Source organism: Eschrichtius robustus, chromosome 4 (genome assembly GCF_028021215.1).
Source record: "Eschrichtius robustus isolate mEscRob2 chromosome 4, mEscRob2.pri, whole genome shotgun sequence".
NCBI classification, from domain to species: Eukaryota; Metazoa; Chordata; class Mammalia; order Artiodactyla; family Eschrichtiidae; genus Eschrichtius; species Eschrichtius robustus.
Genome location: NC_090827.1, coordinates 8,343,590 through 8,887,754, shown reverse-complemented (window position 1 = coordinate 8,887,754; position 544,165 = coordinate 8,343,590). Strand labels below are relative to the sequence as shown.

General features: G+C 39.7%; 5 protein-coding genes, 3 long non-coding RNA genes and 1 pseudogene across 21 annotated transcripts; 4 read left to right on the top strand and 5 right to left on the bottom strand.

Annotated features, from left to right (window-relative positions):
- Nucleotides 1-37,527: 37,527 nt before the first annotated feature.
- Nucleotides 37,528-44,381, bottom strand: DMP1 (dentin matrix acidic phosphoprotein 1). Of its 2 annotated transcripts, XM_068542035.1 has the most exons (5): nucleotides 44,328-44,381; nucleotides 43,793-43,840; nucleotides 41,222-41,254; nucleotides 40,992-41,039; nucleotides 37,528-38,931 (listed from the first exon to the last, which is right to left on the bottom strand). In XM_068542035.1, exons 1-5 carry the CDS (start codon nucleotides 44,379-44,381, stop codon nucleotides 37,561-37,563), a joined length of 1,554 nt encoding a protein of 517 aa, XP_068398136.1. In that variant the 3' UTR covers nucleotides 37,528-37,560. The 2 variants fall into 2 exon arrangements, with proteins under 2 accessions (XP_068398136.1, XP_068398137.1); XM_068542036.1 differs by lacking the exon at nucleotides 40,992-41,039.
- Nucleotides 44,382-60,190: 15,809 nt separating this feature from the next.
- On the bottom strand, nucleotides 60,191-69,651 carry LOC137764460 (uncharacterized; annotated as a pseudogene).
- A 40,284-nt stretch (nucleotides 69,652-109,935) lies between these two features.
- LOC137763957 (uncharacterized) lies at nucleotides 109,936-176,103 on the bottom strand. Its single transcript, XR_011073887.1, has 4 exons — nucleotides 175,938-176,103; nucleotides 170,804-170,878; nucleotides 169,159-169,321; nucleotides 109,936-110,871 (listed from the first exon to the last, which is right to left on the bottom strand). It is a non-coding gene; the product is annotated as an uncharacterized lncRNA (long non-coding RNA).
- Nucleotides 112,276-164,070, top strand: SPARCL1 (SPARC like 1). Of its 2 annotated transcripts, none has more exons than XM_068542417.1 (11): nucleotides 112,276-112,608; nucleotides 143,706-143,769; nucleotides 148,407-148,517; nucleotides 148,904-149,893; nucleotides 151,197-151,269; nucleotides 152,026-152,144; nucleotides 152,376-152,496; nucleotides 153,972-154,108; nucleotides 156,305-156,453; nucleotides 157,292-157,440; nucleotides 163,639-164,070. In XM_068542417.1, the coding sequence occupies exons 2-11, from the start codon at nucleotides 143,716-143,718 to the stop codon at nucleotides 163,665-163,667; spliced, it is 1,932 nt and encodes a 643-aa protein (XP_068398518.1). In that variant the 5' UTR covers nucleotides 112,276-112,608; nucleotides 143,706-143,715; the 3' UTR covers nucleotides 163,668-164,070. The 2 variants fall into 2 exon arrangements, with proteins under 2 accessions (XP_068398518.1, XP_068398517.1); XM_068542416.1 differs by having other exon boundaries at nucleotides 148,341-148,517.
- Nucleotides 176,104-176,675: 572 nt separating the features above from the next.
- NUDT9 (nudix hydrolase 9) lies at nucleotides 176,676-210,274 on the bottom strand. Its single transcript, XM_068542418.1, has 8 exons — nucleotides 209,972-210,274; nucleotides 200,094-200,333; nucleotides 196,809-196,904; nucleotides 193,602-193,688; nucleotides 187,642-187,753; nucleotides 185,862-186,008; nucleotides 184,205-184,289; nucleotides 176,676-179,700 (listed from the first exon to the last, which is right to left on the bottom strand). Exons 1-8 carry the CDS (start codon nucleotides 210,076-210,078, stop codon nucleotides 179,522-179,524), a joined length of 1,053 nt encoding a protein of 350 aa, XP_068398519.1. The 5' UTR covers nucleotides 210,079-210,274; the 3' UTR covers nucleotides 176,676-179,521.
- Nucleotides 210,275-210,409: 135 nt separating this feature from the next.
- Nucleotides 210,410-233,324, top strand: LOC137763579 (uncharacterized). The gene is made up of 4 exons (XR_011073817.1): nucleotides 210,410-211,349; nucleotides 229,560-229,761; nucleotides 230,099-230,141; nucleotides 232,454-233,324. It is a non-coding gene; the product is annotated as an uncharacterized lncRNA (long non-coding RNA).
- Nucleotides 233,325-241,568: 8,244 nt separating this feature from the next.
- Nucleotides 241,569-539,965, top strand: LOC137763953 (uncharacterized). Of its 12 annotated transcripts, XR_011073879.1 has the most exons (9): nucleotides 241,569-241,801; nucleotides 256,411-256,583; nucleotides 257,842-257,882; nucleotides 277,745-277,842; nucleotides 367,513-367,586; nucleotides 490,877-490,966; nucleotides 534,657-534,849; nucleotides 538,666-538,851; nucleotides 539,627-539,965. It is a non-coding gene; the product is annotated as an uncharacterized lncRNA (long non-coding RNA). The 12 variants fall into 12 exon arrangements; XR_011073880.1 differs by lacking the exon at nucleotides 490,877-490,966 and having other exon boundaries at nucleotides 241,571-241,801; nucleotides 539,627-539,963; XR_011073876.1 differs by lacking the exons at nucleotides 490,877-490,966; nucleotides 534,657-534,849; nucleotides 538,666-538,851; nucleotides 539,627-539,965 and adding exons at nucleotides 429,965-430,171; nucleotides 430,657-430,798; nucleotides 431,448-432,688 and having other exon boundaries at nucleotides 241,572-241,801.
- On the bottom strand, nucleotides 264,158-286,068 carry APELA (apelin receptor early endogenous ligand). The gene is made up of 3 exons (XM_068542415.1): nucleotides 285,854-286,068; nucleotides 284,567-284,656; nucleotides 264,158-264,714 (listed from the first exon to the last, which is right to left on the bottom strand). The coding sequence occupies exons 1-2, from the start codon at nucleotides 285,927-285,929 to the stop codon at nucleotides 284,568-284,570; spliced, it is 165 nt and encodes a 54-aa protein (XP_068398516.1). The 5' UTR covers nucleotides 285,930-286,068; the 3' UTR covers nucleotides 264,158-264,714; nucleotide 284,567.
- LOC137763951 (small ribosomal subunit protein uS10) lies at nucleotides 419,095-419,614 on the top strand. Its single transcript, XM_068542414.1, has one exon. It carries the CDS (start codon nucleotides 419,209-419,211, stop codon nucleotides 419,566-419,568), a length of 360 nt encoding a protein of 119 aa, XP_068398515.1. The 5' UTR covers nucleotides 419,095-419,208; the 3' UTR covers nucleotides 419,569-419,614.
- Nucleotides 539,966-544,165: the final 4,200 nt, after the last annotated feature.

The window sequence follows — 544,165 nt, the reverse complement described above, 5'->3', positions numbered from 1 at the left end:
TACTAACAGGGATACTCTCCTATATAACAACACTATACCATTAATATTAGGAAATTAGTATCAACATATCACTACATCTAACCCGCAGACTCCATTCAGGTTTTCCAATCATCCCAATAATTGTCCTTTATGGAAAAATTATGTAGTCCAGAATCACATGTTACAATTAGACATCTTCAGTCTGGACCAGTTCTTCAGTCTTTCCTTGACGTTCATGCCTCTGACACTTTTAAAGTTTACAGAGCAGGTTACATATTGTAGAATGTCCTTCAGGCAGAGTTCGTCTGATGTTCCTTCAGGATTAGAGTCAGATCACGCTTCTTTGGCAGCACTATCCTAGAAGTGACGCTGTGTTCTCATGGCATCTCTCAGGTGGCACGTGGTTTAATTTTTCTCATGACTGGTCATATTAACTTTGACCACTAGACTCAGGTGGTTTGCCAGACTTCTTCACTGTAAAGTTACTCTTTTCCCCTTGGAAATTAACAAGTATTTTGTAAGATGGTATGTTGAAACCATGTAAATGCAACACCCCTCAACAAAATTTCATTGTATTCATTCATTCATTTATATCAATATATTCATTTTCTTTCTCAGCTTCTTTGGGTAAATAAATTATTAGCATTCTGTGGCAACAGTGCCAGCTTATAACCTAGGGCTCCTCTGATGCCTATACAAGCCAAAGGCAACGCAGCTGTCTCCTCGGGGCTCTTTTGGGCTGCAGAAGCTTGCCCTTGCTCAGGGAGAGCCGGAATAACTGGGAAGTTAACATCCCCGAGGACAGTTCTCTTTCAATGAACAGCGAAAGCTCACAGATCAATCCCGCAGCTTTCTTGCTCCTCAGGTTGGACAACTCAGAATGTTCTACACTGTTTCCCAGAGTTCCTCAGAGGGACTGAGCCTAGTTACCTGCATCAGTACATTGCTCGGTAGCAGACCCTTTATTATTGGCTTCCTTCCCTTCTTGTCTAAATTTCCCACCCTCCCAAGAACCTCTGCTTCCTGCTATCACGTCCCAGTAAGCTACTTGCATTCTAATCCTTTTCTCAAGATCTGCTTCCGGGGCGCTGATTCTAAGACACATGTCATTCCCACACGACAGAACCTTTAAAGAGATTTTTCTGTGTTTGCCACAAATTCGTGATCTGACAATTTGGTTATTAGTCATTCTTTGAAGACTTTGTTTTTCTCTATCTAAATAAAGGGGTATCTCCCCATGATACCAATCTCCCCACCAAAGTGTGGAGTCAAAAGAGATGGACAGGATAAATCGGTGATATTAAAATGTTCCCTGACTCCTTGCAGCCGTAGAAAATCAGGCCAACCTGTGTCAGCAAAACACCATTAAACAAGGTACGTCCATGTCATCTGATCGATCAGTGCCTTTAAGTCAGAGTGTTATGCAATTGCTTTCCTGTCCTCTGTGTTTCCATGGTACCTGAAAGTCCGTCCCTGAATCTGAGCAGAGCATCTGTTTCCCATCCGCCCTAGTGTACTTCTACCGGGAATTACCATTTTTACTTCATAAAAGTAAATGCATACAGTGCATGGCAGTTTTTGAAGAGAGGGCTGAAAACAATAATAATGTACTTGGACTTGCTATTCTTAACCCCTCCTCCCAAAAAACCACTCAGTACAAACAACAACAGCTAGACCAACTCCGTCTGGGAAGAGCAGATTTAGAAAGAAGGGAGACACTATATACAGTACCACAAACGAGAAAGAAAATATAACGTCTCAGCCTGATACACTGTGGGATGCTGCCGGATGTTGACTCACTTCTCAAAAAACTAAATAGTCTTTTATGCAATGAGTTCAGCTCAAACAAATGTCTCCTGACCCTGCATTGCTACAGGACTAGATGTCGCCAGTTTTAATATCTGTATTGGACACTCTGTGTAATTATTTTTCCAAAAGGGCAGACCAAACAAGTTCTGAAGTAGAGAAAACTCTCTGTATACACAGTACTCTCCTGTGCAAGCAACAGGGATAGTTGGACAAATGAAAAGAAGCAAGAAATATTGATGACATTTTAAGAATAAACACATAGTTCCTCCCTAAAAAATAAGATATTTGCAAATAGCACAACCTGTTCAATCTTGCTCGCCATCCATCTCTCCTGAGGGAACTTTGAGTTTTCCAGAAGGAAAGTTCCATAGTTATAAATAAATGTTCCAAACATCTCTATAATTACTTGTTACTTTTAAAGTATTATCCGGGTGGAAATTCATTTTACCTAAAGCATATTTTGCAACTGACCAGCATTAAGGAGTTTACTCCGAGAAAGGCACGTTTTTACTTTAGGTAGAAAAAGTTATATAAACACACCTCCCTTTCTACAGTGTGGGATCATTTTTCCTTAAGCTCTACCTCTCATCAGAGTGATCAGAGGCTGACAAATAGGACTCATGGATCAGGAAACGACCTCTACACCATTCGCTTCTCTACAGAATCTAAAATGAAAGGGCCCTTCCCACTCAAACATAAGTGCTTTTCACAAAGAAACTTATTTGAGGAAACTAACACCCAAATCTTTTCTGTCTTTCAACTCCTTGTTTTTGGCCTTGGGAAGATGTATGCAGTTCCAATGAGGGAATCCTGAGAGAAGAGAGAAGAAGCTCTTTTTATTTGTTTGTTTTATGGTCTTTGAATAGCCTGGATGCTTCTACAGTTATTTGCACAGGAGTCCAAAGAGTGAATCATTGGTTTTCCTGGACTTTCTGGTCCTGTACAAACTGCCAGTTCTGATGATTCGGCTTCGTGAAAACATCCTCTCCCACTGATATCTTCTTTCATAACATTAAAAGTGAGTGTGTGAAATGAATGAATCATACTTCTTAAAGAAAAGAGAAATAGAAAAATGGCTTTTAAAGATAACACTTAAGATAACATAGTCAGAATGGCTATCACCAAAGAGAACACAAATAGCAAATGTTGGTGAGGATGTGGAGAAAAGGGAACCCTCGTACACAGTTGGCGGGAGTGTATATTGGTGCAGCCACTGTGGAAAAAGTATGGAGGTTTCTCAAAACTCTAAAAATAGAAGTACCATATTACCCAGCAATTCCTTTCCTGGGTAGATATCTGACAGACACAAAAATACTAATTTGAAAAGATACTTGCACCCCGATGTTCAAGCAATGTTATTTACAATTGCCAAGATATGGAAACAACCTAAGTGTCCATCAACAGATGAATGAAAACACTCCCATTTACCACTGCAACAAAAAGAATAAAATATCTAGGAATAAACCTACCTAAGGAGACAAAAGACCTGTATGCAGAAAATTATAAGACACTGATGAAAGAAATTAAAGATGATACAAACAGATGGAGAGATATACCATGCTTTTGGATTGGAAGAATCAACATTGTGAAAATGACTATATTACCCAAAGCAATCTACAGATTCAATGCAATCCCTATCAAACTACCAATGGCATTTTTCACAGAACTAGAACAAAAAATTTCACAATTTGTATGGAAACACAAAAGACCCCGAATAGCCAAAGCAATCTGAAGAAAGAAAAACAGAGCTGGAGGAATCAAGCTCCCTGGCTTCAGACTATGCTACAAAGGTACAGTAATCAAGACAGTATGGTACTGGCACAAAAACAGAATTATAGATCAATGGAACAGGATAGAAAGCCCAGAGAAAAACCCATGCACATATGGTCACCTTACCTTTGATAAAGGAGGCAAGAATATACAGTGGAGAAAAGACAGCCTCTTCAATAAGTGATGCTGGGAAAACTGTACAGCTACATGTAAAAGAATGAAATTAGAACACTCCCTAACACCATACACAAAAATAAACTCAAAATGGATTAAAGACCTAAATGTAAGGCCAGACACTATCAAACTCTTATAGGAAAACATAGGCAGAACACTCTATGACATAAATCACAGCAAGATCCTTTTTGACCCATCTCCTAGAGAAATGTAAATAAAAACAAAAATAAACAAATGGGACTTAATGAAACTTAAAAGCTTTTGCACAGCAAAGGAAACCATAAACAAGACCAAAAGACAACCCTCAGAATGGGAGAAAATATTTGCAAATGAAGCAACTGACAAAGGATTCATCTCCAAAATTTACAAGCAGCTCATGTAGCTCTATATCAAAAAAACAAACAACCCAATCCAAACATGGGCAGAAGACCTAAACAGACATTTCTCCAAAGAAGATATACAGATTGCCAACAAACACATGAAAGAATGCTCAACATCATTAATCATTAGAGAAATGCAAATCAAAACTACAATGAGATATCATCTCACACCGGTCAGAATGGCCACCATCAAAAAATCTACAAACAATAAATGCTGGAAAGGGTGTGGAGAAAAGGGAACCCTCTTGCACTGTTGGTGGGAATGTAAATTGATACAGCCACTATAGAGAACAGTATGGAGGTTCCTTAAAAACTAAAAATAGAACTACCATACGACCTAGCAATCCCAGTACTGGGCATATACCCTGAAAAAAACATAATTCAAAAAGAGTCATGTACCACAATGTTCATTGCAGCTCTATTTACAATAGCCAGGACTGGAAACAACCTAAGTGTCCATTGACAGATGAATGGATAAAGAAGTGGCACATATATACAATGGAATATTACGCAGCCATAAAAAGAAGCAAAATTGAGTTACTTGTAGTGAGGTGGATGGACCTAGAGTCTGTCATACAGAGTGAAGTAAGTCAGAAAGAGAAAAACAAATACCGTATGCTAACACATATATATGGAGTCTAAAAAACAACAACAAAAAAATGATCATGAAGAACCTAAGGGCAAGAAGGGAATAAAGATGCAGACCTAGTAGAGAATGGACTTGAGGATACAGGGAGGGGGAAGGGTAAGCTGGGACAAAGTGAGAGAGTAGCACTGACATATATACAGTACCAAATGTGAAATAGATAGCTAGTGGGAAGCAGCTGCATCGCATGCGGAGATCAGCTTGGTGCTTTGTGACCACCTAGAGAGATGGAATAGGGAGGGTGGGAGGGAGGGAGACACAAGAGGGAAGAGTTATGGGGATATATGTATATGTATAACTGATTCACTTTGTTATAAAGCAGAAACTAACACACCATTGTAAAGCAATTATACTTCAATAAAGATGTTAAAAAAAAGACAACAGATGAATGGATAAAGAAGATGTGGTATGCATATACAATGGACTACTACTCAGCCATAAAAAAGAATGAACTTTTACCATTTGCAGCAACATGGGTGAACTTGGAGGGCATTACCTTAAGTGAAATAAGTCAGATAAAGACAAATATTATATAATATCACTTATATGTGGAATCTAAAACATACAGCAAACTAGTGAATATAACAAAAAAGAAGCAGACTCACAGATATAGAGAACAAACTAGTGGTTACCAGTTGGGGGGAAGGGCAACATAGGTGTGGGGAATGGGAGGTACAAATTATTGGGTGTAACACAGGCTCAAGGATGTATTGTACAACACGGGGAATGTAGCCAATATTTTGTAATAACTGTAAATGGAAAGTAAACTTTCAAAATTGTATAAAAAAATAATAATTCTTACAAAATAAAACATTTCCCAGTTTCTTGATGAGATTCAAGGAAAATATTTCAGTGAACAAAATTTAAAAATTCATAATAGAAACAATAAATAAATATTAAAGTCACATTTTATATGTTGTTCGTCTAGAGCTTCTCTTCTTATAACAAATATTTTTGAAGATGAAATTAACACCTGAAGTATTATCTTTTGATCAGTACTGATTCAGAGGCAAAGGGCTATTTTCCTTAACTATCATACTATCTAATTAAACTCTATACTTTGCAATTAAAAAATTCTGATTCCAATGGACGTTGATAAATAGCAAAACATATAACATAAGTATCATATATAATTTGCTTCTTATCAGTCATTTGGCTATTTAGTAAATACTCTTTTGTGTCTAGGTTTGTTCTGAGTTCTGAGGAAATGTGAAAGAAGTATAAAAACACGATTTAAACTTCAACGGATTTCCTGTGTAATTGGGGGGAGGGATGCAAAACACAATTCTTATTATATCATTTCAGAAACCTCCTATGATCCCTCTCTTACTATCCAATGACATCATTACACACTCCCACAGTATTTAGGGGCTTCCACCATGTGCCTGCTTCCCACAATTCTCTTTGATATACTCTAAAGTCCAGGCAAACCATGGCTACCCGGTACTTTGTGACAGTTCCTCACCGAGCTCCGAGCTCCGTGCCTGTGTTCAGACAGAGCCTGCCAATTAGAAACCCCCTTCTCTCAACACCTCCTGTCTTCTTCCTCAGTTGAACGAAATCATTGTCTTTTCCTTGCTGCCTTCTAGGTAGAAGTAATTCTTCCCTTGTCTGAATTCTTTTAGCTCTATTTCTCACTGTATGTATTCAACATAGTTTCATAGATACTTGTGTGTATTTCTTATTTGCCCCACTAAAATTACCCTAAAGCATTTCAAATAGCTTGTTTTCTACATATCTCCATACCCATTGTCTAACTCAGTGTCTGGTTTATAACATGTACTCAAACCCAGTAGTTGAATAGATGAATGAATGAATAAATGAGTACTTGAAATAATTAGGGAATAATTAAGAATAATAATTGTGTAACAATGGATGCAGAGTACTAGGAGGGTGAAAGATATTGGAAGGAGGGAGTAAAATAGCTTGAATGTGGGCTGGGCTAGTCTAAGACTAAATGGAGGATTTAAACGTGATTTGGGCCTTTAAGGATGATCAGGTCAAACAATGGAACCAGAGCGGCTAAGAACAATCCGAACCAGAAGTCTGGCTGACTGATTAGAAGAGAAGAAAGAAATCAAAAGGCAGGTTGTGAGAGGAAAGTTTCAGGAATTACCTCATGTAAGGCTGAGCAGGAAATACACAAGCTACAAGATAAAACCTGATTAGTTGGAATCCCAGAAATTAAACTCTGTTTCTAGCACACAGGCTGTTTGCAGAGAGGAAATACATTCAAGACAAAAGAATGGGTTTTGAATTGAGAAGGGCTGGGTTTGCTTTCAGTTTCACTATCTATTGTTTTTGTTGGGCATTGGATTCTCCAACCCTCCACTTTCTCATCCATAAAATGGGAGTTATAATTCCCACCCAATTGGGTTGTGTGCGGGTTAAGTAAGATGGTATGTGGAAAGTGCTGGGCACGTATAGGAGCTCGGTAAATGGCAAGTCTGGTTAATTTGCTCTGGGCTCCAATTTGAATGTTTGTTAGGTATGATTGTCCCTAAGCCATTTGTGGCCAGAGGGTCTCTGAGACTTGAAGCCTGTTCCTAATTGTTCTACAAGAAGGCTTTCTGGAATCGATGTGGAGACCCTAAAAGAGGTAACGACGATTATGATGACAGAAGAACTTATAGCGGCTAATATTTATTGAGTGCCTATTATGCACTAGCAACCATGCTAAGTGCCCATAAGATTTATTGCATTTAATCCCAACAAAAACGCATATGGTAAATAAAGCAACTGACACTGGTTTTTGGGTTTTTTCACAGGGATTCTCTTGGAAGAAAATGTGTCTGGATCTCAGGAATCCCAGTCAATGGGAATATAGCAGAAGTCAGAAGAGGGAGTCCAGGGGCAGTGAAAAGGCACGCAGATTCGGAAGCTTACCCTGACAGTGGAATCCAGGATACAGTAGTTACAAGGGGCGGTAATCTCAGATTCAATCCAAGCAGGCCTCTATACCAGGGACCCCAATCCTGCAAGCAGCCAGGGTACAGGGAAATCTAAGCAGCAGGCACTACTCAAAGCCAGACAGGTGGTGGCGCTGTGATTCTCAGCGGGACCCTTATGGTAGCAGGAAGCATGATACAGCCATCTTGGGGAAGGAATTCTTATGAATTAGGGCAAGAATGGCCAAATTTTTTTCTTTTATATAATTTCTGAGCAAGCAGATGGTTGTCTAAAGCCTCGTGCTTGAGACCAAATTTAGGCTAAGCAATAAAGAGTATCATGATCAATTAGTGATGTCTGCCACGAGGCACGAGGGGAAGAAGTGGCAGCAGACCAGTTCTGACTCTTGGGTTTAAAGGAAGAATCAGGACAGACTTGAAGATAAAGGAAGAAGACATATATAAAAAGGGACCATTATAAAGGGACCTTGCATAATTTTTAGGGGATACAGGGAAGGAGAGACTTGGGGCCCATCAATCCTGCTCAGATCTGAATAGAGGGACTATGCCTAGGGTAATTATATCTATCTCCTTTCCCTAGTCTGTTGCCTTCTTAAGAATTGACTGTAGTGTTTTAACGCCCCAGCTGCCCATGTTTCCCCGAAGTAAAGGCTTGGAATTAGGTGCCCCATGTTTCCAATTTGTTATTTATAAAGATCCATGAGCTTCTCAGAAAAAAAATTCAATATGCATTCTCAGGAGATAATGATATTGAAAAAAACAAATATATATATATATATATATATTTCTTCTATATATAAATATATATATAGAGAGAGAGACAGACAACAGGAAGTTAAACACATTAAGTATTTATTATTTTTTATAACTGAATTTGGTAGTGCCATTGTTTGAAATACATCAGAATAGTAATTGTATTTTGCTAAGAGACCTCTTCAAGAACTATATTTAAATTTCAATATAGTTGTATTTACTTATTTAAGTAAGAAAATACAAATGCCAGCAAAAAGAAGACAACATCTCAAAAGTCTTTGAATATATATTACAGCAAATTATTCTTTTTTGTAAGTGAGGAACAGGGAGGTGGCTATTTGAACATTTTTTATCCTTGAAACCACATTCCTGTGGCATTACTCAAATTAAATCCTGCAGTCATTGGAAGTGGAAAGAGAAAATGACTATATTAAAACCAAACAGAAAATAAATCTGGATCTTTTTATTATATTTTTCTAGGTCTGTAACTTCCCAACCTGTTCTGTTTGTGAAAATAGACAAATATAACTCTCCACAAGAAGCAGCAGCTGTCAATCTCACAAGTCCTATTTCTTAAAGCAGCCTTTGTTTTGAGGGACCAAGAGTAAGGTGACTATATGTAGACATGCCTATTTGAAAACCCTTGTTCTATTGTGGTAACCTCCCAATTTATGTCTTACTCTAGGAGAAAAAAAGAAAGCCACATATGAAACAGGTTTTTAAAACATGTTTTTTCAGAAAAGAAAAAGTCATGTCAGGAAAAAAAAGCAGTATAGTTAGAATGATTGCATAGCTTTTCTAATTGTGTTGTTTGATTTAACAACTTTTGAACAATTTTTTTTTAACATCTTTATTGGAGTATAATTGCTTTACAATGGTGTGTTAGTTTCCGCTTTATAACAAAGTGAATCAGCTATACATATACATATGTTCCCATATCTCTTCCCTCTTGCGTCTCCCTCCCTCCCACCCTCCCTATCCCACCCCTCTAGGTGGTCACAAAGCACCGAGCTGATCTCCCTGTGCTATGCGGCTGCTTCCCACTAGCTATCTATTTTACATTTGGTAGTGTATATATGTCCATGACACTGTCTCACCCTGTCACATCTCACCCCTCCCCCTCCCCATATCCTCAAGTCCATTCTCTAGTAGGTCTGTGTCTTTATTCCCGTCTTGCCACTAGGTTCTTCATGACCTTTTTTTTTTTTTTTTCTTAGATTCCTTATATATGTGTTAGCAAGTACTTGTTTTTCTCTTTCTGACTTACTTCACTCTGTATGATGGTCCCTAGGTCCATCCACTTCACTACAAATAACTCAATTTCATTTCTTTTTATGGCTGAGTAATATTCCATTGTATATATGTGCCACATCTTCTTTATCCATTCATCCAATGATGGACACTTAGGTTGCTTCCATGTCCTGGCTATTGTAAATAGAGCTGCAATGAACATTTTGGTACATGACTCTTTTTGAATTATGGTTTTCTCAGGGTATATGCCCAGTAGTGGGATTGCTGGGTCGTATGGTAGTTCTATTTGTAGTTTTTTAAGGAACCTCCATACTGTTCTCCATAGTGGCTGTATCAATTTACATTCCCACCAACAGTGCAAGAGTGTTCCCTTTCCTCCACACCCTCTCCAGCATTTATCATTTCTAGATTTTCTAATGATGGCCATTCTGACCGGTGTGAGATGATATTTCATTGTAGTTTTGATTTGCATTTCTCTAATGATTAATGATGTTGAGCATTCTTTCATGTGTTTGTTGGCAATCTGTATATCTTCTTTGGAGAAATGTCTGTTTAGGTCTTCTGCCCATTTTTGGATTGGGTTGTTTGTTTTTTTGTTATTGAGCTGCATGAGCTGCTTGTAAATCTTGGAGATGAATCCTTTGTCAGTTGCTTCATTGGCAAATATTTTCTCCCATTCTGAGGGTTGTCTTTTGGTCTTGTTTATGGTTTCCTTTGCTGTGCAAAAGCTTTTAAGTTTCATTAGGTCCCATCTGTTTATTTTTGTTTTTATTTCCATTTCTCTTGGAGGTGGGTCAAAAAGCATCTTGCTGTGATTTATGTCATAGAGTGTTCTGCCTATATTTTCCTCTATGAGGTTTATAGTGTCTGGCCTTACATTTAGGTCTTTAATCCATTTTGAGTTTATTTTTGTGTATGGTGTTAGGGAGTGTTCTAATTTCATTCTTTTACATGTAGCTGTACAGTTTTCCCAGCATCACTTATTGAAGAGGCTGTCTTTTCTCCACTGTATACTCTTGCCTCCTTTATCAAAGATAAGGTGACCATATGTGGGTGGGTTTATCTCTGGGCTGCTTTCTATCCTGTTCCATTGATCTATAATTCTGTTTTTGTGCCAGTACCATACTGTCTTGATTACTGTAGCTTTGTAGTATAGTCTGAAGCCAGGGAGCCTGATTCCTCCAGCTCCGTTTTTCTTTCTCAAGATTGCTTTGGCTATTCGGGTCCTTTTGTGTTTCCATACAAATTGTGAAATTTTTTGTTCTACTTCTGTGAAAAATGCCAGTGGTAGTTTGATAGAGATTGCATTGAATCTGTAGATTGCTTTGGGTAATAGAGTCATTTTCACAATGTTGATTCTTCCAATCCAAAAGCATGGTATATCTCTCCATCTATTTGTATCATCTTTAATTTCTTTCATCAGTGTCTTGTAGTTTTCTGCATACAGGTCGCTTGTCTCCTTAGGTGGGTTTATTCCTAGGTATTTTATTCTTTTGGTTGCAATGGTAAATGGGAGTGCTTCCTTAATTTCTCTTTTGGATTTTTCATCATTAGTGTATAAGATTGCAAGAGATTTCTGTGCATTAATTTTGTATCCTGCTACTTTACCAAATTCATTGATTAGCTCTAGTAGTTTTCTGGTAGCACCTTTAGGATTCTCTATATATAGTATCATGTCATTTGCAAACAGCGACACCTTTACTTCTTCCTTTCTGATTTGGGTTCCTTTTATTTCTTTTCCTTCTCTGACAGCTGTGGCTAAAAATTCCAAAAGTATGTTGAATAATAGTGGTGAGAGTGGGCAACCTTGTCTTGTCCCTTATCTTAGCGGAAATTATTTCAGTTTTTCACCATTGAGAACAATGTTGGCTGTGGGTTTGTCATATATGACCTTTATTAGGTTGAGGTAAGTTCCCTCTATGCCTACTTTCTAGAGGGTTTTTATCATAAATCGGTGTTGAATTTTGTTGAGAGCTTTTTCTGCATCTATTGAGATGATCATATGATTTTTATCCTGCAGTTTGTTAATATGGTTTATCACATTGATTGATTAAGCAGTGTCACAAATATTGATGCATTGTATGATAAAACCAAATGCAATTCATGAATTTCCCAATTAATCTATCCTTTCCTAGACATCACTTAATTTGGCTATAAGTGTAAAGTACTCTTTGTATATACAAAGTAGAAATACAAAGTGGAAATGTGAGAGAGAAGTTCATGTTCTCATCTTTCTGAGACCCTTGGCTACCCCAGGTATACATTTTCTCTTTAATCTTTTACAAATTAATCTTTCTCTCCACCTCATCAAAATGTATCGGTCAAGGTTAAAGGAAAAGAGCATGGGTCTATATTTAGATGAGAGATTTAAAGAGGTACTTGCAGAAAACTAGTATAACTATTATTGATACAGTGGTTGTGTTGGATTACAGAGGGAGCCCTTGAAATGTCTTCCAAACATAAATCTGCTTCAAAACATATTTTTCCCCCAACTAATATATCTTTACTCCCTTAAACACAGGATCATTTCAAGTGCAATGTGAAACCTTTCGAGTTGTTTTATATTAATTTATGCCTGTCAAAACATTATTTTCAAGTAATTAATTATAGGCAAATGTTCTCCTGAGCTTTCCCCCTTAAGGAAGTTAAAGTGAAAAGGTCAAATTGTAGTCAGGCTACTTAATTCAGAGTTGTAACTTGATCAACTCTCATTTTAAAGTGTATGTTCCCCTAGTCGTTTCTCCCACCTCTTCATTCTGTATCATCCTTTGCAATTGTATTTATCTGTCAATATTGCATATTTTTAACCAAAAACTTTAACAGACTGATGAAAATATAAACAGGTTTAGATATTTGAGGGTGTGCCTAAAATATTGTTCACATCATATTTATATGTAAACATGTATTATATATACATATGTGTGTGTGTATATACACACCCACACCCACACACATATGTATATAGAAAGTTTTAGCCTTAGCAAGATACTTCACGTTGCCATAGTCTCCATTTCCTTTTACCTAGAAATGGAAGAGAGATGACTTTCCTATAACTGATAGTGTCCACATCATCCTTGCTTCCTTACCTTTTGGTTCTGGCCAATGAGAAACAGCATACCAGGAGATCAGCTGGTGAGAGGAGAGAGAGGTCAGTGTATTAATCTGCCCATTCCCTCCCTGTCCTGCTGTGGTTTGGACAGCAGTTGCCAAAACCTATCAGGCAACCTGTGTCAGACAGCCTCTCTTCCAGAGTGCAACCTCTTCCCAGGCTTGAAAACACTATTTCATCCTCTTGAGCCTTCAGTTCTATGAGTGGTAACAACTTCTCATTGTTGCAAAAACCTAACTGCCTCACCATCCCTTGCTGTATTTTACCCCTGCCCATACATCTCTAAACTATCCTTTCATTAGGTTCTCTTTAGTTGCATCTTTTTAAGGGTGCCATCTCTTTCCTCCTTGAACATAGACTGACGTGTTCCCATGTGACCCCAGGAAATAGACCTTCAGTGTAGGTTCTGGACTGGTTGTCATGAGCCACTGACAATTTTCTTAATAAGAGGAAATGTGCCATAGGTAAGCTATAGCATACAAAGGCATTACGTTAACTCAAATTATCACCAACCATAGCATGGGGTAGAGTACAAGCAGAGAACAAGGCTTGGACACATTGTTATAGCTTCAATGACAATGACAAATCTATAGGGTTGATATAACTATTTCTGACTGCCTTGCAAAGTTTTTTAAAAAAGATAAACTTAAATTTTTTTTTTAAAAAAGATAAACTTAAATTTTTAAAAAATTAACTAATTTATTTTCTTTGGTTCCCCTGTGTCCTAGTTGTGGCAGGTGGGCTCCTTAGTTGTGGCATGCGAACTCTTAGTTGAGGCATGCCTGTGGGATCTAGTTCCCTGACCAGGGATCGAACTCAGGCCCCCTCCATTGGGAGTGTGGAGTTTTAACCACTGTGCCACCAGGGAAGTCCCTAAACTTAAAGTCTTAAACATCCAAATCAAGGTTTAGGGGGAGAATCTAAAATTCTCTATAATGTCCTTAAATAAAATCTTTGTCTCATGTAGCCGTAGGAAAGACATAGCTAAGGATCTTACCCAAGATCTGATTGTACAGATTGCCGAGTTTGCAAAACCAATTAAATAGTAATCATATCAAGTTATACTAAGGTAAAGGCCTTGGTTGGGGAAAAGTGGAATTCTGAAACAGTATAAGAGCATTTGGGCAGGAACAGACCATGTTGAGAATGCTAAAACCACCAAATCTCTCTGACTCTTCCTTGCCAACTAAAGCCGCCTTTCAAAAAACAATAATTGCTGGAGAGGGTGTGGAGAAGAGGGAACCCTCCTACACTGTTGGTGGGAATGTAAATTGGTACAACCATTATGGAGAACAGTATGGAAGTTCCTTAAAAAACTAAAAATAGAGCTACTGTATGATCCAGCAATCCCACTCCTGGGCATATATCTGGAGAAAACAATAATTTGAAAATATACATGCACCCCAATGTTCGCTGCAGCACTATTTACAATAGCCAGGACATGGAAGCAACATAAATGTCCATTGACAGAAGAATGGGTAACAAAGATGTATTACAGGAGATTGGCTCAAGATGGGGGAGTAGAAGGAAGTGCTCTCACTCCCTCTTGCGAGAGCACCGGAATCACAACTAACTGCTAAACAATCATCGGCAGGAAGACACTGGAACTCACCAAAAAAGATACCCCACATCCATAGACAAAGGAGAAGCCACAATGAGACTGTAGGAGGGACACAATCACAATAAAATCAAATCCCATAACCGCTGGGTGGGTGACTCACAAACTGGACAACACTTATACCACAGAAGTGCACCCATTGGAGTGAAGGTTCTGAGCCCCACATCAGGCTTCCCAACCTGGGGGTCCAGCAATGGGTGGAGGAATTCCTAGAGAATCAGACTTTGAAGGCTAGTGGGATATGATTGCAGGACTTTGACAGGACTGGGGGAAACAGAGACTCCACTCTTGGAGGGCACACACAAAATAGTGTGCGCATCGGGACCCAGGGGAAGGAGCAGTGACCCCAGGGGAGACTGAACCAGACCTACCTGCTTGTGTTGGAGGGTCTCCTGCAGAGGCGGGGGGTGGCTGTGGCTCACCATGAGGACAAGGACACTGGCAGCAGAAGTTCTGGGAAGTACTCCTTGGCGTGAGCCCTCACATAATCCGCCATTAGCCCCACCAAAGAGCCCAGGTAGGCTGCAGTGTTGGGTTGCCTGAGGCCAAACAACCAACAGGGAGGGAACCCAGCCCCACCCATCAGCAGTCAAGTGGATTAAGTTTTACTGAGCTCTGCCCACCAGAGCAACAGTCAGCTCTACCCACCACCAGTCCCTCCCATCAGGGAACTTGCACAAGCCTCTTAGATAGTCTCATCCACCAGAGGGCAGACAGCAGAAGCAAGAAGAACTACAATTCTGCAGCCTGTGGAAGGAAAACCACATTCACAGAAAGACAGAGAAAATGAAAAGGCAGAGGACTTTGTACCAGATGAAGGAACAAGATAAAACCCCAGAGAAACAACTAAATGAAGTGGAGATAGGCAACCTAACAGAAAAAGAATTCAGAATAATGATAGTAAAGATGATCCAGGACCTTGGAAAAAGAATGGAGGCAAAGATCGAGAAGATGCAAAAAATGTTTAACAAAGACCTAGAAGAATTAAAGAACAAACACCTAGAAGAATTAAAGAACAAACTAACAGAGATGAACAATACAAAACTGAAATGAAAAATACACTAGAAGGAATCAATAGCAGAATAACTGAGGCAGAAGAACGGTAAGTGACCTGGAAGACAGAATGGTGGAATTCATTGCTGTGGAACAGAATAAAGAAAAAAGAATGAAAAGAAATGAAGACTGCCTAAGAGGCCTCAGAGACAATATTAAATGCAGCAACATTCGCATTATAGGGGTCCCAGAAGAAGAGAGAGAGAAAGGACCAGAGAAAATATTTGAAGACAGTATAGTCGAAAACTTCCCTAACATGGGAAAGGAAATAACCACCCAAGTCCAGGAAGCGCAGAGAGCCCCAGACAGGATAAACCCAAGGAGAAACATGCTGAGACAGATAGTAATCAAATGGACAAAAATTAAAGACAAAGAAAAATTATTGAAAGCAACAAGGGAAAAACGACAAATAACATACAAGGTAACTCCCATAAGGTTAACAGCTGATTTCTCAGCAGAAACTCTACAAGCCAGAAGGGAGTAGCACGATATGTTTAAAGTGATGAAAGGAAACAACCTACAGCCAAGATTACTCTACCCTGCAAGGATCTCATTCAGATTTGATGCAGAAATCAAAAGCTTCACAGACAAGCAAAAGCTAAGAGAATTCAGCACCACAAAACCAGCTTTACAACAAATGCTAAAGGAACTTCTCTAGGAAGGAAACACAAGAGAAGGAAAAGACTTACAATAAGAAACCCAAAACAATTAAGAAAATGGTAATGGGAAAATACATATCAATAACTACCTTAAATGTAAATGGATTAAATGCTCCAAACAAAAGACATAGACTGGCTGAATGGATACAAAAACAAGATCCATATATATGCTGTCTACAAGAGACCCACTTCAGACCTAGGGACACATACAGACTGAAAGTGACGGGATGGAATAAGATATTCCATGCAAATGGAAATCAAAAGAAAGCTGGAGTAGCAATACTCATATTAGATAAAACAGACTTTAAAATAGAGAATGTTACAAGAGACAAGGAAGGACACTACATAATGATCAAGGGATCCATCCAAGGAGAAGATATAGCAATTATAAATATATATGCACCCAACATAGGAGCACCTCAATACATAAGGCAACTGCTAACAGCTATAAAAGAGGAAATCGACAGTAACACAATCATAGTGGGGGACTTTAACACCTCACTTACACCAATGGACAGATCATCCAAAATGAAAATAAATAAGGAAACAGAAGCTTTAAATGACACAATAGATCAGATAGATTTAATTGATATATATAGGACATTCCATCCAAAAACAGCAGATTACACGTTCTTCTCAAGTGCTCATGGAACATTCTTCAGGGTAGATCACATCTTGGGTCACAAACCAAGCCTTGGTAAATTTGAGAAAATTGAAATCATATCAAGCATCTTTTCCGACCACAACTCTATGAGATTAGAAATCAATTACAGGGGAAAAAAAGGTAAAAAACACAAACACATGGAGGCTAAACAATACGTTACTAAATAACCAAGAGATCACTGAAGAAATCAAAGAGGAAATCAAAAAATACCTAGAGACAAATTACAATGAAAACATGATGATCCAAAACCTATGGGATGCAGCAAAAGCAGTTCTCAGAGGGAAGTTAATAGCAACACAATCCTACCTCAAGAAACAAGAAAAATCTCAAATAAACAATGTAACCTTACACCTAAAGGAACTAGAGGAAGAAGAACAAACAAAACCCAAAGTTAGCAGAAGGAAAGAAATCATAAAGATCAGAGCAGAAATAAATGAAATAGAAACAAAGAAAACAATAGCAAAGATCAATAAAACTAAAAGCTGGTTCTTTGAGAAGATAAACAAAATTGACTCATCAAGAAAAAGAGGGAAAGGACTCAAATCAATAAAATTAGAAATGAAAAAGGAGAAGTTACAACAGAAACCACAGAAATACAAAGCATTATAAGAGACTACTACAAGCAACTCTATGCCAATAAAATGGACAACCTGGAAGAAATGGACAAAATCTTAGAAAGGTATAACCTTCCAAGACTGAACCAGGAAGAAATAGAAAATATGAACAGAACAATCACAAGTAATGAAATTGAAACTGTGATTAAAAATCTTCCAACAAACAAAAGTCTAGGATCAGATGGCTTCACAGGTGAATTCTATCAAACCTTTAGAGAAGAGCTAACACCCATCCTTCTCAAACTCTTCCAAAAAATTGAGGAGGAAGGAACACTCCCAAACTCATTCTATGAGGCCACCATTACTCTGGTACCAAAACCAGACAAAGATACTACAAAAAAAGAAAATTACAGAAAAATATCACTGATGAATATAGATGCAAAAATCCTCAATAAAATACTAGCACACAGAATCCAACAACACATTAAGAGGATCATACAACATGATCAAGTGGGATTTATCCCAGAGATTCAAGGATTCTTCAATATATGCAAATCAATCAATGTGATACATCATATCAACAAACTGAAGAATAAAAACCATATGATCATCTCAATAGGTGCAGAAAAAGCTTTTGACAAAATTCAACACCCATTTATGATAAAAACTCTCCAGAAAGTGGGCATACAGGGAGCCTACCTCAATGTAATAAAGGTCATATATGACAAACCCACAGCAAACATCATTCTCAATGGTGAAAAACTGAAAGCATTTCCTCTAAGATCAGGAACAAGACAAGGATGTCCACTCTCACCACTATCATTCAACATACTTTTGGAAGTCCTAGCCACGGCAATCAGAGAAGAAAAAGAAATAAAAGAATACAAATTGGAAAAGAAGACGTAAAACTGTCACTGTTTGCAGATAACATGAAACCATACATAGAGAATCCTAAAGATGCCACCAGAAAACTACTAGAGCTAATCAATGAATTTGGTAAAGTTGCAGGATACAAAATTAATGCACAGATAGCTCTTGCATTCCTTTACACTAACAATGAAAGATCCGTAAGAGAGATTAAGGAAACAGTCTCATTCATTATTACAACAAAAAGAATAAAATACCTAGGAATAAACCTACCTAAGGAGGTAAAAGACCTTTACTAAGTAAACTATAAGACACTGATGAAAGGAATCAAAGATGACACAAACAGATGGAGAGATATACCATGTTCTTGGACCGGAAGAATCAATATTGTGAAAATGACTTTGCTACCCAAAACAATCTATAGATTCAATGCAATCCCTATCAAATTACCAGTGGCATTTTTTACAGAACTAGAAAAAAAAAAATCTCAAAAATTCTATGGAGACACAAAAGACCCCGAATAGCCAAAGCAGTCTTGAGGAAACAAATGGAGCTGGAGGAATCAGACTCCCTGACTTCAGACTATACTAGAAAGCTACAGTAATCAAGACAATATGGTACTGGCACAAAAACAGAAATATAGATCAATGGAACAGGATAGAAAGCCCAGAGATAAACACACCTATGGTCCACTAATCTATGACAAAGGAGGCAAGAATATATAATGGAGAAAGGACAGTCTCTTCAGTAAGTGGTGCTGGGAAAACTGGACAGCTACATGTAAAAGAATGAAATTAGAACACTCCCTAACACCATACACAAAAATAAACTCAAAATGGATTAAAGACCTAAATGTAAAGCCAGACACTATAAAACTCTTAGAGGAAAGCACAGGAAAAACACTCTCTGACATAAATCACAGCAAGATTTTTTTTGATCCACCTCCTAGAGTAATGGAAATAAAAACAAAAATAAACAAATGGGACCTAATGAATTGTAAAAGCTTCTGCAAAACAAAGGAAACTACAAACAAGACAAAAAGACAACCCTCAGAATGGGAGAAAATATGTGCAAACAAATCAACGGACAAAGGATTAATCTCCAAAATATATAAACAGCTCATGCAGCTCAATATTAAAAAAACAAACAACCCAATGCAAAAATTCACAGAAGACCTAAATAGACATTTCTCCAAAGAAGACATACAGATACCCAAGAAGCACATGAAAAGCTGCTCAATGTCACTAATTATTAGAGAAATGCAAATCAAAACTACAACAAGCAATCACCTCACACTAGTTAGAATGGGCATCATCAGAAAATCTACAAACAACAAATACAGAGGGTGTGGAGGAAAGGGACCCTCTTGCACTGTTGGTGGGAATGTAAATTCATACAGCCACTATGGAGAACAGTATGGAGGTTCCTTAAAAAACTAAAAATAGAAGTACCATATGACCCAGCAATCCCACTACTGGGCATATACCCAGAGAAAACGATAATTCAAAAAAACACACGCACCCCAATGTCCATTGCAGCACTATTTACAATAGCCAGGTCATGGAAGCAACCTAAATGCCCATCGACAGACAAATGGATAAAGAAGATGTGGTACATGTATACAATGGAATATTACTCAGCCATAAAAAGGATGAAATAATGCCATTTGCAGCAACATGGATGGACCTAGAGATTGTCATACTGAGTGAAGTAAATCATACACATACAAATATGATATCGCTTATATGTGGAATCTAAAAAAATGGTACAAGTGAACTTATTTACAAAACAGAAACAGAGTCACAGATGTAAAAAACAAACTTATGGTTACCAAGGGGGAAAGGTGGGGGGAGGGATAAATTGGGAGATTGGGAATGACATATACACACTACTAGATATAAAATAGATAACTAATAAAGACCTGCTGTATAACACAGGGAACTCTACTCAATACTCTGTAATGACCTATATGGGAAAAGAATCTAAAAAAGAGTGGATATATATATATATGTATAACTGACCCACTTTGCTGTACAGCAGAAACTAACACAACATTGTAAATCAACTATACTCCAATAAAAATGTTTTAAAAAAGCAACCTTTCACTTCCTCTAAGAGAACAGAATTCCCCTGCATAAAATAATTTCAAAACTTTACCTATGGCAATTTCCTTCAAGATGAGGTACTGATTCTTCTCAGGATCTGACCTATACCCTCTTGCTTCCAGATCCACAGTAGATCCCCGTGTAATGTGGGTAGAGAAGGTCTGCCCCAGGAGGAGATAGCATGGACACTGAAGAATTGTAGGGTCTGACTAATCTGTAGTGATGATTCTGGAGACCTTGCATGGAAGTGGATTCCAAGGGTGTTAAAACAAAGAGAATGAAATGGACATTGGATTGGACCAAATTCATCAATGGGGGTGCACATTTCTGTGAACTGGACTTAATGTGTTGCTTCAAGCACTTGGCAATGGCGCCAAGGATTTGCTGAATTGTTAAACAAAGCCTTGAGTCAATGGTAACTTATAGCCAATACGGTTGAGAAATTCTGGCACACTGTAGAGAAAGGAGTACAAGGCTTAAGGATGTGAGAATACTGGAAAAACCTATTATGTTTAATCTGCTCACCTTCTCTCTAATGATATCCTCCAGAGGGACCGGTGGACCCTTCTTCCCCAAGACATTCATTTGGTGACAGCAGCCTTCGAAAGACAGTTTCTGGTTTGCCCCTAGAACTGGTAGAGATTGAATGCCTTAGCCTGGCACACCGAGCAATTCCGTAACCAGTTCTTACTGTCATGAACTGATGTTATCTGTTCCACAAATCATAAACTTGGACTTGGATAACACCATTCTATTATTACCTGGAAATGGTGTATGAGACCAAGTGTAAGCAAGTCCATAAAGAACAAATAAGTTACATAAGCAGATAGCTCAGAATCTCACTAGGCTCTGGTAACAAAATTCTCTCCCTTGGAACCTTCAAACCTAAGAGTGACAAACGTGTTCCACTTTTGCTAGTACCCGGCTACCTCACCATCCTTTTTGGGATCCTTAGCCCTGCCCCAAACTCTGTAGGTAATCTCTTCACTACATTCTTTTCAGTTAAACCTCTTTTGAGTAAACTAGCTATCTGCTACCTGCTGGGACCCTGACTGATTCACTGTACAAAATACACACCCATGCGTGAGCATACAAGTGCTCGTGTGCACATGTGCACACATACACACACACACAACATTCTCATTATCCAAGATTATGTCAAAAGAATAAAAGGAGTGAATGGGTCAAGAGAAATAGTGTGCTGCTGTGAAAAGGAAATGATCTCTTGAGTTACATAACCTGAGATGTAATACCCAACGTCATTTGTCTTTGGTTAATGGGTAAGAGAAAAGTAAATTCCTTTCCCCTTTGAACCTCAATTTCTTAGTCTGTAATAAAGAAACTAATAGTAGCTCACTGATTCATTGTGATGATTAAATTAAAAATGTAATGACATGTAAAGCACCTAAAATCATGGGTTGTACAGTCAATGTTATTTCATTAGTTGTAGAAGTAACATAGAGGATCATTTATCCAGGAATCTAAACAATGGAAGCATCCAAACTATGGACTTTATGTCAAAGCATTTGCTTTAGGAGCATTCATTTCTTTAAAAATCACAGCAGTCTAATAACTGAAGAACAAGTTGCTATGGTGCATCTCCATGGTAACGGTGAATTTCCGCCAGACAGCCAAGGGCCATCCAGCATTACAGTCCACACTGTCCTCACAGCATGGTGGAAAGCACAGTGGGTGAGTTCAGCCACATCTTGGTGATCTGGCTGGTACAGCATGACTTGTGAGAGAGTTTGTAAACAACATGGCCATTCGTTACATGCTTTACCACATCATTTTATGATCATTTCTCTTGAAGGTGAAATATCAAAATTTTAGGAATAATTGATTGAGAAGAGTTTGGGTCCTTGACATTCCAGATAAACAAATTTTTACCTCATGTGCTTTGCAATTGCTGGCTGCTGATAAAAATCTATCACCTGGAAGTCTGCAGGGGATTATTTTCCCCCTAAAAGAAACATGATGCCCAATGAGAAAATTGTGTTTCTATTTAATTTAGTTTAGCCCTGTCTTGTTACTATAAAAAGATTTGCAAGAACTTACAAAAATACACAAATGGGAAAAAACTAAACAGATGAGCAAATCTGAGTGAAGGGGAAATAAGGATAGGAAAATAAAACAAAGCTAACGGAAAGGTTAGTACATAAAAAATCGAAGTCATAAATTATTATGCACTTATTAAAGTTGAACCACAAGTATGTCTCTAAAATTTCTGGTAGCTGAAAAGGAGAAACATTGGTTACAGGATTCACAGAATGGATGAGTTTAAAATAAATCAGCTGCCCAAGAGACACTGCATTTCCTAGTAATAAAAACTTCGAGTAATTTCTCTATGCATTAACATAAGGGAGACCACAGGAGATTATGTCCTTCACAACATTATCTACAATAAATATAATAAATGAGTGTCATCTCAGATAACAATTTCGTGTAACTTTCTTAAATGTATTCAATAAAAGTTATTCTATGAAGGTCAAACAGTCTAGTCAAAGTTCATAGGATATGTATGGTCTTATTTGGAAGGAGAATAAAAGTAAAACACTTCAAAAAAATTAATGAACTATTTACCCATTGTTAAGAATTAACAGAGAATTCAAATTGATATTCTTATGATCTAATCTAATAACTGGAATGGTAGAGATTTGGTGTTGCTGAACTAAAGACAGATCCACATGCTTTGATCATCAATTAAATGGTGGAAGATAGGTTTACCCACATCCAAGAAAGTTAAGAACCCAACTAAGACCCATGGCTGACCAACTGACCATCCTACCTTTATAAGAGGTAGACTGAGAATTTACAAGGAAGAACAAGGATTTGACATGAGAAATCTTGTAATTAAATAATTGCTATAAATGTTCTGTTGCTCTTTTCCATTTATTTCCAATTTATACTCTTCAAGAAGCCTTTTGATTAGAGGCTGAACTGGCACAACAGGTTTCCAAAGTATGCGGTGTTTCCTTTCTTCTTTCTTCACTCTGACATTAATTGGTCTCCTATTATAGGTCAAGCACTGTGTTGGATAGTGGGAATATGATGAGGATGACATTATTATTGCACTAAAAGCCTAGAAGCCTAGACATATGTAAACAGCCATTCCAATAGAGTTTACAATATTATAGGAGTAAATAGAAAGAACACTTAGCTTTCCTTGAAAAAGAAGTTCAGGAAATACTGCACAGAAGGAGAAATGACTAAGATGAATTTTGAAAAATGGGTGAGAGCTTGCTGAGTGAAGAGGAGGAGGACGTGTCCTTCAAGTACAGAAAATAGCCCATGGAAAAGCACAAAGTGAGAAAGAGTGCTTCAAGCGCAGAACATAGCTCATGGAAAGACACAAAATTGAGACATGCGTGGCAAATTTGGGCAACAGCAGGTAATTTAGCAACGAGGATGTACAAGGACAGGAAAGGAGAGAAGAGGGGCTGGGAGGCAGGGGCGTTGTAGACTATGCAAGTTGAGCCTTTCAAAGATATTTAAGTAAGAAAACACGACCTTCAGACTTGGACTTCAGAAGGATATCTCTGGCAGCAGCTGGAAGGACGGTGCACAAGAAAGAGTTTGACCACTGCATAGTTTGAACATCACTGCAATGGTGGTGTGACATATTAGATAATATTTAGAATATAAAACTGGTGTGACTATGTGATCAATAAGGTTTGATAGGGAGTGATAAAGAAAAAATATAATTGAGAATAATCTCCAGGTTTCCAGCTTGGTCAACTCTGTGAATGATGATATTATTCACAAAGATAAGAGGAAATAAGGAAGAGTAAGTCTCAGTTAATGAGTTCAGGTTGGGTTTATTGCGGATGAAATACTGTGGAAGATGAAAGAAATACGTAGTGTCTTGTCAGACATTGGAGAGATAGCAAGGCTGAAGAGAGCTAATGGTGGTGGAAACAGGTGTGTGGATAGATGGTGGAGAGAGAGTATATAGAATCAAGGACAGCATTGAGGCACACCTGTATTTCAGAGGAATAAGACCCCATAAAAGAAAGCAGTGAGGACTGGTCAGGCAGGAAGAGAACCAGTTACTAAAGAGGGGGAAATACCATAAAAGAAGGAGAGGTCTGTAGCTTTAAATGTATGAAAATTAAAAATAAAATGGGCCAATTGGCTTTGGAAATTAGATTTTTGGCGACCATGTTTAATAGCCTGCATTCAAAATACATTAGGGGACTTCCCTAACGGTCCAGTGGTAAAGAATCCACCTTCCAATGCAGGGGACGCGGGTTCAATCCCTGGTTGGGGAATTAAGATCCCACTTGCCGCAGGGCAACTAAGCCCACGTGCGGTGAGCTACAGAGCTCACGTGCCCTGGAGCCCGCACGCCACAACTAGAGAGGAGCCTGTGCGCTGCAACAAAAAGATCCCGCATGCTGCAACTAAGACCCGACACAGCCAAAAAAATTTAAAAATAAATAAATAAATAAAAGGTTCCCCCAAATACAGTTAATGGTCTATATGGGAAAAGAATCTAAACAAGAGTGTATATATGTATATGTATAACAGATTCACTTTTCTGTACACCTGAAACTAACACAACATTGTAAATCAACTATACTGCAATAAAATTAAAATTTTAAAAAATAAATAAAATAAAAACAAAACCAAAAAAACCCAAAATACATTTAATGAATGCCGTACGTACTCTGAGACACTCTCATAGGAGCTGGGAGCATAGCACTGAAGCTAACAGACACAATCCCTTTCATCATGAAACTTACACTCTCAGCAATAAACAATAAATGTGTTAACTGAGTACAAAAGTAAATGTGACACAACCTAGAAGATAATAGTGTTATGGAAAAAATAAGGCAGGGTAAGAAAGTAGAGTTGGGGACAGGAGGGCACAGAGAAGGATGGTCTGGGTAGGTCTCCTGGAGGAGACGATATTTAATCAGATGCTTGAAAGAAATGAGGGGGTGAGCCATGAGGATATCTGGGAAACAGCATTTCAGACAGAGGAGTAGCTCATGGAAAGGCTCCAAACGTGCCTGGCATGCTTGAGAAGCAACGAGGAGACCAGCATGGCTGGAATAGCATGAACGAGGAGAAAGCACTGGGAGATGACGTCAAAGGGTTTAGGTCTTCTAAGACCTTGTGGGCTATTGTAAGGACTTTGACTTTATGCAAAATGGCGGGCCACTGGAGGGTTTTGAAAAAGGTTTACTCTGAATGCTGTGAGGAGAATAGACTTGCAGCCAGGGGCATGGGAGCAAGGGTGGAAGGAAGGACGTTAGTTAGGAAGCTATTACAATCGTCCAGGTAAGAGATACTGGTGATCAGACCATGTTGCAAAAGTGGTGAGGAGTAAGCAATTTGTAGATATTTTCTCAAGATAATGCCGTCAGGATTTTCTGATGGATCAGAAATGGTTTGAGAGAAAGAGAGGAACCCACATTTTTGGCCAGAGCAACTGGAAAAACGGAGATGCCATCAACTGAGCTCGGGAGAATGTGGGTAGAACAAGTTTGGGAAGGGGCAGTAATCAGGAATTGAGTTCGGGACAGGTTAAGTTGATAAGCTGTTGTATATCTTGGTGGAGATGGGGAATGGGCAGTTGGGTATACTATTATAGATCCAGAGGAGAGATCTGGACTGTAGATATAAATGCTAAAGCTGTGGCCACGTCCATGGTATTTAAAGCCATAAAAGGCTGAGCCCATCAAGGGAGGATGTGGAGGAGAATAGGACCAAGGACTGAGCCCTGGGACCTGCAAGGCTAGAGATGGGGGGGGAAGAGGAGGAGTCAGCAAAAGCACTTAAAGAAAGTGGTCAATGAGGCGGAGGAAAAACCAAACGAGTGTGGTATCCTTAAAATCAAGTGAAGAAAATGGAGCAAGAGGGAGCTGGTGACCAGCCCTGTCAAATGCTGCCATTAAGTTCAGCAGGTTGAGGAAGGAGAATTGATGCTTGGATTTAATAATGTCATCGGGGACTTTGACAAGAGCTTTCAGTGTGAGAGGCAACACCCTGCTTAGGGTGAGTTTAAAAGAGCATTTTGAAATAGTGAGGAGTTTTGTTGCAAAGAAGAGCAAAGGAATGATTAGTTGGCAGAGTACATGCGAGCAAGAGAGGTACTTCTTGTCGTTAAAGATGGAAGATGTGCACAGATGCGACTGCAGTGGGTTGAAGAGTGAATGGAAGTTGAAAAAATGAAGACAAAGAAAATAATGATTGTTTCAGAAATCTTGGTTGTAAAGGGATGGGGTGAAAGAAGATACTAGCCAAAAGGTTACTCAGGGCAGAGGAAAAGTTAGCTTCCTGTCTACTTAAGATGTTTTAAAATTTTGAACATGTGTCTGTGCTCATAGAAAAGAACCGGAAGATAGGAACAGGGAAAAAATGTTGAACCGCGGTTCCTGGGAAGGTGGAAGGGATAGGGCACAGGTAGATGGCTGAGCCTTAGACAAACTATGTGCAGGTCTTGAATCAGAGTGGTGGCGATAAGGATAAAGATGCGGGTAGTGAAAATGCTTGTAGATTCGGGGGTTGATTGATGAGGGAGATTTTGCTGGCTGATTTCTATTTTCCTTGCAGAGTAGAAGAAAAAGTAATCTCTAAGAGTAAGGAGAGGGAGGGCAGAGATGTAGGAGGGAAACAAGATGTAGAGGGCATACAATTTGGAATGTTTGTTATGTGCTCTCTACTGCCTGCTGAATACAGCTTGCTTTTTCCCTACCTAAGCACACAAATGTATACACGTATGGACAAAAAAATAGGAATATGCAAATTTCCTTCTAAATACAATTTCTCAGACATCCCATTAGAATTGTAACCTCCTTTATTCTTAGTCATTATGTAGCATGTGCTAGGTGTAGGGCAGAATTCTAAGGTGGTCCCACTGAAACTTACCTTCTGATATCCATGGCCTTGTGTAATCCTCTTCCCTTGAGTGTGAACTGGCTTAAATGGCCTGCTTTCAACAAAGAGCCTACAGCAACAGTGATGGGTAGATCACTTCTGAGATTAGGTTATGAGACTGTGACTTATGCTCACTCCTTCTCACTTGCACTCTCTGATGGAAACCAGCGGCCAGGTTAGGAGCTGCCCTTTAAAGAGGCCTGCATGGCAAGGAACTGAGGGTGACCTCCAGCCAACAACCAGCAAGGAGCTGAGGCTTTCATGCAACAACCTGTGAGGGACTGAAAACTACCAATCCCCACACGAGTGAGCTTGAAGCAGATCCTTCCCTAGTTGAGACTTGAGATGATCACAACATACCTTTACTGCAGTCCATGAGAGCCCCCAAAAGAGAGGACCCAGCTAAACCAAGCTGAGGTTCATGACCCACAGAAACTGTTAGACAGTAACTATTTTGTTGTAAGTCACTACATTTTGGAGGTGATCTGTCACTCAGCCATAGTTAACTTATACACTCGGAGATTTTTAAATTTCTGCTTCTAAAACAGGTCCCTTCAAATAATTAAAAATTACCTCTGTCCCCAAGTATTTACTGTGGCAACAAAAAAAATAAATACACTGTATAGGATGGGAAAGGACAGGGCAGAAAGTGGAAGAGAAGTTTAAAGGAAAAATGGGGGACTAGATTGAGGTGTAAGTCAGTAATCTCACCTCCAAGGGAGCTGACGTAGGATATAAGACAACCAACCCAGAGGACCAAAAGAGTGAAGGAGAAAAAGAGAGTGTTTTGAACCAAAGGGACAGAGGCATATTGGGAACAAATCCTCCCCAACTTGCTAGGGACTTAATGCTTATTGAAGGAAGGGCTGAATGTGTAACCCTTGCCAGATATCAGCCAAGATTTCACAAGGCACACACTTGGATTTTACAGACTGTGAACTAGGAAATTATGATGTAGAGGCAAGTCAGTTGCTCAAGACAGCTCAGTGCCTTTTTAGTGGAATAGAACATTGGATTAAGATCCTTAAAATTTAGTGCCTTTGCTCTGCTAACCCACAAGATCTTTTAGTGTAACAGTGACAATATCAGTTATTTCTTGAACTTTAGGAGAATATATAGAGCATGTAGTATATCTACACAGTCTATCTAGTTATGATCTGTTTCTATCTCTTATTGGTTGTCTAGTATCAGTAATATAGGTAATGTTTCTTAAATAAACTAAAGTAAAAACAGAGGTTCAGAGAAGTGACTAGTTCAACAGAGCAAAATTAGACTCATATCTAGAACTCAATTTGGTCCTGCACGCTGTCTGTATTTATGCAAGGAAAAAGGTAGAATATTTGGACTGAAGCCTGACTTCATTATATTTTCAATATTTAAAGGGACCTTATTAGTATCTCCTCTGAGTGTTAAATATCTTTATGATTCAGGTATGGTTTGTGACATTGGGCATAGGGAAAATTGTCAGAAGTAGAACTAATCCTCCTGGAAAGAAAGTTGTCTCTTAGGTTCTTTTTAAGGTTATAAGATTCACTATGTGCTTCAGCCAGGAGAAAGAAGCCAGTTTAGAGCTGGTTCTAAGAAAATTAAGTTTCAAAATTTAAGGCAATTTACTGAGTTATTAATCTGAGAATATAAAATCTAAATTAAAATCTTTCCTGACCTATATTCTAATCTGCCCCAAAAATCCTACTGGACCTTCCAAGCCCATTCAAAATGCCCTACATCATCAAGTCAATCTATCACACTCACCATCTAGCTCTAATGCTAGAGCTGCCCACATTTCTGTCCAAGGTTAACCCATCCACCTGTGCTCTGAATTCCAGACTCTTCTGGCCTCTCGGGGACCACAGCAGCGAGCAACACTGCCACCTGCTGGGAGTTTGAGAAGTTACAGAATGGGACTACCCAAATATTCTTGAACTTCAGGATTTGAAGCTTTCTTAAAGAATCTTGTTCGTAAAGAAATGTAGATAAATCCCAATTGTGTTTAATGATAATTCTTATCTTTTAGGTCATAATGCTATTACATTACGACTCTTAGACTTGAACTCTGGAAAGGCTACAGTTTAGGAATTGCTCTTCTCAGGGTAATTTACATTTTTACTCTAGTTGGTGCCATTAAATTACCAATATTAAATCAAGCATTATAGCCTAGTTGAACGTGTATTTCAATAGAGGGAGGTTAAAAAGACACATATAATTCTCCATTCAGACTGGGTGGAAGAATCCGTGTAGTTAAATTAGAAGGCGTCTTGCCGTAGGGAAAACATTTTCATGGCTGTTCTTGGTAATGGATGAATTTAAAGTGGATAGTCAATCTAAGATTGCTAAGTAGCAAATGATATTTGCATAAAGTTGTTCATTGCTTCATTTCAAATAGTAAAAAGAAAAAAGGAGAAAGATATGATAACTTGAAACTGTAAAACATAAAAAAATATGTTGTGAGAAAATTAAAAATCACTGTAACTGCAACTATGGAAAAGATATGCATGCTTACAGAGTGGTGGCCAGGAGGTCAAGCTATACATCCATTGATGGAACTCAGCATGTTTAAATCGTGTTAGGGTGAACTTCTAGAGGATGGTAAACTTTTACATCACCTCTATGGTTCCCCTGCTCTATATCAGATTCTGAACCACATGAAACTAGTTTTGGCCAAGGTCCAAAGCATCCTGTCTCACTCTCTTGTGTAGGACCTTCTTTTGGCTTCTGACCTCAAGTGGACCATATTTCAAGATGCCATAATCCCTTCGACTTACTGTGTCCCCCTTACTCCTCTCCTTAGTATTTGAGAAGTCAGGAAGGTACGGTCCACTCCCAGAAAAAAAGATTAACATGACCCCTTCAAGCACATATACAATTTCTGAAGGACAGTGAAAACAGTTCTCTACTTTGCCTTTCAAGACATTTATCAACCCATATGGAATCCAATTCCCATGGGCATAAGGGGGTCCCTTCTCTCTGGTCTCCCTTCTCTGTCTTCTTCTTTCTCCTCTCCTTTTACCCCCTCATAATTTTAGTCCTTTTTCATCCCTTGGAGTCATTTGACTCCTTCAAATTTCCCCCTTAGTGAAGCTGGAACAGAGACAAGTAGGAAGAGTAATTCATATCCTTTAAATCCTGAATAAGGCAGGATAAAGGACAGTGTACTTTGAGGTCCATCCTCAGAGTGGAAACATCTAAAGGACAAAAAAACCCTTTCTCGTAGTAATATTGTCACCATTTTAAAGCATAGCAGAGTTTGTCCTTTCTCTACCTATGTAAGCTCCCTATTTATTGCCATAGCTTGTATTGACAGTGGGAGTGGGGGAATAGGTTGAGGGTAGGGAAGCACCCACTCCAGGAAGGAGACGAGACAGCTTTGAAGTTCTGTGTGGGGTGGAGTGTGGATGTGGTCCCAGTGACAACGTCCCAGACAGACTTTCTGCGCCCTCCCTTCTGCTACTTCCCTTCTTCCCCATGGGGGACTTCCAGACAATCTGCTAGACGTACAATTCATAATGACCTGTGTTATGTGAAAGGATGGTAATGGTCTCTTTCATATCAGTTACACAATAAGGTCTGTAACCAAACACTACATTTATATTCAGTTGCTTAAGATAATAGTTATGATCTGTGCCAAAAAAGGGAAAGCCAGGCTGTTTTGTGTGTCTGACCATGAGACCTACAGTCTGTAGATGTTTCTCCTGCTATAATCTCTTCCATCTGTGGTATTGTGGTGCAAGGACAGAGGGAAACCATTCACGAGCTTAAGTAAGATTTATTTTGATGACAATTCAGATGCTGATGGAAAGCCAACTAGAGTAAACCTCAGAGATCCTATATTCTGACTGGCCTTGGGGTGGGCAGTTTACCAAAAAGCAAAAGGAGCCTTACATTTTTTCTGATGACTGATTATGTCTTAACTAGTCACTGTCTGGGAGCTGATGAGAGCTAAATGCTCCAGTCATTCAAATGTTGGGTCCATTTATGTGCTGGTAGAGGAAGCAGACAAGCCTGTGTAATTGACATAAGAATTCAACTCATCATATTAAATAGGGTCGGAATTTGGTTAGTGTTTTCCTTCCAAAATGAGATCTACGCCTGGAACCAAAGAATGGCCAAAAGTTTGCAGAATTAACTACTGTATTATATCAGAGTTCTCAATGCTGGCTACGCTTTGGAATTGCTGAAGACTTTTAAAAAATACCAGTGCTGAAGCCTAATCCCAGACCAATTAAATAGGATTATCTGGGATGGAGCCTGGGTAAAGACTTAAAAAAAAAAAAAAGAACTCCTCAGGTGATGTGCACCAGGGCTGAGAACCAGTGCTATTAGACAGTGTACAATGGAATAGAAGCAAGTTTACAGCCTTACCTCATTTTCATTATATTCATTAATAACAGCCAGATTTGCAAATTGCACTTGAGTAATCAATGTCTCAACTTGAAATTCTGACCAATAATTTCAGTCCTAGATGTAGAAATTTACCAAATGGTACCTAGCAGTTTCGTGAAACGATAAAATTTCTATTCATTCCCAAAGAATAGTTTATATACTGGGGCATTCTCTTCATTACCCATATTTGCAAAAGCTAAATATTCCATTCACTTTAACAGTAAATTCACAGTCTAAAAGTTAATTTAATCTAACTAATACTAAAACTTACTGAGGATGCATAATGATATTCTGAGAGCACAGTTGGAGAACATGTTTTCTTCAATTATTAAATAAAGGAAAGTGAGACTTCCCCGGTGGTGCAGTGGTTAAGAATCCGCCTGCCAATGCAGAGGACACCGGTTCGAGCCCTGGTCCGGGAAGATCTCACATGCCATGGAGCAACTAAGCCCATGTGCCACAACTACTGAGCCTGCGCTCTAGACCCCGCGAGACACAACTACTGAGCCCACATGCACCACAACTACTGAAGCCCATGCGCCTAGAGCCCGTGCTCCGCAACAAGAGAAGTGACCGCAGTGAGAAGCCCGCACACCGCAACGAAGAGTAGCCCCCGCTCGCCGCAACTAGAGAAAGCCCGTGTGCAGCAAGGAAGACCCAATGCAGCCAAAAAATAAATAAATAAAGCTATTAAATCTGGTCAAAATTATGGATCTTTTAAAAAATAAAATAAAATAAAGGAAAGCTAACTCAGTGTTTCTGGTGAGAACTCTAAACTATATAGTCTCTGAATATATACATATATTATTGAGGATGTAGATTAAGCTGCTGCAATGTGGAAATCCCAAAATACAGTGGATTAAACAATATTGAAGCTTATTTCTCTCTCATGAAACAACCAAGAGGAGGGTACCTTTTGGTACAAGGAAACTATTTCTAAAGTTGCCAATTTCCAGCCCATGGGGAGAGAGGAGAGGAAAGGAAAGAGGCCAAGCACATCACTTCTGCTCACATGCTGTTGGCCAGAACTTAGCCACATGTGCGTGCCTAGTTGCACGGAAGTTTGGGAAACGGAGTCTCCATCTCGGCAGCCATGTGCCCGACTGAAAACCAAAGATTTTTATTACTAATACAAAGAAGAGGAAAAGGGATATTGGGGATAAATCTCAACTTCCGCAACATCTACATACAATCCAGAATCTAAATATACTTGGACTGCAAAGGAACTATATGGTTTAAAATTTTACTTTGAGAAAATTTATTTTCATGATGTGTTCTATATCAACATTTAAGAAGTTTAAAATTTGTATTCATTTGATCAAAAAGATATTTTATGATAGACTATCTTCCTTTATACAAGCTTTAGCTATGATATGCAAGTGATGTATAGCAAGTGATGCATGTAATATGAATCATGCTATACTCTCAACACTATTCCTCAGCACTGACTTGGGCTTTTCCAGAACACAGTAGTTCCACAGAACAATGTTCAGACAGATCTTATATGATTGTCAGTGTTATTTCCTTTATTTAATTGAATAGATTCTGGCAGCTTAGGCATGGACTCCTTTGAGAATCTGATGAAAATCGTGGATCCTCTACTCAAGTATATCAACGATTTAGCAAATAATTTTAGGGGCGTTAGAAACACCTTGCCCCATGAAGCCCAGTTTCAGAGTGTCTTGATTTCCCCCCTGTCTTCCACAGAAGCCTGGGAAAGTATAGATAAAATCACCAATCCCTCTCTCTGGGACCCACCAATGGAATTCCTGGAGCTCTGGCCCAAGGCGGACACCTAGCACAGGACCTGAAGCGTACTGATGCTAAATGATGTTAGTTCCCTGGTGTTTCAAAGCTCCTTTGCTCCCTGTAAGAACTCCTTGGTGTGCTGACATAGGTGAAAGTAAACAAATAAAATTATTGTTAATTAAAAAAAAAAAAAAAAGAATTCCTTGGTGGTCCATGCATTCCCCTTGGTATTAGTGTTGCTTCTCCCATCTTCACCAACATGAATCACAACCAGAGCCTTGGTGGTTGACTTGATCATTCCCATGACATTAACGCCGCTCCTCCTTTTGGCATGGACACGGACCTTCTCCCCATCAGTGGGATGTTTCTCAATCTTTTTGCTCACCCAGCATCCGAAGCACCTTCTTACATATATTACCTCTTTATACGTTTGGATGAGAGACAAAATTCACCTTGTGATGTTGAAACTGAAAACGCAAGATACTTTCTCTCTAGGGCTCCTTGTAACTATTGCGTGGGCACTTAGTATAGGCTCTGACAGGTTTATGCATCTGCCACAAACTTTGAATTGAGAGCTAGTGATAGAACACAGCAGGGTCCGTGGAGAATGGTCTCTGGCAGCAGTGACATCTGGGATCTGCAGTACCGGTGTTATTGTAATAGTACCAGTGTTACTGTAATAGTACCAGTGTTACTGTAATAGTACCAGTGCTACTGTAATAGTACCAGTGTTACTGTAATAGTACCGGTGTTACTGTAATAGTACCGGTGTTATGGTGTTACTGTAATAGTACCAGTGTTACTGTAATAGTACCGGTGTTACTGTAATAGTACCGGTGTTACTGTAATAGTACCGGTGTTATTGTAATAGTACCAGTGTTATTGTAATAGTACCAGTGTTACCGGCAGCATCCAGAGTCATTACCAGTGGGAACAGCAGTACAAGCCACGGTGTCTTGTGCTTTGTAGTAGAATCAGTGGCTTCCAGGCTGAATGAGTTCTCCTGCATATTAAGCCATGTTTCCTAAAGCCTTCAGTATAAGCTTCCTCTTTTGGACACCAATATTCCTAGCTTCTCCAGCAGCACTATGATATTTCCTTGTACAAAATCTTCAGTAGAAATCTTCACTGTGACATAGATCTACATGGGAAACTTTGTGGGAAATAAGAATGAATTTCTCCACTGAAAGGGGCAGGTCTAGGAAAATAAGCCATTAGAAAATGACTGAGAGGCTCTTGGGTTCTTTCCATGCTGAGAGCAAGCAGAGAATATAGCATTTCCTTTACTTATATTTCAAGCAGATAAGGCCATAATCGTATACTCATGAATCTTATTCCACGGCTTGAAACTTTCAGTGGTTCATCATCAAACTGAAACGGAAGCAGGCTCTGTCATTTTTTGGATTTTAAACTAGAATAATTAACTTAGCTTTTCTGTGTTTCATTTGCTCTTCTTTATTTTTTATATATTTTTAAAGGGGTAGAGAGTATGTAATATCCATGAAAGATGTTTGTGATATGTATGATATATAATACATGAAAACCTGGTGCCAGAAAGGCACTCCGTAAAAATGAAGTTTATTCTCCTTAATCTGGCATTCAGAGGCCTTCACTTTAGATCACGATCTGCCTTTCCAATCTCTTCTCTTATCACTTCCCTTCCCTCTTCCTCTCTTCCAAATGCTTTGGTGACACCAGATTTTTAAAATCATACCTTAATGTGCCATAAACAATTCCATATATCTACTCCTCTGTTCTCTCTGCTTGGAATGTGCTTCTCCCCTGTTTTCTTTTTCCACTCTCCAAGGTCCACCTATGTTGTCCAGTACTTCCTCCACTTAGCTGTTAAGTTAGCCAGTGTTCCGAGGTTATATGACCTAAGTTCATGAGTCTGACTTCATTAGGCTTTTTGGTTGCAAGGAACAAAGATGTCAGAAAGGTGGGTGTATTGTAAGGATACAGGTGGCACTTAAGAGGAAAGAATGTCACAGGGATCCAAGAAGGCCTGACAGGCAATAGGAGAGTCAGGATCCAAGCATGAGAGGAAGAGGATTACGATTTACCCCCCAGCATCAGGAGTTCAATAATCTTCAGTTTTGTGCTCCACCATTAATGGACTTAAGCTTTCTCCTTATTCCTGCTTCTCTGTATTTTCCCGTCTGTTTTTGTTCAGACCACTTTCTGACATCTCTCTCCCTAAATATCCAAATTTACAGAGAGGGAAAATCAGATTAGACCCCAAGCCACCATCGTTGTTGTTCAGGCAGAGCCTTTGTGCCACGCCTCCTCTGAGGCTGCTGGCCGACTTCCCTTGGGTTTGGTGCTCGTCCCACACCATCACCTGTGGTGAGGCGGGGCATTTGAGTGGCTAGAACCTGGTCACCTATGTCTCAAGCAACCAGGAGATCTGTGCATGGGCAGTTCTCCTCAGAAGACACTGTGGGTTGGTAGGAATCTGTAGGTTAATAAAGCCAGGTAAGTAATCCAGAGAGTCAGAGAACCCAAATGTAGGTGTGCAGATGGGCTACTTCAGAATCTCCTGGGATCCTTTTTAAAACACAGAACTTGGGGTTTCACTCCAGATCCACTGAATTAAAATCTGAAGGGAGAGGATTAGAGAACTATATATATTTTATCTCCTCAAGAGACCATAGCTTTGACGTTATGAGGGAACAGAGCTATGTGAAAGATGGGAAGGGTCAGGCTGAAGGTTAGGAAGTCTTCTTGATTCTCTGAATGAATTTGTAGGGGAATTTTGATGTGCTCTAGTGGCAGTGTGTGTGAAAACACATTTGAAAAGTGGAAGCGCTGAGGTGAGGTAGTTTCCTTCAAAGAAATACAGTGTAAGGAATGTGTATCCCTGTAGTTTCCAGAGTTTACACTTATGACTCAGAGACACCAGGAAGAACTAATGTTAAACCCAAACACCATGAACTTTTGGCATGGCCTTATATAAAAGCTGAGAGCTTGCTTCCTTTTTTTAACCTTATCTATAACAGGTATATTTAGTGAAATATCATAAGCAGCATGTAAAGTAACTTTATCAAAATGCTGCCAGAAGTATAAATAAAATCAAATTTTCAGGAAATAATTTAAGAAAATCTTTTGTTTTAATGGGAGAAAGCTAATAGACTATTTTGCAATGTTTTAAAGGAAGAGTCGTTTCATATAAATATATCCTAAAAATTGACATCCCTATAAAAAATAAGCACATACTTCTTCTGGATATTATTATCTTTATTACAAAACAAATATTTTATGTTGAGGTAACATTTCAAAGGGTATTCGGCAAAAATCATTTGAATTCTATACACACAATTTTGCTACGTGCGACACAGGCAGAGGACTCTGAGAACAGGTTTTCTAACATTGCACATAGACTGATCTTAGAAAAAATTAAGCTGAAAGTTGTCTATTTAAAGAGGAATTTTCTTTTTCCATGCTCCCCAACCCATTCCTCCACATCACCAGTGGTCAGGGAGGTGATTCTCACTGGAGTTCCACAAAAAACATTGAAAAGGATCAATTAATTGAAAAAAAAAGTTTTACTTATCCAAAACACCTCACTGTGCCATAATTTGAAAGTGTTTTCACAAACTAAATATTTATTCATACAGGATTTTCTATTGCTTATACCAAGAATAAATAGAATTGTCTTGTCTTAAATGGAGAAATCCTATGCAATGCTCCAACTCCAGTGTCTTTTCTGCTGTGAAGCCTTCTCTGATTCTCTAAGGCAAAGTTGGTCCCCGCTCTGTGCTCCCATATGTTCTGTTCATACCTGTGTTATAGGACTCACCCCACTGGATAGTAGTAATTCTTGCTTCCGTCATATGTATCCCTCTTTAGCTTTATTTATCCCTCCAGAAGCTCGTCAGGAGCAAGAAACAAGTCTGAAGCTTCTTTATATCCCCAGCACCTAGCACAGTGCCTGGTACCTCACGGAATCTCAATAACTGTGTGTTAGGTTAATGAGTTAGGAACTATTTCAGCTGTGAAGCTATAATGCACATCTTTCCTTGCTTCGGGTCTCACTGAGGGTATTCTAGTGAAATTCCCCGTTATTGAAACCTCTATGGTTTGGTGACATCCTAGAAAGAAGTATAATGTCCAGTATTTCCTTTCATAAAGGAATGGTCTCTGGTTATTCTTCTGATACAAACATCAATAAATTACAGTTATAATGATCTCCCTAGTCTCCAGCCCCCACGACACCTGGTGCGAGAGGCACCGAGGAGCGCCCGCACTAATAGCCGTCCTGGCAGTCATTGTCATCTTGATCCCCGATGGGTTTGTTGTGATAAGCATCGACTGTTAATCTTCTGCTTTCCATCTCAGTGTTTTTGGACTGGATTTCTTCCTCGCTGCTTGATGTGCTCTCGGTTGAGCTGCTCTCTTCTTTTGATTTGCTGCTGTCCTGAGAATCGCTGCCCTGCTCTTCCTCAGACGGGCTGTCCTGGCTTTCCTGGCTCTGGCTCTCTGTTGAGGCGCTGGGAGACCAGGGGCCCTCCTGGCTGGAACTGTTCTCCTCTTCAGTGGACTCCGGGCTTTCCTCCGAGGATCTGGTGCTCTCACTGGATTCGCTGTCAGTTTGCTCCTCTCTGGATTTGCTCTCTGAACTGGAGGGTTTATCCAAGCTGTCCTCTTCACTGGAGTCACTAGCTTCCTGTTCTTTTGAGTGACTGGTAACGTTATTGGGGTTGTCACCCCTGGACTCACTCACTACCTCTTCCTGAGATTCACTGCTGTTTTCTTGAGAAGGCAGGTCAACCTCTTGACTAGACTCACTGCTGGGGTCTTGGCCATGCTGACTGTCTTCTGGGGACCGATTCTCCTCGCTCTCTTGTTGAGAGTCACTCTTGCTGTGTTCCCTGGATTGGCTGAGACCAGCCTCTTTGGAGTCGGGGTGTTCTGTGGAGTCACTCCTGCTTTCTTCCATTGTGTTGCTACCATCAGGCTCACCTCTGCCATCTTCCTCGGAGATGCGAGACGATCTGAAGAATTTCCTACTGGGATACCTCACTGATGGGCTTTCACCAGAATCCTGAGCGCTTGCTTGCTCCTTTTTGTTCCCTCTCGAATCTTTTGACTTGAGGCTGGCACTGCTTATTCTGGAATTGCTTCTCTCACTCCTGAAGGTGTCCGGGTCATTGCTCTGCATTCCTTCGTCGTCAAACTCAGAGCCATCCCCGTGGCTACTAACCCCCTCACTGTCGCCTCCCACCCAGAGCTCTTCACTCTCGCTGTCTGGAGTGGAGTCGCCTCCCTCAGGCCTGCTGGGCCCCTCGTCCTCACTGCCGAAGTCCCTGCTCTCACTGGTGGTGTCTTGGGCGCTGTCTTCCCCCTGTGGGACACTCTCCTCCGCGGATCGTGTGGTGTCAGAGGACTCCTCATCACTTCCGAGTCTGGAGTTCCCTCCTCGCCTCTCTTCAGGTCCTGGGCCATTGTCATCATCAGCCAAGGTGTCATCTCCACTCTCGTCTTCATCGTCATCTTTATCATCTCCTTCTTTCCCTCCACTCCTAGAAAGGCCACCAGCTGGTCTATGAATGTATTGCTGATGATCAAGGCCCAGGCCCTCCTCTGATTCAGTGCTGTCGCTGGAGTCTTCATTTACCTGGAGTTTGGGGTTAACAGACATGGTTAGTACCCCAGGAGCTGCTCTCAAGGGTGTTATTTAATGCCCATCTAGGCTCTTTTTGCTTTCTTCTTCCTATGTCCCTCATCAAAGCCATGTTCAATTTTATGGCTCAGTAACGTTTCAACCAGGGGTTAAAAAGGAAGGAAGAACAGTTGAAAGTCAAGTCATTCCATTTTACACAGGCACAGTTCACTTAATGCTGCAAAAATTTTCTCAAAACTTTTATAGAAATCACATTTATGGAACTCAATATTTAAGTGGGAGTCCTTAAAGGATACTTTTGGAGAATTTTTTGTAAATTAAAGAATTGGTTTATAATACTCACTCATCAAGTTGTTTGGTTTAAAACAGAGTTTTTTAAAATACTGGGTGATTTTTAAAATGACTCAAATTTTTTTTTCTAATCAACTCTGGGGGAAAAAAATGTATTAGGGCAGGCGGATGAAACCTTTCGCTAAAATGAAAGTATAATATTGTAGTAAGGTATAAATCTCACCAAAACCATGTTTAGACCTCATTTGCACAGGCAGAGAGCTGCCTGTAGAAGGCTTAGCTGAAAGCCTGTAACTAGTGTGACCACCAAGGCAGCTTAGTTCTAAGTGTGAGCTCAGAGAGGTGATTCCCCAGAAGTAAAACAATTGGATGCTCTACTCAGATAAGGAGGGATAGTGAATCTTCATTCATTACGCTCTGGAAAAATCTGCTCTCTCTACCATATCCTATGACAGAACATTCTTGCCAACTTTTTTTTTTTTTTTTCCCCACATGTCCCTACTCATCAATGTCTGAGTTTCCAGTCAGGACTACAGGGTGATGACACCTTTTCCCATCACTAGCGTTTACACTGATCCATTGGAACTGAGCATCTATTTAGTTTTCCTAACCTCGATAGGCACATACTGCACCCCTCCCAAGGTGCTGTCATCATCTGAGAGCCCAGAGAACACTGAGGCAGTAAATCACAGCGTCCCCAGAAAAGAGCATTTCCCCAATTCTACGCTTATAAATCTGTAAAATGTTCCTCTGACAATCTTTAGTAAATAGTGGTAAAAAGCCTAAATTCATTTTCCAACTCTGATTGAGTATAGAATGCAACATGGGTCAAAGTTTCAGGGAGAAACCTGGTTCCTAGAATGTCTGGAGCCCCTCGGGGTTGAGGTTGGTCAAAATGATAGGACAGATAAGAAAGCAGTGACACTGTCTTAGAAAAATGAAAAGAATAAGGAGGAGGAGGAGGAGGGGGAGGAGGAGGAGGAGGGGGGGGAGGAGGAGAGGGGGGAAGGGAGAGGGAAGATGGGGAAGGGAAAGAGGATAAGAAGAGGAAGCTGCCAAGTTTTCTATTAAAGTGATACAAGCTAAGTCAGCTTTCCCCTCTCCCAGGGCCACAGATGAGACGATTTTAAAGATGTCTTTACTAAAGCGTGAAATCACTTTCACACTCTTACCATCATCTCAGGCCATTTGGAAAGTAGTAAATCCAAACCACAAGCGATTGATGTGCGTTCTATTTTTTTCTTTATTCAGGAATTACAAACATGAAGCAGCTGTCTCCTTAAAGGTTCCTCAGGCCTCTCCTATTCTCTCCTCGAACAGGATTCTGGGCACAGAGGTGGTCACCAGGCCCAGCAGGCATCTCACGTTAACCAGAACTCTTTGCTGGATCTGAACTGCTCCAATTGTAAAACCAACATTTGAGATTTATGAGTGAGCTATTCCTTGTCTTACAGAGTCTATGACCGTGTGTGTGTGTGTGTGTGTGTGTGTGTGTGTGTGTGTGTGTGTTCTCTTTAACTAGAGGGACATTTAGGGCCACAGTGTCTATCATCTGGCCCCAGTGATAAATATGGAATGAAGAGCATGTCTACCTCTGAATTCTCCCACTCATTTTTCCCTTCCTATTTTACGGGACAATTTAGCCAGCATAACCAAAGGTTAGAAAATATTATATTTAGAATGGTCACTAGGTAATTTAATCTAACATCATTTCCTTTGATTCCTAAGTAGCCTGGAAAGTTAAGAAAGGTTTGTTTAATTACCTGTTCCTCTGAGCTAACTTTATTTTCTTCTGATGACTCACTTCTCTTCTAAAAAGAAAAAAAAAATGTTTATTTTTCATGTTCATAATTCCTGAATAAAGAAAAAAATAGGACACCCATCAATCGCTTGTGGTTTGGACTTACTACTTTCCAAATAGCCTGAGATGATGATAAGAGTGTGAAAGTGATTTCATGAGACGTTTATGATAAAAAATCAGTGATATAGTTACCAAAGGTGGTGTTGGTGTCTGAGCCAAATGACCCTGTAAAGAAGGAAGGAAGACAAGTTACTCTTTCACAGATGGATCATATCATTGCAAACATTTAGGATAATATTAGGGTTTTTTTAGTATATTGATATATATTTTGTATTCACATGAATATTAATGCTATTTTATAATGCAATGGCTAAAAAATGAATGTCAGATGACCAGTGGCCTGAAAAGACCTTGTGATATAAAAAACCTGGAAGATTTTTGTATTTCCAATACTTAGACAAAAATACAATTTCTTTGAAGAAAAATATACAGCCTAGAGGAAATGTAAGAGAGGAAAAACAGCCCTGGAACTCACAAACCCAGATTTAAGTCTCAGCTCCTTGGCTTAGGTTTTAGCCCTGAAAACTGTCTTGATGCTAGCACTGAAATTCATGTGTTCCAGGAAACATCTAGCCTCAGGTAAACCGCGATGGTTGGTCACTCTATGTGAATTTGCACAATTCACTTCACCTATCTGGTGTCAGTTTCTTATTCGTAAATTAACAATATTAGCAACCACTGTGCTTATTGCACATGGTTGCTGTGAGGATGAAATTGGCTAATGCCTATGGAAGCATCTTGAAAAGTATTCAGTATGATATAAGCTGAAGAAGTGATCCGTTTAGAGAACATCTACTTTATAAAATTCAATAGCGGACAAAACTGAATTGAAAAAGCCATTAAACCTTTCTTGAGTCACATAAGATCACCAAAATAACAAATGCTAAATCTGAAACTTAGTCATAGTTCTGATTTATTTCACTTTCTTTAATCTGATGAGAACTCTAAGAATGCCTGTACCACCTCTGGTGCCCTCTCCCCATCTACTCTCCCCCTCCCCTTGAACATGACGAAATCCCAAATCCCATGTGGCTCAAAGCCACTGAGCAATGGGTATGAAGACCCAAGGTGCAGAGTAGAGCAGAGGGTAGCTGCTGTCAGCATGTCTTCAACAAGCCTCTCAGCGATGCTGGGCCGGGATAGCTCCTAGAGGAAGGGCCTGTCATCACTTAAAGTCTTTGCCCTGTGACACTGCAGCAAGCACCATGGCAGACTCTACCCCAGTCACTTAGCATCTGGAATTAGGAATGGAAGGGAGCAAGACATTGGTATTTTTCTCATGCCAAGGCTAGACTTGAGAACACAGTGTGTTTGGGGTACTCAGGCTGAATGAAAGAAGGGATCCACCGCAGCTGCTTTTAAATAAACCAGCCTAAGGACGTTCCTGATGAAAGTTCATGTAAGAAATCCTGCAATATCTATTCCAGCCTCAAGCAGGGGCAGGACCCCATCTCAGGCCTCTGACATTATCTGGCCATCACTAATAGCATTGTGCCCTAGCTGTGTCATACGTAAAAGCCAGCAGGAAACAAGGTAATGAAAAAACATTCTGATTTAGGTTGAGATTTTAACCCTTACTCCTAGAGTCAGTCCTTTATATCCATGGGTTCCACATCCACGGATTCAGCCAAACTCACATCAAAAATATTTTTAAGGAAAGAAAGAAAGAAAGAAAGAAAGAAAGAAAGAAAGAAAGAAAGAAAGAAAGAAACCTCCAGAAGTTTCCAAAAGGCAAAACTTGTATTTGCTGCACTCCAGCAAATATTTACATGGCATTTACATTGTATTAGGTATTATAAGTAATCTAGAGATAATTTAAAGTACACATGAGGATGTATGCAGGTTACATGCAAATACTACATCATTTTATATAAGGGCCTTGAGCATCCATGGATCTTGGTATCCGAGGGGGTCCTGGAACTAATGCCCTGCGGATACAGAGTGACAATTATAGTTCCAGTCTTGAAAAGCTACTGACTTCCTAGACCTGACCCATTCCCAAGAGGGATGTAACACCCCAGTAAAGAATATGAATTCTGGAGTCAGAGCGACCTGGGTTCAAAGTCTGGCTCTAACACTAATTAACCACATAATCTAGACAGACTAGGTTACTCTCTGTGTCTCAACACAGAAAATACAACACCTAATTCACTAGGGGTACTGTGAAGATTGAGAAAGTTAATACATGCAAAACACACAGAACCGTGTCTGGCAGTGGTTGTTGAGCTATTGAGAGTTAATAAAGATTGGGTTATTCAGAGCCAACACTCAATAAACATTAGCTATCATTCCGAAGACTAGCATTCTCTCATTCTTCTTTCTCTTCTCACCTTCCGGGACTTGATCTCCTAACCTCCTGCCTACCAGACAACTGATAAAACAGATTTCTAGTGCTAATCCTTCAAGGACAATCTTTGTTCACTGTCATCCATCCCCTTGCGCTACTATACAGACCAACCACAAAAATAAAGCTAGAGGAAAAAAATGCTTCCTCACCAAACTATACTATTAAGTTGGAGTTGAAGCATTATATGAACTACATTTTCTTATAAGAACCAGAAATTATAGCCCTTACTCCCTATATCTTAGGTTATTAATGTGTTCATTAAGTCATTAGTAGTTTCAACATTTGCAATGAAGCCATCTTGGTTATACTAATAACATATTAAAATAAAAATATTTCAAAAAAACTTTTCTACTCACCTTCCATTCTTCAGAACTCTTAGATTCAGTATTTTGATCCCTGGCAACCTAGAAAATTCAGCACAGGTGGTCGGCCCACAGAAATTTCCAAAGCAGCAGCTATTAACACTTCACATACTTGGGAGTGGTATTAGTCAAATTTTAGCATGCATCAGAATCACCTGGAGGCCTTGTTAAGCCACAGATTGCTGTGCCCTATCCCTGGAGAGTCTGGTTTAGTCGGTGTGATGGGGGACCTAAGAACTTACATTTCTAACAAGGTCTTAGTTGGTGCTGATACTACTGGTCTGGGGAATGACGCTTTGAGAACCACTGCTCATGAGGAAGAAACATGAGTAGCCTAACTATATGAACGGCAACTGAACAGAACAAGGAATTATTCAGATGATATTTTAAAGAAAAGAACTTCCTAAGAAGCTACATTTTCATCTGACTGGAACATACACACAGCCAGTTTGGCCTATAGCCAATGCAATTTGTGCAGTTTTAGGTATAAACAGTTTTTTTTTTCATGCATCCCTACCCTGATACTTACTGGGAGAGCACGGGACAATCCCCACAAGAACATAAGCAGGATGCTGGTCTTCATTGCTGGGTATGTCACCTCTACCTGTGATGAAAGACAGAAGACGCTTTTCTCCACCCTCAAGAAATATAGAAGCTTCAACTTTTTAACACCTTCTATTAAAAAAAATAAACTCATCCAAATGTCCATCAACTGAAGAATGGATAAACAAAATGCACTATATCCATACAGTGGAGTAGTATTCAGCCATAAAAAGGAATGGAGTACTGATGCATGCTACAAAGTAGAGGAACCTTGCAAACATTATACTGAATGAAAGAAGCCAGACACAAAAGACCACATATTGCATGATTCCATTCATATGAAAAATCCACAATAGGCAAATCTATAGGGACAGAAAGTAAGTGTTTGCCCGGGGCTGGAGGATATGAGCTGAAGGGGTGACGACTAAGGGGTGAATTTTGAACATAATGAAAATGTTCTAAAGCTGACTTTGGTGAAGGCGGAATAACTCTTGTGAATATATGAAAAACCATTGAATGGTATACTTCAAACGGGTGAGGTATATGATGTGTGAATTATATTTCAATAAAGCTGTTTTTAAAAAACCTCACTCCTAAGAGCTAAATTGAAAACTTTTCAATGAGGAGCTCTGTAAACACTTCTTCACTAACACATAAACTATGACAAATGGAGGAAAAGTTAAGAAAAAGCAATAGAGAAATTTCTGACCATTCACTTTTTTTATTTTTAACATCTTTATTGGAGTATAATTGCTTTACAATGGTGTGCTAGTTTCTGCTTTATACCAAAGTGAATCAGCTATACATATACATATATCCCCATATCCCCTCCCTCTTGCGTCTCCCTCCCACCCTCTCTATCCCACCCCTCTAGGTGGTCCCAAAGCACCGAGCTGATCTCCCTGTGCTATGCGGCTGCTTCCCACTAGCTATCTAATGTGGCAGAACAGACTGGCAAATATCTTCCGACCAAAAAACTACATTTATTGATACCATTGATACCATTGATACCATTGATAGGTGGTGGGCATTTGTCTTCACACACACATGGCTCCTCATTCACGTTTATAACCACATAATAACGTCTAGACAAAATAGCTTGGTTTTGCATTTTTTTCTTCATCTTCAAGAGATGCATTATGGCAGGCTTCACATTACAGCTCCAGAAAGCATTTAATATCCTCTGTGCTACTTCTAGTCATACATTATACATGATTATGCTAAATTTTTAAAGCGTCATTCACAATACTGAAGGATTCAGGGAAGATTAGAGGTTTGGGATACACTTGTGAATCACACTGAGAGAAACCTGCCAAATCAAACTGTATTTTCCTGGAGGGTGGCTTCATTTCACACTTCAAGAACTGGTGGTTTGGAAAACAATTTGTTCCATATCTAAAAATAGACATCCTAGATGCTAATGTAAAAAGTTGTTGAAATGATTTAAAAGGAAAATAATTCGCCCTGCACTCGTAAGCCCTGGGGCTGCCCTAACAGACTTGTCAGATGGACATCCGTATACTCTGTGGAAAATCCTGCTGGCTGATTTCAGACTTCACTTTTGCTGATTGGTGTCTTTTTTTTTTTTTTTTTTCTTTAACTTTTGGATTTATTTATTTATTTATTTATTTATTTATTTATTTATTTATTTATTTATTTATTTATTTTTGGCTGTGTTGGGTCTTCGTTTTCTGTGCGAGGGCTTTCTCTAGTTGCGGCGCGCGGGGGCCACTCTTCATCGCGGTGCGCGGGCCTCTCACCGTCGCGGCCTCTCTCGTTGCGGGGCACGGGCTCCAGACGCGCAGGCTCAGTAGTTGTGGCCCACGGGTCCAGTTGCTCCGCGGCACGTGGGATCTTCCCAGACCGGGGCTCGAACCCGTGTCCCCTGCATGGGCAGGCGGACTCTCAACCACTGCGCCACCAGGGAAGCCCCTGATTTGTGTCTTTAAATGTTAAGTGTATACTATGCCAGTGACAAAAGATCTAAGCCAGAGATCCCCAACCTTGGTTGTATATCAGTATCAGCTGGGGAGATTTAAAGCAATACCAGTGCACAAACCCACCACGGGGTAATAAATCAGTTCACTGGGTGTGGGAGCAAGCGTGGGTTTGTTTTCAAGGTGCTCCAAATGATTTTAACCTCTGATCTAAGAAATAATAATACCTTGCTCCATAATGCCTGAATACACTGAATAAACATTGGGCTCAAGAAGTCACCTAATCTTATTTTTTTTATTTATTCAAGAAAACAATAGAAACCCTAAGATAAGACTGAGAAGGTTCCTCATTTCTACCTTCATAAAGCTCAAATGGTCCAATAGAGCCTCTCCTCCTGTATCTTGAGTGTCATTCCTCGTCAACATAGCTATTCTTTGTGTTATTTTCTTTATTCTAATCCAGCATACTTCGTATCAGTCCTTGTGTGTTGATATTATTTTTATTTCTTTTTCAAATCTTTCCCCTAATATCAACAGAGAAGACATATGAAAATGTTCAGCTGCCCCTAAAACAAGCCTAATTCAACAGATATTACTTCTGAAGGAAACCAGAATATCTCATCCCAAAATATGCCTCTTTGACATTAAAAATTATCTTGAGCTGAAGGTACTTGAGAAACTGCAGATGCAAGAAGGGTGCTCTGATCTTCCTTCTTTTTCCCGGAAGCAGGAGATAAATCTCCCACGTGAAATGTGCCCTCCCTCTCCCAGGAGGAGGGAAGACCTTCTCATCACCAGAGATGGAGTCAAGGCCGAGGGAAATCCCTGCAAACAAATCAGTTAAACTAACCCGATCTTCCAGGTTACTTCTCCACAATCTGCTGCCCCTGTGTCTTGTCAATCCTTCACAAATGTATTGTTTCTTTGCCTAAAAGGTGTAAAATCTTCCACTCCGGTCACTTCTTCACGTCCTCATTCTCTCGTGAAGGTGCCCATGTACATGTAAAAATTTTAATAAAACTTGTATGCTTTTCTCCAGTTCATCTGTCTTCTGCCAGTTTAATTCTTAGGCTCGGCCAGAGACCCCAAGAGGACAGAGGAAAATTTTTCCTCCCCTACACTTCCCTTTAGTTCCCATAATCAAAACATTTTCTTTTAAGAAGTTCTCAGGTTCATTTCTTAGGGAAAGGAAAGTTTCTCCCAAATATGACACTCTCAAAATAACTGTGTACCAATGGTTTTGGCTTCATAGGTCAAATAATCATGCGGTGTCTCACATTTTCATTTTCAAAGTGAAATTTGAATAGAGTGATAATCTCATGGTGCTCTAAAACCCAGCAAATGTTCCAAGAATTCAACGAATATTGAGTTCTCCTCTTGTATTTTCTTTTGCTTCTCTCTTATCTAAATAACAAAAAAATACTCTACACCAATGAATGTTGTGTGTTTTATGAAGGAAGTGTGTGCTTCCAGTGTTCAGTTTCTCAGGGGTGTAATATTATGAAACATAAGGAAGATGCAGTGACTCGTTCGTGCTTCTAGAAATAACATTTAGCACCCTGACTCAAAGTCATAATTTTCCAAGTAGAAGTCTGGCAAACTAAAATGAAATACAGCCTGAGGTCCCGAGAGAGCTGATGTTGCCAACCATAGAACATAGTCTGCCATCAAGCATTACAGAAAGTCAGAGCTCAAACACTATACGTATTAGGTTTTCAATTAGTATTTTTGATAAGAATAATTATACTTGTGTGAAGTGTATTCCAAATGAGAGCTCCAAACTTTCATAAGCTTTTTACCTACCACCCCAAAAAGAGTAGAAGCAGATATGCAGTAGCCCTATTCTGAGTAATAAATGAGCAAAATAGCTACAAGCCTAAAAGATGAGTCCAGAACCCTAAGTTCTTCTTCAGTGATTGGTAAATGTCGTTTCTACATTGCACGTGCTGTCATTCTACAATGAGAACATGTAACAGAAGGAAATCAACAACCTCAATTTGAGTTCCACCCGTATGGAAGGCAATGTGGGTATCAGAGCTTTTCAACCTTTATGAGTTGTTCTCCCAGAATTGAAAAGATCCAAAGTGTTTAGGATCTGGAGAAGTGGATTGCAGTCCCTTCTCTCTCTGGCCACCCTCAAGTGTAGCCAGAACTTCTTTGTGCTCTCAAGTAAGAGACCTTGTTCCAGAACTTCCTCAGAGTCAATATTCACTTTTAAAGTATATATTCTCTTTTATGTAAACTAAAATGAAAGAGGTAGGCTAAAGGAAGGAAATGAAAAACTTGAAAAATCATAAGCTCAATTTATCATGCTTAGTTTGCTTATTTTTGACTTCATGTTGTTATCCTTAATAATACTAATGAATAATATATCCATTTATTAGCAGTCAATAAATAGCTGTTGAGAACATCTTATGTGCCAGGCACTGCTCTAGCTGCTTGAGTATACAACAATGTGTAATAATGATAATATGCTTGTCTTACAAAAGCAAAATTACCCAGAGCCCAAGTAACCAGAACCTTCATTAGCTAGGATTTGTTTCTTTATTACTCTTCGAAAATAAAGTGGAATTTGGCCAGGACATGAATTCTATCACAAATTCAGAAAACCAAATAAATAAATCAATAAAAATTTCCAAACATTCCAATTGTAATTGTCTTGAGGTCAGTTATAATCAATCTCAATTTCCAAACATTCCAATTGTAATTGTCTTGAGGTCAGTTATAATCAATCTCAATCAATCGCTTTCAACCACAGTAAAATAACTCCTAGGTGTCCCCAAATTAAATATAGATGTAGGAGGACACACAGCATCTGAGACACATTGGTCCACATCACCATTGGGGATCTCTAGCGGACTAACACCGTTAGAAAATTGTTTGTTTGTTTAAACATTTTAACCAACCAGATCGAAGTAGCATAGTCTACTTGGCTCTCAGTTAAACAGAAAGTATGGGTCACCAGAAGTTACAGCTCTTGAAGAAGAGGAGTGCCTGAAGTGTTGCTATTACACGTGGGATCTTCTAGATGTCATGCAGAAAGCATTGCCTGACCACAGCTCCCACTCTGCTGTGGAAGACAGACACTTCTGATATAGATGAAGAAATGGAATAAATGCAGCAAATAAAAATACACATGGGCAGGAGTATATATACTCCTAAGTCTTCTACACTAGGAAAGGTTTTTTAAAAGACAGTTATATTCAACATTTACTGACCTCTGACTGTATGCAAGGCATCATGCTAACATGAATACCCAGCCAGACAATAGAAAAGCAGTATAATTATCACAGCCATGGTTTGTTTCAGAAGTCTTAACATCTCCTTTCAGCTACTCAGTTCTCAGGAATATTATTGGATGAAAAGCATTATCTGATTTTCAACTTAAGAGACCATATTTACAAAGTTCTGCCAGTCTAGTTTAGATTCTTTTATAACATCTTGTAGGCCATGAGCATACCTATATCCATAAAATCTAAATGTAAAAGCTGTATTTGTTTTGACAATTAAAGCAAAACTTCAGAATGACCTTCCATCTGCCACCTAATTAGTAAAATTTCCCTTTCAGAATACCATGCAGAGATCTAATTAAAGTATTACTGAGAAGAGCACCTGTCTCTATTGACTTAGCCTGTCATTTTAATGTCATTATTTACTGTGGCATAAACAACTGGAACAAAATGGAATCGTTTTTACCCAAGGCACAGCTCTCCCCATCTTTCTCTGCACGACATAATGCCGCTCAACATGTACACATGCTTAATATTTTCCAAACAACACAGCAGAAGTCATTTAAAAAAATTAAACAACGAGAACGTCTTACCTTCTTCAGTTTCACAAAGACTTTGCCCCAAATGTCTCAACAATCAGGCTGATGTTCTCACAGGGGAAATCTGTGACAATGAAGCCACTCTTGTGTTGAGGTTCTGAACACTTCTCTGATGGTGCAGGAATTTAAACTCTGCTTCGGCTCTTCCCAGCCAATCAGCTGCGGCCTGGGGGTGACTGACATCACAAGGTGTGACCGGGACTCCAGTACACCCACACTTCCTCCAGCTTACAGAAGCAGATTTTCCCTAAAAAGCTCTTGTGGTTCCCAAATGACTAGACTAGTTTCAATTAAATTGAAGATCTTCCTAAAGCTTTATTTTGATTTCTAAATATATGTCATTCACATCCATGCAGGCTTATGAGCATTATAAACAATGACAATATCTTCCACCCACTGGCAGATCCCAGCAGACACAGGGATGGGAAAAGGAGAGTCAAAGAGTAGGTAGAAAGTTTCCTGTTAATGTACATTTCCAGGCTGCGCACGAAGAACCTACTAAAATACTAGATTTGCCTAAATTGTTGGTGTTGAGAAGATGGGCCTTCATTCTTGCCCTTTTCATCTTTTAACAACTTCCATTACTCACCTCCTTTTCCTCTCATCTCCCTACCCTCCTATACACACAAAGGTCCAAAATTCTTACTAATCTAACAAAGTAGCCCCTTACAGAATTCTGTGGTGATTGCAAATGTTAAAGCACCTCCTTAAGTAACTTTCATTTTTAATTGAAAATAATTTAAATCCAGCACTTCATTACTCCCCTCAACTGCCTGCCACATTTTGGTTTTAACGCTGGTGACTCTGAAATCAGTATTGGATTAAAAGAAAGACTATTTGGGCAGCATCCGGAGAAACCAATTTCCAAGGGACTTTCTGCCATTCCTGAAAAAGTAATGAAATGAATAAAATAGTATTGACCAGGACTCTTCAGGGAGTGTGCTGAAAGTTGTGTAGGGAGCTGGAAGTGAGGTGGGCAGCTCCCAAGGAGCATGCTCAAGTAACAGTAGAAAGACCACTGGACAAATATTTAAAGAATATAAGCCACCTGAATTTAACTTCCTCAAGAGTGGGGATGTTTGCTTTAATTACTGGTGTATATTGTCCGAATATCTAGGTGCCTGGGTCATAATAAACACTCAATAAACAGTTTTATGAATGAATGAGTGGCTTTTAAATTGGCCAGACTATTAGCTTGCCTGCGGTACCCACATGATTCACTCTGACTTTTTTTGAAAGAGTTATGATTGTTGGAAATTTTAATTGATGTTCCTACCAACCTGGTTCTGGAGAATTGGGTTGCCCAGCGTTATCCAGGAAACTAACATCTAACTCACGGGTTTTTAACTTTCTCACTGTGAGCTGCGATGAGGCTGGGGCAGAAAATGTGGAGAGGAGAGTCTATTTTCATACAGGGCTGATTAAAAGACCAAAGTTCATAGGCGGAAGCTATAAATTCCCTATGTTCTGTTCTGGTTCTGAATTACACTTCCTGGTGGTTTCATAGGTCTTGACTGAGGTCTATCCTAGAAGAAACTTATAATCTAACGTCAGAGCGGATTCTGGGAAGGTTTTGGCAAAGGCTGTTACAGGACGTTGTTTTAGGATCTCTCCAAATTCCCACATAAAAACAGACAGAACAACTAGATAACAAGACTGAAAACCATGGACAACATGTACAACAAAACTAAATGTTTTAGTCCTATTGCTGCCTTAAAAACCATTTCACTACTTTATGTATTAAAACAACTATTTTGTTATCTCTCATAGCTAGGGCTGCAGTCATCTGGGGACTCAACTGAAACAGAATATTCAATATCGCTCTCATATGGTTGTTTCTGGGGAGCTGGAACGGTTATTCTGAGCACTTTAGTTCTCCCTCCCATGGCCTCTCCTTGTGGCTTGGCCTTTTCACGTGGTGGCTGGAGTCCAAGAGCTGCCCGAATGTCACTGTCTCCGTATTCTAATGGTCAAATCAATCACAGGGCCATCCCAGATTCAGAAGGAGAAATCGTCTCTATCTTTTGATGTGAAGAGCAGAATGAATGTACAGGGGGCAGAGGAAATGTTGAGGCCATTTTAGAGATCGGTTACCACACTACATGACAGGTTGTAGCCACAAACTCCAAACAAAGTGGCTGAGGACAAGACACCAACTGCCACAATTCCTACATCGTCTGTGCAGGACTAAGCAGAGGGAAGCAAAAGGACATCTGATGGACATGCGAACAGGAAACACCAACATAGTCAATAATTGTTGCTGGTAGGTGCGAAGGGAACATAATAAAATCTGAAAGATCTGGAGCAGTCTAGCCCCTAAAAATTCTCAAAACAGACACCACAGCTGCCTTCCAGGACAGACCCACATAGAGGAGAAATTGCTGGGAGTGGAATAAAAATTTCACAGAATAGGTAAAGTAAAGGAGGCACGAATAAGTGTGGGAGAAGGAAATGGAAACAGCAAGTCTTAGAAAGAAAGCTGCTACGTTTTTTTTTTAAATTAATTAATTTATTTATTTTTGGCTGTGTTGGGTCTTTGTTTCTGTGCGAGGGCTTTCTCCAGTTGTGGCAAGCGGGGGCCACTCTTCATCGCGGTGCGCGGGCCTCTCGCTATCGCGGCCTCTCTTGTTGCAGAGCACAGGCTCCAGACGCGCAGGCTCAGCAATTGTGGCTCACGGGCCTTGTTGCTCCGCGGCATGTGGGATCTTCCCAGACCAGGGCTCGAACCCGTGTCCCCTGCATTAGCAGGCAGATTCTCAACCACTGCGCCACCAGGGAAGCCCTACATTTTTTAACACAATATGAGAACAAGAGAAGAGGGTGAAAGCTACCCTGAGCTATACCTCCTTCCAAAAGTTCAGGAAAACCAATTTCATATGAAAACAGCGAAAAGCTATGAAGTTTAGATTAGAGCAGGAAACAAACAACCTTACAGACAATGAAAGCATGCTGAGAATATATCAACACCGTGACTTTCTATTTTAAAAATAGCAAAAAGACATTATGAAAATGGCACAATAGATGAAAAACAACATAAATAGAAATTAGAATAATTCAGAAATTATTGAAAGTCATGAAAAATTTGAAATAAGAGAAAAATTTTGAAAATGAAGACTAAACTAAAAGGAACAAAAGAGGGAATAAACACAACAGATAATTCCTTAAGAGAACTAGAAGGCAAAAAAAAAGAGGAAAATGTTTTAAATTTAAAAGAAATGAGGGGGACCTTCAAAATGGCAGAAGAGTAAGACATGGAGATCACCTTCCTCCCCACAAATACATCAAAAATACATCTACATGTGGAACAACTCCTACAGAACACCAACTGAACACTGGCAGAAAACCTCAGACTTCCAAAAAGGAAACGATTAAAATGTCCACAAAACTTCACACCCCCATGCAATATAAAGCAAGCCATGTGGCTGACAGGGTCTTGGTGGTCCGGCTGGGTGTCAGGCCTGAGGCTCTGAGGTGGGAGAGCCAAGATCAGGACATAGGTCCACCAGAGACCTCCCGGCTCCATGCAATATCAAACGGCAAAAGCTCTCCCAGAGATCTCCATCTCAATACTAAGACCCAGCTCCACTCAACAGCCAGCAAGCTACAGTGCTGGACACCCTATGCCAAACAACTAGCAAGACAGGAACAAAAACCAACCCATTAGCAGAGAGGCTGCCTAAAATGATAATAACGTCCCAGTCACCCCAAAACACAGCACCAAACTTGGTGCTGCCCACCAGAAAGACAAGATCCAGCCTCATCCACCAGAACACAGGCACCAGTCCCCTCCAGCAGGAAGCCTACACAACCCACTGAACCAAACTTAGCCACTGGGGGCAGTCACCAAAAACAATGGGAACTACAAACCTGCAGCCTGCGAAAAGGAGATCCCAAACACAGTAAGTGAAGCAAAGTGAGAAGACAGAGAAACACATAGCAGATGAAGGAGCAAGGTAAAAACCCACCAGACAAACAAATGAAGAGGAAATAGGCAGTCTACCTGGAAAAGAAATCAGAGTAATGATAGTAAAGATGATCCAAAATCTTGGAAATAGAACGGAGAAAATACAGGAAATGTTTAACAAGGAGAACTAAAGAGCAAACAATGATGCACAACACAATAAATGAAATTAAAAATTCTCTAGAAAGAATCAGTAGCAGAATAACCGAGGCAGAAGAACGGATAAGTGACCTGGAAGTTAAAATAGTGGAAATAACTACCTTAGAGCAGAATAAAGAAAAAAGAATGAAAAGAATTGAGGACAGTCTCAGAGACCTCTGGGACAACATTAAATGCACCAACATTCAAATTACAGGGGTCCCAGAAGAAGAAGAGAAAAAGAAAGGGACTGAGAAAATATTTGCAGAGATTATAGTTGAAAACTTCCCTCATACGGGAAAGGAAATAGTCAATTAAATCCAGGAAGTGCAGAGAGTCCCACAGAGGATAAGTCCAAGGAGAAACACGCCAAGACACATATTAATCAAACTATCAAAAATTAAATACAAAGAAAAAATATTAAAAGCAGCAATGGAAAAACAACAAATAACATACAAGGGAATCCCCATAAGATTAACAGTTGATCTTTCAGCAGAAACTCTGCAAACCAGAAGGGAGTGGCAGGACATATTTAAAGTGATGAAAGGGAAAAACCTACAACCAAGATTACTCTACCCAGCAAACATCTCATCCAGATTTGACGGAGAAATTAAAACCTTTACAGACAAGCAAAAGCTAAGAGAATTCAGTACCACCAAACCAGCTTTACAACAAATGCTAAAGGAACTTCTCTAGACAGGAAACACAAGAGAAGGAAAAAACCTACAAAAACAAACCCAAAACAATTAAGAAAATGGTAATAGGAGCATACATATCAATAATTACCTTAAATGTAAATGGATTAAATGCTCCAACCAAAAGAGATAGACTGACTGAATGGATACAAAAACAAGACCCATATATATGCTCTCTACAAGAGACCCACTTCAGACCTAGGGACACATACAGACTGAAAGTGAGAGGATAGAAAAAGATATTGCATGCAAATGGAAATCAAAAGAAAGCTGGAGTAGCAATTCTCATATCAGACAAAATAGATTTTAAAGCAAAGACTATTATAAGAAACAAAGAAGGACACTACATAATGATCAAGGGATCAATACAAGAAGAAGATATAACAACTGTAAATATTTATGCACCCAACATAGGAGCATTTCGATACATAAGGCAAATGTTAACAGCCATAAAAGATGAAATTGACAGTAATGCAATCATAGTACGGGACTTTAACACCCCACTTTCACCAAGGGACAGATCACCCAAAATGAAAATAAATAAGGAAACACAAGCTTTAAATGATACCTTAAGCAAAATGGACTTAATTGATATTTACAGGACATTCCATCCAAAAACAACAGAATACACTTTCTTTTCAACTGTTCATGGAACGTTCTCCAGGATAGATCACATCTTGGGTCACAAATCAAGCCTTGGTAAATTTAAGAAAATTAACAAAAAACCCCAAAATTTAGAAGAAGGAAAGAAATCATAAAGATCAGATCAGAAGTAAATGAAAAAGAAAAGAAGGAAAAAATAGCAAAGATCAATAAAACTAAAAGCTGGTTCTCTGAGAAGATAAACAAAACTGATAAACCATTAGCCAGACTCATCCAGAAAAAAATGGAGAAGACTCAAATCAACAGAATTAGAAATGAAAATGAAGTAACAACTGACACTGTAGAAATACAAAGGATCATGAGAGATTACTACAAGCAGCTATATGCCAATAAAATGGACAATCTGAAAGAAATGGACGAATTCTTAAAAATGCACAGCCTTCTGAGACTGAACCAGGAAGAAATAGAAAATATGAACAGACCAACCACAAGCACTGAAATTGAAACCGTGATTAAAAATCTTCCAACAAACAAAAGCCCAGGACCAGATGGCTTCACAGGAAAATTCTATCAAACATTTAGATAAGAGCTAACACCTATCCTTCTCACACTCTTCCAAAATATAGCAGAGGGAGGAACACTCCCAAACTTATTTTTTGAGGCCACCATCACCCTGATAGCAAAACCAGACAAAGACGTCACAAAAAAGGAAAACTACAGGTCAATATCACTGATGAACATAGATGCAAAAATCCTCAACAAAATACTAGCAAACAGAATCCAACAGCACATTAAAAAGATCATACACCACGATCAAGTGGGGTTTATCCCAGGAATGCAAGGATTCTTCAAAATATGCAACTCAATCAATGTGATGCACTATAAAACAAATTGAAGGATAAAAACCGTATGATCATCTCAGTAGTTGCAAAAAAAGCTTTCAACAAAATTCAACACCCATATATGATAAAAATTCTCCAGAAAGTAGTCAGAGAGGGAACTTACCTCAACATAATAAAGGCCATATATGACAAACCCACAGCCAACATTGACCTCAGTGGTGAAAAACTGAAACCATTTCCACTAAGATCAGGAACAAGACAAGGTTGCCCACTCTTACCACTATTATTCAACATAGTTTTGGAAGTTTTAGCTACAGCAATTAGAGACAAAAAAGAAATAAAAGTAATCCAAATTGCAAAGAAGAATTAAAACTGTCACTGTTTGCAGATGACATGATACTATACATAGAGAATCTTAAATTTGCTTCCAGAAAACTACTAGAGCTAATCAATGCATTTGGTAAAGTAGCAGAATACAAAATTAATGCACAGAAATCTCTTGCATTCCTATATAATAATGATGAAAAATCTGAAAGAGAAATTTAGGAAACACTCCCATTTACCATTGCAACAAAAAGAATAAAATACCTAGGAATAAACCTATCTAAGGAGACAAAAGAGCTGTATTCAGAAAACTATAAGGCACTGATGAAAGAAATGAAAGATGATACAAACAGATGGAGAGATATACCATGTCTTGGACTGGAAGAATCAACATTGTGAAAATGACTCTACTACCCAAAGCAATCTACAGATTCAATGCAATCCCTATCAAACTACCACTGGCATTTTTCACAGAACTAGAACAAAAAATTTCACAATTTGTATGGAAACACAAAAGACCCCGAATAGCGAAAGCAATCTTGAGAAAGAAAAACAGAGCTGGAGGAATCAGGCTCCCTGACTTCAGACTATACTACAAAGCTACACTAATCAAGACAATATGGTACTGGCACAAAAACAGAAACATAGATCAATGGAATGGGATAGAAAGCCCAGAGATAAACCCACGCACATATGGTCACCTTATTTTTGTTAAAGGAGGCAAGAATATACAATGGAGAAAAGACAGCCTCTTCAATAAGTGGTGCTGGAAAAATTGGACAGCTACATGTAAGAGAATGAAATTAGAACACTCCCTAACACCATACACAAAAATAAACTCAGAATGGATTACAGGCCTAAATGTAAGGCCAGACACTATAAAACTCTTAGAGGAAAACATAGGCAGAACACTCGATGGCATACATCACAGCAAGATCCTTTTTGACCCACCTCCTAGAGAAATGGAAATAAAAACAAAAATAAACAAATGGGACCTAATGAAACTTAAAAGCTTTTGCACAGCAAAGGAAACCATAAACAAGATGAAAAGACAAGTCTCAGAATGGGAGGGAGAAAATATTTGCAAAAGAAGCAACTGACAAAGGATTCATGTTCAAAATATACAAGCAGCTCATGCAGCTCAATATCAAAAAAAACAAACGACCCAATCCAGAAATGGGCAGAAGACTTAAATAGACATTTCTCCAAAGTAGATTTACAGATTGCCAACAAACACATGAAAGAATGCTCAACATCACTAATCATTAGAGAAATGCAAATCAAAACTACAATGAGGTATCACCTCACACCAGTCAGAATGGCCATCATCAAAAAATCTAGAAACAATAAATGCTGGAGAGGGTGTGGAGAAAAGGGAACCCTCTTGCACTGTTGGTGGGAATGTAAATTGATACAGCCAGTATGGAGAACAGTATGGAGGTTCCTTAAAAAACTAAAAATAGAACTAACATACGACCCAGCAATCCCACTACTGGGCATATACCCTGAGAATAGCATAATTCAAAAAGAGTCATGTACCACAATGTTCACTGCGGCTCTATTTACAACAGCCAGGACATGGAAGCAACCTAAGTGTCCATCGACAGATGAATGGATAAAGAAGATGTGGCACATATATACAATGGAATATCACTCAGCCATAAAAAGAAAGGAAATTGAGTTATTTGTGGTGAGGTGGATGGACCTAGGGACCATCATACAGAGTGAAGTAAGTCAGAAAGAGAAAAACAAGTACTTGCTAACACATATATAAGGAATCTAAGAAAAAAAAAAAGGTCATGAAGAACCTAGGGGCAAGACAGGAATAAAGACGCAGACCTAGAGAATGGACTTGAGGACACGGGGAGGGGGAAGGGTAAGCTGGGACAAAGTGAGAGAGTGGCATGGACATATATACACTACCAAACGTAAAATAGATAGCTAGTGGGAAGCAGCTGCATAGCACAGGGAGATCAGCTCAGTGCTTTGTGACCACCTAGAGGGGTGGGATAAGGGGGATGGGAGGGAGGGAGACGCAAGAGGGAAGAGATATGGGGATATATGTATATATATAGCTGATTCACTTTGTTATAAAGCAGAAACTAACACACCATTGTAAAGCAATTATACTCCAATAAAGATGTTAAAAAAAAGAATATCTATTAGTCTACTTCCTTTCCTGAACACATAAAATTACATGCATAAATATCAGTTGTGATCTATGTGCTTGTTTTAGTATATTTCCTAATTCTATTTCAGTAAACTAATTTTGGATTTTAGTTTTCTACTCTTCAATTTCCTTCTCTCTTCTTTCTTTAGCTGCTCCCTATAACTTCACTTTTTATTATCTGTTAATATCTTTAGGACTAGACAGACCCTTATAAGACACTTTGTAAAAGATAATATTTCCTCTTTCTTTGCATAATTGAAAGGAATAAATAGCTTTGTCCAGCTTGCTATTTACTACAACTTAAGTTGAACCATTTGCAATTGCTTTTTTTTTGGGTTAAAAAAAGAACAGTTGAAATGAAGCAACCAGCACTGCCCTACATTACAGCTGAACAATGTGGGCTTAGGGGCGCTGACCCCTGCCCCGTCGAAAATCAGCCTGTAACTTAGTCAGCCATGCATATCCTTGGTTCCTCTGTATCTTGGGTTTTGTATCTGCAGATTTAACCAACTGGGGATAATGTAATACTATAGCAGATATTTATTGAAAAAAATCTGCATATGCAGTTCAAACCCAGGTTTGTTCAAGGGTCAACTATACATCTTTCTTATCTCTCCATGTCATCTTCTTTTTTGTAATTTCTCTATGAATCCTATACTTCTGGCACCCTCATCTATTCCTTCTACCCCTCAATACATTCTGCTTCTAATCAGTGGTTCATCTGACTCAGAATTCCCTCCTTGCCACCGATTGTATTAGTCAGGGTTCACCAGAGAAACAGAACCAATAGGATATGTAAAGCTATATAAGAGATATAGATGTAGATATAGGAATAGGCACATGATTATGGAGGCTGAGAAGTTCCATGAAAGTTAACAATACTGAAATACTGATATAAAGTCAATACATTTTCTTATGTTACATGATAAGGGAATAAGAGAGGAAAGAAGACAAAGATATTTGAGATATATATACACATATATATATTCACACACAAATGTATTCATAACACAATAAGGAGGAAATGCTCATGACAGGTACAGTCCTTATTTCTGTAACTGGTCATGTGGTCATAGTTGATGTTTGTAACTATCTTCATCTACTACCCATTCTATGTCTTTTGCCTCCAGCAAGCACCTCAGCTGGTCATGGTTCTTACCTGGTGAAGTCACACGAATCTTCATTCCTGAAGGGTCTGGGCCATTTGTAGTCCTGCCTAAATTGGGTGGTTGTAGTTTTCCATTTACCTTAATCACAAGGCACGATAATACTGAGACACCCTAACAGATCTCCTGTATTCCAGACGTATGTTTCCTTACCTCCATTGTGGAATGATAATTCAATCTCCCCTCAGTAATCATGATCTGTCACCCTAGCCAACACTGTAACTCTATCCTTTACCTGTTGTTTCAGAGGCATGAGGAGCTCCAAGTGGCCAGGTGCCAGTACTAACCTCCAGTTCAATGGAATCATTGTTGAGTCTCCTGGTGGAAGCATTGCCCCCTCTGGAACTAAGATCTCTAGGTCAGCAAAGCATAAAGTCACAGAAACAAAAAGCAAAAATTTTGCTAGTGGGTCACTAGGGTTAACAGTGAGTGGTGCCCCTACAGTTTCTACCCCTTGATCACTAGACTCATGAATCCTGGCTATCATATAAATATGATATTGTGCCATATATTGGATGCTGATTTAGAGCATATGCAGCTTTCTGTAGAACCTTACCCCAGCCCTGAAAAGTATTACCGCCTAGCTGGCTTTGTAACTGAGTCTTCAAAAGGTCATGCCACCATTCTATCAAGCCAGCTACTTCAGGATGGTGAGGAACATAGTAGGACAAGTGAATTCCATGAGCATGGGACCACTGTAGCACTTCTTTTGCTTTGATTTGAGTTCCTTGATCAGAAGCAATGCTGCGTGGAAAATCATGACAGTGGGCAAGGTATTCCGTAAATCCATGGATGGTGGTTTTGGCATAAGCATTGCATGCAGAGAAGGCAGATCAATATCTAGAGTAAGTGTCTATTCCAGTAGGAACAAAATACTGCCCCTTCCATGCAGGAAGCAGTCCACTTGATCAGCCTGCACCGGGTAGCTTGCTGTTCACCCTGGGGAATGATGCCGTATGGGGGCTCAGGGTTAGAATTGGCTGCTGGCAGATTGGGCACTCAACAGTGGCCACGGCCAGGCTGGTCTTGGTGAGAGGGAGTCCATGTTGCTGAGCCCATGCATAATGTCCACCCCTGCCGCCATGGCCACTTGGCTCATGAACACATTGGGCAATGACAGGGGTCTGGGGAAAGAGGCTGACTGGTGTCCACAGAACATGACATCCTATCCTACTGATGGCTATAATCCTCCTCTGCTGATGTCACCCTTTGGTGAGCATTTACATAGGACACAAATATCTTCACGGTTTTGCCCACTCAGAGAGATCTGTCAACATACTTCCTCTTCAAATCTCTGCATCGCCAATTTTCCAGTCATGTCCCTTCCAAGCCCCTGATCAGACCACGGCCACAGCCCATGAATCAGGATATAGTTGCACACCTGCCCTTTTCTCCTTCTAAGCAGAGCGAGCAAACAGGTGCACTGCCCAAAGTCCTGCCCACTCGGAGGGTTTGTTTTCACCACTATTTTTAAGGGATATCCCAGGAAGAAGCTGTAGTGCTACAGCCTTCCACTTTGAGGTGGTGCTTGCATGTTCTGTAGAACCATCTGTAAACCAGGCCTGAGTCTCTTCTTCCTCTGTCAGCTGGTCATAGGGAATGCCCCATGAGGTCATAGGTACAGGCTGGGAGAGAGAAGGCAGGGTAGCGGGAGTAGGGACCACGGACATTTGGGCCACTTCTTCATGTAATTTACTTGTGCCTTCAGGGCTCAGGCCCAGTCCTGTATACACCACTTCCATTTGATGATGGAGGGTTGCTGTGCATGCCTAACTCTAGAGCTTCATGGGTCAGTTAACACCCAGCTGATAATGGGATGCTCAGGTCACGTGGTTAATTGTTCACTCTCTACAAAGGCCCAGTAGCAGGCCAAGAGCTCTCTCTCAAAAGGAAGGTAGTTATCTTCAGACGATGGCAGGACCTTGCTTCATAATCCTAAAGGTCTATGCTGCAATTCACCTGTAGGGACCTGCCAAAGGCTCCAAACAGCATCCTATCTGCCACTGCCACTTCAAACACCATTGGATCTGGTGAATCATATGGCCCATTTGACAGACCAGCTTACACAGCACAAATACTCAGGGTACAGAGAGTAAGCAGCGAAAAAGAAACAAATCCCAGGAGTGACACAAAATCCAACAGGTGGTGATCTAGAATGGGCAATATTTAAAGAACAGGCAGGCATCTAGAAGTTCTGCCAGAATTTAGGAAAAGGACTGCAAGATAAGCAGACTTTTGGTTTTAGCAGAAACATATCTCCTGAGAAAGCAAAAATTAGCTTGGACTGAGAAAGTAAAAATCTACCCACCATTTGTCAGACTGGAAAAACAGAGATAAAGCCAGCTGCAAACGTTAACAGAAAATAACATCTCTCTCAAGGACACTGAATCTATAAAGTGTCATGACAACCCTCTACTTTGAATGACTCGTGCTTTATTAATCACTGAGAAATTTTATTCTCTAAAATCATAGATTAACAGAGACTTTGCTTTTTAAAATTATATCAGTAAAAATAAAACACCCAACTCTTGCCTGGAGGGTCTGAGGCACTTTGACACAAAGACTCCGTCTCAATTTACAAGCCAGGGGCAGAGATTCAGATACAACAGCCCACATCCATCTTAACTTTACTTTGCACTTCCCAAGGACACAGGAGCCTGGGTCTACTTCACAGTCCAAACCTGATGTGGACCCCTTCAGCCACAGCCCAGCTTTGCTTTGAGCCTCTCAAACATTGCTTCATTTAAATATCACCTCAGTTCCATCCTTTCCCCAAATCCTACATTAGTTCTATCTTTTCCTTTGCTAAGACTCCAAAGTTGCTCTGGTGGGCAGTGTCCTTCCTTGCATTGGGTCCAGAAGCCTGATGGTGTCAGACAATTTGCTCCTGGTTGTCTTAGGCTGATTGGGCTGGGACAGTTCTAATCAGTGTACATGCTAGAATGAGATGAGGAAGATATGCAGAAGCCCAGTTAGAAAGATCACAGGGCATTGTTGCTTGAGGACAAGGTAAGGATCCACTTAAGGGAATCAAGATATTAGGACAAGACAAGAGGAAAATGTGCTTTGGTGCCAAGCCTAAATGTTGGTCTGTTACAGCCTGAGTATCTCCTGCCTTCAGTTCAGATTGTGTTAGAACAACAAGGAAGATTCAGTGGTTTCAACTGAGGAAAGTACTAGGGAGGTAGGAGCTGGGAACCAGTTGGTTTTGACTGAGATCTCGGGAGCAGGCCCAAGAGCCAGTGAGGTGAGCTCTAGCACAGCAGCCCTTGACTAGGGGCTTGGACTGGGGCCTCACACTGGACGATGTCTGGGAATTAAATTTTGCAAGTGTTTTCTTCCCACAGACACATCTTCATCTCTCTGAAAAGAACATTCTAGGGAGGAAAAGAAGGAAAGAGTAAAGGAGGGAGGGGTATAGCTAGTGGCAAAGCCCAAAATAATGGACGCGGGACTAAGGGAAGCAACTTATGATACAGCTGTCTGTAAATGCAGCGTTTCATGCTAGAGCTGGGGCCGTGCAAACTAATGGAAAACACACTGAGTCTAATGTATTGGTGACCTTTAGACTTCATACCATTTTCTGAGCTACATGTGTGCCCCATAGGAATTGACTCTTTTTTTCCTTTCTTTTTAATTTCTTACTTCTTTCTTCTTTTTTCTTTTTTAGCATATAAACCCAAGGTCGCTGTTCAGAGGGGAGAGGTTGGGAACATTGAGTTGTTGGCTTGTTTCACTCTCTGGAGGATTTGCTTGCAAGCAGCAGTGAATGGATCACTGTGAGAACACAACGATATTTTCTTCTGTGAACTGAGCTACTCTCTTCTGTTCCTGTTCCTTTTAGGGAGAGGAAAATTGTTCCTGGTTATTTTGGTCTCAAGTGTTTCAGAACTTCCATTACAAACCATAAAGCAAGTTTGACTTCTGGGAAATTCTATTCCAATTAATAATTTAAAATGTATTTATACGATGAGGTATGGATTCTCTAGAGGTTATCTTTTTATAATCTATTTTAGAAAATAGATTTTGGACTTCCCTGGTGGCACAGTGGTTAAGAATCTGCCTGCCAATGCAGGGGACATGGGTTTGACCCCTGGCCTGGGAAAATCCCACATGCCGCGGAGCAACTAAGCCTGTGCGCCACAACTACTGAGCCTGCGCGCCTGGAGCCCATGCTCCACAACAAGAGAAGCCACCGCAATGAGAAGCCCTCGCACCGCAACGAAGAGTAGCCCCCGCTCGCCACAACTGGAGAAAGCCCAAGCGCAGCAACGAAGACCCAATGCAGCCAAAATAAATAAGTAAATAAATAAATTTTTAGTTTCATTTATTGTGCTTTTCATCGTTGCTTGGTTCCTCTTTAGTTCTTCTACGTCCTTGTTAAATGTTTCTTGCATTTTGTCTATTTTATTTCCCAGATTTTGGATCATCCTTACTATCATTATTCTGAATTCTTTTTCAGGTAGACTACCTATTTCCTCTTCATTTGTTAAGTCTGGTGTGTTTTGACCCTGCTCCTTCATCTGCTGTGAGTTTTTCTGTCGTCTCATTTTGCTTATCTTACTGTGTTTGGGGTCTCCTTTTCACAGGCTGCAGGTTCGTAGTTCCCGTTGTTTTTGGTATCTGTCCCCAGTGGCTAAGGTTGGTTCAGTGGGTTGTGTAGGCTTCCTGGTGTAGGGAACTAGTGCCTGAGCTCTGGTGGATGAGGCTGGATCTTGTCTTTCTGGTGGGCACGTCCACGTCTGGTGGTGTGTTTTGGGGTGTCTGTGGCCTTATTATGATTTTAGGCAGCCTCTCTGCTAATGGATGGGGCTGTGTTCCTGTCTTGCTAGTTGTTTGGCATAGGGTGTTTAGCACTGTAGCTTGCTGGTCATTGAGTGATGCTGGGTCTTGATGTTGAGATGGAGATCTCTGAGAGATTTTTGCCGTTTGGTATTACATGGAGCTGGGAGGTCTCTTGTGGACCAGTGTCCTGAAGTTGGCTCTCCCACCTCAGAGGTACGGCCCTGATGCCTGGCTGGAGCACCAAGAGCCTTTCGTCCACACGGCTACAGGGCGGGGGCGCCAGCTCTTCGGGTCCGGGAGAAAGGCAGCCGGCGCACGCCTAAATTTTTAAAAAGTGGGAAAGAAACAGAGGTTTGTAAGGAGAAAAGTGAATGTGAAAAGTAAATGTAACGTATAGCTGATTCACTTTGTTATAAAGCAGAAACTAACACACCATTGTAAAGCAATTATACTTCAATAAAGATGTTAAAAAAATGACAAAAGTAAATATACAATGATTACTAGCAGTAATAATGTTTTATAACCCTTTTCTAAACCAATGGCTTTCACATCTTTTTTTTACTGCAACCAAGAGTATATGCATACTTAGACATATTTGTGTATGTATGTATATAGAGAGAAATGACACTGTTTCATAAAACACTACACATTATACACTAAAGATTTTTCTTTTTTATTCTTTCATTTTACAAAATGCTGGTCATTTTGTAAACTGATATCATGACCTACTAAATGAGTGGCAACCGGCAGTTTAAAAAAATACTACTCTCATGGGCAATATTAACGGTTTCTTCATTAATCTTTAGTCCAGAAAATAACCTAAAAGCAATTTTATTTTCTAATACCAGACTGCTTGTGTTCAAAGGATCTACCCTTGAGACGTTCTTTGGGAGTGTCTCCTTCATTTTCACCTTGAAGTTACGGACGGAGGTCAACGAAGATATTACAGTGGAAGATCGGGATCATAGTCTTCCTTCATGGTTTCTGACGTCGGCCCTATTCTGAGTATCTCCTCTCCCCTGCCCCAGAAATACTTTTTAAGGTGAAGTCTTTATAAGAACTGGCAGGAAATTTATCCCACTTGACTCAGGTGACACCTGCAGAGACTCTCATTGGACTAGAAATGGAAAGTGATCAAAAAATAGGGACAGGTGAAATACCTAAGGCATTTCATAAAATAAAATATGACACAGCTTTGAAAAAAGAACGTCAATCTGTGTGTAACGAACCAATATTCAAGGTATAGTTTTAGGTTAAAAAGAATAAGTTAAGCACACTGTGTGTAGGAGACTTCCATGTGTTTTTAAAAGGGGGACATAGGTGCTTATATGTGCATAGAATATTTCTGGAAATTTCCACAAGATATTAGTAATGGGAATTGCCCCTAAGGAAGAGAAATAGAGGACTGGGAGTCTGGGATGATAGAGATTTAATATTTTTGCCTACCTTTTCATAGTGTTTGAAATTTTTATTTTGTGCATATATACATATTATTTTTTCAATTAAAAAAATAACTAATTTTAGGGAATTCCCTGGCAGTCTAGTGGTTAGGACTCGGGGCTTTCACTGCCAGGGTCATGGAACTAAGATCCCACACACTGCACAGCATGGACCAAAAAAAAAAAAAAACTAATTAAAAAAAATATGTTGGAGGAAGTACGTACTCACAAACCATTAAGATGAAGGGAGTTTTCCTTGTGAACATTCCTAGAAATAGATGTTTATTATAGCACCAAAATTCATTATCTCTTTCATTTACATATATTATATAATTTACAAAGAGTTTCATATCCATTGCCTGACTTAGTGCTCATAACGACCTTTTGAAATAGGTAGGACAGTTACTAGAAGCCACAAGTTACAAATTGGAAAAAAACAGAAGGGCTAAAGGAGTTAAAAATCTAGAGCATAGTTTAAGGAAAGAAGTTTGGAGTCAGGTACATGATTATGATATAGTAGAAACTTGAAATTTTACAGTACTATGAGTTACCAAGTAGTTTATAAATAGCAGTATTTTTAAAGCCTTCAGCAAAATTACTTGCAATATTGATCTCTTAACTAAGAAACTCATGCATAAAGGAGGAAGGAGGCAGGAAAAAAAAAAAAAAAGCCTACTGAAACTCTTTGTGTAAAATATGCCCTATAATAGAGCATAAATTTTCAACCAGTCAGCTAATGACTGGCTGAAAGTTAACATTAAAGAAGTTGCATTCAAAACTTCACCATATAGAATTTTCCTTTTGAATTAGAACAAATCTAAAATAATTACCTAAGTGGAAGAGAGAAATTACAAATCATCACTTACTAAATCCTGAATAATACCCTAAAGGCTTATGCTTATGGTCATTATATCTCCCAGAGTCCCAGATAAGCCAAATTTACACCTCCAGTCCCCGGGGAATTATTCATAGCAGCCCTTTCACTCTCAAGGGTATCCTAGATTGGGGATAAATGATATATCCACCTTATTAAATATCACACTCTAGTTTCATACACCTTTAAGATCCTCATGTTCTAGGGTTAGGGCTTCATCTCAAAACTAAGAAGTACCCTCATTCATGCAAAATCTGAAGAACCCATGTTCAGATTTTAGCAGCATGTATGACTCTCAGATAAAAAAGAGTAGTTTCCAAAGCAACTGTGGGCTTTACTAAAGAGATTAAAATAAGAAGGGAGTCTCAGAGTCTGATTTGGAATTTTGGGTTTGTAGGGGTCTAAAGGCAAATGTGAACCAAGTTTGGCTTGGTGGGACTGAGGTGGAAGACAGATAACTGATTCCACTTAGCAGACTTCTGAACAGAGTTCAAAAAGTGCATCCCCTCCAAGAGCACTTCATTCATGAGTGTGTTTATTTATTAATAGTTGGAGCATGTTCTAAGCACTGCCTCAGTTTTGTCAATAGTTTTGGGGACCTTATGCTCCATTTCCAGCACTTTGCAGGAATGTGATACTATACATGAGGTTTTGTTTAAACCAGCCTCTGAATTCTTTCCTGCTTAGTGCTCTTTAGAATTTCCATAGTTTGTAATTACTCTATTCACTAATTACAAAGATTATTCCCATGGTCCAGGTAGGTTAAATCGTTGCTGTGATTTTTTTTTTTTTCATGTTGCAAGTGAAACAAGCAGATGAATTGTAGCCAAGCTGGAGATCATGGTAACAGCATCTTTTACTCAGCAGTAAGCAGACCATCTGTCCAGAATATATAATTACTGAAAGATTAAGGCATTAAGATGTGTTTACTTGCTACATTCTCTAAAGCACTTGGCATTTAAGTTGAAGTTATTTAGTATGTGATTGCTTGAGGTTTCTGTGTAAAATACTAAGGAATATTTTAATCATTCTTCTATGTTTATATTTACACTTTTAACAAAATCTTTTCAGAATATATTTAACACGCGGGTACACAGATTCTCTCTCTGAAGGTGTTCGGACTTGGTTCTGAATCTGACAATTTGACTATTTTCTTGTTGTTTCTGTAGATGTTTACATATGTCTTCTCTTTTATTTCTCCCCTTTCTTTACTTTCTTGGAAATCTTTATTTCCTATCAATTACTCACCAGATTGTTCACAAAAGGAATCTTGTGGAGTTTTCTCTAGTTCTAATCGTCACTGGTTGAGTGATTACTGTCACTGCCTTCACTGTCACTATCACTGTCACTACCACCGCCATTGTTGTTGCCGTTGCCAGACTTGCTCTTGCTGTCACGCTCGTCACCACTGTCAGATGCACTGTCACTGCTGTCACTATCACTGCTGTTGCTGTCACTACTGTCACTGCTGTCACTGTCACTACTGTCACTGCTGTCGCTGTCACTACTGTCACTATCACTGCTGTCACTGCTGTCACTGCTGTCACTGTCACCACTGTCACTGTCACTGCTGTCACTGTCACTACTGTCACTGCTATCACTACTATCTGATTTGCTGTCACTGCTGTCACTACTGTCTCTGCTGTCACTGCTTTCACTACTGTCGCTGCTATTGCTGCTGTCACTGCTGTCTGATTTGCTGTCACTACTGTCACTGCTGTCCCACTCAGTAGCCTATGAAATTACCCACCCCTATAAAAACTGACAACCCCATACCCTGGGGCCTTTCTCACCTTCTGAGATGGCCCGCACTCTGTCTGTGGAGTGTATTTTTCTCTAAATAAATCCACTTCTTACCTATCAAAAGAGAAAAAAAGAAAAAGAAAAAGAAAAAGTGCGTAGCTATTCACTGCATGCTAAACAGGACTAACTTTTATACTTTTCAGCAAATATTTGGTTGGAATAGTTCTGTGTGGGCTATTGCTTTGAAGGGGCAATGGTAAGATTGCCCAGGCTTTGTTCTGCTAGGTTATTGGTACAATGAGGAATTCAGTTCAAATTAGTCTGTTCTGCCATAGTAAAGGAAATATTTCCATCATGGCTATTAATCAGTTGTTAATAACATAGCAGTGTTAGGAGAGGATAGACTGTGCTGCTAAAATAAATAAGCCCCAAATTTGGGGGCTTAGTACAATAGAGGCTTATTGTTGCTTGGGTCACAATTCAAAGTAGCTCTCCTGTAGACAATGACCCAGGAACCCAGGCTGTTTCCATCTTATTTTTCTATCATCTTACAGCTTCAATCTCACCCTGGCATTACCTATCTGAAGTTGGGGAAGGAAAGAAAATGAGAGTGAAAGACTATGCTGGGTATTTTAGGAATCAGACCTGGAAATGGTTCTTTACTTTTGTCCACATTCCATTGGCCAGGACCCAGTCACAGGGCCAAACCAACTCCAAGGGAAGCTGGGAAATGTGGAGGAACACGTGGATACGAAAGAGCACGAATAATCTCTGCACAGACAGAGAAGATTCTCCAGCCTTCATGCTGGAGAACCTCACATTTCTGCAGGGGACCTGCATCCTGGTTGATTAGATATGGCTGAGAACACTTCTAGGTAGCTTGGAAGCACTGTTTAACTCTCTATCCATGGTTGTTATGAATAAATATAATATTAATAAATATTATATTATAGTTATTGTCTTTAGCAAAATATTTGAGGTCCTCCCTAAGACAATTTTAAAGATGGGACTAACAAGGAAGCAAGCCCACAGTGTGGATTACTCCTGCGTACATCTCATAAGACCTCGAATTAACATTTTTCATAACGTGGCTCCTAGGTAACTTGAATCTGAATCACCTTGATTCAGACTGTTAAATCTAAATTTGTTTAAAATACAGATTTTAAGGAGCCACCTCTGACCTATTGAATCAAAATCTAACTAAGCGGAGCTCAGAAATCTGCATTTTAAGATGTTTCTTAGTTTGTTCCCGTGTGCACCGGTATTTGAGAACCACTGCCAACAGGAAAACTGAACTATCTTCCACCTGAAAGTTGAGTCTGCCTGTGACTGCAAAGTAAGCTCAGATCTAAGAGCCAATTTCAATCTTCTTTTCTAAATGAGAAGAGCCAAGCATAGCAGATACTAGGATTTAAATTGTCATCATGCTGGCTGAAACAGATGATGACAGAGCCCAGATGATCGAGGCCAGAAAAGGAAGAAAGCAGGACAGGCTTAACTTGGACACCAAAACTCCTCAAAACTTTATTTTTGATGTGTGTGTGTGTGTGTGTGTGTGTGTCTGTGGGTGTATAAATCTCATCTCTACAGCTTCCTTTCCCATTACGTTTTCTAATTCAACCCTTCCCTGCCCTTTAAGTGCTTACTGAGCAAAAGCCACCTGCCTACCTAGCCTTTTTGCTAACATGAAATGATGTAATAATATCCTCATCACAGGGCTGCTCTGAGGATTCAACAAGATAATGTGTGTGACGTGTTTAACTCAGTCCCTGACACCCAGGAGGTTAAATCAGTTCCAGCAGTTATCAAAATCTAACACAACCACTGACAGACCTATGGCATTTCTGGGCTCTCAGAGTAATCTCACAGACGGCCAGGAAATTGAAGGCCCTGATATATCATTACCCAAGGAAGGGTTGTAAATGGGTGATATAGGTGTCCCCAGTAGGTACATCATGGCATCCACCAGGAAATGAGCTAGGAATGCCAGGTCACCCAAGCACACCCTGCTCTATGGAGGAGTGCCAGCGTAAATGATACGTAGGCCAACTCCACCAGTACTACCACCCAACACACCCACTCAGAGAATGTTTTAAGCCAAATGTAAATCAGTGGATAACTTGCCTACATTTGCCTCTTATAGACATAGCCTTGGAGTCTCCTCAAACAACGAACCACCTATCAGTTCAGAAAATGACAGGGTTCAGTTTGAATGGGTCTATCTGCTCCCTCACAGGGATGTAGCCAGGAAGAGAGAGAGAGAGAGAGAGAGACAGAGAGAAGTACCGGATGTGGGTGGTAAAATGCCTAAAGCCACAGGAAGAATTATGCTATGATGTTTTGCACGAGCTATTATAAATTTAAATGAGCAAAGACTAACTAAGACAACTTCCCCTTTAATTTTGGTTCGTAAGATCTGAGCAAAGTTAAAAAGAGGACTGTTGGTTAGCATGGAAAAGAAAGATTCTTCCACAATATTAATGGAATGGTCACAGGAAAGGGAAAATAGCATGTTGTGTTTTTCAAACTGTAGGTCGCAACCCCCATTAATGGATCATAAAATCAATTTTAGTGTATTTTTCATGAAAGAATAGAAGAGAGCATTATACATAGTAACGGTTTTTGAAAAAAAAATGATTCAGTTTGTATGTGTATTTGGGTTACAAAGTAATATTTATTTTTTATAACGGATTATAGTAGGGAAAGTTTTTAAATGCGTAGCAGAAAACTAACTGCTCTAGATTCACAAGGAGTTTGAATCCAGGCCCCATTCCTTGCTAATTTTATGACTTATGACAAGCTTCAATTTCCTCAGCTGTAAAATGGAAATAATACCTACAAGAATTCTTGGAGAGTGAAATGGGATCATGTATATAAACTTCTTTAGCAGTGTCTGCCACAAAATAATCACCTAATAAATGTCAGTTTCCTTCTTCTTTCCACTTAAGGTATTATGTATATAACCAGATTCTGGCACCACAGCAACAGTCATTTAATTTCCCTTGGCCTCCGTTTCTTCATTCTGAAGTAAAAGAGCTGAACTAGACAAACTAGTGCCTTGCCTGCTCTACAACTGTCTGATTTAATTAAAATGGTCATTCTATTATCACATTAGAGAGATTCTCTTTGAAATTATTGCAAATCCCAAGTGACAAATAGATTTTTTAAATTCACCTTTTTGTTTTGAGGTAACTGTCCATTCATATGCAGTTGTAAGAAATAAAACAGAAATCTCGTGTGTCTGAGATAGTAAGAAATAATACGTGGACTTTGTCCCCGATTTCTGGCACACAGCTTCTAATGCCTTTGAATCTTCCCAGTGAATTGCGTGTGTTTTGTATGCTAATGCGATGGCTGGGGGCTGGGGGCTCCTGGATGGATGGATGCTGGTCGCAAGAAAGACCAAGGCATGATTAGAGCGCTGCAAATTTCAGCCGTGCCCCCTGCCCTCAAGAGAGGGGAGAGGGGCTGAAGATTGAGTTAATCACCAATGGCTAATGACTTAATCATTCCTACATAATGGAAACTCCATAAATACCACTAAATCACAGGGTTCACAGAAGTTAGTGAAAAATCGAGGTGCTGGGAGGGTGGTACACCCAGAAAGGGCATGGAAGCTCCCTTCACCCCTTTCCCATACCTTGCCTTATGCATTTCTTCTATTTGGCTGCATCTGAGTTCTATCCTTTATAATAAACCAGTAAGTATGGTGCCTTCCTAAGTTCTGTGAGCAGTTCTAACAAATAATCAAACCTGAGGAGAGGGTCGTGGGAACCCCTGACTTATAGTTGTTCAGCCAGAAGTTATGGGAGGCCTGGGACTTGTGATTGGCTTCTGTAGTGGGGGGAACTTACGAAACTGAGCCCTTAACTTGCGGGATCTGATGCTAACCTCAGGTAATAGTGTCAGAATTGAATTGAATTGAATTGCAGGACATCCAGCTGGTGGAGGAGAATTGGTTGGTGTAGGGAAAAACCTTGTTTTGTCAGTAAAAATAGCTCTGGAGTACCCTTCACCCAGTTTTCCCCAGCGGTAACATCCTACAAAACTGTAATACAATATCTCAACCAGGATATGGACTTTGATACAATAGCTGATCTTATTCAGATTTAGGTTTCTTTGTAGGTGCCAACTGGGGTTGACTAGTAATGGCTAGACTACAAGCTTGGAGGCTGCTTTGAGTCCTGATTTAGAGGAAGCAAATGTTTCTCACAATTAGCAATGTCCACCCAGGATTGAGAGAGTGGTGACATGATTGCTACAAATGTGCTGACTTCTGCAATAAGTGAACAAGACGTTTAAATTAAACATTTCGAGCTGGTGCTTAGTGAAGTAAAATATCTCTGTTTTTAAATATTATAATGTTTTAACATACCAAGATCCAAAGAAAGAGCATAAAGTTATCTCTTCATCCTGAAATTATATGAGTAGTTCCAATGTAATTTTAGGTGGATAACCTACTCACAGCAGAGAGAGCAAGCTTTCAAAAAATCAACGGTAAAGTTTTTCTTTGGGCCTCTTTGCATAATTGAACTATTTTCATGTTAGTGCCTGAATTACTGCTTTATGTTAAAGGACAAAGGCAACCTTAATTGGGAACATGTATTTGTTACATTTTTGTCTACAAATTCTGCACGAAATCATGAGATTCATCAACTCAATTGAAAGATGAATGAAAGAATTTGGACAGAACAACCAATTTAAATAAATTTTTTCCTCAAAAGTCTTTTTAAAGTAGGCTTAACTATGAGGTAAGAGGTTATAGGAAGTGTTGCTTTCAGGAAATGTAAATCTGATATTGGGCTTTCTCACATCAAACAGCCTGGAGAGCTGCTTTTGAATCTCTGAGATTTACTGTTAAGAATGGCAGTTTTGGGCTTCCCTGGTGGCGCAGTGGTTGAGAATCTGCCTGCCAATGCAGGGGACACGGGTTCGAGCCCTGGTCTGGGAAGATCCCACATGCCGCGGAGCAACTGGGCCCGTGAGCCACAACTACTGAGCCTGCGCGTCTGGAGCCTGTGCTCCGCGACAAGAGAGGCCGCGATAGTGAGAGGCCCCCGCTTGCCACAACTAGAGAGGGCCCTCGCACAGAAACGAAGACCCAACACAGCCAAAAATAAATAAATAAATAAATTTATTAAAAAAAAAAAAAAAGAATGGCAGTTTTATATAGTGAAAATGGAGCATACCTTTGGTTGTTTTTGTCTCAGCAAAACGCTATCTTAAGTTAAAAGAACTATGCGTATAAAGCAGTGCCTGGCATAATAAGTAGGAGACAAATGTTAGCAGCTATGACAATGACGATGATGATACCACATTCTTAGCTTTGTAAATTTCAGCAAACCACTTAACTTTTCTGAGCCTCGGTCACCTCATTCTCAGAGGTGAGGTGGAGTGAATAATAACAATGCCTTTTATGCCTGCTTCACAGGGTTACTGTAAGAATCAAACAAGATTATGTTTTTGACAATACTTTGTAAACAGAAAGGAACTGTAGGTGTGTTATTTATTGGGTTGGCCAAAAAAGTGCCTCTGGTTTTTTTTTTTTTTTTTTTTTTTTGGTGCCTCTGGTTTTTAAGTAAAAATAAAAGACACGTTTTTCATTTTCACCAAGAACTTTATTGAACAATGTATTCACCTTTTTGTTCCACTACCTTCTGCCATTTTCCAGGCAACTTCATAATTCCATCTTCCCAAAACTTTTTATCTTTTTGAGGAAAGAACTGTTCCAGGTGCCTTCTACAGTCTTCCAAGGAATTGCAATTTTTTCCATTAAGGGACTTTTGTAAAGACCGAAATAAATGGAAATCCGAAGGTGCAATGTCTGGTGAATATGCTGGATGAATCAGAACTTCCCAGACAAGTAACAGTAACAGTAACAGTTTTTGCCTGGTCATCAAAGAAACATGCGGGAACTTCCCATATTAGGGAAGTTTTCAACTATAATCTCTTCAAATATTTTCTCAGTCCCTTTCTTTTTCTCTTCTTCTTCTTGGACCCCTATAATTCGAATGTTGGTGCATTTAATGTTGTCCCAGAGGTCTCTGAGACTGTCCTCAATTCTTTTCATTCTTTTTTCTTTATTCTGCTCTGCGGTAGTTATTTCCACTATTTTATCTTCCAGGTCACTTATCCGTTCTTCTGCCTCAGTTATTCTGCTATTGATTCCTTCTAGAGAATTTTTAATTTCATTTATTGTGTTGTTCATCACTGTTTGTTTGCTCTTTAGTTCTTCTAGGTCCTTGTTAAACATATCCTGTATTTTCTCCATTCTATTTCCAAGATTTTGCATCATCTTTACTATCATTATTCTGAATTCTTTTTCAGGTAGACTGCCTATTTCATTTTAATTTGTTAGGTCTGGTGTGTTTTTGCCTTGCTCCTTCATCTGCTGTGTGTTTCTCTGTCTTCTCATTTTGCTTAACTTACTGTGTTTGGGATCTCCTTTTCACAAGCTGCAGGTTCGTACTTCCCGTTGTTTTTGGTGTCTGTCCCCAGTGGCTAAGGTTGGTTCAGTGGGTTGGGTAGGCTTCCTGGTGGAGGGGACTAGTGCCTGTGTTCTGTTGGATGAGGCTGGATCTTGTCTTTCTGGTGGGCAGGTGCACGTCTGGTGGTGTGTTTTGGGGTGTCTGTGGCCTTATTATGATTTTAGGCAGCCTCTCTGCTAATGGATGGGGCTGTGTTCCTGTCTTGCTAGTTGTTTGGCATAGGGTGTCCAGCACTGTAGCTTGCTGGTCATTGAGTGGAGCTGGGTCTTGGCGTTGAGATGGAGATCTCTGGGAGATTTTTGCTGTTTGATATTACATGGAGCTGGGAGGTCACTTGTGGACCAGTGTCCTGAACTTGGCTCTCCCACCTCAGAGGCACAGCCCTGATGCCTGGCTGGAGCATCAAGAGCCTGTCCTCCACACGGCTCAGAATGAAAGGGAGGAAAAAAAGAAAGAAAGAAAGAACAGAAAACAAAATAAAATAAAATAAAGTAAAATAAAATAAATAAATTTATTAAAATAAAAAATAATTATTAAGAAAAAAACTTTTTTAAGTAATAAAAACAAACAAACAGACAAACAGAACCCTAGGACAAATGGTAAAAGCAAAGCTATTCAGACAAAATCACACACAGAAGCATACACATACACACTCACAAAAAGAGAAAAAGGGAAAAAATATATATATATCATTGTTCCCAAAGTCCACCTCCTGAATTTGGGATGATTCGTTGTCTATTCAGGTATTCCACAGATGCAGGGTACATCAAGTTGATTGTGGAGCTTTAATCTGCTGTTCCTGAGGCTGCTGGGAGGGATTTCCCTTTCTCTTCTCTGTTCGCACAGCTCCCGGGGTTCAGCTTTGGATTTGGACCCGCCTCTGCGTGTAGGTCCCCTGAGGGCGTCTGTTCTTCGCTCAGACAGGACGGGGTTAAAGGAGCAGCTGCTTCGGGGGCTCTGGCTCACTCAGGCGGGGGGAGGGAGCGGTACGGAGGAGGCGGGGCGAGCCTGCGGCGTCAGAGGCGTCGTGACGTTGCAGCAGCCCGAGGCGCGCCGTGCGTTCTCCCGGGGAAGTTGTCCCCGGATCACGGGAGCCTGGCCGTGGCGGGCTGCACAGGCTACCGGGAGGGGCGGTGTGAAGAGTGACCTGTGCTCGCACACAGGCTTCTTGGTGGCGGCAGCAGCAGCCCCAGCGTCTCAGGCCCGTCTCTGGGGTCCACGCTGATGGCCGCGGCTCGCGGGCGTCTCTGGAGCTCGTTTAGGCGGCGCTCTGAATCCCCTCTCCTCGTGCACCAGGAAACAAAGAGGTAAGAAAAAGTCTCTTGCCTGTTCGGCAGCTGCAGACTTTTTCCCGGACTCCCTCCCGGCTAGCCGTGGCGCATTAGCCCCCTTCAGGCTGTGTTCACGCCGCCAACCCCAGTCCTCACCCTGCGATCCGACCGCAGCCCGAGCCTCAGCTCCCAGGCCCGCCCGCCCCGGCGGGGGAGCAGAGACGCCTCTCGGGCTGGTGAGTGCTGGTCCCAGCCGATCCTCTGTGCGGGAATCTCTCCACTTTGCCCTCCGCACCCCTGTGGCTGCGCTCTCCTCCGTGGCGCCGAAGCTCCCCCCTCTGCCACCCGCAGTCTCCGCCCGCGAAGGGGCTCCTAGTGTGTGGACACCTTTCCTCCTTCACGGCTCCCTCCCAGTGGTGCAGGCCCCGTCCCTATTATTTTGTCTCTGTTTTTTCTTTTGCCCTCCCCAGGTACGTGGGGAGTTTCTTGCCTTTTGGGAGGTCTGACGTCTTCTGCCAGCGTTCAGGAGGTGTTCTGTAGGAGTTGTTCCACGTGTAGATGTATTTCTGATGTATTTGTGGGGAGGAAGGTGATCTCCGCGTCTTACTCTTCCGCCATCTTGAAGCTCCTCCCCTTTATTTTCTGTTGACTAATTCCGGACGCTTTTTGTGGTGCTTTCAGTTGGTCTAATTGGGAGCAGTAGTTGTTGGAATTAATCGTTTGGTTTTCCAGAAGGAGCTCATAATAGGGGACTCCCTTCCAATCCCACCATATACACAACATCACCTTCTCTGGATGAAGACCAGCCTTTGGTGTGGTTGGTGGTGGTTCATTTCACTTGCCCCATGATCTCTTCTGTTCCACATTATTGTACAGTGTCCACTTTTCATCGCCCGTCACAGTTTGTTTTAAAAACGGGATCTTTTCATTACATTGAAGGACAGAACTGCATGTGCAAATATGGTCAAAAGGGTTTTTTTCGCTTAACTAATGTGGAACCCAAACGTCAAAGCGATGAACATAACGAAGCTGCTGCAAACGATTTTCAACGCTTGATTTGGATATTTTGAGTATGTCGGCTACCTCCCGCGTGGTACAACGTTGATTGTTCTCGATTATTGTTTGAATTTGATCAACGTCAACTGGTCTACCCGACCGTGGAGCATCGTCCAGCGAGAAATCTCCAGCACGAAACTTCGCAAACCACTGTTGACACGTTCGATCAGTCACAGCACCTTCTCCGTACACTGCACAAATCTGTTTTTTTTGCATTTCGGTTGCGTTTTTACCTTTCTTGAAATAATAAGGCACGATATGCTGAAAATGTTGCTTTTTTTCTTCCATCTTCAATATTAAAATGGCTACACAAAAATTCACCAATTTTGATGTCTTTTTTAAAATGCACGCTGATATGACAGCTGTCACATACAATCTAACAAAATTGTTTTTTTTAAGTTTTAAAATTTATTTTTGGCTGCTTTGGGTCTTCGTTGCTGCGCAGGGGCTTTCTCTAGTTGCGTCGAGCGGGGGCTACTCTTCATTTCGGTAGGCGAGCTTATTGAGGTGGCTTCTCTTGTTGTGGAGCACAGGCTCTGGAGTGTGCAGGCTTCAGTAGTTGTGGCATGTGGGCTCAGTAGTTGTGGCTCACAGGCTCTAGAGCGTAGGCTCAGTAGTTGTTGCGCACGGGCTTAGTTGCTCCGCGGCATGTGGGATCTTCCCGGATCAGGGATCGAACCCGTGTCCCCTGCATTGGCAGGCGGATTCTCAACCACTGCGCCACCAGGGAGGTCCCAAACAAAATTATTTTGAATGAAGTTAAAGACAACTAAGTGCTACTAGAGCCATCTTATGGAAAAAAACAAACAAACCTTTTGGCAAACCCAATACTATTATTGTTATTAGGTTTTCCCCCCTTTCTCTATAGAAAAGGTAATTACACGTAAAATGTCCTTGCATCTAACTCTAACATGATTCTCATGGTAGATCCCACTGAGTGAAAGCCCATGGTAGTATTTTCCAATCTGCTGTCTCAACGCTCTTTTTCCCAGCCCCCACCTCCTGCGACTACTCCTTCTCCTACCACCTCGTGAGCATTAGTGAAATGCCCACCTCTACTGGGACTGTGGCCCTCCTGTGTTCTGGTGTGGAGGTGGCAACAGGAGCAGATTGGCAGACAGAATAGATGTGGGCACCAAATCAGTGGACAAGGAAATTACAGCAAATTGACATGCACACATGCAGAATGTTCAGAAGAGACTGTATTGTACCAAAGACCAAGGCAAAGTAAACTATTTCTATCTAAAATTAAAACACTGTCAAAGTTAGAAAACATAAATAGGGGAGACCTTCAAGCTGGCAGAGGAGTAAAACGTGGAGATCACCTTCCTCCCCACAAATACATCAGAAATACATCTACATGTGGAACAACTCCTACAGAACACCTACTGAATGCTGGCAGAAGACCTCAGACTTTCCAACAGTCAAGAAACTCCCCACGTACCTGGGTAGTGTAAAAGAAAAAGAAAAAACAGAGAAAAGAATAGGGATGGGACCTGCACCTCTGGGAGGGAGCTGTGAAGGAGGAAAAGTTTCCACACACTAGGAGCCCCTTCACTGGCGGAGACGGGGGGGGGGGGGGGGGGGGGGGGGGGGCGGGGGAGTTGGCAAGTGGGAAGCTTCGGAGCCACGGAGGAGAGCGCAGCCACAGGGGTGCGGAGGGCAAAGCGGAGAGACTCCCGCACAGCGGATCGGTGCCAACCAGCACTCACCAGCCCGAGAGGCTTGTCTGCTCCACCGCCGGGGCGGGCGGGGGCTGGGAGCTGAGGTTCGGGCTTCGGAGGTCGGATCGCAGGGAGAGGACTGGGGTTGGCGGCGTGAACACAGCCTGAAGGGGGCTAATGCACCACAGCTAGCCGGGAGGGAGTCCGGGAAAAGGTCAGGAGCTGCCTAGCAGGCAAGAGAGCATTGTTTTGGGGTGCACGAGGAGAGGGGATTCAAAGCACCGCCTAAACGAGCTCTGGGTTTTCTCTGGGTTTATGTCCAGTAGTGAGATTGCTGGATCATATGGTAGTTCTATTTTTAGTTTTTTAAGGAACCTCCACACTGTTCTCCATAGTGGCTGTATCAATTTACATTCCCACCAACAGTTCTTGCTTATATCTTAAGGATAACTTTATTACAGGATTTGAGGGGAAAAAATTCAGAATAGAGAAATTATGAGCTCCCAAGACTTTTTTTCGAGAGATGCTGATTGTGATGTGTGTGTGCGTGTGTTCAAATCCTGGAAATACTAAAATAGCTGTAGAAAGAGGAAAGGAAACTTGAGATTAAAAAAAAATTATTGTTTTACTATGGAAAGTGGTAGGGAAAGGAAATAGGAGTTTGGAAAAGTCTCTTTCCATACAAGCAAAAATTTCTATCTGTGTACTTGAGAAGGAAGTAATAACCGCAGACGAAAGAACATGGTATGAAAGCAAACAGTGTGACATTTGTAGGGCACAAAGACCGAGTTCTTTCTACTCAAAATAAAATGCTTAAGTTATGCTGTCTGGCAAAGCCCACTGATGTTTGTACTGTGCTTATACCTGGATGTCTTTGTTTCCTGGAGCCCCTAAAAATAAAAGGACATATTCTATGTGGCATTTAGAATTAGTCATCAACTCACCCTGGGCTGTTTTCACTAAGAACCTGCTGCCCTTTAGTTTGGGCAGCAATGAGTCATCTTGTCTTCCGGCATTCATGAGCTGATAATCATGAACTTGGAAAACCTTGAAAATTCAAGGTAGCAAGTTTTTTGAAGAATTTTAACAAGAAACTTTAAAATGATGGGTCAATAAGAACTTCTGCACTTTCTGTGAGAAGGGGTATTTTCTGTGTTCTAGTTTCATTACTGTTGGGTGATGTTAGAACATGATTCTATTAATTGCATTGGTATTTACTGAAGATAGTACTGTAAATGAATTAAAGGCACAGGCTCAAGAGTCAGACTGCCTTGGTGACAATCCAGCACTGTACTTATTGGCTGCATAAACCCGTGCCTTGGTTTCCCACTTGTAAATAGGGGTAGTAATGAATATAACTCAGGGGGATATTGTGAATTCAATGAAATAATACATACGGAGAGCTTAAAATAGTTCCTGGTATGTAGTAAGCATTTAATAAGTTATTTTAAACACACACATAGAAAGACCAAAAAAGAGACTTTTATGCTAATTCAACATTCATCTAACTGTTTTGCCCAGCTTCAGTTCCAATACATTGGAAATAAACAATGCCAGGGAAAAGGGGGCCATTATTAAAGAGTATCAAAAAAATGACACAATGATTCTCAAATTGAGGCACTGAGGATCCTGGCATTTCATTTAAGAATATTACTATTTTTAAACAAATGCTCTGCTAGGTTTTTTTAAAATTAAATATGTTACCAGAGACTTCCCTGGTGGGCCAGTGGTAAAGAATCCGCCTTCCAATGCAAGGGACGCAGGTTCGATCCCTGGTCAGGGAACTAAGATCCCACATGCCGTGGGGCAACTAAGCCCGCGTGTCACAACTACTGAGCTCTCGCGCCTCAACTAGAGAGCCTGCATGCCGTAAACTACAGAATCCACACGCCCTGGAGCCTGCGTGCCGCAACTAGAGAAGAGAAAACCTGCGTGCCACAACTAGAGAGAAGCCTGAGTACCATGATGAAGAGCCCGTGCGCTGCAACGAAAGAGCCCGCGTGCCGCAGCTAAGACCCGACGCAGCCAAAAATAAATAAAATAAATAAATAAATAATAAAAATTTAAAAAATGTTATCAGTAATTTTACTTATTACTTTGTTAAAATGTTATAACCTGAGATTACTTGAAATACCCTAGGATAGCCAAATTAGGAATCACTGTTGTATATAAGAAATGTTCACCAATGGAGGGAGGTGGGATTGGGGGAGTGGGATGTTGGGAGGCAGAATTACTTGGAAAACTTTTCAAAGTACAAATATCCATCCTCCCTACTCTTCCTATAGGTAAAGAACCACTCATACCCTCAAAAGAGGGTAAACAACTTAATAGTTGAAATGTTGGAAGTATAATGGCAGTGGCCTCAAATTCTTCAACTTTTGGAATTAACTTTTCCCTTAAGTTACAAACTAAGCAATGCAAACCACATTCTGCATATGATGGGAAAAACAGAGGCTTCTCCGATGTTCCTATGATTTGTTGTAAAGGGAACTTGTGTTCTCCTAGATGCCTGTCACCACAAATTCCTGCTTCTGCCGAATTCTGAATCCCCACTCACTGTCTCCCTTCCTGTGTTCTCACCCCACTGTAGCCATCCTGCACTTGCTTTCTCCTCATTCACCCCAAACACTACTGATACAAATCACCCCACGTTTGGCTCTCCCTCTCCTTTACTTCATTTTTGCCCTAGCATTTATCATCAGCTGAAAAATTATATAGTGACTTCATGAGGACAGACACTTGGCCTGCTTGGTTTGCTGCTATATCCCTAGTGCCGTACCCCATGCAGTAGGAACTCAATGAATGTGTGTGTAATAACTGAGTCATGGATGAAGACATTTATTATTATTATTTATTTTATCTGTGTAGCAGACCTTTATTGTGGACTTCAGTTAATGGAGGTTACTTACACCAGAGCTCAGAACAGGAAACAACCTAAAATGGACCCCTTAACATCTCTGTTTTCCAAGCTCCTGGACCATCCCCCCCTCAGGGAATTTCTCACAAACCTTTCTCTTCAGGCCATGTTTGTGACTTTCTTGGGGCTTCTTTCCCCTTCTCTTTCAGACACCATTTTGCCTCTCCTCCTGTCCCAGGTCCAGGACTCTTCTTGCTCTCAATACTGATACAACCGGGAACATTTCTGCACAATTAAAAGTCCAATTGTTGTGTTTCCAACACTAGGTGCCTAAAACCTGATTAATCATAATCCTTGGTCCATGACACAGTGTAACCTTGGTCCAGGCATGGCCTTTATTTATTTTACTTACATATTTTCTTGTTAAACAATAAATACCTGTATATGTACCACCCGGCATGGAAATGAGAACATTCATCATTTCTAACGTACACCTAAGTTCTCCTCCCTCTCCTGCACCCTGCCTCTTTCCACTGGAAGTCACTATCTGGCCGCTTCTACTATTATTCCCTTAGCCTTTTAGAATGATAGTTTTAACACAATATGAATATTTCTTTAAGGTACATTGGGTAGTTTTAGTCATTTGTAACTTTTTTTAAAAAAATGAGGGGGTATATGGTTATATCTAATGTTGAGGGCTTACTTTTTACTCAAATTATATTTCTAGGATACATTTACCTTCATTTTTCTTTGTAGTAAAATATTTCATTGTCTGAATATACCACCATTTATCAGTTCTCCTATTACTGGGTGTGTGGATTTTCCCTAAGTTTTTGCTGTTTCAAACAGGAATGCTTCCATGAACACTCTTGTGTATGTCTCCTAATGTATGTGGAAGAATTTCTTTTGCGTATATATCCAAGAGTAAAATTCTTCATCATAGAGTATATGAATCTCTAACTTTAAAAGATAATGCCAAATTATTTTCCAAAGTAGTTGAACCAATTTACACTCCCACCAGCAAAGTATAAGCTAGTCTATTAATCCACATTCTCTCCAATATTTGATGATATTAGACATATTCAATTTACTAATGGATTGGGTTTAAAATTGTATCTCACTGTGTTCTTCTTATTAGGTTGTAAATGTGCCTTACATATTCTTACTATCAATTCTTTGCAAAGGTGTTGCAAATATTTTGTCTCCATTTAGTTTTTTCACTTTCTTAAAGATATCTTTCAATATAGAGAACATTTTAGTTTAATATGTCGAATTTATTTTATGAGAGAAATCTGCTATCATAAATGTTCAAGGGGTAGCCTTGAAAGATAATAAGGGAAGTCTCCCCAAGTGGGTAGTGCTTCAGGTCGTGTACCTGATCGTCCACTTCGTGTGAAGAAAGAAGCAACCCAAGGTTAGAATATACCTGGATTCATGGTCAGTGGCAAATGCTTGGTCTGCTGGTTAGGGACTATGCTAATTTCCTAGAGCTGCCATACAAATTGCCACAAGTTGGTTGGCCTTTTAAAAGCAGTCCTTCATAGTTCAAGGTGGCCAGAAGCCTGAAATCGAGGTATCAGGAGGGTTGGTTCTTTAGGAGGCTCTGAAGAAGAAACCATCCCAAGCCTCTCTCCTAGCTTCTGGTGATTGCCGGCAATGCTTAGCATTCTTTGGCTTTAGACTTATCACTTCAATCCCTGCCTGTATCGTGACCTCTCCTTCCTCTCCTTGTGTCTCTCAGTGTCCTCTCCTTATAAGAGAACCAGTCACTGGACTTAGGGCCCACCTTGATGTCATCTCAAGATTTTTAACTAGTTACATCTACAAACATACTACTTCCAAATAAGGTCACATTTGGAGGCTCTAGGCAGACATGAATTTCTAAGAGAAACTGTTAAACCCACTACAAGGCCTAAAAGGAGAAAGACTAGACTATCAGGAAAAAGAGAGTCCAGGAAACAGGCATATCACTGGACATGAGAGAACAACCATGAATTATGAAGAGCTTTATAACTCACAACACCCACCCAAGAGCACCAACATGGAAGGGGCTCTGAACAGCCAGGTGGACAAAATGACTGAGCCAGTGCCTGGCCGGCTGTGACATTAGTCGTTCTCTGCCACCACCATCCACTGCCAGCACAATGGGCAAACGAGTGCAGTAGCTTTGCGTCAGGGAGAAAGGCTGTGCACATGACCAGCATGTAGCCCCATTCACTAAGGTGACTTAGCTATTGCCCCTGCCAAATGCACAGCCTGCAAGCAAGAGAGACCAACGCTGAGGCGCCATATCCCATCTTGTTTACCTCACTCAATAATAAATTGTGGAAATTGCTGGAAATCATTTGGAGTAGCTCTGACTGATTATTTTTAATAGCCACATAATACTCCAGGGCATTCCAAGGCTTTTCCTGCTATGGCCTCCCTTCTCATTGCAACACGCTATTAAATTCCTCTTGTGGTAGGAAAGTGTGACAAGGAGCCAAGAGCAATAGATGGTGAGGATACCTGAGAAGAACCTGTCTGAGCAGCCCCTCCCCCATCAAACAACATGCTTCCTCTCCTCCTGCTCCAATTCCACGTTACATATCTAAATTTAACAGCTCAGAGAAGAGTTGGATTTCTTCAGCTGATAAATTTAATTCTGGGGATTGAGTTATATATTTTTTTTTTTTAATTTTTTTAAAGTCCTTATTGAATTTGTTACAATGTTGCTTCTGTTTTGTGTTTTGGGTTTTTTGTTTTTTTTTTTGGCCGCGAGGCATGTGGGATCTTAGCTCCCTGACCAGGGATTGAACCCGCATCCTCTGCATTGGAAGGTGAAGTCTTAACCACTGGACTGCCAGGGAAGTCCCCGAGTTATATATTTTAAAACCATTTTTGGCCACAAGTTAATAAAGCTACTGTTCTTTCATATAAACGATGAAAACAGAGAAACTCTTTGAAAACCTTTCCATGAGACTTGGCCCTAAGACAATATTGCTGAGAAAGTTAGCTGCAAAAACATTCTCAGAGTCGCTGTAAGTAGAGGAAGGTCAAAAAGCAAGCACACAAATTCTGGCGTGAAAGTTCACGTAGGTCCTTTTGAGATCACTGTATATGCACACATTTCTCTTACTGATAAACCTCCGATCGATTTAGGAAGGGGAAGTAGAGATGGTGAAAGAGACACACTGGTCTACCTTCTGGCTGTCCACAGAAAAGCAGCTGCTGCCTCCGGTTGCCCTTACATGGCATCGTTTCCTGTTGTCCCCAAGTGAATTCTGCCAGGACACACGGGGGCAAGTGGTACTTGCCATTTCCTGGAAGACAACCACAGGCCAACTCTACAATTACTCAGAGGCCCTAAGTACCACAGCAGTAATCAGGCATCGGTCACCGGAAGAAAAGACGTATTGGGCTCTGGGTAGACATGTTGGGCATGGAGGGTGAAAGGTCCAAACCGCACCTGGTCAGGTCCTACCAGGAAAGCGTTGCCTCCACAGATGCTGTGAGAAACATTTCTACATGAGACAGTTGATGACCACCTCAAACTGCTCTGCTGTCCAGAATATGTGAGTGGGAGCAAAATTTCATGGAAGCGAACAAAGATTTCTGGAATGTTTAGAGATGCAGTTTATATTGGCAACAAACCCTGTGTTAGGTTAAGCTAAGTAGTTTTGCAGCTGCCTCGTCTTGCATAACTGGATCTCAGACTGAAAAAATCACTGCTCTACCAGCTAACAGCTAGTTTTAAATGACTTCGAGGAAGAATCCACCAACAATTTTATTTCCCTGCAATGCAACAAGCAGTATATTAGCTATGCTTAACATCAGCATCTGTAATTTCATAACAAACCAATTCTGATACCATGTCGAAAACACTAGGCTATTTGTAATCAGTTCCCTTGGAAGTTGTAACCCTTCATTACCATAAATAATAATTCAGGTTGCCTTCTAAAGCACAGCTACTGGGAATTCCCTGGTGGTCCAGTGGTTAGGACTCTGCTTCTACTGCAGGGGGCACAGGTTCAATCCCTGGTTGGGGAGCCAAAAAAGAAAAAAATTTAAAACGTAAAGCACACCTACTTTTCGTGATTAAAAACTAAATTATTGTACATGATTTGAATTTTACCGTCTCAAGAAATTTCTGTAAACTTTTAAAAGTGGTTTTTGAACTTTATCCCAGAAACTCTTTCTTCATAAGAAATCTTCCCAGAGGGATAAACAGATAAAAGCAGAACTGCTCTGATTAAAGCATGTTCTCCCCTCCTTGCATTATTCCCCACAAAATAAAAAAATAATAAATTGTCATAGTTGATGAGTTAATGTAATCCTTATTTTTTTAATTTTTATTTTGAAATAATTATAGACTCACAAGAAGTTGCTAAAATAGTACAGAGAGGTCCTGTGAACCCTTCACCCAGCTTCCCCCAAAAGTAACATCTTATATAACCATAGTGCATTATCAAAACCAGGAATACTGTTAACCAGACTACAGACTTTACTCATATTTCACCTATACCCACTGTTTTGTATGATTCCATAGATTTTGTTCACATGCATAGATTCCATCACCACAAAACTCCCCTGCGATACCCCTGTGTAGTCACAACCTCCCTCTATCCCCATCCCTCCTGAACCCCTAGCAACCATTGATCTGTTCTCTCCTGACCTGATCCCTATCATTTTGCTGTTTCAAGAATGTGATATACATGGAATCATATAGTATGCAACCTTTTGAGATTGACTTTTTTCCCTTAGCGTAATGCCTCGAGATCTGTCCAGGTTGATGTGTGTATCAATAATTCATTCCTTTGTATTTCAGAGTAGTATTCCACTGGATAGATTTACGTCGGTTTCTTTATCCATTTACCTTTCGAAGGACATTTGGGTGTTTCCAATTAGGACTGTTAAAATTAAAGTTGCTAAAAAATTTGTGTACAGGTTTTTGTGTGAACATAAGTTTTCATTTCTGTAGGATGAATGCCCAAGAGTGCAATTGCTAGGTTGTATGGTAAGTTTATGTTTAATTTTCTAAGAAACTGCAAAACTGTTTTCCAGAGTAATTGCCCCCTTTTGCATTTCCACCAGCGATATATGAGATCCAGTTTCTCTACACTCTTGTCAGCATTTAATATTATCAATATTTTCCACCAGGCTAATTGGTGTGTAGTAATCATGTATTTTTAGATCAATATAACCTTTCCTTTCTTTGTACGTCCAATTTAAAATTGAGAACTGTTTAAATAATCAAGAATAGTACTTCCCAGTCACATAGCACAGGGAGATCAGCTCAGTGTTTGTGACCGGCTAGAAGGGTGGGATAGGGAGGGTGGGAGGGAGGGAGACACAAGAGGGAAAAGATATGGGGCTATATGTATATGCATAGCTGATTCACTGTTATAAAGCAGAAACTAACACACCATTGTAAAGCAATTATACTCCAATAAAAATGCTAAGAAGGGGCTTCCCTGGTGGCGCAGTGGTTGAGGGTCTGCCTGCCAGTGCAGGGAACACGGGTTCGAGCCCTGGTCTGGGAGGATCCCACATGCTGCAGAGCAACTAAGCCCATGTGCTACGACTACTGAGCCTGCGCGTCTGGAGCCCGTGCTCCGCGACAAGAGAGGCCGCGATAGTGAGAGGCCCGCGCACCGCGATGGAGAGTGGCCCCCGCTTGCCGCAACTAGAGAAAGCCCTGGCACAGAAACGAAGACCCAACACAGCCATAAATAAATAAATAAATAAATAAATAAACCCAAAAGCTTAAAAAAAAAAAAGAACAGTGCTTCCTAAACATAAAATTAGCATCAAAATACATGTAATGATATGAAACCAAGGATAGCTATTTCAGACCGAATCTCAATGGATGGCTTTTACTGAGGTCAATGATCTGGCCCCAGCTATAAAGGTTTAGAAACTTTATATTTTTCATTGACCTAAGCAGGCATTGAGCCATGCCAAATAATCTGCTAAGAGACTTATCAGCAGGCTAGAATATCAGGAATAACAAAACCAGGCAAACTTTGCCCATTTCCTCTGGCATGGCGGGTCTACATAAGATCCCAAAACTCAGAGCAAGAAAGAAAGCACAGGGCATGGAGGTTGCTACAGGCATTTTTATAAAGCTATCCTAGCCTGATAGAAGGCTCCCGTCACCTTAGACACTCCCTAGTGAATCGCAATCCCAGTCTATAAGATGAAATCATCCTTTGGCCATGACAATCTAAAGACAAAGGTCCAATTTTAATCCCCTTTCTACAGCGGGGTCACTTACCTTCTTTTGGATTTGACACTGCAACATGAACATGTTTCTTTCAATTTCCATTAACATGCTAATTCCGAAGTGTACTGACTAATTTTCATTTATTACATTTCAAAATGCTGACTTCCTAAGGATGCTTGGACTCACTCTCATGGTGGAGTAAATACCTCTCACCTGGAAGATAATTCTAAACTTGTAAATAATCAATCGCAACCTTAGCATGTAATTTTTTAAAGACTGTCTTATATATAAAAGCAGTACAGGCTCACAGGAAATAATTCATTGCAAATCTTGAGTTTGTCATTTCCTGATATGATTGTATTGACATATTGTTGGCATTTTAATAGAGTTATCTTTTATCCTAAATTTTAGTGTCTATTATACTTTGGTGTCTACATCACTCTATCCCATGGACTGATGATGTTAAAACCCTAACTATAGGTTATGTGGATAATCACATTGGTACTTGTTCGAATTCTAGCCATACAAAATAGTATCTAAACACAAATCCCAAAAAGCTCTGGTAATTGATAATATTCCAAATATAGCTGTAAGTTACTTCTGATCACTAGAGCAAGGCCTTCATCATGGCACAAAGTATGAGAAAAAGACTTGGAAAATGTTTTAAAGCTCAAAATATAATGTGATCTCTTAAATTTAAATTGATCTACCACAAAGGCTGATGTATTTCCTTTCTAAGTATGTCTTCATTACATTCAAACTGATTTAAATTGTCTTCCTTTATGATTGTGATTGAATACAGTGCCATTTTTATTGAGTTAATTTGGCTGTATTTGTTATAGGCTAAGAGATCCCAACGTCTAGTAGCTAATGCAAGATAGAGGTTTGTTGCTGTTTCACATGTAAAAGTCCAGAGGTAGATGGTCCAAGGTTGATAGGGCATCTCTGCCATCCTCATTATGAACCTTCCATCCCTGGGTCTAAAATGGCTGCTTCGGAACCCTCCATCATGACTACACCCCAGTTAGTAAGAAGAAAGAAAGGAAAAGAAGTGTGCGTTACCCATTTCTTTTACTGGTGTGACCTAGAACTGGCACACATCACTTCCGTTGTCATTCTGTTGTCAAGAATTTAGTCATAAGGGCACAGCTAGCTACAAGTGGATCTGGGAAATAAAGTCTCCAGCTGAAAAGCAGAGTGCCCAGCTATGACCCAGGAGTTTTAATATTAAAGAAAGAGGGACAGAATAGATATTGGTAGACAACTCAGGATCTCTTCTGCAATGACTAGCTATTCCTCAGTTATAACCAGCTCCCCATCCCTTTCGTTATTTTCAGTATGTCACCAAGTCCAAGTACAAATGAAATGAACTGGAGAACTGGAACTTTTGCCCTCAAAGATGCTATTCAAATTACAACCCAAGGAATTTCAATACTGCTTCTATAGTCAAGAACCTGAAGTGCATCCTCTTCCTCTAATATCTTGAAAACATTCACTCATTTCTATTGATAAGTGATTGCACTTCAGTGATAAGCAAAGGAATATGGATAGCAAGGTGAAGGAAATTGCTTTTAAAAACTGTAAACAGAAGTCTGCCTAAGAGTAAAGTTTATGGGGTTTTTTCCCCAAACTTCTCACATTGTCTAGTAATATAGCAGTAGCGGCAGAAGCAACGGTGGCAGTAATAGTAGTAGTAGTAATTGTAGTGTTAAATAAGAGTAATAGAAGATGCCTTTTATTGCACACTTGTTATATGTCAGGTCTTTCCTAAGTTATTTGCTTATACCATTTTGTTGGATCCTCATAAGAGTCCTCTGCAGTAAGTAATTTGCCTCTTGAAAATGAAGCTGAAGCAAAGTAAGGTGAAGCATCTTGTCCCAAGTTTGCACAGCAAGTAAGTAATGAAGCCAGAATTTTAATATTGATTCCTTTCCTACAAGTTAATCCAGAGCCCAGGCTCAGAGCTGTGCTGCCTATCAGGCTCTCCATCCTGGAGAAGAACGCACACACTAATATGACCTTATCATCTTCTAATAACATTTCCATTCTGCTTTCTAATTCATTCAGGACAAACTGGGATATCAAGTTCAAACAGCTTCCCAAGGACGAACAGGTGGGTTTGTAACACTAGATTTGTTTTGTCTGATGAGTCATCTTTGTCTCGTGTCTGGTAAAGATGAAGTTGTTTTGTCTCACTGTGGCCCTGAGAGGTATTTAAGGTTATATCCAGAGATATCTTGAGTTTGTCATATTTGTCTGATGATAAAAATAGAACCAGATGGCATGCTGCAGGTACGAATAGGAGGGTTGAGTGCAGAGAGGCGGAAGGTACGAGAGATCAAGTGTGTGGCGCGTAGTTTCTCAACCACACCATCGCAATGTTTTCCCTTTTCTCTCCTCTCCCTGTCACACACACATTCCTAAGATCCACTGGAAACAGTTGCCTAGCAGCGACTATATCCAAGCCTTTTCCTGCACCTCAGATGCCCATCAGCAAGGTCAACCCTAGGAAAATTGATGAAGTGCAATACATATCACTGCTTCCCCCCATCTCTGTCTTCCTTCTGCACTTGTTTTGTGGTGTCTTCAAGCTGTCCTCTTGACGATCACAGATTCCTCATGAAGGCTCCTGCCCTAACTACGACTGTCCCTGCTGTGTTTAACCAACTCATTCTTTTACTAATCAAACATGTAAGGAGTGGCTACTGTGGGCTGGGGACGGTTCTAGGCTCTTGAGATACATTACTGAGCAAAACAGACAAAAATCTCTGCCCTTGAGAAGCTTACATTCCAGCAGAGGCAGACAGAATATAAACACGTTGCATCATAAATGAGTAAATTACGTAGTTTGTTAGAAGATCATTACTATTGTGTAAAAATGGACAGAAGTTGAGGAGGGGAGAAGGGGAGAAGGATCAAGAGAGCTGAGGGGTGAAAGCAAAGGTGTGGTTTGCAATATTAAACAGAGCAGTCAGAAGAGGTCTCAGGGAAGAGAAGTTGCAGCAAGGATTTGAGGTTGTGAGGGAATGAGCCAAGTGGATAAAATAGAAAAGAACATTCCAGGCATAAGAAAGGACAAGTTCAAAGGCCCCGGGCCGGAGTGAGTCTGAAGGGTTTGGGGAGCAGCAAGGAGGCCAGTGCTCTGGAGCAGAGTGAGAGGGTGAGGGGAGAGGAGCGGGAGGTGAGGCCAGCGAGACCAGGCTCGTCGTAGCCTCTGGGCTTTGCAGACCGATGCCAGGACTTTGGACGTGAAATGGGTGCAAATGGAAAGTAAATTACATTTTCTCTTGAATGTAATTGATCTAGACAGACTATTTCTCCTTTTTCAAGGAAACATATAAAAACCTAAGAAATAACATAATGGGAGGACCAATGACCTTCCCAACTCAGTCTTCTACACCCAAAGTGTTTCCAGCTTGCTGAGTGGAAGAGCCTTGTGCTAGGTCCTAATCACTAACCTCCCCTTAAAAATCTTTTGACAACTTAAGTAGAAATGCATATCTGCTCACCTTAAAATATATTATTTTAGTTTGCATAACTCTGTGAGAAGATGTTCTGTATGTTGAAGCTGGAAGGTTCCAACCCTTCAAGCTTACCAATTGGGTTCTACATTTGGGTAGCAGTCACGATTACCATGCCCGCCCTGTGTCCCTGTGAATCCAAGACCTCTATAAAATTAAAAAAACAAGCAAACATAGTTTCTTCAAACAGCAATTTGACGATTTAGGTGTCTTAGACATTAGGATCCTAGTTTAAAGCCACAAAGTTCTCTTTTCAGCCCCAGGTTAATATTTAGGTGAAGTGATTCTTTTCTTTGGTTTTCATTTTTTAAGCTGATTGCTGTTTATCCATTACTTAAATAAGAAGGACGAGATGGGGTAAAATTAATAAACATTCAAGGGGAAATATTCATGTTAAGACGAAGAACAGTTTATTCATCTAAATTTGTCTTATATGGACACTATATTTGTTCAGGAAAAAGTGCCCACAGGCTTCTTGGGTGAAGTGTGAGACCCCAAGGGGATGCTTGAGTAACAAAAGATAGTTGATGAAATAAGCAGAGAATTAAAGGAGAAGGGATGAGAGGCTGGAGCAAAGCTATCCTTCAGGAAGAGAAAGGAGCCAGGCAAGCCAGAGAAAAGGACAGAGAGGGAGGAAACGCTGTGGAACAGGACAGCCACGGAGAGACTGAGAAGAGCAAACAAGGCAGCTGTGGATTTTCCACGTGGATTTCTGCACTCTGTGTCTTGTGACCTTCTCTCTGTGACCCCACAAAGGGACAGCTGACATAGAGGTTATAAGCACGCCTAAATTATTTAAACTTTAAAAAAGCAGGCCTGAAGCAATACAGCCACAAAATCTGGAGACACAGAATTCTCTCTTAATAAATACTAATAATTCTCACACTTGGGGATTTTGAGTGCTTGAATGGTTTACGGTGCTTTATGGTCATTATGTCCTCCCAGTGAAGGAGGAAATGGGCACCTGTTATTAACCCTAGGTTGCATATGATGACATCACCAAGAAAGCAAATGGCTTGGAAAAGAAAGAGGAAAATGCTAACTATATTATCGGTAAGGGTTTCTCGACCTCAGTACTACTAGCATTTTGGACAGGAAAATTCCTTGTTGGGATGTTGAGGGGTAGGGGATCCTATCCTGGGCATTATAGAATGTCTAGCAGCATCGCTGGCTGATGTTAAGTAGCACTCAGATGCCAGTAGCGCCTTCCTAGTCATGACAATCACAAATGTCTCCAGACTTTGCTAAATGCAAAATCCCCCCGGTGGAGATTGGTTGTCACAGGGTGACCCTACTGTGCTATACATAATTCTTGGCTTGTGCCCACCCTCAAAAAACAATCAAAAACAAAAAGGAGCCTGATGATATGCAAGTAATTTTGAAAACTACAACTGATTAAAAAGTCAGCAGAAATAAAAAATAAATTTCAGAATTCTGATTAGATAACATCCTAACGCCTTTGCAGTGACTATGCGGATATTTTGCATAGAAAAGAGACTATTTTATATAAATTGGTGTTTGTTGATGTGATCAAGAAATGTAAACCCATTTGGAAAAAATTTATCAATTGCTGGAGGAACTGAAAGTCTGAATCTTCTATTCCCTTGGTCAAAAGGTGAGCTTATCCCTTCCCCTCTTCCTTTTAGTGAAATAAAGACATAATTTGAAAACACACCTACCCATTTGGCTCAATGGTTAAGTCTTGTCTGGCTGTAGTGTAAAAATAGACATTCCTCTGTCTGAACATGAAAATAGTACTTCCCCAACAAAAGCCAACATCTTAGAGCTGCAAAAGATGTTTACTTTTATATAAAAGCCTTTTCCTCTGGTGTTTATCTTGGGACAGTGTAGGTGTTCTAGCAGAGGTAAGCAGGTATATAAGGCTCAGAGACGAACCTATAGGCGCATGCTTCCTGCAGCAGGTGAGAAAGTTGTGATGGTCACAATTTTCTACATGTCAGGTTGAGAATATATGCTGGTATAATGGATATCCTCCCCTTTCAAAAAGTTGTAGATGTATTAAAATAATAATCATGATCGTAACTAACTGTCTAATCTTTGTGGAACACTTTATATTCATGCATTCAACAAACAGTTATTGAAGACTTCCATGCACATTTCAGGCCACACTGTTTCTCACTCTGCCATTATAGGGTAGAATCAGCCATAGTCAAGACATTGAAAAACAAATCTGGTTGTGTTCCAATAAAACTTTATTGACAAAAACAGGGGGTCATAGTTTGTTGACCCCTGAAATAGGGTAAAAGGAATCAGAGTTCAAGGGAGCCATCAATTTTAAACAGGATGATCAAGGTGAGCCTCATTGAGAAGGTAACATTCAATGAAAAACTAGAAGGAGGTGAACAAGTCAGACATCTGATCATATAGAGGAAGGGCATTCCAGGCAGAGGGAGTAGCCAGTGCCCAAGTCCTGTGGCAGCAATGTGTCTGGTGCGTTAAGAAGCTCAGGAAGGAGCTCCGTCTGGTTAAGACAGAATGAGTGAGTTACTCTATTTGTAACCACTCTCAGCTTGTATCTCCAAGTCTTTTTCCTCTTTCTTCCCTGGTTCCCCCCTCTGTTAAATGAAACGACGTGTTTTACTACAATAAGTAAGGGCTCAGGAACAGGTCTTTCCTGACCTAGGAAAGGTAAGTAGCTTTGATACATGCTTTGTTTTCTTCCCATTAAGGCCTTATTTCAACTCAATCCTGAGAACAGGGGTGAGAGAAGAAGACAAGAACACCAAACCACAGAGGTTTCCTCTAGGAATCTTTTACCAATGCATTCTAATCCTCAGCACAGCTGTCATAATGAAGGCTTATAATCAAAAAGGAACTATAAAATACTGCCTCCTTATTCACTTGGCCTGTCTATTCCTGTGTGTCTGTAAGAGGCCACTGATGGTAATAGTTTACGGAACCAGAAGACAGGGCTATTATTTCTAAATTGTATATAAACCTATCTTCTAGGAAGAACTCTCTAATTCTTGATCCTGATGTGCTGCAAAGGAGGAATCCCGTGAGCCTCCAAATGCCATCGGAGCAAAGCCAATCTGTGTTCTCAAGTCCACGGGCTCACCCAGAGTGGGCCTGTACACCTGTGTCGGTGAGTGACACCCCACGTACGTGAGCAAGGCTTGGTGGAGGTGATACATGTGTGAAATCATTTTTCATGTAATGTCTGATGGAGGCAGCTTGTAATGTAGTGTAAGTATTGGAATAATAACTTTTCATGTATTCCCCATCTTGTTCCACAAAAACATGTTTATTGTGAAAGAATAACGTAGACAAGAGATAGAGGGTGAAACAAAAGCCTGGGTAAGGCTGCCCAAAGCTCGGTGCCCTGTCAAGCCTTGCCCCATCCCTTCCCCACCTGTACCTACACTTCCGCCCTCCTGGAATTCCTCTTGCAGTTGCCAGAATGCACGGTGCTGTCCCCTTCTGGTCAGGAATGCCAGTGCCCCACCCCTGCTACTCAGGTCACTCCTACTCATCCTTGGGTCCAAAGGGCACTTTTTCAAATTAAGTCCAGTCCTCCTGTTATGTGTCTCAAGCTATGAAGTTTCCTTTCCTTCATAGCGCTTTTCAGTTTGCAGTTTACACATTCACCTGAGTAAATAATGAATATCTGTATCCTCCATTAAACTGGAGGCTTCATGAGGACAGAAATCCTCTCCTTGTCCTCCCCATCAGAGCCAGCAGTGCCTGGCATAGAACGGGCACTTCATAAATATTTGTTGAATAAAAGAAGCCTCCCAGCAGTCAAAGGAAAGAGAGAAGCATGATACTTTAAGACATTTCCAAAGTTAATGAGTAAGAGCAAACAAGTTTACCAAGCAAAGCACAGCTTTTCCTGTGTTCTGAGTTTTGAGCAGATTTTCTCCCATAGGTTCTCATAAACAGAACATTGTGTGAATTTGTAGATAATACCTTTATGTTGATATAATAATTCATTTTAAAGAGCTGCCTCTTAAAGCATCCCTCAGTACAGGCCTATGACAACACGCCAAATCCCAATTCACTATAAATAATTCTTAAAGGGGAAGAACAAGGCGATCCATGAGTACAGTTTCCTCAGGGTTCTGGTTTAATGCAAAGGTAAAATCACGTTAGTGAAATTGAGGGAGAGGGATGGCCTGCCCTTCAGGCCCTCCTCCCTTAAATATTTCTTCCAATTAGGATTAAGGTATGATCGGACAGCTGAGAGTCGAAGGTTATATTCTATGTGAACGTATAAAGGGCAAACCTACACTCATTCTTTGGCAATCATCTGGAAGGAGTATGATTATTCAATGGATTGTTGTTCAGGATGGAGCGTGAGTTCAGCCGGAGAATGATTCATCAGTTCCATTCATCTGTGGAAGATGACCATGGTTCATACTCCCCTCTTGTGGCCACTTTCAAGTTTACTGGCTTTCAAGTATACTACAGGAGCTCAGTAAGGCAAGTGAGAAACCAAATTCCTTTAGGTAACCTTGGAATCGCTCCTTCTTCAGTCATTCTAGAACGTCAGACCAATTGTTTTTTTTTAATTGGCAGGACGTTTAACAGCATCTTAAAACAATGGTCAATAGACTTTGTATTAAATCTTTAGTAATCAGTGTTTTAAAATGTTTTAAAAGCTCAACATTTGGGGCTGCCCATGTGGCACAGTGGATCCGCCTGCCAATACAGGGGACACGGGTTCAACCCCTGGTCCAGGAAGATCCCACATGCCGCAGAGCAACTAAGCCCGTGCACCACAACTACTGAGCCTGCGCTCTAGAGCCCGTGAGCCACAACTACTGAGCCTGCGTGCCTAGAGCCCCTGTTCCGCAACAAGAGAAGCCACCGCAATGAGAAGCCCACGCACCGCAATGAAGAATAGCTCCCACTTGCCACAACTAGAGAAAGCCCGCGTGTGGCAACAAAGCCCCAAAGCAGCCAAAAATAAATAAACATAAATTAAAAAAAAAAAAAAGCAAAAAAAAGCTCAACATTTGAGCTAAAGCTGGTGGAGAGTTTGATGCAAATACATTAGAGGTCTGGTCATTCCTTACACATTACCCTTCCTTAATTATATTTGCCTTACCTCAATTTAGTCCCCCTCAAGTAGCACATCAGTAGGTGTGGAATTTGGGGGGAGCGTGGGAAGGAATGATCTGGTGGATGAAGCAATCAATAGAGTTACAAATGCTCATATTACAGATGTTTATTGAGTACTTGCCTCACAGGGAATCAAGGTTATATAAAACATAATCCCTGCCTTAAAATACCACCAGGTAGGGGAGAAGGGGACCTGAATACATATAACTATATTACATGATAAAAAGCAATAAATTCCAAAGAAAAAATTAAATTAATATGCTGTTCCCCTCTGACACAGGGCAAAGCCAGAGATGGGGAGTGTAGGGGACAGTAACGCGCTGCTTCTTCTGAACCAACACGTTCCAGTGCAGGACAAATATGGACAGAGTGGTTACTCTGCATCAGGAGTTCTAAGCACCTTATCAAAAACAGTATGTGATTCACTTCACACCCATCAGGACGGCTAATGGCAAAAAGAAAATAACAAGTGTTTGCAAGGGTGTGGGGAAACTGGAATCCTTGCGTCCTATTGTTGAGAATGTAAAATGGTAGAGCAACTGTGGAAAACAGCAACTGTGGAAAAAACCATTCCATTCCTCCAAAAAATTAAAATAGAATTACCATATCATCCAGCAATTCCACTTCCGAGTATACTACCAAAATAATTGAGAGCAGGGACTCAAAGAGATAGTTGTATACCCATGTTCATAGCAGCAAAAATAAGCAATAACAAAAGTGTATTGAATAGAAACAACACAAGTGTCCATTGACAGATGCATAGATAAGCAAAATGTGGTATATACATACAACAGAATATTATCCAGCCTTAAAAAGGAAGGAAATTCTGACATATGCTCTGACATGGATGAACCATGAGGGCTTTATGCTAAGCGAAAGAAGCCAGTCACAAAAAGAACACCAATACTGTACATTTCCACTCATATGAGGTACTTAGAGTAGTCAAAATTGTACAGGCAGAAGCAGAATGGTAGTTCCAGGACTTTGAGGGATGAGAGGGAATGGGGGGTTATTGTTGAATGGGTATAGAGTTTTAATTTTACATGGTGAAGAGTGATAGAGATGGATGGTGGCAATAGTTGCACAACATGATGAATGTATTTAATATCACTGGACACTTGAACATGGTTAAGATGGTAAACGTTACCTTATGTGTATTTTACCACAATTAAAAATTCTTTTAAAAAATATGCTATTGGGACTTCCCTGGTGGTCCATGGGTAAAGAATCTGCCTTTCAACGCAGGGGACGTGGGTTCAATCCCTGGTCGGGGAAATAAGATCCTGCATGCTGCGGGGCAACTAAGCCCACGCGCCACAACTACTGAGCTCTCGCACCTCAACGAGAGAGCCCGCATGCCGCAAACTACAGAGGCCACACGCTCTGGAGCCCGCACGCCACAACTAGAGAGAAGCCAGCACACCTCAACTAGAGAAAAACCCGAGCAGACAGCGTGCCGTAACAAAAAGATCCCGCATGCCTCAACAAAGATCCTGTGTGCCGCAACTAAGACCCAATGCAGCCAAAAAAATAATAATAATAAGGAAAATAAATAAATAAATATTTTTAAAAAATATGCTATTGAAGTTCAGATAACTTCTTATCAGAGGTAGCAGAGAAGGCTTCTTGGAAAGGAAGGATCTATTTGGACCTTGAAAGATTGGTAGGCTCTAAGCATGAAGGTTTCAGGTAGAGGAAGCCACCTACGCAAAAGGATAGAGGCAGAAAATTACAGAGCAAGGAACAGAGATGACATTCAGTGAAGTGAATGGAAGATAGTACATACTGTGGCAGACATCTTTCCATGCCTGGCTCATGTGTTTAGATGAGACTTGGAAGGCAGTGAGAAGCTATTGAAAGCTTCTGAGCGGGATAGTGACATGACGTGAGTTACACTGTGAAAGGATGAATTTTCTTTTTAATACGGTTCAAGGTGGATTGAATTGGGGAGGGAAGAAGTATTGAATACCTGGAACTGAGGTCAAAAATTACTGTTCAGTGGCTCAGTCCAGCTCATAGCCCTGTTTGATTTGGCCTAAGGAGTGTTGGTCAACATTTAAAGATCAAATAAAGTTTCAGATTTCTGGCTTCTCTTTAAAACAACAAAATGGTCTGGCAACACGGGACGGTCATTTCCCCATGGCAGTAAGGATGCAAGAGCAGAGCAGCGGCTGCCCCCTTTAGATGGACCATACTTTCCAGTTCCCAAGTCCCAAGTCCTCCCTCTTACCTTCCTGACGCAAGGCCGTGTCAGCTGCCAATCATCGTTGTCCTGGGTGTGTGGCTTTCTTACTTCTGACCTTCCTTATTAATTCATGTGACCTCCCTGGCCCTTGGGGCAATCACATTCGTGAATGTGAGTCCAGAGGGAGAAAAGAGTTAGCTGTGAGGTGATCAGGCCATGCCATCAGGAATGTGATCATAGGAGTGAAGAAGAGCATGTGCTAGAGATATTTGTCCTGCTGTTTTTGCTGAATCTCAACTAACTATTAACATACAACCTGAGAAGAGCTAACAAAATGGAAAATATTTCTAATTCTGAAAAATTTAACTACATTTTCTCAGAAAATAACTATAATATTTTCAGAAAGTTTTTCTGCCTTGTTCCTTTATAAGAGTTTTTAATGAATGCTGTTCAACAGGAAAACATAAATGACTCCAACAATAAGTTTCTCCAACCATGAATTATAATAGTCAGTTGATTATACCACAGTAAATTGTATCTTTTTAAGCATGAGGTATGCTGAAGTCAATTGGTGAGGCTCATTAGTCAAGGGGGCAAAACTGATTCTTGGGAGAGGCAAAAAAATCCTAATATTTTTATATATAAATCACAGCTATAGATATAGTACATAAATGAATATACAGTATATCCATTGTCACAATTTCATGAGTTGGGGAGCACTCAGGAAAAAAATTGTTCAAAGGGCCCTTAGGAGAGTGATAATGAAAAGAAAATTTTGAGAAATACTAGACTAGAGAGAACAGGCATTGTTCAAATTATCCTTTGTGTCTCCATTTGAGTTGCCAGCCAGTTAATGGCAGTGAGACTCCGATCAGCCCTCATCAGGCTCTCTTACCATTTGCTAGAGATGGAGCCTCAGTTGTAGTGCTGCCAGCACTCATGTGTACAACCAGCCCATGCGAAGCCTCTATAGCAAACCCAATGCTCTTCCACGACTGAAATATTGACAAAAATGCAAATGCTCTTGCTCAAAGCCAAGAAGAAAACAACCACTGGAACACATTTCCAGAACAGGATTGCGTCATTACACAAACAGTACTTCTTAGTCTAAAGCATCTTGCTCTGGGAACTTAACACTACAGCCAAAAAACATCAGGCAGATTTAGAGGAGGGTGGCTTTTGGCTAATAACAGCAAAATGATCTCACCCGTGAGAAGGCCCCAGTATAAACTTCTTGGTCAACAAGAGACATCTTGCAAGTCAAATGTACAGAAATATGCACTGGACGAGATCCAAACACTGAGCGATTTGATAGATTGGGCTGGTGTATATCCCAAGGTGAGGTCAGAATGAGAGCAGCTACATAGCTCACATTGCTATGTGCTATCTGCACAGCCAACCCAGGTTCCCCCAAACTAAATGAGGGCTCTGTCTGGGAAAAAATGACGACACAGGACTCCAGGGATTGATGGGAGCAGCTGCTGTGTTTGCAGAGCTTAACTAAAAGGATGTGTTTCATCCCTCTGCCTGAACATCTGCATCCCTCACAGGGTTTATTAGCAGTTTGTGTGAAAAGAGGAGGCGCTCTAATTTCTATTACAGAAGGCTCCATGACACTCTCCAGCAACATCCAGCTTCCTTATTGGTGGTCTTCACCATCACCATGATCTTTATTATTATCATAAATTGAGGAAGAGATGGTGTTTGCATTGGACAAAGCATTATGCAAACATCATCTTTTCCTCAAAATCACCCAGTGAGGTATTATTAGCATCCTCATTTGACAGATGAGGACTTGAAGACCCAGAGAGGTTAAGCAACTTGCTCAAGGTCATTCAGCTGGGAAACATCGGAGCTGGGACTTGAATTCAGGTCTGTCAGATTCATCAATTCTCTACTATACTTCATCCAGGGAGAAGAAGGAGTTTGAATATGTGCTCCCTCCACTGAGGGCTTGATTGGTGTAAATCATATTGAGAGGTAGTAGAATTTGTTTCTGGTAATAGTCAATCATATCAGTGATTAGCAATATCCTATCAGGGCTTTCTGATGTCCTTTGATAATCTGGCATCTGATAGGAAGATGGGCACAAAAGATTGAAGGTAGAAGAAAATGGTAGGCATTGAATTTCAACTCCTGATGTCCTTCAATTTAGAATTTACCAATTCTGAATCCAATCATTGGCTATGTGTATCTACAGGTAACTTTTTGGACTGGGACTCAGACATGTGACTTGCATCTTAGTAATGGATTTAATAATCCATGTTCATAGTCAAATACCATCAGACTAGGTTCTTTTGGAATCTTTCAGTGGTGATTAAAACTTCTCAGAGGACAAAAAAAAAAAAAAAAAGAGAAAAGAGAAAAGATTTCTTGCTATTGTGATGAAGGACTTCAGGAACACAAAAAAGGAGACAGATGCTTAACTATTAAATGAAAATCTGCTCACACACAGGTACAAAAATATCATCATGAACGAGGCTGCATTAAAAACAGCTGTAGATTTTAAGCTGAGAATAACCTTAAGCAATTACAGAAGAAAAAAATATGTATTAAATGCTCCTGTTTCCTTCCTTAGGCCACTGCAGCTTTACTTCTTTCACTTTCAACTTTACTCTTTAAACTCAGCCTTCCACCTCAAAGTTATACTCAATCATTATTTTCCTGATGTCCTCAAAGACTTCTCATGTGTTCCTAGATTTTCAATGATCACGTCTCCAATTTTGTAATCTCTTGCATGGCTCCTCTGGAGTTACCCACTGCCTCGGAAGCTACATGACATCAGTCCTGCTCTGAGGTCCACGATTGGGCTATCTCTCACCAGCCATTGCGCCCTCCTGTTGAGTTCCACTTTGTTTGCCAGACACTACTACCTCTACTGGGCACCACTATTACTGGCTAATGCCACCAACTTCAGCAGGCACTCTGCCTCTGCCAAACACTGTCACTGCTAGTCAACATCACTATTGCCATCACCCCAATGGTCTCAACTGTGCACTGTTGCCTGTGGCTGAGGACACTGAGATGCCAAAGTAGCTCTGTGTGCTCTGGGGTCATGCATACACCAAATCCTGCTACGCCTTGCATTACACTGAGTCACATGGGTATGAAAGCAGGGCTGCTTATGCCCTGGCTTTTCAAGAGATTTGATCACATAGCTTGTTCCCTTTAAACCTTGTGTTCCCCTCCTTCCAGAGTACTCTTGAGTCCATTGAGGACTGGCTTAGGGTCAAATCTAAGGGAAATAAACTATTCCACCACTCCACTTGCTATATATTTTTGGGCTAATCTTGTCTACCTGGCTTTCTGTTCCCTTGGAATGAGTCTTTCCCAAGAAGTCCTTAGTTCTTCCTAGAGGACCCATCCCACTCATCCTTCAGACATGCCCAAATGTATTCAGTTGTGAATAAAACTGGGTGCCAGCTGAACTCACAGAATAGAGATCAGAATTTAATTGCAAATAGGAATTACATTGTTTTGGAATTTTGCCACCATCAAAATTGAAGAATAAAAGGCAAACTATCACAGATTGTTTGTTACTGTCTCACAGAATTTCTCTTACTTAACTGGACTTTAACCTTTTCCCACTACCTATTCACCTTAAGATGTTGTAGGAAACAGCCAAAAGAAATGTGATATTGCAAGAAGGCTATAAAGGTACCATTTGCTGCTCTACAAAGTGTCTTATATGTTTTTTCTGAAATTTTTTACATTTTGAATTCTACCACTAATCATCTTTTCCTCATTCCTTTGGTCAACCAGAAGTTTAGAGTCAAATCTGCAATCCACCTTGTAGTGGGTTGAATTGTGTCCCTCAAAAAGATATATTCAAGCCTCAGCCCCTGACACCTGTGAATGGGACCTTATTTGGAAATAAAGTCTTTGCAGATGTAATTAAGTTAAGATGATGTCATACTGGATTAGGATGGGCCTTAGATCCAGTGACTGGTGTCCTTGTAAGAAAATAAAACACACGGAGACTCAGAGGAGGCACACAGGGGAAGAAAGCCATGTGAAGAAAGAGGTAGAGATTGGAATGATACAGCTACAAACCAAGGAATGCCAAAGATTGTTGGAGGCCACTAGAAGCTAGGAAGAGGTAAGGAAGAATTTTTCCCTAAAGCCTCCTTCAAGAGGCTGTGCCTGCTGATTTCAGACTTTTAGCCTCCAGAACTTTAAGAAAATAAATTCCTGGTTTCTTAAGCCACTCAATTTTTGGTAATTTGTTATGGCAACTGTTGGAAACTAATAGAAGTTTTGGTTCTGAGAATGGGGTACTACTATACCAAATTCCTAAAAATGTGGATGTGGCTTTGGAATTGGATGTTGAGTAGTGGTTGGAAGGATTTTGAGGCACATGATAGAAAAAGTCTAGGGACTTCCCTGGCAGTCCGGTGGTTAAGACTTGGAGCTTCCACTAAAGGGGGCATGGATTCGATTTCTGGTCGGGGAACTAGGATCCTGCAAGCTGTGTGGCCAAAAAAAGAAAAAAAGTCTAGATTGCCTTGAAGAGATTGTTGGTGGAAATATGGACATTAAAGGAGATTCTGGTCAGGGCTTAGAAAGACGTAAGGAGAACTATAGAGAAATCTATCATCTTAGAGAATACATGTATTATCACAAACAAAATGTTGGTAGAAATATAAATGTTAAAGGTGATTCTGGTCAGGTCTCAGGAGGAAATGAACATGATACTGGAGACCAGGGGAAAAAACAACCCTTGGTTAAAGCTGCAGGAACTTGGCTGAATTATCTTCTGCTGTTGGGTTGGAAAGGAGAACTTGTAAGGGATGAGCTTAGATATTGAGCTAAGGAAATTTCCAAAGTATGAACAGTACACCTGGTTTCCCCTTGCTGCTTATAGTAAAATGTGAGAGGAAAGATATAAATGGAGGAAGAAACTATCAAGCAAAAAAGAACCAGGACTTGATTATGAAAATAGCCTCCAGATAGCAAAAGACCACAAAGCATTCTCTGGAAAGAACAGCAAGCCTGCCTATAGCTAGGCAACCTTTTGCTACAGAGATTAGGCATGTGAATGTGATCTGTGGAGCCAATCAACTTTCTCAGTAGAAGCCAGGAATCAAGATGAATTTATCCAGGAAAGATCTGTGGAGGACCCTCTTGTCTGATGGCATGAACCCCCACAGATTTCACAGGAGACCAACAAAATTTTTGAGAATGTTATTGAAGCAGAAATACTTCCACCCTGGGCTGAAGGAGAGAGAGAGAGACAGAATGGAAGGAAGGCTGTCAGACTTCCAAAATTCTACATGGCTATAAACAGGTGTTATCCTTGAATGAAAAGGAAAAAGGACTCCCATTATGAACTGAATTGTGTCCCCCCAAAATTCACATGTTAAAGTCCTAACCCCTAGTATCTCAGAATGTGACTGTATTTGGAGATAGGGCCTTTAAAGTAATTAAGGTAAAATAAGGTCATACGCATGGGCCCTAACCCAATATGACTGCTGTCTTTCTAAGAAGAGGTTAGGACACAAACACAAACAGAGGGGAGATCCTGTGAAGACAAATGGAGAAGACAGTCATCTGCAAGCCAAGGAGAGAGACCTCAGACGAAACCAACTCTGCCAACACCTTGATTTCAGACTTTTAGCCTCCAGAACTGTGAGAAAATCGATTCCTGTGTTTAAGCCACCCAATCCGTGATGTTTTATGGTAGCCCTACCAAAGTAATACAGATCCAAAGGCTGGTGGGACCTCCACAGACCCAAAGGGTCGAACCTCTGTGGGCCAGAAGGAAGAGTACTGGGCCACAGAGGATTATTCTCAGGACTTGAAACCTTATAGAACTTACCCTGGTGAGTTTTGAACTTGCTTAGAACAAGTGACCCCTTTATTCCCTCTATTTTCTCCCTTTCAGAATGGAAATGTCTATCCTATGCCTGTCCCTCCATTGTATTTTGGAAGTAGATAACTTGCTTTTTAGTTTCATAGGTTCACAGATGGACAGGACATTTGCCCCAGGATCGAGCATACCTAGAGTCTGTCTCACCTGTGCCTGATTTAGACTATTTAGATGACGAGATTTGGAACTTTCTGAGCTGATGACAGAGGAGATTTGGGACTTCGAGTTGATGCTGGAATGGGTTAAGACATTTTTTTTAAAAAAAAAAATCTATTTATTTATTTTTGGCTGTGTTGGGTCTTCGTTTCTGTGCGAGGGCTTTCTCTAGTTGCGGCAAGCGGGGGCCACTCTTCATCGCGGTGCGCGGGCCTCTCACCATCGCGGCCTCTCTTGTTGCGGAGCACGGGCTCCAGATGCGCAGGCTCAGTAGTTGTGGCTCACGGGCCCAGTCGCTCCGCGGCATGTGGGATCTTCCCAGACCGGGGCTCAAACCCGTGTCCCCTGCACTGGCAGGCAGATTCTCAACCACTGTACCACCCGGGAAGCCCGAGTTAAGACATTTGAAATGGATTAAGAATGTTAGGACGAGGCGAATGTATTTTGCATGTGGGAGAATCATGAATCTGGGGCAAGGGAGGTGGACAGTAGACTGTAGTGAGTTGAATTGTGTCCCCTCAAGAGATACGTTCAAGTCTCAATCCCTGGTACCTGTGAATGTGCCTTATTTGAAAATAGAGTCTTTGCAGATATAACCAGGTTAAGATGAGATCGTACTGGATTAGGCAGACACTAAATTCAATAACTGGTGTCCTTACAAGAAGAGGAGAGGACACAGAGATTCAGAGGAGACACACAGGGGAAGAAGGCCACGTGAAGATGGATGCAGAGTTTCATATGGTGCTGCTGCAAAGCAAGGAATGCCAAGAAATTCTGGAAGCCACCAGAAGCTACGAAGAGGCAAGGGAGGATCTTTGCCTTCCTTGGCAACTTGTGCCTACTTATACCTTGATTTCAGACTTTCAGCCTCCAGAACTTTGAGAAAAGAAAGTTCTGTTGTTTTAAGCCACCCAGTCTGTGGTAATTTGTTATGACAGCCCTAGGAAACTACCTCTTATTTTTACCCTACTTCTTCTCTCTTCTGCCCTCTTATTTTTTTTTATTCTCCACATTTTTTTAACTTTGCTTCTGCCCCTTTTATTTTCTTCTCTTCCTTTTTCCTAATACTTTTTTTCCCACAGTCTGTCCTATCCTTCCCTTCCAATTAAAATCTATTTTCTGGTTCTCTTGCCTATGGTTTCTCTTCTCTATAGGAGGACTATACTTCCCCCCGCTGTCGAGCTCAGTTGTGGCCACACGACCTGCTGTGGTCAATGAAAGGTGGGCAGAAGTGATGTGTATCACATCCAGGCAGAAGCTTTAAGAACTGAGCATAGTTTGCCGTACTTCTTTTTCTTCTGCCAAGGGAACGTGTTTGTCAGCCTGGATCCTGGAGTGAAGATAAGGTAGAGCAGAATTGCAGTAGGCTACAATAAACATGGAGCATGAATGAAAAACAAACCTATGTTGTAAGCCCCTGATAGTTTGGGGTTCTTTGTTATTGTAGCATAATCTATCCTGATAGATGTATTTTATGTTATTTCCTTCCTACTCTTTCTAACCTCCCAGAGGTCCCTTTTACCTAATGAAAAAAAAGTCAAACTGCTTAGCCTGACATACAAAATTCGCCTAGCCCTAACCAATCTTCCTCCTTTTATTTTTTAATTTTTATTTTTTTGCTTTTAAAGTTATAATGAGACAAATGGCAGTTAATCACATTCACCACATATTTAGCAAAATATTATACATATTTGCAACTTGTACTTATTAATTACTTCTGTGAGTCAAGCCTCTGCTTAAGACCTAATAGAGGGTTTGACTAAGCCCATAGATGTGCTGGGCTGGGGAGTGGATAGCTAGAGTAAACTCCTGCAAGAATCCATAGTCAGAAATTGACCCAGTGGGTTGATAACCAAGACAGAGCTGAGAGATCTGAAATGATTCCATGCTGAGATATGATGATAGTGCAGGGGAATGGGGGAAATTGCATAGAAAGAGGTCAGTAACTAAGCCAGAATTGAGAAATGAGTGTGGTTCCCAGAAGTAAAGCCACAGAGAATTAAATGTCAAAGTCTGAAAGATATATGGGGTGTTACAGACTGAACTGTGTCTCCCCAAAATTCATATGTTGACGCCCTAACCCCCAGTGTAACTAGATTCGGAGACAGAGCCTTTAAAGAGGTAACTAAGGTTGAACGAGGCCATAAGGGTGGGGCACTAATGTCCTTATAAGGTCTACTGTCCTTATAAGAAGAGAGAGAGACACCAGGAGTACATGAGTACAGGAAAAAAGGCCAGATGAAGACACAGTGAAAAGACAGCCATCTCCAGCTAAGGAGAAAAGGCTCAGGAGAAACCAACCCAGACAGCACCTTGGTCTTGGACTTCTAGCCTGCAGAACTGGGAGAAAATTAGTTTCTGTTATGTAAACCACCCAGTCTGTGGTACTTTGTTATGGTAGCCCTAGAAAACTACCACACGGCATAAGCAAGGAGAAGGGTCCTACAGGCCAGGTCCTGGCCAAGAGAATTGTCAACACTCTGTTGTCACTGCATCTTCCCTTCATCCATACTCACTTCCTAACTTGGGCTCTCCACTATGTGAAATAAAATTCATATTTTATGGCAAGACAAGAAAAATTTAAACATAGAAGTGCTTCTCTGCCCTTTGGCCTCCTCTCTCCCCTCACCGTGCACTGTGTGTGTGCATTACGCATCAATCAAACCTCCCCATCGGCAGGAACACCTGCTCAACCATAGAGAGCAACATTCTCCCAGCACCAACAAGACAACTCCTTAAAAAAATCATAAAGCTTTTTGAGCTTGTACAGGATCACGTGACCTACCATGATGACCCTTAGATCTGGATCATGTAAACTGTCAATAAAACATCATTTCTGACAAAGCATTAATCTCCAAAATTTACAAGCAGCTCATGCAGCTCAACATAAAAAAAACAAACAACCCAATCCAAAAATGGGCAGAACACCTAAATAGACATTTCTCTAAAGAAGATATACAGATTGCCAACAAACACATGAAAGGATGCTCAACATCACTAATCATTAGAGGAATGCAAATCAAAACTACAATGAGATATCATCTCACACCAGTCAGAATGGCCATCATCAAAAAACCTACAAACAATAAATGCTGGAGAGGGTGTAGAGAAAAGGGAACCCTCTTGCACTGTTAGTGGGAATGTAAATTGATACAGCCACTATGGAGAACAGTATGAAGGTTCCTTAAAAAACTAAAAATAGAACTACCATATAACCCAGCAATCCCACTACTGAGTATATGCCCTGAGAAAACCATAATTCAAAAAGAGTCATGTACCACAATGTTCATTGCAGCTCTATTTACAATAGCCAGGACATGGAAGCAACCTAAGTGTCCACCGACAGACGAATGGATAAAGAAGATGTGGCACATATATACAGTGGAATATTACTCAGCCATAGAAAGAAACGAAATTGAGTTATTTGTAGTGAGGTGGATGGACCTAGAGTCTGTCATACAGAGTGAAGTAAGTCAGAAAGAGAAAAACAAATACCGTATGCTACCACATATATCTGGAATCTAAAAAAAAAAGAAAAAAAAAAGGGTTCTGAAGAACCTAGGGGCAAGACAGGAATAAAGACGCAGACCTAGAGAATGGACTTGAGGACATGGGGAGGGGGAAGGGTAAGCTGGGACAAAGTGAGAGAGTGGCATGGACATATATACACTACCTAATGTAAAATAGATAGCTAGTGGGAAGCAGCCGCATAGCACAGGGAGATCAGCTCGGTGCTTTGTGACCACCTAGAGGGGTGGGATAGGGAGGGTGGGAGGGAGACGCAAGAGGGTGGAGATATGGGGATATATGTATATGTATAGCTGATTCACTTTGTTATAAAGCAGAAACTAACACACCATTGTAAAGCAACTATACTCCAATAAAGATGTTAAAAAAAAATAATACATCATTTGATGTACAGCCCTCTGTCTCAAAAAAACTTATATCACTGTATCTTAAAGTCTAATGGGTGGAACAGTTCTCAGAGCTTTCTGAGATGCTCTTCCTGGGCTATAATCCTCAAATTTGGCTCGAATAAAATTTTCCATTTCTTTCTGAAATCAACTGATTAATTTTTCATCAACGACTACTCCAATGGAATCGTGCCCCCTTTTGACAATGAGTATATTCTTGTCTCTTAGACTCCTTATAGGCAGGAACTATGATATTTCTCTCCTATCACCCAGAGGTTTGTGCTGTGTATAACAAAAGGGCTCACTTGGTGCTTAAGCACTGAAGAAAGTGTTCTCTGGCCCTGCACCTGAATCAGAGGTTCTTAACTTCATGGAACCCCTGGGGTAGGGGTGTGGAGGGCGGTTCATGGATGAACTTTAGGAGCTTGCCCACCGCTTTCGTCAGACTCTCAAAGGAAATCCGAGCATTAAAAAGTTGAAAACACACTTCAACTTTGATACTGACTTTTGTTAGACCCTTCTGACCAAAGCTGATGTTATCTGGGTCAGTTCACATGCAGGAATGTAACAATCATTTTTTTATCAAAGTTCTCTCATCACATTTAGATATTGGATAAGTTTCTAAATCTATTCCACAGCTCCATCTGTTAAGTGGGTATTGGTGTAGGTTTATTGTCCTCAGCTGCATGAGCTGTAAACGATTTTAGAAATGACAGCTTCAGAAACAATAAAAGTTTGGATATCTGCCCATAAACATTCCCAAAATAAAGTCGTACTTAAAAGACATTGCGGATTCAAGGTCCCTTTACTAACACACACACACACACACACACACACACACACACACACACACACACACACACACACACTTTTCTCTATTATCTAGTTACAAGAAATACAGTGGATCCTTTTAACCATGTTATAGATTAATAAGACCTAGAGCAAACATCCTGTATAACTGAGAGTCAAAATTCTCAAGCTTTGCCACCTACAAAGGAACTCTCAAGGTACCTATTTACATTTGAGAGATAAATCCAGTTTGCTCTAACCAAGTTATTTTTTATGTTAGCATAGATTTCTGACAGACACTTTATGATCATTTTGCAAAGACATAAAATATCAATTTTAGTATTAGAGAAAATACTTTGGTTGGTCAAATCGTTTTCCCATAGCCCTCTAGCTAAAACTTTCTCTACGTTTTCACTGAATTTCTGTAGTCCCCTGAAACGAATCTCATGAAGCTATGTCAAGTAAATGGGGAATGCTGTTAGAAGAAGTTAGCATTTTGAGTTCCAGAGAAAACCGCCTTTAGCCAAGCCTGGGCAAAATCATCAGAAATGCTTGTCCTACATATTCCGCAATAGTCCCACCACACCTGTGGCCCTCGGGAGCCACTGGAGAAATGGTGCCTGTGTCTCCCACACTTCCCAGACCATGTGCACAGAAGCAGAGTGCCATCAGAGTCAAACACAGCCCACTCCTTTGATCCTTCTCTGCAGAGACTGCTCACACCCTAGACCTGGGCTAAGGAAAAACATCCCATTGTCTGAGGCCAAAGGACATCACGTCATTTCATCCTGTGCCTGGAAAGGCGGCTTGGAACAAGTCATCCTGATTCTGGAGATGTTGAGACGATCCCAGCTGCACTGTGGCCTGTTTTCAGTTCCTAGGCAAATTGCCCAGTTTCCTCTGCTCCCAAATTTCCCCAACTGCAAAATTGAGATAATTCTTGTTCCGTTTCTCTTGTGGTGTTCTGAAAAATAAATAGGGCAAATGTTTCTAAAGTGCTTAAGGACAACTGTCCGAGGGCATATTTGCCTAGAACTAGAGGTGGGGTTTTTCTTTATTTTTGTTAATGTTGTTTTGCTTTTGGCCTGACTTTGGCATAAATGTAGAAAAATCCAAGTTAAATTAAAATTTAACCATTTATCTAAGGTTAATGGAGCATTTACAGTATGTAAAGCACGGTGCTAGGCACATGGAGAATACAGAGCGGGCAGGTCCCCACCCTCAAGGAGCTCACGGCTCCCTCAGAAGGAGGTGTTATAGCCTAGAAGTTGAGTAACACAGACGCAGCAGTCAGCCGAGATAGCTGGGCTGGCATCCTGCTCTACGACCTACGAGCCAGAGACCCTGGAAAAGTCACTCAGGTTCACCAAGCTCGGGTTTCCTCATGCAAATCATAATCACTAACATTTGAGTGTCTGCAGGGTGGCAGGAGGTGTCTACCTGCTTAAAACACAGGACAGCCACCTGAGGTAGATACTAATATCACCCCCTTATTCGTACCCGTGTCTTATAGATAAGAATTCTGAAGCTTAGAGACATCACCTAACTTGTCCCAGGTCATATCCAGTTAGGAACCAAGATGCAAACCCAAGCTGTGTAGCCTCAAACATGGAGACTTTCCCACTAAACCACACTATCATCAAATGCGTGTAGTACTCACTTCATGTAGACTTGTGAGGATAAACTGAAATGGATGCATTAAAAAAAACCGTTAGCCAGTGTCTGACGTAGTAATTGTGCAATAAATGTAGACGTAGTCGTGGAAGAGATTAGATACATACATAAATAACCAGAACACCAGGTCTATTTCATGGCAAAACTCCTTCTTCCAGACCAATCATCATACAGAAGGTTGTGGTAGGGAGCTGTGTAGGGGGAAGAATAGTCTACGAACTGTAACATTCCTGAATTGGCTTATAAATGAGCTACACTATGAGGGAGTAATGCTTCACATACATGTACATTTCTGAAGGTCACTTAAAGAAAGGTTGAAGTTTCTGCAGTATCCTGCTGTTAACTAAATTCAGGCATATTCGTGAGAACAATTTTTGCAGAAGCAATGTAAAAATGCATCTGCTGCAATTATTCTTACCCCTTCCTCAAACCCCACCCCACCGATTTCCTTTAGGAAGAAACCACAGCATGGAGTTTCTTTTCAGTCTTAAAATAAAAATTCCCCCAAAAGGGATCTGGCTTGTAAAACCTTTTAGAGTTGTTTGAAAAAGAGAAGAAAAACAGAAAAAGGCATAAGGAGCCAAGTGCTTATATTCTGGCCAAGTTACAAGCCTCTGAGAACAAGAGCTTGAGGGGAGGACTGTTAACGCATTCTCTCCGGCAGAATGAGCTCTCTCCCTGCGGGTCTGCGCTGCCTGTAAAGCTCGGCGCGCCCTCGCCCTTGGAGTGAGAGGCTAGCCCGCTGGAGAACTGCAGGAATCTGCGACAAAAACGATGACAGTCTGAAATACGTCCCTGTGCCAACCTCCAAATTCGTCTGTCACCTCAGACCCTGAGTAGTTGACAGAGCAGCAGAATTTCAACTCCAATAGACCTGAATGTGTTTCTGGGCAAAGAAGCAGGGCTAACGAGGAAAGCGATTTAAAGAGCATTGGGCATTTGTGAAACTTATTTCCTGACTGTGTGCAAGGACAGGATTCAACTTCAATTTTCTGCCAAGGCTCTGGGTCCAGCCACCTACCTGAAGGTAAATTTTAATAAGTTTACTGTATTTGTTAACCTGATTTGCATGATCTGATAAAGATGTCTAATATTTTTGCCTAATACAAAGCCATTTTTTAACAACAAGAACAAAAAAACCCTTTTGCATGATTTACAGAAAAGCTACTTACTAGGGAATGTTAACACTTGAATTCATGTTTCCTTTTCTTCTCCAAGATTAAATAGTAAGAACTAATAAATGATGTTTAGAAATGTAGAAATGTTGCTGGCCAGACTAGCATTCAGATCTTGGTGAAGTCTGAAATCCTGAAATGTGTTTTGTAGAAATAGTTTACTAAATATATTAAATAAATCAAAAGGAAAGTAGTTTTTAAAAAAAACTTTCAAATCAAAGTAATTTGGGTGTTTTCCATGGTTAAATTATTTGAAGTTATTCAATCACCACCACTATCCCAGTCTGTACCTAACAGCAATGTAGAAATGGAATATTTTGCTTTTCCAAAAGGTAAGAAAATCCCTATAATACTATATTTTCCTTTGATTATTTTTTAGTTATTATGATTATTTTTTCCTGACTCCCTTTTATAGTTTTCTGACTCACTGTCTCTTGTCCCCTTCTATCATTTTTTAGGATACACACACACACACATAAAATTTCTAATTCCTAACGCTGTCTAATTTAGGAAGGGAAAAAGGAGGGAGGGGAATCGAAGAGCTAAAAAATTATGATAACTCCTATATTGTAAGGGACCTTCATTTCTGGCTCTATCTTCTAAAATAAAACAATAATGCAAGTCATGCTCCCTCATTCCTCCTGGGTATTAGAGGTCACCCTGCAGGAGAAAACCATGCTTTCAACTGCAGATCGATGCTGTTGATACTATAACCAAGAGGTAGTGCAGAGAGAATATCTCTTTTGAACTGCCTTTAATCTGGCACAGAGGTTAAATATGTCACCTTGGCATTATATCTGAGTTCCCCTCTGGCCCAGGGCCTAAGTACACTGAATAGAAATGTTCACTTGGTCCAACTCAGCAGAAATCTTTTTTTTTTTTTTTTGATTCTCCCCTTTCTCATGGATACCAGTTTTTTTCAATTCACAGCTCATTCAGCTAAACGTTGATGGGTACGTTAACTATGAATATGAAAAAAAAAAAAAGGACACCCCCCTCAGGAAAGACCTAAGTTTATATTTCTGTCCATTTAACAAGATCCAGCAAGGCACAGCAGTCTGTTTCATCTACTGATCATCCAATCAAACAATGCTGCTTTCCACATTTTGGAAAAGAATATGTACATGTTATTAATGAATCTTGCCTTTTCTCTTTCAGGGAATTTTTGTACAGCCATTTAGCAATTTGAGTACTGGGGTTTCCTTCCAGGTCCTTTGGTATTTAATCCCCAATAGGCTCTTATGCACAGTTTCGCTTATCAACTAAGTAAAAATAATAAATAGTGATGACGGAAATGAAATGAATAGTGATATATCTGGACAACTCCAAAACATTCTTCATTTCATTTCCTCTTGACTGCTTATTATTTTTATTCAGTTGATATGTAACGGTCCACAAACATTGCTATTTTAGCTAAGTTTAGCACAAGGTCCAGAACGTGTTGGGAATCTTTTTCCACCAAGAACGTGAGCAACTGTTTTTCAGACTTCAGATGGCTTCTGGAACACCCTTCAGTGAAGGAGAAGGGGGGCCCGTAAATCCAGGAGAACTTCCCCAGTAGGTCTGGCTGCCCAAGAGATGCCCAGTTAGGCCAGGGTCTGGTTCAAACGGGGCCCACCGAGCATCTTCTCCCAAAGGCTGGGCTTGCACAGGTAGTACCACCTGAGGCTAGCCTGATTTTTATCTTGGGCATCAAAAGATGATCAGAAGTTTCGGGAACAGAGTGTGTGGTCTTGACTGATTGTAGGGAGATGGTGTAATAAAGTGAACAAGATCACGGGCTCTAGAAATTTACAGATCTGGTTTATATCTGGGCTTTCCCAGGGTCTGTGACTTTGCACAAATGACACTTTGAACCTCTGTGCCCTCATTTGCCAAAATGGGGATCATAAAATTAGTTACAACCTTAGAGATTTGTTGTGATAAACGAGGAAAACAGCTATGTCTGGTACGTTTGAATCAATCTATCGATCGTAGCTGATATTAAAGCACTAGTCTACCTATATGTCCTGAGTGGAACTCTGTAGAAAGGGAATTTACTCTAAGATTTTCCTCAGGGTTTCTTCCTTGTACTTACACACTTTGCTGTATAATAAAACGTCAATGCCAGGTCTATGCCTCAGAGTCAGCCCGACAGAGCAGATAGAGCATGGGTTTCAGCGTCTAACATGCCTCAGTTTGAATCCTGGCTCTGCCTCTTACAGGCTATGCGAGCTTAGGCAGTCACTTCACACCTCCAGGACTCAGTTTACCCATCTATTAAGCAATTAGTGATAATAATACCCACAATGGGGTCATTGTAGGAATTAAATAAGATGTTTTTTAAATGTCAGGTATAGCACCTGGCAGAGTACTAGACACACAGTGAGGAAGTGTTTGATTACACACTTGGAATAATTTTTCTGGCAGTAATAGTGGGGGTCAAGAAGGAAATATTCTTTGAATTGTCTTTTTTTATCCAAAGAAATGGAAAAATAAATCTGACACTACCGTATGCCCTTGAGAGGGCCTCAGCATGAAGTATTTATTACTGAGTCCTTACTGCTTCATCCATTAGTAGCTTCTTAATGGCCAAGTCAAATGAAACCAGAGTGAGTCTTCTGTTTCAGATTGCCATTAAGAGGAATGAGGCGAAATGCTGCTTTGCACTCAATTCTGTATTGTCGGCCTACCTGGAGGGGGGGAAAGGCCCCAACATTTCTCCTTTCTTATCTTTTCTAAAGGTAGGACTTTCTAAAGGCAGGGTATTTTTTTCCTCTCTAACTGAAATTCAAACAAAAGGGTTTGTTTTTTGTTTCGGTAAACCTCTCCTCTACGCTCCTAGAATTGAAATGTCAGCTGCTTTTTCTGGCTACACGTAGCAGGAGCAGCCTGTCGTCATAGCAATGAAAGAGTATAGAGAGGCTCGAGTTTCACAGCCCTCTCTGTGAAATAACTCTTAGTCTGCTTTAAAAATCCTTGAGAAATGAAGTCTCCCATCCTGGCTTGTTTCCTTCCTATTATGCAACCAACTTACGTACGCCAAACATTTCCTTTAAAGAGTCAGTGAATAGGTGTTAAGAAAATGAACAAGAAAGCTATGAAATGGTGACCAGCTTACTGTGGAGTGCAGGGAAAAGCAACCGGGAAGGCAAAGGAGGAGAAAGAGACAGGACCGCACTTTGTAGGACAGGCTGGGCCCTACAATAAAGCCATTTTCCGAGTCCCCACTACCTCCTCCCACCTTCACGATGTGCTTATCTAGGTGGTTATCAATCGAGCGGACTCGGGGCCAGGCTGCCTGGACTGCCCTGGCACTTATACGCTCTAGTTTTTTATCTTAACCACTCTTTGCCTCATCTTCTCACATGTAAAAGAGAGATAATAATGGTCATAAAATTGTCATGGGAATTGAATGAGATACTCTGTGTAAGGCTCTTATTACAGGATCTGACCAGTGGTAAAGGTTGGCCGTGAAGTTCACCAAACCTCAGTTTCCCCTACTTCTTCAATGGGGATAACAGCTAATTCATAAGACTGTTGTAGGTTAACTGAAACAATAGATGGAAGTGCTCAAGAAGTAGTCGTTCTTTTAATACTTTTCTCATTTGGTCTAACTCTGATAAGAATGGCTTTTTTGAACTTGGAATCTCCCAGTGAGGAAACTGCAATGAAAACAGGCCTCAGAATTATCCTGGTATAAACATGAACCATTGAATTTCTTAAGAGAATAAAAGGGAATAATTAAGGATTTTTACATTTATAAGGAGTAAAAGAGATTCTTCTCATCTTGATTAACACTAGGGCAAAATGTATCGAAACATCTTATCTTTCCTTAAAATACTTTTTGTTAAAATTTCTGTTTTAGTTTCTCCAGTGTTTTCCAGGTCATGAAATAAGTAATATTTTTATCTTATGTCTCAAACAACTAATGTACTCAGTTCTATTCTGTGTGAAATGCCAGGGATGCTACAGGAACAAACAGAATGGCTGTGCTCTTGCGGCACTTACTACGTAGTTAGGGAGACAGTTGTTAATCAAATTCTCACATTAGTAAAAACTGCATTCGTGAAAAAGAATATATATGTGTGTGTGAGTGTGTGTGTGTGTGTGTGTGTGTATAACTGAGTCACTTTGCTGTACAGCAGAAATTAACACAAGATTGTAAATCAACTATACTTTGATAAATTTTTTTTAAAAAGTACATTTGCCCAAACATAAGGTGACCTCAAATACAAAGCCATCTTCATTTTTCTAATAAAAAGATCCTCCGCCAAAATCTTTGGCCAACCTAAATGCACAGATGGATAATATTGTAAGGTATGCTTAGGACACTTACTCTATTGTTACAAATACATTATTTTCAATCTCATTTCATCTAAAATATTTTGTACTTATGAAAATGATTTTTTTATCCTCATGCTTCATGAAATGATTTTGTTAAAACCCTCTCTGTGCCTCTTTAACATCACTGTCTGTGTTCACTGGATCCACTCTGTAATTGTCTGATAGAGAGGACTGCATCATCAATCCTCCGCAAGTTGTTTGTAACTCCCTTCTCAGAAATCTGCTAGTGCTGCAAATTTGAGCCCCAAGCATAAATTCTCATTCCATGGTGATGATCTCTACATATTAATTACCTCCTATGTGGCTTTTTCCAGGGCTCTTTAAAGGGCTTATTGAAAACCTCTTGAGTCTATAAAGTGTGGTTTTCTAAAATTGTGTTAGTCCCAACAGTTGCAAAAATGGAGTCATACCTCAAGAATGATTGCTAAATCTGCTTTAAATATCTTTATCTCCTTTTCTGTTGTCCGGGTGACCTTCTTAAGAACAAAAATAAGCACTGCTTGAGATCATTTCAGGCTGTTTGCCTGAAATGGTACTTTGTTGTTCAAAATGAAGTAATTGAGACAATATCCTTTTATGCGAGAGACCTCAGAAGTGCTAGAATGTAAGGCACATCCCTTTTTGTATAGCATGATTTTGGGGGGTGAAAAAGTTCACATTATATTGAGTGTGTATTGTATAATTATATGCTGAAATAAGTGTTAAGAAGGAAAAGCACCTTTCTTCTAAGAAAGCGTGTAAGGATCCTGACTTCCACTCAAGGTCAGGGATGGCTTTCCTTGATCGGAAGGCTAAAGAGAGGTTAGCCCTGTGGGAGGTTTGTGTGCTGGGCAGTGGTAGCTGGAGCAAGTGGATGCGGACGAGAGAAGTCTGAGCGTGCAAAGACCCTGTGGCAGGAGGGACCGTAGACTGCAAAGACCCTGTGGCAGGAGGGACCATAGACTGAGGAACAGAGAGAAGGCCAGATGCTCTGAGAGGAAGGGGCAGAGCAGTGGGAGATGTGAAGCCCTGAAAGTATTTGTCCTCTGCTTGTTTCGTGTTTAATGTTGAATTCTGGTTCGACTCAGAGTTCCGATGGGCATGAACCGTATCTATCCCTAGCCTAGACTCACACAGTGGTAGGTTCAGTTAGGCAGGATGCCAGGCAGTTGCAGGTCAGAGCCCTAGAAAAGTCTGCATCTTTGAGTCTGAGTGTATCATATACAGTGGCAGGACTGGGACACTTTGAGGTCAATGGTGACTCCGCAGAGAACTCAAAATAGAAAGCCATCCTTCTTAAATCTTCAGATGAATTTAACGCCAAGCTATAGAGCTCTCCCCAGAGACTCAGTCATACTTTAAAAGCCCTAAAGCATCAGTGTTAACTCTGGATCAGGTAACAACATGTATACGTTAGCCAAAATATGACTAAGGGGTTTGCTCCCTGATAATGAAGACTTTGGCCATCATGTAAAATCAGGGGGAAGGAGAATGTGCTGTCTGAGTCTGATTATGAAGCACTTATAACAATCATTTTGTTTACTACATTTCCCTGAAGGGAAATTTTTCCACAGTTATAATAATTACTAAAAATAGTCGCCTACAGTCTTCGCCTGATATAAACAAACTCAACAAAAGGTATCTGGCCTTATTTGGAAGTGTAGATGTACATACTCCAGGCAATAAGATGCCAGTCGTAAGAAGAAAAGTAAAGTAACAGGGAAAACAGTCAGGGCAAACCTCTCCTTTTTCTGCACATATGTATGTCATTCTCAATTCTTTTGACCTTAGACAAGGTAAGACAACCAGATCAAGTAGTCATCGTCTGCCTTGAAAACCAAAAATGCTGAAGGGAGTTTCCTTGGTCTCCAAGAGAAGGAGGAGGACTTATACATTTGGCTGAGGCTGCCAATGAAGGAGCCAACAACTGGGGGTGGGAGAGCAAGGGGGAGGGGTTAGGGAAAATACTGGCCGCCTGAGGAGCTCCAGGCAACATGAGGGAAATTCAGTTTAAAAAACTTGGAACGATAACTACCAGCACTAAAATTTCCAAGGAGTCATTGACATAGCCAATACAAGAGATGGAAAAGGGTAGACTCCAAGCCTGTTCCTGCCTTTAAAAGTATGGATGGCCATGTTTCCACTCTGGTCCAGTGGTCAGACAGCTTGTTAACGCTTAGGAGAAAAAGGAAGAACAAGGAGATAAGAAGAGAAAAGAGATATAGCGAGACAAGGAGTGCCCAGTGGAGATAGATGGTTTGATGAAGTAGATTTACGTGGCAAGGCAACAAGCGGAACTTCAAAAATAAAATTCGCCATTTTAAATGTGAATTTAAATTAGCGTTCTTTTTAAAAACTGTAACAACTGAAAAGAAATCAAATACAAACACCTACTCTGACATAACCGCATTTCAATTTAAACTTCTAGAAAATATTATGGAAACTGAAATGGAACCAATACAACTAAGAACTCAAAATGAACCACAGTACCCAAAATATATTCTGGTTGTTTGTGTAAGTTCATTCCTAAACCTAGATGGAGAACGATGTTCTAGAATGTTCCAAAGTTTAGATGCCCTCCGCTTCTCTAGGAGATAGAAGTTTCAGGACGCCAAGAGACAGAGAGATCAAGAGTCAGAGGGTTTCATTCGGAGGAATGTCCTATGTTTCCTACCAAATGCCAAGAAATCTTTAGCTGTCACTTGCATTGCTTTCCACCCTCAACCTGAAGGACCACGCACTCAGTCTTGAAGCCAGAGTTGACATTGTTCCATCAGAGGTCGGGGGACGATGACACACCCATGGCCCATTCTGCCCGAGCCTTTCAGACCAACCTCTGCAGGCTTGGCTGGCTACCTTTCCAGCCAGAGGAAAGAATATTCAGGCCCTTTTCTCTTTTTTTTCCAGGGACAGAACTTGTAGACCTGCTGAGAAATCTAATTACAACTTCCTTTCATGGTGAAATCCAGTTACAGCCTCTCCCATGGTGAAAGCCAATCCTTTTGATACAAAAGGAAACCAAACAAAGGGGTTTCAGACACGGGGATGTGTCTGTGTTCTGCCTTCTCTCTTAGGCAACTATGCAGAAAGGTTGCAGTGACCTTGACCGGCCTTACTTAGGAACGATGGTCTTACTATTACCACCCCCATTCCCATAAGAAGGAAAAATATATTCATATCTGATGCCAGGAGTTTCTGGAGATTTCCTCCAGGATCCATTAGCTGAGCAAAGCAAAATCCTCTACATACACATTCTTGATTCAGCAAGATGACTTCTCTTTTTGAATTTGGAATGTCATGTCAAACAATAAAAAAAAGTAGTGAGTTATTTAAGCCAGTATCCTCCTATAATCTTTTCCTGACATCTTTAACGCCCTGTGCCACCCTTTCAGCCAACCTATTCCCTTGAGGATAAGGAGAAACTGCAGTGCTGCTTAAAGAAGGGTCATCCCAAATTCCTAAAACTTAATTGAGATAAATGGAGATAGTTCTCAAAATAGTCATTTATGGAAATACATATTTTACAAATACCTGGCAAAACTCTATAATTGTTGAAACAATAAAACTACCAACCACATTCTAATCGAATCTCTATCACTACAACGTAATCACTGTAGTCTACTGAATATGTATAAAACCCAGATTTGCAGCTTATCCCCCCAAATGGGCAAAATTTTTAGAAGGAGCATCCAATCAACTCATAAGTTTTTAACTGAATATGAGTGGAATATGAACAGGTAAATGCTTTTGTTTTGTTTTAATAGGATAAAGTTTACCATAGGTTCAATGATACTGATATGCACATAGAGTTAATAAAAAGTAAATAAACAAGGATAAGAATCCACCATTCATAGTTACCCTCAAAGAGCACCAAAAGTAATGCATTTTTACCATACTTGGTTCAACTTGAGTTACCTAATCATCTATATAATATGATAGAGACCCAGTAGGAAGGTGGCCTGAAATCTACAAAAGTCAGAAGAATTGATCTTGATTATGGGTCAAAGAAAACCTGTAGCAGGTTTCAAGACACAATGATTGGTCAGATCTTCATTCTGTCTTAGCACAATGGAATCATTTTTAACTCTCAAGCCATTTGTTCAGTGGATTTCCCAACCTTTTATTGGGGACCAAGCAACTTTGAGCTAACTTTAAATCTACAAAGCATTCTGTTGGAATTCAGAAGAAACAAAACACAAATGCTGAACCCCAAGGGTCTTCTTCCCTTCTCCTTTTCTTCCCTGCTCCCCAGTTCCAGCACACGTAACAGGCTTTCAGGACCTCATAACGGGGTATAGATGAAGCTCTTTCTAGGAAAACTTCTCAGTAATTTCCTAAGATATAGGTAGAGGAAACTACTGGAAGCTTTTGCTTTAAACTGGGAGCTTAAAGCTTTTGGCATAGACCTTGGCACTCCCAGTGACCTTGCATTCAGTAGCTTCTTAGATAGGCATGGGGGAGGGAGGGGTGGGAAGTACAGCATCAGTTCACCGATAAAAACAACTGGTTGATGTCTTCTTGTGATAGGAAAACAATTTAAAGTGATTGATTTCAAAAGCAAATAAATGTTTTCTTATAATTTGAAAAATACTCTGGGTAGGAATGCAGGAGGTTATTATAGCCTGAGATCTGGATATGACTAACTTCTTTTCTTTTCCAAAAGATGGCACACAAAAATCCAGCCCATGCTTACCCTACATTTGGTTCTTTGTTGTTTTATTTTTCTTAAATCCTGTGTTTAGATGGTGGCCACAGTAAGGTCTGAGGTTGTGGTCATGGCTGGAGCTGGCTGCCTCACCTTATGCGTCCCAGCATCTTGTTACAGGGTTAATATCTGTAGAGGTCCATAGCCCAGCCAGTTACTGAATGTGGTATGTACATTTTAGTGCCATGAAACCCAAAATAGTCATTATCCAAAAAGAATTAACAACAGACTCCCTTGTGCAGCATTATTCATGCAAAATACAGTTTTGTTTTAATGTGGCTAATTAGACTACTCTCTCCCTCTCTCTCTTTTTTTTTTTTTTTTGGCTGCACCATGCAGCATGTGGGGATCTTAGCTCCCTGACCAGGGAAGGAAACTGTGCCCCTGGCAGTGGAAGCGTGGAGTCCTAACCACTGGACTGCCAGGGAAGTCCTAATTAGACTAGCCTTGATTAGGCAAATTTCTACACATTCTGGGACTAACAAGCCAAAACCAGTATATTTAGAACAATGTTTAAAATGTTCAATCAGACTAAGCTAATGAATTGGGCTTCCTTTGGTGTGGGAAAGGGCTATAGTGGAAGGGAAAAGAACAGAGAGACTGATTTACTTCCCAAGCCTCCAGAGTAATCCTGGTGTCATAACATTCGAGCAATTACATGAAACGAGAAATAGGAGGGTAAAGTGAAAATGCCAAGTTCCAACACAAAACACTCCCAGAGCTAGATGCCCATATTTCTTTCTAAAACTCTTCGATTCTATAACACCTTCAAATCCTGGGTGAAATCAAGTTTACTGAGTGCTAATCACGTGTTAATACCTTGTAACTTTTGATTCTCTCCAAAGGTGAGGACTGCTATGTTCCATTCACTTTGCTATAAAGCAGAAACTAACACACCACTGTAAAGCAATTATACTCCAATAAAGGTGTTAAAAAAAATTTTTTTTTAAATAAATAAAAAGAAATATGTGCACCTGCTAAGCCAACGTAGGGGAGGAAAACCTTTTTCCTCTACCCTCTTATATTCAGTAATTGGGGCCTGCAAATTAAACTGACAAAATACAGATTAATAGTAGAGAAACGTTTATTTATATGCATAGAGAGGCCAACAAAAGTAGCTGGCTCCTTAAACTGTTAAAGGCATACCAACCTAATTTGGTAGGAGAAGGGAAAGGGGAGAAACAGCTTCTGTGGCAAGAACAAAAAGATTTTTTAGGAAAGACAAATGGGCTTTTAGAACAAACTAGAGATACGAGAGTTTATGGTATTTGTCATAAAGGTATAAGTGGTTTTTCTGTCTTTTTCAAGGTGATAAAACTGCCCTGGAGAGGAAATTATGGTAGATTTACCCTTGTTCTCTCTACTGGGAATAGAGCCACCCTGAAGAGGGAATTTATGGTAGTTCTCATTTCTCAGAAGTTTCTGCTTTTAGTCAGACAAGGGATGCTCTGAGAAGGCTTCACTGTTGGATCTCAAATGTCTTCATCTTAAAATAATCTTTATACAAACCCATAGCAACTATAGAAAGACTTGAAACAGGGCAGCACTGGGGAGCAGGAGACAGCTTTGCTGGCAGGGGATCTGAATTATATTCAAACCCATGAATCCTAAATTTGGATCAAGCGCTGTGGGTCAAGGTCTAGCAAGGAAATGACAGATCCGGGCAGGAAAACTGAATTTGGGGATTTGAGGAGAGTGGAATTAAGGGATGATTGACCAAAGAATGGGCAGGGCATAGAGAAGTCACAAGGTGTTGTAGGAATAGACTAGTAAAAGCTAAGCTTGTACGAGCCAGGGAAAGGAGAACTTTTTGAGCCCAGACAGAAAATGCTGTGTGGAGAGGGACACTGAGAGGGGCTGTGGCCTTCCGGAGAGGGACACAGTCACAGAGAGGGCGCTGAGAAAATACACCCCCTGGTTTTACTCTCCTCCTTCCCTCAAATCTCTCCTGCCAGTACACCCCATTGGCTGAGCCCAACAGAAACCATCGTGCAAGAGAACCTGATGCTACAGTTCACACAGGCCCTGGGACAGCTCAGGGCGGAGAAGGCAGGAGAGTGGGTGTGGAGTGGATTTGGGGGAGCAAGTGGAAGATATCTGGATATTCAGAGAAAAATAATCTCTTCCCAATGTGGGAAAGGCAGAATGTACAGCTGTAGACAAGCCGTGTCTTCTCCTTGCTTGAATAAATCTTCCAGGGCTTTCCCTCTGAGGGCATAAATAAGCGTAGGTTTTCACCCTATTTTCAAAGAACTCCTCAAACCTCAGCCACAAAATCCGCTGGGGTTTATTGTATCTGCTTCTTTCACAGAAGGCAGGTAATGAGTAACATTGGACCACTGGGCGAGCCGTCTTTCCCTATTCAGTGTGTTGGCTCTCAACAAGGCACACGAGAAGCGTGATGAATCCTGAAGGCACTTCTGCTTGAAGTGAACGCTTTCATTAGTGGTTCGCACAAAAGCTACTCATCAAAGCCCACCGCTGTTCCCCAGCGGGTCCCCACGCCATGAGAATGAGGTTACTTGGAACTGTTCTTAGGTATGATTTGCTGTTTTTCTTAATCCCGGAAGAGAATTACCCCAGTAAGTAATTCTTGGTACTTTCACAGAGCTGAAACACTTGAAATTCTTCTCCCAACCAGCTGAACTTAACGACCGACTTACTATATTAACTAAAGAAGAGAGACAATTTCCATTGAATCCAAAGACGTTTTATATGCTGGTAGAGTTTAACTAATAAGGGAAATTCAAATAAGAGGAGAAAGCTAAGAACCTGGCATTCAGAGAAAAGAAATTTTAAGAAGGTTGAGAATAAAATAACTTAGGGGGTAGAGAGAAGAGCTAAAGGCACAAAAAGAGTAGGACTCATGTAACTGATCCTTTTAGGGGCTAGGGAGGTTTCAAAAGGTGAATTGCCATGCTGTTAGGGCTATGAAGCAAATCATTCAGATATTACTCAGTCCTGCAACATGACAAATGCCACAGGCATTCAGGTGAGCCGTACTAAGAAGCAGATTCACCACTTGTGAACCAGAGGTTTACACAATGTGTGGGACCTTTTTCATTTTTATTTTTTTATTTTTTAAATATTTATTGATTGCTTGATATTTCGGCTGCATCGGGTCTTAGTTGCAGCATGAGGGATCTTCGTTGCGGCATGTGGGATCTTTAGTTGCGGCATGCAGACTCCTAGTTGTAGCATGCATGCGGGATCTAGTTCCCTGACCAGGGATCGAACCCAGGCCCCCTGCACTGGGACCGTGGAGCCTTAGCCACTGAACCACCAGGGAAGTCCTGGGACTTCTTTTTTTTAAAAAAAATAAAAACATAAAAATAAAAGAAGAACCTCATTTTAAAACATGCATGCATGGGCTTCCCTGGTGGCACAGTGGTTAAGAATCCGCCTGCTAATGCAGGGGACACAGGTTCAAACCCTGGTCCGGGAAGATCCCACATACCATGGAGCAAATAAGCCCATGTGCCACAACTCCTGAGCCTGTGCTCAAGAGCCCATGAGCCACAACTACCGAGCCCGTGCACCACACTACTGAGCCTGCACTCTAGAGCCTGCATGCCACAACTACTGAAGCCCGTGTGCCTAGAGCCCGTGCTCCACAACAAGAGAAGCCACTGCAATGAGAAGCCTGCGCACCGCAACGAAGAGTAGCCCCCGCTCGCCGCAACTAGAGAAAGCCCGCGCAGCAACAAAGACCCAACGCAGCCAAAAATAAATAAATAAATATTTTTAAAATGCATGCATAATTACAGTAACAGATTCCAATATAAATCTTTCAAAATCTGACAGATCTAGAAGATAAAAATTTAGCTGGGACATAGAGGATCTGAGTATTAAAATCAACCAGCTCAATTTAATAGATGTGTATAGAACTTCGAAACCTACAAATACAGAGCATGCTTTTTTTTACCTTATGTCAATAAAACATTTGTATATTTATGTATATTTCAATATCATGTATATTTCTATATCATATATATACATATATATATATATATATATATATATCATGTACTTGGCCACAAATAAAACTTGACAAATTCAAAAAAGTGAAAAAAAATAATAGAAAGATCAAAATGAGGCCTAGGGATTTGTAAGGAGCCTGTAAAAGTGAGGAGCCCTGAAACTTAAGCTTCTTAGCTTTGTGGTGCATCCACCTCTGGCCATACTCAAAAGTCTATACCCCAAAGAATATGCAAAAAAGCAGGGAGGAATAAATAGATGTAAATATGAGAAAGCCCCGCATTTACAGAGAAAGAGGAACTTAAAGGACAGATATCAGAGTATGATTTGAGCAAAGAGAATTGAAGGTGGCCAAAGTCATTCCTCCCCTACACCCCAGGGCAGGGAGAGGTGGCGACTTTCTGAAGGACAGGCAAATGCCTCTGGAGAGGAGCAGAGCACTGCCTCCAGGGGGCCATCCCGAATGAAGCTGTGAAATGAGACCCAGTGAGATTAGTGAGTGGTGGGTGACACAGTAAGATGAGGAACTCTGAAAGGAATGATGAAGAGGTGTGGGAACAAGGCTATCGCACAGTCTTGCCTAAGATAAGCCTGTGGGGAATCCTCTAAATATAGTTAAAGGAATCCCTCAGTTATACATTATAGAATAGGCAGAATATCCTAATTTCTCCTGAGCTAGAAAGAGAGAGATCTTTGAGAATGTCAAGGCCACCCCTTTGGAAATTCCTTTGGCTTCCATGCTCCTTACTCATGACTGGGCACAGTGGCACAGACGGATGTGCAGCAAGCTCTCATTGGATGGATGGATACTCTATGAAGTGGAGGTGAGGTGACAGGTGGGAATACATGGGTGATGCATGGGTGATGTACTTACCATAGTACCTGGCACATAGTAAAATCTCAAAAAATATAAGCCATTGCATTAGCTACTATGTTAAACAGCCAATGATAAGAACCTACTTTTTCAATAAAATAATACTTTGTTGAACATAAGTTATTCTACTTCTAATGAATATTTCACTCAAGATATTTAATGTTCAGTCCAATTCTTCATTGCTGCTTACAAATTGTGACTGTAAACAACAATTATTACATAATTTCTCAAGATTTTGTGCGTTAGGAGTTTGGGCAGGTCACTCAGAGGTACTGAGCTGGCAGGTGAGCCACTCTGGAGGGTCCAAGGTGGCTCCACTCATATACACTGTGCCTTTGCAAGGACACGTGGATAGCTGGGATCAGGGACCATGAACAGTGTCTTCTGTGGTGTGACAGTCTCTTACAAACTGGCTTGGGACTCCCAAAAAAGTATTCCGAGAGATTAACGTCAAAAGTCCAAGGCCTCTTATGAGCTAACCTCAAAAAATCCCAAAACATCAATTCCACCTCAATTGTTTGGTCAGGTAAGTGACTGACTAAGGCCAGTCCGGATTCAAGGGGAGGAGAATTCAACTTCACCTCTCAATGGGAGGAACAGCAAAGAATTGATAGGCATCTTTACTTTACCATACTGTTTATACATATTAAATGAAAAACGTTAGAAACTGTGTCAAGACAACTATTCGCATGAGTTAGAATAGAATTGACATTCGTGGGTGTTTGTTTAGTTCTTAATGGAAGACCTATTTCTGCCATGTCAAACGTTTCATCTGCATATTCGTTTTGATGGTATATGGGCCAACCAGTAGAAGAACTGCAGGCATTTGAAATTCTAAATCCTGGGCTTCCCTAGAAAGGCCATACCTAAAAAATGGAGTCTAGCAGTCATCTTCTAAAATTCCAGATGAGGTTCTCCTAAAAGTTTGGTAATGAGACACTTTGTTCCTAAGAGAAGGAAAAGGCTCTCCTTGAATTTCCCCACCATCTCTCATCTTTAACCTCTCTAGACCCATGAAAAGAAACAATGGGACAAAGGTAAGAAAAAAATAACTTAAGAACTGTAAGTAAAAGGATGAATTAGGGGCTTCCCTGGTGGCGCAGTGGTTGAGAGTCTGCCTGCCAATGCAGGGAACACAGGTTCGAGCCCTGGTCTGGGAAGATCCCACATGCCGCGGAGCAACTAGGCCCGTGAGCCACAATTACTGAGCCTGCGCGTCTGGAGCCTGTGCTCCGCAACAAGAGAGGCCGCGATGGTGAGAGGCCCGCGCACCACGATGAAGAGTGGCCCCCGTTTGCCAAAACTAGAGAAAGCCCTCACACAGAAACGTAGACCCAACACAGCCATAAGTAACTAAATTTTTAAAAATGTTATTAATAACTATTAGGCACTACTAGAATTTTTTTTAAAAAAGGATGAATTAAAGTCTCTGTGGATTATTACTTATTAGGGTTATTAAGCCATTTTTTGCCTCATCAATGTTTCAAAGAAATAATATCTTTCATTTCATATTGACAGTTAATAAAATTATCACATGACTATCTGATCACATTTGAGTCTCAAAACAACCCTAGAAGATAAGTAGGAAAGCTACTATTATTTTTCCTGTTTTGTAGATGAAGAAACCAGTGACTTGACCGAAGTCTCTCTGCTGGTAAAAAGTAGTTTAAGTCTGGACTTAGATCTTCCAATTCCATACCACGTGTTCTTTCAGCTATACTGCTGGCTTTGAATCAGCTCACACATTTGGGCAAAATAATATTCATCTAATTTCACATCACCACTGCATATTTACGTCTTCAAGAATAATAACTCTATTCAAAAATTTGTCTCACTTCTGCATTTTTCATATAGAGTTTCATTTGCTCTTTCTGCAAAAATAACAATCTGCATCTTGTAGAGAGTGCACACAAATTCAAATGTCTCAAAATATATGACGTTTTACTTATCCAAGAATGAATGGTATTCATCATACTTAGCAAGAACATCATGGGTTTCATTTTCGAAGTATTTTGCAAGCATCAGCTAATTAAGACTCCTGTAGTCTTCAGTTTGACAGTTGTTTTCAAAAGTCTCTTGTTTCCCAGGAAAGTTCTCCCCTCTGTCTTATTTATACAAATCAGCACATTTGTTCGGTTCTTAAAATAAGAAGCTAAAGGCTGTGAAATTATTTTGGATCAGTGTGTGACAAATACAATGAGCTCAGTGAGATAAAAATGCCCAGCGACTGGTCTGAAGGACAAATTGGAACACAGCAGAACTCAAGGTCTTCTACATTCTAAATAGATACTGGATTGTTCCACAACGTCCTATCTTTAAAACTACAGCACAGGCATCTGCTTTACATTTAAAACTTGAAGTGGTTTCCTACTTGGATCATTCTGTATTTTTGTTTGTTTGTTTGTTTGCTTGTTTTAACATCTTTATTGGAGTATAATTGCTTTACAGTGTTACTTTCTGCTGTATAACAAAGTGAATCAGCTATATGTATACATATATCCCCATATCTCCTCCCTCTTGCGTCTCCCTCCCACCCTCCCTATCCCACCCTTCTAGGTGGTCACAAAGCACCGAGCTGATCTCCCTGTGCTATGCGGCTGCTTCCCACTAGCTATCTATTTTACATTTGGAATTGTATATATGTCAATGCTACTACCTCACTTCGTCCCAGCTTACCCTTCTGCCTCCCTGTGTCCTCAAGTCCATTCTCTATGTCTGCGTCTTTATTCCTGTCCTGCCCCTAGGTTATTCGAACATTTTTTTTTTTAAGATTCCATATATATGTGTTAGCATACGGTATTTGTTTTTCTCTTTCTGACTTTCTTCAATCTGTATGACAGACTCGAGGTCCATCCACCTCACTACAAATAACTCAACTTCATTTCTCTTTAAGGCTGAGTAATATTCCATTGTATATATGTGCCACATCCTCTTCATCCATTCATCTGTCGATGGACACCTAGATTGCTTCCATGTCCTGGTTACTGTAAATAGTGCTGCAATGAACATTGTGTACATGTCTCTTTTTGAATTATGGTTTTCTCAGGGTATATGCCCAGTAGTGGGATTGCTGGGTCGTTATGGTAGTCCTATTTTTAGTTATTTAAGGAACCTCCATACTGTTCTCCATAGTGGTTGTATCAATTTACATTCCCACCAACAGTGCAAGAGGGTTCCCTTTTCTCCACACCCTCTCCAGCTTTTATTGTTTGTAGATTTTATGATGATGGCCATTCTGACTGATGTGAGGTGATACCTCATTGTACTTTTGATTTGCATTTCTCTAATGATTAGTGATGTTGAGCATCCTTTCATGTGCTTGTTGGCAATCTGTATATCTTCTTTCAGGAAATGTCTATTTAGGTCTTCTAGCCATTTTTGGATTGGGTTGTTTGTTCTTTTGATATTGAGCTGCATGAGCTGCTTGTATATTTTGGAGATTAAACCTTTGTCCGTTGCTTCGTTTGCAAATATTTTCTCCCATTCTGAGGGTTGTCTTTTCGTCTTGTTTATGGTTTCCCTTGCTGTGCAAAAGCTTTTAAGTTTCATTAGGTCCCATCTGTTTATTTTTCTTTTTATTTCCATTTCTCTAGGAGGTGGGTCAAAAAGGATCTTGCTGTGATTTATTTCAAAGAGTGTTCTTCCTGTGTTTTCCACTAGAGTTTGATAGTGTCTGGCCTTACATTTAGGTCTTTAATCCATTTTGAGTTTATTTTTGTGTATGGTGTTAGGGAGTGTTCTATTTCATTCTTTTACATGTAGCTGTCCAGTTTTCCCAGCATCACTTATTGAAGAGGCTGTCTTTTCTCCATTGTATGCTCTTGCCTCCTTTATCAAAGATAAGGTGACCATATGTGCGTGGGTTTATCTCTGGGCTTTCTATCCTGTTCCATTGATCTATATTTCTGTTTTTGTGCCAGTACCATACTGTCTTGATTACTGTACCTTTGTAGTATAGTCTGAAGTCAGGGAGCCTGATTCCTCCAGCTCCGTTTTTCATTCTCAAGATTGCTTTGGCTATTCGGGGTCTTTTGTGTTTCCATACAAACTGTGAAACTTTTTGTTCTAGTTCTGTGAAAAATGCCATTGGTAGTTTGATAGGGACTGCACTGAATCTGTAGATTGCTTTGGGTAGTATAGTAATTTTCACAATGTTGTTTCTTCCAATCTAAGAGTATGGTATATCTCTCCACATGTTTGTATCATCTTTAACTTCTTTCATCAGTGTCTTTTAGTTTTCTGCATACAGGTCTTCTGTCTCTTTAGTTAGGTTTATTCCTAGGTATATGATTCTTTTTGTTGCAATGGTAAATGGGAGTGTTTCCTTAATTTCTCTTTCAGATTTTTCATCATTGGTATATAGGAATGCAAGAGATTTCTGTGCATTAATTTTGTATCCTGCTACTTTTCCAGATTCATTGATTAGCTCTAATAGTTTTCTGGTAGCATCTTTAGGATTATCTGTGTATAGTATCATGTCATTTTCAAACAGTGACAACTTTACTTCTTCTTTTCCAATTTGGATTCCTTTTATTTCTTTTTCTTCTCTGATTGCTGTGGCTAAAACTTCTCAAACTATGTTGAATAATAGTGGTGAGAGTGGGCAACCTTGTCTTGTTCCTGATCTTAGTGGAAATGGTTTCAGTTTTTCACCATTGAGGACAATGTTGGCTGTGGGTTTGTCATATATGGCCTTTATTATGTTGAGGTAAGTTCCCTCTATGCCTACTTTCTGGAGAGTTTTTATCATGAATGGGTGTTGAATTTTGTTGAAAGCTTTTTCTGCATCTATTGAGATTATCATATGGTTTTTATCCTTCAGTTTGTTAATATGGTGCATCACATTGATTGATTTGCATATATTGAAGAATCCTTGCATTCCTGGGATAAGCCCCACTTGATCATGGTGTGTGAGCCTTTTAATGTGCTGTTGGAGTCTGTTTGCTAGTATTTTGTTGAGGATTTTTGCATCTATATTCAGCAGTGATATTGGCCTGTAGTTTTCTTTTTTTGTGATATCTTTGTCTGGTTTTGGTTTCAGGGTGATGGTGGCCTCGTAGAATGAGTTTGGGAGTGTTCCTCCCTCTGCTATATTTTGGAAGAGTTTGAGAAGGATAGGTGTTAGCTCTTCTCTAAATGTTTGATAGAATTTGCCCGTGAAGCAATGTGGTCCTGGGCTTTTGTTTGTTGGAAGATTTTTTTTTAATTAATTAATTAATTTATTTATGGCTGTGTTGGGTCTTCGTTTCTGTGCGAGGGCTTTCTCTAGTTGTGGCAAGCAGGGGCCACTCTTCATTGTGGTGCATGGGCCTCCCACTTTCGCAGCCTCTCTTGCTGCGGAGCACAGGCTCCAGACGCGCAGGCTCAGTAATTGTGGCTCACGGGCCCAATTGCTCCGCGGCATGTGGGATCTTCCCAGACCAGTACTTGAACCCGTGTCCCCTGCATCGGCAGGCAGATTCTCAACCACTGCGCCACCAGGGAAGCCCTGTTGGAAGTTTTTTTAATCACGGTTTCAATTTCAGTGCTTGTGGTTGGTCTGTTTATATTTTCTATTTCTTCCTGGTTCTGTCTCCGAAGGTTGTGCTTTTCTAAGAATTTGTCCATTTCTTCCAGGTCGTCCATTTTGTTGGCATATAGTTGCTTGTAGTAATCTCTCATGATCCTTTGTATTTCAGCAGTGTCAGCTGTTACTCCTCCTTTTTCATTTCTAATTCTTTTGATTTTAGTCTTCTCCCTTTTTTTCTTGATCAGTCTGGCTAATGGTTTATCAATTTTTTTTATCTTCTCAAAGAACCAGCTTTTAGTTTTATTGATTTTCCTATCATTTCCTTCATTTCTTTTTCATTTATTTCTGATCTGATCTTTATGATTTCTTTCCTTCTGCTACCTTTGGTGTTTTTTTTGTTCTTCTTTCTCTAATTGCTTTAGGTGTAAGGTTAGGTTGTTTATTTGAGATTTTTCTTGTTTCTTGAGGTAGGATTTTATTGCCATAAACTTCCCTCTTAGAACTGCTTTTGCTGCATCCCATAAGTTTTGGGTCGTCATGTTATCATTGTCATTTGTTTCTAGGTTTTTTTGGATTTCCTCTTTGATTTCTTCAGTGATCTCTTGGTTATTTGTAGCATATTGTTTAGCCTCCATGTGTTTGTATTTTTTACAGTTTTTTTCCTGTAATTGATATCTAGTCTCATAGTGCTGTGGTTGGAAAAGATACCTGATATGATTTCAATTTCCTTAAATTTACCATGGCTTGATTTGTGACCCAAGATAGGATCTATCCTGCAGAATGTTCCATGAGCACTTGAGAAAAAAGTGTATCCTGTTGTTCTTAGATGGAATGTCCTATAAATATCAATTAAGTCCATCTTGTTTAATGTGTCATTTAAAGCTTGTGTTTCCTTATTTATTTTCATTTTGGATGATCTGTCCTTTGGTGAAAGTGGGGTGTTAAAGCCCCCTACTATGATTGTGTTACTGTCGATTTCCCCTTTTATGGCTGTTAGCATTTGCCTTATGTATTGAGGTGCTCCTATGTTGGGTGCATAAATATTTACAATTGTTATATCATCTTCTTGTATTGATCTTTTGATCATTATGTAGTGTTCTTCTTTGTCTGTTGTAATAGTCTTTATTTTAAAGTGTATTTTGTCTGATATGAGAATTGCTACTCCAGCTTTCTTGTGATTTCCATTTGAATGGAATAGCTTTTTCTATCCCCTCACCTTCAGTCTGTATGTGTCCCTAGGTCGGAAGTGGGTCTCTTGTAGACAGTAAATATATGGGTCTTGTATTTTATCCATTCAGTCAGTCTGTGTCTTTTGGTTGGAGCATTTAACCCTTTTACATTTAAGGTAATTATCAATATGTATGTTCCTATGACCACTTTTTTTTTTTTTTTCTATGACCACTTTCTTAATTGTTTTGGGTTTGATTTTGTAGGTCTTTTCCTTCTCTTGTGTTTCCTGCCTAGAGAAGTTCCTTTAGCATTTGTTGTAAAGCTGGTTTGGTGGCACTGAATTCTCTTAGCTTCTGCTAGTCTGTAAAGGTTTTAATTTCTCCATCGAATCTGAATGAGATCCTTGCCAGCTAGAGTAATCTTGGTTGCAGGTTTTTCCCTTTCATCACTTTAGATATGTCCTGCCACTCCCTTCTGGCTTGCAGAGTTTCTGCTGAAAGATCAGCTGTTAACCTTATGGGGATTCCCTTGTATGTTATTTGTTGTTTTTCCCTTGCTGCTTTTAATATTTTTTCTTTGTATTTAATTTTTAACAGTTTGATTTTTATGGGTCTTGACGTGTTTCTCCTTGGATTTATCCTGTATGGGACTCTCTGCGCTTCCTGGACTTGATTGACTATTTCCTTTCCCATGTTAGGGAAGTTTTCAACTATAATCTCTTCAAATATTTTCTCAGACCCTTTTTGTTCTCTTCTTCTTCTGATACCCCTATAATTCGAATGTTGGTGCGTTTAATGTTGTCCCAGAGGTCTCTGAGACTATTCTCAATTCTTTTCATTCTTTTTTCTTTATTTGGCTCTGTGGTAGTTATTTCCACTATTTTATCTTCCAGGTCAGTTATCCGTTCTTCTGCCTCAGTTACTCTGCTATTGATTCCTTCTGGAGAATTTTTAATTTCATTTATTGTGTTGTTCTTCATTGTCTGTTTGCTCTTTAGTTCTTCTAGGTGCTTGTTAAAGTTTCCTTCCATTTTCTCTATTCTATTCCAAGATTTTGGATCATATTTACTATCATTACTCTGAATTCTTTTTCAGGTAGACTGCCTATTTCCTCTTCATTAGTTTGGTCTGGTGGGTTTTTACCTTGCTCCTTCATCTCCTGCATATTTCTGTCTTCTCATTTTGCTTAACTTACTGTGTTTGGGGTCTCCTTTTCACAGGCTGCAGGTTCGTAGTTCCCATTGTTTTTGGTGTCTTCCCCCAGTGGGTAAGGTTGGTTCAGTGGCTTGTGTAGTCTTACTGGTGGAGGGGACTGGTGCCTGTTTTCTGGTGGATGGGGCTGGATCTAGTCTTTCTGGTGGGCAGGGCTGTGTCTGGTGGTGTGTTTTGGGGTGTCTGTGGCCTTATTATGATTTTAGGCAGCCTCTCTGCTAATGAGTGTGGTTGTGTTCCTGTCTTGCTAGTTGTTTGGCATGGGACGTTCAGCACTGGAGATTGCTGGCCGTTGGGTGGAGCTGGGTCTTAGTGTTGAGACAGAGATCTCTGGGAGAGCTCTTGCCTATTGATATTACTTGGGGCCTGGAGGTCTCTGGTCGTCCAGTGTTCTGAACTTGGCTCTCCCACCTCAGAGCCTGAGGCCTGACACCAGGCCAGAGCACCAAGACCGTGTCAGCCACACGGCTCAGAGAAAGGGAGAAAAAAAGAAAGAAGAATAATAACTAAAAAGAAAAAATAAAATTATTAAAATAAAAAAGTAATAAAAAAAAAGAAGAGAGCAACCAAACCAATAAACAAATCTGTCAATGATAACAAGCGCTAAAATCTATACTAAGATAAACATAAAAATCAGAAACAAGTCAGTCACAGACAGCAAACGCCAAGTCTACAGTTGTTCCCAAATTCCATCGCCTCAATTTTGGGATAATTCGTTGTCTATTCAGGTATTCCACAGATACAGGGTACACTAAGTTGATGGTGAAGATTTAATCCGCTGCCCCTGAGGCTGCTGGGAGAGATTTCCCTTTCTCTTCTTTGTTCGCATAGTTCCTGGGGTTCAGCTTTGGTTTTGGCCCCGCCTCTGCGTGTAGGTTACCCTCAGGCTTCTGTTCCTGCTCAGACACGATGTGGTTAAAGGAGCAGCTGATTAGGGGGCTCTGGCTCACTCAGGCCGGGGGGGAGGGAGGGTTACGGAGGAGGCGGAGCGAGCCTGCGGCATCAGAGGCTGGCGTGATGTTGCACCAGCCTGAGGGGTGCCATGTGTTCTCCCTGGAAGTTGTCCCTGGATCACGGGGCCCTGGCAGTGGCGGGCTGCACAGTCTCCCAGGAGGGGAGGTGTGGATAGTGACCTGTGCTCGCACACAGGCTTCTTGGTGGTGGCAGCAGCAGCCTTAGTGTCTGCCCATCTCTGGTGTCTGAGCTGATAGCCGTGGCTCGTGCCCATCTCTGGAGCTCATTTAGGCTGTGCTCTGCCTCTGTGGGCACACAGGGAAGGAATCCCCTCTCCTTGTGCACCCCGAAACAATGGTCTCTTGCCTCTTAGGCATGTCCAGACTTTTGCCCGGACTCCCTCCCAGCTAGCTGTGGCGCACTAGCCCCCTTCAGGCTGTGTTCATGCAGCCAACCCCAGTCCTCTCCCTGGGATCTGACTTCCGAAGCCCGAGCCTCAGCTCCCAGCCCCCACCTGCCCCAGCGGGTGAACAGAAGCCTCTCGGGCTGGTGAGTGCTGGTCAGCACCGATCCTCTGTGGGAATCTCTCCGTTTTGCCCTCTGCACCCCTGTGGCTCTGCTCTCCTCCATGGCTCCAAATATTCTCCCTTGCCCAGCTCCCGTCTCCACCATTGAAGGGGCTTCCTGGTGTGTGGAAACTTTTCCTCCTTCATAGCTCCCTCACACTGGTGCAGGTCCCGTCCCTATTCTTTTGTCTCTGTTTTTTCTTTTTTCTTTTGCCCTACCCAGGTACGTGGGGAGTTTCTTGCCTTTTGGGAAGTCTGAGGTCTTCTGCCAGCATTCAGTAGGTGTTCTGTAGGAGTTGTTCCACATGTAGATGTATTTCTGATGTATTTGTTGGGAGGAAGGTGATCTCCATGTCTTACTCCTCCAGCATCTTGAAGGTCCCCCCCACTTGGATCATTCTAAATGACATAACCATATACTGTCTTTAAATTGTTTTTGATTTCAGGATGGAAATAAACATGAGACCCCTAAAAATTAGTTCCAACCTGGGACACAGTAAATAATCAGGGACCATGCAGCAAAAGTTGGGGTTGACTCCCAAAAATCCAGCACAACTGGCCACCTAAGCTCATATGACAAACCCTATACTTATTCTGCCTTCATATGTCTTCTCCACAGCTATGCCAAGAATCTCAGCATTCTGTAGCTCCTTTAGGTTAAGGCCAATGTGAAGATACCTCTTACCAGGACTAGAAAGGCATTAACTTAGAAATTTTCTTATCTTCTACCTATGGATTTGATGCATGTAGAAAACTAGAATTTAAATATGTGGAATATAGGACATGTGAGTTTGTTTCATTGAGTGAACTAAATGTGAAAATATTTTGGAACTAGGACTCCTGGGTAGCTTGATGTCACCAAGGGGAAGAAGACATGAAAAGAGGGAGGAGAAAAAGTAAGGAACACTAAAGATTCATTTCCCTTATACCACACTAAATATAAGACGTAAATGGCTATAATGATAATACTGATAACAGCCACCAGGCAGAGCAATGGAAATAATAATCACTTCCACGTGTATGTTATTTCAGAGTTTGCAAAGAGCTTCCCCACTTCAATGGCTCCCTTTGACATTGGAATTGTTATTCCCATTCTATAGATGAAGTTTGGAGACATTAAGTAATTTTCTCAAAGTAGCATTTAGGACTTGGCAGTACCAAAGCCAGACTTCTGATGTCTAGTTTGCAGCCTGTTCTGTGCAACCATGTGAGAACCCTGGATTCTGAGTCCACAGCGCAGCGTTCTAATCTGTGCTCACCTCTTAAGTCTTGCACATTTAGCCAAATAACTTATATTCTTCAAGCTTCTGTTTCTTTATAGTTAAGTGTTATCTACCCTCCTTTTCTTATTGGATAAAATGAAACAGTATAAAAGAAAATCTTTTTTACACTGTGAAATGCTATATAAATGTGAGGCAGGTGTAACTGAGTCCAACTTAATGACTGATATTTCTAGGGGCCTCACCTCAACGTATCCTTACAGTTAAGCTTTCCTCCCTTTTGTCTGGAAGAACAAAGAGTCTCCTTCTCTTCAAAGTTAAACCTTCCACCTGTGTTTATATGAGACCGGCAAATATTTATCAAGGGCTTACTGAGAGTCTATCGCCTCACTTAATCTCCATCATCATTTTACAGATAAAGAACTGAGGCTTCTAAAAGCTGAATAATTTACCCAAGATTATGCAAATTAAGTATTAGAGCCCAGGAAGTCCCATTTCAGAGCCTATGTCTTTAATCACTGTGCAGTATTGCCTCCCCAATGACTCAGGCAACTTCTCTGTTTTCTCCCATTTCAGTTATCTATTACTGCATAACAATCCAACCCCAAATTAAATGGCTTAAAACCAGTCCCCCTATTTGCACATGATTCTGCAATCTGTACTGAGCTCAAATGGGGCATTCTTCTGTTGACTTTGTCTGGAGTCACTCATGAGGCTCCAACCAGCTGGGAGCTTAACTGGGGCTGAACCATCCCTTGTGGTTTCTCATCCTCCAGGGTTCTCTTCATGTGACTGCTTATCATTCAGTGGTCTGGACTAGCCTCTAGTCCAAGCATTTTTATAGCATGGCAGATGGCTTCCACAGGAGGACAAATCCCACTTTGCAAGTGCTTCCCAGGCCTCTGCTGGCATCCTACTTGCTAATGTCCCTTTGGCCAGAACTAGTCACAAGGCCAAGGGCAAAGTCACAGGGTATGAAACCCAGGAGGTGCAGTTCCCTGGAGGCCATCATGTTTACCACATCTCCTCTCTTCCTGTCTATCTTCTCATTCATTACTTATGTTTCCCCCTCAGCATAGAAAAGACTTGGACGACCACATCTGAATACAAGTAAAAGTTTCCTGTGACTGCATTTCCCCTTTAGCTACCATCTCCATCTTACTCTCTTTCCTTTCATAGCCAACCATCTTAAGAGTGGTCTACACTCACTGTCTTCACTCCATTACTGTCTATCTACTCCCCAGTCACTGGAGACTGGCCTCTACCAACACTGTTGCACCAAAACTACACTCCCTCAACTCTCCAATAACCTCTGCATTTCCAAATGCAGTGGTGAATCCCTAGACTTGTTTACTTTGACCTCTCTGTAACATTTAATGTTTTCTTTTTCTTACGTGACTCTCCTTTCTCTCATCCTTTGTATGTTTAGTTCTTCCCATCCTCTAATGGCACCTAATGGTCTTCACTCACCAGGGTTCTGGCTCCTGCCCTCTGTTCTACTCACTGTATAGCTTTTCATGCGAAAAACACTCAAACTATACCTTTAGCCCCAAACTCTATGCTTACCTCCAGACCCATTCATTTAAGTATATCTCTGCTCAAATCCAACAAGTTCAAAACGAATCATCATCTTTCTTCTAAAACTCTTATAATCCCTTATCTCTGTATTACCACCACCGTTTACCCAGTTGCCCAAATTAGAAATGTAATAGCCCAAGACTCTTCCTTCGCTTCTTCCCACAGTACACAATTTGACATTGTCTTATATGTTCCGGCTTTAAATATTTCTCATAACTATCCAGTGGTATACTGGCAAATGTTTATCTACCAGCTTTTGCAGGGGGTGGGGGATTAGTAGCATTTGATGATTTCCATGGTGTAATCCTCCCACCATGGTTGATTTCAAGCTACTAATGTGACATCACTGAATAGAATTGGGAAGAGAAGTGCATTACCACACATTATATAGTATTTCCACCTACAGATACAACAGGCATAAATAACCTCAAGAGAGTAGTAGCAGTAAAAGTAGTAAAATAAGTATAAAGTGATGAGTTTTGAGTATTTGTTTCTTTTGTTTTTAATATAACTAAATTGTAAGTGTATATACTTTAATTTTCAATGATGGCTTTGTTTAATAGCCAGCTCACAAAGTTCCTGGAAATTTAACAACTGGCTCTCATGAGCCAGTACAAGCTGGATCTATCCCTCTCTTTCCCATTCTCAAGACCAGAGACAAAATTTAAGACTCTGACCACCTGTCATCTTGATATTGCAATTTCCTCCTAGTAAGTCTTTCTACTCATCTGTCCCCCACATCGCTGTCCCAAGGACCCTTTCTAACGCTCAAATCTGATTATATCATTCCCCCACTTACAGTCATTGAAGCCCCATAGCTTTTCAAATGGAACTTAAAATTCCTAGTTTAATGCACAGAGACTTGCCTTGTTTTGAGCCTTATCTCCCTATGCTTCACCCACTAACACCCTAGCAACTCAAACATATGCTGTCTTATGACTCTGGACCTTCCCCCATGCTGCTTCCACCCTCTAGATTGCCCTTACATCTTTCACACAGCTAACTAGTACTGAGTGGTTTTTCAAATCTCAGGTCAAGAACTCCCTCCTCTGAAAGTCTTTTCTATACAGGGGCAGTATAGAGTACTGATTAAGAACACGGACATAAAACCAAACAGCTAGGTCTCTAATGTCGGTTCTGCCACTTAACTGAGTAACCTTGAACACGTTACCTAACCTTAGTTTCCTTACTAATAAAATGATGAAAATAAAGTGCTACCTTGTAGAATTGTTGGGAAGATTCGAAGAGTTACTATGCGCAAAACCCTCAGAACAGTGCCTATAACTTAAGCCCTTAGGACTCAGTAAACGTTAGCAATATTAACTACCTAATTGTAAATGCTTCTTATCTGTATTTCCACAGCATTGTGTACACACTCATCACATGATACTAAATCACTGATTTACTTGACTTCCTCCTTTGTAACTCTTCAGACAGGAACCATGTGGCCCTGTGCTTAGGCAGTGTCTAGTAAGTGCTCAATAAACGAACAAAAGAGTAGATGAGTGATGCAAGCTCTGGCCAACTGGGCACATGTTTCTTTTTGACTCATTCAGATGCATTAGATTTAAGAAAGTGAAGGGAATTTGTGAGATCTTGTGATCAAATCAAAGGGAAATATTTTCTCAGATTTAATTAGCTATACGTGGTGCTATAAAAACCAAAATCAGAAGGAAATTAGTTTTAAAACCCACAATGCTTTTGCTGATTTTTGCTTCCTCTTTATGTTGCTACCATTTATAAGAAATGTGGTAACGGTGCCTTAGCCTAATTCCATTGTTATTTGTGACGAATGTAGGAAAGACTCCTCGAGTTAAAGAGAGCTTTGGTAAATGTGTGGGCCAAAGAGACTCTAAATGTCCACTGGAAAATTATTCTGACCTCACAGCAAAAATTAAATTCTATTATTTTCTGAGGCTCTAAGTTGTTTATCTAAGAATCGCAATTTGACTTTTATGGAAAATGAAAAAAGAAAGAAGAAAGATGTATTGAGCATCTCCTAGGTATCAGGTATTTTTACAAATACTCCTTCTTCTAATCGTCACAAAACTGAATTAGATGTTGTATTAGGGTTCTCCAGGGTGGCAGGGAATAGACATGTGTTTATGTTTATGTTTATATATAGAGAGAGATTGATTATAAGAAATTGGCTCTTTCAACTATATACACTGATAAAGTTCCATGATTTGGCTTCTGCAAGCTGGAGACCCAGTAAACATGGTGATCTCAAGTAACTCTGCAGTTCTAGTCTGAAGGCCTGAGCACCAGGAACACTGATGGTATATGTTCCAGACCAAGGGCAGGAGAAGACCAATGTTCCCGCTCAAACAGTGAGGCTGAGAGAGCAAATTCTCCCTTATTCCAACTTTTCATTGGCCCTCAACAGTTCTCATGAAGCCCACCCACACTGGAAGGGCAATCAGCTTTATGCAATCTACTGATTCAGATGCTAATCTCTTCTGGAAACACCTTCACAGACACATCTAGAAATAATGTTTAACCAGATTCCTGGGCATCCCACAGGCCAGTCAAGTTGTCGCATAAAATTAACCATCACAGATGTTATCCCCATTTTCAGATGGGGAATCTGAGGTTCAGAGGGTTAAGTAATTTCCCAAAGATTACATGGATGGCAAGTGTGGGTTCAAGTTCAAATATATGTGTTTCTAATCCTAAAGCACCATGTTCCTTCTACTAAGACAGTAGTTCTAAATCAGGTGAATTTGCCCTCCAGGGTCACTTGGCAATGTCTAAAGACACTTTTGGTTGTCATAACTGGTGGGGATTGAGGGACTTGCTACTGACGTGCCATGGGTAGAAGTTAGGGATGTTGCTAAATATCCTACGATGCCCAGGACGGCCCTCACAACTGAAAATCATCCAGCCCAAGTTGTTACTAGTGCCAAGATAAAGAGACCCTGCCTGAAACTATACTATTTTAACAGTTTTCCAAAACAGTAGACTAGTAATAATATGCTGATCTAAAATACAAATGACTAGAGTTCCATAAACCTAATAAATACTGGTGAAAAGAGTGAATGAATGTTAAATTCTAGATTATGATTTATTTTAATAGCCTCACCTACCTTGGAAAATGTGGGAAGAATAAGTGATGGGTACATGGGAAAGTACTTTGAAAAGGGAGGCAATTTCTAGGTCCAGACAAAAACAAAATATTGTTCAAGAAAAGAAACGTAAGTATTATTCAACACAAGAAACTGCTACTTGGCTCAGCTGTGACGAATATTTACCTGGTCATAATGTTAAATAGTGATTGAAATAAGAATTGTGATACAATTATTTTAGGAAGGGGGGAGGGGAAGGAGGAGAAGAAGAGTACTGTGCGCATGTGTGCGTGCATGTGTTGTGTGTGTGTGAAGTGATAGCTGTTACAGTATTAAATTAGTTGAATAATGTTAAATATTAAGATATTTTTAAATACCCGCTTAAGCATTTATTTAAAAATATTGAGTAACTAGCAGAAGAAATTGCTCACTTTCTTTATAAACATCAAAGTAATATTTAAAGCTCTATGGATGTATTTATATAGAAAACTGTGACTCTAAAAAATCATTTAAAAAGTCATATTCTAGTTCTGGGATATCGAGAGAATCTCTATTAAAGAATAAAAAGTGTACCCCTAATCCCATTCAGAGTTCAGACTACCAGGCTTAGGGATACTCTGCAAGAAAATGTAGACAGCCCACTATTTTAAGAGTTCATGTGGAGGCCAATTTACTTAGCCTCTCTGAGCCTCACTTGTTTCATCTCTAAACTAAATAAGTTCATTTGGAACTAATTAAACTCAAGTGCATGGCAAATAACAAAAATGAGACAGACCAGGTACAACTGCCAGCATCACTTATAGATGATAGTCTCAACTCAGATCCAGCCAGCGGTTGCCATAAAGACATATTGGTGCTAAGAGGCCCAATGGTTCAAGAGAAGCTACAAATCTGAATTTTCACATGAAAGCTCCAGGTTTTAGAATGCTAGTTTAAAACACACAGTGCCTGCCAAACCCAATCCATCTGCAAGCCACCACCAGCTCACAGGTTCCCAATGTGCGACCTCTAAATTAGTGAACATGGCTGGCCCCTGTAGGGCAGTGCGATGTCTCGTTTCTAAAAATCTCTATTGAATGTATGAGCTTCTCCAACACCAAAGAAGCAGTTTGTTTAATCCAAACCTGACCCACTATATTACTTCACTTTGTGACTTTTACATTCTCTGTGAACACTCACAAATCTTCAGACCCAAGATCTGCATAAAGCCTTTATCCAAGAAAGCATAGTCATCAACAAAGCTAGGTGGGCTTCCCTGGTGGCGCAGTGGTTAAGAATCTGCCTGCCAATGCAGGGGACACGGGTTCGAGCCCTGGTCCAGGAAGATCCCGCGTGCCGCGGAGAAGCTAAGCCCGTGCACCACAACTACTGAGCCTGCGTGCCACAACTACTGAAGCCTGCACTCTAGAGCCCGTGCTCCGCAACAAGAGAAGCCACCGCAATGAGAAGCCTGTGCACCGCAACAAAGAGTAGCCCCCGCTTGCTGCAACTAGAGAAAGCTCACGCACAGCAATGAAGACCCAAAGCAGCCAAAAATAAAAGAAAATAAATAAATTAATAGAAACAAAACAAAACAAAGACAGGTTCTGCCAAACACAGCTGGGCCAAAAAATCAAGGAGTCGTTCTCAGAGGGACATGATTGGGTAAAAACTGTCATTAATCGGTCTTTTCAGACGTGTTAGTCCACAAAGACAACAATTGCCTTTAAACACAAAGGACAGTATCAAGTTCAATATTTGCTAAGCAGAATATCTTTTAATCTTTTACAAGGAAACTTTTACCCACTACTGCTAATTATCTTCTTCGTCTACAGGTCTAGAAAAATGAAGTCTGTGATTTGTTTCCTGTTCATTTTGGGAACTGCAGTTGCAATCCCGGTAAATATCCTTTCTTCTATTGTTACATCTCTCCTTCCTGACATTCAGTTTAGAAATCCTCCATTTAAAAGAAAATGTTCTTCAGCTTGCGCTATTTACTTAGTAGCATGTTAATCATATCACTTGTGAGGTGGTTTTGATTTTATATAGCCCTAAATTTTTAAGAAATAAACAAATCAGGGACCACCCTCCCAAAATAAATAAATAAATAAATAAATAAATAAATAAATAAATAAATAAATAAATAAATAAATAAATAAAATGTTCTTATAGAATGGTTTGAAGTTCTCTTTTTTAATTTTTTTATGTTTATTGGAGTATAGTTGACTTACAATGTTGTGCTAGTTTCAGGTGTACAGCAAAGTGAATCAGTTATACATATTCACATGTCCACTCTTTTTTAGATTCTTTTCCCATGTAGGCCATTACAGAGTACTGAGTAAAGTTCCCTGTGCTATACTGTAGGTCCTTATTAGTTACCTATTTTATATATAGTAGTGTGTATATGTCAGTCCCAATCTGCCAATTTATCCCTTCCCCAACTTACCCGTACCCTGGTAACCATAAGTTTGTTTTCTACATCTGTAACTCTATTTCTGTTTTGTAGATAAGTTCATTTTTATTTTAATCAAATTACTTTTTTCCCAAGCAAGGAATGAATGACTAGTAAAGATGAAATAAGGTACTTTAAAAAAATATATTTCTTGGGAATTCCCTGGTGGTCCAGTGGTTAGGAATCCATGCTTCCACTGCAGGGGGCCTGGGTTCGATCCCTGGTTGGGGAACTAAAATGCCACAAGCCGCGAGACACAACAAAAAAAAAAGGTCGACAAAAAAAATATTTCTTTAAGAGCTAACAGGTTCTACAAGATACAAGTATGCAGCTGAAAGTGTTGACTAACAGTCTATTAGCCAGGGAATATGCCCAAATACCAAAGAGAACAGGAAGAAATAAATTCTGCTATGGAGCTCACCAGGCTAATATGAGAAATCTAAGAAATTAGTATGAGAAATCTTGGAGCAAATACCCACACTCGCCAGCAGCATTTTCTTCAAGATCAATACATACTGGCTGAGAAATTCTGAGTCTATAATGAAAGCAGGACCCAATAGGTTAGGGACAGGAAATGATATGGTAACCATAAATCAGCTCCTAACTCACACTTGGGGGGGTACGTCCAAGCAAACATGCTGAAAGCAGACAGGACTAGAACTTTCTTTTCTTCACAGCCAGATATATTAGCCCCACCATTCACACTGCAATAAATCAGCCACACACAAATCAGATCAGCTGAGCCGATGTCAGCAGCCTCAAAATACATGAAAGTTGTCTTTGTTTATTTAATGGGACCGTAGCTTGGATGATCATTTGTATATCTCCAAAAGGATCCATATCATCCTTAATCAGACTAAAGGATTTGTGCCATTTTTTCCTTTTCACCAAATGGATGAATCAACCTCCTTAAAAAAGACAAAGCAATTTATCTCTTGTCCCTTCTCTCCTTCCCTCTCTACTGCGTCTAAGATTCTGTCCTTGCTTTTGTTGCTGTTGTTGTTTAAGGATTTATTTATTATTTATTTATGTATTTTATTTATTTTTGACTGCGTCAGGTCTCAGTTGCAGCACGTGGGATCTTTCTTTGTGGTGCACAGGCTTCTCTCTAGTTGTGGCGTGTGGGTTTTCTCTTCTGTAGTTGTGGCGTGCAGGTTTTCTCTTCTCTAGTTGTGGTGCGCAAGCTCCAGGACACGTGGGCTCTGTAGTTTGCGGCACACGGGCTCTAGTTGAGGCGTGTGAGCTCAGTAGTTGCTGCGCGCGGGCTTAGTTGCCCCGCGGCATGTGGGATCTTAGTTCCCTGAACAGGGATCGAACACGCGTCCTCTGCATTGTAAGGCAAATTCTTTACCACTGGGCCACCAGGGAAGTCCCTGTCCTTGCTTTTTGGATAGCTTCTGGCTGACAGATGTGTCAGCAAGGATAAACACCATGCCACCCACACCAAGTAGTTCTTAGAAAAAAGAATTTATGAGCACTGCTAAGAATCAGGCTTAAGTAGTGAGGGGCTGCTCCAGCTGTAATTATAAATTTTCCTCTGAAATTACAGAAGTGGGATAATTAATATGTTCAGCACAGAGAGAAGTTCCCACAGAACCATTGTTTTCTCCTGAAAATGCGGTTTGCCCTTGCAGCTGTTGCCACTATGTAAACAAGCATCAAAAGGGTCTTTGAACCAAATGTTTGAATGACACGCCTGCATATAGACATGTTCCAGATGTTTCCCTCTTAGGAAAATTTTTTTTCATACAGATTCAGTCCCGTGTTAAAAAACTAAGTATCTTCTCAAAGGATATACCTGTTAAAAATCTTGTATACTTTCTCTGCCTGCCTGAATTCTCCAGAAATAAGTGGGTTCTGTATGGTTCGGAGAACCCACACAGATTTCCAGAGGGTATGTTGTTACAAATACACATGTGGAGAGAATGATGAAACAGAATTTCACTTTCTGAAAATTTCTGAAAGATAAGCTGCTGTGTTTCTGAAAGATAAGCTGTTGCATTTCTTCCAGCTTGCTGAGGGGGAGTGGAGGAAGAAAGGTGCAGAGACGGGGAGCAGTTCGCCATTAATAAGCCTAAAGTCTCCTCCACTATTGTCCTCCGTCAGGCCCCTGCCAGCAACTTGCCAAACTGGCCACCGTTCTTTCTCCATGCTCCTCTTAAAAATGGCTTCTCTGGAAATTTTTTCAAATATGATTATTCCTTTTAGTTGAAAAGGTAACAAGAAGCAGGAGAAGAAACCACATCTAAAAAAAATCCTGGGGGTGGAGGGATGAATTTGGAGATTTGGGACTGACATATATACACTACTATGTATAAAATAGGTAACTAATGAGAACCTACTGTATAGCACAGGGAACTCTACTCAGTGCTCTGTGGTGACCTAAATGGGAAGGAAATCTTAAAAAGAGTGGATATATGTATACGTATGGCTGGTTCACTTTGCTGCACAGCAGAAACTAACACAACGTTGTAAAGCAACTATACTCCAATAAAAATTAATAAAACAATACAGGACTTCCCCAGCAGTCCAGTGGTTAAGACTCTGCCTTCCGATGCGGAAGGCGTGGGTTTGATCCCTGGTCAGGGAAATAAGATCCCACATGCTGCGGGGTGTGGCCAAAAACTAAATAAATAAATAAATAAAATAATAGAATAGAATAGAATAAAATAGATAACCAACAAGGACCTACTGTATAGCACAGGAAACTCTGCTCAATATTATGTAACAACCTAAATGGGAAAAGAATTTGAAAAAGAATAGATACATGTACATGTATAACTGAATCACTTTGCTGTGCACCTGAAACTAACACAACGTTGTTAATCAACTATACTCCAATATGAAATAAAAACTTTTAAAAGGTAATTTATATTTCACTTTAAAATTAAACCAGTCAATAAATCAATCAGTAAAATCCTGTACTCCATGACTTTCTTTACATTATATAATCAGCACTACAAGACCTGGTAATGGAGTAAAGAGAAGTCAATTCAAATAAAATCTGAGTTTTATACTTATACCTGGACCTGTCTGACATGAGTGTTCACAGTATCTCTCTAATAAAGATCTGTGATGAATACCTGCCTAAGATATCAGACAGCTCATATTATTACCACTGTGTGATATTACTACTAGCTATAGTAATTTTTCACTTGGGTTACCCCTTAAAATTCACAAAATGTCTTGTATACATAGCCTTATCTTGATATTTCTGCTCACTTCACCTTGAGAGATGAGAGAGTGCAGATGAACAATTTGTCAAACCACCACACATAGTAAATAGCAGAGTCAAGACATGAAGGAAGGTCTCTTATCTCTACGTCCAGTTGTTCAACTTCTCCATCATGTATCACTGCCCAGCTCTTCATCTATGCCTCCAGTCTTGCTAGAAATAGAGCTATTCCTATAAAGGAAGTAATACTCCATAGCTGTTCAGCCCTTCTAGACTTCGTGTCCTGTTTCATACAGTTTTTCAATTAGTTCAAGATTAAATTATTTTTTTACTACATGATTTCCTGATGAATATATGACTGATAGAGTTAGGAAAGTACACAAATACTGAATAAAGGGTTTATAACTTTTTCTGCTAATTATCAGTGAGTACTTAAAAGTTAATTTAAGAAAATGCACAGTGCTATAGCCTATGGTTAATTTGATTTCAACTTTGTGCTAAACAACATTTTTCAAAATTATAAAGTATAAATGCTTTGTAAAAGTTTGAAAAACACAGAAAATAATTCCAAAAATCAGAGGTTGCTATTATTGAAATCATTTTGGCCCTATCTTCCCCCATTCTCTGCATATATAACTTTTTCTTAATCATGATTGGGATTTTGTTTTCACTTAAGATTATATTCTATTTGCTTGTATCTTTAAAAATTCTAGAGAATATCTTTTAACTGATGTTATAAATGAAATATATTACTACTAACAATGATGACAAGAAAAAAGTAGCTAGAAATTTTAAACATTAACATTTAGGCATGAATAACAAACCAGTTTTTAATTTTTTCAGACACAAGCAAGGTTCCTATCTGATCATTCCAACCCAACTGCTGATTCCTTGAGTTCCTTCCAACAGGCTGAAATGTTGGTAACATCTGAGCACACTGCAATCCCCATTGTAAGGGCTGAAGATGCAGAAGATGAAAAGGAAACTGCAGTATCCATAGAAGACCATCCCACTCATAAGGTAAAAGTAACATGGTTATACTAGTACAGACTTTTGTCTCCCAAGGCCTCAATTCTAAAGCGTGGTCAAAGAGACTACCTTATTCACTCTAAGTTTAATTTTTTTAAGATGATGATCACATCAACTGCCTCCAATCTCTAACAGAATTGTGAGGATTAATGAGTTTTACTTCTTGGGCTGAAGGGCTACATAATTGTTTTATTTCACAAAATTCAAGTTCAGGTTAAACTTGTAGCTATCGAATGTGAAGAACATCAAAAATAAGTTTATAAGGCATTATGTGAAGAAAAAGAATTAAGAAATATTCAATGTTGGCTTACGAATTGTAAATATCATGTAGATATGACATTATCATTTGTTTCAAGGATAAACTTTTTTCTTTTTAGCCTGAAAAATCTTCATTACTAAAGTCAGAGGAGGAAAACCATGACCCGTCAGCAGATCAGGACCAGAGTTACAGCCAAAACCTGGGATTACAGGATCAAGAGAAAAGTGAAAGTGACTTAACTGTGAATTTGGAGTATACACCAACTGAAGGTACATTGGACCTAAAAGAAGATATGAGTGAGCCTCCAAAGGAAAAACTCCCCGAGAGATTCCTTGGTCATGATGTTAGTTCCATTGTCGATTCTAATCAACAAGAAAGCATCACAGAGACAGAGGAAAACCAAGAACAACCTATAAATGACTCACATCCTCAGTTGAACAGGAGCAGCAAACATAGCCAAGACCTAAGTGTTCAGGGAAACCAAGAGCAGGATCCAAATATCCCAAATGGAGAAGAGGAAGGGGAGAAAGAGCCAGGTAAAGTTGGTACCCACAATGATAACCAAGAAAGGGAGAGAGAAGTTCCCAAGGAGCATTCCAACAGCAAGCAGGAAGAAGACAGTACACAGTCGGACGATATTTTGGAAGAGTCCTATCAACCAACTCAAGTAAGCACGATGCAGAAAGATGAATTTGAACAGGGTGGCCAAGAGCAGGAAGAGGAAAACACCAACGCAGAAATGGAAGAGGACACTGCCTCAAAAATCAGTAAGCCCAATCAAGACAAAGAATGGCAGAGCCAAGAAGGAAAGCCTGGCCTTGAAGTTGTCAGCAACCATGAGGAGATGGACAAAAAGACTCTTTCTGAGCCTTTGCTGGTGGAGCCTACGGATGATGGTAACATCACGCCCAGAAATCATGGGGCTGATGATGATGGCGATGATGGCCCCAGACACAACGCAAGTGAGGAGTACTCCATCCCAAGCGAGGCTTTCCTGGAGAATGAAAGAGCTCAACCCAGTCGCCATCACATTAAATATGAGGAGCAAAGAGAAGAAGCACATGAGAATGAGAATGTAGATACCAGCGAACCTGTAGAAAACCGAGGGGTGAGATTATTTACAATGATGCTTGTCCGATAAAGTGGTTAGCTTTTCAAAAAATAGCCATGACCTTTCTCTGTGCTCTGGCAATCCCTTGTGCTTATCTCTTAGTACCTTACTAAAATATATTATAATTATTTATTTTTCTCTACATCTCCATCATTAGTCTGAAAATGCCTGTTTTATTTGGGTTCCCCTAGAAGAATATCCTGGATTTTAGTGCAGTTTGTTTGAGAAGTTCAGGGAGCAAAGAGGAGTGGAGAAGTGATACAGGGAAGGAAAGGAAGCTCATCAACGGTACATAATTAAAGCCATGTAAAGCACATTCCTCTGAATTATCCCCTTTGGAGAGTGAGGGAGCTGTGGCTTTTATATAAGCTGAGGATTACTAGGAGAGGTGTTAATTCCCCAGCACTTCCAGTCTGTCCTTGAGCAGGCCATATAGAGTGCCGTGGTTTTCCAGGCACAGAGATGCAGATACCGGCAGTTGAACGTCCCTGGCACTACCTAGAGTGGTAAATTCTGATAGATAAGAGGGATGGGAGGCATGACAACTGCTGCTCTCATGCCTTGATAGCAGGTGCCAGGTCATAGTCAAGTTGATCACCAATGTCTAGCAAAATGCCTCTAACATAATAACGTAAGAGATCCAGCAATGTTTATTGATTTAGCTATAAAGGCAAAGAACAAAGACTTCAGCTACAGCTTTATAAAGCAAACACACACCAAAATGATAATTGGGAAACGTCAACAGGGTGAGGGAAGGGAAGAAACATATTGTTATTTGGTTGTTTAATCATTTGGAGCTTTCATGCAAAACTCTGGCAGCACCCGGCACAGCTTTTGGTGGGCAAGGTGAATACTAACTTCGATTCCTGAGAACTCCGCTGCCATTCTAAGGCAGGGGTTTTCTTACATTTTAGAAACCTGGTAAGAAACATTTCGCAATAGCGTCACAGAGATTACTAATGTAATCATGTCTTAACTATAGAATCACATGGTAATACCGCATTTCTACTGTTTTCCCAAACCAAAGGGGGGGTTCCAACCTCGCTTCTGATGTTAGTTCCAATGTTTATTGGGTAATCCCCAGAGATATAGCACTGAACCCAGTTCATAAAGATAGAAATGGCTCCTGTTCTCAGAGGGTTACTGTCTATTTCCACGGTTGCGGCTGGTGTCTCCTCCTTCTGAGATCTGAAATGATCGGAGTATGAAAAGATCTGTGAAGGTACGCACAGTGGAAATATAAATTATGTAAAGGCTTTCCCTAAAATAGACTTCAGCTTCTGCTCTTGTTATTATAAAGGCCGAGGAAGCAGAAAGCTCACCGAATGAAGATGACAGTTCAACTGAAGGCAACACAAGGGTGCACGGTGTCGGTGAGTACGGGCTAAGCAAGCAGTCTGTGACTATATGAGGAGAGAGACGGAATGGGCTATGCTGGGCTATCCCCACGCCTTCATTTGTGACTACTGCACAGAATTTTTCCTCTCCCCACTCCTCCCCAAGGAAATGCTCCCATAAATTGTTGACATTCTCGTGTGCACATTTGATCTACAACTATGGTAACTGTGTTTACAAACTGGAAATCCGGTTGCAATATTACTGCAAAAGCTAGAATTCTTTTTCTCTAAGTCCTTTTGCTTCAAAGAAGAAAAATGGATTCTACCTTATTTACACTCAAATCCATAACTTAGAATTGAGATCCCATATTTAATAAAGACCTAATTCTTAATCACATACCCCAATCACAAAATTCTGAATTTCACCCATAAAATTCTCGTGGCTTTATTTAACTTTTGACCAACTTGCACAGCACTGCTCTGTAGACGTCAGACTATGACCATTGCAGGCAGGTCAAGAAGAGTTGTTTGTTCTTTTTAAATCCCCAATCCAAACTGCAAAGAAATCTAGACTATTATGCAAAATAGTCTGGAGCCAGAGGGTCCCACCTGAAAATTAACGCATCCATTAAAAAGGCTTCTAAAAAAAAAAAAAAAAAAAAAAAAAAAGGCTTCTAATGTTTTCCCAAAATTTCTCTTATTCATGAAAATGGAACTGTTTGGATGGATGAATTTGAGTTTATGCACTCAGTTTAGCTTTGTCCATGTTTCCTGTCCAAACTTTTCTGTCAGATTCTTGCATGAGCTTCCAGTGTAAAAGAGGACACGTCTGCAAGGCTGATCAACAGGGAAAACCCCACTGTGTTTGCCAAGATCCAGTGACTTGTCCTCCTACAAAACTCCTTGACCAAGTAAGGATTCTACAAAATGGTCTTTAAGGGACATCAAACAGTTAGTGATTTGAATGAAAGTAATTTGCAATTGAAATCTTTTGTTAAAGAAAAAAGTAAATGCCCAGGTTATCATCTAATATTTAAACAACAGTCAATAGAAACAGCAGTTCATTAGACAGACTTTAAGCAGAGTGTTTTCCCAATGAACATTCCCAAGCTTGAGGTTTTTCTCCTACTTGTCTTTCCTAGGTTTGTGGCACTGACAATCAGACCTATGCCAGCTCCTGCCATCTCTTTGCTACTAAGTGCAGACTGGAGGGGACCAAAAAGGGGCACCAACTGCAGCTGGATTATTTTGGAGCCTGCAAATGTAAGAGTCCAACCACCACTGCTGAAAGTGTTTTGGGTGAATCTGAATTATATACAGATATATATGTACTCATATATATGCAGACGACAACAACAAAAAGTTAATGTAGTTCTGGATCCAGACTGCATATTAAAATAACTGGGAAGACTTTTTTAAAAATTAGAAGAATAATGCCCAGGCTTTAACTGTAAGAGATTCTGATTTAATTGGACTGGGTTGGAACCTTGGCGTTGTTTTTTCACTTGTTTTTAAAGTAACCGAGACAATTCTAATGTGCAGCCAGGGTTCAGAACCACTATGATAATGTTATCCGCTTAATAACTGAGATGAATCATTGGAATTTTGTTAAATTAGTTGTCCTCTTCCCAAGCTAAGCCTTTGCCAAGAAGTTTTAATGACAGCATGGTCTTCCAGAATTTTTTGAAATTGTCTTCCTTCCCCAGGATGCTCTCAATTGTGTTTGGATCTCCTGGTCGCTAAGTGATTCTCCACATTAGCGGTGTCCTGTCTTTCCAGACGCATGAGAGGATTCAGTTTCTCAGCCCGCTTGATGTTAGATGCAGCCATATGAGTTGCTTCGCCCAGTGAAATCTGAGCAAAAATCGTCCATGGGAGTTCTGGACAGAGCATTTCAGAGCTGGTGTATGGCTCTCCATGCCCTCTTCACCTCGTGTTATGATGCTGAGATGGCGGTGTCTCCCCCATCCTGAGCCCCAGGGAGACAGAGGAGCAGAGCTCTCCTGCCGACTTACAGGGGACACGTAGCAGGATGGAGAAGTAAACGTTTGATGTGATGTACAGCGTAGCAGTCAACACTGCTCTATGGTGTATTTGAAAGTTGCTAAGAGAGTAGATCCTGAAAGTTCTCACCACAAGGAAATAAAAAATTCAAGTAACTATACGAGGTTATGGGTGTTTAACTAAACTTACTGCGGTAATCATTACACAGTATACGTATGTCAAGTCATTATGCTGCACACCTTAAACTTACAGTGTGGTATGTCAGTTGTATTTCAATAAACCTGAAATAAATGTTTGTTCCTTTAAGCCACTGAGATTTAACATTATTTCCACAGCATAAGCTAACGTCTGCCTTCTTCTCTTTTCTCCTAATAAATAGCTCTTGTGACCTCCACCTCTGAATTCCAGCTCTCTGATTCTAGAGCAGTGGTTCTCAGCCCTGGCTGCACCTCACAATTACTTCTGGAGCTTTTTAAAACATCCTGATGCCCAGGTTCCACCCCCAGATCAATCAAATCAGGATTTCTTTGAATGGAAGCTGGCATCTGGTATGTTTTTAAAACACTCCTGGCAATTCTGTTATGGCGCCAGGGTTAAGGACCACTGCTGTGACGGAGGGGCAGTGAGGACGCTGTCAGTCACCGGAAGTTGTTAAGCGTCCTGTTATGAGGACTTTCCTTGGGACCGGAGTAAGACCCCAAAATTAAAATCAATTTACTTTCTGCCTGGAACAGCTATTCCTGCTTGTACGGACTTTGAAGTGACCCAGTTTCCTCTAAGGATGAGAGACTGGCTCAAGAATATCCTCATGCAGCTTTATGAACCTAACCCTGAGCACGCTGGATATCTAAATGAGAAGCAGAGAAATAAAGTAAGTTATCCACGGCCAGCTACCTAAGCGTCTGTCTACAGGGCTTGAGGAAAAAAGCGTCAGGGGACGGGGGCGGGGGAGGGGGGGCCGGGGGAGGGGGGTGGGAGAGGGGCGCAGGGGAGGGGTATATCAGCCCCTCCTCTGCATATCAGCAGCCACTCCTGGTCAACACCCATGGAGTAACAGAATAGTAGTGGTCATCGTTCACGCCTCAAAGTTTGGGACACAGCCAAACCACCCGATTCCCACACGCAGGGCAGGGGCCTGAGCAAGAGCTCTGGAACTCATCCCTCGAGCAAACTCTGTTGAGCAAAGTGAACCTCAGTTCAGCGTTTATATGTTCAGGCCCAGGCATATGATTTAAATCTAAACGTGTTTTTTGCCTTTATAGGCCAGACATAGATTTATGATACAAGGGAAATCCATTATTAACAATGTCAGTAATGTATTAAGATTAAAAAGTGCAGAATATTAATCCTAGAAGCTCCCAGGGAAAATTCATTCATCAGATAGTTATTGAGTGTATGCCAGGTACCTGGAATTGATTTACATGCTGGAACTACAGCAAGGGACCAAACAAAAATCTCTGCCTTCATGAGCTTACGTTCTAGGCAAAGAGACGATATATAGTTATATACACAGGTATGCAAATATGAACATACATGCAAATGTATAAATATATGCAAATGAACATTTGTGCAAATATGTTATGTCAGGTGGGATGAAACATGCTATAAAGAAAAAAATAAAACATGTAGGAGGGTGTGCATTAACTGTGTCAAATGCTGTTTACAGGTTGTTGAGATGAGGACTGAGAGTTGGCCCCTGATTTGGCACATGACAGTCATAGCTGACCTTGACAGGCACTGTTTTTGCAAGAGAAAAGCCCGAATGGATAGGGTTCAAAAGAGAATAGGAGGAATGATGTAAAAGCAGCAAGTACAGAAGACGTTTTGCTGTAAAGGGGAAAAGTGAAATGGGTGGCAGGTGGAGAGGAATGCGAGTTCAAGGGTCCTATCTACCAGCAGAAGGTGGTAGAGGGTGTTTGTATGCTTCTGGAAATAATCCAGTAAAGAAGGAAGGGTGCCCACCTGCCACAGAGTATTCTTGAGTAGATGAGAAGGGGTGAGCTTCTAAGCACCAGTGAGCGGCTGGGCTTAGCAGATGAGGAACGAAGGAATTCCATGCACGGTGACGAGGAGGGAAATTGGTAGATGTGTTCGTGAGAACAAGTAGAAGTTCTGTTCTCATTGCTTCCAATTACTCAGTGCACTAATAGGTAACGTCACAAGCTGGTAGTTTTATACGCATTGCCCCTAAATAATTTCTATCCTCTCTCTTTAACAACACATTGCCACAGACAGCCTTGAGAGCGTTAGATACAAAACAGGGAAATTTCAATGGGGGTGCCAAGCAGCATCACGCCAGGGCTAACCTGAGCCGCAGCAGGCACTGGATGGAAATACATAAAGGATTAAGAATGGAGTATGCCAGGACTTCCCTGGTGGTCCAGGGGTAAAGAATCCGCCTTCCAATGCAGGGGACGCGGGTTCGATCCCTGGTCAGGGAACTAAGATCCCACATGCCGCGGGGCAACTAAGCCCGTGCGCCACAACTATTGAGCTCACACGCCTCAACTAGAGCCGGAGGGCTGCAAACTACAGAGCCCAGGTGCCCTGGAACTGGCACGCCACAGCTGCAGAGCGCACGCCACAACTAGAGAGAAGCCTGCGCACCACAACGAAGAGCCCACGTGCCTCAACTAAGACCCAATGCAGCCAAAAATAAGTTTAATTAATTAATAATAAATCTTAAAAAAAAAAAAAAGAATGGAGTATGCCAGTGGGGAAGAACAGAACTTTCCACTAACAAATGAACAATTTTGTCTACGTCAGTTCAGCCCTTTTCATTAAAACCTTTTCATAGTTTTAAGAAATGGGAGGAACATCACTTGGTTAAAAGATCCAAAAAACACTTAAATTTCTTCTGAAAACCCCAGGGTTTTTTTAATGTTAGCTGTTATTCTATGCAGAAAGCTGTAGTGTTGATGAGAAGGCATGTAATTTGTTCTCAAATAACGTTCTGGGTTTGTTTTCCTCTGTCATGTTAGGATTACTCTTCAAGTAAAGTTTAGCAAGTGATAATTCCGTTACACTTGCCTGATTCTCTAATGATCATCTCCCTTCCTAATCTCAGGTCAAGAAAATTTACCTGGATGAAAAGAGACTCCTGGCTGGGGACCACTCAATTGACCTTCTCTTAAGAGACTTTAAGAAAAACTACCATATGTATGTGTATCCTGTGCATTGGCAGTTTAGTGAACTGGACCAACATCCTAGGGACAGGTAAAAACTTTCCACCTTCCCATTACTAGGTCACCTCCCTGATATAATGTGCAGTTATCTATACCCAAGAATTCTAAACAGATTTAGGAAACTTCCCAGTGCCATTTTAGAGCACAGAAATGTCAAGCAAATACGGTTATGAGTCTAAACACAAAGCTGCTTTGAGGGACTTCCCTGGCCGTCCAGTGGTTAAGATTTCGCCTTCCAATGCAGGGGGTGTGGGTTTGATCCCTGGTCGGGGAGCTAAGATCCCACATGCCTCGCGGCCAAAAAACCAAAACATACAACAGAAGCAATATTGTAACAAATTCAATAAAGACTTTAAAAATGGTCCACATCCAAAAAATTTAAGAAAAAAAGAAAAGAGCTGCTTTGAAAATAACAGAATATGGCCACAATTCCACAAGCTCTCAAGTTTACATGTTAGGGTCCAGCCTCCCGAGAGGCTCTTTCCTCTCTTTCTCATTCTTGATCCTAAATTCTGAAGCTAACCTGATTGGCCCCAGTTGGATTAAGCACCTACGTCTGGAATGATCCGGTATGGCCAGTGGTAAGAGCCAGGTTGTATAAACATGATTGTTGGGATGCACCCCTATAAGTTTAGGGTGGAGGGAGGATAGTTCCTAGGGAAGAAGGAAACCTTATGAATTGACCTCCCAAAAGCTGTCTGTCTTACCCACAAATAGTGTATTTCATTTGTAGCTCTTCATGAATGCACTACTTATTTGCCGTCCTCCGCAACCTTGTGGAAGAAAAATGCCCTTGGTGATGCTAAGAGTTAGCTCTTCATACACAAGTTAGTTACCCAGTTAATTGGCTGCCATTTATCTCATTGCAGAGTCTTGACCCACTCTGAGCTCGCCCCTTTGCGGGCATCTCTGGTGCCCTTGGAACACTGCATAACGCGCTTCTTTGAAGAGTGTGACCCCAACAAGGATAAGCACATCACCCTGGAGGAGTGGGGTCACTGCTTTGAAATTAAAGAAGGTAAATTCATCATCAGCCCAGGGAGAGAGGTGTCCTCTTCTCCAGATAAGCCCTAAGCCCTGCAGCCCTCATAGACAGGTCCTGCTGTGTGTTCAAACTGTAACCTAGAGACCACAAGGGGGCAGACTGCAAGGTTATTTCTTACCTCCTTTATGATCTCTGTTTCAAAGTGTAGCAAGGGTGAACATTTAAGCGGTAACTGCACTGAGGTCTCAGAAATAGGCTAAGCCTAAGAAAGTGATGTGAATCCAGAGAGCTGAGCCAAATCTCCGAAGGCTACCTTTCCACGGAAGGAAGGAGGGACTTTATATCCTTCCTTAACCTGAGTATTGGGCCAAACTTTAACAAATCATATGTGAAGAGTAAAACAGCAAGCTTGATTCTGAAAATGGGAGATGCCAGAAGAATCTTAGAATTTATTACCAACACACTAAAGGTTTTCACCAGTTGTGCCCAGGTGTTATTCCTTTAATCCAAAAGGAACTCCCCCTGCAGGGGAGGAATTTAAATTTAGACATTTGTTTTGCTAGGTTATGTCTTAATGTACTTCCTTTTCTTTTCCTAAGTTACAGTTGATTTTTACGAGCAAGCCTGTTTTTAATAATCGAGATATGAAAGATGTTCAAAAAATGAGCAATCAAAACTGCTCACAGAACGTAAATCAACATGAACATCAAATCTCTAAAGTAGAGGTTTTACCCATGTGTTCACGACATACGTATATGTAGGATGACTATGCAGCCAAGAAATAAAGAAAAGTAAGTTCATCAAAGGTCAGAGTTTCCCCAAAAGAGGTAACTTGTGTGAACTTCACTCTAAAAATATTCTTTATGCATATGTATGATGGCTTGAAATTGGAAAGAAAGAGTTGGAATATGAGGATTTAGTTATTTATTGACAAATAGATAAGCAGAAAAGGTCCTTTTCCTCTACAACGTTATTCTGTGAAATAAGTACAACTGCAATGAGCAAAGAATGAATATTTTTGTAAGCACCTCGTTCTGTGTGTTAGGTGTCTATTTCTGCACAACAAATTACCCTAAAGATTAGAAGCTTAAAATCTCTCTCACAGTTTCTGAGGGTCAGGAATCCGGGAGGACCTTACCTGTATGGATCTGCTTTAGGATCTGCTCTGAGCTCACCTACGTGGCTGTTGGTAGGAGGCTTCAGTTCCTCACCATGTGGCCCTTTGCACAGTGCTGCTCATAACATGGTATCTGGTTCCCTCCAGAGCAAGTGATCAGAGACAGAGACAGAAAGAGAGAGAGAGAGTCCAAGACAGAAGCCGCAGTTCCCTGCAGGGCTAATCTCAGAAGTGACATATTTCTGCCATATTCTGTTTGTCACACAGTCTAACCCTGCTACAATGTGGGGGGAGACCACAGGAGATGGGGATCATTGGGGGTCAGAGTGGAGACTGGCGACCACATACTGTTTACACCCTATTAACATCAATAGGAAATTAACAGGCAATTAAGACCCAGTCTCATGCAAATAACGCCAATTTCCTTCCTAACAACTATTCTATAAGCACAGTACTTACAAATTCATATACAGCCCTAAAACTGGCTAACAATGTTTTTTTCCAATTCCCATGTTGAAAAGATAAAATGTACCCAAGGACAGCTGCCCTGACCCCTCCCCTCCACCATTATCAAGAAAAAAACTTAGCTGGGACAGGACATATTTATGTATGCCCTTTTGTATGGCACGTGATTTTAAAGGAGTGATCCAAAGGCAAATTTAAAGAGAGACCATTTAAGGAAACCAGTTGCACTTCACTGTTGCTTTCTAAATTTCTGGCAGCTCTTCAGCATATGGGCCTACGCAGGCCCTGTGCTGGGTGGTTGTCTGGGAGAAGCAGGAAGGGCTTAAAGTTCTGTGACTCGCAAGGCTCCTAATGTTCTTGTTTGTTCACTGTGGTTTGGTTATGATTACATTTTGAAGAAGGGAAAGAATTATCACACAATAAGCCAATAAAGCAGATATTAAATATTCAGTCAGGACATGTAAACAAGTTACTGCTTTGGGATTCAGCTAGGGAAAGAAAAAAAAATGTCTATTTGTAAGCATACAAATTTATTCCCGCAGGACGGAGAAATCCACAGGACAAGATAAATTGTAGACAGTGTCGTCCTGAATTTTAACCTCCTTTGCTCTGAACTAGATGTGCTCAAATATTCCAGCTCTGTTATTAACTAGCTATGCGAATTAGGGCATGCCACTTATCCTCGGCAAGTCTCATTTTCCTTGTGTGTAAAAATGGGATTCAATTACGAGGTGAAGGAGTCTTATTTACTTAGTGCCTATGACATACTGTGTATTAACATATATCCACATTAATCTTTAGGAAAACCTTCCAAGCTAGACGAACAGGGGAAATGAGTCACATGACGCAGGTCCTACTAAGCCAGTTAAAGACATTATCCCCACCGTACTGGAGGATCCCCAAAGGGTTTTTAACAAGGGAGTGATTTCACTGGATTTGTACTTAAGGAAGATTCTTTTGGTTACGTTGTGGATAAGCCAGAGAACTGTTGTGGTGAATCCAGGCAAAAGTTGATGAGAACCTGAATTAGGGCAGTTATAGTAGGGAAAAAGAAAAGTAAACATATTCAAATATATTTTAACATATCAACATATTCAAGATATAGTTGAGAATATAAACATATTCAAGATGTACAGTATGCAGAAATAATAAGACAATGTTTCATAGGAAATACGTGGAGGCAGGAAGCAGGCAGTTAGGTTGAGAGGAAGAGAAGTACAATGCCTCGGTTCCTGGCACAGGCCAGGCAGGGTAAGGAGAGGTACCTTCCACTGAGACAGAAAACACAAGAACGGAAGCAGGTTTGGGGGGAAAAGATAAATTCCATTTGGGACACATTAAATTTTGAAGTCGTTGGGTGACAACGTACACTTGATAGTTGAGGGACTTCCCTGGTGGTCCAGTGGTTAAGACTCTGCACTTCCAATGCAAGGGGCGGGGGTTCGATCCCTGGTCAGGGAGCTAAGAGCCCACATGCTGTGCAGCACTGCCAAGAAAATTAAAATGAAAAAAAAAGATAGTTGAATATATGGGTCTGCTTTTTAAGACGGAATTTAGGAATTGAAAGACATATGTGGGGATTGTGAGCATACAGAAAATAACTGATACCAGGGAAGGAAATTAATTCTCTTAGGAAAATGTGCTGAGTTACATGGAAACGGGTTTTGGGTTGAATACCAAGGAACATCTAGATGATGGATACAGGAGGAAGAAGGAGTACATGAGGCAGAATGAAAAGTCTCCTGAAAGGAAAAAGAAAAGAGGATAGTGCCATATCTAAGGAGGTGTTTCAAAGAGGAAGAAGAGATCACAGTGCTAAATGCTGCTGAGATGTCAAGTAAGGTAAAAGACAGAATATTCATTGGACGTAGAAATAAGGATACCCTGGATGGCCTTGGAAGAGCAGCTTTTGTGGAATGGTAGAGATGGAAGCCAGACACATGAGAAAGAAGAGGAGATAAGAAAGGCTAAAGAGTGAAGGTGTGAAGGCAGGAATGAGCTAGAGAGGGATATAGAGTTGAGGGAAGCATTTTTTAGAATAAAAGAGGCTTGAGCTCTTATCATTTACTCATGCATTCATTCCTTCAACAAGTCTTTACTGGTGGTCTACATAGTACCAGGCACTGTTCTCAAGGCTGGATATGCAGCATATTTAAACATTAATGGGAAGGGCCTGGTAAAAAAAAAAAAGGAAAGATTGAGGGTATAAGAAAAAAAGAGGAAAATAGGGGAGAATTCTGAGATCAGAAGAGATCCTGAGCACAGGCAGAGGATTAGCCTCCAAGTCAACAGGAGGGACACCTCTCAACTGAACAGAAAGAAGACAGCAAGGTGGCGGAGCAGAAGGACGTGCGCTCACTCCCTCATGCAAGACGACTGGAATCACAACTCACTGCTGGACAGTCATCGACAGGAAGACACTGGAACTCACCAGAAAAGATACCCCACATCCAAAGACAAAGGAGAAGCCGCAATGAGACAGTAGCAGGGGCACAATCATGATAAAATCAAATCCCATAACTGCTGGGTGGGTGACTCAAACTGGAGAACACTTATACCACAGAAGTCCACCCACTGGAGTGAAGGTTCTGAGCCCCACGTCAGGCTTCCCAACCTGGGGGTCTGGCGATGGGAGGAGGAATTCCTAGAGAATCAGACTTTGAAGGCTAGCAAGACTTGATTGCAGGACTTCGACAGGACTGGGGGAAACAGAGACTCCACTCTTGGAGGGCACACACAAAGTAGTGTGTGCATCAGGACCCAGGAGGGAAGGAGCAGTGACCCCACAGGAGACTGAACCAGACCTACCTGCTAGTGTTGGAGGGTCTCCTGCACAGGCGGGGGGTGGCTGTGGCTCACTGTGGGGACAAGGACACTGGCAGCAGAAATTCTGGGAAGTACTCCTTGGCGTGAGCCCTCCCGGAGTCCACTATTAGCCCCACCAAAGGGCCTGTAGGCTCCAGTGCTGGGTCACCTCAGGCCAAACAACCAACAGGGAGGGAACCCAGCCCCACCCATCAGCAGACAAGCGGATTAAAGTTTTTCTGAGCTCTGTCCACCAGGGCAACAGTCAGCTCTACCCACCACCAGTCCCTCCCATCAGGAAGTTTGCACAAGCCTCTTAGATAGCCTCATCCACCAGAGGGCAGACAGCAGAAGCAAGAAGAACTACAATCCTGCAGCCTGTGGAACAGAAACCACATTCACAGAAAGACAGACAAAATGAAAAGTCAGAGGACTATGTACCAGATGAATGAACAAGATAAAACCCTAGAAAAACAACTGAATGAAGTGGAGATAGGCAACCTTCCAGGAAAAGAATTCAGAATAATGATAGTGAAGATGATCCAGGACCTCGGAAAAAGAATGGAGGCAAAGATCCAGAAGATGAAAGAAATGTTTAACAAAGACCTAGAAGAATTAAAGAACAAACACCTAGAAAAATTAAAGAACAAACAAACAGAGATGAACAATACAATAACTGAAATGAAAAATACACTAGAATGAATCAATAGCAGAATAACTGAGGCAGAACAACGGATAAGTGATGTGGAAGACAGAATGGTGGAATTCACTGCCATGGAACAGAATAAAGAAAAAAGAACAGAAAGAAATGAAGACAGCCTAAGAGACCTCTGGGACAACATTAAACACACCAACATTCGCATTATAGGGGTCCCAGAAGGAGACGAGAGAGAGAGAGAGGACCCGAGAAAATACTTGAAGAGATTATAGTTGAAAAATTCCCTAACAGGGGAAAGGAAATAGCCACCCAAGTCCAGGAAGTGCAGAGAGTCCCATATAGGATAAATCCAAGGAGAAACATGCCAAGACACATAGCAATCGAACTGACAAAAATTAAAGACAAAGAAAAATTATTAAAAGCAACAAGGGAAAAATGACAAATAAATTATAAAAAAAAAGAAGACAAAAAGTATGAGTGCAAATATGAGTAAATTTATAAGTAAGGAGACTATTATCCCTACTTTACAAGTGAAGCCAGTGCTCACAAGAAATACAGCAAAAGTCTGTAATCTTTCCATCTCTTGGGGCAAGAGGAAAACTTACATTGGGCAGGAAAACTACTTGGTGTCCCAGACAGGGTAGTATGCTTCAGATTAATCCGCTGTAGGTATCTGTTCAAGAATTATTGAGTAAGGGTGGGCCACAATGCTAAGGAGCAGTCTTATATCCCCCAGAGGATGCTGTCTTCTTCCATTAGTGTGGCAACAAGTTCTTTCACAATTACTTGATTGGAAATTTGATATAACTGGCACTATACTTCTATTTATTTTGGTTATATTTTAGCAACCCTTACAGATTAGTATACTTGGCACTTCTTGCCTGGTTTCCCCTCAACCTCCTCTATCAGTGGTTCTCAACCCTACATCAGAACTACCTGCAGAGCTTTCTAAATGTATACATGCCATTGGCCCACCCATGGGGATGCTGATTCGGGGGGGGGCAGGAGTGAGGCCCAAGGATATATAGTTCTTAAAGCTTCACAGGTGATGTTGACGCCCTACCAGGATGGAGGACCACCATCGTACTGCCTTATTGATGGGTTCTCTGATCCCCTAGTTCTAACATTGTTTATATTACTGCTCTGGCTACTTTCTAAAAGTATGTTTTGTTTTTGTTTTTTACAGAAGACATAGATGAAAATCTCCTGTTTTGAATTAAGATGTGAAAACACTCAAACTACCCAGCATCCTCCTTTGTTCTGACCACTTCTGAAGTATATGCAGTGTGACACTTGTAGATTTATATTTAGCAAAATGCTTGCATGTCTGAGACGACAATGAGAGTAACTGCTTGATAACAGTATAGGCACCAGGCATTTAACATTAACTTTGGAAATAAAACTTTAAAATTAAGTAAAGTCAATATATGCAAAATATTGTATACTGTTTGTGAACAGGAGTTTAACTCATCACTCTCTGCATCCATTTATGAGATACTTAAAGATTATAAAACTCGAAAAAATAATACATTCATTTTGTCCATAATACCACGTGCACTTCAAAAAAGTGAAGTAAGGCTCTTTGTTGTTGATGTGTGTTATTTTCAGTATCTTAATATCCTAATAAAAATCCAAATGTTTACTCAAGTTTATTTCCAGTCATTTACTTGAACAATTATATGTGAAAGACCAACCCAGGGCTCATACTTCATATCAAACTATAATCACACTTTCTAGACCCTACTGCTTAAAAAAAAATAGTATGAGTGGTTGGGGAGCTGTTTCTTATGGGAAACAAATATTCAGTTGTTAAATGGTAGTTGCTCATGAATGGTTTTTGTCATAATTTAAGTTTAAACAGAAAAAAAAAAAAGAATTCAAGTGCTTTTCACCAAATTCAATTTAAAATATGGGTGATTGTGCACCGCTGGATGCAACTAATTTTAGCTTTTGTGCAGATGTGCATGTGTGTCTGGGGAAGGGGAGGCCCAGCAAAATCTCTACACATTTCATGTCCTCAAAATAAAGGGAATGTAAAGATAACAGACAGTGGAGAGCCCTGAAGTGTCTTGATGCCCAAGGTAGTCAGAGGTGAATAGTACTAGAATAACTTGATAGCAAGACAATGTGTCATAAGAGAAAATTTGTGTCTTTCTTTGGTCACTATTTTTTTTTTTTTTGGCCACACCGCCACACTGCATGTGGGATCTTAGTTCCCCAACCAGGGATCGAACCCTTGCCCCCTGCAGCAGAAGTGCAGAGTCCTAAACCACTGGACTGCCAGGGAAGTCCCCACATATTTTCCTATCTGAAATGGAATATATCAGTGCAATTGTCTTTATTTTCTTTCAACTAATCAAAAATTTGTTGTTGTTGAGAGGCTTATCTGTGATAGTCACTTAAAGAATATGCCCCTAGGAATTTTATCTTAAAGACACTTATGGAAGAGTTTGTTTTTTATCAGAATAATCTCTGATTAATTTCAAAATTGTATTTTATCTTTTACACTGTATTGTCTTTTCTTAGCTCAGTGAGTCACTTGTTCTTAACCAGACCACATCACACCAGGTCATGTGTAAATAATTAAGTTCAATTTGATTAATTAAAATCTAATTAAGCATTATTTATAATTTCTTCCAACTGCAGAAATAATTTTAAGAATTATTACAAAATTCAGAATGTTTTTACGTGTACTTGCAAAGAAATGTCATGGGAGGTCCTAACTAATTCGAAACCACGTTTCTAATTGTACATTTGTTCGGAATAGTGAAATTAAATTTGGAGGCATTAATTAGACCTAAATTACTATGTTTAATGTTTTAAATACTTTAAGTGTTTTGGAATAGTGAAAAGTGATTTTAATGCTGAGGACACTACCGATTCACTAAAAATGTTTTATTTGAAAATAATTTTCATTTTGAAATAAAAATATTATTTAATAATAGAAAGTTTTAGAACCTTAAATTTTTCTATTAGTTAAGGCTTCCACATGTATAGCTGCCCTGGATGATATATTGTAAAAGCACTTTAATATTCTTAGTGGTCGGTCTCAGCTCGACAACCGAGGAGAAGTGGAGGCGCCACGGACTACAAGGACCGGTGTCCTCCGAGCCAGGAACCAGGCTAAATGGGAACACTGAATTCATGAGTACATTGCGACCAGAGGGCAGACAACAGAAGCAAGAAAAACTACAATCCTGCAGCCTGTGGACCAAAAACCACAGTTACAGAAAGATAGAGAAGATGAAAAGGCAGAGGGCTATGTACCAGATGAAGGAACAAGAAAAAACCCCAGAAAAACAACTAAATGAAGTGGAGATAGGCAACCTTCCAGAAAAAGAATTCAGAATAATGATAGTGAAGATGATCCAGGACCTCGGAATAAGAATGGAGGCAAAGATTGAGAAGATGCAAGAAATGATTAACAAAGACCTAGAAGAACTAAAGAATAAACCAACAGAGATGACCAATACAATAACTGAAATGAAAACTACACTAGAAGGAATCAATAGCAGAATAACTGAGGCAGAAGAACGGATAAGTGAGCTGGAAGACAGAATGGTGGAATTCACTGCTGCGGAACAGACTAAAGAAAAAAGAATGAAAAGAAATGAAGACAGCCTAAGAGACCTCTGGGACAACATTAAACGCAACAACATTCGCATTATAGGGGTCCCAGAAGGTGAAGAGAGAGAGAAAGGACCAGAGAAAATATTTGAAGAGATAATAGTCGAAAACTTCCCTAACATGGGAAAGGCAATAGCCACCCAAGTCCAGGAAGCGCAGAGAGTCCCATACAGGATAAACCTAAGGAGAAACACGCCGAGACACATAGTAATCAAAGTGGCAAAAATTAAAGACTAAGAAAAATTATTGAAAGCAGCAAGGGAAAAACGACAAATAACATACAAGGGAACTCCCATAAGGTTAACAGCTGATTTCTCAGCAGAAACTCTGCAAGCCAGAAGGGAGTGGCATGATATACTTAAAGTGATGAAAGGGAAGAACCTACAACCAAGATTACTCTACCCGGCAAGGATCTCATTTAGATCTGATGGAGAAATCAAAAGCTTTACAGACAAGCAAAAGCTAAGAGAATTCAGCACCACCAAACCAGCTCTACAACAAATGCTAAAGGAACTTCTCTAAGTGGGAAACACAAGAGAAGAAAAGGACCTACAAAAACAAACCCAAAACAATTAAGAAAATGGTCATAGGAACATACATATCGATAATTACCTTAAACGTGAATGGATTAAATGCCCCAACCAAAAGACACAGACTGGCTGAATGGATACAAAAACAAGACCCATATATATGCTGTCTGCAAGAGACCCACTTTAGACCTAGGGACACATACAGACTGAAAGTGAGGGGATGGAAAAAGATATTCCATGCAAATGGAAATCAAAAGAAAGCTGGAGTAGCTATACTCATATCAGATAAAATAGACTTTAAAATAAAGAATGTTACAAGAGACAAGGAAGGACACTACATAATGATCCAGGGATCAATCCAAGAAGAAGATATAACAATTATAAATATATATGCACCCAACATAGGAGCACCTCAATACATAAGGCAACTGCTAACAGCTATAAAAGAGGAAATCGACAGTAACACAATCATAGTGGGGGACTTTAACACTTCACTTACACCAATGGACAGATCATCCAAAATGAAAATAAATAAGGAAACAGAAGCTTTAAATGACACAATAGACCAGATAGATTTAATTGATATATATAGGACATTCCATCCAAAAACAGCAGATTACACGTTCTTCTCAAGTGCGCACGGAACATTCTCCAGGATAGATCACATCTTGGGTCACAAATCAAGCCTCAGTAAATTTAAGCAAATTGAAATCATATCAAGCATCTTTTCTGACCACAACGCTATGAGATTAGAAATGAATTACAGGGAATATTCTTAGTGGTCATAATTTTTAATTGTGAGTTGTTTGCAGTAAAGACACTACTCTAATCCCAACCAAGGAGATGAAGTTATTTCTCAGTAATCGGTCTTTAAGCCTACCTCTGTGTAACTGAAATACTTTAGAAGTTGGTGTTCCTAGTCTAAAACCAATTATTCAATTTTGCATCAAATTCTGTGACTCATATTACCCATGAGCACAAAGGCATTAGTAATATCGCTTAAATACGAGATGGGCATAGAGATTCTAGATCACACTGCTCTTTGAATTTGTTGCCCAAGGACCATTTGAAGCAAAGGTAATTGAAAAGACACAGTATAATTTGGACTGCTTCTATCGCACTAGGTAAAAGTATTGTTTTGGATAATTTAATGAATAGGTCCACTTATCAAAGGAAGAAATAAAGCCAAGGGTTTGAATCCAGAAGGAAGAAAAATACAAATAAGAAACATGAAAAAGGGAAAGGGAGATAAGCTGCCTAATTTCAGGCAAAATGAAATAGTCTGAAGATAAATCAGAGTTGAATTTCAAATACATATGTATAAAATAGTTGAAGAGTGACTTATAAAGGGATATGACTTTCTTCAGATGATGGGGACAAGTCTTAAAAGGAATATGATGAAATTGATTTTTCTTCCAATATTCAATTCCAGAGTACAGTGATTTAGTCTGAAACTCCTAAGGTAAGTTCATTTGAATTAAATGTAATTTAAGGCCATATAAAGCTTTGCTTTCAGAATCAGCTGGCCAGTAAAGATCACATTGATTTGCTTCATTGAATTTATTCATATTGTGTTTATTCTCTACCAATCCATTATGCCTTTCAAGATTTTTCCTATATCATTTCCTTCTTCAGAAATTGCAAGTGTCAGTAACGGCACCTAGACCATGTGAAGACCTGGTAGATCTCATGGCGGGTAGCAGCTCAAGGTGGATTTACTTGTATATTACATAAGAAATCTCACTTGAGCCAGTGGTGTTGTATCTCCGATCCTAAGTATGATACGACATTGGCGTTTGAAGATTTGTGGGTAGAGATCACAAGTTCAAATAACTTCAGGGACCAAACAGTACAGGTTGAACTGTGAGATTACAAGGAAGAGTAGTAAGTATGTGCAATGTTATGAGCCACAGAATGCATGTCTTGTCTAAAGACAGGTGGTTTTTAAAAGAAATATTTGTTTATTTATTCGGCTGCGCTGGGCCTTAGTCGTGGCACACGGGATCTTCACAGCGGCATGTGGAATCTTTTTAGTTGTGGCATGTGGGATCTTTTTTATTTTTCTGTAGTTGTGGCACACGGGATTTTCGTTGCAGCATGCAGGAACTTTAGTTGCGGCATGGGAACTCTTAGTTGCGGCATGCATGTGGGATCTAGTTCCCTGATCAGGGATCAAACCCTGGGCCTCATGCATTGGGAGTGTGGAGTCTTAACCCCTGGACCACCAGGGAAGCCCCTAAACACTGTTTTTAAAGCACTGATGTAGGTTTACAAAACCTGGATCAAGAGACAGAATTTAGTCTGACCACTATTCAACACCTCTAACTAAACAGTCTATTTATAATGGGAATAAGACTTAGAAAAAACTAAAAATGATCTCCTGACCCTTCAATTCCAGACTCCTCCTTCAGAATGAAATTTCTTATCCTTGCTGGCCTTTTGATCACTGCCACTGCTCTGCCCACCCCTGTGAGTACTGTTCCTCAGTTTTCCACTCCATTTCCATACTAGAGACATAGTATTTCTGGGCTAGAAAGTATTACCTTTACCTTTTCAGTTCACAGAAGAGGAAAGTGGACTCCAGGAAAGCTGTAGAACCAGGAATTTACCACTCTTCTTCAGCCCAGGGGTCTTCCCAACACAAATCCCAGCTCTACATGCTATTTGAAGCTGCATGACCTTCAGTGAGGAACAAACCCATGGCTTCCCAGCCTGTAAAATGAGTTGTAAGAACTACCTCAGAATTGTGCAAGGATGATAAAAATGCATCTAATGCACTTAAAGAGTCCTAACTGGAACATAGGAAGCTCTCGAATAAACTTAGCAATATAGAGCAAGTATTCCACAGTGACCTAAGTCTTAATTAGGCAGTTTGAATTGAGTTTCATTTACAATAACCTTACCCCAAACCATCTCATGTTGATTATAGACATACGTCCCCATCTATACGAATGAGATCTATGAGTTTAAGCTCTGCTTATGATAGTCTGACTAGGTAGGGTACCTAGTAGGCAGGAACACCTGTCCCCTAAACATTTTGTAACAAAGGAGCCTTCAAAGAAGTGAGGGAGCTTTCAAAATCTGTACCTGGGGATACAAGCTTTAAATTTACACTTCCATGCTCTCTCCACTTTGAACTGATAAATGCTGAGAATTAAACTGAGGACACTATTGATTTGAAGATGAAGAGGCATGAAATATGTAATTAATCTTACAAAATGTAAAAGAAAAAGAGAAAGCATTCTTTGGAAATAAGTTTAAAGGTAAAAAGTACAAGTTCTAAATCACTGGACAAAATTAATTCAACTTTTCCCTGTTAGACTCAACTGCTTTTTATTCCAGAAGGACAGCCGCATCACTGATGAGTATAATGCTCAATAGTGGCTTGTTACCTATTCTCATTTAGAATAAAATCCCTTTGTAGTGAATAACGTATTGCCATATGTTGCTTTACCTTGTTGCTGTTATTGTTTTACAAGCTTGAACAATCTGGAGGAAGTTCCAGTGGTCAGGTAAACTTCTGGTTGTATTTTCAAATGACATGTTCATCATTTTAAAAGTTTTCAAATGTTTGGAATGACTGACATCATGTTTCTTATTATAGAGATTTAACTTTTACGCACCACAAGGACCACTATTTTTTCCTCAGATCCCATTTCTCCCACCTTCACAATTGCCCCTGGTAAGCATAGGTTTGGGGAATCTCAAACTGCAAAAAGTATTTATTAGTTGGATGATGGTTATAACATTTTCCAAATTTTGACACAGAAATATAAGAGGCCACCAGGCATCAGCTATTCACACTACCCTCCCTGCATAGCTTGTGGTGAAGTGTGACAAAGGAGGAGCAACTTTCCCTCTAAAACTTCAGTGACTTCTTCCAATCTCTCTCTACACTTGCTATCAAAAAGACGTTTACACTGAATTACCCCGACTATAATGAGCTTAGTTACTCTTCATGAAGGGAATGCTAACCTTTTTCTATATTACCTGTTCTTTTTCTTTTTGTAAATAGCCTTGCTGCTTTCTTTTCTCTAAAGTTTTTTCCCCAGCTCTCTCTAGCTTTTTTCCACAGGTCAAACAATATAATTATTTTGCTCTTCTTGTACCCTCTCCAATCTCTCCTAATATCTGAATTCTTATAATATCTTTTTAATAAAGGCCAGAACAATGTTAAATACATAATAGAGTTACCTTTTTGGTACAGACAGCATTCATTTGGTTAATATTTACTGAGTGTCTGCCAAATAATGGGGTCTACAGTGAGTCCTGGAAAAACAAAAAGTATAAATAAGTTCACAATCTGATGAGGAAGAGAGATTTATAAATGAAAAAACAATGTAATTTGGTAAGTGCTTCTAGATGCAAATACAAAACCAGCTGACTTAGGCTATGTGTCAAAGAGTTCATAACAGAGGAGGGGTAGACAAGCCAGGTCATGAGAAGTGGGAGGGGCATTCCAGGCAGAGCGAACAGCAAGTGCTGAGAAGGACATGGCAACTTGGGGAAAGAATGACCAGGGCAATGAGGCTGCCACACAGGTTGGGACATGTTAAATAAACAGTATTAAGGCAATGATGTTTTGAAAAGTTCATACACATTTTAAAATAGCATCTTGTTTAACTTCTTGTCTATCATCTAAAAGTTTTAAAATACGAACACAATTTTGCATAGTTTTTGTTTTTATATCTAAGTGTAACGAAACACCTTCCCTTTGCTTATATTTAATTTCGAACTGTTTACTTCTCAACTTAAAGTCTTTTAGAAATTGTCACTAAAGTTACGGTCCTCAATGGAACACTCTTTCCCTTTAATGTTTTCACATGGCCTGACTGACTGTTAGACACTACATTTCTAAGTTCTTGCATTTATAATTAATTGCTAATTATTTTGGTTCTAGTCAGGGTTAGGTGCGTTGGTTCTTTTCTTTTTCTGAAATCCATAAGATTTGGATTTTGCGTTAATTTGTAAATTAACGCAAAATTCTGGAGTCTTGGTTTATAATTAGAATTTAGGAATTGCTACTAACGTCTTATGCTTAAAATTATGTAAATTTTTGTGGCAATAAAAAGAATCACTAGTATTTGAAACAGAAGCTCCTCCTTCCACCAGATGGCAGAATAGTATTAAAAATCAGGCAAAGATGGCTTACTGTAGAAAAACTGAAGGATTTGCAAGAACTATCGACACATAAGACAGATTCCTAGGCTTTAGGTTTGACTAATTAAGCAAAATAAGCATACTTCTTGAAAGAAAAACATGATTTGAAATTCACTAGAATCTAATCTCCATCAGCTAGAAGGTGAACTCCCTGAGAGCACATAATTGCTCAATAAATACTGATGGATGGAGGGATGGATGGATGGAGGGATGAGTAAATGAATATATGAGAAAAAAAGCTAAAACAAAATGTTCCACCTTACTTTATTCACAATTCACTTTTTTTCTCCTTTTTGTAGATTCCAATTCCTTTTCCATTTCCTAATAATCCAAATCAGGTAATTATACTTAAAGTTTCCTTTAAGAAAGTATTTAAATGAATACAAAACAAAAACTTGAAAATTCTTTAGATTTATTTGGAAAGGAAGCTGATACCAAAAATAATGGTTATTATTCTCCTTTGGGGACAATTAGTGATTGATATTTTGTCTGATTTGAGTCATTTAATGTAAAAATCTCATATAGCCTTGAAACCTGAGACCTGAAACTTTCCTTGATCATGTGGAGGGAACCCAGGAGACCAGTAGAAAAGCATTTGAAGTCAAATAATCTGGGGAATGCAAGCTCTGTCATTTAACACTTTGGAGTAATCTTAAACTCCTTTGTGTCTTACTTTCCTTTAGAATTATAAAATAGTGAAAATGAATGATTCATGAAGTCCATTTCACCTCTAAAATTTTTTACTTATATTTGCTATTAATGGGGGGAAAATTCATTCTTACTGTAATGGAATCTGTCCCAGAAGCCTTTGAACTAGATTTAAGGTTATGGTCAAGGTATAAAAGGATTATTTGAATTTTACTTTTGACAGGATTTTAGTGAATGAGGGGAAATTACATAGAACAAGACTGACTCAGTCACAAGCAAAAAAATAAATTGTGTGTAACATAGCATATTAATTCTAAATTTTTAAATGATACTTCGGTTACAATTATAGGAGATGATATTATTAAAGTTTACTTTCATAAAGAAGTGATCCCTGGGAATTCCCTGGCGGTCCAGTGGCTTTCACTGCCGGGCCCGGGTTTGATCCTTGGTCAGGGAACTAAGATCCCGCAAGCCACGTGGTGCAGCCAGAAAAAAAAAAAAAAAGGGATTCCCAAATACAGTCTTTTTTCCAACCTCGTAAGCATGAATTTAATTATCTTTCCAAGAAGTCCCTGCTACGTTTGGAGTCCACACACACACACACAGAAATGTGGACTCATGTTTCCTGAGATAGATAGTAGGTTTGAAGGGGGTGGGTGGGTACTAAAGGGTGGAGGGGTACTTAAAATATTAGCGAATGTGACTCTTACTGTTTATAAATGCTAAGAATTCTAAAAAGCATGTTTTCATTAATCAAGCTAACAGAAAATATATAACGTAGAAAAGATAGATAAAACACTGAGTTACAACTCCTTGATCAATTGATTGTATTTCCTTTTTTCTAGGTCCTGACACTTAATGATCGTATAGTGGTAAATACTGCTCTGTTAATCTATAAAGTTTACAAAAATATTACATTCGGCACTCCATTTAAGGCGAGCCAGTTCATCAGAAAAATTACTGTATTTATTAGTCCAATTCATTTGGAAACAAAATTAAGAACAGCTGTTAAATTCAAAGCCAAAAAAACTAACTCGATACATGCAAACAGTTCTACATTCATTTATTCAACTCATCCAAACTATAAATTGACAAAACAACCTCTTCTATCATTGATAAGGATGAAGGTGAAGAGTCTTAAAAGACTTAAGAGTTACAGAATAACTTACTTTAGCAGAGATGAAATAGACTAGTTTATTTCTTCACTAATGAAGCTCTAGCATAAATGCATAATACATTAAAGATGATCAAATCTAAATCCCAACAGATAATTTTTTTTACTGAACTGCACATAATTCAACTATTTAACAAGGCCCTTTGTTGATATATGTTATTCAGAATATTAGTTTATAAAAACACAGGGGAAATACTTGAAGGGAGTTACAAAAGAGAACACTAAAAATTTCATTTCCCATATACTTTTCACACTTAAACATTTTCTGAAATCAAGATACATCTCATAACAGATGCATTTAACCTAGAATCTCCTTTTTCTTTAAGATTCATCATTAACTAAATGGTGCACTTTACAGTTGATGGTATCTCAGAGACCTGCAATATTCGTAAAAAATGTCAAAAAGTTAGGCCTAAAAAGTTAGGCCTAAACCACTGTGTGCCTGAGGTAAAAATTTTCAGGATTCTTCACTACAGATTATTTAAAGTCAATCAATCACCTTGAAGAATATTTAAGTGTGCCAGAAACTTTAAGGTCAAACTAAATAAGAATCAGAGTCAAAAAAAAAAAAACCTAAGTCAAGTTCAAATAGCTAGTGTTCTTCCCACAATCCACTCTGTTTAAGAGATTCTATAGTCCATTTCCAAATGACAAATTGTAAAAATTCTAGCATCTTTTAATTAGAATGTATTATATATATGAATATGAATAGATATTCTAAAAATGTTTTAGGAAACTGCCGTCAATAATTAATTACTGATGATTACAAAATTAGCAAGTTCATCTTTACATCAAAACATGGCTAAAAGAGCCCTGGCCTGTGGTGGGAAAGCCTAGATTGTAAGCTCATCTTTAAAATTAAATTAGCTCTGTGACCTTGGGTATATGTATTCATTTACCTCCAAAGTCTCTTCCAGGGAAAATACTGACTCCTCAGACATATGACTCATTCAAATTACCAAATCTGAATACTTAATACCTATTTACACTTTATTTTTCTGAACTTCATTGAAAGTGCTGTTGGCCACAAGCCATCCAGAAAGGATCCTGACAGAATAACCTATAGAACTGCCATATCTTCACAGTGATGAGAAGTTTTTTCTCCCAGTGATTGTGATTAAACCAAGAAGCAGGAAAATGCACCCTAAAGGAACAAATGCTACCTCAGGGCAATTGTTCTTGCCTGAGAACAAGCAGGACAGTGTTTAGCTTACATATTCTTGCATACGTGCTGGGACGGACAGCTCTACAAATAGAGGGATTCACCTTGTGGACACAGTGGTCAATTCCTTGAGCAAGCTGCCAGTCTCTTAAAACAGGACCACATGAAAGCTATAAAGCAATACTTAACCAGTGAAATTGCTTGTGTAAGTAAACCCTCGAAGCAAAGTCATAGCTGTCCTAAAATTTTGGTTCAAGTATCATCCACAGAGGGAATTCACATAATTTAAGAAAGATAGCACTTGTATGGAAGTGTTTACAGTGAGTTTCTCAACCATTCACATCAATTTTCTATATTTCAGATATAGTGACTACCGTTACAAGGCAGTTACAAGGCAAGAAAATATTTCTGTGAATTAAGGGAATTTAAATCTAAATATTGCATATTCATTTAAAAATCTTACCTCATGTAAATAAAACACAAAGCAGTAAAAATGGAATTAATTTTTCAATAAAAACAAAGATTTTCATATAGAAAAGTATTTTAGCTTATATATGTACTAAGTTAAAAATAAGCTAAAAGGTAAACCCATTGATATCACTGATCATTGATTTTTCTTCTTTCACAGTTAATCATTTCTCTTTTGAACCAACTTGGGGTAAGTCCACATTAATTTTTAAGCTATTATAAACTACAAATCTACCTAATGGACTGAAGATAGTATCTTATTAATTTTTTTTAATATCTAGGGCTTCTTTGGGGTTGAACTTTTTTGCTATGGTTATATTGATAAAAGCAAGTGGCATTTAATCTCAGAAAAGGTAAGAATAATTCTTCTGAACCATAAAACCATATGGCAGAATGGAACCCAAGTGATTTACCCAAATTAAAGCTCATGAGTTATAAACTCGATTTCCTCCAAGATCTTTTTTTTTTTTTTTTTTTCTGGCTGCACCATGCAGCATGTGGGATCTTAGTCCCCTGACCAGGGATCAAACCTGCGCCCCCTGCATTAGAAGCATGGAGTCTTAACCACTGGACCACCAGGGTAGTCCCTCCTCCAAAATCTTTAGATCAGAATTCCTGCAGGTCTAAAAATGTATTCTTTTCATAATGCCCATAGCATTTGACAAAATTTCAGTTTACAGAAATTAGGTTAAGAAATGTCAAACAGTAAATTTTACCTCAAGCTTACTTTTGTCTTACGGACTATTCATAGCAAACAGTGAGAAAAGCCTGCTGTGAAACTTCCAAATCTAGAAATGCTCTCATCTCAAGGCAACAAGTCTCCTTAACACAAAAGCATCAGCTCTCTTGATGGAAAGGCTACAAACCTTGAGACTTCTGCTTTGACTCTCACCCAAGTTTGCTTTCATCTAAAATATATACAAAAGAGAGAGAGAGATCAAAAAGGTATATTCCTTTTTAAAATATCTGAATTAATGTCAATTAAAATTATAGACAGTGTGTATTTATTTTAACCTACCTTGAGAGAAGCTGATGAATCAAAATATTCTCAATCCTAATTTTGAGAAAGAAATTGGATTTCACGCAAGTTTTCCTTCTGAAAAGTTTCATCGCCCTCAAGTGCTTATTCTGTGTTTCTTACCAATTCAAATGCTCTTACCAGCCCATCAAGGGTGAAGTGGGAGAAATTAAGCTCTATGTTGCAGAAAAGACAGTTGATGGTTCAATTTCTCAGCATTTAGGTATAAAAGAACCGCATTATTTGCTACCTCCCAACATTACATGATTGTACCCATACTAATCCATCAACATTAAATAAACATAATATGGGAGACATGGATGGAGGCAAAGAAAAAATATGGCAAAAATACCTTCATATAGTAACTATAATCTGTATTGTTTATTTTGGCAGAAATAATTCTCTTACTACTATGTCAGAAGTTATATACGGTTAGTAAAATCTCCAAATATCTTTTGAGCATTATTATACATTTTTAAATACTTCTATCCTAAGGGTTTAACAGCTTCAGATTGTGCCCATAGTGGTAAGTTAGTAATATGATTAAAGGAGGTGTAAACAAGACCAAATTAATTACAAGTGCTTTCTTCAAATGATGTGTTTTGAAACCAATTTATTTATTAAAACTTCACAAATACTTTAGAAAATAACAGCAACCATCATAAGTCCTCATACTGTAAGACAGAGTAGCATTTAGCCTCTAAAAGTGGTTGGAAATTTTAGGTGCCCTCTTTAGCATGTTTAGTACCTTGCTTCTATTTGAGTTGGAAATGCTTTCAAATCTCAAGAACACCTGCAGGCAAGACACACTGATTGCAGCCGCTCATCCTTAGGTTAAGATATTATCAATAAATTGTCTCTGGGCCAAAATTATGTAAACAAGTTCAACAAGGCTAGCCAAATCAGATGTGGCCCTTAAATTTCAAGTCACAAACCATAAACGTTATTACTATGGATAACATGAGTATTGCTTAAGTAATATAGAATCTTCCAAACTACAAACTTAAAGTAAGAAATCATAAAAGCTTCATAAACTTAGTAGGGAATACGGCAGACAGAGAATTGGCTCTGGAACCCTGCAGACCAGGATTCAAAATCCAGCTCTGTTGCTTACTGAATAAACCTTGGGGCAACCTTTCTAAATATCATTTTCATCTGTGAAATAGGAATAAAACCACCTAACTTCACAGGATTGTTGTGAGGATTAAGTGATACAACGTAGATATTCAATAAATGGTATCTATCAATCACTGTTTCAGCTGTCTCTAAAAAAAAAAAACCAAAAATATTCCTTATGTCTGAAATATAAGAACAGTAAATATGAAGGCAATATCACCTAGTGATACAGGAGCAGATATTCCTCCAGAAATGTCTTCAACTAAAATTTTAATCTGGTTTTTTTCTATTATAGATGGTGCTGGATACTTACAGTTAGAAGACTATCTACTTCTACCCTATCTATAGGGTATAGTAGTTTTATCATTTTGCACACTTTGTAAATGTTCCAATGAAAACTACAAAATGACACAAAAAAATTGATTATCTGCGGATCATGTGCTTTAGTCATTCTTTCTTTAAATAAAATTTTCATAACATAATATCTTTACTACTGTCAGGTTAGATGTGTCAAAACTATTAAAACATAAGTAAATGTCATTCTTTAGGCAACTGCTCAAACTTTCTCGGGAGCTTCTGTAAGTAGTTTCAATTTTAGAGAATTCTATTCCATGCCAGGAAGAAGCAATTTCTTCCTACCTAACAGTAAACGTAGAATCAAGACTCTTTCATGCTGGGACAAGGTTATCCTACCCCTCACCCAATGAGCAGATCACTCTTGTCAAGTACAAGTCCCTTGTTACGTACCCACGGACCAGGATTTTATGGATTTCAGAAAATTAATAAACCTTGTAACTCTTCCAGAGCGGTTTGAGGCAGCACCCTGAAATCACACATTCTAATGTTTCTCAGCAAAACTTATAGTCACACTAAGGGGAAAAAAGCCTCCTGTCAGTTCAGTGCAAATTTACCCCAAAGGAGTTTTGACACTAACTCGGGGTTGGGGGGAGAGAAAACAAAAAACAAAAAACACCTTTTCGATTGATTTACCTCGGCCCTAGTTCTGTCCTCTAGCTACAGAGTAAGCGTAATACTCTTTTCCAATATCTGAAGGAAACAACCATGTCTCTATCCCCTAACCCTCCTTTTCTTCAGATGCCCCACCTGTAGTCCAACTGGAAGATGCAATTATGACAGTCCCTGCCTCAGGCTGACAGGAATTAGTATCATGAGACTTTCCCAATGGATAGCTTGGCCAGAATGTGATACACATGCGACAAGGCAGTGTTATTTTCCTTCCTCTTCCCTGCTTCCAAGAACACGTGGAACACCAACTCTTTCCTTTCCTCTGGGAATTACAATGTTAATAGTGAGTCTCTCAAAAACCTATGTCAGTCTTTAACAATCTCTTCCTAACAAAAGACACCAAAACTCCCAAAGACCTCCTCTGTCTCTGATTTCAGTTCCTTTCTGAACATCTATTTTTAATTCATTTATGGCACATACAGTTACAGTGGAGTGAAATGCATATAGCAATTGAAATTACTAATTTCCTGCATACATTTTTTTAATTCAGAATTCTTGGCAATGAGAACATGAGCTCTTGTTCGCTGATCTTGACCCTTACCAACTAAGAGTGAATGAAATTTCCTCATAAAACTCACAACTCTAAAGGCAAGAATACATCAGGCTTCCACTTTTGAAAGCAGCTTCAACAAGATCATGTAAAGCAAAATGCAAAGCAAATAATTTAAAGATAAATCAGATTAAACAACGGTGATCGGTGCTCTTCTGAAAGAAGCTTGATGTGACAGGAACATCCTTCAGACCTCAGAAGATCAATGGGAAAAAAAAAAAAAATGACAAACGAGAACTACATGGAAAGCAGAAGTTATGGCTGAACAGAAATTTACCTTTATTTAGATTCTGATTCTTCAAAGAGCATCAGTTGTTAAATTTGGTTTAAGCCATGCTTAAATAAAATGCATCCAAAATATGGTTCTTTATAGCTCTTTTGACTGGAAAGCAGAAAATTCTGTGTTCTGTTTCACCGTATTTGCTAATTTTATTCTGATGCAAAACCTTCTAAATGCAAATCATTTTGAAAGTGAATAAAATACTTCGCAAGTGATCTACCCTGCCCTTTTTATATATGAGTTCTGTGATGCTGCCCTCTGTTCAGCACATGTCCCTTTGCTGCCATGGGGCTTACACGGAGATTGCGAGCTATAACCCACGGCAGTCGGTTTCAGAGTCCTCACTCCAGTGGGCATCTCGTTTCTCTGCCACAAGTTGGATGAATTGAGAGTGACTAGCGTAAAGCTTGAGTTTATCACTCATGTCCACCCATTTCACTTTTCCAGCATCATCTCCAGCTTCTAAGGTAAGGTTATCCATTATCTCACCTGGTTACCAAAGAAAAAACATCATCAAGAAAAAGTAATTTATTCATTTCTTTTTCAGCATAATTCTGTATCTTCAAGTATTGTTACTGTAACAATCTTAAATCATCATTATATTAAGTGGCCAAGCGAATTAAAAGCTAGAATATTCCAAATTTCCCAAATGTCCAAATTTTAAGTGACGGTACCAGTAAGAAAGCTTTTCTCTTTAAAAAGTGAAAATATTACCCTTAAAAAAAAAGAGAGAGTTTACATTAAATAAACATGAAAACTCACATCAAAATTCCAGAAGGATGACAGATTTCAATGTTAAAAAAAAAATGAAAGAAAACAATTAGTGATGACTCACTTTAGAGTCTTAAGGTAAGTGGACTTTTCCAAGTATGACACCAAACCAGAAACCATAAAATAAAATATTTAGTTGGGGGATGAGGTGGTGGTGGGATGAATTGGGAGATTGGGATTGACATGTATACACTAATATATGTAAAATAGAGAACTAATAAGAACCTGCTGTATAAAAAATAAATAAAATAAAATTCAAAAAAATATTTAGAGTTATATTTATAAATACATATAAATATATTTATTAAAATATTTATAATTATCAAAAATTTAAAACAAATGCTTTCAATCACTGTTGGCAATCTAAATGGCATATTTCTGTAGGACAATTTGGCAATGTTTATCAAGAGCTTTTAAAAAGCAAATCCTCTTTGATGAGCATTCATTCAAAAAATATCAGAGTGCCTCTTATGCACCAGACTCTGTACTAGGCACTGGGGATACAATAAACAACCCAGCAATTCCACTTCAAAGGATTTATCCTAAGGAAATAAAAAGACAAGGCTACTGAAGTATTCAAGGCAACATTATTTATAACCAAAAAGAGAAAAAGGGACATAACCGACCTTTCCATCTAGAGGGCACAGATTATTAAATAAATGATAAGACAGCTACACAATGCACTCCCATTAAAAGTGAAGCCGTTCTATAAATACTGATATGGAAATATGTCCATAATATATTTTTAAGTGAAAATTCAAGTAACAAAACAGAATGTACAGTGTGAGCCCGTCTTTATTTTAAAAACAGCTATATAAAATCTGGAAAAAGATAAATCAAAATGCTAACAGTGGTATCTTTGGGAAATGAAATAACTGGTGCTTTAAAATTTTTTCCGCTTTATGTCACCTATTTTCTAAATAACTCATTATAAACACTACATCCTTTATCTTTATAATGATTACCTTTAAAATAATAAAATAATAAAGCTGTTTCTTAAAAGAAAAGAATCAATTGAATATTTCAGCATAACAGGTTTCTAAATCCCAGTGCTAAAATGACAGCCCTTTGTGTATCTCACAGCAACTACAACATCCAATTTTCAATGGAGAACGAGAATTAAGAAGTAAACCTGAATCTAAAAGTTAAATTAAAATATCTGATAATCTAAATAACAGTGTCGTCTAACATGCTCTTTATCAGATCTAATAATGTCTGAAAAGCATCCTCCCCTTCTGGTCACCTAATAAATTACACAAAACGGAATTCTAAAAAGTTTAAAGTTTATAGTCTGACATGTGAAGAGCTTGGAAGTCATCACTCCCATCTTCACACAAAAAAAATCTGAACAAACTGAAAATCAACAACTCTTTTTGGATCCATCAGAGAACTGAGGTCACCGGGCACAATGCCACCCTGAAAACTGGAGAGACAGGCAAATACAGAGAATCACAACTTACCAGGAACAGAATCCCACCTCTGGAGCTAGCAAGTGGTAGAAACATTTAAAAGGTAACTGACTAATTTTTGGAAAGTGATCTGTGAACTAGCTTGAGAGAGAAAATCTCCTGGAGGCACAGTCTTGGGGTGGGAGGGTCACATTTTCAGGAATGCCACCAGGATCTCAGGGTAAAGACAAGAAAAACCCCCACTTGCTTGCAGCAGGGAGAGGGGAAAAGTAACCATTCTGAAATAAGACAGCATTCTGCCCTTAAGGAAAACTATTTCACCAGTCCTAACCAGCCTGGGGGAAGGGAAATACCCAACTCTAGCCTTCCTGTCTCACCTAAGGAGCATGAGGGTGGAAGGAAGAAGCTGAGAAGCCGCAGTGAAAGCCACAGCCCAGGGGCCCAGGCTCACAGAAAAACTAAGACCTAATCATTGGGTTCTCCTATGATTCTCCTCCAAACCCCACAAACCCCCTCCCAATCCCACAGCAACAGGGATTCCATAAAATAACAGGGAGTGTAGCTGAAAGAATTGCGTGGCTCAGACTTATTTAAGTAGTCTCTAGAGAAACCCAAAGACAACAGAGAGACAAAAACAAAAACCCCGGAGGAAATTTTAGCCTCTGACACCTACAATTACAGCAAATAATAAGTACAGCCTAACTCCTAGTCAACTAAACATAAGACCTCACACTAAAGATCTATTTACCTCAGTCTCTTTTACTGGATACATCATGTTCACTTTTCAAAAAAACTAGAAGGCATGCTACAAGGCAAAAAGCACAGTCTGAAGAGACAAAACATCAGAATCAGACTCAGATATAGCAGAGATTTGGAATTATCAGACCACAAAATTTTTTTTAAGTTCAGAGAGAAAATAAAACAGTGAAAACAGTGATTTGAACAACTCAAACACTATAAAATCAACCTCTAGAGGGTCAGTCATTGTTTTTTAACTCCAAAAATAAATAGCTAACAAATTTATCAGTACTTAAGTTGTAGAGACCTGCTTGTAAATTATATTTGCATACTTCTCCTTCTGAAATATTTAAGTTCTCAATACCAGGATGAATTATCCTAATACTTTGGTTAGAGTTGTTGTTTGGAATTGGTGCTGGGAGTTTTCCGAAGTTCAGCAAGAATGTAAAAGTGGGGGCTTCCCTGGTGGCGCAGTGGTTGAGAATCTGCCTGCCAATGCAGGGCACACAGGTTCGAGCCCCGGTCTGGGAGGATCCCACATGCCGCGGATCAACTGGGCCCGTGAGCCACAACCACTGAGCCTGCGCGTCTGGAGCCTGTGCTCCGCAACAAGAGAGGCCGCGATAGTGAGAGGCCCACGCACCGCGATGAAGAGTGGCCCCCGCTCGCCGCAACTAGAGAAAGCCCTCGCACAGAAAACGAAGACCCAACACAGCCATAAATAAAATAAATAAATATTTAAGAATGTAAAAGTGACAGATCTTCTAGTTCCAGCCCATTTTGTAAGGAAAAAACTGAGTCCAAGAGAATACGTGATTTGCACAAGGTTATACTGAGACAGGAAGGGGGCAGGGCACAACCTTTAAAAGAATGACAAAACCATTGCGACACTACATAAACTGGTTAGAACCAACTAGGTCCAAGATGGCGGATGATTCCACTTCCACTAGCTCTTGAGCCTCAGTATACGCTCATTGTAATACATCAGCACACTAAGTGACACACCCACAGGTGCCATAACAGTTCCGAGGCAGACCATAAAAGGAAAAAAGTGGGTGGTGACCCAATTCTTGGAAATCCCCACCCCTTCCCCAAAATAGCTGGAATAATCCCCCCACTCATTAGCCTATGAAATTACCCAGCCCATAAAAACTAAATGTCCCATATTTTGAGGCCGCTTGCCTTCTGAGATGGCCCACGCTCTGTCTATGGAGGGTGTATCTCCCTGAATAAATCTGCTTTCACTCGGCTTGCTCTTGTATTCCTTCCCGCATGAAGCCAAGGACCCTCACTTGGCAGCCCGTCCCAGGGACTCGCCTGAGACCTGGGACATGACCATCCACTCGGGCCCTATTTTTCCTGCAACAATACAACTTAGAAAGGAGCCATGAGTGGAACATTCAGTTCTCTGACATGGTACCCTCATTTCATTATGCTACAGATGAAAACAAAATATTTAAAATGTCATCCAATTCAGCAGTAAAATATGTTTCAAAAGAAGCCAGCCAGTCAATGTATGTTAAAATCATAATTAATTTTTAAGATAGCAGATTCCCACCCACCCCCTAAAATTTTTAAATCCATTGACCAGAAAAAAACATTCATTTAAAATTTTTTCAGTACTTGGAATTTTTTTGGTGTTGTTTTGTATTTTAATAATGCACGCTCTTATAAAATTATTTCAAACACTAAGACAGATATAAATCCCATTTCCTTTACCACAGCCATACTTCCTACCCAAATCTCCAGTTGCTTTTGTTTTTATTTTACACAAATGGAGTCATACAAACAACTTGACAACTTTAAGGCACATAATTTTAGTCTATAACTTTAACCTTAATTTTATGTGCTACCAGTGGATTAAAGGATATTAGTTACTGGTAACACTTTTAAAGCTTTCTTCTACATATTCTTTTAATATAAACAATCTGCTTTCATACAAATATAATCCTATAACCGGTAGTTGATTGACTTAAAATGCTAAAATAGTCCAGATTTAATTGTGCCCCAGTAGTCTGCTTCACTTAAATTGGATCCTCTAATTCAGTTAGCTTAATAAACATAAGTAAAATTACCTGTTTCATCATGGTAGTTCACAGCTTCTGTCTCCATCCATGCATTATCAGTGTTTCGAGGATCATCAACATAACCTTTATATATCTATTTTTAAAAGGAGACAGACCGAAAAAAAGTGTAGGGTGAATAGGAATGGGTAGAGAAGAGCATGCTACCTTCATTGGAATCAGAAATATTCTGTTGCAAACAATGCACATTTAATTAACATTAGTGAACTGTACACTTAAAAATGGTTAAGATGGCAAATTATATGTTATGTGCTTTTTATCACAAAAAAAAGAAATGTAAATATTACAGGACCTTTAATGTAGCATTCCATACGCTTGTTTTACATTTCCCAGGGAGGGAATTCCCTGATGGTCCAGTGGTTAGGACTCAGTGCTTTCACTGCCAGAGCTCAGGTTCAATCCCTGGTCGGGGAACTAAGATCCCACAAGCCGCGCAGCTCGGCCAAAAACAAGTCGATGTGAAAATGAAATTAAGAAATTAAGAAAACAGGGACTTCCCTGGTGGCGCAGTGGTTAAGACTCCACGCTTCCAATGCAGGGGGCCCGGGTTCAATGCCCGGTCAGGGAACTAGATCCCACATGCATGCTGCAACTAAGAGTTCACATGCCACAACTAAGGAGCCCGTGAGCCGCAACTAAGACCCAGCGCAACCAAATAAATAAATAAATAAATATTTTTTAAAAAAAGAAATTAAGAAAACAATTCCATTTACAATAGCATCAAAAGAATAAAATATTTTTTTAAATAAATAAATAAATTTCCCAGGGAAAAATATTCTCAAGAACATTTTGAGGCAGCTTTAAAATTCATAAAACCCTCAACACCTCAGACTCTAATTTCAGAATTTGAGAATAGTCATATTTGCGCCATATGATTTTTTTTAAGACTCTATAAGTATTTTTCTGTTTTAATAACTTCTGTGATTATAGTTTTAGACATACAAAGATAGATTCTTCTAGTTAAAAATCTATAAATAAGGTTAGTTAAGACTAATATTTAAGCTATTAATACGTGAAAAGATTTGGGTCTAGCCATCTAACACAAATGTGACCCGAAACCCAGACAGCATATTGATAGATAAATAATTAAGAAATCCTAATTCTAGAAAGAAAACAAAGCAATTCAAAGAAAACCAATAAAAAAGAAAAGAAAATCTACCCTTTTCCTTATTATTAGTGCACATATACCTTATAAAGTGATTTTTTTTTAATCACAAAGGGTATGTAGACAAAACAGCCGTGAGACTTAAATGGTTATGAACAAGAAAAACTCTGAATAACATAATTTAAAATGTAAATGTCCTTTCAAAAAAGCTGAATTCATGCAAATTTTTTAAAAAAGAAAAGATTTTCCGTTAGATGGGTGAACTCAGTGTCACATTAGCTCAAGCCTAAAGAAAAATTAAGAGGAAAAAATGTATTATAATAAATGATGTAACTGGCCTAAAGTTGGACTATAAAAATTTAAGTAGAAATCTATTTACAGTGAAGAGCTACTACGATTTAATTTGTTTTTATGAACGTGTATTTCAAATATACAAGTATTTCACTTCATTGAGAAAATGATCTACCAGATTTCCAGGTGAACTTTAAGTAATTTTCATTAATCCCCAGGACTAAATCCTTCCTGGAAATCTTCATTTCTTACCACTAGATGTTCCTGGCTGAAGAGCTTGTGCAACTTTTCCTCTAATTCTCTCTTTTCAGCACCAGATTTCTGTAAGGAGTTGAGAGCTTCCTCACCAAATTCTCTTTTCAGTGTGGCACTAATCTTCTCTCCTGGATCCACCATTCCCTAAGAGTCACATTTTTGTTTAAAAAAAGTAATAAGCTTTAATTCAATCAATAGATATTTACTGAGTGATGCAGTGGACATATATTGCTGTATCTGCCCATAATCTTCTGTGATATGTTCTTCTCTAAATCATCTGTTTCTAGTAGAAGCAGCTTAGCAGCGTATCCCATATACTCAACCATAGTAATTAGTCCAAAGTTAGCCTACGGTCAACTGAGCCAGTCAGACTCCTTTCCTGGTATCTTGCAAAGTCAAGCTATGGAAGGAAGGGATGGAGGCAAGAAAGAATACAGCAAATTGATACTTTCCCCATTGGTCATTCCATTCCAGCCAAACTGACCTCCTCAATGTTCCTAGGATGTGTCAGACATATCCCAACCTTAAGGCCTTTGTACCTGCTATGACTTCTGCCCAAGATGCTTTCCCCGGGTATACACATGGTTCACTCGTTCACCTCCTTCAGATCTTTACTCAAATGTCACCTTCTCAGGAGACCTTCTCTAACCACCCTATCGAAAATTGCAAACTCTCGAACACTTCCTAATCCCCTTCCTTGCTTTAGTTTTTTTCTTAATATTGATATTTATCACCTTCTAACATGACAGTAACTTGCTGATGTTATATTATCTGTCTCCCTCACTGGAGCGTGAGCACCAAGAAGATGAGGATGTTTGTTTATGTTGCTCTGCTGTATCCCCAATGGCTAAAATATTAGCTGACAAAAGGCAGATGCTCAAAATATACTGAGTAGATCAACGACTCTCAAAGTTATATTAACGACAACAGTTCCCTGACTGATCAGAATTTCAAATGACAATAAAAATATAAGATCCTGTGATGATATCATTCTATTCTGCATTCGGCACTGAGTGAAGTTTGACTATTTGGCTCTTATGATTCGCCTAAGGTTTTGTCACAGTCAGCTACAACCTTCATTTTCATTCCATTTTACCCTACAAAGAAAAAAAGCCATTCCTGCAGATGGGAGAATGTGTATATAAAGAGCCATCCTCTCATCAAACTATCTCCATTTCACAATATGGCATAAAATATAAAACCCACTACTGAACACATACACATTCTTAAAAGCCCCTTGCAATATACTACTGACATGAACCCAATAGAAGTATAGTCTTCCTGATGATATTATGAAAACTCAAAAAACTACAAGGAACAGTAATAGTGTTATCTTTTTAAAAATACTAAAAATCTTACCTTGGGCTTGGAGTAGGTGTTGAGTTCTGAGACGAAACCCAACATTAGTGAGTATCTACAATACCAGGTGCTTTATATGCTATCTCTAATAATCCTGTGAAATATATATGATTATTCTTAAAACAAAGGTCTGAACTCCATATCACTCAGCTCAAAGTGGAAAGGTCAAAACACAAGCCCAGGTCTAACTCCAAAGTCCATGTTCTTTCCCAAGGGTTTTAGAATTAGACTCAGATTCTAACAGCTTTGTTGTATTATCCTACATTTGTCATTGACAGTGATACTTCATTGCAAAAGAATTACTGGGGAGGAATGGAGAATAAATGAGGTAGAAAAGATCCATACACAATAACCTTGTAGTAAATAAAGCAACTAAAAAGAACTCACAACACCGATTTGACTTAATTTTAATGCTTACCCCTGGGATTGCCCATTCTCCACAGTCTTTCCTTTTTATTGCAACAAACTGTAAGATGTTTTTCCCAGAAATGGGGTGGGTAATTCTATTTCCACTTCTGTCCCTTTTCCACCTATAACAGTAAGGTAAGGTCATAACTGATTTAGAACAAAGACCAAGGTTCTATTTCAAGCTTAAGACAAAGCTATAAAGATAATTTTTCTTTATAACAGAGTATATATAAATTTACCTCAAATCAGCTAGTTTTGTAAAGAAATACTGTTTTGTATTAAAAATAGTCTTTATTTAGCACTGTTACAAACCAAGACAAATGTCTACTTTCCATAAACGATATTATAGTCTCCATAATAAAAATTCAAGATATAAAGTTTTTACTACTTAAAGTAAAATTTATCAAAGAAAATTAAAAGCAGAACAGAATTTAAAAGAAAGGTCATAAAAGTTTTTTTTTTTTTAATCCAAGGATCCTTTTTAAGAATTTTAAGTAGTGAAAAAGATCTGTAATATTTGCTTTTAACAGTTCGCCCTACGTTTTCAGAAAAGCAGATTATATGATACAGGTTCAGCTGGTCTCAAGAAAAGTGCTTCTCAATCTTTATCCCTGCTTTTGATAAAAGAAGTCTCACACTATCCTTTAATTTAATTTTATATTTCAAATTGAATTGCATTTTTTTAAAGCATCGAGGTAACGTTAATTTCAGAATGTGGTTTTTCTAACCACAGCCTCCTTCACAAAGATGTTGATAAATCTCCCCTTCTCTTTCCCTACGCCCACCACATCTACCTCCTCCTGCCGAATTTTAAGAATAGTTTTAATAGTCCCTTAGGCAAAGATAAAGATTTTGAACTTCCAGTACTAAACCAAAAAAGAAAGCCTGTGATCTAATCATCACTCTGCGTGAGACTCAATAAAATATACTAGTTTAGAAGACCTAAATAGACATTTCTCCAAAGAAGATATACAGATTGCCAACAAACACATGAAAGGATGTTCAACATCACTAATCACTAGAGAAATGCAAATCAAAAGTACAATGAAGTATCACCTCACACTGGTCAGAATGGCCATCATCAAAAAATCTACAAACAATAAATGCTGGAGAGGGTGTGGAGAAAAGGGAACCCTCTTGCACTGTTGGTGGGAACGTAAATTGATACAGCCACTATGGAGAACAGTATGGAGGTTCCTTAAAAACTAAAAATAGAACTACCATATCACCCAGCAATCCGACTACTGGGCATATACCCTGAGAAAACCATAATTCAAAAAGAGTTATGTACCAAAATGTTCATTGCAGCTCTATTTACAATAGCCAGGACATGGAAGCAACCTAAGTGTCCATCGACAGATGAATGGATAAAGAAGATGTGGCACATATATACAATGGAATATTACTCAGCCATAAAAAGAAACGAAATTGAGTAATTTGTAGTGAGGTAGATGGACCTAGAGTCTGTCATACAGAGTGAAGTAAGTCAGAAAGAGAAAAACAAATACTGTATGCTAACACATATATATGGAATCTAAAAAAAAAGGTTCTGACGAACCTAGGGGCAGGACAGATATAAAGACGTAGAGAATGGACTTGAGGACACGGGTGGGGTGGAAGGGTAAGCTGGGACGAAGTGAGAGAGTGACATTGACATATATACACTACCAAATGTAAAACAGATAGCTGGTGGGAAGCAGCTGCATAGCACAGGGAGATCAGCTCGGTGCTTTGTGACCACCTAGAGCGGGGGGAGAGGGAGGGTGGGAGGGAGATGCAAGAGGGAGGGGATATGGGGATATATGTATACGTATATAGCTGATTCACTTTGTTATACAGCAGAAACTAACACAACATTGTAAAGCAATTATACTCCAATAAAGATGTTAAAATTTTTTTTTTAAATATAGTAGTTTAGATATGAGTGCCCAGATTTCTTTATATTGTGGCTGAATACCATATCTAACCCATAATTCCCCCCCAAAAGAGTTCATAGTCTAGCAGTGGAGCTAGACATGTATGTGAATAGACTACAAGAGTGACAGCTTGATGAGTACAGTAAATAGAAATGAAAGAATAATTGGTATAAGAAGACAACATCTGTTTTTAAGGATGCCAGAGAGAGGAAACAAAATTATAAAGTAAAATAATGTATTCAAGAAACTGAAAGTATATGTGGCAACATAAGTATCGGTGAGGGAAAGATAGATGGTGAGGCTGGAGAAGTATGCAAAGAATTCATCAAATTCATCTGCTTAGAGAGCCAGAGAATATTTTTTAAGCAGGGAAAAAGCCATTAGCAATTTGTATTTCAGAAAGCTCACTCACTTTGACAAAAGTTTGGAAGTTGGTTTGGAGGGAAGCAAGGCTGGAGGCAAGAAAACCAGCTAGAAGACTGTTACCGTGGTCCAGGTACAAGACGATGAGGACAGGACTGAAGGCAGAGACAGTGAAAATGGAGAAAAGACAGATTTTACCTTTACTTTTTTTCTTTTTTAGCCTTTACTTTTTAAAAGTCACTTATATAGCACTTATTATGGACCTGATACTGTTGTGCTTTAATGTATTTATCCATTTAAGCCTCAAAACCAGCCTATAAAGCAGCTGTATTATTGTTTTTATTTTACAGATGTGGAAAATGAGGCGCAAAGAAGTAGATAACTTGCCTGAGGTTGCAGAGGAAAAAAGTTGTGTAAACCAAGATTTGAACCCAGGCAATCTGGTTCCAGAATCTGCACTCTTAATCACTATACTATTTTACTTAAATTAAACAAACAGAATTTACACTAATTAGGTAGGAGGAGGGATAAGGTGGCAAATGATGGTTCTGTCCACTCACAAACGTTTACTAGCACCTACTACACCTCATGTGCAAGGAGCTGGGAAAACAAAGACTAACACAGAGTCTCTGCTGCTCAGCCAACCAGCCAGTCATGGCTAGAGCACCGGGAAGAGAAGCTGAATAGAGAGAGATGCTGCTGGGCGAAAAGGCAGGACCACACAGATGATGAAAAGCTTGCATATCACATTTACGTTCTCAGATTTTATCCTCAATGGACTCATTTAAGGATCTTAAACAGAGTAGTTTCTTGTTATGTTTTTGTTAGTACCAAATACATTGTCACTAAATTCAAAACAAAATTTCTTGATACAACAGAAATAACATATCATTTTAACTAGTGAGCCTCATGAACATTTATTAAATGCTAATGATATTCCTATGTACGATTGATATTCCCTCCCTACTTCTGATGGTCCACACCTTCCTGTTTCTAACCAAAACAGGAAAGAAAATCATACCGCCATTAACTTTTGACCCGAGTTTATTCACAATAATATATGAACACTTCCCCTCTCATTTCAACTTTAAGAGATATACAGGAACTTCTGATAACTCCCCATTATATGTGGGAAGTCTCTAGGAGAGGTATCTGGGAATCTAAAAATTTAACACTTTCCCTGGGGATTCTGAACAAGAAAGTTTGTGAAATTCTGCACGATTCAATGCTATTTTGCGTCATGAAGTACCTGGAAGAAAAGGGGATAGAATCTTTGCTTTAAAAGTGCCTGTGTGATTCTTATGATTACTCATTAGTGAAATACTGGTGTAAAAGAGAAAGCACAATATTTGGAGCCAAATACCCCTGTTTCAAATTTCAGATCTACAAGATTTAGGCAAGTCACTTAACCTCAGTAAGTCTCCACTTTCAGAACTATAAAATAGATATGTTAATACCTACCTTGAGGAGTTCCTGTGAGAAACAAATGTAAAAACTAATAATAGCACCTAGCAGAGTACCTGGAGTAAGCAATATTTTTAACAATTCATTTAATCTTGTTGATTCTTTCTTCAACATCCTTCATTCTTCTCTTCCTTCCATTTCTACTGCCACTCATCTATTTGGAGGGACTCATCAGTTAATAATATATGTATTACTGAGATAGCAAAGAAATCAACTTAAGATTACTGTTGAAAGCTAGTTTCTGCCACTTGTGGGCTCTTTTATAGCCTTGGACCATCTCTAAGCCTTCAGTTTTCTCATCTGTATAACAATAAAGTTCAAAAAGGCTACCATTTCAAAACGACTTGACACACAATCACCATGTTTACTCTCAGTTGCTATTTGGTTCACCACAGATAAAGATAAGCTAATTAGAGACTAACTTAACTTTCAAGACTCTGGCTTCCCTCTTCTGCCTCTTGTCTCTTTGCTAGCGTTCCTGCTTCAAATATTTCACACCTTCCTGTTTTTAGACAGCCTCACCAAAATCAAAAGAAACTGATACTACCATGAATATTTACTTATATTATTTTAACTACATTCATTAATAAGAATATATTAACTCTTCTCGTCTCACTTAAACCATAAAGTTTCTGAAGGGATTCTAGATGGACAGAAGTGGGTCAGTACATAGGTAGACAGGCAGGCAGGTAGGTGGGTAGGTGGATGAATGAATAGATGGAAAATAAAATTGCGGTTGGGTGTGGGGTAAAGATACCTTTTGTCAGAGGAAATTGGACGGGCAAGTACGAGAATAAGATGAGTAGAGAATTGGTGCCTCCCCCAGAAACTTGAAAATAAGCTTCCTTAGAGTTAAACTATGAAATCATTATTATATCCCAGATCAGAGAGAACAAAGTCTCCTGTAAGAAAGGAAAGCCCTCAAAATATCAAAACTAAAAAAGCAAGAATATTGAGGGTATCTGCATTATTTAAAGAAGGAAAATGACAATCACATGTGAGGAGAGAGGTTGTCAGTGAAGAAATCCTAAAAATAAAAAATAAATAAAAGAATGACAGAGATGATGGAATATTCCACGTGTTGGGAAGACGACTCCAGTGGAGATGGCTAAGTCCATCTAAACACTACATTCCCCTACCTCCTTTACTGTGATTCATGCTGACCAAGAAACCCTCTGACTATGATTTGGCTTACCAGATAGATCTGCCTCAGGAAGAGAATGCCTTCCCCCTGTCCTGGAACCTTCAATGGCTCCATTTCATACTCCTTAGCTTTGGCATTTTATATTCTCCACAACAGAATGGTGTAAAAATTAATTTTAAGTCTAATTTATCATCCACTATTGTCTTACAAGAATCTTCTGTTTCAACCAAACTGGTCTTTTCACTGTCCCTCAATATGCAAACAGATATTACTACAAGCCTTTTTCCCAGGCGTCCCCCCGTGCCCCTATCTAAGCCTCTAGTTCAGCTCCAGTCTACCTCTTCATAACACCTTTCTTGGGTGCTCTGGTCTACCATCATTATGTCCCACACATCTGATTCTCTACTCTTCTGAAGCATCCTATGTCATCCATATTACTTTGACATGTTTCCTTATTTAATATTTTCTATCTTGCAAATGAGAACATAGCTCCTCAATGACAGGAAGCAGAAACTTAGGACTGTTATACCTTTTCATGTGCACCAAAGCACTTAATTCTGAGAACAAATAGATGCTCAATAAATGTGTGGTGAACTAACTTTGTTTAAATAATGCCTAACCTACTCACACAACATAAAACTACAGCTTTACACTTGAATCACATCACTATAATTTTACATAAAGTCCCTTTAAAATAGAGATTTCATGTGTGTGCATATGAATGTATATATACGTGTGTGTGTGTGCACACACACATATATATACACGTATATGCAGTCAGCTCTCTGCATCCATAGATGTGGAACCCATGGATAAGAAGGGCCGACTGTACTACCCCATTTTATGTAAGGGACTTAAGCATCCACAGATTTTGGTATCTGCTTGAGGCACAGGGGGTGGTCCTGGAACCAATGCCCCAGGATACCAAGGGATGACTCTATATAAAAACACATACGTATACATACATACATCTGTGTGTGTGCATGTACGTGTGTGTATAATGGACATGTAAAAACATGGTTACAGTCTGTTTTTATCTAATTACTTAGCTCTTTGCTACTGAAATGTGTTTTTAGTTCTTACCTGGTTATGATGGGATCTGCAGCATGATTGGGGCCCCATCGCCCCAAAAGCCCCCGGCCAACCAGTCCTGTCCGTCCTGCAGGATTTCTGGAAAAAAAAAATCATAAAATCAATTGAATGTGCTCATCTTTTTTAACACTTGATATGGCCCAAAACAAGGTAGTAAGAGCAATAAGAAGGAAATAATATCTCTACACAAATCCAGCAGCACTATTACATATTTGACACTCAAAGTACAGATTTCCTTATAGTGCTATTTAACTTTTCTTTCGTGCTTGTGTTAAGCTTTGGCCTTGATCCAGGAGGAGGATCTCATTTCCATAGCTGTTCTACAATATAAGAATTTGTTTCAGTTTTCACCTATACTCCAAAATTCAAACTAGAACCTTACTGGACTCAAATCTGGAAGAACGAAATGCTCCCCACCTAATCATCGTCTATCTCTGCGACAGCAATGCTTTATCACTGAGGACACCCACACTTCACTTTCTCAACATCCTCTTTTCCTACTCCACTCTCCTACAACCTGTCTCACTCAAATAGTTTTGGTTACATTTTGAAATCCATTTTTTCACAGTGGGTTCTAGATTTTTATTATCAGTAATAGATATTTTGTAGCATATAATGAGGTAGAAGTATTTAATATTTCAAGATTTCAAATATACCAAATTCAAATTTTTAAAACAATTTTATAAAAATGCCAACTACTTAACCTAATGCCACACCCAATGTTAAAAAGTCTGTCCGATAAACATAGCAACACTCATGCCTGAGTGATTTTCTTCCAGTGTCTTCCAATATTCCTTAAATGTTCAACTTTCATTATGTAAAATGAAATGCCCTAATCTGCAATCTTACCTATTTAATGTTATATCTTTGATCCTCCCAGTATGTGAAAGTAAATAAACAACCTGTCAAATTTTCCTTCTCAGCCATCTCTTTTTATTCTGGTCTTTCCTGTGACTTTTATTAAAGTTGAGTGAATCTTTATATTGTTTTATACTAGACTCAGAAATATTTCAGCAAGACTTGCAAATAAAAACAGAAAGACAAGACACCTGGCCAGGTGACGATAATTCTACTTTTCAAATTCAGGAGGAGGGGCAGGGTGGTCAGCAGATATGCTTTATTCCATGTAACCATACACCCCTGAATACAAATGATCTAAGCCACTATTAAGAGAGAGAATGTTAGTTTTTATAGATGACCAAGCCTGTTACTTATAAACTAGAAGCTGTAGAAAAGACACATAGATTATCCTATAGCCTGAGCAGCAGAGAAACTTTTTTGCAGAAAAAGAAAACCAAAGGCAACATATAAAGAAAAGCAGACATAAAGCAGAGAGACAGTTCTAATGGATTTCCAACTCCACCCTTTCCTAAAGCTAGCTGCATTTCTGCTCTGGGCTTGAGATGATCCTATAGCCCTGTGGTAAAGTTCACTTTTTCACTCAGGCAAGCTAGAGTTGGTTTCCATTAGTCAGAGAGTCTTGACTAAAACAATAGGCTATCTCGCCTTTGCTGACTATCCTTTTACATATGTATATGTCTTTTAATATATTTTACCTAGAAAAGAATCTGAGGAATAAGTCAAATGCAAGGAGAGTTTGACTTGAAAAGGTTTAATAACATAGAAAGGCGAATAAGTAATGAATAAAGAAAGAATTTAGCAAAACTGAAAGACCAGGCTGGGGTGAGAGGAGCTCTACTATCTCCAAGTCTTAGAAGAACTAAAAATATTCTTAGTTTTTGCAACATTTTTACGAGGTAATAAGCATGATTACCAAATCTGTGATCCTTCTTTTGTTTTATTTGAGGCATGCTAATTTTTACATTTCTTCCTAACTTGTATAATGTCTTCTTAAGGAAAATGGAAAATTTTGGAGTTGTGTAGAAAAATCATTTTTAGAAGTACAAAAAGAGAGACTTCCCAGGCGGTCCAGTGGTTAAGACGCTGTCCTTCCACTGCAGGGGGCACAGGTCCGATCCCTGGTCGGGGAACTAACATCCCACATCCCACTCACATGCTGTGCAGCGCGGCCAAAAAAAAAAATTAAAAATAAAAAAAGTACAAAAAGACACTTGATGTTAAATTGTTGGGTTATTTTTATTTTTACTCTTATATATTTGGACAAATTCTTACTTTAAGGTATTATCTCATTTTATAAATAACTACTGAAATACAGTTTTTAATCCTTTCCTTCTCTGTTAATTTATTCAATTACAGTTGACCCTTGATCAATGCTCCCATATAAACTTATAGCTGGCCCTCTGTATACACGGTTCCCCTGTATCTATGGTTCCACATCCAGGGATTCAACCAAACTCAGATGGTGTAATTCTGTAATATTTACTATTGAAAAAAAATCCATATATAAGTGGGTCTGTGTAGTTCAACCCCTGTTTTGTTTAAGAGTCAACTGTAATTATTTCTACTTCAAGGTAAGGTTACAAGAAGATGCGTTCAAACCCTGTCTCTACCACTTACTCACTGTGTGCAGACAACTTACATTCTCTCTCCCTATCTGTAAATGGAACTAAAAATATCCACCCACAGGGTTACTGTGGTGATTTAATTAGATCACATACATAAATTCTTTCATACAATGTCTGGCATATACAAGCACTCAATAATTAACATTAATTATATTGATAAAATAAAATGTATATTTTAAGGCAGGACAAGAAAATTTAAACATAAAATTTTCTGTGTCCGTCTGGGCCTCCACCCTCCTTCCTTAATGTGCAGTGTGCATCTACATCGCACATTAACCAGACCTCCTCAAAGATGGGAGTGCCTGCTTGACCATAAAAATCAATTTTTTTCCCCTTTCTTCTGACACTAGCAATGTAACTTCTTAAAAGAATGGCATTCTTTCCAAACTCTGAAAGATGTCATGGTGACTTGCTGCTTGCTTTGTATGTGCTCACCTGGACTATGTATCTTCAGTGAACTTTATGTAAAATATCGGTATGTCATTTTAATGTACAATCCTTCGTCTTGAAAATGTATATGACTGTATCTTCAAATAGGTAGAACAGTTCTCAGAGCTTTCTGAGAGTCTGTCTTCCGGGTTATAATCCTCAGTTGGTTTGAATAAAATTCCCTTTATTCTTCTTACCTTGATTGTTAATTGAATTTTCGTTGACAGTATTTTCTACCTTTTAAAGACCCATTATTGTAAGATGTCCCATCCCCAGTACCTACCTAGGTCTTCCATTTTCAATCTCATACAGGCCATTCTGGCTCTTTCTCTCAACATGCCCATCCTTTTCATTAAACTTGGGTGAAAAGTTGCTTTCACTGTAATGAGAATACCAATGCAAAATAAGAAATAATGACCCAATACTACCAACAGCTTAATAATGCCAGTCAGTTATTTGTAAAAGCAGTATCCTTGAAACTAAATTTTTAGTTACAACTTCAGTTAGTTTTCATTTACAAATTCATCAACTCCTTCAAAACAGTTTCTGGAAAAAGAAAATTTGTTTAACCAAAACACCTTGTAAGACAAGAATATGTGTTGTAACCCCTCTGGGAAGGACTAATGGCAGACAAACTGGAGCTCCTCCACATACTACAAGAAAGTCTATGTTACTATTAGCAAAGTGGAATTGTCCATGGGCACAATATGGCAATTAATGGTTCCTATAGTTCTAAAAATAAGATTCCTTCTGATATTTTGTCGTTTCTACTGTTTCAAAGTAATTTTAATTTCTTCAAATGTACACTGATTAACACTTTTATCAAAGTAAACCCACAAAACATGAATTCACCCACAAACTGCATAATAACCATGATGTAGATTAAAATAGATATAATATGCTGGAAATGTTCCAGATTTGATCTGGATATAGCTCTGGATTACAGAGTTATATAAATATAAAATCTTACTGAGCTACACCTGCATACTTAAGAAATGTATACTTTACTGCATGTATGTCATACTCAAAAAAAATTTTTAAAGCTATAAATAAACTACTTTCCTCCCCATTATGAAATCACTGACATAATTGCACTGACAGTGAATATTTATATAGCACTGGACAGTTCATGGGCAGTTCTGACATACGTTTCACTTTTTTTCTTGCTTTAATTCCAATAAGCAAGAGAATAGATATATTTGTGCTCTGTTTTGGAAATAATTTCCAACTTGAATGATCCAGACATTTCCTCAAGACTTCTAGCCATTCTTCCACTGAACACACATGTAAAAATAATTAAATGGTAAAAATCATGAAATTATAAAACCAGAATTACAATGCTCTTGGGACTCTAGAAATTCACCATTATATGTGGAATCTAAAAAAATGGTACAAATGAACTTATTTACAAAACAGAAATAGAGTCACAGATGTAGAAAACAAACTTACGGTTACCAGGGGGGAAAGGAGGTGGGGGGATAAATTGGGAGATTGGGATTGACATATACACACCACTATATATAAAATAGGTAACTAATAAGGACCTACTGTATAACACAGGGAACTCTACTCAATACTCTGTAATGACCTATATGGGAAAAGAATCTAAAAAAGAGTGGATATATGTATATGTATAACTGATTCACTTTCCTGTACACCTGAAATTAACACAACATTGTAAATAACTATACTTCAATAAAAATTTTAAAAATAAAAGAAAGGAAACTAAATAAATATTGAATACTATTTAATGAAATACTTGTTGAAGTGTATAGGGGGAGATGTATTGATACATCAAAAAAACAAGATGGAAGGAGGAGGGATAGATGGATATATATGTGATAAAATAAGTATAATAAAATGTTGATAAAAGAATCAAAGTGGTGGGTTTATGAGTGTTCCCCATAAAGTTCTTTCAAATTTTCTGTATGTTAGAAATGTTTCATAATAAAATTTTAGATGAATAAAGGGAGCCATCTTTTGGGGAAAAAAAAAAAAGCATGACTAGTTATAATTGAAGCATTAACGTTAGTAATAAAGCTTGATTTAGATAGTGATACAAATTTAACTTTTAAAACACAAATTGAATGAAAAATAAGAAGATGTATTGTCTTCCTCTGTTTACACTGTATAGCACCCCTGGCAACATCATTAATTTTAATTGTACATAATGTGTATGTATAATATATGTGGAAACATGTATATCATCTAAAATGAGGGAAATGGAACTCATTTACAGCTAATAATTTCTCCACAAGTTAGCTTCACGATTAACTAATAATCCAAGTACCATCACAAACACACCTTTGGATTAAATAAGGAAACTGTGGGTTGAAATCAAGTCACAGAAATAAGTGACCTGGTAAAGTTTAACAACCTAATGAACTAATACTGGATAATTCCAACTAGCAAAATTTCTTATTTAACTGACTAAATAAGGCCTTGAGAGGACTATCATTTATAACAAATTTACCCATTAAATCAAACTTATAAAATGTTCCAAAACTAGGGCAGCAGTTTAGCAGAGTAGTTAAGGGCATGAGATCTGAAGTCAGACTGAGTTCAAGTCCAAGCTATACCATCTACTAGCTACATGACCAACCATATGCAAAGGACAAACCTTCCATTTTTTGTGTGTGTTTATTTTTCTATACAGTAGAAATAACAACCCTGTCTGCCTTCCAGAATAGTTATAAGAATAAAATAAAACAATGGTTATAAAACATTTAGTACAGTGCCTAGCTCATAGTTAGCACATTTTACAACTCTTTCATTATATTTATCAAAAGAAGCATAAATATAAAACGTGAATCAACACAGCACTTCTCTGAATTTAGTCAAAACATTTTTGCTTGACTTTTTTTTTCTCCTCTTTCTCTCTCCTTTTTCTATCCCTTTTCTATCTTCTCACACTGGTCTAATTTTATCATCATCCTGTTCTTAGTAATCTGGAAAAAGTTTCTGAAAAATATTTTCACTATTCAAATACAAGCCTAGCTATGTTGGAAAATAACCACAAAAGGTGTTATTGATAACCCAAACAAAAGAAATGAAAACAGAGACCACCACTTGTCATTTCATAAAATAAAAAACTCCACAACAAAATAGATTTACCTATTTGGAAAGATCATCATAAAACCCCCAAAAGAATAAACAAAAATGAACTGAATAGCTTTGACAAGAATTCAAGCAAATGTGAGGGACTTCCCTGGTGGTCCAGTGGGTAAGACTCCGTGCTCCCAATGCAGGGGGCCTGGGTTCAATCCCTGGTCATGGAACTAGATCCCACATGCATGCCACAACTAAGAAGCCCGCCTGCCACAACTAAGAGCCCGTACGCGGCAACTAAGAGCCCATGTGCTGCAACTAAGACCTGGCACAGCCAAAATAAATAAATAAATAAATATTAAAAAAAAAAAAAGAATTCAAGCAAGTGTGGAAACTGAGTTATAATAAAGTCAAGCACTGGATAAAAACTATTTTTCAACTATCAAGTGATAATTTACAAATACAACCATTACCTTCTCCAAAAGTCTTACACCCGGCTAACACCAACTAATTTACTCACCTGATCTGAGGATCTGCCCACCGAGGTCCAGCCAAGACAGAGACTGCAGTGTATTCCACAGGATTATAGTCTTGCCACTCAACAAGCCAGCCTACCTTTTCATTAGGAACCTGGCTGCGTTGAACTTTTGAACCTGGGTAAGGAGATGTCCGAGCCTTGTTGTGGGAATTCTCTTTGGTACCATTAGAACCAGACATCGTGTTGGAGTTAAGATGAAATCCACAGGATGAAAATGAGTTACTGGGAGGAAAAAGAAAAACGTTTTATATAAGTACAAAATTAATTAATTAAAGAACCTAATTCACAGACCCCAAAATAGAACTTTTCAATTTCAAAGACTTAAAAATCAGAAAATTCTAAATTTGATGCATATTAGTGTAAAGATCCAACATCTGTGAGAGATTATTTTCAAATATAAAAATACTGCTAGGGACTTCCCTGGTGGTCCAGTGGCCAAGACACTGTACTCTCAGTGCACTGGGCGTGGGTTCAATCCCTGGTTGGGGAACTAGATCCCACATGCATGCTGCAGCTAAGAAGCCTGCACGCTTCAACTAAGAAGCCTGCGTGCCTCAACTAAAGATCCCGCATGCCACAACTAAGATCCCCCACATGGCAACGAAGATCCTGAGTGCTGCAAATAAGTCTTGGTGCAGCCAAAATAAATAAATAAATATTTTTTAAAAATATTGCTAAATCTTATTAATTGAAACCTACTCACTGAATTTATTTTCATTGAGAAAAAGGGACAGAAGTTTACTTTTGTTAGCACAAATGTTGGGGAAGAGAAGTTTGTTATAAAAATTCAACCACAAAAACAAATGTAAAGGAAGACTCTTAGGTCTACATGAAGGAATCAATTTTAAAAAATAGTGTATGGTCTAACATACATGTGTAAAAAATGTATGGCAAAAATAGCCCAAAAGAATAACAGGAAATGGAAATATACTGTTGTAGGATTCTTACATTATACACAAAGCGATGTAATATTACTTGAAGTCAGACTGTGATAAATGTACAAATTATAAACTTTAGAGTAAAATAAGAGGTGTAGAGCTGAAATAACTAGATAGCGTATACAAAAAAAAGGAAAACAAAAAACTGAACCTTAACGTTTACCTCACAGCCTACACAAAAATCTTTCATTTCTCCTCCGGACTAAAAACTTAAATGCCTTCTCATTATTCTTAAAGATTAAAATTCCTAACGACCCTAAATTAGGATATTTAATATGATAAAGGGGATTCTGAGAACATGGTAAACTGATGACAGCTCCCTTCCTCTGCTCTCACAATACTGTAACAATTTGCCCTTCCTGAGACAAATGGTGGATGGGACAAACACCAACTTTATGGGGTGGTGAAATAAGTCAAATTCATGTGCCTCTTGATATCATATAGTGAGAAGCACAGAGCAATCATTTCTGAGGTATTCCTTACAAGAACATATGACCTGAGCCTAGACATGAGGAAATATAGGACACACCCACGTTAAAGGATAACTTACAGAATAAAGGTCCATACTCTTTAAATCACTAAGGTCATGAAAGATAAAGTTAGAAGAACTCTTCCAGATAGAGACATGAAAACTAAGTGCAATCAATGATGAATATACTTATATCCTTCAACTCAGTAATTTCATTCCCGGTAATCTAGCCCATAAGAATGAAATAACCAGTTATATGTACAAAACATGTTTATTTCAGCAATGTGTAATGGGAATTAAAGGAAATGCCCAATAATGTGGGGATGGCTTAATAAATATTGGAACAGCTACACCATGGAATGAATATTAAGTAGTTATTAAAAATAATGACACCAAATGACTTGTCAATATTTTCATAAGGTATTGTTGAAAATGAAAAGCAAGATGCAGAAAAGTGTATATAATATGATCCCATTTTATAAAGTAATGATGGAAAAAATAAATAAGTACATATACTCAGGTTACAGGGCCTTTACACATGCTGCTCTTTCTGCCTGCAACAGCTTTCCTTCCTCCTCCAAGTAGCTAACTTGCGTTTATCCCTCAGATCAATTCAAAATTCACTTTGCTGTACAGCAGAAACTAATACAACATTGTAAATCAACTATACTCCAATAAAAATCAATCTAAAAAAAAACCCAACAAAGTTCACTTCCTCAGGGAACTCTTCCTCTTAACTCCCTAGGAGAATTAAGGTTCCTCCTGCCACATGCTATGCTATCAGAGCTCGACTGTACTGTGAATTACCACAATTGTGATTTTACATTTATTAGGTTGAAATCTGACTGTAGCAAATGGAGAACAGGTAGCACATCTGTTTTATTTCAACACTTATATCCTGTGTCTGGCATAATGCCTGGCAAACCATATATACAGGAGATCCTTTGTCATATCTGAAAGCAACAGAAAAAGGCCACATAAATCGTAGAGACCAACATTTCATTGCGATTACTGAAAAGGAGCTTGATTGGAGCTTCACCTTTAAAAACGAAATTTAAAACTATGAAAATAGGGGCGTGGCCAAGATGACAGAGTAGGAAGACCCTGAGCTCACCTCCTCCCATGGGCACACCAAAATTACAGCTATCTACAGAGCAACTATTGATGAGAAAGACTGGAAGACTAGCAGAAAACCATCTTCTGCTAAAGATATAAAGAAGGAACCAACCACAATGAGACGGGCAAGAGGCACAGAGACTGGTATAGTGAAGACCCATAGCCCTAGGTGGGCGACCCACAACCAGGAGGATAATTACAACTGAGGAGGTTCTCCCCAGAGATCAAGGGGTCCAAGCCCCACATCGGGCTCCCCAGCTGGGAGGGTTCTGCACCGAGAAGATGAGCCCCCAGAATGTCTGGCTGTAAAGGCCAGCGGGGCTCACTTTCTGGGGAGCTAGAGAGCGGAAATAGACTCCACTCTCTCACGCTCTGGGACCCAGGGCAGAAGCAGTCATTTGAAAGGAGCCTGGGTCAGACCCACTTGCTCATCTTGGAGAGCCTCCCAGAGAGGCGGAAGCAACCGCGACTCACCCTGCGGGCACAAACACTGGTGGCAGTCATCTTGGGGAGCTCATTCTACCACAGGGGCTCTATGAATTCCACTTTGGAATCCTCCCTCCAGCTTATTAGACCCTGGACCTGGACCTACCCACAAGCCTGTCAGCAACAGTACTGGGACATCACAGACCAAGCAGCTAGCTAGGTGGGGACACACAGCTCCATCCACCAGCAGGTCAGCAGCCTTAAGCTGCCCTGAGCACACAGCCACCTGGGGGACGGACACTGTCCACCAGCGGGCCCAAGACCCGGCCCGCACACCAGTGGGTGGGCACCAGCCCTGGGAATCCCCTGGGTCCCAGCCTCGCCCACCAGGAGGCCAACACTAGATCCGGGACCCCAGCCCCACTACCACCCAACCCAGAACCTGGCTCTGCCCACAAGTGAGCCAACAGCAGAGTCCTCCAGGGCTCTTCAGCCAGCTGCCTCCTGACGCAGCCCTGCCCACCACTGGCAGGCAGCTTCTGCAGGAGGCAGAGCCTGGCAACCGATGGACGTGGGCCAGCCACATCTACCAGAGTGCCCACAGTAGTCAGCCTGCCATAAAAGAAGGACCCACACAGCCCACATGCGGGGCACCCTTAGAGCTCTAGTGACCAGAGGGTAGTGCACAACTGAGACTCATAGGACGTCTCCTATAAAAGGCCACTTCTCCAAGGTCAGGAAATGTAACCAACCTACCAAATACATAAAAATAAACACAGCAAATTAGGCAAAATGAGGCAACAGAGGATATGTTCCAAATGAAAGAACAAGATAAAACCCCAGAAGAAGAACAAAGTGAAGTGGAGATAGGCAATATCCAATAAAGAGTTCAAGGTAATGATCATAAAGATGATCAAAGAACTTGTTAGAAAACTGGATGAACAGAGTGAGAAGTTAGAAGATTTTAACAAAGAGTTAGGGACTTCCCTGGTGGCACAGTAGTTATGAATTCACTTGCCAGTGCAGGAGACATGGGTTTGATCCCTGGTCTGGGAAGATCCCACATGCCACAGAGCAACTAGGCCCGTGCACTCTACTACTGAGCCTGCGCTCTAGAGCCCACGTGCCGCGACTACTGAAGCCCGCGCGCTCTAGGGCCCACGTGCCACAACTGCTGAGCCCACGTGCTGCAACTACTGAAGCCCGCGCACCTAGAGCCCGTGCTCCACAACAAGAGAAGCCACCGCAATGAGAAGTCTGCGCACCACAACGAAGAGTAGCCCCCGCTCGCCGCAACAAGAGAAGCCCGTGCGCAGCAACGAAGACCCAATGATGCCAAAAAAATAATTTAAAAAAAGAGTTAGAAAATATAAAGAAGAACTAAGCAGAGACAAAGAATACAATAACCGAAATGAAAAAATACACTAGAAGGAATCAACAGTAGACTAGATGATACAGAGGAATGGGTCATCAAGCTAGAAGACAGAGTAGTGGAAGCCACTGGAGCAGAACAGAAAAAAAGGAAAAAGAATAAAAAGAATGAGAACAGTTTAAGAGACATCAAGTGCACTAACATTTGCATTACAGGAGTCCTAGAAGGTGAAGAGAGAGAAAGTGGCAGAGAACATATTTGAAGACATAACAGCTGAAAACTTCCCTGACCTGGGAAAGGAAACACACAACCGGGTCCAGGAAGCACAGAGAGTCCCAAACAGGATCAACCCAAAGAGGAACACACCGAGGACCAAATCAACATCATCATTAAAGTGGCAAAAATTTTTAAAAAGAATATTAAAAGCAGCAAGGGAAAAGCAACAAGTTACATACAAAGGAACTCTCATAAGGCTATCTGCTCATTTTTCAGCAGAAGCTCTGCAGGCCAAAAGGGAGTGGCATGATATTTTTTAAATGATGAAAGGGAAAAACCTACAACCAAGAATACTGTACCCAGAGACTTCCTGGTGGTCCAGTGGTTAAGACTCCGCACTTCCTCTGCAGGAGGCACAGGTTCAATCCCTGGTCAGGGAACTAAGATCCCACATGCCACACAGTATACCCAAAAAAATAAAAAATAAAAAATAAAAAATAAAGCTGGTGTAAATATGGGAAAATATAAATTCATATACACTATTAGTGTGCAAATAGATACAATTAAAAAAAAAAAAAGAATACTGTACCTGACAAGGCTTTCATTCAGATTTGATGGGAGAGATCAGAAGTTTTACAAACAAGCAAAAGCCAAAAGAGTTCAGCACCACCAATCCTTGTGTAAATTTACTTTTCACTTCTGTTTCATTATTTTCTAATACAGTTCATTTTCTAAACAATTTTATTTTCAATCAAACCCAGAAAAATTAAGGGACCTGCAGTTCTAAGAGGGAAGTTCATAGTGATACAAGCCTACCTCGGGAAACAAGAAAAATCTCAAATAAATAACCTAACCTTACACCTAAAGGAACTAGAAAATTAAGAATGAACAAAACCCAAAGGTAGCAGGAGGAAAGAAATCATAAAGACCAGAACAGAAATAAATAAAATAGAGACTAAAAAAACAACAGATAAATGGAACAGAAAAGAAAGCCCAGAAACGACCCCACACTTATATGGGCAATTAATCTACAACAGCAGAGGCAACAATATACAATGGAGAATGGCAGCCTCTTCAATAAATGTGAAAGAAACAAACTTGACTACTCTCTCGCACCAGGCACAAAAATAATTTCCAAATGAGTTAAAGACTTAAATGTAAGACCTGAAACCATAAAACTTCTAGAAGAAAACATAATCAGTACACTCGCTGACATTGGTCTTAGCAAGAATTTTTGGATGTGTCTCCTCTGGCAAGGGAAACAAAAGCAAAAATAAACAAATGGGACTACATCAAACTAAAAAGCTTTTGCAAAGGAAACTATCAACAAAACAAAAAGGCTGCTGACTGAACAGGAGAAGATATTTGCAAACAATATATCTGATAGGTTGTTAATATCCAAAATATACCAAAAACCCATACAACACAACGTCAAAAACAAACAACCCAATTTAAAGAATGGGTGGAGGATCCGAACAGATATTTTTCCTAAGAAGACACAGAAATGGCCAACAGGAACGTGAAAATATGCTCAACATTGCTAACCATCATGGAAAGGCAAATCAAAACCACAATGATGGGCTTCCCTGGTGGCGCAGTGGTTAAGAATCTGCCTGCCAATGCAGGGGACACGGGTTCGAGCCCTGGTTTGGGAAGATCCCACATGCCGCGGAGCAACTAAGCCTGTGCGCCACAACTACTGAGCCTGCGCTCTAGAGCCCGCGAGCCACAACTACTGAAGCCCGTGTGCCACAACTACTGAAGCCCGCGCGCCTAGAGCCTGTGCTCTGCAACAAGAGAAGCCACCACAATGAGAAGCCTGCGCCCTGCAACAAAGAGTAGCCCCCGCTCACTGCAACTAGAGAAAGCCCATGTGCAGCAGCGAAGACCCAATGCAGCCAAAAATTAAATAAATGAATAAATAAATAAATGTATTAAAAAAACCCAAAACAACCACAATGAGATATCACCTTATACCTGTCAGAATGGCTATTATCAAAAAGACAACAAATAACAAGTGCTGGTGAGGATGCGGAGAAAAGGGAACGCTTGTGCGCTGCTAATGGGAATGTAAATTGGTGCAGCCACTACAGAAAACAATATGCAGATTCCTCAAAAAAATTAAAAATAGAACTACCATATGATCCAGCAATTCCACTCCTGGGTATTTATCTGAAGAAACCAAAAACACTAATTAGAAAAGATACACGCACCCCCATGTTCACAGCAGCATTATTTACAACAGCCAAGATACGGAAGCAGGCTAAGTGCCCATCAAAAGATGAATGGGTAAAGATGTCTCTCTCTCTCTCTCTCTCTCTCTCTCTCACACACTCACACACACACACACACACACACACACACACACACACACACAGTGGAATATTACTCAGCTATAAAAAAGGAATGAAATCTTTCCATTTGTGACAACACGGTTGGACTCAAGAGACTATTATGCTAAGTGAAGTGTCACACAGAGAAAAGAGAAAGACAAATACTGTCTTTCCACTTATATGTGGAATCCAGAACAGAAAACAAATAAACAAACATAACAAAACAGAAGCAGAGTCATAGATATGTAGAACAAACAGGTTGTTGCCAGACGAGAGGGTGGTAGGGGGAGGAAAGAAGTAGAAAAGGGAGAAGATTAATTGAGGTACAAACTTCCAGGTACAAAATAAATGAGTCACGAGTATGAAATGTAAGATGTGGGGAATAACTATGTTATCTTTGTATGGTGACATAAGGTAACTAGACTTACCCTGGTTATCAAGTTAAAATGTATGGAAATATCAAATCACTATGTTGTGTAACAGGAACTAACATAGTGTGGTAGGTCAATTATACTTCAACAACAAACTCAGAAAAAGCAATCAGATTTGTGGTCACGAGGCGGGGGGGCGGGGCTAGAGGGGAAACTGGGAGAAGGTGGTCAAAAGGTACACACAAACTTCCAGTCATAAGACAAAAACGTACTAGGGATATAATGTACAACATGATAAATATAATTAACACTGCTGTATGTTATATAAATATATGAAAGTGGTTAAGAGAGTAAATCCTAAAGTTCTCATCACAAGGAAAAATTTTTTTTCTATTTCTTTAATTTTGTATCTATGTGTGATGATGGATGTTCACTAAACATGTTGTGACAATCATTTCATGATGTATTTCAAATATTTATGCTGTACACATTAATCTTACACAGTGCTGTATATCAATTTTATCTCAAAAAAACTGGAGGGAAGAATTATGAAAATAAATTGTATATTATAGGTATATAAGTATATAGATTTGGTTATAACCTAAGTCTTCAAACAAGGAATTAATCAAATTTGTTTTTATTATATTTCTATTACATTTTATTTATAACTACATTATTCAGCAAACTTCACGTTTATACCTTCACAGTCAAATCAGAGGGGATAATTTTAGCAAAAGTATTAGAAGCCTTCATCAAAATTTCCCCAAGACCTCCCTTACTCCTTTGATACTCAAACCATTCTTGCTTGAAACACTATCTTTTCATTGGTTTTGTCAACTTTTTTTTTTTTTTTTTAACAAGAGCATTATGTCTTTTATTTTCCATGCACCTGTCCCTGTGTGAATCGAGGAACGGATACTACCTGCCTTTTTTTTAAAATAGACTTTATTTTTTAAAGCAGTTTCAGGTTCACAGCAAAACTGTGCAGAAAACAGAGAGATCCCATATACCCCCAGTCTCCCCGCCACACACACATAAAGCGCCCCCCATATCAACATGCCCCACCAGAGAGTTACACTGGAAATAAGTGGGCCCAAATGTCCCAAGTGAGCAGTGGGGCAGTAACCATGGAAATCGGTCCTCCTCCCTCCCTACCCTACAAACAAAAAGTCGGTATTAGTTGTTTGTCCCCAGGATAAAACCAAAAGTTAAAGAAAATGAAGGAGTAGAACCTCTATTGTGAATTAGGTATTAGAGAACACAGCAGAAATTTAGGCTTAATATCTCTGTAATTCACACTGAGGAAATTAACTTAGGGCAGCCACACACCCTCAGCTGAAACCGCCCGGTCTAGGTGCACTGGAACATGGGGGCAATATTCAATCAGTGCTCCTTCTAAAGAGAACAATGCTTATTATATACATTAATCAAAATATAAATAACCAGCATCCGCCAGATGTTTGAGAAAAAAACAGAAGGAAAAAGGACCAAAAAGGAACAGAACCACTGACCCAGAAGGGTCAGACAATTCAGGAAACAGAAGATAATTTTTATTCTAATGATCATTTTTACAGATTCAAAAGACTTTTATAGCCATAAAATAAGAAAAGGCTATTAAAGAGAGCAATGAGGGGGAAAAAGTTCTTGTCAAAATTTACAATTCAATAGAAGAGATGACAGAATGCACAGGACGGCAGTCTGAACTAGTAATCTAGAAGATAAATTTGAGGGAAATCTCTAAGAACTTCATACAAAAAGACAAACCAATGGAAAATTAAAGAAAAAGAGAAATAGAGGCTCTACCCAGAAAGTCCAAAAGCTATCATTGGGGTTCCCGGGGTGGGGAAAAAGGACAGGACAGAAGAAAAAATGGGGGAAAAAACAAATAGAAGAAAATTTCCTCGTGCCGAAAGTAAACATGACATGACAAGCAAAAAAATAAATAAACAAGAAACAAAAAACAAACAAAAAAAAACTCCTAGAGGCAGCCTCATAAAACTTGTTTATTACTCCGCGCCTAGCATGGGCATGGTACCTGGGACACCGTGTTTAGAAACCAGAAGGAGAGAGGAACAAAAGGAGGAGGCAGTGTGAGCTACCATAAATGCCTGAATTTATTCAAGGCAAATTTTTTTAAAAAGGTAACTAATAAACATATTATCTACCCTGAAATGGAGAAGTGGAGGAGAGCAATAACGACTTATATTTTTCCTTTTACAGCATTTATACTGTTCGCATCTTTAAACTACGTGCATGTGCTAATTTTAACAATAATGTTTTAAGTATTAACCAAAAAAAAAAAAAAAAAAAAAACCCAAAAAAACAAAAAAATGGCACGGGACAACACCACACCCAAACATGTGCTATTTAAACTCTCTGGGGACAAGAACGTTAGTGACTCATGGAGGATGGCAAAGTTCGAATATCATAAGAAAGGTCACTACCGCTTGCTTTTCTCAAAAGGCAGGTAAAACATCTTAGAGCCTTTTAAAAAACGTGTATATGGCCGTAAAGAGCTGGGACCCACGCAAAGCCTGCTGAAGCCGCCCGACCAGAAGCTGCTTCCCCCTCGCAACGCAAGGACTCGGGACAAGGAGCCAGCAGTAGAAGAGGGAATACCTGCACGCCGCGATGCTGCAACGGCCCAAGGACTTGAGAGTCACAGAGGCCAAGGCCACAGAGAGAGACACGGTGGCTAAAGTCTTCCCCAGGAAGCGTCCGGCCATCTGCGGCCCGCGGGGAGATGTGCGGAGCGGGGTCGCTGTTTAGCTTGGGCCGCAGCCTCCGGCCTCCCCACACCCCTGGGCCCCGGGTATCCAGCGGGCACTAGGACCGGGCGGCCCTCGGGTTCCGGAGCGGGAGCAGCCAGTTTTATCTCATCAACACACAGGGGACCAAACGCCCTCCCCAAACAACAGCCCAGCTCGACACGGCCCGCCAGGGGACGCCCAAGCGGCCAGCGCCAGCAGTCGGGAAAAGAGCCAACCGGGTCGTGACGTCCCCGGTGCGCGACGGCACTTTACGGCAGCGCCGCAAAGCGAAGACGGCGCAGGCTTCGTAGCGCCGGCCTCGCTCGGCTTTTCGTCCTTGCTCAGCTGTGTTTGGGACCAGGTTGGGGAGGCGGCTGGGGAAGCGCCGAGAAAGCAAAAGAGAGAAGCGGAAAGTGAAAGGAGCCGAAGAATTGGAAAGGGAAAGAAAGAAAGGGGGTTGAGAGAAGTGTGTCGTCCTGGCTGTTCCGGCAGGAAGGGGTTACAGGCGGCTGATGTAGTGAGCCACGCGTGTCTCAGCCATATCTGAGTTATGAGTGGTGGCAGGGAAAGGAGGCAGGTGAGAGACTTGCAATCCCCGCATCCGAGGCTTTCCTCTTCCTTTTCTACCAAGTTGTTCACTGCAATGGGTAGAAGTCCCAACCCGCGGAGGAGTAAACCAGTTGTGGGATAGGCACAGAGCCTGGAAGAGAAACCGAGGGCTAAGACGCGAGATAACTGCAGAGGCAAAACTTGGCCACACGGGAAATTGGAAATCAAGATTGTTCAGAAGTTTGTAATGTGGTTTTTATGTTTGATATTCCTTGTGTTATTAATGTGTGGAAATATTTAACTTGCAAGTGCATAATCCACTGGTTCTGTGGTGTGGTGTGGACACAGACCGTATAAAACTTTTGACCATCTCAAAAACCAGATTTATCAAACCTTAACAACTGTTCTGAAGGCTGTAGAGCTCTCGGCATATGAAGGCTCCCTCTGAACCTCTGCACTGAGACTTGTCCAAACTCTTGCTGACGAAAGTTCAATTAACTGTCAAGAAGAAAAAAAGGGAATTTTATTTGAGCCAAACTGATGGTGATAACACAGGAAGCAGTCTCAGAAAGCTCTGAGGACCATTCTGCCTGTTAGAAATCGAAGGCACAGTCATATACATTTTTGAAACGAAGGATCATACATCAAAATGACCGACTAATATTTTACATAAACGTCACCAAAGATACATAGTCCAGGTAAGCACATGCCAAGCAAGCATCTAATCCCTATCCACCCCACGCCCCCTCACCTAAAGAGCTGGGAAAGGACACTGTTCTTTTAAGAAGTTACATTGCTAGGGTCAGAATAAAGGAAAAAAAATGATCTTTGTGGTTGCGCGGGCACTCCCGTGTTTGAGAAGTTCTGGTTAACTGTAATAAAGATGCACACTGCACATTAGGGACGGAGGAGGCCCAAACAAACAGAGGGAGAATTTTATGTTTAATTTTTTCTTGTCCTGCCTTAAAATATAAATTGTATTTCATCACTCTATTATGGCTTCTAGCAGCTTAAGGTCTTGCCCCTAGGGTGATCCTAGCGCCCCACCCCTTTAAAATACCTGCCTAGAAAAGCTCAACACTGCCCGAAGAATTTGTGATTTGTTCCAGGCAAAACCTGGATAGGCAGACAGACCCCAGAGCCCTCTCTTGGAGCAGCTACTTTAGAAAGCTTGCAATTTAAATTCTTTTCTCTGCCCTTTGTGATATAAATCTACCACCCAGAACTGTTTCCTTAAGGACTTGTGAGCCCCTCTCTCTAAGATGCAGATAGTCAGGGAGATAACTCCATGCTAGCTCCCAGTCCTTGTGGGAGGATAAGGACCTACCTTTCTTCAGCTTGCGCTACTGCTTCCTCTCATAAAGATAGAAGTTTCTTTCTCCCCTGACAAATGCCAGTTAACAAACCCAGATGGCCTAGTCACGTGGATCACCCACCCACCCACCCCTTTACCACCCCTTAGTGACTTTCCCTTAGCGCACTCCAGCCTTTGAAAAGTCTTCAGCCTTCTGATTCAGGGAAGTGGAGTTCAGTTCATACTGTAGTATTTCTGAACAAAATATGTCCTTACCACTTTCGTGTCCAGCTTTGTTTATGTCTAACAATCCATCCGGGTAGCAAAGTTCTATTATTAAAATATGCTTGCTTTTTTAAAAATAAATATTTGGACTTGGCTTCCTGTAGTCAGATAAACTTTGCTCTCAATGTTGTTGACCGCCCTTCACCTCTGCTTAAGCTGGTATTAAAAAACAAAATTCAACTGAGTGAATTTGAAGACCTAATTGGCTTCATTAAATGATTCGTGAATCAGGCATCATCCCATCTAACAAATAGAAAGGAGCTCCAAGGAGCTGTACAATGGAAGGTTTTTTAAAAGCAGGAAGGAGGGGACAAGGAAGTCAAAAAGAAAAGAAAGGATTATTTCAGGCAAGGTCACCTTCTTTTGGGAGAAGGGTAGGGGTTTATCATGCAGATCACATCACTAGTGTTGATCAGGAAATTCCAAACTGATTGGTGTAAAATTACATTTCTCTGGTTATATACCCAGTACACATATATACAATGGAATATTACTCAACCATAAAAAGGAACAAAATTGGGTCATTTGTGGATGGACCTAGAGAGTTTCATATGGAGTGAAGTAAGTCAGAAAGAGAAAAACAAATATTGTATATTAATGCATATACGTGGAACCTAGAAAAATGGTATAGATGATCTTATCTGCAAAGCAGAAATAGAGACACAGAGGTAGAGAACAAATGTATGGATACCAAGGGGGAAAGGAGGAGGTGGGAGGAATTGGGAGATTGGGATTGACACATATACATATTGATACTATGTATAAAATAGGTAACTGATAATATACTGTATAGCACAGGGAACTCTGCTTAATGTACTGTGGTGACCTAAATGGGAAGGAAATCCAGAAAAGAGGGGATATATGTATATGTATAGCTGATTCATTTTGCTGTACACAGCATTGTAAAGCAACTATACTCCAATAAAAATTAATTTAAAAAAATAAAAAATAAAATTACATTTCTCAGGGACTTCCCTGGTGGTCCAGTAGTTAAGACTCTGCGCTCCCAATGCAGAGGGCGCAGGTTCGATCCCTGCTCAGGGAACTAAGATCCCACATACTGTACGATGCGGCCAAAAATAAAAAAACCCAAAATTACATTTCTGAGCGAGGCTGAAACTGCACTTAGGTGTTAAGTTTTAGTTTGCTTCTGTGGGGCTTAACATAAGTGACCCCACTTTGGACCTACTGTGCCTTTTTTAACACTGGAAATGTATTAGGCAGGCTCTTAAAAAGGCTCAGCTCATCCAAATTAATTCAGCTGACAAATTACTCATTAGGGAGAAGAGGAGCAAGGTAGTGTGATTCACAAAACCTCTGATCAAAGAACGGGAGAAACAGGAGTTCTCATAGGAAGTTCCTCAAGCCCTAGTCTTCTAACGCTGCATTCCTTAAGGGGAGGTTGGAGTGGACTTAGTTTAAAGAGCTACACAACAATGCAAACAAAACCAACTCCCTGACACTGGGCCTGCACCACAACTGGCTCAGACAGCCAGGTCTCCTAGGCTTCTCCCTTCAGAGACATGTACTCCCAGCTCTGCAAGAGCATAGTGTGTGTGCTGCAACCCACTCTTGGGCAGAACAGAAGTGCCGTCTTGAATATTTACTGTTTTATATTACTCTTTATCTACCCACATCCCAAATTAAATGGGTGTCATCAGACCTTAAGAAAGTGAGGGCTTTTGTTTTTTATTTTATTTAGAAACCAGATACCAACATTTAAGGGCATCTTGTAATAGTTGGTGAAACAGACAAAAGATGCTGAGAAATAAATACTTTTAAATAGAAAAGCATTGTATGTGATTAGTGGAATTGATATGTATGCTAAAAATAAGAATTCCAATTGTTTCCCCCCTTTTCCATTTATTTTGTATACAACAAATATTAACTGATTACTTACTATTTACCAAGCACTGCCCTAGATGCCGGGAATACAACCGTGAATGTAATGGAGGAAAAACTTTTTCTCTACCCTTCTTAATTTTTTTTTGGCTTATTTATTAATTAAGACAGATTAACAGGGGACTTCCCTGGTGGTGCAGTGGTTAAGAATCCACCTGCCAATGCAGAGGACACAGGTTTGATCCCTGGTCCGGGAAGATCCCACATGCCGCGGGGCAACTAAGCCCGTGCGCCACAACTACTGAGCCTGCGCTCTAGAGCCTGCAAGCCACAACTGCTGAGCCCGCGTGCCACAACTACTGAAGCCTGTGCACCTAGAGCCTGTGCTCCGCAACAAGACAAGCCACCGCAATGAGAAGCCCGCTCACTGCAACGAAGAGTAGCCCCCGCTCGCCGCAACTAGAGAAAGCCGCGTACAGCAATGAAGACCCAACGCAACCAAAAATAAATAAATAAATACATTTATTAAAAAAAAAAAAAAGACAGCAAACTACATTTGCATCCCTTAACTAGGGAAGGGCAACCATCAAGTTTCAAGGAAGCATCTGGACTGCGGACGCTGTCAATTAGCCTTGTAACTTTAAAAGGAATTTATCAAATTTAGCAAAACAAGTGACAACTAACCCTGCAAGATCGGCTCAGGAGACCAGGAGAAAGTGAGTAAAAGATGACTCTGGCTGCACACCAAGTCGGGGCTGCGGGACCCAGGACTAGGAAGCTTTGCTCTCTGGGTTTTGTCCCTCCCAGATTTCTGAGCTGACGAGCAGTCGCTCCACACTGCAGCTTGAGCCAATTGTGAAAGACCTAACCAAGCCCAGCCCAGCAGAAGGAATGGTTTCGGGGCTGTGTGTTTCTCTTTGATAAAGGAGCCCTTCCTTGTTCTTGCTTTTACTCTCTCTGGTATTTGATGGAACAACCCCCCAGAAGCAATTTAGAGTGACTGGTAAAACAAAGTATACCAAAACCTCGCAGCAACCAGGAGGATGAAGCTCTTTCTGGACTGCCTCCAGCTTCTGTCCTTACTGCTCATCTGCACCTTAAGAGTCTCTCCTGAAGCTTTTCATTCCTAAGAAGAGAAAAGCAGTCACCGGAGAAATCGTCCTGATTACTGGAGCTGGACGCGGAATTGGGAGACTGACTGCCTATGAATTTGCCAAACTTAAATGCAAATTGGTCCTGTGGGATGTAAATAAGGTAATAGTGCTTGCTGTGTTTTACTTTCTGGTACCTTTAATCTGTGTTGCATTTTGCTGGCAACAGCCCCCTACAGCATCTCTGTTAAGCATGAAGAAAAAAATTACTAGTTTTGCCATTTTATAGACGGGGGAAAAACATGGATTAATTAATGTGCTGATGATCACATGATAAACGAACCTAGAGGATATGATTCCCAGTTACTGCCCATCACCAATTTGACATCGTAAATTTATCTTCACTTTTGCCCTGGAAATAATTTGTAATCTCCTCCTGAACCTGATTTCACTGATCCTGCTGTCTTTTTTTCTTTCTTTCTTACTTTTCTTTTTTTTTTTTTTTTGGCCGCCCTGTACAGGCATGTGGGATCTTAATTCCCCAACCAGGGATCAAACCCGTGCCCCCTGAATTTGGAATGTGGAGTCTTAACCACTGGACCGCCAGGGAAGTCCCTGATCCCTCTATCTTAATCATATGGAAAAAGTCATAGTTTTAGCTAGTATATTAAAAGAGTAAGAGGTTTGCACCTATTAAGAGAAAAATCTTACAGTTACTGAGGAAAGTGCATTTAAAAGATAGCCAACAGAAAGCAACATTACTATGCCATAGTAATTGCCAAAAGGAATTTTTAAAATCACCTTTTATTTAAAAACAATGAAAAAGAAAAAAAAAAGAAACCTTCAATGTAATTCCCAGAATAGGTGTACCTTAAGGAAGGGAGGAGGACTTAGACTCTTACCTTTTATTATTCGGCCTGTGTTAGATGGACAAAGGGGTTTCTGGGAGGCACTTGATGGCGTAAAACACCATCCCGTACACATTAGTCAATATCCAATGCTGTAAACAAGAATTCAGGGGATTAAGGCTGGCAGAGAGCTAAGCAGTGAGCGGGTGACTGAGATGGCATCAAGTACCCATTGACTGTCTGTTACCTAGATACTAAGAACACAGTGGCGAACAGGAGATAGGGTCCCCTGCTCTCAATCTAGCAGGGAAAATAAACATTAAATAATTACACGTGCAACGAAAGGTAGAAACTAGGCCCAGCCTCATTTGACGTGGTCACAGCAGTGCTTGGCGTGCATGGTGGTGTGGTCAGACTCAGATGAGCTCTGCACTTCATGGCTAACCTACTCAGCATCATGGGTAGCTTCCTAGAGCCTTAGGTTCCTTTTCCGCAAAACATACAAAATAACAGTACTTTCCTTAGAGGGCTGGGAGGATTACACCAAATAATGCACGCAAAGCATATAGTGCAGTGTCTGGCACATGGTAAACACACTACGATGTTAGTTATAATTATTCCTTCACAAAGGGAAGTTTAAGCTAAAATTCAAAGATGTATAAGAGTTCGGTTACGCATCTGGGGTTGAGACTCCCAGTGCCCAGTGCTGATTTGTACAAACGTTTTTCCGATCTGGAGTTAAGTGCATTTACCCAATAAATAGTTATCGAGCACTTACTATCTGCCCGGCACTGTTCTAATGCAGAACGGAGGATACGGCAGTGAGGAAAGCCTTAATGAGCTAGGGACAATAAACGAGACGTGCTGCATAATAAAATGTGTAATCGTTGGATGTTGATAAGTGTAAGGAGATGTTGTCGGATTGAAGATACACCAGCTAAATATAGGGAAAAAATAGTAAGGTCAACTGAAGTTCCTGCGTGTGCTAAGTTTCCAGCCAAGGGTGGTTCAGCCTGTACCTGCCCTGGCTTCAACTATTGACGATGCCAGTAACAATAAGAAAGAAGGAGGGAGTAGTCAAAAAACTCATGTTATTCATACGGGGGAAAGCCATGTCAGGTGCTCTGATCGTCACAGGCACCAGCCAGTTTCCGAAGCCACCAATAATGATGGGCGTGACCATAAAGAGAATTATTACAAACACATAGGCTGTTACTACCACATTATAAATTTGGTCGTCTCCGAGCAGTGTGCCAGGTCGACCTAATGCAGCAAAAATTAATAGGCTCAGGCCAGTGCCCACTATTCCGGCTCAAGCACCAAATAGCAAGTATAAAGTACCAATGTCTTTGTGGTTGGTTGAGAATAATCAGTGGTTTATGACCATAGGTAAGATGGCCTAGCAGGCATTAGGCTGTAAATCTAAAGATGGGTTAAGTCCTCTTCTTGCCAAGCCCTGTGGTGAATTGTTCACATTGAATTGCAAATTCAAAGAAGCAGCTTCAACCCTGCCGGGACTTCTCCGCGTTTTTTTTTTTCCTGCGACGGGAGAAGTAGATTGAAGCCAGTTGACTAGGGTATTTAGCTGTTAACTAAAAATTCGTGGGAGATGTATCCCTCCAATCTAGTGAGGATTTAGCTGAATTAAAGTGTTTGATTTACATTCAACTGATGTAGGATATAGTCTTGCAGTCCTTATTAGGCCGGAATTAAGTCAATTATACTTGCTGAGGACTTTGAAGGCTCTTGGTCTGATTTAACCTAAATTCCTACTCCAACGCTGATAGTATTGGTGTGAGGGGTAGAAGGATTGTGGATATTCAATTATGGTTGGTAGGAGGATTATTGGTTTTGTAGAGTCAAATTGTCATTTTATTTTCATGTTGTTTGTGGAGGGGAGTATGGTCAGTGCCGTGGGGTATGTGAGTCGTAGGTAGAAGTACAGGTTAAGTAGTGCTGCGATGGCTATAAGTGTGGGTGAGATAATATTATAGTGTTTTGCTATTTCTTGAATAATCATTCATTTAGGCATGAAACCTGACGGTGTTGGGAGTCCCCCTATTGATAGTAGGGTGGTCATGGTGAGGGTTGTGATTACAGGTGCTTCGTTCCGTGTGTGTGATAGTGAGAGTGTAGCAGTGGCCGAGCTGTGAATAAATAGTGTGAATATAGTGAGGGTTATTGTGAAGTCGATTGCTACGTTTAGAGTTGGTATGGTTGGGTTTTATAGTAAGACGGCTGTTATTCATCCTATGTGGGTGATTGATGAGTAAGCCATGATTTTTCGGAGTTGGGTTTGATATAACCCTTCTCACCCTCCGATTAGAATGGAGAGTATGGACAGGGATGGTATTAGATTTAGGTTGATTGATGGTGAGATTTGATAAAGGATAGATAGAGGTGCAAGTTTTTGTCATGTCAATAGGATTAGGCCTGCCGTTAATGGGATGCCTTGTGTTACTTCGGGCACTCAAAAGTGGAAAGGGGATAGTCCCAGTTTTATGGCCAGGGCTATTGTTATTAGTGTTGATGCTGTTGGAGTATTTTTGTAATGGTTCACTGGCCCGAGTACAATAGGGTAATGATGACTGCTATTGTAAGTAGTGTGGATGCGGTGGCTTGTTTTAGGAAGTACTTAGTAGAGGCCTTTATGGCTCGTGGGTTAAAGATTTTTATTATAACGAGGATAATGGCTAGTATATTCATCTCAAATCCAAGTCAGGGTAGCGACCAGTGGGAGCTGGTTATTACAATTATAGTCTCTAAAACGACGGTTGTTAAAATAATGATAGAGATAATGGGGTTTATTAGTACGGGGCGGGTATAAACCAACAATTTCAGGCTATGGGCCCGATAGCTTATTTAGCTGAACTTACTGTAGAATGTGGTGTAATATGGTAGCACAGAGAACTTTGAATTCTCAAAGGTAGGTTCAATTCCTATAATTCTAGAAATAAGAGGGGTTGAACCTCTATTATTTACTCTATCAAAGTAAATCTTTTGTCAGACATATTTCTTATGTTTGTGGGGGGGTTGCTTGCCGTTATGATGGGTAGTGTCACATGTGTCACATGCACAGGGCTGGCGCTAAAGGTAGGAAGTTTTTTCAGAGTAGGTGTATTAACTGGTCAAATCGGAATCGAGGATAGGATGCTCGAATTCATAGGAAAGATATTGTTAGTAATAATGTTTTAACGGTGAGGTTGATTGTATATAGCTCTGGTGTATATGGGTTGTGAAATGCTCCTAAAAGTAGGCTTGTTGTGAACATGTTTATTATAATGACATTGGCGTATTCTGCTAGGAAAAATATGGCGAAGGGGCCTGCTGAGTAGTCTACGTTAAAGCCAGATACGAGTTCGGATTCTCCTTCTGTTAAGTCGAATGGAGCTCGGTTAGTTTCTGCTAGGGTGGAAATAAATCATATCATGGCTAGTGGTCATGATGGGAAGATCAATCATAGCTGTTCTTGTGTTGTGGTTAGGGTTAAAGACCCGTTTATGAAGAGTACAGATAAGAGGATAATTGCTAGTGTTACTTCATCTGAGATCGTTCGTGCTACTGCTCGTAGGGCCCCAATTAGTGCATGTTTTGAGTTGGAGGCACTTAACAGTTCAGAGTGTTCAGAGTTATATATATATATATATATATATATATATATATATATATATATATATATATATATATATATATATATATATATATATATATACCTGAATCTCTGTCTTGTACAACTGAACCTAAAACGACATTGCAAATCAACTATACTTCAATAAAATTAAAAAAAGAAAAGAAAAAGAAACAGAAATAAGCAAGAGGAAAACAATGAATTAAGACAGCAGTGCCCCTCTAGCTGAAGGAACCTAAAGGAAAAGGGACTTCAAATGGTGGCTTAGAATCCCAGTTTACAAAGCAGCTTCAACAAAGAGTAGTGCATTTGTAGACAAGAGAGAGGACATGGGAAGATTTAGGCTTTCAAGGGCAGCAAAATGTGGGAAGTTAAATCCACAGAAGAGAATTAATGGAGTGAGGTTTGTGCGCAGATTCCTCTGGTGTCCACTCTGGGCTTAAAGCATCTGCATCCACTAAAATGAGAAATTATATCCCACCTCTAGGCAGAAAAGGAAAATTTTCTGGGTTTTCTTCTTAATTGCTTTCTGCTCAGAATAATTTTTTATGTCAAAAACGTTTATTTAGTGGTGACATATACTAGTTTCCTTCAAGTGCAGCTTACAGAGGAACGATTCTCAAATGTTAGGGTGCACCAGAATCACCTGGTCGGCTTTCTGTAATGTGGATTGATTTCTTGACTCCCCACCCCACCCTGTGAATTTCTGCTCAGTAGGTTGGAAGTGGGGCTTAAGAATCAGTAGGTTGAATACATGTGTGCATGGTCCTGATGCTGCTGGTCTGGACAGCACACTGGAGACCCTGGGCAGACCCTGCTTGCAGAGGGGTCCTCCCTGTACCTTCTCCACACCTCCACCTCCCACTGCCCCAAATTTTTCTTAATAGTGTCATCAGAGACCCAGGTTTCCAAGCCCACAGAATAGTCTCAGTTCCTACTGCAACGCTTCTTCTCGGTCTGTTCAACATTAGGAGAGTTTTCTCTATCAGTCTCTTGAGTGTTTGAACACCCCGTGAGCAGAGGCACTGACTGCCTTTAGTTCTGGACTATCTTTTCAAGGATACTTGCGTGAGGAACTGCTTAGGAAAATCTGTACACAGTCACCCTCCAGAGCAGTGGGAGGAGAGATTGCTGTGCAACATAATAAAGGTGATGTCCCGCTCTGAGGCAGAGATTGGGCAGGCTTGCCTGCAGCCCAGTAGAGAAGCTGGGGCTGTCCTGGCCTGGAGGTTCGTCGGCTGTGCTGTGAATTTGCTGCGTGCACAGCAGCCATCTAGGCCCATCCATGGTGAAAGGACAGGGGGACCCGATGCTAACGTGGAGCTTGTGCTGCCCGCTGTGCCGCAAGTGAGAACACGCTTCGCGTCTGATCCGAGATGATACTGTCCCGCCAGCACCCAGGGCACAGGGGCAGGCTAACTTGTTAGCTCAAAACCAAGGCAAATCTCAGACCCTTCATAGTTCTTAACATGTACATTCTCAAATGTTTTACCCCAAACATTGTAAAGGCTTTACTCCCCGGATCTTGATTTCTCAATGTCCTTCACCAATAAAGGCAGGTAGGGTGTCATGGAGAAATGGTTGGAAAGAACGAGACTGAAAGCTCACGTCTGACAGCAGGGATGTGTTCGGAGACTAGTGAGGACCTGCCAGAAGGATGCAGAGGCAGGGCAAAGGCCTCGACAGGCCCAATGCAGAGCACTCTGGACCTCAGCAAAGAAGATATAAGGGGTTATACACATTGGAGAAAAAAGAATTCACGAGCCCAAGAGGTACCTTTAAAAAGGCCAGAGGGGGAGTCAGGGAGGGAAAGGTCTTCTTTAGAGAGGATGCCAGCAGTGAAGTGTAGGCATGCAGAATTAGAGAACCACCATCTGCTACCCACAATGGCACCACTGAGCCAGCAGGAATCTTCACTGGTGGTCAAAGTCTTCGTTAGGGAGCAGGGTATCAGGGACAGACCACTTGGCCTGTGATGATGAAGGAGAAAGGGACCTTTATCATGGAGACATGCCCAGACACCACTTGAACCAAGTGCCCAAACTGACATTGTGCGTCCCCTAATGGGATGCAGTGGGAGGAACTCTACGTCACCCAGGGGATGTCCTGGACAAAAATGTTCAATTGAATCATGAGGAAACAATGAGGCAAATCTAGAATGGGGAACACTGCAGGAGACACCTGGCCTCAAGTTTTCCTAAAAGTCAATGTCTTGAAAGACAAAGAGGGAGAGGGACAGGAGCAGTGTTCTAGATGGAAGATAATATGGGGGGTGAGGAGTGTTTTCATTGCCTTGATGGTGCTGGTGCTTTCATGCATTACACTCACGTCAGCCCCCATGAAACCGTGCACCTTAGTGTGTACTTTATTGCTTGTCAATCATACCTTGATAAATGTATTTTTTAAAAGAGTCAGGGAAACTTTTCTAGATTAAAATAGCTGAAACAAAATGACAATGTACGAACATTAATTGAGATCTGAATTTTGAAAATAAATGTAAAGATGGCTTTGCAACGATTGGAGAAATGAATGTTATGTATTAATCAAAAACATATTCCTTCATTACAGTAATGATATTGTGATTCTGTAGGAGACATTCTCATTTTTAGGATGTTAAACTTGAATATTTAGCAGGTGTCTGAAACTCCCAAATGCTTTAGCAAAACAATTTAAGAGATAAACAAAATGGATATATGGAGAGAAATAATACACTGTGACCAACATGTCCATTTGACAGTTGGAGGGATGGGTATATAGGTGTCAATTTTACCATTCTTTCCATTTTTCTGTAGATTTGTAAATATTTTTAAAAAGAGTGTGGAAAAATAGGAGTGTTTGCTTCTTGCGAGATCGATTCCTGGGATTAAGTGAATTGGTGACTTGGAACAGACTCAGATACAGTCACTTTTTAAAAATATTATACCCTACCATATTGTATGAGTTACTTCTACAGTACTACTAATGAGGATATATTATTAAATTATGCGGAACAATCTCCTTCCCATCTTTGCACCCACTCTCACTCCTCAAAATCAGAGTGTTAGAAATGATTTTAACACCATATGATGTGTACAGATCGAGCAAAAATATACCTAAGTTCTAGGCACTTCTATAAGTGTATAGTTGATAACATACCTTAAAAAAAATAAAAACGAAAGCTAGAAGTAAGGTTTTGGGGTCAGTACTTGCTAAGGTCTCCTTGTCCTCTGACTTTTTTATAATCTACTAATTCCCTAACATTTTCCTTTTTTGGGAGGCTGATCTCACGCTGATATAACTTACAGAGTAACTGATTTGTGCCCGTTACGTGGAGAATATACATCTACACTTACTATTAACAACATCGCTGTGACTTTTGACTTATATTTATTTGGCAGAGAACTGAGATCACCCCAAAGCTCAAGCTCATTCTGCTTCCCCCGCACATGGCTTGTCTCTCATCCTTCCATAAATCCTCCTTGTATGGAAGTCTTACGAATCATGCTTTACCTCTTTTGGGACTTTTTTTGGGAGAATATTCTCAAATCAGGAATTAGCACGTCAAGGAGGAGTAAAGGTACAGATCTAAGTATTTTGAAAGAGACAGGCTGTTGTTACAGCCCAGAGAAGTGACATTCCCTCCGGGTGGCCCCGAGTAAATCACCACTCTAAGCCTCCCTTTCGACATTTGTCTATGGGAGACAATTCTTCCTACAACAGAGAATTCTCATGAAGTTTTCATGGGAAGTTTGACTAAAGCATAGAGCAGAAGGTCTAAACTATAGTAAAGTACTCAGTAAAGGGTAGCTTTTATTTTAAAATGAGAGGGCAAAGAATACTGGAGGAAAGGCTGATCTAGTGAAAGGATATCCTTCCTCCAAAAGCTTTCTTTTCCCATCATGAATACAACACTTTCCATTTAAGCTTTTTTGCTCACAGTTGACCCCCCCCAAATTGAAATATTTGTGTGGATATGGGATAATTTCTAAGACCCAAAGTAAGTGAAAAAAGGGGCAGGGGTGTGGTTAGAGAACACTTCTCTCAGTTGTGGTTTAGAAGGCATAATGGACATTCGCCTATATGTGCAGAGACCACTTCCAGTATAGACCTAGAGCTGGAAACATTCAGCTCTGACACGTGCTGCAGTGGCCAGTAGAGGACTGAACACCCTGCATTATTTTTCATCTATTCATATCAGTTTGGTTGTTCAAAAGCTTTCCAGCAGATGGTGCTAGACACTATTCAGTGCACAAGTCCTTAGGACAGGAATTTGTGTCCACAATGAAAATAAAAGCCGTACCCCCTCTACTGAATGGAAGGTCATCCACACTGAAACAGGGCAATAACTGCATTGCTTTAAAAAAAAATATATTGAAGTATAGTTGATTTAGAATGTTTTGATAGTTTCTGGTGTACAGCAAAGTGATTCAGTCATATTTATTATTTTTCATATGTATATCTATATATACATATGAAATATATATATTTATTCTTTTTCATATTCATTTCCATAATTGTTTATTCCAGAATATTGAATATAGTTCCCTGTGCTATACTGTATGTCCTTGTTGCTTTTCTATTTTATATACACTAGTTTGTATATGCTAATACCAAACTCCTAATTTATTCCTCTCCCACGCCATTTAACCTGTGGTAAACATAAGTATGTTTTCTATGTCAGTGAGTTTATTTCTGTTTTGGAAATAAGTTCATTTGTATCATGCTTTAGATTCCACATATGAGTGATATCATGTGATAAATGTCTTTCTCTGCCTGACTCACTTCACTTAGTATTATAATCTCTAGGTCCATCCAAGTTGTTGAAAATGGCATAATTTCATTCTTTTTTATGGCAGAGTAGTATTCCACTGTATATATGTACCATATCTTCTTTATCCATTCATCTATCAAGGGACATTTAGGTTTCTTCCATGTTCTGGCTCTTGTGAATAGTGCTGGTATGAACAGAAGGGTGCATGTATCCTTCTGAACTATAGATTTGTCCAGATATATGCCCTGGAGTGAGATTCCTGGATCATATTTTTAGTTTGTTTTTTTTTTTAATTTATTTATGGCTGTGTTGGGTCTTCGTTTCTGTGTGAGGGCTTTCTCTCGTTGTGGCAAGCGGGGGCCACTCTTCATCGCGGTGCGCAGACCTCTCACTATCGCGGCCTCTCTTGTTGCAGAGCACAGGCTCCAGACGCGCAGGCTCAGTAATTGTGGCTCATGGGCCCAGTTGCTCCGCGGCCTGTGGGATCTTCCCAGACCAGGGCTCGAACCCGTGTCCCCTGCATTGGCAGGCAGATTCTCAACCACTGCGCCACCAGGGAAGCCCATATTTTTAGTTTTTTAAGGAATCTCCATACTGTTCTTCATAGTGGCTGTAACAATTTACATTTCCACCAACAGTATAGGAGGCTTCCCTTTTCTCCATACTCTCTCCAGCATTTGTTATTTGTAGACTTTTTGATGATGGCCATTCTGACTGGTGTGAGGTGATACCTCATTGTAGTTTTGATTTGCATTTCTCTAATAATTAGTAATGTTGAACAACTTTTCATGTGCCTATTGGCCATCTGTATGTCTTCTTCGTAGAAATGTCTAATTAGGTCTTCTGCTCATATTTTCTTTTTTTTTTTTTTTTATCATTGAGCTGTATATTGTGGAAATTAAGCCCTGATTGGTCACATCATTTGCAAATACTTTCTCTGAGTCCATATGTTTTCTTTTTGTTCGTTTATGGTTTCCTTCACTGTGCAAAAGCTTGTAAGTTTGATTGGGTCCCATTTGTTTATTTTTGCTTTTACTTCTATTGCCTTGGGAGACTGACCTAAGAATACATTGCTACAATTTATATCAGAGAATATTTTGCCTGTGTTCTCTTCTAGAAGTTTTATGGTATCCTGTCTTATATTTAAGTCTTTAAGCCATTTTGAGCTTATTTTTGTCTATGGTCTGAGGGAGTGTTCTAACCATTAATTTACATGCAACTATCCAGTTTTCTCAACACTGCTTTCTGAAGAGACTGACTTTTCTCCATTGTATATTCTTGCCTTTTTTGTCAAAGATTAATTGACTGCAGGTGTGTGGGTTTATTTCTGGGCATTCTATTCTGTTCCATTGATCTGATTTTGTTCCAGTACTACACTGTTTTGATTACTGTAGCTTGGTAGTATTCCTCTGGAGTCTGGTAGGGTTATGCCTCCAAGTTTGTTCTTTTTCTTCAGGATTGCTTTGGCAATTCTGTGTCTTTTGTGGTTCCATATAAATTTTAGGATTATTTGTTCTAGTTCTGTGAAAAATATCATGGGTCATTTGATAGCAATTGTATTAAATCTGTAGATTGCTTTGGGTAGTATGGCCATTTTAACAATGTTTATTCTTCCAATCCAAGAGCATGGGACATCTTTCCATTTCCTTGAATCATCTTCATTTTTCTTTATCACTGTTTTATAGTTCTCAGCATATAAGTCTTCCACCTCCTTGGTCAGTTTTATTCCTAAGTATTCTATTCTCTTTGATGCAATTTCAAATGGGATTTTTTTTTTTTTTTTACTTTCCATTTCTGGTATTTCATTGTTAGTGTAAAAAAAATGCAAAGATTTCTGCATGTTAATCTTGTGTCCTGCTACTTTGCTGAATTTGTTTACCAGTTCTAATAGTTTTTGTGTGGAGTCTTTATAGTTTTCTATATAGAATATCATGGCATCTGCATATCATGACAACATTACCTCTTCCCCTCCAATTTGGATACATTTTATTTCTTTTTCTTCTCTAATTGCTGTGGCTAGGACTTCCAATACTATGTTGAATAGAAGTGGTGAGAGTGGGCATCCTTGTCTTGTTCCAGATTTTAGCAGGAAGGCTTTCAGCCTTTCATCCTTAAGTATAACATTGGCTGTGGGTTTGTCATAAATGGCTTTAAATATGTTGAGATATGTTGCTTCTATACCCACTTTGGTAAGAGTTTTTATCATGAATGGATGTTGAATTTTGTCAAATGGAATTTGTTCATCTATTGAGATGATCCTGTGGTTTTTGTCTTTTATTTTGTTGTTATGTATCACATTGATTGATTTGCATATGTTAAACCATCCTTGAGACCCTGGTGTATGATCTTTTTTATGTGTTGTTGGATTTGGTTTGCTGATATTTTGTTGAGAATTTTTGAATCTATACTCGTCAGAGATACTGGCCTGTAATATTATTTTTTGGTAGTGTCTTTGTCTGGTTTAGTATCAGGGTGATGATGGCTACATAGAATGACTTTGGGAGTGTTCCCTCTTTGTAAATCTTTTAGAAGAGTTTGAGAAGGATCAGTATAAGGTCTTCTTTGTATGTTTGGTAGAATTGCACAAGGAAGCCATCTGGTCCTGGACTTTTGTTTGCAGGGAGTTTTGTCTATCACAGATTCTATTTAATTTCTAGTGATGGGTCTGTTCAAATTAGCCATTTCTTCTTGATTCAGTTTTGGTGGGCTATATATGTTTCTAGAAACTTGTCCATTTCTTCTAGATTGTCCAACTTGTTGACATATAACTGTTCATAATATTCGCTTGTGGTTTTTTTATTTCTGCGGTATCAGTTGTTATTTTTTGTCTTTCATTACTTATTTTGTTTATGTGGGTCCTCTCTCTTTTCTTCTTGGCAAGCCTGGCCAGAGGTTTGTCGATTTTGTTTACCCTTTCAAGGAACCAATTCTTGATTTTATTGATTTTTTTCTATTGTTTTTATTTAATCTTTATTTTATTTACTTCCTCTCTGATCTTTATTGTGGTCTTCCTTCTGCTGACTTTAGCTTTTCTTTGTTCTTCTTTTTCTAATTCTTTTAGTCAGTAGGTTAGGTTGTTCATTGGAAATTTTTCTTGTTTTTTGAGGAAGGCTGGTATTGCTATGAACTTCCCTCTAAGGACTGCTTTTGCTGCATCACATAGATTTTGTGTGGTTCTGTTTTCATTGTCATTTGTCTCAAGATACTTTTTTATTTCTTCTTTGATTTCATCATTGATCCATTGGCTTTTTTAAAAATTAATTAATTTATTTTTTGTTACATTGGGTCTTCATTGCTGCATGCGGGCTTTCTCTAGTTGCAGTGAGCAGGCTTCTCATTGTGGTGGCTTGTTATGGAACACGGGCTCTAGGCGCATGGGCTTCAGTAGTTGTGACACACAAGCTCAGTAGTTGTGGCTCACCATCTCTAGAGCACAGGCTCAGTAGTTGTGGCACACAGGCTTAGTTGCTCTGCAGCATGTGGGATCTTCCCAGACCAGGTCTCGAACCCATGACTTTTGCACTGGCAGGCAGATTATTAACCACGGCACCACCAGGGACGTCCCCGTGTCGCTTTTTTATGTTTCTTCTCCCTAGATGGTAGGATCCCCAGTTTGGATAAAAGCTATTGTCTCTCTCCCCGAATTATAATGATTAAGTGAATAAAAGAGCACTTAATGCTAGTTGAGTGGAGGATTAGGTAAATAAGCTGATAAGAAGATGATTGGATCTAGTAAGATGATGGAGGCAGAACACAGGGCTGAAGTTCAAGATCCTGCAGCTGTTACCACTTAGCTGTCAACTGAAAAGAGTAGTTTGTGTTTGAGCTGACCCCAGGATCTCTCAACACATCACAATGTTTTGAAAATACATGCTGCTCCCAAAGTCCAAATCTGGTATATATCCCCTAAACAAGTCAGCTTCTACACTCTCCTTACTGTGCCCTACCAGGACTTCCAGCTTCCTCTGACCCTCCAAAAAGCGGAAAAACCCCAAGAAAGGACACTACTTACAGGAATTATAAAAGGAAATCAGGTCAAGTTCCCACCTCCTGGATGAGCAAGCAATGGGCCCTGCAGGGAAGGGGGAAGCAGCACCAGGCTGAAGGGATGTGGGGTCACTCCTCACCCAGAGCAGAGAGGGACCGGTTGAACATCCCTTGGCCTCAGGCAAGTGGACTCAAGAAAGGCCTGGGGACTCGAGCAGGTCCGTGTGGGGACAACTTTGGCACCCTGGGCTGGGAGCGGGGCAACTGGCAAGAGCACCTCGCCATAGACTCAGGGTGCAAGGGAGGGGTCCTCAGTGTCACCCAGGAAACAGAAAACTCAGTTTTCCAGTCCCTCTCTCAAGGGGTCTGCTGAGAAGATCTTCAGGAGGAATACCCAGTTATGTCACAAGCCTGATGTTGTCAAGGGAGCTTCCCACTAGGAGGAGCAAGAAGAAACACCAGGAAGAGAAACCCTTGTGTGAGAAGCGCAAGCAGGTTCTGAGCCCGTTCTGTGAGAAGGACCTGGAGCTACTGCGTCCCCAGTGCAGGGTCTCCTCTGACCCCCACCATCACCCCCTGGGACCCATGGAGCAGGCTGCAGCCTGTCACACGAGGAGGCTCAAAGGCTACGCTGAGCCCCTGGAAAACAAGTCGAAGACACTGAAAAGGTGTTAGAAATGCAAGTCTCAGAATCTCTTGAGTTGTTGTGGAGGGTGGAGAATCAAAGGGGGCTTTAAAATTAAGTTGTTTAAACAATTTAGGAGTTTCTTGGAAAAGAGAAGGAAGTAATTCTTTACAAATTACAGTTTGAAGAAAATCAAAAGAAAACAGTAAAATTCTCAGAGCATGAGTCCACACTGAAAAAGTTACTGATTGAAATGGCAGAAAGGTGTATGCAGGCAGACCTGGAGTTCCTCACATGTATTAAAAGTGTCTGCAAGAAGTTTGGAAACCTATACACTCCAGCAGTCTTTTCATTTGAATTAAAGAAAAAATGGATTGATCTCCTGAAAACATTTTAGCCTACAGAAAGTGATCAACATTTTCAAGCTCAATACGATACTAGATATTGAAACTGAGCTCCCCAAACTTATCACCTCAGAAGACAGAAAAGGGGTAGCATTAGGAAAGGTGAAATCATGCTTTCCTTCCTTACAATATCACAATGTTACATTTTTACCAGCTGTCCTGAGCCTTCAGAGGGTTGTGTCTGGCAGGCATTACTGGCACGTGGAAGGAAGAGGCAGTGGTGAATGGGCCGTGGTGTCTCTAAAGAGTCTGTTCCCTGGGAGCTATGACCTTGCCATCCCCCAAAGGCGGAAGCTGAGGAATCCTTCTCTGGTCGTAACACCTGTGTTGCCTTGGACACAATAAAATCCAGGACGGTTGGTATTTTTCTAAATTATCAGTTGGAAGAGGTTTCATTTTGTAATTGAACAGTTCCTTTATCAATACATTAGTACTTACCCTGATAGTTTCTAAGAAAAACTTAGGGCTTATTTTTACACCAGACCTACCTGGGAGACATTTGCAGGTTGATATTTTGAACTCTGGTTCATGAGAGTATTATGCAATTAATTATTGTGGGATGATATAATCTCAAGAATTAGATGGGTTTTTGTTGTGAATTTTTAAATATTAAGTTTTTATTTTTTAAAAAATTTATTTATTTTATTTTATTTATTTATTTTTGGCTGCATTGGTCTTCGTTGCTGCATGCAGGCTTTCTCTAGTTGCTGCGAGCGGGGGGCTACTCTTCGTTGAGGTGAGTGTGCTTCTCATTGAGGTGGCTTCTGTTGTTGCGGAGCATGGGTTATAGGCGTGTGGGCTTCAGTAGTTGTGGCCCGCGGGCTCAGTAGTTGTGGCTCACAGGCTCTAGAGCGCAGGCTCAGGAGTTGTGGTGCACGGGCTTAGTTGCTCCGTGGCATGTGGGATCTTCCCAGATCAGGGCTCAAACCTGTGTCCCCTGCATTGGCAGGTGGATTCTTAACCACTGTGCCCCCCGGGAAGTCTTGTTGTGAATGTTTTAAACTTTAGGTTTTGAAATAGTTGTACATTCACAGGAAGTTGCCAAGTTAGTGCAGCATGTTTTGTTTTTTATCGCCTAGAAGATGGCCCTTTTCTCTGTTTCACTAACTATACCATGTTATTTAGCACGCTTATTTTACAGAAATGTTGCAAGAAACAAATGCAAACTGCTTTGGCAATTCCAAAATAAAATATATAATAACTAAAGGTTTTTTCTAACACTGTCTTTTCAAATTTTCATAAAGGCACTCACAGCATTTATAATTTTCCTATATAGTCTCCATTTCTAGAAATTCACCAGTTTATTAAATAAGTTGCAAATACTATTCTTTCAATATACTGGAGAAAAGGACCTTTTACTTTCTGTACTGTTGGAGACTGGGAAGCCCACTTAATGCCTGAAAGTGTTTCGAGCACTAATGAAGAACCGTGTCTAAAGGGAATGGTCGGAGTGGAGGAGATAAGGCAGGAAGCCACTTGGAAGGGAATGTGACCAGTGATGTCGTGGTGACGGCTGAGGTCCTCCAGCCTGGGCTGACAGACTCTCCTCCCTGCTGAGAGTCAGCACATAAGTGGTCACGTCAGCTTAGTCTACAGGACTCTCGGAAGGCGGGTGGAGGCCACTGTGCCAACTTGCAGACCTGCCCTCTTCGGCAGTGGCCGAGGCTGCACTGAAGCCCCCTTACGAAAATCTAAAGTAGAAAAAGTATCATGTTTGACTTTTTGTTTGTCTTTCTTTAGACAAATTCTTTTCGGAATTCTAATTGTTTTGCTTTTGTCTCATGTTTAAAATCATGTCTGAATATAACGTTAGTCAAAATACCACATGGATGTGTTGTATTACATTAATGCTCAAGCACCATAATTTTAGAAAACCCTTATATTTGGAGGCCTGTGGGTATACTGTTTACAGTTTCTGGCAATAAAGAGTTTTCCCATCCTATATTTGTAATTTGTTTATTTCTGTGTATTTTGTGTATTTGTTTATTTCTCTCTACTGTGAGAAAGGTGCTCAGAGAGCTTCTGAGAACCCATTTCAGTGAGGTGAGAGTGACCCTGCACCGATCAGGATAGCCATGCTCGGCCGTGGTCGTGTCTGTTGCTTAGCAAGACGGAAGCTAGTACTTACTTGTGTAAAGTGCAAGGCGGGTCAGCAGGGCGCCGCTCCCTCACCCCGCCCAGCGGTCTCCCTCCCTCAGCCCTGAGATGCTGTGGGTCAGGGTCACTGCAACTAACAAGAGGAGAGTCGAGGGACCAGGTGAGCAAACTCACACGCCCAGCGATGATGGCTGAGCCCCACAGGAAGAAGAAATATTACTGAACCACATTCGCTTTGCTGGATGGGCAGCTAGTCAGAATGCTGAGATGCGGGCAGCAAAGAAACAGTTTTTTCTCAAGGCCACTAAGTGAGAGGATGGGAGAACAAGTCTCGTATCGGCCTCCCTGCAGGTGAGGTGCTCGGGGTATTTATAAACAAAGCAGCAGGGAGGTGTGAAGCTTGGGGAGCCTGGGAAAGGTGGTTGAAAAAAGGTGCAGGCACGGGTCTTCTGTGCACATGTAACTTAGCTACAGGCCTCCCAACCTTCTGAGGTTGGACTTTCAGGCTGCCTGACGTCAGAAGGTCTTAGATCTTATACTTGCACATGACTAGTGGAGGGGCAGTGGTCTCATGTAGTCTATTTTTGTTTTTAATTGAAGTATAGTTGATTTACAGTGTTGTGTTAGTTTCAGGTGTACAGCAATGTGATTTGGTTATATATATGTGTATATATATACACACATATATATATTCCTTTACAGATTCTTTTCTCTTATAGGCTGTTACAAGTTACTGAGTGTAGTTCCCTGTACTATACAGTAGGTCCATGTTGTTTATGTATTTGGTTATTTATTTGATATATAACAGTGTGTATATATTAATTCCAAACTCATAATTTATCCCCCATCTTCCCCTTTGGTAACCATAAGAATGTTTTCTATGTCTGTGAGTCTATTTCTGTTTTGTAAATGAGCTCATTTGTTTCTTTTTTTTTTCTTTATTTTTTTTAGATCCAACACATAAGCGATATATGATGTTTGGAGTTCTCTGACATACTTCACTTAGTATGATAATCTCTGTGTCCATCATGCTGCTATAAATGCCATTATTTCATTCTTTTTTATGACTGGGTAATATTCCATTGTGTGGGTGTAAATATATATATATATATATATGTATGTATATGTACACACCACATCTTCTTTTTCCATTCATCTGTTGATGGATGGTCCTATCCAGTCTTAACTGGCTCAGATCAAACTAGACACTGCTGACTCCAAGTCCCTGGAAAATCACTGGGGCCAACGTCGTATTGTTTGTGGAGGACATGCAAGTCTTACAACGACCTTGATCAGTGAAAGCAGGTGAAATGGATTAAAGCCACAGTTTCAGAAAGACACGTCTTCCTTCCTGGCAAGGACTTGATCAGTGAGAAACCCTGAACTCTTTGCTACAGCCCTCCCAATGTCCTTTCTGTCTATAAAAGAGATCTCCTCTCCATCTGTGCTGGGGATTTGTACGTGGCTCGCCATGGTGGCAGATCCCAAATGGCAGTTCTGTGAGAACCAACCCATCTTTTCTGGAGAAACTTCTGGCCATCTATTTGTTTCAGGTTAGCAAGAGGGAGCTTTAAAATGGCACACTGAGACTTAAAAGCCAACACCAGGAGGGGACCCACATTTTCTCTTATTCTGTTCCCTGAAACAAATTGCAAAGCCCCACTCATCTCAAGGGGGCTGTAAAGGTATATGTAACAAGGGGTAAAAAAAAAATAATGTTAACCACAATTCTTGAGTCCAATTAGACACTCATGAAATTTACATTAATACTGAGGGCTAGAAATAAAACTTTCCAAATACAACTTATAAATACATAAACATAGAAACTGTTAATAATTTTGGCTCAATTTGATAGCAGTTGTTCAATAAGTTCATAGAAGATATTTCTTTTAAGTAAAATAAGCCTTAAAACAGTTTTCATTAGGAGAATTATAAAGCATTATTATTATGAAATTTTGGTGATTCGTCAGAAAAAAATCACGGAGTGTGATGTCTAAACACAATGGAACGAAAGAAGAAAAATCTCTTAACTGAGAAAGGCTTCTGTGGAGGAGGATCTAGGAGCTACGTAAATGACTGGAGTGACGTGCTGAAGACCAGAGGTGGGTGGAGGTACGTCCCAACCAGAAACACACAGTCACACACACACACACACATTTCGTGCTTTGCGTGGTTCTGATACGCACAAAGTTCTGTCACTCTGGTTAGTTAAAGAACATCCCGCAGTGGATCAAATGTCATCAATAGTTAACCAGGGTATATTAACCATATTTCCATAAAGTATAAACTATCTGGACCCAGAGGGTGGGGTCCCCGACCAGAGAGGATTACTCCCAGACCTTGAAAGCTCATGAAATTGTTCTGCTGGATTTCAAATTTGCCCTAGCAACGTGGTGCCGCCACACCCTGGTCTTCTCTCCAGCACACGTTGTCTATAACAGCGACTCTCCTAATGTTAGCTATTTTTGCAATCTGGGTAGGCTGAGGATCTCCAAAATCATCAAGTCCTGCTTTTATTTTATTTTATTTACTTATTTATTTTCTGACTGGTCCCCTTAATCGATGTCCCTCCTCTCACATTTTTCTGTAAGCAGCAAGAAGGAACCAGGACACACCCTCAACACATTGCTTGGAAATCTCAGCCAAATATCCATGTGATTCCCTCTCAAGTTCTGCTTTCCACACAGCTGTAGGACACAATTCAGCCATCTTTTTCCCCCACGATATACCAAGAGTCACCTTTCGTCCAGTTTCAAGTCACACGTTCCTCATTTCCATCTGAGTTCTCACCAAAGCACCTTTAAAATTCATGTTTCTGCCAACATTCTCCCTAGGACAGTATGCGTATTCTCAAAGGCTAAAATTATTCGTCATGAGCTCCCTGTTGGGCTGGTTAGTGACACTGTCATACCATATGGGTTAGAATACAGAGGACTAACAATACTAGTAGGGAAAACCAGAATCAGGCTGGAATCCTGATGAAATGCCTAAAAGGGACAATCGTTCCATACAGTTGAATCTCCTAGGATAGGTGATTTGAAGAGTCGATGTCCGTCTCCTCTTCACACTTGGACTCAGAGCAATCGGACATCAGACCTTATCACTCAGTTGACACTGTTTTCAGAAATTTCATAAGTGATCTGGAAGTCAAGTCACTTGACTTTAGCTCTTTTTTACTTTTCTTTGCTTATTGACTCTGTTCTTGGCCGCGAGATTGACAAGAATCAACTGTGATTTTATACCAGTTCTCTGCTTGCCAGGAGTCACATGCACAAGAACTTTTCCCATTAGAATTCTGTGGCCTTAAAGTGGGGGGTTATGGAGGAGGGGCCAGAGCAGGGGCCCTAGGACAGCGGTGTGGGGTGCAGTGACATAGTTTCAATCTAATGCCCACAGGACTTGCAGTTGGACTGATTAGTTGGGATTAAGGAATGAGAATTCGAAGATTCTTCCAAGGATTTCTGCATTTGCACTTGGGCAAATGATAGTTCCATTACTGAGATGTGGAGAGTAGGAAATGAGTAGTTTTCTGAATTGCAGAGAAGGTTGGTGGAAAATAAGAGATACGTTTTACCTATTAGAGGGAAAAATCATTTCAAAGATGCTGAGACAAGACAGTGTGGGGAATTGCTGTTGTTCGTTACTGTATTCCCATCTCCTATAATGGTGCCTAGTTATTAATTAATAAGGGCTCAATAAATATCTGTGGTATTCATTAACTAGCTAATTAATTCTAGAATATGCAAATCTTATACGTCAAAACCATGGTCCAGTGCACACCTTGTTAATTGATTTTGTCTGCTTGGTGCACTTGTAAGGCCAACACTCTCTCTCCTTTCCTGTAAGGTGTGACGAAGCCCTTAGCTCTCATCACAACAAATAAAAAGTAAAATCATCATTTCGCTTCCAGTCACTGCCACTTCCACTCTCCAGTGCAGACTTTATTTATGCAAAGGAGAATATTACTGATGTGAGAAAAAATATGCTGATAACTGGGTCTTGGGCAGGGCTGTGACCTGCCTAAAGATGGGGTAGCGCTGAGGACGGGAAAGGGCGAGGTCATTCTAATCTCTGCTGCACTGAAGCCATGGGGCACAAGCAGGAAGTAGAGTCAGCAGACGCTCAGAGGACACTGTACTGCATGCACTGCTGCCCCCCCACCCCCGGCCCTGGAGTTCCTGCTTCATTCTGCACCATCCTGGACGCTCTTTTCTTCCCAAGGGGTCCTTCCCAGCAGCGCCTTCATTTCTTGGAGAAAATCAGGCTGGAAACCTGAACCATCATCAGCACCCCTGTCTCCTGGGCTGGGACTTTGCACAGTTTTTCTTCTGCGTGTCAGGCAGGTCCAGAGCTGGTCCGTGTATACTGCCCCCTCTGGGATGGGGGGCCCTCCAACCCTGGACTAGGGACCCACTTGATCTGTGGGCGCAGGGAACATAGGATAGACTCAACCAGACCCCTGAACCTGAGGGGTGCAGGCCCCTCCACATGCCCGGGGTGCCAGAGACTGTGCCCGGGAAGAGCAGGGGAGCCCGAGGGTCTGGCATCACACCTCCCCAGGGAAGAAGCGGACAGCCTCACAGAGCCTTTCAGATTTCAGTTCCTGATCAGTAAAGATGGGGTTAAGTGGCCTTGAGAGGATCATGAGAAGATCACAGAGGTGCAAGAGACCTTGTTATCACCAGGGCCAACTGTGCCTGACCTCATCAGGGTAGACCCTCCCCTCCTTCCCCCTCCCCTCCCCTCTGCTCCCTTCTGGGCAGCAGGTCTGAACACCCTCTTCCCTCACAGGACCCCGTTTCCCCAGGGGGAGGAGCCACAGTCTTTAGGGTGGGACCCCAACAGCTCCATCCTCCCCCTGGGGGTGTATATAAGCCCGGGTCACATCCTGGACCACACCGTCTGGTGGGAGAGCAGCCTGAGGACCCGGCTCTGTGAACCAGGAAAGAACCGCAGCCCCAGATAAGTGGGGATCCAGGAGGGGGCACAACTAGGGGCTTCCTGATCCCCTGCTCTGGGCCCAGCCTAGGGATCCACCTCCAAGGGAATCCAGACTTGGGTTTGGCTTATGTAAGAACACGTCCTTTATTAGGTTTCCCAGTCCCTCAGCGGGCCTCGTCCTAGGTCACCTAAAGGCTTGCTGAGAGCGCAGATGCCCAGTTCCCACACTGTCCAGGGCCCAAGGATGGAGAGACTGGTATCTTTTGTGACAAAAGAAGCTTGTCTGAAGCCCCTGTGGGATCCCCATCCGGGATGTCTCTGTCAGAGGCAGTTTGTGGTGTCAAACAAAATTTCAGAAACCCAGACCTGATTGAATTAGAGATGTTTATTTGGGGGTTGTTAGAACTGCAGCCCTGGAGACCCAGATTGAAGATGCACTTGAATTGTCATCCTCAGGCTACAAAATGGGGAAGGCTTATAATGGCAGAAAACTTGCAAGATTACATAAATCAGTTGTCAAGAATTAGGATTGGAGCTGGCAAGAAGTAAAGGTGCTTATTAAGCAAGGAGGGGTTGGCTGGGGTCGAGACGATTACGTAGTTGGGGGTGGCTGTGATAGTGAAACCGCAAGGTTGCCTCTAGAGCTGTTAGCAGACGCTCTTCTGGAAACGGCTGCTGGTGTCCTTGGGTTTGAACCATTTCAGAAAATTCAAGTTCTCAGTGATGAGGGGAGGCATTTGAAACCACAACGACAATGGCCACCTGGGTCTACTTTGATTTTTAAATGACTTTAAATCCATCATCAGTGTGTAGGTGGGGAGAAGAGGGATTAGAGCTATGGGGCCCGGTATGAACTTGATCTTCCTCAACTTCACCACTGCCTGCTTGCAGACAGAGAGTATAAGTAAGTTGCCCAAAGTCACTCAGTTCCTAAGGGAGACCAGAAACCTGGCCAGGGTTTTAGTCATTCAGCAGCTTAGCCGGGGACTGAGGTGACGTTTGGAGATACCATCATGGCGGGTTCACACGGAGTTGACAGTCACGTGTGGGAGGCAGATTTCCAAAACCTGTGTAAATTTACAACAGCCAGAGTGGAAAGAGTTCCTGATCCTGTCCTTACAGCTCTGGCACATTTTGTTGGGGGAGGTGACTCCTCATGGAGTTGGGAAGCTGGGATCAGGAAGAAGGGACAAGTGAGCTCTGAGCTGGGCAGCACAGGAGACAAGTGAGGGCTCTGCTTGTACAAAGGCACTGGGGCCAGAGGGGGCTGAACCTGCAGGAAGAGGGCAGGAGGTTGAGCGCTGCAGAGGGCTTGGTGCCGGGAGAAGCTGGAGCTGAGGGAAGGACGCAGTTCCTGTGTGGGGAACGGCAGTCCCGCAGGAGAGGGTGTCATTAGATCCTGGTGTGGGTGGGAGGAGACTGGAGGGGCCCAGCGGGTGGTGGTGGGCTGGGTGGTCAGAGGCTGGTGCAGGCACCCAGGGGAACATGTAGGGGCTTGGGCCAGGTTGTCAGTGGGGACAACAGAAGGTGTGTTCTTTGACCACAGCATCCTGAGCATGTAAAGTCGGGGGTTTTGTTAGCTGAGTACCATGAGCACCGCCATGTGCCAGGCCTGCTGCTAGGCACATTTTCCTCTCCTCTGTAAACCCTTTCTGACCTGTCAGAGGTCACAAGGCCACAGATGGAAGAGCCAGGATCGCAGCCCAGGCAGCCTGGCTCAGAATCTCTGCTCGCTCCACCCCACCAGGCTTCCTCTCCTTCTGGCTCCACTACCCTGTCTGTGGTCTTTTACAAATCTTGGCCAATCAGACAAGGCACAATCTCTCTTGTTTTTCACACTGATGTCTCTGAATTATTAAAAATGATCTGCTTTGACTTCATAATTGGCCATCTGTTAATCTTCTTTACCCATTTTTGTATCCTGATTGTTCATTATGTTTGCTTGAATTGCTTGATACAAGCTAATTAAATGCCTGAAGCAATCATGTAGTTTTCTGATTTTCAAAAATTTGCCTCCTCGGCCAAACAGATTGAACATATTTCTCTATAATTTATTTCTATAGTCTGTGGTTTTATGGTCACTTTTGCTTTTATTAGACATGCACATAGAAAACTGCATAAGCCTGTAACCCTACACCACCACCCAGATGAAGAAATAGATTGTTACCAGCACCCCTAGAGCCCTTCTCACCTTCCTCCCAATCACTAGCCCATCCCTCCTCCCCCAACATGAGCACTAATGCTGAGGTCTAGCACCATGAAGTCATTTTTCCCGCACACACGGTGTGTATTCTTTTGTGCCTGGTTTTTTGTCACACCATGTTACATCTTTGAGATTCATTTCAGGTTTGGGGTGAAGAGTACTTAGTGCCCACCCAATGCTGATTAACATCCCACTGTATGAATAGATGGTAATTCATTTACGCATTCTAATGTTGTGGAACTTTGGGGTTATTTTCAGTTTGGACTTGTGGAAAGTGTTGTATTGATCCTTCGTAAATGTAGTTTTATGCACAGTTTGTAGCCCTTCTAGTTTATACTCTGGATGGTTACACAGCCTGAGTGACATAACTGAGTGTATGTTCTAAGATAGTTAATAATGCAAAATAGTTTTCAAAAGTCGTTAAGCCCACTTACCTCTCACCAGCTGTGTATGAATGATCCAGTGACACCACATATCTCCAAGACGCTGTATCTTAACACTTGGAAATTCATTCTGGGGTCTCTGGACTCAGAGATTGTCTTAAACCTATCAGGGCTGGAGACGATCAAATCAATAGACGCCCCTCCCCCCTCCGCCCATGGATGCTCACTTCCGGCTTTGGGATCACTTTGCTGATCCCAGTGGAAAGTCTGGAGTGTCTACCAGGACACGTCCTCTGCGGGTGCCCTGAACTCCAAGTTCTCATCCCTGAGAGTCGGCCTCTCAGCCTCCTTGAGAATCAGCAGCTGCTCCTAAGGGGAAGCACCACACCTTCTTCTCAGGATCTTGACCTCACAAATCCTCACTAGTTGGTAGCGCGCCACTGTGGTCAGGGAGTACGTTTGTATGTGTGTGTGTTTCTCAGCTTCAACTCAAATTGAAATACTGATCTCAATCTCATTCTGCGCTTGATGTGAAAAGCCAGTTTTGGGAGGGGGCCCAGAGCAAATTTCATCTAGCCCAAATCCCATCCACTTACGCACACAATTTGATACATTCTGTAGTTGAGAAGCTTAAGTGAAAAGTAAATTTTGATGTATTATGAGTTCAGTGCTGTCAGAAATATCTGTGGTTTAAGCCAAGAAATACCATTCTTTTATGAGATTTTTTAGAGGATTAAAGTGATTGAAGCCGAAATTTTTATCCTTTAACCAGATTCTCTTAGAATTGGGATGTTATGCAACTCTCCCCGGGTCCCCAGATAGCAGGTGACTGAGTGGGGACTCTCACCCAGGGCCTGGCTCTTGTCCCCAAGCGCACACACTTTCCACAGTCCCAGGACCTGGTCCCATCAACCTGTGGTCCGTGTGGGTGTAGGTGGGTCGTGGTGGAGGGGAGGATCAAAGGATGCCTCACGGTGGCAGTGAGAGCCCCTCAAGACACAGGGCACTTCCTTTTCACAGGAAGGACTATTTTCTTAACCCCAGGAAGGAAAAGGAACTTTGGAGTTGTGTCTGCTTTCTGACCCCGAGAGTTGCCGAGCTTGGCTTCACAGCCTCCAGCTGCGGAGGGCAGCAAGTCGCCCAGAGGCTCTGTGATCGGCTGCAGGAGTGAAGGAAGCCCCTCTGGGCGCCTGGCTGCACACCAAGCCCTGCAGGGCCTCTAAAACGTCAGCGTCAAGGACGGCGAGCAGGGAAACCCGAGCGCGCGCCTGCTGTTCAGCGCAGAGACCCTGCAGCCCGGCCTCCCGAGAAACCCACCCCAGTGCCGCCCCGATGGCTGTGGCCGCGGCCCTGGATGGAGTCCAGGCGGAAGCCAGATGCCCGGTCTGTCTGGAGGGCCTGAGAGACCCCGTCACCGCTGAGTGTGGGCGCAACTCCTGCCGCTCCTGCATCCAGCGGTCCCGGGCTCACCTGGAGGACAGGCTCCCCTGCCCCGTGCGCCGCCACCCGTGCCAGGAGCGGCAGGCGAGGAGCAACGCCCAGCTGGGCAGGATGATCCAGGCGGCCAGGCTGCTGCAGAGCAGCCAGAGCACCCGGAGGAGGAGCGAGGAGCCGCGCCTGGGCGAGCTGCACCGCCAGCTCCTGAGCCTCTGCGGCGAGGAACACGCGAAGGTGCTGCGTCTGTGCCCTGTGCGCACGGACCCCTGAGCACCAGGGCCACTTGGTGAGGCCGGTGGGCGAGGCCGCGGCTGGCCACCGGCAGAGGCTCGGCGCTCACGTGGAGCCTTTGGAGAGGCGGGCGGCAGGTGTCCACAGCCTGGTGGCCGCGCAGGACAGAAAGCTGCTGGAGCTGGTGCAGCGCCAGCGGCTGGAGCTGGCCTCGGAGTTCCGGCAGCTGAGCCGCGCTGTGGACGGCGAGCAGGAGGCCGTCCTGGCGAGGCTGCTCCAGGAGGAGCAGGACATCCAGGAGCAGCTGGGCGCCAACGTCACCGCCTTCTCAGACCACATCTGCGAGCTGCGGGGCCTCCCGCACGAGGTGACGGAGAAGCGTGCTGCCTGGAGCCAGGCTGCTGAGCGGCATCGGGGGCGTCCTGGGCAGGGGCGAGCGTCTGAGGCTCCCCGACGTCTGCTCCTTGCAGCTGAGGCGGGAAGGCTGCAGCCTCGCCTCGCCGCACTCGGCTCTGCAGAAAATCATTCAGACGTTCCGGGAGGACGTGACACCCTGGACCCCGAGACGGCGCATCCCAACCTGCTCGTGTCCGAGGACAGAAAGTCGGTGACATTTGTGAGGAGCAGGCAGCTCTTTCCCCCAAGCGCGCAGAGATTCTGCCCGGAGCCCGCTGCGCTGGGCTGGTGGGGCTTCGCCAGCTGCGAGCAGTACTGGGAGGGGCGGGTGGGCGGGGCCGCATGGGCCGTGGGCGTCTGCGCAGACTCTGCTCCCAGGAGCGTGGGCCGCGGGCGTCTGCGCAGACTCCGCTCCTAGGAGCGTGGGCCGTGGGCGTCTGCGCAGACTCCGCCCCCCAGGAGCGTGGGCCGCGGGCGTCTGCGTAGACTCCGCCCCCCAGGAGCGTGGGCCGTGGGCGTCTGCGCAGACTCCGCTCCCAGGAGCGTGGGCCGTGGGCGCTTGCGCAGACTCCGACCCCAGGACCGGCGCGGGGCCTCCGGAGAGACACAGCCGCCCCCAGGCTGCGGGGCTGCGCTGAGGGGAATGTGAGGCCCGCGGGCCGGGGAGCGCCGTTCCGCTGGAGCTGAAGGAGGAGGCTGCCGGGAGCGGTGTGTATCTGGACTGTGAGTTGGGCGCGGTTTCCTTCTGCAGTTGGAAGGACGGGTCCCGCACATCCACTCTTTAACCGATAAATTTTCTGAGGTCCTAAAGCCCTCTTTCTGTATCGGGTGCGAAGGATAATCAGTGATTTTGCTTCCTTTTCTTCCTGAAATTTGTGGACAGTAGGTAAAATATTTACACCTGTTCGTACATCTAGCATCGAGACATTATTTTTTAATGCTTATTTTACTTAAAGCCGTGAAGAAACTTTCTCATTTTGTTTTTCCGTTTTGGTGGTGGTGGTGTCGTTTCCATAGCAGTAGAGATGTTGCCGGAACTAACAGGGACGCGGAGATTAACTGTAAAGTGTTTCTGGAATTCTAACGTTGGAGCCTGTAAAACTATAATTTCACAGCTTCAATAAATGTGTGAACATTTGCATATTTCCTATAACCACACATTTACCTGTTCATAAACACATTACAAGTTCCAGGTTGGGAGAGAAGACACAGCTGTGCGGAGACAATTCTGAGAGGGCCTCTTGCTTGGGGTCGAAAAACTGCCTGATCCAGACTGTTTCCCAGGATGTTTTTATTATGGGAAACAGCCTTGAAAGATAGAGGTGGTGTCTCCATCCAGACTTTAGGACTCGCCTTTCTCTCTTCCTTTTCCGCACACCTGGGAAAGATGATGGGAAAGCCTGAGAGCGCCTCATTTGGTGCAGGGGGCAATGTCAAAACAAGTGAGACCCCAGTAGTGCCAGAAACCTGACACCAGCCCCACACAGTAACCACCAAAACAAACAAACAAACAAACAAAAACCCAAGCTAGTCTCCTTTCTCTCTCAAGTTATCTGGGGTCTACTCGGATAACCACCGTTCTCTCCCCATAAACCTTATTGTATGAGTAGTAAACATTTTCATATGCCTCTGCTATGTGTGGCATCGTTGGATGCCTGACACTGAACCAAATTCTGAGTGGGGATCCACCGTGGCAGTGCAACCTGGTCCTAACATTTGGCATTCCGAGCAGGCTTTTGGTGATGTTCACCACCATCCATTTTCAGGGTGCTTCTCCTCTGTTTTTTGTGTTTGTTTTTGGCTTCTGACTGGCTCTGATGCCCCAAACAAGCGTGCGTTTTGAGCGTTTATACTTTTACTTGCGAATCAGCTCACCCTTAAGGGGGTCCTTAAAAAAAAAAAAAAAGTGAGACAGAGAGAAGAAAGAAACCTGGGGAGGATACAAAACTAGAACAGAGATCCACAATTTGACCTAATTGGAAATCCACAATTTACTAAAAGAATCGATAGAACAAAAAAGTTAAAAGGGGGAGGTTCTCTTTTGTGCCTCCCTAAGCTAGATGCTAATTTGGTAGGATCCCACTAAATGTAAACATGGTACCTCCGGTAATGTTAGTCTGTTACTGAAGATAAAATGGACATCAAAGAGGTATGTCTCATCTTAACCACTGGAACTGTGGTTTTGCCTAAATTCCCCATGGTCATAGCACATGGTGTCATAAATGTCCAAGAGAAGGCATGGATAATCTGACCCACTGAGAAATAAATTGAAATCAAATCAAGCCATTGGCACTTACACATTGGGTTCATGAAATAGGACGTTATAGGTGTCTCCACCTCCAGTTAACAATAGATAATAAGACTAAATGTTAATTAAAACAAGGCATTCAAGATTTGAAATCCATTATGCATGATCTATTTAGTGGAAAGATTAATTATTCCCACTGCTTCTCTGTTTTACTTAAATTTCACCTCTTCTTTAACTTGAAAAGAATGGATTGCATCTCACAGTGAGTTACTACAACCCAAATGCTGTGTTCTCATCCAGTGTTGTCTAATTACTGATCTATCCAAGCAGCGACTGGTAAATATCTGGCCATTACAGATTTGGCCAGTATGTTCTGTTCAGGGCTTATTTCAACAGCTTCCCAGCTATAATTTTCCTTCACCTCCAGAGGGAAACCAGGCAATCCCAAGTACATCAACAGCCTTGCCCTGGCAGGCAGTGTGTGAAGGCAAGATTTTTACTTCATCCAACTTATTCTAGGAGAACTATTATGATTTACATTGATGACATCCTTCTTCAGAGATTCATTTGAACACTCAACCTTGGTTGATTTCCTGATAGTTACTTGGCATACTGAGAGCACCTCTATCCCTAACACTGTCAAGAAATAGCTATTGACCCTCTCAAAACCCACAACATGAAAACAAACCCAACATCTTCTAGGCCTTTTGGGATTCTGGAAGCAACATATTCCTTAAATTTCACTTAAGGCCATTTTTTTCTGTTACTTGCAAATCAGCCCACCTTTAATGATGCCCCTTCTAACGAAGCTGTCTAGCAACTAAGTTGGATTTCTTTGGGTACTTCTATTAGTGCCCCAGAAATATCTTCTCTGTAGGGGCTTTAGCAATTTCCTCCTGCTTCCTGGAGACTCTGGACCACCATGACCACCATAGGTTTCCCCTGGGCTCCTGTGCTGACCTGCTTAGATTTGTGTCATTGCCATTGCCAGTCACATGCTGGAATTTATTGGACATAGACACTCTCACAGTGGCAGAGACTGTAACCCTCCCTACCCAGCTCCCCACAATGCCTTGAATTATGGGCCGAGAACCCCACCAGGTCACCACAGCTACCTAGACCTCCTTACTACCAGATGGAGCCAAACTCGAGCCCTCTGGCATATTGCCCCTGGGGGAGGGGTGGTCTTCACTGTTCTCAGTCTCTTGCCAGATGCCATGGTGCAAAGGAAGTACATATAAGTGCATCATGTATTTGTTTATGTTTTTGAACTATCACAAGATAGTTTTTGTCTCTCTTTTTATATAATCACCTATGTATTAGTCTGCTTGGTCTGCCATAACAGAATATCATAAACTGGGGGGCTGAAACAATAAAGCTTTATTTTATCATAGTTCTGGAAGCTAAAAGATCCCAGATCGAGGTCCAACAGTGTCAGTTTTTGGAGATAGCTCTCTTCCTGGCTTGTAGGCGGCTGCCTGTCTTCTCACTATGTCCTCACATGCTAGAGAGGAAGAGAGAGCTACCTGGTGTCTCTTCTAAGGACACTAATCCTATCAGTTTAGGGCACATTTTTTTTTCTTAAAGATTTATTGATTGATTGATTGATTGCTATGTTGGGTCTTCATTTCTGTGCTAGGGCTTTCTCTAGTTGCGGCAAGCGGGGGCCACTCTTCATCACGGTGCACAGGCCTCTCACTATCGCGGCCTCTCTTGTTGCGGAGCACAGGCTCCAGACGCACAGGCTCAGTAGTTGTGGCTCACGGGCCCAGTTGCTCCACGGCATGTGGGATCCTCCCAGACCAGGGCTCGAACCACTGTCCCCTACACTAGCAGGCAGATTCTCAACCACTGCGCCACCAGGGAAGCCCAGGGCACATTTTTAATATTACCTTTAACCTTAGTTACCTCCTAAAGGCTCTATCTCCAAATACAGTAATACTGAGGTTTAGGGCCTCAGTATATGAATTTGGGGTGGAGTGACATAATTCTGTCCCTAGCAACCTATGACATTTTCTCATTCCCCATTTCTCTTGGGAAAGATGTGGGTATTTATTAGAAATCTTGTGCAATTCTAGATAAAACCCTTTGTAAGAAATAAAAGAATACATTACTGGTTCTTCAAAATATACCACAAATGTAATCTGTCACATTTGGCTTTATGTTGAAGAAGCAGTAAATACTTAAAAAGTATAGATAATGTAATCTATGTAGGTGAATATGAAAAAGAATCTCTAGATATATTTAAGTATAAAAAGCCATGTACAGAACGCTACACATAGCATGCTCATACTATAAAAGTAAAGAAACAAAAAAGAATTTCTATTCTTGCATATGTGTACATGAATAGAATGTTTCTGAAAAATAACAGAAGAAACTTAATAATGGTAATGCTGGGACGGTGCTAGGAGGCCTGGGCGTCTGAGGTGAGAGAACAGTTTGCTTTTTGGTGTACCCTACTTCCACGTGAATTTTTGCTACATTTATCTATATTTTTCCCTTCAGAAATTCACAACAAATAAATCTGATGTTCACTGGAAAATTGCTAGAATCCAGGTTTTAGTTTTGCCTGCTTAAAGAAAGACCTTTATCTTATTCCTTGAATGGACGGCCATCCCCATGAAGGAAGTCCTCAAACCATATGGTATCTCTGTTCTGTGGACTGTCAGTCTGCTGGCCGAGACTCTACGTGGGATCTGAGCATCCAGGCTTCTAGCTCAGTGCCTCACATCACAGTGAGATTTTATGTAAGGGCTGCTGGATGAATAATTAAATGAGATGTCTTGCTGGGATTGGTGAATCATCAGCCTCAGTGTGAATGAAGTTACCAGGAGCCATGGTAGAACATATCAGAGTTCTCAGTCTATCTCAACTGAGAGGTTCTGCTGTTGAGCACGTAGGGAAACCTGGATCTGCTCCCAGCCCCATGCTGCCCCCTTGAATGGCATGCAGTGTGATGGAGGATGTAACTGTCTGGTGGGCCCTCTTCATCCTGGGAAACGTGGGGTGAAGATCCAAAGATGTCAACTGAGAAGAGAGCCAGGAAAGAAACCTGGGAATCACACACATCTGACAGGGCTGAGAGGGAAAGGTAACCTGTTAAACAGACTGAGAAAGTGCAGTCTGAGCCCAAGGTGCAGGATACAACACATATACTCAAAAATCAGTTGTATTTCTATATTCTGGCAATCAACAACCCTAAAAAGTAATTACGATAATTCCAGTTATAGTAGCCTTAAAAAGAAAAAAGTACTTAGGAATAAATTTAGCCATGGTGGTTTTAAGATTTATACATTGAAAACTATAAACCATTGCTGAATGAAATTATAGAAGACCTGAATTAATGGAAAGATATCTCATGTTCATGGATTGGAAGCCTTCATATGAAGGTAGTAATGCTACCCAAAGCAATATACAGATTCAATGCAATCCTTATCAAAACCCCAGTGGTCTTTTTTTTTTTTCCAGAAGTGGAAAAGCTGATCTTAGAATTTATAAGCTATTACAAGAGATGCCTAATAGCCAAAACAGTGTTGAAAAAGAAGAACAAAATAGGAAGCAAGCACAGAGTAAAGATGTTATTGGTTAAATTTGACTAGGCTCTGATGCTGTAACAAGTGAACACTGACATCTCAATGGCTTGGCCCACAAAATTTATGTTTTGCTCTTTTGATATCCAGTACTGGAGCTGTGACTGCACTGAGTGAGTCTGAGATCCATATTCTCTGATCTCGTGACACCACCATCACAGAGCTGTTGCAGCAGAACTCAGGAGAGTAGCAGGTCTGGTTTCCAGAGCATACAGTGACTTGCTCCCAGTATTCCAGCATGGAAAGTAACTGCACAGTGGAGAAGCATGCAAATACTACCTTAGTCAGGAGACCATCAGGAATACATCATGTTGATAGCAGGTACCCTTGGTATGTGATAAAAACAGCACTTCATCTCTGTGGTCTTCTTCTCAAAATTCATAGCCCTAATCTTACCATAAGAACATAGAACAAACTGAAATTGAGGGACATTCTACAAAAACCTGGCCAGTATTCCTCTACACTGTCGGGGGACATCTGAGGACCTGTCACAGACCAGAGGAGCCCAAGGTTATATGACACCCAAATGAAATGTGATATCATAGATGGGATCCTGGAACAACAAAAAAAGGACATTAAGGAAAAACAAATGAAATCTGAATGAAATACGGAGTTCAGTTACTAATGTATCAATGGTTGTGAAAAATGTACTACAGTAATGTGGGGAAACTGGGTATGGAGGACTCAGCCCTTTGTATCTATGGGATTTGCATCCACAGATTCAACCAACTGTGGATCAAAAATATTTTTTAAAAATTCCAGATAGTTCCAAAAAGCAAAGCTTGAATTTGCCATACCCAGTAACGATTTACATAGCATTTACATTGTATGAAGTATTGTAAGTAATCTACGGGTGATTTAAAGTATACAGGAGGATGTGCATAGGTTATAGTATGCCATATTATATAAAGGACTTGAGATCTGTGGATTTTTGTATCCTCGAGGGTGTTGGAGCCAGTCTCCCTGCAGATACCAAGGAATGTCTGTATATATGAGAGCTCTCTCTAGTATGCATGCAACTTTGCTGTAAATCTAAAACTATGATAAAACAACAAAGTTATTTAAATACTATATGAAAGAGCGACACCGTGATGGTCCGCGGCTCTTACGTGCGAGGCAGGAAACAACACACATCATGTCTACACTCATTTTACTGGCTAGTTCTAGTGACACGACACCACTTGTTTGCAATGTGGCTGGGATCATTGGGAGCCACCTTGCAGGCAGGCTACTATATCCTTGAAAGAAAAGAAAGAAAGAAGAAAAGAAGGAAGAAGGCAGCCTGTGGGGGGTCCCAGGCGTGGAGGACCTGAGGCCTCTTGGCCATAAGTGGCGTCAACTTGCCATGCATGTGAGTGAACCCCTTTGGAAGTGAATCCTTCAGTCCCAGGCAGCCTTCACGGGACGGCAGCCGCAGCCAACATCTGCACTGAAACCTCAGGAGAGACCCAGAGCCAGAAACAACTAGCCAAGCCACTCCCAACTTCCTGACTCCTAACATGGTGACTGGCTTCCCCCTAGAGAGACTAGTCAACAGAAAGCAAGAGGGAGGGCTTCCCTGGTGGCGCAGCGGTTGAGAATCTGCCTGCCAATGCAGGGGGCACGGGTTCGAGCCCTGGTCTGGGAAGATCCCACATGCCGCGGGGCAGCTGGGCCCATGAGCCGCAATTACTGAGCTTGCACGTCTGGAGCCTGTGCTCCGCAACAAGAGAGGCCGCGATAGTGAGAGGCCTGCGCACCGCGATGAAGAGTGGCCCCCGCTTGCCACAACTAGAGAAAGCCCTCACACAGAAATGAAAACCCAACACAGCCATAAATAAATAAATAAATAAATAAAAATAAAATGACTAAAAAAAAAAAAAATTTTTTTTTTTTAAAAAGAGGGAAGCTGAAGCCCTGTTCTGCCAGTTTTTCCCAGAGCACAGAGGGCTTTTTTTATTTTAGCTCTCCACCTGAACTCCTTTCAGGAGGTGTTGAAAGTCAGCAGCTGCAGCAGCACAGGATTTAATCCTTGTAGGAGGAGATGGCAAGTGCCAATGGAAAATGCCAACTTGTAGTTGACAGCTGGCCCCTGGGGGCAGCAGAGAGGGGCAGGAAGTAGACAAGGTGAAAAATGGCCTTCGTGAGTCTCAGATGGTGGGCAAGAAACGCTGCTGTACTACCTTTAAGTCAAAAAATGAGGATCGGGGTCTTTATCAAGTGCAAAGGAAATCCTGTGAAGCATTATGACATGATATAATAATATTTGAATTTTGAAAGGCTGACAATTCAGGAAACAGGTCTTTTGATGTCTTTAAGAGATCCAAGAAGTCGTGCATGGTGAGCAGTTAAATACAGGTGCGAGTTAGAGAATCCTCAACAGATTTTGTTAAAGTTGTGGTTTCTAAACCTTTTTTTTTTTTGGTTTTTTAACATCTTAATTGGAGTGTGATTGCTTTACAATGGTGTATTAGTTTCTGCTGTACAACAAAATAAATCAGCTATACAACAAAATGAATCAGCTATACATTTACATATATCCCCATATCTCCTGCCTGTTGCGTCTCGCTCCCAACTTCCCTATCCCACCCCTCTAGGTGGTCACAATGCACTGAGCTGATCTCCCTGTGCTATGCGGCTGCTTCCCACTATCTGTTTTACATTTGGTAGTGTATATATGTCCATGCCACTCTCTCACTTCATCCCAGCTTACCCTTCCCCCTCCGCGTGTCCTCAAGTCCATGCTCTAAGTCTGTGTCTTTTTTTTTTTAATGTAAGATCTTTACAAAGATATCTTATTACTCTTTTTTTTTTTAAATTTTTATTTATTTATTTATTTATGGCTGTGTTGGGTCCTCGTTTCTGTGCGAGGGCCCTCTCTAGTTGTGGCAAGCGGGGGCCTCTCACTATCGCGGCCTCTCTTGTTGCGGAGCACAGGCTCCAGATGTGCAGGCTCAGCAATTGTGGCTCACGGGCCCAGGTGCTCCGCGGCATGCAGGATCCTCCCAGACCAGGGCTCGAACCCGTGTCCCCTGCATTGGCAGGCAGATTCCCAACCACTGTGCCACCAGGGAAGCCCACGTCTGCGTCTTTATACCTGTCCTGCCGCTAGGTTCTTCAGAACCAATTTTTTTTTTTTTTTAGATTCCATATATATATGTGTTAGCATATGGTATTTGTTTTTCTCCTTCTGACTTACTTCAACCTGTATGACAGACTCTAGATCCATCCACCTCACTACAAATAAGTCAGTTTTGTTTCCTTTTATGGCTGAGTAATATTCCATTGTATATATGTGCCACATCTTCTTTATCCATTCATCTGTCGATGGACACTTAGGTTGCTTCCATGTCCTGGCTATTGTAAATAAAGCTGCAATGAACATTGTGGTACATGACTCATTCTGAATTATGGTTTTCTCAGGGTATATACCCAGTAGTGGGATTGCTGGGTTATATGGCAGTTTTATTTTTAGTTTTTTTAAGGAACCTCTATACTATTCTCCATAGTGGCTGTATCAATTTACATTCCCACCAATAGTGCAAGAGGGTTCCCTTTTCTCCACACCCTCTCCAGCATTTATTGTTTGTAGATTTTTTGATGATGGCCATTCTGACTGGGGTGAGGTGATACCTCATTGTAGTTTTGATTTGCATTTCTCTAATGCTTAGTGATGTTGAGCATCCTTTCATGTGTTTGTTGGCAATCTGTATATCTTCTTTGGAGAAATGTCTGTTTAGGTCTTCTGCCCATGTTTGGATTGGGTTGTTTCTTTTTTTGATATTGAGCTGCATGAGCTGCTTGTAAATTTTGGAGATTAATCCTTTGTCAGTTGCTTCATTTGCAGATATTTTGTCGTATTCTGAGGATTGTCTTTTCATCTTGTTTATGTTTTCCTTTGCTGTGCAAAGGCTTTTAAGTCTCATTAGGTCCCATTTGTTTATTTTGGTTTTTATTTCCATTCCTCTAGGAGGTGGGTCAAAAAGGATCTTGCTGTGATTTATGTCGTAGAGTGTTCTGCCTATGTTTTCCTCTAAGAGCTTTATAGTGTCTAGCCTTACGTTTAGGTCTTTAATCCATTTTGAGTTTACTTTTGTGTATGGTGTTAGGGAGTGTTCTAATTTCATTCTTTTACATGTAGCTGTCCAGTTTTCCCAGCACCACTTATTGAAGAGGCTGTATTTTCTCCATTGTATATTCTTGCCTCCTTTATCAAAAATGAGGTGACCATCTGTGCCTGGGTTTATCTCTAGGCTTTCTATCCTGTTCCATTGATCTATATTTCTGTTTTTGTGCCAGTACCATACTGTCTTGATTACTGTAGGTTTTTAGTATAGTCTAAAGTCAGGGAGCCTGATTCCTCCAGCTCTGGTGTTCTTTCTCAAGATTGCTTTGGCTATTCGGGTTCTTTTGTGTTTCCATACAAATTGTGGAATTTTTTGTTCTACTTCTGTGAAAAATGCTGTTGGTAGTTTGATAGGGATTGCAATGAATCTGTAGATTGCTTTGGGTGGTATAGTCATTTTCACAATGTTGATTCTTCCAATCCAAGAACATGGTATATCTCTCCATCTGTCTGTATTATGTTTAATTTCTTTCATCAGTGTCTTACAGTTTTCTGCATACAGGTCTTTTGTCTCCTTAGGTAGGTTTATTCCTAGGTATTTTATTCTTTTTGTCGCAGTGGTAAATGGGAGTGTTTCCTTAATTTCTCTTTCAGATTTTTCATCATTAGTGTATAGGAATGCAAGAGATTTCGGTGCATCAATTTTGTATCCTGCTACTTTACCAAATTCATTGATTAGCTCTAGTAGTTTTCTGGTAGCATCTTTAGGATTCTCTATGTGTAGTATCATGTAATCTGCAAACAGTGACAGCTTTGCTTCTTCTTTTCCGATTTGGATTCCTTTTATTTCTGTTTCTTCTCTGCTGTGGCTAAAACTTCTCAAACTACGTTGAATAATAGTGGTGAGAGTGGGCAACCTTGTCTTGTTCCTGATCTTAGTGGAAATGGTTTCAGTTTTTCACCATTGAGGACGATGTTGGCCGTGGGCTTGTCATATATGGCCTTTACTATGTTGAGTAAAGTTCCCTCTATGCCTACTTTCTGGAGGGTTTTTATCATAAATGGGTGTTGAATTTTGTTGAAAGCTTTTTCTGCATCTATTGAGATGATCATATGGTTTTTCTCCTTCAATTTGTTAATGTGGTGTATCACATTGATTGATTTCCATATATTGAAGAATCCTTGCATTCCTGGGATAAACCCCACTTGATCACGGTGTATGATCATTTTAATGTGCTGTTGGATTCTGTTTGCTAGTATTTTGTTGAGGATTTTTGCATCTATATTCATCAGTGATATTGGCCTGTAGTTTTCTTTCTTTGCGACATCTTCATCTGGTTTTGGTGTCAGGGTGATGGTGGTCTTGTCGAATGAGTTTGGGAGTGCTCCTCCCTCTGCTGTATTTTGGAGGATAGGTGTTAGCTCTTCTCTAAATGTTTGATAGAATTCACCTCTGAAGCCATCTGGTCCTAGGCTTTTGTTTGTTGGAAGATTTTTAATCACATTCTCAATTTAAGTGCTTGTGATTGGTCTGTTTATATTTTCTATTTCTTCCTGCTTCAGACTTGGAAAGTTGTGCTTTTCTAAGAATTTGTTCATTTCTTCCAGATTGTCAATTTTATTGGCATATAATGGCTTCTAGTAATCTCTCATGATCCTTTGTATTTCTACAGTGTCCGTTGCTACTTCTCCTTTTTTATTTCTAATTCTATTGATTTGAGTCTTCTTCCTTTTTTTCTTAATGAGTCTGGCTAATGGTTTATCAATTTTGTTTATGTTCTCAAAGAACCAGCTTTTAGTTTTATTGATCTTTGCTACTGTTTTCTTCATTTCTTATTCATTTATTTCTGATCTGATCTTTATGATTTCTTTCCTTCTGCTAACTTTGGGGTATTTTTGTTCTTCTTTCTCTAATTGCTTTAGGTGTAAGGTTAGGTTGTTCATTTGAGATATTTTTTGTTTCTTGAGGTAGGATTGTGTTGCTATAAACTTCCCTCTTAGAACTGCTTTTGCTGCATCCCATAGGTTTGGGGTCGTCGTGTTTTCATTGTCATTTGTTTCTAGGTATATTTGATTTCCTGTTTGATTTCTTCAGTGATCTCTTGGTTATTTATTAGTGTATTTTTTAACTTCCATGTGTTTGTGTTTTTTACAGATTTTTTCCTGTAATTGATATCTAGTCTCATAGCGCTGTGGTCGGAAAAGATATTTGATACGATTTCAATTTTCTTAAATTTACCAAGGCTTGATTTGTGACCCAGGATATTATCTATCCTGGAGAATGTTCCATGAGCACTTGAGAAGAAAGTGTATTCTGTTGTTTTTGGGTGGAATGTGCTATAAATATCAATTAAGTCCATCTTGTTTAACGTGTCATTTAAAGCTTGTGTTTCCTTATTTATTTTCATTTTGGATTATCAGTCCATTGGTGAAAGTGGGGTGTTAAAGTCCCCTACTGTGATTGTGTTACTGTCGATTTCCCCTTTTATGGCTGTTAGCATTTGCCTTATGTATTGAGGTGCTCCTATATTGGGTACATAAATATTTACAATTGTTATATCTTCTTCTTGGATTGATCCCTTGGTCATTATGTAGTATCTTTTTTTGTCTCTTGTAATAGTCTTTATTTTAAAGGCTATTTTGTCTGATATGAGAATTGCTACTCCAGCTTTCTTTTGATTTCCATTTGCATGGAATCTCTTTTTCCATCCCCTCACTTTCGGTCTGTATGTGTCCCTAGGTCTGAAGTGGGTCTCTTGTAGACAGCATGTATATGGGTCTTGTATTTGTGTTCATTCAACAAATCTATGTCTTTTGGTTGGAGCATTTAATCCATTTACATTTAAGATAGATATCGATATGTATGTTCTTATTACCATTTTCTTAATTGTTTTGGGTTTGTTATTGTAGGTGTTTTCCTTCTCTTGTGTTTCCTGCCTAGAGAAGTTCCTTTAGCATTTGTTGTAGAGCTGGTTTGGTGGTGCTGAATTCTCGTAGCTTGTGCTTGTCTGTAGAGGTTTTAATTTCTCTGTCGAATCTGAATGAGATCCTTGCTGGGTAGAGTAATCTTGGTTGTAGGTTTTTCCCCTTCATCACTTTAAATATGTCCTGCCACTCCCTTCTGGCTTGCAGAGTTTCTGCTGAAAGATTAGCTGTTAACCTTATGGGGATTCCCTTGTATGTTATTTGTTGTTTTTCTCTTGCTGCTTTTAATATTTTTTCTTTGTGTTTACTTTTTGATAGTTTGATTAATATGTGTCTTGGCATCTTTCTCCTTGGATTTATCCTGTATGGGACTTTCTGTGCTTCCTGGACTTGATTGACTATTTCCTTTCCCATATTAGGGAAGTTTTCAACTATAATCTCTTCAAATATTTTCTCAGTCCCTTTCTTTTTTCTCTTCTTCTTCTTGGACCCCTGTAATTCGAATGTTGGTGCGATTAATGTTGTTCCGGAGGTCTCTGAGACTGTCCTCAATTCTTTTCATTCTTTTTTCTTTATTCTAGTCTGCGGTAGTTATTTCCACTATTTTATCTTCTAGGTCACTTATCCGTTCTTCTGCCTCAGTTATTCTGCTATTGATTCCTTCTAGAGAATTTTTAATTTCATTTATTGTGTTGTTCATCATTGTTTGTTTGCTCTTTAGTTCTTTTAGGTCCTTGTTAAACATTTCTTGTATTTTCTCCATTCTGTTTCCACAATTTTGGATTATCTTTACTGTGATTACTCTGAATTCTTTTTCAGGTAGACTGCCTATTTCCTCTTCATTTGTTTGGTCTGGTGGGTTTTTACCTTGCTCGTTCATCTGCTGTGTGCTTCTCTGTCTTCTCACCTTGCTTAACTTACTGTGTTTGGGGTCTCCTTTTCACAGGCTGCAGGTTCTCGTTGTTTTTAGTGTCTGCCCCCAATGGCTAAGGTTGGTTCAGTGGGTTGTGTAGGCTTCCTGGTGGAGCAGACTGGTGCCTGTGTTCTGGTAGATGAGGCTTGATCTTGTCTTTCTGGTGGGTAGGACCACATCTGGTGGTGTGTTTTGGGGTGCCTGTGACTTTATTATGATTTTAGGTACCCTCTCTGCTAATGGGTGGGGTTGTGTTCCTGTCTTGCCAGTTGTTTTGCACAGCGTGTCCAGCACTGTAGCTTGCTGGTTGTTGAGTCGAGCTGGGTCTTAGTGTTGAGATGGAGATCTCTTGAAGAGCTTTCACCATTTGATATTACATGGAGCTGGGAGGTCTCTGGTGGACCAATGTCCTGAACTCAGCTCTCCCACCTCAGAGGCACAGGCCTAACACCCAGCCAGAGCACCAAGACCCTGTCAGCCACAAGGCTCAGAAGAAAAGGGAGAATAAAAGAAGGAAAGAACCAAACAAAGAAACAAAGAAAAAAATAAAATAAAGTTATTAAAATAAAAAATAAAAAAGTTATTAAAAATAAAAAAATTGAAAAGTAATTTAAAAAAGAAAAAAAAAAAAAGAAGAGAGCAACCAAACCAAAAAACAAATCCACCAATGATAACAAGCACTAAAATCTATACAAAAAAAAAAAAATGGACAGACAGAAACCTAGGACAAATGGTAAAAACAAAGTTATACAGACCAAATCACACAAAGAAGCATACACATGCACACTCACAAAAAGAGAAAAAGGAAAAAAATATATATATATTTATGTATTTTAAAAAAAAGGAAGAGAGCAACTAAAATCAATAAACAAATCTACCAATGATAATGAACTCTAAATACTAAACTAAGATAAACATAAAACAAGAAAAATATTAGGTGCAGAAAGCAAACCCCAAGTCTACAGTTATTCCCAAAGTCCACCGCCTCAATTTTGGGCTTATTCGTTGTCTATTCTGGTATTCCACAGATGCATGGTACATCCAGTTGACTGTGGAGATTCAATCCACTGCTCCTGAGGCTGCTGGGAGAGATTTCCCTTTCTCTTCTTTGTTTGCACAGCTCCTGGGGTTCAGCTTTGATTTTGGCTCTGCCTCTGCATGTTGGTCGCCTGAGGGCATCTGTCCTTCATTCAGACAGGAGGGGGTTAAAGGAGCAGCTGATTCGGGGGCTCTGGCTCACTCAGGCGGGGGGAGGAAGGGGTTCGAATACAGGGCGAGCCTGCAGCGGCAGAGGCTGTGTGACGTTGCACCAGCCTGATGCGTGCCCTGAGTTCTCCCGGGGAAGTTGTCCCTGGATCACGGGACCCTGGCAGTGGCGGGCTGCACAGGCCCCCAGGAGGGGAGGTGTGGAGAGTGACCTGTGCTTGCACACAGGCTTCTTGGTGGCGGCAGCAGCAGCCTTAGCGTCTCATGCCCGTCTCTGGGGTCTGCGCTGATCGCCGCGGCTCACGCCCGTCTCTGGAGCTCATTTAGGTTGTGCTCTGAATCCCCTCTCCTTGTGCACCCCGAAACAATGGTCTCTTTCCTCTTTGGCAGGTCCAGACCTTTTCCCGGACTCCCTCCCTGTGATCTGTGGTGCACTAGCCTCCTTCAGACTGTGTTCACGCAGCCAACCCCAGTCCTCTCCCTGGGATCTGACCTCTGAAGCCCGAGCCTCAGCTCCCAGCCCCGCCCGCCCCGGCGGGTGAGCAGACAAGCCTCTTGGGCTGGTGAGTGTTGGTCGGCACTGATCCTCTGTGCGGGAATCTCTCCGCTTTGCCCTCCGCACCCCTGTGGCTGCGCTGTCCTCCATGGCTCCAAAGCTTCCCCCCTGCCACCCCCCCGTCTCCACCAGTGAGGGGGCTTTCTAGTGTGTGGAAACCTTTCCTCCTTCACGGCTCCCTCCCACTGGTGCAGGTCCCGTCCCTATTTTTTTGTCTCTGTTTTTCATTTTTTCTTTTGCCCTACCCCGGTACGTGGGGAGTTTCTTGCCTTTTGGGAGGTCTGAGGTCTTCTGCCAGCGTTCAGTAGGTGTTCTGTAGGGCTTGTTCCACATGTAGATGTATTTGTGGAGAGGAAGGTGATCTCCACGTCTTATTCCTCCACCATCTTGAAGGTCTCCTCTAAACCTTTTGAATTGCTGGTGCCATCAGCTTCCCCTCTTTTTGTTTGTTCTTTTACTGTGGGATGAGTATTTGGTTTTAATTTAAATACTCTAAGATACAAAGTATGACTCATTCCCTATCACAGTTCATGTCACACAAGATACCTTAAGACAGGAACCCCGTCAGTATGATACTGAATCCTGAAAGGCTGGCCCTGCTTTGTAAGGTACAGTGTAATTCAACAGGATGGGGCCAGCCTACCTGCTAGATGCTAGTTAACCTAAAGAGTTCATTGTTATGCATTGAATCTTCCTTTGGACCCATTGCTTTTAAGAATTACCATCGTCTTCCCTACAAGACTACTTCAGAAGTTATCTGGCTTTTACCCTTACACCTCCTGTGTAAAAACTGAAACTGTTCTAAATTTATCAGTGATCTAGTTTCTCAGCCAAGGAATATTTTTTATCTATGTTGCTCTCTGAGACACTTTACAGTCTTGAGCTCTGGTTGCTCCAACTTGTTTTAGCAAGTTGCTCTTCCTCTCCTTCCCCTTCCTGCATATGCCTGCAAAGGCACGCAACAAACTTTTAATATGTAGTGTGAAACATATATATGTATGTGTGTATGTATGGGCACACACAGGCATGTCTATGTGCATTTATAGATATGCACACGTACATTATCTATAAATTCATCTAAAAATGCCTATATCTGTTTCCTGCAGAAGTGAGATTTAGAGGGAGCAGGTCTAAGTGTGCCATTTTGTTTTGTAAACCATTTTTAAAAAAACAAAACAACACTAAAATGTATTTACTTTCTTTGCAATTTGAAAACAACTTTTTAAAGAGAAAAAGCCAAGTTATTTTTGTTATTTTTGTTGCAGGAGAATGGCGTGAGAGAGGATGGTCATGTCCCAGGTCTCAGGTGAGTCCCTGGGATGGGCTGCCAAGTGAGGGTCCTTGGCTTCCTGCAGGAAATTATTCAAGAGCAAGCCATATTAAGTGAAAGCAGGTTTATTTAGAGAGATACATACTTCATAGGTAGAATGCAGTCCATCTCAGAAGGCAAGAACAGCCCTGGGAGATAAACATTTCAAAGACAGAATGCGGTCTGTCTCAGACGGTGTGAGCAGTCCCGAAATAATATACAGTGGTTAGTTTTTATGGGCTGGATAATTTCATATCTAATGAGTAGGAGGATTATTCCAACTATTTTGGGGAAGCGGGCATTTCCAGGAATTGGGGCACCATCCACTTTTTGGCCTTTTATGGTCAGCCTCTGAACTGTCATGGCACCTGTGGGTGTGTCATTTTGAAACCATGCAACTCAGATTGGGACTTGGACCCACGGGTCAGGACTTGAACCCAGCCAAAACCCAGATCAGGACTTGAACCCCATGTCTTTTAATTGAGATCACACACCTGGTCTCAGGACTTAATGAAGCTTAGGTTCTTGGTGTCTTGTTGCAGAAAGAATTCAGTGAGAGACCAAGCGAAGGTAAGAAGTGGATTTATTTAGAGTGATACCCATTCCAGAGACAGAATGTTGTCTGTCTCAAAAGGCAAGAACAACACTAGGAGAAACATACTCCCCAGACAGAGTGTGGGCCATCTCAGAAGGTGAGAGGCCCCAAAGTATGGGGTGGTTAGTTTTTATGGGCTAGGTAATTTCATGGACTAATGAGTGGGAGGACTATTCCAACTATTTTGGAGAAGGGGTTGGAGATTTCCAGGAATTGGACCACTGCCCACTTTTTGAGCTTTTATGGTCAGCCTTGGAACTGTCATGGCACCTGTGGTTGTGTCATTTAACATCTGCTAATGTATTACAATGAACATATAGTGAGGCCCAAGGTCCACTGGAAGTTAAATCTTTCACCATCTAGATGCCGAAAGCTCAGCTTCTCTGTATTGGTGCTGAATCCAATCTCAGAGACAGAGTTTTGGGTGAAGTAGAAAAGGAGAGCTTTATTACTTTGTGAGGCAAAGGGGGACAAAGCAGGCTCCTGCCTCGAAAATCTCCTGCCTCGAAAAACTATGTGTCCCCACTTGGAGAGGTTAGTGAGAAGTTTTATAGTAATGGATCAAAGAGCGTGTGATCAGCTCATGGACATTCTTCTGGTTGGTTGGTGGTGAGGTAAGTAGGAGTCGGCATCATCAACCTTCAGGTTCCAACTGGTCTGGGGTCTACATGCTTGTGGGCAGCATAGCATCGTTAATTGTTAACTTTTCCCACCTGGAGAGGGTTTCAGTATCTGCAAAACAGCTCAAAGATATTGTTGTGTGTATCCATTGAGGGGGAACCAGGACCTTGCACCAAGGCTGCACTGCTGTTTCTCTTGACTCTTTCTCCCTGGTCTCGCATCCCCTCCCTCCTCTAATTAACAACTGTTTGAATCTGCCGGTTGGAACTCAGGGAAGGTCATGGAGGCAGGTCATGGAGGCCCTGCTCAGTATCAATCTTGGACCTAGTTGGTTCTAACCAGTTTTTGTTATGTCCTCAGCAACTATGTCATTCTTTTTAAAGGTTGTACCCTATCCCATTCCCTCCTATTTCAATTTAGCACATGCTAATGTATCACAATGAGCATATAATGAGGCTCAAAGTCTACTGGAAGTCGAATCTTCAGCCATCTTGGGCCCAGTAGGTTCTAACCAGCTTTTGTTGTATGCTCAATGGCTATGTCATTCTTGTAAAAGTTGTGCCCTGCCCTCTTCCCTCCTGTCTCATTTTGATACAATTATTTTTAGAATAGTTAAAATATCCTGCTTAAAGATGACAATAAACAAAAGAAAGAGTTTTATTTTATGCAGATATTTTTTCTCTTTAAAAGATAAGTAAACTGAATAATTTTTAAAAGTCCTTGAAAGGAGAGGAAAGAAAATTGGGAGGGAATGAAGCCAAACTTTGTTGAATGAAGTATGAGTTGTACATACAGAGAAATACACAGGTCTCTGGTTAGTAAGCTGAAGTGGTGATCACTACACTGCTCTGCCTCAGTGCAAAAAGTGAGGCCAAACAAACCAAAGTGGAGCTCGGAGCAGAGAAGGGTTTATTGCAGGGCTAAGCAAGGAGAATGGGTGGCTTGTGCTCAAAAAACACGAAGTCCCTGATGGTTTTCCAGGAGAAGTTTTTATAGGCAAAATTTGGGGTGAGGGCTGCAGGGTGTGTGACTTTCTTTACATTGGTTGGTGGTGAGGTAACAGAGCAGTGCTCCAGGAATCTAGTGCTCAGCCCGAAGTTACCATCCTCCCCTTGGGTTGAGGCCTTAGTTCCTACAGAAGAACTGAAAGATATAGTTATGTATATTCCTTCAGGAGGAACCAGGACTGTGCACCCATGGCTGCACTTGTTTCTTTTTTTTTTTTTAATAAATTTATTTATTATTTATTTATTTATTTATTTGTGGCCGTGTTGGGTCTTCGTTGCTGCATGTGGACATTCTCTAGTTGTGGCGAGCAGGGGCTACTTTTCATTGCCATGCGCGGGCTTCTCATTGCAGTGGCTTCTCTTATTGTGGAGCATGGGCTCTAGGCATGTGGGCTTCAGTAGTTGTGGCTCGTGGGCTCAGTAGTTGTGGCTTACGGGCTCTAGAGCGTGCAGGCTTCAGTAGTTGTGGCTCACAGGCTTAGTTGCTCCACGGTATGTGGAATCTTCCCAGACTGGGGCTCAAACCCATGTCCTCTGCATTGGCAGGCAGATTCTTAACCACTGCACCACCAGGGAAGTCCCTGCACTACTGTTTCTTGACTGCTCCTCCTTTGTTTTAGCATTCTCTCACTTCTCTGATTAGCAGCTATTTGAGTCTGCCCTTTGGTACTTGGGGAAGGTCTAGGATGCTGAAGCCTTTTTTCCTACAAACAAGAAACGGGGGACACAGAAAGGATTTGTATCCAGGGAGATCCCACAGGGTCCTGCTTGATTTTGAAGGCATAAACCCATGAACCAGAAATTTTTCTTCATTTTTCAGTTGCAGGTCAGGAAACTATTTTTAATTTCATGTTATATAATTTGTGGCTTTAATAAATAGTTTAAAACTTCTCTCATATCCTAGTGCTTAAGAGCACATTTTGGAAGGCGCTTGGTTTTGTATTCTAACTACTACGATTAATTTACTAGCTGTATGTAGCTAATGTTACTCTCATTTCCTTAGTTCCCGTTTCCACATCTAAAAATGATACTTAATCCCATAAGGTTTTGGGGAAATCACTTTGCAGAGGCAGAACCCCTTCTTTTCTCCCTTCTTCTGTCCCGTCCTTACTAACAAGTGCACTTTAAATTAAACCTAGACAATTAAAAAAAAAGAAAGAGGGCTCAAACACTCTAAAAACAGAACGCCAAAAATTACAATATGAATAACAGTCATCTAAAGTCATATCACAGGAAAGAGTGTTTAACAGAAAACACAATTTTTAAAAATCAGATTGCAAGTTTAGAACTTTTTTTCATTTTTCAAAGCTAATATTATTAAAAGATTTTTCCAAATGCTGAAAAATAGGAAATATTTTTGTTTTGGTTTACTTATAGTATTTGAACTTTTCATGACACTTGTGGCTCAGTTTATACAAGTCATATTTAGTTAAGCATAACTATTTCTGTTATGAAATTCAAAAGCTTCCTTCCTTTGGAAGGAAGAAAATAGTGTGCAAACTGACCTACTAACACATCATCACAGGAAACATTACATTAAAAATAGAAAAACAGAAATGGTTATATACCAAAATATTCTTTGCTCTTAATACCAAGTTAAAGACTGAAGAATATTATATGGCCACTTCCATAGCAACTGCCACAAAACAGCTGATATAAGGTATTATGAGAACTTGCAAAAATAGAGTAATGTGATAATCCTGAAAGTGTACAGTCAGGAGATGGTGTAGGTAGTTCTTGTCGATTCTTAGTGTACAATCAGATGACAAATTTCCAGAGGAGGTTGATAGGACTTTTCTGCAGAGCAGCTGACAGGGGCCAGAGCCTCAAATTATCACCCACACTGTCTCTTACCAAGACTCATTGGAATCCAATTATATGATTTTATAGTAGGATGAGAGCTTAGATACAAAAAGAAGCTGGGACTAGAATCCAGTGTTCTTCCCTTGATCACTCTGGCCAGGTGGAAGCCAAGATTGGAAGGTGAAATATAGATCAGGAGTTTAGGGAGTGAAGTCATTTGTTGAAGTGAGAACAAAGGGAAGAAACAGAGGGTTGGAATTCAGGCTCTAATGTGTTAAAACAAGGCTATAGTTACTGATAGGACTAGAATTACCAATTTTTATCTTTTTCCTTAGGCTCTGACATGGCTCAGCTCATCCTATACTTATCTAAAAGCTTGATATTTTGTTCATTGTCCTTTTTTTTTAAAAAACGATGTTAAAAATGGTGTTACTTGTCTTGACTACTGAGGTTTTGGGCACACCCTTAAATTCTGTGCCCACTTATTCTAGTACTGATGCTGGGAAGGAGAGTGAAAATGATGAAGGGACCAAAGCCCTCACTGATTTCACGGAGTTTGGAAGGGACTGAGCCAAGAAAGAAAGGATCAACGTCTACATCTCTTCTTTGGTCCACTACTCCGTATCTGCTCACTTCACTGACTCACCCATGACTCCAAATTGAGGTGGCACCATTACTTCTGATACCCTTAGCTATCTTGATTAAACTATATAAAATTTCTTTCCCTTTGTGTTCTGAAAATGTTAGAAATTGCAAAGAACTTTTAATAGAAAAATAATAAAACAAACACCAAATCACAGAGAAGGTAAAGTTTAAAGTACACATATCTGACACTCCTCTGGTCTCCCCCTTCACCTTGCCAGTGAATAAAATATGGCTCCACTGCTATGGACTTATTCTGGTATGCCACTTTCAACATACATGCCACTGGTTATTGAGTTTTTTAGTAAATTTTGAGAGAATCTTTGCCTTTCCTCTGATAATCTTGAATTAGGTAAAAGATCTGCATTGGCAGGGTATGATCAGTCTTAAATGCCCCAATGAAAAGGAACAATAGAAAAAGAGACAAGTACAGGAACATTTCTATCATGCTGTGCTCAATACTCTGAACTTACACAAGTAAGGACAACTAGACACTCAAATCATTGAGTGTTTTATTGAACAATTACTGAAGTTGTATGAGCAGAAATCTGTAACCATTTAATTATGGCTGGTTTTTAACTTTTTCTGTGAATGTGAGAATCTGATCTTGCAAAAGTGTAGTCTTGTATTCCATGAGATGTATCTGAGCTGTATGAATCTTTTCTTTTTTTGTACAAATTATATAAACAAGTACATATATGTTTTCTACAAATATAATTGTTAATAGCTATGTTTCTACTTAAATGCACTTGTGCAAAGGAATTATAATTCATTTAGAAAACCATTTAGAGTTCCCCCCAAATATCCAATTTAAATAATGAAATAACATATTTCATAAAACATCTTTTGTTTGTGTGTAAATTTAATTACAGTACTTTCATAAGCACCTCCCATCCCCCCAAAACACTGTTAACAAGCTATGAAAGGGAGACAAACTTTCATGTATCAGAATTTATATTTTAAATTCTTTATATATAAATCTCAGTTTTTTATTTTGGCAAAATAGGGATTAAAAGTTTATGGCTTCTCCCACTCGAGAATGTTTACAAAGTAAAATTTCTAGTCAAGATATGAATATGTAAATTTCATATCTAGCGTTAACTTACAGTAAAATAATTAAAACTTTATGGCAGTGAGCTAACAGTCTTTGAATAAATACAAATTAGGAGCATATTTAACAACTTGAGAACAACTGATTATCAATACAATTCAGACTTAGGATAGTGTCCTTCTTTGGTAATCATACCCTTAAATTCCCTCTGAGTTTTTATTTACGTGTCTCACCACCACACCAAAATAAAGCCTAGCAGAATGATGAGCACTCATGTATTGGAGACATCGCTCTGCTTGAGACTTTATTGGCATAAGTGTGTTTTAAATTTCAATTTTAAGTTGGCCTTTCTAAGAAGCTGTCTATACAGATGAATAAAGGGCATAAAACAGAACTTCAAAAGAAATCAGACATTGGCTTCTTATGACGACATGTTGAAAAATAGGTTCAGAAATAAACATTTCAGCTGTAATATAAACTGAACTACAATTAGTATTTCAGACTTTATTTTACAACTATAAATGGATATTATTCAAAGTAAAAAATACGTTCATAAACATTAAAGCCTATTATATAACATTGGTAGCAGTTAATAGTTTCTTTCTTTGTCTCTCTATATAAACAATCAATGAACCAATAATTTTCTCCCTATTCTGCAAAGCCAAATAGCCAGTGCAACTGATTTCAGATTTAGGATTTTTTTTAACAATCACTCAAACATATAAAAAGTAATTTTAATACCTTTGGAAAATTATAAGAATATGAAAGGACAATTTTAAACTCCTACACTTTTTACTGTTAGAGAGTTCTAAGACATTAAAGAGTTTTTCTTCTTAAACCAGGTAAGAATAATAATGTGCAGAAAAAGATAAGAGAATTTTGTTATGCAAGCAAATAATTATACTTCAGACTGGAATTGCTTTTGAATTTATTTTCTCTCTAAAGAGAAACCAGGAAGAAGAGAATCGTATGAAACTAATAAACCATCCCATTGCTTTCAAACAATTCCTTTTCATACAGAAACTTCTAAGCAATCACACTATTACGTGGGTGGGTATCTTTTCCTTCACTCCTCTTCTGGTAGACCTGGAGAAGTTAGATAGAGAAGATCTAGATTTGGAAGCAAAGGAGAAAGAAACAATAAGAAATGCTATCCAGCAGACCAATTTACTCATGCTTAATTTCTTTTTATAGCCAATGAATTATGAAAAGTTACCACGGTTTGTCAGTGCTGAAAGCAACTTCATATTTTCTTACCTTTCAATATAAATACAGCACTGTATTTGTTTAAAAGTCTGAATTTATCCTATTAAAGAGGTTTTACATTAAATTATTTTTCATCTAATAATCTTTATTTGCTCAGTGACCCACATTGGTAGTCTCAACTATTTTTTTTTAATATTATGGATATTGACTCCTGATATTTATACCAGCTAAGAAAGTTATTTGGAGCAGGTCAAAGAAAGATATCAGAACCAAAATCTTACTTCGGGGTATTTTATTTAACAAACAGAATGGTCCCAGAGAAAGACAAATACTGTATGATATCACTTATATGTGGAATCTAAAAAATACAACAAACTAGTGAATATAACAAAAAAGAAACAGACTCACAGATATAGAGTACAAACTAGTGATTACGTTTAGGGACAGGGAAACGGGGAGGGGCAAGATAGGGGTAGGGGATTAAGAAGTACACACTATTATATATAAAATAAACTACAATGATATATTGTACAACACAGGGAAAATAACCAATATTTTATAACTATAAATGGAGTATAAACTTTCAAAATTGTGAATCACTATATTGCACACCTGTTACTTATGTAATATTGTCCATTAACTATACTTCAATTTTTAAAAATTGTTCTGAGGAATCTTAATACTACAAGACTATTTAATAATTAGTACTTAGCAATACATTTTAAATATATGGTAGGGGAAAATATAACTAATTTTCACTTAAGAGGATAATGGATCTTTTACAGGAAGAGAATTACTGGTGCCAGGGTTTCCCTAGGCAGTATAAATTTTTAAAAATTTATTTCCAGCTTTAATAGAGATAATTGACATATAACAACATTGTATAAGTTTGAAGTGTAAAAAGTGATGATTTGATACAATTGTATATTGCAATATGATTACCACCATAGCTTTAACATCTCCATCATGTCACTTAATTACCATTTCATTTTTGCTGTGAGAACATTTAAGATCTACTCTTCTGGCAAATTTCAAGTATATAATATAGTGTTATTAATTATAATCACCATGTAAATCTCAAAAACTTATTCATCTTTTTAAAAAAGTATAAATGACTTAAAATATATTAGTTTTAGGTGTACAACATAGTGATTTGATATTTTTATACAATACAAATTATCACCACAAGTCTGGTTACCATCTGTCACCAGACAAAATCATTACAATATTATAGACTATATTATTCCCCATGCTGCACATTTCATGCATATGACTCATTTATTTTGTAACTGGAAGTCAGAACCTCTTAATATACCTCACCATTTCACTCAACCCCTGATCCCCATGCCCTCTGGCAACCACCAGTTTGTTCCCTTATTGATGAGTCTGCTTCCGTTTGTTTTCCAGATACCATATGTAAGTGAAATCACTTGATATTTACCTTTCTCTATATGACTTATTACACTTAGGGTAATACCCTCTGGTCCATCTGTGTTGTTGCAAATGACAAGATTTCATTCTTTTTTATGGCTGAGTAGTATTCCATTGTTTATACAATCTTCTTTACTAATTCATTGATCAGTGGACACTTATTTTGCTTCCATATCTTGGCTATAGTAAATAATGCTGCAATGAATATAGGGGTGCATTTATCTTTTCAAATTAGTGTTTTTATTTCCTTTGGAAAAATATCCAGAAGTGGAATAGCTGGATTGTATGGTAGTTATATTTTTCATTTTTTGAGGAACCTCCGTATTGTTTTCTGTAGTGACTGCACCAATTTACATCTCACCAACAATTCCCAAGGGTGCCCTTTTCCCCACATCCTTGAAAGCACTGGTAATTTATTTTGATAATAGCAATTCTGAGAGGTGTGAGGTGATATTTTGTTGTGGTTTGGATTTGCATTTCCCTAATAATTAGAAATTGTTGAGCATCTTTTCATATGTATGTTGGCCATATGTATGTCTTCTTTAGCAAAATGTCTATTCAGGTCCTCTGCCTATTTTTTAATCAGGTTGTTGTTTTTTTTTTGATGTTGAGTTGTATGAGTTCTCTGTATATTTTGGATATTACCCCTTATTGGATTATCCTTTGAAAATATCTCCCATGACTAGGCTACCTTTTTGTTTTGCTGATAGTTTCCTACACTGTGCAAAAGCTTTTTAGTTTGATGTAGTCCCATTTGTTTATTTTTGCTTTTGTTGCACTTGCATGAGGAGGCAGATCCAAAAACATATTGCTAAGACTGATGTCAGAGAACATACTGCCTATGTATTCTTCTAGAAGTTTTATGGTTTCAGGTCTTACACTTAAGTTTTTAATGCATGTGAATTTATTTTTTATATGGTGTCAGAAAGTAGTCCAGTTTGATTCTTTTGCATGTAGTTGTCCAGTTCTCCTAACACCATTTGTTGAAGGGGCTGCCTTTCCCCCATTGTATAATCTTGCCTTCTTTTTTGTAGATTAATTGACCGTAAGTGCATGAGTTTACTTCTGGCCTCGCTATTCTGTTCCATTGGTCTGTGTCTGTTTTTGTGCCAGTCCTATACTGTTTTGATTACTGTATCTTTGTAGTATAGTTTGAAATCAGGGACCATGATACCTCAAACTTTGTTATTCTTTCTCAAGATTGTTTTGTTTTTCATGTTTCCATACAACTTTTAGAATTATTTGTGAGAAAAATGCCATTGGTATTTTGATGGGGATTGCATTGAATCTGTAGATTGCCTTCGGTAATATGGTCACTTTAACAATATCAATTCTTCCAGTTCATGAGCATGGTATATTTTTCCATTCGTTTGTGTCGTCTTTAATTTCTTTCATCAGTGTCTTAAAGTATTCTGAGTATAGGTCTTTTATCTCCTTGGTTAGATTTACTTCTAGGTATTTTAGTCTTCTTGATGGAATTGTAAATGGGATTGTTTTCTTAATTCCTCTTTCTGCTAGCCCATTGTTAATGCATAGAAATGCAACAGATTTCTGTATATTAATTTTGTATACTGCTACTTTACTTAATTCACTGATGAGTTCTAGTAGTTTTTTAAAATGATATCCTTAGGATTCTATGTATAGTATCATGTCATCTGCAAGCAGTGACAGTTTATTTCTTCCTTTCCAATTTAGAATCCTTTTATATCTTTTTCTTGTCTGAGTGCTGTGGCTAGGACTTCTAGTAGCAAGAGTGGGCAACCTTGTCTTGTCCCTGATCTTAGAGGAAATACTTTCAGCTTTTCACTGTTGAGGATGATATTGGCTCTAGTTTTGTCTTATATGACCTTTATTATGTTTAGGTATGGTTTCCCCACTTTTTTGAGACTTTTTATCAAAAATAGATGTTGCATGATGTCAAAAGCTATTGAAAAGATCATATGACTTTTATTCAATATGTTAATGTGGTTCTGTCATGTTGACTGATTTGTGGATATGGAACCATCCCTGTGATAAATCCCACTTGACCATGGTGAATGATCCTTTTAATAGATTGTTGAATTCGGTTTGCTAATACTATGTTGAGAATTTTTGCATCTATATTCATCAGTGATATTGGTCTGTAATTACCTTATTTTGTGTTGTCTTTTTCTGGTTTTGGTATCAGGGTGATCCTGGCTTCATAGAATGAGTTTGGGTGTTCCTCCTTCTTCAGTTTTTTACATTACTTTAAGGAGAAAGGTGCTAACTCTTCTTTAACTGTTTGGTAGAATTCACCTGTGAAGCACTCTGGTCCTAGATTTTGTTTGTTGGGAGTTTTTTGATTACTGATAAATTTTATTGCTGGTAATAAGTCTGTTCATATTTTCTATTTTTTTCTGATATAGTCTTGGGAGATTGTACATTTCTAGGTATTTATCCATTTCTTCCAGGTTGTCCATTTTATTGGAGTATAATTGTTCATAGTAATCTCTTATGATTCTTTGTATTCCTGTGGTGTTAGTTGCAAGTTCTCCTTTTTCATTTCTAATTTTACTTATTTGGGCCCTTTTTTTTCTTGATGAGTATGGCTAAAGGCTTCTCAATTTTCTTTATCTTTTCAATGAATTATCTCTTAGTTTCATTGATCTTTTTTATTTTTAATTTTTTTGTTATTATTTCATTTATTTTGGCCCCAATCTTTATTATTTCTTTCCTTCAACTAACTTCAGGTTTTGTTTTTCTTTTTTCTAATTCCTTTAGGTGTAAGGTTAGATTGTTTACTTCAGATTTTTCTTGGTTTCTGAGGTAGGCTTGTCTCACTATAAACTTCCCTCTTTGAACGGCTTTTTGCTGTGTTCCATGAATTTTGTATCATTGTGTTTCCATTTTTCTCTGTTGCAAGGTATTTTTTGATTTCCTCTTTTATTTCTATAGTGACCTATTGGTTGTTTAGTAACATATTGTTTAGCCTACATGTGTTTGTGGTTTCTTGCAGTTTTTTTCTTGTAGTTGATTTCTATACTCATACCATTGTGGCTGGAAAAATTACTTGATGATTTCGGTCTTCTTAAATTATTGGCATTTGTTTTGGGACTTCATATGTGATCTATCCTGGAGAATATACCATGTTCAGTTAAAAAGAATATGTATCCTGCTGCTTTTGGCTGGAATACACACACACACACACACACACACACACACATACACACACACACACACACACACATATAAAGTTTATATAGTTTGTAAATATATTTAAGTCCATCTGGTCTAATGTGTCCTGTAAGGCCAGAGGATTTTAAAATCCCCTAATATTACTGTGTTACTGTCAATTTCTCCCTTCATGTTTATTAATATTTGCTTTATGTATTTAGGTGGATATATATATTTACAATCTTTATATCATTTGTTGGATTGATCACTTTCATTATGTAATGTCCTTCTTTGTTTGTTTTTACAGTTTTTGTTTTGAAGTCTATTTTGTCTGATATAAGTATTGCTACCCCAACTTTCTTTTTGTTTCCATTTGCAAGGAATACCTTTTTCTATCCTTTCACTTTCAGTCTGTGTTTTTAGATCTGATATGACTCTCTTGTAGGCAGCATATATATTGGTCTTATTATTTTTTTAATCTACTCATCCACTCTTTTTCTTGGAGAATTTAGTGAATTTACATTAAAGTTATTTACTGATATGCACTTATTGCCATTTTGTTAATTGTTTTCTGGTTGTTTTGAGGTTCTCTTTTGTTCCTTTTTTCTTCTTTTGCTCTCTTGTGATTTTATTGACATATCTTTAGTCAATCAAATCTTTGGACCCCTTTCCCTTTTTTGTGTGTGTATATACTTTAGATTTTTGGTTTGTGGTTACTCTGAGGTTCATATATAACAACCTATTTGTAAACGTGATTTTTTTTTAAGTTGATGATCCCTTAAGTTCCAACACATTCTAACAAATCTGCACTTTTACTCCCCACTCCCGCAACATTTTTGACCTCACATTTTACATCTTTTTGTTTTGTGTATCCCTTAACTACTTATGGGTATAGATGATCTTACTACCTTTGTCTTTTATTTAACCCTACCACTAGCTTTTTAAGTGGTTGATCTACTTACCTTTACTGCATGTTTGCCTTTACCAATGAGACTTTTCCCTTTGTAATTTGCATATTTCTAGCTGTGGTCTTTTCCACTTAGAGAACTCCCTTTAACATTCTTATAAAGCCAGTTTAGTAGTCAGGAATTCTTAGCTTTTGCTTTTCTATAAAACTTTTTATCTCTCCTTCAAATCTGAATGATAGCATATTCTTGGCTGTAGGTTTTCCCTCTCATCACTTTCAGCATATCATGCCACTCTCTTTTGGCCGGCAAAATTTCTGCTGCAAAGTCAGCTCATAGACTTAGGGGGTTCCCTTGTATGTAATTAGCTTATTTTATCTTGCTGCTTTTAAGGTCATCTCTTTATCTTTAATTTTTCCCATTTTATTTGCAGTGTGTCTTGGTGTGGACTTCTTTGGGTTCACCTTGTTTGGGACTCCCTGTGATTCCTGGATTTGGAAGTCTGTTTTCTCTCCCAGGTTAGGGAAGTTTTCAGCTATTATTTTTCAAATCAGTTCTCTGCCCCTTTCTCTCTTCTCTTTCTAGGACCCCTACAATGTGAATGTTAGTATGCTTGATGTTGTCTCAGACGTCTCTTAAACTATCTTCATTAAAAATGAGGTATCACCTCACACCAGTCAGAATGGCCATCATCAAAAACTCTACAAACAATAAATGCTGGAGAGGGTGTGGAGAAAAGGGAACCCTCTTGCACTGCTGGTGGGAATGTAAACTGATACAGCCACTATGGAGAACAGTATGGAGGTTCCTTAAAAAACTAAAAATAGAACTACCATATGACCCAGCAATCTCACTACTGGACATAAACCCAGAGAAAACCATTATTCAAAAACCATAATTCATGCACCCCAATGTTCATTGCAGCACTATTTACAATAGCCAGGACATGGAAGCAACCTAAATGTCCATCAACAGAGGAAAGGATAAAGAAGATGTGGTACATATATACAATGGAATACTATTCAGCCATAAAAAGGAATGAAACTGAGTCATTTGTAGAGATGTGGATGGACCCAGAGACTGTCATACAGAGTGAAGTAAGTCAGAAAGAGAAAAACAAATAACATATATTAATGTATATATGTGGAATCTAGAAAAATGGTATAGATGATCTTATTTACAAAGCAGAAATAGAGACACAGACATAGAGATCAAACGTATGGATACCAAGGGGGAAGGGGAAGGTGGGATGAATTGGGAGATTGGGATTGACATATATACACTACTGTGTATAAAATAGATAACTAATGAGAACCTACTGTATAGCACAGGGACCTCTACTCAGTGCTCTGTGGTGACCTAAATGGGAAGGAAATCCAAAAAAGTGGGAATATATGTATACATATAGCTGATTCACTTTGCTGTACAATAGAAACTAACACAACGTTGTAAAGCAACTATACTCCAATAAGTTTTTTTTTAAGTTTTTTTTCTCTTCAGCTTGGGTGATATTCACTACTCTCTCTTCCTGTTCCTTGATCTGTTCCTCTGTATCATCTCCTCTATTCTTGATTCCTTCTTGTGTATTTTTTTTACTTCAGTTATTGTATATTTCAGCTCTCTTTGGTTCTTCTTTATATTTTCCAGCTCTTTGTTAAACTTCTCACTGTGTTTATTTTCTTCCAAGAATGTTGAGCAACTTCATCATCATTGCTTTGAACTCTTTATTGGTTAGATTTTTTAATCTCTACTGCACTTGGTTCTACTTCTGGATTTTTATCTTGTTCCTTTGTTTGGAACAGATTCCTCTGTTGCCTCATTTTGCCTAATTCTCTGTATTTATTTCTAGGTCTTAGGTAGGTCAGTTAATTTCCCAATCTTGGGATAAGTGGCTTTATGTAGGAGACATCCTATGGGGCCCAGCAGCACACTCTTCTCTGGTCATCATTAACACGCTCTAGGGGTGTCCCCTATATTGGTTGTGTGAGTCCTTCAGTTGTGGCAGGGCTGAGTCCTTTGGGCATGTTGGTAGGTGGGGCTGACCCCCTGCTCAGCTGGCTGTCAGGCTCTGCTTCACGTGGTGGCTGCCAGTCCACTGGTGGACAGGGCCAGGTCATGGTGATGCTGGCTGTGTGGCCCATGCATCCCAGGGCTTGTACCAGCCAGTTGGTTTGTAGGACTGGATACCGGCATGGCTGGGTGTGCATCCAGGGGATTCCTGGGGCTTGTCCTAGGCAGTTTGTTTTGACCACTTCCCAAAGACATGAAAACAGTCTCTTCATTTCTAGAAGCTTCTTTCTCCACTTTCCTGATAGTCATGTTGGAGTGTCACCTATAATTTAGCAGTAAGAATATGCAGGTATGCCTCTTCTAGGAATCATCTCTCAACTCAGACTGTCTAAATTTTGAACATAAAAAAGAGATGAGTTTTTTTGCTTATGAGCTAGGCAAAAACTAAAAGTATTGATAATACTCAGTGTTGGCAAGAGTATGGGGAATACACATTCTCATGACTTGTTATTGGAAATGCAAAGTGGTGAAGCTTTTCTAGAGAGCAATTTGCCATAAGTACCAATGTTTAAAATATGCATAATTTTCAGAGTACTTAAAGTGGTGGTATAAGGAACTCTGTGGTCCTTCTTCCCCGTGAATCAACTATAGCTGGTGAAATTTTTTTTTCAAAGTATTTAAAGTTTACAGAAATTGTCTTAAGGGAATAGAGCAAACAGAGAAACATTTATTCAGGTGCTATAGGATGAATGTTTGTTTTCCCCCAAAACTCATATGTTGGAACCTAACCCCAGTGGATGGTATTTGGAGGTGTGGCTTTTGGGAGGTGTTTAGGTCATGAGGGTGGAGCCCTCATGATTGGGATTAGTGCCCTTATAATGTAGAAACCAGAGAACTCCCTACCACCATGTGAAGACACAGAAAGAAGATGACCATCTATGAACCAATAATAGGCTCACACTAGACACTGAGTCTGCTGGTGCCTTGTTCTTGGACTTCCCAGCCTCAAGAACTGTGAAAAATAAATCTCTGTTGTTTATAAACCACCCAGTCTATGGTACTTTGTTAAAACAGCCTGACAGACTAACATATCAGAAAAATCTACTAATGACAAGAACCAGAAATGATAAATAAGAAGGCTGATATAACAACTCTATAAATATATACTTTCTTTCCTTTCTTCCCTCAGCTTTAAAGGACCTAAAATTGTATAAAGTGAAAATTACGACAAAGTTGGATGTGTTATATATATGTGTGTGTGTGTGTGTATGCAATATGTATAACTATAATAGAATTAAAAGGGAAGAGACAATAACACTACATATGTATTTCTATATCTTACTGGACTTAAAGTAGTATAATCTGAATTAGATTCAGATAAGTTTAGATATGTATTGTTTAAGTCCTAGAGCAACCACTAAGAAAATAACTTAGTGAAAAAAAGTTAAAAGAATTTATTACACTAGAAAATATTCACTTAATGCAAAAAAAAAAAAAAAAAGTAAAGGAGGAATGGAGGAACAGAGGGAAAAAAATATGTGAGACATAGAAAACAAAAAGTAAAATATCAGGTATATGCCCAGCCATATCAATAATTACACTAAATGTGAATCTACTAAACAAACCATTCAAAAGGTAGATATTATCAGACAGTAAAAGAAAAATGATCCAACTATATGGTCTACAAGAGGCATACTTTTTATTCAGTGTCACAAAACAGATTGAAAGTAAAAGGATAGAAAAAGATAATATGCAAACAGCAACCATAAGAGAGCTGAAGTGGATATACTAATGTCAGATAAAATAAACTCTAAGACAAAAATTATTATTACAGACAAAGATATTTTATAATGATAAAAGGGTCAATTGACAAAGATAAAATAATTATGAAGATATATACACCTAAAAACAGAGTCCCAAAGTACATGAAGCAAAAACTGACACAATTGAAATGAGAAATAGATGATTTAACATCAGGATGAAATTAGGAATCAATAGCAAATAAATCTGGGAAATTCACAAATAATTGGAAATTAACAACACACTTCTAAACAGCCATTAGATCAAAGAAGAAATCACAAGGGAAATAAGAAAATACTTTGAGATGAATATGAAAACGTATGGGATGCAGCTAAAGTTGTGCTTAGCTGAAAATTTATGACTCTAAACATCCATATTAAAAAAGATCAATAAAAATAAATAAATAAAAGAGAAAAAATATGTCAATCAATAAGCTAACATTCCACCTTAAAACACTAGGAAAAAAAGAGCAAATGAAACCTAAAGCAAACAGAAGGAAGAAAATAGTAAGGAGTAGAACAGAAATGAATGAAATAGAGAATGGGAAAAGTGTAGAGAAAATGAACAAAACCAAAATTTGGTCCTATGAAAAGGTCAACAACATTGACTAACCTTATCTAGACTGACCAAGAATAAAAAGGAAAAGACTCAAATTGCTAAACTTAGGAATGAAAGAGAAAACATCACCACAGACCTTATAGAAATAAAGAACAAATTATAAATATTCTGTATCGTATGCCAGAAAGTTAGATAACTTAGATGAAATGAACAAATTCCTGGAACGACACAAACTACCAAAAGTGACTCAAGAAGAAATAGTGAAATCTGAATATACCTTTAACAAATAAAAACATTGAATTAGCAATTTAAAATCTTTAACAAAGAAAAGCCTTAGGCAAATGGCTTTACTGGTGAATTCTACCAAACGTTTAAATAATTAGTATTAATCCTTCACAAACACTTCCAAAATATAGAAGAGGTAGAAACACTTCCCAACTCATTCTATGAGATCAGTGTTACCCTGATACCAAAACCAGAAAAGGACATCACAAGAAAAGAAAACTACTACAGACCAATGTGAATGTATTGATACAAAAATACATTGAAATACTAGCACACTGAATCCAGCAATATATAAAAATCATACCTAGTGGGATTTAACCCAGGAATGCAAGATGGTTTAACATCCAAAAATCATTTACTGTAATACATGATTTCAATAGAATAAAGGATGAAAATGCACAATAGTAATAGATAAAGAGAAAACAGTTGACACAACACTCTTGTTTCATGATAAAAATATTTGACAAAACTAAGAACAGAAGGGATCTTCTTCAACCTGATAAAGGACATCTACAGAGTTCCACAGCTAACATCATACTTAATGGTGAAAGACTGAATGCTTTCCATCTAAGATCAGGAATAAGACAAGGATGTCTGTTCTCACCACTTCTATTCAACATTGCACCAGACTAGTTAGGGCAATTAGACAAGAAAAGAAATAAAAGGCATCCAGATTAGAAATGAAGAAGTAAAACTAGGGCTTCCCTGGCGGCGCAGTGGTTGAGAGTCTGCCTGCCAATGCAGGGGACACGGGTTCGAGCCCTGGTCCGGGAAGATCACGCATGCCACGGAGCAACTAAGCCCGTGAGCCACAACTGCTGAGCCTGCGCGTCTGGAGCCTGTGCTCCGCTGCAGGAGAGGCCGCGACAGAGGCCAGCGCACCGCGATGAGGAGTGGCCCCCACTTGCCGCAATTAGAGAAAGCCCTCGCACAGAAACGAAGACCCAACGCAGCCAAAAATATAAATAAATAAATAAATAAAATTAAAAAAAAAAAAAAGTCACACGTACTTTAAAAAAAAAAAAAAAAGTAAAACTACATCTGTTTGCAGATGACATGAGCTCATACATGGCAAATCCTAAGGAACCAACTAAAATCTATGAGAATAATTTCATTAAGGTTATAGAATATAAGGTCAATAAGCAAAAATCAATTACAGTTCTATTTATTAGCAATGACTATTTCAAAAATATAAATTAAGAAAATTCCATTTACAATAGCACCAAAAGAATAAAATATCAGGAGTAAGCTAAACAAAAGAGGTATAAAAATTGTATTCTAAAAAATTATAAAATGTTGAGATAAACTAAGTTAGATCTGATTACAGTTTACCCTTGAACAACATGGCGATTAGGGGCACTGACCCTTCACACAGTTGAAAATCTGTGTATAACCTTACAGTTGGCCCTCTGTATCTGCGGTTTACATCCACAGATTCAATCAACCATGGATTGTGTAGGACTGTGGCACTTACTTAGTGAAAAAAATCCACATAAGTGGACCTACACAATGCAAACCCATGTTGCTCAAGGGTCCACGTTCATGTATTGAAAAACATAATTGTGAAGATGGCAATACTTCCCACATTGATCTACAGATTAAACATAATGCTATCCAAATCACAGCTGGCTCTTTGCAGAAACTGACAAGCTGATATTAAAATTCATATGGAAATTCAAGGAACCAGAATAACCAAAACGATCTTTAAGAACTACAAAATTGGAGAACTCACACATCCTGATTAAAAAACTTGCTAAAATAATGCAATAATCAATAGAACTATTATAGGAGTAGTTCAAGGATTGACATTACATCAATGAAATAGAACTGAGAGTCCAGAAATAAACCCTTACAACACTAGTGGTCAACAGATTTTTGACAGTAGTGCCAAGGTAATTCAATGGAGGAAAGAATAGTAATTTCAACAAATTGTGCTAGAACAATTGGATATCCATATGCAAAAGAAGTTGGACTCCTTCCTCACACCATACACAAAATTTAACTCAAAATGGATCATAGACATAAACGTAAGATACAAAACTATAAAACTTTTAGAAGAAAATATAAACGTAAATATACGTGACCTTGGATTAGTCAATGGTGTTTTAACATATAAAGCACAAGCAACCAAAGAAAAGATAGACAAACTGGACTCTAACAAAACTAAAAACTTTTGTTCTCAAAGGGCAACACCAAGAAAGTGAAAGGACAATCAATAGAATGGAAGAAACTAATTTGCAAATCATATATCTGATGAGGGCCATGTATTCAAAATATATAAAGCATTTTTACAACTTGACAATAAAAAGACAAGTAAGTCAATTGAAAAACATGGGCAAAGGATTTGGATAGCTGTTTCTCCATAGAAGATAGACAAATGGCCAATGGATACATGAAAAGGTGCTCTACATTGTTAGTCATTAGGGAAATGTAAATCAAAATCACGAGATACCACTTCACACGCAGTAGCATGGCTATAATAACAGGTACTGGTGAGAATGTAGAGAAATTGGAACACTTACATATTGTTGTTAGGAATGTAAATTGCTGTAACCACTGTAGAAAATAGTTTGGCAGTTCCTCAATAAGTTAAACATAGAGTAACCGTATAATCCAGCAATTTCACTCTTGGGTATACACCCAAGAGAACTGAAAACATATGTTCAAACAAAAACTTGTACACGAATGTTCAGAACAGAATTATTCTTAATAGCCAAATAGTCGTGGTGGCTTACTCCCTTGCCATAGCAAGCTCTGAATAAATAGGCTTTGCTTGTTCTCATTGAGATGATCTTCCTTTTTTCCTGCAGAGTATTACCACTCCGTGTAAAGAGGTAATTGAGGACAAAGGAATGGCTGAAACGGAGCAGGGGAGACTAGAGAAACTCCGCCATGCAAGTCTTTCCAGGTAAGATAACACCTGCCTAGGAGCCAGAGAGTCAGCTGAGAATTTAGCAGAAAGGTATAAGTATGGTATCCTGGAATTTAAGGGAAGGGATTTTTGCAGATTGAGTGTAGTCAGTTGCTAAATTCTGCTGAGAAATCAGAGGGAAAGCTAAGCAAATGAAGATGATTGACGTTATTTTAAAGAAGATGTAAGATTAGAGTAGGTTAAAATGTGAATGGGAAGTCATGAATTGGAGATGAGGAGTACAGAAGACTCATCTGAGAGCCCTGACTAAGGAGCGTGTGCCTGTGTTGTTTTACTATGTAGTCTTACCAGCGTTTAAACCTCAGTGTTGACATGGCGATCCAGAGGGCAAAGAGAATGAAGACCGTGTGAAAGTGGCAGTTTGAGATTCCTGAGAAGGTGGGAAGCGAAGGGATCCACACACAGATGAGTGTTGAGAGTGGAAAAGTATTTTAAGCTATTTGGATCAGGGTGGGCCTCATATAGGAAATGGAGTTGGAAGAGAACCCTGGGGGAGAGGCAGGGTTTGCACTTGGTGAGATGAGGGAGCAAGAGTTCAGTCTGGCAGTTAATACCAGGAAATAAAGCTGAAAATGTGTGTTGGGGCCTGATGGTAGTACCTCTTAAATGCTAAGACAATAAATAGTGATAAAAGTTTCATTTCATTTCTTTGAGCAAAATTTTTGGAGTGTCTGCTGTATTCCAGGCACATTTTTCGGCTGAAGATAGGAAGATAAACAAATACAACCCAATGATGAGAGTCTAGCTAAACCACCCCATGGCATTGCTGCCAGGCGTGCACTTTGTGTGCGGCTTTAAACTGACACCAGCGCCTCCCACAAACGAAGCACATGCCCTGGAGAGCAGTGCAAGGTCACAAGCAAATGGAAGTTCCTGACGTGACTTCCCCAGCAGCCCTTGTGATCAACAGTCTCCCTGTCTCCCAGGGCCCGGTTACCTTACATGCCCCTTAGATACGACCCCCTGGGGCTTACCAAAACCATGCTCTTTTGGTCTGAATTGACTTATCAGGCCCTTGGCCAAGAATCCAAAGGACTCCACCACAGACCCCACTAAAGGCACGTGTGTCCCCCAGGTCCCCTCTCTCTGTCTGCACTCTGCCTTGGCCTCCCCATGTGGCCCCTTGAGGCATGCCGGATGCTTCCTCCAGGACTGTAATAAACTTATCTATTTCAACATATCTGTGGTCAGCTGTTGAAATAAGGCTCACTATTCTGTACTCTGTGCTCCACTTAACAAATGTTAATTTAACAAAGTCAGAACACGCACACTCTGCCTTCAGAGAATTTCTAGCGTGCGGAGGGAGGTAGGGAGGAGTCCAGTCAGTTAACACATTATTACAGGGCGGTGAGTCGAGTATTTTGACAGAAGTATGCAAACGGGGCTGAGAGCAAAAAGTGGGCATCTAATAAAATTTGTAGGGGTATCAAAACCAGGGAAGGTGTCTTGAAGGACTTGATAGTGAGGAAAAGAGTAAGTAGGCAGAAGTGTAGCTTGAGGAAGGGCAAGAGGTGAAGAATGGACTGACTTTAAAGCCATGTTAATAATTCTAGCTACTATCTGTTTAGCACTTACTATGTGCTAGGTACAGTTATGATAAGGTACATACCATTACCAGCTCCATTTTACAGGTCTGGAAGTGAAAGGAGGCTTAGAAGAGATAAGTGACCTACCAGAGATCACCAGTGGGTGAGCTGTGTGGCCAGAGCTAGAACCTAGGCAGTCCCGTCTTAACTCTTATCCAGTCTGAGAAAGGGCAGGGGAGAAGAGGTGATGCCGCAGGGAGGTACCCTTTGTGATGTGTTGTTTGTTAAATTATGGGAGTTCTCACTGTCCTGAAGGCTACAGAGACAGTTAAGGATTTTAATCAAGGTGTGACATGATTGGCTTTACAGTTTAAAAAGATCAGATGATAAAACAAAAAATGGACTTTCCAGAAGAGACCTGGAGGCTGGAGTGATCAGTTAAGGTGTGGCAGTCATGTTGGAGAGATATAACAGGCACTGAAATAGTAGTAAAGAGACGAAAAGGAGGAAGCAGGTTGTCAGGTAGAAATGACAGGCTGAGCAACCAAACAGAACTGGACACTAGGGCACTCTGCTCAGAAGTTTAGGTTGGGACAGTACCACGTTATGTTTCACAGCACAGTGCCTAATACACAGTAACTTTGAGAACACAGGAGAAATATTTGAGGGGAAGGAATTAAAGAATTTACTTTTAGCTATTCATTCAATCACTCATCAGATATTTCTGAATAGCTGATGATCAAAGCAAAGTTCCTCTTCTCATGAAACTTACATGCTAATGAAGAGAGGAAGATGCTAAACAAACAACAGAGTAAATATATGTTCTGTCACATGGCATCAAGTATTATGGAGAAAAACCATCCAGGAAAAGGAACATGGAAGTATCTCGGGCAGGGTGAAGAATTGTTTTAAGACTTTATTTTGGTACTGCTATTTTACATAAAGGATCATCAGGAAAGTCCTGCCTGATGACATGCCTGGTATTGGAACAGAGAGCTGAGCCACAGGAATAGCCGTGCGGAAGCCACGGTGGAGATCTGCACATGCACTGTGGCCATGGGCTTCAAGTATCTGCAGGGCAGCTGACGTGATTCCGGGTAGGCAGGTGGACACCCTGTTCAGGTCCTGAAAGGAATAGTGGTTTATTCCAGAGATGGTCAGAAGGGGGCAGGGTATCTTTGAAACCAAGGAAAATTCATTCTACAACTTGACCCACGGAGACAGCTGATGTGTTCACTGGATTTGAGAAGAAGGAAGTCACTAGGGACCTTTCCCAGAAGGCAATGGGAACAGTGCATTGAAAATACATGGGAGGAAAGGAAGTAGCCACTTTTCAAGACATTTGGCTGTGCAGAGAAGAACCTGAGCTGGTCACTAGAGAGCACTATGGGGCCAAGGGTGCACCTTCTTTCTTTTTCTTTTTTTTTAAAAGATGAAATCGATCAGTTTTGACATATTGAATATGCTAGGGAAGAAAGGGAGTAATTGTTGGATCGAGGTTCCTGAGGTGTGGAGAGATTAACCATAACCAAGAAAGGAATCTCCTAATGAAAGACTAGGAGGGGAAACAGAAGACGTTGCAGATGTAGATGTTTGTGGTTTGAGGGCAGGGTCTGGTTTTGAAGCTTGATTACCTCCGTTTTCGCTGGGAAGAGGAATCATCTCTGGCTGTGAGTTGGATAAGGAGGTTAAAAAGTTTAAGGAAACTGGAGGTCATTAAAGGCTTGAAATATTACTGAATGGGAATCAGAGGTGCTTAAAAGTAAGAAGAGTTATTTGCAGAGAGCGCCACTAAAGTTGGAGGTGAAGTGCTCCACTAAAGTGGAGATTCTGTGCTGAAGGCAGAGTTGGCTTTCGATAAGACAAAGAGGCAGAATAGAGTGAGAAGGGCCAGGACAATAGGACAGTTGCATCAAGTTTGGAGGCAGAGCCGAGATTTGGTCAGGGATGGGGGGATCATGACTTCAAGGGCGTAGGAATAAGGCAGACAGTATAGAGGCTGGTTGTCTGGGTGTGGAGAAAGCACACAAAGACCCAGCGTAGGAGTGGAATGAAATAATACAACTGAATCTATATACAAAACAGACTCACAGGCATAGAAGACAAGCTTATGGTTACCAAAGGGACAAGTGAGGAGTATGGGGATTAACAGATGCAACTACTATATACATAACATAGATAAGCACCAAGGACCTACTGTATAGCACAAGGAGCTACATTCAATAGCTTGTAATAACCTACAGTGGAAAAAAATCTGAAAAAATATATAACTGAATCACTTGGCTGTACACCTAAAACTAACACAATATTGTAAATCAACTATACTTCTACAAAAAAGTTTTTTAAAAAGGCAGAAAACAGAGAACTAGAAGCATTTACATTTGAATGGTCATCAAGGGTCTCAATTTTAAAAGGTAACTTTACCAAAAATATTTTCATAGCCATTACCTCTGGGAAGGGAAAATGGGCAACAGAGGAGGGTGGAAGGCTTTTACTTGTGACTTTACATTCTTCCAGACTGTTAGAAAAAAATGTTATACCATGAACATGTATCATAACTATTATTAAAAAGCTAGAAAGAGTATGTGTTAGCGGAGTGTGCCGTTACCTAGAGCACATATTTATCGATACAGTCAGGGCTATAGTGAGATGATACAGTTGGAAGGGGACATCATTAGAGTCCCTACCTCATTTCCACATCAACCTATAAGCTCGGATTTCCAGACACCCTTCTTTTGCTTTCCTTCACTCTAATTCACTTAGGGCTGAAGGTAATGCCAAAATATTTGTGAGAAAAAAAAGTATCAGAAAATAAATTTTATATGGCAAGATTTTCTATTTAATTACCTCAACAGTTAGGAAATCTCACTGAGGATCTTTGAGGAGGACTCTGTGAGAAGGAAAAATTGACGGAGTAAAGGTAATCAGGCTTTCCCATCAAGTGAGCTGAAAGTCTAAACCACTCTAAAAGGTTAATCTGTAAAACTTCAAAGTCAAATGTTTACCTTACCTATCCCTTTACAGTCTTCCTTGACCCTAACTGAATGAAGTCAAGACATGTGATTTTATCTAAAGCATGTAGAAAACAGAGGGGGACAAATGAAGAGAGATTCAGCCTCAGAGTTCCACTACTTATGTCTATAGTGCCTTTATCTAGTAGTCAAAGTACCTTTGTTGCAAGACATATAAAAAATATGCAAGTATTCAGGGCAGCGAGAATCATGCTGTCAAACTTGAAGATAGCACTTAGAGCACTGGTTGAGCAAGATCTTGGGAAATTATCTTTTTTTTTTAATTTTTAAGAAAATTTTATTGAAGTATAGTTGATTTATAATGTTTTAATTTCTGCTGTACAGCAAAGTGATTCAGTTATACATATATATATATATATTTTTTCATGTTCTTTTCTATATGGTTTATCACTGGATATTAAATATAGTTCCCTGTGGGGAAATTAACGTTTTTCTTTCAATGGCTCTCATACTAATGCTGGATTCCAAAATGTGACTTTTACACATTCGTCGAAGAACTGTAGCTGGAATGTAGGACCAGTCTAAACACTGAGAAAATGGATGCTGTAACCTGAGCCGTTCTTTAAAAGGATTACCCAACTTTTGTAAAGGATTGCTATTATTAAATAGTTTATATGGCTTCGACTTACGTTTCCCTTTGGTTTACAAATTTGGTTTACAGGTCAAAATTTTCCTTAACTTTGACAATTCAAATTTCACTACTCTATCTTGTTTACTTACAGCCCTAGTTTTTATGGCAGGTGGTTTGTGGAGAAAGCCAATATAACCTGTGGCTGACTAAGGGCTTTTGTTTGCATTTGTGAGGCATCCTTTCCTGCATATGCAGGAATTCCCTTGCTACTGTGAAATGCCTCTTTGTTATCTGTGGAGGAGTGCTGGAAAAATCTTGAACTTCTCCACTCCTCCTAAGCACAGATTTTACCGTTATTTATATGAGAGACTGAAATTCATCATCGACATACACCAAAGGATTTTTTTAACATATAAAACACTTTTAAAGCATGTTTTAGTCCCTATGAATTGGCTTCTCAAGAACTTCCTCTTGTATCTTTCTGGATTTCTCCACCAAATTTCTTTTTCATATTTTGATAGCAAAGAGTAATTTGTTACAGATGCAGGCGTAGAGAACTTGGGTGTCTGTCTCAGTCCTCTTGGTAAACGCTTATTACTGAACTGCTCTTCCTTTATTTAATATCCTACTACAGGGTCTTCACTGGTTTGAAAAGCATGTATTAAACACCAGGCACAGCAATCATTCTTTTCCCTGAATGCATAGTGCCATAAATGCTCCAGTCCACAGGCCAAATGAATAGGCTAATATAGCAACCGCCTGTGTTATGTTAACCAGCTGAGGGATATTTCTATGACTTTTTTTTAAAGGAAGATATATTTCATGTGAATTCAAGAGCTTAAAATAATTACAATGGATTGTCAAGTTTCTTATTTTTTAGTGTGAAGTAACAAACTTGGGCGGTGTTTGATGTTAACTGATTCAAGCAGTATTACTGGTGATGGGGGTAGTGTAAAATCAGGAACAAAATTCTATTCAGAATTTATCCTTAAAGATGCAACCATCAAGACCAATTCTATTAGTGAAGCTGGAAAGCTGCCATGTCATTAATATTAAGTTTGATTTTATATATGAAAAGAAATATTTTCAGGAAAAATAAATTACTAAGTATTGAGGCTAATACATCATCCATTTGGTGGTGTTGGGCAAACGTGTCCGAATGCTTTCAAGCATAGAGTGGTGTTAATGGGAAACGTGCTTGTTCTGGAGAGCATAGGGAGCTATTCAGAGATTTTCAAAACACGTGTTTAAAGATACCTTTATAATTCGTTACATTCTCCTCGTGCCTGATTTTTTTAATTATGAAAATTTTCAAACACACACAATAGTATTAATCCCCATATAACTATCACTCAGATTCAACAATTATCAAGATTTTCTTACATTTTCCTCCTCCATCCCATTAAATGATTAAAGCCATTCCCAAACATCATTTCATTTCACTGTTAGTATGCAAACCATTAGTATGCATTCCTTAAACTGACATCACTCTAAAGCCATTTAAGCATTCTTAGGTATATCTAATCTGGAACATTGCCTAAATGTAGTAAAACTCTTTCCGTCAGAAATACCTCAGGGGAAGGGCACTCGTGAATGGAGAGGCATACATCTCCTCTGAAGGCAGTTGTACCTGTGCAATTTTCTTCTCATTGCCAAATTAGCTGAAAAAAAAAAAAAAGAAGAAGAAAATATCAGGGGCATTTACAGAAAATTAGTTGTTGTTTAATCTGAAGACTGTGAGGGAATACTTTCGATCCAAATTATACTGTGATTATTTGCTATCTGTTCAGATGTGATTGTGATATAAAAAATTAATGGGATGCAAATTCAGGACGGGTATTCCTAACAGTTCATTGTTGATGGTGGGATTTAATAGTAAAATTCTTCTCCTACATGACTTCTTTCTAAATGTTTCTAGACTTCTTAGTTTACGTAGTGAATTAATCACAAATATTTTACAAGACTATTGTCCAAGTTGCTCTGTATTTTGAGAGGAGAAACAATTTGAATAGCAATTGCTATAAACAGTAAGAAGGGATCAGCTGCTTTCTGAATTGCTAATTTGAAACTTTTTTCTTATTTATGTAAAAAGGTCAGACCAGGAAACATCATTTGAAATAGTCTCAGTGATCAGACTTCTAACTAAAAGGCAGAGACTGAATGTTTAACCAGTTATGCACCATTTTCTGTTGTAAATGGAGAAGTATATTATCAAGTGAATAATCTAACATATTTAGATATAAATGGTGTCACCTTTCTATTTAAATTTGGGTTGGCTTTTTCCTTAGAAAACTTTCTAATTTTTTTTTTCTTTTTTACTTGCCAGCGCTTTGAAATCTTAGATATTTGGTTTTGAAGTAAAAGCACTTTAAAAAAATAACTTTGTTTACTAAATTCCTGTTAGTTAAGAACAACACGACTGATACAATCCTTGAAAAATGTGTCAAGTAAATTAATATTATTTATCTTGACTGTACATATTTTTGACTTTTTTTTGGCTCTGTAAGCACAATACTACTAAAATGGCACTTTTTAAAGTGACACATCTAACTATATATCTAGAAATAACAGCTCTCTTTTTACTTATAAGGACACCATATCTATGATAGCTTTGGGATCAATTTTCTTCAAATTTAGAAGAATAGTGGTCAAATATTTATCATCATTCTAAAATCCAGCTATTTTTTAAATATCCAAATAACAGACCTAACGGGATAGATAACATACTTCTGAAATCCTACACACTCACCCCCAAGCACACCTACGCGATTTTCCACAGACACAGTCATGCTCAGAGGCCCATTCACACAAACAGGCACGAAAACAAGTCACTCGGTACAAATCCGTCCAAGTCCTACCTGGTCTCTGTCCGTGGATAGGTAGAAGACTCATCATAAAAACAAGAAACAGAAAAAAGAATTGTTGCAATCTCATTTTTCTGCCGCACTACGGTGGAGCAAAAGCTCGCAAGGTAAACCCAACAGCCTTTGAACAGTCTCTGCAGTATCTGTGTGGCTCTCCTCACATTCTGAGGACAAACCTCAGAGCACAGCCAGCTGCGTTTTCCAGAAAGGCTAATGATCCCTGCAGATAAGGTTACTGGTGCTGTTTTGCGGTCGGAGCCCCTCGGCCCCAGACCCCTCCTCCCGCCCCGGCCACGCCCCTTGATTTCCATAAGTAAATATTGGTGAAATAAACCAGTCAAGAGTCCTGTGACTTGGGTGGAAATGTCCGCCGCCCGGCTCCTAGGAGAGGCGGACTGCGCCCCGATCAGGTTGTGGAGAGTGTGTAGAACCACACACTGGCCTGGCTCCCTCCCTCACCATTTACATCTGTTTACACTTTGCATTGTGCACCTCAGTGTCACATGCAGAAACCCAGAGGAATGACAGGAAGTCTCTTGTCCCTTTCAGAAGGAAATCTGAAGCTCTGACCTAGACTGCCAAATGCTTTGTGGCAGAACATGTGCTGAAATGCTTTCTGTTTTCCAAACGTACTGCAAAGTGGTGCCTGTTTGCCCCAAATCTCTAAATTGCTTAATCTGTGTGGATTTACATCAATAAACGTTCCTGGGATTTAGAATGTTCTGAAATAAATCTGAAAAATGTTCATCTTTTTTATTTTGTAAAGTGCAATTTCTAAAGTAATAGAGATCATTTTCATCTGCAGTACATCCAGGATTTAAAAAAATAAGTTCAGGCAAGCCACAAATTCGTGAAATCTGGGTTCTGTTAAAAGTTTTATATATGGTGGCTGATATATTTCGGACACAGAAATTAGGAATGAGCTCAGAAGACAAAAGCAGTCTCGTGTCATCTTTTGCACACATGCTCCAAGATCGCTTGTGGTTTTAAGTGTTTCCTTGCCTGTCATATGTAGCTGTTACAAATGAAAATGACTGTACTTAACTATAAAGTAAATGGAAATGATAGTGTAGACACACTCAAATTCAGGTAGATCCCAAATACCAAATGTAAAGCATCTGCAACTTGTGAATTGCCAGGAATTTTGTTGCATTTCACTTTTCTAGATTCAGGTGGTTGGTACACAACCTTGGGCTTCCTAAGGTTTGAAATTAATGCATAATTTGCTTATCTTAGACATCAGTCAGTAAGAATCCCTGCCTGCCTGCTTATCCATGAACTTTATAACAGGCAAGAGCATACAGCAGTTCTTAAAATCATTTTCTTAAAATCCTGAGAATATTTGCCCATCTGGGGGTTAAAGGGCACTATGCAGCCCTGCTGCATTTATACATCATTCCGTAACATCAATTGAATCCAAGAGTATGGACTCATGATATAAAAGTGCCTCACGAATAGCAAAGGTAATGTTCAGACTTTACTCTTCCTGTAAGGTTCTCAGTACAGCACCCTGGAAAACCAACTGCAAGCTGACAAAACTGAGTGTTAAATCGAGCAAACCAACAGGAGACCAATATAGATTTTGACAATATAACTTCAGGCCAAGTCTTAAGTCTATTCAAAGGTATTACTATGGTCAGTCTTCTTTGTGGATAAGATAGTGACTACCACAAACTGCGTAACTGATTCAGATTTGTATATTTCATTACCAGGTGGCCAACAATGAACTCCTAGAATACGGCTAATATAAGCAAGTACTGTGGAAGGTGTTCCCACCAGTCAGGATACAGCGAAGTGTTGTATTTAAGTCATGTAAATAAACTACCTGGTTTTCCACCTGAAAGAGTTATAAAGTTTTAGCAAGATAATGTATTACAGATTTATGAAAGTTAAGGCATTATTTACATATATTTTAAATTGTTCTTTCCAAAAATAACTTAAGAAGGAGTTGACGATGAGGATTAAGCAGTTGGTTTTCGGAGTCCAATAATATAGTGTATAAAGCTGGTGGGCAAACTGAAGTGCTAGACATTGGACAGTGGCCAGTGGCCTGGCATTTCCACGGGACCTGGATCAAGAGCGGTGGCGAGTCACTTGGGTTAGCACTGAGCAAGCTGGCCTGGGGAAAGCGTAGTGGCAGAGTGCTAGGTTGGAAAGATGAGAGGGGCTCTCCACGCAGTGCTTTCGGCCTGCGTCCGGATGAATGGTGAGTCACGTTCACATGAGCAGAAACCTTGCCCTCCCCCTATCCCCCCCCTCCCCCCGCCACCTGCAGCACTGGTTGGCCTCCTTAGAGTGAGCTGAGCACCATCCCTGGGCCAGTACCATGCTAAGTGCATCACACGCATTACTTCCCTTAGTCCCCCCCAAACACTCTGAAGTTCTGCCCACTGTTTATCAGATGAGAAGACTAACCACTAAAGAGGGTGTAGCCTCCGAGGCTACACACGTGGGAAGAGGAATAGATGGAATTCAGATTTCCTGACCTGGGACCTCAACCGTTTTGTTCCCCTCCCCTCTAAGGCTCAAATCCTAGTTCTTATAATAATAGCCTGTCGAAGATATTATAAAAATAAGAATAAGTTAGGAATATACTTCTTATGCTGGGTTGAAATTCATGCCAACCTGGAACCTCAGAATGTGACCTTATTTGGAAATGGGGTCTTTGCAGATGTAATTAGTTAAGATGAGGTCATAGCGGGGTAGATTGGGCCCTAAATCCAATATGACTGTCGTCCTTGTGAGAAAAGGAGACACACAGAGACACACAAGGAGGACGCCACGTGACAACAGAGGCGGAGATTGGAGTTAGGCGACTATAAGCATGGGAACACCAAGCATTGCCAACAACCACCAGAAGTTAAGAGAGAGGCAAGATTCTCCCTCTGAGCCTCCACGAAAAAATCAACTCTGCCAACACCTTGATTTCGTACTTCTGGCACCTGGAATGATGAGAGAACACATTTCTGTTGTTCTACACCAGCAGTTTGTGGTACTTTGTTACAGCAGCCCTAGAAAATCAGTATATTGGGTTGGCCAAAAAGTTCGTTTGGGTTTTTCCATATGATGTTCCGTACTTTTTGGCCAACCCAATACTGCTATTATTCGTCTTTTCTATAAGTAAACACATTCTCTATATAATTCTATAGAAACATACTTATTTTTATGGTGGTATACTGTATATATCAGGTATCTAACAAAAGTTGTCTTATGTAGACATGATAGTGTGATGTAAGTTTCATCTCCATTTTACAGACGAGAGAACACACTCAGAAGGAAGTGACTCGCCCCCAAAGCGAATAGTTAATGGCGAAGCCGAGATGAGGCCTGTGTCCACCCAGCCCAGGCTTCTTCCTCCTGTGATTTTGGTCCTGGGGTCCTGCCCCGCCTGTCCCGTCTTCCTCCCCACTTGGGTCTCACTCTTTGTTCCTCTAGCTCTCTCCCTACCATACTGCTCTCTCCAATCTGACACTTCTCTCCTGGGCCCCTTCTTATTAGCCTCACTCAGCCAGACATCTGAATTGAGTCTGCCTCGTTATCTTACTCCTTCCCCTGTTTTCCTTGATATGGGGCACACGCTTTCACCACGATGCTGAAACCAGCAAGTCTCATATAAAATCATTAAGCTTTCGAATGGGCCTTTTCTGTAAACACTTCATCCAAATTAGGCTACCCTCTGCTCACATTTTTCTCTTTTCTTATTTTTGCTTATGTCGTGTCTTTCTTTTCTTCGAAAAGACCTGCTCTGTTTGCCCCAGTTTTACTTAATTGAAGTCCTCCTAGTTGTCCAGGATTTAATCCAATCATTCGAGATCAGTTCAACAAATATTTGTTGTGTACTTAAATTATTACCACATTCCAGGCTCTGGTTCTAGGTACTAGGGATAAAATGAGGAATCAGACACAGTCCCTACTCTTGAATTTAATGTTTACTCATTAAATTTTATCTAATTTAATTTAATTTTCTTATAAATTCATTAGATTTCCTCTATAAGCATTTCCCGATGCCTGCCAACTGAAAGCGATTTCAGTTCTGTTCTGGGAATCTGGAAACTGTCCTCTGTTATCATAGCCTTTTTACCACCACAGTGCATAATGCCTCCCGTGTGGGCCATCATAACATTCATCCTGGTCTGACAGCTTCTTGAGGACATATGGACTCCTGCAGAAATAAAATCTCTTTGAGTAGAGAGACTTGCCCTTTCTCCTTTTGATGTCTTCTCTGGAGCCTAGAAATATTGAATTCATATTGACTTGAATTGGATATGGGAATCATGAGATACTAAAAAAATGAATGAGAACTTAAAACCGGAATGGCTCCAGAAGTGAATATAGGAACAAAGAGAAGGAATATGTGAAAAAAAATTTCCTAGAAAAAGTGAATAAGAAAAAAAAGAGACAAGTTCAGGAATTAATTAGAGCAAAAGCTAGGATAGCTGTTTATGGAAGTGGACCTAGATAAGGATAGAAATTAGGTTACCTTTCAAGTCTGAAAAGTTGTGTTCTGTAACTATGCTCCATGACCTGTATTTACCTACCTCTATAAAATGTAAACTCCATGAGGGTAGGAAATCTTACCTGTTTTCTTCATTATTACATCTTTGTTATCTAACTTATTGTTGAATAAAATTCCACTCTCAGTATCCTAGTAAAGTAGATCTTAATATTGTCAGGATCTACTCTTGATTCCTGGTTAACCACCTGTCTCTCTCTGTGGCGGGCTTAGCTCCTGCCCATAGATGGAAATATTTAAAACTAATCCTGGTGGAGACAGACTTTGGGTTTAGAGTCTCCCTTCCCAAGAGTGTTTCCTCTTTGATTCTTGATTGCTTGGATAGGTGGTGTGTTAACTTCCCCTTCCCAATCTTGCTCTGACTTCAGTTTTCTGCCTGAGACCTCATTTCCTCCTGGCTTCCCCTTTCTTCCCTTTCTCTGCTTTCCAGCTCTCTGGATTTCACACCAGGACATTGACTGACCTCTGGTTTGGTATGCATCTTTCCTTTGATCCTGGGTTCCATTGTGACCACTTCTGGGTCTAGACCAATCCCATGCTTTTCAGTTTTCATTCCCTACATTAGTTTTCCTAGGCCTCCCTTATTTATCTACTGCTATTGTTGGGTCCCAAATTAACACTGAAGAAGAAACTAACAACAGAAGTTATAGAAAACAGAATCTTAGCAAATAAAAAAAAACTATTGGGCTTCCCTGGTGGCACAGTGGTTCAGAGTCTGCCTGCCAATGCAGGGGACACGGGTTCGAGCCCTGGTCTGGGAAGATCCCACATGCCGCGGAGCGACTGGGCCCGTGAGCCACAACTACTGAGCCTGCGCGTCTGGAGCCTGTGCTCCGCAACAAGAGAGGCCGCGATGGTGAGAGGCCCGCGCACCGCGATGAAGAGTGGCCCCCGCTTGCCGCAACTAGAGAAAGCCCTCGCACAGAAACGAAGACCCAACACAGTCATAAATAAATAAAATAAATAAATAAATAAAAATTTTAAAAAAACTATTGGTTTTGAAAACAGGTGTGACCAAAATTGACATTCTCCCTGCTTAGAGGAAATGGTGAATTAGACATGTTAGAGATATCAAATGTATACAGTTAGAACACTGAGTATGCTAAAGCATTTATTCAGTACAATGCTCACTCAAAAATTTTCCCAGGATCTTCTTGGGCACATGTGCTAGTTGAAAAAACATTACTGATCATAAATGCTGCATCAAGCTAATATCTGAGCCAAAACATATATTTTCACAAGAAACCATAACTCCAAAAAAGGCACACACTATTGAGAGTATGGATAGCTTTCTAGCCCTCATATGCCTGGCAAACCTGAAAAAAAAAAAATTAACACAGTCATGGGTTTAGTAGACTTTCAGTTATATCAAGTACAAAAATAATAGAAGTTGTAACATGTGTGGAACATTCAGACACCCCCCTACATTGTGATTCTTACCCAGGCTACTGGGTTAAAGTGATCGACCAAATGGCATCAAGAAAACTTTTGTCATTGCGGTAGGTTAAAAAGGGATATTTGTAATCTTTACATATTTTTGTAATGAAGAGTGAATTTAGGTAAAAATCATTCAGTTGACATAGGAGAAATCCCAATTAGTAATATTTCTCTCTTAAAAAAAAGAAAGAAGTGAGATATTTTGGATTTCTCTACCCCATTTTTAACCTTGTTTATATGCTGATTTTTCTCAAAAACAGTCTCAAGAATTTTCATAGTAAATCCAAATGATTCCAAGACAACAATTACTGTTTATTGGATGAACTACTGGGTTGGCCAAAAAGTTTGTTTGGGTTTTTCCATAATGGGAAAACCCAAACAAACTTTTTGGCCAACCCAAGATATGTATGCTATAAAGCTACTAGTAAACCTTGTGTTGGAATTCTTTGAGGGTATATTTAAGACTTTGAGAGTCATGGAATTTTGAATCTCTTTTGAACCACAGAGCTTGAGTGGTCTAAAGTGTAACTGATAGAACAGAAACTTGATATTTGAATCTTGGCTTGTGAAGATTTTGTTCATCTCCAAAAGTGAAGGCAGTTCGGTGTAATGGGACTAGCATGACCTTAGAGTCAGGCAACTTGAATTTTTAGTCCTGGCTCCTGTCACTAAGTCATATGGCTTTGGTCAAGTTGTTTTATCATATCCTTCATTTAAAATGTGAGGTATTTAGTCTTTAAATTTACACATTCTTAAGTTCTCTGAAACCCTGTTTGTCTCTACTTCAGTTTCCTCTGGCTGAAAATTTAAGAGGGATCACTAATTGATTTAATAAAGATGAAGTGAACAGTTGGTATATGCAGGGATTTTGTTGCATTTTATAAGAAAGAAAAATATAAGCCCAAAGCATCCATGTCTTAAATTAACCTCTCGGTGGTAACATGCTAACTGATGTGTGGTTGACAAAGTACAGAAAACTTTGTTGATCAATTTCTAAGCACTTCATCCTTTCAATCTTGACCTTTATTTCATTCCCTAGTAACATCCTGCGAAATATCATTTCTCTTTCCCAGAGAATCCAGTCCAATTAATGTTATCCCAGGGTGCTCTGGTGAGTTGTCTAGCATTGCTACACTTTGCCTGACTTTCTTCCCAATAATCAGTCAAGAAGAATTTTCAACTCTCTTTTATACAGTGAGTGCCCTCATGAGCTATTTGACAAGGATGTTGGGTACAGTTCTCTGTCATGTCTCTTGACCTGGCTGGAAGGAGAATTTTATTATTATTTATCATCATGGTGCTACCTCTGCCTTCCCCAAACTTGGCACCTGAACTAGAAATGTTTGCGATCAATTACTCAATGACTGTGACTGTTTTAGATCTGTTGAGCCCATATCACACACAACAATATTTAAACTAGTTTATGTGCTACTGAAGTCCAATAAACGTCCTGGAAATGTAAATATTCTGTGTGTATTATATATATATATATAGAATGTTAGAAATGAAGTCCTATCTCTTCCTTCATACAAGCAAGATAACTGGCATTAACTGGCTTGCAGAGGCCAAAGCAAGTTAGTGATAGAATAAGCATGCACCGTAATAGTTCTTGTTAGAGACAAGTTCAATGTGAAAGGTCTTCTGTTTGTCACCTCCTATATACCAAGCATTATTGTAAGAACTTTACTTGAATTAACTAGTTTAATACTCACAACAACCCTCTTAATGTCTGTTTTACAAATTAGGCAACTTAGGTGTAGAGAAACAGAGTTTTCCAAGGTTACGTAGCTAGAATCCAGACTGGATTCTCTGGGAAAGAGAAATGATATTTTGCAGGATGTTACCAGGGAGTGAGATGAAGTTCAGGATTGAAAGGATGAAATATTTGAACCCAGACAGTGAGACCCTGGAGTTCCTCTTCTGAGTTGCCAGCTACTTCTCCACAGCTGCAGAAATAAAACAATCTTTTTGATGTGTTAAACTTCGTGGAGCCTTCCCTAATATTTATAGGGAAAGTGATTTGCATTTTTAATAAAGCTTTATTTGAATTTAAGTTTTATTCATGCTCTTGTCTTCAAATGATCGAATCATATTAGATCTCTGACGGATGAACTCCCAGTCAAATGTTATTTTTCAGAAATCTAATGGTTATGGAGTTATAGAGTATGTATGCATGCATGTAGGTGCTTAGAGACATTTAATAATTTAGGTTAGGCTACTGCTTTCTTGCGGACAGCTTTAAGACACCCACTTCCCCTGTAACACAAGCACAAGTCTCTGTAGAAGATGTGATACTCACTTGCCAAGAAATAAACTAGGTGGATCATTGTAGGTGTGTCTTTTTACTTCTGCCCCTTTTCTTACTGAAATCAGAGCCCCACGCTGAAGTTAATTTCATTGAAATATTCTGTAAGGCAGGACATATGGATCCAATTACTTGTCTGCAGAGTTGTAAGGGCAGTTCTACCAATTTCAGCAATTTTGCCAGATTTCCACTGCAAACTGAAGGATGGCTCCTCTAACTGACCCTTTGTCCTTTTTGGAGGAAGCCAATCAGTAGCAGACACTGTTGGGTGAGTGGTGCCAGGTGTGCCTGTGTGTGTGTGTGTGTGTGTGTGTGTGTGTGTGTGAAGGAAAAATGTTTATGGTAAGCTAGCCATTTGAAAGGGAAAGGAATAAAGTGCCAAGCAAAAGGGAAAAATGGGAGAGAAAGAAAGAAGGGGATGGAGGGAGACAAAGGGAGAGAGCTTGCATGTTAAGGAATTTCAATGGAGTCTTTATTTGTTTACTTTTAGGAAAAGCTGTTTCACAGATTTAATCACCACACAGCATGAGTGCTCCTAGTAAAATGTAACACTAAGGCCATACCATGTTAAATGAACTTAAGGAAGTGGTAGAGCTGGAATTACAATCTTATGGAAACAACTTTAAATTTTGAAAATACTTTGCTAGGCATCTAATCACACCTCAGCATGAGAGGTAAAGAGGCTGGTTTCCTCCTGATTATAGCAGAGGGCAATACAGTGTCATTTTCCATAAAATCTCATCTTAAAACTAAAATTGACAAAGGTGATCAACCTCTTTAAGTATTCTGCTGAATCTCTGCTCTGTTCCTCTGATTCCTTTTTAGTCTCATTCTTTTTAAAAATCTAATGCAGGAAGATTGAGGTCAGCAAAATAGGGTGGAAGGAAAATTGCAAGGCAGAATTACTAAGGAGATGGCTTTCTCCTTCACCCTTTTGGAGAACATATTCCTTTACTTTTAATGATTTTTCAGTGCTACCTACAGGTGAGGAATGAAGCACACACAGATAATTGCTAGGTGGAGCCCACATAAACTATCCCTCAAATGGTCATGAGGGTCTGTGTTAGCAAGATTCCTCCTGCCCTCATAGCCTCACTATTGTTTATTAATGACAGGTCATATGTTTTTTATTCCCACACTACTGGCTTTTCCTTCCCTCACCTGGGAGAGCTGATCATATACTAGCCAGCCCCTCTTGAACACAGACCAAGACCAAATATTTTCAGCATAAATAGAGTATTACCAAGTGGTGCTATTCTATATACTAAGTAGCATATTACATAGGATACACTGATCAATAAATAAGATGCCAAGGTGGCACTTTGAAACTGAGTCCGCCTAAAACCGAGTTCCCTTACCAAGTTTATGATGAATCTCTCTATCCAAAACGTCAGTCCCTTTCTTGTCCCCTCTGACCTCAGTCCTTTGCTAACTGAACACTAATCAACCAGAATCGGATGACTTAAATTGCTGCTGTCAATAACATAGTTAATGTACTAAAACTGCTATTATGGATATCATCATTAACATATAAACTCAGGCTGTTTCCCCAGGGCAAGATGAGCTCACAGACCCTGAGCCGTGGACCACCTGGCCAGAGAATCTAAACCAGAGACATTCTGACTCCTGAGCTAGATTAAGAGATGTCACACGATGATGATTAATCCAGCCTCTTTGTTTTAAAACACCCCCAACCCAAAGACCAAGTGGGAGTGGATCTGAGGCTTGTCTCCCACTCCCTTGCTTGGTGTCCTGCAGTAGACCCTTACCTTGGGGCAAACGCCCACTGCCAGAGTTTGGCTTTCTGCCCTGCGGGCACATGAGCTCTTTGCTTGGTTATATCTAGTCTAACTTCAACTGAGGACTTAAAAAGCAAGAGTGCTTTCTGTGGTATTATTATAAGACAGTGACTTGCCACAGGTGCTGTGTACAGCTTTTGGGGAAGTTAAATCACTATCCTTGATATATTATCATTTGGCATAAAAGTTCAGTTCACCAATAACCAGTGTTTTAATAATAAATATAGCAACCATTTACTGAGCTCATGATATATGGCAAGGGCCCTGAGTACATACATTATTCTACATTATCCATAACAAGACTAGGACGTAGAAACGATTGTTTCTCCATTTTATGAGCAGTGAAATTGAGCCACAGAGAGGCTAATAACTTGCCTGTCTTCAGAGGGTTAAGAGGCAGAGTCAGGATTGGAATCCGGAGCTCACATTTCTAACCACTCTCCTGAGCTTCAGCTTCCATCCATGTAGATAGTTTACCAACATGGAAATTATTCCCAAGCAACATGGTTCAGCTATGCTGGACGTGTACAAAGATGAATAAACAGGAGGAATGTCAAAATAAACATGTCATGAGCTGGGGTAAGATGGAAACTTCCATGGGAAGGGTGAGGAGAGAGTAGAGGAAATAGCTTAAAGGCTGCCTGAGCTTCCAAAATAGCACGTACAACATGGACTCATCTTGACAACAAAAACAAGAAACAAGCAAAACCCCTACCCTATGTATGTATATGAAAAAAAAAAGATGTAGTATTATACTGTAGTTATCAGTTTTCTCTATGTAGAGGAATTGTGTTTTTTCTTCTTTGAGGTTTTTTTTTTTGTATTATTTACAGAAAGCATGTATTGCTTGTGCAATTAAAAATTAGTTGATCATTGTTGAAAACTGGGGTTTGTTATACTATTCTTTCTTCTTTTGTTTATGTTTAAAATTTTCACACTAAAGAGCTTAGAAACGGAGTTAGAAAATAATCACGTAAAACACAGACTAATCCTTCGTGTGGCTACTGGGACTTGTTGGGGTAAGAGTGCTGTCAATGAAAAGAGTCAACGAACAATCTATGGTAGGAATAGAAAAGTTTTATTTGAGTCAAACTGAGGACTATAGCCCGGAAGACGGCCTCTCAGATAACTCGGAGGAACTGCTCCAGGGAAGCAAGGTTTTCAGTACGGTTTTCTGTCTTCTCAGAACAAAGAAGATCGAACAAGTCAGGGATACATACCTTCAAGGTTTCAAAAAAAGCCAGATCAGCACATACACAGTGAGTCACTATGACCTTGGTAGCTGGGAAGGGAGTCTTACTGTGGAAGAACAAGCACTGGCGTCCCAGGAAGGGAGACATTTAATCTTTACTTGTAACATGGACATTCTTTACTTCTGCTCAATGTGCCCTTTTCTTTACTAATTAAATCCGATGTACAATGTATGTTTGATAGGCCACAAACAGGCTGTTCTAGTTAGGATAAAATTCAAGTTAACGCATGTATAAGCCAGAATGACTTCTCCATTCCACAATATGGGAAAATTTCTTTTATCAGTGGCCAAAGGAACAGCCTAGAGTAACAGCTTATAAAAAAGAGGCTCCTCTTGAACAAAGATCCCTTTGAGTCTCAGAAGCAAAGTCATAAACGGTGAGAAGCATTTGGTATAGATTTCCCTCAGAAGAAAATCTAACGTGGCACCAGTTCCTTCCACATCCTGTGTCGTGTGGCCTGTCCTTGCTTCCCACTCCTCCTTTCCCCTCGCTGTGTTCCATGGCTTATGAAACCCACACATTTTCCTGCTGCAGGGTCTTTGCACCTGTCCCCCCACTTTTTGGAATTCCCTTCCTCAAATCTTCACATGGATAGTAATGGGGTTCCGGACACAGTACCCCAAAATATGGCATCTGGCATGTCGAATATTTTTTTTTTTTTAAAGCTTTTGTTCTTTTTTTTTTTTTAATTTATTTATTTATTTATTTATTTATTTATTTATTTATTTATTTATTTATTGATGGATGGATGGATGGATGGATGGATGGCTGTGTTGGGTCTTCGTTTCTGTGCGAGGGCTTTCTCTACTTGTGGCAAGCGGGGGCCACTCTTCATCGCGGTGCGCGGGCCTCTCCCTGTCGCGGCCTCTCTTGTTGCGGGGCACGGGCTCCAGACGCGCAGGCTCAGTAGTTGTGGCTCACGGGCCCAGCTGCTCCGCGGCATGTGGGATCCTCCCAGACCGGGGCTCGAACCTGTGTCCCCTGCATTGGCAGGCAGATTCTCAACCACTGCGCCACCAGGGAAGCCCCTCGAATATTTTAAGCTGAAGGAATTTGAGAAAACGGCAGCAGGAAGGTCACTGTGACTTTCCCTCTTCCCATCTCCCATGAAACAGGTTATAAAACCCTCATCTGAGAGGTACCCTCCCTGTATCTGGGGGAAAGAAGCATCCTTATCTCCTAAGACAAAGGGACAGCGAGAAGGATGTTGACAAACAGACCTTGCCATTCCGCCCCCCCCCCCCCGCCCCCCCCCGTTTACGACCCCGAGCCCACACTCTCTAACCTACTGTACTCCTCCGCCACTGCCCGTTCCTCGTCAAACCCAGCATGAACTACCCAGAGCTGCTCTGTTTCTTCACGTCTCTATTTCCCTCAGCAGGCTCCCATGTCACATAAAACTTACATGAAATAAACGTGTATGCTTTTCTCCTGTGACTCTATCAGCTTCATTTGCAGACCCAGCCAGGGATCCTAAGAGGGTGGAGGTTTCCTGCCTACAGTGGCTTTTCCTTCTGGTCTTGGCTACTCCCTCTAGGTATACGCTCTCGCACTGTCCTATTTTCTTATCTTTGGAATATTCAAATGTGCTCTTAAATGTTTAAAATATATTTGTTTAGTGAGTCTCTCTCCACTAGAATATAAACTCTGTGAAAGTGGGGATCTTGTCTCTTTTGACTCACAGACCTTGGGGCAGTGCATGGTGCATAGTAGTCACTCAATAAATACTTGATGAATAACTGAATGAATGCAAAGAGGCTCTGCTTGAGCTCTGCCCTCTGCTGCTCTGTAGTCACCCTGTCAATCAGACGTGAACACCCAAGCTTCCCCACAAGAACACCAGGGTGCATTATGGGTGTGGAGAAGGAGGATGTAAAGATTTTGTTGTCACTGCAGGAAACTCCTTGATTTTTGCTATAATATTGCATGATAATGCCTTCATCAGTGTTCATAAATGCTAACCTTCATAAGTTCAAAAACCTAACTGTAAGTAACAAAATACAAATAAATAAATAAATAAAAATTATATATACATATAAGGGAAATAATTTATTTTTAATAATCATAAGGCAAAGAAAGGTTAAAGGACAAAGAACAAGCAGAATATAATTTAACATTTCTGCAACATTTCATAATAATTTAACATTTCTGAGGGCTTTTACGAGACTGGGAAATGATATTTTCCAGAATAAATTTCATCTTCCTCGTATATGCTTCTATATTCTGACCACCCAGGCTACAAACCATTTTTATGACTCAACTATCCTTAAGTTCAGGGGAAAATGTTTATATTGTAAATGTAGTTGGGAAGTTATTTTTCTTACTTTGTGAAAGCATCTAATTTGCACGGCCTGCAGACAAACGTAAGGGTGAAGTCCCACAAGAATACTCTGTCACTGTCTGCACAGAACAGAGAATACAACCCCGGGCTGACTCATTGTGTGCTGAAGAACTGTCTGGGGGATTACAAAATGCCAGACCCAGGGAACCAGTCAAACATGCCATCCCCTCCCTTTATGTCCAGAGAGCCAGAAAACAACTGCCAACTGACAGAAGTCACCTCTGGATTAATGACTGGTAGGTTTAATTTTATGCAAATGTGTAAAGCTTCAGTCTTTGTGCTTTACAAATTAGATTAACTGTACCCATCTCAGGGATTTTTGTAAGCCCTGAGAAACGAAAACACTTTGGTCTGAAGGAATCAATTACTTTGGTTTAAAAACTGTGTCCAGGTTTTCAGATAACGGAACTACAGAAGGGATGTTGGAAAGGCCTTTACATTTTATTTTTACTTTCTCTGAAATCTTAGAGTTTAAACACAAGCAAGTATTTTAATTCAATTATTATTTTATCATGTTGGCAAAACCGCCTGTCTTATTCTCCATGGAAGCTGCCTGCACCAACAGAAATGTCAAATACAGGATGTTTGAGAGCAACTTACCTTATGACTCCCAATGAAAAACATCTGAGCCTCTTCCATTCTGATTTTGGAATTTTGAATCATAGCTCTTTCTGTACCCACCCTAAATTTAATAAAGCTGAGTGAGTATAGAAAAAATATGAGAAAGAAGAAAATATGACTCATAATTCTACATTCGGAGGCAGTCGCTATTAAAATTTTGAAGTATTCCTTCCTTTCTTGAAAAATATTTTCCCCTATTCTTCTTATTCTCACATTGTCCCACATTCTAATGAATATGTCACTCTGCATTTGGTGAGTGACTTGTTCTATCGTTTTGTACTTTAGAGCATGTCAGACACGAGAGCGCTGGTCTCACTAACTTTTGTCCTTTAATAAATAGCCTTAAAAAAATTGTGCTTGGCTTTTGGTTGTTTTTCTTTTTTTAAATGATAGCTCAGAATAATTTATAAAAAAAATATTCTGCTATGAAATTGCATTCCTCCAAATTAGGATAATATGCCCTATACATTTTTAGAGAGAGAAACAAAAGCTTAGGAATGGAAAGGAACAAACTTAAAAAAGATTCCCCGTAATTAATGGAGTTCCTTTGGGAAAGAATCCAGGTTTTGAGTAGAATATATAGTCAAAGAATTAGGAGAGAACAGTTAATGGTTTCCAGTTAATTAAAGTTGGTGCTTGGACTACTCACTAGTTTTCATTTGTGTATAAAAAATAAAGTTGTGAATTAAACCTTAATTCATTGAACAAGAATCTACCAGAATGGCTTAACTCCATATACATGGTTCAGTTGCAAACTTGTTTTTGTTTTTCTTTGTCCTAGCATATTCTAAGATAAATGTAAGTGCCTTTTAGTGTAGTTGGTGTTAGTTTCATCTCCATTAAAAGAGAAAGATTTATCCTGATCTTATCAAAATGCGTGGATTATAGTGAGATGGACAAGTCAGGCATGCCTCGGCAGTGTGTGAGAGTGTGTGCCTGTGTGTGTGAGTGTGTGTGTGTGTGTGTGTGTGAGGGACAAATTCAGACTTAACTGAATTGCCCGCCTCCTCTTTGACCATCACTCTTCTCAGACATTTCCTTCTATGGAATTTACATATGAAAATTAATTTGTAACTTAGAGAAAATTAAAAGTATAAGATGCTCATCATTTTTTAGGACTAGCATGAATTTCTAGAGATGCAAGAAGAAAAAGAGCCAATATTATTTCTGTTACCTGAAGGGAAGGGGAGGAGGTATAGTCAAGACTTTTATGCAGAAGGAAAGGTTTTGTTTTTTTTTAAATCTCCCCAGATAGCTCCTCACCCCGGGGAATGTTAACATTACATATCAGACAAAGATCTACCTTGCAAAGTGTTTTCATATTGACATCCTTAGTACTCTTTCAGTGTTTTCATGGATTGTACTTAAACATATAGATCTATAATTTCTCTTTTAAAAGGGTCATCCAGTAAGTGTATTGAGTAAAGCATTTTGAAATAGATGTGGCTATTGTCACAAAATAGTCAACAAACATTAACTTTAAAAAACAACAGATAACCTTATAGCTCTCTTATTAAGGCTGCCTGCAGTATTTTGGCATCAGGTACTTTGAAGAAGGTCAAGTTTTAAAGACACTAGTATTTCATGATTTAGAATAATCCAAACAAATTTAGCCATTTGTCTGTGTTTTTATTTCCAAATGTTTCCATCTGATTAAACAGGCTATAACTATCAGTCTAGAAGTACCTAATAACCCAATAGCAGTGGTCAAACTAGGGAATAGAAACAAATAATCTTTGCTTTTTTCAGGCAGTAATTCCTTCTCACGCTCTCTGACTTCATTCAAATCGTCCTCATCAGGGAAGACTTACCCATAAATACTCTGAAAAGCATCACTTCTCAGCATTGGAATGTGGATAGCAATATATATTATAATGTCCCCCAAGAGACTGATGCTTGTACCTTTCATTCCTTCTTTGTGTTACTGATCTTGATGCTTGCTACTAAATCAAGAAGCAGTAGAACATTGTAACTTGCAGCAGGAAGGGCAGATACTTATTTTCCAGTGGAAATCAAGTCAGGGGAGAGCACTAAGGAGTCATCCATCACTTCCTCCAGACCATCTGGGTCAGCAGACCCAGCTGGATACGGCATTCACCCAACTGCTGGCGGTACATGCATGTAGTGTAGAAAATGTTTTATTGATGTCATTTACAGTGACATTTTGTGTATGTGGCAGGAAACATCATCTGCATATTTCACATGGGAATGGAATTTGCCTTTACAAAAGAATGCAGATAGCATCCCCTCATGCATTTATGCATTTCTTTCTTTTCCATTCCTCTCTCTCTTTTCATTTATTTTAATTTTTAGATATACCAATTTATTTCAATAAAGACAGTATAATACAGTAAAGAGCTCTATAATCTGGCCTCAGAAAGACTGGGTGCAAAACTTAGCTCCACCACACATTAACTGTGTGCTCTTAAGTTTCTTCTCGGTAAGCAGAGATCAAGTCTAATAGGAAAGGAGTGAGGCATAAATGAGAATGCAGAGCAAGCACTCAGTGCAGGGCCTGGTGAGCAAAATGCTAGCTTTTACTACTGATTACATTTTTTAAATTTTTTTTATTTTTATTTTTTTAATTAATTTATTTATGGCTGTGTTGGGTCTTCGTCTCTGTGCGAGGGCTTTCTCTAGTTGCGGCAAGCGGGGGCCACTCTTCATCGCGGTGCGCGGCCCTCTCACCGTCGCGGCCTCTCTTGTTGCGGAGCACAGGCTCCAGACGCGCAGGCTCAGCAGTTGTGGCTCACGGGCCTAGCCGCTCCGCGGCATGTGGGATCTTCCCAGACCAGGGCCTGAACCCGTGTCCCCTGCATTAGCAGGCAGATTCTCAACCACTGCGCCACCAGGGAAGCCCCATTTTTTTTTTTTTTTTAATTGAACCATCTTTTTCCATTTATTTATTTATTTATTTATTTATTTATTTATTTATTTATTTATTTATTTATTTATTTATTTATTTATTATTTTTGGCTGTGCTGGGTCTTCGTTTCTGTGCGAGGGCTTTCTCTAGTTGCGGCAAGCGGGGGCCACTCTTCATCGCGGTGCGCGGGCCTCTCACTATCGCGGCCTCTCTTGTTGCGGAGCACAGGCTCCAGACGCGCAGGCTCAGTAGGTGTGGCTCACGGGCCTAGTTGCTCCACAGCATGTGGGATCTTCCCGGACCGGGGCTCGAACCCGTGTCCCCTGCATTGGCAGGCAGATTCTCAACCACTGCGCCACCAGGGAAGCCCACTACTGATTACATTTTAAATGACAGGCAAGTTGAGACAACCATGGCTCATAGTTAGTGTGAGTGGGACCTGCAGGACATACAGTCCCTTTCTTCCTGATGACATGACCCGTTAACCTCAGTGCTGCTGCCTGTGTCACCTGTCATGGTGTGCAGTGGTGAGGAAGAACAGAAGATTTGACAACCAGAGGAAGGAGCAAAACAGAGGCATTTTTTATCTGGTGGCAGGACCTAGGGGGACATAGCATCACACACTGAACTGGGTAATGTGAGACTTTTCATGATTCCAGGGGTCTTAACCATCTTACTATTAATACTATTAATGATCATCTTTCCAGAGCTCTGCCTCAGCCCTCCACCAGAAATGCGGTGACATCTCCTTGAAACTCAGCAGCGCAGCTTCCATATTTCCGGAGTCCTCTTCTCCCCTGAGTCACCCCGGTGTTCTTGCTCTTTCCCGTGGCCAGGGACGTTGAGTCTGCCTTCTCCATTGTGTGGGGATTTGACTCTTGACCACAGCAAATAGCGTCTCAGTTCCTACATTTCCTCCAGCCCTTCTCTTCCAGGTTGCCTTCCCTGGGGGTGGATGGCGCCCAGGGTAGAAATACCCAGAGCCTTGCCACCCATGCAGAGTAAGAACTAACATGAGCCAAACCTAAAGAGCATGGTGACACAAGCACCAGATTAACAGAGAATTTCGGTAACAGTCTCAATCCTGTCATGTACAGGATGAGACCTAGGATCCTTTTCCTGTATGACCTTGAGAGAGTCATGAAATTGCTTTAAGCCCCACTTTCATTACCTGTTAAATGGGTTTATTACTTATCCATAGCCTCTTAAAGGATCACTGTGAAATACTGAAAAATGAGAAGATAGATTAACAGAACTCGGTCGCGTGTTTATTACATGTCATGCAGTAAGACAGTTTACACAACGGGAGCCCATAAACGCAAAAAATAAATAAATAAATATCAGCTAGTACTTTTATTATCTGTGCATTTTTTTATGAGTCAGTAAGATGTGGAAAAGTAGCATCCGTATGTTGGAATAGAATTTGAACTTTAAATGCCAGGAAGGAGTGTGGCTGGGTACAGAAGGAACCCACCGACACCTCCCACTGTAGTTCGGGTGCTGGGCTGGCTGGATCGGGCCCTCGTGGGTGCCTGGTTGGAGGCAGGGTGACTGTGGACACCTGCTTCCCTCTCTGCTGATACGGCCGAAGTTCCTGGTTCCAGGGAGTTGCTGATGATATAGATTCCAGGGCACAAAAATCCCACACTTTTCATAATGGGTTTCAGGCCCATTACTGGTTATAATTTAAAATTGTTTGAATTCATGGCAAAAGAGAGATGCTTCTGCTTTTCATTAAGTATCACTGAGCAGGTGCTGAGTTCTGCAGGCTTCAATGACTGCCAGCCTCTAAGTCATAGTTAAAAGTAAAATATTTGAATTCCTCCCAAACTTCAATAGTCCCATTAGTGAGAGACTTCAAACGAGCACACATTTTATAATCTCTATTTTGCACCGTTAGGTTTAGAGTTCAATGACAACATTTTTCCTCTTCTGGTAGAATTATTGAGTAGGCATAAATGGTTGGAAAAAAAACACAAATTTGTTTTTATTACATATGTGGTTACAAAAAAACTCTGGGAACACCAGCCTTCTTTTTTTTTTTTTTTTTTTTTTTTTTACTGCACCAAGACGTGTTGAAAGGAGGGCTGCTCTGTGGGTGAATGTTTGACACAGACACCTTTGTACCTGGGAGACGGCAGGTAATCGAAAGACAAATGACTCGCATGTCCGGCTGATTCAAGGAGGGTTCAACTAAATATTCCAAGCTGTTATTCAGTCTGTTTACTCACGTTTATATGAGGCTAACAAGTGCCCCAGCCGCCTTTTAGGTCCTCATTCCCAGGTGTCTTTTGTTGAGCTGTTGGGCCCATTTGAATTACTTTATGAGGAATATTTAGAAAAGAGAGAGAGTGCGGTGATCAGGGGTGACTTGGGCTTCTCACAGCCTGGGGAGAATTCTCTGTTCTCCCGTTCCTCCCTGCAGCTGTGGTGCAAAAAAAGTAAAAGCTTGTGGTTTTTACTTGTGATATCTATAATTTCTTCTAGGCTTGCTAGAAATTTTACAGGAATGAAGAACTGAGTCACTGAAAGATCTCCTTTGATTCTGAAGACTAACAGCCTTATTTATTTACTTATTTTTAGAATTTTAATGAGACAGCTAAAAACTTCTCTAAACTAGGTGTACGTGAAGTTTGAAGTAATGATGATATCGGTGTAGATATATGAGAACGTCTCAATTCTTAGGAGATATCTGCTAAAGCATGTAGATGTGGAGTGGTATCTGCAAAGTATTTTGAAATGTTTTAGCAAAAACATAAAGTATAGATAAAGCAAATGTGACACATTGTTAAGATATTGTTGAACCTGATTGTTTGGTAAATGTTCATATATTGTTCTTCCAATGTTTCTCTGTGTTTGTAAATTTTCATAACAAAAAGTTGAAAAAACCCTTCTATTGATAATCACAGAATGCTAAGTTAAGACTTAACTGACAAACTTGGGAAATATTTATTAAATATATGTCATATATAGGATTATTATCATTAAATTATAAATCACTTATGAATCAGTGAGAACAAAGATGAACAGTCCAGTAAAAAACAGGCAAAGGAAATGAAGTCAAGTCACAAAAGGAAAAACAAAAATGGACAATAGATACAGAAAACTATTTATATAATTGCATATCGATCTCACTATCAATAAAAGTATAATTTAAAGCAGATAAGAAGACTTATAATAGCTATCAGGCAGTTACTCTGAGTTGGGCATTATTCAAGTATTTTCCCTCTCTTTTCACATTTAACTCTGGCAAAAGTCCTATGATAGAGAGACTATTATTATTTCTATTTTGCTGAAGAGGAAACTGAACCTGCAGAAGTTAAATTCCTTGCCCAAGACTACAGTGGGGAAATACTAATAAGTATTAGATTAAGATTCACACTAAGACCATCCCTGTCTATACCCTGCTCTATTTGTAAATGCTGCATGATATCTGATACCCCTAAGGGTGGACATTCGCAGCTGGTGTTGTTAATAGAAACCACATTAAACCCCTTTCTGGGGGACAATCTGACAATATGTATGCATCAATTGCCTTAACATTTGACTCAGTGCATAACATTTGACTCAGTGATTCCTATCTAGGAATTCTTCTAAGGAAACAGGACAAGTGTGTAATGATGTTTATACAAAAATATTAATCCAGCACTGGGTATGTATTAAAAAATCAAAACTAAATGCCCAATAAGTAAAGGACTGGGTAAATAAGTTGTGGCTCAGCAATACAACGGTATGTTAGGCTGCCATTAGCAGGTCTATATTTATTTTTTTAAATGTTTATAAAACATTGCAAATCGAAACAAGCTGGTTACTGTAGAGTATAATCCCATGTTGATGAAAAAAAGAAGTACATACAAGGCATACGGTATATATATATTTGATATATATATGGTATATATAAATTTTAACAACATTTGATCTTTAAATGGTAACAGTAGATTTTCCTCCTTGTTCTTATATGTACTTTAGAACTTTTCCCGCAAAAACGTATTTTTAGTTATGTAATAAAATTTTAATGCAGTATGTGCAGTAAAATGCAGTGAATATTTGGCATGATGAATTAAAAATTTTTACTGTGTTAAGCACACTTCACATGCAATCTACCCTCTTAACTGATGTTTAAGTGTACAGTACAGCATTGCTGGGTATGGGCGTAATGTTGTATAGCATCTCTAGAGTTTATTCACCTTGTATAAGTAAAACTTTGTACCTGCTAAGTAGCAAATCCCTATTTTCCCCTCCTCCCAGCACTTGGCAACCACAATTCTAGTCTTTGCTCCCATGAGCAGACTTCGTGACTATTTTAGATACCTCAGATAAGTGGAATCATGCAGTTATTTGTCCTACTGTGACCGACTTATGTCACTTAGCATGGTGTCCTCAGGGTTCATCCATGTTGTCACGAATGGCAGAATTTCCTTCTTTTTTAAGGCTGAAGGTATTTCATTGTATGTGTATGCCACGTTTTCTTTATTTATTCACCATCAATGGAGATTTAGGTCGTTTCCGCATATTGGCTACTATGAATAGCGCTGCAGTGATCATGGGAGTGCAAATATCAATTCATGATTAATTTTTTTTAGGAAAGCATCTCAAAGTATAATCTTGGAGACTAAAGACTGTGCGGTCCACAAGTTATTTACTGCAGTATGAATGATCATACTTGATGTCGCATTCTTTCCTCAACTCAGCCATTCAAGGCTGTTTTCTCATTAATGAAGCAGAAATACTAACTGAAAAAGCAATGACCAGCTAGGTGTACCGCAGCTACGCATCCGTGGAGTGCTCTGTGTCCTCTCTCTATGGCTCTCTTCAGTTTTTCTCCACTGGCTTCTTTCTTAAGGGTATAAACATGCTCAAGTCTCTTGCACTCTTAATGAAAATGAAGCAAAAATCTTCTCTGAGTTCCCTTGCTTCCCTAAACAAATCTTTCACTTTACCTTTTTGAAATAATTGTCTTACTGACTTTATGTATTCCTCTTCATTTGCCCTTCAATCTGCTGAGATATAGTTTCTGCTTGAAACCAACCTGGCAAAGCTCTTTATTAACAAATCTAGTGCCTTTGTCTCAGTATTTTCCCACGTGCATCTCTATTTAACTCAGTCAATGGACACAGTTGACTAAGACATCCTTGAGTTTCCTCTTTCCTTGCATTTACCATTTTTTAAATTCTTTTTTATTACCCCCTCCATTTTAGTTTCCTTTGTGGCCATGTATGGTGGACTGAATAATGGCCCCCAAATATATTCGTGTCCTAATCTCCAGAACCTGTGAATGTTACCTTATATGAAAAAAAAGAGTTTGTAGATGTGATTAGCTGAAGGGTCTTGAGATAGGAGATTATACTGGATTAACCCACAGGCCAGATGTTGTCCCAGTGGTCCTCTTCAGAAGGATTCGGCAGCAGTCAGAGCTAGAGTGGGGGGAAGACAATGTGATGGTGCAAGCAGAAATTGGAGTGATGGAGGAAGGGGCTGAAAGCTCAGGAGTACAAGAAGCTGAGGAGGCAGGGGAACGGCCTCCCTTCAGAGCCTCCGAACAAGACTGGCCCTCATCTCAACTCTAGCCCAGTAACCCAGTAAAACCGATTTTGGACTTCTGACCTGCAGAACTATAAGGAATAAATGCGTGTTATTTTAAGCCAGTAAGTTTGTGGTAATTTGTTACAGCAGCAATAGAAAGCTAATATACTGTGTCTTTATCAATTCTTTCCTAAACCCTTGGATTACGACAGAGCTCCACCCATGGCCCCGTTTTCTCCTTACTCTATATGTTCTCACTTGGACATTTCACCTTCTATCCAGGTTTCAGCCATGACCAATGACTCCCAAGACCATCTCTCTCAATATACAGACTCATCATTTCAGCTCTCCACACAGCATTATCTTGCAGGCCACTAAAACTCATGAACTTCTGTGCTGTGCAAAGGAGGATTTACCAGGAAGCTAATGAAGCTGAAGCTTCACATTTCTTCACTTGCACAAGTCTCTTCTAAGATCATGGGAGGGCCCTAGAAATTTGTATTTGAATTTTATATTATTTTTCATAATAAAATTGCTCATGGTCATAAAGGCAGTGTCATAGTGGTTCAAGCTGCTGTAACAGAAATTCCACAGACTGGGTGGCTTAAACAACAACAATTTATTCCTCACAGTTATGGAGGCTGAGAAGTCCAAGGTTACCGCTCTGGCAGATTCCAAGTCTGGAGAGAACTCACTTCCTGTTTCATAGACAGCTGTCTTCTCACAGTGTCCTCATGCGGTGGAAGGGGTGAGGGAGCTTTCAGTGGTCTTTTTCATAAGGGAACTAATCCCATTTGTGAGGGCTCCACCGTCATGACCTAATCACCTCCCAAAGGCCCCACCTCAAATACCTTCACATTGTGAATTGGGTTTCAACACATGAATTCTGGGGACACAAGCATTCAGTCTACAGCAGGCGGTAAGTTACATTTTCCTTCATAGTTCTGTAAGTAAACCCAGCATTTGTGTATCCCCAGGTTTGTACAGCTGCTCATGTTTATGAAGCACTTAACCTGACGTGCAGCAGGTGGTCAACAAGTCATAACAGCGTTGTCCTCAGATGCTTTATTTTGGTTATTGGTATCACAGTCCTGCCCTACAAGAGTCAGAGACCTCAGAATTACCCTGACACTCACATACTCAATTCCTGTATCCAAGCTGGAAAGTCCCATTGGCTTTGCCTTTCTAATTAAGCCTTTGCCTTGATTCTGACTCAAAGTATCTAATCACCACAATCTCTGACTTTTTTCAAGCCTTCATTACCTATTTCTTGGTTCCTAATAGTAGTTTCCTAATTTGTTTCCATGCTAAACTTACTCCAGTGCAATCTCTTTGCTGCTGACAAATATATCTTCCTAAAGGCAAAATGTAATCACATCTCTATAGCTTAGTGCTTTTGAGACGTGGCTTCAACATAATTGACTGCTGAGCCTCATGACAGTAGGGGACCAACAAGCAGGACAGCCACTGACTATTAGTGTTCCTGTACCAGGTATTGTGTTTCATCCAGAATGAGTTTTTTAGTTTCAATTTCATTCCTTCAGACAAGCTTTTTCTGGTGCCACCAACCAACACAGTCATGTCGCCTATGTTGTATACTTCATAATTCACATCTCAATCAATAATCATCTTGAATATTGGTATGTTGTTAGTTTACTTATTTATTATCTGTCTTGCCCACTAGAATGTAGCTCTGTGAGGAGAGGGAGATTTTTTTTTAAACTTTTGTTCACTGATGTATCTCCAGTGCTTACCACTGCACCTGACAAAAAAGCAGAATCTCACTGTTACGGACTGAATATCTATGTCCCCCTAAATTCATATGTTGAATCCTTAATCCCCAATATGATGGTGTTAGGAGTTGGGGCCTTTGGGAGGTAACTAGTTCATGAGGGTGGCATCCCCATAAATAGGATTAGTGTCCTTATAAGGAGAGACACAAGACAGATGATCTCTTGCTCTCTCTGACATGCGAGGACATAGCAAGAAGGCAGCTGTCTGCAAACCAGAGAAGGTCCTCACCAGAACCCAACTATGCTGACATCGTGATCTTAGAGTCTCCAGAACTGTGAGACATAAATATTTGTTTGTTGTTTAAGTCACTCTGTCTATGGCATTTTTGTTACAGCAGCCTGAGTTGACTCGAACACTCACTGAATATTTGCTGAAGCAAAGAGCTAAGCTAGGCTATTAAGAACAAACAAACCCATAACCCCAGCACTATCACGCTCATTTAATAAAATAAATGATATTATAATGCCACAAAGTTAAGAAGATCATGATTGCAGAATAAAGGACATTTAAGAACTGAGTCAGAGTTGCGTTACAAACAGTCCCTACATTTTTCTTGTGGTAGACCTTCCCTTGGATGGTACAACCTTCTCATGCCTAGCCTCTGGCTGACAGCAGGACAAGCTTTTGGGAGTGTAGGAAAAATAGGACCTTTGCTCTTCTCTGAAGAGATAATACCCTAAAACTGGTGAGTGGCTGGTATAGAGAGCATAGTAAGCTCACAGTACCATTCACTGTCGCTGTGACTTCACATGTGACTTTGTGCTAAGTACAAGTTTGCCCAAGTGTTTGAGGACCTCCCACTTCTCTCCTCCAGCCCCTTCTTGAAGTTTAATTTTTAGCTCAAATGTCAGTTGCTTTACTAGGACTTCCTGTGTACCTTAGGTAACTTGGCCTATGACACTTGTCCTAATAACTCTGGTTAAAGTCACCACTCTTGCCCACTCTCTCCCGGGAAACTACATGTCATTGGAACCAGAACACAACCTTGTGGCAGGACCTCACTACATTTCCCCAGCCCAGAGGTGGTCAAGCATTAACCTGCATCAGAATCACCTGTGTTTTACACCGATTGCTGGACCCCACCTTGAGTTTCTGATTCAGTAGGTATATTAGCTACTTTTAGCAAATTACCTCAAAACTTAACACCTTACAACAAACCAACGAACTTTTTTTTTTTTTTTTTTTAATCTCACACCATTTCTTCGGGTCAGGAATCTGAGAGAAGCTTGGCTTGGTTCTGGATTAGAATCTTTGGTGAAGTTGCAGTCAAGTTATTGGCTTGGACTGCAGTCCTCTGAAGGGCTGGGGGATTTGTTCCCAAGCTCAGACAGGTGGCCGTTGACATGTAGGCCTCCCCATGGCAGCTGGTTTCTTACAGAGCAAGTTATTAGAGAGAGATGGGGGTGGGGGAGGGGGAGAGAGAGAGAGGCTGCAGTCTTTTAAGCCTCTATCTTATTCTATTGGTCACCTAGACCAGTGTGAAGAATTGTACCCTGGTACAGTGTGGGACTAAACAAAGGTATTAATATCAGTATACAGGGATAGTTAGGATCATCTTGGAGGCTGGCTACCACAACAGTCTAAGGTGGGGGCTGAGAATTTGCATATTTAGCAAGTTTCCAGGTGATGCTGCTTCTGCTGCTCCAGGAATCACACTTTGAGGTCTACTGTCCAGGTCAGCAGTCTAGTCACTCTGCAAACCAGTGGTTTCTAACTGCAGTCCATTAGCACTTGGAAGCTCATGTATGGAAACACAAAAGACCCCAAGAGCCAAAATGATCTTGAGAAAGAAGAACAGAGCTGGAGGAATCACGCTCCCTGACTTCAGACCATACTACAAAGCTACAGTAATCAAAACAGTATGGTACTGGCACAAAAACAGACACATAGATCAATGGAACAGAATAGAGAGTCCAGAAATGAAACCACACACCTATAGTCAATTAATCTGCAACAAAGGAGGCAAGAATACACAATGGAGAAAAGCCTGTCTCTTCAATGAATGGTGCTGGGAAAACTGGGCAGCACCATGTAAAAGAATGAAATTAGAACATTTCTTCACACCATTAAAAAAAAAACAAACAAAACCTCAAAATGGGTTAAAGACCTAAATCTAAGGCCAGAAACCATAAAACTCCTAGAAGAAAACATAGACAGAACACTCTTTGACATAAATTGTAGCAGTATTTTTTTTAGAACTGTCTCCTAAAGCAAAGGAAACAAAAGCAAAAATAAACAAATGGGACCTAATTAAACTTAAAAGCCTTTGCACAACAAAGGAAACCACTGACAAAATGAAAAAACAACTTACAGGATGGGAGAAAATATTTGCAAATGATATGACTGACAAGGGGTTAATATCCAAAATATATAAACAGCTCATACTACTCAATATTAAAAACGAAAAAAAACAACCCCGTTAAAAAAGGGACAGAAGAGCTGAATAGACATTTTTTCCAAAGAAGACATGCAGATGGCTGACAAGCACATGAAAAGATATTCAACACTGCTAATCATCAGGGAAATTCAAATCAAAACCACTATGAGGTATCACCTCACACCTGTCAGAAGTAACAAATGTTGGTGAGGATGTGGAGAAAAGGGAATCGTCTTACACTGTTGGCGGGAATGTAAATTGATGCAGCAACTGTGGAGAACAGTATGGCAGTTCCTCAAAAAACTAAAAATAGAACTGCCATATGACCCAGCAATTCCACTCCTGGGTATATATCCAAAAAATAAAAAATAATAATAAATAAAAACATTAATTTGAAAAAATACATGCACTCCAATGTTCATAGCACCATTATTTACAATTACCAAGATATGGAAGCAAACTAAGTGCTTATCAACAGATGAATGGATAAAGAAGATGTGGTATATAAACAATGGAATACTACTCAGCCATGAAAAAGAATGAAATAATGCCATTTGCAGCAACATGGATGGACTTGGAGGACATTATGCTAAGTGAAATAAGTCAGACAAAGGAGGACAAATACTGTATAACATTACTTATATGTGGAATCTGAAAAATAAAGCAAATCAGTAAATATAACAATAAGGAAACAAACTCACAGATATAGAGAACTAGTGGTTACCAGTGGGAGAGGGATAGAGTGGGGGGCAAAAGAGGGGTGGGGGATAAAGAGATACAAACTACTCTTTATAAAATAAGCTACAAGGGTATAGCATCCAGCACAGGGAATATAGCCAATATTTTATAATAACTATAAATGGAATATAACCTTAAAAATTGCAAATCACTATGTTGTACACCTGAAACTTACATGATATTGTACATCAAGTATACCTCAAAAAAAAAAAAAAAAGACTTGGAAGCTCAAGTAATTCTAAAGGAATCAATTTCCATATCCTAAATTTCCATATATATATTTCCTAAAATTCATGTGCTTCAGAATGCTCCTGTGCAGGAGGAATGAGAGTTTCTTTTCTCTGTTCTTTTTTCAGAATTATCTTTCTTCTACTTACAAAATAAAAGCATCTCTTTTTCCTTTTCAGAATCTTACTTTAATATATTACCCCAAAAAGAACAATAAAAATTGTGGTGTCAGAGAAGATCCTTTAATGCATTAAGAGATGCATTTCCAATAAAATTTACATTTTACTTTTAATAATTTTAATTAAAATTATAATATATTTATTTTGTGTGATATTGTGACTTATAAAAAAATACATATTTGGTTATTCAGATGACCAAAATATATTTCTCATATACATTTAGTCCTTGTCTACTGTTCTTGTCTCAGCTTCTAAAACCCTTGGAATTTCCTGAGCTATAAGAGCAACAGGAGATTAATACTTGGTCTTTTGCCCTCAGTTCCTGACATCACTTAAGAGCCATAAAGGTGAAATGGGTATCTTGTTATTTATAAGAAGCCCCTTTCTACTACTACTAGATTTATGTAATGAGGTGACTTTGGGAAAACACCTAAAGATGGTCGCTGGTTGCCAGGGGAACCAACATGAATTGAGGGTTGGAACTTTCAGTTCCACTGCCTGATTCCTGGGGAGGGGAGAGGGACTGGAGGTTAAATCAATAATCAGTGGTCAATAATTTAATCAATCACGCCTATGTAATGAAGCCTCCATAAAAACCCAAAAGGAGAGCTTCTGTTGGTGAGCTTATGGAGATTTGGGGAGAATGGGGCACCCAGAGAGCATGGAAGCTCCACGTCCTTTCCTCATATGCATCTCTTCCATCTTCCTGAGTTATAACCTTTTATAAAAAACTGGTGATCTAGTAAGTAAAATGTTTCTCTGAGTTCTATGAGCTACTGTAGCAAATTAATCAAACCTGAGGAAGGGAGGAGGTCTCTGGAAACTCCAGTTTATATCCTGCCAGTCAGAAGCACAGGCGACAACCTGGACTTAACGCTGCGTCTGATGGCGAACGGAGGGGAGAGGTGCCAGGCTTTAGGACTGAACCCTTAACCTGTGGGATCTGATGCTATCTCCAGGCAGAGAGCATCCAAGAATTGCTTAATGTGGGGAAAACTCCTTCATGTGTTGTAACTGTTGATAAGAATCCTTGGTTTTATTAATTGTGTATTAGGAATAATGATTAACAAACTCAATACAGAATAATATTTTTTAAACATTTATGAGCCTTATGACAAGGAAACATTTTGATTTAAATACTAATTGTTGTAGAGAATGATAATGATTAATAAAAGACAGTCAAACAAAAATATGTTAAATTAGAATAAATTCTATGGGGAAGGTAACTAGAAATAACTATTTCAAGGAGAAAAAAGAATAATGTGAATTATTCTGTTCAAGAAGAGGCTTGTATTATACTCACAGACAAAGAAAACAAACTTATGGTTACCAAAGAGGAAAGCGGGGGAAGGGGGCAGGGATAAATTAGGAGTTTGGGATTAACAGATACACAACACTATATATAAAATAGACAACAAGGACCTACTGTATAGCACAACTATATTCGATATCTTGTAATAACGTATAATGGAAAAGATCTGTACACCTGAAACTACCACAACATTGTAAATCAACTATACTTCAATTTTAAGAAAAGAAGAGTCTTGTGATATATTTTTTTAAATGAATGATTCTGTATATCAGATTTTTATGCTATTTCGATTTGTTTAGAAATAAATATCCAAAGCATGCAGGCTAAAGGATGATCACATGGCTTTTCAATGTTGTATTGAAGCATTGTCTAACATGCTTACACATGAATCACTGATTTTTCTAAAGCTATGTACCTTTTTTGATTTACTATTTACTGTTGATCACAATATTTTATAATTCTTTAAATGTATATGCTACATTGTAGAAAACTAATAGCAATGCAAAGATTCTTGTCCAATAGAATTGCAGATGAATTTTGTCCAGTAGAGGTATGAATGATTTCTATTGAAAAGATAGGTCAAAGGTTATATTTTTAGTGCCCTGTAGAATGTAACAAGTTTTATAATTAATGTGGCAATCTTATTTCACCATACTTCCTTTCAGAGACTATGAACACTCTTTTTCTGCTATAATCCTTTGAACCTGCTTTAACATCCTGCTGCTTTCCTCATTAATGAGACACATAAATCTTTGACACATGCTCACTTTATATTTGTATAAGTCATGGGTTTTTTGTTGTTTTATGATTTTTTAAAGAAATTTCAATTTTTATAAAATTTTTAAAGGTTACTTTCCATTTACAGTTACTACAAAATATTGGCTGTATCCCCTGGGTCATACAATATATTCTTGAGCCTATCTTACACCCAGTAGTTTGTACCTCCCATTTCCCCACCCTTCCCACTGGTAACCACAAGTATGTTCTCTGTATCTGTGAGTCTGCTTCATTTTTGTTATATCCACTACTTTTGCTGTATTTTTTAGATTCCACATGTAAGTGATATCATACAGTATTCATCTTTCACTGTCTGACATATTTCACTTAGTGTAATGTCCTTCAAGTCTATATATATTGCTGCAAGTGGCAAAATTTTGTTATTTTTTTATGGCTGAGTAATATTCCATTGTATCTATATACCACACCGTCTTTAGCCTTTCACCTGTTGATGGACACTTAGGTTGCTTCCATATCTTGGCAATTGTAAACAATGGTGTTACGAACGTTGGGGTGCATGTACCTTTTTGAATTAGCATTTTTGTTTTTTTCAGATATATTCCCAGGAGTGGAATTGCTGGGTCATATGGTAGTTCTATTTTTAGTTTTTTGAGAAATCTCCATACTGTTTTCCACAGTGGCTGCAACAATTTACATTCCCACTAACAGTGTAGAAGAGTTCCCTCTTCTCCACATCCTCGTGAGCATTTGTTTTATATTCTTTTTGATGATGGCCATTCTGACAGGTGTGAGGGGATATCTCATTGTAGTGAGTCATGTTTTTAATTTTTGTAAATTACACTGACATATTCCAATGTCTACCCTTTAAAAAAGTAATATAAAAGTTTTATTTAAAATATTTATATTTACAATGTACCAGACATTACATCCTTAGCAAATTTTTAAACTCACAGTGAAGAATTATAAATGCTAACTTAAAAATGTGTGAGGACACAGTTTAAAAGAATTACCTTACAGGTGATTATTGCATTACTTCTTTCCCCTCAAGCTTTCAACACCTTTCCTCCTTTCTGTTAATCACTCTCAGTTTTTATCTTGCTTATTTACTATTTCATGATTTAAAGTAGGAGCAATGAGACTAAGACACTAAGCTGGCCAGAGGGTAGCAATGATATTGGGGGGTCATGCTGATTCATTTCAAAAAGAAATGATTAATCTGTTATAGCAAAGGTAGGTACACTGCAGACCATGGGCCAAATCTGGCTTGATGCCTATTTTTGTACAATCTACGAGCAAAGAATGATTTTCACATTTTTAAATAAATGGAAAAAAATGACAAAAATAGTATTTCATGATGTGAAAATAATATGAAATCCAAATTTTAGTTGTTCATTAATACAGTTTTATCAGAACACAGCCATGCTCATTCAAGTGATGTCTATGGCTGCTTGCTCAATACAACATCAGAACTGAATGATTGCAAGAGAGACCATGTGGCCTGCAAAGCTTAAAATATTTACTCTCTGGCCCTTTACGGATAGAGTTTACTCACCTCTGCATCACAGCAACAAATATCCTATAGTACTTTCCTATTGCTCCCAACACTTGCAGGACATTTAGATAGCTATTTAATAGGAGCCAATGATTTCAGTAACTTTGAGGACATGGAAATCTTTATCCCTAAATTGCACATAACCCAAATTAGGTCCAGATTTTTCCTTACTTTCTCTTCTTGCTTAATACTGTGTTGATGTCTGTATAGTCTTCTCCTCAAAAAAATTAAAGCTTACAGCGGTGTTTACATTTGGCAGAAATAAAAGCTTTCTACAGCCAGCAGCAGAAGGTCTGCACTGAGATAATTTGTAATGGTACAGCGGGACCAGACTCCCGGGGATCTGACTACATTGTCTGCAAGGGACAGATGTTTTTTTAATAGTTACTGGGTTTCAAACTCCTTATGCTCTATGTCTAGATGGTTAAAACTGAACATTTTACATGGATTTAAAAGCTTAATGTTCATTGAGAAGGAAGTTCTGTGCTGATAATAGAAATAGTCAAGAAAGTTTCTTGTTTTACTTAAAGAGATTTCCTGAGCTATTAAAACACATTGTACCACTTCACCTTTGACTCCATAAAGTTTACTAACAACTCAGTGAAAAGGAAATACACAAAACAAATACCCATACAGAAATGTTTACCTTCATTAGAAGTTAAATAAATCCAACTTAAAACAGTGATAAAATACCATTTTTCGTACATTAAATTACAAGGAAAAAGATGACACTTTCTAATATTCACCATTGGGTAATGACATGATAAATGTTGATACTCTTTTGTGAGACAAACTTTATTTTTTGACACTTAAAGGCTTTCCAAAAATAAATTTCTTCCAAAATAATTCACTTGAACATTGCAGGTTTTGGTGCACTATAAGAAATACCAAATATTGAACAGAAGGGGTCAATTCACATTGTAAACTAAATCCCATCTTGGATACATGGTTGTTATCTAAAGCACGAATTTAACATGCCACTCCTGTTTAAAATCCTTTGAAGATTCCCCGTAATCTGCTGAGCAAAATCCAGTCTCTTTCTAGAGGCATTAAAGTCTTTGTCATCTTGGCCTGGACCTTTCCCCCTCTTATTTCCTGCCATTCTACCTGCATAATAAATCCTCTCCCGCCCTCACCCACTGAAACTCATCCTTCCAGAAGCTGGCCCCCAATCTCTTCTGTAACACTGATTTTTTCCCCTCTTTCCTGGATCATTTGCAAATGCTTTACTTTCTCCCATCTCAAAAATTCTTTCTGGATCTCAGATACCCTCCAGCTACCATCCTATTCCTCTCCTTTTCTTCAAAACAAATTTTTTTTGAAAGAGTTGCCTAGGGAATTCCCTGGTGGTCCAGTGGTTAGAACTCCATACTTTCACTGCCATGGGCCCCGGGCTCAATCCCTGGTCAGGGAACTAAGATCCCATAAGCGGTGTGGCTTGACCAAAAAAAAACCCAAAAAACAACAAAAAAAACACAAAGAGTTGCCTGTATTTTATTGATGATTTGTCTCCAATTTCTCTCTTTTTTTCTCTTTTTAAAATTTGTTTGACTCTTTATTATGGAAAATTTAAAAATAAAGAGAATTGTGAAATGAACACCTGTATACCCATCATCCAGCTTCTACCAGATTATTTCAAAGCCAATAGCAATAACAGGTATATGAGCATATTCTAAACAGCCTTTCAGGCTTACCATCCCACCAACTGCTCTTTTCAAAGTCAACAATGACCTTCACCTTAGTTACTTTGTGCAGTAAAATACACACAAACATATATTGTTCTGAAAACAAAGCAATACCTTGGATTGAAAAATATACATATTTATTAAAAATGGAAAACACAGGAAAAAAAAAAACAGAAATTCTACCACTTAGAGGTAATCACTACTGACATTTTAGTGAATTTAATCCCAGATTTTATGTTCTGCAAATTAATATGTATTTTTAAAAATAAGATTATACTTTTAAACAATCTTTTATTTTTAATGAATTATGATGTGCCTTTTGTGTTCAATAAATTATAGGTCTAGATAATTTTTTAAGCTCTATAGCAGTCTGTCATTGTTATGTTTGTATGTTTTTGGGCCACACCGCGTGGCATGTGGGATCTTAGTTCCCCGACCAGGGATGGAACCCACACCCCCTGAATTGGAAGCACTGAGTCCCAACCACTGGACCGCCAGGGAAGTCCCCATTTTTACGTTTTATAATTTATTCAAATAACTCTCTGTATTAGTACATTTTATATTCCAATTTTAACTCTCACATACAGTATTTTAATGATCATCCTTATAAAGCATTTTTGTGCACATGTGCTGTATTTCTTCAGGATAAATTCCCAGAAGTGGAATTTTGAGTAGTACATGTTTATAAAGCTACAAAGCAATGCTTTTTCAAAAGTATAAGCATTTAATCTATAGGGTGCTAGCTGCAAAAGAAGTGTTCTTACTGGTAACAGGAGGTCATGGGGGGATACAAAGAAGGATTGAGAAAATGCAGTGCTTCTCCAAATCTTCTGCCATGTACCAAGAAGACTCTATGGTCAATGGTTGATGGGCCTGAGTTAGAAGTTTCCCCAAATCCCATATGCCTCTAATAGAGCAGAATAAACTTCATCTATAAGCAGCTTCAGATTCTCCAACTGACAACTTTTCAGGTCATGAAATCTTCCTGGCTCTTTGCTGAGGATGTATACTTGACTAATGGGAATGGAACATCAGAAACAAAACTGAGAATGAGCTAGTTTAAGAAACAGATTTTCAGTTCCATATTTCGCTTACAAATTAATCTCATTAGTCATAACTTGTTTTACTTGTGGGGTCTTAAGAATACAGTCAAGTTTAAAAAATGGCTAAAGAAGATTTGAGAAAATATCAACAGTACCTTCAAAGAAAATCCCTAGACTTTAATACCATAAAAGTAAAATAGAAACAAAGACCAGAAGACATTCTCCAAAGAGCCTTTGAAATATAACCAGTTACCTGTTGAAGCCATCTAAGGAACTTTTCTTTGGGGAGGGAAAAACTAATTTTACTCAGGAAGAGGAAGCTGGATCTCAGTGCCAAGATCTAAGGTAAATGTGTTTTATATTTAAAAATACTAAAAGGAAGACAGGCTCTTACATTTCTGAGGAAATAAATAGTTTTCACAGAGCCTGTTCATCCCTCTAACTTAAATTCTCAAATGGCCTTCAAGTCTGAAATTGTGGAAAAGAACCTTAACACTGCCTTATGTCTGACCCTCTAAGAAGTAGCGCCTAGTAAGGAAACATTTGCCCAGGGTTTACACAGATAGTCATTTCCATCTGCTTTCAGAGAAACCTCTTGAAATGAAGAATGTCAAACCAGCCTGGGCCATTGATTAGTGTAGTTTGAATGATAATAGTAACTTTAAAAAAATCAGTCACCAATAAATTACTGTTTCACTGTAATCACTGTCATTTCCAATACCTAAGTAACATTTTATAAGTGGGACAGCCTACATGGTTTTTTGTAAATCACATTTTAGTGTAAGGGAGGTAAGAATTGGTGGGACTGGATTCTCTGTCTCTCAGTGTGCTTTGATTTTGAAATAATTCCTTTAATTCAGGATATAATGTGAGTTTCAATTTCTTGGGATAGATGGATTTTGGATTCAGTCTGGGGTTTAGATAAGATGTTCAGTGAATCTTGAGTGCTCAGTTTATAGGAGCTGAGGAGTTGGTCTGATCCCCTAAAAAATGCTTTCTGTGGGGAGTGGTGAGGAGTTTCCTAGATTAGGTATTATCAGGACCCAACCAACCTTAGGATTCTCCTAGTCAATATACTGACTTCATGGTTGGGTGGGAAAACGAATGGCTGTGGTGGTAAATGCTGGGTCACAGTGGAGCGAGCGGTTCTCGTGTGATTGAAACTTTCTGATGGACCTAATGAGACCCAAGCCATAACTTTTCATAGAATTATAGGGCTGATAGGTACTTTAGAAGTATTAATCTTCTTTTCACCCAGTGGAAGAATTTATTTTGCAATATCCTAGAGAGATTGTTACCAAACTTGGGTTTGGCTACTTACTGCTCAGAAAACCAATACTTGAGAGACAAGTGTTGGTTGGAAAGGAAAGCCTGCTTTATTCAGGAGGAGAGGAGGAGAAGGTGGACTCATCTCCAAAAACTAACTCTGAAGATTCTGCTCAACCATGAAGGTTTTTAAAGGGAGAATCATGGGGGTGGGGGAGGGGAGGATGAGAGTCTTCATTATTTTTTTACTGTGTGCAGACTTTCCCCTGATTGGTTGGTGGTGAGGTAACAGGGCGGTGTTCCAGGAATCTTGTGCTCAGCCTGAAGTTGCCATCCTCCATCTAGCTGGGAGTCTTAGTTCCTACAGAAGAACTCAAATATATTGTTATGTATATTCCTTCAGGATGAACCAGGACCCTGTCCCAAGGCTGCACTAGTGTTTCTTGACTGCTCCTCCCTTGTCTCTGCGTCCCCTCCCTTCCCTGAGGAGCAACTGCTTGAATCAGCCCTTTGGGACTCAGGGAAGGTCAAGGAGGCTGAATGAAACCTATTTCTTACAAACAAGAAACAGGGGACATAGAAAGGATTTGTACCTGGGAGGACCCAACAGGGTCCTGCTCCAACTCAAGATGGTTATCCTCGACTCTTCTAATGAGAAACTTATTTATTTATTTCATCATGAAGAATCCCATTGAACAGACTTACATTTTTTAAATGTATTTTTAATTACAAAATTTTAATAAAAATTTTCTAAGATGATAATGAGTTATATCTTTCTGAAATATCTAGCCAGTGTTTCTAGTTTTGAACTTTGTGGTGTTCTAGAATAAATCTAGTTCCTTTAAAAAATTTTTTTTGATTAAAAATATCTTTCAATATGTGGAGAAAAACTCTTGCCTCTCCCTGAGCCTTTCTCTGTTTTGCTCAAGAAACCTTTATCTAACGTGATCTCCTTATGTTGTCCTTTGCCATTCTGAGGGGCCCTAGTTTATTCCTGTACCTTTTTAATGTAATTTTGATGCTGAAAACTCAGCCTCTGTGCACTAGTGCTGAATCAAAACTTGAAGATAGTTTTGAGTGAAGTAGAAAAGAATAGTTTCATTGCTTTGCCAGGTAAAGGGGGACACAGCAGGTTCAACCCCTCAAAAACTGTGTGTCCCAACCTGGGGGGATTTGGTGAGGAGTTTTATAGCAATGGTTCAAGGGAAGTGTTGTTGATAAGGATCAGGGTGTGTGCAGGGCCTGCATTCCTTTAATCAGGTGGTCTCCTGATAAGCTTGTGTGGTTCTAGAGGTTATCAAACTATGACCTTTTCTCTGGAATGAAGAAGTTCAAGAAGTCAAGTAGTTCATCTTCCATTTGTTGGGGGGGTCTTAGTTGTGCAGAAGAGCTCATAGATATTGTTTTGTGTATCCCTGGAGGTGGAACCAGGACCCTGCCCCAAGTCTGCACTATTGTTTATTGACTGCTTCTCCCTTGTGTCTGCATTCCCTCCCTTCCCTGATTATCAACTGTTTGAATCTGCCCTTTGGAACTCAGGGAATGTCATGGAGGCTGAAGGCTATTCCCTACAAACAAGAAATGGGGGACACAGAAAGGCTTCCATGCCCAGGAGCCCCACAGGATCCTGCTCGGTTTCAATGTCAAAACCAGAAAACAAGGCTTTTCCAGTAGCTAGGAACTCATTCAGGATCATATCGTTAAAAAACAGAATTCAACTAAGTAAATTCTAAAGATCTTATTGGTTTTATTCTGTGATTCATGAATTGGGCATCTTTCAAGCTAGCTGAGAGAAAGGTGTTCCAAAGAGCTGTGTAAGGTAAGAGAATTTATAGGCAGAAGGGAGCAGAAACAAGGAAGTTACACTAGGCAGAAAGCAGATTGGTTATTGCAAAGTTACTTTCTTTATAGGGAATGACAAGGGTCTATCAAGCAGACTACCTACTAGTCTGATCATGGGATTCCTGATTAACTGGTTTAAGATTCCATTTCTGTGAGAGCTAAAACTATAAGTTTCAGTTTGGTGATGTGGGGCTTAGTATAAGTGACTTCATGTTGGGCCTGTTGTATTGCCTTTAATAATATTAAATATTTGTTGCTGTCATATATGTGTGTCTGTGTATGCTACAGATATATTTATTAGTAGTTGATCTAATAGAGCCAAGTACTGATTTTTATCCTGCTAATTTCACTAAGTTGTAGGGGAACTGAATTTGCCACCCTAAAATATGTCTCTTTGGCATATTAATTATTTTAAGCTGGTTATTTTCTGAGAGAGGGCAGACATGGGAAGGGCTCTGAGAACAAAGTAGGAGTTGCCCTTTTGTAAGAAACATTTACATTTGTAAAGGAAATCTCCATTTGTAAGGGTGCCTCCCTCTCTATACCAGGAAGAGGAGAAGGATCAAATCTCTAGAAACTCTTATGAAAAGAGAAGGCAATGACTTAAATTTGCATCACAATCACCCTTGTTTACTGTGACTTTTTTGGTAACTTCCCATAACTGACTTTCTTTACCCCACATCCTCTTTTGTCTTTAGCTGAAGATGGTATTGAAAGTGAGGGCTTTGGCGAGTTACTCACTTTGGTGAGTTACTCAATTTTTCCTGGGTATTTACCATGTATACATGTTATTAAACTTTTGTTTGATTTTTCTCCTGTTCAATTTGTCTCATATCAGTTTAATTCTTAGACCAGTCAGAAGAACCTAGAAAGGTAGAGGAAAATTTCTTCCTCCCCAGCAAAGTAAATGTCTCTGCTTTTCCTGTCTGGCATTGTGAGCAGATAAGTTAGGGGGTGCCAGGAGAAAGAGAACCAGGAATGGCTTTCTTGACGTAAGAGAAGCCATTTTGGCCTAAAGCATTTTGTGAACTAAGCCTGGCTGCAATGCTTGCCCTTGAACAGGTGTCAGTAATTAATGATCTTAAGGGAACAAAGGAATGCAGGAATGGAGAAAAGCCAGTCAAATAATAGTGCAGTGATAAAGCAGAGTCCTAGTTTCCCCTTAAGGGATGTACATAATAATATACCTTTGAGTTCTGTAGGAACTAAGGCTCCCACCCAAGTGAGAATAGAATGATGATATTGACCCTCCTGACTTCAATCAACTAAAGCTTGGACCCTGTTGACCTTTGCCCCAATTCTATGCAGAATTCTCCTCTGCTGAAGCCCCTGCATGAATATGCATGTACCCTTAGCTTAAAACTTCCCCAGTTTTGCAGTCCAGGGAGACACTGCTCTGGGAAAGATCCCCAGTGTTCTCCTTACTTGCTGCAAGTAATAATAAATCCTTCCTTCTCTCAGTCTTTGGCTTGGTTGTGTCTATTGGCTCAACACCCACCAAGAGGTGAACCCAGTTTTGGGGTAACAGCAAGAGGCAAAGATGCAGTTGATTTTTAAAAGTTCACTTTTTCTGATTAGATAAATAACACATGTGGTAAATATTCAAGTATTACAGAAATGTTGATTTAGAATGTGAACTTGTCTGTAATCTCCACATAACAATGTAAACAACTGGTAAATACAACATTACAGATGTGTTCTCCTATGTATTTATATTTAGTAGCACATACAGGAAGAGGACTCATTAAGAGCTTGGGCTTTGAAGTCTGGTGGTCTTAAATTCTGACTCTACCATTCACTAGCTGATGCTCTGTTTCCTCATTTCTAAAGGGATGATAATAATATACCTACCTTATCAAGGTGTTGGGAATAGTCAATGAAATGACACATAAGACGCTCTGTACACATGGCTTACCTTAAATTTTCATTTAAAGTTAGCCACTTTTTATGCTTATGTAATAGGCATTATGTATTGTCGATGAAAATTCAATTAACAATCAAGTTAAGAAGAACAAAAAAAGAGAATGTTATTTGAGCCGAGCTAAGGATTATAACCTGGGAGACAGACTCTCAGAAGCTCTGAGGACTGTTCCATTGGTCAAGAGTTAGAAATGCAGTTTTATACATTTTTGAGACAAAGAATTATGTATCAAATTGACAGGTTAACATTTTCCATAAAGTTCATCAGAGATGTTTTGTTCAGGTATGCATGTATAGGGCGAGATTTTAGGTCAATGCAACCCCTTGTATAAGATGAGAAAGAAACAATAATCTTAAAATTACAATGCTGGTGTTAGAATGTTGCAGGAAGAGGGACCCCTTCCAGGGCCTGAGAGTGGGCTCTTGTCTAACACTCAGAAATGAGTTGTCCTAGGAGACACACTTGCTGACAAAGCAAAAGACTTTATTGGGAAGGGGCGCCCAGGCAGAGAGCAGCAGGGTAAGGGACCCCAGGAGAACTGCTCTGTCATGTGGCTCGCAGTCTCAAGTTTTATGGTAATGGGGTTAGTTTCCAGGTTGTCTCTGGCCCATCATCTTCCTTGGCACGTATTTGGTCTGACTCATGGTCCTTTCTGGTGGCACGCGCATCTCTCAGCCAAGATGGATTCCAGCGTGAGGGCTTCTGGGAGGTTGGCAGGACATATCATCTCCTCCCTCCTCCTTTTGGGCCCTCCCGGATTCTTCTGGGTGAGTTTTACAAGGCATACTACCGGCTGCCGTGTCCTCCCTCCTTTCAGGCCCTCCCAAATTCTCTCAGTTTTCAGAGGCAGCACCATGTTCCCTACCAGGACCTCTTATCACGAGACAGCTCATGCAAGTGGTTATCGTCATGCCTGGCCAAGCGGGTAGTTTCGGTCAACAGTTCCCTAAGGAGAAGACAGGGACCATTTTTCTCAAGGTTGCTTACACCCTTCTGCCTTGAGGAGGTCTGGTTAATATACATGCAGGTGCACATGGCACACTGGGAAAGGCCTACCACAAAGCAGGGCATGTGGAGGCCTGTTGTGTGTGTTTTAATTCTGACTTTGATTTTTCTGCCGTAGAGAAATTCGTGATTTTTCCTCATCAATATCAATGTGATAGATATGAGAATTATAGAGAATTTTATTTTTTCCTATTTAATCATATCCACCTTGAAATTCTTTACATATTACAAGTATTCCCCACTTTTTGAAAGTTTGCTTTATGTCACTTAGCTTTTATGAAAGACCTACATTAGCAGCTGTTTTGTTAACCAAAAGAAGTCTGAGGAGGATTTTTGCTTTTATGAAAAAAGGAGAAAAGTGACAATAGCGGTCAGCACTTGTTCAGCAGTGAGACTTTCCGGGGCAGCAAGCACCCTCAGCAGTGGGAGTGACACCACCAAGCTCCTCCCCCGGAAATGCACTCAGCATCTCAGCGTCAAGCTGCCATAGCTTTGAACTGTGTCTGTGGGCATCTGTGCTTTAACTTGATTTATTTTGTGCACCCATTAGCAAGATGTGTCCTAAGGTAATTGCTTCTTCACTTTACTCCATTTTGGCTTATGAGAAGTTTCATAGGAATGCTCTACTTTCAGATAGCAGGGGAAACTATATTATATATCCAAATAATATACTATATATATATTAATAGTGTAGGTGTTCAGAAGAGAATTCCCCAAATGTGCCACTTTTGCATGAGGATTATTTTGAGCTAAAGGCAATGAGACCCTTCATGTTCAAGAGGAACTACTGCCCTTCCCTCAACTACCTAGAAGAAGTTAAATTGGGGATTTTTCCCAGAAGAAAGTTATTTGGGAGATACATTTTATCTAAGAGGCCCCGTGTATATGGCAGGGAAAACATCTAGCAACCCAACATCTGCTCTCTTTATCGTCCTGTGAATGACCTTCCTGCCCTTAGAAGCCCCAGGCCCCCATCCCATTCCTTAGTTCAGGATGGCATATATGTCTCATTTTACCTTTCTGTTTCAAAACCTCTCGTGTATGTGAGTTTCCCATATGGATGAAAATAAATTTGATTTTCTCCTGTTAATCTGTCTCTTGTTAATTTAATTCTTAGACCAGCCAGAAGAACCTAGAATGGTAGAGGAAAGTTTTCTTCCTCCTCAACAATTATAATTAGCAATTGCTATCACATTCTTTTAATGGTTGCACAATGTTGCCGGTAATACTATAATACTGTATACATGTACCTCACTTTATAAACAAAGCTTATCCAGTGGGCATTAACTGTAGTCCCAGTGGTATGTGGAAGGTTGTTTATAGCAGCTCGTAAGAGCTTATTGTCACATCTCTTCCTAACTCTGTGCCCAGCTGACATCATGTTGGTAGCTTGAAACCAGCCATGGTAGGGGTACGTATACCATGGAAATTGGCAAATACTGCATGAAGATCACCTTCCTTTTCCCCACGTTCACCTCCACCCCGCCATTTACAAGTACACCCCTGTGTTGTTCTCAATTTTTTAAAAAAAATTTATTTATTTATTTATTTATTTATGGCTGTGTTGGGTCTTCGTTTCTGTGCGAGGGCTTTCTCTAGTTGCGGCAAGCGGGGGCCACTCTTCATCGCGGTGCGCGGCCCTCTCACCGTCGCGGCCTCTCTTGTTGCGGAGCACAGGCTCCAGACGCGCAGGCTCAGTAGTTGTGGCTCACGGGCCTAGCTGCTCCGCGGCATGTGGGATCTTCCCAGACCAGGGCTCGAACCCGTGTCCCCTGCATTGGCAGGCAGATTCTCAACCACTGCGCCACCAGGGAAGCCCCTCAATTTTTTGTTATAACATATAATTAACATATATATTTGCACACTGGTCAGGGTATTTCCAAAGAAATATCCTTAAAAAAAAAAAGAAAGAAAGAAAGAAAAAATCTCCACCCCAAAACAAAACAACAAATACCCCGTGTAAAATGTTTTTAATTTATTCCTGCCGGTAGTTACTTCCTTCCTCCCACCAGGTAATGAATCAGAAACTGAAAGAAAGTGGTTTGACCTCTTTTTAGGACGTCCTTCCCCTCTTCTGCCGGATCCCACTGATGCTATTCCTTGTTTCAGGGAATTAGGGTAGCTTGGCATTAATATTGTCATTACTTTCAGTTAATGTAATGTTCACAGAAAGGCTTGATTCAGATCTTCTGCCTTTAGAAATAACTATTCGATGTTCACTGGGGAGAAAAAAAAAAGATGGTGTTCCTGACATATTTCCCTTCAGTTTTTTCCTTCTTTAAGTGGATGGGTCATGGAGGGGAGGTGAAAGGAGATGCAAATTTGTACCCTTACTAAATTCTGCCCCCATTCTTATTACAATGAGAAAGTTGCTAATCGCATCACAAAACAAACTTCTTTTGCTTTAGTCTCTGAACACAAAGTGGGCTTGTAAGACGCAGATTCGTTCTTAAAGGTACAAAGAGATATACAACGGAGAAGATCTGTCAAGGAAACATCAGGCAGGCTAATCAAAGATGAACAAAGAAGAAAGTAAGCTAATCCCCTGAGGTCACTGCTGTCACCACCTCCCTGCCTTCCACCCCTCGCAGGAAGGCGTTGTAAAAGCAGCATAGAATGGAATGAAATGGCTAGTTTGTGCTGAATGGTTTTGTGCTATTCATACTTACCCTACTTATTTTGAAAAACTCAGATAATTCACTTGACAGTTTTAGATAGAGTTGTCACTTAGGGGTAAAAAGGAGGAAGAAGAAAAGCCTAGGATCTAGGATCTGGAGTAAGTCTGGCTGAGCAGCCTGAAAGGAACGGGGACCAGGATAGAAAAGAATATGTTGAAACCTCATTTGCATATCAGGGCTGCACAGTGCATTGACTTAGTTCCAACCTAAAGTACACAGTGCAGTTTTAATAAGAACACAGTTATATAGTTAGTTTATAACAAAATTCCAAATTAAAATCTTCACATTTTAGAGAACAAAAATATGAAAGCGACCATGAGTTTCCAGAGTCTTATTTTAAGTGAACATGAGAGCAGCTAGAGGGGGAAATAGAAAGAAGAGAAACAAGTAATTTCATTGTATTTCGTAACATCATAGGATACTTCCTCAAGGGCATCGCAGACCTTTACGTGAGAAGTTAAGACCTCCCTGTTTTCCTCCTGTTTTTATATTGAGATTAACGTGATTTTTGTTCTCATAAAGCGAAAACAGATTTCGCTAAAAAGTTATGTTCTCTGCTTCTAATTGCTTGGAGAGCAAAATAGTTGAAGTCAGAGTGTGTTTACTCTGGACTGAGGTGAGTACAGAATTGTGAAAAAGGTTGAAGAAGTTAGAAAATTGCTGAGCACGAAAATTGTATTCTTCTCCAGGCAATGCTAATGAGGACTTGGCTATACATAGGTTTTGAGGAAACCAACGTGGACCTGAAATGCTACTTACAACGTGAAAAAAAGTTGACTTTAACCGAACCATTTTTTGTTTGCACTTGTGACGTTTCAGACTTACCTTTTGTTTCCAGCCCATGAAGTCTCATCCCTGTGATCCTTTAGCAAGCTGAGCGACCTCCAACAAAACTCAGTCGCAGGTGGCGTTTAAATAAGCAGGAGAACTTTTATAGGGCTGTCGTTTTTTGACTGTAGTTATCTATTATCAGCATTTATTACTCCTGTAAATAAATATAGAAGGTGCTTTGGCCATGGCTTGAGTGGCTGAGATTTTCTAATATCTCTCCAGGTAGATGCTGGGATCAGGGCAATCCTTAGCAAATCAAAGCTGGTAAAAGCAGAGTGTTGCCGAAAATATTTGTAAGATATCAACTACAAGTTTTCTTCATCAGTTTGTGACAGTGACAATTCCTGAGTGATTCTCCTGTGTACATGGAGAATATACCAAGTCCTGTGTGGTTACAGGAATAGGATGGTTACACCATGTAACTAGTATAATTCTTTTAAGTAGGGACTGCTTCCTCTGTTTCCTGGCTAGTGTGTATTTCAGGTACTTTTTTGTGTTTTCTTCTACACCCTTTTGGCATAGTTTTCTTTGACTTTAAGGTGTGCTTATTTTGAATGTGAATAACAGTTAGCATGTATGATGATAAAGATACTGCAAGAAGGCATGAAACGGCCAAAGTAAACAGAGCTGTGGCCATCTCTAGTGGACTAATCACAGCTCTAATGAAATCATAGTCTTGTAGTTTTAGGCTGAGAAGTTTGCCAATGAGTTAAAAATGCACAATTGCTCCTTTTTCTTCCTACCATATAACCGACGATATTGTTGTCCTGATACACACACACACACACACACACACACACACACACACACACACACACAGTCCTGAGCATCTTAGGCGTTTGAATAGTCCTCCCTTGTTCCAAATAAAGGGAAGTTTTCCAGCTTTCCATCAGCTGTTCTGCCTGCTTTTCATGCCGACTAAACTGAATTGAATGTGGCTGGTGTTAGTGGTGGTGGTCAGGGCTGTTGGCTTGCATGTTTTATTTCCGTTATGCTTTCCAGCTGCTTTCATATTTCCAAGATCTTCGGAGCAATATCACTTCACAAAAAATAAAATCTTTCCTCGCTGCTCATGATGTATGGGAACGGGAAAAGGAGTTTAAATTCTCTAGCATTTGAGTGATCCTGGAGGTCCTTTTTTGTGTCTACTGTGTATAAAAAGTTTACGGCATTTCATTGGAACAATGAAGAAATAGTTTTAAAGAAGAATTCTATTTTTTCTGTTTTTTGTTGTATAGAAGTAATAACGAATTTAACTAACACAAACAAAACTGCCCTGAAAACTGAATTTAAACCATGGGCATAGAAGCACTATCAAGCTATTTCATAGGATGGATACGGACCACGGCTACCCTTTCCTGATCTTTTCCTGTGGGCCAGTCACTGAGTTTTATATACACGACAATCTTTGCACTTCCCAACAGGAGTGGGAATTGGCTATGAATTATGATCTTCATCTTCCTCACGAAGAAAAAAGACAGGGTGGGAGAGATGCAATAACTTGTCCATAGCCTTAAAGACAGTAGGTATGTAATAATTTACTTATTTATAAAATATAAATATAAAAATAATAAAACTAATCTCAAGCAATAAAATACTATTAAAAAGGTGGGTTTGAGAGTGTGAAACATTCTGGAGAGGAATGTATTTTCCTGGAAAGGAACAGCAGTCATTCTCAGGGGCCTCTTGCACAGCCTCACATTTGGGCAAACAGATGCTTTTATAAAAGAAGTGTTTGGATCTTTAGTTCATGGCTCGAGTAATGTCTTTCTCTGGTCAGAAATTAGACCCTTAAATGCATAATGTTCTTTCCTGTGTTCTCAGGTTTTGAGTGGACAGTTTGGGGTGTCACATACATTAATTAGTGTATGATCTTCTGGACTCTGCTGGAATCCATTTTAACTCTGAAGCCAGTTCTTCTGAAAAGCAGCATTTCCTCTTTTGAAAATATTTAACCTAATTTTAATTTAAATTGGGAGATTTTACCTTTTAGTCACTTTATGTGCCTTTACTATATCTCCTCCCTCCCCCCCAAGACCTGACCCTGACAGGTTTACTCATCTGTCGAACTACAGTACACATCTCCCTACCTGAGGCTCACTTTTGGGAAACAAAATCTTTCAGTCAATATGTTATGGAGATTTTCTGGCCTGTACAAATACTGGGACATTGCATATTTTTAAGCTAGAGCACTACTTATTTCTCTGAATGTGCTTTGAACTTGTGTACGAGTGTTTGCTAAGGGATGAATTGAATCCTCCAAGAGCTTAAAGCAGCCTCTGTATGTGCAGTGGTTCCATGATATTAAGGCATCTACCGCGAGGAGGAAAAAAGTGACTAGAAAATGGTCAGCAGTGCTAGGACACACTGGAATTCAGGGATTATGGTTTATTTGTTTCTATGTTCCCTAAGCACAAACTCTTCCTGCCTGATGTTAGCATGTGCTTGTTTACTTTTTAATTGAATAAATGAAAGTAAGAGATTTTTCGAGTAGCAAACCAGGAAATACTTTGACAATAAATTTCTTGATTAAGTTATATGTTGGTACATATTGCCATTACTTTATTATTAATATACATTTTTATTTTTAAAAAAGCTACTGAACAGCCAAATACAAGGTAGAATGTAATATCTTAATTTTTTATTCTCTCCAAATGAATTTTATATAAATAATGTGAAGTTTTCCTCCTTTCTGAGCCATAATACGATTCCACATCACATATGAAATTTCTTGTCCCTCGCATTAAGGCCTTGCAAGATTAAATAGTGAAGTGACAGTGTAGTTGAGCATATAGTAGCCTGAAATGGTAGGTAAAATAGCTAATCTTGATCTTATTAAAATGATTAATTTGTTGCTATTAGAAAAATTTTAACTCCTTTATGCCTCAAAATCATCACAAAAATGTCTTTGGAATTACTCTGTCATTACCGTATATGATGGTGACAACCATATTTTAATAGATCTTTCCTTTGTATTTTTAAAAACTCATTTAATTTTCAATTTCATGCTATACATACGGTTGATTTTTAAAATGACAGGCTTTTGCAAGGTGAGCTGCAGCTAGGGTTAGAGACTTCAGTGCATGTGTGTTTTCATTTGTTACAACTTCATGCTCTTATTTTCATTAGCTATTTGGCATTTCTATTCCAGGAACTGTTGATTTTAGCTATCAGGTTATCAGTTATAGAATTTGAGTTTGTATCCTTTTTTTTTTTTTGCTCGTTAAGTCCTCACAAATCTAGTTTAAAACAGTCATTTTGCAGATAGGAACAAAAGCACGGTGGTTTATTTGATAAATTATCAAAGCCTGGAAATTAAAAAGAAATTAAAGATATTTAAATTAAAAACAGTAGATCCATTAGTAAGCTTTGTGATATTAATATAATCTAGTAACATTTATTGTGAACCCCCTGACCCTGACAGAAACTCATTTTTTATTATTATTATTTTTGTTTTATTTATTTATTTATTCTTTTTTTTGTTGACAGTCATTTTATACTGAAGTTAAAATAGAATGTATTCCTAGGTTCAGATAAATCCAGTTCTCAATGATATTTTATTCAGATTATACTCATCATGCTTTCAAAGAAGAAATAAATCATCACAGTTCTTCCATCAAAGTCAAATAAATGAATGAATATTTTACCACCAAGTTCACTATTTGATATATTCCTTTAAGACAAGACCCAAAGCAATACACAGAAGCCTCAATAAATTTACTAGTAAATTTCCTGCCCGTCTCTATAGATGCTTTAAACAGTCTTTCCTAAATTACTGAGGAAAAATGTGGAGTCTATTGACCAAATTCCCAAACCTTCTGCCACTCATTTAAGAGACACTAAAACAATGATATGAGGTTTATTTAACCATTGTTCCCTGCCACCATCAATAACTAAGAAAGATAAGTAAACATTGATAAGACATCAGAGGGCCTTTTACAAGTGTCTGAGTTCTTGGAAAAGCTTCAGGACCAATAGAAGAGAAAGAAAACTCTTCTTCTCCTCCCCCTCCCCTTCTTCCCTCCTCTCCACTCCTCCCTCTCTCCCTCCTCCTCCTTGATATCCATGAGTACACCTGTTTTTCAGGTGGATGAGGGGCTTGGTTTCTTTAGATGCACTTCCAATTCAAGAGATCAAACAATGTGAGGTCCCTTTGCTAACCTTGGTGCAGGGTAATGACAGACAGATATTGCAATAGGCTCAGGTCAGCCTTCACACACTGGCTGGTTACCCACACGTGAGCCTGGCAGACGTTTCCCCATCTGAGTCTCACGCTGTCTGCCGTCATGTTGCTGCTCTTTCATAGGATACAGATTCAGGTGTATTACAAGTTAAAACCCTGCCACGTGTGAATGTTAGCTTTACCTATCAGCAGGAAATTCAAATAGAATTTACTGGGGATTTATGCAAAACATAGGTCATTGGCATCTCTGAAAAAGTACCTTGAATGATGATTAGGCAAAGAGGGACGAAAGAACATTTCAGGCAGAAGGTGGGCACAGCCTAGGGAGTGCCAGGGACTTCAAGATGGTCAGGGGGCCAAGACCAGGAGGGAAGGTGAGCATGGTCTGAGATGGAGGAGGAGACTTCACAGGCACGGATTTTGTAGGGCTTTGCTGGCTGACTCAAGGAGTTTTAGCTTTGTCATGAACATGGTGGAAAGATACTGAAGAGTTTTAAGGTGTGTCTGTTGTGGGTTAGAGGATGTCTGTGGGTGGCTGGGTTGACTGGAAGTAGGGTGAGTGCTGGCAAAGTTTTGAGCAGATCACTCCGATTCCACGGTGGAGGACAATGGGAAGAGAGCCCGCGCTGCTGGGAGACGCCCTTCTGTGTCTGGCGAGAAGTGAGTGTAGCCGGGACTCAGGTGGTGATGCTAAAGGCAGGAGGAGTGGATGCGTTAGATCTCTAAGGTCCTGGGAGTTTCAAAAGTAGGTGAAAAGACAAAGGAAAGTCGTTTGATGAGTAATGGAAAAAATACTGAAGAGAAACTGGGAATGAATAGGATTTTTTTTTGGTATGTGGCATGAAGCCTAGTTTTTAATGTGAAGTTTCTAATCTCTAATGCACAAGAGGCAAAATGTTATAATTCAATTTAGGAAACCTGGAAAAAATATCTAACTCAAATCAGTTTCTATCCAACAACATATTATACTGAGAAATTAAGATGAATGTTCTTTTTAGACAGTTAATTTTAAATATCTTATATCATTAGGCCAAGGAAGATATATTGTTGTATTTGTAGCAATAGTTTAATTGGAATACTTAATCAGAATTACAGATCCTCTTTTTTGAATTCTTTTCTTACAGCGTGATACTATGATACAATTGGTGAAATTACTCTTATTTGACCCATAACATTAAGGAAAGTGCAAAGTTGAGAAGCCTGTATAAGTTGGTCTACAGGGTGCTGACATGTGTTCTCCATGCCGTCTAAGTTGTTTAGAGTTTTGTTAATTAAACCACAGTAAGAATAGCAGCAGGGGCTTCCCTGGTGGCGCAGTGGTTGAGAATCTGCCTGCCAATGCAGGGGACACGGGTTCGAGCCCTGGTCTGGGAAGATCCCACATGCCGCGGAGCAACTGGGCCCGTGAGCCACAATTGCTGAGCCTGCGCGTCTGGAGCCTGTGCTCCGCAACAAGAGAGGCCGCGATGGTGAGAGGCCCGCGCACCGCGATGAAGAGTGGTCCCCACTTGCCGCAACTAGAGAAAGCCCTCGCACAGAAACGAAGACTCAACACAGTCATAAATAAATAAATAAAAGAACGTGAATTTCTAAAAAAAAAAAAAAAAAGAATAGCAGCAACAACAAAGTGACTTGTGCTTTTGGGGTTTTTTCCTAAGTGTAAAGAAATTTTTTCTTAATAAAAAAGTGTGTGCTGTGGCTGACAAGTCATCACTCAGTTCCTGCATTGTGCCTTTAAGAAGGACTATCTTCCTTTCTTTCTTTCTTTCTTTCTTTCTTTCTTTCTTTCTTTCTTTCTTTCTTTCTTTCTTTCTTTCTCTTTCTTTCTTTCTTTCCTTCCTTCCTTCCTTCCTTCCTTCCTTCTTTCTTTCTCTCTCTCTCTTCTTTCTTTCTTTCTTTCCTTCCTTCCTTCCTTCCTTCCTTCTTTCTTTCTTTCTCTCTCTCTTCTTTCTTTCTTTTTCTTTCTTTCTCTCTCTCTCTCTCTCTTTCCTTCTCTCTTTCTTCCTCCCTCCCTCCCTTCCTTTCTTTCTTTCTTTTTCTTGTTAAGACATGGAACTGATTCCAGGACTGTCAGGGAGACAATGAGCATGTTCTATTTCTTTCTAGAAAACTCCAAGGTCATCCTCTCTTTTCCAGACTTTTATTTAAAATGCGTCTGTTGAAAACATAAGCTGTTTTATTATTTCTTCTTTTTTGTCTTTTTTTTTTTTTTTTTGGCTGCACCATACAGCTTGTGGGATTTTATTTCCCCGACCAGGGATCAAACCTGGACCCTCGGCAGTGAGAGTGAAGAGCCCTAACCTCTGGACTGACAGGGAATTCCCTTTTCTGTCCTTTTGAAATGCACGTATTTTCACCTCCCCGCCCCTCCCCTCTCCTCCCCGCCCCTCGCCTCTCCTCCCCACAGCCCTGCTTCTGGTCCGAGGACCTGTAAGGCAATTCTGAGTCCTTTGCTCAAAAGATGTTGGTTGACCCTCCATGGCTGCCACCTTAGGGACCTCTACAGTCAGGGCTCTGCTGCTTTTCATGTGAACCCTCAAGGAGCAATTCGAGTCTCCTCTGCCATGTATTAAGAGAGTTACTAATTCTTTCGAAGAACCTAGGTAATATTATGAGATATTCATTCAAGCAACACTTCCCACCCCCAAACATGCACAACTGCCTAAGATCCTAAAATCCTGCCTGGAATGTTTCCAAGGAACTGGGTGAGGGGGCACAGAAACCCCAAGATTAAACCTCTGAGGTTGAAATTTTCATCAATTTCCCTATAAATATAAATTTGTGATCTGAGGTGTATGGATTTCTATCCATACCTACAAATTTTTTATTTATGATTTTTGAGCCAATTTCTACCTCTCTTTTGGAAAATACCATTTTCCTCACTGAAAGGTCATTTGAAATTTTCAGTGTGAATAGGAAGGTTCTTCTTATTTCATTAATAATTTGACTACTTTACTAATTAAAGTCACTTAAAATTTTTAGTTTCTGAATTTAATTTCTTTTTAATTAAAAAAAATTTTTTATTAGAGTATGGTTGGTTTACATTGTCGTGTTAGTTTCTGTTGTACAATGAAGTGAATAAGCTATACGTATACATATATCCCGTCCCTCTTGGACCTTCCTCCAAGCCCCCGCATCCCACCCATTTAGGTCATCACAGAGCACCGAGCTGATCTCTCTGTGCTATACAGCAAGTTCCCACTCACTATCTGTTTTACACGTGGTAGTGTATTTATGTCAAACCTAATCTCTCAATTCGTCCCACGCTCCCTTTCCCATGCCGTGTCCACATGTCCATTCTCTATGTCTGCACCTCTATTCTTGCCCTGCAAATAGGTTCATCTATACCATTTTTCTAGATTCCACATATATGCGTTAATATACGATATTTGTTTTTCTCTTTCTGATTTACTTCACTCTGTATGATAGACTCTAAGTCCATCCACATCTCTACGAATGACCCAATTTTGTTCCTTTTTGTGGCTGAGTAATATTCCATTGTATATATGTGCCACATCTTCTTTACCCATTCCTCTGTTGATCGACATCTAGGTTGATTCCATGTCCTGGCTATTGTAAATAGAGCTGCAATGAATATTGGGGTACATGTGTCTTTTTGAAGTCTGGTTTTCTCAGTGTATATGCCCAGGAGTGGGATTGCTGGGTCATATGGTAATTCTATTTTTAGTTTTTTAAGGAACCTCCATACTGTTCTCCATAGTGGCTGTATCAATTTGCATGCCCAGCAACAGTGCAAGAGGGTTCCCTTTTCTCCACATCCTCTCCAGTGTTTATTGTTTGTAGATTTTTTGATGATGGCCATTCTGACTGGGGTGAGGTGATACCTCATTGTAGTTTTGATTTGCATTTCTCTAATAATTACTGATATTGAGCAGCTTTTCATGTGCTTCTTGGGCATCTGTATGTCTTCTTTGGAGAAATGTCTATTTAGGTCTTCTGCCCGTTTTTGGATTGGGTTGTTTGTTTTTTTAATATTGAGCTGCATGAGCTGTTGATATATTTTGGAGATTAATCCCTTGTCCATTGCTTTGTTTGCAAATATTTTCTCCCATCCTGAGGGTTGTCTTTCCGTCTTGTTTATGGTTTCCTTGCTGTGAATTTAGTTTTTTAAAGTCTTCTGCCATCTGGCCTCTAATTACTTGTCCTTTCTGAAGCTTTGTATGAGCAGTGACGAGCCCCCGCAAGCGTTCTCTTGCATCCATGTCTCAAGGCAGGAGAGACTCCATAGAACAGGACTTCCTAGATTTGGCAGCATGGCAGAGTCTCCTGGACTTTGCAAAACTACACATTCCTAGATTCCACTTTACACCTAACAAATCACACTTCTGGGGTGGGGCAGGGGTGAGATTTGAGAGTCTGCATTCTTAAAATGCTTCCCTAGTGATTCCGATATAACCGTCCACTTATTTACAGATTGCCTTTGGGAGCCCAGTAAGCCTCCGGGGGCGGGCGGTAGTATTAATGTACTTAAACGTCCTCTATCTTTGGAAGTGGAAACCATTTTAGGATGTTGTTATGTGCAGAATTGTGTCCTCGTCCCCTCCCCACTGCATGCCCTGAAATTCATATGTCGAAATTCCAACCTCCAGAACCTCAGAATGTAACCTTATTTGGAGATAAGGTCTTTACAGAAGTGATTAAGTTAACATGAGGCCATCAGAGGGATGCCCAAATTCAGTAGGACTGGTGTCCTTACAAGAAGAGGAAGAGACAACAGGGCACCAGGACACAGAGGGACCCCCCTGTGAAGAGGCAGCGATAGGGCAGCTACCTGCAAGCCACGAACAGAGGCCTGGAACAGATGCTTCCCTCACGACCCTCAGGAGAAGCCAACCCTGCCCACACCTGGACCTTAGACTTCTGGCCTCCAGAGCAGAGAAAAAACACATTTCTGTTGGTTAAAGCCACCCAGTCTGTGGTATTTTGTTATGGAAGCTCTAACAAACTAATAATATAGATGTTATATACTATAGGGAAAGGCCATATAACAGTGAAAAAATAGTTTTTAATTTTGGTGGCAGTCATGTTAATTAAAAATTTTTTAAAAATCTAGTATCAGGTATTAAATTCATTATTTTGGGTTCTCAGGTATTGAGTTATGATAGGATGGCATTAAACATTTTAAAAATGGAAGTCTGTCTATAATGAAGTTTTACCTTAAATCTGAGAAATTAAATGGAAAATCCACTTTTAATGATTGACCATAAAAGCTTAAGCAACAAATTGTGCTTTGATGAATTCAGATAGTCACATGTTGAAGGTATAACTATATCAAGTTACTAATAATCAGGCGCATTGCTTATAAGATTTAAAATGTATAGAGTGGTCTAATTGTTGATCCAGCTGAGCTGCAAGGCCATGCTGTAACTTTACAAATAGATAAAACAAAAGAAAGAACTCACTTTGCCAGCAGTCTGTAATCTTGCTGGAAGGAGAGAGAACACTGAATATATTCCTTAGCATAAGGTATAATATTAGGTTCCTTGAAAAGAAGTGAGATTGACTTTGTAATGATAACTTCTTGGGACCTAATTTAACCCAGTACTGTGTGTTGAGTTGTTAATTATTTCAAGCAGAACTTTTGCAGGAAGTTCTTCCTATTCTCTCTCTTTTCCTCTCCCAAGGACTCCCAAATTCACTGCACTTTTTTTTTTTTTTAATTTTATTTATTTATTTATTTATGGCTGTGCTGGGTCTTCGGTTCTGTGCGAGGGCTTTCTCCAGTTGCGGCAAGCGGGGGCCACTCTTCATCGCGGTGCGCGGGCCTCTCACTATCGCGGCCTCTCTTGTTGCGGAGCACAGGCTCCGGACGTGCAGGCTCAGTAGTTGTGGCTCACGGGCCTAGTTGCTCCACAGCATGTGGGATCTTCCCGGACCAGGGCTCGAACCCGTGTCCCCTGCATTGGCAGGCAGATTCTCAACCACTGCGCCACCAGGGAAGCCCCAAGACATTCTTAAAGAAAGATATAAGTTAAAATGGCAACTTTGCATAGATTTCCAGAATACCCACTTGAGGCATATGTGGATATTCTGATAATAGTAATAATCTATGGCAGAGTATTTGGAGTTTGGCAGCATTGAGTAAAATCATTACTGAAATGTATTTAAGTTGTGTGTTTTCTTGATTCTTTAATGGGACAGAGACAGTACTGTATGTTTACCAAATCATTTTCTTTTTGTCTTGAGCATATGGGAAGATGTATTTCCCAGCTCCTTTGCAGCTAGGTAGTATGTCATATCACCAGTTCTGGCCAATAAAAAATCAGTGGAAGTGATGTATGCATTTTCGGATCTGGTACATAAAGTCCTCTCACCCACAGTCCTCCTTTCTTCTCACGGACGACAGGTGTTGAAGTGTAATGCATGAGATGGAAATAGCCTTGTCTCTGAGTTCCCACTGGGACCTGAGTAACTCACCCACCCACAAACCAAACTGTCAATCATATTTAACTATTACAGGAGAAATAATATATTGTTTCAAGCCACTGAGGTTTTTCTTCTTCTCTTTTTGTATTTTTGTTACAACAGCATAGCATAGCTTACCCTGACTTATTCAGTCTGCATATTAAGGGTAAATAGATGTGGTCCTTCTATCGCTCAGCATTTATCATATACTCTGAATTGCTCTCATGTCGAAATAATACTTTCCCAAACTTTAAAGTCTTCATGAATCCTTAGCAAATTTGGCTGTATACTTCATTTTCCATGTACTGTGGAGAGCTTTGTGTATTTCTAAATGTTAGGCAACAATTGTAGGTAGTTAAAAGATAAATTAAATGAAAATAAAGCAAGAATTGCCAAAGGTTGAAGAGAGTTACAATAGGAAGTAAATGGCAAATTCTAAGGGAATAAAAGTTTATATTTGGTAACTCAAATTGGATTTCTTTTTTGTTTTAGAAGAATGAACTTGAAGGAAGAACTATTGAAGAACACTTCTGAGGGTTGATTCAATGTTTTTTTTGTTTTCCCTTTAGTCATTTTTGCAGGGCTAGTAAATGAAGATGTAGTCCATACAAATCAAAGGTCACAGTGTTTTTAATTTTAAAAATTTAGTTTAAATAATTAATTTAAAAAATCATTTATACATCACACGGTTCAAAGTTCAAAAGACACAAAATTCTGTACTTTGAAAAGCCCCCTTCCCACCCTTATTCCCCAGACCCTTAGTTCTTCTTATCAGGAGCAAGTCAAGCTACCAATTTCTTATTTATTCTCCCAGAGGTTTTGTGTATTTACAACGAATGATATATCTATATCACCCCCATTTATTTTTTAAAGCACACATTACTCTTAACACTTAATTCAGCAATGATTTTTTTGATATCATTTAAAATATATGCAGAATCCAAATATATCTTACCACTTCCTCTCCTAACACCTTGGTTTCAGCCCATGTCATCTCTTGTTTCTAGTAAAGAAATAGCCTTTTGCCTAGCAGATCAACCAGCATGATCCCTTGGGAAAACAAAGTCAGGTCATGTTACCCATTTGCTGTGAACCCTCTGATGGCCCCCCATCATACTCAGAGTGGCCGCGTTGTTTGCCTTAGTGTGCACTATGGCCTGATTGTCCTCCTCCCACCGACTCTCAGATCTCATCTCGTACCTGTCAGCCCTCATCGTCAAGTAGCTGCCACACTGGCCTCCTTGCTGTACCTTGAACATATCTCAGGGATTTTGTACCTGTCCTCTATCCCTGGATGGTTCTTTTCCCAGATAGCTGCATAGCTAATTTCCTCACTTCTTTCAGATCTCTGCTCAAATGCCACGTTAACGTGGAGAACTTCCTTGACAACCCTAAATAAAATAGCGACAATCCTGCGCCCCCCATCCTCCTTACATTTGGTTTTACCCCATTGACACAATATCGATATATCCATTCTTATTTGTTTATTGTCGGTACCCCACGTAAGCTGAAACTTAGTTTTGTCCATTGTATTCTCTTTGCCTAGAACAGTAGTTGGGGTCCAGGTGGGCACACAGGTTGGGTAGTGAAGAGTCACTTCTGAATTATACAAGACAGTCTGAGGCTGGGAAAAAACATAACTCAGTAAGTGCTCAATAAGGTTTTGTTAAATAAATAAACAAACGACTTGCCGTATTAGTATGTAAACGTGTATCTCATTCTTTATTTAATGGTTGCACAGTATTCCACTTGTGTGTGGAAGATATGTACGTACCTTACTATACTTAACTAAGCCCCCAACCAAGAGATATTTAGGTTGTTTTCAATCTTTTGGTAAAAAAGAAAATACTTCAAAGGATAACCTTTTACGTACCTATTTTTAAAAACTAGATTACCAGTTTATTATAAAAGAATACAACTCAGGACAATTAAATGGAAGAAACGCATAGGGCAAGTTATGGGGAAAGGGCATGAAGCTTCTGTGTTCTCTGTGAGCACACCACTCTCCCCAAGTCTCCACATGGTCACCAATCTGGAAACATCATACATACATCATTTAAAAATATTTAGGTAATATGGATCTCTGGGATAATTTCCTAAAGGTAGAAATGCTATGTCAAAGGGATGTGCCTTTGTGATTTCATTAGATATTGCTAAATTGCTTTCCAAAGAGATTGTATCAACATATAATTTCATCAATCACACATAAAGGTTTTTGTTCCTCCACACCTTCAACAACATCATGTGTTACATTTCCACATCTATGTCATAAGACTTCTTTCCTAGGAAGATTGTCATATTCTCAAAAGTTGAATGAATTCCAAGGGACATATGGAGAAATGGCATTTTCTAAATCAGCTTCCCAATAAGGTGAAATGACTAGAGCAAAGACAAACATGACATGACACATCAGATTAAAAAAAAAAAAAACTGGAGATGATAATTAAATGAAAAATTAATAGGAGAGAAATTATTGGAAACATTTACCAACATAAACCTCATGCAAATAAGCATAAAAAGAATAGGCAGAGATTTAAAAAATTTTTACTTAGTGTTACCACCTCAGAGTGTTGAAGTTTTTCTACACATCTAGATAGTCCCTCCAGTTTTCATTCCCCCCAACCCCGCATAAATCTGAGGTAGACTTTCAGAGACTGAGAGCTTCTTTCTTGGATTATTATTACTTTTTGCTTCAGTCATATACCAGCAGCATTTCTCATCTGGCATTCCATGAAAGAATTAAACTCTAATTATCTAAGGCAGAGGTCAACAAACTTATTCTGTAAAGGACCAGGTAGTAAATATTTTTTGGCTTTGAAGGCTGTGTGGTTTCTGGTGTAGTGATTCAACTTTACCATGGTAGCTCAAAAGCAGCCATAGGCAATGCATAAATGAATGAGTATGACTGTGTTACAATAAAGCTTTGTTAACAAAAACAAGTTGGGCAACTGGATTTTGCCTGTGTGGCGGTAGTTTGTCAACACCTTCCCTAAGGTACCGATTAACATAATGAGTGAAGCACTATCCTATGCAATTAGATGGCACTAGCTATCGCTTACCTCTGGGAGAATTGAGAAAATAGTCACTCAAATCATTTTTTATATGGCTAATTCTTTTGCAAGCTGAATTTTGCAAAAGATGAGAAGATGAAAAGATGAGAAGGGCAATGGGACCTAGAAAACCACCTTGTAATTGAAGTCAACTAATCCCAGTGAAACCTAAAAGCTGTGCCTCTGTCAATGGCGGGCGGTGGTCCTCTTCTTCCCTACTTAACGTCTTTGGTCTGTGGCTCCTTTAATTCCTCCTTGCCCAGCCCTGAAGTGTGGTTGAAAATACATGCTGCTGCATCCCGTGTTCTCTTTTTAATTCCCTAGTGCACCTATGGCTTGATGTTCTCATAACTTAATTGACACCAACAGTATTTTTCAATAAACCCCTAGCCCCTCTAGTAGCTTTTGTTAGTTTTGCGCAGTGGGTGGAAAATGAATGGATGGAGCCCTGGAGATATTTCTCACTCCGGGGGGCAGGGGCAACATGTGATTTCTGGGAGAAAAATCAGTGGCTAGAAGACAAAAGACCCAAGCACAGTAGCATGGCATGTGGGGTTCAGGTGGGCACACAGGTTGGGTAGTGAAGAGTCACTTCTGAATTATACAAGACAGTCTGAGACTGGGAAAAAACACACCTCACTTGTCTTTTCATCTTTTCCTTTCCATTTTTTATTTTCTGCAAGCCTGCTAGTCTTCTCTTTGTAGTTTTACATCTTTTCCAGAAGCACATAGGGTTGAGAGAGGAAAAAGTTAAAACTTAAGCTAGTTGGTCTAGTTTCTGGTTACTCTTCAAATAATAGATTAAGTATGAAAGAAGTTCAAAACCATTGAGTGAAGTTGGCTTTTGTATTATTTGTAAAATTTAGTTATTCTTTATTTCCAGGTAGCACAAATAATGCATTGTTGGTTTTACTCTTAGAAACATTTACTTCAGTTTTCAAGTCAGTAGATAATGATTATTTTACTTGGCTGGATAAATGCAGAGGTAGCATTTTGAACCCATCTGTGTATTTTATCACTATCATGAGTGTCTGAAATACAAAGATTTTCTTAGAAATAGAGTGACCCAGAATTCCTGTCCTTGGCCTTTCTTCCCAAATCAGGCCAAAGAGAAATAAAATACCTAGTCTTTGATCAGTTAAAATACTGATAGTTGGGAAAACAACAAACAGTAGATTGTTTTCCTACCCATTGTGAAACAAAATAAAATGTTTACCTATAGGGAACACTAGACCGTCTTTAAGTCGCTCTCTCCTATCTTTTCTTCCTATTTTCTTGATGGACTCAGTCTCTCACCTGAGCAAACATCTTTCTCTGTTTGGCTTCTCTTCTCTGAGTGGACAGGACAGTGACCCATTAACTGCAGTGTGGGCCCTGACTTTTTCAGGAGCAGGAGTTTGAAATACAACTCTTATCCATCATATTTCTCCAATTCTTAGCTCTCCTTTACTTTTGAACACTTCACAAAATGGAAAACCTATTTGAATAAAAGCAGCTAGTTTTTTTGGAGATGCACAAGGAAAAGCTATGAAGAGAAGCAGGGTATTTTTCTTTAGTATGTGGCTGCTTGAAAGTTGCTGTTACATCAAGAGAACTTTTTTCTTAAGTGTGATTAGAGTTTGAACAAAGTCTATTTCTAACATTCTCATTAGGGAAAAAAAATAAGGTATCTATAGCTATATATTTATAGTAAATTTCAGAGGGCAAGTGTATATTTAAACCTATGTTAATTGCACATCAAAACAGGAGGCATATGTGGTGGGTGCATTCCAAAAGGTCTTAGAATTGCAATAAACATTCCAAGTTTCATATACTTATCCAAATTCTCTCATCAAGCATCCAGAATGTGAAGCTTTGAGAACAGGATTTCTTGAGAGAATACCAATACATTCCAGTCTCTGGGAGACTCAGAAGATTCTTACTCAATTTATTATTACTTTGGCTGTAAACCAGAAAGAAATGAAAGAACACTAAAAAAAAGTACAAGATGGAAAATTTGTTAAAATATTGAAAAAAAATTTGTGCTTGATTGGGGTAAAGCTTAAGAAAATGCTATTTATCTGAGACAGTTTCTTTACTACTTTATGCGGACATGAAATGGCATACTTTTCATTTTTAGTGCAATGTCTCTGTTCTACAATAAAGGCGATGAGGGGTACAGTTGCTTCTGAAGCACCTTGAATTGATTTGGTAGATTGGTTATGCTCTAGGTAACAAAATAATGGCCTGGGGATTTGACAGTTATTCTACGAACCTTTTGGGATATTTTATTTCATGTCTTTGCTTTGCCATCTGGCCCAAAATATTATTGATTGATTGTTAAGTGCTTCCCATTTCCGGTCAATGCAATTAAGGAAACTTAAAGGTCTGAGGGAATATCAGTGCTTTCTAATAATAACAGCTAGCCTCACTGAACAACTATCCCAGGCACTGAATTAATTGTCTCTTATCCATCCATCAATCCAGCAAAGAGATAACTATTAAGGACCTACTGTATAGCACCGGGAACTCTACTCAATACTCCGTAATGGCCTATATGGGAAAAGAATCTTAAAAAGAGTGGATATATGTATATGTATAACAGATTCACTTTGCTGTACACCTGAAACTAACACCAACATTGTTAATCAACTAGACTCCAATAATTGTTTTTTTTAAAAATCCATCAAAGAAGGTCTTTTTTTTAATCTTCATTTTCCAGGGAGAGCACCAAGGCTCAAAGAAATGAAGTGATTTGCTCAAGGACATGTAATAAGGAAAAGCTAGAGCAGATTCAAATCCAGTTCTGTTTGTCTTTAAAGCATCTGTTCTATCCCTCTCTAACTTAATTCACCCTTTAAGATTTTTAGTATTCTGACCTATGCCCTGGGTGACTGCTTGGGTAACTTTTCTAAACAGTATGTTGATAGTAATATGCATACGTACCTATGACATTTGCTTGAGAGGAAAATGTACAGGGCAGGGACAAGTATGGATGAATTGGGTCTTTTACGAGACTGGAACTGAGTAGCAAGAAGTAACATAGACCTAAGCTACGACCCTTACTAGATGCAGGTTAGGTGTCTTTGGTAGTCTGGTGGAGTCCTTCCTGCCACTACGACGCTGTCAGCACTGATTTTACTCTAGAAAAAAATAGACATGGAATGACACTTTTCCCTGAGTGCTTACACATTATAAATTTGCATGGTACTAGGATCAGAGGTTCACAAAGACTCATGTCACTTAAACCATATTGCTTTGGAGAACTTAGACACTGCTGTTTTCAAATCCACTAAAGCAGAGTGGCATGGACATATATACACTACCAAATGTAAAATAGATAGCTAGTGGGAAGCAGCCGCATAGCACAGGGAGATCAGCTCGGTGCTTTGTGACCACCTAGAGGGGTGGGATGGGGAGGGTGGGAGGGAGGGAGATGCAAGAGGGAAGAGAAATGGGAACATATTGTATATGTATAACTGATTCACTTTGTTATAAAGCAGAACCTAACACACCATCGTAAGGCAATTATACTTCAATAAAGATGTTTAAAAAAAAAATAAAAAAATAAAATAAAATAAAATCCACTAAAGCAATGATATTATTTCTATTAAATGTAAACCGTTCAAATGTTCCGACTTAAGTCTGTAAAAATATGTAGTGTTCCTTCTCTTTCCTGTTTATTTCAGACACAAAAGCAATAATACAGTTAATTGTAGTTTCCACCATCATGTGCTAGGAGAATTAAGGCTTATGCATTACTCTCTGAGTCTCAAGTTTAAAAAAAGTGATTAAATGTATTGTCGTTTCTCTCAGCAAATTGTAACACATGTTGTTTGGGCTCTTTGACCCTTTGTACTATCATATTGTTGTCACCACTTTGGACATGTGTCTTTGTGTATTTCACTGCCCCTACCATGATAATATTGCTCTTAATAAGTGTAATAAATATTTTTTAATAAAGCTGAGTCACAAAAAGGTTACAAAACTCTTTCCCTGGTATTCAGTTCATTAATGGCTATGAGACCAGCATGTCCGACAGTAAGCGCATCTCTTTAATTTTCTTGATCATCCCTTAGTCTTATTTACCGTGGGCAAGTGGCTCCCATGGGTCGCTTCCTCCACATCATCGGTGGGAAACGTCTGCGGCTGTGGCATCGTAGGGGGCATCTCTGAACCTAAATAGCTTCAATTTGGTGCTCTTCCTCCGAGCAATTTTTCTTCTTTCCAGACTTTTTTCTTTTCTTTTTCTTTTCCTTTATTTGGTGTTCTTCCTCTATAATAAAAAAGCATTTAGAGAAAAGGATTGGGAATTAACAATTTGGAAGAGCAGAAATTAACTTTGGTCATGAAAGGACTTCGATACTCACTAGCACAGCTTTTTTCCTGTTGGCTAAGGAAAAGAATGGCACCTAGGGAAAGAGGACAAGGCAAAGAGGACGCAGAAATCTGCCCGCTGAGAAGCGCTTACTGAGCACTCGTTTCTTCCCGGGTGATGTTTGCGTTCAATACCACGAAGGCTCATAATGTCCTTTGTAAGACGTGAGTTGCCTCCCAGCTATACGAGCACTGAGATTGATGTTAAACTTAACTGCATGTATGTGCGCTGCCATGCGTGAAACAGAGAGCTAGTGGGAACCTGCTGTATAGCACAGGGAGCTCAGCTCGGTGCTCTGATGACCTAGATGGGTGGGCGGGAGGGAGGTCCAAGAGGGAGGGGGTGCATGTATACATAGAGCTGATGCTGTTCGTTGTCCAGCACAAACTAACCCAACATTGTGAAGCAACTATACCCCAATAAAAAAGAAAATAAATAAATAAAAGTTTTAAAAATTAAATTAAATTAACTGCATGTGAGAAACTCTGACCCATGAGTCTGGGGGTCATTGTCATTTGGTCTGGTGGCCAGTCTCAGATTGTTGGGGGGGGGGGGGTCCTTGGAGCTAGTGTATGAACTATCAAGGATACCATTTCTTCAGACATGAGTTAACATTTCTTGGGAGAAATAAGTTAAGTACAATTTAGATATAATCACGACTATCCTCCAGAGACTCAAGAAGTCTAGGCTAAACTTAGGGAACAGCTAAGAGAACCAGTGAAGAATTGGAGAAGACCACTAAACCAAAAGAGCTAGATTTTCTTTATTCTTTGCCGTGAACTAGCAGTATGATCTCTGATAAATCGTTTTATTTCTCTGGTGCTGTTTTCTAAATTTTTTAATGAGTTCTATTGGGAAAGCTGTAAAGCACCTTATGGCTTTGAAATTCTACTTCTGTCAAACTTGGTCACTTGTACTGTCCATGTTTATTATTTAGGGCAGATGGGAATTAGCATCATTAATCGCTCATTCATTCATTCATTCAGCAGTTACTGAGTGCCCCACCACCCCATGCCTCAGACTCTGTTCTAGATACCTGGGATACATCAGTAAATAAAACTGACAAGGATCCCTGCCTCCTTCTCCCCATATCCCCTCTAAGATCACATTCTTGCAGACAGACAGAGACAAAATAACAATAAAAAATAATAAGAAAATGTACGCTATATTGGTAAGTGCTACATAAAAAAATAATAGAACTTGGCCAAAAGGATCTGTAGTAGTGAAGTGAGAAGACTGAAAATAAATGTGGTAGTGAGGGTAAACCTTATTGAGAAGGTGACATTGAGAAAGGACTTGAGGAAGGTGAAGGACGGAGCCTTGTGGACATCAGCTGTCAGAGTGATCCAGGCAGAGAGAATGGCCAGTGGAAGAGCCCTGAGGCAGGAGCAAGCCTGTGTATTATGCAAACAGCCAGCATGGCAGCGTAGTCAGAGGGCTCTGGGGGAGAGAGAGAAGACTGGAGATCAAAGGCTGGTGGGTGGGGGACACTTTTGGCTCTGTGGGCCATCGTGGGGATTTGGGCTCTTACTCTGAATGACCTAGGAATCCATGATGAGGTTGTGAGCCAAGGAAGGATGTGATCAATTACTGCTGTACTCTCCGTGAGAGATGATGGTGGCTTGGACCCAGGCGGTGGCAGTGGGAGCTTCATAAGATGGGACCAAACTTGGGCTATATTGTGTTTTAAAGCTAGCGCCAACAGGCTTTACTGACGGCGTGGATATGGGGGAAAGAGAGATGTGCCTTGAGCCCCTGGAAAGATGGAGTTGCCAACAACCTGGAAGGGAAGGTGACCCGTAGAAGAGGGTTTGAGATCAATACCAGGAGTCAGGCTTTGAAGTAGAGACGCTGAGCTTAAAAGAGGCCTATAAATATAAGTAGAATAGTTAAATAAACAATAGTACAACTATACAATATAATGCCATGCGGTCACCAAAAGAGATAAAGTAGAAGCCTATGCAGGAAATATTTCCACAGTCTTCAGTGTAAAAAAGCAAGGTATAGTACAATGTATTTAGCACAATCTTATTTTTGTTAAAAAAACAACAAAAATTAAAATAAATAGATAAATAAATACAGAGATGAAGAGAAAGTATATACATATATATACATATATATGTCTGGAATAAACAGAATGAACTATAGCTTCTTAACATAATAAGCTCTAAAGAGTGAAACTGGAAAAGGGGAACTTTCATTTCTTACTTCATGTATTTTGCAATGAGAAAACAAAATACTAATAAATCTCTATTTCTACGCTGCAATTTCTAAAATCAGTTACCTAATTGTCCAAAATTTAATTGCTACTGGAGGCAATGTGGTATCATGACTTCGAATTAGAAAGATCTAGGTTCAAATCACAGATTGGCTTTCTGACTCCTCGGATAAAATGCTTAATCTCACTAAGCCTCCAATTTTTCATCTATAAAAAGGGTTAATAATATCTACCTCACAGGGTTGTTGAGAAAAGCAAATGCTTAATAAGTAAATTAAGATTATATTTTAATCAACTGTATATACCTATGCCTTGGCATATTATAAGCAATCAATAATTAATTATTAATTATAAGCAGTTAATAATGCATCTGATAACCATTTACTGATTGATTGATTGAACTTGCTAGGGCTGTATTATTATGTCCTTCCTTACTTCTTCCCTTTCTCTCTCTCTCTCTCAATTTTTTTCCCCCGAAGTCCATTAAATATGTTCCTTCTACTAGAGGTGAAGTTACACCTTTGCAATACACTAAAGATTTAGAAAAGTAGGAGTCCACACTATGCTAAAGATTGAAGTGATTTGGGGAATATAAATTCTCCTTCCTTTAGTTTTCCACCGCGGAGCACATTTTACTCTAATCATTGTGCAGGTGTATGAGATGAGGTATGTAGAAGAATTTCATGATCTTTGCAGGATATTTTTTAATTGTGATAAAACACACACACATTAACATAAAACTAACCATTTTAAATGTACAGTTCCGTAGTGTTCAGTGTATTCACATTGTTGTGAAACAGATCTCTGGGACTTTTTCATCTTGAAAAACTGAAACTCAATACCCCTTAAAAAACAACAATTCCCATCTTCCCCTTAATCCAAGCCTCTGGTAACCACTTTTCTACTTTATGTTTCTTTGAATTTTATTATTTTAGATACCTTCTATAGGGGGAATCATACAGTATTTGTCTTTTTGTCACTGTCTTATTTCAGTTAACATAATGTCCTCAAAGTTCATCTATATTGTAGCATGTGAGAGGATTTCTTTCCTTTTTAAAGCTCAATAATATTCCATTGTGTGTATACACCACATTTTGTTTATCCATTCATCCACTGATGGACACTTGGGTTGCTTCTACCTCTTGGTTATTGTGAATAATTCTGGTATGAATATGGGCGTGCAAATATTTCTTGAGATCCTACTTTCAATTCTTTTGAATATATAACCAGAAATGGGATTGCTGGATCATATGGTAGTTCTATTTTTAATTTTTTGAGAAATCTCCATACTGTTTTCCACAGTGGCTGCACCATTTAACATTCCCACCAACAGTGTACAAGGATTTCAATTTCTCCGTGTCCTCATTAACTCTTGCTATTTTCTGTTTTTTTTTTTTGTTTTTTTTTTAATAGTAACCATCCTAATGGGTGTGAGGTGACATCTCATTATGGTTCTGATTTGCATTTCTCTGATGACTAGTGATGGTGAACATATTTTCACATGCTTATTGGCCATTTATATATCTTCTTTGGCAAAATGTCTATTCAAGTCCTTTGCCCCTTTTTATTTTTTTATTTTTTATTTTTTAAACATCTTTATTGAAGTATAATTGCTTTACAGTGGTGTGCTTTGCCCCTTTTTAAATTGGATTATTTAATTTTTTGTCGTTGAGCTGTAGAAGTTCTTTTTATATTCTGAATCTTAACCCCTTATCAAATACATGATTTGTAAATATTTTCTCCCATTTCGTAGATTGCCTTTTCACTTCATTGATTGTATCCTTTGATACATAAAAGTTTTAAAGTTTTATGTAGTCTCATTTGTCTATTTTTTTTTTAACATCTTTATTGGAGTATAATTGCTTTACAATGGTGTGTTAGTTTCTGCTTTATAACAAAGTGAATCAGCTATACATATACATATATCCCCATATCTCCTCCCTCTTTTTGTTTTTACTGCCCGTACATTTGGTGTCATGCAAGAAATCATTGCTAAGCCCAATGTCATGATGCATTTCCCCTATGTTTTCTTCTCGGAGTTTTATAGTTTTGGGCCTTACATTTAGGTCTTTGATCTATTTTGAGTTATTTTTTGGTATATGGTGTGTTATGGATGAAATGTTTGTGTCCCTCCAAATTCATATGTTGAAACCCTAACCCTCAGTATGGCTGTATTTGGAGATGAGGCCCCTAAAAATGTAATTAAGTTTAAATAAAGTTATACAGGGAGGGCCCAATCCAATAGGATTAGTGTCCTTATAAGAAGGGACACCAGAGAGCTCATTTCCTTTCTCTGAAAACACAAAGAAGAGGTTAGTGGACACAAAGCAAGATAGCAGCTACCTACAGGCCAAGTGCAGAGGCCATAGAACTGTTCTTTTTCAAAATTGTTTTGCCTATTTGGGGTCCCTGAGATTCCATGTGAATTTTAGGATAAATTTTTCTATTTCTTCAAATAAAAAAGTTACTGGATTTTAATAGGAATGTGTTGAACCTGTAGATGGCTTTGGGTAGTTTTTGTATAGATCCAAGTGGTCTTCCTTAGTCACAATTCAGATGATGAATTTACCAATTAAAAATGCTAAGTAAAAAAATTCAGTAGTTTGAAATGCCACAAACTTTAGACAAATTTTGGCAAATTTCTCTACCTTTTAGGAACTATAACCTTTGTTTTCATGTTGTTCCTTTCCTTAAAGTTCATATAGAAACTTCTAATTTAATTAATTAATTAATTTAATTAACTATGAAAAAGAGTATAACCTATAAAAATATTGAATCACTATGTTGTATACCTGAAACAAACATTATAAATCAACTATACTTCAATTAAAAAATTTTAAAATTAGCTATGAAAAAGTAATTGTTGAAATAATTCATTGACAAAATTTACATAAAGCTAAACCAAATTAGTTTCCTAAAGGGTGGAGAAATTTGGCAAAATGCTGCGCACATAGGATGTTATTTCAAAATACCCCTTTGTCTTTTTAATTAATGAGTTGTACACGTTATTAAAGAAAACATGGTCTTCGGTTATCTCCCCCTTTTTAGACAACTTTCAACAACTTTGGAATAGATTAATGATAATCCAAAACTTTGCTAATCAAAGTGTAGTCTGTGTCCCAGCACCATTACACTACAGTAAGTCCCCTACATACGAACCTTCAAGTTGAGAACTTTCAAAGATGCGAACGTGTGTTTGCATGTCCAATCATGTTAAGTTATTTCACGTGTCTGGAGTACATTGTCACGTGCATGTATGTGCTACAAGTGGTTGTGCTTCTGTGTACTTTACTGTACAGTACTCTATAGAGTACAGTAGTACAGTATCTTTATTTCAAGCCCAGGATGTCCGGAAGTAAGCATAAAAACAACGATGGTGTAGCTGGTACTGCTAAGAAGCACCAAGTGATAACAATGGCAAGAAAAGTGAAAATAATTGAGAGTGGAGCAAGGTGAAAAGATGTTAGACATCACTTGTTCTTATAACATGAATTGTTCAGACATCAGCATGATTCTAAAGAACAAAGACAAGATCATGGAACATGTGAAGTCTGCTGTGCCAATGATGTCGACAATAATACATATCGAAGAAGCGTGGAAAAGTGGTGGAGGAGATGGAGAAACTTCTCAATGTGTGGATTCAGGGTCAGCATCATCGTCAAGTCCCTCTCAGCTTAATGCTGATTCAAGAGAAAGCTAAAAGACTTTATGAAGACGTGAAAAAGAAACACAGTGAAGAATCAGAAGGTGCATCTTTTAATGCCAGCCATGGCTGGTTTCATCAGTTCAAGGCTAGAACCAACTTTCACAACTTAAAAGTAAGTGTCGAGGCAGCGAGTGCAGATATGGTAACTGCCTGGGAATTTCCTGAAACGTTTTGAGAAATTATTGATGAAGGCGCGTATTTACCCAAGGATGTTTTTAATGTGGATGAGACAGGACTGTACTGGAAGAGGATGCCAGGCCAAAGTTACATCAGTAAGGAAGAAAAGTTGATGCCAGCCTATAAAGCAGCAAAGGACAGGCTAACTCTGTTCTTTGGTAGCAATTCTTCCAGTGATATGAAGCTGAAGCCTTCTTAGTTTATCATTCAGAGAACCCAAGAGCCTTTAAAAACATGGCCAAGGGCTCTCTTCCTCTTCTGTGGAAGAGTAACCCCAAAGACTGGATTACAGAGGCCATTTTCCAGGACTGGTTTTTCCACCACTTTATCCCAGAGGTAGAGAAATATTGCTTGGAGAAGAACATCCTATTCAATATTCTTTTGCTGCTAGGCAGTGTTCTGGGCTACCCCCCATTCATGGATGACTTTCATCCCAACGTCAAAGTAGTACATCTGACACGGAATACAATGTCAGTCATCAGGAACAACTTTGTGACAATTTTGGAAGGACTATAACATCTACAGGGCCATAAAAAACATTGACGTTGCTTGGCATGAGGTTATGGACCTCACCATGAACGAGGTTTGGAAGAACCTTTGCCCGCAGTTTGTTCACAATTTTCGTGGATTTGAGAAGGTAGATCAGGAGTCCAAAGAGGTCGTCAGCAACTTAGTGACCCTCAGCGAGAAGCTGGAGTTAGATCTGCAAGAGGACGACTTCATGGAACTCCTTGCTGTGCAACACGAGGAGCTTACTAATGAAGACCTGATGGAATTGGAGGCCCAGAGAAAGGATGAAGAGAGACGAGAGGAGGAAGAAGTAACTGAAGAACTGAAGAGATTCACGATGCAGGAAATGGCAAGGGGATTTTCTTTATTTGAGGAGGCACTGTTAGTTTTTGAGGCACAGGACCAGAACGTAGAATGGTACACGAAGGTTGCAGCAGCTGTTCAGAATGCAACCCAGTGCTATCGTGTCATCTATGACAACAAAAAGAGAGCTACTACCCAGACATCACTGGATCGTTTATTTCAAGAGGGTAGATAGAATTGAATCCAGCAAGGAACCAGAACCTCTGCCATGAATGTCAGGCATGAGTGAAATTGCAGCTTGTCCTCCATCTCTTATTGCTGAGGATCCTTCAGCTCTGCCATCTCCCACCTCCTCTCCCTCCTCCAGTCAGTAACTCTTCTTGCCTGTTCACTCGATGCCAGCCCCTGTGTGCCAGCTGTTGTACTGTACTACCGTACTTCTCAAGGTATTGTATTGTAAGATTAAAAATGTTTTATTTTCTGTGTTTGTTTTTTAAGTATTATTTGTGCGAAAAATATTATAAAACTATTACAGTACAGTACTATACAGCGGATTGTATTAGTTGGGTACCTAGGCTAACTCTGTTGGACTTACGAACAAATTGGACTTTCGAACGCTCTCTAAGAACAGAACTCGTTCGTGTGTAGGGGACGTACTGTATTTGGGAACTTATTGAAAATGCAGAATCTCAGAGACCCACCCAGATCTGCTAAGTCAGGACTTGCATTTTAACAATATCTTTAATGAATCAAATACACGTTAAAGTTTTAAGGAGCACTGACCAATGCATATCTGGCTCAATGGCACTTTGTGTAGTAGGGATCTAAAGCATCAGCTTGCCCCCAGCTCACCCAGAAAATCTTGAGCAAATGACAGTATTAAGAGCGAAATGTTTGAGAATCACTTTCACAGACAATTAGTGTAGACTACTTAGTTTAGGAATGAATAAACTACTAAAATATAATTTTTAAAACTCAGTGATGACAATGTCATGCCTTTTTTCATAGTAGGCAAGTAAATTTGTGTATTTAACATAATTAAATAGTTTAATGACAATTTTAATGACAAACATTAATCTACTTAAACGTAGTAAATTTATTGAGAATAAGAAAACAAAGGTCAAGGTAACATTAGAAGTAAGTATAAAATTATAATGGAAGTGGGTGGAAATAACACATGGTCAATTAACAAATAATCTTACCACTTGTTGATTGGCCATATGTATTTTCTTTGGGCCAATGTTATTCTAAAAGTTGTTAAGGCCTTTAATTATAATTTCTTGAAATAATCTACATGGGATTTTTTTCACATTAAAAATATATACTTATGTGTCCTTTTCAACATGGAATCTACAGGTGAAAATAGACTTTTTCTAAAAGTGTTTTGACTGAAACATATTAACTGTAAATATTCTAAAGGTTGAGTAAGATCTACTCCTGTATAGTCCATAAAGTAAAACTTTGTTTTAGTTTTTACATAAAATTGATTTTAGTCACTTTGAGGTTTTCTGTTTTTCATTTGTCGAAAACTGTGGTTAGTGAAATAATGAGTAAAACCTGATTCTTATTTACTTCATTTATAACAATAAGACTTCATGAATATTGAGTGAAGTCACTTAAAGTGACTCATATGTTGAAATTTATTGAATTACTTTAATAGGAATTTCAAAATCTGAAGGGAAATAACTCAATTTTCAGAATTGTTTTAATACTTGAGTGGAAATCCATTTAAAAAGATTTTTCAAATACAGTGTCATTCAAGTGAGTGATACCAGGTAAAGAAACTGCTTAGCTTGTAAGTTTTTCAAATTTCCTGTTTAGGTGTTTTAGTCATCATAGCGTTTCATGTACATTTTTAAAAGCAAGGGTTTTGCTTAGCAAAAGGGCCTACAAGAATCCTGATGCTGTATGTAGCCTACCAAGGACTATGTTTCATGCTTATCTGATTGCCTTTTATTTATTGTGAGAGAGAAGTGGGCATGCCCTATCGAAAGGGAAGCTGACGTGGTCTCCAAATGAATGCATATGGGTGTCTCAGCGTTTTGAGTCCCCTTCTCAGCAGACCTGGATTCCTAGTCCTTTGCTGCATCGGAAGGAACATTCTGCATAAAAGGGTTAGACTGATCTGACATATCACGGAAATACTGAAGTGGGCACAGAGAATAAGGAAACTGGGAAAGAAATACTAACTTCAGCTTTTGTCAGAGAAGGATAAAAGATTAAAAACCAACTTATTCTCAAGAATAAGAACCATCTTCGGGCTTCCGTGGTGGCACAGTGGTTGAGAATCCGCCTGCCAATGCAGGGGACACGGGTTCGAGCCCTGGTCCGGGAAGATCCCACATGCCGCGGAGCAACTAAGCCTGTGCACCACAACTACTGAGCCTGTGCTCTAGAGCCCGTGAGTCACAACTACTGAGCCCGCGTGCCGCAACTACTGAAGCCCACGCGCCTAGAGCCCACGCTCTGCAACGAGAGAAGCCACTGCAACGAGAAGCCCACGCACTGCAACGAAGAGTAGCCCCCACTCACCGCAACTAGAGAAAGCCCACATGCAGCAACGAAGACCCAACACAGCCAAAAAATAAATAAAAAAAAAAAAAAAAAAAAGAAGAACCATCTTCACACGTTGCTTATCTCTGAGTTGCAGAAATGTTCTGTGGTGATGCAAACACAGTGGTGAAAAAGCATCAGATTAATAAAGATTTAATTAAACTCTTACATATCTGGTAATGGCTACGAGATAAAATTGATTTGCGTTTCACTCTTTTTTAGTTATAAATCCTAAATATAGGTAGGAGCAAGACTCCAGAGGTCAACTTACCAACAATTATACACTGAGACTATCATGCCTCTACCCAATGAAGTTTCTTGTAGAGTTGACAGATATTTTGGTAGGTATGAATGAAAGTGCAATTATATAAAAAGTTCATGTTAAATGGCAACATGACTTTTCTGTAAGTTTCAAATCATTAAGTTACTCCTTAATCTAATCCATATAGGTATTTGACCAAATTTTTGATACTACATATGGAATGCCAGTATATATAAAGGAGAGACTCCAGGTCTCTGCCTAAGTGGATTCATCAGACTTGTGCTGCCTTTGTTTCTCCTTCAACACGCTTAGCGCCAGTGCTCTGAGAGATCTGGTTCTGCATTCCAGAACCATCCACTTAACTCTCCGCAGATCCCGGGAATGCACAGACTTTTGGAGGCTGGAATTGAAGCTGACTGAGGAACTCTTTATGATAATTAAATTACTTTCCAATTCTTATTGTGTGTTTCAGGAAAAGAAATTCCAGGAATGGTTTCTTTTGATATTTTTTATTTCCCCAGATCAATAGAATTTTCCATGCAAGAACTTCAGAATTGCACACAAATCAGTTTTTTTGTTTTGGTTGCTTCTTAATTGTCAAGTTTCATGCATGCCTCAGAACTCTCCAAATTTTCTGTTAAGGCATAAAATCAAACACTTTTACTTTCTAAAATGGTAAATTTTGTACTGAAATATAATATAAGAATACCACAGAATACTATTTGAAAGTGATTTCAAATTTCTGAAAAAAAAGGGATGTAAAATATTGTATGTGTTTCCTTAATTTAGCTCAAGAAAAGAACTTAATATTTGAAAGGAAAAGAATTTTATGGATTAAGACTAGACACTAGAAGTTAGTTGATTTGAAATATTTTTCCTTCAGTATTATTGCTAAGGCACTCATTTCTGTGACTTTCTCTTTTTACGCAATGGAAATTCTAATATTTTCCACAGATTTCCCACATAGGAAAACAAAGAGTATATATAAGATATTGGGGGAGAGGCAATATTTATCTTCGTAAATAGTGTTGCTTATCAGAAGAATCGGCTCTAGTGAACCTAAACAGGTAGAGAGAGCAATTATATTTAGTTCTCAATGACTTTTCTGTAAGATAAGTATACACAGTATTAAAAAATTGTTCCAAATCAGGACCAGTGGGTTCAATGACCACTGGTGATATTTGTATTACTGCCTAAGAAAAGCAAGGAGTTGAAAAGACACCTGAAAAATATTTATGCAATCCCAAGTCTTCGTAACAGTACAAGACTGAGGATGGTGGGGAGAGTCTTTAAAAGGTATTGAACAGGAGCTGAGCATGGCACCTAGACTGGGGATGGTATTATAGGCCTGAAAAACTGCCCATGACACATGCCCCAAGCTCATACGTATCACATAAATAACTCTGCCAAGGATGCTAAAACACAAGTATGTGTCTAAACCAGAACCTGATGCTATGTTCAAAGGCCTTCTCTTAAATGGTTGACTTAAGTCCTAAAGAGACTAGAACAGAGCAGGATGAAAAACAGACCTATATTCTTGGGCAGCTGAGAATGTGCATGTTTATGTAAAATGTACTTTTTAAAGAGGTATGAATTTGGCGGTCAGGATTAAGAGATCTAGAGTTTCCATTATCCAAGTAAAGCGAGTCTAGTTCATGACATTTGAGAATCAATGTCAAGGAAGAAAGAGCACAGAGCACTCTGGTCAGCTCTGACTTTATCCTCTAGTTTTGGCTTTAAAAAAAGGCCCAAATGCTTATTTTTAACTTGGAATCAAAAGAAAAATGTAGAGAAAGAAAGGAAAACAAGAGAGAAAGGAAGAAAAAAAAGGAATGAAGGAAGGAAAGAAGGACGGGAGAAAGAAAGGAAAATTAAAATACCAGATGAATACTATGTTTATCCTCTGGAAAATATGCATTTCTTTCTCTCAACCCCTTATAATAGTTATAAAAGTCTTGACACACCATTTAGTGTGTCCCCTAGTGTTGTCCAGGGAATAATAACATTCATTCCAATCAATAGCTTATTTGTTAAAAGTAGTTTTAAGAAATATTTAATGAAAACTCTGAGATGTAAACAAAGAAAACTGAAAATTATTAATACATAACCACCTATCCCAGAGGGTAGGACTTACTCTCATTTCTCTTCCCTTCATTTTCAGTCCTCAGAAATTTCTGGAAAATGTTCTTTAGTTCATGCAAAGAATTTTGTATCAACTGTAACCTCATGGCTTCACTAGGGATTCCAAGAACAAAGTTTGAGCTGTGATTCCTATTGGTTTGTGTGTGCTAAACTAAGATCCAACAACTTTTTTCTTATATATTTTTGCATCCTGTACATACACATTTATATTTTGAAAGGCACATCTGGGTGAAGCCAAGTGGGCTCCAAGCCTCTTAACCCAACCTAGTGGGTCAGAGTGTTCAAACAAGGCAGTTGGGCAGTGACTTTTGCCCAACTGACTTTTGGGCAAAAGTCAATTCAGCTGTTGACCTGGGCTGGTTTGGATTCTTGACCTAGAAAACCTTGCCTCTATCATTTAGGCACAAAAGAAAAACTTCAGTAGCTGAAATGTGAGAATGTTTTCTAAATAACCAGTTTTTGACCCAAGAATACTGGAAGAAAGCCCTAGAATTCTAGAAGAAAATATACTTATAAACTAAAATATATTTTCAAAAATGAACAATTATGAATCTCTCTCTCTCTCTTTTTTTTTTTTTTTTTTTGTATTTCTAAATCCTCTGGTCTCTGGCAATAATTCTGACTACCGAGTGACAGCATTTTAACTACCCATAAGGAAGTGTAGTTATCAAGACTTCCAGGAAGATGTCACTGATGTAGGGTCTCACCTGTAACATAGGCTGGGCCCTGGGGGTAACTTCCAGGCAGCTCCTGAATGGGATTTTCAGTATCTCCAGGGATATATAATTTCAAGTAATATAATTATTACCTGAAACAGGAGCCACAAAGGCTGTAACTGCTGGTGGTTAGAGCTGTTTTACTGAGCAAAAGTCCTTCAACTGGGATTCAGTTCCTGGGAAACTGGGTCATACAAATTAATTCTGTTACTTTCCCCAAATCCATAAAGTTGATTTTTTCCTTAGAGTTATAATTTTATATGTAAATTTGATATTGGTTTATTGTACACACATACTTTTTCAAAAATGCTTGTCTCTTGACCATCTCAGATGGGAAACCATAGTTTATGTGGTCTTTAGGGACAACCAGTATTCCTCATACTACATCATTTTTACTATCTACAAATTGTAGTTTGGATAGAGCTTATGGAGCTGAGAGGATCTATCTGTAGCCATGACATTTAATTATCTATTCCAAATGAAGCTCTGCTTCTACTGTAAGAAAGTATCTGATTTTTATAATTCTTATGTAAAATATACAGATCTGTAGCTCAAGAGTTTATCTCATTAATGAACTAAATATTACTTAGTGCCTAGATAAATGATTCTTTGAATATGATTTGTATTTGACAGTTTCCAGGGTTCACTTAAATACATCATCTCACTGTATCCTCACTGTATCACCGCAATGAGAAGCGCAGGCTTCTCATTGCGGTGGCTTCTCTTGTTGCGGAGCACGGGCTCTAGGCGCGCAGGCTTCAGTAGTCGTGGCTCGCGGGCTCTAGAGTGCAGGCTCAGTAGTTGTGGCGCACGGGCTTAGTTGCTCCACAGCACGTGGGATCTTCCTACACCAGGGCTCGAACCCGTGTCCCCTGCATTGGCAGGCAGATTCTAAACCACTGTGCCACCAGGGAAGCAAAGTAATTAAGTGGTGTTACCTCCATTTTACAGAGTTGGAGATTGAGGCTTACAAATGTTTGATGATGGACCCTAAGTTTCAGTTAATGAAGTTTTTGAGAAGTAAAGCAGTGTAAAACAACCAAGACAGCTAACGAAACCCATTTTGGAGTGATTTTTAAATGCTTCTGTCCTGAAAAAAGTCTTTTCTTCTTTTACTAAATGTTATAAGACTATTAGTACAATTCAGGGAATTAAAAAAAAAAAGAAGAGCTCCCCCCAAAACAAACAAACAAACCAGCCCTGAGGAGCACCTGATAATAGCAAAGACCTTTTTGTCCAAAGGTGCCCACGGCACTCTATAAAATCAGCTGAATGAGCCCAGCTGTGTGGCACATCCCTTTGAAATGGCCCCGTGCTGTTTCTTGTTTTGATTCCCAGGTGTGTACATAAGATGCAAGATTTCCAAACTAGGCTATTCTTATTTGCATCTCAACCCCTGAGAAAGTAAACTGTTTGTGGATCTTATTTCTCCTAAAATCTTTTGTCCTCTCTCAAACAGGAGTCAACAAACCGTACTCTTCAATTTATTGGTTTAGTGCTGGGTTTTCATTCTTATGAAATTTATTATGGTATAGCTAATCCCACCTGTTTGGTTATTTTGCCATCTTTTGAAAGTTTTCTCATACCCACCAAGCATCCTTTTCTGCATTAGAAAAATATCCGCATTTGTGGCATTTTCTAATATTGGGAACCAGTGGCATCTAACAGATTTACCAACTGCAAATTCAATGGTTGTTTATTTCAGAGTTCAAGCAGAGTGGCAGCCAGGCTGCGGTCATTAGTCTATAACTCAAAGGCAGTACTGGGAGTCAAGCCTGGAAAGTCTTTGTCCTCTAATCACGTATTTTACATCTCTCCAGGGAGTGGTGAGGAAGAATGGATGTGCCATTTCAGCTCCCACACTGTGTGTCTCATCTCCCAACTGGGCCTCTGCCTCCAACTTTCTTCTTACTTAGCTCTACTTCTAATCTAATTTTTATTTTTGGGGCCACCATTCTTGGTTTGATTTTCAGCAAGCGGTGTGTGAGCAGCAGAATTTTTTTACTCTGGTCAGGGGAAATCATGTCTGGAATCCTTGTCATTTCTAAGTTCCTAAAGCAATATCTCGCTAGTTAATTTAACAAATGTTAAGTTGCTGAGAGAGTAGATCTTTTTTTTTTTTTTTTTTTAAACATCTTTATTGGAGTATAATTGCTTTACAATGGTGTGTTAGTTTCTGCTTTATAACAAAGTGAATCAGTTATACATATACATATGTTCCCATATCTCTTCCCTCTTGCATCTCCCTCCCTCCCACCCTCCCTATCCCACCCCTCTAGGTGGTCACAAAGCACCGAGCTGATCTCCCTGTGCTATGCGGCTGCTTCCCACTAGCTATCTATTTTACATTTGGAGAGTAGATCTTAAAAGTCCTCATCACAACAAAAAAATTTTTTTCTAACTATGAATGGTGACAGATATTATTAAACTTTTCATGGTGATCATTTCACAATGTGTACAAGTAGTGAATCATTATGTTGTATACCTGAAACTAATATAATGTTATATGTCAATTATACCTCAATAAAAAATGTACACCATTCGAAAAGACAAGCCTCAGAATGGGAGAAAATATTTGCAAATGAAGCAACTGACAAAGGATTAATCTCCAAAGTTTACAAGCAGCTCATGCAGCTCAATATCAAAAAAACAAACAACCCAATCCAAAAATGGGCAGAAGACCTAAACAGACATTTCTCCAAAGAAGATATACATATCGCCAACAAACACATGAAAGAATGCTCAACATCATTAATCATTAGAGAAATTCAAATCAAAACTACAATGTGATATCATCTCACACCGGTCAGAATGGCCATCATCAAAAAATCTACAAACAATAAATGCTGGAGAGGGTGTGGAGAAAAGGGAACCCTCATACACTGTTGGTGGGAATGTAAATTGATACAGCCACTATGGAGAACAGTATGGAGGTTCCTTAAAAGACTAAAAATAGAACTACCATACGACCCAGCAATTCCACTACTGGGCATATACCCTGAGAAAACCATAATTCAAAAAGAGTCATGTACCACAATGTTCATTGCAGCTCTATTTACAATAGTCAGGACATGGAAGCAACCTAAGTGTCCACTGATAGATGAATGGATAAAGAAGATGCGGCACATATATACAATGGAATATTACCCAGCCATAAAAAGAAATGAAATTGAGTTATTTGTAGTGAGGTGGATGGATGTAGAGTCTGTCATACAGAGTGAAGTAAGTCAGAAAGAGAAAAACAAATACTGTATGCTAACACAATATATATGGAATCAAAAAAACAAAAAAACATGGTCATGAAGAACCTAGGGGCAAGACAGGAATAAGACGCAGACCTACTAGAGAATGGACTTGAGGACACGGGGAGGGGGAAGGGTAAGCTGGGACGAAGTGAGAGAGTGGCATGGACATATATACACTACCAAATGTAAAACTGATAGCTAGTGGGAAGCAGTCGCATGGCACAGGGAGATCAGCTCGGTGCTTTGTGACCACCTAGAGGGGTGGGATAGGGAGGGTGGGAGGGAGGGAGACGCAAGAGGGAAGAGATATGGGGATATATGTATATGTATAGCTGATTCACTTTGTTACAAAGCAGAAACTAACACACCATTGTAAAGCAATTATACTCCAATAAAAATGTTAAAAAAAATGTACATCATAAAGAAAACTGCTTCTCTAGTTAACATTTTCTAAGGTTTTTCTGTATAAGTAGCTATATAGAAATGCATTCAAGTGAAGTGAAAACATTTGCCTGTACAGATGAAAAATTAATTACTTTCAATCTTTTTCTATAAAAATCTGAAGAATACACTTTTCTATATTGGTAGTTTTCATACAGAAATTAATTCAAAATAGACAATAAATTCATTTTATTTAAATGATTACTGTAAGCAAATGATTATAATGTTTTTTAGAATTATCCTGTATGTACAGATAGACACACTTATTTATAGATAAAGAACTTTAGTTAAACTTTGCAGTACTATTGATATGCTACATTGGCATTTGTGTATTAAGTTGTTTAATATTTGACATGAAAATTCCAAACTCTGCCATTCAATGCTAAGTTAAACATTATTCTTTTAAAGTTTACATATCTCAACTATGGTATTTATTTTATATGCTTTAGAGATAAGGTGATGTTTTGTGTGCTTTTTAAAATTTATTTTTTAATTTACACAGACTACAATTCACTTTTTTTGCTAGGTAGTTCCAAGAGCTTTGACAAATGAAAAAACAAAAGCATCACCATAGTCAGGATACAGAACAAGACCCTCGCTCCAAAATTTCCCTGTGGTGTTCCATGCAGGCAAAACTTCCTCCCACCATTCATGTTGGCACCCACTGTTCTATAGTTTTCTGTCCCTATAGTTTTCTTTTCCGAAATGTCATGTAAATGTGATCATACAGTGTGCAACGTTTTAAATGCAGCTTTTTCCACTTTAGCACAGTAGCTCTCAACTGAGAACAATTTTGTCTCCCACAGAGGATATTTGGCATATTTGAAGCCATATTTGGTAGTAAAAACTGGGAGGAGTGGGGGAGGGCTGCATGCTCTAGTGGGGAGAGGCCAGGGACGTTGTGAAACGTCTTAGAACACAGGGACCGCACCCACTACAAAGAAGTCTCTGGTCCAAAACGTCAGTGGTGCCAAGGCTGGGCAACGCTAACTTAGCGTAATGCGTTTAAGATTCATTCATATTGTTGCATGTATCAATGATTAGTCCATTCTTTTTTTACTGCTGAGCAATATTCCACTGTGTGAATGTGCTATAGTCTTTATCCATTTACCTGCTAAAGGACAGTTTGGTTGCTCCCAGTTATGAGCAATTACGGAAGCTTTTGAGTGAACATAAGTACTAGAGGTAGGATTGCTTGGTCATATGGTAAGCGTTATGTTTAACTTTATAAGAAATTCCACACTGTTTTCCGGAGTGACTACACCAGTTTAGTTTGCATTCTCCCCAGCAACATGCGAACATCCAGGGGTTCTGCATCTTTGGCACTCTTTGGTATTTTTATTGTTTGTTGGAATTTAGTCATTTTAGTAGGTGTTTAGTGGTATCTCATTGTGGCTTTCGGTTTGTCTGTTTTGGTTAATTTTTAGAATTTTATAATCTAATGCACATATTCTGAGATTACAGAAGTAGTATTATGTAAATGAGGTATTGAATTAATTAGCACAAGGTTACCAATGCCTGTGGACCACTCTGTTCTTCCTCACTGTAGAGCTGGAGGTCCTTTTACAGCTTCTGTTGTAAGAGAGACCAGTTTTGCAACACTAGGATGTGCTGATCTACCAGGTCTTCTCAGGACATGCCTGGCCCGGGACTTGAGCCAAGGAGGAGGAGAAGGGAGAAGCCATCCCCTTTTTACGTATAACTAAGGGATTATCTTCCTGAGCGGACACCTTCCTCAGAGTTCACTGGGAAGGGACAAAGTGAATTCCACAGAAGCAGCACCTGAGCGCAACACAGCAAGACTGCTTTCTTGGATGCAAGTGTTTGTAAAACATTTCCCTCTACTGGCTGGCTGCTGAAAGTACTCCTAAGAAATCATAGGAAACAATTCGCTACCTGCTCTCAAAATCTGCTCTTATGCCCACCTCTAACAACTGATTATTAAATGCTTTCTTGCATGTTTTCCTTCTTTTACAATATCCCTTTGATCAAATATTAAATTGATCCCCCTATTTCCCTCAATTAGGTGTGACAAGAGTATTGACGCAAAGAGGATGCTATGATTTCATTTACAACGAACTTGAGATTTGCCCTCAGCAATAAGCAGCTGTAGCCCTGAATCATCCCATCAGGCTCCTGGCTTCCAGGTGGAAGGAACAGAGAGGGTGACCCCAGTCCTGCAGTGGCCATGCATTCTTAACCTGGGATACGAATCATAAGAGCCCAAGGCTCATGGTGTCCAATGGGAACATAAGAATTGCAGGAAATACCACTATGTGTAAAAACAGTCAATCTGCAGACTGGCCAGCCATCTCAAGTGGTCTCTTGCTAATAGGGGCTTTCCTCACTTTTATGAAGTGAAGGCAGAGGAGTCCAGTTTGGGATCCACACACTCTGGCATTTTACTCCCAACAGTTTAACTGGAAGCCTAGGTGCCTGTGGCCTTCGGCACCCGCAGTGTCACAATGTGATATTAGTTCAGCACATCCAGTAGTTCAACCACACAGCACGAGTGAACCTGGGGTGACCAAAACACCAACCCAACCCGAATTCCTAGAGAATCGGAAATGAGCACACACTGTCCTCACTGACATTCTTTAAGAGCCCACTGTTATCCTAATGCTGAACTTCCCTGGGACCAAAAGACATTTAATTTACATTCCAATTTCGGTAACTTATTTTCAAACTTAGGTCATTGCAAACAAGGCTTTAAGGGAGTCAAGAAGCCCTCAGTTGAAAATGATGTAGTTGGTACTCCGGTTTTCCATTTGTACCATCCATTCTCAATACTACTGATAGTTTTACATTTTCTCAGGGTGGGAGGCTACTTTTTGTTTTATTCACAAAAAGCTCAGAGTAAACAATGGTGGATGGCCTTTGCTCGTGGAACTGAGGTGTAAGGGTTAATTTGGCAACTCGCCCTCACAGAACTAGCTGTGGCGCCCTCAACCTCACAGCTGGTTCTGAATGAATCCCACTCTCCACACGCACGTCTGCATGCCCCGTGCCGATTAACAGCGCGAACTGCAATCGTGCGCCAGACCAAGACCCTGCCTCTTCCCAGCTGGGGCCTTGGGCGCGTTGCTCCTGGGAGTTTCGTCTACTCATCTCTCAAGCAGAGATGATGATCCTTTTTTACAGCGTGGTCATGAGTCTCGAACAAGGACTAAACGTGTCAAGTGCTTGGCATGAAGTAAGCACTCAAAATCGTGTTATTTGCTCTGTAGATATCATCAGTTCTTGCAAATGCGTTATTTTACAGACAACTCAAATTGTGTACAAAGGGGAACAACCTTGTGTCAAGTCAAATTACACGGGTAAAATCTGCGCGCCCCATACTCTGTTTTTGCCTCACTGCTCCTGACGCTGTAAGGACCGTGTCTTTTGGCTACTTGTTGACTCTGATTTGTAAGCCAGGTCTAGAAAAAAATGTAGGAATTTTCTTAAATGATAAATGTATCGTACGTGGTGCTGTTTGATTAGCTTGGAATAATTGTGGGGTGATTTTCCTTTACAGACAGATATCTTCAGATCAACACTTCTTGATCGGCAGATCCATGAAACTTGCAGAGCAGAGAAATTTGTTCTAAGGTGAGAAATCTATTCACTTTATGCTCATCTGATTTCATGGTTTTTGCAATTATTCTTTTTTATTTCTATTTTTCAATGGCATTTCTTTCAAAGTCCCAGTGGTGCTGAGCGGAAACACATCCAGTGACCCTTCCTTGCCCAGGCTACTTCTTGCCAGGCTACCTCTTAAAAATGCATACCTAATCACCTCCCCGCAACCCCTACCCACCCAGCTTAAAATCATTAACTGCTGTCCCTTTGCTCCTGGGGTAAAATCGGAGATCCTGAACTTGGCCTCCAGCGCCCTGACCTCCTTTGTCCCAGCCACCCTGCCTGACCCTCTGTCATCAAACCACACTAGACGTCCGGGTAGTTCTTTGTGTCCCTTTCCATTGAACGGCCTGCCCATTCAGTGACCCCAGAGACAGAATGTGGTTCTCTTTCCTCCTCCCCGCTTGCCTTACGCTAAACTGCGTCAACCTTCAGCTTGTATGTCATTTGTCCAGAGATGTTTTTCTGACTCTCCTCTGTGTAGTCAGATTTCCATATTATACACACTTTGCCACTTTGTATTTCTTCCTAGCATTTATCATAGCTGTAACAAAATAGGCACGTGGTTAGATATTCACCCAACACTGTGTATGTAAGCTTTATGAGGGCAATTTTATTGATTGAAAGAGTCAACATCCGCCCAAACCAAACATTAGTTTAGTGAACGCAAACTAAACTTTCAATCAATATTTGTCAAATGCATGATTGAACGGCATATTCAGTACCACACTGTCAATGTCTAGTATATAGCAGATGCTCAACAAACGTTTGTTCAATGAATAAATGAAAATTTTGTCTGTTCAGAAGGAAAAGGGGAGCTACCGCAGTGTGGAGAGAGTTGCAGGGGATTACAGTGAAAGGATCTTCTGCATGAGAGCCAGAGATCCTATCTGCGTGACCATCAGTTCACAGGGCTTTCTGGGCAGAGACTTCTGCTTACCTGGGAGTGTACAGGTCACTGCACTTGTGTCAGGGCATATGGTCTGCCGCTGTGTAACTTCAGGAAGTCACGTGTCTCCATTTCCTACGTAAGGAAGGACACAGGGCTCTTCCTGCCTCCCCACCCAATGTCACAGGTTTATGCGAGTCCGGTGAAAAATGTGAGAGTACTTTGTAAACTCCAAACAGCTCTAGATGTTTGAGTACTGAACTGTGAAAGCCTTTATAACATGTTAGGAGGAAAATCGTTAGCAGTCAATCAGTTCAGAAGGGTGTAAAGCCCCTCCTCCCAATTCCTCCGTCCAGAGTTACCCACTCTTGCCAGTTTCTGTGTGTCCCTGTCCTTGTCAATATGGTCAATAGACTGATTTATCTGTATATACATACAGATAAACGTATACATATATACATATACTTATAAACACACACACACAAATACCTATGTAAACCTAAAAGTACGAACCGGATCTCACCCCGTTCAGCGGTGTTGCGCTCCCCTTGCTGCATTGTGGGCGTTTCAGCGACAGTGCATGTGGGGCTTCCCAGCCACTGCGTAGTAATCCCCCTGTGTGCACCTGCTATGATGTGTCGTTGCCATGCTGGTGGATGTCTGGCTTGTTTCCATTTTCACCACTGTAAACAGGGCTTCAACAAACATCCTTGTCCAATTTGATTGCCTACCTTCTCTGCTTAAAAGGACTGAATAGTTGCCTCTTTTTACACGCTGCACTTACATCTCATGCCACGTGACAGAAGCCTGGTGCTTATTTATGGTATAGCTGTAGAACCAAAGTTGTCTTTATCATGTTACCTCTAGCTGTGGGACAGCTTCAGAATTATCTCTGGTGTAGCCTACCTGCTCTGGCAAAGTCGGGCTGTTTACTGTTTGTGAACTTCCAAATCTATCTTTTTGCCTTTACCGCTTAAACGGTGGTGCCTTTACCAAACCCTGCTGAAACATGTTTCCTGAATTCTCTCTTTATGATTTTCCATATGTTTTTTCTTCCCTCAAGAAACAGCCCCAGATCCACCTCCTCTCAAAAGTCTGTGTAGGCTAATTCCGTGACAGTTTTCTGATGCTTTAAATGTTCTTGTTATTTTTTAAAACAAGCATTTATTGAGTGTCCATCTCGCTACACTGGAAATGCATGTGGGTATGAGTACCTTGTAAGATTTCTTCAGCTATTCCTTGTCTATAAACTGCCACATCTAAGTTAACGATGGGTAACAAGGGTGCCATAGTCTGCCCTTCAGAGCTCTGCTGTCAAATTCTATCACCACCTAAAATTTTGCCTTTGCTACAGCTAGGTGCATGGGGCTGTCTGTGAGATGGCATGATATGGCCAAGGTGGGATGAAGTGAAGAAGAAAGAGGAGTTTCTTAGCATCAGATCAGTACTGAAAGAGTATGTGTTCACTGCAATGTGCAGGAATTCTGCCTTGTGAGTTTCTGAAAAGCTTGTGGTCAGGGCAGTGAGGTGTCTGATCAGCAGTGACGTACACGGGTCCAGCTGTCCGGGGGAGTAACTATGGAGGCCTTTATAGGCTGTGTAAGAGGTGACTGGGCCGGAGCCATAACTGGGCTGTAACAAGTGTTCTTTGTGAACGCTGTTTTGATCTGTTCAGTGTTCCTCTACAGACAGAGCCACCTAAATTCTAGAATTCAAAAATGTACTGGGAACAAATTTCTTTGGCCAATCAGCAAGTCTTTCCAGACCAGAGGAGGTATCTTTTCTTCTTCTGAAGAAAGGTCATGTCTGCTACGGATCTCCAAAACAAAAAACCACAATGAGAACAAAATCAGAATAGCTTATAAGTCACTATACAAAAGAGTCTTACTTCAACATAATTCTGCTTCTGTGGAGCAAATAGACAGCATGTATAGGAGAAATGCCAAAAGAGTATTCTATTAACAACAGCAAAGCATCAACCTAGCAGACAGCGGTCTCCCTAACTGCAGCAGGCTGGTAGTTACAGAGTCACGAACAGTTTCACCCTACAGACAGCAGATTACAGGCACAAACCAAAGAACAGTCAGAACAACAACAGCATAACAATAAAATAATGAAGGCAGCAGCTACGATTTCATTCTTAAAATACGGAGGTAGTGCTTGTTTTAAATATTTCATCATATTTTAATTTTCACAACAGCCTTGTGTGGGCAATTACTATCATATAGATGAAGTGAGCCTTGGAGCATTTATGCAGTTTGCTCAAGTCACACTGTGAGCGAGTAGCAGGGACAGGAGTCCATCCATTTCTCTCTAACACGTAGATTCTAACCCTTGTTTTCTACTGACCCTCCATCCAGTCTCTTCGGATGTAAGGGTGGGAAGGATCCGTCATAGGGCTTTTTGCTCACATTGACACAGCTGGACAACAGCAGCTGAAACATCTGAAGGAATTCTTAACAAAGTTTTTGAATCTTACTAAAGGGTTTCAACATAATTTAAAAATTTTCTTAATGAGGAAGGTGGCTCACCAGCCGTGGGCTTAATTTCTCTCTCTCAAGCTCCCTGTATCACGGGCGGAGTCACCAAGGCTCTCACCTGGCAGCTCCCACAGGGTCTGGCACGGGGAGGGAGTAGTGGGGGGGGGGGCGTTGGAAGCCCCTGTTTGTCAGGAGGCTGGACACACCTTTGATGAAGGATCATTACCTACCCAGGATATCCTTAGCATTCCCTGATGGGTCACTTACATTTTATCACTTCCTGTTGGTCATTAGAGCAGAGAGCTTTCAAAGACAGGGCCTGGTGCAGGTGGACAATATAATCCGGGCAGGAAATAGCTGCATCACACCGTGCTCTTCTCTAAAGGTATAAGGAGGCCGTCACACTTAGCTCTTCTAAACTTATGCCCCAGCTTCACAGTGTTCAACTTGAAAACTAAGGGATGATAAAATGGGTGGAAAATGATTCTTCATAATTCAAGGAAATAAAAGGAAGCAGTTGTCTGGATGATAAAAAAAATTGGAAGTCCACAAACCCTTCATACCTGACTTTGGCATGCGTTAATAATTTCTTCTGTCCAGCAGGCATACCCCTCCTAGTTATGTTTTATTTGACTGAGGTTAAAATGTATTTTCCGTTCATTGATATATCAAACCTGAACATTATAGAAGGGTGATCCAATGTACAGCAAGCACACGAGCCTTTCTCTATTGAGTTGTGTTTTCTGAGGTCGTTTGTGCTGCGTGATCACTGAGTTTTCAAGAAGGAGGTTTATAAGTATTTCAGAGGCCGTCTCCGTACACAGACCAGCTTCATCACGGCAGTTCTGTTGACTCACCAGTTCATGGGACAGGACCCTGTTTATAAACAGCATTCCAAGTGGTATTCTTTTGGGATTTTAGATAGAGTACCATAGAAATATCTACCTCATAAGTTTAATATGGGGATTAAATGCTGACTATACATAAAATAATATGAGCTATTAGTAGTAGCAGTAGGAAAAGCTAGAGAATGAGTCAGAAAGATGGTGTATTATGCTAAAAATATTTGGTACTCAAGTTGAGCCTGTCTAAAGAAATAAGCTGTAGGTATTTATTAATTCATTCAGTCATGAATTATTGAGAACCACCTATGTCCCAGGCAGTGTTGTAAGTGCTGGAATGAAGCAGTGACTAAGACAGACCCAATCTCTGCCTTATGGAGCCGATATTCCAAGGGACACACAAAGTGGCTTTTCTTACTCTCTTTAAAACATGCTTTTGGTGGTTTACTATCTTATTTTTTTTTCTATGAAAAATCCATACAGAGATAAAGAATTTTATTTTGATGTGAACAAGAATTACTATTTTTTACTTTTCTCTACCCGTTTCATCTCTCCTGTAAGTCTCTAAAGTTTAAGGGCAAGACTGGAGATCGGTTAATTTTTTATTCTCATTCCATGTCTAGTAGTGTCTTTTGGTAAATAACATGAAATAAAGATATTTTTTCTGAATAGCCAACCAATTTCAGTAACAAATTACGGAAATCTCTCTCATTATTTTGTAGTTGCATTTCCTATACACACAAACATAATGAATTTTTCCAGGCACCACAGGCTTGGTTTACTGGTTTTCACCTTTTAGACACTGAAATCTCTCCGCAGAGAATCAGAACTAGCTCTGTGTTTTAATCTACTTATGCTGGGTGTCACGGAAGGGGAAAGGATGGGCATGTGGCATTACTCCCTGCAGGGCAAAGCCTGCCTCACATATACACCAGAGCGGATTCATCTTGCCTGGCCACGTGATCCAGGGACTGGGGAACAGTTCTCAGGGCCAGGCTAGGGAGATACAAGGTGATAAAGATAAGCGCCATATTAGTGATACATAAAAGATGTGCTATGAAATTCCCCAGGAAGAGAGCTCATTTGGGGTTACAGTGAATACAGAAGAAAGGAAATGAATTTAGGCTTGAAGAATAAGATTCCGGTAGAAGAGAAGGAGGAGGGCATTATTAGTAGGTAAGTGGAAACCTCCCACTTGGAAGAATACCAAGAGCCTTGGGAATTTTTACTTTATTCTCTAGGCAATGGTAAGTTAGCAAAGGTTTCTGCCTGGGAGATTGACATGTGGCTTGTGAAAATGGTCTTCCCTGATAAACTTGATGCTATTGCCTGAATTTAGAATGGAGAAATGATTAGAATTTAACGGAATATGATAGAACTTAATTGGAATTTAATAGGTCACATAGTCTACTAGGTGGATTGCCATCAGCGTTAAAAAAAAAAAAAGAAAAATAGAATAGAATACAAAGTATTAAAATATATCACCTGTAGTGAGGCTAAGTATTTTTTTATGAAACTTTCACTTTTGCACATGTGGGTAAGTGGGTGGGTAGGAAATCCGGAAGTGGATTTCAGCCAAAAAAGTTCAAAACCACCGAGGTAGAGTCGCTCCTGAGATTCTTTACTAGAGAGCTCTTGTTTCTTTCTTCCATACCAGAAATAGTTGTATTCCAACTAGCAACTATAGTATTTTATTTTTATCATATACATATCAGCTTATCCTGTAAGGAAGAAGATTGTGCGTTGTCAAAGACAATAACGAAGAAAGCAATGATACTGATTTTATTCAGTCTATCGCTATAGGGAGAGCGCCCCAGATCTGAGATCACGGAGCCTCGGCAGCTGGTTTCTCCTTAGCTTAACAGGGAGGAGTGGAGACGCCCCAGGTGGGATGCTTTACCCTATGCATTGTTCTGTCATCAAGGGAAGTCTCCATCAGGTAGCCGTGCAGGAAAGGTTTATCTCTGTGTCTAGTTAATTTCGGGGGGGGGGGACAAACAGTTCTAATCTCAGCTAAGCCATCCGTGAGACAAAGAACAAGGCGCTGTCTGTCTTTGCCAGCATGTGCAGGTAAAAGGGGAAAGGTCTGTGTTTGTCCCTGCCATAGGTAAACAACGGGGTCCTCAAGAGTCTCTGGGGGTCACGAGAAAGAGTGGCCAGCGAGTTTTTCTCACATAGTATGGGAAAGGTTGGTCTTTGCGGTCAGCCATTTCCTGGAACACAAGAGTGAGGGGATTTTGGAAAACAAAAGCTTGGGGAATTTCCTAACTCAGAGCTCAGGTAAACTTCAACATTGTCAGTTTTCTCCTCTGGATTGGCTTTAAAGAAAGCACAGGACCAAATTTCGCACCCACTTCCTACAAATGGGTAGAGCGTGAAGCCAGCTAATTTCTTGGATGATAATTGATGGTGGTTAACGCTGCTGGGTGCATAATTCTGTAACAGGAAACTTCTTTTTAATCTGAGAGTAATTAATACTGAAAATGATCATTTAAAGTGGATCTCCTTTCAGGGCAAAATTTAATAGAAGACAGAAAAAATAATTTGGACATTTATCTTGAAAAATGACACTTAAAATAATAAAAATAAATTTGCTGAATCACTTATTTAATAAAAGGCAATTTATAATTGCAGCTGTAAGCTAATTTTAGCACAAAGAATGGATGAGGCACTGATTTGAAGCCATAGCTTCATACAACACACTTTACTTGTGATTTTCACAGCACAATTTTATGAAAGATACCATTTGCAAAAAATATTCAAGACTTCTTCAATTTTCTGAGATGTCTCAGTCTTTTGATGTTCACTTGATTCCTTTTTGAAGTTTCTGTATATCCTCTTCTCCATTTGGTAGGCAGTCTAACTCTATTAAATATTCATTTGTCAATGGAGTCCTTACCGTTCCCTGACATCAGGTTTTTATCTTTTCCATGTGATGTCATCTTGTAGTTGATTGGTATTGAATATGTTGTATTGCTGGATATTTAAAACAAATATGTTGACTCAGTGTGTGGACTGACTGAGTAAACATTTTCTGGGTTCTGCAGTAAATATTTTCCTTTAGTTTAGGATGAACCTCATTGTTCTATTAAATTCCTAATCATGAAGACTTCAAAACAAAACTCCAGTAGCAGCCTCCCCTCTGCATTTTCATGCTTTAGTTCAGGTAATTCTCACTTCAACTCTATGAGGCAGGTGTCATTATTATACCTAGTACATGAAAAATGAAGGCTTTGAGAATTTGTGTAATTTTCCCTAAATCCCACAGTCACCAATGGCAGAGCCAGGACACGAACGCAGGAATCTTAATAACACAGTTTGTACTCTTTGCTGAAACGAGATGCTAGCCTTCTCCTCACCAAGACTACCCACTTCTATTTTTCCTACTTTTATTTTTCCCTTTGCCTGGATTTCTTTATCTACTTATTGGAAATTTAGTTTTATCTTGTTATATATTTTTAGCCAATTTAAATTCTTTGTAGGAAAAAAGAGGTGTATGCATTTTTAAAAAAACAAATAACTTTTTCAAGGGAATCTGGAGAGAAAGTGCACAAGGTTCTGGATCCTGTGAACTTGAGCCTCACTTGGGATCTTCACTCATTAGCTGAGTGGCCTGAGGTCAAGGTTAGAGCTCCAATGTCCTCACTTGTAAACAGTGAAGTTATTATTACCTCTCTCATAAGGTTATTTTAAGATTAAACACAATAATACATCTAAAGTGCTTGGCATCTTGTCTTTTACACGGAAGGCACCTAATAAACATTTCTATCATCATTGTTTTTATGCTGACAGTGAGACAGGTCTTCCAGGAAACAGTGTCCTGGGCTGGGAAAAAGCAGCCCTACTTCATTCTAGTTCCACTACCATTATGTAACATTTATTTTTCTCAATTTTTAAGTCACGAAGATGGGACAACCATTATTTTTTTCAGGTTGAGTGGATTCTTAAAACTTCTTTGGAGAGGCACCATCTAAGTTAATTCTGTAATGATCAAGTTACAAATATTTTATTAATTTGAAGATAGACAATATGGCACTGATGTAAGCACCTATGACTCTCAAAGGAGAGCAGTACAATCCTGGGATGACTAATTCTGGGTGCTCGTGTAATGCTAGAACCTGTTGGTGTGATTAGAAAGTCCATGGGGGGGGGCCTTCCCTGGTGGCACAGTGGTTAAGAATCCACCGGCCAATGCTGGGGACATGGGTTTGAGCCCTGGTCTGGGAAGATCCCACATGCCGTGGAGCAACTAAGCCCACGCGCCACAACTACTGAAGCCTATACGCCTAGAGCCCGTGCTCTGCAACAAGAGAAGCCACCACAATGAGAAGCCTGTGCATCGCAACGAAGAGCAGCCCCCGCTCGCCGCAACTAGAGAAAGCCTGCGCACAGCAACGATGACCCAACACAGCCAAAAAAAAAAAAAAAAAAAGAAAAGAAAGTCCACATGGGACCATGCTTTTGATCACGGTGGTGGTAGGTGAAGCTTCCTTGCCCAGTCAAGATTTCTTTTGGGCTACATGATTTTCTACAGTGACTGATTTCTGTTATTTGGACTCATTTGCAAACAAGCACTATATGTTATGTTTCAACTTTAAATTTTAAGATATATCATATGGTCCAGAACAAAAGCAACGTTCTTAAGTACCTCTGAAAGGTCAAAGGTAGATTATCTATGTAAATTCAGCTAGGGATCAAAATAGCCAGACTTCTTCCAGTGAGAAGAATTGAACTGCTGACAGTCTTTGCAAATCTTTCTCTGGAGACTTCTTACAGTAACAGGGAAAAATGTGGGTTCTTGGTCAGTTTCTCAATAAATACAATTTTCTGAACTATCTCAGGGCTTTGTCATACCTTATACCCTCTTTTAACAAAGAAAGTTGTCTTAACTGTTCCCTTATAAAAAGGCATAGCGTAAGAGAATTGAGAATGTTAATTACAAATGAGATAGTGGATTTACAAACTATTAAGAGCTGCAGAAATCTTGCAATACTAAAATATTCTGAATTTTAAAGAGTGACTCTCATAACCAATAAGGACCTACTGTATAGCACAGGGAACTATACTCAATATTTTGTAATAATCTATAATGGAAAAGAATCTGAAGAAGAATATATATATATATGAATCACTGTGCCGTACACCTAGGACTAACACACCATTGTAAATCAACTATACTTCAATTTAAATTAATTAATTAATTAATTAATCTAATTAAATACAGTTTTTTTCCTAAAAGAATAAGAATGACTCTCAATGACTCTCAACTCTTCTAAACATATAAAATATTTTCTTAAACCTTAATCCACCCACTCCTGACATGTTAGGACCTGAGGCAAGACTGCGCTGGAGGCTGAGGCCCTCTCCTCCTGCTCTGGGTCTGCCCTGTGCCCCGTAGGGCCTTGCTTACCGGACGGAACATGGACACCCAGCCATGTAGCCAAGCTCCCTTCTCCCCTGCTGCACACAGATGAGCTCGGCCCCCTGGGGCCCGCAAGTGTCACATCTGTGGCTGGGCTAGTCTTCTAGACCACGGTCATCACCTGGAAGCTTGTTAGAAATGCAGAATCTCAGGTCCCACCCAGACCTACTGAAGAGTAGTCTACTTTTTCATAAAATCTCTGGGTGACTTATGTGCAAGTTAGAACTTGAGAGCCTTTGCTCTCACGTGGGAGGTTGAGGTCAGAGGCACCCATCTCTTAAGTTTAAGAGACTCCCTGTTAAAATGCTTTGTTCGTCTTTTGACCTCTGAAGGACTTGAGAAGATTCTGGCCAATGATCAGTTCTGTTCAATTCGTTGTTGGGCTTAAGGTACATTCCAAACTATAGTTGATTTTTCATCTTATACATTTAATTTTTTTTGGTCAGGTAATTTTCCTTAAGCTGTTTTCTTAGTTGGAATGCACCCCACCCACCCTACTCTGTCAATATCACCTGCACCAGGGTGGCCGTCTCTTCCGTGAAGCCCACCGTGATACCCCTGAGGAAGAGCTTCCGTTCTGACCCCATCCTCCTTAGTTAAAAACTCTGGTAGCCCATTCACTGGGTCTGCTCTGGTTATACAACTGAATCCCCACGAGACTATCAGCTCCCTGACATAGGAGCTGAGTCCCCTTCAGATTTAGATTCTCCATTACCCATAGCTGAGTCTATTAGATTTTAAATAAACATGTGAAATTAAATCTGCCTCTCTTAAGTTTATTTTTGTGGCTCCTGCAATTCTCTGCTTGTGCCAGAAAGGATATTAAAATAGTCCTGCAATTTTAATGAAGGTAGATTTTACTCCTGGGGCTTATCACATTTAGGAAAGTGTATACATTTTGTACTTTCGTGCAGAATTGTGCTTGGCACCGACCTGGTGGTCACGAAGGGAAGCAAGGGTGTTCTTCGATGAGAATTCTTGGGCAGCTGGTTCTAGTTCTGTTAGTTAACAGTATTCAAATGAAGGAATTGCTTTAGCTTGGAAAGTAAACATCAGATATAGGAGGAATAGAGCTGAAGAAAAAGGAAATTATGAAAAACGGAATACAGAAGTGTAAAGGAAAGGTAAATTTCTATGACTGGCCCAGTCTTCTGGCTCTCCGTGTCCATGCATCATAACTGGGGAGTCACGGGGGTGCAGAGAGGGGGCAGGAACTTGGAACTGGGAGTCTCTGCTCTAGTTTTGGCTCTTCTGCTAATTAACTGAGCACCTGAGAAACTCACTAAACATTTGTGGGTCTCTGTTGTCACATCTGAAATATGAATAGTTGGTCAATGCTTCTTAACCAGAGATGAAAGCTAGAAAAATGGGGGGGTAGGGGGGGCTTGTTTAAAGACACGTGACCAGGTGGGACACCCAGAAATGCGTATTTGCTGGGTTTGTGATGGGCCCCAAGCATGAGGTGCCTTTCTGATATTCATTTCTGGTTAAGCATCAGTAAATTCGATGCTCTCTTAACATTCCTTCTAGCTCAAATATTCCCCGATTTAATGACTACCAGCCCCGTAGTGAACGCATGGTTAGGAGTCTACGTGTCTGGCAGACACTGCTGGTTGTACCCCTCTTCCTTTAGGAACAAAACCCAAAGTTTTTGCTCTGCACATGCCTTCCAGAATAACTGTTACATTTCCCAGTTTTCCTTTGGGTATGTCCATGGACTAAATTCTGGCCAAAGGGAAGTGGTAAGTATAGATTCTGGGAGCGCTCTTAAAAGACAGAGGCGTGCCCTCTTCCTTCTTGCTGACTGGCATGCATAGATGATAGTGGAAGACGGGCCAGCTGGGTCAGTGCTGGACATGGGAGCTGCCATAGGAGATGGGAGGGAACCAGGACGGTGTGGCCTGGGTCCAGGACACCAGGGAGTCGTGTCAGGCGGGAACTTACTACCCCCAGGCTTCCTTTATGTGTGAGAGAAAGACATTATTATCTAGTTAAAATAACTGCAATTTTGGTTTTACTCTTTCTTTCAGCCAAACCCATTTTAAACTAAAACAATATGGAGCATGAAAAAGACTTTATGGACTCCAATTATGCTTCCCAATCTTCATGTCAGCACGAATTGGAATGTCTATTTACTGTGGCTTCTTGTTTTCTACTTCTATAAGTGTACTATGCTTATAAGACAGAGAATAATATTGTCTTTTACAGAGAGCACTTCTTTCACAGCCAAAAATTGATGGAGAGGTATCATAATTTTAGGAAACACAGTTTTCTTTTTATGATTTTATCTTATTCTCTACAAATATATATTATTTCCTTGGCATATGCTATATATATAAAAATATATATATATATATTATATATATATATATATATATATATATATAATTTTTGCCCTCAAACATGGTCAGTCACCATTAATTTTGTGTGAAATTTGGTAGGACCTGAACTACAGTGAAATACCAAGAACTGCCATTTAAATTACATATTATTGCTAATAGCTGTTATTATTGGCAATGAGCAAACATGTGGTGTTGAGTTTTTTAAACGCTTCTACATTTTTTTTGAAAGTTTGGGCTTTGTCAAGAGATCATTAGGAAAAAACCTTTAATTCTTTTCCTTCCCATTTATAGTTGAACAAAAACGCACACCCACACACACCATATATGTATACGATAATGGAATTTGTTTCTTGTGAACTTGCATTTAGCCTGTGAAAATTACCTTTAACGACTTTGAAAGATATTTTGCTTTTTGCACATGTTAAGTTTCTGATGGGGGACAGGGATGAGGGGCAGGGATGGGAGGATGGTGAAAGAAAAATTATACATATACATATATATATGTATATATATACATATAATTCAGGGCATAAGACCTGAAAAATTCTGGGATTAAAAGTCATGTGGATAATCATTTCCATTTCCAAACCTTTCTTAATAAATAATGGTAAAATGCCACAGTGGATATTTCGGGCTATTTAAGAAAACTCTCTTTCTCTCTCTCCTCTCTCTCATACACACACACACACACACACACACACACACCCCACACCCCAAAACAAACTCATTCTCACATACAGAATAGAAACTAAACCAAATCAAATCATAGAGAAAGAAGATTGGGTGGGGAAAGGAAACGGGGACTATGATGAAGAGCTCTCTCTGTTTACCTTCATTGCTCTCATCTGGGTTAGTGTAGATGGAAGCCAGAGTAAAGAAGGAAAAGATAACAAAAGCCAATAAAATGAATGCCATCTCCAGGTTGGTAAACGGAAGCTCCATGAAAGACCACAAACTTCTTCGCCTGCAATAGAAAACAGACACTGGCTTAGTTTACTCTGGTCCAGAGAGAACTTGTTGAGTAATAATTTACTGTAGAATGAGATTTACTAAAACTTTTTAAGATACTTCTGTGCACCTGGAACAATACACTTGGCACTAGCAGAAATGGAGGGTGCTCTCGTTTTTTGAAATTTGGCATCAGTATTGGTGTAATTGAACTTAGACTTTTCTGTGTAGATTGGAGGAGACCATGGGAGTCTGAATGGCAGAGTCAATTTATGTTTTATGAGTTTTTTGGACAAAACCCTGGGAGTAAAGATAGAGTATATTTCATATCATGAAGGAAAAAATAGTGTTGGTTTCTATCTCACTGACCACACCCAAGTTCAGAGTAATGTTCTTGTGCCTGAAGTTACCCAGCGTTTGCCAACCAGGTGATAAATCTACAATTGAAGCAATTTTTAGTGAAGAAACCATAGTCTTCAGAGTAGCTGGATCAAACTCAACCCAAATAAAGATAAATGTGTTAACAATTCAACCATGAGAACTTCCAATCTCAGACTCAATTAAAGGAGAGCTCATGTATCTAGAAAGGAAAGCATAGTTCCATTGGGGGGAAATTATAACATCTAGTTGGAAATAAGCTCATCTTTCTGTCTTTCAATGTTTACTACATAAATGTAAAATATTTAAAACACTGCAGACATATGTGGGAATGTTATAATTTTAAGAAGACCCAGAGAAAGAGATTTCACATCCTTCCACTGCAACTCATTCCAAATTCTTTATTTACTGTCTATTTTAGGGAAATAACTTATTGGGGTCTTTCACTTAAGGGTTCAGTCTCCTTTAAATATATTTTTTAAATGACTTCATCATATCCTGTAGTTGAGAGACAAGATTTGAGGTGAGAGTTAGGTTTGCTCTCTTTCCTAATTGCAGTCTTCCAGTGTTGCTATAACAGAACAGAGGTGGGTGAGGGGATAATAAGTTCTTTAAAATCTGCTGGTTTTGAACAGATTTCTGATTCTTTTTTTTCTTTTGGACATACTTCTTACAATTGACAGTAGTTTGGGGGAATATTGATCAGAAGTCTGTAGCTTTTTGTAGTTTTGTAGGACAGAAAATTGGACATGGAATTTATGTGTCATAGGTATGCACATTTTAAGACATGAAGAATACTACCAAGGGGGTTAAGATATATCTTGGAAATTTTTCACATCAGTGCACACTGGTCGAGCTTATTCTGGTTACTGGGAGCCGAGCATTCTAGAGTATGGCTCTACTGTCATTTAACCACTCATATTGATGGGAATTTGGGTTCCTTCTAATTTTTTGTCATTGCCAACAATGCAGCAGAAAATATTTTTTTGTAAATATAAATTTGCACACAGGTACAGATATCTCTAGGAAAGATTTATAGAAGTAGAACTGCTGGATGTATAAAATTTTGAAATGTTCCTTCACAAATTTCCCTGGAATTTACAACCATATCAATACTATATGTAAAGAACTGGTTCCCCAATCCTTCCTCAACACTCCCTGTTTAGGTTTTTTCCCCCCAATTTGAAGTTAAAAATACTATCTCATGTTTAAATTGACTTTTCTCTGATTTCTTGTGAGTTTGAACATTTTTTTCATGTGTTGATTTATTATTTATACAGTTTGTTCTGTGAATAACTTGTCTTTATCTTTTGCCCAGTCTTTTTTTTTTAATTAATTAATTAATTAATTAATTAATTTATTTATTTATTTATTTTTGGCTGTGTTGGGTCTTCGTTTCTGTGCGAGGGCTTTCTCTAGTTGTGGCAACCGGGGGTTACTCTTCATCGCGGTGCGCGGGCCTCTCACTATCGCGGCCTCTCTTGTTGCGGAGCATAGGCTCCAGACGCGCAGGCTCAGTAGTTGTGGCTCACGGGCCTAGCTGCTCCGTGGCATGTGGGATCTTCCCAGACCAGGGCCCGAACCCGTGTCCCCTGCATTAGCAGGCAGATTCTCAACCACTGCGCCACCAGGGAAGCCCTTGCCCAGTTTTAAACTGGGCATTTGTAATTTTCTCACTGATTTGTAGACACTCATTATAAACTTTGGATAAAAAATTCCTTTCAGTCTATCTCTTGTCTTTGTTTATGATGCTTTCTGTTATTCAGATTTTCAAAAATTTAATTATTAGTTTTTTGGGCTGTGCCACGTTGGGCAGCTTGTGGGATTTTAGTTCCCCGACCAAGGATTGAACCCGGACCCTGGCAGTGAAAGTGCCAAGTCCTAACCACTGGATTGCCAGGGAATTCCCTCAAAAATGTATTTTTAACAAAGTTAAGTCCACCTTAACTGAAAAGCTCTTGTCCATCTCTGGTCTCATTCCTAGCTCTCTCTGGTGCCTTGCCATGTCTGGGGTAGGGATTAGAGGTTAATTATTACTTATGACTGCCAGCGCCTTGTTAAAAACTTGATGGTGCCAACACATCTGCCTCACCATTGCTCTTTGTCATCTGTCCCCTGCCGCACTGAAACCAAGCTCACGGTTACACACTCAGATGGAGAAGACGTGGGGAGAAGTTGTCCAACACAGTGATTAAGGAAAACAGAACTGGGTGTTCCAGATGGTTCAGGGAAATCAGTGTAGGAAAAAGTGATTGTGTTATTCTGTGGTATGTCCAGATCTATAACAGTTGATGGATTCTGTTTATTTCTCTAAGAATGTATTGATTTTTAAATTATTTATTTATTTATTTATTTATTTTGGCTGCGTTGGGTTTTCATTGCTGCACGCGGGCTTTCTCTAGTTGCAGCGAGCGGGGGCTACTCTTTGTTGTGGTGCATGGGCTTCTCATTGCGGTGGCTTCTCTTGTTGTGGAGCACGGGCTCTAGGCACGTGGGCTTCAGTAGTTGTGGCGCATGGGCTCAGTAGCTGTGGCTCGCGGGCTCTACAGCACAGGCTCAGTAGTTGTGGCACACGGGCTTAATTGCTCCGTGGGATGTGGGATCTTCCCGGACAGGGGCTCAAACCCATGTCCCCTGCATTGGCAGGTGGATTGTTAACCACTGTGCCACCAGGGAAGCCCTGTATTGATGTTTTTCATTACTATTGTGTTTCCAAAACCCAAGGTATATCTGTTAGTAGAGACAGAATCTGTCACATCATGTTGACATTAAGAATCTGGGCAGTTTTATGGGAACTGGCTGTTAGTAAGTCACCTTGGCATAAGTAAGTAGAATTTAGTGATTTATTCAAATGCACAAGTCTTTGCAATAAGTAAAAGAATGTTTTGTGATTTGTATAGTTAGTCAACAAGTTATTGGCTGCTTCCAAAGTCACATATACATTTTTCTTCTTACATCATTTATATATTTAAAGATAAGAAACAGCCTTAGTTTTGTAGCACCGTTTTCAATTTACAAAAATATTAAACAGCACAGAGAGGTCGGTGTACTCTCCCCCTGTCTCTGTGATTTCTCTTATTATTAACACCTTGCATTAATGTAATACATTTGTTACAATTAATGAACAAATACTGACACGTTATTAACTGAAATCCATAATTTACATTGTTTAATTCTTTGCATTGTACAGTTTTGACAAACGCACGTCAATCGCCGCTACTGTATCATACAGAATGGCTTCTCTTGTGCTTCCTTTACTCATCCCTGCCCTCCAAACTTCTCAAGTCCTGACAACCACTTATCTCTTTACTGTCCCTAGTTTTGCCTTTTCTAATTGTCATAAAGTTAGAATCATACAGTCTGTAGCTTTTCAGACTGTCTTCTTTCACTTAACAATTAGTATTTACTGTATGGCTTTTTATGGCTTGATAGCGCATTGCTTTTTACCACTGAATAATATTCCATTAGATGGATGTACCACAGTTGGTTTATCCATTCACCTATTGAAAGACATCTTGGTTGTTATCAGCTTTTGGAGATTATGAATAAAATTGCTATAAACATTCAAGTGCAGGTGTTTGTGTGGACATGATTTTTCAGTCTAGGAGAATGTTTGATGGGTCATATGGTAAGACTACTGAAAACTGCCAACCTGTCTTCCAAAGTGGCTGTACTCTTTTACACTTCCACCAGCAATGAATGAGTACTCCAATTGCTCTGCATCCTTGTAGCAACTTGGTATTGTCAGTTCTTTGAATTTTAGTCATTCAAATGGATGTGTAGTAGTGTGTCATTGTTTTTTAAATTTGCATTTCCTTAATAATATACGATGTTGAATATCTTTTCACACACTTATTTGACATCTCTGTATCTTCTTTGTCAGATCTTTACCTATTTTTAAATTGGGTTGCTTGTTTTCTTACTGCTTAAATTTCAAGAGTTCTTTGTATATTTTGGATCCAAGTCTTGTATCAGAGAAATGTTTTCTAAACAATTTCTCCCATTTTGTGTCTTGTCTCTTCATCCTTTTAACAGTGTCTTTTGCAGAGCAGTTTTTAATTCTAATAAAGCTCACTTACTACATTTTTTCTTTTATGGATAATGCTTTTAGTATTTAGTGAGTATCCAAAAACTCGTTGCCAAACCCAAGGTCATATACATGTTCTTCTATGTCATCTTTTAGAAGTTTTATAGTTTTGCCTTATAAAAGGCAAAGATTCTTTAAATCTAAGATTCATTTTTTTTAAAAATTTATTTTACTGATTGATTGATTGCTATGTTGGGTCTTCGTTTCTGTGCTAGGGCTTTCTCTAGTTGCGGCAAGCGGGGGCCACTCTCCATCGCGGTGCGCGGGCCTCTCACTATCGCGGCCTCTCTTGTTGCGGAGCACAGGCTCCAGACGCGCAGGCTCAGCAATTGTGGCTCACGGGCCCAGTTGCTCCGCGGCATGTGGGATCTTCCCAGACCAGGGCTCGAACCCGTGTCCCCTGCATTAGCAGGCAGATTCTCAACCACTGCGCCACCAGGGAAGCCCTGGAGATGCATTTTGAATTAATTTTTGTAAAAGGTATAAAGTCTGTGTCTAGGTTCTTTCCATTCTTCTCCTTCCTTTCCTCCTCTTCCCCCTTCTTCTTCACATATGGATCCCCAATTTTTCAAGCACCATTTGTTGAAAAGACTATCCTTTCTCTACAGTATTACCTTTGCTCCCTTGTGAAAGATTAGTTGACTATTTGTGTGTGTCTATTTCTGGGCTCTTCATCTGTTCCATTTTTTTTTTTTTTTTCATAGAAACTTATTTTGTGGCGGCTGTTTTATAACACTTTGAGCACCGTCCTTCTTGTCCTCAGAACTACCTTCATATTAATTATTTTAAGATATCTCAACAAGCTGAGGCCAGCTCTTAATCCTGGGTTATCAGCCCTCGCCCTGGAGAGCCTCCGTGCATGTCCTCTGTCATGAAGTGTAAAAGCAGCCCCAAAATTCAATACTGAGCCAAACTTGCTTTTTGGTAAAAAGAAATTCAGATGGCAAACAAAAATAGGGAAGTAGGTATAAAGGTAGTTGAGTTCTGTAGCACCTTAACAAGACCCTTCTACCCTAGTTCTATTCATCCTTCACCTCCCAAAGGAGCTGCACCTCCTCTTCCAAGTCTTTTCTGACTACTTCAGCCCCAAGGGTTCTCATTCTTAGACGGATTTCCCTAGCACTTGATTTCTATCGTCTATCTTACTTTCCATAAGGAACACACATTAGTAAATATTGACTGCACCTCTCTTTTGTCCCGTTTCCCTCTGGGAGAGGGTAAAGTTCTTGAGGACAGAGGCTCTTGCTTTTTTGCCCTCTCCCACTGGCACCCACTATGATTTCTGCCCAGAGGTTAACACCTAGAGTTGGAAAGATACAATTAAAAGATTGATAGAGAGCACAGATTAAAAAATTAAACACATATGCAATCGTGTGCATAAGAAATATAAAAGAAAGTAGTGATGTTAGCTTAGGAAAGAAAGAAGGCTTCAGGGAGAAATCTGGACCTTAAGCTTGGCACTAAAGGAACCCCAGTTTTCAGTAGAGAAGAGAGGCAAAGTCAACCCAGAGAGAAAGGAGTAATTCATTCAACACATGCCTTTTGAGCTTGGCATTATGCTAATTTGTGTGGTGAATGTGGTGTGTTCCAAGGAAAAAGAACAAGATAAACTCAAAGGGCCAATATTGCCAGAACAAAGAGTTACAGGACTCCTATCACTCTGTCACAATGTGACCATTGCAATGTCCCAAAGCCCTCCCAAGCAGCATGCCCTGTCCCTTTCCCATCCCATATAAGGAAAGATACTGGCCCCATTTTTCTCCTGCTCAGCACACTGAAAGTATACATGCTCTGCCCAGTCAGCAGATGACTTGCAGGTTCCCTGCCTATAAAAACAGACAAGCCACCCATGCTCATGGTCGACTTTCCCTGGCTACCAGGAAGTCGGCCCACTGTTCTCGCAGGGACCCTTCTCTTTAACAAAGCTCTATCTTCCTTACATTCTGCCTCATGTCTGGAAATGCTTTTCCAACCCATGCTTGGCCCACGAGATGGTGAAGTGAGGTGATGTGAGGAGAGAGCTGCAGGAGGGGGACACAGGTGAGATGTAATTAGCATTAAAAGGGGCCACGCACTGCTTTAGGAACATCACTGCTTTTAACTCCTTGACTCTTCATACTAACTCTGTAAGGTAGATACTATTATTGTCTCCATTTCGTAAGTGAGGACCCTGAAGTATCAAGACAAGTAAAGCAACTTATCTTAGACTATAAAAGTAGGCAGAGTTAGACTATCAAGTCTGGCAGCCTTGTTCCAGAATCTTCGCCCTTAATCAATGGACTATACTGGCACTCAACCCACCAACTAAACAAGCAAGCTAACCAAACCCACCCTTATTCCTTTCTCTCTGGGTTGACTTTGCCTCTCTTCTCTACTGAAAACTGGAGTTCCTTTAGTGCCAAGCTTAAGGTCCAGATTTCTCCCTGAAGCCTTCTTTCTTTCCTAAACTAGCATCACTACTTTCTTTTATATTTCTTAGGCATACAGTTGTGTGTGTGTTTAATTTTTTTAAAAATTTGTATTGGAGTATAGTTGGTTTACAATGTTGGGTTAGTTTCTGCTGTACAGCGAAGTGAATCAGTTATATACATACATTTATCCACTCTTTTTTAGATTCTTTTCCCATATAGGTCATTATAGAGTATTGAGTAGAGTTCCCTGTGCTATACAGTAGGTCCTTACTAGTTATCTATTTTATATACAGTAGTGTGTATATGTCAATCCCAATCTCCCAGTGTATCCCTTCTTCCCCTTCCCCCTTGGTAACCATAAGTTTGTTTTCTACATCCGTGACTCTGTTTCTATTTTTGTAAATAAGTTCATTTGCACCATTTTTTTTAGATTCCACATATAAATGATATCATACGATATTTGTCTTTCTCTGTCTGACTTACTTCACTCAGTATGACAATCTCTAGGTCCATCCATGTTGCTGCAAATGACATTATTGTTTTTAAACATGTGCTCTCTATCAATCTTTTAATTGTATCTATCCAACTCTAGATGTTAACCTCTGGGCAGAAATCATAGTGGGTGCCATGGAGAGGGCAAAAAAGCAAGAGCCTCTGTCCTCAAGAACTCTACCTTCTCACAGAGGGAAACGGGACAAAAGAGAGGCACGGTCAATATTTACTAACCTGTGTTCCTTATGGAAAGTAAGATAGAAGACAGAGATCAAGTGCTAGGGAAATCCGTCTAAGAATGAGAACCCTTGGGGCTGAAGTAGTCAGAAAAGACTTGGAAGAGGAGGTGCAGCTCCTTTGGGAGGTGAAGGATGAATAGAACTAGGGTAGAAGGGTCTTGTTAAGGCGCTACAGAACTCAACTATCTTTATACCTACTTCCCTATTTTTGTTTGCCATCTGAATTTCTTCTTCTTACCTTATGCTAGATAGTGGAAAAGATCATATTGAATAGGCAAAGGACAATTGATAGAATTTAAGGTGAGGCCTTAGTTTTTATTTAAATGCTATTAGAAAGCAACTATAGGTCTTTAGTAGCACGACGACATGAGGAAGCAGCATTTTGGGAACGGTAACTGCATCTCCATGTGAAGAATAGATTGAAGGAAAAGAATCATGTTTGGAAAAAACTTGGAGTGACTTAGCTCTGCATTAGGTTCGGCAATGGAAATAGAGAGGAAGGGGTGAAGCTGAAGCCGCTTGGAAGGAAGAACAGGAGGGTTTTGGAGGTTTGCTGGCTATACGGGGTGCACGGGGTGCCCCGACACTAGTTAAGATGCCGTACAAGGAGGAAGAGGGGAGACGAAGATCACTGGAAAAAAAGATCCACGGAATCATGGGAATTCAGCAGTAGAGAATATTAATTTCTCAAACTTGCTCGAGGTTAGTAGAATAAATTCTCGTATGCTTCACAGTCCTTCAACATTTGGAAATTAGATTGATCACGCTCGTGCTTCTTCAGAGAATATGAGGACTATTCCGTCTGTGACAGCAGCTCAGAGAACAAAAAATAGTTTTTATTGCCAGTGCCTTATGAGGACTGTTTGTTCCTGAAAAAATAGAAGGAAAATAACAGAGGAGAAAAAGAAATGATGCCATCTAGCGGTGACCAAGTGCTGTAGGTCGGAACAAGAACTGAGGAGGAAATACCCAAGGTCGCTAAAGTTTCATTACAGTCAGTACATGGTAACCAACACACACCTATGCAAACAGTCTCCCATAGCCTTGAGCTGTCCCACACCCAGAATAGCCACTGACTTTAAGGTAGCCGTTTCTAGCAGGAGGCATCCATTAGCATTTTCTACACATGTAGATCATAGACTCTGAGTTATTTCTAGCTCCTCATACTGGATGCTGTTATTCTAGGCGTAACGAACACAAGGTTTTCATTGGATTTTAAGTAGAAATTGAAAGCTGAGTGAAAGGATGTGGTAGGTAACACGTATTGTTAGATATCTGTGAAACCGAGTTCCCTTACCAAGTTTATGCTCCCAAAACTTTATTCCCTTTCTTGTGCCCCCTGACCTCAATCATGTGCTAACTGACCGCTAATCAACCAGAGTCAGGTGACTAAAGTTGATGTCGTCAATAACATAGTTAATGTAATAAAACTGCTGTTGTAGGTATCATCGTTAACTTACAAGCTCAGGCTGTTTCTCCAGGGAAAGATGAGCTCACAGACCCTGAGCCGTGGACCACTTGGCCAGAGAATCTAAACCAGAGACATTCTGACTCCTGAACTAGATGAAGAAATGTCACACGATGATTAATCCCAGCTTCGTCATTCTTCCCCTTTAAAACAGAAAGTATCTCTGACTCCTTTAAGCATTCTGAACAAGACTCACTTGCTGCAGGGAATGATTGCCTCCTTTACATGGTCTGAAACCAGGAACATCTCTTTGTGTTGTATGTGTGGGATGTAGATGGTGACACACATGTTTCTGTCATGTTGTAAATATCGTCTACCAAACAAGGCCTTGAACTGTAATCCCTTCCATCTCTGAGACAACAATAGCTACACATCAGTCTCGTATATGTGTTCCTGAATTCCCTACTCAGCCCATGGGCTCACTGTTAAGGACTGGATGTCTTTGTCCTCCCAGAATTCACATGCAGAAGCCCCAACGTGATGGTGCTGGGAGGTGGGCCCTTTGGGAGGTGGTTAGGTCATGAGGGTGGAGCCCTCAGGAATAAGATTAGTGTCCTTACAGAGACCCAGAGAGCTCCCTCACCCCTTCTGCCATGTGAGGACACTGTGGAGAGATGGACATGTAGGAACCAGGAAGCAGGCCCTCACCGGACACTGAATCTGCCAGTGTCTTCATCTTGGACTCCCCAGCCTTTAGAGCTATGAGGAATAAATACTTGTTGTTCAAGCCCCCCAGTCTGTGGTGTTTCTGTTATAGCAGCTCAAATGGACAAAGACACTCATGGTGGAAAATGGTTTTCTTGGTTACACTTGTACTTGCTAAATGACAAGCGATATGTCCCCAGCTCCTGTCACTGCTGCTTCTACTTACTATTTTCACCTGCTAAATATCTCTTTGATATTCTCAATCTTTATTTTGGATTCCGTCATATTGATTTTTCTCTTTCTTGGACAACTCCATATTTCAAGGCATCTTCTCTTTTAACTTTGACTTAAAAGCCCTCTTCTCCTTGAGAATTTTCCCCTAAATCATATTTCAGGTTTGAAAAGAAACTAAAGATCACCTTGCCTATACACCGTGCAACGGTTGATCCTCCTTAAACTGTTTTGGTGGAATAGATGTCCCGCCTAAGCTTGAATTCCTCTAGTGACAGGGGACTCACTACCTTTGGAATCAACCTATTTAGCCTCTGAGTAGCTCTGCTGAGTAGAAAACTCTTTCTTCAGATGAACTGAATTCCTTGTTCCTGTGGCCATTACCACTTAGTTCCTGAATGCAGAACTGGCAAGTTCCCCTCTCATGTGAGGGCTCTTCAAATATTGGAAGACAATGAATGTACACCGTGTTGCTTGCCCTCCCCTTCTGTCTTAACAAACACTCCTCCTATGACGTAGTTCTGTATCCCTTTTCGCCTGTGGTTTCTCTCCTTTGCTTCCGCATCCTTCTGAAGTAGGGTGGAGTGCTGAGCTGAAGACACTGACCTGGGTGAGGCGGCCAAGGGTGTCAGGGCTGCAGCACCCACTACATTCCAGCTCTCTCATTGGCCAATGGTCTGGTTGTGCTCAGGCCGAATTTTAAAAATAGTATACTTACTCTCAGACTAAACCCCCTGTGTCTTTCTCATCTGCATTTCTACCAAACTGTCAAATCACAATTCGTGTATTTGATACGTTTATAGTTGGTTGCTTGGTCCTCAATATTTTACCCACTAAATTTCCTATTGATAGATTCAGCCCCTCTATCCTACCTGTTTAAGACGATTTTGGCTTCTTCTCCTACCATCACACGTAGTTGCAATTTCTTTCAACCATATGTCATCCAGAAGTTCAACGAGTGGGTCTTTTATGGCTGCATTTAAATCTTTGGTGAAAATACTGCCTGGGACAAAGTTCTCTACTCCATAAGAACAAGCTAAATATACTGTGACTGTTGGATTTGCTTAATCTACTAGTTTAGGGACCTTTTTTTTTTTTTGAGTTTTAGGGAGAATGGTATGAGATAAAGCACCTTGAATAATCCCTTACATTTGGTGGGTGCTTAATAAATTAGTTATTGAAATATATCCCCCTCACTGAAATTCTTAAGTCTAATTTGCCTTTGGAGATCTGTTCTTTATAAAAAAAAATAATGGCTATAATTTTAATCTGTGTCTCTATTTGGTCCATCTTTTTTAAATTCTCAGGTTTCAGCTACGTACTTACTTTAAAAGTATACTTTTTCTCATCCCTCTTAATGTATTTATTGGTTTTAAATTTATTTAATATCACTTTCTGGGTTTCTAAAGGGTGATTTTAAAATAACATTTAATTAATTAATTAATTTGGTTGCACCGGATCTTAGTTGTGGCTCTCGGGCTCCTTAGCTGCTGCATGCATGTGAGATCGAGTTCCCTGACCAGGGATCAAACCCAGGCCCCCTGCACTGGGAGCGCAGAGTCTTATCCACTGCACCAACCAGGGAAGTCCCTTAAAATAACATTTAATTTGTGACTGTAAAATTTATATTTGTTTGAGAATTTTGTAAAATAAAGAAAAATAGAGGAAAGAAAAATCATAGAAGGGTGTGTGTTTTTATTTTGATACTCTCAGTGAATTACTTAGGATTTATAGTGCTGAAAGCAGCATTACCAGATTTGCATTTCTCTAAGGTGTGGATTTCCCAAGGTTTCTTTTTCCCTTCCTAAGGGTATATATACTGTATTTAACTCAAGTTCATGCTAAGAATATTAACTTTCATGCTTTTTCTTTAGTCCTTTTGTCTCTAGTTAGATATTCATCCCCTAAGCAAAACCAATCAGAATCCCTCTGTGTTTGAAAAATAATAGATCTCCAAAGTCTTTTCAACTCAGGGCCTTTTGAGCTCTATTTTTGCCTAAGGAAAGCATGAACGCAGGTATTTTTAGATTTTTCTCTTTACTTATTCTTCAAAGTACTTCACTCCTCTAGGCAGTGCGGAAGTAAATCCACCCACAACTGAGTAACTCCATAGCCCTTCAACCTCATAGAGTTTAGATGACTCGTGCACTGCATATAAGCAAATGTTTCATACCTTGTTTTATGGGTGGGCTCTGATTAGGCGCTGTTGAACATTTTCAGTCCTTTTGGTTGAATTAGACATTTATTGAATCATTTTTAGTTGTATTGTATATTCGTTAAAATAGAAGAAGGTTTTATTTAGAGCATTGTACCTATACTTCCAGTGCCTCGCATTCCAGGTTGATGTTTGGTGTATCCACAGTTTTGGGACTCCCTAAAACTTTGCAGGGGCTGTCCTGTTTTTGCCGTGCTTATTGCCATTTTAAGGCAGACATATTTACAATCACCTCCCAAACATAAGCTTCACGTTTCCAAGTTTCTGTTTAAAGTCAAAGGTGGTTTCCCATTTTGTGACTGCTTGGCCCTGCAGAGTGTTTGCTGTGGGCGTGTTGGGAATGGGGAAGTCTGGCTGGGGTGGGGTGGCTCTCTCCCAAGTTCTCCTCCCTCCCGTTAACCCCTCCTGTAATCCTGGAACTGGGAGCCAAGACAAAGCACCAGACACGTCAATAAATCAAGTCTGATGTCCTGGGTAGGGGTTACCTGTCGCATCTCGTGGAGTTCTGTGGTAGTGGGCCACAGCAGAATCTTACTGACCTCATTCTCTGCAACTAGAGACCCTATTATCAGCATGAGTATTTGACTGTGGCTTTTTTTTTTTTAATTGTGTGAGTCAAGGCTGTGCTTTCTAGAGTGCTAGATTTCAAAGGGCAGAAATTCTTCCTATTTTTGTAATTACCTTTGTAAAATTACAAGATAAGCCTTGGAAGGTTCAAAAGCAGTTTATAAATAATTAGTTTGTGATAAAAATGGTGGCTTAATAATAAAGATAAGATGATCATATGAAGAATAGAAGTCATTTCAAGAAAACCATTTAATTTGTCACATGGAACTCTTAAACTGACATTTTTAGTTTATTTCTTTGTATTAGTAATAGTCACCATAATATTTCTCTGATAAAGTTATACTGTGACACGAAGCTCAATTACTAGTGTTATAAATCCTGTGACTATTTTTTTAGGAAGAGTTGGCACTCAAACAGTGTACATGAAAATATGGTAGGTCTCTAAATGGGCAGAAAAATAACCAAGGCACTTTAACCCTTTGGCTTAAGATAGCAATAAAACCTTATCATAGCTGAGCAATTGTGCTTAGACAAAATATATAATAACAATATTTCTAAGCTGCAAGGAACTTAAGAAATTTTATTAGACAATAATCTCGTGCATCCTTGGAATTTTGTATACCATTTCTCAAACTTAACATGTTCAAAACTGAATTCCCACTTCATCTCACTCCTAACTTTTCCATTCATAGTACTTCCTTTCTCATTTTACAAAAACTCCATCCTTCTGGTCTCTCCGGACAAAATTCTTCAAGTCATCCTTGACTCTTCTCTTTCCTTCACACTGCTTCTCTTCTTCCATCAAGAGATCCTGTTGGGTTTATCTTGAAAGTATATTCTGAATCCCATCACTTCTATTGCAACCACCCTGATTTGAGGCACTCTTAGCTCTTATTTAGGTTTAATGAAATAGGCTCCTAACTGATTTCTCACATTCTTCCCTTGCTTTTCTTAAGTCTATTCTGAAAACAGCATTAAAAAAAACTCATCATACTACACTTATCTGCTCAAAATTCGATTATAACGTCCCATTCCACTCAGACTAAAAACTAACATCCTTTTAATGGCCTCTTAGAGGACTGTACGTAATCTGGTTCTCCTTGTGTCTGTGACTTTCTCTCCTACTTTTCTTCCCCTCACTTACCCATTCTAGATACACCCCACTTAAGCCAATGAATAGGTCATACAGACAGAAAGTCAAGGAAACAGCAGCCTTAAATAAACTATTAGACCAGATGGATTTAATAGAATTGTACAGAACATCCCATCCAAATGCAGCAGAATGAATACACAGTCTTCTCAAGTGCACATGGACCTTTCTCAAGAATAGGCCGTATATTGGGACATAAAACAAATCTCAATAAATTTAAGAATATTGAAATCATATTAAGCATCTTTTCTGATCACAGTGGTATAAGACTAGAAATAAACTGCAAGAAAAAATCACAAATATGTGAAGACTAAACAACATGTGACTGAACAGCTATCAGGTCAATGAAGAAATTACAGGAGAAATCAAAAAATTACCTGAAGACAAATGAAAATGAGTATGCAACACACCAAAATCTATGGGATACAGCAAAAGTGGGACTGAAAGGGAAGTTTATAGCAATAGAAGCTTACCTCAAGAAACAAGAAAAATTTCAAATAAATACCTAAAGGAACTAGAAAAATAAGAACTAATGAAGCCCAAGTCAGTAGAAGGAAGGAAATAATAAAGATCATAAAGGAAATAAATGAAATATAGACTAAGAAGACAGCAGAAAAGGCCAATGAAACTAAGAACCGGTTCTTTGAAAAGATAAACAAAGTTGACAAACTTTTAGCTAGACTCATCAAGAAAAAAAAAAGGCTCTGATAAAATTAGAACTGAAAGCAAATGATAAGAGACTATTATGAATAGCTCTCTGCCAACAAATTGGACAACCTAGAAGAAATGAACAAATTCTTAGAGTCTTACAACCTTCCAAGACTGAATCATGAAGAAATAGAAAATCTGAATAGATTGATCACTAGTACAGAGATTGAAACAGTAGTCAAACCAAAAGCGCCCAATAAAAGTCCAGGACCAGAGGTCTTCACAGATGAATTTTACCAAACATTCAAAGAAGATTTGAAACCTATCCTTCTCAAACTGTTTCAAAAAATTGAAAAGAAGGGAACACTCTTAACTCATTTATGAGGTCAACATCACCCTGATAATAAAACCAGAAAAAGACAATGCAAAAAAAGAAAATTAAAGGCCAATATCTCTGATAAACAAAATATAAGCAAACCGAATAAAACAATACATTAAAAGGATAATACAACATGATCAAGTGGGATTTATTCCAGGGATGCAGAAGCGGTTCAACCACAAGTCAATCACTGAGATACACTACATTAACAAAATGAAAGATAAAAACCATACGATCATCTCAATAGATGAATAAAAAGATTCAACACCAACTTATAATAAAATTTCTCAATAAAATGGGAAGGAACATACCTCGACATAATAAAGGTCATATATGACAAACCCACAACTAACATCATACTCAAATGGTGAAAAGCTGAAAGCATTCCCTCTAAAATCAGGAACAAGACAAGGATGTAAACTTTCACTACTCTTATTCAACATAGTATTGGAAGTCCTAGCCAGAGCAATTAGGCAAGAAAAGAAATAAAAGGAGTCAAATTGGAAAGGAAGAAGTAAAAGTGTCACTATTTGCAGATGAAATGATTTAATACATAGAAAACCCTAAAGAGTCCACCAAAAACTATTAGAAATAATAAACAAATACAGAAATTTCAGGATACAAAATCAACATACAAAAATCTCTTGCATTTCTGTGCACTAACAATGAGCTAGCAGAAGGAGAAATTAAGAAAAAAATCCCATTTATAACCATAACAAAAAGAATAAAATACCTAGGAATACATCTAACCAAGGAGGTGAAAGACCCCATACACTGAAAACTATAAGACATTCTTGAAAGAAATTGAAGAAGACAGAAATAAATGGAAAGATATTCCATGCTCATGAATTGGAACAATTAACATTGTTAAAATGTCCACATTACCTAAATCAATCTACAGATTCAATACAATCCCCATCAAAATCCCAAGGACATTTTTCACAGAAATAGAACCAAAAATTCTAAAATTTTTATGGAATCATTACAGAACCTGAATAGCCAAAGCTCTCCTGAGAAAAAAAAGAACAAAGCTGGAGGTATCACACTCCCAGATTTCAAACTATGTCACAAAACTATAGTAATCAAAACAGCATGGCATTGGGAGAAAAACAGATACATAGATCAATGGAACAGAACTGAGAGCCTAGAAATAAACCCACACATATATGGGCAATTAATTTATGACAGAAGAGCAAAGACAGTCCTTAAAGAAAAGACAGTGCTTCAATAAATGGTATTGGGAAAACTGGATAGCCACTTGCAAGAAAATGAAACTAGACCACTATCTCACACCATACACAAAAATCAACTCAAAATGGATTAAAGACTTGAATCTAAGACCTGAAACTATAAAGCTTCTAGAAGAAAACTTTGGCAACATGCTCTTGAACACCAGTCTTAGCAATATCTTTCTAGATATATCTCCTCAGGCAAGGGAAACAAAAGCAAAAATAAACAAATGGGACTACATCAAACTAAAAAGCTTTTGCACAGCAGAGAAAACCATCAACAACAAAAAAAAGGACAATTTACTAAATGGGAGAAGATATTTGCAAACAATATATCAGATAAGGGGTTAATATCCAAAATACATAAAAACTCGTACAACTCAACAACAACAACAAATACAACCCAATTTAAAAATGGGCAGAGACACTGAATAGATGTCTTCCCAAAGAAGACACAAGGTGGCCAACAGACACATGAAAAGATTTTCAACATCACTAATCATCAGGGAAATGCAAATCAAAACCATAATGAGATAGCACCTCACCCCTGTTGGAGTGACTACTGTCAAAAAGACAAGGATAATAAGTGTCAGCAAGGATGTGGAGAAAAGGGAATTCTTGTGCACTGTTCATGGGAATGTAAATTTGTGCAGTCATTGTGGAGAACAGTATGGAGATTCCTCAAAAAATTAAGAAAAAACTACCATATGATCCAGTTATCCCACTTCCGGGTATTTATGCAAAGACTATAAAAGCACTAATTCAAAAAGATACATGCACCCCAATGTTCATAGCAGCACTATTTACAATAGCCAAGATACGGAAACAAACTAAGCATCCATCAACAGATGAATGGATAAAGATGTGGTGTATACATACAGTAGGATATTACTCAGCCATAAAAAAAGATGAAATCTTGCTATTTGTTACAACATGGATAGACCTTCCTCTGATGGAGGAAGACAAGTACTGTATGATTTCACTCATATGTGGACTTAAACAAACAAACCAAAATAAATGAACAAACGAAAGCAAACAAAACATACACATAGATACAGAGAAGAGAATAGTGGTTACCAGAGGGGGAGGGGGGCTAAACGGGTAAAGGGGGTCAACAGTATGGTGACAGATGGAAACTAAATTTATGGTAGTGAGCACACTGAAGGGTATACAGAAGTAGAAATATAATGTTGTACACATGAAACATATGATGTTATAAACTGATGTTACCTCAATAAAAATAAATCTAAAAAAATAAAATGATAAGCCTTCTAGCGCAAAAAAGATAGAAGAATATCTTTGCAACTTGGGAATAAAAAAAGACTTCTGGATAGCACACGGAAATTAATAACCATACAAAAATATAGGTAATTAGACTTCATCTAATTTAAAACTAGTGCTCGTCAAACTACATATTTAAGAAAATGAACGGGCAAGCCGCAGACTGGGAGAACATAACTGCATATTATATATCTGACACAGGACCTGCAGCTGCAATGCATACTTACAAGAACTCTTCCAAGTCAATAATAAAAAGAAAAGCCACCCAATTCTTAAAAAAATGAGCCAAATATTTAAATAGACTTTCAACAAAGGAAGATATATGAATGACCAATAAACCCCTGGGGAAATGCTTAGCAACATTAGTCATTAGGTAAATGCAAATAAAACCACAGTAAGACAGCATTACCCAAACACCAGAGCAACAAAAATTAAAAGGGCTGACCACCTCAAAATTAGCAGGGATGTCGAATAACTGAAGTGAGGGAGATGAAATGATGTAATCATTTTGGAAAGGCTCTGATGGTGTCTTACAAAACTAAAATTATTAGTACATTATGACCCAGCAATTCTACTCCTAGGTGTTTACACAAGAGGCTGAAAACATAATGAGTCCATTGAAAGATACATGTAAATGTCCATAGCAGGTTTCTTCATAATAGCCCCAAACTGGATAAAACTCGGGTGTCCATCAACAAAAGAATAGATAAACAAACTGTGGTACATTCATACAATGGAATACTATTGGAATACTACTCATAGTAAAAAAAAAAGGAATGACTTACTGATACAGTCAAAAACACGAATGAATGTAAAAAGAATCATGCATGTATACTGTATGAAGGAGGAGAATAGTGTTTGCCTCTAGGGTGGGGAAAGGGACTGACTGGGCAGGGGTATGAAGAGCCTTGCTAGATCTGGAGTAATGGTGGTGCTCTATATCTTGACAGGGGCTTGGATTACACAGATGTATATATCAAATGGTATCCTAAAGATATGCGCATTTCCCTGCACGTGAATTTCACCTCCAGGAATAAACAAGTATTGAACTCTAGTTAGCAATATGTATCCTGAAGTATTTAGGGCTATACTTTAAACACTTTAAATTGAGATCTGCAACTTTAAAATGCATCATAAAAGTAAATAAGACAAATTGATGGATGGATAAATGGATATTGGATAGTATGTGAAGAAGCCGATATAGGAAAATGTTTTTATTTTATTTTTATTATTTTTAAATTTTTTTTCTATTTTCCCACACCACCCGGCTGTGGTATCTTAGTTCCCCAACCAGGGATCGAACCCATGCCCCCTGCATTGGAAGCGCTGAGTCTTAATCACTGGACCTCCAGGGAAGTCTCGGGAAAATGTTAATTATAGAATCTGCATGGTAGGTATTTGGGTGTTCATGGTATAATTATTTCATTTTCCCTGTATGTTTGAAAATTTTCATAATAAAGAGTCTTTGCTGCTAAATCTTAGGTAAAATGGCTCTAGGTTGGGCCTGTAGATATGAAAAACAGCATTTTGCCTGTGTTTGTATAGGTTGATTATAAATATTGCATCTCAGGGAAATTTTGTTTTTAATTGTTGATAACGTAGTTGCTGCTCTGTCTCAACAGACAGTTGTGCTGTGAGCCTGGGTGGATTTTCTGTACCTTATTACACGACACAACAGGCAATGACGTCAGTTTGATCCCACCTGAATTTTGAGGCATATCCCATAACATTTTACCTCAGGTTGTTGGTTGAATATCTAGAGCAAAATTATGTTGGTCACAGGAAGAAATGTTATTGTTTATCTTTTTAATTCTAAATTAAAAATAAATAAATCATTATTTAACTCTGTTCCTCAGAAATATTTCTCTTGAAATTATTTCTTGCTTTTACCAAAATATAGCACTATATTTCAACACAAGGAAAGTATGGGAACAGAGTGAGAGGTCTTGTGATTCCATTTAACTTGCTTAATTCCACCTTGGAATTAAATGAAAATACATATCTTCTAATTTGGAAAAAAAGAAAAACTAGCACAAAGAAACCAATCATAGCAAAGGAGAAGAACACTATTCAGAGGGGCTGTTCTACAAAGTGGAGATTTCTCCTCCACCTTTTAAGCCATATTTCTTTTACTTAAAAAAAAAATCTCCAGGCAAGAACAATAAGTGGAATTTCAAAGTTACGGCGATGAAATATATTACTGGTTAATATAGACTACTAAAAAAGAATTTCATTTTGAGATTAAAAAGTATGAGGAGTTTATAAAAACTTACCAGAAGTATCCCTGTCCCTGGGAAAGGCTAGGAAGAAACCCATGAGTCTGGTTCAGACAGAGGCTTCAGTGTCTTGGGGTCAGGACGGGCCGGGCCACGTCTGTTAATAAACATTTCACTGAACTCGACTAGTCCGTGAAAACACAGGCGTGTCCTCGTGCCCCTTCATTAACCGAAGTTTAGTAATCTCCTAGTTGGAGTTTTAATTAGGATTTGTCCAAGGAGAATCTGTACCCCTAAAGGGGAAAAAAAAAACACCCCTTCTGACGAATCAAGAAGGAAACAGGAAACAGTATGAATGCAATTCAGTTATTTACTTTTTCTATCACACCCTTCTGCAAATACCACTATATATACAGCTCTCAGCAAGCAGAGACAGCCCTCAGCTGACACTCACTGGAGGTCCAGCAGGTGGTTTATAGGAGTGACGTGCCTGAGCACAGGTCAATTTCTATAGCCTTCTTTAAGGATAATGTAGGCTGAACAAATATGAGTTTGGTAAACAATTAACTCGACAACCACTTGGGACTTTACAGCTAGTTGTCAGCTTGTCTTGTTCTTTATTGTTGCATGTAAAGTAACCCTTTTGCTGTTTACTTCACCAGGAGGTCTCATTCCTTTACTTTCTCGTATTCATTTTTTTTTTTTTTACCTTAAAAGCATTAATGAATAAATTAATTAAGGAGTAAGGGCAACACTTATGGAAAGACTTTAGCAATTTTAAATGTTCCCACACTGAGGCCTTTGAATGGAGGGAGTTATTACAAGGGGCTGCTAAATTCTTATGTCCAGTGTATAAAAGTTTGTGATCTCTCCCAAAACGCCAGACATACCACATTAAGGTCCAAAAAAGCAGGGGAAACTTGAAGCCCTCTCACAGACCACATTCCATCGGGTTCTAAGTCAGCCTCTTCACTCTTCAATAATACTTCCATGACCGGAATACCCGGCAAGTTAGGAGTGGAAAGAATCTTCCTCAATCTGATAAAAGGCATTATAAAAACCGAGAGCAATCATTATACTTAAAGGTGAAATACTGAATGCTTTTCCCCTAAGGCAATCCAGCCACTTTGGACGTTATACTGGAAGTTCTAGCCAGTGCGGGATGTGCCCTTCATAATATTTGCACATAGAAATTTCCTTCTTTTGCTCCAGCTTCCAGCATCGAGAGACACGCTACTTCTGGAGGTGTTCCGTCCCATGTTTGTAGACTTCTGACTGTTAGAAAAGATGAAATTATATCACAGCAAATTTCGTTGCCCTGAAATTTCTGCCAGCAGAGTTTATTTTTATCCTTTCAGGCACACTGATCATTTCTACTTCCTCTTCCACCTGGAGCAATTGGGATGTCTGAGGACAGCTACCGTTCCATCTGAGATTTCAGTTTGCTAGTTCTTTTCCCTGCATTTGCGCTCCGTCATGAATTCAGATCCCCTCAGAATCCTGGTTGTGTTCATTTAAATCCTTTCTAGTTTGTCAAGGGTCCATCTAGGAGGTGTGGTGTCCAGGGTTTCGCATCTACAGGGCTTCAGCTCTGTACACAGTAGAACAGGAATATTGCCTCTGCGTTCTAGGTAATGATCTTTCCATAAACAGAAATATCATCCTTGCTATGAGCCAACATTCCCAAGTCTCTTTTACACCTGCTGCAGATAAACCAGACCTTCCGTATCCTGCGCTAGTGAAGACAATTTCTTTGAAAATAGGTGTAAGTCTTTACATTTCTTTCTCTTAATTTCCATTTTATTAGTTCTCACACAATGTCAGGGCCATCTGCTTCTGTGGTATAATGTCTACTACAGCTTTGTGTCTTTCACAAAATTGATAAGCATATTTTTTTTTGTCTTTTTTAAATAAGGGGAACACATGTTGAGTCAGGTAATGGTTGAGTGGTAATCCGGCAACGGGAGATCAGAATGATTGGTTCTGTCATGACTGGTTGTTTTTTTTTTTTTTTTAAATTTATTTATTTATTTATTTATTTTTGGCTGTATTGGGTCTTCGTTTCTGTGCGAGGGCTTTCTCTTAGTTGCGGCAAGCGGGGGCCACTCTTCATCACGGTGCATGGGCCTCTCACTGTCACGGCCTCTCTTTGTTGCCGAGCACAGGCTCCAGACGCGCAGGCTCAGTAGTTGTAGTTGTAGCTCACGGGCCCAGTTGCTCTGCGGCATGTGGGATCTTCCCAAACCAGGGCTCGAACCCGTGTCCCCTGCATTGGCAGGCAGATTCTCAACCACCGCGCCACCAGGGAAGCCCAAGCATATTGTTTTCTCTGTCTAGTTGCTGGTAACACTCTTGAATTCAAAGCATGGGCTGAAGATAGCACTTGAAATCTGCAAAATGATTTAAATCTATTAATCAATATTCTTTGGTTATGTTGTTCAACTATTAATCCTCATACCAACATTGCCATCAACTTAAGCTTCTCTATTTAATTACAGAGCATTATGAGGACTCTGTCAAGGACTTGCTGACAGCCATTGTGTTCTTTTTTTTTTTTTTTTTAATAATCATTATTTGTTTTATTTATTTATTTATTTTTATTAAAAAAATTTTTTTTGGCCACGCTGCGCGGCATGCGGAAATCTTAGTTCCCCGAACAGGGACTGAAATCATACCCGCCACGGTGGAAGCGCGGAGTCTTAACCACTGGACTGCCAAGGAAGTCCCTATGCTCTTCTGTTGATTACTCTAAATTAACTCTGGGAAATAAGTTTGGTCCAAGACCATTGTCCTTGATGATACCCTGTGGTCTCAGTGACCAGAGCTTTCTCTTCTGGGGTTTGACAATTGCTCCCTTTAATAGTGAACCCTCTCTGGAGATGAGATACTTCTGGCTGCCGATTAGGGACCTGGAAACCTTGGACCTCTTAAACCACGGTGAGGATATAGGATGGGGAGCAAACGATGACTTTTTTTTCAGAGTAGAGAACTTCTGGTAGTTTGGTTTTTCTCAGAGTGTTTAAGTTGTGTTCTGGACTTGAACCCTAAAGAGATTATTTGGTTCTGTGAACCTCTTGAGTTTTATTTCAAGGAAAATCCTACTTTAACATGTGGTGCAGGTAAGATATATAAATATTAGGGATGTGTTTATAACATCATTACTCTGAAAGTTACACAGAGCAAGAGCAAATTTTCCTTAAGTATGGACTTTGTTTTTAATTAGCATTTTATGTTAAGGTTTAAAATTCTAAAGTTTCAAAAGGGAACATACACAAAGGTCTTCCTCTCATCCCTGTTTTTTAGCCATTTACTTATCTTCACTAAAGACAACCAACTTCACTAGGGGGGGGTGTGTGAGTCCAGAGATATTTTATGCATATACAATCAAATATGCAAAAATACTCTGCTTTACTTTTAGTACAAATGATAGACTACTACATATATTTTTCTGTACTTTGATTTTTTCCATTTCATATATCTTGGAGATTATTCTAAGATATAATTTTTTTAGATAAAGTTGTGAGGGCTTGTTCTTTTATTTTTATTTTTTTAATTATTTTAAATTCTTGATAATTGAGAAATTAAAACACGTACACAAACAGATTCCAATGTACCCACTATCCAACTTCAACAATTATCAACTCAAGGTCAGTTATCAACTCAAACCAATTATCAACTCAAGGCTGACCACTCCTTATCATTTTTTAAGAATAGAGTTATAAGTAACATACAGTATTATATTAGTTTCAAGTGTACAGCATCGTGATTCAATATTTTTATACTTTATAACATAATCACCACAAAAAGTCCAGTTATCATGCGTCACCATACAAAGTTGTTACAATATTATTGACTATATTCCTTGTGTATATACATTACATCCCCGTGACTTATTTATTATATAACTGGAGGTTTTTACCTCTTAATTACCATTCACCTGTTTCACCTGTCCCCACCCACCCCCTCTGGCAACCACCAGTTTATTCTCTGTGTCTATGAGTCTGTTTCTGTTTCATTGTTTGTTTTCCAGATTCCACATATAAGTGAAACCATAGGGTATTTATCTTTCTCTGTCTGACTTGCTTCACTTAGCATAATAGAGGGTTTGTTATTTTAAAATGCCTTATTAAAAGCTTTTCCCTTGCTGTAGTTATTTGTTTTTATTTTAATATTAATATATTATTCAATATCACATAATTTTAAAGTTAAAATATTTTAAAAGTTAACATAGACCACTAGATGGTGCTGTCATCACAAAGAAATGAAAAATATACATAGTACTTTAAAAATAATTTGCACATTGTAAGGAAAAAACCCAACTACTATAAAACTGTACAAAGCAAAAAGTATAGGCTAAATTTCGAAGTACTATTCTCCAAAGGCAGACAATGATAACGTGGAGACTTTTCTCTCTTCCCAGTTATTTTATCCATACTTGTATATCTAGATCTATATATTAATTTCTCAATCATCTATATATTCTTTAATAAAAAATCTCAGACACACATTGTTATTTTGAAACTTACTTTCTTAAACCTAATAATATATAATGGAGTTCTTGCCATGACAGTACATATAATTAATTTCATTCTTCAGTAAACTGTGTCGAGTAAATTGTTTTAAATGATGAGAATATTATAAAATGTTATAATGATATCTTACTTGTATAATTATTATACTTATTTAATGATACGTGTATTTGTTATAATTGATTTCACTGCTCATAATAGATATTTAGGCTGTTTCTGAATTTTTGTTTATCCAAACAATAGTGCAGGAAACATCCTTGCGCATTTATCCCGGCGCGCTGGCTGCAGAAGCCCATGTTGACATCATTTTCTCTTGGAACCTTAGAGGCATGATCTCCTTGACTTAAAGCTTCTAGCCTTGCTGTTGAGCCGTCAAATGTGCCATTCTTATTCCTGATTCCATTTAAACCCTTTGAATCTGATCTCTTCTCTCTGCCCATCCCACTCCCTTTCTCGGCTCTAGGGACCATTTCTTCTGAACACTCTTGACCATGTCCCTGGGTGCCATTCTTTTCTTCCAAACATTGATTTGGGCCCTCAGTGAGCCCTTTCAGTCCTTCTTCCTAGAAAATGTTCCTGTTTAGTTCTTTGATAATTTCCTCCCCTCTATTTTCTCTTTTTCTCTTTCCAGAATTCCTATTATTCAGATTAATAATCCTGTCAGACAGAGTCTACATTTTAAAAACATTTTCTAATCCTCCGGCTTTTTATTTCTGCAGTCGTATCTCTTTTTTAAAAGTTATTAATTCTTATGTGCCATATAATAAATGAGACTGTGGATGAAAATGAGGTGAATCAAGCCGCAGCACTAAAACAGGGTTCAGATTAATGTTTTAGTCATTCGCTGTGCTTTATGAGACCAAGTGTGGCATAACGGAGAGGGCGCTGGCTTAGGGGTCAGGAGGTTTACATTCCTATGCCAGGTAAGCCAATAATTAGTGGTGTCAGCACATCTCTGGGTCTCATTCCTCATTTATTCGTTAATTTATTCAGCAGATATTGTACTCAACTATTACTCTGAGTCAGGCACCAGGTTATAAGAAGAGAAGGTTGAACCAGATGGTGTCTGAGGTGTTTTCCTCCCTCTGAAATTCCAAGGCCCTTGGATTCTAAGCCCCTTGGATTCTACCTCTTAGCTGGTTCCTTCCTTTCTTTTCCTACTTTCACCACCTGAGGTCGGGACCTTACCTTCTATTGAATAAATTTCTGCACCATCTCTTAGCTGGTTTTTTGATGTCACAGCAGGAAAGACTAGGGAAGGAGGAGAGGAAGCAGGGCACATGGCATGATTCAGTGAGCCTGTGGGATTTTGGAGTTTTCTAGTCTCACCGCATATTGCTGCCGTCATATTTTTAATTTTATAGAGCTTTCTCCTTTTCTAGCAGGGTCACCAACTGTCCTGGTTTACCTGGGGCTGTGAGTTTCCTGGGATGGGGGACATTCTGTGCTAAAACGGAGGCAGTCCGGGACAAACCAGGGTAGTGGTCACTCTACCTCTGGATATTCTTTTTTGGTAGCAGCTTTTTCTTTTTTCTTAGTTGCAATCATTTTTTTTTCCCCTCTGCAGATATTAATTATAGGTTTTTTTTCCAAAGGTTTTTGTTTTTCATAGTATTATGTGCTGTCTCTGCTTCCTTTGAGCTCCTCTGGTTTACTTATGTTAGTCTCTCCTTTGCGTTGGAGACTTTTCACACATGTCTTGCAACAGGCTGATCACGTTTGTGAGTATTGACTGGATGCTCTGGGAGGTTGGTGGGGTCTGTCAGCCGCTGGGTTTCACTGTGGGGGGATTGGGGAGGGACCTGGCCTATCACCGTGAGATTGCCAAATGTCAGCCTAGAGAGCTCCTTTGTTTTAGGCGGGCCAGTTTTCCCAAACAGAAACCCTCCATGTGCTGCTGGGCGGCCGCCCTCCTGGGGGAGCAGGGGTCGGAGCAGAGGACACAGTAAGCAGAAGTGTCTGGTAAGCAGAAAGTTCTGGTAAGCGGGCTTCCAGGACTCCCCTGTTCTCAAGTAGGGGCCTCGCTCTCTCTGTTGTGTCTCTGAGACGAAATGCTCTGTAGTTCAAACTTTTCAAGAATGTAAACCTCTAGTCTGCCCCTGTAGCTGGAGAGAGGTTCTTTTCTAGCTGTGTTGGAAGAGGAACAGTTTCTGGAAGTCAAACTGATCTTTTAAGATGACTTTCAGTTTATTTCTCCAGATTTCAGCTTCAAACACTTGAAAGTCTCCTTGTCTTATTCCAAAAACCTTGCAGTGGTGTCCTAGTTATTTCCTGGTTACCTCCTAATGCCTGTCCTTAAGCCCCTTCCCCAAACTAGCTCCCACAAGCCAGGCACAGTCCCAGTTCAGGACACTTACATTTGCTGTGCCATCTTCCACCAGGTCTTCGCATGACTGGCCCCTCAGCTCCCTCAGTTTTTGCTGAAATGGCAACTTTTCAGCAAGGGCTTTCCAGATCCCCATACTTTAAGACACACTGCCCAGACCACGACTACCTACCTGTGTTCTGACTTTTTTCCACAGCCCTTGTGACATTATATATATATATATATATATATATATATATATATATATATATATATATATATATATATATATAATTATTATATATTTAATATATATTATATTTAATTATATAAATAATTATATATTATAATAATTTATATATATATATAAATTAGAATGTAAGCTCCCTATTAGAACAATTAGAAGATTAGCTTCATGAGGACAGGCCTTTTGGCCTCCTTATTTCACACTTTTCCCCCTATAGACAGGAGTGCTTGGCAAACAGAATGATTTGCATTTCATGTCTGCCCTGCCTTTGCACTTTTAGTAGCAGCTGGCGCCTCGACTCCTGGGTCTTTCCAGAGCAAAGCAAATAGGCGTGATTCTTCTTAGCTGCCCCACTTCCACCTGCTGCTTCCCATAGGCACTGAATTTTTAGACGTCTCTGTTCTAACTCAGTTACCACTTTCTTGTCTGCATTTTGATTCTAAAATTTTGTGATCTCTTTGGTCTTTTGTTGTCTCGTTTCATGCTCTCTTTGTCTTTACAAATGTTACAAAAAATCCTCCACGGTAACTTTAGTAGGGGTTTGGAAAAGGATGGAGAAAATCGTATGTGTTCAGCTCGTGTAATTTAAGCAGAAATCCTACAGCGTTGCTTTACCTATTTTGGCTACTTGTATTTACTGTTTTGTGAAGCACCTGCTTATGCATTTTGCTCTGTTTTCTTTAGTGCTGTTCTTCTTTTGCTGTTTGATTGTGATTTCTTTTGTAAATTAAGAATATGAGCTCTCTGTCTTTTGTGCTGCAAAGATTTTCCTCAGAGAGTTGTTTGGTTTGGACTTTGTATGACTGTGTGCTTGCTGTTTCATGAAATTTTGTTTGATCACATCTTTTCCTATGTATCAGTTGTTTTCATTCTTTGATTCCATTTCTGAATTCTCTGGTATGTTTGATCTGCTTGTGTTTTTGTTTGTTTGTTTTATGTATAGCTTTGTTTTTTGCAATAAACACATGAAGTTTACAAGAAGAGTACAAAAAACTCCCCAAATATTTCTATTTTACCCCATTTGCTTTATCTTTCTATTATTGTCATTATTATTTTCTGAACCATTTGAGAGTAAGTTGTACACACAAAGACTCTTTACTCCTAAATATTTCACTGTGTATTTCCTAAATCTTAAATAGCCTCAATATGGTAATCAAAAGCAGGAAATTAGTGTTTTTTTAATGCATCCATCTTGAGTAAAGACCTTATTCAAATTTTGCCTATTCTCCTAATAATTTACTTTATAGCAATAAGGAAAAAGAAAAGGAAGTCCCCTGCCCAGGATCTACCCAGGCATGTGCTGTGCTAGTTGTCACCCCTTCTTAGTCCATAATCTGAAGCAAGCCCTTAGCCGTTTTTGTGTTTTATGATTTGACACTTTGAAGAGTACATTTTCTCTGTTGAGGTTTGTTTGACATTTCCTCAAAATTAGACACAGTTTATGCTTTTGGGGTTGGAACATGGAGTAATGTTGACTACTTCATAGTGATATTAACATTGATCATTTCATTAAGGTAGTGTCTGACAGGTTTCCCACTGGAAGGAGATTTTGAGACTATATAAATACCTTGATTTTTATTACGGTAGAGAGTCTAAAGACAGCCACCACCAAATCCACCTATACCACGCTGCATGCTGCTCCGCACAGCAAGAGGTAGAATCTAAGTTTCCTCCCTTGAATCTGAGCTGGCGGTGATGAACTGCTTCACCAATAGAATGAGGCAGAAAGGATGTTCTGGTGTCTCAGAGGCTAAATCACAAGTAGCTTCCCAGCCTCCACATGGATGTCTTGAAAGGCTTGCTCCTTGGATGTTGCCTCTCAGAACTCAGCCATCATGCTGTGAGAGGCCCAGGTTACGTGGAGAGGTCACGTGCAGGTGCTCTGGGTAACAGTACTAGCTGAGCTCCCAGCTGACAGTCAACATCATTTACAAGTGAGCTACTTTAGGGGTTCAGTCCACACGATGACTCCAACACCAGATGCCATCTGACTGCAGCCATATGAGTGACCCTAAGTAAGAACCACATAGCTGGGCCCTGACAAGCCACAGGGCTGAGAGGTAATAATAAATTTTTGTCTTGAGCCTCTAAGTTTAGGTTGATTTGTTGCACGGTAATAGATACATGCAACAAAAGTTATCTGGAACTGGGTTTCTGCTGTAATAAAGACCTAAAACGTGTGGCATTGGCTTTGGGACCAGGCAGCAAGCAAATACTGGAAGGGCCTTGAGGACAATGTTAACGAAACCTGAGGGACGGTTAGGAAATTATTATTGGCAGCTGGAGAAGTAAGGACTCTTGCTATGTAGTCATAGAAAGTTTGGCAGTAATGTTGCCTCCAGAAATGTGGCAGGTAGAAATGAGCTAATGGATTTGGCCAAGGAGATTCCATGTAGAATGTTGAAAGTCCCTCCTGTTTCTTTTAGCTACGTATGCTAAAAGTAAAGGATAGAAAGAATTGAACTAAAAAGAGGTACTCTTAAGCTTTGGGACAGTACCCCAGGGAATTAAGTTTTCTCAAGATAAGAAAGGGCCTCTGGGTAAAGACCAAATCTAGGACATTAATAGTAACACTTGTGTCAAGGTAAAAACATAGTTAAGGGTGCAGCTGTAATCCCCATCGCTGAGCCGTCAGAAAGACTTAAGGGTGTGCCTTGCAGACGCAGTGAGGTGGACAGTTGCTTCTAAGAATCTTAAGGACATTTTCCCACAGTGACCTGACTCTCAGGCCAAGGTAGGGAAGTAGGTGCATCCCAAAGAGCTTTGGTTGTGGCTTTTGTATAAAGGTGTGAATCCTAATAAGATTAGTGGGGAACATGTTAAGTTTTTAAGAGGCATTTTTGGAAGCAGAGTCTGCTTGGATTGAAAGGACAGAAGTAGTTCAAGCTGAAAAGGGCCTTGAGAGTCCCCAGCCAATTCAGGCAGAATACCTTTTGAGAAAGCTACTCAGCCATTAAACATGGATAATTTCTTATAGAAAAGGAAGACTGGCTCACAGAGAAGAGCAGAGAGTCCAGTCCAGTCTCTCTTTTTTAGATCTTAATAAAGACATTTAATCTCATTAGAGTGTGATTTCATTAAAGCATTCCCTCTATGAAGTTAATTGATACGTTTTTCTATCTTTATTATATTGTTAAAATGTCTTTGGAGTGCTTTAATGTTTGAAATTATTTAGACTAAATATATTAAATAAATGTTAGCTTAGATCTACAATTTTATAGAAAGCCCAAGGACTTAGATGGATTTTGTATTCAGAATCTTCTGTTTTAGACAGGTACTCTGTGTTATATAACACTCTCAGAGGAGGGCCAGGAGAGTGGCCAGTTATCCAATCTATTGACAGTTCTACAGTAAAACTTATGGCTAGGAGGAACGAAAAATGACTGAAAGTAGTCAAGTTTTATTATCAAAGGAATCCCAGTCAGGTCATGTTTCAGCACCAAATGAGTTATGGAAAATATTTTCAATTTTCAGAGCTGTTGGATTTTGAAATTGCAAATAAGAGACTGTGGACCAGCACACTTTCTTTGTGCTTGAATTCTTTGTGTGTGTCATGCATCAGTAACCTCTCCTTTGGAACCTCCAAAGAATTAGTAATTAGTGGTTGGAGTGCAGAAGTGAATGGACTTGCTCAGGGAGGTACTCAAAGTGACTCGGAAACATCTTGCTGGGTTTCTTAGAACACTCATTAGAAATCGCATGTTTGCATGTTTTCTCATTGGTTTCATTTTTTCATTCCTCATGAGATTTTTTTTTTTCCGAAATAAGAGAAAACAACTAAAATCAATTGCTGAAGTTTTCTCTTGCAAAACAACATAAATGCTGCCCAACCTAGACAACCTAGTAAGATATAGAGCCAATAATTTGAACAGGGTATCCAAACCTAAAAAAAAAGCTGATTTAGAATATGACCCAAATTCTCTTGGAAAAAAACATAGAGAAGCTGGTAAAATGCCAATCTGGTGATTTTTTTTTAGTAGCACCAACTGTTAACAAAACATAGTCTAATGTATCATTGGGTAGAGGGTTGTAGCATCCAGGAATATTCTTCCTCAGATACTCAGATTTAAAGATATAGAGTCACAGACCTGTGAATATTCATTGGATATTATTAAAAGGATGGCCAGAGTTTATGTCCCCCTCTAATCTTATGGCTTTGGGGAGAAGTCGGAGAGTATAATTTATGCAGGTAGGAGTGAACAAGGTAGGGGATGATGAAGGGAAGATAACTGATTAGAGAGGTAGAAGCGTGATCTATGTTTTCAGTGAATCCGCAGAGCTAGAAAAAAAGTTACACTTTTTTAACAACAACAAGAATAACAATCGTGATCCTTAAATTTTTGATCCCAGAAGTTGATAAAATCTATGAATCCTCTCCCCGCATGAGATGTACTGAAGCACATCCACCAAATTTTGCACACCATTTTATAGATGATTCACATATTAACTCATCCATTGTCCCTGGATGCCTGATTTAAATACAATCTTGTAATTGTCTAAGCTGGGATATAAATCCTAACCTCTCTCTGCTCCAACCTAACAATAGTTTTTTAAAAAATGTAGAAGAGATAAGGAAATGGCAGTAACTTTCATTAATAATGTTTATTATGACTTAATTTTAGAATATTAGAACATCCTGACTACTTTTGGCTATTGGGAAGGGATTAAGATAATATTTCTTTTAAATTATATTTTTATATTAAGTTATAGAATTAATACAACATTATAGGCAATTTAAGAGGATGAAAAATTATTTAACAGGCTTTCTGTGCACACTTTGATGCATTTCCTTTTAGTTTTTTCCTCAATTCCAAAAGTAACTATTTCAAAATATATAACAGACAATATGATGACAAATCTCCAATATCCATCACCTAGTGTGGCAGATATTATTTTTAAAAGATGGCTGGGGGCTTCCCTGGTGGCGCAGTCGTTGAGAATCTGCCTGCCAATGCAGGGGACACGGGTTTGAGCCCTGGTCTGGGAAGATCCCACATGCCACGGAGCAACTAGGCCCATGAGCCACAGCTACTGAGCCTCCGCGACTGGAGCCTGTGCTCTGCAACAAGAGAGGCCGCGATAGTGAGAGGCCCCCGCACCGCGATGAAGAGTGGCCCCCGCTTGCCACAACTAGAGAAAGCCCTCGCACAGAAATGAAGACCCAACACAGCCAAAAATAAATAAATAAATAAAAATTAAAAAAAAAAAAAAGATGGCTGGGACAGTATCTTCTATCTCAAATGCTCTTCTTACGATATGACTTTGCCACTCTACCATCAAAAGCTGGAGTCTATGATCCTTCCACTTGACCTGAGTGAACCAATTGTCTACAGTAGAAGTGAAGTGATGCTGTGTAACTTCTATATGGTAAAAAAAGAACACAAGGCTCATGCTGGTTTCTTTTGGGACCTTGTTCTGAGAGCCTCAGCTGCCGTGTAAGAAGTCTGTTTTCTCTGAGGTCACCAAGGATAGAAACCACTTGGGAGAGAGAAAGAGAAGGGGTGAGGGAAAGAGAGGAGGAGTCCAGCTCTTCCAGCCCCCATCTTTTTGTGTGAAGAACGACCCAGGTAGAGCCACCATCTGACTACAACTGCAGGACAGACCCTGGATTCAAGGCGACCACCAAATTTGTGAGTAAAATAATGATTGTTATTACTTTAAGACCTTGTTTCTACATGGTTTGTTTAAAAGCAATAGATAACTTGAACACCTAGATATAAAATTATTAACAGATTTCCATATTTCTTCATCTAATTTTTTTCTTTGCAGGAGAATTTTAAAGAAAATTTCAGCCATTGTAATATTTCATCCTTAGCTCATTTTATTTTTGTTTATTTAATTTTTTTTTCATGCCTTGGTTTAAAATATATTGGTAAATATGATGCTAGCTACAGAAAGGAACTAGCAGCCAGGCTATAGGGAACTGGAGTTAGGCTTTATACATTTTTTTTAATCTTTTCTCTGCTTAGCTCATTTTATATTCCTAAAAATTAAGGACCATATTCCCCCACAATGTAAAGTGTAATATATATTTACATAATACAAAGGCCAGTCCATAGTCCGTATTAAAAATTCCATTATTCCCAAAATATCTTTTTACATTTATTTTGTTCAAACCAGATCCCAAACAAGATCCACACATTGCACATGATTATTATATCTCTTACATTTATTTTCATATTTAATAACCCCAATTTTAAAATGTCATTGACTTTAGGAAATACCACATTTATATTTAAAAATACTTTAAAACTACAGTGTTTATAAATTTATGCAAAGCACTTCAGTAATACAATTAATTTTTTTCATGTTGCTTTATAACCTGTGGCTACAGTATATACCACTGAATTACTACATCTTGGTTTGCTCACTCATGCCCCTAATGTTGGATATTTTAAATTGACTATCTGTTTCTATTCCTTTACTATTTTACTGACTACCATCAAATTCATTAATAAATCTTTTTACTGGACTCAGACTTATTTCTTTAAGACAAACTCTCAGAGATGAAATTATTGAGTGAAATGTTGTTTAATATTTTTAGGACTTGTCAAAGAGAAATCACACCAGACACTTGTTAAAAATGTCAAGACAGACTTTATTTGAACTACTGCATAAAGTAGAGAGACTTCAGTGTAAAACTGAACTCAGGTCAGAGTACAAGGGCAGCTGGGGATCAAAATGGTTAGAGTGAGGGAATCAGTGGATGGAAGATTACTGAAAGAAACTTGATGAGATACCAAGGAGGAGAGGAGGAGAAGCTGATTATGTATCAATAGTGTAGGGGATGAGGAACTTTATTAGATATGAAGGGTAGGGGGTTCTTGCTAAAGTAAGCTCAGCAGGTCAAGAACCACAAGCCAAGAATCAGGTCCAGTCAAAAAGATGGCTCAGGAAGGTGTGACCAAGGTGGTGAAGTAGGGAGACACTGAGCGCTCCTCCTCCCATGGGCACACCAAAATTATAGCTATTTACAGAGCAATTATTGATCAGAATGACCTGAATATGAGCAGGAAAGATTTCCCACAACTAAAGATATAAAGAAGGAACTACAATGAGATGTGTAGGAGGGGTGGAGTGCATTATAGTCAAATCCACACTTGGTAGGCAACCCACAGACAGGAGGATAATTACAATTGCAGAGGTTGTCCCCAGAAAGCAAGGGATCTGAGCCCCACATTGGGGTCCCCAGCCCAGGGGTCCTGCAGTGAGCAGACAAGCTCCCAGAAAGTTTTGCTTTGAAGTCCAGTGGGGCTTGGATTCAGGAGAGCTGGAGGGCTGTAGGAAAGAGATACTCCACTCTTAAAGGGTGCACACAAAATCTCACATGCTCTGAATTCCAGCCCAGAGACTGTAGTTTGAAAAAAGCCTGGGTCAGAACCATTTGCTGATCGTGGAGAGCCTTCTGCAGATGAAGGAGGCATGTGGGACTCCCCTGGGGACATAGATGCTGGAGGCAGCCATTCTGGGGAGCTTGTTCTACCATGTGGACAGTGGTGCTGGCACGTGCCATTTTGGAGTCCATTCTCTAGACTGTTAGCACTGGGACCCAGTCAGTTGGCACCCCCCAGGGCAGGACCCCCCAGGCCAAGCAGCCAGGGACCTCAGTCCCAGCCACAAGCAGGCCAGCACCAGCCCTGGGCTCCCCCAGGCCTCCCAGCAAGCTGCCCCAGGACATGACACTGGCCCCCAGTGGGCTGGGGTCACCCCCAGGAGACTCGGGCTCCATGGCCAACCATACTGGGACCCCAAGCTGAACATAAACAACAAAAAAGAATTTTAAAAATGAGGATATTTTAAGAGATGTCTGGGGCAACATCAAGTGTACTAACTTTCACATTATAGGGGTCCCAGAAGGAGAAGAAAGAGAAAAGGGGGCAGGGGAAATTTTGAAGAGAAAATAGCTGAAAAGTTCCCTAACCTTGGAAAAGAAATAGACATCCGGGTCCAGGAAGCCCAGAGAGTCCCAAACAGGATCAACCCAAAGAGGTCTACACCAAGACACATTGTAAATAAAATGGCAAAAATTAGAGATAGAGAATGTTAAAAGCAGCCAGGGAAAAGCAATTTAGTTGCATACAACAGAACTCCATGAGACTATGAGCTGACTTTACAGCAGAAAATCTGCAGGTCAGAAGGAAGTGGCACAATAAATTTAAAGTGATGAAAAGGAAAACCTACAACCAAGAATACTCTACCAGGCAAAATTATCATTCAGATTTGAAGGAGAGTTCAGGAGTTTTACAAACAAGCAAAAGCTAAAATATTTCAGCACCATTAAACTGGATTTACAAGAATTGTTATAGGGACTTCTCTAAGAGGAAAACAGAAGATGAACGTAGAAATATTAAAATCATAAAAGGAACAATCTCGTTGGTTAAGGCAAATATACAGTAAGAGTAGTAGATCAATCACTTATAAAGCTAGCAGGGAGGTTAAAAGGCAGTGGTAGTAAAGTCATCTATATCCACAATAAGTAGTTAAGTGATACACAAAACAAAAAGATGGAAAATATGACATCAAAAACATTAAATGTGGGGAGGGGGAGTAAAAATGCAGAGTTGCTAGAATGCGTTCAAACTTAAGATATCAACTTAAAATAATCATATAAATATAAATATATAAATAATTTATATATGAACCTCATAGTAACCTCCCAAATCTATAATAGATACACATGAAAAACACACAGAAAAATGGAAAGGAGTTCAAACATAATACTAAAGATGGTCATCAAATAACAAGGGAGGAGAGCAAAAAAAGAAGAAAGGAACAAAAAATAACTATAAAAACAACCAGAAAGCAATTAACAAAAGGCAATAAGTACATACATGTCAATAATTACCTTAACAGTATATGGACTAAAGACTGCAATCAAAAGACACAGAGTGGCTGAATGGATAAAGAATCATGACCCATATATATGCTGCCTACAAGAGAATCACTTCAGATCTGAATATACACACAAACTGAAATTGAGGGGTTGGAAAAATGTACTCCATGCAAATAAAAACAAAAAGAAAGCTGGGGTAGCAATACTTATATTGATAAAATAGACTTTAAAACAAAGACTGTAACAAGACAAAGAGAGACGTTACAAAATGATGAAGGGATCAATCCAACATGAAGATATGACAATTGTAAATACATATGAAGCACCCATATACATAAATAATGCAAATATTGATACATAAAGCAAATGTTAACAGACAGAAAAGGAGAAATTGATGGTAACACAATAATAGTGGGGGACTTTAACCACCTGCTTACATCAATGGGCAGATCCTCCAGACAGAAAATCAATAAGGAAACAGTGGCTTTAAATGACACATTATACCAGATGGACTAAATAGATATATATAACATTCCTTCCAAAGACAGCAGAATATATATTCTTTTGTAGTACATATGGAGCATTCTCCAGGATAGATCACATGCTAGGCAACAAAACAAGTTTCACTAAATTTAGGAAGATTGAAATCACATCAAGCATCATTTTCTGGTCCCGGGGCTAAAGACTAAAACTCAACTACAAGAAAAAACTGCAAAATCACAAACACATGGAAGCTAAATAATATACTACTATAATAAATAATCTACTACTAAACAACAAATAGGTCACTGAAGAAATCAAAGAAGAAATAAAAAATGCTGGAGACAAATGAAAATGGAAGCAATGGAAACAATGGTCCAAAATTTATTGGATGCAGCAAAAGCAGTTTTAAGAAGGAGATTCATAGCAATACATGCCCACCTTAGGAAACAAGAAAAATCTCAAAGAAATAAGCTAAACATACACCTAAAGACACTAGATAAAGAACAAACAAAACCCAAAGTTAGTAAAAAGAAAGAATAAACATCAAAGCAGAAATAAATGGAAACCAAAAAAAAACAAAAAACAAAAAAAACTAATAGAAAAGATCAATGAAACTAAGAGCTGGTTCTTTGAAAAGATAAAGAAAATTGATAAACCTTTACCTAGACTCATCAAGAAAAAAAGAGAGAGAGCCCATATAAATAAAATCAGAAATGAAATAAAAGAAGTTATAACCAACACCACAGAAATATAAAAGATCATAATATTTACTATGAATAATTACCAATAAATTGAACAACCTAGAAGAAATGGACAAATTCCTAGAAGTATACAATCTTCCATGACTGAATCAGGAAGAAAATGGAAAATATGAACAAACTGATTACCAGTAATGAAACTGAATCAATAGTCAAAAAACAGCCAAAAGTCCAGGACCAGCTTCCCAGGTGAATGCTACCGAACATATAAAGAAGAGTTAATACCCATCTTTCTCAAACTGTTAAAAAAACGAAGAGGAAGGAATTCTTCTGAACTTATTCTATTGATACAAGGCCAGCATTACCCTTATGCCAAAACCACACAAACACAATACACACACACACAAAATAAAATTACAGGCCAAGAAGAACATAGATGTAAAATACTCAAGAAAAAATTAATAAACTGAAAGAATTTCCTCTGAGATAAGGAACAAGACGAGGATGTCCACCAACACCACTTTTATTCAACATAGTATTGGAAGTCCTAGCCACGGCAATCAGGCAAGAAAAAAAAATAACAGGAGTCCAGATTGGAAAGAAAGAAGTAAAACTGTCACTGTTTGCAGATGACATGATACTATTCATAGAAAATCCTAAAGACGCCACCAGAAAACTACAAGAGCTCATTAATGAATTCAGTAAAGTTGCAGGTTACAAAATTAATATACAGGAATCTGAGCATTTCTATACACTAACAACAAAATTGGACTGGAAGAATTAATATCTTTAAAATGACCATACTACCCAAGGCAACCTACAGATTCAAAGCACTCCCTATCAAAATACCAATGACATTTTTCACAGAACTAGAACAAATAATTCTAAAATTTGTATGGAAACACAAAGCACACGAGTAGCCAAAACAATCTTGAGAAAGAAGAATAGAGCTGGAGGAATCACACTCCCTGACTTTAGACTACAGTACAAAGCTACAGTAATCGAAATAGTATGGTACTGGCACAAAAACAAACACACAGGCCAATGGAACAGAATAGAGAGGCAAGAAATAAACCCATGCACCTATGGTCAATAATCTACAACAAAGAAGGCAAGGATATACAATGGGGAAAAGACAGTCTTTTCAGTAAATGGTGCTGGGAAAATTGGACAGCTATATGCAAAAGAATCAAAATGGAATACTTTCATACCATATACAAAAATAAACTCACAATGGATTAAATACTTGAAATGTAAACTTCTAGAAGAAAACATAGACAGTACACGCTTTTATATTGTTCTTAGAAATATTTTTCTGGATCTCTCTCCTCAGGCAAGGGGAAAAAAAAGCAAAAATGGGAACTGAAAATCTTTTGCTTAGTGAAGGAAACTATCAACAAAATGAAAAGGCAGCCTACTGAATGGGAGAATATATTTGCACTGATATATCCATTAAGAAGCTAATATCCAAAATATATAAAGAACTCATACAACACAACATCAAAAAAACAAGTAACCCTATTAAAACATGGGCAGAGGACCTGAACAGACATTTTTCCAAAGAAGACATATAGATGGCCAACGGACATATGAAAAGATGTTGAACATTACTAATCATCAGGGAAATACAAATCAAAGCCACAACGAGATATCACCTCACACCAGTCAGAATGGATATTATCAAAAAGACAAGTGTTGGTGAGGGTGTGGAGAAAGGGGAGCCCTCACTCACTGTTGGCACAAATGTAAATTGGTGCAGCCACTAAGGAGAACAGTGTGGAAGTTCCTTAAAAAGTTAAAAATAAAACTGTTATACAGCTCTTGGAGGAAGACGCGGTCGCTCTTGCTGCGGCGCCTTGGGCTTCCCGCTCCCGCTCCTGACTCACCGCTGTTCGCTCTCGCGGAGGAACAAGTCGGTCAGGAAGCCGCACCGCAGCCATGGCTTTTAAGGACACCGGAAAGACTCCCGTGGAGCCCGAGGTGGCGATCCACCGGATTAGGATCACTCTGACCAGCCGCAACGTGAAGTCGCTGGAGAAGGTGTGTGCCGACCTGATCAGAGGCGCGAAGGAGAAGAATCTCAAGGTGAAGGGGCCGGTGCGGATGCCCACCAAGACCCTGAGAATAACGACGAGGAAAACGCCCTGCGGGGAAGGTTCTAAGACTTGGGACCGTTTCCAGATGAGGATCCACAAGCGCCTCATCGACCTGCACAGCCCTTCCGAGATCGTCAAGCAGATCACTTCCATCAGCATTGAGCCGGGAGTCGAGGTGGAAGTCACCATCGCAGATGCTTGAGCCAGCGGCTCTAATAAATTGATAATCAGCCAAAAAAAAAAAAAAACAAAAAAAAAAACTGTTATACAGTCCATCAATTCCACTTCTGGGTATTTTTAGGAAGAAGCAAAAACGCTAATTCAAAAAGATACATACGCCCCTATGTTCATTACAGCATTACTTACAATAGCTGAGATATGGAAGCAACCTAAGTGTCCATTGATAGATGAATGGATAAAGAAAATGTGAGATATATATATATATATATATATATATACACACACACACACACACACGTACACGCACACACAATGGAATATTACTTAGTCATGTAAAGAATGAAATCTTGCCATTTGGAGCAACGTGGTTGGACCTAAAGGGTACTTATGCTCAGTGAAATAAGTCAGACAGAGAAGGATAAAATATATGAGTTCACTTATACACGTAAATTAAAACACAAAACAAATGAACAAACATAATAAAACAGAGGACAAACAGGTAGTTGCCAGAGTTGGGGGTGGGGGAGTGAAACAGGTGAGGGACATTAAGAGGTACAAACTTCCTGTTACAACATAAATGAGTTCATGGGGATGAAATGTAGAGTGTGAGAAATACAATAAAAAATACTGTAATCACCTTGTATGGGGACAGGTGGTAACTAGACTTATCATGGTGATCATTTTGTGACGTATAGAAAGATCACATCACGGTGTTGTGCCTCTGGAACTAACATAGTGTGGTAGGTCAATCATACTTAAGATAAATACATTTAAATAAACTCATACAAAAAAATAAAATAAGAATCTTTCCATGAAAAAAAAAGATAGCTCAAAGGGGCCTCATTAAAGTTTGGTTAAGAAGGGATTCCTTCAGACTCTTGCTGCATATTATCAAGTTCCTTTGTAAAACTAAGATACAAGTGATAAACAGGGGGCCATTTCACTAACACCATCTTGGTAAGGTTTAAAAAATCATTTATTGGATAAAAATGATACCACCTGCACTACTGATACTTGCTAACACATGGATGAACTTGAAAATATTGCTAAATTAAAAGGGCGAGTCACAGAAACCCACATATTGTATGTCCATTTATATAAAATGTCCATAACGAGCACATCTATAGAGCTAGAAAGTAGATTAGTGGTTGCCTAAGGCAGGGTGGTTTGCGGGGAAATATGGTGCTTTTTGGGGAGATGAAAATATTCAAAAATTGACTGTGGAGATGGTTGTACAACTTTGTGAATATAACAAAAGCCATTGAATTGTATGCTTTAAATGATGAATTGTATGGTATGGGAATTATATATCAATAAAATTGTTTATAAAAAAGGTGGTACCACTTTCTTAAGTGTTTTTGAATTTTGTTTATCACCAGTAAGATTGAAAATGTTTCCATATGTTTCCTTTCTAGATGTATTTCTATTTTTAAAAGTTTGTGCTAATTTAAACAACATATTTTAAAAGATTTTTTGTTTAAAAATTATTAAAATAATCTATGTATTGTAACCAATGTAAAGAGTAAAAATAAGCACACCTTTTTAAAAAATTATTTATTTATTTATTTATTTATTTATTTTTTGGCTGTGTTGGGTCTTCGTTTCTGTGCGAGGGCTTTCTCTAGTTGTGGCAAGCGGGGGCCACTCTTCATCGCGGTGCGGGGCCCACTCTTCATCGCGGTGCGCAGGCCTCTCACTATCGCGGCCTCTCGTTGCCGAGCACAGGCTCCAGACGTGCAGGCTCAGTAATTGTGGCTCACGGGCCGAGTTGCTCCGCAGCATGTGGGATCTTCCCAGACCAGGGCTCGAACCCGCGTCCCCTGCATTGGCAGGCAGATTCTCAACCACTGTACCACCAGGGAAGCCCAAGCCCACCTTTTAACAGAAAAAAATGGTGCTATTGAAAAATGCAACACATTTCAATCCTTGGGAAAACTGACCAAATTATTATAATATTGAGGCTGTTTTGCATTAAAGATACAACAAAGAGACAATATCTAATGTACCAGAGCAATAGAAATTACAATCAAATACAAAATACCTTAACTTAGAGATGGTCTGTTCACTGCCATTTTCACTCAAATTTCTTCTTTTTAACTGAACCAATATTTTATTGCCATTTTACCATTATATTTAAAGTTAATCTTTGTCTTTTGAAATGTAATGGATAGCTTTTTAGAAAAGGGGCCCATTATGCATTTATCAAGTTCAGTACTTTCTAGATGTATATGTTTGGAAATACTAACAGTGAATAAAAATAACAAAGGAACAAACAGAAATTGAGATTTATAGAGGGAGTGGTTTCATTGTGCGGAAGCGTAATGTCAGAGCCCTGGTGGTTCTTAAGGAACGTAAAATAAAAGTATTTCTTTCACCTACTTTCAGGCTTATTAGGCTTATTAAGTGGTGTCGTGTGAAGACTCAGGAATGACATTTATCCGATAATTAGATATTTAACTGCTCTTTGAGGCACTGTTTGGAAATAAGGAATAAACAGCTCAATCTCCTGCTTTATTAGACAAAACCCCAAGTGACAACAAATCTCAAGCCAATTTCTTTCAGTTCTTCTAGGGTATTTTGAGCTTCATTTAATTCAGAGGAGTCAGGAAAGGTAAAGATAGTTGCCTAACGTGGGAATTAGACATTGCAGTAGAGGATTATCTAGGAAAGTAAGCCTTAAACAATTTGTTATTCATTTCAGAATGATAATCCTAAGAGGCTTTCGCCATTCCCTGCCTGCTACTCTCTCCCCAGCCAAGGTCAGAATGGTTGCTACGATAGGCAGAATTCCAAGGCTGCCCACTGTGATGGACTTTCCTCCCGTGATTAGATTATCGTATAGGGCTCTGTTGGCCTTAAACCAGGGAGATTGTGTGTCTTGGTCTGACCTAGTCACAGAAGTCCTTTAAAAGCAGTTTTCTCCAGCTGGTCACAGAAAGGAAGTTAGAAACTTCAAGTGTAAGAAGGATTTGATACACCATTGCTGGTTTGAAGATGGAGGGAAGCACGTGGCACAGAATGAGCCTGGAGCCCGCTGAGAGCCAGCAAGGAAATGGGGGCCGCTGTCTTACAACTCAAAGTTGCGATTGAATTCTGCCAAAAGCGAAAATGAATTTAGAAGTTGGTTTTGCCCAGAACCTCCGTATGAGAACTCAGTCGTCTAGCTGATACCTTGATTTCAGCCTTGTGATACCCTGAGTAAAGAATCCAATCCTGCCATGCCAAACTCTGACTTGTTATGGGAGCTAATACATTGGTGGTGGTTTTTTCCTCTATTTTTTGTTCATTCTTTGAAAATTTTTGATATAAAAATTAATTCAAGCATACAGGGAGATTCAGAAGACTATGTCACTCATCAGCCAGATCATTTTTGCCACATTTGCATAAGGTCTTTTCTTAAAAAGTTGTCTCCTTTTTAAAAATATTGTGGTAAAAAACACATAATATAAAATTTATCACGTTCACCATTTTTAAGTGAACACTTCAATAAAGTACGTTCACATTGTCGTGAAACAGATTTCCAGAACTTTTGCATCTTGCAAATCTACACCCATGAAACAACCCTGTCTCCCTCTCTCCAGTTCCTGATAACCATCATTCTGCCTTCTGCTCCCATGCACTTGACTAGATTCCTCTGTGGGTGGAATCGTACAGTATTTGTCACTTTGTGACTGGCTGGCTTCGCTTGTCATCGTGCATACCTGTTGCAGTAAGTGACAGGATTTCAGCCAGGGTTTTTTTAAAGCTGCTAACGTTCAGGTAATTTTTATGCAGCAATAGGAAATACAGATGCTTTATCCAGTTTTGCTTTATTAAAAGTGTCTGTCTCTAATAAAAAAAAAAAAAAGAAAACTGTCCCAGTAGCTTGATTCGTAGGCCACCTAACATGTTTTGGTTGAAGAGGGAGGGCTGAGCTGAGGTGTACTACCGCCTCCCACTGGAGAGAACCAGCCGGCGGCCGCAGGGCCTCACCTTTGCACACGGAGACTCAGACTTTGAAAAGCAGTTTCTAAACGTCTCACAGGCAGTGCTACCCTCATGAGTGACTTACATGTTTACACGTTTAACATGTCTGTGGTTTCAGATTCGGCGCTTTAGGCATAACTCAACATCAGGGATGATTTAGCGGTTGGGTTTCCATCCTAAAAGTATAAATATATTTTCCTAGACAAATTCCTAGTGGGTCTGGACTTTTCCTTTAGACGTTCAAGCATGTATTTAATATTGAAAAATGGTTAAAATTTGTGATTAGGTATCATATCCTGAAAAATCTTTGAAAATGAAAAAAAAAGTGTACATGAAAGTGATTTTTTTTTTTTTTTTTTTTTTTTTACCAAAACATCTATATCAACAGAACATGTTTCTACTTTGTGAGGCAATCACCAATGTTTTCACATTAACAGATTTCTAATAATTTCCTTGGTTGAATATTTACTCATATTGGATAATGAAGGTGCTCATATTACTAATGAACGTTTATGTTTAAGAGGCATTCGTTTTTAGGCAAATATCATTTTGCATGTACTCAATGCTGGTCTTATTAGTTGGAATATACACAAACGTACACATGTTCTAAGAATTTCATTGAAAAATATTCCTGCCCCTTTGACTTTTATTTCCTTAATGCAAATCCATTGATTCTCCCTTATTAACTCCCTAAGAAATTTTACCTGGGCAGCACTAGAGTGTGGGTGTCTGGGATCTGAAGTCTGGTCGAAGCGACCCATTCATTTATTCTCCCCTTCGTCCCTGATAACAGACCCTGCATTTTAATTGTATACATTGCAGTACAGAATAAAAGACTTTTCCAACTGCCCCTGTGGCTAGGTATGACCATACGTCATGGTCTTATGGCACTTAAAACAAGATACCTGAAAGGGTGCATACTCAGTTGGGGGTGGTTTTTTTTCTTTTTTTCATGCCTCTTTCCTTTTCCTTCTTACAACTGTTCAGGGGACATCGTGGCCGGAGCTCCAGACCCTCCAGGAACCATATTGGACCTGAAAGTCATGAGCTTGGATAGTGGGGCAGAAAGACAGGAACCTTGTCCCTGTTGACACCACAAATCCGCCATAACAGCGACAATCTATTCAGCCCTAGTTTCTCTTACATGAGAGAGAAACAAACTTTTATCTTCTTAAAAAGACTAATATTTTGGTTAGGTGTATCTGAACCTAATCTTAATTATCACAGAATAGAATCTGGGCTTTAGCCTAAGAAAGGAACATCCTACTTTTTTCCTTCTTCACCTGGTGAGCTACTCATCCTTCATATCTGAGCTCAGGTGTCACCTCCACCAAGAAGCTGTCCCTGCTTTCCTCAGTTTAGGTCAAGTGCTTCCAAGGTATCTTACACACACCAATCAACATGATGTGCTGGAATTCTTGGTTTACTGACTATCACTCCTTTAAATGATGAAATTTTTTGAGGAGAGAGATAGTATATATACATACATATATATATTTATATATTTACTTTATAATGCTTAAAAATTAATAGGACTCAAAGATCTATCGAATGCCAGTTTTATTATTTACTATTTGCATAATGTCAAGTAATAATCTTTCTGGCCCTCATTTTCCTCCTAAGTAAAATGGGAAAGTTAATATCTGACTGGTATAACAATTAAATAATACAAAGAAACTTATACAAAGCTCATTGCCTTGCATTTAGTGGGTATGTAACTATTAGTTCCTGTCTTCTCTTAGAAGTAGCAAATGGTGATTCATATAAATGTATTCATAAAACTTAAGTGAAACTCAAATCAAAATATAATTAACCCTCCTACACTGTTAGTGGGAATGTAAATAGGTGCAGCCACTGTGTAAGACAGTATGGAGATTTCTCAAAAAACTAAAAATAGGACTGCCGTGTGACCCAGCAATTCTACTCCTGGATATATATCCAAAACCAAAGAGACTAATTCAAAAAGATACATGCACCCCAATGTTCATAGCAGTGTTATTTACAATTTCCAAGATATGGAAGTAACCTAGGTGTCCATCAACAGATGAATGGATAAAGAAGATGTGTTGTATATACAATGGGGTACTACTCAGCCATAAAAAAGAATAAAAGTTTGTCCTTTGCAACAATGTGGATGGACCTAGAGAGTATTATGCTTAGTGAAATAAGTCAGACAGAGAAAGACAAATACTGTATGATATCATTTATATGTGGAACCTAAAAAATACAGCAAAGTGGTAAGCAAGACAAAAAAGAAGCAGACTCACAGATATACAGAACAAGCTAGCAGTTACCAGTGGGGACAGGGAAGCAGGGAGGGCAAGATAGGGGTAGGGGATTCAAAAAAAAGGATTATTATGGGATTATATGAAATCATGTTTGTGAAACTTGAAAACTGTAAAGCATTATAGAATTTAAATAACCTTTCATTTAATAATTAAAAAAAAAACCAAAATATAATTTCAAAAACCTCTGTTTTCTAAGGACAAATTTCAGATACAGTGGAGAATACAAAGAAAACTCTGGAAATACTACAGTAAAAAGTCAGCCTCTGGTTGCATTGTTGGCTAAGCTAAGAGGATCACGGTCAATGACTCCCACGTATGAAGGTTTCTTAAGCAAATAAAACAAAGAGCAGCAGAATCATCTACCTCAATTTAGTGCTGAGAATATCCCTCTCCTAGAGCCACAAGTTACATCCATCCGTGAGGTGCACTGGCAGGACATCCTCGCAAGAGGGCGCCCTTGCTCTGCTCTCACCGCCTTGACACCAGCAATGCTGGTGGTTGTTTTTAGTCTTTTAGTAAATTGCACAAACTCCCATCCTCTGAGAGGCAGGCTTTTCAGAAAAATGTATCAAATTACTAGATGTAAAGTCAGCATTAAGGAATACCAAAGGGAAGCCGAAAAGTGACGGCTCTGAAGACAATTCAGTATGAAAACACTTTTCTTTCATATATATATATCAAATGCCAGCGAAAAGTCTCCAGTTTTACTAATGAGTTCAACTACCAATGCAGTTTTAATAAACCAGAAGAAAGCTGATGAAAGTTTGGACTGAACAGGAGGCAGATTTAACATATGTTATTTTATAGTATCACCAGAAAACATAACCACAACTAAAATCTGTAAAATGTTATATATGGCTTTATAAAACATTTTACATAGTAGTTCCCGCTGTTCTGAGTAGATTATTCAGCTATTTTTAACCCTACTTCATAGAAAAATTAGAAAAGTTAATTAACTTGTCCAAAGACTAACAAGTTTGTGGCAGAATTAGGACCTGCGCTGAAGCAGAATAAGTTCTTGTTTTTGTTTTTGTTGTTGATTTTTTTTAATCCATGAAACTACACATGCAATATGCTTTATTGCTCAACCTAAGGAGGTTTCAGAATTCTGTAAACAAGCCTATGCCACATTTCTTGAAAGTTAACAAGCCCCATAACTGCTAAAATAAGCATGACTTAATTTTAGCTCATGACTAGTGCTTCCTTGCTAAAGAGCCTAATCTGCATTCATCATTGATATCATCAGAAAAGAGTATCAATACACACAATTCTATTATAAATAAATTACTTACTGCCAATTAACAAGGATGTGAAAACAGCTTGCTTAGGCAACAAAGATCAAGATGAATGAAGAACAGAATCTGACCCCTATACCACTGTAGCTTTATGAGAGAACCATCTGCTGCAGAGTTTCTGGGCGATGAACCTCCAAGCTGAATATCATGACAGTAGCTCAAATTATCTTTAGAAACCAATTCAGAGGTCACAACGTCATATGCCGTTAGGCGCTAGACAGATAACCCAATGATGATGTGGAACAAGCGTAAGAATTTGTTCTGTTTCTGTGAAATACTCCTCTTAGTAGCTTTCATTTTCCAACTTTCAATAGAGACTGTTGTGTAAGAAAGACTTCACTCTTCTCTCAGCTCTGTCCTAGGAAGAACAAGCACGCAAACAGCCTGACAGCGGTGCCTGGAACTCCGGGCGTGAGATAAGCCCAGAATTCCAGCCTGGAATAAGGGTTATGGTGATCTGGACTGAACATTCCCACCTAAGGGGGAGCCACTTCCCAGCCCTCACCCTTTGCTAGCTCGAAGGCATGTGGATTCAGCCTTACTGGATTTTCAACTTTTCTTGGTTTTCAACTTTTCTTCAAAAAGTTGAAAATCTGGATTTTTAGGTGCAGTCTTCTCATTTTTAAGGTTTCAACTAACACACAAAAAATTTTTAAATGTGCTAAGTCAGTCTGTGGGCAGAAATTTGGCCACTGGTTTGCAGTCACTTAGCTGTGCCTTAATTTCTGGGGGAGATGTGTGTCCTAAGTTCCTGACCAGAGTCATCCATCACCTACTAGACTTCCCTACTGAGGTGTTTACAGTCCTCATAAGTTTGCCATACATGTAAAAGCAAACCACAGTCTTCCCTGGCAAACCCTCTCTTCCGCTATTACTGCATCGGGTCCACAGCAGCCCCATCTCCTCAGTGGCTCAGGCTCCAAATCGGCAGTTGCTCTGGACCCCTCTACCTTGCCATCCACACGTGGTCCGTAACCACGTTGTTAATTCTTCTTCTTAAAACTCTGACAACTAGTGCTCATTTCTCCATCCCCACTAATCTGTGCTGCCTCCAGCCGGACGCGTGCCACAGCTCCCCGACTTTCTCCACTTGCCCTTCCTCACTCTCCCACCACCATCATCTTTAAACCTGAAATCTGATCATGTAACTTCCGAACTTGAAACCTGTTAATGACTTCTGGTTGCTATTAGGATGGAGTCCAAAGTTTAACCTGGTTTGTAGGGCCTCCAAGATCCAAACACCATTCAATCCTTCACTTGACAAATATTTACTGAGCGCCTGGCAGGCACATTTTGAGCTCGTTTACTTAGCAGAATATAAAACAATTGTGCAATTTCATCTTCCTTATTTGTCTCCCCCATATTCAGTGAGAAGCAAATTTGCACATAATGACAGATCCCAGGCATCCAGCCCCAAATGGAGTGTCTAATTGTGATCCATTGTCATGATATTTCAGCTTTAGCAAAGATGGCTGCTCACAGGGGGGCACCATACAGGAGCAAAACAGGAGGGAACAGGATTTTAGGAGCCATAAGTCAATGAGAGAAGGGGGAGGGGAGGGTACGGATGGAATACACCCTCTACCCGTCAGCGGCAGCATGATTTCACCTCAGACTCAATCAGAACTCTTTTATATTGTTTTTTTTTTTTTTCTTTTAGAATGAATATCTAAAGATCATATGTCTTTGTCATTTGGGAGCCCAATGGAGACTCTTAAATCAGATGAAATCTAAGTTAGTGGTTGTTTCACCAAGATAGCCAAATCCTCCTCGGAAGACAAATCAGAGAGAGGGAACATAGAGGCTTTAATCTGATCAGTTGTTTATAAAATCAAACGGAATTTCTTTATCTTTTTTTTTTTTTGATGTTACTTTGAATTTTTATCAGGAGTTGGATTATCATTGGATCAAATTTGGAGAGAGGCCATGCAAAGATGACTAGTTGTCCTACACTGCAGTTATATTATTAAGGGGGAACCATTACAAAATCTTAACTATTTAAGAAAACATGAAGGGGTTCAAGGTTTAGGCCACCTGTAAAGTATTTATTTCAATAGTTAAAAAAATAAATACCTATGTGTTAGAGAATTAAGGCTAAATTCTTAAAATTAGAAAGAAAACAGATGCATCAAAGATAGGAGGGAGTAGAAAGTAATTGGAGAAAGCACTTAAAATAAGATATTTACTCTAGCTGGGACCCTAATTGCCAAGTTTGATGAGCCTATAGGTGTGCAATTACTCGGGTCTCTGACACTCAACATCCCAATCTAGGTTCAGTCACCCAAGTCTTTAGCTTGAGTTGCTCAGATAATCCCTGAACCCTCTAGGAATCTTGAGTTAGGAAAGAGAGTCAAACCTGAATCCAAAGCAAGTGGGATTTCCCCGCCCTGAGTTAAAGAGCTGGTGAGAAATGTTCCAGTTAGAGAGTCATTAGTGCTCCTGAAAGAACCCTGGGCCGCAGAGCGGGGGGAAGTTGCCCCCATTCTCCTCCAAGACACAGCATCCTGACTGATTACTTGTTCCTCCTGATAGCTCCAGGAAGCAGTTAAATACAACCTCTCATTTTGCTAAAGTGAAAAATGAGACAAAGACCTTGTAAGACATTGATTTCATGCCATAAGTAAAGCCACGTTCAGTTCAGGCAAATAAATAATCCCTGAAAAGTGTTGTTCTGTTAGAATAGGAACTCAATTTGAACGAACTTGAGTTAAAGGAGGATACGAGGGTCTCTTGACTCTAAGAGTGGGGATTCTGTGTGGCCTTTGGATGGCGATATTAGACTGGAGTGCTGTGGAGACCCAGGAAGCCCCCTTTGTGTATCTGTTTTACTCTTCTTTTATTTTTGCACATCACTTTTCTCTATTTCCAGCCCAAAAGGTAGTTCCAAATATATTAATGAAGGCCCAAGAGTAAAATACAAGGACTGCGTGGGAGATGCACACAAGAAAATCCAGGCAAGTGGCAGAGGGTTCTGGAGGTCAAGGGACAGAGCAACGGTGACAGAAGAGGTTGACATAAATTCATAAAAAGACCTTAATAAGCCTAAACAAAACAACAGCCATCACGGAAGCCAGAGGTGGGTGCTAAAATATGTGTGAATCCCTTTCTATTGTTCAGTGGCTCAGAGATCTGTCCACTTTCACTGGAAGAGTTTAAGAGGGACATTGTGTCCCCAGGGAAAACCCAGGCTCCATCTATGGCGAGGAAGCACAGTGAATGATCTTCAGAGGAGTGTTGTTCATAATTGTGTGATGCAAGGATTTGTGGAGAGGCTGTGTGGAGTTTGCATAAGAATGCAGATAAACAAAAGAGACATCCCTAGATGGTTGACTTTTCTTTCCCACCAATCGCTTTCTTTCTTCTTCTGTTTGGCTCAATTTTATTACTAGAAGTAAAAAGTGAGCAGATTAGAATTTTATATTCCTCTCATAGTTCATAAACATGATAGACACCCCTAAATAGTTGGGGAATTTTCAATTTTCATGGGATATCCTGTGTTGAACACAAGAATCTTTCATTTGGCCATAGCACTATTTAATTTCCATTGATTCTTTCCTGCAGAAGATGTTGCTGAGGGATCCGTATGGGGCCTTTTCTGCCGAGTCAGGGTCAGCACAGGCGTGACACTGCTCACGGTGTCCTGTGCTGCGCTGAGGGCCTGACCTGCTCGACCTCACGGCACTCTTGTGTTCCTGTGTTTCTGGTGAGGACACTGAGACGTTCAACAACCAGCCCTGGGCCACACAGGGCGGAAGTGGGGTGTGAACCTCAGCATGCAGACTCCAGTGCCTTCTCTTGGTCTCTGCTCTCTCCCCAAAGGCTACAATAGAAGTGTCCACATCAAACAGCGGTTTATGACACACACACAGAGGGTGGTTTTTCCGTAAGGAGAGAAGGCATGGTTGATTTCCTGGCGTCTGACCTGGCCTCAGATAGGGTTGAACTGTTGGGGACCATGAATGCTGAATTTAACTGTTAGACCACGGGGACCACTTGAGGGTTAGAGACTTTGCAGCAAAGAAGAAAAGCTATCACAGCAATGCTTCGCATGCTCAGAGTGTTTGGTAGCCTGGGAGGGAGGTTTAGTGGGGAGAGCCAGGCGTGGGAGTGAGGGGTTTGGACCAGTCTCACCATTGTCTCGGTGTGCAGTGATTTGGGCTTGAGACAACGTGATTTCAGGAGACGGGAAGATAAAGAGATCAGCCTTAATACTTTCCCTTTTCCTCAGCTTTTCTTCCTTACCACACACTTAATTCTTCTGTTTTCTTTCCTATGAGAATTTCCCAGCACAGCCAAACAGTTGTGTTTTCCTTTGATACCCGAGGCTCATCAGGCTCTGTTCTGCTGTTTAGGACTTGAAAGCAACTATGCAGGACAAATGGAAGCTTGATCTTCAGTCTGTCTCTCTGATGGCAGACCCCGTTCAGTACCTTCAACAGCTTCTGTGATTTTTGAGGTACTCTGGATATTTAAACATGAGCAGAGCCTTCTGAAGGCCTGGATGATGTCACCTCGTCTCCAGAAAACGACAGGGTACGACCCAATCTCCCAAGGAACTACGTAACAGGCAAGGATGCACCTGAAGCTCTTTCTATTTCTGCCCTTTCTATTAGAGGATTGCCCTCCTGAGGGAAGTTAATGCCTTTATATCCTCCAGTGCTTTACATTTTGATTTGTATAGCTTGATTTTCTGCTAATAATTCTTACTAGGTCTTGTTGTAGTGTGTGGTTCTTTGCTTTGTTTTGTTTCTTCCTGGACTTCAGGCTACCTCTTTTCAAAATGTGTCATGCTGAAACATTACATGAAGTGAAATAAGTCAGACGTGAAAGGAGAAATACTGTGTGATTCCACTTATATAAGATTCCCAGAATAGTCAAATTCATAAAGATGAAAGTAGAATAATGGTTACCAGGGGCTGGGGTGGATAAGGGGGGAATGGAGATTATTGTTTAATGGGTGCACAGTTTCAGATTGGAATGATGGAAAAGTTCTGGAGCTGTCCAGTGGTGATGGTCGTACGACAATGTAATGCACTTAGTGCCACTAAACTGTGCACTTAAAATGATTACGATGGCAAACTTCATGTTACATATATTTTATCATGATTAAAAGAAAAGAATCATACTAACTTACCCTATGCCACCACCCCTTGCAGGATTGATCTGTTGGTGGGTTGGTTTCAGGGATCTCACTAATAATTGTATATTGCTTGAAATTCCTTTTGTAAAATGAGCAATCTATGAGTATTTATTAAACATTGATCAGAGCCCAACACTCACTTCCATCCAGGTAAATAAGTGGTCCTCTTTGCCTAGTAGCATTCTGCAGACCTTATTCTCCTGAAAATTAGATCCACAAGGTGTTAATAAGTGTCATGGAAAAAAATAATTAGAGGAATTCTAGAGCTTGAGGAACTGAGAGTTTAAAATACTCAAAAATATATCTTTGCCATCAGACTTCTCAGAAATTTTAGTTGTACATAAAGAATATTCAAGAAGGGAGCATAGTGTACATATTTCCCCCAAATTTCTGACCATGCATCTGTTTAGTAACAGAAAATATCTTGGGATTCCTTGGATAACAGTTTTGAGCAATAGAGGCCTTACAGAATCAAACACAACTATTTAGTATGATTTCCAACATATTTCATGAAGATTTCAACTAAAACTTCACGTTTTCTCACATTTTTCCTCACTCCCATAGTATGTAGTCATATTATACTTCTCAATGTTTTTGAGCATAATTCTCACTCTTGGCTCCCATGCACTTGGTCAGGCTCTGTTTGGAATAAAATCCTCTCATGTTTATTCTCTAGAGACACTTAACCTCATTCACTGAGAAGTTTTCCCTGGTCCTTTAAGTGTAGAGGAAGTATCTTCTGTAATCACTTTAGCAGGCCTCTTGCATGAGCATTCATGCATCCCACCTGGCAGGACTGTTAATTGTTCACAAGCCTCTTAGTTACTCTGTTAAATTTCATGAGTGCCAGGTTAGACTATGTCTTCTTCATCCTTGCATTTTCCACAGCCTGTTGTTATTCACATCAAATAGACACCCAATGTGCATATATTTGCAAACTTGACTTTAATTACTAAAAGCAGTACCTACGACATATAGAGCCCTGAATCAGGTTTAACTGCCAGGATTAAAACATATTGGTCACAGTTTCTGTTTGCTAGGAGATAGGAAACCAACATATGCAGAACTGCAATGATTTTGGAAAAATCACGACGTGAAATAGCTGATGCAAATGGTGGAATAGATATAGAATATGTGAATGCCAAAGCAATGAACAGTTAAAACTAATCTAAGTTGGCTGGTTTAGGGATATCGTCTGAGCTGAGTTTTAAAGGAAATGATGGACATGGTTCAGTGACAAAGACCAGAAATGCTGTCCTTTGTTGTCATCCTACTGTATATTATCATCAAAGTCACCATTCCTATCACCATTTTGTTAGCAAAGAGCTGTCCATGGTCCTACCTGCTGAACTTTACTCATCCCCCTAGTGTAACTGGACTTCCAGGGCTGGTAAGATATCTGTACTCTGTCTCATTGATGATGCTCTTTTCTTCTTTGATCCTGAAGATGGTGCGGTGCATACATGACAAAGGGAAAATGACAGAGATGTTTTATACTCTAGCAAGTCATAGCACGTGATATCAACCACATGATAATTCTGATGTAAACTGTTGTTTCATGAGTCATTAACGTGACCTGAACCTTAATGCCATGTTGACACCACATTCTGGTGGCAAAAAGACTCATAGGTTTTTTTTTGCCTTGGTATAATTTACTTAAATAATTCTGATTTTTAAGACACCAAAGAAGTCTTCACAAGTCTTGCTTTACGGAAGCCTCCTGAAAGGGGTTTAGCTGCCTAAATGACCACTGACCTTCACTTGACCGTCACTGGGCCTTCACAAGCACCATGGACCTTCCTGCCGTTGCTGGCGAGTGCAAAGGGGAAGGTAGTGCCACAGTCTGTCAGTAGCAGGGACAGACTGATTTTAACAGCTCCAGTGATGAAACTTTTAAAGAAAAAATTGTTGAAAAAAATTAAGGTGCCTATTTGGTGGCATCACAGAAGTAATGGGAACATTCAGACCAGGTAAAAAGTGCCCAGAGACATACTTGCATTTAAAGGATTGGCCACCTCATTTGATAAGCCTCCTGTCGTCCACCTTCTCCAAACTGGACACGTGTCTCATTTACTAGGTGAAAGGCCAGGTGGGCTTGCTCTTGTGAGTATTCAGCATAAGAGAGAAGGCCAGCTTTCCTTAACACATACAAACCTCTAATATTCCTTTCATTGGAATACTTCTTTTTTTTTTTTTAATTAATTAATTTATTTATTTATTTTTGGCTGTGTTGGGTCTTCGTTTCTGTGCGAGGGCTTTCTCTAGTTGCGGCGAGCGGGGGCCACTCTTCACCGCGGTGCGCGGGCCTCTCACTATCGTGGCCTCTCTTGTTGCGGAGCACAGGCTCCAGACGCGCAGGCTCAGTAGTTGTGGCTCACGGGCCTAGTTGCTCCGCGGCATGTGGGATCTTCCCAGACCAGGGCTCGAACCTGTGTCCGCTGCATTGGCAGGCAGATTCTCAACCACTGCACCACCAGGGAAGCCCCTGGAATACTTCTTTTGAATGAGATATTGAGCTATTACGTTTAACCAAATAGCGCATGGGAAGGTGCTTGGTAAGCAGTAGAGCGATTCCCTAAAGCTATAACAGAATAACACTTTCTGCATTATGACATACGTCCAGCACTCCATTACATATGTGAATGCTCTTATTATCATTATTTGAGGTAATTTCTTGCGTTGGAATTTAGATCTCACTCGCATTTGGTTTGTGAAACAGATTTCCCATATTCATTTGATACAGGCGTGAGAGATGGAAAAACATTGGCCAAAAGTTAAAAATGACCAAGGGGCAGTGGTGGTGGTGGTGTGTGGGGTAATGGGAGGGGCATGATAGTAAGGCCGGTCCTGAGAACGGATACCATTCAATTGCCAGAAGTTTCACTGCCGTAAGAGCCCTCATTTCAGAGTAGCACCCCTGGAGGGCACTAAGCGCAAAATCACAGGAGAGAGAAAAGGAAGGGGACGGCAAGGGAGTGGCAATCATTACTGAGTGAATTTGGCACTTCTGTTTTCCTTGCCTGTATAAACAATGTTAGAAATAAGTCTAAATTCAGCTTATTCTGTATACACCTGAACTGAGATTATATCTTGAGATATTATTTGTTGAGGTCTTTCTCTCAATGTACTTCCCCCTATAGTCAATCAGAGACTTCCCTTTGCTCCAAGAAGAAGAAATATTATAAAAGGAGTAAAAAGACAGGAAAGAGTGAGTGTTCCGTTTTCTTGACTTTTAGCACAGGGCATTGATCTGCACGAGGGCAGAGCTGGTGCAGGTGGGGAACCAGCAGTTCACACAGCGGGAGGAGAGTGGGTGAAGAAGTTGACAGTGGATGGATAACGTTATTGTAGACTGGGGTCACCTCCCCCGCTGGCCTCTGGGTGGGAGCTAGAGGAATGGCTCAGGGTCAGTATCAGGGGGCTTCAAATAGAAGTTTGGCCAATGCTGGAAACCAGACCAATCCCCTGAAGACCGCTGACCGTCTGCTGAGGGAGTCTCTGCCTGCCACCAGGGTTAAGGGATTGTGACAGTGTTCACCTTGTCCTGAGGGTCCTATCAGTATTAGCTGCTGACACAGTGTTCACTTGTCATTTTGCAGAAAGATGTCAGGCTGTATCTAAACTGTACCATCCCACCTCCATCCCTTTAAATAGCCCATTAGAAACTCCCAAGTTGAGTGATTTGCACCAGGGAATACAGCCAGCAAGTCTATTGCTAGGATTTACCCCAAATGTACAGTTAGGATTCAAATGCAGTCTAATCCAAGGGATGGAGCTGTTAACCACGGTGAATAGAGAGAAAGATCCAAGAAGCAAGTTGTAAGAACTGTCACCAGTTCTGGACTGGGCAGCCAGCTGCTTAGAAGGGACACTTTTCACTGGTTGTGATCTTGTGAAAGTGAAAACTTTATTTTATTTATATTTGGAATGGCTGTTTTTATAGATGTTGGTGATAATAAGCCCTATTTAAACCCTAACTCAAGAAATCGTCAACTTTCTATCCTTTGCTATTCTCTGAGGCTCAGTGTCTTTCACTTTGTAAAATTAAAAAGAAACACCTACTGTACAGCATTATGAGGATTAAATTAGATAACATGTCAAATGTCAAAGCACTTAGCGCAGTGTCTGACACATACAAGACCTAGAAAATTTTAGTTATCTTCTCAAAAAAAAAAAAAAAAAAAGAGAGAAGATATTTCTAGGACCATTTTCATGTATTAACCACATAAAAATGTCAGGTTCCAGAATGAAATATACAACATTTCTATTTAATGACCATAACTCCTTATTTGCTTTGGAGATTTACCCAAAGGCATTTTTTTCCTGATAGGCTGATTCTGTTGAGGTCTGAGAAGGGGTTTCAGTGATTTCACAGATGGAAATGAAATAGGAGGCAAGGCAGCCCATCTGCACCATCCTTCCTGGACCACACTCCAGAAAAGCCAGAGCATCTGCGTTCCTTCAGCCCCAGCCAAGCCCTGAGCTCTTTCCCCAGGATGCCAGAGCCACCAACCAGCACACACCCTGATGCCGGTCTTTGAGATTGTATATTGAGTGAGAAACTCCAAGCTCACATATTTGATTCCTTTAAGATTGATGTGCCTTTACACAATCTTTCTTCTAAAGACTCCATGGAATTATAACTAGGGAATTTTATCCTTATTTATATCTTTCTTTGGTGTGCAAAATTGAGGAGGCTAAGAGGGGAAAAGGCATTATTTGACATTACACAGGAAATTCAGCCAAGTTCTTGCTCTTTCTGGAGGGTAGCGTAGAATTCACATAGCAGGAGGCTTGATGCTTACACACTAGGACATCTCAGAGGTGAAGGAGAAAACCATTGTGTGTAATTAGGATAATCACTTTTCATTACCTGCTGCTTAATTCAACGGTTCTAAAATTCAAGGCCCATTTTAGTCTCCTTTAACACGATAGCTACGTTCGTTAGAAAACATTTCTTATTTCATCTTGATGAGTTCTTCACAATTGTCATATTATGGATAATGTAGTAGAGATAATTTTGTTTTAATACCTAGACCTATGATCCCACCATTGTTGTTGTTATTGGTAGGATAATAAACTGCTGTTCCAATATTCTAAAAGATCACTAAAATGACGGAGCAACTGTTAGTTTGAGCTATTTCTTCCCAGGGCATCAGTTTGAATTTTTGTGAGCTAAATTTTTCTTGGTTGTCTGTGTTTGTTGAAGCAGGAGTATTTAAATCTTGATACAACTTTTCTTTTCTTCATGAGAAGGAATTCCCAAAGAGTTTACATGCTCCTTTCCACCTCTGTCTGCCCAGCCTCGGGCACCTAAAGGGGTGCTGGTGAGGGAATGGGAATTTTCTTTACTCTATTGGAATGGGAAGAGACAAGCCCTCTGGGGGAAGAGAAGGGCCTGGCACTGGTGATATTTTCCTAGTCTGTGGCTCAAACCCTTCCTGAAATAAATAATTCAAACTGTCAGGGATGTTTCAAAGCCTGATGTCAATCCAAGGTGAGGAAGGGCCTGTCTGTTCTCTGCTGCCAATCGAAGACTTGCTTATCGTGAACGTACTAATGGGGGAAACAAGAGCTTGATCTGTTCAAATCTTATAGAGCAGATAAGAACTAGTTCACATCTTGGAGTAAAATCCCAGACTTCCTTTGATAGTACTGTAGGAACAAATGAGAAATAAAGCAATTTTTATAAAAGTAGAAATGTTGTGAAGATTTCGGGCACATCCCTGACGTGTTTCTGGACTCTTCTGTCCAGAGCTTCGCTAGAATTAATTGCTTATCTCCTACAAACTGCTATGCCCTCAGCTCACCTGCCCACATTTACAACCACCTGCCTTGACAGAAACAAGCAATTGCTTCAGGATTGTCTGCTAGACCAGTGCTTAGTATGACTAGTCTACTACACCAGTTAGTTAGAATATTTCCTTTGAATTTTGAGAAAGCTAAAAGTTATGTTTCATTTTAGTTCAGCATGTCTCAATAATGAAAGAAGTCACCCTCAAACCTAGTTTCTTGTTTCCTCTTAGAGGCAAGTTCATAATGTGGAGAAACTCATAGGTCCTTGGACAAAATATGCAGCTGCTGGTTTTCACTGAAGAGGTTACAAGCTCTGGTTTTATCCTCCAGTTTATTTGGGTATCTACTTTATTCTTTATAGAGGAAAGGAAGGTGGATTAGGGCCCTGAAACAGGAATGAAAAACTGTGATTTTTTTCTCCTCTCCAACGTTGAATGTTTACTACCAATTTTCACTGGTCTGCACATTCCACAGGTTTCTCTGTCATTTATGTCTTTCACAATTGTGTAAAGTAAGCTGAGGCTCTCCTCATGCAAATGCAGAGAGAAAGGAGTGGAAATGCCAACCAGTCCAGGGCCAAGGCCGAGAGGGGGGATGAGCTTTGGTCTCCACACTTCCTCACGGTGAGCTCTCCTAGACGGGCAGTGCTGACCTTTGCACCTATTAGTTCATTGATCCCCACATTGTCCCGTAAAAATTACTTAAGGAAATTTTTATCTGACAGCTTGAGGATGTTACATGACTCTCAACAGCAAATTATACCACTTTCCTGCTCCAACATTTCGGTTTCCTTGCAGTTTTTGAGTTTTATCAGTCAGCAACCTGTTCTCTAAGTCTCTTCTGTAGGTAGGAGGCTCCTAGAATTTCCTGTACAAGGGAAATAAGGATGTAGGAAACATGGGTCTTGCTTAGATGTGATTTTGTCGGAGGAAGCAAGGCAGCCACTCGAGAACATTAAACCGTCATTCAGGCACTATTTAACTCAATGCCACGTAAGCAACACGGAGACTTCATGTTGCTGGTGAGAAGCCACTGCCGTGTGGATGGAAAATATCCAGCTGGGGCTCAGGAGACCTTGATCCTCACTCTAGGCTGTCCTCTAGTGAATCACAGAATCACCCTGGGTCTCACTTTGCTCATATGTAAAATGAAAAGCGTGCATAAGGTTTTAGCGTCTAGCTAGGCCTAAAGGTAATTATTTGGGTGAGTTAAGGTTCCTCGGGGGAAGGCACCCTCTGTGATGGCTGCCAGTGGTCCCTGCGTCCTGCTCTTCATGGCAACATCAGGGGAATGTCACGTCAATGATTAGGTTATGAAATATCGGGCCCTTTCTCTCCCTAGCAGCCTCTCTCCATTGCCCTGTTGGCTTGTGCACTTCGATTTAGAGAGAGGCTCTGTTGCAGAGGCCCCCAGGCATGGTACTGAGGGCCGCCTCCAGACGAGGGCAGCGAGGAACTGAGGACCTCAGTCCGACAGCCCACAAGGAACTGAAGGCTGCCGACAACTGCTGGTGGCCCTGGAAGCAGACCCTTCCTCGGCCGAGCCTGCAGGCCCTGGGTCAACAGCTTAACGGCGGCCTCGTGAGAGACCAGAGAATCAGCTACGCCATGTCCAGATTTCCAGCACACAGGAACTGTGGTTGCTTTAACACGCTATGTTTTGGGGTAATTTGATACTCAACAATAAATAATGAATATGCATGTTCAATTAAAAAATTGGTTCAATATCACAAAACATTCCTTTTTATGATACAACTTTTATTATAGTGAAAATAATGTATATAACTTTTATTATAATGTAGGTAAGCAAAGTGGAGTGTATATATATAATGCTTTCTACTTAGAAATAATCCCTGTTAACGCTTGGTAAACCTGTCAGGCCTCTTTCACTGTGCACCTGGGGAATGGTTTTGTTTTGCCTTGCATTTGATGTCACCTGATTTCTTTCAGGAATTTCTTCAAATTCCTGTATCATTGGTAGTGCTTTTTATAAAAGCATGGACTTTGATAAAATAAAGTTGTTTATGTCATTGCTTAGGACTTGCAGTTGGTTGGAAGGCAGATCCTTGTGTTTAGTCCTTGTTCTTGCTGGGGTTTTCTTTTCCTAGGTCTGTTCCTCCTAGGTTTCAGGGTAATACTTGTATCCAGCCTTCCTTCTGCCTCCTGAGGGTCTCCTTCTCAGCTCAGTCCAGGTGTGGTGGTCTGGTCTCCATTGTTTGCCCTTCTTTTTCTGTTTACCTCTTGAATATGAGGGTTGTATTTTGGACCTTTCCCGGTCAAAATCTATGGATTCTCAGTGTTTATCCTATACATGTGGTTTAACACAGCATTTCCCGAAGTACAAGATGTGAGCCACTTCAGGAATGGGAGATGATCTTAGGGGGTTCATGCTCATACAGTTAACTAAAGTTGAATCCTGTGTTGAGAATGTCATGTCCATTTCCATGCTTTTTCTATGCAGATACATCCAGTTACACATGAAACAGCTCCCTAAGACAGGCTAACCACACTTGGTGACAGAGAACGCACCTCTCAAGAGCAGAGCTTTTAACAAGCAAAGATATAATTTAATAACATAGTATTTATTTTTATAGTTAGCTTTTATTTATGGCGTGAGACTGACTTTCCGTTGATGGTAGTAATATAATTTTTTCTTCTAAGTTAATGTATTAAAGTGAAAAAAGAAAATTTATTTAAAGAAAAACTTTAAGCGCATAATATCAATAGTATGTGACAGGCAGGTGGAAAAGAATGGTGGCAGTAAGAGCTGTGGTATAGAGTGCCACCAAGCTGATACACAGGACACAGAGATCTGGAAACCACCCCTGTAGCTTAATCCTCAGTCGGTTTATTTAATGATCGTCAATGAGTGGAGCGTGAGTTCTGAAATGCAGAGTATGAATACTGGTAATGCAAAGAGCTACAGAGTGTTGTTAGATGTAAGAGCACTGACTTGGATTCTCCTAAGTGCCTCAGTGTCTCTGCTGGAGAAATCTTGCAGGTGGTTCAAAGCAGCGGTTACCAAACTTCAGGGTCAGGACGTCAGATTCACATGGAAGACTTTCTAAAACACAGATATAGCTTTACATCTCCAGAGTTTCCGATTCAATAGGGCCTAAGAGTTTGCATTTCTGAGTAGGTCCAGAGACCACATCTGATCTAAGCCAAGTCTTGGGCTAATTACTTATAAATTGTCTGGGGCTCAATTTTCAAAGGAAGGTTTTGACTACATATCACAGACTCATAATTTTTTAGAGTTGGAAACAACTGATCCTGTGTTTCCTAAAGCATAGCATGGTTTTCACTGGTGAGATTTTTTTTTTTTTTTAAATAAATTTATTTATTTATTTATTTATTTTTGGCTGTGTTGGGTCTTCGTTTCTGTGCGAGGGCTTTCTCCAGTTGCGGCGAGTGGGGGCCACTCTTCATCGCGATGCGCGGGCCTCTCACTGTCGCGGCCTCTCACTGTCGCGGCCTCTCCCGTTGCGGAGCACAGGCTCCAGACGGGCAGGCTCAGTAGTTGTGGCTCACGGGCCTAGCCGCTCCGCGGCATGTGGGATCTTCCCAGACCGGGGTACGAACCTGTGTCTCCTGCATTGGCAGGCAGACTCCCAACCACTGCGCCACCAGGGAAGCCCTCACTGGTGGTATTTGAGAACGATTTAGATGCTATACAAAAAGGATACTATTTTAATTTTGTTATGTACTTATATTAACATGTACTAGAAAAACGTGGTCCATCAAACCTATGATTTCACTGCTTCAAGATGGGGGTTAATGTGAGTCAATAAAAAATTATTCAGTAAATAATAATATGGGTTTTTCTTGGATTGTGATAGGAAACACGAATAATGGAGTTGGGAAATTCTGGTTTATGCTGTTCACTCTGATGATTCTTAAAGCCATATCTCCTGAATAGCTCTCCCTCCTAAACTTCAGTTTCAAAAAGCCAGTAGTCTAATTGACCGCTCTCAGTTATATTTATTTTATTTAGTTCAAGCCTTCAGTAATTCTGTCTTTTCTCATGGCAGGTGCTTCCTAATTGCCTTTCTTCCACCCTGGCCCCTCTCCACACCACTGCCAGAGGCGTCTCCCTGAAACACAAACAAGAGCGTATAACTCCCATGCCCCCAATCCATCAGTGGCTTCTAGTGGCTCAGAATAAAGCTCAGATTCCTCAACATCTTACACTAGGCGCATGAGTCAGCCTTCCACCATCCCCTCCCACTCCTCTCCCGCATCTACCTGGGATTCACTTTTACTGAACTACTGCGCATGTTGGGGACCCCCCCCTCTCCCCGGCCCCTGCACCTTTGCACAGGCTCACTGTCTGCCATAAACGACTTTTCTCTGCTGTTTCATCTGACTGATTCCTACTTAGTCAAGACTCAGCTGACCCCATCCCCCATGGTAAGAAAATGTGCATATGTCAATCATGATATCTATCACACTATTTTTTTTTTAAATCAGTCATCAATTTTATACACATCACTGTATACACGTCAATCCCAATCGCCCAATTCAGCACACCACCATCCCTACCCCACCGCAGTTTTCCCCCCTTGGTGTCCATACGTTTGTTCTCTACATCTGTGTCTCAATTCTGCCCTGCAACCCGGTTCATCTGTACCATTTTTCTAGGTTCCACATACATGCGTTAATATACGATATTTGTTTTTCTCTTTCTGACTTACTTCACTCTGTATGACAGTCTCTAGATCCATCCACTTCTCAACAAATGACTCAATTTCGTTCCTTTTTATGGCTGAGTAATATTCCATTGTATATATGTACCACATCTTCTTTATCCATTCGTCTGTCGATGGGCATTTAGGTTGCTTCCATGACCTGGCTATTGTAAATAGTGCTGCAATGAACATTCGGGTGCATGTGTCTTTTTGAATTACGGTTTTCTCTGGGTATATGCCCAGTAGTGGGATTGCTGGGTCATATGGTAATTCTATTTTTAGTTTTTAAAGGAACCTCCATATTGTTCTCCATAGTGGCTGTATCAATTTACATTCCCACCAACAGTGCAAGAGGGTTCCCTTTTCTCCACACCCTCTCCAGCATTTGTTGTTTGTAGATTTTCTGATGATGCCCATTCTGACTGGTGTGAGGTGATACCTCATTGTAGTTTTGATTTGCATTTCTCTAATAATTAGTGATGTTGAGCATCTTTTCATGTGCTTCATGGCCGTCTGTATGTCTTCTTTGGAGAATCATACTATTCTCCACTTGTGGAGTGTGTAACTAGAAACTTTCCAAATGTTATACAAGTGTAATTTCCTTTCTCACTTTTCTCCCTCAAGGTAGAACTGTTAATAGTTCAGTGTGTTCTCTAGACCTTTTTATCTGCATTTACAAACATACATATAAATAATGGAATCTATGAAAAAGTTCAGCAGCTTGCTTTTTTTTCATTTCATATCTCATGGGCATCTGTGTATGTCAGGGCTTGAAAATCCACCACATTCTTTTTAGCAGTTGCCTTTTCTTTAAGGAGAGATCAAGGGAAGAGACTGATTTTCATGTCTCCAGGGTTCTTTAGGAATGTTAGAAAATCTTCATTTAATGCAGCAACTTGTCTTCTTTTCCTCCTTATTTCATGTCCTTGAATAAAATATCTACACTGTTTTCCCAGAGTAGTTTCAAGCAGTGTGTAGTAACTGACATCTCTTGTATTATTTATCTACACATTCATTTATTTATGTCATCAATCTTTCCCATCGTAATGCAGGCTTTTGTCCTTGTGACCCTCTGCCCCTAGGACCCATTCCTTCATTTTCTATATTTGAATGAAACATTGGAATGTTTCAAGAATATTATTGAATTCAATTTTCACAGTAACTCTGTGTGCTAAGCAACATAGAATTATTCCTATTTTACAAGGAGAAAGTTGAGGCTTAGAGAAAGTTGCCTAACTACAGCGTGGGCATCCTGTTCTACAATATGCCCTGTGTCCACATCCTCCTACTTGCTTGCTTAGGACTCACCTTTGTGATGTCCCAGCAGGTATGCTCTGAATTCTTCTTTCCACACCCTCTGACATAAAAAAAAAAAAATCTAGTTTGTTTAGTTTTCTTTGGATGAATTAATTTTCACTGAAAATATTCACACTATCAGTGACTTACTGTGTTACCTCTCCCAGAATCATTATCATAGGAGTTGGTGAATTAATGTAAACGAATGAGAAACATGGTAGGAATTGTTGAAGAAAATAATTTTCTTTGGAATAGACCTTTTGGTACACCCAAACAATTTTACGTAGAAGAGCCTCCAAATCCCCATCTCTTTATGAGGTCACATCTATTATTGCTTATGTGTTAGGAGGACACAGCTCTAACAATTTTTTTTTTTTTTACATATCTTGCTTTATTTTTTCCACATTTTTTTCTCTGATCCATTCCAGTCAATATTTGAAATAACCCTGAAAGGAAATTCAGACGTGTCTAATTTCTTTGAAAAGTCTTCTTCAGAATAGCTTACAGAGTTTTTGAACTGTTGGTATTCATTTTTCAAAATAACCCTTCGTGGAAATGACCAAAATAATTTTCAGAAAATAAACCACTGGAACCTTATTACTTTGCAATTGCCACCTGACTCTTGAGATCTCACTTGAATTCTGTGAATCTGAGATTTTTATTGCTAAATGGTGACCGGGGAAACTAACAGCAATGTCTTCAAAGCACTTTGAGGTTTTTAGGGGCCATTTATTGTTTTAGTGTAATATCTTCTCCTCCTGGCATGTGTGTATATTATTGTTTGTAAACAATGGGGCCCAAGGAGGAAGAAGACTCGTCCCTGGCAAAGAGTTTGCCTTCTCTTCCTTACATCTGCAAGAAAACACGACTTTTTTCAAGAAAAGTGTTAGCACTGAAATCTCTAAACTTTATTCAGAAAGATGACTTTTTAAAAAAAATGAAGAACTAGACTGCATCTTTATCAGCAAGATTTTTTCACCCCTGTGGTGCTTTTAAATACACGTAGAAAGACGGTCAGTGGCTCTGAGAAGACGGCAGTGCTGTTTCCTGTTGGGAGTGAAGGAGAGCCAACAACATCTGTCCCCTGAATAGGGTCAGGGAGATGCAGGTGATGGAAACGGGGGTCGGGGTGAGCTGATCAATTCAGGAGAGGACGCCAGGAAATAGCATCTCTGGTTTGCTGTAAGAGATTTAATCAACTTTAGGAAACAAATGAAAAATCTGGGAATTACCTAGCGATAGATCTTCTAGTGTCCCCTGTTGTCATAGTTGGTGAACAAATCACTCTTTAAATCAGATCTTTGTCTTACGATGATCAAGTGATGAGCGACGGGACAGATGATCATTTACAGAGTGTCCGCCGGAGCCAGGCTCTGTGATAAACATGCTGCATGTAGATCGATCCCCTTCAATCCTTCCCATAGCCTGTGGGGCAGGCACTAGGTGAGGATGCAGCACCCCAGAGTTTACAGTCTGCTCAAGGATAAAGAGCTGCAGGTGCAGGGGTGTGAGCCAAACTGGACACGGTCCCCCTCCCTTCTGCTGGCTGGCCTTTCCAAGCCGTGGACTGAGCTGCAGTGCCTGAGGGTGAAGTGGCTGTAATGAAAAACCGAAGTTACAAACGAGCAAGCCTCCTGGCCTGCTGGGACTGAACCCTCTGAAGCATTAACAGTACTACTAACAAAATAAATATTCCCGGGGCAACAGTTTGATATTTTAATGTGTTCTTTGTGCTACCCATCATTTAGTCAACCAAATTTAGAGGACATCCGCTTTGCGAAGCTCAGTTAAATATCGCGTGTACTTGCAAGAGAAATAAAGGATTGCTGTTTGACGTCTGGCAAGTTATATTGCGACGGTGACCCTGGGAGATGGGAAGAGGGTGAACGGATATGAGAGCATGAGGTGAATGTCTATTTTCACACTGATGTTGCTGATGGTTTGAACGCTCTAACAGTGATTCACATGACATAAAACAGAGCAATCATGTAGCAATTGCTCAGTTAGTTTCACCACCGAAACCCCTTAATTGAATAAAGTGTGACTCCCTAGTCACCTTCCCCGGTCCCCCCCCCCCCCACCGTGTGTATTTGCGCTGGTGGAAAGAACACTGCCCTGGACGTGGGGAGCCGTGGGCCGTGGTTCCAGCGGCACACTCTGACTGCATGACCTCGGGGAGGCACCCTGCTGCTGCGTGGACGACAGAGGTGGCCAGAGTCACCACCGTTTGCATTCACATCCTTCGGTCGTACCCTCCCACGCTGGTCCCGGGCTGGACCGCATGCCTGGCTTTGAATGATGGACTTGAGCAAAGGTGACATTGCAGACGTGCAGCATGACTGCACATGCGACTTACTTGCCTTTGCTGCTCTCGGAGCTCTGACTGCCAGGTGAAGAAGCCCGGGCTGGCCTGCAGGGCGAGGACATATGCGTGGCCAGGTGTCCTGCCGTCTGGGCCAGACGTATGAGAGAGGTTATCGTAGTCAGCGGCTGCTGGCTGCCTCACTAGCCGGCCCAGCTACAAGTAGCTGAGGAACCTGCCCAGCTAATTCACAGGATTAGAGCTCAATAAATGGTTGTTTCTTTAAGTCACTAAGTCTGGGGTGGGTTGTTCATAGCAAAAAGGTAACAGAGGCAAAATCGAATTAAAAATCATAAACGATCAGTAACAACATAGGCCCTGTCTACCCCCATGGCCTTGCTGGAGAGAGCTGGTCAACGACCACGCTGTGACAGGCAAGGCTCCGAAGGGCAGAGCCGAGAGGAGGAAGGCGGGGCAGGCGCAGCAGGTGGAGGCCCTGGGTGGACGGAGGCCAGGACGGCGGCCCCTCTTGTCTGAGGCTGACCAGCAGAAACTGCTCCGAGTTTCTCGCCACGGTCAGAAGGACATTGCCAACTGCTGTCTTTCCCTTCGACATTAACGTTTTCTCAGTCATTTGACTTTTGTCCTCTCTTCCTTTATTAAAATACTCAGCGTATCTGGATTCTATCTGAACATCATTCGCATGGGAATAGACATAGAGTCCATAATACAAAAAATTCTGAGAGCCCAATATAGAGAAAAGGAAAAATGTTTCTTTTTTTTTTTTTTTTCTGGAGCATCAAGTTTATTAACTAGAATTGGAAGAACCAAGAAGTTCTTGGAACAAGAACTATCCCCCTCCCCCACCAACACGGAAGACAGAAGAGTAGGGGAGGGGAGACGTGCCCCAGGAATGACAGTCCAGTCCCTCAAGTTTCACCCAGGTGGGGGTTGAGGGGCAGACCTGCAGCCACGGTGGCCTCGCTTTCGGTCGCCTGGGCTGCTCCGGACCATCCTCTGAGCTGGCCAGGGTCTTGGATACGATGCTTCTGAAGGCCGTGCAGAGAACACACTCCTCTTCCCCTGCACCGGGCCCCAGGGAGCGCGGCGGCCTGACCTTCCTGCCTCGGTCATCCATGGGGTTCACATGGGCTCACTTTATTATGACGCCTCATGCTGGGCAGCTTGCAACAAAGATGTTTCAAAATAAAGTTCCAGATTCTCCCAGCCACCCCTTGCTTTTTCTGGCTCTGGCCAGAGAGAGTGGATGAGGACACACTCTCAGGCTGCCCAGCGTGGGAGGACCTTCCAGTGTTGGACACACCCAGGGGGCAGCTGCTTCCCTCTGGGGCTCCAATCCTGCTGCTGCTGGAGGTGGATGTCCCAGTGCCACACTGGGGGGCTGGGCTGGGGGTGGCAGTCCTCGCCTCCAGGCTGGGTGGGGGACAGGCAGACTCACCGGTCTTCTGCCCTGCCTGCTGGTCTTCCTGCAGCTGCACATTTTTTCTGTGGTAGAGCCACCTGGTTTGCAGGGAGGACACCACAGGGCTTGGAGAAGGCTCAAGTTCACTGCCACAGAGGTCCCCGCAAGAGAAGGGCTTCAGAGTTATGATGGAGACCTCCACCTTGGGTTTCTTGGAGCTCACACTGCCTGCCCCAGTGTCCTGGATCTGGTCGCAGGTCAAGCCCGGAGTCCTCACCATTCTCACCTCCAGGTCCTCTTCACAGGGTGGCTGGAGTGGCTCCTTCTGGCCCATGTTGACCCATGGATGCCTCATGAGGTCAGGTAAGGTGCCTCTGTCACTGGGGTTGAGGGCAATCATTTTTTGTAACAGATCCCTTATCTTCAAAGACAGATAAGGTGGGATGGGGTATTGCCCTTGTAGGATTTGCTTCCGCAGCTCCTGGAAGTCTTTTCCCACAAAGGGCTGGGACCCAGTTACCATGGTGTACAGCACTACTCCCAAGCTCCACACGTCCACCACAGGGCCACTGTAGCTCTGCCCCAGGAAGAGTTCCGGGGCAGCATAAGGGCGTGTGCCGCAGATCGTGTCCAGTTGGACAATGTCATCACACGTGTTGCTGAGGCCAAAGTCTGTAAGTTTGATATTCATGTTGGAATCAAAGAGGAGGCTCAGTGGCTTCAGGTCCCGATGCACGATGCCCCTCCGGTGGCAGTGCTGCAGGGCGGAGACCAGCTGCTGGAACGGGCCTCGGGCCTCCGCCTCTGTCATACGGCCATGGGTCTTCAAATAGCGGGACATGTCCCCCCCACTGAGGTACTCCATCACCACGAAAAATGTCTCCTCTGTGTCAATCACCCCCAGCAGTTTTACAATATTGGGGTGATTCAGAGCCTTCAGACTGCACACTTCCCGGAAAAGTGCCTGGACACTTGAGAAGCTCTGACGCCTTTTCTTTATGACCTTCACAGCCACCTGTGTCCCGGTCAGAATGTGCCGGGCCAACTTCACTTTACCGAAGGTGCCTTCACCAATGGTGTGGAGGATCTCGAAGTCATCAATATGAGCCTTCTTGCCAGCAGATTTGGCTGTGAGGCCCTGCATCCTGGTGATCTGCTAACTACACTGACTGACAGCACTACCGAGCAACGCTAACTACGCTAACTAACAATGCTAACTGTACTAACAGGGCTAAGTATGCTGTCTCTACTAACAATGCTAACTACGCTAAGTGTACCAACAGCGCTAACTAGTACTAACTACACTAACTATGCTAATCAAGTATTAACTATACCAACAATACTCACTATGCCAACAGCGCTAACTAGTACTAACTACACTAACTATGCTAATCAAGTATTAACTATACCAACAATACTATGCCAACAGCGCTAACTAGTACTAACTACACTAACTATGCTAATCAAGTATTAACTATACAAACAATACTCACTATGCTAACTGTAGAAAGAACAATGACACAAATAAAAAAGAGTAGAGAAAAGAGATACGAAAATCAACAAAATGGCAGAAACAAGGAAAACGCAAGCTAACTGTAGGTCCAAGGCCGTCAGGTCACCAAAAGCAGCTTCCTGGGCTCTAAGGACCAAAAACCTGGGCCCACCTTTCTCTTTCATAGGGCTTTGTGAAGTACATCACAATGGTGCACTCTGAGGTCAGAGCAAGAAATGGACCCATCACCGCTGGGGATACACCACAGTGGTTTTCTCACTTTTTGAGTTCAAGGCCCCTTTACACTTAGGAAAAAGGATCCCAAAGAAATTTTTCTTTACGTGTGTTATTAGATATTGGTATTCACTTTGTTATAAATAAAAATCTGCAGGATACTTCAGTGGCCTTTTTATTTCTAGTTTGAAAATGTGTAATAATTTTAGAGACCTCATAATGTCTACACTTGAAATGTTCAATTCCTTTTCCTTAAATTCTGGTCTCAAAATAACGTTACAACTTAACTGACTTCACGATACTATACAAAATGTTCTGTTGCATAAGACATGATACGGTACATTATGAAAGTCTATGAAGCTGAGAGAAGGTTTGCCAGGAAGGTCATTGAGCAGATTTCTCATCAGGAGCCTCGGAGGCCAGATGGCATGACTCAATGTACTTGAAGTGTTGAAGGAAAGAAACCGTCAACCAAGAATCCTATGTCTAGCAAAACTTTCCTTCGAAAATGAGGGAGAAATCAAGACATTCCCAGTTAATCAAGAGTTGAGAGAGTTCTTAACCACCAGACCCGCCTGCCACAGGGAGTTCTTCAGGTTGCAGTCAAGGACCCTGGACAGTAGCCCAAAGCCTTATGAAGAAATAAAGACCTCTGGTAAAAGTAGACAGACGGGCGACGAGAAAAGCTAGTACTGTTGTAACTTTGGTTTGTAGCTCCACTTTTTGTCTTCTATTTGATTTAAGAGACTAATATATAATAAAACACACACATACAAATCAAAAAAAAAAAAAAGATCACCTCTTCACCTAGAAAAGTTATTTCACCCCCACTTTAGCCTAACTTTGGGAATTCCCATCAACAACATTCTTCTTTCCACTGTAGGAAGCAACACTGCCAGAAGCTATGGCAAGCAGAGCCTCTTCTAAAATGCCTTTGATGACTGCAGCAACATGGATGCAACTAGAGATTATTAAGTGAAGTAAGTCAGAAAGAGAAAGACAAATACCATGTGATACCACTTACATGTGGAATCTAAAGTATGGCACAAATGAACCTATCTATGAAACAGCAACAGACTCACAGACATAGAGAACAGACTTGTGGTTGCCAAGGAGGAGGGGGGTGGGAGAGGGAAGGGCTGGGAGTGTGGCATTAGCAGATGTAAACTATTATATATAGGAGGGATAAACAACAAGGTCCTACTCTACAGCACAGGGAACTAGAGTCAATATCCTGTGATAAACTGTAATGGAAAAGAATATAAAAAAAGAATGTCTATATGTGTATAACTGAGTCACTCTGCCATACAGCAGATTGGCACAAGATTGTAAATCAACTATACGGCAATAAAAACAATAAAATAAAATAAAAAATGCCTCTGATGACATACACAGCCCCTGCTCCTGCTGACTACCTCTCTGCAGCACCCAACACTGTGAAACCCCGCCCCCAGCTGAGGTCACTCCAGTCCTGTGTCTCCTTCCTTTGTCCTCTCTCTCCCACCAGTGTTTCTCTAACAGAAACACAAAGAACTGCTGTGTTTTCACTCAGTCTCACTGTTCACGTTCCCACGCTTGATTTGGGCATCAGACCTGCGAGAGTTCAAAACTTACTGGGTGGTAGAACTGCCATTTCTCTGCCTGTCTCTCATTAAAAAGAACTTCTCTGAAATTCTGAATTCACTGGTCTGGTCATCCATTCACCAGCAAGTATCTAGGTACTGGGGTTAAGAGCTAGGAATGAGATACAGTTGTTAGTAAAGAAACAACAAACCCCAAATGGAGTCACTTGTGCTAAGTCCCACATCAGCAAACCAAGACTTAATAGCTAACCTAATTGCAGTTTCAGCCTCTCTCAGGAATGGGACCTTTCACCAATAGATCTGGAATTACCTGGTCAGCACTAGAGGGGTGACCCCCCACCTTCCCCCAAAAGGAAGGTGACCCTGCCTGAAACAATCCACTCTTAGCTAGAAACTTCCCTTTTCTGCCCCCTCCTGCCTGTAAAGTTCTTGCATTTTTTACAGGTCCACAAAGCTCCTTTCTACATGCTCAATGGGATGCTGCCCGATTCATAAATCATTGAATAAAGCCAATTCGATCTTCAAATTTACTCAGTTAGAATTTTATGTTTTTAATACAGTGATGAGCAAAACAAATAAAAAGAGAGGCATCAAACTCTTCGGAGAGTGTATCCCATTATCCCTCACACTTTTGGAAGCCTGGGTCAGCAGAAATGGAGGAGAGCCAGTGACAAGAAAAAGCCTCTTGAAAACCAAATCAGAGGTCCTGAAATACTACAGACTTACTTGTACAAGTGGGTGGGAACAAGCAGAGAGTAGCAGTTGTTTATTACTGTACACTGTAATCGAGGGAAACATTTGGAGTTCAAGAATAGAGATTTAAAGATGAGATGCTAAAATTCATAACAACTTGTCCAAAACAGGCCAGAAAACCTTAAGTTTTCGCCTTGTTTAAAAGAAGTCCTAAGTAAAGGGAAAACCAAATATTATGAAAAATTTTGGAGACATCTCACACACCAACCTTCCCTTTATTTGAATTACTTCATTATCTTTACTTTAGAGTTATGTACACTCATAAAAGTTCATTTATTCTGAGTTGAGAAGTCCATTTTATCATCATGTGTATTGTGCTTACATTTTAAAATCAGAAACAACTTCCCCAAGATAAAACTGATTCTTCATCTCTTTTGGTTTTACTATTCCAAAATAGATTAGGTGACTTGGGGTATTATTTTTACCCTATGTTGATTTGCCTACCTTGTAAAGGAGCAAGGAACTTTTCCTTCAACCCTTATTTTCCTAGTGATTTGTTTAAAATGAAAGGTAAATATGTGTTTGTGGGCATATAAGTGTGTGTGTGTACAATCATTTTTATATAGAGATTTATTATCTCTCAATTTATTTTGTACAAGAGGTTTGTCTCAGAAAATCAGTGTCTTCTTTTTTTTTTTTTTCACGATTCATATCTTTAATACTCTCTGAGAGGCAAGTGAAAAGCAACAATGGATTTTTAAAAGGACCATGTCTGACACATGTCTGACAACACTGAGAGTGGGGGAGGAGGGAAGTTAACCAGCTAGCACAGTGCCTTGCATGTAGTAAGCACTGCAACATTTGTTAAATTGCAATGACTTGAAGTTGAAGATCATGATATATATATATATATTTTTTTAGATTTTTAGAAATTTCATGTAATGTCTGAAACATTTATATTAACATATTTCCACACAAATAACCCAATGAAAGTTTAGTATTAGTTGTTTTGTTTGTTTGTTTGTTTATACTTCAGGTTCTTATTAGGCATCAATTTTATACACATCAGTGTATACATGTCAATCCCAATCGCCCAATTCAGCACACCACCATCCCCACCCCACCGCAGTTTTCCCCCCTTGGTGTCCATATGTCCATTCTCTACATCTGTGTCTCAACTTCTGCCCTGCAAACCGGCTCATATGTACCATTTTTCTAGGTTCCACATACATGCATTAATATACGATATTTGTTTTTCTCTTTCTGACTTAACTTCACTCTGTATGACAGTCTCTAGATCCATCCACTTCTCAACAAATGACTCAATTTCGTTCCTTTTTATGGCTGAGTAATATTCCATTGTATATATGTACCACAACTTCTTTATCCATTCGTCTGTCGATGGGCATTTAGGTTGCTTCCATGACCTGGCTATTGTAAATAGTGCTGCAATGAACATTCGGGTGCATGTGTCTTTTTGAATTACGGTTTTCTCTGGGTATATGCCCAGTAGTGGGATTGCAGGGTCATATGGTAATTCTATTTTTAGTTTTTTAAGGAACCTCCATATTGTTCTCCATAGTGGCTGTATCAATTTACATTCCCACCAACAGTGCAAGAGGGTTCCCTTTTCTCCACACCCTCTCCAGCATTTGTTGTTTGTAGATTTTCTGATGATGCCCATTCTAACAGGAGTGAGGTGATACCTCATTGTAGTTTTGATTTGCATTTCTCTAATAATTAGTGATGTTGAGCATCTTTTCATGTGCTTCGTGGCCGTCTGGATGTCTTCTTTGGAGAAATGTCTATTTAGGTCTTCTGCCCATTTTTGGATTGGGGTGTTTGTTTCTTTAATATTGAGCTGAATGAACTGTTTATATATTTTGGAGATTAATCCTTTGTCCGTTGATTCGTTTGCAAATATTTTCTCCCATTCTGAGGGTTGTCTTTTCGTCTTGTTTATGGTTTCCTTTGCTGTGCAAAAGCTTTGAAGTTTCATTAGGTCCCATTTGTTTATTTTTGTTTTTATTTCCATTACTCTAGGAGGTGGATCAAAAAAGATCTTGCTGTGATTTGTGTCAAAGAGTGTTCTTCCTATGTTTTCCTCTAAGAGTTTTATAGTGTCCAGTCTTACATTTAGGTCTCTAATCCATTTTGAGTTTATTTTTATGTATGGTGTTAGGGAGCATTCTAATTTCATTCTTTTACATGTAGCTGTCCAGTTTTCCCAGCACCACTTATTGAAGAGACTGTCTTTTCTCCATTGTATATCTTTGCCTCCTTTGTCATAGATTAGTTGACCATAGGTGCGTGGGTTAATCTCTGGGCTTTCTATCTTGTTCCATTGATCTATGTTTCTGTTTTGGTGCCAGTACCATATTGTCTTGATTACTGTAGCTTTGTAGTATAGTCTGAAGTCAGTGAGTCTGATTCCTCCAGCTCCATTTTTTTGCCTCAAGACTGCTTTGGCTATTCGGGGTCTTTTGTGTCTCCATACAAATTTTAAGATGATTTGTTCTAGCTCCGTAAAAAATGCCATTGGTAATTTGATAGGGATTGCATTGAATCTGTAGATTGCTTTGGGTAGTATACTCATTTTCACAATGTTGATTTTTCCAATCCAAGAACATGGTATATCTCTCCATCTGTTGGTATCATCTTTAATTTCTTTCATCAGTGTCTTATAGTTTTCTGCATACAGGTCTTTTGTCTCCCTAGGTAGGTTTATTCCTAGGTATTTTATTCTTTTTATTGCAATGGTAAATGGGAGTGTTTCCATAATTTCTCTTTCAGATTTTTCATCATTAGTGTATAGGAATGCAAGAGATTTCTGTGCATTAATTTTGTATCCTGCAACGTTACCATATTCATTAATCAGCTCTAGCAGTTTTCTGGTGGCAGTTTTAGGATTCTCTATGTATAGTATCATGTCATCCGCAAACAGTGACAGTTTTACTTCTTCTTTTCCAATTTGTATTCCTTTTATTTCTTTTTCTTCTCTGATTGCCGTGGCTAGGACTTCCAGAACTATGTTGAATAATAGTGGTGAGAGTGGACATCCTTGTCTCGTTCCTGATCTTAGAGGAAATGCTTTCAGTTTTTCACCATTGAGAATGATGTTTGCTGTGGGTTTGTCATATATGGCCTTTATTATGTTGAGGTAGGTTCCCTCTATGCCCACTTTCTGGAGAGTTTTTATCAGAAATGGGTGTTGAATTTTGTCAAAAGCTTTTTCTGCATCTATTGAGATGATCATATGGTTTTTCTTCTTCAATTTGTTAATATGGTGTATCACATTGATTGATTTGCATATATTGAAGAATCCTTGCATCCCTGGGATAAATCCCACTTGATCGTGGTGTATGATCCTTTTAATGTGTTGTTGGATTCTGTTTGCTAGTATTTTGTTGAGGATTTTTGCATCTATATTCATCAGTGATATTGGTCTGTAATTTTCTTTTTTTGTAGTGTCTTTGTCTGGTTTTGGTATCAGGGTGATGGTGGCCTCAGAGAATGAGTTTGGGAGTGTTCCTTCCTCTGCAATTTTTTGGAAGAGTTTGAGAAGGATAGGTGTTAGCTCTTCTCTAAATGTTTGATAGAATTCACCTGTGAAGCCATCTGGTCCTGGACTTTTGTTTGTTGGAAGATTTTTAATCACAGTTTCAATTTCATTACTTGTGATTGGTCTGTTCATATTTTCTGTTTCTTCCTGGTTCAGTCTTGGAAGGTTATACCTTTCTAAAAATTTGTCCATTTCTTCCAGGTTGTCCATTTTATTGGCATAAAGTTGCTTGTAGTAGTCTCTTAGGATGCTTTGTATTTCTGCGGTGTCTGTTGTAACTTCTCCTTTTTCATTTCTGATTTTATTGATTTGAGTCCTCTCCCTCTTTTTCTTGATGAGTCTGGCTAATGGCTTATCGATTTTGTTTATCTTCTCAAAGAACCAACTTTTAGTTTTATTGATCTTTGCTATTGTTTTCTTTGTTTCTATTTCATTTATTTCTGCTCTGATCTTTATGATTTCTTTCCTTCTGCTAACTTTGGGTTTTGTTTGTTCTTCTTTCTCTAGTTTCTTTAGGTGTAAGGTTAGATTGTTTACTTGAGATTTTTCTTGTTTCTTGAGGTAGGCTTGTATAGCTATAAACTTCCCTCTTAGAACTGCTTTCGCTGCATCCCATAGGTTTTGGGTTGTCGTGTTTTCATTGTCATTTGTCTCTAGGTATTTTTTTATTTCCTCTTTGATTTCTTCAGTGATCTCTTGGTTATTTAGTAACGTATTGTTTAGCCTCCATGTGTTTGTCTTTTTTACGTTTTTTTCCCTGTAATTCATTTCTAATCTCATAGCGTTGTGGTCAGAAAAGATGCTTGATATGATTTCAATTTTCTTAAATTTACTGAGGCTTGATTTGTGACCCAAGATGTGATCTATCCTGGAGAATGTTCCGTGCGCACTTGAGAAGAACGTGTAATCTGCTGTTTTTGGATGGAATGTCCTATATATATCAATTAAATCTATCTGGTCTATTGTGTCATTTAAAGCTTCTGTTTCCTTATTTATTTTCATTTTGGATGATCTGTCCATTGGTGTAAGTGAGGTGTTAAAGTCCCCCACTATGATTGTGTTACTGTCGATTTCCTCTTTTATAGCTGTTAGCAGTTGCCTTATGTATTGAGGTGCTCCTATGTTGGGTGCATATATATTTATAATTGTTATATCTTTTTCTTGGATTGATCCCTTGATCATTATGTAGTGTCCTTCCTTGTCTCTTGCAACATTCTTTATTTTAAAGTCTATTTTATCTGATATGAGTATAGCTACTCCAGGTTTCTTTTGATTTCCATTTGCATGGAATATCTTTTTCCATCCCCTCACTTTCAGTCTGTATGTGTCCCTAGGTCTAAAGTGGGTCTCTCGTAGACAGCATATATATGGGTCTTGTTTTTGTATCCATTCAGCCAGTCTATGTCTTTTGGTTGGGGCATTTAATCCATTCACGTTTAAGGTAATTATCGATATGTATGTTCCTATGACCATTTTCTTAATTGTTTTGGGTTTGTTTTTGTAGGTCCTTTTCTTCTCTTGTGTTTCCCACTTAGAGAAGTTCCTTCAGCATTTGTTGTAGAGCTGGTTTGGTGGTGCTGAATTCTCTTAGCTTTTGCTTGTCTGTAAAGCTTTTGATTTCTCCATCAAATCTAAATGAGATCCTTGCCGGGTAGAGTAATCTTGGTTGTAGGTTCTTCCCTTTCATCACTTGAAATATATCATGCCACGCCCTTCTGGCTTGCAGAGTTTCTGCTGAGAAATCAGCTGTTAACCTTATGGGAGTTCCCTTGTATGTTGTCGTTTTTCCCTTGCTGCTTTCAATAATTTTTCTTTGTCTTTAATTTTTGCCACTTTGATTACTATGTGTCTTGGCGTGTTTCTCCTTAGGTTTATCCTGTATGGGACTCTCTGCGCTTCCTGGACTTGGGTGGCTATTGCCTTTCCCATGTTAGGGAAGTTTTCGACTATAATCTCTTCAAATATTTTCTCTGGTCCTTTCTCTCTCTCTTCACCTTCTGGGACCCCTATAATGCGAATGTTGTTGCGTTTAATGTTGTCCCAGAGGTCTCTTAGGCTGTCTTCATTTCTTTTCATTCTTTTTTCTTTAGTCTGTTCCGCAGCAGTGAATTCCACCATTCTGTCTTCCAGGTCACTTATCCGTTCTTCTGCCTCAGTTATTCTGCTATTGATTCCTTCTAGTGTAGTTTTCATTTCAGTTATTGTATTGTTCATCTCTGTTTGTTCTTTCATTCTTCTAGGCCTTTGTTAATCATTTCTTGCATCTTCTCAATCTTTGCCTCCATTCTTATTCTGAGGTCCTGGATCATCTTCACTATCATTATTCTGAATTCTTTTTCTGGAAGGTTGCCTATCTCCACTTCATTTAGTTGTTTTTCTGGGGTTTTTTCTTGTTCCTTCATCTGGTACATAGCCCTCTGCCTTTTCATCTTCTCTATCTTTCTGTAACTGTGGTTTTTGGTCCACAGGCTGCAGGATTGTAGTTTTTCTTGCTTCTGCTGTCTGCCCTCTGGCGGTTGAGGCTATCTAAGAGGCTTGATGGGAGGCTCTGGTGGTGGGTAGAGCTGACTGTTGTTGTGGTGGTCAGAGCTCAGTAAAACTTTAATCCACTTGACTGTTGATAGGTGGGGCTGGGTTCCCTCCCTGTTGGTTGTTTTGCCTGAGGCAACCCAACACTGGAGCCTACCTGGGCTCTTTTGTGGGGTTAATGGCAGACTCTGGGAGGGCTCACGCCAAGGAGCACTTCCCAGAACCTCCGCTGCCAGAGTCCTTGTCCCCACAGTGAAACAGAGCCACCCCCCACCTCTGCAGGAGACCCCCCAACACCAGCAGTTGGGTCTGGTTCAGTCTCCCCCAGGGTCACTGCTCCTTCCCCTGGGTCCCGATGCGCACACTACTTTGTGTGTGCCCTCCAAGAGTGGGGTCTCTGTTTCCCCCAGTCGTGTCGAAGTCCTGCAATCAATTCCCACTAGGCTTCAAAGTCTGATTCTCTAGGAATTCCTCCTCCTGTTGCCGGACCCCCAGGTTGGGAAGCCTGACGTGGGGCTCAGAACCTTCACTCCAGTGGGTGGACTTCTGTGGTATAAGTGTTCGCCAGTCTGTGAGTCACCCACCCAGCAGTTATGGGATTAGATTTTACTCTGATTGCGCCCCTCCTACCATCTGACTGTGGCTTCTCCTCTGTCCTTGGATGTGGGGTGTCCTCCTTGGTGAAGTCCAGGGTCTTCCTGTCAATGATTGTCCAGCAGCCAGTTGTGATTCTGGTGCTCTCGCGAGAGGGAGAGAGAGCACGTCCTTCTACTCCGCCATCTTGGTTAATCCCCCAGGAAAAATGTTTCTAGTCTGTGGCAACGCAAGGAATGCAAGGTCAGTAAACTAGAGGTGTTCAAAACGGGGGGAAATTCTTCCTCAGCTAAAAATGTACTTGACCCAATTGGGTCTGTAAGTGATAGATTTGTGTGTGTTGATTTACATTTGTCAAGTGAACAAGTACTTTTTCATAATCTGGTGCTACTGTGAAATATAGGTCGTATAGAGAAAAGTGCACAAAACCTAGAGGTACCATTTATTGAAAAATTATAAAGCAAACACCTCTGTGACCACACTCAGGTCCGAGGAGGAGCCTTGCTCACACATCAGCGTCCCATCCCATTCACACCCAGTGTTAACCACAGCCCTGACCTGTATGCAGTCAAGTCCCTGCTTAACTGGATAGTTTTACCACCTCTGCAGAGTTTAACCATCCATGTGTGTATCCTGAAACATGACAGTTCAATCTTACCTGTTTCAAATTTTATATAATTGAAGTCATTCTCTATATATTCCTTTTCGTCTTGCTTCTTTTGCCTAATGCTCTTTATTTCTTGCTTTGTGTGGCTGTAGTCTGTTCATTTTCATTGACAAGTATTCCATTCTACGCATACGCTGGAAAATTTACTGTGGAAAGACACATCCGTAGTTTCCAACATTCGGGTCTTACAGGCAGTGTTGCTGTGACCATTCTTACACATCTCCTTGTGCACAAGCACACACGTTTTTTGAGGGAGTGCCCTTTTTGGGCCATAAGATAAATGTCTCTTCAAATTTAGTAGAATAGGCCAAAGTATTTTTTAAAGTGGCGTGACCATTTCAGCTTCAGGCTAATAGCAGGAGTGTTTCCAATGTTCCATATCCCTGTCAACACTTGATTTTGTCAGACTTTTAATTTTTGCCAGTCTGGTGGGTGTGTGGTAAAATTTCCTTATGATTTTAATTTGCATTTTTTAATTATTAATGAGGCTGAGCATCTTTTAATATGTTTTTAGCCATTGGATTTCTTTTTTGTGAAATGCTGGTTCAAGTTTTCTTTTTTTTTCTATCGTGTGACCTTTTTCAATGCTTTGTAAAACATGTTTTGAATATGAAAGTTTGTCTAGTTTTATGTGTTGCAGTAGCTTTTCCTGTTTGGGTTTTTTTTTTTTTTCTTTATTAATATGTGTCTTTTTTTTCTGGTTGCTTGTTATATCTTATTTAAGAAAACTTTTCCTGCCCTGAAGTCACAAAGATAGTCTCTTATATCAGCTCCTAAAAGCTTTACAGATTTGTCTCTTACATTAAATGTGTAACACACCAGGTGTTAATTCATATATGTGTATAAAACAAAGCTGTAATTTCATTGTTTTCCATATGGAGACACACTTGTTCCAGAACCATTAATTGAAAAGAACACAATTTCTCCTCTGCCCTGTCCTGCCATCTCAGTTGTAACGCAAGTGTTCACATACCCATGTGTTCATTTCCGGCCTTCTTATTCTGCTTCCCTGGTTAACTTGTCTATCCTGGCACTAAGGCCGCATTCTCCTAATTCTCATGGCTTTATGGTAAGTCTTGATATCTGGTAGCATATATCTTCACACCTAGTGCGTCTTCGAGAGAGAGTCTTAGCAATTCCTGGTCTTTTCCATTCCCATGCATATCTACAATGAGCCTGGGAAGTTCTGCTCACACACACAAATTGTTTGTTGCTGGTACATGGAAGTGTTATCACATTCATTTTTATATGTTGAATTTGTATATTTTGACGGGAAAGTGACACAATCAGAGTGTTAAAGATAACTCTGGAGGTAATTTGGAGGACTGGATGGGAGGGAAAAGACAACTGCAGAATCTACTGGAACTAGGACCAGGGCAACAGAGGAGATAGGGGAGCTGGTTTAGGAGCCGTTTAGGAGACAGTGGGGAAGAAAGCCAAGCCATTGCCTCCAAGTGACTGATGTAAGGAACAAGGCTTTGGGGGAGGAAGATTACATGAATGTACCAAAAAAAAAAAAAAAAAAAAAAATTAGTGAATGGATGGGAACTTCAAAACAGGCTGCCCACAGGCTATGTGGAAATTTTTACAACCGTAACATTTCAGAAAAAAAAATCAGAATTGTAGAGAACTTTGAAAGAACAGAGATTTGCGGTTGATATGAAACTAGTGATTGACAAATATGTTAACACAGGAATTATGCCTGGGTCCACTTTGTTTAATATTTTTCCATTTTTGACATTCCTAGCAGCAGGTTTTTTGATTTCTACATCTGGTGCCTTTCAGGTAACTTGATTTCTGTTTGTCACATCGTACATCTTGCTGAAAATGCATTTAAATATTTTTCAGTTGATAGTATCTTCCAGGGTTTGACTCAGCCTGTGTTTTCTTATAAATGCTTATTTTTTCTCCTACGCTGAATTTTTTTTTGATATGTTCTTTAACAAGTTTAAGAAAAGCAGATCAGACAATAACTCGACTAGTAAGTTTCAAATTTATATTTGGTCCTGTTCTTGTTAAGAGATTAATAAGATACATGTTAGTTTGTGACCACCAGGTGATGATTAGGGAAATTTCATTTGCTTTGAAATGTATGAATATTTAACGTAGTCATTGCCATCAGATATTTCACACTCAAGATCACACTTTCTCCTTCCATTCCTTTGCCATCTGGGTTTTGCACTTTTGAAGGAAATGGGCCCTCTGGAGCATGACAAATTTGATTCAAAGGTATCTACAATAGGATGTTATTTTATCTGTCAAAAGCTAATGTAACTGCGGTCTCTCTCTTCTCAGTTTGGGACCCGTAGGCTTGGGAACTGTTAATATAAATTCTAATCTTAGGCATGTGCATGGCAAACATGGAGAAACCCCTCAGATAATCGCCCAGGAGATATGGATTAGGGAGGATGCAAGATCCGCAGTTAAGACATTTTTGAATTTAGTAAATTATAGCCTGATTTTCAAAAGCAATGGTGGTATTTGCAAATGAGAGAAGGGGGAAAAAATGATAAGATGTAGGAATAAACACAACTCAGAACTCAGAAGTAACCAAAACATTTGTGCGTGTGTGTGATAGTGATGTGGGTGAGAAAGGACATGTGAAATTTTTGCTGTTAACCTTTCAAGGTGAAACATCAAATTTCTGAAGCAACGGTGACAGGATGCCTAGAGAAGAAAGAACCAGAGCCTGAGTGCTCCCTAGGAATGGATGACAGGCTGACACACATACTGATGCCACGGAGGTGTGTCCTCCAGACTCGGGATTTAGTGAAAGTCACAAGACTCGAACTCAAAGCCCAATTATGTTTTTGGATATGTCATTTCATCTCTGTGTTTCGACTTCCATAGAACATGGTTTGCTATGGATCTATGACTCATCCCTTACTGTTTACTCAACAGTGGATGAAAGGGAATTCTTTAGCCATCTAATGTCTAATTTTTTTTTTTTTATTTTTAAAAATTAATTTATTTATTTTTGGCTGCGTTGGGTCTTCGTTGCTGTGTGCAGACTTTCTCTAGTTGCATTGAACGGGGGCTACTCTTTGTTGCGGTGCGCAGGCTTCTCATTGCGGTGGCTTCTCTTGTTGCGGAGCATGGGCTCCAGGTGCGCGGGCTTCGGTAGTTGTGGCTCGCGGGCTCTAGAGCGCAGGCTCAGTAGTTGTGGCGCATGGGCTTCGTTGCTCTGCAGCATGTGGGATCTTCCTAATGTCTAATTTTGGACCTATTTTAGACCCCTGTTGTTCTACGTAAGTTATTCTCTCTGCCCATTTTTTGTCACTCATAAAATGGATGTTTCCAAGTGGTGAGCCAGTCACACTTTCCCTCGAGGAACATGGTATTAGGAGTGGAGCTGACCCACCAAACCACTCGAAGGGTCTGTAGCAGCCTGGGTGTAATTGGGAGACAGAAACTGCAGAGTGGGTTAAACAAGGGAAGTGAAAAATCCTGCCTGCCATATCAGTAACCAAAGGATGTTGCAGCCCTCAAGCCACTACAACCGCCCCAGGGACTGTGAACCCGGAGGGGACTCAGCATGGGGACGAACGGGCTGCCCACTGCCAAGCCCTCAGTCACTGCAGCCACCCAGGTGGTGCACCTGAGAGGATTCAGGATGGGAGAGAACAGGATCCGGGCCCCAGAGAGCTGAGGTGCATATCAAAGGCACGGTACCAGTGAGACCAGACTCGTGCATCTTCCCATACATAGAAAAGCACTAAATTCCTTGACTTGAGACGTCTGGTTTTCTTTAATGAACAGTCATCATTTGAAACTGTGACTCCCTGGACTTTGTTGGAAAACCTCCTGTGCATCCCAGCCCCTCCCTGACCTCTGCAGAGCAGTCTCTCTGAAAGGCTGCATCCTGGCCTTACGTCCTCAGTTTTGTCAGCCAAGTAAAATATAATTCTCAACTTTCAGATTGTGCATCTTTTTCAGTCGACATTAGTATAAGAATTTTAACTCTAATTAAAGAGTAGCTGTAAGACACAAGGAAACTCTGTCTAGTACCAAAGGGCTGAGGGAGAAAACCCAAGGGAGGCCACATGTGGAAGGAGTGCAGACTTCTTGGATCAAGTGTGCCTTGGTCCCCCAGTAGCAGAGAGGTTGGCTGGAGTGGATTTGGGGGAGACAGCAGGCAGCCCTGCCAGTGCAGATGGAGAGCAGGTGGTCAGCAGCAGGTCGTGGAGGGCCGCATTGGGGGTCTGGAGGCCAGGGGGGCAGAGGCCCTCAGAGGGTGGGATGCACGGGGTCCTGAACAGGCTATCACCAGGCCACGGTGGCCAGGCTGCAGAGGGATTGTGGTCTGGCCCCGCGGCTTGGGCAGGCTCCTTCCACGGCGGGAGACGTGGCCTGCCTCCCCACCTGTGGTGGGAATTGCCAGAAGCCTCTTCCTCTTGCTTAACATCATGCTCTGCAAAGGAGACATGCTGAAAGGAATTCGTGGTCATAAAGCATTATATTCAAGGGTGTGTTTGGACTCATGAGGCAATAGACTGGTAACTGACACAGAGGCCAGGAGCAGGGAAGAGCGTTGCAAAAACGATCGGGGGCGCTTTCCTGTCTGCAAAAGGAGAGCCTTTAAGAAGATGCTGGCAAACAAGCTTTTTTTCCGGTTGACCAAAGACTCAAAAACTTTGATATTTCTCCAGTGTACTCTGGCATATTCATTTGTGCATTTCTAAGTAGAGCAGTTTCTTATTTGTATTTTTAAAAATACATGCAAACCTTAGAGAGTAGTATTCAAACAAGCATGTCCAAATAACCAAAAGTACTGAAAACATTCAGCCTCTGGAAAACAATAAAGGGAATGCGATGCATAAACCCAGGGGATGCTTCCCAGGCCCTCTGCTCCTCTTTCTCTCAATTCTTTTTCATAGCACTTTACGCGGAGCCCCGCATCTGCAACCCTGCCCTCCCAGCGCACGGCGAAAGGTCACAGAATAAACCCTCCTTTTCTCCAAACCCTAGGACTTACTCTCCTCTCACACCTGTTCTCTCCCCCACCACCCCCCGACTTTGTCTCTTTTTCACCCTCCTACTTACGCTTCCTTCTCTCCGTAGGCTCTATCTCCATCTCTTCTTTTGCATTCTTAGCTTCAGTCCTTCTTGGCCCATTTCCTAATTCAGCCTCACGAGAGTCCTTGAACTGGTCCATCAGAAGGCAGAGACGGGGGAGCGGGAGGGCGCTCGTTCTCCTCACTGGGGTGGGTGGAGGCTGGGAACCTTCACCGATGATAAATCCTGACCCCTTCACACTGTCTCCTCATCAATCTTTGTTGACTCCTGCAAAGAGATAGTCAATATTCAATATGTAAATATCCTTCCAGAAGTTCCTTGAATTTACAATCTAGGCCACCCTCTTCTTTCTCTTTACTGGGCTGTACCTAATCTCTCTCGGTTCCTTGAAAGGGCAGCCAGGTGAATTGTGAGCGTACACCACACACACACACAGACACACACACACACACAGACACATAGCACTCTCCCTACTAGAAAGCCTTGAACATCTGTATTAACATCTAAACTCTTTGTCCTTTAGAGGAGTGCCTGTGCCCCTCATAGTCTGCAAAAGACTGTGCACCCTGAGTCCCCGTGTTCGCAGTTCCACGCCCTTTGCGGGCACTGAGACCCTGCCTGCGCTCGGCCCTCCCACACTGGATGCATCACAGAATGCACGAGACTCCATGCTGAGCCTTCAGGCGCCTTTTACTTACTTACAAACCAAGAAAAGGAAGTTTCTAGGCTTTAAATACATCTTAGTTCATTATTCTATTAAGATGTATACAGGATTTTATTGTTTTAATGGAAATCAGTCCGGATTTACTTTCTAAATGTGGTGGTCCGTCGTCGTTCATGAAGTATCTGAGCTTCCTTTCTCTTCTGGACGCACAGTGAGATCGTGCATTTCTGCCCCAGAGCACTGAATTGCCATTGCGTGAGCTCTCTTTCTCTTTGCCATGGTGACTGGTCACATTCGAGATGGTGGCTGATCCATCAGCCAGACCCCAGCATGGGAAGACGTAAAGCAGAAAACTCTTTATAATTTCTCCCCTTTGTTGTTCTAAGGAACTAAGATTTGGGGCTTGTCTGTTACGTGGCGTAAACTGATGCTTTTCTGTTTAGCCCATCCTCGCCAGCTCCCTGAACGTGAACATTTCTCCTTGCCCTAATGATTATATTTTTTAATCTTGGCTAAGTATCTTAATTAACTATAGATTGTCGCAGCGATTGTACAAACTTCCCCATCTTGTGATGTTTCTGCCGTCGTTTTTTGAAAGAAACATTTATGGAATTATATAAATAAAACTATTTTTGCAGCAAGGATTCCCATTTATAGGCCATGACTTTAATGTGTTAAAATTATTACAGAGAGAGAGCTTTTCATTAGAGTACATCTTCTCTAATTTTTTGTACTAACTTCCAAGTGATTTCCTTCATTAGCTTTCATTCACTCATCTATTCATGAATTCATTCATTTATGTTTTTGCTCAGTAAACTATACTGAATGCCGGGCGCGGAGCCAGGCTGGGGGTATCAGTGTGAATAAGACACAGTCTCCGTCACTATTCTTATATTAAGTTACCAACCCATGTCTTATTTAGAAAGAGTAGGAATATTTAAAAGTGAAAAAGAAAGTCACTTCTAAATAATCCTGCATTTAAATATATACAACATCTTGTACACAGTGAGAAGGTTTAAAGCTATGAAAATGTATTATAGACAGGGAGTCTCCTGCCGGTTCCACCCACATTTATACCTTACCAATTTGGGAGAGCTAACTTGAAGTACTCTCTATATAGGCAATACTAGTTTTCATGTGTATTTGGTATAATTGATATGACCGATCTGGAGATATAACAGAAACTTGGTAAACCGTGGAGGTAATTTTTTTCATTTGCCATGGCAGCTGAGCTGGTGTCGCCTATTTCCCACTCTTAAGGGCAATTGTAAAACACCGCAATAGCGCCCTCCAGTGGTTGAATTCACTCATTTTAGGCGTACTCGGCTCTCGTGCTGGTGCCTGCTGTGTTCTGTTTCTGGATGGCTTCCCACCACTGAGTATTCAGTTGGTTTAAAAAAAAAAAAAAAACCTGCAGATAATACTTGCCAAGACAAAAATTGAATTACGGAAAATCAACACCAAAAGAGCAGAGCCTTCACAGGTTGGGCCCTCCTAGGCAGGAATGTAGAGGAGAAAGCATATTAGAAAATGTTTACTGTGTGGGTGATGAGATTTCAAGGTAAGAAGTGGCGTGGGTGGGTCAAGGACATGATGATGATAAGTCTCTCCCACAAACATGCCTTCTGGCCGGTTTTCAGGTAAGTGCTTCTATTCAGGTTGACTTATCACATCTTCGGTGAGGGACTATCTATCTGCTCTTCTCTCGCCGTCTCTTTATCTATGTATATCCCCCCCATCTCAGTGATAATCCTAAAAATGTCTGAAGTGTGACAGAATACATTCTACAATGTATGCCGCACCTCAATGTCATATTGACATTTGGGAAGAATATATCATTCTATAATGCTACCTTGAAGCATTTAAATGTGAAATAAAAACGTATTTCTCTTCTCCTATATTTGTCACCAGGGATGCTTTTGGTTTTTCCAGTGAGGTTTTAAAGGGCTTTTTAATCCTACATTCTTGCCAGTCCTTCAGATAACAATTTGTTAGAAACGTTGCAGCCTAGATCAGGTCCTGGGGGACGGAGAAATAAACTATAGTCCATTCTGCTGAAATTATCCTGTCCCTTGGTACTAGAATTATAAAAACAATAAATTTGGCTCATGCTGATAAGTACAGGTGGTAAAGAAGGTATAAAGGACATACTGTGTCCTTTTTTTTTTCTCCTAATAAACCTATAGAGTAGCAGTTCTGATCATGAAGAGTGAGAGGAAAAGGGGGAAGAAATGGGGAAGATGGCAGATTGTATGTGACATCATTCCTCGGGTGGATGCCTTTTGCAGAAGCCAAGTGGAATTGTTACATTTCCATATACATAATATTTACCATGTATTTAAATAAGATTTAAATATAGTAGAGAAATTGAAAACTATCTGAGAGATCATGGTCCTCTTGGAGAGCTATGGGTGCACGTGTAATGACATAACTGAGAGCTACAGATAAATGAAATGAAGCTATTTCATTTCTGGCTCACATTTTAGAGAAAGCTGTTTGAACACACACGTGCACACACAAGCACATTCATTAACCATTTGTTCTAAAATCAAGGAGCAGAAACATAAGCCTTTAGCCAATATATCCAATAAATGCTAAAAAGCACATTTCGATCCTCTGTGGGTACCATTTAAAGGTGAGAGAGAACAACAGAAATGCAGAGAAGGTCCAAGGCTCTGAGATGCAGAATGAGCAATGCTCCCATGCCAGCTGGCTGGGCCTGGAATTTGAGCATCACCTAGTGTCCAGGAGGATGAAAATGATAGCTCTCTCACCAAACTTTGCTCATAGTTCTTTAACTAATCTTATTCTTTTCTTTTTTTTAATTTATTTATTTATTTTTGGCTGAGTTGGGTCTTCGTTGCTGTGCGCAGGCTTTCTCCAGTTGCAGCGAGTGGGGGCCACTCTTCTTTGCGGTGCGTGGGCTTCTCATTGCGGTGGCTTCTGTCGTTGCGGAGCATGGGCTCTAGGCGTGCAGCCTTCAGTAGCTGTGGCTCGCGGGCTCCAGAGCGCAAGCTCAGTAGTTGTGGCGCTCCGCGGCATGTGAGATCTTCCCGGACCAGGGATCAAACCCGTGTCCCCTGCATTGGCAGGCAGATTCCCAACCACTGCGCCACCAGGGAAGCCCACTAATCGTACTCTTAAATGGAGAGGTTGGCTTGGAAAGAATAGCTCCAGTCAGCCAAAGCTCAAGGCAGAGCTCTCTTAGATACATTGATTTTGATACAGTGATGCTACATCATGGGACACCTGCCACGGGTGCTTAGAGTCAAGACAAGGGCTGGAAAAAGCAGATGGGCTGAAGGTCCCCCAACCCCACTTCCAGACCTGCCCCTTCCCCAGCTCTGTCTGGACTATCCAGTGGGAAATTCCTGCAATGAGAATTAAGATTCTTGCTGTGCCATGTTGCAGCAATACCACTGCCACTCTTGGGGGTGAACTGACCTATTTAAGCTGCAGATCAGTGGACGTTGATAGTGGTGCCCTTCCTCGCTTACTGCCTCATGTTAAAGAATTCTGCGTGAGACGTGTAAAGGAAAAATGTTAACACATATTTCTTCTGGGTGAAGGGTACATGAGTGTCTATTTTACTCCGTATAGTTTGCTGTATGTTTGAACCGTTCCAAAATTTTTAATGAGAAAAAAAAAAAAAAGCAGTGCTGAAAAGTTAAAAAAAAAAAAAAGAATTCTGAGTGGCTTCAGAAGACTGTGAGCTCCAGGGCCATCCCTGTATCAATATTATCTACATACTTATAACCATTTAACAGTCCTCTGATGCTTATTGAGTGGCAGGCACTATATTGGCTATGGGCATAACTTCGTGAGCACACAGACATGTACATTCTCACCTCTGTGTCTTCCCTCGTGCTAGAAAGCCTTCCATCTTTCTCATGGTGTTTGTTCTACCTGAACTTCAAGGTCAAGCTCAAGTTCCCACCTGCCCTGTGAAGCTTTCATGCACCTCTGCTTTCTAGAAAACTTTCTCTACTACATGCTTGGTGTTTAATTGTATCCTGCCTGAGCTTCCTCTGTTTTCCTATTTCCCTTAGCACCGTGCTGACCATGGAAATTACCCAGTAAGCACTGCAGGTTGATTATTATTATAGGCAAATGAGACAATAAAAACAACGTGCTTTGGACACAGTCAGATAAAAAAATGCAGTTGGAAGTCTGATATCTGGTAAGAATGCCATGATCTATAACAGAAAAGAAAAAAAATTAGCTTGCCCATCAATGTGAAGTAACAAAGGTTCTGCAAGCTGCTACAATTTTGTAAGAACGATAATGGTCCTCTCGAATGTGGTTTGAAAATTCTATATTTGTACCTGAATTGTGTTTTGTTTAGTTGCAACCTGGATATGTGAGAGTAGACAGTATCTCTGAGCCTTACTCTTTGTTTTTTGACTCTGTTGCTAAATGACTGCTGCCTGCAAATATGTTCTCTGTGCCTAAAGCAATAACTAGATGTTTAAAGAAAAGATAACCCTGCCAGAAGAATTCTGGTTGGCTGTCTATCACACAAATTAATTCCTCCAAAAACAGGCTATTTTCTCATTTGCTTTAATGGTGCTCAGAGCAGGTAGCTGTGATTTTCTGCTGGATCTTATGCTCATGAGCCCTCTGAGTATTTTATTTTGTTATGGCCCATTAAAGAGTGGGCTTGATAATGTTCCATCATTACGCAATCATGCAGAGGATGGATTTCTTCTTCAGACAAATGGAGTTAGAACACTATTATTCTTTCCCCACTTTCTTCCCCAACTAATGGGTCATTTAAAAGCCATGGGGGAAGAGGATCTTAAAAATCTCCAAGAAGCAGTTTTAATAGTCATCATATATTCAAGACATAAATAAAATAAAATAAAATAAAAAGACATAAAAAATCTTGTGGGAAAATATTTCCAGTTAGTGGTTTTTCTTTGTTCTTCCCCAGGGTGTGTTTCTCCACAACATTCAAGAGACCCAAGACAGAGACTCAGCTCAGTGTTAGGGTAAGCGTATTGCAGCCTCCTGATTGGATATTGCAATCATTAAATGCATACAGATCAGCCAAACTACTTGATTCAGGATGAATCAGGTACTGCAATCACCAGAGTTGTCCATTTGTATTTAAACCAACTGAATAATAATGAAGAAATGTAATTTGAAAAGACTGAAACTAAGAAAGATCATGTGACCATTTCAATATTTTCTAAATGAAATAACTCAATAACAGGACTTACACAGAATTCGTATTCAATGGTTTTGAACTTTGTTTAAGAAAGGTTAAAGAGAGCATTTTTGTAATACCTTGCAAATATCACCTATTAGATACTTATATATATCCTAACTAAGGAATAGTCTCCCTGATGAGTATATAACTTCTCAGAGAGCAGTTATGAATAGTGATAATTTTATATATGTCCCCTCCCCCCGAAGTGACATTGGCTCAGGAGCTCTCTTTTAAAGGCAGAGGGGTGTTCGCAGGCCATCAGACAATGCATTTGTTGACATTCCGTCACTGGCCAGTAAGATCATTATTCGCATCTTCGCTCTTTCCATTTGCGTTCCCTTTGGTCAGGTTAGAGAACTATGTCATCTTGGTGTTGTACACCCCACACCCATGATATTCAGCAGGGCATTTGGCCACTCCGTGAATGTTTATTGAATGGAAACATTTGGGAAATCTTTGGTCCAGCACAAGAAACCACTGCTCACTTTTACTGTTTTTGTCTCTGGGATAAGCATGGAGAGTTTTCTTTCTGCTTTTTCCGTTGTTGGATCACAGCCAATATCCGTGTCCTCTTTGGCAGAATGGGAGGCCCTGGAGTTACAATGGAGCGACGCTAGCTTTGCATCTAGGACTAAAGCGTGAAAAGTGCACTTAGGAGGAGGAGGAGACGGGAGACAGAGGCCTGTCTGTGGGACCAGCTGAGCCTTCCTTAGGATGGTGTCTGTGGTCATGATTCCCCCCCTGCTCTCCAAGTCTAGGCCAAGCTGCAACGGGCAATATGAACATCCTTACTTCTGATTTGGATACATTAAAATAACACCCACAGGGATGCAAAAGGATAGTCCAATAGGATGTAAGTCAAGAGAGATGCTATTAAATGAGAAAAGCCACATGTTTGAAAAGTATAGAAGACGCTGCATTTGTGGAACATGATGATCTAAAGCCCTGGGGGGCTGTGGAAGCAGTAGAGGATCAGCATTATACAGTAGAAGCTTTACAAATGTGAACTTAGAATTTAAAACCAATAACTAGAAACAACCAAGATATCTTCCAGCAGGTGAAGAGTTAAACAAATGTCATATACCCACACCACGAAATACTCCTCAGCAATAAAAAGGAACAGACTACTGATACACACAACTTGGGTGGGTGAATCTCCAGGAACTATATTGAGTGAAAAAAAGCAATTACCAAAGTCACATACTATGTGATTCCATTTATGAAACATTTTGAAATGGCAAAACTATATAAGTGGAGAACAAACTGCTAGGAGTTTAGGAGAGGATGGCGGAGGGAGGGAAGAAGGGTCCTTGTGGAGGTGGAACGTTGTATCTTGATTGCATAGACGTCAACATCCTGGTTGCAATTACCGTGCGGTGATTTTTCACGACGCTGCTGTTGGGGAAAATGGGGTAAAGGTTACATGGGGTCTCTCCATTACGTCTTACAATTTATGTGAATCTAAATTATCTCGAAATAAAAAGTTTAATTACAAAAATTCATAATAATAGGAGGATGAGAAGAAAAAATACTATCAAATAGAATAAGTTGCTTAGATATCATCCTCTACTTCCTACCTGTAAAAAGAAAGGGAAATTGTGCTAAGCATTGCTTTACAATGAAAATAATGTGTGTGAGAGAATATAGAATGGGAAACTCATTGATAATATTGATTCCTGTAGCCAAAGTAAGACAGAAGTAAGATAGAATCCTAGTGTGATTAAATAGCACCATTATTTGCATTATCGCTAAATTAGGGGTATTTTCAGCTGCTTAATTCTCTGTCATTTCTCTTCTTCACTTTATGTAGATCAAAAACACTAGTAATGCTATTGTATGAGAGAGAAATCTTAGTTGAAGGTATATTTATAACAGTACTAAGACTCAAATTTAAACGATGCAAAACTGAGGGCTATTTCTAAGACACTGCTATAAAATTGATGGAAAATAGAATTCTACCGTTCTATTTATTCAAAAATCAAAGTGATGTAGGGAGATTTGAATGAAGTAGGTCACTGCATTGCAAAATGATGTTGCTGGTTGCTTACAATTTGGGAGAGGGAGGAATCTGGCCATACAAAATGGCTTCAAAAACTGCAACTGACTTGGAGGACAATTTATATTTCAAATTTATTTTTCAGGTGGAAAATAACCTATATAAATCTTAGTCACAATAGTACACAAACATGCTCTCAACATAGAATCATCTAACCTCACAAAACTTTTAGATCAGAAAGACATTATTTGCATTTACAAAATACTTTTATTTTTCTGAAAAGAAAACAAGAACACTTGATTTGATTGCTTATAATACCGCACATGCAATGTAGAAACACACCAATGTCTGAACTAAGACATCCATTTCCCTACATTTCTGCAGCAGTTTTATTCACTTTTGTTTCCTTTTAGTGTGTAATCAGTTAGCTTGTGGTCCTCTCTGGTGACAATTTTGCATGCCACATATATCCTAGTCAGCTGGCATCAAACCAAAATAGCAGGTCGAAATAGCTGGGCATATTTATTTCTAGGCACTGTACTCAGTCTTTACATGGATTATCTCATTTAATCCTCACAACCACCCTTTGAAGGGGACACTATTATTATCTCCATTTTCCAGACAAGGAAACAATGTTACTTTCTGTTTTGGTATCTTGCACAAAGTCACACAGTGCCTTGGTCTAATTATTATTATTTTTAATTGAACCATCTTTTTCCCTTTATTTATTTATTTTATTTATTATTTTATGGCTGTGTTGGGTCTTCGTTTCTGTGTGAGGGCTTTCTTTAGCTGCGGCAAGTGGGGGCCACACTTCATCGCGGTGCGCGGGCCTCTCACTATCGGGGCCTCTCTTGTTGCGGAGCACAGGCTCCAGACGCGCAGGCTCAGTAGTTGTGGCTCACGGGCCTAGTTGCTCCGCGGCATGTGGGATCTTCCCAGACCAGGGCTCGAACCCGTGTCCCCTGCATTAGCAGGCAGATTCTCAACCACTGCGCCACCAGGGAAGCCCCTGGTCTAATGATTTAATGTATGATTTAATGTGGCAATTTATTTTCTTCACACCCATTTCTTCTTAAAAAGCCAAGGGGGCTGTATTTATTGTTGTCTGATAGTAATTGTGGAGTCAGAAGTCTGGATTAAAACTCAGGCAGGTCAGCTACATTCATCTTCCCTTCAGATGGTGCCTCTCCCAAAGTAAAAGCACCACGGAACATCACTTAATAGAAAGAGAGCGAGACTCAGGTAGCTAGGAACTCCATCTATGGTGACACTCTGGTTGGAAATCACATTTTTTGGCAGTACTGGTGAACATCATTTACTTTACTTTTGTGAAGGGATTCTCTAAAGCTAGATTAAAAAAAAAATCAGAAATCATGAATTATGGTTTCACTCTTATAGGTGATGAATTATGTGATTACAGGAAAGTTATTTAATAGACTAGCATTTCAGTTTCCAAAACGTTTTAGAAACAAAAACTACATGCCTGCAAGTTGTTCCTGACCACATTATGGTGTTTAGACTTCTAAATGGGTCAGCTTGAAACATTTCCAACTGCCTATGTGGATATCTTACTGACATCTGACTCTCAGGTTATTCACATCCAAGTTTCCACTTCTCCCAAGACACATCCACTATCCATTGTCTTCTCTCTCTGTCTGGAAGATGTCCTGGGTTTTCACGCCTCTCATCGGTGTCTGTGATTGGAATGCCTTGACAGTCGCCCACCCTCCAGACCTGACATGCGGATTCTCCCATCAGCACTTGCGAGCCTCTCGGACTCAGGCCCTTTCTCCTGTCCAGGACCTGCCTCCTATGACTCAATGATGCTTTGCTGTTCCCACTTGAAGCTCTTCTTTACACCGTGCCCTCACCCCATTCTCAAAATCATGCCCATTTGTCTAATACCCACTCTAAATACTACGTTTTCTTTCCCCAAGCATTTTTTTATCCTCTAAATGGAATTCAGTATCTCTTTCCTTTGATATCTCATAGCATTTAAATTGAGTATCACTAATCATAGTGACAGCTAACATGGATGGCTTCTAATGTGCCAGTATTAAGAACTTGCATGTGTTCACTCGTTTAATCCTCACACAAAACCTGTGATACACACTTTCCTGTTTCCCCCGTTTTCCAGATGGAGGCAGGGGGCCACCACCAGGACACATAACCTGCCCGCACTTAGAGCATAGGCGAAAGGCCAGCCAGCAATCAGCACCCCTGCAGCCAGGCTCCAGTGACCCTTCCTTCTTCCTTGTGGTATGATTGCTCTTAAACATTTCTCACCTCCTCACAAACCCTTTGACAAATTAACCTCCCTTACCCCTCTCTGTGTCCCCTGTAGAGCTTTATATAGGGTCTAACAGATATTTGTTGAATTAAACTGAATCTTTTTCAGTGGCAGTTATAATAACTCTCAGGGACGTAGAATAAACAAAAATTCCAGGTATTTGCAACAGGTAAAAAATGCATCTGGAAACACATAATTCATATTGTACAAAAAGAATTACTTCTTCCACTCAGTGCTCCATCTTTCCTGTTACTCTCCCCCGTCTCATGTAGATACATGGAAATACACCTTAAACTTTGGGAGGATACGAGCCTACACACTGTAGTGAAAAGAAGTATCAACATAAAGGGTAATGTTTTCTGTTCTTTCTTTGTTCTTCATTGTCCTCTTTTACAACGAGGCAATTACTTAGATTTGGTCCTAGCTGTACTCAGTATGTGTTCTTACCAAACATAACTATGTTTCGTATAAAAGAAAGTCAAATAGTTATTTCATATTCTTATGTAATAAATAGACTTGATCTTTTGCAGGTGTTTTCCCCACACCCTGCAATTTAAAAATCTCACTTAATAATGGGCAGAGCTGCCCTTAGCAGCCTTCAGTTCCCTGCTGGTCTTCACCATCTGGCACATTTTCTTGGAGCTTGTGACACAGGCATAGATTTTTGAATGTCAGAGCAGGAAAAATTCTTGCTAGAGAGACACTGAGCTGTCAATCATCATTAAAATAAAGCTCTCGAGTGACTTAAGTCAATTCCCACCAATGGAGGAACTCCTGCCAATCGATGTTAGCATCCGTATTAGGTTAGTAAAAAGCGGGGGTTAGAACCTGTCAGGCCCTCATCTTCTCTGTGACCTTAACGCCCAGCCTCAGTCATTTAAAAAGTCTTTTTAAATTCCTGTATTAGTGTGCATATATGAAATAGTAAACTAATAAGGACCTACTGTCTGGCACAGGGAACTCTACTCAGTACTCTGTCATGCCCTATATGGGAAAAGAATCTGAAAAAGAGTGGATATATGTATATGTATAACTGATTCACTTTGCTGTACACCTGAAACTAACACAACACTGTAAATCAACTATACTCCAATAAAAATTTTTTAAAACTTCCTGTATTAGAAGACTACTTATGAATTCATAGTTAATTTTCCAATACCACTGTGGTTATCAGAAAAATAGCTCAAACATGGTGTGTGTCTAAGTCTATAGCGGTGTTCCAATCCCAGCAATTTCCTACCCAAAACCTAGTCACAAAGAAAATTGTTTTCATAGCTCCCAGAGTATGAGTAAAGGATATGCCCATCTGAGGGGAGTAGCTGCAGCCATCCTCCTTGCTTCTTACTGAGAATCTCCATCACGCAGGGGCACTAATCAGTGTAATCCGTGCATGGTCCCTGCCCCATGGGGCCCATCATCTTGTTGACCAGTTACAGCGTGTATGGGAAGATAACTATAATACAAGTCAGCGTGTGATAATTTTGGAGGTTAGTAGTGATAGAGTAGTTGTTTTGGTTCACAGACTTGTTTGACTGTCTTCCACTTATTATGGGCAAAATTCTCTATGAGCCCCCAAAATCACTGACTGTCACTTTCCAGGGGAAAGAAAAATGGGTTGAAAAAAAAGACCCAGAAGAGAACCAAATAAAGCCTGTTGGTACCAACATATATGAATCACTCATAATTTATATTTATGATGATCTGGGTTCATGCATTTAACTTTTATAAACCAATTCTCTATAAAATGGCAATAGTTTACACTCCATTTGGTAATATGCGATAAATTATTAACTAGGGCAAATTCACAGACCGCACTAATCAGCAAATTTTGAGAAGAATACAAAATGATCTGTTTTAACAGTGGTGTAATGGATGACTAAAAAATACAGGTCTTAAGTTCCAGTTATTTGCACAAATATACATTCCTACCCACTATCGACTTAACCAAATAATCTTAACAAAACTAAGGTGAAATATGATAACTTTTATTAAGAAACCACTACGTTCCATCCCCTGTTCTAAGTGCCTGACATGTCCTTCCTTTAATTCTGTGAGAAACAGAGCCAGAGGAAACCCCAGCAAGCAGTGGTCCACGCCAGAGCTGATGTACTCTAAGCTGTGTTGCTAAAAATCCAGTGATGATTATGAGTTTATAAGTGAAAGAGGAAAATAGCAGCAACTGGGCCCCATGGCCCCATGGAAGAAAGCTGCTCTGATGATGTGTCAGGAACCACGAACGTGGGCTAGCGGAAACTTGCACTGTTTTGTGTGCTGTACATGAAGGGCCTTGGGGCAATAGCGTCCATCCTCCTTGTTTCTGGAGTGGAACGTTGAATTCATGTTAGTGGAACGTTGAATACATGTTTTCTGTGAACTTTAATTTAAAATACCAAATTTTAATACGCTTAACTCATGAAATCCCTATCCCCGAGTAACATGTGAAAGTAAAATCCCTCTTTTGATGAAAGGCCTTAAACTTTTGGACCAATGAGTGGCGCAGCAGAAGAGACCCTCAGGGCCCATAAGCAGCTGTGGACAGCTTTTTAAAAAGAATTTCTAGCTCAGGAGATGGGAGTGCTTTACTTTGAGACAGAGTTGGATTCTGATGGAGACGGTGCCTTCACAGTGTATATGACTTTGGGAAGCTACTATATCCCCTGAACTTCTGTTCTTAGTTCCTCACCTGTAATATGGGAATAATAATACTATTTGACTCACAGGACTCTTGGAAAGATTAAGCGAAACAGTCCACAAAATGCTCTTATCAAAGTGGTGGGCAGCTGGCAGGGGCTCTGTAAATACTAGTTTTCTTTCCTGCTCTGAATCCTATGAGAAGAGTCTTTAATGACACTCAAAAAGTTATGTGATTTGCCGTGTCATGACGTGGTAGGCAAACCTGTTTTGTTTTGTTTTTCACATCCTCAAATGGGAAGCAGCCAGGCTGGGAAGCCCCTGAATTGAGAGTTAAGAGCCCTTGTTCAGGCACTGCCACTGGGGATACTGTCTGATCCAGGGCTGGTGACTCTCCCTCAAAGCTGTCTTCAGTATTTGTTAAAAGAGGGTGGGGGGAGCCCGATAATCTGTAGGCCCTTACAGAAGATCACATTCTATAGGGGAAGTACAATTTGGAAATATAGATCTCTTCAATTAATGGCAAACAAAGTTTTATGTTCTTGAAAACTGAATGTCAGCATTGTTGTGAGGAAAAGGCTTATGTGGGTTTATGAAGTTTTGAGCAAATGTGTGTTTCAAGACTCCAAGGTTATGATCTTTAGATAAGAAATGATTAGTTGTTTCATTCCAGTTTTTCTACAGGGCTATGGAAGAACAAAATGGTGGGTAGGATTTTTTTCTGATGATGCTGAGTGATCTAGTTGTATTCCAGAGTACGCAACCTACCCTGAACCCATCTCTCAGCTGGTCCCACTTCACCACTCATTCATTCATTTGCCCATTCATTCATTGTTTATGTTTTTACGATATGCCAGCATTGAGCTAGGCACTGAGGTCACAGTGAGAAGCAAAATGGACATGGTCCCTGCTTACCCCATGTTTACGATTCACCTGATGAGAAAGGCAATTAACACTTAATAGCAACAATAAAATATAACGTGCTATACTAATAGAAGTGCAAGTTACCTACTGTTATCATTACTAAGTATTTGATAGGTCAGGGAAAGCTTCATGGAGAAATTTGAAAATAGGTAGGAGACGATTGGTGGTGGAGAGGTATGGGAAAGAGTGTTTCTGTTTCCAAGATTCATATAAATGCAGATACCAAATTATTCCATTAGGAATAGCAGGTTTGAAGATTTGAAGAACATATGAAGCGGGGATTACTAAGCAGTCATTCTGGAAAAGTAGATGGCTCCAGAGCTTGGGGGTGGGTGTCTTGTAAGCCTGTGAGATGTGTCCTGAAGAAACCACGAAAAGAGGCAAGATCATGTCAGATGTTAACAGGATCCCTCAGGCTTGGAATTGAGAAGGATGATTTGGAATAGGAGCAAATTTGGAAGCAGGAAGACAAGATAAAATGCGATGGTCAAATAGGATAAGGTAGTGGCAGTGAAGAGAGAAAGGGAGAGAAAAGGAAAGGGAGAGGGAGGGAGAGAGGGGAGAGAGGAAGATTACTTAATTGCGAGGGGGTAAGGGAAACATCAGCGATGGCAGGTCTGGCTTGAACAGCTCAGTGGCTGATGGAGCCATTTGCTGTCAGAACACTGGAGGAGGAGCCGACTGAGAGGAGGGGTGGGGAAGGGAGAGCTCCGATGTTTAGTCTTGAACAAGGTAGTACATCTGCAGTATGAGTGTAGTGGGTTGCATGGTGTCCCCCTACCCAAAACATATCTACGTCCTTCTCCCTGGAACCTGTGAATTGACCTTATTTAGAAAGTGGGTCTTTGCTGTTGTAATTAAATTAAGGATCTCGAGGTGGTATCATATGGAATTATCCAGATGGAGTCTAGCTCCAATGACAAGGGTTCTTGTAAGACTGAAAGAAGACAGAAACAGAGGAGATGGCAGAGGTTAAACTCAGGCCGAGTGAGGAGGCAGAGACTAGGATGGGGCCGGGTGAGGAGGCGGGGACAGGGGTGGGGCCGGGTGAGGAGGCGGGGACAGGAGTGGGGCCGGGTGAGGAGGCGGGGAATGGGGTGGGGCCGGGTGAGGAGGGGGGGACTGGGGTGGGGCCGAGCGAGGAGGTGGAGAATGGGGTGGGGCCGGGTGAGGAGGCTACCACAAGCCAGGGAACACCCAGAGTCACCAGAAACTAAAAGAGACAAAGAATAGTAGGGCAGCCCTGCTGAACCTTGATTTTGGATTTCCTGCTTCCAGAACTAAGAGAGAATAAATTTCTGTTGTTTTAAGCCACCCAGTTTGTGGAAATTTGCTATGACATCAAGAGAGACTAATACAGGGAGAAGCCATCCAAGCTGAGAAGGCAGGAGTGTGGTCTGAAGTCAGCAAAGAAGTCAGGGCTGGAAGTGCACATTTGAGACTCTGATCATTTAGACAACAGATAAATCATGAGCGCGGAAGGAAGCACATAAAGAAGACTCAGAGGAAGAGGGCTGCCTCCACCTGGAATGCTCATCCCCGTCTCTATAGGCAAACTCCTCATCTCTTTCAGGACTTCGCTTCATTTCTGGGGGCCCCCTTTGAGCACCCCACTTAAACCCCTGCTCCCTCCTACCATTCCCCTTCTCCTGCTCCAACTTTATTTTTCTCCATAATGCTATTCTCTGAAGTCTACAGGATGGTTTGCTTATTCATATATCCATCTGTCTGCCTTTACTGGGATATAAGCTCCATGAGGATAGGGGTTTTGTCTGTTTGGGTCACTGGTGTCTGGTGCATCATAGTTGCTTAATAAATGTTTATAGAATGAATGAATTGAGTGAGTATAGCATACACAAGGGAGATTTTTGTAAAATAAGCAGGAAGAGAAGAGCATGCCTGAATGCTGAATGCTGATGAGACGGAGCCAGGAGAAAGAGGGAGGTCAAAGACAGAGGGCAGAAGGGAAATCTGCAATGTCCTGAGGTCCCTAAGGAGCTAGGCAAGGATGGGATCTGAGCACATGGGAAGAGACTGACCCTAGTAAAACAATGAATTTCTTCCATTGTAACTAAAGGAAGAGGAAAAGGTGGCTGCAGATGCTGCGTCTTTAGATTCGGAGGCAAGAAGGTAAGAACCCCAGACTTCCAGTGGCACTTTCTATGCTGCCTTGCGGTTCTTTCCAAGCTGTGCAGAACAGCCTGGTGACAGGTGCAGGGAGGGCGAGGGCTGTATTCAAACAGAGATGAGGCTTTACACAAGGAAAGGACAGAAGAACAAAGGAGAAAGAGCATTTGGCAAGGAAGTGGCTGAAATTGTGGGCTAAGGATTTAAAAGTAAACTCTTTTGAAGTCTACAGTGCAGATGGAAAGGTGCAAGTACCATAGAAGGATAGCAGGAAGAATCCTTACAAAATGAACACACGTGTGTGACCAGGATCTTATCACAGGATGTAGAATTTCGTGCAGAGCAGATTAGAGTGAGGACAGAAAGGAGAAAAAGTATCAGAGACCAAAGAGTAATAAGATAAGGTTAAAGAACTGAGGCAGAAGTTGAATTTGTTTACAGTTTTTTAAAAAATTTTAAAAACATTTAAAAGTTTTTATACAAACTTTAAATGTTACACTCCATTTACAGTTATTAAAAAATATTGGCTTTTTAAGGAATCTTCATACTGTTCTCCATAGTGGCTGCACCAATTTACATTCCCACCAGCAGTGTAGGAGGGTTCCCTTTTCTCCACACCCTCTCCAGCATGTATTATTTGTAGACTTTTTGATGATGGCCATTTTGACCAGTGGGAGGTGATACCTCATTGTAGTTCTGATTTGCATTTCTCTAATAATTAGTGATGTTGAGCACCTTTTCATGTGCCTCTCGGCCATCTGTATGTCTTCTTTGAGGAAATGCCTATTTAGATCTTCCACCCATTTTTGATTGGGTTGTTTGTTTTTTTGATATTGAGCTGCATGAGCTGTTTGTATATTTTGGAGATTAATACCTTGTCAGTGTCTTCATTTGCAAATATTTTCTCCCATTCTGTGGGTTTTCTTTTCATTTTGTTGATGGTTTCCTTTGTTGTGCAAAAGCTTCCAGCAATCGCATTCCTGGGCATATATCTGGAGAAAACCATAATTCAAAAAGATACATGCACCCCAGTGTAAATAGTGCTCATTGCAGCACTATTCAATAGCCAAGATATGGAAGCAACCTAAATGTTCGTTGACATTTAGGAGGAATCGATAAAGAAGATGTGGTACATATATACAATGGAATATTACTCACCCATAAAAAAGAATGAAATAATGCCATTTGCAGTGACATGGAGGGAAGTAGAGATTGTCATACTGAGTGAAGTAAGCCAGAGAAAGACAAATATCATATGCTATCACTTACATGTGGAATCTAAGAAAATGGTACGAATGAACCTACTTACCAAACAGAAATTGAGTCACAAATGTAGAAAACAAACTTACGGTTACCAAGGGGGAAAGGGGGGGGAGGGAAAATTTGGGAGATTGGGATTGACATATACACACTACTATATATATATAGTAGATAACTAATAAGAACCTACTGTATAGCACAGGGAACTCTATTCAATACTCTGTAATGAGACTCTGACAATGGGCTACCACGCATTCAGAGTTCTGGATCATCAGGTGGCCTTGTGGTTTGAAGACGAATTCCTTTAAAGCTCATTTCTAAGCAGAGTCCAACCTTGAGGAGACCTTCAAGATGGCAGAAGAGTAAGACATAGAGATCACCTTCCTCCCCATAAATACATCAGAAATACATCTACATGTGGAACAACTCCTACAGAACACCTACTGAATGCTGGCAGAAGACCTCTGACTTCCCAAAAGTCAAGAAAATCTCCACGTACCTGGGTAGGGCAAAAGAAAAAAGAAAAAACAGAGACAAAAGAATAGGGACGGGACCTGCACCTCTGGGAGGGAGCTGTGAAGGAGGAAAAGTTTCTACACACTAGGGAGCCCCTTCACTGGTGGAGATGGGGGGTTGGCTGGGGGGAGGCTTTGGAACCACGGAGGAGAGGGCAGCAACAGGGGTGCAGAGAGCAAAGCGGAGAGATTTCTGAACAGAGGATCAGTTCCAACCAGCACTCACCAGCCTGAGGGGCTTGTCTGCTCACCCGCTAGGCTGGGTAAGGGCTGGGAGCTGAGGCTTGGGCTTCAGAGGTCAGATCCCAGGGAGAGGACTGGGGCTGTCTGCGTGAACACAGCCTGAAGGGGGCTAGTGCACCACAGCTAGCCGGGAGGGAATCGGGGGAAAAACTATGGACCTGCTGGAGAGGCAAGAGACCTTTGTTTTGAGGTACACACGGAGAGGGGCTTCCTGCTCCGTGTGCCCACGTAAGGCAGAACACTGTCTAAATGAGCTCCAGAGACAGGCGCAAGCCACAGCTATCATCTCGGACCCCAGAGACAGGCATGAAACACTAAGGCTGCTGCCACTGCCACCAAGAATCCTGTGTGCATGTGCAGGTCACTATCCACCCTCCCCTGGGAGCCTGTGCAGCCCGCCACTGCCAGGGTCCTGTGATCCAGGGACAAGTTCTCTGGGAGAGCACACAGGGCACCTCAGACTGTTGTAATGTCACGCTGGCCTCTGCTGCATCAGGTTCATCCTGCATTCCAATTATGACTACCGTACACCTCCCTCTCCCCAGCCTGAGTGAGCAAGAGAGCCCTAATCAGCCACTGCTTTCACCCCTTCCTGTCTGGGTGGATAGCAGACTCCTGAGGGCAGCCTACATGCAGAGGCAGGGCCAAAACCAAAGTTGAACCACAGGAGCTGTGTGAAAAAAGAAGAGAAAGGGAAATTTCTCTGTGCAGCCTCAGGAGAAGCAGATTAAATCCCCACAATCAACTTGATAAACACTGCATCTGAAGAATACCTGAATAGATGACAAATGTTCCCAAAATGGAGGCGTTGGACTTTGGGAGCAACTGTAGACTTGAGGTTTGCTTTCTGCATCTAATTTCTTTCTAGTTTTATGTTTATCTTAGTTTAGTATTTAGTGTTTATTATCATTCCTGGATTTGTTTATTGGTTCGGTTGCTCTCTTCCTTTATTTTACATATATATATATATTTTTCCTCTTTCTCTCTTTGTGAGTGTGTTTGTATATGCTTCTTTGTGTGATTTTGTCTGTATAAGTTTGTTTTTACCATTTATCCTAGGGTTCTGTCTGTTCATTTTTTTGTTTTTGTTTTTGTTTTTCTTCTCTCTTCCTTTTCTTCTGAGCTGTGTGGCTGGCCGGGTCTTGGTGCTCCAGCTGGGTATCGGTCCTGAGCCTCCGAGGTGGGAGGGCCGAGTCCAGGACATTGGACCACCAGAAGCCTCCCGGTAATATCAATCAGCGAGAGCTCTCCCAGAGATCTCTGTCTCAACACTAAGACGCAGCTCCACCCAATGTCCAGCAAGCTCCAGTGCTGGATACCCCATGCCAAACAACTGGCAAGACAGGAACACAACCCCACCCACTAGCAGAGAGGCTGCCTAAAGTCATACTAAGGTCACAGACACCCCAAAACACACCACCAGATGCAGCCCTGCCCACCAGAAGGATAAAATACAGCCCAACCCACCAAAACACAATCACCAGTCCCCTCCAGCAGGAAGCCTACGCAGGCCACTGAAGCAACCTCAGCCACTGGGTGCAGACACCAAAAATAACGGGAACTACAAACCTGCAGCCTGCAAAAGGAAACTTTAAACACATTAAGTTAAACAAAATGAGAACACAGAGAAATATGCAGCAGATGAAGGAGCAAGGTAAAAACCGACCAGACCAAAAAAATGAAGAGGAAATAGGCAGTCTACATGAAAAAGAATTCAGAATAATGATAGTAAAGATGAGCCAAAATCTTGGAAATAGAATGGAGAAAACACAAGAAACGTTTAACAAGGACCTGAAAGAACGAAAGAGCAAACAAACAATGATGAACAACACAATAAATGAAATTAAAAGCGTTCTAGAAGGACTCAATAGCAGAATAACTGAGGCAGAAGAATGGATAAGTGACCTGGAAGATAAAATAGTGGAAATAACTACCACAGAGCAGAATAAAGAAAAAAGAAAGAAAAGAACTGAGGGCAGTCTCAGAGACCTCTGGGACAACATTAAACGCACCAACATTCGAATTATAGGGGTCCCAGAAGAGGAAGAGAAAAAGAAAGGAATGCAGAAAATATTTGAAGAGATTATAGTTGAAAACTGCCCCAATAAGGGTAAGGAAATAGTCAAGCAAGTCCAGGAAGTGCAGAGAGTCCCATACAGGATAAATCCAAGGAGAAACATGCAAAGCCACATATTAATCAAACTATCAAAAATTAAATACAAAGAAAAAATATTAAAGGCAGCAAGGGAAAAGCAACAAATAACTTACAAGGGAAACACCATAATGTTAAAAGCTGATCTTTCAGCAGAAACGCTACAAGCTAGAAGGGAGTGGCAGGACATATTTAAAGTGATGAAAGAGAAAAGCGAGCTCCATGTGGTTTTGGGGGTGATTTGCTGATGTGGGGTGAAGGAGGTCATTTAAATCTGTTGAAGAACTTAGAAGCCAGTCGTTGGGCAAGTCATCTACTCAAATATTCAGTCATCCAGGACAATGGAAGGACTTCGAAGTCTTAAATGCGTATGCAGTAGTGACCTGGAGTTCAACAGAAAACAGCAAGGAAAAGTGGTGACAAGGGAACAGGAACAGTGGCCAAGCTTCAAATAAACAAGAGAATGAGAAGAGAGGGAGAATGAAGGACGAGGGGACTTGAAGCAGCAGTCTGGTTTGGATAAGGTTGTGACTCCACCTTCAGATTCTGTGGAATTGGGAAAAGAGCAGTGTCTGCGTGAAAGGGCTGCAGGGGATATTGAGCCTCTGGGCAAAGCCAGCCTCAGCGAGGGCCAGGGAGTCAGGGAGTGGAGTGGAATTTCCAGGATAAAGGCTGGGGTTATGAGAGTTTGGAAACCCATAACTGAATTTCCACAGAATATAGGTGGGGGCAGGAAGGAGACAGAGGAAGATGCAGTAAGACATTTGTCTTTTTGATCAGGATTACTGTTCACTTCTAGAGGTTGTTTCTGCCCCATTGATCATCTCTTGAGGGGAGTCCTGATGTCTGCTCTCACCTAGGGATCCTCTGTCACCTCATTCATTTTCTAAGTGTTCTTCAATGTGACTTTCATTTCTTCCTTTTAGAGTCTGTATTCTTTGTAAAATTCAAATTACTTCTATCTCCTTAACCTCACTTTCAACTTTTATTTGACCTTTAATGCCCTGTTTGGATAAACTTTTAAATTTCAGGTATTTTGGAGTAAGATTTAGGAAAATTTGGTTATCTAAATGACAAAAAGGGAGCCATTCTCTCTTTTCTACCTTTTCAAGTAACTTAGCTCTTCCCCCTGCCCCTCCCTCCTTCCTTTCCTTCTTCCTCTCCTTATTCGGACGATAACATTGTGGTGTAAGGATCACAGTGCCTCTTAGCAGTTCTCCATGAGTGCTCTATTATTTTAATTGCTACCTTTCTCTCAACATGTTAAAATACTTACTTCCTTCCCTCTGCACAGTATAGAGGACCTAATACCTACAAATTCTGCTTTGATGGTGGGTTGGCAGGTGTTATTTCTAAAACTAAAAGGTGTCTACCTCTAATGAATGGGCTTAAATTCATGGAAAGGATTCTGGTTTGAGGGAGAAAGTGATGCTGAACTGAATAAGATAATTAGGGACCTACTATCAAAATTAACTGACTATTTTAGAGTCAGGATGATAGTCTTCAATAACACCTCCTGGTTTAATTATGCATAATAAATACAGATGAACTCTAGGTTTACTCTTTCCTGTATCTCTAATCATTATATGATGTATTCCCATTTCTAGAGGGGAATTTAAGTTATTTGCATCCATGTGCTACAGATGGTATCTAATGTTGCAAATCTTCTTGGAACATATTTATTTAACATCGAGTAGAGTCAGGCACCATGCTGGGTGTAACATTAAGAAAAAATATAAGGTTATAACGTGGAAAAAGAATTGTGAAAGCATTTTCAAATCTCTTTTCCTCATGTAATCTTACCTACTTTAAAATATACCTTAGGGTTTTAAAGCATGTAACATTTATTGCTCTGTTTTAAGTAAAGGCAGAGCTTAAGAAATTCAGTTTTAAAGAAGTCACCACTTAAACACATTTTGTATACTGTCTCCTTCAAGACACCTTAGTACATTAATGAGTGACATAAATAAATAGATATAAAAGATGCATATTACAGACACTCAAAGTGTGAATTTATTATAATCAAGTAATCAAGTATAATTCTTGAGGAGGAAGTTCTGTTAATATTTTTATATTCTTTGTGTGTGGCATCAACCGTGTTTCCCCTCCTTGCTAAGTACTAGCAGTTGTATGATCAAGTTATTTAATTTCCCTCCAAGTTTTATTTTACAGTTGTAACATAAATATTGAATTATTTGAATATGAGAATGTCTCACATTTAAAGCAGACATCCTATCCTGGTGAGTTTTCTATTTTCCAAGTTTAAACATTCTCAGGGTTTCCAGCTGCCTCTTTATAAGCACAGTTTTTAATATTCTGATTGTCTTTGTCTCAAGAAACCTGTTTGCTAATCTCTGATTAAAAGTTTAACACCTAGAACCGTGTATAATACCCTTAATAAGGTCTAACTAATTAATCAGAGGTTTCATTTTCCACCTTTGATACACTTTATTATTATTACTAATGTAGTAGAATTTATATTAGTTGGTTTGTCAATACATCACTTATATTTTATTCACTGTCAACTAGAGTTCTTATGCTATTTTAACTCATGTTAATGAGTAATAACCATAACAGTTGTAGCTAATAGAGTGTTTAATAGCTGACAAAGACTGTTTTAAACAGTTTGCATGATTAACAATTTTATTCCTTTAGTAACCTTCTGAATTAGGTATGGTATTCTTTCACTTTTTTTTAATATCTTTATTGGAGTATAATTGCTTTACTTAACAGAAATTGTTTAGTTTCTGCTGCATCACAAAGTGAATCAGCTATACATATACATATATCCCCATATTCCCTCCCTCTTCTGTCTCCCTCCCACCCTCCCTATCCCACCCCTCTAGGTGGTCACAAAACACCTAGCTGATCTCCCTGTGCTATGCAGCTGCTTCCCACTGGCTATCTCTTTTACATTTGGTAGTGTATACATGTCCATGCCACTCTCTCACTTCGTCCCAGCTGACCCTTCCCCTTCCCTGTGTCCTCAAGGCCATTCTCTACGCCTGCATCTTTATTCCTGTCCTGCCCCTAGGTTCTTCAGAACCTTTTTATTTTTTTAGATTCCATATATATGTGTTAGCATATGGTATTTGTTTTCCTCTTTCTGACTTACTTCACTCTGTATGACAGACTCTAGGTCCATCCACCTCACAACAAATAACACAATTTCTATTCTTTCACTTTTAAAGATGAATAAATTCAGACATTGCATAGGAAGTTAGCAGGTGGCAGAACTGGGATTAAAATTAGGCAGTCTGTCAAAGAGTGTTCTGCCTATGTTTTCCTCTAGGAGTTTTATAGTACCTGGTCTTTGATCCATTTTGAGTTTATTTTTGTGTATGGTGTTAGGGAGTGTTCCAATTTCATTCTTTTACATGTAGCTGTCCAGTTTTCCCAGCACCACTTATTGAAGAGACTGTCTTTTCTCCATTGTATATCTTTGCCTCCTTTGTTGTAGATTAATTGAACATAGGTGCGTGAGTTTATTTCTGAGCTTTTTCTCCTGTTCCATTGATCTATATTTCTGTTTATGTGCCAGTACCATACTGTTTTTATTACTGTAGCTTTGCAGTGTAGTCTGAAGTCAGGGTGCCTGATTCCTCCAGGCCCATTTTTCTTTCTCTGTTTTTCTTTCTGTTTTGCTTTGGCTATTCAGGGACTTTTGTATTTCCATACAAATTTAAAATATTTTTGTTCTAGTTATGTGAAAATATGCCATTGGTAATTTGATAGGAATTGCACTGAATCTGTAGACTGCCTTAGGTAGTATAGTCATTTTGACAGTATTGATTCTTCCAATCTAAGAACGTGGTATATGTTCCTATATGTTTGCATCATCTTTGATTTCCTTTGTGAGCATCTTATAGCTTTCAGAGTACAGGTCTTTTTGCCTCTTTAGATAAGTTTATTCCTAGGTATTTTATTCTTTTTGATGCAATGGTATCTTTTTGGATCTGTCTCCTAAAGCAATGGAAATAAAAACAAAAATAAACAAATGGGACCTAAGTAAACTTAAAAGACCTTGCACAGCAAAGGAAACCATAAACAAAACAAAAAGATAACCTACAGAATGGAAGAAAATATTTGCAAATGATGCTACCTAGAAGGGATTATCTCCAAAATATATGAACAGATCATACAACTCAATATCAAAAAACCAAACAACCCATTTAAAAAATGGGCAGAAGATCTAAATAGACATTTATCTAAAGAAGACATACAGATGGCCAAGAGGCACTTGAGAAGATGCTCAACATTGCTAATTATTAGAGAAATGCAAATCAAAACTACAATTAGGTATCACCTCACTCTGGTCAGAATGGCCATCATCAAATGTCTATAAATAATAAATGCTGGAGAGGATGTGGAAAAAAGGGAACCCCCCTACACTGTTGGTGGGAATGTAAATTGATACAGCCACTATGGAGAACAGTATGGAGGTTCCTCAAAAAACTAAAAATAGAGCTACCATATGATCCTGCAATCCCACACCTGGGCATATATCCAGAGAAAAACATAATTCAAAAAGATGCATGCACCCCAATGTTCATTGCAGCACTATTTCCAATAGCCAGGTCATGGAAGCAACCTAAGTGTTCATTGACAGATGAATGGATAAAAAAGATGTGGTATGTATACAATGGAATATTACTCAGCCATAAAAAGAATGAAATAATGCCATTTGCAGAAACCTGGATAGACCTAGATATTATCATAATGAGTGAAGTAAGCCAGACAGAGAAATACAAATATCATATGATATCACTTATGTGTGGAATCTAAAAAAAAATGATACAAATGAACTTATATACAAAACAGAAATAGATCCACAGACACAGAAAACAAACTTATGATTACCAAAGGGGAATGGGGGGAGGGGTAAATTAAGAGTTTGGGATTAACCCAAACAAGCTACTATATATAAAATAGATAACCAACAAGAACCTACTGTATAGCACAGGGGACTATACTCAATATTTTGTAATAACCTATAAGGGAAAAGAATCTGAAAAAAAATATATATATGCATGTATAACTGAATCCATTTGCTATACACCTGAAACTACTACAACACTGTAAATCAACTATATTTCAATTTAAAAAAATAGTTAGGCAGTCTGGATCCAGACTCATGCTCGTATCTTGTGGATACTCTTTCTATATGATCTGATTTACTTACTCAGAAACTATAGATGCAATTGTTACTACTTTTAAATAAACATTTTATTTGGAATAATTTTAGCTTTACAAGAAAGTTGCAAAGAAGTACAGAGAGTTCCCATCAATCACGCACCCTGTTTACCTATTTAACATCTTACATAACCACTTGTAAAAACTAAGAAACCCACATTGGTGTATTACTATTCATTAATCTCCAGACTTCATTTGAATTTCACTAGTCTTCCCACTAGTACCCTTTTCTCTGTCCCCAGGTGCCATCTAGGACACCACATTACATTTAGCCATCTGACTCCTTGGTCTTCTCTGGCCTGTGGCAGCTTCTCAGTCTTCTCTTGTTTTTGATGACTTTGGCGGTTTTGAGAAGTATTTGTCAGGCATTTTGTAGAATGTCTCTCAATTTGGGTTTGTCTGACTTTCTTTCTCACTATTAGACTGGAATTACGAATTTTGGGGAACAGTGGCATAGAGATGAAGTGCCCTCCTCATCACATCATTCCAGTGGTACATGATATCAACATGATTTATCCCTGGTGATATTGACCTTGACCACTTGGCCAAGGCAGTGTTTGCTAGGTTCCTCCACTGTAAAGTTACTTTTTTTCTCCTTTCAGTATTCTGATCTATGGGAGCAATTTACTAAGTAGAACCCAGGCTCCAGAGGCCAGGAATGAAATTATTTTTAATCTATAAGTTTCAGATCATAACATAAACCTTTCCTTCCACATCATTTCAGGTATCCTCTAAGCATATCAGTGGCTTAAAAAAGTCAATAAGAGGAATGATTATTATGCCTTTTATGAATGACAGGAAACTGATAAGGATAAGGGATGTATGAGATGAAAAAGCAAACATTTACTCAGGCTCCTATACAGAGCTATTTTAACCTGTATTTTTTAAATTGGAGATTTTGATCCAGTGTTTCCCAGTGTGTGTTATACAAAAATCCTAGCTTTGTGGGAAGTTAATTGGCATTACTTGAATTAAGGACTCCATTACCAAATAAATATGAAAAACCTTGGTAAAACAAAGGTAACAATTTTTCTTTATTGAGTACTTTTCAGAGCTTTAAAAATGTCTATATGCATTGTACCTCTCCAAAAGAATATAATATGCAGTGTTTCCAAATTTTATATGATATCACAACACTTAGAGTATTAGAGTATCTCAAGGAACTAGAACTTTTGCAAACGTTTCAGGAATAGCTGCTTTATTTTAGATCCAGTGAAGCCTTCTGGGTCCATATGCAACTTGGTGACTTAGACGACATTGTGACAGAGAGTCACCTGCAAAGGCCAGCTACAGATACTAATTATACTTTCTTATCATGTGGATCAAATTATTTACAAGATGCCTTGTGACTTGTCTTTAATTGTCACTATTTCCATTAGCAGTCTAATTGAGTACATTTTTTCCAAAGTTGTTCTCTAATAGGTTATAGAGTAAGCATTACAATAGCATAGTCATTATTAAACATTTCTTTGGAACTGTTATTTTGGAGCATCTATAAAAGCTAGTAAAATACCTTTCATAAACTCATTGTCAGCAAATTTTCATTCATAATTTCAGGAGCAGTGAGAGTAACTGAGAGAAGGAGGAGTGAAGTCAGTGATCAAGCTGGGTAGTACAGATTTGAGATTAAAAAAATGCGACTATAAAGTAAGTAAAGTGATTTTTGTGTGTGTATGTCTCTTGAAAACTATTCTTGATGTTTTTTTCAGGAAAGGAAGTCCAAACGTTTTTGGTAGAATCACAGGAATAACTACATAACTTCTAAGGTTTGAGAGGTCTTTAAATTGGCATGTGAGGAATATTTTAGATCAGACAGTGATTTTATCCGAGGGATAAGGAATAGCCATAAAACAGCTAGTAGGGGCTGATGTCCAACTAGCCAAGACAGTGCCTCACCTTGCTGCAGCCTCCCCTGGCACCTTGGCGAGGTCTGCACTCTGGATCCCCTTGGTCTCAGCTCCCTTCTTTGCACAACCGACTACTGGAAGGTACACCGATTTAGATGCATAAGTATTGGAGAATGTGTGTGTGTGCACATGTGTGTATGTGCTTTGTCTTATTACAATACCTGGTCATCAAGTCTTCTGAACAACTGAAATGAAAGAATAGTCACAGATGTATTCAATGTAACTTTTAACTTTTACACAATAATTATCAGTGTTCCAAATTCAAGAAACACAGAATAATGGATGTTGAAGTCAGTGTCTTGAATCAGGAGGCATCTCCTTGCAGCTTCAGGAGAATGGCTCGTTTGTCGCACCTGCTGTCTAGTTAATACTGCTGACTAAAGGGAGGGAGTTTTTATTACTACCTCATTTTTAACTGGTAAAGAATCAAGGACTTAGAAAATGCTACATTCACTTTGAAGAACAAAACGATACTGAATACTCTCCAGAACTGGGATACAAATGATTTCTCAGCATGTGTGATGCTTTGAATTTAATAATGACACAGAGAACTGAATATTATTATGATATTATTTAAAGCTTCATTTGGTTTTATTTTTAATACCATTACTTTTGGTAATGCTAGTAAAATACTGTTTTTTTGTTTGTTTTGTTTTTTGCATGGGTTTTCTTTTATTTTTTTGGTCTTTTTATTGAATGAAGGATGCTTTAAATTCTATAGTGCTTTACAATTTTTGAGTTGCACACAAATGATTTCATATAATCCAATAATAACCCTTTTTTCTCCTACCCCTATATTGCCCCTCCCCTCTTCCCTCTCCCCACTGGTAACCACTAATTTGTTCTCTATATCTGTGAATCTGCTTCTTTTTACTTTATTCACTAGTTTGTTGTATTTTTTAGGTTCCACACATAAGTGATACCAAGTTTAATACTATTACTTCTAACTTGTTCCCAAAAGTTCAAATAATACATAAGTTTATAAATAAGAAGTGAAATCCCTGCATACCAGCACCTAGTATGAGAAGCTGTTCACAGTTTGAAATGTGAGCTGCTAGATAATATTCTATGATTATACAAATACTCATACATAGGTGGTTTTAAAAAACTAGTATGATGCTAAACACATTGTTTTGGAACTTTTTTTCCCTACTTATATTTTGAGCATTATTCCCTGTCAGTATACATAGATTTTGAAGGCTGCATAGTATTCCACTGTGTGTGTACAACACAATTGAAATATCTGTTCCCATGGTGATCAAAATGTACTTTGCATCATCTTTTTTTTTTTTTTTTTTACAATTTTAAACAAAGCTGCATCAAAGACCTTTGTTCCTATATCTTAAGCACTGTAGATAAAGTTTCTGTCAGGTACACTTCTAGGTGCTCATGGTTATGTTTTGTTAGAGCGTGACCATTCTCATGGACTGAATGAGCGGATTGCCCAGATCACGCAGCTTCAACCAGCTCTACCTAACCTATGCTACCCGGTGACCTTGTGTGTTACCAGAAGGATGTTTTCTCTAGGGCGGCCATGGCACACGGAGTGAGGGCATCTTTCCTCTCCAGCTGATTCCTGGTGCCCTCATTGCATAACTGACGCTGTAGTGGATGTAAAGCCTGGAGGGCAGTGGAATTGTCATCAGGAAGTGAGCCTGTGTGATGGGTACAAGGACTGAGTCGGGGTGAATGTTGAGGAAAATGGGGACGTTTCTATTGTGTTTCTGGGAGAAGACTGCTGCAGTTCTGAGCTTCTGAACTGCCTCTGCTTTCTTCTCTAAATTCCTTTCCTTTGGTTATCCTGAACATTTAATTCAAGTGATCACAGGGGTTTTCAGACTTCACCAACGCTCAGTTATTTTCTTCAAAATTTTAAATAACCCTAATAAGCACAGTTATCTCATACTTGATGTTTTTACTTTCAATGTATATTTTTGTCTGCTGAAGAAGTTAATATGGCTAAAGGTAATGCCATGAAATTCACTGAAACAACATAATTTCAGTGAGACCAACATGATTTCATTCAAAATAGGTCCATTCTGGAAAGAATTGCATTTTCTTTACATTTTCCCCCCTTCTTAAGGTATTCCTATGCCTCTGGTCTAAAACTGTTTGCAGGAAGTCACCTTTAAAAGCCGTTTTCTGCCACAGCCTATTTTTATCCCTCTCTTTTGAATTTATATATATATACATTTTATATATACCACTGTTCCATACCTCAAATTATTTTGAAGAGTAAATCCACTCAGTTTACTATGACTTCTCAGAAATACTTTTCCCCTTCAGTCTTACTTTGGATTCTTTTTCATGGATCATTAGGATGGGTAAGACAATTTAGAACCAATGAAGAAGAACTGGGTTTGATGTCAGGAGATGAGGGCCATGACATTTATACTCTCTGAGCCTCAGGATAGCATATAAGCCTCAACTGCCTGACTTCCCCTTGGGTATCATATCTTTGGGGCACCCGTATGTACAAAACTAAATTTGCTTTTCTCCGTTAATCTGTCTCATGTCAATTTAATTATTAGACTAGCCAAAGAACCTGGAAGTGGAGAAGGGAAAAATTTTCCACCCTGACACCTTACCCAGTAGCAAGAGTTAGTGTAACCTCATCTAATTTTCTTTATTAATGAGGTAGGAATTATTCTATTTTTAATTTTAAAAATTAAGAGAATTAAAAATTAAAATAAGAGAGTTGCGATTTCTGGACATTTAAAGTTGAGATGAATGTAGGCTAAATAAGCACCAGTACTCTGTAAGTAGAAAAATGAGATCCAAACTCAAACCTTTGGATTCCAAACCCTGTATTTGTCCCCACTTTCCAGACTGAGGAAGATATAGGGTCGTTTGTGTCTAGAGTAGATGTACGGACCAAAGAGGAAACATCTTTCCAGGTAGTCTTTGCATAGAGACTACAGCAAGAATTAACTTCCACTGAGGCTGGAACTGTGTGTGAGGAGAGAACCTTCTCCATCTCTTCTCACACCACACAACTCTCAAGTTAATACATCTGCAGCTATATTTCCATATAGGGAAATAATGTTTCTATATCCATATAGACGCCTCCATGGTGTGGGCAAGTATCCTCTACTGTTCTATGAGGCAGGGATAGTCATCTGCACTTTATTCTCTTACAAATGAGGAAATTGAGGCTTGGTATGGTTAAGTAATTTTCCCAAGATCACAGTTTCTAAAAGGAACAGGCAGGATTTTTACATGTTTGTCTATTTATAGCTCCTGCTAACTTTATATGTAGCTCAGCCGCTATACTATTTACAAGATGAGACAAAACAGTTAGTAATCTTTTACTACTATCACGGAAAGCCGAAGGTTGAAAATCAAACAAACTAAGGTGAGGTCTTATATATATCAACATCTCCTCCATTCACCCACTCTCAAAACCACGTGATAGCAACTAAGATAAATAAACTTAAAGGAATCCAGTGTCAATGCTTTTTTTTTTAAATTAATTAATTTATTAATTAATTTATTTATTTTTTATGGCTGTGTTGGGTCTTCGTTTCTGTGCCAGGGCTTTCTCTAGTTGTGGCAAGTGGGGGCCACTCTTCATCGCGGTGCGCGGGCCTCTCACTGTCGCGGCCTCTCTTGTTGCGGAGCACAGGCTCCAGATGCGGAGGCTCAGTAATTGTGGCTCACGGGCCTAGTTGCTCCGCGGCATGTGGGATCTTCCCAGACCAGGGCTCGAACCCGTGTCCCCTGCATTGGCAGGCAGACTCCCAACCACTGCGCCACCAGGGAAGCCCCCAGTGTTAATGCTTTTAAATGATTTTCAAATTTTAACTGTAGTTCTTTAGTCTGTATTTCTGCACATCAGAAGGATCCAGTGACCTGATTATAGGTGTTTCACACAGATTACAAAGTGTGGGAATTGAAGGATAAAATTGGAAGATTTATGTTTTTAATCCTATTCTGCATTTTAAAATACAATTTGGGAGGAAGCAGCAGATATGTTTTGACCTACTGAATCATGGGAGTTCCCAAGGTCAATTGTTGCTTATCCTTAATTCATATTTCCTCTGGGGACTGAAAGTTCTCATCTGGTTGTCTGAACAAAGTATGCTATTAATTCTTTTTTTCTTTTCATGGCTTGATTTTTCTCTGAGTTGGTAACTTAGATCAGATGCAGAAAAGTAACCCTCTCTGGAAAAAGAAGAATGTTTTTATTTATTCTAACTTGGGTCATCTGAAGTCTGTTCTATTTGGAGCATTAAAATATTATGTGCTTGACCAATCAAGAATGGCAACCATTCAGCTACACAGAAAATCTGTATGGAAAACTTTCTCCCTGTGGCTTTTATAAAGCACACACAGTATAGTCAATATGACTACAGTTCAATATGATACTTGTTTTATGTAATCAAATGAATAGTGCATTTATCCAGACAGTGCTAATGTAATAGCATTATTATCAGCAAACAGGAGACTTTTATATCCATGCTATAATGTAATAATGTATGTGAAATTTCAATAATGGCCTTCTCTGTCGGGAAAGGGCGGTCATTAATTGAGTTGGTTTCCCATCAGAGAGTGGGTAATGGTGTTTTCCAGTGGTGTTGATTTTAATATGAACACAAAATACCTATCCATATTATTCTTACTGACATCTACAGTAATAATAGGGGTATTAACTCAAGTTCCTCTTTCATTTTCCAGATCTTTATATTTACAGTTTAGTCACTCTGTTTTTGCTCAAAAGGAATAAGTACAGACCTCAAGGGAAACAGATATGAGTCAGACAAAGACAATGCCCTGGAGGAGATAGATGTGTCAACAAATAATTGAAATGAATGAGTTAAGTGTTATGTCCACTTTTCACCTCACTTTTTCCCCTCGGTCAAACCCATCACTTTATCAAAAGCTAAATGCAATACATGTTTCTGTCTTAGCTGACCTCCTGGGTGTATTTCCCATCATGAGCCATTTCCATTCCCTCAAATTTCAGATACATCCCCCAAGATTATTCAGACAGAATTTTCCTCACCAGGATATTTTTGAAACAGAATATCTGTGTGGAAACTCGTATACAACTTTGTGAATTTTTTTGCAAAAGTTAAAGAAGAAGACAAGCTGAAGGACTAACCATGAGAGAAACTCTCAAATGTCACAGTGACCTTGTTGAAGTATAACAAACAATTTGTAGAGAAAATGAAATGAAATAAAATAAAAGCAATAGCAATCACCCAACCTCTTGAAGACAAATAGCCCATGTCCACCTTTTTTTTTTTTTTTTACAGTGTGAGCCTTTGCCCATTAGCATTATGTTATGATCCCTCTTTTCTACCAGGCATTCATTTTGTAGCAGCTGCATGAAGAAAGTGGGTGAGCAAGCGTCTCAGGGTTTACGCTCAAGGGTTAGCAAACTTTGGAATCATCCTTGGCTCCTGCCTCTCACACCTCACATCCCACCACCAGGAAATCCTGTGTGTTTTACTCAAATCTGATCACTTCTCACCATCACCACTGCTGCTACTGGCAGCACCACCATCTCTCGCCTGGGATACGCAATAGCCTCTTTCAAGGTCTCTCCGTTTCCACTCTTTTCTCTATAATCTATTTTCAGTACAGCAGTTGGAGTAATGGCTGGGTAAGTAAATCAAGTCACTTCATCCCTTAGCTCAAACTCTGCAGCGGTTCACTCAGAGTAAGAACTGAAGTTCTTATAACGGCAGCAGGTCCCAGCTGAGGGCTCTGATCTCAGTTATTTCTCTGACCTCACCCCCTACACTTCTCTTCCTCAATTATCCCACAACAGCCCCACTGGTCTTTTGCCTCTTGAATGGATCAGGAAACTTCTACCTCAACGTCTTTACTTGAGCTCTTCTTTTTGCTTGAAATGCTCTTTCGCTGGATGCCCACCTGGAATCTATCTTCAAATCTTTGCTCCAATCTTAACCATCTCAATGAGGCCTCCCCTGCCACCTTATTTAATGATGCAACCTATCCCTCACCCTCCACCCCTGCATTTCTTATGCCCTGACCCTGTCTACTATTTTTCCCTCTATGGCACTTATAACCTTCTACCATACTATATATTCTTTATTATATTTACTGTTATTGTTAGTCTCTGCCCTGCACCTGCTCCTTCCCCCACAAATATAAGCTTCATAAAAGCAGAGAGTTTGTTGGTTTTATTACCTGATATATACAAAGGACCTAGAAATATTCTGGACACATAAGTTTTCAATAAATGTTTGTTGAATGAATGAATAAAAGTTATCTGTGTTCTCTGAATGGAATGAGAATCTGTGCCTGCTATCAAATTCCTTATCAAACACTCGAACATTATTTTAAATTAGTTTTTTAAATAAGCAATACCAACACATGATACACAATTTGGAAGGCACAAAAGAATATTTAGTAAAACCAATTCGCCTTCGCACTTCTCCTTAGGCCATCCCTTAAGAGAAAACTAATTACTAATTTCTAAAATATTTCTTTTCAAAGGTATTCTATACATTTAGAAGTATATAGGCATTTATAGTCTTTATATTAACACAAAGACTAACATTAAATTTAGCTTGCTTTTTGTATCTAACAATATATCTTGGTGACTATTTTATTATGGTATGCAAATGAACTCTCTTATTCTTTTTAATAACTGCATAGTAATCCATTTATTGATGTACAAGTGATGGGCAATTGGGTAGATATCAATGTTTGCTCTTATATAATACAATGACTATCCTGTGCATATGTCAATACAGCTGTAGGATAAAGTTCCAGTAAAGGACTTGCAGGATCAAATAACATATGCACTTCAATTTTGAAATATACTGCCAAATTTTCCTCCATGGAAGTGTTACCAATTAACACTTTCTCTAACAGTGTATGAAGATTTTTATCCTATTACTCACATGTTATCAAAGTTATCAAAGATTTTGTGTTATCAGAGATTTTGATCTTTAATAAATTTATTTCAAATCAATGCAGGCTAATAGTAAAAAATAAAAACACTAAAATAGTACAGAAAGTATAAAGTGGTGAGTGAAAGCACCCAAGTCTTTCAGATCCTAATTGGCAACCTGTAAAGATGACCATATTCAGCAGCATCATGCATATACATTCAGAACCTTTCAATACATATATAATATTATATACGCATGTTTATACACAAGTATAAACATAATATAATACTTTGCAACTTACTTTTTCATTTGATAATATATCATGGATATTGTTCCAATCAATAAATACAATACTGCTTTATTATACACATTTTTTAATGGCCACTCAGTAGAATATGTACCATAGCTTTTAAACCTAGTTTGTATAGATGAAAGTTTAAAACGTTCTGAGGATTTTAATTGCAAACAAGGCTGCAATGAATGGCTTTATATATGCATCATTACCTCATTATTTGTTAGTGCAAATACGTTTCTAACAGTCAAAATATACTCGCATCTAAAATTTTGATAGTTCTTTCCAAGTTACCCTCTAAAAAGGTTGAGTGCTTTTCTTGGAATTAGATATTTTGTTTCTCTACACACTTCTGTCCTTTATCATTGTTACCTGTTTTGTTTGCAGAATCAGTATTTGTTCAGCTGATGTGGAATGGTGGTGTTGTAATGGGATGTGACACTGGGAAAAGAAACAACCTTTCCACCACCACTGGGGATTCTCCACAGTTCTGAGACTTATACAAAATGCCATGTGTAGCAAACCCAGTGCATTTCCGATCTCTGGAGATGCCTGCATTACAACTGGCTGCCTAGGAGAAAATGACAGCATGGCACTTATGCTACTGAAGTTAACAGAAAACTTTGTTACTTTAAAAATTTTGTACTCATAGGTCACCCTCCTACTGAAATTGTTTCCCATATGTGTCCTCAATTCTTCATGGTGACTCAGAGTTACTATTACAGAAAATGAGCTGTCATGAATTTTGCATTATTGTGATAACCCTTAAATGTCTTTGCATGCTGCCTAAGCTCAGGAGACAGAGTTATTTACATATATTTTCAGTCTATTTAAAAAATGATATATACATAGTAATCCAATGGCTCATTTATTCTATGTTCTTGATAGGAAAGCTAGGCAAACATAATGCAATAGTTTACTCATTGATTGCACGTATACAACAGAATGAACTATAAAGTAAATTACTTCTTATACAGATTTAAAGGTTGGCAGGCACAAAATCCAGCAAAGTTGTTGTTGTTCTTATTTTGTTTTCCCAGGGGTAGGAAGACTATTTATTGAGGGTCTGTGCCTGATCTATTTTATCTGTCAAGTGACTTCCCTTTGTTTATTTTGGAAAGTGTTTTCTTCCACCATTTCAGAGTGAACAGCTTAGCTAATTAACACACTACTCTTTGTAGCTTCTAGACTCATAGGCACTGCTCACGACAACTTAACAGGGCAGTTAGCTATTTCAATACCAGGCCAGAGAATGGAGAGTAGAAGCAATCATTAAATATCGTCACCTTGTTATGCTGGAGATTGGGCAGTGGTAGAATAGGGGCAGATAGAAGGCATCCTGTCTGGTATTCAGTTCAGTAAGAGGGCAGTTCGGTAAGAAGACTGAAGTTCCAGGAAGGTCAAGATCAAAGGAAGTGAGGCAGGAGGACCTCTGGCTTAAGTCGAAGGCAGTGATTCCCATGTTGAGTGATCATAAAATTATAGGGTGATGTTTGTTACAAGACAGATTCCAAGATCTCACTTTGAGGCTCCAGTTGAGAAGACTTTTGGGGGTGGGTGGGGAGAGAGGTGTGTCTAGGAATCTACATTTTAGCAAATGATCCTGCTGCAGAGAGTCTACCTACTGCATGTAGAGAGATAGTCAACATCTGGGGAGTTGTCTCCGTCTAGCGGGTCAGGGGTTTAACTAGAGCATCACTGGTAAGCAGGGTTGCTGCACGCCAGTTCTAGATGGGGGGGTGCACCTTGCATCTGGTTTAGTCTGCCTCAAAGATTTGAATCACCCTTGCACGTGAATCTGAGCTCTCATGGAGAGAGAGGTGTAAATATTAGGGTACCCCACGTCCAATACCAAACAAAGGTAAGGTTAATTAGTGCAAAGAGTCTCCCACTTACAGTTTAACTGAGGATTTTTTCAATGTGTGAAAGTGACAGGCATTCAGTAGGAACAGTTCTTTGAATTTTGGTATTTTTCCAGGCTAGCGATCTGGTGTAGGTCCTCTCCTGTGATGCCGGGCAGCGACGGTGGGCGCAGCTCTCAGTCAGCCCCCCAGTCATGGGGGCAAAGCACCCGTACACTTCAAACCGTTCTGCTTTTCATTTTCAGTCCTGTAGTCAACAAATTACATGAGATCTCCAACACTTTATGATAAAATAGGCTTTGTGTTGGGTGATGGTGCCCCGCTGTAGGCTAACGCAGGTGTTCTGAGCACGATTGAAGTAGCCAAAGCTAAGCTGTGATGTTCAGTAGGCTAGGTATATTCAATGCATTTCAATTCACTGTATTCAGCTTTCGCTGGGAGTGTGAGGACATAACCCATTGCACACTGAGGAATATCTGTAGTTTTAGTTTAGTTGTGCTGCTTTGACATTTGTGACTTGGATCCAGACCTAACCTTGGACAGCTGGCATGGTGTTCACTTTTACTCAGCTTTTCCGATCTAAGAAACTGTTTTGGCTCTGGGTCCAAATTCTCCCCATCCAAGCCTCTTATTTGTACAGCTTCTGTGTGTTGTTTTTTCTTCCATCCTCTTGCAAACGTGAGTCTGTTTTCTCAGTAGGAATAGACAATTGTTTTAAATCAGACAACTCAGAGAACTACTAGTTTCCATGGATTCATGGCTGACCTTAATCAGAGGGTTCAAACTCGAATGTTTTCAAAATCTGTGTGGGGAAGAGTGTATGTGGGGAACAGAGAGGTGAATCAGAAGCGAATGGTAGAAACTGCAAACTGGCAAATGTACAACCTGCCTAAAAACATTAAAAAATCAGAACAAGGCACCATGTCAAAACAAAACAGGTCTTCAGACTAAATTCTGATGCTGGCCATCTATCCATGACCTTGACTTAAATTCTCACATTGGTTGACTTGCAGCCCCTGTCTCAGGTGGTTATGACTTCACGGTGACACTATTTTAGCGACACTACAGTAAAATGTGGTGTGCACATTAGAACACAATATGATACAAGACAGACACTTTGCGATACATTGGGAAGAGCAAGAATAAGCATGGGGTGGGGAGAAAGAGAATATACAAGTACTTACTTTAAATAAGCTACGAAGCTTCTCTAAGCCTCTGTTTCATGTGTAAAATGGGCATAAAATTTCTGTCTCAGAAGATTGTCTTAAGCTTTAAATGAGATGATACTTGTAAAACTTTATTCAATGCTTGATACATAGTAGGCACTAGATAAATAATATGTGGCAAAATATACTGGGAGTATTCTGAAGAAGATGGGATTTATCTAGCGCTAATATAGGTACTTGGTCATGAAATGTGATGTACAGATGCCTTCCCTCTTGCTTCGACAAGTTTGTTGATTTGCCTCTTGTCCAAGGCTAAGTGGAAACGTCCAACAGAGCTTGTTCACAGCTGAGAACTACATCCTTTACCTACTAAATGTGAAGGCATATTCTTACAGGTTTTTTTTTTTTCCTTTTTCCCTTTTTCCTCACTTCTTGCTTCAGGCATGGTACACAATTCTTTTCTTGCGTTTTCTGAATGACAACCGTGCTGTTGACTATCTTAAAGAGACCCTCTCATTCCACCCCCTTATTCCCTGCCACTCTGGGTCGGGGAATAAGGAGGTGGAATGAGAGGGTCTCTTTAAGATGGTCAACAGCAGGCTTCAAGGAGGGCTCAGCTGGGCACCTTAGGCCCTCTAATATGCCTCACAGAAGAGCCGGTGCCAGATTCCTCTCAGAGAACAGTTTGAGTTCCTTAACCTTGGAAGGCTTCTATAGCCTTGGAACAGCTGTTTACTCAAATGAGGATTGGCCAGATCCATCCTATGTCCACCAACGCCCCGCTCCCTCTCTGCCACACCTGAGCTCTATGAAAAGAGGGTCACCAGCTAGAGGGTGAAGAGACCTGTGGGAAAGAGACAGTTACTGAATTACCATAGGGATATCTGAACTTGATTATCTTTAGGAGATAAAGTGTTAAATCATAAGTGAGGGGCAATTTGTTGGATTGGATTGAACATAGTGCAACAGGTAGAATAAGTTTTTTGATCTGGGTGGGGATGGAAGGTGGAGTGATACATGAAGTTTTGAAACCACAGCAAATTCAACATATATTCGACAACATATCTGATGTTTTTACTGTTCAATTCATACATGCCATGCATATTCTCTGAGAAATGTTCTCTGCTCTCTTTTTGGGTTTACCTTGTAAGTAGCTGCATGCAGGTTATAGTTAGAGAATACCAGCATGGGACAGGCATACAGCATTCAATTCTGCTTAATTTCTATGGTTATCACATCAACAACCTTGACCTCAATAAATAGGGAGTCAAAAATATTGTCTGAATACCTCATGTGAGTTGAGTACTGGACTATACTCAGTTTTGCATTTCTTCATTCAAGAGCAATATTTATTGAGAGCCTACTTTGTGGCAGATACTCCTTCAGGTGCTGCAAATGCATCTTTGAACAAACCAAAGGCCCCAGTTTTATAAAGTTTACACTCCAGTGGAGGAATGAAGACCAAAGGAAAAAAAATCAATGGCAGGGGAGGTGGCACTTGAGCAAAAGGCTGAGACAAATAGTCGGGAGCTATGTGGAGAGCCACCTGCTACCCACACGGCTCCACGGCAGAGATGACAGTTCTACAATGGCCTTGAGGCAGGAGGGCACCTGGCATGTGTGAGGAACAGCAAGGGGACCCATGTGGTTGGACGTGAAGAGGCTGGTGACAGTGGAAGTAGATGACACCTGAGAGGTTCTGAGGGGCCAGGTCACAACAAATCCTTGTAGGATTTTGGATTTTATTCGACTGAGGTGGAAAGACACTGTAGGGTTTGAATAGAGAACTGATGTTTTAAAAAGATCATGGCTACTGCTGGGGGGAAAGGTCAGTTGAGCTAAGCAGGCCACAATGAACATTTTGTCATCTTGTTTGCACACACAGGGATGACTTATAAAATCAGTCCACAGATTTTGTTCCATATTTATACGACAAAGTGGGCTCCACAATTGTTATTCATGGTATGAAATGCTACACTTGAGGATACACCTTTTAGGATGAAGTGCCTGAAGGATTTTTTTTCCCTGTAAGTGTGTCTTTAGTTTAAATCCATACAATGGTCTGTCCTGCTTTTGAAAGTTGTTGTGATACTGAAATCTGAAGTTCTGTTCTGCCTCTTTCATTCTTTACGTGTCATAAACGCCTTATCATACAGTGGTCTATTTGCTAGAATTAGGGAATGGTGGTAGATATCTTAGTTCGCTAGGTTCTAATTTACAGTAATATGACTTAAAAAATTCCATGTTCAAAAACTGGGATATTTTTCAAGTATTATTAAGAAGTTTGGGATAATGTCAAAAGTAACTATTGAATGAACAATCCAGCTTGTTTCCACAGAATTACAAATTAAAGAACTCCAGAGGTGAGCAAAGTCAGACAGTTTTGAAAAAAAGAAAATAAAACATAAAAGGAACAATTTTAAAAAGTTATAAGGACTCAATTATGACCAACAGAGAGTTTGGGTCAAAGGTGAAGGGACAGGTGTGAGCCAGGCAGGGACTTCCAGGAGACAGTGAGACATCACCAGCTTTAGACCATTTTTGAAATGTCTTGGTGATGCTCATTAAATGTTCTTTATTTTTAGAATAAGCTGAAATGTTACTGGACTGTCATGAAATAGCTAAAAAATAGGATAACATATTCACCAAATAAGTTAGGAAGGCCGTAGGGAAAGAGAATATGACATTTTCCCTCACAGCTGAGTCTCTTGGTGAATTAAGCTCTAAATGTCTGTGAGAAATTATTACTGAAAAATGAAATAACGCCCAAACACTAAATAGCATATATTGGCATTGAAGACAAACTTGCATCTTTTATTCTTTCCTATAAAACAATAAATTATACCCATTTTGTCAGTAATGCACTATTAGTGAGCTAAAATTTAATTTAAAATGAGGGAATTAAGTCAATTTATTCTATTAGGGAAATTATAAATGAGAAACATGACCTTTCCAACTTAAAGAGGTTAAAGTTTTGATATTTTGATAGATGTCTTTTTAGGAGATGCACAACTTTGCATAATTTATACTATTGTTTCACCATTTTTGATCATTCCAATCAATGTCAAAATATTTTACAATTAGGCCCTGAACCAAGATGGCAGAGTAGAAGGATATGCTCTCACTTCCTCTTGTGAGAACACCAGAATCACAACTAACTGCTGAACAATCATTGACAGGAAGACACTGGAACTCACCAGAAAAGATACCCCACATCCAAAGACAAATGAGAAGCCACAATGAGACTGTAGGAGGGACACAATCACAATAAAATCAAATCCCATAACTGCTGGGTAAGTGACTCACAAACTGGAGAACACTTATACCACAGAAGTCCACCCACTGGAGTGAAGGTTCTGAGCCCCACGTCAGGCTTCCCAACTTGGGGGTCTGGCAACGGGAGGAGGAATTCCTAGAGAATCAGACTTTGCAGGCTAGCAGGATTTGATTGCAGGACTTTGACAGGACTGGGGGAAACAGAGACTCCACTCTTGGAGGGCACACACAAAGTAGTGGGGAAGGAGCAGTGACCCCATAGGAGACTGAACCAGACCAACCTGCTGGTGTTGGAGGGTCTCCTGTAGAGGCAGGGGATGGCTGTGGCTCACCGTGAGGACAAGGACACTGGCAGCAGAAGTTCTGGGAAGTACTCCTTGATGTGAGCCCCCCCAGAGTCCGCCATCAGCCCCACCAAAGAGCCCGGGTAGGCTCCAGTGTTGGGTTGCCTCAGGCCAAACAACCAACAGGGAGGGAACTCAGCCCCACCCATCAGCAGACAAGTGGATTAAAGTTTTACTGAGCTCTACCCACCATAGCTACAACAAGCTCTACCCACCACCAGTCCTTCCCATCAGGAAACTTGCACAAGCCTCTTAGATAGCCTCATCCACCAGAGAGCAGACAGCAGAAGCAAGAAGAACTACAATCCTGCAGCCTGTGGAACAAAAACCACATTCACAGAAAGGTAGACAAGATGAAAAGGCAGAGGACTATGTACCAGATGAAAGAATAAGATAAAACCCCAGAGAAACAACTAAAAGAAGTGGGGATAGGCAACCTTCCAGAAAAAGAATTCAGAATAATGATAGTGAAGATGATCCAGGACCTCGGAAAAAGAGTGGAGGCAAAGATCAAGAAGATGCAAGAAATGTTTAACAAAGACCTATAAGAATTAAAGAACAAACAAACAGAGATGAACAATACAATAACTGAAATGAAGACTACACTAGAAGGAATCAATAGCAGAATAACTGAGACAGAAGAACAGATAAGTGACCTGGAAGACAAAATGGTGGACTTCACTACTACGGAACAGAATAAAGAAAAAAAGAATAAAAAGAAATTAAGACAGCTTAAGAGACCTCTGGGTGGGACAACATTAAATGCAACAACATTTGCATTATAGGGGTCCCAGGAAGGAGAAGAGAGAGAGAAAGCACCAGAGAAAATATTTAAAGAGATTATAGTCGAAAACTTCCCTAACATGGGAAAGGAAACAGCCACCCAAGTCCAGGAAGTGCAGAGAGTCCCATACAGGATAAACCCAAGGAGAAACATGCTGAGACACATAGTAATCAAATTGGCAAAAATTAAAGACAAAGTAAATTATTGAAGGCAGCAAGGGAAAAGCAACAAATAACATACAAGGGAATTCCCATAAGGTTAACAGCTGATTTCTCAGCAGAAAGTCTACAAGCCAGAAGGGAGTGGCATGATATACTTAAAGTGATGAAAGGGAAGAACGTACAACCAAGATTACTCTACCCGGCAAGGATCTCATTCAGATTCGATGGAGAAATCAAAAGCTTTACAGACAAGCAAAAGCTGAGAGAATTCAGCACCACCAAACCAGCTCTACAACAAATGCTAAAGGAACTTCTCTAAGTGGGAAACACAAGAGAAGAAAAGGACCTACAAAAACAAACCTAAAACAATTAAGAAAATGGTCATAGGAAAATACATATTGTTAATTACCTTAAACGTGAATGTATTAAATGCTCCAACCAAAAGACACAGGCTGGCTGAATGGATACCCAAACAAGACCCATATATATGCTGTCTACAAGAGACCCACTTCAGACCTAGGGACACATACAGACTGAAAGTGAGGGATAGAAAAAGATATTCCATGCAAATGGAAATCAAAAGAAAGCTGGATTAGCAATACTCATATCAGATAAAATAGACATTAAAATAAAGAATGTTACAAGAGACAAGGAAGGACACTACATAATGATCAAGGGATCAATCCAAGAAGAAGATATAACAATTATAAATATGTATGCACCCAACATAGGAGCACCTCAATACATAAGGCAACTGCTAACAGCTATAAAGGAGGAAATCGACAGTAAAAAAATAATAGTGGGGGACTTTAACACCTCACTTACACCAATGGACAGATCATCCAAAATGAAAATAAATAAGGAAACAGAAGCTTTAAATGACACAATAGACCAGATAGATTTAATTGATATTTATAGGACGTTCCATCCAAAAACAGCAGATTACACTTTCTTCTCAAGTGCGCACGGAACATTCTCCAGGATAGATCACACATCGTGGGTCAAAAATCAAGCCTCAGTAAATTTAAGAAAATTGAAATCATATCAAGCATCTTTTCTGACCACAACGCTATGAGATTAGAAATGAATTACAGGGAAAAAAACTTTAAAAAGACAAACACATGGAGGCTAAACAATACGTTACTAAATAACCAAATGATCACTGAAGAAATCAAAGAGGAAATCAAAAAATACCTAGAGACAAATGACAATGAAAACACGACAATCCAAAACCTATGGGATGCAACAAAAGCAGTGCTAAGAGGGAAGTTTATAGCAATACAAGCCTACCTCAAGAAACAAGAAAAATCTCAAATAAACAATCTAACCTTACACCTAAAGGAACTAGAGAGAGACGAACAAACAAAACCCAAAGTTAGCAGAAGGAAAGAAATCATAAAGATCAGAGCAGAAATAAATGAAATAGAAACAAAGAAAACAATAGCAAAGATCAATAAAACTAAAAGCTGGTTCTCTGAGAAGATAAACAAAATTGATGAAACATTAGCCAGACTCATCAAGAAAAAGAGGGAGAGGACTCAAATCAATAAAATTAGAAATGAAAAAGGAGAAGTTACAACAGACACAGCAGAAATACAAAGCACCCTAAGAGACTACTACAAGCAACCCTATGCCAATAAAATGGACAACCTGGAAGAAATGGACAAATTCTTAGAAAGGTATAACCTTCCAAGACTGAACCAGGAAGAAACAGAAAATATGAACAGACCAATCACAAGTAATGAAATTGAAACTGTGATTTAAAATCTTCCAACAAACAAAAGTCCAGGACCAGATGGCTTCACAGGTGAATTCTATCAAACATTTAGAGAAGCGCTAACACCTATCCTTGTCAAACTCTTCCAAAAAAGTTGTGGAGGAAGGAATACTCCCAAACTCAGTCTCTGAGGCCACCATCACCCTGATACCAAAACCAGACAAAGATACTACAAAAAAGGAAAATTACAGACCAATATCACTGATGAATATAGATGCAAAAATCCTCAACAAAATACTAGCAGACAGACTCCAACAACACATTAAAAGGACCATACACCATGACCAAGTGGGATTTATCCCAGGGATGCAAGGATTCTTCAATACATGCAAATCAATCAATGTGATACACCATATTAACAAACTGAAGAATAAAAACCATATGATCATCTCAATAGATGCAGAAAAAGCTTTTGACAAAATTCAACACCCATTTCTGATAAAAACTCTCCAGAAAGTGGGCATAGAGGGAACCTACCTCAACATAATAAAGGCCATGTACGACAAACCCACAGCAAACATCATTCTCAATGGTGAAAAACTGAAATCATTTCCTGCAAGATCAGGAACAAGACAAGGATGTCCACTCTCACCACTATTATTCAACACAATTTTGGAAGTCCTAGCCACAGCAATCAGAGAAGAAAAAGAAATACAATTTGGAAAAGAAGAAGTAAAACTGTCACTGTTTGCAGGTGACATGATGCTATACATAGAGCATTCTAAAGATGCCACCAGAAAACTACTAGAGCTAATCAATGAATTGGGTAAAGTAGCAGGATACAAAATTAATGCACAGAAATCTCTTGCATTCCTATATACTAATGATGAAAAATCTGAAAGAGAAATTAAGGAAACAATCACATTTACCATTGCAATACAAAGAATAAAATACCTAGGAATAAACCTACCTAGGGAGACAAAAGACCTGTATGCAGAAAACTATAAGTCACTGATGAAAGAAATTAAAGATGATACCAACCAATGGAGAGATATACCATGTTCTTGGATTAGAAGAATCAGTATTGTGAAAATGACTCTACTACCCAAAACAATCTACAGATCCAATGCAATCCCTGTCAAATTACCAATGCCATTTTTTACAGAGTTAGAACAAAAAATCTTAAAATTTGTATGGAGAAACAAAAGACCCCAAATAGCAAAGCAGTCTTGAGGGAAAAAAGCAGAGCTGGAGGAATCAGACTCCCTGACTTCAGACTATACTACAAAGCTACAGTAATCAAGACAATGTGGTACTGGCACAAAAACAGAAATATAGATCAATGGAACAAGATAGAAAGCCCAGAGATAAACCCACCCACCTATGGTCAACCAATCTATGGCAAAGGAGGCAAGGATATACAATGGAGAAAAGACAGTCTCTTCAATAAGTGGCGCTGGGAAACCTGGACAGCTACATGTAAAAGAATGAAATTGGAACACTTCCTAACACCATACACAAAAGTAAACTCAAAATAGATTAGAGACCTAAATGTAAGACCGGACACTATAAAACTCTTAGAGGAAAACATAGGATGAACACTCTTTGACATAAATCACAGCAGGATCTTTTTTGATCCACCTCCTAGAGTAATGGAAATAAAAACAAAAATAAACAAATAGGGCCTAATGAAACTTCAAAGCTTTTGCACAGCAAAGGAAACCATAAACAAGACGAAAAGACAACCCTCAAAATGGGAGAAAATATTTGCAAATGAATCAACAAAGGATTAATCTCTAAAATATATAGACAGCTCATGCAGCTCAATATTAAAAAAACAAACAACCCAATCCAAAAATGGGCAGAAGACCTAAATAGACATTTCTCCAAAGAAGACATACAGATAGCCAAGAAGCACATGAAAAGGTGCTCAACATCACTAATTATTAGAGAAATGAAAATCAAAACTACAATAAGGTATCACCTCACACCAGTTAGAATGGGCATCATGAGAAAATCTACAAACAACAAATGCTGGAGAGGGTGTGGAGAAAAGGGAACCCTCTTGCACTGTTGGTGGGAATGTAAATTGATACAGCCACTATGGAGAACAGCATAGAGATTCCTTAAAACAATAAAAATAGAATTACCATATGATCCAGCAATCCCACTACTGGGCATATACTCAGAGAAAACCATAATTCAAAAAGACACATGCACCACAATGTTCATTGCAGCACTATTTACAATAGCCAGGTCATGGAAGCAACCGAAATGCCCATCGACAGATGAATGGATAAAGAAGATGTGGTACATATCTACAACGGAATATTACTCAGCCATAAAAAGGAACGAAATTGGGTCATTTGTTGAGACTTGGATGGATCTAGAGACTGTCATACAGAATGAAGTAAGTCAGAAAGAGAAAAACAAATATCGTATATTAACGCATATATGTGGAACCTAGAAAATGGTACAGATGAACCGGTTTGCAGGGCAGAAATTGAGACACAGATGTAGAGAACAAATGAATGGACACCAAGCGGGGAAAGCGGTGGGGGGGTGGGGGTGGTGGTGTGATGAATTGGGAGATTGGGATTGACATGTATACACGGATGTGTATAAAATGGATTACTTATAAGAACCTGCTGTATAAAAAAACAAATAAAATAAAATTCAAAATTCAAAAAAATATATTTTACAATTAATAATCATAAATATATTTCTTCCAGATACAATTACATATCTTAGTTTCCACATGCAAGTATTTTATATTAAAAATATGAAACTTTACCTGTAATGACTTGTTACAACTGCCCTTCAGTGTGGTGTAATGATTCCAATCCCCAAATAACTGGGCTATTAGAGCTAAATGAAAAGAAATCCTTTGTATAAATCAGGGAAATGGAAATCCAGGAAATGTATAACCTCAGGCAATTGGTTTAATCTCTTTAATTGTAATTTTCTTCATCTATAGAAATGCAGTTACAGAAAGATTAAATGAAATATTATTTATAAACATCTAGTATGGTAGATGCTACATAAAATTTGAGTTCTCTTCCTGTACTATCTAATGAGTCAGTTGAGGTATATCATGATAGTAGTTACATATGAAATACAGAAATGGCCCTTACTTGGTAAATTCGTGGATTTAAGGCAACAAGGGACTGAATCACTCTTCCCTGAACTATAATCTTAGCGCTAACATGACCTATTTCTCACCTCCAAACACAGGCAAATTTGGAGTGAATGGCTTGTTTTGGTGCCTTCAGCCTTCTTATTTTGTACTCATTTTCTTGTTCTGGTGTTCTCCCTTTGTTTGCTTTTTGAGAAAACTATATGATAGATTCACAAACTCTTGGAGTATGAAAAACTCTTAGATCGAACATGAGAAACCTTTATTCTGATGCAGGAATTCCTTTCACAGTACATCAAACAGGTGTCATCCATCCTCTACTTGCATACTTTCAACAGAAGTGAGTTGAAGCCTGTCTAACCATACTAATGTAGAGCAGTGACAGTTTTCACAGACTCCTTTGAAGTTGGGTTTTCACTGCTTACTATACTGATCCCAATGGAATGTGAGCAAAAGTGATACACACAATTTACAATCAGAGATTTAAAATATTGAGGTTTCCATTTTCCATACACTCTCTGTCTACTTCTTATGAGCCAGAATGTGGATGTATCTGCAATCAATCAGACAAAAAAACAAAAACAAAAACAACACACCAAAAACCAAAAATCTTAAAAACAAGGTTGAAGAAACGGGTCCTGAATGACATCCCTCTCTGTCTAAAACACCAACCAAGGATTGTTATGTAATAGAAAAAAAAATTATGTCTTCTTTAGGCCACTGAATTAGCTTTGAGTCCCTGATACAACACCCTATTGTTATCCTAACCCATGCAGGGATACTTCACATTTTCTATTCTCTGGAAGAGATTGGTTAAGATTGGATTTATATATTCCTTGAATGTTTCATAGAACTTCATTTCATAGAATGCTTAAAAGATCATCTAAAATGATATATTCACTGGTAGAGAATTTTAAAGATCAGATTTAATTTATTTAATGAATATATGACAAGTCTTGTTGTCTACTTCTTCTTGAGTCAGTTTTGGTAAGTTAAATTTTTCTAGGAATTTTTCTATTTTGTATAAATATTAAAATTTAATTCCAAAGTTTTTCATAATCTCTAATTTAAAAAATCTCTGCTACATCTGTGGTTATATCTCCCTTTTCTCTCTTGATGTTATTTCTTCATTTAATTTTTTTCTTTATATTCTCACCAGTTATGATTTTAAATTATATTTGTCATTTCCAAGAAGCAACTTTTGCTTTATTGATTCTTTGTTACCTGTTTGATTCCAGCTTTTAACTTTATTATTTTATTCCCTATTTTCTTTAGGTTTAATTCTATTCTTTTTTCTTAGTTATTAAGTGAGAAACTTGGCTAATTAATTTTTAACTATGAAACCATGAATTTTATAGAAGTACATTTTTGAATTTCAAAATTTGGAAATGGAGTAGTTACTTCAAAGAATCAGTATCAATTATTGAGAAGGCTGTGTTAAAATCTATCCTGATATTAGATTTGTCAGTTTCTCCTTGAGGATCATTTTTTTTTTCTTTATATATTTTGAAGCCATGTTATTTGGTGCATATAAAAAAGTATATACACTTACTGTATTTGGTCTGTTTGGAGTTACTGCTATCTCTCATATTTTAAAAGCAGAGATTTTGGAGTGTCTGGTATATATCACTGATTTCCATAACTGATTTCCTTTCTTTTAGGTGCAGAAGTTAGTAGGGGAAACAACTCAGTGTAAAAATCATGAAATGCTTCATGGACTTGGTGGTAACTTGGAAGATGAAGATTTATGCTCTTATATAGCCTAAAAGTAGTGAGAATTAAATATCAAGACAGGAAACCAATATGTAGGTTAGAATTTTTAACCAGAGCAGTTGGTGTTGTCTTTGCAGTGGGAGAGAGACCACATTGAATAATTTGACACTGAAAATAATATAGTGATCTGAAATTGACATCAGGCAAGTTAATGCACTGGGCCTGACAGGTTCCAGATCATCCGTAAAGTCAAGAGTAGCCTTGACCATGGGCTAGGCTTGTTTAAAGGAGTAGCCTAAGGAATGAAGTCAGGCCTACCTGAGTTTCCATGGCTTGTGCATTTGCTCCAGGCCCTCTGGAAGGAGAAGCAGAGTGGAGTAGATGGGACGAGGTTTACTCTGTGAACGGAATCACGATGGGCTTAGAGAACTCATCTCTGCTCAAACCAGGAGATGTGGGCAGAGTGGGTGAGAGAATTTTCAATTTGGAAACAGTCCAGTGTACTTTTCCTGTTCCTTTGATATGTAGAAAATAGCTCAGAAAAGAGGCAGAGGACCAAATCTCCTAACTTTTGTGAAGTATAACATTATTCTGAAGTGGCTAGTCGATTCAGACTGCTCTTAAACATTCATAGACCACAGACATGGGGCAAAACTGTATGTTAATTTAGGGAGCGGTGGAGCGGTGAGTCTTTATTTACAATCCTCCTCCTAGCTCTTTACCTCTCTAGTTTCTATTGCACATCAAATGAAGGGTGTTTGGAAATGGTGGTTGACTTTCTGACTACAGTTACCTTGCAGTTGTGTTCTTTCTTTCAAAGACAAGGGAGGCAGCAAAGCAGAAAAAAGAAAGCATTCCCAGGTAGGCACAGGCAGCTAGGGCAGCACAATTGGAAACAAACCACACTTGGAACATTTGCCATCAAGCTGTGTCAGCAAATAGAAAAAGAAATGCAAGCCAAATATCACCCTCAACTTCACCCTCTGTGCTTGACGGAGCTGAGTGTGGTTCTCAAGCAACGTCATCCTCAACTAAGTTCCACGTTCCTCCTCCCCTTTGTGCATCTTTAAATGCCCTGGTTAGAAACGTCTCATTCAGCTTTTATCAAGGAGAGAGATTGAACTTTGTGGCCAAGGTGAGGATATTTGTAGTCAAGTTTCTGATGTCCAGAATAAGGTTAACAGGTAAAGTGCCTCCTTTATGGAATGCTCCCTGCACAAAGCCTGTTCTTGTGTGTGTGTGTGTGTGTGTGTGTGTGTGTGTGTGTAAATCTTGCAAGGCATCACCACTGTATATAATTCACACATTAAAACTGCTGATAGAAGCAAACCCAGTCAGGAAAATAATCTTTTTGGTAGCACTGTTACGTAATGAAAAGAACAATAATACATTCTAGTTTTTTCCACTTGGTTTATTGCTTTCGTCACAATCCTGCTCCAGTACACTTTATCTCCTTCTCCTTTTCATTCCAATAAACTTTCTTTATCTGCTCCTATGTATTCTGTTATCTCTTTTCTACCTCTATGCTTCTAAGTACTCCTTTCATTTATTTGGAGTTAGTTTTCCTTTTTCCTTTAAAACTCTCTCTATCTCAGGAACTGCCACAGGATTCTGGGTGGCTGTTATTGACCTGCTAACATTGTTATTGATCTGAAGTCTGAATTATAATTTCAATTACATTGCTGAAGATTTACCTACTAACTGACTTGGGATATGAATTCATTCCTCAGGTGAAAGAAACATGGCTGGTGAAAAGCCTCTAATGGGGGGGAGAAAAGCAAACAAAACAACATGGAATTCTTATTTGTTCATTTCTAGAGCAGTGTAGGAGAGATATGTAAATAATGGAGCTACTTATATCAGCTGTCACTCTGCTTTAACCGAGAAGTAACTTTGCAGCTCCTTTAAATAATTCTGCTTGGCATCTATTTGGATGGTTGATAATTGTAAAACATTTCAGTGTCAAGACCTTTACATTTTAATGCTATTTTTCATTTTAATGGGGTTGGAATCTTTGAGAACAGTCCTGATGGAAATCTACAACTGACCCTGAATCCACTGTTAACATTATACAGTTAAAGGAAAAGGCAACTATTTTGTCTCTGAAAATACATAATCATGTGCCCAACCAATTTTTAATTGAGAATGAAAGAAAAATAACTTTAATGTTTTGGAACTGATTAGACATATTTCCCACTGGAGATAGGATTTTCCCAAATTAAAAACACAAACATTTTGGAGTATTTAAAATAAGTTTGTTGTTGTTTTGCTATTTGTTGACACGTGTATCAATATTTTGCTTTTCTGGAAAATGTCCTCTGCTCTAGGCTATGTGATTCCTTCCAAAACTTTCTTTTAGTTTAGTAAATGTTTTTATTGAGCTGATTGGTCCTGTGTTTGAGAAAGTATGTGTTTATGGTTTTATGAAAAAAACCAATTCATTTCCCTTCTCCTTGTCTTTTATATTTTTGACTACACTTTAAAAATCCAAAACATATGAAGCTAGCTCACTGAATATGTATTTAGAGATGATGGAATGTAAAAATTTAATATTTAATTCTTTTCATTGATGCACCATATTAAAAAACTTTGTAAATAGTTTTTGTTTTCTTTTGTTTCCATCATACAATTGGATATTACAAAAATTGATACACTTTGTAAATCATTTCGTTTTCTTTTGTTTTCATTCTACACTTATGTATGATAAAAAACTGATACTGTGCCTGTATGAGGAAACCAACCTCTCTTTTCATTTTCAGGACCAGGAGACCTGGTTTAATTCATTTTTCAATGTGCACGATACAAAAAAAAAAACAATTCTGTCTCTTTGAAAGTCTTGCTGTGGAGCTGATGTTATGACTTTAGAAATGCACAATCTTTAGTGTAAAGAATGCATATAAATTGTAACCTTGTACAACTGGTTAGTGAGATTCCAGCCACAGCTCTGCACATTCTGGCATCATTTCACTTATCTGGGTCGCGTTTTCCTCACTGGTAGAACTGGAAGCCATACTGGCCTTAATTTGCAGGGTTTTGAATATAAAGTAATCGATGAAAAATATTTTGCGGTATGTAGCTCTTTCCCAAGGCAGGAATTGAGATTGCCTTTAACTTTGCATATCTTCACATGATAGCTCTTCTGTGACCTGGGAAGCCCATGTGATGCAGTTGAAAATAAATTAAAACTGTCTGGTAACCCAGACACAAAAGTGCTTACTCTAGCTATCTCACTCACTTGTTAGTGATGCTGGCAGTTTATTTCACTTCTCTGTCAGTGGTTTCAAATATACTGTCAAGATAAGGAGATTGACTTGTCTTACAATACTACTGTGAAGAATAACCAATAAAAGAGACTTCCTCTATTTAGAAAAATCAGGAAAGACATCATACATGCTACACAACAGTGCTATAATTCTACCTTCCCATCATAGCCTCTGGGATTAATGTATTCATGAATACAAAATAATGCACTGACTTTAGTACAGAGTAAGCAAATGTCATTTTCCTGCCCATTCGTGCCATAAAAATGCTCTTACTTCCTGAAATAGTTCATTCAGATTTTTAAGATTTGATAACAGTTGCATTTCACTGTACATGTGCGATTCCATTGCTTAATATTTTCGTAAACCTAGAGAATTCACAAACTTGTAGTTCCTAGTTTTTCACTGTTATTGGAACAAAACCAAAAGCACAGCTAAGTGATGTTTAGAAAACATTCCTGGAAATGCCCTCTGATCACGGGGAGAAAAATAAAATCTTACATGGTCAAGCCACTTTATTTGAAATACTTCACTTATCTTGTATGGGAGTACCAATCTGCAATACCATGAGGTAAGTGGAAAGTCGAAGAGATGCACAACTCTATCTTCTAAATCTCCAAAAGGACCAGGTGAGATGGAGGATAGGATAGGACTCCTATTGGAGTTCTTGGGTGTGTTTGAATGACAAAGCGCTGTGTTCTTATCCTGCATCTACCTTGAAGTAGAACTCAGCAACTTGCCTAATCCTCTTCCGGCATGGCCCTGCCCACACCAGACAAAATTCCACTGCTCATTAGCAAGCTAATTAAGTTTTACCTATGGTTTAATGGGGAATATGGAGGGTGTTTAAATTGGATACCACAAGGCAAACCTCACAGAAGTTCCCATTGGATGTCCTCCCCTCCCCAGTTCTCTCTCACTCTGTGCTGCTCCACCATTTTCCTCTCCTTCTCCCACAGCCCCTCAGTACCCCCAAGTAAAGCTGCATTTTCCGAACAGTTTCCACATAGCCAACCGAGTCTTTGCTGCCTGCCCTGTTTAGCCAAACAGAAGCCCCAGATGTCCCAACGTTGTCTTTGGAAAGCAGGTCAATGCCTAGAGAAGCCTGCCCCGGGGAGCTGTCAACTGCCCCGACCACGACCTGGCAAGTCCTGCCTCTGGGAGGCTCAGGAGGGAGCACAGAAAGTCCCCAAGTAAAAGAAAGAGTTTCTCCTGTAACTTATTGCCAATCAAAAAGTATTTATTAAGAACGTACTGTTGTGGAACAGACACTAAGTCAGGCATTTGAGTATGGCAAAATAACAACCAGTAACAATATAGCAAAACCAGAAACAAGGCTGGTGCCCATATAGAGGTAGCCATTTGGTAGGAAAGATAGTAACCAACCAAAAGGAGACGGAGATGTATGTACAATCATAATGGTGATAGGAATGAAGATGGGGAGGGTCACACTGTGCTATTAGCACATAAAATTGACCTGGCCAGGGATGGCAGGGGGAGTCTTCTCTAAGAAGCTTAGACACGAGGGAAGAGTAAGATTTAAGTAAGCAAAGGAAGGGGTAAGTGGTGAGTTGTTTGAGACAGTGAGGACAGCACAGGCAAAGGAGAAACACGATATTCAATGAAAGGAGGTGAGTGTGGCTGGAAAGGGCGCAGGAGGGTGGCATGAGATGAGCTAGGGAGAAGCAGGGGCTGGTCTTAGCAGGTCCTTGTGGGCCAAGTCAAGGGCTTTGGTCTTGAAGTCCTTTGAAGGTTGTTAAACTGGAAGGGGGCATGGAGAAAAGGGATGCCACACACCATATGTATATTTGGATGCAACAGCTCTGAATAGAATTAGAGAATGAATTGAAGTGGGCAAGGGTGGGCAAGTGGATATGGCCAAGTAATTGGAAAGCTGTGGCAGTGGTCCAGTGCAGACAACAGGGTCTGGCACCAGAGGGTGGTAGCTGAGATAGACGGAAGTGAATGCATGTGAGCATTAACTTGGGTTTGATAAGGAAAGTGAGGAAGGGAAGTCTTAGAGTAACTGATGGATTTGAGGCTTGCGTTAAGAGGACAAAGGCAGGTGGCATGTGTGTTAGATGGAGATACTACTGGAAATAGGTCACTTGGGAAGGGAGGCCAGGATGGCTTTTTTAATGGGCTGATCCAGAGATGCATTTGAGAAATGCCTGTGGAGATTGGCTGTATGAGTCTGGAGTTCAGAGCAGAAATCTAAGTTGGACATAAAATTTGGGGTCATTTCCATATAGTTGTTTTGTTGTTACCGTTGTTGTTAATTAAAAAAAATAGATTTACTGAGATATAGTCCACATGCCATAAAATTCACCCATATAAGGTGTATAATTCAGCGGTTTTTAATGTATTGCAGATATGAGCAACCGTCACCACTGCAGGGCAAGACCATGGGCTTATTTAAGGTGATGTTTATGAATTTATAGTGGAATCAATCAACAATCGGATATTTATTGTTGCCTCTTCTGGCAGTTTCCCAAAAGTCTTTAAAAATGGGTTACTTTCCTTCCATCACAGTTCATAGCCTTGAGCATGAGGTTTGTGCCTTATTAGTGGTTTTAAGATAACAGGGAATGAAAGTTGGTATATCAAGAAGATCCACTCAGTGGTGGGTTAATCACACCAGAGAGAGCTAGTAGCTAAAATCACAACTTTTTGTGTTATTGGACCTCACTTTTCCTACTCTACTTCTGTCTTATCCACTACCACTCACTTGCTTATTTATTGATTCAGAAATGTTTGTTTAGTGCCTACATGTGCCAGGCTCTCTATTACTTCAGACATTACCTCTTCCTCCCCAGCCCTGCCTCATTGCTTTTCACACTAGCCTTCTCCTTTTCCTTTATACTCTCTCTTTTTTTCTCTTTGTTTCTGTATCTCAGGATGGGAAGTAGGAGTTATCAATATTTTCCCAGACTCTCATAGCTTTCATCCATGGACAGAGGAATATGTCAAGCCTTGAGGTGACATCCGTTACGACACATAACTGAGGTGTCTGTGAAGCCTGTGTTTCTGTAATACCCGTACATACCTGGGATTATGCAGAATATGTCACATTTGAATGGTTTATTTATATATTCTCCTTACTAGACTGCTAGTTTTTATGATAATTTCTGTATTTTATTAACCACAGTTGTTTATATAATAAATATTTATTGAACTACTATGCACAGGAGGGGATGAGGGAAGATAGAGTATTTAGAAGAAATGATCTTTTACAAGGAGCTCAGAGTTCCACAGAGTAGATACACAGGTGTATGTACATGAACATGATGTGACATAAGGCCATAGTATAAGTATGCAGGAGAAAAGAGTAACACAGAAGAGTTTGGGTTAGTCAGGAAATGCTTTTTGGTAACAGTTAAATTCAAAATAGATTTTGAATGGTGAATTGTTTACCAGGGACTAAGAAGATGGGGCCAAGTGAGAGAGACTTGTACCTTATAAGCAGATGGAACTATTAGAACTGCTAAGGCCTGAAAAGTATGGAAAGATTGACTTGAGACAAAGCAGAAAACATAGGCAGAAGCCAGATTGCAAAAGGCCTTTGATCCATGCTAAGTGTTTGGGCTTTGCTAGGCTATAGAAAATGAATAAAGAGCTTCAAGGAGTTGGAATGTCATAATCTTAGTTGTCTTTTGGCAGAGTCATTCTGGTGGCAATGTGGAAGACTGCCTAGGAAGACCGAAACTCAAAAGAAGAGGATCAGTTAAGAGTTTAGACAAGTGATAAAGAAGTCCAGAACTAGGTTGTGGGAGTGTGAATGCTAGTCTTCAAAGCCAAATGTTCTGGGGGTTTGTGTTTCCAGATCCCCAGGCTAGGGAGCCCAATGTGGGAGAACCTCTGCATTGTAATTATTCTCTAGTTTGTGGGTCACCCACTCAGGGGTATGGGACTTGATAATGTCGTGAGTCTTCCCCTCCTACTAGACTCATTGTGGTTTCTTCTTTATGTCTTTAGTCGTAGATCTTTTCTGGTAGGTTCTGGTCTTCTTCATTGATGGTTGTTCTGCAGATAGTTGTGATTTTGGTGTGCTCACGAGAGGAGGTGAGCTCAGGGTCTTTCTACTCTGCCTTCTTGGCCACTCTCCAATGATGATTCTGAGCACTTGGTGAGGAATAGATTTGGGGAGAGTAAAAGACCAGTTTTATATCTGTTAATTTGGAAGGGCCTCTGGAACATCTGGGTGGAGATACAAAATAAGCAAATTTACAGAGCTTAGGAAAGAGGTCTGTGTGAGTAGTAAAGAATTGTAATTTGTTAGCCTAAGAATGGTAATCAAAATCATGAGAGCCAATGAGGTTGCTAGGAAGAGGTAAGAGTGAAAAAAGAAGAGAATGTAACGTGGAAACCTGAAAAATACTGGTATTGGACGGTCTGGTAGAAGAATAAGATACCTATAACACTGTAAAGGGGCTAGTGAGGTAGCAGAGAACTAGGAAAAGCCAGTGAAGGTGACAGATTAGAGGAAATTGGTGATAAATGTGAAAAATAGGTAATGTAGAAATTTAGTCTTGTCCATTGGTCTGATAGTTAGCATATCTATCCTAAATGTCTTGTTTTAGAACAATTCCAAAGGTAGGCATGAGGAAATAGATTGGTGAGAAAAATCTATCAGTAATCAGATGTTACTGGGTTGAGGGATAAACAGAAAGTGAGGAAAGTAACAAATGGAGTGTAGACATTTTTAATCATAGCACAGCCTAGATGATGAAAGGGTAAGAATAGTCACTGTCCTAGGGGAAGGGCTCATTAGGCTTTTTTCTTTTAAATACTCCGAGGGCAACAGGTGGAGGTAGGAGGTTTTCTGCTGTGTGTTCCACATGTTACTACTGCCAATGGTGAATGACTATTACCAAAAGGAAGCTCTTCTAATAATTAGCAGTTTTATAACAGGAATGTCCTTCTTAATAAAGAAAGAAATTCATTACCTAAGATACGTTAAGAAGATGCTGAATAGCCACTTATCAAAACACTGGAGACGCAGGTGCTGCATCATTTAAGGGTTTGAGAGTCTTCTTAACATGAGGGTCCATTAAATTATTACCATTTGTTTATAATGGCTGACAATTGTAATGCGAATTAAATTAAAACTCTAGATTTCAGTTCTCTTGACTTGCTTTATAATTCTCTTCTTGTCTACGTGCTCTCTTTTCTCGTGAAACCTTAGCTTGTGTTTCCAAGAAACTCTTTCTCTTTAGACTTTGTCCCATTTTTTACAAAGCCTACCCAGTTGACTGGAATGGTCTCTCGTCTCATCTGTATCAGCTTTCTGTCCTTCTTGATGCCTGTCCTTCCTCAGACTAGTCTTCATCTGGTTCCTGTCACATGAGTTACTCAGCCCACTATGTCCTGGCATGGGACAGGTCCACAGGTCAATAATGCAGCCACTGCTTGTCAGAATGTCAGCAAACACACATGTGCTTTTAGATGAGTCATTTGCTCATTTGTCTAGCAACAGCCATCCTAAATCAGCAGCCTCTAAGTCTATGCAAAAGTTAACAAATGAAGAAAAGATGGACTTTGCAAACCAAGAGCAAATAGAGAAAGGCGATTATTTTATATGCTGAACACCTTGTTCTTTAGATATGTTTTCATATGAGGGAAAAACCCAAATTCAAATAAATAAAAAAATGATAATGTGGAGGGTACAACAACGAGGATTTGATTACTATTTTCTACCTATTTATATGAATTCATTGATTGATCAGCGATAGTCCTGAACTTTATCTACTCCTGTTTTATGTGCATTCATAAATGGAATTTTTATGAATTCTGTTCATACTTCTTAAGCTGGAACCATTTTAGGTAAGTGTTTTTCAGATAATTGAGGGCTTGCATTTTTGAGTATAAACACTGCTTTATCTTTCTGAAATAGACTATACCTTACATTTCTTTCTTAAAATGAAAATGCTAAATATAAATCTGACATTTTGCTGATTCAGAATTAACATTATATGATCAACTGATATACTCATCTCATGGAATGACTCAGCCTTTTCTGGAGCCCCGACCAGCTATCAAAGACCAGGTTGGGCTCTGAGGCTGTAGCGTGGAGGGCTTGCTTGCCCTTGATGGCCACAGTTGGCTCTGATTTCAGACTTTGCGTTTTAGACTACCTTACCATCAGGCTCCTGGTTTTAGCTGTTTTTGAGAGTGGGCTCACCTTTAAGCAACACCTTCCTTCACCTCTAATATTTGGGTAGATTTTATGTATACATAATAAAAATGAATATATAAATTAAGTCTATAAGTTCAATGCAAATCTGCCGTGAGTGTCCTAAAGGGGCTCTCCTTTGAGTAACTGCATAATTTTAAGCCCAAATTGTCATCAGTTTTCGGTGCTGAGAGGCCACACATACGTATAAAAAATAGAAACTAGAAACATTGTTTCTACTAGATTAAAATAGAAAGAGATTGTTCAAGGGAGCACAAACCGTAATTGATCATGTAGTTGCCATTGCTTTTTGCTTTCATTAAGATCGTGGATGTATAATCAATATTTATTGAATAATAATCTTTGGTTTTACTCTCAAAACTTTAGATTTTTTAGCATTCTTCCATTTACTGGGTACAACTTGACTGACGTAACTGAGATAGAGAAAATTGTATTCATAGAATTTGGGGGAGGTTGGGTTTGCAAAGATAAGAAGTAGCTCCCTGAGACTAAGTGGTGTTATAATTCCCAAGCAGTTGTGGACATTGGGGAGGGTGATGGGGAGGGAGTGTGGGCTTTGGAATATAACCAGGCATAAAGGGAGGTGAGGACGCAGTAAACTTACCACGCTGCTAACATTGTGTGGTCAAATATTTCGTGGAAACAGGGATGGGGCTGAGCTTCATTTCTGAGATAGAACCTGAGGAAATAAGGTTAGGAATTTGCAGAAGTCACAGGGGTGATATTTCTGGACTTTCCAGGCCAAAATACTGGCTAATTAATCCAAATTTACTTAAATTTTTAAGGGGAAGAGAGCCTCAAATGATTATTAAGTTACATTTAAAGAAGAGTTAGTGCAAAAGTGAAAGACAAAACAGAACTTTTGTTCATGAACTTGCAAATGGTTTTTAACTGCAAGTATGCATAAATTGGTAGCTACCATATGGGTTGGTGTTTCTGTCATTTTTCTTTTTATAATGTAAACATACGGTTTTTTGTTTGGTTTTTTGTTTTCTTATTACTCCTATTAAATTGGTAATTCTGGGGAGGGATCTACTAGGTTTTCCATTCTTGCAACTCCTCGCAGAGTCTAGTAGAAGGGTAGTTAATTAATGTCGTTGATTGTTCCACTAACTGAATGACAGCAATAGTAGGTTTCTGTTAGCCGGAGTGAACCCAAATATGGAAAGAACAACAGCATTGACAAGAGAATTTGAAAGATAGATAAAGGAATTGGTAGAAAAGAAATGGTATTGAATACTCTAGATCTCCACAATGGAATTACCTAAATATTAAGGTAACTATCTTGATTTTGACCCACATTATGATATGTCATTAAGGTTTCAATAAGTAATGTATGTCATCCATCAAGCAAAAAAACAAAATTAAACAAAATCCAAAATTCTATGGCTTAAGTAAATGAAAAAAGGGAGGCATTTTAATAAGAGGCAAGCTTAGGTATGGTCTGGTGGGATATAAATGGAAACAGCCTGTGTTTCTCAAAGTATGATTCTCAGACCACCTGTATTATAATCAAGTGATGCACTTGTTAAAATGCAGATGTGAGTCAGAATTTCTGCAGAGAGGGTTCAAAAATCTGCATTTTTAATCTGTACCCCCAAATTATTCTGATGTACTCAAGTTTGAAACCTGGAGTACAGATTTCAGTATGGTGTCAGAGTTGATGGATATGACTGATATTACAGGGTAGGGGGAACATGACAAGGGAGTATTTGCTGGGAACCAGATAGGCAGGATTGTGGGGCAGTGAAATGGGCTTTATAAATAAAACAGACCAGGATTTGACTACACGATGCCTTGAGCAAGTCATTTAATTTTCCCAATTCTCTGTCTTCCTTCCTGGAAAATGCATGGACGAGTACCCCTGTAGGAGGACTGTGGTCATGAAAAGAGATAGTTTGTTTAAAGAGGCTGACACATCCAGGGTCCTGATAAGTCAGTGCTATGATTGGGCCTTGTGAAAGGAGATTTTACTGTGCTTAAATTTTGTAACCCCAGGTCCCAGAAAACTGCTGAGAAGCAGGAAAATGGCACATTTGAAGAAAATATTTTGTAGACAGGTCCCCTAACCCATTCCAATCATCATCAATGCCACATACATGGAGGACAAATTAGAAATTCATGGCCTCAGAGAGAAGGAAATGAAACCTGTTGCAGGAACATGGTAGAATAATGCTAACTTGCTACTGCCTTGCACCAGGACATGATTACAAATGAAATATGTAACTTCCTGAAGAGCAAAAAAGAAATCCTTGTGACTAAATCTGATGGGCTAGAAAAGATAAATGCTGCAGATAACAAAGAAACTAAAATTATAGCTCCAAGGAAGCAAGAGAGGAACATCAAATTTTTGTTGTGTGTGTGATTAAATCTCAGAGGAGCATGACGAGAAGACCTGAAGTGAGAAGAAGAGAAATGGTAGGTAAAATTTATAAATCTTCAGTGTCCTGTTAGCAAATTGGAACAGTTTTGTGTTTGTCTCGATGAGGAAATCACATTTCCAGGCATTAGGCCCTGGTGAAGACATTTCCAGGCATTAGGCCCTGGTGAGGTAAAACATTAATGAAAAGGACTTTCTTAAAAATGGAGCATATTTAGTCATTTTTCTTCTCAAATTTTAAAAATGAGCATTTGGACATTTGAATGATTGTCAGAGGTAGATCTTAATTTTTCCAGTGTTTTTCTTTTAATCGAGCGGAAAGGGGGAGCAAGGGGGAGGCATTGTCTTCCTGGACAATCTGAGTAATTATTTGTAGTTTATTGTGTGATTGTAGCTCCAGTGTTGAACTACTAGAAAGAGAATATTCTGGTATTTACATTATTGGCTTCAGGCAATTAGCAAAGAAAGTAAGGCTTCCTTATAAATCAGTTCATGTAGTTTTTATCCCCAGCTTTTTAGAGTTAAAATTGACATATGACCTTGTATAAGTACGTGTATATACATTCATATGTTGCAAAATGATAACCACCTAGCCTTAGTTAACACCTCCCTCATGTCACATAATTAGTATTTCTTTTTTTGTGTGGTGAGAACATTTAAGAACTGCTGTCTTAGTTCCTTTCAAGTATATGATACAGTATTATCAACTATAATAACCATACTGTATATTATTAGAGCCCCAGAACTTATTCCTCATATAACTGGAAGTTGGAAATCTTTGACCACCACATTCCCATTTCCTCTAAGCCTCCAGTCCCAGGTAATCACCACTCTACTCTGCTTCTATGAATTTGTCTTCTTTATATGTTATATGTAAGTGAGATCATACAGTATTTGTCTTTCTCGGTCTGACTTATTTTACTTAGCATGATGCCCTCATGGTTCATCCATGGTCCACCCATGTTCTTTCAGATGGCAGGATTTCCTTCTTACTCATGGCTGCATAATATTCCACTGTATATATCTACCTCATCTTTATCCATTCACCTGTTGACAGACACTTGGATTGTTTCCATATCTTGGCTATTCTGAATAATATTGCATTGAATATGGGCATGCAGATATCTCTTTGAAATACTGATTTCATTTCCTTTGGATATATATAGAGAGAAGTTGGATTGCTGATTCATATAGTAGTTCTATTTTTAATTTTTTTGAGGGACATTTCTACTATTTTCCATAATGGCTGTATCAATTTACATTCCCACTAACAGGGGACAAGGATTCCTTTTTCTCCATATTCTCCCCAACACTTGTTACTGCTTGTCTTTTTGATAATAGCCATTCTAACAGGTGTGAGGTAATATCTCATTGCCATTTTGATTTGAATTTTCCTGATGATTAGTGATGTCAAGCACCTTTTTGTGTACCTTTTGGTCATCTGTATGTCTTCTTTGAAAAATATCTATTTAGTTATTCTGCCCATATTTTAATTGGGTTGTTTGTTTTTCATTTATTAAGTTGTATGAGTTCTTTATACATTTTGGATATTAACACCTTGTCAGATATAGGATTTGTAAATATTTTCTCCTGTTCCATAGGTTGCTTTGTCATTTTGTTGATTGCTCCTTTTGCTATACAGAAGCTTTTTAGTTTGAGGTAGTCCCACTTGTTTAATTTTGCCTTCATTACTTTTGCTTTTGATGTCAAATCCAAAAAATAATTACCAAGGAGCTTATTTCTTTTTCCTCCGATTTTATTGAGATATAATTCACACACAGTACTGTAAAAGTTTAAGGTGTAAACTTAATGATTTGACTTATATATCATGATGAGTTGACTTATATATCATGAAATGATGACCACAATAAGTTTAGTGAACATCCATCATCTCATATAGATACAGAATAAAGAAATAGAAAAAAATTTTTCCTTGTAATGAGAAGTCTTAGGACATACTCTCTTAACAACTTTCATATTTTTAATATACATCAGTGTTAATTATATTGATCATGTTGTACATTACATCCCTAGTACTTATTTATCTTAAACTGGAAGTTTGTACCTTTGGACCACCTTCACCTAATTTTCCCTCTCCACACCCCCTGCCTCTGATAACGACAAACATGATCTCTTTTTCTATTAGTTTGCTTGTTTTTGAAATATAATTGACCTACAAGACTACGTTCCTGTCACTCAGCATAGCAATTCTGTATTTCTATACACTTCAAAAAGATCACCATGAAAAGTCATTACAATGTCACCATAAAAGATATTACATAGTCATCGACTATATTCCCCACACTGTACATTTTGTACCAGTGACTCATTTATTTTACAACCGGAAGTTTGCAAAACCACCTCTTTCTTTGCTCTCCCCACTCCTCTCCACTCTGGCAACCACCTGTTTTTTTCTCCATATCTACAACTCTGCTTCTGTTTTTTTATATTTGTTAATTTGTTTTATTTTTTAGTGTCCACATATAAGTGAAATAATACACTATTTATATTTCTCTGACATACTTCACTTAGCACCATACCCTCTAGCGCCATCCATGTTGTCACAAATGGCAAGATTTCATTCTTTTTATGGCTGAGTAATATTCCATTGTGTGTGTATATATATATATATATATATATATATATATATATATATATATATATATATATATATATATATATATACCACACCTTCTTTATCCATTCCTCTATGGTGGACACTTAAGTTGCTTCCATGTCTTGGCTATTGTAAATACTGCTGCAATGGACATAGGGGTGCTTATACATTTTCTAATTAGTGTTTTTGTGTTCCTCAGATAAATACCAAGGGGTGGAATTGTTGGATGTTATGGTAGTTCCTATTTTTAATTATTTGAGAAATCTCTGTGCTGTTTTCCATGGTGGCTGCACCAATTTCCATCCCATTAACAGTCCACAAGCGTTCCCTCTTCTCCACAGCCTTAACAAAACTTGTTATTTGTTGTCTTTTTGATAATAGCCGTTCTGACAGGAGTGAAGTGACATCTCATTGTGGTTTTGACTTGCATTTACCTGATGATTGTGATACTGAGCATCTTTGTGCCTGTTGGCCATCTGTATGTCTTCTTTGGAAAACTGCCTATTCCGGTCTCTGCCCTTTTAAAGATTGAGTTGTTTCTTTTTTGATGCTGAGTTGTGTGAGTTCACTCTATATTTTGGATATTAACCCCTTATCAGATATATGTTTTGCAAATATTTTCTCCCATTCAGTAGGTGGCCTTTTCATTTTGTTGATAGTTTCCTTCACTGTACAAAAACTTTTTAGCTTGATGTAGTCACATTTGTTTATTTTTGTTTTTGTTTGCCTTGCCTGAGGAGACATATCCAAAAAATATCTTTGACTGTTGTCAAAGAGCATACAGCCTGTTTTCTCCTAGGAGTTTTATGGCTTTAGGTCTTATATTTAAGTCTTATATTTAAGTCTTCAATCCATTTTAGATTTATTTTTGTGCATGTGTGAGTAAGTAGTCCAGTTCGATTCTTTTACATGTAGCTGTTATATTTTCCCAACACCATTTACAGAGGAGGCTGTCTTTTCCTGACTGTATGTTCTTGCCTCCTTTGTCATAGATTAATTGCCATTTAAGTGTGGGCTAATTTCTGGGCTCTCTATTCTGATCTGCTGATCTATGTGTCTGATTTTGTGCCAATATCATACTGTTTTGATGACTGTAGCTTTTTAGTATAGTCTAAAGTAAGGGATATGATTCCTCTAGTTCTGTTCTTCTTTCTCAAGATTGTTTGGCTATTTGAGGTCTTCTATGTTTCCATACAAATTTTAGAATTATTTGTTCTAATTCTGTGAAAAATGCCATTGGTATTTTGATAGGGATTGCATTGACTCTGTAGTTTGCCTTGGGTAGTATGGTCATTAACAATATTAATTCTTCATTAATTCTTCCAAACCATGAGGATGGTATATCTGTTTGTGTCATCTTCAATTTCTTTTATCAGTATCTTATAGTTTTCCAAGTATTTTATCTCCTTAGTTAAACTTATTCCTAAGTATTTTATTCTTTTTGATGTGATCATAACTGGGATGGTTTTCTTAACTTCTCTTTCTGATACTTCATTGTTAGTGTATAGAAAGATAACAGATTTCCATATATCAATTTTGCATCCTGAAACATTTCCAAATTCATTTATGAGTTCTGGTACTTTTTGGTGGCATCTTTAGGATTTTCTATGTATAGTATCATGTCATCTGCAAACAGTGACGGTTTTACTTCTTACTTTCCAATTTAGACTCCTTTTATTTCTTTTTCTTATCTGACTGCTGTGGCTAAGACTTCCAAAAGTATGTTGAATAAAAGTGGTGAGAGTGGACATCCTTGTCTTGTTCCTGATCTTAGAGGAAATGATTTCAAGTTTTCACTGTTGAGTATGATGTTAGCTGTGGGCTTGTCATATGTGCTACTTATTATGTTAATGTATGTTTCATTTGTTCCCACTGCATTTTTTAAATCATAATTAGATGTGGTATTCTGTTAAAATCTTTTTCTACATCTCTCAAGGTGATCATCTGATTTTTGTTCTGAAGAACAATTGAAAATTTTTAATGTGGTATATCACATTGATTGATTTGCAGATATTGAACCATCCTTGAATCACTGGGATAAATCCCACTTGATCCATTGTTTGATCCTTTTAATGTATTCTTGAATTTGGCTTGCTAATATTTTGTCGAGGATGTTTGCATCTATGTTCATCAGGGATTGGGCCTGTAGTTGTGTGTGTGATATCTCTGTCTGGTTTGGTATAAGGGTGTCTGGTTTGGTATCAGGGTGATGCTGGCCTCATAGTATGAGTTTGAAAGCATTCCTTCCTCTGCAATTTTTTGGATTTGTTTGAGAAGGATAAGTGTTAACTCTTCGCTAGATGTTTGGTAGAATTCACCTGTGAAAGAATCTGGTCGTGAAATTTTGTTAAGATTATTCTTTAATAACTGATTCAATTTTATTACTGATAATTCATCTGTTCAGGTTTCTATTGCTTCCTGTTTCAGTCTACGAAGACTGTACATTTATAGGAATTTGTCAATTTCTTCTAAGTTGTCCATTTTATTGGTGTATAATTGTTCATAGTAATCTCTTAATGATCCTTTGTATTTCTGTGCAGTCAGTTTTAACTATTCCTTTTTAATTTCTGATTTGATTTATTTGGGCCCTCTTTTTCTTGATCAGTCTGACTAAAGAATTATTGATTTTGTTTTTTGCAGAGAACCAGCTCTTAGTCTCATTGACATTTTCTATTGTATTTTTCAGTCTCTATTTCATTTATGTCTGCTCTATCTTAATTATTTCTTTCCTTCTACTAACTACGGGTTTTGTCTTCATTTTTCTAGTTTCTTTAGGTATAAGGTTAGATTGTTTATTTAAGATTTTTCTGTTTCCTAAGGTAAGCTTGTATTGCTATAAACTTCCCTCTTAGAACTGCTTTTGCTGCATCCTCTAGATTCAGGATCATTGCGTTTTCATTTTCATCCGTCTCCAAGTTTTTTCATTGCTTCTTTTATTCCTTCAGTCACAATTAATTGCTTCGCAGCATATTGTTTATCCTCTACATGTTTTGAGTTTGTTGCAGTTTACTTTTTTCTTGTAGTTGATATCTGGTATAATAGCATTGTGGTTGGAAAAGAAGCTTGATATGAGCTCATTTTTTTTTAACATCTTTATTGGAGTATAATTGCTTTACAATGGTGTGTTAGTTTCTGCTTTAACAAAGTGAATCAGCTATACATATACATATGTTCCCATATCTCCTCCCTCTTGTGTCTCCCTCCCACCCTCCCTATCCCACCCCTCTAGGTGGTCACAAAGCACTGAGCTGATCTCCCTGTGCTATGCAGCTGCTTCCCACTAGCTATCTGTTTTACATTTGGTAGTGTATATATGGCAATTCTTAATTAGCATTAGCTGATTATCCAGGTAAATGAACTTTGCTCTCTTTCATTCTCTGTTTCTGGCAGGTTTACAGATCAAAGACAAGTAGGTTAAAGCAACATTTACAAGTTAAACATTTTTGTCACCTCAATCACTCATTCACAAGTAATAAAAGTTACTACCATTTATTGGTTAACCATGTGTCAGTCTCTGAGTGAGGACTCAACCCACATTAGCACACATTTAACTTCACAGCAAGTCTATGAGTTAGACATAATCCTAGTTTTATAGATGTGAAAATTGAGATTTATAGAGGCTGAGATCATATAGCTACTTAGTGGCAGAGTTATGTGACTCCAAAATCCGTGCTTGTAAACTTATACTCTTCTATGAATTTAATGAACACTACTCTGCTGACCTCTAAGAGGACATCAACTATTTGGGGGCACAGGCTTAAACTAATCATTAAAGCTATGTTTGAGTTTGTATCTTGATCTTATTTGCTCATTTTATCTTTGATTTTTTTTTTTATCTTATAAGGAGAAAAAAGTTAAGAGTAAAGATTAGGCTTATATTAATCAAATCTCATCCTAATACAGCCATGACCACAACCTCAGGCAAACCTACCAGACTTCCACAGTTGGTTTCCTCTCCAAAATGACCATCTTATTCATCCTCCTCTCTCTTCTCTGTTTTTTTCACCCCTCTGCCATTTCACATCCCCTGACTCAGCTGATAAGGTAGCTTCATTTTCTTTTAGGAAATCAGTACAACTGGAAACCTTTCACCTTCCCGTTATAAGCCCTACCCCGCTTACTGCACCTGAAACCTCTACTCCTACAAAGGATGAACCATCTGCCCTTGTCAAGGACACCCCCATTGGAGTCCTGGATCCCAGTGACTCTTGCCTTTCAAAGATCTTCCTCCTGTGTTTATCCTCTCTCTCCCACCCCATTGGTTTCTTCCTTTTACTGAATTGTTCCTACTTGTATATAGACATACCTTCACCTTGAAAAAGCATCCTCTCTTTAGCCCTCAAAATGCTGCTCTTCATAGCAAACTCCTTGAGTGTTCTGTAGTAACTGTCTGTATTTTCTCACCATCCATTTTCTCCTCAATCCACTCCCACCAGGCATACGCAGTCTCAATCCTGTGAGACTGTGCCTGACATGATGGCCGACGAAGTCCATTTCCCAAATCCAGTCATCACTCCCACTGACACTGACTTCTCAACAGCATTGGACACAGCTGAGCACTCCCTTCTTTTTGAAACATTTTCTCCTCTTAGCTTCCATGACATTTCCTTTTCTGGGTTTTCTCCTACTTGATCCTCTGTCTCTTTTAGCTTCTCCACTGGACCTATAAATGTTGAGCTGCCTTTGGGCTCTTCCATTTACACACACTTGCTTAGCCGATTTAATGGCTTTGAATGCTCTCAAAATATCTCTAGCCCAACCTTTCTCCAGAATCGACTCACCTACTTAACATGTCATTTGTCTCAGAATAAATGTCTCAAACTTTTATTTTTTTTCTTCCTGTTCTTCCCCTGATCTTCTCATCTCAGTAAATAAAATCAGCATCCTCTGAGTTAGTTAAGTTATTCTTGATTCATCTCTTGTCTTCTTTCTCCATATCCAGTATATCCATCAGAATGGTTCTTGGTTCTACCTCCAAAATATATTCTGCCCAATACTCTCAATCATTACCGCTATCACCTTAGGCCAACATGCTGGACTACTGCTATGGGTCCCTCACTATCCCCTGCTTGTCTTCTCTACAAGTGACTTTTTGCACTCACCCACCTAAAACATTCCTCAGTACCGTCAAAGAAATCATTTTTTAAGCTGCAAAGCAGATGCACTCCTAATATAAATACTACTTTTTTTCCATGAAAGATTCAGGTGTGTATATCTTTGTAGATGCCCCATGATTACTACAGCTAATTTGCAAACTGCTCAAAAGAAACTAAGACATGAAAGAGCACAGTGAACAAGTATCTGCATCTTTTATTCTTGAGGAAATAGATTTAGGTTTCAAATATCTTACATACAAATGACATTTTCACTGTGATTTCTTTGCCATGCAAAACTGAGAAACAAGCTGATGCTAATGGATTCCTACTTAAAGGCCAAGAGCATAGCCCACTGACTATAATGAATTTTGGTGCATTACCATGACTGTGAATAAACAAATGACAAGCCACCACTTCTACAACTGTAACTTCCTCCTATTTTGTTTTGTTTTTAAAAAATCAGGGTATCTGTCTATTTATTTCTACTGTCTGGCCATGATTGCAAATAATTACAACCAGACACATAGTTATTATTTATAAGTAAGAATTTTTATAAATACATATTTAACTTGTAGATGAGAAAAGCTGTTTGGCTTATGGGCTGAGTAGGAGAGGAAATTGAGGGTACACACTCTACGTAGGTGTGTGCCTTCAGTTAATGTTATTTTTTTTGCTTCCTGACATGTCTTTTGATGGATGTCAAATCAATAACTCTTAATGCATAAGAGGGCACAAGAGGCTAAACACTTCTAAGAGAAAAAATATATTTGTATGAGGGAACTGGATTCTAAACATAGTAAGAAGCAGAAGCTCAGTACTGAATTTGGTTACGGGATGGAGGTTGGGTGACAGGGATTCTGAAGCTGATTCCCAGTAACAGCCTCCCTCCCTCATAGGTCTGTGGATCTAGGAGGGTCTTCAGAGGCTCCTGTCTAATTTGTGCTCCCCTCTGGCAGTGCTCACACATAAGATGGTCTAGGCATGCCTGTTTGTGCATTCTGTGGTCTTTTGCTTGTTCCATTTCTCAGTCCTTTGATTCATCCTTTTTCCTGAATTTTCAGACCCTGAACATAACTAAATTAATGGCTTATCTCATAATTAGTCCTCTGTTTATTCAGTTTAAAGAACCAGAGGAAAGAAAGTGGGGAAAAAGTGTTAACACAGCAAACTATCAATTGACTGCCCCTCTAAAATGTATAATGAAAAGCACTTTCAAGTTTTTATTTGATTTTCTAAAATTGCATTGTGGTTTCAATTCCCTAGCGATATGACTATTAAGTGAGGAAGACCTCTATGGCTGTCTCTTAGCAAACCAGCTAACTGGAAGGCAAATTTTTTTCAAGTAGTGTGCAGGTGTAATAGGGAAGAACAAATCTGACTCCATATTGGATCTGTTTCTTTTACTTTAACCTTTGTGTTCTATTGCTTTTGCTGCAAGGATGTTGGTTGCCTATAGCCTAAGATATACAGGATAGCCCATTCTCAACTTTATGACCTTTAAAGCTATAATACTTTTCCATTCATATAGAGATAAAAAGTTGCAGAACAGAGAATAACATCTGCCTTGTGGGAGATTTACAGGAACATTGTGACTGGACCTACCTGGACAGTTGCAAGAACAAAGGATTCTGACGCCAAGAAGTCTGCAGCAACCAACCACAACCCCTCCCCTTTTAGTATAAAACAAGCCTGAATTCTAACTCGGGGAAGATGGTTCTTTGGGACACTAGTCCACCATCTTCTCGGTCTGCTGGTTTTCTGAATAAAGTTACAATTCCTTGTCCCAACAACTCATCTCTCTTTTTTTTTTTTAAGACAGGTTTTTGGTTTTCTTTTTAATTTATTTATTTATTTTTGCTGTGTTGGGTCTTCATTTCTGTGCGAGGGCTTTCTCTAGTTGCGGCCAGCAGGGGCCACTCATCATCGCGGTGCATGGGCCTCTCACTATCGTGGCCTCTCTTGTTGCGGAGCACAGGCTCCAGACGCGCAGGCTCAGTAGTTGTGGCTCATGGGCCTAGTTGCTCCTCGGCATGTGGGATCTTCCCAGACCAGGGCTCGAACCCGTGTCCCCTGCATTGGCAGGCAGATTCTCAACCACTGCGCCACCAGGGAAGCCCACAACTCATCTCTTGATTTATTGGCCTGTTGTGCAGTGAGGAGTAAGAACTTGGACTTGGTAACACGGTACTTATGCTAACAGAAGAGGCATCTCGAAGCTCCGCTGATAATGATGGGCATTTAATATACAAAAGGATACATGCAATATTTATGGTTATTTTTAAATTCCTTATTAAATTATTTACCATATAGGCCTCAATAAGTATTCATTACTGGCTCCTTGATGAGGGTGGTGTGTTTTATATACACTTTTTTGGCTACTCCTCACGGTTACAATATAGGCTGACTATAGTTTAAGTTATTTTTTTAAAAGCTTCTTGGATATTTTGGTTCCAAATTCTTCCAGGGCTGACTAAGAGTGCCTAAGTTGTTTTTAGGTATTTTTTTAAGAGGCAAATAATAATTTATATTATTAGTGGTTATATAGAATTTTTCTTGCCTTTCAGAATTGGAGAACTCCCTGAGGCTGGAGCGAGCATTTGGTGGCATGGTGAGACCTTTGTGCTAAATTTGCAGTTGAGCAACTAGTACCTGGGGGGATGAAAGACAATTTCAATGGTTCCTGGAATTCAGGTGTTCTTCTTGAACCCCTGTGTTATAGAAAAATCAACATGGGAGCTTCCTCTATCTCCGGTCAAGGTAAGAGGTTAGGGATGATGGTTGGGAAAAATTATTTCATTTGCATCATATTGGGGGAAAAACTAAGAACTCCTGTGATCATTTGAGAAAACTGTGTATGCAGACACTTGAACCTCTCCTTATGATATATATGCCCTCAAATCTGTAATAATATCACCATGCTTTCCTTTCTATAAACTAAACCTCTTCCCTCTGATCATTGTGAATATTTTGCTATTTATCTGTTTAGTTCTGTTAACTATTCCACTTCTGTGGTTAAAAAAATCCTCTGTTATTCTTCAAGTAAGTCACCTTATGGAGATCGGTGTGTCTTATTATAAGCAATGGTTCCCAAAAGTAGTCTGCAAGAGACTACATCAGAAATTACAGTCTTTTAATGTATGTATTTTCCCTCCCTCATATGTAGGTGTGTGTGTGTGTGTGTGTGTGTGTGTGTGTTCCTGGGTCTTACCTCATTTATCAGGCAATTCTTGTACAAAAGGCTGTGTGGAAAACCCCCTAACTAATGTCACATTCCAAACCCCCTCATTCGGCCTTTATAGAAAGATGTAGGAAGTCCTCATGTTATCTGTTGGGTCAGGTTTTCAGACAGTGAGGTTTTTATGTGAGTTGTGAAGAGACAGAAATTTTTATCTTGGTTTAAGAATATCACTCTTGTAGATTTTGTGTCTTTTACGGGCTTTTCCTGTAGGATTGGGGTGTTAAAATGAAAGCAAGTCTTCTCCAGCTTGTGAAGATGTGCTGAAATCAGGCCAGGGCTCAGGAGAAAGTAGGCAGGGTGTTGTATCTAGGTGGGCTTTCATCTAGGGCAGGTCTTGAGTTAGAGTGGAAACAAGCAGATTGGGTCCTTGTGGCCTTTCTGAGGTTCAGGGAGCAGAGTCCTGGCTAGTAACAAAATATTTATGTGCCTGGAGGACATCATCTTTTTTGTAAATACTGCCGGGGGAACTTGCTGGTGTGTTACTGAACCAAACTTCGATCCACTTGCCCCTGGGCAGTAAAGCCAATCTACTGACACCAGGTTGGGGTGAAGGAGAGTGCAGTATTTATTGCAGGCGCCAAGCAAGGAGTCCGGGGCAGCTAGTGCTCAAAACACCCGAATTCCACTTGGGTTTCAGCAAAGCATTTTTAAAGGCCAGGGGTGGAGGGAGTCCTAGGGTATGTGATCAGCTCTTGCACAATTCTCTGATTGGTTGATGGTGAGGTAACGGGGTCACAGGGGTTAACATTATCAATCCTTAGGCACCAGTAGGTCTTGGGGCTCATGGTCATCAAGTAGTTAACTTCTTCCATTTGCTGGGGCTTTTAGCATCTGTAAAACAACTCAGGAATGGGCATCAGATACTGTTATCTAGGTCCTTCAAAGGGGCTACGGTACAGGGTATGGGGAAGGCATCTGTCCCAGGAAGGCCCCGTATGGTCCTGCTTGGTTACAGGTGTCGCTGCACCCTGGAAGGTAGGTTACAGAATTGGTGGAGTTAGTTAGAATTCTGCTCTCATGTTGTGGGAGACACCAATACTCACCAATGCTGCAGAAAGGAAATGTGTACCTGCAGTCAGCAGGAAGTAACCGTCCTCGAGCGTCCTGAGCGTGTCATTACCTAGGAGACTTTAACTTTTCTGACCTGACATGTCACGTTAAAAAAACAAAGCAAAATAAACAAGATCCAAACCTGTTATAAAAAAATCAAGGTTATCAGTATTAAAAGGCCCTTTTAAAGTCTTGGCCTTGATATGTGCTCTTGGACTGTCACTACGGACTCTCTGCTCTTTAATTCCTAAAATGAAGTTTTGTTTGGGTCACATCTGACTTAGGGCACTCAGAACCCCAGCACTGCTGAAATGCAACACCCACTGGAGAGAAACGAAGGCTTGAGGAGCCTTCCCAGGCCTGCGCGCGCCTGTGGAAGGGTTCACGAACTCTCGCAGAGGGATGGTTTAACCCAGGTGTCATCCTATTTGACTTGACCACTTAAAGGGCTGACCTTCTTTATAATGTAGCAACTCGAACAGATTCCACATCTCTTTTATCACTGACCTGTTTTCTTTCCAACTTGTTATTTTTTTATGTGTGAAAGTCTTTAGATCAGATACTGAGAGGCTCATAACACTAAAGGGAGCTTAATTAACATCAAAGGCAAATTCACAGTAAGAGAAAATAAAAGCAGCCAGCAATAGAAAGCATAGAAGCTAGACCTACATGCCCCTCAGGAGTAAACCCACGAGGCTTAATGCCCTGAAGACAGTGTACCAGATCAAGGGGGGCAGAATAAAAAGTTGAATCCAAGTTAAAAGAGAAATCCCCTCATTGCTAATCCCAAATTCTGCATTCAGTATATCCTTAGGGCAGACATCCCACAGGGGCAAATCCCTTTTCTTTTTTCTTTTATATTTACATTAAACCAGACTTTTGTGATCCCATGGCATGTGATGGGGCAGGCCTCCAAGGAAGCCTTTCACAGGTGGACATAGGGGCTTGGTTTGGGAGTGGAAGGGTGACTTCGAGTATGACCACCTTTGTGGCCTTTATCTCACGAGCAGAGTGTCCGTGTGGATGAAGCCGGGAGAAACATAGCATCTTAGCATATGCGGGGTCTACAGCAGCTGTAGATTCCTTGGGTCACTGTCCTCTTCTGAGTTTCTAATGGCCTCGGCCCATCTTATTACTCAACTCTTTGCTTGGTTTGAGCCTTCGGTGATGTGACATGGCACACTGAACCCAGGCTAATGAGAACAACACAAGGGGCTGAAACTAACAAGATCTCTAACATTTTAAGATTTTCCTGCAGTCTCTGATTACGTTTGCCGTTTGTGGATCATGTGTGTTCCAAGGCCTAGGTTATAAAAAGAATCATACATTTTCCACATGGCCATTTGGCTGTTAGAAATTCTGATAGAAACCCCAACAGATTTTTTATGCACATTACATAGGTTGCCGTGGGAATATCATGAGCTTGCAGTCTTTCTGGTAGCATAGCAACAATTCCAGGCATGACGGCTCCTCAGCACATGCGGCAAAGCAGCGCCTTCAGTGCTTTCCTGTAACTTGCTAGTGGCTGAGCCAACATCTGACTAAAGCCTGGCCTTGACTGATTATGCTGTGGGCGGTGCTAATAACGTGAACAGTAACAGAACTCTGCTTCAAAGCCTTTCCCTCTTCCTAAGAATAAACCTGTGTTTAAGGGTCTTTGTTATTATTTATGTCTATACACATGAAACAGACCTTATGATATTAAGACAAAGGGGATCCTCTTATATTTCATTTAAGATGTTAATTCCATAAATGATTAAATATTTACTGAAAAAGGAGAGAGGTCCATTGGTGTGATTGTCTGGACATTATTTTACAATCATTGGTTTAATGTGCTCCCCTCCCCTCGACAGCGATTTTCTAAAACAAAACAAACCCAAACCAAATCCAATCAAAACAAGACAAATAAAACCCTGCAACAACAACAAACAGCTAACATTTGGGCATGCTTCCTATCTGCACGAATATAAGCATTTCACTGATATCATCATGAACCCGTTACCCCCGTTTTGCAGATGCAGAAACTGAGGCTCAGAGAAATTAAGTATGTTATCAAAACTACAGAGGAAGTTAGAGGTGGGATGTGAGCCCAGGTCTATCAGAGTCTAAAACCTGTTCTACAAGCCACCCTCCCTCTTTCTCCAGAGACTGTGATCTGTCATTGTACATCCAGCGGCGGGTACAGTGCCTGATGCGTTAGGCATATGGTAAATATGTCTGGAGTGACTTGATCCAGCTCCACACAGATATTCAGTCAGTCTGAAGAGTTTTCTCTGTTTCTCTAGGCACTTTAAATTATCTCTGGAATTCCTTTTGAGAAGCCCGAATTCCAGGAACTCAGTTTAAAACTCAAGGACCCTGTAACTTTGGTACAGACAGCAGTCTTACTTGGGGACTTAGTCCACGCAGCCTGCCTGACAAGTTGGCAAATGAGAAAAGTGAGGGGCATTTTGCTGAAGGACTGGAGTGAGGTGAGTAAGCAGGGAAGGGAAATGGATAAATTTGTTGTTGCCTCAGAGGTTAATGGAAAATGTCCGTGCTTTGCTGAGCATAACTCACTGAATAAAAGACGGAGCAAAGTTGCTTCACAAGGTCACTCAGCTCTGGGGAGATTTTGGATCTATGCTCAATCAAATCCTTTCACCTGCAGTGGCCGATCAAACCTTGCAAGTGGAGTCAACCAAATTAGTCACCCGGAATTCAAGTGCCTGGATTGCACTTTCTTAGGATTTAATTCCTGTTTCTGTCACACCTGGGAATGACACCTCCTAATTGAGTGTCTTCAGTCATGCCCAGAGGCTCCTCTGTGATAAGCCCCAGAGGACAACCATTTATCTTATTTAGATTCGGACTACTTGCTGAAGAAAGGCATTTGTGTCAGCAGAAGAAGCCAGCTCTGGAACATAAGGAGGACCCCAACACTGTATCACCTTCTAGATGAACAAAAAAGAGGCACAATTTTTAAAAATATTGAAAGGCATAAGCATAGGGTTAAAAATTAAGACCAACATTTTTGGTCTCAGCTGCCATTAAGGAGCAGAGTACCTTGGCCCAATTCCGAACCACTCCAGACATATGGTGTTTCTACCCAGAGTCCAGAGTAACAGGGAGAGATGTCAAAAACACCTATTTACTGCAATGGTGGATTATTTGCGTTCAGTTTTCCGGAAATCCTTTAACCTTGCTATGTTAAATATTATGATAGTGAGCTGTGATGACATGTCTTGCCTGATTCTATTTCTGCAGGTATTACAGCATGTTGACTACACACTATGATGCTCAAGCAAGACTCGTTTCCATAGCATTAGATCTGTTGACTGCGTGTAGAGCAACTCAGTTCTTCAATAGTTGTCCTCTTGGCTGAAGAATTGGGTTTAATTACATACCGTTCACCTGAACTATTGAGATTGTACTGTAACTGGTCTTCTCAACTTGTTTCTCCCCACACCAATTATTCCTACTCATCGCTGAGATATGAATCATAACTTTGCCCAAGACACTTCTTCTGCATGTACAATTTTTGTCTCCCTAATGCTTACAGAATGAAATCTAAAAATCTTAACGCAATTTTCCAATTATTTGTCGCACACATTCAACTATTCTGCAGTGAAATCTAGATGCTTTTTCTGTGTGCAACATATATATTTTTCTTCCTTATTTTTGTCTGTGCTTTTACTGTCTCCTGAAATTCTTGTCTTCCCCATCTTGAGGACATTCTTTCCATCTCTAAGTCTATCTTTTCCATGGAGTTTTCTGATGTTCTCAAAAAGATGTATTTTCTTCCTTTGAATCTGTGTACTTAGCGCTTCTCATGGTAATTATTCTTACAGTTTATTTTTATTCTTTATTTATTCTATCTTTATCATTGTTTATAAATTCATATCATCCTCTAATCAGGTTGTAAGTAACAGGAGGTTAGGGGTTATGTCCTATCTTTGATTTGCATGTAGTAGGATATCAGTTAAAATTTATTGAACTGATCTCCTGCTAATAAGACTGATTTAATTTTTCTTCTAAGTCTCCACTTGTTTCATTTCCAGCTAGAAAGCAGTGTGTGTCATTGGTGATAATCTAGCACCTGTAAATTCTTTGCAGTAGTATGTTAAATACTGATGTCTGTCAAATGTGATCCATTTCTAATGTTAAAAGGAAGTGGGTTAAAGCCCATGGGAAAAGGTTACATTTGTGCTTGAATTTCCCCCTACTTTTAATTCTATTTGTCTTCAAAGGAATTACCCCTCTGCAGCATTTGATTACTTGTAACATTCCAAACTACTTGACATTACACAAAGCTAGTTAAACACTGTGTTTTGTTGAAAATGATACAGAAAACTAATTTTCATGTAATTTTCCATATATTTACTCTGAGAGGAACTAGAAAATGAGACTGTATCCAGTAGCCTTCCTACATTTAATTTGCTGTCGTTCTCATTGCTGTTTTAATTCTCAGCATTCTCCTCTGGCATTTAAATACTCCAGAGATGAAACTGACATCTGTGAATTACAATGGTTTGCCACTATACTGAGACTTGACTGAAGAATTGTAGCATTTCAAACAGAATTGAAATAAAAATTAATCAGTGGCATTCATGCTTCAGCAGGATTCACAGGACAAGAACTTGCTAAATGTTCAATGGGCTCTTCAGTGATACCTAGCTCTCTCAGGTTCACAAGCTTGAGGCTTAAAAAATTTCTCAGAACTACAATGAAGTTTCAAGCAGAAACATAAATAGGAATTAACCCTAATTTCAAAACTACTATTCAAAATTATTCTGGCAGCTTAAAAACCGTAATTCAAGCTTTCCATATAAACTTTTAAATATCTAATATGGTCTATTGTCTTGCACCTGTAGAGACTCAACAAAAACTAATAAATATATGAAATTATTAACTTCCTTACTATGATGATATCTTATTTTGTCACTTTTGCCATCCAGGGTTTTTTAGGGCTGTCTAGAACAATTAACTAATTTGAAGAAAAAACCCTCTTTATTGTTAGGCATGGGCCAGATACCATTTCTTAGGACTCAGCAAACTCTCTGAACTACAACTTGACAGTGAATCTATTTATATATGTCTGTGGTTACCATCAACAAAAAGGTGATTATTTCTCTTCCTGATGATTTTAGAACTCGTGTATTTGCCAGCCTAATGCAGCTTTGAGGTGTTGTCATAATGGGCTTTTTACAAACTCTCAATTTCTGTTATTACTTTACCCTTTATTGGAATGTAGCAGCAAAGTAAATGACCTTTGAAATAAACATGCGCTAATTTTAGAATAGTTTCTAGCTGCTCTAGAAATGTTAAGACTTTCTGCAGGGACAGTGTCTGGAGACCAGGCTTAGCTTGGTCCCATCCTCGCAGGATGCCAGGCACTCTTAGTGGGTGTCGGTTATCCCATAGCCACATGACGCTGTCGTGTGCAGAAGGTTTGCGAATATGCTCAGGGATGTTGTTTCATGATTGTTAGTATCAGAGGCAGATCCCAGATGAAGAAGCAGTGAGTGGTGGTCACCATAGGAGCCTACCTTTGAGAAAGACACCAGATCACTGATGCTGGTGAAGTGTGTCACCTTAGCAAGATCTTAGCAGAAAAATACCTGAGAGGGCCACAGAATTAAAGAGACTGACAAGTTTGGAATATTTCTGAATATACTGACTTTGTATGAAATAAATAGAGAATGGTCTAACTGATAACTGTCGGTGAACTCTGGCTGCCTCTCCAGTATACATTTTCACAATTTATAAATAAAAATTTTTATTGAGGTATAATTGACATACATTATATCAGTTTCAGTTATACAACATAAAGATTTGGTATTTATATATATTACAAAATGATCACCACAATAAGTCTAGTTAACACCCATCACCACACATAGTTACAATTTTTTTTCTTCTGATGAGGACTTTTAAGAACTACTCTCTTAGCAACTTCAAATATACAATACAATGTTATTAACTATAGTCATCTTGCTGTACATTATACCCTGATGCTTTATTTATTTTATAACTGGAAGTTTACACCTTTTGATCCCTTTCACCCATTTTTCCCTCCCTCCCACCCTCCACCTCTGGCAACTACCAATCTGTTCTCTTTATCTATGAGCTTCATCTTTTGTTTATTCATTTGTTTTTAGATTCCACATACAAGTGAGATCATACAGTATTTGTCTTTCTCTGTCTTATTTCACTTGGCATAATGCCCTGCAGGTCCATCCATGTTGTTGAAAATGGCAAGAGCTCATTTATGGCTGAATATTATTCCACTGTGTGTATAGATGTGTTTTATATATATAGATATATAGATATCACCTTTTCTTTATCCAGTCATCCATTGACAGACACTTATCCATACCTCAGCTATTATAAATAATGCTGAAATAAACATGTTGGTGCATTTATCTTTTCAAATCAGTGTTTTCATTTCCTATGAATAAATACCAAGAAGAGGAATTGCTGGATAATATGGTAATGCTATTTTTAATTTTTTGAGAAATCTCTGTACTGTTTTCCATAGTGGCTGCACCAATTTACATTCCCACCAACAGTGCACAAACGTTCCCTTTTCTCCATGTCCTTGCCAACACTTATTATCTCTTGCCTTTTTGATAATAGCCATTCTAACAGGTGAGCAGTGATTTCTCCTTGTCATTTTGATTTGCAGTTCCCTGATGATTTGTGACGTGAGCATCTGTGTATGTACCTGTTGGATAAATAAATAACTTTTGAATATTTGTTTTAAAAATCAATTATTTATCTCAACTTTATAAAATGGTAAAAATGCATAATTGACAATGTTTCAGTGTACTCTAAACTACCTGTTAGTTTTTATTTTCTTATGAGAAAACAAATTTTTCTTTAAGAATATTAAAAGTAACTTGATTTTTCTGGTGGTCCAAACCAAACTGTTAATGGAAAAAAGTTAATATTGTGGAGACAAGCCTATCACAATGTGAAGGGTGGGTGAAAAGTGTTTACTTCGCTGTTTTTTGTTCACAGGCATTTCATATAGACTTCCCTGGGTTAGTTCTATGTTAAAAAATAATTTGTGCTTATGCATCTTTTGGTCAGAGTCTTGGCAAGAAACAGGTGAAACTCTCTTTGGGGTAATTGAAGAGAGTTTAATGAAGGGATTGTTTTAAAGTCGTGAGCAGCTTAAGATAACCAATAAGAAACTTAATAGTAACTATGGGAAACTGATACCATCTTCAGCCTGATGAGGAAACAAAGGGAGTTTTTACTGGAACCCTGGGAGGGCTATGGCTGCAGGAAAGGGACACCCGACAAAAGAGGTATGCAGCAACTGTCAACCATTTTGGCACAGAGGGAGCCCGGGGAGGAAACACATTCTCTTTCCAACAGTATTCCAATATCCTGCCGTGTCCTCCGCTGGCCAAACCCAACTGGAAGCCAGAGGCAAGAGAATTGGTTAATATGATGCTTAGTGGTCGGCCTTCTTGGGCTATAGATCAGGGCGGCAATGGGTAGAGTGTGGATGTGGTAGGGCAAAAGAAATGCCAGCACACCGATTGTCAAATCTTTTAAATAATGACAATGCACTTATTCATTCACATGAGTTGATAGAAAACCTGGCAAAATATCTCAAAACCTTAAAAATTCCAATTTTAAGAACGTATTATAAGAAAATGGCATAAATAGACACAATAACTAAGCTATAAGAATGTTCTTCAAAATAGTATTCATAATAGTATAAAGTTGGAAGTAATCTAAATGCCTTAAAGCAAGAAATTGATTAAGTAAACTGTTTTTTATCAATACAGA

Coding starts and splice junctions, on each gene's coding strand:
- DMP1 (XM_068542035.1), bottom strand. CDS start 44,381: ATGAAGACCAGCATCCTGCTTATGTTCTTGTGGGGATTGTCCCGTGCT. Junction 43,841..44,327: donor GATTGTCCCGTGCTCTCCCA/GTAAGTATCAGG, acceptor TGAATTTTCTAG/GTTGCCAGGGATCAAAATAC. Junction 38,932..40,991: donor AAGTTAGCTCAGAGGAACAG/GTAATTAAACAA, acceptor CCCAAACTCCAG/GTAAATGAAGACTCCAGCGA.
- NUDT9 (XM_068542418.1), bottom strand. CDS start 210,078: ATGGCCGGACGCTTCCTGGGGAAGACTTTAGCCACCGTGTCTCTCTCT. Junction 187,754..193,601: donor GCAGATCCCATCATAACCAG/GTAAGAACTAAA, acceptor TTACTGTTATAG/GTGGAAAAGGGACAGAAGTG. Junction 179,701..184,204: donor GAACTACCATGATGAAACAG/GTAATTTTACTT, acceptor TTTGGTAACCAG/GTGAGATAATGGATAACCTT.
- LOC137763951 (XM_068542414.1), top strand. CDS start 419,209: ATGGCTTTTAAGGACACCGGAAAGACTCCCGTGGAGCCCGAGGTGGCG.
- APELA (XM_068542415.1), bottom strand. CDS start 285,929: ATGAGATTGCAACAATTCTTTTTTCTGTTTCTTGTTTTTATGATGAGT. Junction 284,657..285,853: donor TATCCACGGACAGAGACCAG/GTAGGACTTGGA, acceptor TTTTTTTTTCAG/CTAATTTGGCAATGAGAAGA.
- SPARCL1 (XM_068542416.1), top strand. CDS start 143,716: ATGAAGTCTGTGATTTGTTTCCTGTTCATTTTGGGAACTGCAGTTGCA. Junction 148,518..148,903: donor AAGACCATCCCACTCATAAG/GTAAAAGTAACA, acceptor TTTTCTTTTTAG/CCTGAAAAATCTTCATTACT. Junction 151,270..152,025: donor CACAAGGGTGCACGGTGTCG/GTGAGTACGGGC, acceptor CTTTTCTGTCAG/ATTCTTGCATGAGCTTCCAG.